The 576,716-nt window shown below is 41.9% G+C and overlaps 4 protein-coding genes and 3 non-coding genes across 12 annotated transcripts; 3 read left to right on the top strand and 4 right to left on the bottom strand.

The window, feature by feature from the left end:
• Window positions 1-206,749: 206,749 nt before the first annotated feature.
• Window positions 206,750-206,885, top strand: LOC141417096 (small nucleolar RNA SNORA42/SNORA80 family). The gene has a single exon (XR_012441716.1). It is a non-coding gene; the product is annotated as a small nucleolar RNA SNORA42/SNORA80 family (small nucleolar RNA).
• A 14,921-nt stretch (window positions 206,886-221,806) lies between these two features.
• On the bottom strand, window positions 221,807-262,842 carry Cdca2 (cell division cycle associated 2). Of its 3 annotated transcripts, none has more exons than XM_074055189.1 (15): window positions 262,397-262,842; window positions 261,876-261,939; window positions 261,607-261,780; window positions 259,552-259,712; window positions 254,888-255,038; window positions 253,403-253,596; window positions 251,658-251,742; window positions 248,572-248,789; window positions 246,833-246,917; window positions 245,935-246,188; window positions 243,992-244,067; window positions 242,757-242,845; window positions 241,702-241,839; window positions 227,810-227,978; window positions 221,807-226,523 (listed from the first exon to the last, which is right to left on the bottom strand). In XM_074055189.1, exons 2-15 carry the CDS (start codon window positions 261,937-261,939, stop codon window positions 225,532-225,534), a joined length of 2,850 nt encoding a protein of 949 aa, XP_073911290.1. In that variant the 5' UTR covers window positions 262,397-262,842; the 3' UTR covers window positions 221,807-225,531. The 3 variants fall into 3 exon arrangements, with proteins under 3 accessions (XP_073911290.1, XP_073911289.1, XP_073911288.1); XM_074055188.1 differs by having other exon boundaries at window positions 221,809-226,670; window positions 253,463-253,596; window positions 262,397-262,841; XM_074055187.1 differs by having other exon boundaries at window positions 222,111-226,670; window positions 262,397-262,841.
• Window positions 262,843-263,482: 640 nt separating this feature from the next.
• Window positions 263,483-292,828, top strand: Kctd9 (potassium channel tetramerization domain containing 9). 2 transcript variants are annotated; one of them, XM_020165671.2, is made up of 12 exons: window positions 263,483-263,632; window positions 271,987-272,108; window positions 273,639-273,682; window positions 277,603-277,699; window positions 278,421-278,479; window positions 279,412-279,540; window positions 283,360-283,427; window positions 283,515-283,610; window positions 284,303-284,452; window positions 287,942-288,047; window positions 288,574-288,707; window positions 290,928-292,828. In XM_020165671.2, exons 1-12 carry the CDS (start codon window positions 263,585-263,587, stop codon window positions 291,042-291,044), a joined length of 1,170 nt encoding a protein of 389 aa, XP_020021260.1. In that variant the 5' UTR covers window positions 263,483-263,584; the 3' UTR covers window positions 291,045-292,828. The 2 variants fall into 2 exon arrangements, with proteins under 2 accessions (XP_020021260.1, XP_020021263.1); XM_020165674.2 differs by lacking the exons at window positions 263,483-263,632; window positions 273,639-273,682 and having other exon boundaries at window positions 271,981-272,108.
• Window positions 292,829-292,965: 137 nt separating this feature from the next.
• Window positions 292,966-301,701, top strand: Gnrh1 (gonadotropin releasing hormone 1). The gene is made up of 3 exons (XM_020165677.2): window positions 292,966-297,292; window positions 298,297-298,392; window positions 299,625-301,701. Exons 1-3 carry the CDS (start codon window positions 297,068-297,070, stop codon window positions 299,664-299,666), a joined length of 363 nt encoding a protein of 120 aa, XP_020021266.1. The 5' UTR covers window positions 292,966-297,067; the 3' UTR covers window positions 299,667-301,701.
• Window positions 301,702-301,894: 193 nt separating this feature from the next.
• On the bottom strand, window positions 301,895-482,671 carry Dock5 (dedicator of cytokinesis 5). Of its 3 annotated transcripts, XM_074055185.1 has the most exons (52): window positions 482,457-482,671; window positions 437,424-437,507; window positions 421,779-421,819; window positions 416,149-416,204; window positions 414,109-414,205; window positions 402,396-402,544; window positions 399,400-399,535; window positions 398,120-398,277; window positions 396,686-396,767; window positions 394,291-394,420; window positions 391,429-391,501; window positions 386,893-387,035; window positions 383,848-383,973; window positions 378,400-378,524; window positions 376,927-377,025; window positions 375,232-375,304; window positions 372,877-372,980; window positions 371,711-371,894; window positions 367,177-367,274; window positions 366,851-366,940; window positions 364,977-365,077; window positions 362,659-362,793; window positions 360,447-360,558; window positions 359,588-359,658; window positions 358,923-359,029; window positions 355,729-355,865; window positions 350,114-350,209; window positions 349,066-349,164; window positions 347,775-347,869; window positions 346,662-346,740; window positions 344,952-345,052; window positions 342,594-342,652; window positions 342,095-342,249; window positions 341,084-341,169; window positions 338,611-338,770; window positions 337,848-337,888; window positions 336,862-336,952; window positions 334,360-334,479; window positions 330,859-330,948; window positions 329,337-329,441; window positions 325,787-325,928; window positions 324,477-324,558; window positions 323,702-323,786; window positions 323,201-323,287; window positions 320,412-320,588; window positions 315,978-316,061; window positions 315,276-315,413; window positions 313,317-313,483; window positions 309,833-310,001; window positions 308,707-308,842; window positions 307,823-307,923; window positions 301,895-307,259 (listed from the first exon to the last, which is right to left on the bottom strand). In XM_074055185.1, exons 1-52 carry the CDS (start codon window positions 482,497-482,499, stop codon window positions 307,155-307,157), a joined length of 5,604 nt encoding a protein of 1,867 aa, XP_073911286.1. In that variant the 5' UTR covers window positions 482,500-482,671; the 3' UTR covers window positions 301,895-307,154. The 3 variants fall into 3 exon arrangements, 2 of the variants coding, with proteins under 2 accessions (XP_073911286.1, XP_073911287.1); XM_074055186.1 differs by lacking the exons at window positions 301,895-307,259; window positions 307,823-307,923; window positions 308,707-308,842; ... (13 more) ...; window positions 337,848-337,888; window positions 338,611-338,770 and having other exon boundaries at window positions 341,086-341,169; window positions 342,133-342,249; XR_012441570.1 differs by lacking the exons at window positions 301,895-307,259; window positions 307,823-307,923; window positions 308,707-308,842; ... (14 more) ...; window positions 342,095-342,249; window positions 342,594-342,652 and having other exon boundaries at window positions 338,633-338,770.
• On the bottom strand, window positions 422,654-422,784 carry LOC141417092 (small nucleolar RNA SNORA5). Its single transcript, XR_012441712.1, has one exon. It is a non-coding gene; the product is annotated as a small nucleolar RNA SNORA5 (small nucleolar RNA).
• Window positions 482,672-557,435: 74,764 nt separating the features above from the next.
• Trnaa-ugc (transfer RNA alanine (anticodon UGC)) lies at window positions 557,436-557,507 on the bottom strand. Its single transcript has one exon. It is a non-coding gene; the product is annotated as a tRNA-Ala (tRNA).
• Window positions 557,508-576,716: the final 19,209 nt, after the last annotated feature.

Genomic DNA, 576,716 nt, shown 5'->3' with positions numbered 1-576,716 from the left:
CATTGACAGAGTCATTGGCTTCTCCCGCCTCCCCCAAATCCCACAAAATTACTTAAGACATGATTCTGGTTTTCAGGATAAGCCAACAAGGGAGGCCTATTAGGAGCCCTGGGGATAGCCTGGCACCTTTGCTGGGTCACAGTGACATACACTCTTCCATCAGACGGGCCAGCAGATTGAACAGTGCTCTGGTACTGCAAAAACCAGGGCTCAAGCCTCCAGTGTATATAGAGAGACAGAAAGCAGAATGAGAGAGACAGAAACAGAGACAGAGAGAGAACCTGAATATCCAAGACTAAGGAGCTCGCAAGGTTGGTTTCCTCTATCCTTGACTTGCACTCTGCTGCCTTCTCGTTCTGTTGGCACATTGTCTTCCTTCTGTCCTTGTGTATCCCTGGTCCACCTGCGGACGACTGAAGTTCCTCATTGCAGAGGAAGGTGTTGAGTTTGTGTGTGTAAAAGGAACAGCACTGAGCCAGCAGAAACCCAAAATTTATCTTCAAAGATAAAGATTCACCAGGTGTGATACTTCATACTTGTAGTCCCAGCTCTCAGGAAGCAGAGGCAAGAGGATACAAGTTCGAGGTCACCCTAAGCTACATAGCAAGTTTCAGGCCAGCCTGGGCTACATGTCAAATCCCTGTCTCAAAACAAAAACAAAACAACCCAGATTTAAGTGCTTTTGCTGATAGGAATTCTGTGAAAATATGATTTGTTTTTTTGAGAACATCCTAGCATCTGGAACGTGGCCTGTCATAACTGGTTGTGGGATGAAATTAGAGGATGGAAGGGTACTTATGAAAGGGCTCTGGGTTGTGAGGCCAGTGCAGTGTCCCAGAGATGCACAAACGCCTGAACACTGGACATTGCCCCGAGGGCCTCATAAGTCATGAATGGGCAGGTTTATAAACACATAGCTAGGAGATGGCCCATGGTATAGGAAGGCATGACCTTGGGCTGTGGCTGGAAGGGCAGGCCCAGCCTGTCTAGGAAGGGTATCACAGACCAGGTGCTTTGGACAGTGCCATTATTTTTTGAAAACTATGAGCTTATTTTAATTCACAAAAGACATTAGAATTTGGATAGGTTTTTTGTTGTTGTTGTTTATTTAAAAAGAAGAAACAAGCAGAAGGAACTTTCCATACTCAGTCTCTAATACTCTACTAAGCCTGTGATTGGCTGTCACTGTCACATGTTACAAGTGACTTGACTGAGGCTGAGACAAGTTGGGGACATGGCCAAATTCTAAGAGCCAGGTGGTGACAGAGCCAGAATCTAGCCCTGCCTCTAATTCCTTCTGATTTCCCACTTGCATTTTAAAATAACATAAGCAAGATGTTATGTTTTTTGAATTTAAAACTCTTTTAATATAAGATTATTGTTTTCCTGTGCTAGATTCAAGCTGTGCCTTGAAGTGAAGAAATAATTGAGAGAACTTGGAATGGTTGGGGAAGGCATGGCCAAAATGAACAAAAGCCTGGGAGAGAAAGTAAACTTTCTCTGACCGTGGGGAAGAAATGACAGCATTTGCTCACTCAATGGTAAGTTCTGTGAGGCAGAAACTGTGTCTTGCCTCCTCCTCTGCCACCCAGCGTCCGTGGTGGAAACAATGCGTTTTGGAGCACCCTTTGATCGTTTTAATCTGAAAGAGAAAAGGCCGAGGCAGAATGAGTTACAACCTCCAAGGATTGTGCTTATAAGAATCAGAGGTAGGTGGTGATGAAAACTGGGTTCGTACTCTATAATGTTAGAACAAGAAAGAAAGTTCTAGAATGCATTTGAAAAATAACTTTTTGTCTCACGCGGGTATGAAGCACTTGAACATACCACTACAGATGACAACCAATCCTTTCTTTGGAGACCTCAAAAAAGAATGCTAAGGCGTCACAGTTTGGAACAGTAGATCACCTGCCTGTGGCCTCCCTGTAACACACCTGAAAAACCAGTCATGCCTAGGCCTCACCTCCTATCAAAAGGTTCATTCCAACAAGACTTCACTAAAAGCTAAAATAATTTCTCCACCAGTGGCAAGACTTTCGAGCACCCAGAGGACTCCTGCAACGTGGCTAAACCACCGGGAAGATCAGGAGAAGCTTTTATCATCTGAGGCTTTGTGGGAGAACGAACATTGAGCCATAATAGATGCTTTCTGATCCTCCTCACACTACATCTGGCTCTCCTAAGAATTGGTCCTATTACATTTTTAAAAATAGCTCTGAAGTAATTTGTGTGCTGAACTGGCTACAGGATAAAAAAAAAACCCACCTGAATACATTCTCCATCTCCCTATCAGTCAGAGACCAAGAACAGCAGTGGCGGTTTCCTCTGAGCTAATTTTCAGCATTAGGGCTTATCAGAACCTAAATTCCATCCTAATAAACGATGAGACAGCAGCCACTCTTTCAGCCACTTATGTGGGCGACCAGGGAATTGGCAGATGAGTTAAAAATTTCCATTGGTGACAACACACAGCTGTTGAGGTGCAAAGATCTGAGACTCTAATCAGACCAGGTTATATAAGTGGCACTGTCTCATTATCTCTGCTTGGGGGATAGGGGTCACTGGGCAGCTGGGGCTGTGTGGGGGTGTCGACAGGACAGCTAATGAAAGGCTGACATACAAAGATATCAACCTAGAAGACAGGAAGTGGGAACCCTATGCCCCTTCCACCCTTGAGGAAGAATACAGTCTGGCAGCAGCCTCCTGCCCACAACTCTTCTTGAACCAGGCAATCTAAATAATAACTGATACTATTTTCCTGAATTTATAAAACAGTGGTTATGCAATCATAACATCCACTCCTCCTAGTGACGTACAGTCAGCATGTCCTGTGAATCTCATGTTCTTCTCAGTTTTCTAAGGAAAGCTGTATGTCAATACAGTAAGAGATGCTCAGAGCAAGAAACGATCTTGTGTGCCCAGCACAGGGGTCAGTAAGTGATAGCAATGCCCACTGCTAATACCCTGTGGTGAGCCTCTCTCTTTAAAATTCTGATTTGCAAAGCAGGTGATGGTTATCTTAGAATTAACAAGAGCAACAATGATCTTTGAACGAATTATGTCAGGATTAGCAATTTACAAAATATTTTCACAACCTTTGTCTACTTAATTGTTAAATATAACATCATAAGGGGAAGACTTCTTATTCAGTCTTAAAGATGAGATTTACTGAGGACTCTTATCAAACAAGGAATACCATTGTTCTTACCCATGTTCAGAGCCTAGGCAAGGATAGAACAGGAGCCAGTCAGCAGAAGTGACAACCATAGTTTTATCACTGACAAGATTTTTGGAGAGCCTGGCTGAGGAGCACAATGAGCCAGATAACACTCCCCACTCCAGTCTACTCCCTCTAGGCACATACAAGACACAGTAACGTCACTCTTGGGGCTGCCTATCCAAGTACAAGCTTGGGGCCTTAGCCGATTCACTTGCCAAGAACCCAGCACCAGAGGGAAGAGAGCAAACCCTCAGGCTCACAGCCTTTGGGTAGATAAGTAGAACCAGCAAAGAAGTATCCACCGTAGTAGACTGGGACTCCTGCTCCTGATGGGGACACACATGGCTGAGGGGCCAGGGAGCCGGGAGTAATACTCATAGAGACACACAGAGAGGCTGTGTGATGTTTATAACATTGCAATTCTTCATTCTTCTCAGCCACCGGGTTTAACCACCCAGCGTAGGGTGACACAAGGTAATGACTCTTTTCCCTGAGGGAACTTTCTATCATAGCAGAGTTAATTACAGTTCGATGAGACTAGTTCCTTTGGTTTTGTTTGTTTGTTTGTTTCCTGGCAGTACTAGGGTTTGAACTCTGGGCCTCATGCTTGCTAGGCAAGCCCTCCACCACTTGAGCCACTGCACCAGTCCAAGACTAGTTCCTTTGGTGAATCCTTCCAGAAACGAAGGGAGACAGTTTGCATTTACCCTCCCCCAAGACTCTGAATGAGTGCAAAGACTTAATTAATTTAACTAACTGATGTACAAATTCCCTCCCCTCTCTGTTTCTCTTCCCCCCAAAAGGTTCATCCCCGTTGCCTAACAGAATGCTCTTCAGAGATTCTGCTATCTGGCTCAGTAAGAGTAGAAAGACATGCAGTCACATGACTCCAGCAACACAGAGGGGACCAAATTTGAACATCAACTCCCTCTAATTTGGAAATTCCAAATGAGATATTGAAGTCCAAAAATTAAATCCTTTTTTAAGAATAAGTCCAAAGAGGTTTAAGTACAAAAGAATTAAGGTCCAAAGTTAAATTTTCTTAACATGTAGAAATTAAAAAGCCCAAAGAAATTAAATTCAAGTTTTTATTTTTCCTGTGACTTGATATGCAAAGAAATTCATGTCCAAAATTTTACTTCCCAATTTCCAGTTCTGCTCAGTCTCAACCAGAGGGCGGTGGTCTAGTGACTCCAACAGCTGCAGCCTGGGCTGTCTTCCATGGGAATGGGTGTGGCTCCTGCACTGCCTCTCTTGAGCCCCATTTAAAGAAAAAAAAAAAGAGTTCAAAGAGTTAATAGAACATGTAAGATTATTATAGTATCAACCTCATACTCTACAAAATTTAGAAATCCCCAGCCACCAGAGCAGTTATCCAAGCAAAATTGCCTTTTTAGAGTCCAGTGTTTAGTGTTGCCAGAGGCCCAGCAATATTTGGAAAAGGAGGAAAATCTGTGGGTTAAGCCACAACTTGGGATGTGAAAATTGAAATCTTAGTCAGGGCTTATGTATTTAACAAGTTTAAGGCCAAACTGGGGTGAACTCTTGAATGGTGAACAAGCCATGTGAATCCAACCAAGTTTTTAATCCTTTCATGGGAGATGAGATCCAGAGTGAGACAAAGAATGGCCTGTAGGATACCTGATCCAACCCTGCTGACCTGGGCCTGGCATAAAGACACCTTTGTGCCGTACAGACCACGTGCTGTCTACACTACTAAACTCTTGGCCTGCAGAGCTAAAGCTACAAGCACAACTACACTCACCAGTGCCCAAAAAATAACAACGCCACGCTGAGCCTGGGCAGCAACAACCGTGAAAGTGGGCGTAATTCATACCCCAATAGCCTGCTTGCTCAAGGCTACAACTAGCGTTTGCTAAAGTCCACCTTATAAAGCAATTATATGAAGAAAAAGTTGCCTAAAATCCTGTACCAGCGCCCCATCAGTGCAGCAGTGGTACTGTGCTCCTTTGCTTAGCTCCCCGCCATTTGCTTTCCTTTTAAGTTGTGTCCTAATAAATCTTTGCTTTAGTTTCTCCTAAAATAAAAAAGTATGAAAATAATCATTTTTCCACCAAGCAAGTTTCCATGATTAGAGAGAATCCGTTCACTGATTGTTTAACTAGGAGACATGCATGAGAGCGAAAAAGGAAAAGAAGAATAAATACTATGTAATGAAAAGCATTAAGTATCCCAGGCAAATTGTGACACAAGGTTGACTGAGCCATCAGCTGCAGTGTTACACAAGGTGAGTGCTCTCTTTCCTCAGGGTAGCTCTTCTATGTGGGAACACGAGTGAGGAATGGGAGTCTTCCCCAAAGGAGATGGAGGCTCAGAGAACTGTGTGATTGGCTGGAGTCAACACATTCGATTAAGTGATGCTGTCAGAGATGGAACCAGGTCCCCTGGTTCCAAAGCATAGTTCTTTCAGGATGCCTCAACTCTGTCCAAGGGTTTCTGCTTCTTAACTTCCCATGAACCAAAATTCGAACACCTGTCCTCCCCTTATTTATCTTTGACTTTTGAACAATAATGTATGTTTTTTCTACTACATAAGCAATAAGTGTTCACTGTACAAAATTTAGAAATGCTGGAAAAGCATAAGGAAATAAACCCAATTATAATTTTGACATTGATAAATAAACCCTGTTAACATTTTAATGCTTATTCTCTCGATTTGCTTCCTGTACATGTGAGTATATGTGTGTGTTATGAATTGTAGGAAAAGAAATAATATTTGGCACTGTTCTCAAATTTTCCTTTCCTTCTTCCTAAAACATCTTCCTTTTCCCTCTCTTTCCTTCAAGCAGTGATGTGTTCATTACCTTGGGGAACAATGAGACAGGACAGAAAGCAGAAATAAAGAGAGCTTGGTTTTCAAAACCTAAGCCTGTCAAGGACATTACCCGTCACATCTGAAACAAACAACTTTCCTCTCCTTGCCAATATTTGCACTTCGTATTTCTCTTTCTTGATTTAGTTATGACTGAAGGTGCCAGGAAAATACTGAAAAGTCAAGTGATGGAAGTCCTTATGGTGAGGTCTAACTTCAGTATGTAGGATTCCCCATTAAATATGATAGTGGCCAATATGATGTAAATATTCTTTATCTGGTTAAGGAAATCTTTGTTGCTAAGATGTTTCTGATTAAAATTTTTATTAAAAATCAGGACTGATACTGCAAATGTATTTTGGTATCTTGTGCAATAATCATGAGTCATTCTCCATTGATTCACACAGACTATGAATTATATTAACAGATTTTCTAGCATCAAACCATTTTTGCATTCCTGATTGCACTGTATTCTTTGTTTAAATAAGCTGCTAGATTTGATTTGTTAGTTAAGCCAAAAGTAAGATTGGTTTACCCTTGTGACTTTTAGCTATACTAAGTTTGTTTACTTGAGAGATGTGAAGCATTGTCAGATAAATTAGAATAATTTTGTTATTTTCTAGCTTACATAATAGGAGAGAATTGTTTTTCTCAAAAACAGTGTTTAAAAGCTGCTCACAAAGTCTTCTGGGCCCGAAGTCTTTTTGGAGATAATTCTTTGACAATTTTTTCTGTTTTATCAATTGTTACTGATTAAGGATTTTTATTTCATCTTGTGTCAATTTTGTTACTTTAAACTTTTCTTCATAAATGACCATTGCAATGAGAATTTCAAATTGATTAGCATAGAATTACACACAGTTTTTGCTTTTTGCTTGTGATCTAAGTTAGCATATTTTTTGTTAGGCTGTTATTTGGTATTTGGTTTTTTTCCCAAGGAACTAATTGTTAAGTTTATGACTAATTCTCCTTAACTATGTCAATTTGCTTTTGTCATTTGTTTCTTTTTCTTACAACTGTTCTTTTGGGGGATGGCATGGTGGTGATATGATAGTTCCTTTATTAACTTAAGTGAAGTTTATTTACATTTTGCATATTGGAACTGATTTAATGATATTTAATTTCTCTCTGATCATAGATTTGACTCTAGCCCACTGCCTTTGAATTATGGTTCTCTCATCTGTGGAGTTGTAATAACTCTTGTTTCTGTACCCAGTTTAGCAATATGCCCCAGCGGTACCACTAGCTCCCACAGCTCAAAGTCCTGGAACAACCTTGGCCCACCTTTCCGTAGATGTCTTTCTTCATCTATTCTGTCAATCCATTGTGTTGCAGCCAGATTTTTTTCAACACATCTTTCTATTCTGTTGAATGTGCTCATTTTTGTGCTTACCCATAGAACCCATACAATATTCTTAATTTTGCTCTTATATTTTTGACTCGAGTATTACTTAGTAGTGTTAATTCCAATTTCCAAGCAATGAGAAGGTTTCCTTTTTTTTTGAGACAGGGTCTCACTGTATAGTTCATGCTGGTCTTGAATTCATACTCCTCCTACATCAGCCTCCCATGTGCTAAGATCACAAGCCCAAGCTACCATGCCTGGCAAATATTTTTGCTTTATAACCTTGTCATTAATTTCTATTTTTCTTGTATCATGTTAGATATGATTTATATACTTTCTGTCATGGGATATGTCTTAATCCATTTAGGCTGCTATAAAAGTATAAAAGATAGGGTAGTTTATAAAAAACAGAAATTTATTTCTCATTGTTATGGAGGCTGGGAAGGCCAAGGTCAAGACACTGGCAGATTCAAGATCTGATGAGGGCAGTTTCCCGTTCATGGTTGGTAACTTCTGTGTGTCTCTTTAGATGATGGAAGGCATGAGGTCCTCTCTTGGGCCTGCTTTACAAGAACACTAGTCCAACTCAAAAGGTACCCTCCTTCATGGTCCAATCATTCTCTAATGCTCCGTGTCCTAATACCATCATCTTGTGGAGTGGGATTTCAACCTATGAACTTATACTTCAATATATTGAAAAAGAAGGTGACATTTCTCAAGGTAAAAAAGTATCTATTAACTTAATATTGTAACATTAGAGAGAGCTCTAGCAGACCCACTTTATTATCAGCGCAGACTTTGGACTGGATGTACCTTGATAATTCTGGATTTCCTATGATAATTGCCACTGAATGTCACTAAAAAGCAGTAATTGAAGAGACTCTAATGGAGTATGATCCATCTGCCCTGCAGTCTGTCCTTCCACCCAGTCCAGACTTCTAAGAACAGTGAAGTCAAAAATCTTGTCTGTCTACTGCTAAGAGATCTTCCATGGACAGATCTTCCATGAGATCTTTCTTTTATTTGGGCCCATTCTGTATGTGTTCAGCATAAATTCTTCAAAGCTTCAGAATTTGAGCTGTGTCCTTCCCTAACATCTAGGAATGGTGATGTTTTTCTTCTCCTTCCCTTTGGTCTGTATTCCTTTGGCATTTCAGTTAAAAAGGAGAATAATTTTAAAATCTGTATTTAAATCTGTGTCATTTTATTTTAGTTCAAAATATTTTTTCTCTTATAAAGGTTAACCCACTTGTGTCTAATGTTATAAATGATATGCGTAGGCTTATGTTAGATACACCATTTTCTAGATCGTATGCCTTGTTTTCCTTGTTTACTATATTTGATTCTGCACACCAGATCTTCTTTTTATCCAAGATTGAGAAATTATCCAGATCCAGTTATCGATACAGTGAGTAAGTCTGTCTGTCATTTCTCTGTCTACTTACCTTTCCTACCATGGTGTTTTAAATTATTTAATCATTTCTATTTGTAGTTGTGTGTTGAATGTCTGTAATCAGAAGATTAGGTCCTTCCTATATGTAATTTTTTCTGCCATTGCCTTTCTTTCTTTGTTTTTCCACTTAGTAGTCTACGAGAGCTTCTCAAGCTTGTTCTCTTATTTATATTTTCCAGGTTCCATGTGTTCTTAAAACTTTATATGGCTGATACAGTAAGATACTTCCCTGTGGAATATATAGTTTGGTAAGTTTAGGTTAATCTACAGCACCCAATCAAGATATAGAGACTGTTTCCATCCACCAAACATCCCCTTGTGCCTCTTTAGTCACTTCCCACCCCCAAGTGAAAGCAACAGATTATCTGTTTTCTGCTTCTATAATAAATTAGCTTCTTCTGGAATTTTATATAAATGGAATAATCTTTTTTGTCAAGCATGATTTTAAGATTTGTCCTTATTGCTGTACTATCAGTTCATTCCTTTTTATTGAGAAGTAGTGTTCCATTGTGGGGATGTATTACAGCTTATTCACCCATTCACTTGTCAATGGACATTGTATTTTTTCAAATTTGGGCTATTATGAATATCCATATATATATATGTGGATTTATATTTTCATTTTTCTTGTGTAAAAAACCTAGGAATGAAATTGCTAAATATAGTAAACATGTTTAATTTTATAAAATAACTCTCAAATTACTTCCCCAAATTGTTACACTCATGCCTGCAAAGTGTGGATTTCCAGTGACTCCAGTGCTTTACCAACACTTTATATTATCAAATTTTTAGCCCCACAGGTGGATGTATTTAACACAGCTCATTGTGATTTCAATTTGTATTTTCCTGAGAATTAATGATGTTGAGCATCTTTGCAAAAAAGGTTTTGTTTTTCATTTATCTTCTTTTGCAAAATGTCTGTTCAAGTGAGTTACCCATTTCTTAAATCTTTATTGATTTTTAAAGGTTTTATATATTCCAGATACAAGCCCATTCTTGGATATATCACTAGAAATATTTCTCCTAGTCTATAGCTTGCCTTTTCCTTTTCTTGATGAAATGTCTTTTGAGATTACTATAGCATGCAGTTGTGAGAAACAATACCGAGAGATCTTGGGTAACTTTCTTCAGTTTCCCTCAATGCTAACACTTTGAAAAACTATAGGACAATATTGCAACCAGGAAACAGACATAGACATAACCTCCCATCTTCCTCAGATAGCCCATTTAATGAATCTCCTTTGTATGTGTGCATATGTAGTTCTGTGCAATTTCATCAGTGTAGGCTTATGTATCCACCACCATAGACAGAATGTAGAGCACATAGATCTGATGTTGCCCTCTGAGAACCCACACCACCCATCAGTCTTCCTCTTCCCTGAGATGACCCACACCCTGGCAACCACTAATGTAGTCTCCAGCTCTATATGTTTATCATTTAAGAATGTTATACAAATGGAGTCACAGTATATGATCTTTGGGGAATTTTTCCCATTTAGCATAATTCTTCTGAGATCCATTTAAGTGGTTGTATATATCAATAATTTGTTAATTTTTAATGCTGAAGAGTATTCTATACCAGTTTGGTTAAACATTCATTCATTAAAAGACCTGAGGTTTGTTTCTACTTTGGGCTATTATAAGTAATGCTGTTATGAAAATTCACATACAGGGGTTTTTTTTAAATGTTGTCAGTTCTCTGGGATAAATGTCTAGGAATGCTATTGTCTAGTTTTATGGTAATCATATGTCCAGTATTATAAGAAGCTGCCAAATCATTTTGCACTGTGGCTATACCATTTTGTACGCCCACTAGTAGTGTATGAGAGAAGGTTCTCTCACTGTTTTTTATGTCAGCCGTGATGATAGGTATGCAGAGTGATTTTCACTGTGCTCTGGTTAGCATTTCCCTAACTGCAGATGAGGCTGAATATCTTTCATGTTCTCATTCTCCATCTTCTGTAAAAAGATCTCTGCTCATTTCCTAACTGAATTTTGTTTGTTTTTGAGTTCTGAGAGATCTTTATATATTTTAATTAGCAGTCCTTTGCTTAGTATGTAGTTTGCAAATATTTTCTCCAGTCTGTTCTTTTCTTTTCTTCCTTTTTACAGAATCTACTGCAGAATAAAATTCTTAATTTTAATGGGGTCTAATTTTTCCTTTTCTGGATTCCTTGTGCGATCAAGTCTAAAGATTTTTCTCCTAAGGTTTCTTCCTAAAATGTTTATAGTTTTATGTGTTACTTTTAAGTCTATAATCAATTCTCTTTCTGATTGTTTTTTTTCTGTTCGTTTTTTGAGATACGGTCTTACCAGACACTCCCAAGCTGGCATTGAACTTACTGTGCAGCCCAGACTGTCCTCAAACTCCAAATCCTCCTGCCTCACACTCCCAAGTGCTGAGATTATAGATATGCAGCTTTGCATGTCTATTGCATGTCAATATGATCCATATTGAGCTAATATTTGTAAAGACTGTGAAGTTTAGGTCTAAGGTCATTTTTTTGCCTATAGATACCCAATTGAAATGTCTTTTTTATTTTTTGGGGTGGCACCAGGGTTTGAACTCAGGGCCTAACACTTGCTAGTTATTTTTGAGATAGGGTCTTGTGTTCTTGCCCAGGGATATCCTTCACAAACCTCCTCCCTCCTCCCTCCATGCCTGGCTTACTGGTTTGAGATGGAGTCTTGACAACTTTTTGCTCAGACTGATCTCAATCTGTGATCCTCCTGAGTAGCTGGGATTTCAAACATGTGCCACCATGTCTGGCAGTAACCTGTTTTATAGACTGTTCCATGGAACTGGAAGAGGTATGTCATTAAGCTAATTAGGAAAAATAACTCTAAATGAATTTACTGACCAGCCCTAACTCGTGTTGGCAACAGATCTAGAACTGGATTTAATCAGCTCCTCAATGCAAACCCCACTATGGAATCATCTAGAAAAATACTTCTTACTCATGGAAGAGAAGATTGCCAAAAGCAGTCTTCCCACTGGTTGGCAATACCAGCCAATCCCCAGGCTAGGATTTGAGGTGTCCAGAAAGGAGCCTGTTCAAAAGGGAAAGGTGAGGAGAAAAGATGTTGCCATTCTTGATGGTGTCTCAAGGGCCTGGTGGGCAGCTCCTTCAGACTCCCCCAAGAAGTGATGCCCAGGACAGGAACCTATAGCCTCCCTCTCTTCCCTGAAGAACAGACCTAGAGCCACAACCAGCTGGGGGAAGCTTAGGAGTGGAGAGATGTGGTCCCTTCACTGCCCTTTCCTGCTCTCTTAATTTCAGCTCATGACTTATTTCTTCAAAACAAGTGAAGTGGAGGATGTGTGGACAGTGATAATAAAAGAGCTGGTGCTTCATCTGTTCCAAGTCCCTTCCCCCACTACTGCCCACAGGCCACCCATCTTCCCCTCACCCCCTCCACCACCACCTCCACCAGCTTGAGAGGACTGTTTTACCAGTCATCTTCATCCAGCCCTTCAAGGTTGAGCCTCTGTTGGGAGAGGTGGGAAGACGAGAAGAGGAAAGACAAGTGACCAGGGTCAAGGCCATTGGACCAGTTCCATTCCTCTCCTTCTCGTCCACTGAAATCCAGCTGAATGTCAGGATGGCTGTTCTCATGACACTAGGTACTGCCCCACCCCCTTTGGCTTTTCTCATTTGCAAAAAGGGAACAACTGATCATCGCCTCATTTCTCTCCCCTGCCAGGTAGGATGTCTGAAGAAAGGAGTTCTGTGAGCTCACAGAGCCCTTCCCACCCTACCTGGGTGACCCTAACAAATATGGAGGTGTGTACCTCCCAAAATTAAAACACATGGTCCGACACATGAATTCACATCTCAGAAAAGTTTTATAGAGGTTTAATAATTAAATTTTATTTAGTTAAGAACTCAACAAATCACCTTTGTTGTAAAGAATAAAATGACATGAAGCTCAGGCCATACTGAAATATGTAGAGCATAGGGTCACCATAGGTGGGGGACCAGCTGCACAAAAAAACACTTTTACATTTGCCACCTAACTGTAATCAAATATGTGGGTGACCTTAAAGAGGAAGGCCTTTCCTGTGTGGTGATGACAGCAAAGCCACACAACGTGTTGGAGAGCCCTCTAGAAATTTCAAAAGCTTTTGCATAAATTATCTCATTTGATTCAATCCATACGTGTAACAACAGTCACACATACCAAGGCAGAAATGTCAGGCCTGATAAAGTTCAAATTCTCTCACACAGCCCTCCCTGGCCCAGGCTGGCCCTGTGTTTCTCACACTGGTTCCCAGCACACAGAGGGAGGCAACCCAGGCTGTGGGGAGGTGAGAGGTCAGTGAGCTCCCTGCCACTGTCTGGGGAGCCTCTCCAGTTTCAGGTCGCCAGGGCTGGACTCCTAGGGAGGGAGGCTAACTTACTCCTTCCTTCTGTTCTAGAGCTGTGGGTAGGCCTGAGGCCATGGTGACACAAAAAGGCACAGGGACCTGTGTTCTTCTAGAAGGCTGGAGTGAAACCTGGAGGGCTTCTCTGAGACCAGGTTTATTAAGGAAGCAGAAGTCACTTGCTGACCAGGCCTCACAAGTGCCACAGGCAAGGGAGAAGCTGCTGACTTGGAGGCGCTCAAGCAGCCTCAGATTTAGGGGTGCACTGGGGCTGCTTTCTGCAGAAAACAGGTAAGGTTTGGAAGTGCGAGGGAAGCAATTTGGGAGCGAGGTTTTGACCAAGCTTAGCGAGTCAGGGAGCCATTCTAGTCACATCCTGACAGACCAGGGCACCGTTGGTTGGCGTGTTTACTGTCACAGAGCTTGGAGGACATAATGTGGTCCAATCTGTTAGGTGCACAGGTAGGCAGTGCCTGTTCACTGGGCAACAGATTTAGGAGTTTTCAGAGCTACAAGGACTTCAGAGACATTGTCTTCTCTCTTCTATGGTTTCAAATACTGCGTCTATGTCCACGATGTCTGAATTCATTTTATTAGCACATATTAATTGCACAAAGTGAGGCATTTCATTGTGATATTTCCACACATGCTCACAAAGAACTCCAACCATATTTTCCTCCTCATCCTTTACTTCCCCTCTCCTCACGTCCTGCTGGTCTCTTCCCAAGTATCCCTTTTATGTCCTTGTCTTTTTTTTTTTTTTTTTAGATCTAGATTCTGCATATGAGAGACAGCGTGCAGTTTTTGTCTTTCTGAGTCTGGCTTATTTAGCTTAACACGATGATCTCCAGTTCCATCCATTTTCCTGCAAATGACATAATCTCATTCTTCTTTATGGCTGAATAATACTCCATTGTGCATGTATCCACGTTTTCTTTATCCATTCATCAATGATAGGCACATGGGATGATTCCATACCTTGGCTCTTTACCCACAATATTTAACTGGACATCACTAACCAAGACTTCTTTTCTAAGCACCAAACATACACACAGTCATCCCTTTTTGTCTGGGGTTTTGCTTTTCCAGTTTCAGTTACGCGGTCAGCAAGAAGGAGCACGGTACAGTAAGATCTGGGGCGGGGAGGGGGGTGTCATATAACTTTAGTCCCAGTGTGTATTATCACTGTCCTGTTTTACTGTTAGTTATTGTGGTCAATCTCTTGCTGTGCATAATTTATAATGTTAACGTTATTAAAGGAAAGGAAAGCAGTGCATTTAGGGCTCAGAATGACCTGTGGCTTCCAGCTTCCATGGGGGTCTTAGACTGTCCCCCTGTGAATGGGGGTTACTGTGTGGACATTTGCTGTCACCATGGAGGATTCCAAGATGACTTCAAATTCAACATGTTGGAAAGGAATTCTTAATTCCTCCACCCTCACCTCCTTTAACTTTTTATGACAGTGAATTCAGCCTTCCAAATTGAAAGCCAATCTTTTTTCCCCTTAAAATACAAAATTTAATAAAACTAACATCAAAAGAAAAAAATACATGAATAGACATCTATAGGAGAAATTATATTTTTAGTCACACATTTACAAAGCAAAAATACCAGAAATCAGGTAATTTCACTGATAACTTCCATCAAACATTAGAATAAAATAACAATGAAAAACTAGCACCAAAGCTTCAGAAAATTGAAGAGGAGGAAATAATTCTTAATGAGTTTTATGAGTCCAACATAACTCTAATACCAAACCATGATGATGAAAACATACACACACACTTATCTTTTTTTTTTTTTTTTTTAGCTGTACTGGGGTTTGAACTCAGGGCCTCATGTTTGTTAGACAGGCACTGTACACTTGACCCACTGCTCCAGCGCTCCTGAGTAGCTAGGATTACAGGCATGAGCTACCAGCACCCGGTTCACATAGTTGCCTTTTAAAAAGTTTTAACAATCATGGAAAGTCATTCTTAAGCCTTCTTTTTCTGCCTCCACAAAATTACTCATCACCAACACCTGTCAGTTTTAGCCATGTCTGAAGTCTGTCTTTTTTCTCAGCCAGCCATTAAGATACACCAGTCTCCACCTCGCCTACTTCCAAGGACTCCCGAATTAACTTCTGCTTCTTCTCTCTGTTTCTCTCTCCTATCTATTGCCCACTGATCAGCTTGAGGGGCTTTGGATCATACTTTCTTCCCTCTGAAAACCTTCAGTAGCTTACTATTCATTGCACTTAGGAGAAAAATCAAAGCCCTTATCATTGCTTTTGAAGCACTGGAAATCAATTACTCTCCCATCTACCCTTCACTCAACCAACTCTAACTAGACAGGCTTTGTGATTCAAATGCTACAAACTTTTCCTACCTCAGGACCTTTGCACAATTGATTTCCTCTGCATCAAGTATAATTTTTTTCATTTTTTGTCTGCTTAACTTCAACTGATAATTCATTTGTCAGCAAAATGCTACTTCCTGGGCTGGTGGTGTGGCTCAAGTCATAGAGAGCCTGCCTAGCAAGTGCAAAGCCCTGAGTTCAAACTCCAGTACCATCCAAAAAAAAAAACATTTTCTGCTTCCCCAGAGAGGCCTTCCCTCTGATGCAAATCAAAACCCTGTCTCAATTAGGGTTCTTTGGCTACAAGCACAGAAACCAGTTGGTTAGCCTAGAAAGAAAGAGAATCAGTTGGAACAATATGAGGTCTCATGGATTCAAGGGAAAAGCCAAAAAATACACTCAGGAAAGTTGGGAGCTGGGATCCAGGGACCCAAATGACAAGAACTGATCATCTGTTTATGGCATGTTCTTGGCAGTGAATCAGAGCCAATCGTTTTTGGTTTTTGTCTCGCTCCAGTTAAGGTTACCTATTGTCCATGGGGAGAGTCTGGCTGATGGGGCAAGGAGAGCAGGTGGGACTGCACACAATGTAGCCATGGCCATGAGGCCTTCTGGGCACTCCTGGCAGAGGAGGACCAGGTGTTGGGTGCAGCATTAGTGGGCACTCCTGTTGCATGCTGGTATTGGACTGCCTCTGTTCCTTTGTACCGCTAGTCACCACTTATGACTCTGTAGTGTGGCAGACGCTGGGCAAATGCCCAGTCCTTCTTCTCCTCTCCATTTTCCAGCCTCTCTCCTGGCAGGGGTGGAGCCTTGCCATCAGGTTTAGTCAATGGGATGTAGAAAAAATGACAGATGATCCTTCTGGGCCTGGTCTCTAAACACTCCCACAAGATCTTTGCCTGGCTTTTCTGTCCACACAGCTGAGCACTAAGAAGTCCAGAACAACGAGGCCAGGGCATGGAAGAGCCTCAATCCTTAAATCACTGCTTGGAAATTGCTGTCCTGAATGTGAGCAAGAAATACAATCTTACAGGCCCAGCACATTGGCTCATGTCTATAATCCAAGCTACTCAGGAGGCAGAGATCAAGAGGATTGTGGCTCAAAGCCAGCATGAGCAAATAGTAAGATCCCATCTCAACTAACAAATCAGGTATGATGGAGCACATCTGTAACCCCAGCTGTGTGGGAGGCATAGGTAGGATCACAGTCTAAGGTGAGACCCTTTCTAAAAAATAGCTAAGCAAGAAGGACTAGAGGTGAGGCTTAAGTGGTAGAGAGCCTACCTAGCAAGTCCAAAGCCTTGAGTTCAAACTCAAATACTGCAAAAGGAAAAAAAATAAATATAATTTTCCTGTAGTAAGTCTCTACAGGTAGCAGTACTACTCTGACACGAGCATCTATCTGAGCTTTTATTGATTAACACCTGTCTCCTGCAACAGAAAAACTTCATGAACGCTGGGATGAGGTCTTCATACTTAGCACCTGAGTATTCAATAAGTGTTTGTTGAATAAATACATCTTTCTTGCCCAAGCTTTTGCTCTGTCTCTTTTTCATCCTGAAAGAAGAAGCTGAGAGGGTAGAGACTTTACACACAGTATCTCTGCCTGTGCCAGAGGCATAGCACTGGGCACTGGGTTCACAGGCAAGAAGTCTGACGTCATTCGTTCTGCAGAGCTGCTAGGAATTGCCTCAGCTCACGGTGGAAACATGAGGAACGAGACTGAAAACTAACAGCAGGCTACCTGTGACACTGCAATTGCTTCACTCATTTCTTTGTCTTTAAAATGCCATAAATTGCTAATGTCATTAGTGATGTATACAGAAGGGGCTTGTGCAATTACTGAGTCCTAAGATCAAGTAATTAATGTTCTGTCAACAAAACAGCAACTGTTTCATTAACAACGGCTTGGATTTGGAAAGGAGTGTAATCAGATGCCGACAGACCAGCCTAGACATTATCAGCTCCACTGATTGTCCTCCCCATGAAATGTCAGCCCCACAACAGTAAATATAATGGGGTTTTCAGAGAACCGTTTTCCAGCTCAAATAAATACATAAGTGGATGGATAGATGGTGGATGGATGGATCAAATAAGACAGACGGAAGAAAGGAAAGAAGGGATGAAGGAGGGGAGGGAGGAAGGGAGGAAGGGAAGAAGGGAAGAAGGGAGGAAGGAAGGAAGGAAAGAAGGAAGGAAGGAAGAAATGAAGGAAGGAGGGAATGAAGGAAGGAATGGTGGGAGGGAGGAAAAGTGACCAAATGGGCCAGAATCTTTTTTTTCTTTTTTGGTATCACTGGAGTTTGAACTCAGGGCCTCCCATTTGTTATGCAGGCACTCTTACTGCTTGAGCCACTCTGCCAGCCCCAGAATCTTTAATTATTATTATTATTCCACAATGGTTGTCTGGAAAAGATGATGTAATATTTTTGGAGGAAGGAAGATGCTACATAGAAGCTATGGATGACTGAAAGAGAATATAGATAAATAGAAGAAAATAGATTATTGATAGGTAGAGAGTAGACAGACAAAACTAAGTTGCCTTTGTTTGTTTTCAACCTCAAAGGCAGGAAGAATCTCATTTTTTTTTTATACTGTAAAACTTTTATTGAAGTAAAATATCTTTGTAAATAGAGTACATATAAGTATAAATCCTAATGAGTTTTTGCAAGACAAATTTACCTGCTACAACCAGCACACGGACTAAGAATTCACCTCAAAAAATGAAGGTCATACTTAAACATCACGGAAAACTGAATTCTGAATGTCAGGAGGAATATATGTTCTACCAGGATGATCTTATAAAAAAGCATTTCATCTGACTGAGATGCAATTTTGTCACTGAATAAATGGACTGGCAAGTTGAACTTGGGAAAAGTGAGGTCAAGATATGACTGGCTGAGGAGAGGGCGATCTGAATGCGTCCAGTTTGGCTTCAATAACACCGTGTCATACACAACCCCCAATCTCTGAGGTTTCCAACAGCAAATCTGTACCCTGGCCCTGGACCTGGAGGTCAGCACTCAAGCAGAACTGCTCCAGGCTGGGCTCAGTGTCTTTTCATTTGAGGACCCAAGACAAAGAAGTAGGAAACTGGAGCACGGTAGAGAATGCCTTTCCCAACAGCACACCTAGCTCAGACGTGGTGTTTCACGTCCGATCACACTTCATTGGCCAGACAGGGCACGTTACTCAGCCCATCAATTGTGTGATTTCTCTCTCTCTATATATATATCAATCTGACTTGATATATGCACATCATATATATAGTGCAATATTTTCATATAACCTACAAGCATCCTTCTGCATACAGCAAAGCATCTCTAGGTTACTTAGAATACCTCTGCAAATACCTGTTATGCTGCATTGTTTGGTGAATAATGACAAAAAGTCTTTATACCTTCAGTATCTACACAAATGCATTCATGTGTGGCTGATGGAATACATGCACATACAGACACAGAGGGCTGACTGTACTTCCTGTGGGGGGGGCTTGCTTAGAATGAGGGACAGGGCCATGGGGACATTCCTCTGAATGGAAAACATCGAGTTGCTCCCTGGAGAACAAATGGTTGGTTCTTGCAGATCCCTGTCTTTTCTAATCTGAGACACAGAGTTGGCAGATAAAAAGTCAGTTCAAGGTCACATGGTTATTCCCTCTCCAAAACCATCAACTTGTCTCCCATCACACTGCCTTATTAGGAAAGATGGCACTTCAAAGTTTGGTTCTGTCTGCCTGTTTTGGTGACGGGGTCTTTTGGGTCATCTCTAATTTCTTGTGGCAGGGAAAGCTCCAGGCTCCTGATGCTCTCTGCTCTTCCTTACAAATACTTGGGATGAAAGACCATTAGTGTGGGATCCATGACTACTGAATATGTTTCGCTTGCTCAAAATGCAAAGAGAAGGTAGCTCAGTGGTAGAGTGCTCGCTTAGTGCTTGCCTAGAACAAGGCCCTGGGTTCAATAAATAAACAAAAAAGAGACAACTCGCTCAGCTAATATTCAGTGGGCAAGTATGGCTAAAATTCTAGGCACCATCCACACCAACTAGCCAGGGTTCAGATAAACACATCATCCTATCAGAGTTACACAAAAAGTGCATTTCAATGTCCAGAGCACACAGTATGGGGGACAGAGCAAGGAGAGACATTCTTGGCTATTCCTAGCTAGATGATAGACTTTACAAGATCAGGGACCTGTCTTGTTTGTCTCCTACCTACCCCCATCTCTGGCACATTGGACAAATTCAAAGATTTGTTAAGTAGATGAATAAATGAGTATATGTGACCAATGAAGAAACACAGGCTAAAGAAGAGGAGTGATTCACCTAACCAACATGGCAGAGCCAGCTAAGGAAATCTAAACCCAGGTCTGCCAACACCTAACATCCAGTGCACATCACAGTGGGGCAGCCACCAAAGCTATGGTCAATTTTTCCAACACTGTGTCTTGCTGCGTTGTAACTAGATGGGATAAACTTATAAAAACACATCCATCCTGGCACTGGACATGGCTGACTGTCTAATTAGCTTATTTCCTACCCATATGGAGCATCTCAGCTCCCAGCCTCAGTGGGGAATTCCTCGTATGTTGCTAGGGTCGCCTTCTGGGATTACATCTTCAGAGGTGTGCTGGAGGAGGAGCTGGCTGTGCTGATAAATGAATCAGGAGACAGGAGGGAAGCTGGCAGGGTCCCTGCAGGCGCGATGGATGGATGGGAGCTGGATCGGGCTCAGAGCTGCCATCCTCCCTCAGCCTCTTCTCTTTCTGACCTGAGTGGACCCAGTGAGGAAACAATGTCAGGTTCCCCAGGACTGATTGTTTAGTCATAAATCTCCATCCACAGGGTGTATATGGAGAAGGGGTGTGTGTTGGGGGGTCAGAGTCAGAGAGGAGGGACAGAATGAGTGTAAAGAAAATGAGAGGAGAAAGGAAAAGGAGACAGAAATGTCTGGTAAAAGTTGAAGAGCCAAATAAGTCTCTTTAACTCAGATTTCATAAGTCGAGAAATATTTCATCACCCTTGCGAGCCAAACCTCTGAAAATCAATAGGGCTTGGGAGTCGTCTATATTGATCTGAAAGCCCGAGATGTATTGAAATTTTCATGGCTGGATGTATGTGTTCAGAGGAGATGCTGGGGGGGGGGGGCCTGGTGCGGAGAGAGAGAGGTGGGTAGGTAGATTTCTAAGTAAAAGCTGTTCGCATTTTCATTAAAAATAGATTAATTCTTTTAGTTGGACTAAAACCTCATACTTAAAAGGAAATGAGCTTGTTTGTCGGGCAAATAAGCCACCGGCAAACCCAGAAAAAAAAACCACATTTATTTATTGCTATTTAATAGCAGGAGAGACAGGAAAGAGTTGATAAAATTAGCACGGTATCCCCAGGGGGGAAGCAGGGGGCTGCTTTGTTTGCAAAGCCAATTTGGACACCACGGCTTTGATCTTCACTTTGAGCATTTGAACAGGCACGTTAGTATCACTCATTTCACTGGAGAATTGGGACTCAAGTTTCCCCAACAAGCTAAAAAGCAGTACATTAGAAGGGGATTGTCTGCCTGTAGTCTCCAAGACTGAATACCCCTGGTACTAATTTGATGGTGCGTTTCACCAGATGTGTCTACCTGAACGCTATCCGAAGCCCAGGAGACTGCAGTCCTGCTCAAGAGTATTAGACTTGGATTTTTTCCCCCTTGGAAAGTGATTGGATGAAGGCATCCATAATTTAAAATCTGCATATAGATATGGCATATGTCACAAATATTTGAGAAAATTCATGCAAGGAATTGAACAACAACAACATATGGGAAATCGGTTCCAAATAACAAGGCAGAATTAAAAATAATCTGTTACCTGTAACTTCCCTCCCCGAATATTGCAGAGCAACCGACAGAGATGGTGACAAACCTGTCCCTTGAAAAAATATCCAAAGCCCAAAGAGACATCGCTCTGTGGAGCACGTTCTCTGAAGGGAACATGGGGTTGGTTATGTTCCAGCAGGGCTCTTCATTTCCACATTATCCAGGTGTAAGCCTGAGCCTAAAGAAAAAGCAGGTGTGAAACTGGATGGAGGGGACATTGGTCCTCCACAAACGTGACTTTGAGAAACCTAAGCCGTTTTGATGTGCCACTTCTAGTGGGACAGACAGCAAGTGCCATAGGTTTGCTTGGCTTCAATAAAATTCAGTTGGGTTGTGAGTCTAGCTTAGTGGTATAACATTTGCAAAACATGGCCAGCCCTGGCTCCACAGGAAGCTGTCTCTGAGAGGTGGAAAGGCTGGCTTAGCCCTCTCCTGTCTTCATCTGGTTTTCACAGATGACAGTATGGCTGACACACAGCAGCAATCATAGCGGGCACCAGAAAAGGGATGCAGAGCTCCCTAGCTCCTCAGAGCTTCTGGTAGGGCTTTTTTTTTTTTTTCTAATGGGAGAAATCAGAAGTCTGCCAAAAAGTCAAGGATGGCTTTAATTCTGCTTCTTTCTATGAGCACAACCATCCATCTCTTGCCATGTCACCTTCGTGTCATATTTACTATGTGCTCCCTTGGTCCTCCTTCCACACAGAGGTGAGCACTTTATCATTCTTCCCACTTAGTAGATGAAGGAAGAAGAGTGGAGACCCTTTCCCAGGGACTCACAGGAAGAGCCCGAATTATGTTCAAATCCCTGAATCCATCACTAACCTAAGGCATTCTACCTTCTCCATAGCCTCCCCAACCCCACCACTATGCAGGAGATCCAGGAGCGCAGGTCACCTGAGAACTTCCTCTTTCCCAGATGAGATAAGCAGCAGACAACATGCTCCAGAAACACTTTCTCAGAAATGAATTTCTGAGGGATGTGTGCACAGTCCAGGGCTGTTGACGTCACCTGCGTATCACATCTTCTCTTCCTCCTTTCCCTTTGTCTTCCCTTGCAACTGGATTGAAGACCATGGATGTCTTCCCCAGAAAGGATAAGGGTGAGGCAGAAAAGGCTCTGAGTCCAACTAGTGGATTTGCATTTTGCCTACCACCTAACAAAAGTTGTGGAGACAAAAGGGTTTGAATCAAACCGTTGTTTTGTCTAAACTGTTCCAACAAGCTCCTAACTGGGGTCCCACTTCCTTGCCTTCTGGCTGACTTCCTCCAATCCATCATTCTTGATACTCTTCCCAGAGTTTCATGTACAGTGACTTGATGGACACGGTGTAGCTCTGTGGGGTGGAGCATTCCTAACAGGCGCTACAGAATGTTCAACCCTCTCAAGAGTGAATGTAAAATGCAATATGTATGTATGTTACTATGTATTATTTTCCAGAGAAAAAGACGAGAAATTCCACCATGCTTTGCATACTGTAACAAGCAAAGAATTTTTCACATACAGGACAAGGCTCAAGCACATGGTTATAGCATCTGAGGCCCTTTGTGACAGTCTTTCCTTGTCACCTATCTCATCCACATGCGTCTATTCTTCCCTTCCGAGAGTAAGCCCTGAGCCTCCAGATCAGGGCACAAAACTGCTTCCTCCCATCCTTTTGCCTCTCCTTGAGGAAGTGGTTCTCACATCTCCTCCTGCATCAACCCTGCAGTCTCAGCACTGTCCTTGCTGCTCACTCGTCAAGCTGTGTTGTAACTGCTTTCTTACTTGACTGTCTGTAGAACTGCATGCTCCTAAAGGTGGGGACTGTATTTTTTGTTAATTTGTTTCTGAATTCCTGGCATTTAGCTTATGTCCCCGATAATAGACTTTCAGCATAAAGCCTACAGTAACAATTCTAAGTGATGTCCATAAAATGCTGTTTTGTTGGATGTAGTTTCTCATTAGTTCAAGGTTAATGAAATGACAGATGGACTCTGCACACACTGCCTGGAGGCATGTCTGGTGGGAGTGGGGTATGGTTTGGGGTCACCCGATGATAGCTGTTCACTCTGGCTTACACACGGAGGGAGGTGACTCTTGGTGGGCAGCCTTGAAGTTTCCAGGACAGAGGAAGTAATTCCAAGAATCTCCCATTAGTTGATGTCCGCGTCATTGTTGGAAGAGCAGTGTCCTGGGCCCCCACCCTCCACCCTGATGTGGGATTTCTTACCAATCCCAGTACCTCATCCTTCCTTCCACGTTTGCCCTCTCTAAGAAGATGAGAACTTCAGCCTCCATTTGAGACTATGGGCTGGACAATAGACACGCACAGGCCACTCATCCCATCACTGCCAAGGGCACGCTGGCTACAGAGGCATCTTACCTGTCTGCAGAAAGCATAAAGGACTAGTGGGGAGCAGTGTAACCTCAAGCCTCATTTTCTTCATTTTCCTAGGCCATATCCCCTTGCTATGAACATCCACAGGGAACAGCCTCAAACACCCCTCTGTGCCATCATAGGGACCTCAACTTAGTGAGACACACACACACTCTGGGTGACACAAATTTGGGTGTCATGTCTCATGTATTATATCTTCTCACGAAAGTCTGAAAGTGCTGATTTGTACTGATTCCTAAAGAAAGGATGTTGTGGGGAAATTTTCACCTATTCTGTGTCCTGTCCCAAGAATTTTATGTACATTTGCACTTAACCCACACAAAAATCCTGGGAGTTAAATATTATTGTTCACATTCTATAGATGATAAATCAGAGGCCTAGAAACATTAACTAATGTGTCCCCTGTCAAAGACCAACAGTCAGGGCTTGCATGGAGACTGGTCTGATTCCAAAGCCATATCCACTCCCTACAGAGAAATGGAATTTCCACTTTGCAGAATGATGGACCACTAGGGTGCTGAAGTTATGCTGCATGAGACTGAACGCAGACTCTGCCACACTCTATATGGCCCTGGGCATTCTTCTTCTCTGCTTGGTGACTCCTTTCCTGAGGAAAAAAAAAGGAGAAAATATTAGGGTCTTCCTTGAGGCACTGCAGCGAGAATTGGTTGAGTCACTACATATGAAGTACTTCAAACATCCTATCAGAGCCACTACGGTTACCACTTGGTGACCATATTTTCTAAACAAAAATTGTCACACATAAAAGTGAACTTATGTGCTGGGCTGAGTGATATCCCATCATATCTGACATTGTCATGGCTCTGGAAAGAACCACCTCAAGTTTACAGGCACTGATTGGCATTTTCCTTCCACCTGTGACACATCCCGTATATTCACTTTGTAAGCTACAAGGAAGCATTAGGATAATAACTTGAAGAATTTTTTCCCCTACAATAACCTCTAAATCCCCTTTCTCATCAGTATGCTGGTAGGCACATCCATTTAATATGGTTTCTTCTCATTTTCCCTCCCGTTACTTCTCCCCCATGCTCAGCCTGATTATTCTGTGTTTTCATTAAGAACGTCTTCCATTTGCCAGGCCAAAAAACAACTTGTTAATATGATGGGATCATTTCCTGCAGAAAGAAGTCTTTCTGTTTGCAACCAATCGTGAAGCCAGATTCAAGCAAGAATTAACTTCCACCTCTTCTTCCTCAAACATAAAGGGAAAGGTCAAAGACTAACCCTAGAGACTGCCTTCTGCCCACTTCTACATGAAAATTCCAAAGGTCTGTAGAATGCCTTGCTGGCAAATGTTTTCTTAGTTTCTATTTTATTCCTCTCATGGTTTACTTTGGTAGAAAAAAAATAATAATTTTAGCAGCTTCATAAACATCTCTTAGATATCTCACAGGGGTAACATTAGAGGTCATGTCTGAGAAAGCATGGTCAGATGACCAGTTTTATTAGGATGTGTTGTTCTGGTGTAGAAAGACCTAGCTTATTTAACAAACTTTTATTTAGTTTGTAGACTAGAACAGAAGATGAATAAAGTTAGGTCCATATCTTTGAGAAGCTCAAATTGAGACATTTGGGGAGTCCGTTGATATTTTCAATGACACATGAGTTATAAAAACTGTAAGCTACAGGAGAGGAAAAAGGGGAAATTTATTACATAAAAACAGGAAGGAAGGAAGCTGAGTCGGGTGGTACATGCTTGTAATCCCAGCACCCAGGAGGCTGAGGCAAGAGGATTTCAAATTTGAGGATAACCTGGGCTACATAGTAAGACCTTGTTTCAAAGAAAAAAAGGAAGATAGGCTCCACAGTAAGAGAATTTTCTGATATGATAGCTGTAGGAACACCAAGGCTGAAGAGGAGAGGCTGGAACAGAGAAGGTAAAATTACAATAAGCAGAATACAGAATGACCTATATTTAGGTGAACAAATTGTAGAGTTGTCTTTGGAGAGACTATGGAAGTCCTGACATCGAGCCCTACCCAGAATACACCAGAGGATCTTGTCCTCAAACGAGAGCAAAGGACTAGATTAGTGTGGCTCAAGGGTAGGATACGGACAGACTCCTTTCAATGGGAAAAATATCTTGGCAGACCAAATGTGTTCACTTAACACATTTTTATTATGTTTTGTACAAATAATAAAACTGGGTATAACTTGTTACAAGCATCAAGCAGCTCGAAAGTCATATTCACTTAAGTGAATAGAAACGAAACTCAAAAAGCAATAAAATCCATTAATTTAAAATAACAAATAACATTGTTTGGCAGGGGCTGAATTCTGTTCCCAACATGAGTAAGTGCTGAAGGGTACAACCAGTTCCGTTGGAGCTTGAGATGTCTATACTTGTGCATGTTCTGTGATGACTAAATTTTTCTACCACTTTTCTCTTTTAAAATTACTGGAAACTTGAATTCATAGAGCATGTCTGACAGAATTTAATCTCAGCTTTATGAAATGCATAATTTTTCTATTAAACCTGACTCTGTTCTTTCAGCCATCTGTTAGAGCATGTCATTTTCATGACGTGAAATCAAAGTCTTCATTTATTAAAAAACTTGAGAAATAAACATCATGGCCTATGAAAGTGTCTTTCAATTGTAAATTATCATTGGAAGATAAATCTTGCATTTGTTACTACTATAGAGTTTCATGTGAGGACAGAGGCCCAAGGCTGGTAGCTGTCTTTATGACACCGGACCCCTCAGCCTACTCACAGCCAGATGGATCCCCACAAATTTCCTTGAATGCCCACCTCACACAACATAAGCATAAACCCAACACCACAAGTGCAGGTCTTCACTTAAATGTGCTGAATATTCTGATGCCATAAATATATCTCATCAAAATGAGATTACAAGGTATAAAATCTCATAAACAACTGGAAAACTCCCAAGCTTAGGCTTGGAGATCCCAGGAGATGGTTGAGCCCACTTTGAGAAAAGCCAGACCAGATGATCTTGAAGATGCCTTCCAACTCTGAAGTGCTCCATTATTCCAAAGTCGGTAATGATAAAAATCAAACTCGAGAGGGTTGGGTGTGGTGGCTCATTCCTGTAATCCTAGCTACTCAGGAGGCAGAGGTAGGAGGATCTGAGGCCAGCCCTGGGCAAAAGATTGAGAGCCTGTTAAAAACAAGTTAAAGCAGAAAGGGCTAGGGGTGTGGCTTAAGTGGTAGAGCACTGGTCCTGAGTTCAATCCTCAGTACCACAAAAAAAAAAAATTAAATTCTGATGACAGTGAGCCCTTGGGAAGACCATCAGGTTATGCACACTCATCACGTTCTTCCTTTATGACCAGGTCTTTCTCATTCCCCGAAAGCCCAGAACTCTGCTCTTGAAAGAGAACAGAGCCTTGGCCCTTCATGTCTAGGTGCGAATTTAGTCAACACCGCTTCCTCCACAGGTAATGTCCACTAAGCCTGTGTCTTGTGCTTTTTGGTGTTTCATTTTCATCCTTTTTATTTTTAAACCATTAATAAATAAGTCCAGGGGAAAAATATTTGGTGGGGGAAAGAAAGAGAGGCTCACTCCAGGTTATACAAGGGAGGTGGTGAGCCCTAGGGACTTTTCAGTCCCAAACATCTGGAGCCAGAATCACATGAGTGATGACAGCAAAAGTCACACAATTATAAACTGGGCAGATCTGAAAATTGATCCTGAATCAATCAACCACTAATTTTCCTGGTCCCCTCTGGCAATCATCCTTACAAACTATGCAAGGATTTAGAATATGAAAATAATGGACCTTGGGCAGGTCCCCCTCCTCTCCTCTTCCTTCTCTACCAACTCTCCCCCACTCCTTGTAGAATGTTTCTGATTGGCTCTCTGTATTCAAATCACACTCTCCAAGCTGTTGCTTCAAGAGGTTCAAAAAGAGTTGATTTCCCACCCCACAAGTGCTGCTAAACTATAATTGCCTGCTGTATCTTTTGCCCTTTTTTTTTTGAATAAGTGATGTTCAATTTGCCACTTTGGCTAATCCTCAGGAATCTGACCTGTCATTATGCAAACTTCTAAAAACATCAGCTTGCACTTCAGTTTCCGCTTTAGTTTCACGTAATTCCTCTTCAGTGTGTTTTATTTGAACCTGCTAACCTTCCTTGAAGAAAAAAAATGTTAGCTAGCATTGCCTGTCATTTGCAATGTTGCTTCCCTCTGGGAAGAGCTCAGACTAAAATGCTGGTCTCTGGGTAGCTGAATGAAAAGGATAAGAATAAAGTAAAGGAAAAGAGTTTCCCTTTGGTCCCTTGTGCCAGCAGCAGAGAATTTGGTTCTCCTCTATCTTCTCTTGAGGCCTGTAAAGGCCATGGTGACAGAAAAAAATCCAGACCATTTTAGTCTCTTTTGTGTTGCTGTAGCAGAATGCTTGAACCTATGTAATTTATGAACAACATAAGTTAATGTCTTACAGTCAGGAAGCTCACATATGGCAGGTCCTTCTTGCTCAATCATCACATGATAGAAGAAAAAAGGAAAAGAGAGAGAAAGGAAGAAGGAAGAAGAGGCAAAGGAAAAGGAGGAAAAAGAGAGGGGAGGAAAGAAATGGATCCAAACTCATCCTTTTATCAGTAACCTACTTCCATAATAATTAATCCACTCCCTTAATGATGGCATCAATGCATTTGTGAAAGAAGATCCCCCATGACCTAATTACCTCTTAAAGGTCCCACCTCTCAACACTGTCTCATTGGTTATTAAGTTTCCAACACATGATCTTTGAGAACACATTCAAACCATAGCAAGCACAAATCTATTAAATATCTGCGGAAGTACCAAGCACTGCACTGACTGTGGTTAAAGTAGATGGTAAAGAGGGATTCTTGGTGGTGGGGGCAGGTAAAGTAGGACTGGAAATACTGAAAACCAGGACTTGAAATCATGCTGAAGAGTGAACAAGCAGGACGGTCTGCAGGTAAGGCGATAATATTGGATGCCTTTGGTTACCTATGGGGAGCCAAGAGCATGCCCCGCAGGTTGTGGAACTGATTCTGTGAGAGCGAGCCAAAGCTGGTGGGGGAAGGCTGCAGTGGGACAGAAGTCTGCCCACCTCTCCCATTTACTGCTTATGGTTCTCCCTGGCCTCTTCCTGGTCATAACTGTGAAGGAGAAAGAAATGGAATTTCCTCACTCTCTCAGCTCGCTGAGTGTTCCAAACTTGAACTTTGCTTCTACAAGAACAAAGTGTGGATTGATGGGCTGCACCTCTGCTGATGCACAGCTGCCTGAGCTGGGCTCTGGAGGCTTGCTGAGCCCTCAAGCTCCCTTGGCCAGGGTGAGCTCCCTCTGCAGGCTCTGGGCTTCCATGGTGGGTGGACCCACTGTGCCTGAAGACTCAGCCATATCTAGCAGGGTGTTAAGACCCACTGTCCGGGGCTAACCTTGGAGCCTGGCTACTGCCATTCCTTTTCCAGGTCCATTCCTTCTCAGTGAATCTGCCCATGGTGGGTTGTCCACATGGCTGGAGGGGCCTAGTGCTTTTCTTTTTTATGTTCACCTAAGTAAGTATTTTCCAAGAATCTGAACATAGGAAAGAACCGGTTAAACTGACTATAAAAATTATGATGACAGTGGGCATCACAGTCAACTTCACAGGAGTAAAAATTATGATCACAGGGTACTATAAACGACTGTACACCACAAACTGAATAACCTACTTTAAATGGAGACATTTCCAGAAACAATCTACAAAAACTGAATCAGGAAGAAATGGATAAAAATCAGAAAAGAACTATAGCCAGTAAGAAAATTGAATCAATTTTTTAAAAAGCTTTAAACAAAGAAAAACCCAAGAACAGATTATTTCCTTAGTAAATTCTACTAAGCATTTGAAGAATTAGCACCAATTCTCAGACTCCTCCAAAAACTTGAAGAGAAAGGAACACTTCCAAATTCATTCCATGAACCCAGACAAAGACAAACAAAGAGAGCTGGGCTGGGATAGAAAACTTGCCTAGTATGCATGAGATACTAGCATGGTCTCAATAAGGAAGGAAGGAAGGAAGGAAGGGAGGGAGGGAGGGAGGGAGAGAGGGAGGGAGGGAAAAAAGAAGGAAGGAAGAAGACAACAGACTAACATTCCTGGTAAATACTGATTTCAAAATCCTCAACAAGTCAGGCATGGTGGTGCACACCTGTAATCCCAGCACTTGACTGAGGCAGGAGGATCAAGAGTTCCAGGTCAGTCTTGGATACATAGTGAGACTGTCTCAACAAAACAAAACAAAGTCAAAAAGTCCTCAACAAAATACTAGCAAGGAAAACTCAATGGAACATTAAAAGTATTACACACTAAGACTAAGTGTCAAAGTGAGATTTATTCCTGAAATGCAAGGATGGTTCAACAGCAACAACAAAAAACAACCAACATAATATACCACATTAACACATGAAGAAAAAAGCCATGATCCTTTCAATTGCAGAAAATACATTTGGCAAAATTTGACACCTTTTCATGATTAAAAAAAAAACAATCCACACTCAACAAACTGGGAACAAAAGGAAACTACCTCAACATAATGAAGGTCATATAAGAAAACCCTACAGATAACATCTGTTGGAAATCTAAGTTTTCTTTTAAGATTGAGAACAATGTAAAGATGTCACTTTGCCACTTCTGTTTAACATAGTACTGGATGTCTTACCCAGAGCATTTAGGCAAGGGAAATAAACAAAAAGCATTCAACTGGAAAGGAAGAATCAAAATTATCTCCATTGCTAGGCAACATGATTTTATATGTAGAAAACCCTATGATTATACACACACACACACACAACTAATAAACAACACCAGCAAAGTTTCAGGGTACAAAATTAACCCACAAGATATACCCAAAAGACTGTGACACAGGTTACTCCAGAGGCACCTGCACAACCATGTTTATTGCAGTACTATTCACAATAGCCAAGTTATGGAAACAGCCAAGATGCCCAGCACTGACGAATGGATTAAGAAAATGTGGTATCTATACACAATGGAATTTTATGCAGCCATGAAGAAGAATGAAATGTTATCATTCGCTGGTAAATGGATGGAATTGGAGAACATCATTCTGAGTGAGGTTAGCCTGGCCCAAAAGACCAAAACTCGTATGTTCTCCCTCATATGTGGACATTAGATCAAGGGCAAACACAACAATGGGATTAGACTTTGAGCACATGATAAAAGTGAGAGCACACAAGGAAGGTGAGGATAGGTAAGACACCTAAAAAACTAGCTAGCATTTGTTGCCCTTAATGCAGAGAAACTAAAGCAGATACCTTAAAAGCAACTGAGGCCAATAGGAAAAGGGGAACAGGTACTAGAGAAAAGGTTAGATCAAAAAGAATTAACCTAGAAGGTAACACCCACGCACAGGAAATCAATGTGAGTCAATGCCCTGTATAGCTATCCTTATCTCAACCAGCAAAACCCCTTGTTCCTTCCTATTATTGCTTATACTCTCTCTACAACAAAATTAGAAATAAGGGCAAAATAGTTTCTGCTGGGTATTGGGGGGGGGAGGGGAGGGGGTGGAGTGGGTGGTAAGGGAGGGGGTGGGGGCAGGGGGGAGAAATGAACCAAGCCTTGTATGCACATATGAATAATAAAAGAAAAAGGAAAAAAAATTAACCCACAAAAATTGATTGTGTTTTGAACACTTGCAAAAGGAAAAATTAGGAAACAATTCCATTTATAATAATAAAACTCTCAGGAATAAGCAGACCCAGGCAGGTAAATGATTTATACACTGAAAAGTACAAAATATTGCTGAAAAAAATGAAGCTACAAATAACTAAAAAGATGTGCCATGTCCATAGGAGATGTTACATTGCTAAGATGCTAACACTACCAATACTATAGATTCAACATAATATCTAGTTGGTTTTTATTTTTTCTAGAAACTAGAAAAAAATATTGTAAAGCTCACAGGGAGTCTCAAGGAACCTCGAATAGCCCAAATTTCCTTGAAAAGAAGAACAAAGTTGGAGGACTCACATCTCCTCAATTTAAAGTGTATTACAAAGCTGCAGTTATCAACAGACATATAGATCAAGAAAACAGACCAGCAAGTCAGAAATAAACCCTCAGGTATATAATCATGGGATTTTTGAAAAGGGTGCCAAGAATACCCATTGAAAAAAGAGATTCTCTTCCACAAATGGTGTTGGGAAAATAGGATGTCTACATCAAGAGAATAAAGTTGGACCCATACATAAAAATTAACTAAAATGCATGAAAAACCTAAATGTAAGGCCTTAACTGTGCACCTCCTAGAAGAAAATATGGTTTGAAATTCCATGACATTGGATTTGAAGAGTTCTTGCATGTGACAGTAAAAGCACAGAACAAAATTTTAAAAATAGACAACTGGGACTACATCACGTGGAAATTATTGTTCATCAAAGGACACTATCAAAAAAGTGAAAAGGCCACACACAATGGAAGAAAATATTTGCAAATCATGTATCTGGCAAGGGGTTAATGTCTGAAGAACTTTTGCAAAACAACAACAAAAATCAGACAACTTACTTAAAAATAGCAAAGAATCGGAACAGATCTGTCTCTAAAGATGAAATACAAATGCACGGTGAACACAAGGGAAGACACACAGCATTACTAATCATTAGGCGATACAAATCAAAGTCACAGTGAGAGAGTACCTCACATTCACTAAGGGTTATTTCCAAAAAACAAAGACGAAACCAGAAAATTATTTGTTGACAGGACGTAGCAAGTTGCAACCTCCTGTACTATTGGTGGAAATGTAGAATGGTATAATCACTACGGGAAAAAAGCTATGATGATTCATGAACAAGTCGAACACAGAGTTACCCTGGATCCAGCAATTCTGCTCCTGGGCCCATATCCAAAAGAATACAAAGCAAGGTCTCAAAGAGGGATTTGTAACCCAGATTCACACCAGCATTAATTAAAATAGCCAAAAGGCAGAAGCAACTCAAGTGTCCACTAATGAGTGTATGGGCAAATGAAAATGAGGTATGTATATACTCTGGAATATTATTCAGCCTGAAGAAGGAAAAAAATTCTAACACGTTACAACATGGAAGAACTTTGTGAGCACTATACTAAGTAAACTATCAGTGACAAGGCTACAAATGCTCTGTGATTTCAGCTATATGAGGAGTCAGTTTCATAGAGACATGAGGTAGAATTGCAGAGGCTGAGAGGTAGGTAGAACGGAGAGTTATTGCTTAATGGCTAAAAAGTTCCAGTTTGGGGATATGAAATGAATTCTGGAGATGAATGGTGGTGACATGGTGGTGATGGTTGCAAAATAATATGAAATGTACTTAATGCCACCGAACAGTACACTTAAAATGGGTGTGATGGTAAATTTCATGCTGCATGTATTTTGCTACAATTTTTAAAAATTGTAAGCACACAAAATACCATGAGTAAGATGTAGTCTATGTCCTTCAGAGGCTTGGCTAGAGAGGACAGATGAGTGAGCAGATGATTCCAATACAATATAGTAACAGGTTGCTAAGAGGAGTTCCCCTAACATTCTAGAACTGGGGACTCTGCCCCACAGCCCAGGTACTGGACTCATAGTCCCAGAAGAGATCCATGAGGACCGGTTAGCAGGTAGTACCATATGCCCAGAAAGAACATGGAGCAAATCCCCTCTTCCCAGTTCCCAGAGGACCATGGAGAGTGAAGAAGAGAGACTGTGACTCCAGGTGAAGTGGCTGATGCTATGTCCAGCCTGCACAAAAGGTGCGTGTGGGAGCCTGCTGGATGCATCTCTCATTCTCTCTGCAGGTGACTGTCCTACACCCTGTGCAGAAGCATAGGACTAACCACCTCCACCATACCACTCCTGACCCTTTAGCCTTAATCACTCTGGAAGCAGTTTTATCCCCTCTCTCAGTTTCTCTCTATTGGCTGTCTGCCAGTTCCCAAACACTTGGCACAGGAGTCATTACCCATCTCTACTCTCTCTTCCAGATGACGAAGATTTTCTCAGTTATACTCCAAAGTATGCAGAGCTCCCGACTCTTGGAGCAGTGGAAGATGCTTGTGCATCCTTTTAAGCTGTTGGGTTGTTATGCATATATCATAAAATACAGCATCATGTGATAAGTGAGTAACTCACTTATTGAGGCTGGGAATGAATGAAATCTTGAAGGACGGCAGTTATCACTGTCATCATGGTAATAACCATAATAGTAATTGTATTAATAGCTCATCTTCATTGAAGGCTTGAATCTGGCAGGCCTGGTGCTAAGTGTTTTCCGGTACTATCTCTTATTTCTCAGAAGCTTTAGCTCCTCAACAGAGACACCTATGCAATGACTGCTAGGGACTCTCACACACCCCCTCTCTCACTCTCATGCTAACTATTTATTGTCCTCTCTTTTATCAATGGGGAAATTCACAGTTACTGACTGAATAAGTTGGCCAAAGATTATCCAGATAAATTAAATGATTTGCAAGGCATTAGCATAAGCAGAGTTTTTGGGGCTAAAACAAAAGGAAGTGATTTAGGTCCAAATACTTAAATGCTACCATCTAAATCCAAAATTGACAGCGTACATTGAGGAAGACTGTTTTTACTTATGTTCCCAACCACAAATCCTACAAAGTTTTTGTTTGTTTTTCTCATTTTTGAGACATTCTCATAGCCTAGACTGGCCTGGAACTTACTATGTACCCAGTCTGGCCTCCCACTTGTGCTCCTCCTGCCTCAGTCTCCCTAGTGCTGGGATTACAGGCATATGCCACCACACCCAGCCTACAGAGTTTTCTAAAAGATTCTCTGGGAAGGGAACTTGCAATCATTTGCTTCAATTCTGAATGAACATATATGAGAATGCACATTAATTTTCTGCCTTAATATATGATAATTTCTAAAGAATTGATACATATTAAATCTTTTATTGTCTTAATATGGTCTGATTAGGAAAAAAATAACAGACTACAATGACACTTACCAATTCCAGTTAATCATGACATTCTACAGCTGACAGTGTACTGTTCATTAGGATAACTGACAAGAAAAACTGTATTGTAATCTAGCTTGCATACAGGAAGATATAAAAAGTTTTAAATGCTGACACTTTATTCTTAGGGCATTTGCACATCTCACAAATGATGCCTGAATTACCTACTTTTGAGTGTGATTGGAAAATAATGGTAATAGCAGCACAGTTAGCAATCATTGAGGGTTTACTTTGTACAAAACATACAGCTTTAATTTATTTGGTACCCCTTAATCCCAAAGCTAGCTTGAGCTAGTATTATTATTCCCATTTTACAAATAAGATAACTGAGTATGTCAGCCTTCTGTTACTGTAACAAATACTTGAAATAAACAACTTTTAAGGAGGAAAAGTGTACTTGGACTCATGGTTTCAGTTCATGGTCACTTAGTCCCACTGCCTTTGGACCTGTGGCAAGGCAGCATATCAGGGAAGGAAGCATGTGTTGGAGGAAGCTACTCACCTCATGATGGCCAGGAGGCAAAGAGAGGAAGAGGAGGGGTCTGGATCCCAATATCCCCTTCAAGGGCACACCCTCAATGACCTAACTTCCTCCCACCAGGCCCCACTTCTTAAAGGTTCCACCGCCTCCCAATAGCACAACAGGCTTGGGACCAAGGCTTTGGAGAACATTTAACATCCAAACTACAGCCCTGAGGCTCCACGAGTTTACCTAACTTGCACTAAGTAAATAAGTCTTGAGCCCAGAAGATTGGCTCCTGATCCTTGGTTTTAAACTACTTCACCATAAAGTATTATAATATATCTATATAGGTATATACATATACATATATAATATGTTAATATGTAGTATATAGATTATATTAGTATATAGTACATATCATATGTATAGTACATATATATGTACTATATATGTTAATAGGGATTAAACACAGATATATACATAAATATATATACATTTATAAATATATATGCACACATATATATAAATAAAGTTTTCACACAGCCACTAAGAAAATATTTCAAATATTAGTTTAAACCCCTTTTTTTAGCCCCTGAAGTGGTTAATAACCTCTGTGATCAAATGTGCCTCACTGAAACTTGATAACCAAAGGCTCTCTGGAAAGTTGAAAGCATTGCACAAATGTTAGTATTACTAATTGTATTGGCTCAAAATCCCATTCTTTTTAAATAGTTCCTGAATAGAAGACATTGATACTCTAAATTCAGAACTGAGCTTAGAGTGTCCAAATAGCATTCAGCATGAAGTTCTTTCAGAAGGCCTTACACTACTCCTTCTAACCCTTCCAAAATGAGAAATCTTGCTCTGGAATGTCAGTCAGAAAGATGACACTGGAGAGAAAAATGGATTTTATTATTATTTTTACTATAAATAATAATTTTCTATCAAATCACCTACCATTCAAGATTCAGGTCATTGTACGTGCTGGTCCTTTTCTCAAACCAGATCCGTCTTCCAAGAACAAAGGCTCACCGTTGATCAGTGCCAAGTCCCCCACGAGATTTGCAGAGATGACTTCTACCAGTCCATGTGTGCGGCGTTAAGATCAAGATGGTACCAGCTTCAATTTGTCTTCAGTGAACTAAATCCACTGAGGTTGGAAAGAACCCTTCTAAAGTGGTCTTTTCTGGTATCTTTCTTGAAAGGAACTCAGAGTATATAACACACACATCTCGTAATCTCCCCTCAGATAGTTCCACTCTGCCTTAACAACTCAGTGATGCTGCCCTCTTGTACAGAATTCCGTGGCAAACGATTGACAGTATGCTATACTGAGTCAGAACTGCAAGCTGGCCTGGTGAACTCCCACCCCACCCCCACTCCCCAATATTTCATATCCTGAGCTACAGGACAACTAATGGTGCTTGTGTTAGAAACAACCAGGACAAAGGTCAGCTGGTGAGGAATGTCCCTGGGACTCTACATAGCCAGCTCAGTGGGGCTGATGCAGAAGGGTGTGATGATGAGAACATTAGGACCACAACTGTTTGAGTCCTGTTATCTGAGCCAATGTAAACACCAACCACAAATACTTCCCCTTCCTCCTCCAGGATCCAAATGTCAATTGCTTCCAGCTTCAGAGTTCTGAATCTCTACCACACCTCCCTTTGATTAAAGCTCGCTTGGAAAGAGAACAACATGCTTGCCTCCATCTGTGTGGTAAAGTGGAGTCTCTCTAACTGAGTAATTAGGGGATGCTAGGCGTGCCCCAAACCTGGATCCTTAAAATACAACTCACCCAAGGGAAAATTCTGGCCATCTACCAAACGACCACACAAACAATAGGTCGACCTCTGGAAAGGCCATCCTCTAGGTGGGTGGGACCCAGGACAAATCAGGCTTAGTTCTGGAGCCTATCTGGGAAGGCTGTAGGGTACAAAGGATGCCACAGTGTTGAGCCTAGAGGTCACTCATCTAAGGACTTCACCTGGGAACTGGGGGTGAGTGACAAAACAGATTGCCAACTTCTTTTAATTCTTCTTCCCAACAGCCCTGTTCTTTTGGCCAAAAGCATTGAACCATGTTATTCCATCCATTTTTACCATTAAACATATGCCAAGCCCTTTAACTTAGAACCAGTTGACCTAACGCTTCATTATAACCAGTTTGCCAAATAGTCAACCCCTTTTAACAATTTTTTCCACCTGTGTTAGTCCATTTACTGTTGCTATAACAAAATATACAGGCTGGGAAGTTTGTAAAGAAAAGTTTACTTACAGTTTTGGAGGCTGAAAGTCCAGCTATCATGGTGTTGGTTCTGGCAAGGGCTCCCCTGGCTGTGTCACATCATGGTGGATGGCATCGTGGCAACAGTGCATGAGAGAGGGAGGTCACATGGTAAGACAGGAAGCCAGAGAGAGGCTCAGTGGTCAGGCTTATTCTTTAATAACAACCATCTTGTGAGAACCAACTAGAATCCCATGAGAATGACATCAATTCCTTCTGAGGACAGTGCCCCCAGTGACATATCCAATTCCCACTAGTGTCCTTCTCTTAAAGGTCCCACCACCTCAACCCCACCACACTGAAAACCAAGGCTCCAGCACATGAAACCTTGGGGCACTCATTCTATATCCCAACCACAGCACCATCCTTTGGACATTTAAAGTATAATGCTTAAGTCTGGCACTTTGCCGTCTAAAGAATTGTTCTTCCCACCCTACACTAGCAGATGTGCTTGCACTCCCAGACCCTAGAGGACACCCTTTATAGGTAGGTCCTGGGTTTGGACAGTTCCTCTCAAACCTCCCTCCCTCCCTTCCTTCTCCCCTCCCTTTCGTAGCAGCTTGTTACATGGTGGCGATGGAGGAGGAGGTGGGAGAAAACCCCTTTAAATTAAGTGTTGAGCAACTCGCCACTCTTCCTGGTGGCACCTTCCCAGCTGAGAACGAACTCTTCATCTCACCCATCTCTCCACCACTGCAGTACAGCCCGTCTCCAACCCTTTCTCTCTTTCTACTACTCTGGTTCCTAACTCTCATTTCCATAGCCGGCTTTTCTTTTCCTTTTTGGTTCCAGCTCCCAGGCCATATTTTTATGATACATAATTTCCCTTGGGGTCATAGGTTGGAATTTGACCTCTGGTTGCTGGCAAGTAAGAGAATGCTTCTTGTGAGAGCAAGTTAGATCTAGTGGATGTTGGGCCAACCCTTCCCAGCACCCATGCTGGTGTACACGCTAGTCCTCACGGACTCGGTTTTATACGTTCTCAGAAGTCACAAAGTGTTTGCCCACCGCATACTTTTACAGGATTCTTAGGTAAATGAAAAGCAGCACACAAGGAAAGGATATAGGATTTAGAGTCTGATCGGCTTGGGTCCCAGTACTGTTTTAACCACCAATCCACTGTGTGGCCATTGGGTAAAAAGCCCACCTCTTCGTGTTCTGATTTCTTCATCTGAAAAGTGGGAAGATATAACCCCTTCAGGAGCTATTGTGTGAAGAAGTGGGAGAACTGATTTTAAGACATTCCACTGGTTTATTTTTATTCAGCCTAACATGCTGGGTTTTCTGTCTTTGGGTCCTCTCACATGCTATCCCTTTGTCTAGAGCAGTCTTTGGCTTGCTCCCAGCTCAGAATCCATTCTTGTCCTTGCTAATCTTTCTTACCACTCAGGCTTTAGTTTGCATATTTTCCCCAAAGAATCCTTCTCCTCCTACCCCTCACCAGGCTAAGTTGAATAGCCCTTTCAGTGTTCCTAGGCTATTCCAACTACTTCCACATTTTGCTCAGATTGCCTTAATTTTTACCTAATGTCCTTCTGCTGTCCTGGGATCCCTCGGGACGTCAGGTTACAGTTACTCATCACATTTTCTAAGGCTTGATTGTGCTGTGATAGTTTCTCAGGCTTTCCTTATTTTTCATGACCTTAACAATGTGGAGGTGTGCTGGCCAGGTATTTTATAAAATGTGCATGTGCCTGATGTTTCAATCACGGGAGACTGCTGTTCTGGGTTGAAGGAAGGACTCTCATCACATCTTCTCAGAGGTACCTACTCTCCACGTGATCTATCACTACTGATGTTAACCTTGATCATCTGACTGAGGTAGCCTTTGTCATGTTTCTCCATTGTAAAGTTATTTTCCCCCTTCCCATACTGTACTCTTTGGAAAGAAGTCACCATGTGGAGCCCATAATTAAGGAATTCGCTCCACCTCCTTGAATAGAAGTATCTACATTCATTATTTAGAAAACTGTTCTGTGTGAGAAAATTATCTCTTCTTCCCCACTTATTTATTCAATCATTTATTTATATCAGTTTGGACTAATGAATATTAATAGTGCATTATTTATTTTTTGCTCAAATTATTCCAGTTTTGGCCATAGAATTCTCTTTCAGGTTGACTCCTACATTCCTTTGACATGGTCCCTGCTTTGTGCGTGCGCATGTGTGTGTGTGTGTGTGTGTGTGTGTGTGTGTGTACATTTATGGAGCTACTAGATACTAGGCTCATCTTGTACATCCCTGCCCCCACCCTAAAAGCAGCCATTTCTCTAAAGAGATCTAATTCCTTTTATTGGAGAAAGTTTTTGAAACCATGAGTGTGCTTGTTACTATTGGATTATTTTCTTACCTGACAGAGCGAGGAAATATATATGATTACCACATATATTGACACATATTTCTATATGTATTTATCTGCTTCTGTATTGAACTGAACTTGCATTTGTACTGATGTCTCCAGATATAACTCAGCACCTCATGGATCATTCTAGTTTTCCTTCCTTCCTTGCTACTCTGCTCCTTTCCATTTCAGCAGTGGGAACCCTGCTCACGCCACTTGCCATCCATTTAAACTAAGTTGTTCAATTACAGTATACATACCCAGTGGTTTCAGAATTATTAGTTTATAATTCCATGGTAAACAACTTAACCAGGCAGGATGCAGTGCTTATGTACAGTTCCTATGGCTTCCAGTCTCCATTCACTTCCAAAGTTACTCAAGTCAGCACCTTCCCTCCTACTTCCTTTTGTGAGGTTATCATATACATTTTAACACAGTTAAATGGTTTTGGTGTAACTTGCATTCCACCTTGAGATTCCTTGATCTCCTAAGTAATTTTTAAAAATTTGTATGTGCTAAGGCTGACTGTGGTACTGTAAAATTCTCTGAGTTTTGAGAAATGCAGGATGCCATGTATTCATTATGACATTATCCCATAAGAAAGAATCCCTTATGCTTCAACCAGTCAGTCCCTTGCTTTCCCCAAACTCCTAGCAACCACTGCTCTGATTATCATCTCTATAGTTTTTGTCTTTTCTAGAATTTCATATAAATGGAACCATGACATATTAAGTCTTCCTTCATTTCCTTCACTTGGCAGTATGCAATTCTGTAATTGTTTTTAATAGTGCATTGTTGAGGGCCACCTGTGTGCCAATTAATGTCCTGGGAAGATTGACATACATCTCAGTTACCTGGGGGTAGTCCTTGTTCATACCTGTTATGTTTGCATCCCATCCATCATAGTATTTTAGCACAAAATTTGGACAATAAATTATATTGTTACTCTAGTTCTAGGTTGTGAGATTATATCAATGAACAACTCAAGGATTCTACTTAATGTAACTTATATTCTGATGAATAGAGGTAGATAGTAAATGAAGGAACAAATAAATAAGATAATTTCTTATAGTACTATAAGGGAAAAAAGAAAACATTAACTAAATTAAACAATCTGCAGGACACTTTAGTGTGGTAAGAGAAAATATTTTGAGGGTGTCATAGTTGTTTGAAGACCTTACAAAGAGTCAAGGAAGGAAATGCTCAAGCAAAGGTGTACAGTGGACCTAGGATATAGAAAACCTGCCATGTTTGAGGAAGAGAGAGAAACAGAGAGAGAATAAAATAAGATGAGGTTGGCTAAACATGCCATGTTCAGAAGATTTGGACTTTTCTTAAATGTACTGGGAAATCACTGTGAGGGAGGGCCTTAAAGCAGGGGTATAACAATGTGACCCATATTCTAAGATGATCACTTTCCCTGTCTTGTGAAAAAGGCTGGAATAATCCATGTGTGAAGATTGCATGGAAGCAGGGGAACCAGCAGGAAGCTATTGCTGTGGCCCAAACAAGATGACAATGGCTTCAGCTTCCATAGTGTGGTGGGGATGGTGGGAAGTGTGTGGATTCAAGCTATAGTTTTGTACGTATGATGATAAATTAGATGTTGGAAACTTAGTAACTGGATGGCAGAATTATTTATGTGAGATGAGGGAATAATTGGGAAGGAACAGTTTGGTATAGGTGACAGATCATGGTTTATTTCAGACACCTATAAGATGTCTATTACATATGTATATAATGACGTCAAGCAGACAGTAAGACCTATAAGATTGGAGATTAGAAAAGGGCTTAGAACTGCAGATTAGTTTTGACAGTCCTCATTATACATTATTAAGCTATAGGACTTGATACAATTTCTTAAGGAGAGAGTATTGATAGGAAAGAAAACTCAGGATTGAGTCCTGTAACTTCCATGTTTATTGAGCAGATAGTAGAGAAAAAGCCAGAAAAAATAAAAGGAAACCAGGATCTAGTCTCATCAAAACAAACAGGAAGAGTATTTTAAGAAATACAGGTAGTCAACTCTCCTGCCTGTTGCCAAGAAGTCGAAAACAGTGGGAAGTCTATTAGACTCAACAACATGGCAGCCATGAGTGTCCTTGACAAGAACAGCTAGACTAGCATCATGGAGATGGTAGACAAAATGAAATGCATTGAAGAGAAACTGGAAGAGGAAACAGAGATGGTTCACAGTTTTTTTAAACAGAATATAAATTCCATGACAGTGCAGACCACTAGGTTTTGATTTTTGCTGTAATGCTACTTGTCTATTAATACTGGATTTTTAAACACCTCCACATCCCCAGGTGTGTTTCCAGTGCCTATTGAGTAAGAAATTTATAATTAAGATATGAGCTAGAAGTGCACTTGAAGCAAAGATAATTATTAGAAAGACCTGGAAAGATTGCCTGTTTTCATTAAGCCACTTTTCTTTGTTTGTTTTTACAGTTATCTTTTAGATAGAGGAAAACTGGCAACTCCCCCATGTAGTTTCACCTTCATCAATGTCAGCAGAGCTCCATGTACAGAAGTCTAGAAAATCTTGGTTGCTACCACTTTATTTCATTGGAGCAGTTCCAATTTAAGAGGTAAGATGGTCATTTAATAATAAATTGAGAGCAATAATTCTGATTTTAATCTCAATCATATTAGCCAAACCAAGAAGTAAAAGAGACAGGAGAATTAATAGGTTAAATTCCTCATCTAAATGGAGGCGGCAAGAGATAGTACTTCACTCTAGACTTTAACACCTAAGAAGCTATAGAATAATCTGCATTTTGGGATTGACTTTCAGGCCTCCTAAAAGCTGGGACCAAATGCTTGTTAGGCTAGGGAAAGCAAAAGAAAATAGACAGAGACTTAAGACCAGGAAAAGAACTAACTCACCAACCAGTCTGCAGGTCAAAATCACATAACATATTATAGTGGCATCCATATATACGCGATAAGACATTTTTAAAAGATGAAAATGCTACACATGAGATTCAAGATAGAGATTATTTCTGGGAAGAAGGCAGACAAGGAGATAAGGAGGGAGATCACTGAGGTTGTATATTTTTTATAGTATTTTGGTTAAGATCTTAAGTGCTCATTCAATAAAGACATCTATATGCATAATCTACATAAAGAGACATATAGATATGTACCAGCTTATATCTATATAGATATGTAGAGAGAAAGATATATAGGTGTAGATATATAGCACTCAGTATTCATGAGCAAGACTGTTATAAAACAACCAAGAAAAAAGTCTTAAGTAAAAAGTAGTAACACACAAAGGGAATAACTATATAAGACTTTGTAAAAATCCTAAGACCATTATGAACAATCTGATGTCAATACATTTTGAAATTTAGATGAAATGGGTAATTTTCAAGAAAAATTTAAATTCTCCAAATTATCTTAAGAAATTAAAAACTTAGCCAGGCATGACAGTGGCCCAAGTAGAGGACAGGATTCTTTTCTTTTCTTATGGTACTGAGGTTTGAACTTAGGGCCTCATGCTTGCAAGGCAAGCATTCTACCACTTAGCCACTCTGCCAGCCCAAGGACACAGACAAGGAGTCTTGATATCAGTTCTACCATAAAGCTATGCAAGAGACCCTAACAAATACACCAAGATAAGGGGGAAAAGGGTTGTTTTCAGAAAATATAATTATCCATAGTAAGTATTTAATCTACAGGCAAACTAACAAAGATTGGGAGAGAACATTGTATAAAAGATCAACATATAAAATTTGTAACAGTTAGGGGAACAACACAACAAATGTTTGTAGTTTCCACTCCTTTCTTTCTTTTCTTTTCTTTTTGGTAGTACTGGGGTTTGAACTTGGGACTTTGTGCTTGCTTGGCAGGCCTCTACCACTGGAGCTATGCCCCCAGGCCTCTGCTCCGGGAACTAGGAGAGATTGGTGAATCAGAGCAGTAAATAAATCTGCCAGGGCTCTAGGGCAACAGTATGCAAATGGGGTCCTGGTGAGTGTGTGAGCCAACAGGAAAAGCGGACCAGATAGAAGCAGGGAAGATTGTTTTATTGTGCCTTTTCTTCTCCAGGGCCAGCAGCTTCATACAGTGAAGCTGTATGTCATCTATGCCAGTGGTAGCATCAGATGAAGACCCCTCAGCATTGAGGGGTGCTATGGTTCAGATATTATTTGAGCAAGTCCCCAAAGGTTCATGTGCTGGAGGTTTAGTCTCAGGTAGGGGGCTAAGCCTTTAAGAGATGAAGCCTAAGGGGTGAGCCTTAAGTCATCAGGGGAACTGCCTTTAGAAGGGGTTAAGATTGAGGTGTTGTAACGTCTGATCTGACCCCTGAATTGCTGTCTGCCTTTCTGTCCAGTTATGTGATCTTCTGTTCCCACACATATTCCCATCGTGATGTGAAAATGATGAGACATCTTCACAACATCTATAAGACAAACCAGACCTGAACCATCTGAGACAAAAGAAAATGTGAAGAACAGAGCAGGAATTCAAACTAAATGTATTTATAAAATATCACAAATGAGACAAGAGAGTGTCCTAAACATGAAGAGGAACATGAAGGAGGAAGCTTCCAGCACTGAAGGAAGAAGTCATGAAAAGATTCATCTGCAAAAATTAGGCATGGAGAACAAAATTGAAAGAAAGAATTCAGGGGATAGCTGAATGGAATCATTTTTTTTTTTTCATTTTTCTTTTATTATTCATATGTGCATACAAGGCTTGGTTCATTTCTCCCCCCTGCCCCCACCCCCTCCCTTACCACCCACTCCACCCCCTCCCGCTCCCCCCCTCAATACCCAGCAGAAACTATTTTGCCCTTATCTCTAATTTTGTTGTAGAGAGAGTATAAGCAATAATAGGAAGGAACAAGGGGTTTTGCTGGTTGAGATAAGGATAGCTATACAGGGCATTTTTAAGAAGATCATATTAGAGAACTCTACCAGAAGAGGCCAGGCACAGTAGTTCCCAGCTACCTGGGAGATAGAGATAGAAAGACTGTAGTTTGAGGCCAGCCTGGGCAAAAAGTGTGAAACTCTATCTGAAAAATAACTAAAGCAAAAAGGGCTGGAGGAATGGCTTCAGGAGTAGAGCACCTGCCCAGCAAGCACCAGGCCATAGTTAAAAGAAAGAAAGAAAAAAGAACTCTCCCAGAAGACATCAAGAAAGTATTAAGAAAATGAAAAAATTATATTTAGAAATGTCAGAAGGACAGAAAAAAGGCCAAAAAAGCAAAGTCACATTTGAGAACGAACTTTTCCAGATTTCAAAAAATAGAACTTTTGAATTAAAAAGTAGTACAGAATGAACATAAACCCTACCAGTGAACATTCACTTCCTAAATTACAAAATATAAAAGCAGAAACTAAAGGGACATTTCCAAAGGATTCCAGAAAAAAAAGCAGATTACTCATGTTGAAATGGATATGATCCAAGTACTTTGTATGAAAATAGAATAATAAAACCCAGAAAATTATTTTAAAAGGGATAAGAGAGTAATAGAAGGGTGAAATGTTGAAAGCGCATCTTGTATATGTATTATATCACACATGAAAGCTCTTTACACAATTAATATAAGCTAATAAAAAATAAACGAAAATCAGTTTGATGTTGAGCTTCTGAATCGCAGCGCCAAAGGCAGATGGCAGCGGAGAAATATTTTCAAAATGTTGAAAGAAATTATCTTAAAGCCTAGACTTTTATATCAACAGAAACACCCTTTTAGATATAAGCACATAGTAAAGATATCTTATGCATAAAAGGGTTGCTGCAAATGCTCTTTGGAAACAACTTGAGAAAGCATTCCAGCAAGAAAAGCAAGAAACTCAGGAGAATAGTACAATAGAAATGAAGACTTGTGGAGTTACCAAACGTCCATGGCAACCTGGAATTAAAATTCTAGAAAATACCAAAATTAAAGGGGGGATGGCATAAGGAAAGCGAGGAAGAAACGATAAATAATTGCACTTATGCACCTGCATGCACAAATTCTAAAGAAAATAATAGCTAATTAGACTCAACGTGTACATCCCAATCAATAGGGTTTATCCTAAGAAGTAAGAGTGATTTAAGATCAGAAAATCTATCAGTGCAATTTATCACATTAAGGACAGATGTGGAGTTAAATTAAACTCCTAAAGTTCAATTAAGATACTTATTTATGATTTTAATGGCCTCTTAGAGAACTGGGACTAAAAGGGAAACCCTTTATCTTAATGAGACACTAAAGCAAACATCACATGAAATAAAGAATCCTGGGAACACATTCCCTTTACAATTAGGAATAAGCTAGCATTCTCTGCATTACTGCTACTGTTAACAGCATTGAATGTAAAAGCTTGAAGATTAAGAAGGAAAAAATCAAAACTGTCATTATTTGCTGTTAGAGCTGTTAGAAATAACAGGAGACCTCAGCCAGACTTCTACACTGTTCTATGACAGCAATACCAATTGAAAATAAATTAAAAAACAAGGTATCATTCTCAGTAAATTTTACAAAGTATCTAGAATGCACAGTACTCAGACAAAATTTTACAACTCACAGGATAAAGTGGAGATTTGCATAAATTAAGAGGCCTACCATGCTTATGGATGAAAAAACATTGTAATAAATATACATTTGACTAGCCATACTCCAAGAAAATATAATAAATGAAGATTCTCTCCATGATAGCAACAACAAGATAGGATTTCTAGACCTAAATATAATTTAAAAAAATCTCCAGGTGGTGCACAAGAAAACTTAACCAAGTAAACCACAGTTGGAATAAAATCCTGTCTCCGGATAGGTAGATAGGATTTTGCAAGTTGTCAGCCATTATTTAATTTATGAATCTTGATGAGACTCCAATAAATCCTAAAAGGACTTTTTTGAAGCTGGAGTAAATTTTCCTTAAAGTTTATCTAGAAAAATAAATAGATGAGAAGAGACAATAAATCCCCTCAAAAGAAAAATAGCAAGTAAAGATTTAGACACATTACAGTTTCACCATAATGAAAAATATCTGTTTAGATAAACAGATAAATGAAACCAAACAGAAAGTCTAGTATAAACAATGGATGTATAAGAATTTCATCACTGATAAAAGCTGGTGTTTTAAATTGTTCAGAAAAAGAAATACAATTAAATAACATAAATAGTACTTGGAGAGTTACCCAATTATTTGGGGCGGGGGGCAAATTAAGTTGTAAATCCCATCTCACAACATTATCAATATAATCAACTACAGGTTGATTGAAAGGTTGAATTTTTTTAAAGTGAAATAGCCTAGGAAATGGAGGGGCAGAGCAGCGGCTGCAGATGGTGGCAGGGGGCGGGTAGGGGAGCAGAGTGTAGCAGGTATTTGCAAGGATATCTGCCCCAGAAGTTGTGTCCCCACTGTTTTTAAGGACTGTGTGCCTCTCCATCCACAAGGGCTGCATTGGGATCCACCTGTGGGTTCCTTCAGGTTCCTCTTGCTGTGATGATGTCTGGCCTCTGGCTATCCTGATTCTGATGCTGTGCTCATCTGCTTCGACATTAGTTGGCCAGAAACACTGGACAGTGTCCTCAAGAAGAGGCAGGGGAGACTCAGGAGTTTTGCCCCCAATGCCAAGGTTGTGCTGGTTGGCTGCAAACATGTAGACATGCAAACAGACCTGGCCATGCTGAGGGAGCTATCCAAGCAGAGGCTTATCCCTGTTACACCTGAGCAGAGCACGATGCTGACCAAGCAGTGGGTGGTCATGTCTTATGTTGAGTGCTCCTCCCCATCCTCCAGGTATACCATCAGGGATATCTCCCACATGGCCACAGTGACGTCTCTTGGCCATGGACATAGGCAGCTGCACTATACTGACTCATGCTGGGGTCTACAGCGATCCACTCAGCTGTCAGGATGAGCAGATCAAGTGAGGAGGAGATACACAAGAATGGAGTTGTCTACAACTCATGTGAGGGGCTGCAGTGGGGCACAGTGCAGATGGTGGTGAGGGGCACAAGCCCACATACACTCAGGCTTCCTGACCTGCTGATGCTGACTGCGAGGTTAGGGCAGGCAGAGCCAGCGATTCGGCCAGAGCAGCTGGAGGGCAGAAAGATGCTAACATTCCCCATGTCCTCATCCCCTCCTCTCCACTGAAGTTGAGGGCAGGCATCTAGTGCATGAACTTGGATGGGGCAGATGGGTATTAGGGAAACCAGCATCAAGCGATGACTTTGGTTGAGCCTTGGGTATAAAGGATGCCTTCTCTTCCCACCCCTGGCCTCCATGTCCTGGGCCTGGTTTTCTTCCCTAAGGAAAGTGTCCATTCTACAAGGTTCTCTTCTCTCCTCTCACTTCTCATACATTTTAAAGTCCAGGCAACAGGCACTAAATTCTAAAGCAAGGAGAAGCCACCCTACCTCCATCACCAGCCCACCAACCCTAACTCTTCTCCTTCCTCCCAAATAAAGTCCATGTCCATAGTGGGGGGAAAAGAAATAGCATGTCAGGCTATATGTATATACAGGCAGAACTCATATAGGAAAAGAATGGGATTTCAAACAGCATAAAGCAATTATCTTTTATATAAAAAAACAGAAATAAAGTTCACAGGCAGACAAAACCTAAGGAAATACTGTAATATATGGTAAAATATTAATATTTTAATATATAAATAACTCATCACATTCATTAGGGAAAAGACAGCCTCTTTAACAAATAGAGCTGGGAAAACTGAATGTCCATATGTAGAAGACTGAAACTAGATTTCTATCTTTCACCCTGTACAAAACAAATCAACCCAAAATGGATCAAAGACCTTATTGTCCCAGGTAAAGAAATGTTAAATAGGACTCTAATAAGTTAGGGGGAAAAAAGACAAGAACTGATAAGTGGGGCTGCAATTAAATTAAAAAGCTTCTACAAGCAAAGGAAACAATCAGCAGAGTGAAGAGACAGCTACAGAGATTTTTGTAGAAATTCTTTGCCAGCTATTCATCTAACAGAGGATTAGTTTTGTAAATATATAAGGAACTCAAAAAAGATATTTGCATATACAGAAATGTCACAGAGAAACCCACTAATCTGCACATTAGATGTGAATTAATAATTATAATTAAAAATAGCTATTAAAGTGACATAAACTATCAAGTGGCAAGCGAAGAAATACAAATGACTTGTAAGACAGGACATTTAGCAAACAAGTACCCAGTATCAAACAAAATAAAAACCCAGCAAAGCTATGACAGTGTCTAAGAAAGACCATGAGACCATAAACATATTTGACTCAACAACTCCGTGACAACTGTTCACCACAATGCAATGACAGTTGCTAAAGCCTTGGCCTCAGGAATGTGTACTGCAGACTTATGCACAATTATGAAATGTTCAAAACAAGCCAGACGCCAACATCTCGGACTACATGGTATGTGGATATGATGGAGTATACAACAGTCATTGAAAGTTACACCCTCCAAAGAACACTTCATTACATGGAAAATATTCTACAGAGATTAAGAGAGAAAAGCATTCTAAAAGAATGTCTACCAGTATGGCAGATTTGCATTACAGAGGGGACTTCCAGAGGATTTTAATTTCATCTTTATGCTTTTGTGTACTTTGCAAATTTTCTTCAATGAACACACATTTATTTTGTAATTAGAAATATATAATAAATGTTAGCTTTATAAATTACATCAAAGAAATGAATATCAAAATTTATTGTCTGCTTCCACCAATGTATTCGCAGTTAAATGTATTCAAGGGAAGGTAGTATCAGGAACCATTAATAATTTATATATAGTGAGCCTGCTGAAGTATAAGCATTTCACTTGGCTTCTGTTTTTACTGTGTCTACTAATTGGCACAGGGATTCTAGTGGGGGCCACCAGTCACAGACTCCAAGACGTGGATCAAATAGCCCAAATTCTTTGGCTTTCTTGGCCTCTCTCAGGAACATAGGCTTAATTCAGTGTTGGCATATTCAGTATAGTTATTAAGACTTACTGAAGGGTATGAATATAAAAACAATCAAAGAACAGTTATGCTCAACTACTTCTTCCATTCATGCCTTCATGCCTTTAATTATTTATACATCTCTAGTATGCTCTTTGACTTTATAGTTATTTATTAAGCAATTAGATGTCACATGAGATAGGTACTTGAAGAAACTGAAAATATAAATGAAACACAATCTGTAGCCTCTAAAAGCTTTAAGGCTTGCATGTGTAATAAAATATATGCAATTGACTCTTCATATTCATAGATTTCCCATCAGCAGATTCAACCAATGTGGATTAAAAATATTTTAAAAAATAAAAAATAAAAATGACAAAGTAATGGTAACTTTACATACATTTACATTATATTAGATATTGTAAGTAACATAGAGATGCCTAGGAGGATACATGCAGGTTAAATGCAAATAGCACAAAGCCAATTCATAAAGGGACTTGAGCATATTCAGATTTTAGTATCCACAAGCAATGGGAGTATGTAACCAATTCCCCTGAGGATCCAGAGAGACAACTAGACATGAGCAGCCACACACAAATAAGAAGGAATGCTATGTCATCAGTACCAATGAACAGGACTGATATGGCCTCAAAGGTGAGAGTACTTCTGTCTGAGCAGAGTCTTAGGGCACAGACGGTGATTGATAGGCAGGAGACAGTGCATCCTAGAGGGAAGAAGGACCTCTGTAGGTGGTGCTGTCAATGCCTGCCTGGAAATGAAGAGCGGACAGGAGAGGGAGTTTAATATGGACTTGGGCAGCAGGAAGAACACACTAAAGGTTTTTGAACAAGGAAGACATGTCATAATGAAACTGGGATACAGGAATTTGATTCTGGTATCAGGACACAGTTGGGATCTCAATGCCAATACACTCAAAATTGCACTCAGTTCTTTTTTCCTTCTCTTCTTCCATGTCCTCTCTTCTTCATTCCCTATCTTTGTTGCCAACTATCATCTCTGCAGTCAACCAAATAATAAACTAGGGGTCACCCTTTGCACACCACCTGTCACTCCTACCATCCAATAAATTGCTAAGTTCTTCACCAACCATAAGACAGATGCTCTGCATCTCTTCTTCTATATGCAAATTTCCAGCCAGTGTACCATCACTGAGGCCTGAAAACCATCCTGAAGCAATTCTTTCAGCCATGTCTGGGTCTGGCAATCTTTTAAAGTTGTCATTCTGCTGTTTCCCAACTGAGAAGTCAGTGGGTACTGCTCCCCACTATGTCAGGTGTCTTTTTCTTCCTGGATGTTTTAAATTTTCTCTTCCTCTTTGCTCTTTAATTGCTTGATCACGCCATGTCCTTGCTGTTTTCCTTTCATTTTTCCTGCTTGAGGTTATTGACGTTCCTGGATTTGTGGGTTACTGTTTTATATTCAAATTTGGAAACATTTTAGTTGATAATCTTCAATCATCTTTTCTGCCTTATTTTCTCTTTCATCTTATTCTGGTAGTTCAGATCACAGAGGTTTGGTTACTTGGTGTTGTTTCATGGCCACTAAGGCCTATTTTTTTTTTTTTAAGTTTATTCTTTTTCTTCTCTGTGCTTTAGTTTGGATGATTTAAATTTACTGTTCTTCAAGTTCATCATCTTTTTCTTCTACTTAGTTAAATCTACTATCAGTCTCATTTGGTAGCATTTACAGTTCAGATTCTCCCTTTCTCAACTCCAGGATTTTCATTTGGCTCCTTTTAGTGTGTCTGAATTTCTTCATTAGTGCCCCCATTTCTTTGTCCATTTAGTCCATCTTTTTTTTCAGTGAATTTTTTAACATGTTAATTTTTTGGGGGCAATACTGGGGTTTGAACTCAGGGCTTTGTGCTTGCTAGGTAGGTGCTCTACTGCTTGAACCACACCACCACCCCTAACAAATGTCTTTAATAGAGATGTTTTACTTTTACAATTATTTAAAATACAATTGACTATTGTATTTTTGATGATTAAAAAATCTTCAAAACCCCATCATCATTATGGGGATTCTAAAGTCTGGAAGAGTAAAATATACTGCAATATATAAAAAAAAATTTGACAAATTTAATAAATTTAACAATTAACTATTTTAAGGGTTTTGGTAATTCCAACATCTGGACTGGTGCATTTGTTAGTACGTGAGGATTTTCTCTTAATCTGTGTCACATTCCTCTGCATTATTGTCTGTCTCATAATTTTTTTAATTGTATGTTGCATATTGGGTCTAAAAGAACAGTAGAGATGAAGAAAGTAAGTATCTGTAACTTGGGTGAAGATCTGGGCAATTTGTTCCAATCAGAATTCAAACTGTTTGGGGGAAGGATAAAGATTAAGTTCCTCTAGGTAACATTGGGACTTAAACATGAGGAGTCCAAAGAGATTGGTCCTTGCTTTTCAGCCCAGCCTCTCATTCATATTTTGTGCTGAGCCTAAATCTTCCAATGCATCAGAAGTCAAGTCGACTAGGTTTTTGGTTGCAGCTTTTATTTGTTTCAGTTCTTCCATTTCTGCCTTCAAACACTTTGAAGGTAAGCTCTGGCCTTTTTTCTCTAGGAATGCCCAGGGGTCAATCCTATAAGACTGTTAAGCCTCAACTTGGAAAAATGGTAAGACTGAAAGACCAGAAGACTTTGAAACCACCAATCTTCATGAACACACGTTGGTGAGTACTCAAGAGAGAAGACCGTGCGATGGTGAGACATGAAAGCCGTGAGTCTGTGGAATCACAAAGCTTAAAGATCACAAGATTTTAAAGCTGGGAAACTGCTAGACCTTGACAGCAGTGTGGCCACCTTCTCTTCCAGCCTCTGGAAGAGGCTGACTCACTTGGGGGAGAGGATTGCTATGTAGTGACAGCCTCCACAATGAAATCTGACAACACAGCTTCCAAGCTTGTCAAAAATTTGGCAGCCTTCTCTCTGCCTAAGAAGACTGACCTCTAGTAGCCTCCTGCGCCTGCTCCTCTGTTCCCAATGCCTTAGCTGAATCCAGGTGATGACCATCCTCCGTTCTTTGTCACCTTGGCAGAGCTCATCCCTCTAGAGTTTAGTTCTTTTAGATGTCTGCGTCCGCAGCTCTTTAATGTAAGTGTGCTTTTTTGGTTTTTTGTTTTGGTGATTTCTTCTAGTTTTGGCAGGAGGGAAGGTCTCTCACATGCTTCTTCCTGCTCACCAGAATCAGAGCTCTGGGTCTGGATATTCTTTTTAATATTTGTGACTGCACAGTGCATGGATTTTTTCCAATTGGAAAAGTATTGCTGAGCTGAATTTTGTGGGAGAGACAAAACATCAGACTAAGTTATATCATGGTTGAGATACATGTGTATAAATTTTCTTCCTGGAGCACCCTTAACAGTATTTGCTTTTCTTCTTTCATGGAATTTCAGTTGCTTAGCAATAGCAATAAACAACTAGGTCTTAAAGCAGGTGCAAAAAAGTAGTACTTTCTAAGACGCAGCAAGGAAAGCAGTACCATGGAGGAAGGCACTTGGCTTCTCAAGAAAAGGCCACCAAAGATCAAAGCCACAGCAGTGTGACAGTGCTGCTGTACCTGCTTTTGAAAAAAAAAGCCTGAGGGCTTATAGTCATCCTTATAATATCACAGAAAGACGACAGTTCTGGAGGAGACTGAGAACTGATAGGCACCAAAAGAGCCAGAGATAATGAATTTAGAGGAGAAAATATTTCCTTATTCAAATTTAGAGTGGATTATGTCCAATCTCAGGTGCAAATCTGAGCAGTATGTCTTTATACTTCAACAGCTATTAAAGGGCAGGAGGAAATCAATCAGTGGGCAGAATGTAGATAGGGAAGCAGAGATGAGTAGGTAAAGAGCTAAGTTAAGAGATAAAAAATCAACATGAATGCCAAGTTCAAACTAGAGCAACTAAGAGATCCGAATGCTAACACAACAAAGCAAGGCTTAAATACTCAGGCTCTTCCTTGTTTCCATTGACTGGCCTACAGATGGAACAACCTAGACCCATTTCTTAATTTTGATGTATAGTGTCGGGGGCTGCAGCTGGAGTAGGAGTTCAGAGAGGGAGAAAAGTATTTACTGAGCAGCAACCAATCACTATGCAGTGAAAGGACAGTGCCTATTTGAATGTCACCCTAACACTCACCAATTTTGGTTCGTTTTGCCTTTGCATTCCTATAGCTTAGCAAAAAGAATAGAAGAAATTAATGCAATAACAAGTGCTTTATAAACACTGAAATAAACAAAGGCGGTTAGAGTGGGGTGGGGATGGCGAGGAAGGAAGGGCTTTAATTTTTTTTAGGACACTGGCTATTGTTTTTGAAATCCAAAAATTAGTTTATCAGCCAACCCATCTGGGGCAAAGATTCTTTGAGTTTCTGAATTCTCATTGAGGGTCCTTCCCAGAGCCCTGGGTGGGCATTCCTTGTGCTCTGAGCCTTCTCACCATATTGCTTATTTCTTGTCTTGTGGAATTTGAAGTGGTAACATAAAACCCACGAAAGGGAGGTAGTTTTTAATATCCCAACCACCAAGTCTAAATCTGAGTTTGTGAGCCTCTGAGGCTTCATAAAAGGCAAGGAGAACTTATGTCAGCTTAGACCTCACCTCAAACCACGAGACATTGGAATTCTGATTTATGATCTAGGCAGGACTAGCATAGCTCTCAAGAAGTCTCATGTTCCATGGCTTTTTTATTTTTTAGAAAGTAAAATTAGAATGACAAAACTCACTCTCTTCCTTCTTGTCTTGGTTAATGGACTTGCCCATGGAGTTGGGGAGGTAGTTAGAATAACTTACTTTTCCTTCCCACATTGATCATCAAGTGACCAAATGGTTATAGCCAGTTTCCTCCTACCCTTTCTCGATTGCTCTATAGGCTCTCAATGCCTTTCCCAAATGGTTCCTAGTCAGTTTCCAGGGTGTTCACATGCCTCTGACCTTAGACTGTCCTCCAAGTGTTAACTGAGCAGTTCTCTAATGTATGGCTAAAGGGCTGCTGCTTGAAGAGCATGGAACTAGAGCTTGGCCATGTGGCTAAGATGTGTCTATTCATATGCAGGTAGGGTCCTGTTAAGACCAGACGATCTGGTTGAAAGAAGATAAGAGAGATAGCTGAAAGCTGGCTCTTCCCAGATTCCAAGAAATGCCAGAATCTGAAATGCAACCTGCCTTCCAGGTCCCAATGAAGGCATATTTGTTAGTTAAGGTATGAGACTAGAACATATTACTTTTAACAACTTTACATCTTAAGTTATAAATTTTAAATATTTAAAAATATGTGTGTGTAGCTCCATTTATATTCTCTTTTGGGACCCACAAATGTCAAAAGATGGCATGCCTCTAGAGCACTTCTCTGTTCTTGACCACAAGCATCCGGATGGTGACTAATAGTACTTTTTGGCCTTACTGGGGTTTGAACTCAGGGCCTCAGGCTTGCAAGGCAAGGGTTCTACCACCTGAGCCACTCCTCCAGCCTAACAATAGTTTTTAAGGGTCTTTAGAACCTCAAAAACTCAAACTATTTTTACTTCTCTCTTTTTGAGTTTCCTGTGGTTCCACATAGCAGTCTAGCATTTATCCAGGTTGATAACTAACTCATTCTTTTCAGAATGTGCAAAACTTACAGCAACATGTGAAATCTATAAACTAGAGGCATATTTTCTGTTATCAATTCTTCATTTCCATATTATATATTTTGTTTCTGTGTCTATGCTTTCAGAAGATCACAAGTAATCAGCTGAGTTTCCATAATGAGGCTTATTATATTATATGCCGTGGATACACACAGCTAATTATAAAGCAGTGCCATGAGAATGGCTACAGAAATGTTTACCACTGGGGCAGAGGGGAGCTTTAAACCATTAAGTTAAAAAGAGCTGCCAAGAAAAGACTTGCTAAATCTCAGGTCTAGGGGAGAGCATAATGACTGTCTAGCCAAATGCTGGCATTAGTACAGTAAATGAAATGGACCCAGGCACAGAACCACAAGATCTCACAACACTGGGGAGAGAAGCTCTTAAAAGCTTCTCAATAGAACAATGAGGTCTGTACAAAGGATCAGAACAACTCTGGACGTTATATCAGTAATACCAGTCTTGACCATCAAAATTATAAGGAAAACTTATTTCCAACTTAAATTCCATACTTGATCAAACCATTAACATAGTATAAGAGTAGACTATGTTTTCAGACATGAAAGTTCTCCAAAGATACACAGTCATAGGAAGCTATTAGAAACAGCTCTATTTTAAAATCAAGGGAATAGCCAGTAAGGATATGGACATAGACCCAAGTAATGGGTAATTCAATATGAAAAAGATAAAAGAAAAATAAATCACCACAATATCACAAAGAATAGCCCCAAGATTTCATCAGGCAGTTGGTTTGCACCCTACAAGTCAAGATTGAAAAGATAAAAAGGTCCTCAAAGTGATGTCCCCAAGAAGATAAAATTGGTTGGATAAAAAAAAAAACAACAAAACTAATGCATCAAGTCTTATAGAACCAGTAATAAGATCATAAAAAATGTATCAAATAAATAAAATACATTAAGTCTAGGGAAAAACATGTGCAAAAAGAAAAAAAATCTAGTACTCTATGTGGCTTTGCTGGCAATAGTATTTATAAACTCAAATTAATTAAAGCCCCAAAGATAGATCTAACCAAAAATACATTGTGATATACTTACCTGGGGAACATTGAAACATGAACACTGTGCATGTATTTTCTGGTGGCAGAATAACAGGAATGAGAAATAGGCTAAACCCTCATCTTCCACAGTTGATAGGTAATAAAATGCCTATGTTGAGAAATCATGAAATGACACTTTAGGAAGGTATTTACATACATTATAAAAGAAAAGTGGAGTTGAAATGTTTGCCCCTGGGGATCAGGACATCAATGACAAGAGAGAAAGGGCATGGACTCTGTGTTGCATAAGCTCCATAGTGGTAGTTGGCCCTTTTAACTATGAACATATGTAACTAATAAAAACTACATGTATTTTTAAAGTCTGGGTTATATAAGCTCTCAGTTGGGGGAAAAATTAATGAATTGGCCATCTTAGATGATAGTCAAAAGATCTACATGTCATCAAAAGTTCTCCCACATGCACAATCTAATAAAATTGAACCAACTTTTCTGGGTGGGGCTACCATTACTGTGTTTTTAGAGAGGAAGACATCTGGGTTTAGGGAGGATGAGGATATGCCTGATGAAGGGGACTGGAGTCCAGGTCTCCTGACTTGAAGTCTTTTTTCTGCATCCTGTGGATTTTCAAAGCAGCTCCTTGAGAACGTCTCATGGTTTCCAGGCTGACACTCTCCTGGCATATGGGTAGAGTGCAGTTGTTTGGCACTAGGGCTGGGAAAGACATCAGAGATGCAGCTGAAACTTCTCACTGTCCATAGAAGAAATGCAGGCAGGGTCCAAGAAAGATTTTCAGGCCCCAAGGTATCATGAAGTACACAAGACACTCGATCAGTGAGAAATCTTTGCCCAAATTTCCTTAAGTTGTCTAAGTCCATAAGTCTTGGTACCATTCTGATGAGACAGAACCTATTTTTATTTTACAGATCGTGAAACTGAGACCCATGGAGAAAACGTGCATAGTCTGGATTCCACACACAAATGGACTTTTTTTTTTTCCCCTGAGCAATCACTTGTAGCTGGCTCAAGGGTCCCCATGGGCTGCATAAAAGAGGTGAAACTGCTGAATAAGCCCCATCTCTGTGTCTCACTGCTCCTCCCGAAAGGGACTGTGCACAGCCCTTCCATGTGTTTAATCCAATTCAATTTCTGGAATGAGCAAGCACATTCCAGAAGGAAATCCTTGCCACATTTGATACTTTCTGTCTTCATCAAAATGGCCTCCCCGACAGTGGCTTCCAAAGCATTCACAACATGGTGACCTGACAGCTTTCTCCTTTCAGAAACAATGGTGCAATCCAGTCCAGCAAAACCCCATGCAGGGAAGGAAGCTGAGGAAAGGTGATTTTGCTGGCAGTGCATACAACTTTCCAAACAAGTCGAGTTTTAAATTTTTTTTTTCAGGTCAATTAAACTTGGGTTCAATAAAACCGCAGTGGAGAGGAGAGAGCTGGAGATGTCAGTTACTGATTGCTTCTTGGTGACACCTGGAGAGAGGCTGTCCTTGTTGAACTTGATTAAAAATCATTTCCAAATCTCAATTTCCTCAGCACCACATCATTTCCCATTGTTCCTGTTCCCTTTATCTCCTCCCTGTACCCTACCCCTCTGAGCTTAGGAACTGAGGTATCCACTGAAGAGGCTCTGGTGTGTGTGCTTCCCAAATTGTACATTACTTAATTGAAAGAGCCTGCCCCTGCCATGGGCCAAGGAACCACTGGGAAAAATGATAAATGCTTTCCTTGTTGAGCTAAGTAAAGAGTTAGAACACAGAGCCATATCACTTCATTTCACTAACATCATGGTGGAGGGAGCTCTTTGATGCAAGTGTATTTTCCAGAGCTCCAGACCTAGCTGCATTTCTTAGCTTGCATGAGTTCCTTAACCTCCCAGAACCTCCATTTCTGTGTAGACACATTTTGAGTGCTAGTTCACTCTCCGTCACACACACACACTGCAGTGTCAAAACTCCAAAGGGAAAGGCGTACCTTCTGCTTCCCTGACTTGTCAGTAAATATGTTGCCTTAACACCTCAGCCAAGGGCTTGGTTCATTTGCTAGTATGACTGTCCTCTCAATACCCAAAGGTGGAACACACCAGTCACTTACTTGGGTGCATTTCATAAAACAATTACACAACAAAACTGGACCAAAATGAAGCTACTTCACCCCCAGATTGTTGATCTTTTCCAGAAAATATATGAAAATAAGAATTTCTAAAAATGTTAAAATAGATTCAGTTGTATTGAGAGCAAAACAATGTACATGCCTTCAGACTGGTCTATTGCTACCATATGGTACAAAATCTCAAACACAGCCCAGTGTGGTGGTACACGTCTATAATCCCAGTACTCGAGAGGCTGAGGCAGCAGGATTGTGAGTTTGAGACCAGGCTGGGCTACAGAGAGAAGCCCTGTCCCCCCAAAATAAAAAACACCTCCAATGCAAAAAGAGCTGATCTATGTTCAAATCCTTATTCTTATACTCATTGACTGCATAACCTTGAGGCAGCCTTCTCTCAAATCTGCACCTTAGTTTTCTCATCGAAAATGAACGTAACACCTTCCTTAAAGGGAGAGCACTGGTCCACATGAAATCAGCAAATGCTTGCAGTTATTTTGATCAATAATAATCATAACGTCAGAGGGGTCCTCATTTTGCTCATCAAAATTAAAATCAAGTTACGCCATGTATTAAAACAAGTCAGGCATTTCTGCTCCTCTCAAGAGCAGATGCATTTTCAAATTGATTTATATCAGTGAAAATGAGATTTATTCCACGGATACATTCTTCCAACAGCTCCCATTAATTACGTGTATCGATCACCTACGATTATCAAGTTCACGGTTTGGGGTAGACCTGCAGGAAAACGGAAAGGAGCAGCATTCACTACCCACTCCACGCAAGGCTTTGTGCTAATTGCTTTAGCGTGCGTCAAATTATATGCTTTGTTCCTTCTGAAAACTGTCTGAGGGAAGAATCAGGCTACCCTTTTATCTACACCCGGGGAGACTGAGGCACACAGAGGTTAAATGCACTGTCCATCCTAACCACCAAAGCTCGGATTCAAAGCAGGGCAGGCCAGCACTGAAGGCCCACTCCTTCAGTTGTCAGCCATGATGCCTTCAGTGCGACAGGGATAAGAGACAAGCTGCATTTTAAAGGAATTCTTTTCTTCAGAGTCCTGTGCGAAGCCAAGGATCTCGATGCTCCAGTGACAATACTATGTTCCCCAACGCACTGGCTCCCTTTTACTTTCCAAGTTCTTGAGAAAAGGAAGAAGGATCAGAATTTGTGTTTTAGGGTTGGGAGTGTGGCTCAAGTGGTAGTGTTTGACCAATAAGCATAAGATCCCGAGTTCAAATCCCAGGACCATAAAAAACAATAATTTGTCTTTTAGTTGACTATGAAAATTAGTTCATCAAAATTCATAATTATTCCTTGGTTACAATGGGATATTCTATAACTCTTTCATTTTGCATGCCACCTGAAAAATGTCACCTTCTCTTTTTGATTCCCTCCTTCCTTCTTTTCCTCCTTCCTTCCTATTTGAACAGCACCCTAAGGCTAAAGGATTACATACCCTAAATAGAGTATCAGAAGTAATATTTTTATAAAAACATATTTCCATTGATTAGAAAGAGGAAATAGAGACTGTTTCCCAAGCTATCAAAATAAGTGCTCCACCGAGCTAAAACCTTCAGTCCAGTATGACATCTACTGGCACTTTCATCCTGTAAAACACACACACACACATCAGGAAAACTTCAGACATGTCCAGCAGGGTGTGACTTTGTTCAGAGAATATAAAAGAAGAACATTTGTGGAGAGCATGTATAATGGTCTTATCTAATTGCTAAAGTCTTCCCAGGAATCCTACAGGGCAGGACTTTTGTGCCTATTTTACAGGTAAGAAAATTGAAACTCAAAAAGTGATAAACTTCCTTTATGAATAAAAAATGTCCCAGTAAATGGAAGATTTGAGATTTGAACCCTATTTTTGACTGACTCAAAATAATTTTTATTTACTATAAATCTAACACAGACCAGTTAATTAATAGGATGGCATTTGAGCTCTCAATAATATTACAAGGCAGATATTATTCTCTCATCTTTAAACACCTGGAAACCGAAGTTTAGGTAGGCTAAGTGACTTTTTCAAAGCTGCACAGCTAGTGAGAAGTGAGAGCCATGGTTTTAACCTTGGCCTTCAGGACTCCATTGACATCACCTTTGAGGCCCCATGGGGGTCACCTGACCAAGAAAATGAATACACTGGACTTAACCTATACAAACTGTAGGACATGGAAGCCAGGAGAGCCTGTGGGATGGCACAGTCTCCTTGGAATTCTGCCAGCTGGGAAGAAAATGGAGGGTGCAGCCAGCAGGGAACATGCAATTGGAAAACTGAAGTAATTTTCCATTTTAGAAATGGAAAAAAGAAAGGAAATAAAATGAGTCAACCAAAGGTCAAAGAAAAAGAACTAGAAGTTTCCAAATTAAAGTTGTAACAGTACAGTCACAGCTAAGCCATATAGAAAGACTGGTGTAGTCATCTTGAGAAATCTACAATCCAAGAATGGTGAGATGGTCAGAGGACAGAAACAAAGGAGAGAAAGGGCCTCCTTTCTCTGAGACATTGGAGTGTCCACGATAACAAAAGGGACTTTTTGTAGGTAACCTTGGCAAAATATCTTTTAAATCAACTTATTTAAAATAAACAATTTCAGTGTAACAGACCCAGCAGACTACTGCAGCATCTGCCTCAGTTGTTCTTGTATGGTATGTGTTGTCATTCTAAAAGACCATTCCTGAGTTTTAATACTGACTGCAGTGATCGGTCCCTGAGAGCCCCACATAGTAGTATAGGGGACGGTTTAGGATTCCAAAAGCTGTTCTCCTTGAATGTTAGGTTCATGCTAAAATATTCTGTGAGAGGAAACTGATGCGTAGAATTAAATCGATAAGAATGAGGGCAGGTGGCAAAAAGATGGAATGATGGGGAAAAGAAGTATAAAGTCAACCGCATCTGTATGTGCATATGGTTGAAATTGGAGTTAGATTAGAAATTACTCAGAGCCTAATTAGTGCTCAGAGAGAATCCCTTTGTCACAGGCTTGATCTGAGCACTTTATCTCCATGAACAATGGGGGCTGGGCTGTGGTGCCTTAGGGTAGTAAGTAATGGCCTGAGCCATCTGGAGTTGCTCTCCAGCACCTGAACCCGAGGGGAGCCTCCCTGCCTGGGACCTGGTGCACCCTGGGAACTGAATACAGGCTCATCTCTGTGTCGCCCCCAGAGTCCTTGCAAGAGTTAGGATCCCTGATCTTAGCAGAAAGAGGAAAAATGTTTCTGGAAATAACCTGAAATCACTGTTAGAACAATTTTCTTCCTTTATGGTTTTTTTTTCCTATTTCTTTTTGTTTCCTCTTTTCTCCTTTATTTTTAAAACTGCAAAAGTTATAGATGTTGGTTTACTATTCTTTGAAGAAGGAAAAGAAGAAATACAGCAGAACTGCTTATCATAAAGGCCTAGACAGATGAGCAAAGTGACCACAGATGAGAAAGAAGGAGAGAAGGAAGGTAGGGGAGAGCAAAGGCTTATTTTGATTCTTGGTTTGGAAGGAGTCAGCCCACTGTTGGGTGATTCCATTGCTCTCAGGTTTATGGCCAATCAGCACACTGCAGTGGGAACATGTGGCAGAGGAAGCTGCTTATCTCATGGCAGCCAGGAAGCACATCCCTTCTGTGGCATACCCCGAATGATCTAACTTCCTCCCACTAGACCCACCCCTTAGTGGTTCCCCCACCTCTCTGTTGGCAGGCAAGCCACTTGGGTCTTGCAAACAGGTATCTGAACTATAGCAAGTAGCCAGTGTTTAATTGCTGCTTTCTTTGGTCCCGATGTTAGGCAGCAGTTAGTTATGAGTGATGGGTGAGGCAGGATAGATAGATAAGGAGACAGGAAAATTAGATTACTTTAATAAATATTTAAAAGAGCCAAACTCAGCACTGGAATAAAAAAAGGAAAAACTAGAAAGCCAGAGCAGCTAGCCTCCTCCCGCCTCCTTTTAGATGTTAAGTTACATGGATGGATGTTAAGTTACAGATTCAGGAGGTACCTGAATCTGTGCCCTCTTTGAGATGTTAACAAGTTGCAAGGAGCCTTCAATGAGTAGAGGAAAAGGCATGTCTGCCAAAGGGGAGTCCTGAAGGACACCTATTGTCCCTGTGTTTCGGGTAGGCCTAGATAGATGACTTCTCCCTGTTTCAGCATCCACCTAGACACCAGACCATTATCTTAATGACGAGAGGTTGCTAGACATGACCATGTGCATTTCTCCCAAATGGAAAGGTGTAAGGCTGGAGATGGGGCCCACCATTTTGAGTTCTTACTCTCATTTCCTGCATGGGAAGCAGAAAATGTTTCTCCCTTTCTCCCTTATTTCTCCCACTTTTATCCGTTATACTAAATTCCTTTCCTAATACTACTTCATTTTCACTATTTTTGCATCTTACCTGAATTCTCTCTTACTGGATGCAAGCACTGTGATATATACAGGCACTAAACTTTCAGGGACATGTGCGCTACGACATTTGCTTCTAATATATGATCGATACACGATTACTATCCCTAAAGCACAAAAAACTTCTAGGAACACAGAAGAAGAAGTGAATTTAAAAACAGGCAAAAAGGAAATATAAATCGCAAATAAAATCATTACAAATCTCCAATCTTCTTTGGTTTTTTTTTTGTTTTTTTTATTATTCATATGTGCATACAAAGCTTGGTTCATTTCTCCCCCCTGCCCCCACCCCCTCCCTTACCACCCACTCCGCCCCCTCCCTCTCCCCCACACCCCCTCAATCTTCTTTGTAACCAATAAATTCTAATTGAAACTGTATACATCTGTGCCATTGGCTGTTATTTTTCTTTTAAGGATAATACTCAATGACTGACATGGGACGGGGAACTAATTATTCTCATGCAAATGTAAATTTTCTTGACTTTTTGCAGGGCAATGTGGAAATCTGTATATGAACAGTAATGACAATTTAGTGGAACTATACATTAAACTTTAAATGTATAATGTGCTGTACAACCCGTGATTCATTTTCCAAGAATTTTTCCTTAGGACATTCTTAAGAATGTGTGCAAAAAAAATTTTGTTAGAAAAATATAAATCACAGTATTATTAATAATTATAAAAAATAGAAAACAATTGTAACTTGATAAAAATGGTCTTATTTATTCATTTTATTTTATTTATTATGATGGTGGGGATAGAACCCAGGGCCTTGTGCATGCTAGGCAAGCAGTCTACCTCTAAGGTACATCCCTAGCCCACCAGACTTTAGTCTTTTAAGCATAATCTCATAAGGGCTGGCAGAGTGGGTCAAGTGGTAGAGCACCTGCCTAGCAAGCATGAGGCCTGAGTTCAAACCCAGGTACCACAAAAAAAAAAATATTGTTGTGTTGTGAATATCTTTTGCAAGAGAAAAATGTGGGTTATATATTACAAGTTGAAGCCAATAGAATCACAATTTTTCTGTAGAGCATAAAATTATCATTTAGGTAAGACAAGTGTGTGTCCTTGAGCACACGGAAGTGGAAGTTTCACAGGGATTGTCTCTTAGAAGTGGGGTTAAGTATCTTTTTTTTCTTATCACCATTTTTTGATTTGCTCAATGAATGTGTATCCTATAATTAGTTGAAAAACAAAAGAGTTTTTGGTTGAAAAGATAGATATGATCCAAAATAGTAACAGAAGTGTAAAATACTTGAAAATAAATTTATGAAGAAACACAAAGACCATAAAAGAGGAAGATTCACAAAAGATGACTGTTAAGTAGGAATTCTATGGGGAAATATGTGACTGGATAAGAAATCACACAACTTTAAAAATTATCCACTGAAATAGTCTTTGATTGTTTATATCAAAATAGTTTTTACTTCTTGGTTTTTAACGAAATCCCTGGGATTGCTGAGAGTATAAGAAAGATGGAACTTACATAGTCTTAGTGAAATTGTATATTTATACTGGCTTTTTAGAGGACAATTTCACAAAATTTAATAAAAGCCTTAACCTTTGAATCAATACATCCTCTACTAAGAACTTGCCTTAAGGAAATAATTGAAGATATGTACAAATATTTAGTTATAAAATCAATAACTTTATAATAAGAGAAGCAAATAACCCATGCTAGATTCACTAAATCCATTACCTAAGTTGTGTTCTGCCAACACAGTATACTATAATCAGAAATTTGAGGAGGTTTTGTAGAAGACATGCAATCAGAGTTCCATCATGAAAACAAAAGCCACCAGGTATTTTGCATACCTGGAATACCAAGAAGGTGTTCCAGGGAATCAATTGGATCAGATAGGTATTGGAAAACTGAAAGAGTATAAGGGAATGGTGAGGGCTCTATGACCTGGGTCTTTCCGTGCCAAAACTTAGACCTCCTTTAATAACCAAAAGAAGCAGCGAGCATTTCCAGAACTGAGGGAAAAGAAGGCATCAACAAGATTTATCATTCAGCCCAGGAATGGCTTCAGGACAGGCGTCCTTGGCATAAGGAGTGACAGAGCAAACTCTTAACTTTCAGGACCCAAATTGGCTTCATTTGGAATTCGCCAACAGAAAGATGCTTTCTAAAGGCCTTAAGAGTGGGTACACCCAGGTCATAACTGGCTGGGTCATGTTCTTCACTGCCAGGAACACTTGCTGGCTCAGTATTGAAGCTAGTGTGTGACTTTTTATTTGTATAGCATTGTTTGCTGTGGGTTTTGACTTACTAAGCACAGACATTTTTGATGTCTTGTTTCTTAAACCATACCTCATTCCCCACCTTACAGAAGTGACTTTGTGACTGTTGATGAAGCCCTATGTCAAGCAGTGGACAGTGGTTCACTCTTGAACTCTATGAGTAAATCTGGACCTACCTAGAAATGGGTAACTGGCCGAAACCTAGCACCAGGTTCACCTGCTGATGTGTATGCTGAACAGAAGCAAATTGTTAGCACATCTGAGATTTCAGGAGTAGAACACTAGGATTTTAAAGAATAATTGGAAGATTCTTTTCATCAAAAATTCTTTTTCATCAAAAACTTTTTGTGATTTTTCTGTATGCACTGCTGAATTCAGTTTGCAAATGCCCTACTAAGGAATTTTGCATTGTATTAAGTAAAATAGGTTAGTAATATTCCTTTCTCAGAATATTATGAATAAGAATTATGCTGATGACAGAATAAAATGAGAAATATTCTCTTTATTATCCTTTTACTGTTAGTATGAGTCTGTGTACATTTAGGATAATCTGTTCCCTGAAAGTTTTATAGAACTTTCATCAAAAACTGTGTCTATTTCTACTAGTAGGGAAATATCAGAAGTGTCTATGGGAGAGATTTCTGTGATATAAATATTCACTACATTGAAGGCAAATGTGTCATTGCAATTCATACCTTGCTAACGCCTTTTGATCGATAGTCCACGTTGCTACACGCTCCTCTCAGTGGAGCAATGGAATGCAGGAGTAGCTATGGGTGCTCATGGAGTAGTAGATAGTGAAAAAACAGCAGGATCAAAGAGATCTCTCCATTTGAAACTATCAAGTATGTGGGCATATTTGTTTGTGGACATCCTGCAATTTCGGAGACACTCACTGGTAGCACTGTGAGAGATTAAGAATTGCCCTCACCAATGGCAGCTCCTTGGAGCGATATGAAGATCTAAAGAGTTAATGCCCTAAGGCCAAGACAACTTTTTGTTGACAGATAAGACAAGGTGGGAAGATGTAGCTCAAGAACCAAAAAAACAACAGTTTTGAAATTAAAACTAAGTAAATGTGATCCTTCCATAGAAAGTATTTCTTAAATAAAAGAGCTAAACTGGTAGACATTCAGGTCTATCAACTTGGAGCATTGATTCAGCAGATTAATATGCAGCCAAATAAAATCTTGTGGTCAAGTTGATGGAATCCCGCTGGGGGTGTTCCTCAAATTGTAGAACACCTACCTAGAAAGGGCAAGGCCTAGAGTTCAAACCCCCTTACCATCCTCCCCCCAAATACAATGGAATTTATGACACTAACTACATGGGGTACAGCCACTACCAGACTCTCATTTCCTTCATCAAGAAGAAAATGTAGTGGGGAAAAGAGGGGCAAGAAAAGATCAAAAAAGAAAAAAAACACTCAAGTTAATTAACTCTACATTTTGCAGCTTTTATGTAGAAATTATTTTCAATATCTGTCAGAGGAAAAAACTAACCCTAGAATCTTATGCACTTCATCAGAAAGAAAGGAAAGAAGGAAGGGAGAGAAGGAAAGAGTGCAGGAGGAAGGAAGGAAGGAAGGAAATAACTAGCTAATTTACTACATGCTAGGAACTGATACCAGGTAGTTTCATGTAGATTTACTCACATTGAAATTTCACAAAACTTAAAATTTAGATTTTTGCTTTTTCCATTATTAAGATAAGAAACGACATATATTGTTATGCTTAATGTCAAACAGCATATTAAGTGACAGAGCTGGGATTTAACCTGGATCTATGTGACTTCAGAATCTCTACTTCATTATAACATAGAGTTATATAACTAAACCTATGTCTGTGAACCAGAGTGGGCAGGGAAAACACAGCTTTATAGAAGAAAAATTTTATTTGAGTCTTGAAGGGGTTCAGATGTAATTAGATAATAATGAGCAAGGAATTCATACTATAAGTTTATAGTATTAAGCAATTTCCTTGAAAAGGAAAATGATGTTTATACTTATTTGAATGCAGTCGCTCAAGGGTTGGCAGTGTATAGATGAACATTACTGCCAGAATTTGCACAAAATTCATTGAAAATGAAGCAATTATCAGAAGTAATGGACTAAATGCCCATCTTCAGAAGTTATATAAATGAACAACAGAATAAGCTTGAAGAAAATAGAAAATGATAATTAAAGGAAGAGTGGGAATTAATAAGATAGACACACACTAAATAAATATCAATCGGTCAATAATAAGATAACCTTCAAAGCCAAAAGTTGATTCTTTGAAACTAAAAATCTGGGAAATCTTTGACAAAACTTTTCAAGAAAGTAAGAGAACTATCAAATAAGCAACATTACCAATTGCAAAATGGACCATCACCCATAGGTAAAGAATGCTACAGCTGGGTTTCAACATTTTGAAAGTTATATAAAGTGGACAAATTCATAGACAATCTACCTATCCAGAATTGACACAAGAAGAAATTAAAATAGAAAATTTAAACAATGATTAACAATTACCAACAATAAAAGTACAAGTCCCAGATAATTTTATACATAAGTTCTATAAAACTTTCAGGGAACAGATTATCCCAAATGTACACAGACTCATATTAACAGTAAAAGGACAATAAAAAGAATTTTTCTCATTTTATTCTGTCATCAGTGTAATTCTTCTTCCATGTTCAGCTTAATACAATCTGAGAAAGGAATATTACTGACCTATTTCTCTTAATACAGTGCAAAATTCCTGAGCAGGGTATTTGCAAACTGAATTCAGCAGTGTATACAGAAAAATCACAAAGTATTACCAAGCAGGCTTTATTATATCTAAGCAAGTAATTTTAATAATAAAATCAATGTTAAATATAATTTACTACTTTAGGAAGTTTAACCTAAACTTCCTAAATCATAAATCATATGCCAAATACTGAAAAAATGAAATTAGATACCAATGTATACCAAAGACTCCTAGAAAATTAAAATAGAACTTTTTAAAGCTTATAAGAGATTTTTTAATGCACCAGAGCAAATATCACCACAAATTTGGAAACACTAGAATAATTTTCTATAAAAGAAGTAATAATTTTATTATGCTCTAGGTAGAGTATCTTAGCCAATGTAAAAGGCATGGAAAAGAAATTACAGTCATAAGGACTAAAGAGGAGGAAGGGAAATTGTCCTTATTTATAGATTATGTAAAGCAACTGAGGCCAATAGGAAAAGGGGAACAGGAACTAGAGAAAAGGTTAGATCAAAAAGAATTAACCTAGAAGGTAACACACACGCACAGGAAATCAATGTAAGTCAATGCCCTGTATTACTATCCTTATCTCAACCAGCAAAAACCCTTGTTCCTTCCTACTATTGCTTATACTCTCTCTACAACAAAATTAGAAATAAGGGCAAAATAGTTTCTGCTGGGTATTGAGGAGGTGGGGGGGAGAGGGAGGGGGTGGAGTGGGTGGTAAGGGAGGGGGTGGGGGGCAGGGGGGAGAAATGAACCAAGCCTTGTATGCACATATGAATAATAAAAGAAAAAAAAATAAGTACAAAAAAAAATAGATTATGTAAAATTTATGAAGAACTACAAATAATGTTTAGAAAAACTTATTTAAATTAACAGAAGTACTTTAAATTGATTGTAAATAGATATTTGTGTGGTTTGCATATATTAATCTATATTCAAAGATTATTTGTATTTCAAGAAATGGCAACTCTTACAATAGTCTCAGAGAATATCAGTTATCAAGGACTGCAGTCTAGTAAACATATGCAAGACAAAAGATTTTATGAAAATAAGTAAATGAACAAAGAGATAGGGGGGATTGACTATAGAAATTATTGTTCCCAAATTGAACTATGGTTTTAATGAAATTCTAATTAAAATGACAACCAGTTTGGATTGTGGAGGTTGGGTGAAATTTTGCAATATTATAAAATGGATATTAAAAAGTAGGAGGCCCTAGAGAGCCAGGATGCTTCTGAGTAAGAATTATAAGAAGTGAACCACTGCCTTATTTAGATATCAGGACTTAGGAAACTGTGGTAATTAGTGTGGTATTAGTGCAGACACAGACAAATTGATTAGTGGAAAAAACTAGAAGGACCAGAAAGGGACCCATGAATATTCAGAACTTTGGATTAGAAATAATGAGGTATGTCTGATCTGAAGAAAACTAAGTCTTGTTCAATAAATAGAGGTAGACCTGGCACGGTGGCACATGCCTTTAATCCTAGCTACTTGGGAGACAGAGATCAGAAGAATCATGGTAAAGGCCAACACAGGCAAAAAGGTTGTGAGATCCCATTTAATCAGTAAAAAGTGGCTGTGGTGGCCTTGTGTCTGTCATCACAGCTATGTGGGAAACATAAATAGAAGGATGGTGAGCCAGACCTGCCCTGACCTAAATGCAAGACCCTATTCAAAAAATAACCACAGTGACACTGGAGATGTGACTCAAGTGGTAGAGCGTCTGCCTGGTGAGCACAAGGCCCTGATTTCAAACCCTAATACTGACCAAAAAAATTTGAATTAAAATAATAAGTAAATAAATGGAGGTGTTAGGGGCACAGAGTTACCTAAGTGAAAATATAAAAATGGAGCCATTATCTCACTTCATGGACAAGTATCAACTCCAGAAGAATCAAGAACTCAAATGCATAAAACAGAACTGTAACATCCTTATCAGAAACAAAGGGAAATTTGAGGTGAATATTCTTACACAAGACATCAAAAAAGGATGACTACAAAATACTCAAATTTGACTCTATTATAATTAAGAATTCCTGTTCACCCAGGGGGCAGAATGTGGTGGCTCACATCTACTTGGAGGCAAAGTTCAGGAAAGTAGTGATTTGGGGCCAGTCCCCAGCAAAAAGTTTGCAAGGTCCATCTCAACAAATTATCCTGCTATGGCACAATTGTTATTGCAGCAGCACCAAAAACCGTGAATAAGAGGATTGTGATCTAAGTCTGGTTCCAGGCAAAAAAATGCAAGACCCTACCTGAAAAATAACTAAAGCAAAAAAAAAAGGGGGGGATGCTGAGGACCTAAGTCAAATGGTAAAGCTCCTGCCTAGCAAGCATAAGGCCCTGAGTTCAAATCCCATACTGAAAAAAATTCTTGTTCATCCAAAACCATTTTTAACGACAAGTTAAAAACCAAGAAAAGACATCTGCAATGAATACAGCTGACAAGGAAATAGTACCAAGGCCATATAAAGAACTACTATAACTCAATAAGAAAAGCACAACTTGATATAAAAATGGGTAAGCAACATGAACAGGCATTTTAGAATAGGCTACAACTGATAAATGTTTGAAGACACACTCAACACCATTATTGATCTAGGGAGTGCAAAACAAAGCCCCAAGAAGATATCATTTTATAGACATTTATTGGCTAAAGATGACAAAACCAGCACTGGGAAGGGTATGAAGTCAGAGGGTCTCCTTTCCATTGCTTGTGGCAGTAAACTGACAAATCCTCAGTAGAAAACAGTTAATCATTGTCTTCCAAAGTTAGACACTCATGCGTCTTGTGACCAATAACCCTGGACTTCAGTAGACCCCCAACAGAAACTCTGGCACATCTACAACAGGAAATACACATATATGAATGTTCATATATAATATATGATAAACAAAACCTCAAGTAATCCAAAAACCTGTTGGCGGGAGGTAGATGCTTAAATTGTGGCATGCTCCCACAGTGAATAGCATATCACATGTCTAGAAAACTCAACTATAGTAAATTTCAAAGCCCTCCCAAATTAGACTTAGCATGATGTCATCTTTATAAAGTCAAAAACTACAGGTACACAAATACACATAAACACAAATTGTACTGAATATACGTGAAAAGGAGCGTAAGGGCATGAATCAACATAGGAACCATGCTGATGACGACGGTCAAGCGGGCGACAGCCGAATGGGGTGTGGAGGAGGGCGTGTGATTGCATAGGAAGTCATTTTTAACCTTCTGACTTTAATCCTGAGTTGTGGTTTCATGGATGCTTATTACAGACTGGAAACGGATGAGTAAATAAATACTGAGCTGTGCATGGATCAATGATGAAAATGTGTCATGAACTAAGGATTATGATTAATTTATTTGATTTGTAATTAGGGAAGAACAAGGAACACTTTCTGGGTCTCTGGAGCAACTCTAACCACAGAATTCTCTGAAATGATGGAATTGTTCTATATCTGAGCCACACGGTAGCCACCAGCACACATTAAAAGCCCACAGTGTGGCTCGTGCAACTGAGCGACTAAATTGCCAACTGCATTTAACATGAATTAATTAATATTTAAATAAACACCTAGTATGAATGACTTCCAGTAGTGGAAGGAAATAAGTAATCCTTAGGGTTCAGCTAGCAAGTTTCACCTAGCTTAAGTAAATGGTTCTTAGTGGGAAGTAGACAAAAATAAGGTAGACCAAAGACATAAAGTAAGAATCTGGGAAGAAAATCCAGTTTATTATTTCCAAAGGGTGGAGAATAAACTTTCTGTCCTCTTCCTGTCATTCTAATCAGAGCCTATGAAAAGTTTTTTATACCAAAAACCAAAGTTCCTGCTTACAATATTCATTCATTCATTCATCATTTGTTGCTTCTCTCTCCCTACTGCATTCCGTTTCAGTAAACAAACAAGAGTCCTGACAGACAACACAGCCCATAGACTGTTATTTATTATTGCAGGAAAGTCTAAGGCTCCTTGTGTCGATGTGTTTACCTTCTCCTTGGTAATAGCATCATTCAATCACAGTTTAGTAGCTTCCAAGTGAGAAAATTAGGAGTGTCAGGGGAATTGCTCACTCAAACCAGGAAATGTGGGGTGTTTAGTTCAAACAGGATTTGAAGGAAGCCGGTAAGCAACAGCTGAGAAGATGAAAGATCAGATCAACGCCTCCCTTTGAAGTAAGACTACTCAGACTGTGAGTATAACAATATTCATTACTGCCAGAACTCCGAGTGGCTGCGGCTGACGCACGCTTTAGGTATCATAAAATCTATAAAAATATCAACAAGATGCTTTCAAGTGACACAAAACAGCTAAAGTGCCCTATTTGCAGGGACACTGCTGTTTAAAGGCAATTTGCTGGATTGCTTTCCATCTGGGACCAAGGCAAGTGCCTTCCAATCTTTCCTTCTCTCTTCCCTCCCCTCCTTTCTTGTTCCTTCCCCCCCACCCCAACCCCAAGTAGAAACTAAAATTTTTAGTGTTTCATTTCTGCTTCCTTTGAGGGCTGGGAAGAGAAAATGAAGCTTTTCTTGGCTTGCTTCTCACCTCTCCTAAGAGATTCAGAGACAAAAAGATTGCTTTGGGAAAATAATAATGCCAAATGAGCATTAAAATAATAAATGGGTTTTCTGGAAATTAGGTTCTCAGAGGTCATGCAATTAAAAGTTAGGAGGAAAACACACCTCAGGCTTGATTGGAGGAGACAACCAAGAGCCAGGGCAAATACTTCCACCATACTTAAAGTTCCATTCAAGGTTTTAGACTTGGGAGCTGGTTGATTAATTTATTTGCATACTTACAGGACTTGATAACAAGGCAGAGTATAGCACAGTTTCATAGGCTTTGATTATTAATAATAACATAGAAGGTGATTAGGACTGTGAATATCTAGAGGTCACAGCAGGGCACCAGGCAAATGTGTGTCAGCAACACAGCATCATTTGAAAAATAACAAACAAAGGCCTGATCTGCCTGAGTTGATGCGTGGATGCCTTTCATTACCTTGAATGTGGCTCCATTAGACTTTGTCATCATAGTAAAAATCAATGAACTTATTGTCTATAGACTGTCCTTGGAAAGGCCTTCCAGAAATTCAGGACCCCTGGCAGCTTGTGTTTCTAAAACTGAACTCTCCTCCAGGCTAGGTTTATCCATGGGGCACTGTTGCCCAGCAACCTCAACCACACAGTCCTCAATCCCAAGAACTGAGGAGAACCTTTGAGTGCTTTTCTAGGAAACTGCTGTGTGGTACAGACACCGAGGTCCAGTGGGAAAGCAACTGCCCCAGGATACAGAGCTATCCTGGGCCAAACCAGGGATCACAACCTTAATCCCCCACTGCCCAACTATTCAGTGTTCTCTAAATAGTCCACCCCCAAAAAAATCACACCCCAGCTTTTCCTTAGGCTAGGAAGCCAGCCTGGAGCATGAAGACTGAGTCACACATCTGAATGCAAAATGTTGGGAATCTGACAAAGCAGCTTAAAAAGTGCTGCCCTCCATCAGACCAGCACACCACATTTGCAATAGCATCCTTCATGCAAGGGGGTGTCCACTGAGGGACAGAAGCAGGTGGTGTGTGCAGGTGGTTTCAACCATGGTTGATGTCTTCATTTGAGGAAATGCTTTTTACTTTTTCCAAAATTACCAGGTGAAGGCAGTGACAACCTGAGGATGACTATGGCATTATGCTAACAATGGAACTGTCTAAACACCAGACATGAATCCCCAGCCGAAAGAACTGTCCAGCCCCCAGCTGCTGGACCATCCACCAATTTTTAGTAGAAGAATTTCTCCAGCCTACATTGAGTCACATACCTATTTCATACTGGCAACAGATGGACATTATCCTTTACACCAATCAGACATACCCTTAAAGCTAATGTCTGGTTCCCAAGATTTTCTGTCACCAAACTGGGGGAAAGAAGCTGAGGATTGAACCACAGTGTCCAATACATTTGGTATTCACGGTCTTTCATGTTTCTTCCCATCCCAAAGTACCAGTCTTGTCCTCTCCTGTTCCCCCACTCATCAGTGAACACCTTCTAGAGACTGACATCAGCTGGTGGGGGTTCTCCCAATCTGGAACACCTTCTGCCTCCCACCCTGGCCACACCCTACTTCTTTAGGAAACTCTCCCTGTCATCCCCATCCACTGACATTCCTTCTCCTCTAACTTCAGACACCACTTACTCAATAGACATTCAATTTAAGATATACTAGGACCTTCAAAATAACTTAGCTCAGCACTTCCTAAGCCACACCAGTTCTTTAAAATTCCTTGAGTCTTTCCCTAAAAACTTAGTAGCAGGAAAAGTGACCAGAAATTGACCATGTGTATTATAGTCTCTCTTGGTTATGAATAATGTTCATTAGCATATTAAAATTTCCAAGTGGTTTAAAAGAAATTACTAAAGGTATTAATAATTATCACAATGAATATATACAAAAAATATGTGTATAAGTATATGAGATAAATAATATGTAACTAAAATATATAAATAGAAATCAATCATTAATTTCTTAATTAAGAAATTATCAAACTTTATTAAAATTAGTAATTCTAAAACATATTTGTTACTGGTTAATGTCCTGAACAACTGTTATTCCCTGTTTCTCTAGACAGTGCTGGTGCAGACCAAGCCACTCTTTTTGCAAATGACATTACTGAGACCCAAATGGGTTGAGTACTTGACTGATGTCACACAGCCACTGTGGTGGAATGGTAAGAGATTCCAAAATCAATTGTAGGGCTGCTGCTGCCATGTCACCAGGTGTTTGAATGTAGGTAACCACAAAACATTTGGAACAGCAATGTCCCCATGTGGTAAGTGGGCACCATAATAATATCTACTTCTCTGTGTTATTATGAAGATTAAATGAGATAATTTGTGAAAGCATTATATTTAATTTATAGTGTTATACAAATGCACTGGTGTCACATTTGGAGAATTAGGGCCAAATCTCAACTCTTCAGGCACCCAATCCAGGGCTTGGTGTCCTACCTTGTCCTGGTTCCCAATCCATGCCTTCTGTTGATCACATCATCCTTTTGCTACCTTATTAGTCTTGGGCCATGTCCTGTCTGTTGCTTGTGATATTATCAAGACTGTAAGTTCTTTTGAGATCTGTAGCACATCTTCTATTTCTGTGTTCCTTCACAGCACCAAGCACAAAATCATCTAGTTAGTAAGTATATAGTAAAACTCTCAACAGATTGAATTTTCCCCAAAGCCAACTAGAAAATGGTGCTGACTATAAAAAAGTAAAAATTCCAGGAATGCACTAATTTTTTAGTCTCTACCTGAATACCAAGAAAGAATTAAGACAACTCAGTGCCTTAAAAGAGATATATTCATGAAGGAGTTTCAAAAAACATGAGTTAGATAACGTGAAAGTTTGACCTGTGGGAAAAAAGCTTAGGAATTGGGAGACGTTTTTAGTTCTCATTATGAAAAATTCTCATTTTGTTTCATGACAAGTCCTTGCAATGTTAATATTCTATCTATAGCTCCAAAATAACTTTAAATAATAGATATGCATGAACACTTGTGTATTTTAGAAAAGACTGGTGCTGACAGATACAAGTTCTAAGAAGACTTGGTCAAAAATTGGGCTTTATGATTTGCATTACTTAAGACTTTCCATGATTCTAAAGCTCTTAATGTTTAAAGAATTAGTTTTCAAGACAAGTGAAAGATGTGGTAAGGCCAGGACTTTTTTCTCTTTTTTTTTTGTTTTATTTATTTTTTTTTATTGTTTTATTATTCATATGTGCATACAAGGCTTGGGTCATAGGATTTTTTTCTTTAAGAGTCTGTGATTACTACTCCAAAAAAATCTACTTTATTGATATTACTACCACAGGATAAAAATCTTGTTTACCTGCTATGTCACTCAACAGACACTGATGGATAAAATTCTTTTCTGAAGCTGACTTTAAAAGTCACTTTAAATCTATTCATTCGTGGAATATCTCCTTCCATCCAATTCATTAATATGTCCTGGCAAATGTATCCACAGAACTTTAATGAGTGAGAAATTTCCCTTATCCTTTAACTAAAACTATTTAGTTGAATCTATGACATGCACTTTTATCTGAAAATTATATTTAAAAATTTAGTTAGTCAAAATACAGAGGACCCCTGACTTATGATGGTTTGACTTAGTACTTTTGACTTTATAATGACCTGAAAGCAATAAGCATTCATTAGAAAACATATTTAGATTTTGAATATCGCTCTTTTCTCACATTAGTGATATGCACTGGGCCTCTCTCTCTCTGTCTCTCTCTCTCTCTCTCTCTCTCTCTCTCTCTCTCTCGATGCTTGGCCATAGCAGTGAGTATGGCTCTGAGGCAGCCACACCATCACCAGAGGAAGCAACCAACACTCTACAGTATGCTGTGCTGAGCCAGGATGTTTGGTTTTGACTTAGGATATTTTCAGTTTATGATGGGCTTATCAGAACAGAACTCCATCATAAACTGAGGAGAATTGTGTACAATTTAATCACATGTATCAGTCAGAAAGGACTGAGTTATGCTTCAGTAACAAACATCTCCAAAATCTCAGAAAACAATGTATTTACTGCTCTTGTTACTGGTCCAAGAAGCTCTGCTCGTCTTAACCACGAAGGGACTCAATCTGAAGGGGGCTTCATCAACAAGTACTTCCAGAACCACCATGTGAGTGGTAGAGCTCTAGTGTCAGAATGGCCATTAAATAGCCCCACCCCACAAAAACCACAAAACTTTTACTTCCATTTTGCTGATTAAAAATGTAATCTAATTGTGACCAAGTAAATTCTGTCATTTTTTTTTTCCTTTGGTATCATTCTTCCTGGCTTAAACTCTAGCTGTGCTCTACCCAGTACATCAGTGAGTAGCTATAGTTCTGAAATGTGCTATACTTACAAAATGCACACTGGCTTTCTAAGACTTAGTACAAAAGAAAAGATAAAGTATTTAATTAATCACCTTTTAATATTTATCAGATGTTGAAAAATATTTTATATCTACTGTGATAAATAAAATATAGTACTAAATTAACTTCACCTGTTTCTTTTTACTTTATCAGGACTGTAAGAAAATGTACAAGTCAAATGTGCCTTGTAGTGTCTTCCTATAGTATAGTGCTTTTCTGGTCACACCAGGATTTGGTAAGCTTATTTGAGTCTGCTCCCCCTTCTCTCAAGGGCTGCTTGCAGGAGGACAATGTGTGCCAGGCATTCAGAGTGAGGGTTCATCTGGCCCAGGCAGACCTCTACTCCTCTCCATTATCCATGGGGTGGCACTTCATCCAACCTGGCCTTTCTTGGACTGCCTCTGGACCCATTGTGACCACAGCTGAGGTTCCTCCAGATTCTGCAGTCCACATCTGGACAATGACAGCCTCCTCTCAAAGACGCTGAAGAGCATCTTCAGTCTGAGTGCTCCATCCATCCCAGGTCCACTCACCTTTCTCAGCCTTCCAAAGTCCATTCTTCTCTTACTGTGGTGGACTTGGGGTTTCTTCATAAGGTAGACAGCCCCCCAAACTCATGTGCATTTTGTGTAGTGATAGATAAACTGATAGATAGGTATAGATAACAGATAGATAGATATAGATAAATAGATGATAGATAAAGATAGATATAGATAATAAATAGATGATTGACATAAAATTTGCTGATGATAGATATAGATAATATATAGATGATTGATTGATAGATAGATAATAAAATTTGCTGTTAGTTGTCCTTAAGTGTACATTCACATTGTTGTATAACCATCCCTGTTCCAAAATGAAGCTCTGTACCTATTAGCAAGTGCATTTTTTGTAGGTCATTGGTTGTGTTTGCCTAGCATACACAAGGTCCTGGATTCAATCCCCAGTATTACAAAAAGAAAAAGAATAAAAAGAGACCAAAGTGCATTTTCAGCTCCTCTCCCTTCATTCCAGTGAAGCTCACCCAGGGCTAGGCCACAGGGTTTTTTCTTCCAGAAATCGCATCAGGGATTTAGTTTAGTCTCAGTTCTTCTCCAGAACATCTGTTCCTTAAGATGGCTGCAGGAAACGGGAAATCCTCATGTTAAGTGAAATAAGCCAGTCTGAGAAAGATAAGTATTGCGTGTTCTCTCTCATCTGTTTAATGTAGACCAAAAGAAAAATGACAAGAGTATAAAATGGGGGAGAAAGAGAGAGAGAGAGGAGAGGGAGACTGGAGCAAAGAGAGGAGAGGAGAGGAGAGGGAGGAAAGCTGGCTAAGCTGGTACTCCTAGCCTGTGGTTTGTAAGCAGTATGTTCATATACTTTTTCATCCAAAATTTTAAGGATAAAGAGGGGTGCTTGTAATAGCTATATTAACAGGACAAGTGTAAACTGGGAGCATGCTAGGTAAGATGGGACATACAATCGCCCCACTTACAAGCCAGAAGTTCTCCAAGTGTGACCCCAGAACCCCAGGGGCTTGTGAGACTCTCAACAAGTCTGCGATATTGTGTGACTGCTTGTCCCCTTCCCTCCAAAACTCACGCTTAATCGCTGTAGTAACTGCATTAAGAGATGGGACTTTGAGAGGCGGGTAGTCCTTGTGGGTGGGAGTAATTGCCATTACAGTGGTGACTTTGTCCCCATTGCCTGTCTGCCTTCCCCCTCCTGGCATGTGATGGTGTAAGAAGCCCTCACCAGATGTCAGTGCCTTGGCCTTGGCCTTCCAGCCTCCAGAACTGTGAGAAAAAAAATCTCTGCTCATTCTAGTCTCTGGTATAGCCACCCAAAAGAAACTGGGACCATCCTCAATGTCAAAACTATTTTTGTAATAATATAAAGATGGCATTTGCCTTTTTCATTCTCATTCTCATAAGTGTTTCTCAGAAGTCACATGAAATACTATGTCTTTAATATCTAAAGGAATATATGCTTTTATATTCTGTAATTTAATCTACTTTTCTAAGGTCATAGGTTTAGGGTATGAAACATAAATATTTCAAGAGAGGAACTTTTTTCCCGCCTTTTATTGAATTACTACAAGCTACCTTTGGTTATATCTGCTATCATCTCTGCAACTTCTTTATTGTCTGATAAATGATAATCTTGAAATTCCAAAGTTGTCCTTATGCTTATGTACAAATTCAGGAAGAAAGTACATTTCTTGTGAAATATTATTTTTTGAAACGTATCCTTTTTTTGCAGTACTTGGGTTTGAACTCAGGGTCTCGTGTTTCCTACTCAGGTGCTCTACCATTTATGTCACACCTGTCACACCTCCAGCTCTTTTTTGCTTTAGTTATTTTTCATATAGTGGCTCATATTTATGACCAGGTCAGCCTGTACTGCTATCTGCCCATTTACATTTCCCACATAGCTGGGACGACAGGCACACACCACCATACCCAGCTATTGGATTAAATGGGTTCTTGCTAAACTTTTTGCCCAGATTGACCTCAAACTGTGATCTTCCTTATCTCCACCTCCTGAGTATCTGGGATTACAGGTGTGAGCCATCACACCCAGCCTAAAATTTATCATTTTAACTTATAATAAATACCAGACTATATAACCCACCCAACCAACTTCTTATCGCCAACCACTGCCCCGCCAATTAAAGAGTCTCAATAATTTTTAAGAACATAAAGGAGTCCCCAAACCAAAAAGTTTTAAAACTGCTGTTATAAATTATATGCTTAGTCCTGGTCTTACTCTATTTGGATACAAACACCTTTATGTCTCTAAAAAATATACCTCCTACAGTGAAAGAAGCTTAGCTTCTAAGAGTACCAGCTATTTAAGGGGCTCCAAAATTTATTTTGGATGACAAAGACCAGGAATGTGACTGTCTTCGGCAGCGCACATTCCCTAGTGACATCTCGGTGGTAAAGGGGACAAGGGGCTGAATTGACTTGGAGAGAATTGAAAATCATTGTAGTTTAGTGGCAAGAGCACCTGCCTGGCATGTGCAAGGCCCTGGGTTGGATCCACAGCACCAAAAAAAAAAAAAATTATATCCTTGAAAATGTTATTCTTACACATTTGTAAGTCAGGTTGTGATGGGAAGAGAGTCTGAACGCAAAAGCCTGGCTTGTCACTCAGAGCATTTTGAAATGCTGGAAAGATGTATGAACAGTTCTGCAGACCAATGAACACTTTTGATGGGAAGCTTGGCTTGAACCCCGTACAGAACCCGAGCCTAAGGAGAGGAGTGTGTGTGACCAAGTGCTGCTTCCTGACTACTTAACCCTCTCTTTAGCGACAAAGGGTCTCTCCGTGACCCACATGTCTCAGTGAGAAAGAAGCTGAAAGTTTCCTGAGATGGCTACATTTCTGCTATCTATACCTCATTCCCTTCTAGATAAAGTTAATTCCAGGACAGAGAAAGAGATGGGGAATGTGTGAGGCCATCTTTGACTCCAGAAAGCTTATATTCCTCTTCTTAACACTCCTCTGCCCAATCTTCTGCCTGACACTCGTACTGGGGTCACTCGATCACACCTGCACTGCAGCACTCTTTCTTTATGGTGGTAAAGGTAGGTGCTCTTCCTCATTCTAGGTCAAGGGGCTAGCAGTGTCCTGGGTTCATTCTTAGATAGTAATCAACTCAGTCCGCTCAGTCCCAGGACAGTGAACATCAAACCTGCTGGGATCCCAGAATTACTAGAGCTGATGAACTTGCAAACAAGTGGAAAACCTATTTGTAATATGTTCCAGGAAGCCAAGGACCCTACTGGGTCTTGCTTCAACAAACCAACCAACTCTGATGGGCTTCAATGGAACCAACCCATTCCCAGCCTCCTAGCAAAGAATCCTGGAAATGCCAGACAGAGGCTGACAGAACTTCTCCCCCTTAGATGGCAAAGTGAAACTAATCTATACCCAGAATTCCACTGTTATTTGGAAGACAGATATCCTTAAATTTCCTCACCAAAAATTTGTCAGGCAAGCACAATATAAACAAAATGCAATAAGTCCCGTTGGTTTCAGGTTAATGAGCTACAGGTAACAGTGAATTTGGGGAACAGATTGATAGCTGGAGATGGATTTGACTTAGAATCACAGAGCGAAAGGAAAAGATGTTACAGAGGATGCTGAAGCTAGGAAGACTGGTGTCTAGTGACAGTAGAAGGTCACACAGTCATTCAGTAACCAAGCCCCGCCTAGACACAGATTTTTCACTCCTCAGCAAAATGGGTGAGACAGGCCGCCCTATTGGGTCTGAATACATTTGTGTTGTTCCTTGACTTCGGGGCTATCCTAACCTGTAATGCTCTCCTGTCGGCCTCAAACTTAGCGCCTTTTTAAATGAGCAAGAGACACAGAGCCAGGCAGATGCAACCTCCTCAAATAAATTAATTAGACTTTCAAAAAGAGCAAGCAGGCATGCCGTGGTGTTTTATTACACAGTTTTTAAGTAGTAATTGAAAAAAGAAGCACTTAATTTTAAATTCTCTCCCTGAGGTGTTAATTGTGGCAGGGAGAGACTGGGGAGTCAGAAAACCCCATGTGCAATGAACTGTTACCCTTGCTCTGGACTGAGTTCTACAGAGCCCCCTCACAGTTGCTTTGGGGAGTTGAAAGGGAAAGAGAAAGGTTGTTTGAGGAACTCTAGCCATTGCTGTAATAAAGATATCTAAAATATACTTTTAGGGTGATCTATTTCCAAACTACTTCAGGTGGTAAACATGAATCACCTTAAGGAAAATAATGAACTTGATCTTGGAATTGCCCTCAATGTAGCCTGCCTCCTGTCTTCCATTTCTCTTTCTTCTTCCCTTCCTTCCAAGAAAACTAAGTCTTTGGGTTACTATTTAACTCAATGCTAATGAAGTTCCTTAAGATAACCATCTTTATTAAGTTCCTTAAGGTTGACCATCTCTTATCTGAAAGGCTTGGGACCAGAACCGTTTCAAATCTCCAATTTTGGGGGTTGTTTGCATGTATTGTACATAATGAGATATTTGGGGAATGTGTGATGGTTAATCTGGATTGTCAACTTGGTTGGATGGACAGCAGCCTAGATGGTTAGGAAAGCATACTCTGGGTGTCTGTGAGGACGTTTTCACAGGTGACTAGCATGTGAAACAGCCACTGAGGAGGAAGTCCCGCCCTTTGGACTGGCAGCACCGGGCACCATCCAATACACTGGGGGCCAGCATGGAATCAAGGAGGAAGTCCACTAGTGTAGGCTTGATCTCCTCTATCTCTCTCTGCTTCCCAACCACCATCATCAGGTGAGAAGCTTTGCTCTGCCAACATGCTCCCTACCCTGATGTGAGCCAAATTAAACCTCCCCTACTTTTAAGTTGTCTTCTCAAGTATTTTGTTGCACACCATGTATGCTTGACACCCACATGACTTGAAAGTAATTTGTGTGTGTGTGTGTGTTTGTGTTCATGTGTGCATGTGTGTGTGGTGTATTGAACTTATGCCCTTAGACTACCACTTGACCTATGCCTCCAGTCCTTTTCTTTTCAGTTTGTTTCTCTTATATGGTCTCATGCATTTTTGCCCAGGCTGGCCTTGAACCATGATCCTCCTATTTCTGTCTCCCAGAGTAGTTGGGACTACACATGTGTGCCACCATGCCTACTGGTTGTTGGTGTTTTTTTGGCGCTTTGTTTTTGTTTTTTGAGATAGTTCTTAACTAACTTTTGTCCATGCTGGTCTCAAACATGATCTTCCTGTTTTCATCTCTTGAGTAGATGAAAATTTAGGCATGTGCTACCAAGCCTGGCTCTCATAATATTTTTAATGTTCCAGTGTTTTGACTGTAACCAGTCACATGAAGTCAGATGTGAAATTCCCCACTTTCTACATCATATCTGCTCTCAAAAAGTTTTGGACTTTGGAGCATTTCAGATTTAGTCTTTGGGCTTTTAAATTAAGGATTTTAAATTTAGGGATACTCCATTTGTGTATCAGGCATTAGAGATCTACAAAGGTGAATAAAATAGTCTCTCTTCAGAGATGTAATAGGGGGAGACAGGCATAAGTCATGGGTGTGAACAGATCAATAGCCCCAGAGCTATAAGAAAGGAGGAGGGAACAGTGTCAGTGACTTCTTTGTACACTGGTAGACGAATCCATGAACCATGAATTTGTTAGGAGACAAAGAGTTTAGAGCTAACAGGAAATAATTTAATCCAATCCCTTCATTAGTGTAGCAGTCCCTTTGGACACCTGCTATTTCAAATGTAGGCTCAGTAAGAGTGTGGCTCATGGAGCCAGAGTGACACTTGGAGTCCTGTCTCCACCATGTGACCTTGGGCAAGTTATTTACCCTCTTTGTGTTTCAGTATTGTCCTCTACAAAATAGGGGCAATAATGAGTCACACCTCTTAGGTTTCTTGTGAGTACTAAGTACATTCAGGCCTAGCACATTCATAATAGAGCCCTGCACGAGGGAACGCCATGTCCGTAAGCACAGATGCTCCTCCACTCACAATGGGGTCATATCCTTCTAAACCATCATCAACAGGAAATATTACTGAAAATGTATTTAAAATACCTAATCTACAGGGCATCGTAGCTTCAGATAGTGCACTGTCGAGTATCAGCATTTCATCCTAACATTGCAGAACTGCCTGGGAATCCAGCATCACTACAGAATACAAAGATCACTAGCTCAGGAAAAGATCCATATTCAAAGTTCAGTTACTCTTTGTGGCTCTATCACAAAGTTGAAAAATCCTAAAGGAAACCATCCTGAAGTCAGGGACCATCCATATTTGCTTTGGAGTGGCAGCAGAACCTCAAGGATGAGGGAAGAATAATGGGGAGGCCATTGCACTTGTAAGGAGTTGGGGGACTTAAGGGACACTATGCCTTGCAGGTGCACACACACACACACCCCGCACAGACAAGAAGCCTACTTACCATCCAACCTCACTTCTGTGCAAAGAAAAGAGAAGGGGTGAAGGAGCCTAGATCAATTGAGTATACCAGACACTGGGGGAAAATTCTGAAAGTGCATTAGGTAAATTTTTACTGTGGACACAAGAGAGAGCTTAAGAGCTAAGTCCAGCTGAATTGCAGAGAAAAAGGTTTTATTTTGCACAACTAAAACTGTGACTACGAAATGCGTATACATGAGTCAGATGAAGGAAACCACCCAACTGCACTTGTTTACTGCATTCCTGACTTTCAGTGCCACCACTCCGCTCCTTCTTTGGTTCAGCGACCAGAGCTCCCAATGTACCTCATCCCTGCTCCCCCCCTCAAATTCTCTCCTTTTGAATCACAAAGAGAACCCTGCACCTCCTCCCCCACCTGGATGGGAAATAGCCTCACGTGGCACAGGGAATGATGACCTCTAAGTCATCATTTAGCCTCGTGAATAATTGGGTACAATGGTGCTTAACCTCACTGAAAATTGGGGAGTGGGATCAGTTGATCTTGCTTGGTTTCTAGAACATCACCTGGGCTGTAGGATTTTTGTGATGCATAAAGGAGACCATGCATGTTAAGTACCAGGGGCACAATTACTTATTTCATGTTAAATAATTAAATAGCGAGGCATGGAGCCTCATGTCTGTCATCCCAACTACTCAAGAGGCACTGATTGAGAGGATCACAGTTCAAGGACAGCCCAGACAAAAAGTTAGCAAGACCCCCATCTCAACCAATAACTGGATGTGATGACTGTGTCTCTCATTCCAGCTATATTAGAGCAAAATAGGAGGATCATGGTTCAAGCCACCAAGGCACAAATGCAAGACCCTAGTCAAAAAATAAGTAAAGAAAAAGGGCTCAAGCAAGAGCACCTGTCCAGCAAGTGGGAGGCCCTAAATTCAAACCCCAAGTACTGCCAATATATATGTGTGTGTGTGTCTGTGTGTGTGTATGCATGTACATACATGCATATACATATGTATATATAAAATAGGAAGTCAGCGGGCATGGCCACGCACATCTCTAATCCCAGCACTCAGAAGGCTTGAGGCAAGAAGATCATGAGTTCAAGGCTCACTTGGGCTGCACAGCAAGACCCTGTCAATAACAATTAATAATAATAATATATTAGGTGCTCATGTAAAATCACTACCTGGTCACAATGATTATTTTATAGCTTCAGTTCTGAGCTCTCAGATGCTGTGAAACAGTCGGGGAGGGGTGTGGATAAGGCTACCTCTATGCAAATGAATGCACAGTTGTTCCCAACTCTGGAAGGCAAAGCAGACTCAGCGGGAAAGTTTTCTCTAGTGTGAAACCGATGTGCTGAATGTAAGAAGGTTGTAGAAGCCCCACTGTCCAGGGCACTTCCCAACAATTACATCAGAATTTCTCCAGATTGTCCCTTTCAGTAATTCTTTAAACCTCCAGTGATTCCCAGGTGCTGGCAAAGTCAGGAGCCTGGATTGCATTTCGATCCTGTTTCTCAAAGTGTGGTCTTGGAAATCCAGCATCAACATCTTTCCCAGGAGATGCTGTGAGAAATACAAATCTCTGGTATCACCCACTTCTATTAAATCAGAGTCCTTTTCAGAGCAGGCCCTCTGTCTCTCGGGGTTTGCATGAGAATTAAGTGACTCCATATATGTCAAAGAATGCTATAGAATGCCCATCTTGGAATCATAAGCTCTGTTATACTCTGGCTGTGTAAGCTTTGGCAATTCCTGGGCCTCAGTTTCCCCTCTGGTAAAACAGGACACTGGGCTACACAATCCCTACCCTGGGATCATTCTTTGAGTAAACACATGTGGCCTCCGTCCAACACAGCATCTTATGAACTGTGGTCCCTCCCCTGCCATCCCCAGCTGGGATCCCCAGGGTGTCCTGCTGAGGAGTCCAACCCAGGAGCGACTGAATCTGGCAAGAGCTAAAAATTAATTCCCTTCAAATCAATAATTTGCAATTAAGCACAGAAGACACTAAAGCCAAGGGGGGCAGGCTTCTGGAAAGAGGACAGCTGAGCTCTCCCAGCCTTTGGAACAGAGGGGGGCGGGGGAGCCCCACTGCTCCAAGCAAACAAATGAACATTCGGCTCCATTGTGTGTGAGAAAGCAAGCAAAGGGGACTAAGTGGTACTTGAGGAGTGAGAAAAAAAAAAAAAAAAAAAGATCAAGAGCTTATATCAGCAGCCAGGAGCTCATTTGCTTTCCACTCGGCTCTTTGCTTATACACATCCCGTGACTCTGTGCCCCGCCAGCCCTCTCCTCCTGGGCCTCTGAAGCCTCTAGTATGCTGGCTACAGGCAGCACCCAGCTCATGACAGAATTGGAAACCTGCCTGTCCCCTCCCCGTCCTCAGCAGCAAGTGTCAGACCAGCCTGGGTGAGCGCCAGGCGGGCAGTGCCAATGGGGAGTGCAGACATGATACAAGCAGACAGCTCCATGCAGCCGGGATTGGATGGTGGTTGATGTCACACAGTGATAGCTGCGATTCAGGGCTCAGAGCCATCCCGTGGGTCTCCAGAGATGTGCAGGGATATGGTAAATTCCTGAAACAAAATATCGAAGTGTGCTTAATTTTAGAGGTAAATTCACACCATGCAGCACTGGGGACTGGAGGAAGGCAAAAATAGTGTAGAAAAAATGCAGCTCTGAAACGATAGCAAATTCAATGTATAGAGATTGTGAAACAGAGCACAGCTCTTTTGAGTTTCCACAAAACCACAGTAAAATGAGGAAGGGAGTGCCATTTTTCCTCCCACAGGAGTTAACACATAATTTCTCTACAACTCATTGTAAGTCAAAGAGGGACATCATGACAGGAAGGACAGAGATGGGAATAACATTTATTGAGTACCTACTATATGCTAGGGTCTAGTGCTTTACAACAGCATCTCAGTTCTAGTTCTTACACCACTTGGAGATAGATTTTAGTATCATCCTTGTTTTCCTTGGGAGAAACTCTCCCAAGATTGATTGCTCAATTCCAAAATAGGAATCAAGCCCCACTCTGTGTAAAGAACTCATTTAAACATGAAGATACAGAGAGCTATAAGACAGAACTCCTATTTATATAATCTAGTTAGGCAAGCAAAATTCACAGAGCAAAAGATGACATAATCCAGCAAGTGTGAGGTGACAAACCGGTACAGTAGCAAAGAAGAGCTGCATGAAGGTGAGTCAGCCAGGACTTTGACGGGCAGAATCACAGCACCCATGAGTATAGAGGGAACCTTGGGAAATAAGGTGGTTTGAAGGGTGAAGAGGAAGAAGGACACTCCAAGGGAAGAGGGCAACTACATCAAAAATACAAAAATGAGAAAGGGTAAAGTGAGCCTGTTAGATAGTATAAAGACTCCATGATTCCTTGTTCTTTGAGGACATTGTGATAATCCCAAATTAAAAAAAAAAAAAGAGTTGGCACTGCATAGCTATTACTCAAATCTGTTTAATTCCAAAAGGAATTCTAACCCTAGAATATAATAATAAGGAAATGTAACTATTCAGTCATTCAGTGATCATTAATCACTTGCCTTGAGCCAAGCACCCTGAGGCACCAGCCACTGGAGACATAAGCACTGGCCTGACATAGCTGAGAGATTTACCTCCTGCAGAAGCCATGGTGCCAGCTTCCAGTCTCTCATTAGGTGACATGGTGCTATAGGCTGAGAGTCCACCAACTACAATTTAGATCATAGGTTTGTGCTCTGCTGTTCTCTTAAGTATAGAACAAGGGCTGTGGAAAAGGTTCCAGCCATCTCCTTCTAGTCAACTGCAGTTATTTCTTTTAGCATCCATAGAGACCCCAGAGGCACCATGACTAACCTTTACACACTGGCCAAACTCAAAGTCATTGTCATAATAGGAAAGAAGAAGAAGATACTAGGCAGAAGCCAAACTACTCTGTGGTAGAAGGTTTGCATCTCTGCCTTGAATTGGATAGAAAGGAGTCAGTTGAAACCTCTTTCTTCTCTTTTCTCTACTTCCTCCTAACCTCTGGAGGACACGAGACCTTCCATCTTCAAGGAGGTGAAATCCCCAGCTAGATTGTCTAGATTCTACCACATTTTATTGAACCGTAGCTCTCCTGGGTGGAACAGCTAATGGAACAGAAGCTCACAGGACACAAGAAGGTTCACTTGGGTATCCATGCAGCCATGCTGTGAAGGTATGCTAGGTTCAAGTGTATTTGTCTTTTCTACTCTCACTTGCTCCCTCTAAGCCAGAGTGGTAAGGGTCCCTGAACTGCTCAGAGCACCTCTAGCACTGTACTTTTTCTTCCCAGTGGGCACACATTCTCGCTTTCTCTGGAGCCAGCAAGGGACGGCATGAGCCAGTTGCATTTTGAACTGAAGCAATTCACTCCCTGTTCCTTTGGTTTCTCTTTGCAGAGTCCTGTTGTACCAATATAGATATGAAATCCAAGACTCATACTTGGATGATGAAGGGGAAATAGAGGAGTTCACATACCTTATTTGTTTTATTTATCTTTGAGGCTACGCTGCCTGCCTGATAGAGGGAAAAGGACCAATTACTGGGCCCTACATCGGGGTTCACTTAAGTTGAAATATGCTGTCATTGCTTTATTTGCCTCCTTTGTGCACCTCCCTCCTTTGAGAAGGAGAACCGCCTAGATCAAGGCAGAATTCCAGGATCTCTGAACACCTTAACCACATACGATGGTACCTGCTTCCTAACACAACCCCTTAGTAAGACTTCGTCCTCATGATGCCTGACACTCACCTGAAATAACCAACTCCCAGGGGATCAAGGAAAAATAGAGGCTCTATGCAAATTCTCTCTTCTCATCGCCCCCCAACCACCGTGACTGAAAACACAGAAACACACACATGCACACACACATACAACCCGGCTCCACACAAATTAGATTGAGACGTTTCTGGAAAAACAATCCCTGGTTCTGTTTCCATGGAAGCAATCTCCTGTCCCCAGTGGCAGCAAACAGCAGGCAGCCTGCGGTAGGGGAGCTCACAGGGCCGCCATGGGCCTCTCCTCACCAACAGGCAAGCAGAATGCACTGTAGGAGAGTGGGAGGCAGGGCTGAGCATCACCAGAAAAACCAAAGCTCCAGGGAAACAGTGAACCCCAGCTGTGCCCCCTCTTTTGGGGCAAATGTACATCTGGGCATTCTGGGCACAGCTCCAGCCAATCAGCCAGGCTGATCCCCCTACAGCTTTTCACAAAAGGCTGCTCAGCCAGAGCAGATGGCCGTGCTGAGACAGAGCCTAAACCAAGATGGAGGCCACCCATGGGGCTGGAGCTGGGAGAACATCCGCTGCTCTGTGCAAATGCCCTCCTGGTCCCACCCCCATTCTTAGGATGCCCCTGGCTTCCCTCAGCTTCCAGAGTATCCCAAAATGTGGCCCCTGCACTACTAGCAAATGGTGATCAGGGGTAGTTCATGGAGGAACATTCTTTGAAGAATAGTATATATTTATTGTATTGTGTATTAGAAAATACATTTTGTGCTTAGTATAAAACGAAAGTAGATGTTAATAGAAAAAGTCCATTTTTAAGGACTTGTTGAGAGAATAATAGTGTAGATATTTCATAGCTATGACAAAAACATGAAAAAATTTACAGGAATAACGCTTGAGAAATCCATGTTTAAAAAAAAGAAACAAAACAAGATTTCAATGTCCCCTTTTAGGACTGACAACCTTTCAAGCAGGAGGAATAATTTTTGAGGTGAACGGGTGCAAAGTGGTGGCTTTGGACATAGGCTCCACCCTATAGATTCTTCTCTGTTCTCAGGAACAGAGAGTGTGTTGGGGTTCCCTTTGCCTCCTTCAATGGCTCCCAATGCCAACCCCCAGTACTCAGCTGAGGCTCCCAAGAGCCATGTCAGCTAGAATGCTGGATTCTAATGCTGATGGGATCCTAACCTAAGCCTGTTTTCCTGGCAGGTGGGGCTGCACAGAGCTGAAGGGCCTCAGTTTCCCTGCTGGAACCTCTCCTGAAGCTAGTTCTAAGCAGCCAGCCAACTCTCTTCTCTCCCCAGCCTTACCTTGACTGTTCTCTGCTTTTAAGTCTCAAAGGTAAGTTCTAAAAAAGAAGTCACTTCCAGCCCCAGTCTGTACTACCCAAGGTCTCACCATCCCCAAATGTTGTCCCAATAAAAGTAAAAGGGAAATGAAAGCTTCTGGTCCCCTTTCAAACTCCACCCCATGTCAGCTCAGGCTGCTATAACAGAGTACCACCCACTGGGGGGCTTAACTATAGAAATTCATTTTCTTACAGCTGAATGTCTGAACTCAGGGTGCCAGTATGGCTGGGGTCTGGTGAGCGCTTTCACAATGCCATCTCTTGCTATGTCCTCAGTGAGAGAGAGACAGCAAACTCTGGGGTGTTCATATAAGGACATTGATCCCTTCATGCGGCCCTCACCTCCTGACTTCAGCTCAACCTAACCATCCCCTAAAAGCCCCATCTCCAAATACCATAACTGTGGGGGGCACAGGACATCCACATGTGTATTTTGGGAAAATGCAACTCAGCTTATGGCAATTTCCTTCTCTTGAACCTGTGAAGCTGCAGTAGAAAAAGGGAAGAACCGGACATCGAGTCCTCATTGTGAGGTGTTAACAAAAACAACCAAAGTAAAGGTAAGAATTGTGACTGAAGTGAATCCATGCACATTCAAACAAATCTATCAGGAATTCACTATTCCCGTTCCATAAACCTCAGAAGTTAAATGAGAAAGCAAATGAGTGGCAGGGCCAGGACTCAAACCCAAGTCTCCTGGACTCCAAGTCTGTTCCATTACAGCGTCTCAGCTGCCTTCCTTCCTTGGTCTTCTTCAGAGTCCACTGGATTCTTTGTGCCTGCACAGACCCCTCCCTATTTCCTCCTAACACACCCTGAACATCTGTAAAAACAATTTCTTCTTAAGTCCACGACTGAGTCTCATAATAAAAGCTCACCATCATACTACAGCCTTTAAAAATGTTCTGATGGCATTTTAACTATTAGGGGGACTTCGTGGTGTTTCTTGCTAAATTATTCTGCGAAGATGCTGGCCTCTTTTGGGTTGGTTTATCTATGAGACAGTGGAATTTTATTTTTCTGAGTAGGAAAATGGTTTGTGTCTTCCCCTGTAGGCTAGATTCTATGAGGCACAAGTTTATTTCTCACCCACTCAAACTCTGCTCCAGGTTTAGGTGATTTTCCAGGCAGCTAGCCTCTTGGTGTTGATGTGGCAGTTAGGAAGCTTCATCGGATGGCTTGCTTGCTCTCCTCCAAGATTGCACAGTTAATGAGAGAGAGTACGTGAAGAACTGCATGGTGGCTCACACCACAATGTGCAAAGCAAGTCAGGTTGGTCTTGCCTACTCTGAGGGGAGGGCGATGTACAGTCGGTCTTCTGTGTTGAGGGAAGGAGGGGAGAATGGGAAACACGGGAGAAGGCTGATTGCCTACCTTGAATCTCCAGACTTTCTTCTCATGCACGAGGTCAGGAGGGAAGGGAGTCCTGGACTATGAGTCAGGAGTTAAGAGTTTAAGACTCTTCTCAACCATTTCTCTCTGTCTGTCTTCTGGAGGGTACTGGAGTTTGAACTCAGGGCCCTATGATTGCTAGGCAGATGGGTGCTTCAGCCATGCTCCCAACCTTTTTTTGTTTTAGTTATTTTTCAGATAGGGTTTCATGCTTTTTCCCTGAGGCCCACCTCAGACCACTATCCTCCTACCTCTGCCTCCTGTGTACCTGGAATTACAGGAGAGAGCCATTAGGCTCAGACCTCTTCTCAACCTTTTCTTAGCTCTGTGGCATTACAGAAGTCACTAGACTTGCTGAGGCAGAACAAGGAGAATGGTGCTGCTGCCATTCTCACAGAGCTATTGTGTTCAGAAATTTAAATTAGGCAATGAAATGTTGTTTCAATACAGCAACAACAAAAATTGTTACTCTATAGTACTCTTGTCCTTCATGAGAGAGGGGAAAAACAAACTAGAAATAAATACCAAAAACCTAACCAGTTTCAGGTATCCTCAGTTCATACTGTAGTTCTCTTTAAAGAATTTATTTGATCTCTCTAAGTCTCAGTTTACCCTTCTATCAAATAGAAAGCAACATGTGTTCCATCTGCCCCCATGTGAGGTACCCAACACAGAAGCACTGTTTAGATAGTATCATTCTTTACAAACAGGAAGTATTCTTATTATCCCTTCCTCTTGTACCTAAAATCTCTCCTCCTCTACTCAATTCCCAGGACTTCAATGTAAGCACAGGCTCAAGTCTCCCATCCTTCAAAGGAATTTCCTTCAACCTTAAGCCACTCCTTCCCCCACCCCAACGTTCTACACCATCTCTTCTTTGTTCAAACTCCTAAAGACAAGGCCAAATATGCCCAGCCCCCATTCCTACCTTTCATTCACTCTTCATGACATTTTCATTTGGCCTCTGCCCCAACTATTAATGAAAAATAAGTTTGAAAGATCACTTGACATCTTCATCAAGTTTCTTGCTTTTCCTTGCCTGAAACACTTGAGGGAGTATCACCTGGTCTAATGGGACTGACTCCATGCCCTATCACTCCATTCAAGTCTCATTGATTGTGTCTATACAACACCTCTGTCCTACTAATTCTGTCATCATTCTGCCCGTCCTTGACTTTCCTCCCTCCTTCTCTTCTATGTCTTATTGATTCCATTTGTAATTGGCTGAATTCCCAACCTCATCCATCTCTCTCATCCATCTCTTCTCCATTCTTATGGCTCCTTCCCCTGGTCCAAGACCCTTAGTTCTCTCTATTATGGTTATTCCCTTAACCACCTGATCGGTCTTTCTTCATTTAGCTCTAAAATGGGAGTATAGTATCTACTACCAAGGATTTTTATAAGAATAAAATTAATTTATCAACTTAAAGATAGTACTATCAGGCACCTGGTACTCATTAAATATAGTTCTTTCCCCTCCCCTGCTCCATACATGGAGCAGTCTCCAGGATTTGATTGTGTTCCATTCATATGTAAAACTTCAGAGCTTCTCCATGGCTTCAAGCTCTGGACCAAATATTCCTTTCCAGGACCATGCTTAAGGATATTCCTCATCCCCTATCTTTAATAGACTGTCTGATGTTCCCCAATGTGTCATCCTTGTGTATTTGGATGTCTTATCTCCTCTGCCTGGAATTTGTTCCTTGTTTTCTTTGTCTGGAAAACTAATAAGTGATCTTTCACTCTCCTCCATATCCCAAGAAAGCACTGATGTCAATATTTCTCCCATTCAACACTCCCACATCTTGGAGCAGTCATTACCTTTCAGCTCTCTCTTCCTCTACTGGATGCACCTTTCTGCAAAAGTGGCATTTGTCCTTTTAGTCAGAGTTAGCTGCATGACTTAGGTACTATGAGTAGAGCTATCAACACCATTAGAAAGATAATTCACTAATAAGCATGCTTCAGGACTCACAAAGGGCTCCTTCCAGAAAGTATGCATCATGGAATAGGAAAGCCCAATAAGCGTGAATAAGAAGGCCATGTTGCAGAAGAGTGGGAGAGAGGTGGGCCCATGGCTCTGAAATTAAATGGCATCATTTCTGTTGGAAGGCTAGGGTAAGGGTAAAGGGAGGTACGAAAGGGAAAGTGGAAATGGAAGGGACGTGCCAGGTGCCTGGTGAGAGTGAATGAAAGGTATTCACCCTAATTTGTAGTTTCCCTACTAAACACTGTCGTAAAGTTCCTTCTCATGACTAGAGTTCACAAGTCCATGCATGGAGGAGGTTCAGAATGTCCACCATAATTCAGATCATGTTAGAAAGACTGGATAAGCTAATGCCAAACAAAGTGAGATGTGGGCTTTCAGGACAGTAGATACATGCGTTGAGATTGTTATTGCCTGCGAGCTCTGGAAATCTAACAACAGTGACTTGAGATGGTAAGGGGTTTATTTGTCTCACAAAACAACCTTCTGGCATGTGCAGTCCAGGGCTGGAGTGTGTCATAAAGAAACCAAGTTCTTCCTTCTCTCTTTGCCAGCCTCCAAGTTGACTGCCATACCTCCACCCCACATTGGTTCCAGGGACCTGGAAGGAAGATGACAAGCGGCCCCATTCCTGCTTGAGTTCCACTGAACACAACTGTAGCCAGAGCATAGCTACTTCTGGCTGCTGGAAGTTTCATCTGCAGCTTTCCAGACTCTAGTTCAGAAAAAAGTCAAAAGAAAAATGGACCAGAAGTGAGCTACCCCACCAGATCGGCCAACACTGAATGACACCAAACTGTAGACTGTTTCTCTGTCTTTCATTTGTGCTTGTAGTTCCCTGAATACCCGGTCAATATTGTGGTAATCTTAAAGAAAACAAATAACACAAGAGAGCTGACATATGCTAATGTTTAACAAATATTTGTTGAAAAATGTTCTGTGGAAGGAGATCATTGAAAGAGGGTTCTACAAGTGAAAGCTTATGGCCAGGATGAGTCCTGCCCAACAGGGGATGTTCTTACAAGCCATCAAATAAAGCTGTGGTAGACTAGCTATTTAAGTGAGGATTGATTTCTACCTATGCCTACTTCTGAAAGGATTGAGGTCATATTGCATGATTGAAGCAACCAAGAATAAAGCAATTGAGGGTTAAAAAAAAAAAAGCATGGTATAGTGTGTAAGAACAGCCCAGGGAGAAGTCAAGTTAGTGTAGAAAATACTCAGCATGAACCTTGCCAAGTGAAAGGTCACATATCCAAGGAGATTCTCTCCCTCTCTCTCTCTCTCTGTCTCTCTCTCATTAGTGTATATTGATAGTACAAAGGAGTTTCATTGCAAATTTCCATACATGCATACAATGTACTTTGATCAAACCAAGGGAGGTACTTATAGCTAGAATTTCTGGACATAAAGGATTGTGACCATGGAGAGATGAACAAAGTTGAGCAAACACAGAAAGGCATGGATGGAGCCTGCTGTGGGCACCCTTGACTGACTGTGGACTCACTGAGGTGAAGCTGCTGCCAGAGTCTCCTCGTTAGACACTTACAGGGCCACAGAAAGACACTATGACCATGACTCTTTTTTGGTGCATTTTCCCCTCCTGGGCCTTTTTCAAAGATTTGATAAAGTTAAGAAGCCACATGGGGAAAGGCACGTTCACATGTCTGGTTTCATCTCATTCCTGAGAGAGGAGATTGGTTGGTAAAACTGATTTTAGTTCTGCCATTGGCCTGCCTGAATATTATAGTAGGAACTGGTCTGGAGTCAGAAGGCAGGAACTGCAGCCTTGAATGAACATAACAAAATGAGATCTTCCATTTATAAAGTCCTTTCCCTCACTCTGCCATATTCGTTACTCAAATCAACTGCCTAGCTATTGAGCAACTTTCTGGTGATTGACAAAAGAGAAAAGAAATAGTTGCTATCATCAGTGAGCATAAAGATGAGAATGGCAGTCCCTGGGGTCATCAAGGAGGCTGACGTTCAGAGCTGCAGGTGTCAGAGGAGAGAGAAGTGAGGACCAAGCTATAGTTATACGCATCAATGAAAAATCGCTGTATCTTTTTGTTTGTTAGCCTTCCCCAAGCACTCTACCACTGAGCTATATCATTAGCCCTTGTTTTTGCTTTTGGTTTTTGTTTTTTTGAGACAGGGCCTTGCTATATAGCAAGGCTGGCCTCAAACTTGAGACCCTCCTGCCTCTGCCTCCTGAGCACTAGGATTATCATATTTTTTTTATGAAACCCTCTTTTTTGTATTTTTTGTTTGAACTCAGAGCCTCACACTTGCTGGGCAGGCGCTCTACCACTTGAGCCACTACTCCAGCTGAAACCCTCTTTATAAGCTTGAAGGAATACATGTTCTTTGCAACCAGGTAACTCCTGATGACACCAGCTCTGTGGGGAATCAGACATTAAAACCTGTCCTTGAGCAGGATTTCTTTGTGAACCCTGGGTTCCTGATAACATGTGCATAATTAATTACATACACAAAAATAAGAGAAGAATATGCACCCATGATCCCATTACCCAAATACAACCATTGTTATCGAGTCTAGAGTATATACATCCAAGCTCTATTTTGCATACATTTACATATATTTTCCTTAACAAAAATAGGGTGGTGATAAGCAATCTAAACTGTATCTTGCAATTTTCACAGGTATATTAGTAACACTCTCTTAATTGTAATAGAAATAAAATTCAAAACAACTAAGCAGAAAAGGAAGAATAAGGTATCTAGTGGAATTCAAGAAAGAATTTAACAGCTGGGATGATGGTGGGAAGACAGCACCTGGCTTTCTCCCTCCCGCTCTCTTCCTTTGCCTTACTCATCTCTCTTCACATCTCTCTGTACATCCTTTGCTAATAACTAAAAAAAGTTCCTTTATTTGCACTGATATCTCCCAGCTCAGACCTAATGTGAATGTTTTTCTTAATATAATTTTTTCCCCAAGGTTTTTGCCTTTCTCCCTCTTTCAAAGAATCATCATTTGGATGGTTTTAAGCAAGTTCTACTATTTTTCTGGTACAGATGTCATTAACTTGTTAAATTGCATTCATTCCTTTCCTCTAGTCTTTTTTTTGAGGGGGAGGAGTGCTCACTTTTTTAGTTTTTCTATTCTGTCATTTTCACGTTTCTCTCAGAAAATAACAAAAGCCACGTGCAAATGTTTATCAACCACCTTCTCTACCTTAATCACCATCCCTATACTCTCACTCAGAGAATGACTGATGTGGGATGAAGAGGAACCTCTGATGAGAAGGTCTCCCATTTGGCTAGGGCCCCTGAGGCTCTGATGTGAAGCTCTCCCCATTGGCTGTCACCTCTCCAACCTTCCCAAACACAGGCCCAGAATCTCACAGACTCTGTTTCAAACTTTTTAGTTTGAAGAGGTCCTGAATTTAAAAAGAAATGATTGCAGGTCTCCTATCTGCCGAACATTGCACTAGCCATACTGATATATCACTGAAAAGGAAATATTATCTTCATTTTATCAATAAAATAATACCTGAACAGAGAGCCAAAGTGACCTATGTGCTCACACAACTAGTAAGTGACAGTGCTAAAGAGCGGACCCATCTCTAACTCCAACGCCATGCTCTTTCCTCTACCACCTATATTTCTCCAATAATTCTGAAAAATAAGCGCTAAAACCACATAAAGAGAAGATTCTGCAGAGTTATCTGAGGCTAACAAAACTTTTTGATTGCTTATAACTTAAATCCATGGCATTGTAAAGTGAATATTTCATTTATATATCTATATCTCCATCCGTCCATAGATGTATATCTATAGCACCTCTATAGTAACCATATGTTTTTCCATCATCTATCTCTATCCATGTATTTTCCTTTATTTGTTGGAGCAATGAGCTACAAGGATGCAGTAGAAGCAGCTGTTTGGGAAATATTGCCTCCTCTTTGTTCTGAATGCTATTTAAACATTGGCAGGGGGCCTCATTAAAGATGAATCGTTGAATTAGCAAGTAGTGTTGTAGCTAGAAGAGACAGCATGTGCTCCTGTGGTGAAAACAGATTTGCACAAAGGAGGGAAGGTTTGGGGAATGTGGGGGCAGGAGGTGGACAGAGGATGAAAAGACAGGAGACAGAGCAAAGTCAAGTGTTTTACAATGTTCCCTAACCTGCCCACTACCATAGGGAAGCACAGGAAGGCAGAAAGGGACCCTGCAGAGCGTCATCTTTCTGAAGTATGAATGTGAAAAAGGAGCCCTTCATTCGAAGGAAACTCTGGTTATTAATAACCCTCCCTGCCTTCACCTTATAGTGAATGACTGTCTTGCAGCCTCAGATGATCGAAAGCCTTGGGCACCAAGACCCCTTGGACTTTGGAATGCCAGTAGCATTATTTAGTAGCAACAAGAGTGACTCTAGAATATCCTGCCTCCCTCCCTGAACTTTCTGTTTCTTGGAGGTGGTGAAGAGGTATTAGCAGTTTTATTTCTTTGAAATGTATTTCACAATTCCTACATCCTTTCTCACATTCATGATGTCTTCAATTTGTGTAAGAGTTTAGAAGTAAAGCAGACTAGGAATGCCTGTGGGGTTGCATGGTTCCATTCATGAGGTAAGCATCACCTTAGATGCTTCCTGAAGTTGAGACTCATCCCCCAAATGGGATGTATCATGGTATGTCATTTCATGAGACCCTATTCTTTCCTCTAAATTATGATGTCTTAGAATTTGGGGAGAATGGGAAATAGGTGGAGGGAAGAGAGGTAAAAAGAATTGTTATTAAATATCTGCTATGCATCAGTTACTCTGGGCTAGGCATAATGACACATTAATTATTCCTAATAGCAACCTCATAGGAGAGAGTTTATTGCTATTTTACAGGTAAAGAAACTGAATATAAGGGAAAATAACTCCCAAAGTTGCACTGCTGATCAATGGTTTAGCTGGAACTCAAACTACATCTGTCTGACAACAAACCCTGTGCCCTGGACCTGCTAATCCTCAGAGATATTTGTGGATATAGTTAGAGAAATGATTTGTGCATATGAGTCAGTAGCCTAAATTGGGGATCCTAAAAGGCCTTGTCTCCAATTAACTCTCCCCCAGGGACCTGAAGAAATTCCTGGCATGAGTTTCCAACAGGAACTCATCTTGTTTCCTTCCTTTAAGTCCTGTCATCCCAGCTCCCAAGGTCACTGACTATTTGGGCAAAAAGTACAAAAGAGTCAACATCCAAACAGCAAGGACCTCAGCAGTAGATGCTCACCAGGGTCAGGCTTCCTGCCTCGTTGGACTTCTGGGCTCTGGACCCAACAGGCCCTGCCTTAAAGTAGACTTCCCTCTTCCATGTCCCTTCCAGAGCCTGTGTGCTTTCTGTGCATCCAAGGATTGATTTACATGCAGCCCAGTGAGTCATCCATACCCACCACTGGGATCGAGAGAATGCCAGACAAGGTCCCTTGTCCCAAGACATCAATCATCCTGTTGTGCCCCATTCTCTTTCCATGGTTTTGAGAATAGATATCTTGGATAGAATCATGGATCCCTTTATGCTAGTAAAAATATAGCTGTGAGATGGATCACATTATGGGTTTTCATTTGGGATCTTGGGTCATCAGAACTGAAGTAGGGTTGCCAAAGGGGTTGAAAGTAGAGATGTGGGGACAAAAAGACAAATTCTGATATATTCACAAGCCTGCTCAAGGCTGGTGCTGCTGATTGCTCTCTTGTAAGGTTCAAGCCTGAGTCATGTTTAGCTTTGCTTCTGAACAACAGCAAGATTCCATAGTTTACTGTACCAGCCACAAGGGAGGTATGGAGAAAATGGCCTGTGGTTGCTGCTGGTAAGGCCTTCCCATACCTCCTTTCATTTTCCCTGAGTCTGCTAATGTAATCCTTTTACATCAGCGGGCCAAGGACCTCATGGTCCCCCAATTCGCTTGGATCACACTGGTGTACTAGCCAAAATGTTCACAATGGCCCTGCTCACCCAAAACCCTAGGCCTCCAGTAGACAAACTCAACTCATGCTGTCAGAGTCTTGTCCCTCATTTTTCACTTCTCACACCAATGCCCATCTTATCCCAAGCATCTGCCTGGCTCCCAGCTCCCTCTTTTCAATCTACCCATCCCTTATCTATGGGCTTTTTGGTCCACAGTTTCAGACCAGCCTGGAGTCTGCCTCCCTCAAGGGAGCAACCAGTGGCAGCAAAAGCTCCTCTGGCCACTATGTTTCTTTGTTTTGATGACTTTGCCAAAAGACTTGTAGTAAGGCACCTCCACACAGAGTCATACACCTCTTCAGACTCACCAGCCTCACCCTTATCATCTGAGTCCAGTAATGAACCAACTCATCCCTTTGGCCAAAGTTGGTAGGCCTAAATTAAGTCTTAATTCTATCTTTATGACCTATGTGACCTTGACCAAATTCACCTGAGACTCAGTTTTCTCATCTTCCAAATGAGAGTATATGACAGTGCCCAAGAGTAAGCATGAGTCTTAAAAGACTAATGAGCATAAATGCATCTCTCCATTTATGCCTGTCACACGGTAAATAGCCAGGCATTGGAGTGTTCTTCCCTAAGCCCAAAACATGGGCTGCCATTTGACTGAACAGTGGACCCAGCTGAATGGTTTATGCGCCCAGCTGAAGATAATGCTCCTTAGCAAGTCAAAATGTCAGAACAGCCCATGAATAACCAAGGAGAATTTTTTTAAAAAGTAAACTGCACACTTAAGAATGTGGCTATGGTTATGGAGTAGAAATAAGTGACTGTTTACTACAGCTTATGTGCCTAGTATAGGGCTGCCAAATTCAAAATGCTCTCCTGTACAAGGCAAGTCTACTATTAAAACTGTTCTTTGATTTCTTTTCCTAAAAATGCTCATCTCACTGTGTTGAGTGTTAAACTTTCTGCATTTCCAATAATGCTTGGTCTTTTCTTATCGTTTCAAATGTAATCAATTCATTTTCTGTCTATAGGAAGAAAGGAGGAAAAAATGGTCTGGTGCCTAGGAAGAATATCCCATATATTTTTCTCCTCTCTTTCAAGATTTATTAATGCCTAACTTTATACCCAGTGATGAGCAAAGGTGCTGTCCAAATCAGGGCACATGTGAAGAAGGATGAGTTAAAGCATTCCAGGGCAAGGACCTGCTCCAGCTGCACTGTGTGGCTGCTCTGATAAAGACCATGTCTCTCATAAACTGACATGGCATGACATGTCTAAACAGACAGGCCTTCCGTTAAGGAGGTTTTGTTTTCTACTGTTCAGCACCCCTGCCTTTCCTGTACTTTCTCAGGTTGGGTCATAAAAAAAAAATGTACCAAAAAAATGTACTAGAAACTATTGATTTCTGTTGTGCTAAAGCCCCTGACATTCCAGCACGATGAAGATATTGCTGTGGACCCATGAGCCTCCTCATACTTCCCTTCTGCTTATGAGGGTCTCTGCGGATGGTATTAAAGATATTGTAGTTCCCACTTTCTGACTGTGGGATATCAGCAGGGTCTCTCCTGTGTAAAGAATAATTATCAGCACTGCTGTTACCTCTAGTAAGTGTGTAATTACATGCTCGGTTTTGTGGGCTCTAGGCTGTGCAATTTTAAATTATACAATAATGTCAAATTCTCTCCTGCTCTCTCGTGCTTTCTCTCTCTCTCTCTCTCTCTCTCTCTCTCTCTCTCTCTCTCTCTCTCTCTCTTCCTTCCTTTCTTTTTTTTTTATTTGAAAGGGGAGGTGGATTTTTTTTTAAGAGACAGAAGGAGGAGAGAGTGTGAGAGCCATTCCTTCCACACCAGCAGATGACAGCATGATGACTTGGGGAAGGTCAAACGCTGCCTCTTCATGCCAGGATTTCAACCTCAAGGAGCCTCTTTAAAAATCAGGATGTATTTGGCAGGGAGGAAAGCGGGCGAAACTAAGGCAGGAGAGATGGGCTGGAGGTTTGGAGAAGGTACGAGTTGAGTTGTTGGGGAGGGTGGAGTGGGTGTGGCAGAATTCACAACACAACTTGTTCAATGAAGGAGCACGTGGGATGCATTGTCTAATCCCTGATTTCCAGCCAGAAATTAAAGTAACTGAAGCCTGCTTCTGTGTGAGGGTTGGGGCCGATCAGCAAGGGCTCTCCTCTAAGGAAATTAGCCTGAGAGTGGAGAACAACTTCCGGTGCAGAGCAGCACAACAGCCTATGGGGCTTGGGAGGCATGTCCTGCACCTGCAGGTGCAGCCAGCCAATCAGCTGGCACCACTGATGCCCCTCCCTCCAGGGCCACCGCATCCTAGTGTACCTCCCTGCTTGTGACCTGTGGCTTAGCCACTGTCCAGTGTCTACCGCAGGGCAGTGGGTTGGTTAAGGGATGGTAATCCCCCATGTCTATTCGGAGCCCTGGAACCATCCACTGAGTCCTGATGGTCCAGACCCTGGCTTACAGAAGTCTATTCTATAATCTACTCAGCATCGATCGATGGGTTCAGGGGTTCGATGACCTATGACCCTCTAACTTCCACTCCCTCCTCCACTGGCAGGAGGCTGCCCACAGCTTCCTACCCTGCCCCTCATCCATAGTGCCTGTCTCTAGAGTTTCAGGCACAGAATTCCACCTCTGCCAATCTCCCTACCAACCTCCCTGCCACCATTGGTGGTTGCTTCTACAGCTGCCACTTCTTTATGTCATCTACCAACCTGGAACCCCCAGGGAGCTCAGTCAGTATCAATGACTGTTGAGTACATTCAACCCTTATTTTACAGACCAGGCAAACAAAACCTGAGAATCTGTGATTCACTCAAGGTCACAAGGTTGCTGAGTGGCACATCCTCCAGAACCCCAGTCCTCTAGTCTTCATTCCTCAGTTCTCCAGACTCCTCTGAGACAGCTGGGACTAGAAAGCGCCAGTAACTTCAAGCAACTAAAAGAGTTGATGTGACATGGAGAGGTCATGCTTCTAATAAGAATAATAAAACCTACCATGCTCTGAACAACCGTCTATGTTTCACTTGACCCTCACAATGTCACTAGAGGTAGAGACGTTATTATTCCCCTACAGGTGAGAAAACTGAGGCACAGGAAGGAAAAGTAGCAACCTAACTCCTGGTAGAACCAGGATTTGAACTCAGATCTACCCACTAAGCCTCCATGTTTAACTCTTCTGCTTAGGGCGTCCCATAGAGACATCAATAGATGTGTGTTGCTGATTCTTTAGAAAGAGTTTGTGACCGTCAGTGAACACTTGTCTCTTTGTTTATCCTACTCTTTTCCATCCCACACAGGATAGTTCACTGTTTCTCTCCTGCACAGTCTCAGATTGATTCTTGGTTGGGAGTAGTTCAAGTGTATGGCCACTAAATCCTCTCGAACTGACAAGGAATCATTCAGCAGCCATAACCAAAATGAGACTTCTCTCTCTAGAGGCACAGCCTGCCACCAGCTCTCAAGCCCTTCTCTTCACACTCCATCTATAAAGCTTCTTCCATCTGAAATGAGACAACTGCACAGAGACACCACCAAGCAAGACAGACTGGGTCACATGGAGTTTCTGAATTCAGTCAACACATTCAGTGGTCCCTTTGGACCCCACAGTTTCTGTGGAATGTGTTGAAGGTGGGCCACTGGAGCCAGCCCGAATCAGGTGAAGACTGTAAATAACCACTCCCTGCATTTAAGTACACGCTTTCATTTCATAGTGTTTTCCCTTGTATCATCCCATCCATGCTTCTCCAGCTCTGCGGAGCTAAGACAATGGCTATTTTTAATCCTTTCTACCCTGCCCACCGCCATCTTTGCAGAGAAGAAAGAGCTCAAAAGAGATTTAGTGACTTGGTCCAAATGCAAAATGACATGGAAGCCTGGCTCCACAACCTTTGCAAGTGTTGATCATCAAACCCCTAGAAAATGATGGCCTGTGAGGATGGTTCTACAGCTTATGTGGCCCAGCCACCTCCATTCTTCATGATGGAGGGAAGTGGCTGAAGCATGGGGAAGCTGAGTGTCTCCCATGGAATGCAGATAGTGTGGAATTGGCTCTAAAACTCCAAAACCAACTCCCCTCCACCCACCTCCATCACCCCAGTGCTGCCTCCAGTCAGGGTCCTGGTTCTTTGTTTGAGGTACTGGGGTTTGAACTCAGGGCCTTGTCCTTGGTAGGCAGGTGCTCTACCACTTGAACCAAAATTGCAGCCCTTTTTCCTTTGATTATTTAGAGATAGGGTCTTGTTTTTATGCCCAGGCTGGCCTGGACTATGACCCTCTGTTTATAGTAGGTGCACACCACTACATCCAGCTATTTATTGGTTGAAATAGGGCCTTGCAAACTCCCTACCCAGACTGGCCTTGAACTGTGATGTCTTAATCTTTTTCTCCCAAGTGGCTAGGATTATAGGCTTGAGCCACCATGCCTAGCCAGCGTCCCGTTTTGAAAACCTCCTGCAGTCTTCTTCCAGGGTGAACTTTTTCCTTTTTATTTCTCCTGCCATGTTTCTTTCCAACTCTGACCTTCAAGTCCCCTTCACTGTTCACCTGGTCTAAATTCACACAATGGCATTGTCTCCCAAAACTGAAACATCGAACCAATCCATGCTTATTCAGAACAGTGCTGGAGAATTTGCACAAAAATGAGACCACCTCCAAGGAGGTGGCAGACTAGCTGCAGAGACAAGATCTTCAGGTGAGTCACTAGAATTTATGGAAAAATTCAAAAGCGAGGCGAGGTCCCAGTGAGTCACAGGTGGAATATTGTCAGACTTTGGGAAAAGTAGTGGTGAGTAGAAAAGACTAGATCACACCCTCATGAGAGAGAGAGAGAGTCAGGAACTAGACCTTCACTTGAATATTACTTAATTACCAACCTGCTAAGTGGGCTGGTGGAAAAGCAGCTACAGCATCAGGGTCTGATCTGACTGGGGGGATCTGGGAGGACTTCCTGGAGGACGAGGATGTTCCAGCTGAACTCTGAAGCCGCAGAGTTGACTGACTGACATTGTGCCAGCACAGGCTATGGAAGGTAGGTGGTACCATGTCAGGGCACAGGAGGCCACTTAGTCTTTTATATTCGTGTCAGAGGAGATGGAATTTGATGTGGACTGGCAGGATAGGTGGAGGGTTTAGAGGAGGTGGGGAGGCATTTCCTGGTTCCCCTGGAGTACAGAGGAAGCAAAGTCACACCTCTAAAGCCTGCAGAGGTTGACTGGCATCCCGTAGGGACTGAACAGGTCCTTTTTCCTGTGGACCTTCATTGACATATGCCACCCAGGGCAATCTTAATTTTGGCCAAAATACAGTGGCTCAAAGTCAGAAACTCAGGGAAGTAAGTGAGAGGGGAAGGGCAAGAAGGACGAAGACCAGGAGCAACCAGTGAAGGGAAGTGTGATCAGGTCAGCTGTGAGCCCAATAGGAGGACTTTCTCCAGAAAAGAACGTGCGTGGCCACAGGAGACCTGGAGGAAAGGGGCTTTGCTGCTCCCAGGCTGCAGTGCAGGAGGGCGAGACCCTAAACTCTGGCAGGACTCCAGGCCCCAAGAGAGGATGAATTAGCAAAAGTTGGGAGGGAAAAGGAAAGAGGAGCCAGGAAAGAGGTCAAGGCAGGCCTGGGAGCAGCCCCAAGAAGTATGTCTGCTAATGTGTATAAAGACACACACGACTAGACACTCAACGGGTGCTTGTGATAGCAGGAAAGATGAAAGTACTCACTTCTAGACATCCCCCACTACAAGGTCTCTTAAAGAGCTCATTATTAGATTTGCAGTCTTTTAGCACTGAAAAGGTCCTTAGAGATTACTGAATGTACCCCTTCTTTTTTTCAAATGAAGAAGCAGAGGTCCAGAGATGTTAAGTCAGTTGGCAGGGTCACACAGCTAATTAGCCCCAGAGCTGGGATGAAAACCCAAGTCTCGTGACTCCTACTCCCTTCGCTTCCCACAACATACTTCTAATTTTTCATTTTAAAGAGTTCAGTTTAATTTAGAAAAGAAGCAATCTACAATCCATCCCATAATGATGAGGGCTCCTCCTCATTGCTGACATGGACTTTTATTCTGATACTAGTGCACTCTTTATCTACAAGCATTATATTTCATTTTATAAAATTGTGAAGAGAAATTGTCCCAATTGTAAACAGGATTGCTTTTCAGTATCATTATGAGCTGTTTCTACATCTGCAATCACTTTTGTTAAAGTTTTCATTTTTCTGTAACTTTAGGAAGATAGAATGTGGACAACCACTTGGACACACACCTTCACCTTGCTCATTTTGGGGAAAGACACAGCCATGTGTAGACCAAACTTCCTGGAGGGTCAATTGAGCCACAGACACAAGATCCATTTTTGAATCCCAGTTTTGCTACCTTTATCAGTGGGGTGAATTTGGGTAACTAACTTAACCCCTCAGAGCCTCAGTTTCCCTCACCACTCAATGGTGATGAGTCCTAGCCCTGTCTAGCTCATTAGAGATTGTTCTAAGGCTCAAAAGACCCTGTTAGTGACAATAAATATTTGGCCACAACATTCTGTCCTTTTGAAGTAACTCACAGTCTTGGTCTCTGAAGCTCAACTCAGGGAAACTCTACTTTAGGAGTAAATGGTTGCACCAATGTCACCATTTACTCCTAAATGTTTGGTGCAAACCGTCAGGGAACCATCTTGTCCCCAACACACAGGGAGATGCTCAGAGACAGTTCCCAGCCTTGGCTCTATTCTTATTCTGCCAGAAAAGATAAGGAACGCCTGTTTAGGAGTGAAATACTGCAGGGATGTATTTGTGAGTTAGATCATCCCTGTGTAGATTTCTATGGGGGAAGCAGAAAAACACACTAAAAGACAGTTCAAGTTCTTGGTTCTGTGATCCATAGGATCAGTACCTGTCCATCCTCCATCAGCGCCCATCATGGTGGCCACCTCCTCCAGGAATGTACTAGAGTATACCCAACATATTCAGTAATTAATAGCTAGGGACTTATCTCCAGATCCCTCAGACTCTGGGATATTGAACTGGCTTAAATTTGAGCCAAACTGCTTCAGAATCTAGTTAGAGACAGATTTTAAGGATCTGTTCCGTGTCCCCAGTATTTAATATGAAAGTGTGTGCTATAGAGCACGAGTTCCATGGAATTTTACTGGAAAAATGTTTTATGATCTACTAATCTTGGGGAAATTGATCTTTTTCATGCAATTTTTCACTTATTCAATAAATATTTATTAATATATTCTTCTGTGCCTGGGCCTATTTCTAGGTACTCTGCCAGGCAGAAAATGACAAAATTCTGTCCACGCAGAGCTCATATGATGCACAGCTGTCAATGCAGCATCTGTGACAGTCGGAGAAATCTGTGCCTCACTCGGAGCAACCCAACTGCTCTGCTTTTTGTTACTGAACATTCTGTGGACACCAATGGAGAAAAGCTGTCCATGGGGTCACTTTGTTGTCACTTGGCTTTCCAAAGACAAGGGCATTTTGCCAACAGCAGTTACCCCTAGACCTGCAGAATAGGAGTAGAAGAGTGAGACAAAGGGGAAGGGGATAAGAGAAAAAGAAACGCTTGGTCCAATTTGACTTCTGATCCTTACAGTCCTATGTGAGCCAGCCAGCACCTTCATGGTCTGCCCATCTTGTGCACCCTCATGTTCATTCCTACTCCTGGATCCCACTTCTCACACTTTCCCATTAGCTTGTTCTGCCTTGCCTGGCCTTCACTTTGGACCTGCTGCGAGCCCTCAACATCCTTCCAAGGACATTCTGTGGCAGCCCAATGCCTAGTCTTGGCCAGTTTTCAGGCAGTTTCATACTCAAATTCAAACTATCCTTTTCTCCCAGGTTGGTTCCTACTTGGTCTTGTGAGGAATGGTTCAAACATAGGCCTGGCTGTTCCTGATCACCTTCTAACACCTTGCAGTGACTACTGACAGGTGCAATAGCTGGTAATGATCTCCATCCTGTGTCCACAACTCCTTCCCTTGGCCTAAGAATTCTTCCCAGGCAAGGGACTGCCCTCTGAACCCAGGTCAAGCACATCCTGGGCTCATTCGCCGCAGGTCATCCTGTCCTCCTCCTTCAGGGTCATTTGTATCTGGAGGTTCAAAAAGCACTGGCGGCTTTCTGGGGCTCCTAGCTAGTGAAGGTGAACAGATCCTTTCCCCTGGCCCTTTTTCTCTGATGCCCCACAGAACAACCAGGATACTTCTGCACACACACATCAACCATTTCTCATATGCTCCTGCAAGGTGGGTACAGTAGTCCCCATTATCCACAGTTTGCCATGGTTGACTGTGGTGTGAAAATGCAAATGTATGATGGACTTTTCACACTGTTCCAAGCCATCCCTTATCTAGTGTATTTATGTTGTGTCCTCTACCCATCTGTTCAACACTTAGTAGCTGTCCTATGTGTCAGATCTGTCACCATGGTAGTCCAGTCAGTGGCTGTGTTCAAGTAACCCTTGGCTTACTAAGAACCCCAAAGATAAGAGTAGTGATTCTGATGATTCAGTTTTGCCAAGGAAAGGCTCTAAAGTGCTTCCTTTGGGTGAAAAGGTGAAAGTCCTCAGTTTAATAGTGAAAGAGTTTGCTGAGACCTACAGAAAGAACAATAAGAGATTTTGAAAGAGAGGAAAAGAGACTACATTCATATTTTGCTACAGCATAGTTATAATTATTGTATTTGTTATTGTTAATATCTTACTGACCTAATATTGTCTTACATTTTTATGTACAGAGAAAACATAAGGTACATTCATGGTTTGGGACATTCCCTGGGGGTCTTGGAACAGCCTGGCCAGTAAAGGGACCCACTCTGCTGTTAACCCATCATAGAGATAAAGAAACTGAAGACAGAATGTGTTCAGAGAGACACAGGTGGCTAGAGAACAAACTGCACTCAAACCAAGTCCCTGGCTCCAAATGCTGTGCCTGCTTCATGACACTGGGCTGCTGGCACTGCGATACCTGCTGTGAGGGGCCTTGCTGCTGGGCGAGCACATCCGGGATACGAATGCCATCCCCATGCTCCCTATTTCTAAGCTAATTCTAAACAGACAGAGCTACTGTCTGCTGCTCATTAGAGACTTTCAAGCTGGCAGAATAACTTCCCAAGAGAAATCCAAGGAAGTCCCACTGACTTGTGCATTTAACGTGGCGTGAGATAACAATTTCACAAACATTCCAAGGGAAAAATCTGCAATTGGGAAAGAAAGAAACAGCCAAAATGGTCTTTCCAAATCACATGTCTGTCATTAAGTTTCTCCTGGGGGAAAAGGGCAGAGAAATCAGGACAGATTTGGGGAAAGGTTGGTCTAATTATTTTGATTTCCTCATTATAGAAGTTGGCTCATTCCGAGTCAGTGGAGAGATATCACTGTTGGTGCTGGTAGAGGCCCTCGTTCACCATGGTGTTGCCCTTCCACATGTCACTTTCCGAGAGGAAATTCAACGTGAAGAGCACTCTGCAAGACCAGGGAAGAGAAAGGGGTGAGCACCACGTTCTCAAATGTGCTGATAGGACACTGGTCCACTGTGGTCCCCATGGGCATGGGGACAGTAATGTGTTCGTGTGAATAGGTATGCAAGCTTCCAAATATTTCTTCCTATAAATTAGAGAAAAGCAAAATTTTTTCTCATCCTTCTCACTCTACTCTGCTTTCAACAATGGAACAGAAAAGTGGGTATGGGGGCTCAAGCTTGTCATCCCTGCTCCTTGGGAGACAGAGATGGGGATGATCACAGTTTGAGGCCAGCTTGGACAAAGTTCACAAGACTGCATCTCAACCAATAAAGGCCAGGTGTGGTGGTGCATGATTAGCTACTCAGGAAGCACAAATAGGAGTGTTACAGTCCAGGCCAGCCTGGCATAAGCCCAAGACCCTGTTTGAAAAATAACTAAAGCAAAAAGGGCTGGTTGTAGCTCAAGTGGTAGAGCACCTACCTAGCAAGCACAAGGCTCTGACTTCAAGCCTCAGTACCACCAAAGAAGAAGAAGAAGAAGAAGGAGGAGGAGGAGGAAGAGGAGGGAGAGTGGTGAAGGTCAATGACAAAAGAGACACCCAAAGCTTTGCCCAAGGTCATGTGTTGCTAATAGAAATACATCATTTCTGTCCAGAGGGGAAAACATGTGTTAGGAAGCCTATGTCTTCCTAAAACCACTTCTTTCCCTAATATCATCAGCAGAATCCCTCTAGTTCTCAAAATTGAATAGGGTTTTCTTTTCTAGCTTTAACTTCTTTCTTTCTAAATAAATAAAACCATGAGCAGGAGTTTCCATCAATGGAAAAGAAATACAATTGCATAAAGGCAATAGTTTAGACCCATTTCCTTCGGGGTGAATTGGGTCACTGTGGTCTAGTCACTTAACGCCTCCGAGTATAGTGATAACACATACGAAACGGGGGTTGTTTATTATTCTGCTCTCTATCTGCTGTGGGAGGTTTGCTCTGCTGCTCAGATGCAAAAATTATAAGAGCTGATGTTAAGAACGCTTGTGATCTAAGTGCAAACATACCTCATCTCAGTTAATCCAAATAAAGTGAATTATTACCACCAGATAGGAATTATTATCTTATTTTTTTAAGGGGGAAACTGAGATTTAGACAGGTAACCTATGCAAAAGGAGAATTGTAATCAAACTTAAGATGTTTTTAAATTATTGTCATTTTAGCACTGTTGACTATAGATTGGCCTAAGAAATAAGAATCAAATATTGGACTAAAGAGTTTTAAAACATAAATTAAACCAGTCTGCAGAACTAGGAAGACACACATTTTTGGAGAAATATTTGCAGTGAGGAGGAAGACTTCTTGCTTTCATTCTTTTACTCTTGGAAGTGAGACACACTCATGAACCAAAGACCCCAAAGTCTACTCAAGTGGAGCTTACAGCATTGTGGCAGACACAGACCATGAACAGATACATTGGTTAAAACAAATCAAGACAAAAACAGAGTACGTCAGCTGGTGACAAAAGCTAAAAAGAAAAATAAACTGAGAAGGTGAGAGAGAAATTGTAGGTTGATTAGATGGTCAGAGAAGGCCTCAGTAAGAAGGTAGCACTTGAACAAAAACCTGAAGGGAGGAGGGGTGAGCTACTCTAATACTGACTGGGGAAATAACCTTCCAGAGAATGCGAGGGACCAAAGCATGTAGTCCCAACTCATCCCAATGTATTTGCTGTTCCTGTGGACACTCCAACAGTGAGATCACCCTGCCAAGATACATTAAGGCCTTAAGAACAAGAGGAAACACACTTGATTCACTAAATATCTTGCACCACCCCTGGAATATCTAGATCTTTCCCTAGTACTTTTTAAAATTATCTTACATTTACTGGACAAGATAATGGGTGTCACTGTGACATTTTCATAGATAAATATATAAAGTACTTCGATCCTATTTATACCTTCCCCCCACCCTGGGTTCTTTTAATACAAATATCAACCCATCGTGGTACACATGGCTGCTGATATTCACTGTTTGAGAAGCCCTTAGGTGCAAGTGGTTCAAGTGGGAATCCCACTTGGGAGGCCCACCAATAACTGAACATGGCTTTAAGAAAACAGGAACTGATGAGTTTTCCCTACAGCCCTTCAGTGTCTGCAAACCTATGTGGAAGGAAGATGTGCCCTTTGCTTTCTCACCACACCAGAGCATGCTAGTCCTCCAAGGAAAGCCCAATGCATGGTTGCCCAGCCAGCCCACAGCTTGGGTGTCCAATGGTGGCAGAGCCACTGCCCCCGGCTGCCTCCCTCCATACTCAGTTGCTCCCCTCCGCCACCCCTACCCCCTCTCTCAGTTATTAGGTATGCATTTCAGATTTTGAATGGATCTCCTTGTCTGGCGTTAATTGACAGCAAAAGCCCGGTTTTCAAAGCCAAGGTCTAAGCACTGAAGGTAAGTGATCAGAGGACTGCCCTCGTAATAAATCACCACCACTCGGGTCACTGTTTGGAGTGTGAATGCAGTGTTCAATAAAGAAACACACTCCACCTTTCAGCTTCAAGCCGACCCCAGCTAATTGACCTCATTGTAGTCCCTCCATTAATCATTCTGGCACATGGGGCAAGAGGCAGTTTCCCTGCTTAGGTTTGCAGGGAGGAGGGGGACCCCGTCAGTGTGGGGGTGGGGAAGGGCGGAGGGGGCAGTTATAATGGAAAAGGAAATCATAGACAATTCTCCCTTAATTAACTCATTGGATTTCCAGGTTGGCCAGATATAGTTTACCCTGCTAAAGGAATGTGGGGAATAATGCAGGGGCCTTCATTAACTTCACACCAGGATGCAGGAGTTGGGGTCTCGAACAAAAGCAGATGTGAGCATCTGTAGCCCATCCAGAGAGCAACTGTGCCGAAGGACTGGGGCTTTAGCCTAATGCCACATCATCATTCAGTGTCATCCATCTCCCCAGACTCTGATTAATAAATTGCAGCAGAAGTCTTTTACAGCGGTGACTACAATTTTATTTTGCCTATTAGAGGTGCGTCACAGCGCACACCAGCCATGCAGGACGTGCACATTTTCCCGTTTGCCTTCCTCCACCCCACCAGGCCTGTCCATGGTTCAGCATTTACTTTGCTGGCATCCCCTCTGTGGGTCTGTCTGGGTTGAATGATGTGGGGGTACTTTTTGTTAGGCCTCTCCATTCTGCCAAGCAAATGTGAGTTGGCCATAGGGGACAACTTGGACAGAGGTCACTTCCAATTGCAGCTCAGGATTTGTTTCTTCATTGCAACTCAACACACACCACCACATCACCACCACCACCATCACCACCATCACTGTGCCATCTGGTTCCATAGATGTTGGAATGCGCGCACACAGGATGATTTAATCCTGGTCCCCAGGGAACTTTGAGTCTGCATTGATCCATTTATATTTTCAAAATCCAAGATCTGCCTTTTTAGAGCAAGCTGCTTCAAATTAGGCCTTTTGAAAAGGTCTCTTTCCCCATGATTAGTTGTTATTATCCAGGAACGCAGTAGTTTCTTAGGTTCACAGGGATAAACAAAGCCTAGAGGGTCAGCAACTTTCATTTCAAGAGGAAGAGGGTGAGAGTGAGAGAGAGAGGTGAAGGCAGAGCTATTGCTCATTTTACACTTGTGCTTTTCCCTGCTGCTGGTCTTCCCGTGTTTCATTACTGTTAATGAACTTAATTGTTTGGTTTCAGAATGCCTGCCTGAAGGCATCACTCTCCATTCCCCTCAGTGCTGAGAGTCCATCTTGCTGATCTCCAAATTAACTTGTAAGCAAATACTTCAAGTGCATGTCCTTCCCTGACAAGCACCTGGAGGAGAGAAATTCAGGCCAAGATTCCAGGACAAATTCAGATGGAGTGTTGAGAAGGACAGAGTGAGCAACTTCAGATCTCCATTCGTCACTGTATCTAATTCAGCTCCACTTAACGGTATTTATGGTGTGTCTATTATAGGGCCCAGTAATTGTGCCGGTCATTGGGTTTCAAACATTGATAAAACACAGCCACTGACCTCAAGGAGCTCATGATTTCTGACCAGCCTACAAAACAGATCAGATTTCCTTGGTTCTGCTATCAACCCCACAGCCACACCTACAGGACCCCAGTTTCAAGGTAGCTCAGTAGTAAAATCTCCATATTTAAAGTCACACAGATGTAGCCAGAATCTGAAGTCTGTCATCCACCATCTGTGTGGGCTGGTCCATGTTAGGTAATCTCACTGAGATGTGGTGATAATGACCATCCACTCCCAGCATTCCTTTACATGTGTGAAGAGTTGGCTCTGCCCAAGGTGAAGACTGCTTCATGTAAGAAAATTCTATGAATGATTGCAAAGATGACCCCCACACACTACTAATATGCCAGATGAATTTTTTTTTTTAAAGTTCAAGTATGTCCTCCCCTTTACTTCTGGAAATAAGCTCTGTCAGCCTTAGCATGCAAGGCAGTTACAGCAATCACTGACACCAAACAGCCCTCTGGAGGCTGCCCTACCCTCTCCATCCAAACCCAATCTTCCAAACTCATCAAACTCCCCACCTCCTTCCATCCAGCCTTTGACTGTACCAAATGTCTACATCATGTGCACATGCAGTAGTCAAAACCTAAAACGTCAGGAATTGCAGATTGTTCTCTACCTTCTCACATTAGATGCATTCGTCAGGGTTCTCCAGAGAAACGGACAATATGATAAACAGATGTTCCTAACTTACAATAGCTTATCATCCCACTAAGTTGAAAATGTCCTAGGTCAGAAATGCATTTAGTGTCCCTAACCTACCAGACATCCCAGCATAGCAACACAGGCCACGTAGAGGATTAGTTGTTTGCTCTATGATCATACTGTAGACCTGAAGCTGTGGTTGGATACCACTGAGCAGCATTGTAAGAGTGTTACACTGTGTAGCTTGTAAGAAAATCATATTTCAAAATTTGAAGTATGGTTTCTACTGAATGTGTATTGCACTGTTGTAAAATCACAAGTTAAGCCAATGTTTATTATGGGAATTGACTCATGTAATTTTGGAAGTTAAACCCCACAATTTGCTATCTTCAAGCAGAAGAACCAGGAAAGCTAGGGGAATAATCCAGTTCAAGTCCCAAGGTTTGAGAACCAAGGGAGCTAGTGGTACAATTTTTAGGGAAAGGCTGAAGGAGCCACAATGTCTGAGGCAGGAGATGATCGATGTCCCAGTCCAAGAAGAGGGAACAAATTCATCCTTGGGATTGCCTTTTCTTCTATCTGGGCCCTCAAGTGATTGGGCAGTGCCCTCCCACATTGGGAAGGCAGACTTCCTTACTAGGTCTACTGATTCAAATGCTAATCTCTTCTGGAAACACCCTCATAGACACATCTTATCAGCTATCTGGGCATTTTTAGCCCAGTCATGTTGACATATAAAATTAACTATCGCAAGTAAACCAAAATTTTAAAAAGTTAAATGAGTTGTTCAAGTTTACACAGTTGGTTAAAATTAGTTAGAACTAGAGTTAAAGCTTGGAGCTCCTGAAACCAAATCTTTCTACTTCATGAGGTGGTTATGCCCAGTAACACTCAAATTAGCCATTTATTTTATACTGCACTAAAGTGTCATTACTGGTCTCCAGGCTTCCTCTCTGATCTCTCCTTTCATCCAAATTTGCACCTTACTCTCCAGAGGAAGGAGGTGAAGTGATGCTAGGTTTCTGGTTCAAAGTGGTATATGAATCTAAACCTTAACTTAGTCTCTTCCAAATTCCCATTAAAATGCCTTTCCAGAAGCAAAAAGAAAAGATGAAAATTCAATTCCAAAAGAAAATGTGTCAAAATAGTGTCTCAATGCAAGAGGAATCCTAGAACCCATGGAAAAACAGTTTTGCTCAAATCTGACCAATAATTTCTTCATGATCTTCTTAGCTTAGTAAAAAAGAAAGAAAGAAAGAATATTATTCTTTAAGTTAGGAAGAAGAGAGGGAAGGTTTAAGGGCGGAAGAGAAAGAAGGGAGAGGGGGAGAGAGAGAGAAGAGGAAGAAAGAGAAAGAGAGAGAGAAGATGAGAGAGGAATGGTAAAAGAGAGAGAGAAGACAGGAGGGAGAGAGAGAGGGAGAGAAGAAAGATAAGTCAGTCCTCCTCTACCACTGTTCTCTGACTCAGAGACCCCAAAATTATAAAAACCCCAAAACCTAGGGGGCTGCCCCATCACTTGGTAAGTGATGATATTTAGTCTTAGCAGAACACTATCCCCCTCTGTCACATTCTCTGACTCAACATTTATTTTACAACCATGTAGACATAGCAACTCTGGGAAGTATCCAGAAAGAAAGCATGGAGGAAAGTAGTAACAGATTGCATCCTAGGTCAAGTCCCAGCGAACAGGCTTTTTTGGTAAAGCAAAGCTAGGAATAAATGAGGTGACTGTGTCTTTTGGGATCCGGGAAGCCAAGAACTCCACAGACTCGAGAGTCACAGATCAAGAGTGAGGGAAGCAGACAGAAACTTTATGAAGCAGTCCTGATCTGTGGCTTCACTACCAGCAAAACCATTAGTACAGCCTCAAAATATCCAGTTAGGTAAAGAAGATAAGCTATTGATAAAAATCAGAAAGAAGGAAGAATAAGTCAACATGCATAGATAATTCAACACACATTTCTACCAATTTTTTTTTTTTTTTTGGTAAAATGAGTGGAAAATACATTGGTTATGTGAGTTCTTTAAAACACTATTTGTGCTGGGTGCTGGTGGCACAGATCAGGAGGATCAAAGTTTGAAGCCAGCCTGGGCAAATAGTTCCTGCGACCCTACCTCGAAAAACCCATCACAGAAAAGGGCTGGTGGGGTAGCTCAAGGTGTAGGCCCTGAGTTCAAGCCCCAGTATCACCACATAAAAAAAGAAAGAAAAGAAGAAAAAACACTATCTGTGCTTACTTTAGGAAAATATATACCAAAACTCCCAAAGAGACAGGCATTCATGATACGTACCTTCAAATCATCCCTACTTTTACATTTTGCTCAAGAAATGCACATTAAAAAAAAGAAAATCTCTTTGAAAATAGCAAATATTTTACTTAAAACATCCCTTTCATCAATACAATTTTTTAAATTTTATTTTACTGTTTTTTACATTTACTTACATGTGTATACATTGTTTGGGCCATCTCTCCCCTCGCCCCCACCAGCTTTTGGGGAGAACCTGTTCAATCCTCTTGTTCTCCAATTTTGTTGAAGAGAAAGCATAAGAGATAATAAGAAAGACATGGGTTTTTTGCTAGTTTGAGATAAAGACAGATATACAGAGAGATTCCTAGCATTGCTTCCATGCACATATGTATTGCAACCCACATTGATTCATCTCTACCTGACTTCTTCACTACTTCCGGGTCCCCTTCCCATAGTGGCCTCTGTCAGTTTAAGATTACTATATTCACTCCTCTACATTAGGCATATCAACCACATTCAAGTTTTAGGTTTCCTTCCCTTTCCCTATTCTTCCCATTCATGGCCTCCCCTTAGCGTGTGACCCATGTCCGATAATATCACTGCATTTGTTTTGGGTCTATAATCCGCATATGAGGGAGAACATGTGATTTTTGGTCTTTTGGGCCAGGCTAACCTAACTCAGAATGATGTTCTCCAATTCCATCCATTTACCAGCAAATGATAACATTTTGTTCTTCTTCATGGCTGCATAAAATTCCATTGTGTATAGATACCACATTTTCTTAATCCATTCGTAGGTAGTGGGGCATCTTGGCTGTTTCCATAACTTGGCTATTGTGAATAGGCTGTGCAGATGATAGGCAGTCTTTTAAAATCAGGATTGGAACAAAGGTGCATGTAGCATTGTTGAGGAACTTTGATCAACTTGATGAGTTAAAAACACACAAAAGAGAGTAAAATATAGAAATGAATAGAAAGTTACTATTCTTTGCAGGTCATGGTACTGCTTTAAATCAACTGAAAAATGATCCAAACTAGTAAGACTTCAGGAAGTTGGTTTAGACCAATCTTCAATGTCTAAGAATCACTTGGAAAGCTTTGAAAAACTACCAGTACTAGGGGCTCACCCCAGAAATTCTGAATAATTGTTCTTGAGTGAGGCCTGGCCCTGAGTGTGTTGTAAAAACTCCCAGATGTCTCTACTGTGCACCCAAGCCTGAGAACTTCTGGGGGAAAAACACGTAAGAAATACACAAAATCCAATCAACTTTCCTTTATGACATCAAGAATCAATTATAAACTATGATGCAAAGAAAATCCTACTAATAACTGCACTCTAAAACATTCATAATAATGGAATTATCATGTGATTCAGCAATTCTACTTCTGGCTATATACCCAAAAAAGTGGGGTCTCAAAGAAGTATTTGCACACCCATGCTCAGAGCTGCTATTTGCACTATCTCAAGAAGTGGAAGCAATCCATATGTCCATGGTGAATGAAAGGACAGATAAACAAAATGTGTACACACAATGGAATAGTATCCCATCTTTAAAAGGAAAGAAATTCTGACACAAGCTAAGCTTTCACAAACCTTGAGGACTTTATGCTAAATGGACTCAGTCATCACAGAAAGACAAATACCATATGATTCCATGGATATAAAATGCTTAGAGTGGTCAAAGTCATAAAAACAGGGTCTGTGGGGATGAGGAGTTATTGATTAATGAGTATAAAGTTTTGGTTTTGCAAGATGTAAAGAGCTCTGGAGGTTGGCCTTCCAACAACAAGAATGTGCCTAACACTTCTGCACTGTACACTTAGAAGAGTGAGCTTAAGTTAGTATATTTTACTCAAAATTAAATTTTAATTTTATGATTAAAAAAATTAAGTCATTTAAAAGAAAAAATAATATTCATAATGAATTTTATAAGAAATGTTATGAGAAAAAGGACATAAGAGAAAAAATATTGAATGGCAAAACAAAATTCATGAGATAGTTCATTACCTTATCATAAAGATGCCCATTGTTTTAAAATTAATTTACAAGTGTAGTTCATTCCAGTCAAATCTCAAACATAAAATAATTCTCCAGTTCATTGGAAAGAATAAACACCTGCCAGTAAACAAGAAAAAATAGGACTACAAGATGGCTAAATTACCCAATATTAAAATATACAGAGAGTAGGAGAAGAGGGATAATAATAGAGGGGAAAAAACCAAATCAGGTACAATATATGTATGTAAGGAAATGTCACAGCAAAACCCCTGTACAACCATCATATACTAATAAAAACATTATATATATAATATATATATATATGTATAAAAGTTACAGTACTTAAAAGAATATATAATAGTTGCACGGAATGACAGACACATCATTAAGGAAAAAACAGAAAGCCAAGAAATTCATCCTGGAAAGAATTAATGATAAAGTTAAAGGTAAAGTAAGAATGAATGAATGAAGTTTTGTTTAGGCAATTGGGTAACCATTTGGGAAGAAATTAAAGTTAGATACCTACCTTACAGTCTATATCAAAATAAATTTCTGATGAGCTAGAATTTTTAATGTAAAAAAATGAAGCAATTAAAAATAGAAAAAATACATAAGGACATTTTATGTGACCTCAGGGCAAGGGAGATGGCACAGGAAGCTGGAAAGCTGATTCTTCCAGGCTGGGGATGGTGGAGGGTGGGGTCACAAGGGTCTCTCCAAGATGGCCACAGACTTAAGAACTAGGGTAGCTTCTACCAGCTATGACTACTTGACTATTGTATGTTCCAGGGACCCTTATAAGGCTATACTTTAAGTAAACAGAGGAATTAGAAACTCCTTTCAACCTCTCAAGGAAGAAAAACCCTCTTCACCTCTGAGGAGGTTTCTGGGAACAAAACAACAACTCCCCAAAGAAGGTGAACACCCATTGCTATGTCATACATAGGCATGGAGAACAAATTAGCACTATCTTTTTGGTAAAAGAAGTCCTAAGGCAATGTTTATTTTGTTTAAAGCCACATTTTTTTTAAATGTTAACTGGAAATGAGTTTCTAAAAATATTGCAAGCCTCAAAAGAAAATAATCTTTGAAGAGCTACATTCATAAGCTTAAGAAAGGTGGACATTTGCTATTCCCAAAACTTCAGATAAAAGAGTTCTTCCAACTGAAGAACACCAACCAAATATGTTTTAAATTGTAAAAGTAATTAAAGGTGGTGTAAAAAGCATATTGAAAGAAAAGGACATGATGAAAATGAACAAAGAATAAAACAGAACTTAAAATATTTAGAATATAGTTGTTGGGATAAAACATCAAAGAATAAATCAAACAGCAGACAAGTCTCAGATTAAAAAAAAAGAGTATTAAAAACTCAAAAGAGAGTTCTAAGAAGTTTGGGGAGTTAAAGAAATGCAAAATATAAAAGAGTAGTTAAGAGACATAGAAAATGGAAAGAAAAGTACAACATACATTTAATAGGAGTCCCAGGAAGACAATAGGAGGATGGAGAGAAGCAGATTCTAAAAGAAAAATGGCCGAGTTCCTTAACGTATATTAATCCATAGCACGTACATACTCATAAAGCTTTTCCATATTTTCCACTCATTTTAGGTGCTAGAAAGAAAGCAGTGGACAAAAGGGGCAAAAATCCTTGCTTTTGTGGTTTACACTTTCTAAAAGAAAAGAGATAGTTTTTAAAAGTACAACATAATGTATATTTCCAAGCATTCGTTGGGGAAACAATCCCCAAATCTCAATGGTTTGCAGTGACATCTGTTTTTCATGTTATATAAGTGCTGCCTAAGGCTCACCTTCAGACTATGGGTTAACTGAAGGTCTAGTCTAGTCCATGTGTTCCAGGGCACAGGTTCAAAGAGGAGCCCCATCTGTGACATGCTGTTATAGTGGGGAAAGGCAAAATGCCAGAGCCAGTGATCATGCTATTGAATTAAAGCTTCTGCTTACAAGGAGCATTAGTCATGTCTGCTCACATCCCATTGGTAAGAACAAATCAGATACCCAAACCAGACAATGATCTGTGCTAGAGACAAGCATGGTGAGGATAAATATGAAAAAAAGGGTAGGGGCCCACTTCTCCCTGGGACAGTGGGGCAGGAGTTAGGCTTTGTTAGAGTGCTGCTGAATACTGTTAAAGCACTGTCAATATTAATCATGAGCCTTCATTGTAAGCATCCCTTCTAATGTTTATTCTTCCTTTTAATAAGCTAAGATGATAGGGGTCTGGGCAACTTGACTCCCTAATTAACCACTGTTAGACCCTTCTCTGGTGCCCTGGCAGCTTTGAGTGAAGGACTGTCAGCCAAGCACCAGCTGTTTTAAACACTCCATAGACACCTTGAGGAAGCTACATGACAACCACAGCTGCTTGCTACCAAAGCACACCACCAGTTCCTGAAGACACTGGCCTAGGAGATGGCTTGCACTGGAATTTTTGCCATCATAAACCTTAAACTCTAGATGACCCTGCAGTCATTTCTGGCTATTTCTAACTAGGCCAGAAAGGGAGAGCTTCCACTGGTGGACCAGTAGAAGTCCTGTGCCAGTTCAAACACAGTCCTTCATTTGCATAAGGGAGTTTTCAGTCATGCCTCACAACTGGGACTGTGCCACGATTGGCACAACCACAGTCCTTCAGTTGCATGAGGGGATTTCTTCAATTGGTGCAGGAGTAGCTTCAGAGCAGACAGGGGCAATAGGGGCCTCCCATGTCAGCAGGAACATTGGCAGCTGATTGGGGCCTCACACAGCAGTGGGAATGTTGACAGCAGGCTGATTAGAGATGCTTCATCAGTGCTTATCAGGGTATAGGGGTGGCAGCACTTGCCACCAGAGCTGCTAAGCACCGTGGACACAAACACCAAGGCACAAGAGAGATATAACACTTGCCACCCCAGCTCCGAACCCTAAAAACAGCACTGTCAAACACTCTAGGCCCTGAATTCAGGATTCTAAGAGTTGTAACACTCTTACACTGACAGCTGTCAAGTTCTTCTGGCCTTGACCCTCTGTGATGCAGCAGTTCTTGCCACCCACCCTACCTGTCAAGCATGCTGAGACTGACTCCTGAGGTGGGGAAGCCCATGATGCTTCTGCAGCTGTCAACCATCTCAGGTTCTAACCCCCAAGGTGTGGCAGCTGTGACACTAGAGGAAACCAGCTGCTGCCACCCACTGCCATCCATTGCCAGGGCTTACTAAGTATTACAAACACACACCAAGGGCCCAGAATAACTGGAGGAACCAACTACCCATAGTATCTACCTGGGTAGAGAAGAAGGACCCCAACCAACTGGCTTATAACAGGTATATATAATCTTCTTTAAAATGATAGAATAATCATAAACAAAAATGGAATCCACTAAAATATGTTCAGTGGTGATCATTGCTATGCAGAAAACCAAAATAGAGAATGGGGATAAGAGTTAATAGAGAAGTTGTAATTTTAAATAGGCAGATAGCACAAAAACTACACTACAAATTAAGGCTGGAAGGATGCCAGGGAGTGGCCTATGCAGAGACCTTGGAGAAGAGTGGCTCAGGCAGAGGAACAGCATAAGCAAAGTCTCCCAGTAAGAAGTAGTCTGTGCTTGAAGAATAACAAGGAGGCCCCTGGGACTGGCATGAAGGGACTAAGAAGAGGCCAGACAGTGGGAGACTTGTGACCACTTTAGGGTTAGTTTTTCACTAGGCATAAGTTAGAATGTCATGTGAGAGTTTTGAACAAAGGAATGATGCAATCCAATTTATGTTTTAATTTACTCAGAGCAGAGAATGGACTGAGGGAACCCACGGGGGCCAGGTAAGAGGTTGTCATAATAATCAGGTAAGAAATGATGAGGCTCAGACAGTAAAGGCAATAAAAGTGGTTGAATTTGGGACATAGTTTATACATGATTTGCTGAAATTGAATGTAGGGCACAAATCAAAGAGAGGACTCAGCCATGATCCTTGGATTGGGGGTCCTGAATAGACATAGTGCGAGCAGGTGAAGTCACCTGGAATTTGGGAGAGAGGCACAGAGCACTGATGTAAATTTGGAAGCCACTGCAATAACTATAAGTCAGGGACTGAAAAACTTTCTGCAAAGAATCATCTGGAAAATATCTTTGACTTTGCAAGCCATGTATGATCTTTCTTGAACATTCTTATGCAAAAACCATCTTTAGCTGACAATGGCAAGCTGGGTTTGACCCATGGATTGCAGATTTGCAGAACCTGTTATATGGGGTTTACTTAAGACCATAAGATCACCAGGGAGTGGGTGCAAAGTATGCAGATGCTCATGTATGGTACCAGGGCACTCCAAAGTTAAAACGCTAAGGAGATGATGAAGAACCAACAACTAGACAGAGAAAAAGGAATCTGTGAGGCAGGAGGCTAGCAGGAGTGTGCAGTGTCCTGGAGATCCAGTGAAGGAAGAGTTTCAATTAGCAACAGTGATCAGCTGGACTTTGAGCTGCTGAAGAGCCAAGGAAGAAAGGAACTGAGAAGTGACCATTAATCTAACAACATGGCAGTCATTAGTGACCTTCTGATTACAATGTGCATGAGGAAGGATGGAAGGACAGTCACTAAAGTTGGCAACTACAGACAAGTCTTTCAAGGAGCTTTGCTGGACAGGGAGAGGAGAAAGGAGTTCCAGCTGGGACAAAAGTGAAGTCAAAAGAGAGTTGGTATTTTTAAAAGATGGGATGATGGGCAAGTCCAGTAGAGTGATAAAAGCTGTTATGTCGGAGAGTTACTAGAAAGGTGTCTTTGAATAGTCAAGAGGTGACGCCAGGCACCAGTAGCCACTAAGACATTGCAACTGTTTTATCCCATGTACACGCACACTCTGATGACGTGCACACAACAACGAAATCCTCTAAAGTCACGTTTCTCAGCCCACACCCCATCGTTCATCAACACATGACTGTATATATGCAGAGAGAAAGACAGAGTCCATTAGTTAGATGTGGGTACAATGTTCAAAAGTGATATGCAATTAGCCTAAATAATTAGAGAAGGAGCAGGTGGTCTTGGTCTCTAAGAATCATCTGAAAGTTACGGATGTGTATAACATACAAATTTGTAGACAATTTTAGGGACTCCCACAATATTTAAAATTCATATCTTTTATTAGGGAATTAAAACTGCCAACTAACTCCTATTCCTTCTTCAGCACCCCTATTCTCCAGGCAGATTCCCTATGCCCTGCTTTCTCTACCCTAACCCACCAGGGACAGGTACCCTTTCCTTAAGATATGCTGGGTGGTATTTGCCTGCAATCCCAATACTCAAGCTGTAGGGGCAGGAGGATCGTGAATACAAAGCCAGCATGGGCTACGTAGTGAGACCCTATCTCAAAAGACCAAGGGTCAAGAATGTAGCTCATTGAAAGAGTGCTTGCCTAGCATACACAGACCCTGAGTTTGATTGCCACCACTGCAAAACAAGAAGGAAAAAAGCTCCTACACAAATGTATAACTCATCACTTTGCATCTGTTATTCTCTTTTCCACCAGTGCCTTTGAAAACAAAGCACACAATTCAACTGGTTTCATGTCCCCATCCCAGCACGGGCATAAAGCAGCATTTGCTGACCAGGTGACTCAAATGAATGCTTCTTGGGGAGAGTGACATTGCCGTGGATTGTTAACACACAGTCAGTGACAACCACCTCCCTAGTCAGGTTGTAGACACACCCCAGCCTCAGCAGGTTGCCTTTTGAATACACTAGACTTTTTTTGAGGGGGGTCATACTGGGGTTTGAACTCAAGGACTCACACTTGCTAGGCAGGTGTTTTAACATTAAAGCCAAGCCCCCAGCCCTTTTTGCTTTGGATATTTTTGAGATAGAGTCTGGCTTTTGTGCCAAGGCTGGACCATGATCCTTCTATTTATGTTTCCCACGTAGCTGGGATTACAGGCGTAATCACTACACCCAGCTTTTATTGGTTGAGATGAGACTTTTTGCCTGAGCTGGCCTGGAACCTCCATCCTCCCAATCTCTACCACCCGAGTAGCTGGGATTGCAGGCTTGAGCCACCATGCCCAGTAGGGAACATGCTACATTTTTAATGCAGCCTTATCTCAAAGAATGAAATATAACATAGGCCACAGGTAATTTAAGATTGAGTCACACAAGAACTGAGGCTCCAACTCCTAGACTCAGCCTGTGCTCTGTTCTACACCAGCCACAGCAGTAACTCAGACAGTCAAATTAGCAGCAACTTGCTTGCATTCTGGAGGGCAAGCTTTCCAATCTTTTCTGAAGTTATTTCCCTTCTTCTCCATCCCCATTATTCTCTATTTTCATCAAGCCGAGCCCTTGAATGCTTTTCCCTGCCAGCTATTCAAGAGGCCATTCCCCCTGGAGCTGGCGACACACAATCTATTAATAAGCAAACAGAATGAACTGGCTCTCTCTCCTCATAGTTAAATTCCTCTGCCACTGATTTCTCAAACACTTCCCTTTAGGGTTTTCCTGTGGAGTCCCATTCATTTAGGAGAAATGTGGAAAATTGTTTAATGCTTCTTGTTGTAAGCAAATGGTGGTAAATGCTGATTCCATGTGGAGAGTAAAACACTTCCCTTCTACTTGGCGTCCAGACCCATCTGGTGGCCCTGGCAAAGCCTGAGCCTCACTCCCCACACATGCAACTCTCATCATTGGCACGTGGTTAGTAGACCAGACTACAAAACGGAAATCTCTCATTCTGTTAGCATACCTGGCTTTGTTTTGCACATCCGCTAAGCCACTCTCCCATTCTTTGCCTCGGTTTCCCCAACTGTGAAATGGTGACAAGTATCTCAGATCTCTTCATGTTTGATGCACCCATTTCAATCAGATACACTAACTCTTTTGCACCTATCTTGGGCTGTAAAATGCTGTGGGGGCATTTAAGGACAGACAATTTCTTATTTTAGATTCCAAAGAAAGACTGGGAAATCATGTTAGTAGAAAACTCTGTGATCCCATATCTCAAAGTGCTATAGCCAGGTGTCATCTTGAGGGGAGCCTATTGTTTAAGACTGAGTTACTCTGTGGACCTGAAAACAAGGACTAATCATAAGCTGGAGGATCTGAGGACATCCCAACATAGTGTCTGGGAAGGACATGGCCCTGAGAGGCAGTCATAGAAAGAGGGAGGGTCAGGCATGGACCTGCTGAGTTTAAGCAGCAGGAGCTTGGCTGTGGAGGGTGCAGTGGCTGGTGGCCCCATCTTCTGTGGCAAAAGTGAGCCCTGTTACCAGTGGATTACTGTGGAATCTGAGAGCTCCAAGCCATAGCTAGGACATTATTTGTCCTCCAGAACTGCCCTGTCATGTGTGGTTTGCTGCCAGGTGGAATTGAACACTCTGAGCCCACGTTTACCACTGGTTTACCACTTGGCAGAGTCTAAACTCACTGTGATAAGCAGTCGGAGTGCCAGTTTCCCTTGGTTCCCTTGACCCCCTGTGTAGATCTCAGTGCTCTATTTGCTTCCCCCACTCTCCAACTTACTCAGGGGACACCCTTCAGCTTGGATATTCGCCAACCCTGGGTGCACAAACTGGGTAACATCAGGAGCAAATGGAAAGTTTCCCACAGAACACAAAGTTCAATGGGGCCATCAGCAGCTTCTGGTACATGAGGAAGTGAAGCTTCTACAGTGAATGCACTTTTTTAAAAAGATGATGGATTAGAGAGACACATAGCACTTTCCTGTGTCTCCATGAGTTTGAAACATAATCACTGGATTTGTAGTTCAGGGAGAGTCAGGTGATGAGGAAAGACAAGAGAGGGCTACATAAACAGTATACAGTCAGAAACAAGAGGAAAACCAGAAATATTGAACATTAGATTTATAAAAGAAACAACAAGTTTTGACATAGAGCACTAAGAAAAATAGTAGAGAAAGGAGAGAATCCCCACCTCCTACCCCCACCTCTAAGCAGAGCTACAAGCAAGAGAGGAAAGAGTAAGCCACAGGAAAATCTATAAGCATGCACCAGCTAGCACTCTACAAAAACGAAGTGTAAGACAGAAGATCTACACACTGCACAGTGAGCTCATGCCAGTAAAAGGATCCCTAACATTTCCCAGCTACAGGGAGGCATTATGGGAAATAGCTTAGTCAAACATCTCAGCTGGGGACAGCAAAAGACTCATTTTTTATATTTTCAAAACCCAAAGACCTTCCCTCCTCCACCGTCCAAGTAATCAACCACCCTGAGACTCAGTGTGGACCTAGCAGTAGGCCCAAGGACAGAAACACTGGCAGTGACTTTGAACTCTGGTGATAGAAGAGAATCCAGGTGAATGTGAATACAAGTCAGGGTGCTTTGATAGAAACAGATGAGGATACAGCACCAAGGATCAATCAGAGTCCCCAGGGCCTCCCCTAGTCAGTAAAAACTGTTTTGATTTCATTGTTTTGTACATGTTCAGTGAGTCAAGGAGTTTGGTGGAGAGTAGACTTGTGAATTTCCTATGCTAAACCCAGCACATACAGTGTACCTCTTGTGCTACCATCCATCTGGGGGTCCTCAGGTTTATATGGGGGGAGCAGTTAGAGGGCAGCTCCTGCATAAACCCTGGAATTCACCACCAGCAGGCAGGGTAGGACTTGGCTTACAAACAGACTTTTCTTGTGTAACTGGTTTGGTAAACTGCCTGACCCACAAAGCTGACTGCAAGATAAGCCTGGTGGAGTAATTCACCCTCTTTTCCTTAATTAGGACGAAACACTGACTAGCGTTTGTTGCTGTTTTGACCACTTTGTCTTTTGCTGAACTTGTTTGGTCATATATATTCTCTATTGCCATTATTCTGTTATTTCCTATATCTTCACATACACATGACCTCGCTTTCCTACCTAACTTCTCTCCTTTTGTTTCTCTCTCTCTTTCATTTTACTAAATTATTAATACTGCTAGTCTTACTAAATTTTAAATTCCAAGTATATCTTATAAGTATTCTAGTTCCTTTTCTCTCTAACCTTATTAGGGATACACATGATGTTACCATTTGTTTTTGTACTACAATTAAGTATCTGATGTGTGGTTAAATCATTTTTATTACTGCTACCTGCTTTCTCTCATTTGAGTGGGAGTAGGGACCTTGTCCCCAAGAGAAAACTCTTCACTAAGAAGACTCAAATAAACAAACAAAAAAATCTGAAAGTGATATCTGTCACAACAGATGTATAAATCACAACTTAGAAATATGAAAAAGCAAGGCAATATGACTACTCCAAAAGTTCATGACTCATAACTGAATCCAGGTACTGAAATGACCAAAGAATTCAGAAGTCTAGTTTGAAAAATGATCAATGACCTCAAAGATAATTCAAACAAAGAGCTGAATGATGTTGAATTTAATCAGGATGAGAAAATCAGCAAGGATCTTGAAATTTTGGGGAAAAAAAGCAAACAAATGGAAATGGTAGATATGAAATATTAAAAAAAACAAATTTAAAACACAATAGAAAGCATCAGACATAGATTACAGCAAGCAGCATGTCAGGGTTGAAGAAATACTGCATTCAAACAATAAAAAACAAAACACACACACACACACCAAAAGAAAGAAAAAAGAAAAAACAGCATGAACATAACTTTGAAGAACTCTGGGACATGCTCAAGAAACCAATCTAAGAACCCATGGGGTTGAAGGAATTGAAATACAAACTAAAGGCATAGAAAACATATTCAATGAAATTATAACACAAAAGTTTCTAAATCTAGGGAAAGATCTGGACTACCAAGAACAGGAAGAATTTCGAAGCACAAATAGACATGACCAGAAAAAGAACCTCTCCACATCACATTGTAGTTAAAATGCCAAGACTACAAAACAAAGAAGGAATACTGAAATCTGCAAGAGAAAAATACCATCTTACCTTCAAAGGTAAAATCATCAAAATCACATCATACCTCTCAGCAGAAACTCTAAAAGTCAGGAAAGCAGGGAATGATATATTTCAAGCCCTGGAAGTAAACAACTACAAAACAAGATTGCTGTATTCGACAAAGTTATCATTTACAATGAACTGGGAAATAAAAACCTTCCATGATAAGCAAAAACTACTTCATCATGACCACTAAGCAAGCATTGCAGAGGATACTTAAAGGAATCCTACACACAGGAGAGGAAGAAAGACAGTCACAAACAACACCACAGGAAAGAATAAATTTCCTAAGAGGAATAAAGAAGCAAATGAGAATTAGGAAAGACTCAACCATAATCAAATTACTAAACCAGCAAGCTCCCAAGCTGAATAAGGGCAAAAAAAGAGGAACAAATACTACTGTAATCAACCAAGAAAAAAACAGCAAAATTGCAGGAATCAGCAAATATTTCTCAATAATGTAAATGGCCTTAACTCTCCAATTAGAAGGCATGAATTGGTTGGTTGAATTAAAAAATAAGCTCTAATTCTTTGTGGTCTACAAGAGAGACACCTTACTGGCAATAACACACACACAAAGACTGAAAGTGAAAGGAAGCAAAACAATTCACCAAGCAAATGGAAATGGAAGAAATCAAACAGGAGTAGCTAAACTCATATTTGACAAAGTAGACGTCAAGAAAAAATTATTCAGAAGAGATTTTTAAAGTCATTATGCATTAATAAAGAAGATATAACATTACAAACTTATACACAACAAAGGTTGGAGCACCCAATTTCAAAAAAAAAAAAATGCTACTTGACGTAAAGGAACAGATCCTCATACAACAATAGTGGATCGCTCCAATACCCCACTCTCGCTCCAATACCCCACTCTCCATAATAGATATATCATCCAGGCCAGAAAAAAAAATCAACAAAGAGACTTCAGAGTTAAACTGCACCATACATCAAATGAACTTAACTGACATCTATAGAATATTCTATCCAACAGCAGAAAAATGTACATTGTTCTTAGCAGCTCATGGAAATTTCTCCAAAATAAGTCACATTTTAGGCCACAAAGCAAGCCTTTGCAAGTACAAGAAAACTGAAATAATATCTTGTTTCTTATCAAATCACAAAAGAATAAAATTAGACATTACACAAACATATCCAGATTGATGATCAGCAAATCATTAAAGAAAGCAGGGAGGAAAATTTTAAATTCCTAGAATTAAATAAAATGAAAATACATTATATTAGAATCTGTGATACAGCAGAGGCAATTCTAAGGGTAAAGGTTATATCCCAAGTGTCTACATTAAAAATTCAGAGATATTTCAAATAAATAACCTACTGACATACCTCAAGATCTTAGAAAAACAAGAAGCAAGACCTAAAATTAGCAAATGGATAGAAATAATAAAGATCAGGGCACAAATTAATGAAATGGGAACTAAAAGAATAATACAAAGAATCAATAAAACAAAGGGTTGGTTCTTTGAAGTGATAAACAAAGTTGACAGACCATTATCCAAACTAACCAAAAACAAGACTGAGAAGAAACAAATTAATAAAATTAGAGAAAAAATGGGAATATTACAGCAGACACCAGTAAATTCCAGAGAATCATTAGGGACTATTTTGAAAATCTACAGTATAATAAATTGGAACATCTAGAAAAATAAATTCCTATACACATATGACCTACCAAAATTGAAACAAGAGGATATAAACAACCTAAACAGAACTATAACAAGCAATGGAACTAAAGCAGTAATAAATTATCCTGCTCTCAAAAAAAAAAGCCCTGTACTTTTTGGATATACTGCTGAATTCTGCCAGACCTTTAAAACAGAACTAACTCCAGTACTCCTCAAATTATTCAATAAATAGAAAGGGAGCTAGTGCTTCCAAACTCATTCTATGAAGCCAGTATTATCCTGATGCCAAAACCAGATAAAACTGCCACAAAAAAGAACACCATAGTCCACTTTCCTTGATGAACATAAATGCAAAAATTATAAGTAAAATACTTGTAAACCAAATTCAACAGCACATTAAAAGATCATACACCATAATCAAATTTGTTTCATTCCAGGGATACAAGGATGGTTTAAAATAAGAAAATCAGACATAATACAGCACATAAATAGAATCAGGGACAAAAACCACATGATCATCTCAATAGATGCAGAAAAGCCTTTGACAAAATTCAACATTCTTTCATGATAAAAGCCCTGAAGGATCAGGTCCCCATATGATAAAGATTATAGATGACAAACGGACAGACAATATTGTCCTAAATGTTGAAAAACAGAAAGTACTTCCTCTAATATCAGGAACAAGTGAAGGGTATTCATCCTCTTCGATCTTTTTCAATATAGTGCTTGAATTCTTAGCCAAAGCAATAGGCAGGAGAAAAAAATAAAAGGGATTCAAATAGGAAAGGAAGAAGTGAACCATTGCTATTTTCAGCTGATGTGATCCTATGCTTTAAAAAACCCTAAGGCTCAACCAGAAAACTCTTAGTTCTGACAAACACTTTCAGTAAAGTATTATAATACAAAATCAACATACAAAAATCAATAGCTTTTCTATACATCAACAATAAACAAGCTGAGTAAGAAAACATCCCATTCACAATAGCCTCAAAAAAATAAATAAATACCAACCAGACACCAATGTCTCACGACTGTAATCCTAGCTACTCAGGAAGGAGAGATCAGGAGGATCACCATTTGAAGCCAGCCCAGATAAATAATTTGTGAGACCCTGTCTCAAAAATATCCAACACAAAAACAGGGCTAGCTCAAGTGGTAAGGCACTCACCTAGCAAGTGTGAGGCCCTGAGTTCAAACCTCAGTACCACCTAAATAAATAATTGCATGCAAACCTAAAGAAGGAGGGAAAGTTTGCTACAATGAAACTATGCTCACATTTTAAGTATACACCTCAGCAGTAAGTACATTCAAATGTATTTACTGTCACCAACTGTCCTTTTGCATACTTCAACAGCATCTTTGCACCCATTCAACAATAGCTTTCCTGTCCACCCTTCCACCCAGCCCGGCAAGCCTCTATTCTATTTTCTGTCTCTATGAATTTGCCAGCTTGAGGACCTTATATAATTTGAACCACACAATAGTTGTCCTTTCATGCCTGACTTATTTAGCCTGTTTCACCTGCCCATGTTGTAGCATGTTAGCATGTTTCTTTTCTTTTGAAAGCTGAATGATATTCCATTGTATGCATACTACATTTTGTTTATATTCATCTGTTGATGGATGTTTGGGTTGTTTCTACCATTTGGCCACTGTGAAGAATGCTGTTATGAACATTGGTGTACAGAACTGGAATTGAATTAGCCCATACTAATTAGAATTGAACAGATAATAAACTTGCAAAAAATAATTCCATGATGCTCCTCTAAGCCATTAATGGCAGAAGGTCAGAACAATAAAGAGAGCTTGCAAGGGACAACTTGGGACCCTGTCCCTAATGAGCTAGACTGTCCCCTCCTGGAAAATCCCCATTTCTCATAGAAACCATGTCATTTCTGCCTCGGGCCTCTGTTTTATAGCTCTATTTATTTTCATGCTGAGGGAAACTCATGTTCCCTCAGGTCAACCCCTCCACCATTCGAAGGAGAGGACCAGGATTCTTTGTTGGAAAGAAGGAAAAGGCTATACAATTGTGAAATAAAATTTATAGTTGTGTTTATTCCATAATAGTAGGTAAATGGATGGAATTGGAGAACATCATTCTGAGTGAGGTTAGCCTGGCTCAAAAGACCAAAAATCGTATGTTCTCCCTCATATGTGGACATTAGATCAAGGGCAAACACAACAAGGGGATTGGACTATGAGCACATGATAAAAGCGAGAGCACACAAGGGAGGGGTGAGGATAGGTAAGACACCTAAAAAACTAGCTAGCATTTGTTGCCCTTAATGCAGAGAAACTAAAGCAGATACCTTAAAGCAACTGAGGCCAATAGGAAAAGGGGACCAGGAACTAGAGAAAAGGTTAGATTAAAAAGAATTAACCTAGAAGGTAACACCCACGCACAGGAAATCAATGTGAGTCAATGCCCTGTATAGCTATCCTTATCTCCACCAGCAAAAACCCTTGTTCCTTCCTATTATTGCTTATACTCTCTCTACAACAAAATTAGAGATAAGGGCAAAATAGTTTCTGCTGGGTATTGAGGGGGGGAGCGGGAGGGGGTGGAGTGGGTGGTAAGGGAGGGGGTGGGGTCAGGGGGGAGAAATAAACCAAGCCTTGTATGCACATATGAATAATAAAAGAAAAATGAAAAAAAAAATAGTATAAAATTTTGCATTTTATCAAGGAAACAGTGCAAGATGAGAAGTGTCATCTCAGGAGAGGAAAAAAATTCCAGCCTGGAGAAGTAGCTCGGTGAGTACAATGCTTGCCTACTGTGTGCGATCCCCAGATCTGTGGAAGGAGATCCCAAATTCTGAGCCCTCTCAGTCATTTTTCCTACACTGCCTCTGTTTCCTAACCTGCAATTTCTAACCAGCTAACCACCTGACTGAAAGGTCACTCACTGGATGACTCCTTGCATTGCCTTCAGCTAAAGTGTGATAGAAAAATATTGTCACCCATAGTTCAACCTTCAAGACTTTATTCACTTGGGTAAAATGGACTCAGGATGCAACTTCTAGAAAAATCTTACCTTTTACATTGCAAGTGAAGACAATTTCCCTATTATTTATTAATTTTTTTTAAATCTGACTCTGGCCTGGTTTGTCTCTGGTTGGATTGTTACCCTGGGGAAACTTGTCAGTTGAACCCATATGAACTTACTGTGCTTCACATTTGGTTTTATATCTTCAAAGAATGTGTGTGTGTGTGTGTGTGTGTGTGTGTGTGTGTGTCTCCCTTGTTAATGCTGCTTGTGGTTCCCACTATCCTAAGGGTAAAAAAAAAAAAGGTAGAAAAATAGCTCAATGCAATTTTTACCAAAGCGTCTTTCTGGTGCCTTCTCATCCTTCTCCCATCCACAGCTGCATAATTGTCCCACAGCTACTCATTTCTCATCCTGACTGACTCGTTTTGATCAAGCTTCAGCATCACCACTAATGCTATGTGTGAGTTGACACATAGCATTTCACCTGAAAATTTGAGCAGAGTGTGTTTTAGCAACAAAAATAGAAATATAGTGGGTTTTCCTTTTCTGATTACTTTTTGGGAAATATCCATTAACCTATATCTGGAATTCTTTCCAATGCCAGTGTCAGTAATGATCTTTCGTGGGCATGCTTTAGAACTCATTTTGAAGCTTAAAGGAGAAATACAGCCAGGTCCAGTGGTTCACACCCATAATCTTAGCTACTTTGGAGGCTGAGATCTGGAGGATCACGGCTCAAGGCCAGCCCAGGCAAACAGTTCAAAGACCCCCATCTCAAAAATAATCAGAGTGAAATGGACTAGAGGTGTGGCTCTGAGAAGAGTTCAAACCCCAGATCCACCAAAAGGGAGGGGAGAGGGGTAGAGGGGAGGGAAGGGAAGGGTGGAGAGGGGAAGAGAAGGGAGGAGAGGGGAGGGGAGGGGAGGGGAGGGAAGGGAAGGGTATCTTGAGAAAGTAAGGGCTTGAACTCAGGTTCTCTGCTTCCAAAGTCCACGCTCTCAATCCTCACATCCTGATGTGCGAGACCAACAGTGATCTTTCTGTTTGCCTTTGATTTCAAACCACCTTGAAACCATCTACTAACTTTCTGCTTCCTGTACTTTCTTTTTTTACAACATATGTATGTTTGTGGGGTTTTAATTCTTTTATTGTGAAAAAAAACACATATCATAAAATTCACCATCTTAACTATTTTAAATGTACATTTCAGTGTTATCAATTGAGAAACAGACTTCCAAACCTTTCCCATCTTGCAGAACTGAAAGTCTATCCCTGCATTCTATTTGCTCAACCCCCAAGCTCCTGGTAACTGTCGCTCTACTTCCTGTATCTGTGAATTAAACAAAGCCAGACACCTCACTTAAGTGGGGTCACACAGTGTGTGTTCTTTTGTGACTGGCTTGTTCCATTTAGTACAGTGTCCTCGAGATCCACCCACTTGTCGCCTGTGGTGCAAATTCTTCGTTTTGGGGGCTACATGTTACATTTCGTCTCTCCACTTTAGAAATCACTGACATTTTAGGGGCTTCTACCCTTGACCTTGGAGAAAAGTGCTGCTATAAACAGGGGAGTGAAATGATCTCTCCGAGGCTCTGATATCAATTCTTTTGGATATGTGCTAAAAGGTGGGATTACCTGATCATATCTGAGTTTAATTTTTGAGTAACCACATGCAGTATTTCATAGCTGTTACACCACTTCTTAATCCCACCACCTCCCTACCAAAATAAATGTTATTATCTTGATTCTTAATTAGCATATATTAATTATACAAAGGAGTTTCATTGTGATGGTTCCATGCATATAATGTCCTTTGGTCGTACTCACCCCCTCTATTACTCTATATTCCCTCTCCTGCCCTTTATTAAACAGTTTTAATGGCTGCATTATTCTGTTTTCGTACATGCATGTAAAGTATTCAATCATATTCACATCCTCATCACACACTACTTTCCACTCCGCCTCCCACTGGTTCCCACCCCCAAACAGTTCCTTTTTACACCCATGTCATTCTTTTTTATGTCTAGATTCCATATATGAGAGAAAACATGTGGCATTTGTTTTTCTGGACCTGGCTTATTTTGCTTAACACAATGACCTCCAGTTCCATCCATTTTCCTGCAAATGACATAATCTCCTTCTTTATGACTGAATAATACTCCATTGTGTATATATACCACATTTTCTTTATTCATTCCTCAGTTGATGGGTACTTAGATTGACTCCTTTGTTTGGCTATGGTGAATCGTGCTGCTATAAACATGGGTGTGCAGGTGTCTCAATTGTATGTAGACTTACATTCCTCCAGGTATCTGGGAGTGGTATATCAGGATCATTTGGTGGATTTATTTTTAATTTCCTGAGGAACCTCCATACTGATTTCCATAGTGACTGGGCTATTCTGCATTCCCACCCAGCTTGGGTTTTTTTAATAGTCACCAATGGGAGTGATATGTCATGGTTTTTATTCCCATTTCTCTGATGACTGGTGGTATGGAGCATATATTCATATGTTTATCAGCTATTTGTAGTTCATCTTTGCAGAGACTTTTTTCAAATCCTTTATTCAGGTTTTAATGAGGTTATTTGATTTATTATTTATTCTTTTTTTTTTTTTTTTTTTGGTGTTAGTGGGGTTTGAACTTAGGGCCTTGTGCTGGCTAGGTAGGTGCTCTAACACTTGAGCCACACTCCTAAGCTCTTTTTTACTTTAGTTATTTTTCAGGTGGGTTTGCCCAGGGCAGCCTCATCCTTTTACATAGCTGGAGTCATATTCCCCACTTGATTTTTGAGAATGGGTCTTTCTAACCTTTTGCCCAGGCTGACTTCAAACTACAACCCTCCCAATTTGTGACTCCTGAGCAGCTGTGATGACAGGTGAGCCACAGTCTCCAGCCTGATTTTTTTGTTGTATGTTGAATATATACTCCATATATTCTGGATATTTAATCTGTTATCATATATGTGATTTGCAGGCATTTCTCCTATTCTATGTGTTGCCTTTTTGCTCTGTTGACTGTGTCCTTTGAGGATCAAAGTTTTCAGTTTGATGTCCCATTTGTCTAGTTTTGCTTTTATTGTCTGTCTTTTTGGTGTCATAGCCAAGAAATCATTGCCAAATGCAATGTCATGAAGGTAACTACCTCCATGTTTTCTTCTAGGACTTTGTCAGTTATGGCTCTTACATTTAGGTCTTTCATCTGGTTGCAGTTAATTTTTGTGAATGATGTAAGAGTCTAGCTCCATCCTTTTGTATGTGGACACCATGAGCGTGTTAGGAAAATTGTTTTTGCCCCAATGATAGATCTCAGCACCCTTTACAACTATTTGACTACATTTGTGAGAGTTTGCTTCAGGGTTCTGTTCTATTTCATTGGTCTGTACGTCTGTCTTTCTGTCAGTATGACACTGTTTTGATTACTGTGGATTTCTAACATGCTTTAAGTTCGGGAGATCTTCCAAATTCATTGGGTTTTTTTCTTTTTTTAAATTGGGAGTACTTTAGGTCCCTTGTAATTTCATATGTTTGTAGGATAATTTTCTATTTCTGCAAAACCATGACTGGGATTTTTATAAGGATTTTGTTGAATCTGTAGATAGTTTGGTAGAGTTGACATCTTAACAACATAGCCTCCTAATCCATAAACATGGGATACCTTTGCATCTATTTGTATCTTCTTTGATGTCTTTCAGCAATGTCTGAAAGTTTTTACTTTCCTGTGGAATCTTAAGTTTTTCTATAATAAGATCATTTACTGTTCCAATTTGGATGCTTTTCACTAATTTTTATTGCCTATTTGCTTTGACTAGAGTTTCCAATACCATATTGAATAGAAGTGACAAGAGCAGACATCTTCGACTGGATCCTCATCTTGGAGGAAAAGCTTTCATCACTGAGCATGATGTTATTAGATGCAGGCTTTTCATATATGACCTTTATTGTATGATAGATTCCTATTATAGTTTTTTGAGCATTTTTTATGATGAAAGGGTGCTAAATTGTGTCAAGTTCTTTTTTTGCATCAATTGAGATGACTATATGGGTTTTGTCCTTATTCTGTTAAAGTGTTATATTGATTGAGTTTAATACATTGAGCCATCCTGTATATTGACCAGTCTTGTATTCTAGGAATAAATCTCACTTGGTCTTGGTGCACAATCTTTTTAATGTCCTGTTTAGTTCAGTTTGCTGGCATTTGGTGGGGGTTTAACCAATGTTCACCAGAGATGTTGGTCTACAGTTTTCACACAATGTCCTTTTCTGACTTTGATTGCAAAGTAATGCTTGTCTCATAGAATTAGCATGGAAGTACTCTTTCATTTTGATTTTATGGCAGAACTTGACGAAGGTTGATGTTAACTCCTCTTTAAATGTTTGATAAAAATCTCCAGTGAAGCCAGATGGTCCTGGGCAGTTTTGAGGGGAAGAAATCTAAAAATTACTGATTCAGTCTCCAAGTTAGTTATTAACCAATCTATCCAAATTTTCTGTTAATGACTTAGTCTTTGTAGGATGTGTGTTTTAGAAATTAATCCTGTTTCTTCCAGGTTATACTATTTGTTGGGATACAATGGTTCATTCCCTTTTCTGTGGCCTCATTGTAATATCTCCTCTTTCATTTCTTTAGTTATTTGAGTCATCTCTCTTTTCTCTGGTTAATCTAGCTAAGAGTTTGTCAATTTTGTTTATCTTTTCAAAGAACTGACTTGGTGTTTTGATTTTCTTAGTTTTTCTACTCTCTATTTCATTTGTCTCTATCACTTCCTTCCTTCTATGCTGTAGGTCTAATTCTTCCTTTTCTAATTCCTTGAGGTGTAAAGTTAAGTTGTTAATTTTATGTTTCTCTTCTTTAATGTTTGCATTTACACCTATAAACTTCCCTTTTAACTTCATCCCATAAGTTTTGGAATGACATTTGTTTCATTTTTCATTTGTCTTAAAGAATTTTCTAGCTTCTCTTGTGAGTTCTTTTGACTCACTGGCTGTTCAAAAGTGCATTACTTGGCCAAATGCAGTTGAAGTAGCTCACACCTAAAATCCCGGATGCTCAGGAGGCAAAGATACAGAAGATCAGAGTTTGGGGCCATCCCCAGATAAAAGTTAGCAAGATCCCATCACAACCAATAAGCTACACATGGTAGCACAGCTATCATCCCAACTATATGGGAGACATAATTAGAGTGATCATAGTTCAGGTCAGTTCAGACCAAAAAAAAAAAAAATCCAAGAGACCCTATTCAAGAAATAACTAAAGCAAAAAGGATTAGGAACATGGCTCAAGTGGTAGAGCACCTGCCTAGCAAGTGTGAAGCCTTGAGTTCAACTCCCCACTACAGCCAAAAAAAAAAAAGTATGTACATTTCTCAATTTCCACATACTTATGGATTTTCCAGTTTTTCTTCTGATTTCTAGTTTCATTCCATTGTGACTAGAAAAGATACTTTACATAATTATAATGTTTTTAAATTTTATTGATACTTGTTTTGTGAGCTCTATCTTGGGAATGTTCCATATGCATTTGAGAACCAATGTATGTTCTGCTATTGTTGGATGGAGTGTTACATGTGTGTCACTTAGGTCCAATTGATCTACAATGTTGTCTGAGTCCTCTTTTTAATTTCTCTTCTGTTTGGTTTTCTGCCCATTATTAAAAGTGGGTCATTAGAATTTCCCACTTTTATTATGTTATTATTTCTCCCTTTGATTCTGTCAAAGTTTGCTTCATATCTTGGGCCTCTCTAAAGTTTTCTAAACAAATGTTTGTAATCGTTATATATTCTTTATAAATTGACCCTCTTAACCTTACATAATGTTCTTCTATGTCTATAATAACATGTTTTACTGAAAGTCCACTAATAGTCCCTGCTGTCTTTGGTCACCATTTGCATGGGGTATTTTTTCCATCTCTGTTAGCTACACTTGATTTCCACCTGGCTTGGAATGAGATGCCTAGGAAATTAGGGCAGCACAGTTCTGAGGTCATTTCCAGAGATAATCAGATCACGAGGGCTGTGACCTAATCAATCGTTTAACCCACTGAAAGGATTTAAAATTTGAATAGACAGTCAGGAGATGATGGAAAGGTGGGAGGTGGGGCCTAGTGGGAGGAAGTCAGCCAGTGGGGACATGCCCTTGAAGGGTATTTTGCCCTTGGCCCTTTCTGTCCCACTCTCCCTTTCCTGGCATGATGAAGTGAGCAGGTTCTGCCACACGCTCCTGCCTCACCTTAGGATGAAAGTGATGGAGTTGGTTGATCATCAACTGAGACTTTGTGACACCATGGGCTTTCCTCTTTTTAAATTGTTTTTCTCTTGTATTTGTCATAGCAACAAAATTAACACACCATCCTTCCCTTTCAGCCTACATGTATACTTTTAAAAAATTAATTTCTAATAGAGTATATGTAGCTGGATCCTGGATAGTTTTTAAAAATTTACTCAACCAATTTATGTCTTTGACTGGGGAGTTTGACTACATTCAAAGTAATTACTGATATGAAAAAGACTTACTATGATGATTTTATTGATTATTCTCTCTATATCTTAGAGCTTTTTGTCCTCCTTTTCTCTCTTACTGCTTCTCTTTGTGTTTTGTTGACTTTTGGTAGACCCATGCTTTGATTCCATTCTCATTTCCTTTTATGTATAGGCATACCTCAGAGATATTGAAGGCTCAGTTCCAGACCACTGCAATAAAGCAAATATTCCAATAAAGCAAGTCACATGAATGTTTTATTTCCCAATGCACATAAAAGTTATGGTTACACTGTGGTTTATTAAGTGTGAAATAGCATTGTGTCTTTAAAAACAATGCATTGTGGCTTAATTAAGACATACGTCTTTACTTTAAAACACTAATGATCATCTAAGCATTAATGAGTTGTAATCTTTTTTGCTGTTGGAGGAACTTGCCTTGCAAGACATTGATCTGGGTAGTGGTTGCTGAACATTAAGGTGGCTGTAGCAATTCCTTGAAATACAACAGCAAAGAAGTTTGCCATATCAATTTGACTTTTCCTGTCCTAAAGATTTCTCTGCAACATACAACACAATTTGATAGCATTTTACTCCAAGCAGAACTCCTTTCAAAACTGGAGACCGTCTTGTTAAACTTGCCACCGCTCAACTAAGTGTATGTCATATTCTAAATCCTATGTGTCAGCTCAGCCATGCTCACAGCATCTTCACCAGGAGTGATGCCATCTCAGGAAGCTACTTCTTTGTCTATCCTTAGGAAGCTACTCATCAACCACATTCAAGTTATATTGTGAGGTTCAGCAATTCATCCAATCTTCAGGCTTCATAGAGAACTAGAGTTCTAGTTCTCTTGATATTTTCAGTTATTTCCTAGAACTACAGGGGATGAAATCAACTTCTTCCAAACTCCTGTTAATGCTAATATTTGATCTCTTACCATGAGCACCCAATGCTTTTAATGGCATCTTTAATAGTGAACCTTTTCCAGAAGGTTTTCAACTTGCTTTGCCCAGACCCATTAGGATAATCACTACCTATGGCAACTATACCTTTACAAAATGCACTCACTAAATAATAACACTTGAAATTCAAAATTGAATTCTGCTTGATTCACAGGATGCAGGATGGAGGTTGTGTGTGGCAGGCATGAAAGCAACATTCATCTCGTCACACATCTCCATCAAAGTTCTTGGGTGATCAAATGCACTGTTGATGAGTATAATACTTTGAAAGTAGTTTATGCCTCAACAGTAAGCTTAAAATATTCAATAAACCACGTTGTGGATAGATGTATTGACATGGGCTTTATTGTTCTATGTATGGAGCACAGGCAGAGGAAACAGTACAATTCCAGGGGTCCAAAGGATTTTCACACTGGTAAATGAGTATTGACTCCAACTTAAACTTGCCAGCTGCACTGGCCCCTAACAAGAGCCAGGTTGTCCTCTGACGCTTTGAAGTCAGCAGCGACTTTTCCTCTTCAGCTATGAAAGTTCTAGAGGACATCTCCCAATAGGAGACTATTTCACCTATATTGAAAAACTGTTATTCAGTGTGTCCACCGCATTGATAGGCCTTCTTGGTAAGTCCCTGCAGCTTCTCACTGCACCTTTATGTTATGGAGATGGCTTCTTTCCTTAAACCTCATGAGCCACCCTCTGCTAGCTTCAGACTTTCTGCTGACACTGCCTCACTTCTTGCTGCCTTCATAGAATTGAAGAGAGGTAACTGAGGCTTGCTCTGGAATAGATTAGGCTTTAACCTAAGGGAAAGATGTGGCTGGTTTGATTTTTTCTATTTATTTATTTGGAAGGTGGCATTGAACTTGGGTTTGAATTTGAGGCCTTAAGCTTGCTAGGCAAACACTCTACCCCTTGAACATACCCCCAGATCCTTTAGGTTTTTTTCCATTTAGGGTCTCACATTTTTGCTGGAGACCACAAAGCCATCCTCTTACCTGAAGTCTCATATAGCTGGCATCACAAACACACAGCACCGTGCCCAGCTGGTTTGTTGAGGAGGGAGTCTCTCCTTTTGCCTGGGCTGGCCTTGAACAGGTCTTCCCAATCTCCACCTCCTGAGCAGCTGAGATGATGGTTATGAGTCACTATACCTGGCTCAGGTTTGATCTTCTTACCTCTAAAACTTTCTCTGTATCAGAATAAGTCTGCTACTCTCTCTTATCATTTGTGTGCTCATTGGAGTGGCACTTTTCATTTTCTTCAAGAACTTTTCCTTTGCATTCACAATTTGACTGCTTGGCACAAGAGGCCTGCCTTTCATCCTATTTCAGCTTTTGACATGCCTTCCTCACTGGGCTTAATCATTTCTAGCTTTTGATTTAAAATGAGAGATGTGCACTTTTCCTTTCACTGGAACACTTATATGCCATTACAGGGTTGTTGATTGACCTAATTAAAATATTGTTGTGTCTCAGGTAGTAGGGAGGCTCTTGGAGAAGAAGAAAGATGGGGGAATGACTTTATGACAAAAGCTTAGAAGATTTCTATTTATCAACTAAGTCTGCCATCTTCAATGGGCACAGTTTGCATCCCGTACGATGATTACAGTAGCAACACCAAAGATCACTGACCATAGATCACTATAACACACGTAACAATGATTAAAAAGTTTAAAATGTTGTGAGAATTACTAAAATGTAACTCAGTGACCCAAAGCGAGCACATGCTGTTTGGAAAATGGTGCTGATATACTCGCTTTATGCAGGACTGTCACAAACTTTCAATCTGTAAAAATTATAATATTTGTAAAGAATGATAAAGCAAAATGCAATAAAAGAAGGCTTGCCTGTATAGTCTATGGATGTTTTCTTTACGGTTTCTGTTGCAATCACATCAAACATCTTAAGAGTATGACATCCTATTTTAAACGTATAATGATATATTTCAATGGCATACAAAAATTCCATTCCTACATGCTCCTTCTCTTGTTTTGCTATCAGTGCCATAAATTGTACCTTTATGTAATGTATATCCATTAACACAGATTTATATATCTTATATTTTATTATTTAAATTCAATACAAGAAAAGTGAATGTTTGCACCAAAATTACAGTAATACAATTTACTATATTTATTCATAAATTTACCTTTGTTGGAGAACGTTAGTTTTTAAGTGGCTTTGTGCTACTGTCTCTCATTGTTTCCTTTCACCTTGAAGAACTCCCTTTAGCATTTCTTCCTAAACAGGTCTAGTCAGTTTTTGTTTACCTAGAAAAAACTTAATTTCACTTTTATTTTTGGAGGATAGTTTTGCTAGATATAATATTCCTGGATAACAAGTTTCTTTTGTTTTTCTTTTCAGCACTTTGCGTGTAATATCCAATTCATTCTGGCCTTCAAGGTTTCTGCTGAGAAATACGGATAGCAGTATTATCGACTCCTTTATGTTCAATGATTTGCTTCTCTTTTACGATCCTCTGAGTTTTGACAATTTGATTGTAATGTGTCAGGATGTTGGTTTCCCAACTTATCCTTATTGATGTCTGAGCTTTTTGAAATCGCATGTGTATTTTTTTTCACATCCAATTTGGGAAATTACTGCCATTATTTCTTCAAATAAGCTCTCTGAGGCTTTCCTTTTTCTCTTCTCTTTCTGGAACTTCCAAAATGAGTTTATTAAACCACTTGCTAAGTCCCTCAGGTTCTATTTACTTTTTCCTTCTGTTTTCCCATGACATAATGACTTTAATTCATCTGTCTTCAAGTTCACTGCTTCTTTCTCATTCATGACCAAGTCATCTGTTGAGAATCTTTTTAGTGATATTTTCCTTCAGTTATTATATCTCTTAACTCCAGAATTAGTTTTTGGTTCCTTTTTATATAGTTTATATGTCTTTATTGGTATTCTCATTTTGTTCATGTGTTATTTACTGAATTTCATTTAGTTGTCTAGATGTTCTGTTCTCTCTTTTAACTTCTTGTACAACCTTATGACAGTGGTTTTAAATTATTTGTCAGGCAGGTCATAGATCTGCAATTCTTCAGGTTTAATTTCTGTAGTTTTAGTTTTATCTTTTGATTGGGCCATTTTCCCTGTATCTTTGTGTGCCTGTTATTTGCTAGTGTTGTTGATGATGATGTTGAGACTTGAGCATTTGGACCAAACAAGTAACAGCCTCTCACAGAGTTTTTGGACTGGCTTCATGTGAGGGAAGTTACTGATCAGTTAACTCAGCTACAGATTCAAACCTTTTCTGATAATACATCTTCTCTGGGCATATGCATGTGCTCTTGGTCTTCTCAAATTCCCCTAGCAGATTCTCTCTGCTCCTTCTCAGAAGCCTATAATCCATTTCTCCTTCTGTCATCTGCCTGTGGAACTCAACTTGGATGTTCTACTGTGTGCATAACAGTTTTAGTGGCTTTTCAACCAGACTCCCAGTCCTATTAGGTTTGAGCCAAGTGAAATAGATACTAGTCCCTTAGGCAGTCCCTAGACCATCTGGAATGTGAGCACATAGTCCAAAGAGAGGAAAGGATTCCTAATAAGAGATGCTTCTCAGTTGCATGACCCTAGGTGAGATGGAGAAAGACACAGATGAGTGCTCAAATGACGTCAACTTTCCTGCCCCTTTAACTAGAACTTCTTGGTTTTATGTTTCTCTTGCAAAAGTCTTTTGGCTCTTACATTGTTATTAACTTGCTGTCTCTAAAAGCCTAGAGCTAGTCATCAATCTAAATGTGTTATTTTTAGAGTAAGAATAAAATATTATACTTTCTATAATAGTCTTTCTCCACTTAATGGTTATCTCTTTACCTTTTTCACCCCCAAAGCACTTGGTTTTCATTCTACACTTATATAGTTTCCCCCTTGTTTTTGGTACTAGGGACTGAATTCAAGGCTTGCACTTACGAAGCAAGCACTCTACCACGTAGACCATGCCCTCAGTCCTCCCACTTTTTGTTTTGTTTTTCAGATAGGTTCTCATGTCAACTTTTCCCAGGCTGATCTCTAACCAACATCCCCTACCTCCACTTCCCAAGTGGCTGAGATCACTGATATGCATCACCGCACCTGACCTCCTTTGACACCTGACTACACCTGACCTTACTCTGACATGTGTTGCATCTCCCTTCTAGATTAAAGGATGTCCTTAAAGTGTGTGTGTGTGTGTGTGTGTGGGAGAGAGAGAGAGAGACAGACAGACAGACAGATAGAGATTATGTGTTTATGTGTATGTGTGTGTGCATAACTGTGTTCTAACTGAAAAAAATGAATAAAATAAAGTGAAAGGTCTTCAAACAACAAGACAAGGAAGGTAGCGAGTTGGGGAAAAGTATGTGCTCCCAACACAGAAAGAGCACAAATGAAAGAATAAAGGAGATGGTGACCTAGAACAAGTAGTCACAAGTAGCTAAGGGGAGGTGATAAGATAGCCCAGAGAAATCTGGCAGAGACTCAGAAAGGAGCAGGAAAAAATACCTCTCTTCTATTTTGCAACTGGCAAAGCCTGTGAGTATTATGAGGCTCATAAACATTCGCTCCACATTTTTATTTTAATTGACATGGAAATATGAGGACTGCAGCTCTGAAGTGCTTTTAAAAACCAGGTCCATAGCATGCAAATGGTTTACCGAAAAATTGCTCACATGGGAAATGTTAAGATACATTGACATATAAAAATAAATATATTAGATTCTCATAGATTTACATAAACAATTGAATGCTGTCCACAATTTCCTGGTGTTGAATACTTATTTAAGTAAGACTCATTTAAGCAATAAGAGGAAAGGCAAGGAGAAAACACCGGTATTCCCTGTGCTTGGTGTCAGACCTTAGTGGAGGACTTGTGTCCCAAGGCTCAGGGCCACCAAGAGCACTTGAGAATGATTTGACTCAGTGCAGCTAGAGGGAACCAGAGTTATCATTTTTTATCAAGTGGGGCTAAAGAAACAATAGTGACTAAACACCACCACTGTTCAGGAAATACACAACACATACATCAGCATGGGCACCTCTGATTTGTACCAATCCAAGTCCTAATTAACTTACAAAGAACAATTTTAGCCTAAAATACCTCACTAAGCCTCAGGTGGCTTAGTAGATGAAAAAGAGTTTGTTTGGAGGTATTGGGTAGTAATGCTGGTGTCAGTTTGGTTTGTTTTTAAAATGGCTTATTTCAGCATCAATGGCCAGCCCCACCCAAAAGGAAATGGATTGTCACATCACCCTCAAAAAAGCCTTAGTTCTTAGCCTGACTATTGAGAAAGATAACGTAAAGGACACAGCAGAGCAGCAGCAATCATGTGAACGCTGCCGACCATCAGGGAACAAAAGAACAGAGCTGTAAATATAAACCTTAAGGCTTAATAACTAATAACACTCTAAATGTCTTTATTGTTGTTATCGTTTTAAATCCAGCTAACATTTAGCCTCTCTTATTATAACTGAAATGTTATCTATAGTTGCTAGCTCCCCACTATTTCAAAATGTTGTTCTCAAAGCCAGATAGGAATACATCAGAGAGTCTTTCATATCTTGCAGAGGGAAAGTTCAAATACAAAAGTCTCCAAAATAAAGCCTACCCAGATATAATAAATGGGGCTGTCAGACTGATTCTCACTTGAGACACCAACTGTAGCTAATATTACTCGATATGCAGATGTTTTCTGTCTCTTTCTTTCAGACCAAAAAAAAAAAGAGAATTTAAGTAGAATAATGATAAATTGGCATTAATATGAAAAAGCTCTGTTTCAGCATAACAAAGAGCTCACCAGGTCAAGGCTGGAGGCACGTGAGCAACCGAGCCCTTGCCCCTGTGCTGACGGGGCTCAGGAATTTATGAGCTGAACTGTTCACTCTGCCTTAGACCACCAATACTATTTTAAAAAGAGCAAAGAAAACCTGGAATTACACTAAGACTTCTGTTCCCTGCAAGGTTCCCTGCAGTACCTAAAGCATGGCACACTGTGTTACATCCAGGTAGAAATTAAAGGCTGAATAAAGAATAAAAGAATAACACAACTATGTTAAAAGGTTAAAAAAAAATGGAAAAGCAAATCCTGACAATTCTTCATCCTGATGCCAGAGCTGAAGCTTGTTCCCAACGGATTTCACTGTCTCTAGACACACCACTGGTCTGCCTTCTGGAATTTCACTCTACAGCACGAGCAATAGTCACCTTCACATTTGTTTTCACTTAAATTTCCTCTTGTGCCTTCTTGCCCATTTGTGCACAGGTACGTAGCCCGGTGAAGGAATGTAAAGAAATTTACTTGGCTTCTTTTGCAAAAAGAAAGGAAAGAAAAGGAAAGCTACTGATAGCAACAAAAGGTCTAATGGGACGTGGCCCTAACAAGGAGGCATTTCTTCCCAGAGAACACTTGGGAAGCGTCTCCTGGAGGTCATCAAATGCTCTCTGAAGTCCTTAGGACCTGGAGTCTGTAAACCTGAGACGGCATTTTATTATGCTTCAGAGAGTTTACGTTGGACAAAAAGTTAACTCCATGGGGGAAAGAAGATTTAACTCCCCTGAAAAAGTACTGCTGTAATACCCAGCGCACAAATGCATAAACTGAGCAGGGACGAAGTGTCGTTTACTAAATATCTAATATTTACCAAAGTCAGAAACTAGAAACAGTCATAGAGAATAAACCAAATACTTACTCATCAGGACTTTCTAAATGGCTGTCCACCTGACTCTCAATTTTCTGTGGAAATGGTCTGGATAATTCATTACAGCAGCTAGTCTCCAAATTATCATATTATAGAGTTCATTACAAAACAATCTCTCCTTCTCTTTCGCAAAGTTTAGTCCTTAATTAAATTTAGTTAGGTTAATATAAAAAAATTGCCAGGTCTCAGCACCTACCCAAAGCTGGGACTGGGAAAAGGCAATGGTGAGCTTCACTAGGGTGTGGAAGGCAAGCCAAGACAGTGAAGCTCCAGGGGGAGTCATTCCACAGGAGGGTCCGGGCTGCCAGATGTGACTGTTCAAAGGCTTATACAAATAGAGAAATGCAAAGGAACTTGGACTTGGTAGCCTGGGCTTTGTACTCAGAGGAATCATCCTTCTTAACCATCCCCATCTCCTGCAAAGTCAGGGGAAGTTCCTTGGAAATGTCTGTGGACTTCAAGGTTCCAGAACTGTACTTGTCACTATCACAGTGCTCCACTGAGGTCTGTGTCTCAACCATCAATAAGCCAAGGGAGGATGGGGAGCTGATCCAATGGAACTAAACTCAAGACATGGCACGAAACAGCCTTTCCTCTGTTCATGGTTCCCTTCTGGTCACTTCTTCTGTGCTGTGCAGCCATGGGCCAGCCTTATTTTACCCGCCCTGTCTTGGGTCTGTGATCCCCAACTGCAAATGCAGGACTTGTTTGGTTTCCTCCTCTTTCCAGGACCTTCCCTCTGCACTTTTTTTTTCCAGAGTGCAGAAATGAACCTCAGGTTGATTTCTCTTCCACAAAGCAGCTAGCTGCTTTATGTAAAACAAATGGCTCATGTCACCTTGTGCAAAGAGCCAGTGGGGGAGCAGAGATGCTCTGGAATACAAAGCGTTCTGAGCTTCCTGCAGTCTGGATCATCTATGAAACTCAGTGCTTCCTGATGGGTGTCATGTCTGCTGGGTCCCTCTGCTGTAAAATGGAAGTGGTCACAATACCCACTCCCCCAGTGTCGCTGGTTCCAGAGCGCTGTGATTAGAGTCAACTCATGGCTACTGCATTTAATAGCCCTGACCTCGAGCAATGTTACTCAGACTTCTAACCCTGACTTTCTCATATGATGTTCTCATTTACATGGGGTGGTTACAGTACCTGTGTCATTGAGCTACTGTGAGGGTTAAATGACAAACTTCAAGCAAAGCACTTAGAACGGAACTTGTCATATAGTAAGTGCTAAATAAATGTTAACTATCGTTACTTTTTCTTGAATTTTTATAGAAGTCTAAGAAGACAGCATTTGTGAAAATGCTTTGCTAGTTTCATACAAATTTAGGCCCCTCTACTCTACTCCTTGAAGGTTAATGCAAGGTAGGTCCATGAGTTCTTGAAAATTCAGAAAGACCCTCCATGTCACTATTTCACTTGTGACTTGGTTCTTACAAATGGATCCAAAGACAACTCTGAAGAGAGAATTTCTCAGGAGCTGAGGACATAAAATGCAGGTCCTTGCTACCATATGGCATTGACCACAAGTGTCACAGGTCCACCACCTGTGTGATTTCTTACCTGAAGAAGTAACATCACTATTCTCATTTCAGGAATAAGAGTTGCGGCATAGTGAGTAATCCAATTTCAAGTGAAATAATTACACAGGACAACCACATCTTTATCAGTTCCTTATTTTTTACCCTCTGGGTATTAAAGACATCTTCTATGTTCCTATTCCATTCCAGGTCTCAGTGCAACCCACTGGTGAGATACTAACAGGTAGAGAATTTAAAGCTGATTTATACTAAAAAGTGAGTGACTAATGGCATTACTTTCTTCCTGAAGCATTTACATCCTAATTGAGATCCACAGACAGAGAAGGACAGTACATAACTGAATAACCTTCAACACTCAGAAGTCTGGTTAGTTTTAGGTGAGGGCACGTTCCAGATGACAAACTATCCCAGTTTGCAAGACACTGAGGGATCCCAAGTGTATGGTGTTTTTGATCACAAAGCTGGGACAAGTTGGTTCAGGTGCTTGCCTGAAACCATGAATGAATGAATGAATGAATGACATGACATTCCACATGGAGGTAGATGGGTACAAGGCAGCTTTGAGCTAATAGAAGTAGAGAACAGAATAGTGGTTTCTAGATGCTAGGAAGGGGGAAGAGGAAGAAAAGGAGATGGAAAGATGATGGCTAATGGGTGTGGGAGTACAGATGGATAGTGATAACTTCTGATGTTCTATAGCACAGTGGGATGCCTGTAATTGACATCAATTAATTTATATTTCAAAATAGCTACAAGAGAGGATTTCATGCTTCTAATACAAAAAAACATGATAACTGTTTGATGAGATGGATATGCTAATTAGCCTGGTCTGACCATTACACATTGTATGCATGCATTGAAATATCAAAATATGCCCCATAACTATGTACTATTGCTATGTACTGATATGGTTCAGATATGCAGTATCCCCCAAAAGGCTTGGTCTCCACTTGGTAGATACAATCATTGACAGGTGACTGGACCATGACAGCTCTGATATAACCAATGGGTTGATCCACTGATGGGGTCATAGGTTGACGGCATTAGGAAAGGTGATTGGAACTAGGAGTTAGGGCCTGGTTAGAGGACATAGGTCACTGGGGATGTGTATTTGAAAGGTATACCTTGTCTCTGGCCCTTTCCTGTCTCTCTGCTCTGGCCACCATAAGGTAAGCAGCTTTCCTCTACCATGGCTTTCTGCCATGATGTTTCTGCTTTGCCTTGGCCTAAAAGCAGTGGAGCCAGTCAACCATGAACTGAAAACTCTGAAACCATGAGCCAAAAGAAATCTTTCCTCCTTTGATTTCTCTCAGGCATTTTGTCATAGTGATGAAAAGTGACTAACACTTGTGTCAACTAACATATATGTGTGTGTATATATATATATATATATATATATATATATATATATATATGTATGTATGGGGGGGAAGAGACTCTGCTTCCTTGCACCCTAGCAGTTTATATTTTCCTCTCCCTTAAAGCATACCTTTTGGCCTTATAACATTCTTCCTAGGAATCTTTATCTACCCCAGGAAAAGCCACGAGACTCACGCACCAGGAGCAGGAAGGGCGAGGAATTGCTTTTGTTTGTGGCTCTTTCTCCAGATGCAGGCAGTTTACTTGGTTACTTATCCAGTATGGTAATTCCATGCATGGAATCCCTCAATATCTGTGACTTAAAAAGTAACGAGAGCAAAAGGTGTTCACAGATGGTTGTTTTGGATGGCAAGGCTTTCTTCCTTCTGCTCTTTCCAGATTTTCTAAATATTGTATAAACCTATTATAAATTCTATTTAAAAATAAATAAATGATATGGAACTTGTAGAAACCACGTCGATGCTTGGTTTAAGGCCAGGGCATGAGGTGGGTGTCCAGGTAGCAGGGGATGCTGACGAGGGTCTCACAAAGCCCCATCACTGTGGCCATCCCAGCCCAGCGCCTTGGGGTCTTGCCACTCAGCTTATGTCATCACTGAGACAACCACTCAAAGAAAAGAAAAACACATCCTGCAAAATACTGCCCACCTCACCATTATTTAAAGGAAGGGTCTTATTTACCCAACTTTGCACAGAATACCACAGTGATCATGTAAGAGTAAAAGCTATAGAACAAAGTGTTCTTCAAAGTAAGGTCAACACTCCTGCAACTCATTTGTCAAAGGACACATGGTATCTGACTTCAGGAAACACGGCCAGGGTGAAAATAAGAAAAGACTATTCATTTCCAGATCTTGCTAGGAAAGGTCATTGTAAAATCCATGAGCCAGAAGGAACAGGCGTGTGTCAACAAGAGACTGAATTGTATTCTAAATCCATTCATTACTACTATTTATCCTACAAGTCACCCTAGCTTCCACCCAGCCTTCAATATTTGTCTCTGAATATCCCAGGGAGTAAAGTGAACTAATATTCTCTTTCTTAATTGTCAGATTAAGAAATCGAAGGGTTTCCTTTTCATTTATAAAAATGTGTGAGGGCCCAGACAGCTTTCAAAATCTAATTTAAAGCCATTTAGACTTCAGGATTTAGAGCACTTATTTAATTAACATTTATTGAACACCTGTTATATGGCAGGTACAGGGGAAAGATAAAAAGCTGGTAAAGACACGGTCCCCACCCTCAAGAAATTTTTCAGTCCAGCAGGGCAGCAGTCTGGTAGGACAGCTGGGGAGCAGCAGGAAGGATATGCCCAGGTAAGCTTCGAGGGATCTGGGCTCCAAATCTTTCCTGGCTCTGCCTTCTCCTCACTGAGAAACACAGAGCTAGTTCTATTCCTTCTTGGCATCTTGGTTTTGTTGGCTACAAATACAATTAAGAATTCTTCCCTACCTCTTTCCATGGGACTGCCACGAGAAGCAAATGAGATGCTGGGTAAAAGTATCCTGAAAAGGAAGTTTATCAAGCTGTACATATACAAGATGGTGCCCTCATCACTGTGAACATCCTCATTCCTTCGACTCTTTAAACATGCTGCAAAAGGGTTTTCATTCCTACTTGTGGATGCTGTCTTCCTCTCAAGATGCTTTTGAATTTAAGACAGTTGAGTACAATGAAGAGGAGAATAAATGACATTTTACCTGAGACTTTTCCCTCCTGAGTAAGTGGTGGTGTGTGCAACAGTCTCTGTCTTTGGCCATCACCTTTTCTTTTATGAAAATGTCTTTTATTTTAAGAGGAAAGGAATTTACAAATCATCTACTTGGGTCCCTGGAGAAACTTCAACAAGGTAGTTGGAGGAAGAAATTTCTGTGTCGTTTTCTTCTAAACGTCTCTTTCTGAAAACAAAAAGGATTCGGTTCAAGGACATAGCAGTGAAGTATTGACTGTTTACACAACTCAAAAATGGTTTGAAAAGGAAAAAAGGAGACTTCTGAATTCAGTGCCTTATTGAAATTCACCAAACATTCTATTTTACTTTACTTAAATCTAAAAGTTTGACTTTTCTTTGGAAATTTTGGTTTTTGTTTTTCTTTAAATAAAAATGTAAAATTTGGTTATGTTAAGATAACTCAACTTCAACTTTTGTTTTCAACCGTTCTAGGGTTTTGTTTCTTGAATGGTTTATTCTTCATCAAGAATAAATCTTGAGCTGATCAAGAGCTATGGTAACATGAAAGGAAAACAGACTTCTGCCCAAGGTTTTAGTTTGGACAATAGTCCCTCCTTAGCCATGGCTTCAGCTACCTGCAGTCAACTATGATTTAAAAATATTAAATGGGACACCACAGAAGTAAGTAATATGTAAGTTTTAAACTGTGAATGTTCGGAGTAGCACCATGAAATTGCACTCCATCCTCCTCCATCTTGCCTAAGCTATGAATCATCCCTTTATCCAGTGTATCCATGTTGTATAGACTACCTGCCCATTAGTCACTTAACATCTGTCTGGTTATCAGATCGATTGTCATGATACAACAGTGCTTGTGCTCAAGTAACCTTTATTTTATTTAATAATGCCCCAGAGCACAAGAGTAGATGCAAAGGAGCCACCAGGGCATAAGACATGAAAGGCAGATTAACTCTGGTAGCATGTAAAAATATTGCAGGCCAAAAGAGGAAAAAACATAGTATATGTGGGCTTCAGTACTCTCTGTAGGCTAGGACATCCATTGAGGATCTTCAGATATATCCCCCAAGGTAAGAGGGGCTATTGCTTTCTTTTGCAGGGAGTTCTAAGCACCAGCCTTTGACTCCTATCTCTCCCCTTCATGACTGCCATACTAGAGCACACAAAATTCCCACCACTACTACCACCACCTCACCATTGGTCATCAAATATGGCACACATTTTCTCCACCTCTGTGCATTGACTTATTCTATCCTCTCTGCAAAACCCTTCCCTCCCACATTTACCTGTCAAAATCCTTTGCATGTCAAGAAGGGTCAGCATAAATACTTCCCCTATCATGTCCATAGATCCTCGCCTGTGTCTCCACCACTCTTTCCATTATTGTATTCTGCCTAGTTTAGACTATTTCTTTATACACATAGCAGAGTGCTCTGTGGTTTGGTTTTCACTGTGTTGACGGAAGGGGTCCTAGAGATCATTCCTGCTCACTCATTAGTAGCAGAATTCATCCCTGAGATAGAGAAGGCTTTTCCCTCAAAAGTGAAGGGAAAGCATTGTTTTGTGTGTACAAGGTCCAAGACCATCTTAGAAGCAAGGAATGTGTTAAGAAGAAGTAGGGAGTAGCTGGGGAGACCTGTAAGAAGCTCTGTTTTCTCTGGGGATCAAAGGAAACCTCTGTTAACTTGGCAAGGCACAGGTCCTAACCTTCTGGGCACAGCTCAGGGTGGGGTGTACACAGCTAACAGGGGTGGGCGCTGAGGACTGTCAGCTTGAAACCCAATGAGGAAAGCCACAAGAGATAACTTTTGAAAGTAGATCAGTTGGGATTTACCCTCCTGATGAAAGCCATTCTGGCCTATGCCACCATTCAACAGTGGCACCATGTGGTAGTGAGGAGCAATGGCAGGACAGGGACAGTGGCAGCCAGTGGACAGACATGAGTTCTACCTGTCGGTAGTAGGTAGGTGTCAGAAGGGTCTACACTGGAGAAGATGTGGATGGCTCTGGAGAGTGGGGAGGGAGCTCTCAGAGGGTGATCCTGGCCTTCTGACAAAGTCGGTGGGAGGCAGATGATTTAAACTTAATTGGAAAAAGTAACTGATTATAAATCTCCTAACAGAGCCTTAAATCCCCTACTAAACTGCAGACTCCTGGAGAACTCCTTGGGAACAGCAAGACACTGAGTTGAGTACATTAAGCATAAATATTCTTACTTTGCATATATTTGAAGACCAAATAGATGAGACCATAGACCTCAGAGAGAAGAAACAATTGATTCAACCACTTTGTGCATGGGTTATCCCTAAATATTGTTCACCTGACTTTGAAAATTATTGTTTTGCTTCTCCTTGGACACACACACACACACACACACACACACACACACACACACAGTATTAAATCAAAACATTAGCCAGTTGGCCTATACAGATACTTTCCATGATCCTCTAGGATTTAACCTTTGCTGAGTTGTGATATTTACTCAGGATGTCAATTTCATCTTCCTAAGACCCTCCCTGCTAAGTCACCTCTGAACTCCTAAGGTACCAAAGCACTTGCTCAGTCAGACGGACTTGGGTCACTGCCAAGACAACACCCCTAAACCTTGGCACCTTCCATTCCTCACTCCATTCTGCATCAGAGAGCAGCATTCTGTTCTTCTAGCTACACTACTACTGTAACCCAAGACTGCACATTCATGTTTTTTCAAGGAGCTAACTTTCACTCAAGATGGCATAATCCCCTCTTTTCCTCTGCATTTGTACACCTATGCTTCAGCTGGTGGCCTCGATCACAGGCAAAACTCTTTTCAAGAAGATGAGAGAAGTGGGGCTTGAAATACAGAATATATCGTCATCCCCTCTTGCATGATAAATAGCTGTTACAGTCATTTATTGTTCCCATGTTCCAAAATCTAAAACTGCCTTACAGATGTTCTTGTAGCCTGGTTTCCTAACATCTGTGCAAAGGAAGGCAGGGTGCATAGTTACCAGCTCCATTTTGCAGATGAGAATAGTTACAGGATGCCCAAGGGGCATTGCCTTGACATTTTTAGGACGTTGTGATTATATTTTAGTAGCCTTTACTCCTAGCATACTGGAGCAGCTGGCAAGCAGAATGTGTCAATGTCCAGCACAAGGTCATTCTATAAAGTCAAAAGGAGCAAGAAACAGAACCCAAGATTTGGGAACTTCCTGTCTCAAGTTGCATTCGCTGTTTTCCTAAGCTAAGAGATATGTCCCATAATCACAAGTACATACAGACACACCTACAAACAGGAACGCATAACCCACACAGATGTACACATTCAGACAATGCAACACAGTAATTTTCTGTACTGTAATTTCAAGGAGCAAAGCTATCCACTCTGTCTCTCTGGGCTCTCCTGTGACAGCTGACCTCAATCCAGTGGGCTGCCCAAAAGACATGGTCTCTTTGGAGGGACTTTCTATCTCCTGGGCCCCTTAAAGTCCCTAAGGAATAGAAAGTAGGGCTGCACTCTTGCCACATATCATTGGCGTCTATCCAGTTAGGAATCAGAAAGAAAAAAAAAAGGTAATAGAACATTATGCTGGGATCGCACCATCAACACCTCAGAGGTAGTTAGACATTCTCTCAGTTTTTATTTTTTTCATTTTGTTAAATGAGATCTATTACTTCCAGGTATCTCCTGAGGTGCGATTACCTACCACGTATATGAGCACTGAGTACTTAAAGGGCTGGGTGTGGTTGTACGATGGAGCTGGTTGGAAAGCTTCATTAACCTATGTCCCAAGGTGAAGAAGTAAAGCTCTGTGGAAGCATTTGGGGAAATGTCCCATTTCTAACTATTTCAAAACCCTGCCTCCTTGGTGGGGTGCTGCATGCTCACACGGCACACCAAATGGGGAAGCATTTCTGGTGAGGCCTCCTCTCACCTCACACTGCAGAATCCTTCCAGGCCATGACAACTCTACAGGGCAGGCCAAGACGCCCTCATATCCACAGGGAGAGACAGAGGACCAGCTGCAGGCTTGAGGAAATGCCCAATGCTTGGCTACTCTCCTATGCCTGTTGACATATCAGACTTCAGCAGGGCAATAGCTTCTGTTCTGGATTGTGGGCTGGTATTGAAGAAACCACACAAGTCCTCCTCAACACTTTGCCTGCTTCTATAGTTTCTATGTCAAATGACCTCCAACGGTGCATGGGCTAATGGCTTTGGTCCCAGGGTGGTGCTATTGGGAGATGGTAGAACCTTTAGAAGGTGGAGCCTACTGGGCAGGGGGAGGGTCCCAAGGTCATTGGGGCATACCCTGAAGGGGACTGTGGGATACCAGTCCCCTCCTCTTCCTCTTTTGCTTCCTGGTCATGAGGTGAGCAGGGTACTCCACCATTTGCTGCCTCACTGTGCCATCCACCACCCACCTGAGGCCTACAGCAATGGGTCTCCTTGTCATGGACTAGGACATTTAAACACATGAGCCAAAATAAACTTTTTCTCTTTGTGAGTTAATTATTTCTGTCACTATAATTTAGTGACAGAAAGCTGACACGTTTGCCATTAGGATGTGTGTCACCATGTGAGTGGAGTTCTCATCGTTACCCCATAATCTGAACAACCATCTTAACTTTGGACATGCTTCAAGTGATATGAAAATACTAACACACTCTTCCACTCAGGAATCCAGCTTTTCATCCATTAAAGGGCTGTTCTATGCAGCTATACTTGAAGATACGACGTTTTGAAAAGAGACTTATATGCAACTTATAAAGTGATAAATACTTAGATATAATTTGGCTCTTTTTCACTATTCCTTAACCATTTTTCAAAATTTAATCTATCCTTAATTTATCTTCTTTAGTTTCCATTAAAATGCTTCTTCCTGACTGACTTAAAACATTTTCTTCTAATTAAATCTTTTCTGGGGGCAGAGGAGAAATATGAAGCCTGTTTGGCACAATGACCTTGTTGGGTGCACATTCTCTACCTTTGGTCTCTGCTTCTTCCATGCCCCCCTCCATACCCCACTTGCTTGCTGGGGAAAGTCTGGTTCAGGCAATAGAACAGGCTGTATTCCTCCAGGGACGCTGCCAGTTTCTACAGTGAAGAAGCAGAAAGTCACTACCTGGCCTGTATTTGATATTAGAAAAGTCTTCTCTCATTTTTTTGTAATCAAAAGGAAATACTTTTCTGCTCTCAGAGGGAACAGGTTTCCTAAGGGAAGCCAGCAGTTGTTTCGTCACTGCACCCTGAAGCACACATTTCAGAAAAGTTCCCTCTTGTTCTTGTCAGTTGCAAAACAAGCACCAGAGGTCAAGTGCTTCTTTCTCTGGCAACCTCAGCGTCCAGATGCTCTTGGCCAGCACTTACCCACAAGGCTATGGGTGAAGGGAAGACCTTCTCCTATGTGGACCCTATGAGTAGCTGGCTTTGGGTTTACATGGCAGGATTTGAAGAAGATTTCTATGTTACTTTAAGAAAATTAAAAAGCAGTTTAATGAAACTCTCCTTCTGCTAAGAAGAAAACCCTTCACTCCACAGCTCTGAGAAAGAAGCCCTATTTTGTGTTCATATGGGAACCAAGCAACGTTGTACTGGATCAGCCCATGGACTCCCCCCAGCTCTGCCAATCTCACACTCATTTGCCTTTAGTGGGCTGCCTGTGCCAGCCCAGAGGGACAGAAAAGGAAAATTCTTGATCAGAAGTGAAAATCTAGCTATCTAAACACTGCAGTTTTCAGAGGATGAAGATAATATGAAATTATCTTTCTGAAACTTCTTCCTGCAGAAGATATTTTGTGTCTTGGTAACACTGAAACAAAGAAAGATATCCAAGCAGTCCTATCATATAGCAAGGGACGATTCTATGAAAGACATTAAAATGGGAAAAAAGACATTAAAATGAGACATCCTAGATAATAGTGATAGAAATGCTGTTGATTCTATGCAAAACCTGTTAATCTTAGAAGCTAAAGCTGTTCCCCTCTGATTAGAAGACTTAACCTTCCACCTCCTTCCTGCCTCACCCTACAGTTGGTGTGCTGGATAGAAAGCTGAGGACAAATTTGGATGGCCATGGAGACTCGACCTTGGCTTCAGGAGTCCCCAGCAGGAGATGTGACTATGTCTCAAAGGGAAAAAGTGTCCCAATGAATGAGCTCAAAGTCTACCTGGAGAACCTCAGCCTTTGCCCGGTGCACTGACAATGTCCCACTGTTCAGATGTGGCCCTAGATCTAGGTCTGACCAGAATGAGATCAGGGAAGTGCAATGAGAGGGGGAGGGAAAGAAGCATATCCACCTGATGGAACCACCGTCAGTGCATGGCGGGCCCCATCATGGAAGGTGTCGCGTTGGGAAAACTCGTTCAATGCCCCTTGCCTCTCATTAAAGAGCAGAAATTCAAGAAGTGAACAACACAAGACTATCTTCTTTTGCTACTTCCTTTTCTAAATGCAGCCTCTTCCACCTCCTCTCTATCCCATCCTTTTTTCTTTTTTTTGCTCTTCTTTTTCTTTTCTTCCTTCATTCTTTTTTTCAATTTGAGCTCAGAAAGCAAAAGAGGACTCTGGAATGATGGGGAAGAAAACTCTTCCAATTTCTGCTCCCAGCCATGGAGCCTGAAAATTTTCGAGGCATTAAGTAATTAACCTCTCATCACCTCTGAGTGTTACGAGACACGTGCTACCAGCATCTCCCATTTTATAGCCAGCACAACAGAGGTAAAGCCAAGTTTAGAGACTCGTCTGCAGTACCAGAGTCAATAAACAAGCAAGAAGCATACACTCCCTTCTGCCCTCTCTACTCACTTCCAATACGCTCATTTATTGTCAAATCCTTGCTTGCTTTGTTTCATTTTAATCCCCTCACCATTAACATGGGAGTCTGGAATATGTTGGCTTCTTAACAGCTCATAGGACCACAGTCATTTAGGATGGAGAGAAAACAGAATGATGTCCTTATAAGGGAAGATGAAGGTCATGAAGAGAGAGTGCAGTGTGAATGACTGGTCCGCCAGGCAGCAATCACCCTGTATGGCTCACTTGGGACTTTGGGCTGAGATGTTCTGTCTGATCCTTACATTAGGTCCACTGTTTGGATCAGCTCCAGGTATCAGTGAGGGAGGAATTAGAGCCCAAGGTCATAAGCATACCTCACTATGCACTGGGCAAACAACCCTATGTGTCTCCTTATTCCTATCTCCTATAATTCAAATACTGGCCAAAGCTCAGGTCTAATTCAAAAAAAAAAATGCAGTTAAAAGGAGATAGGATTGGGCTGGCAGAGTGGCTCAAGTGGTAGAGCACCCGCCCAGCAAGTATGAGACCCCGAGTTCAAACCCCAGTGCTGCCAAAAAAAAAAAAAAAGGAGATAGGATTTGGCATCAGAATGACCTGCCTTCAAACTCTAACTCCATTGTTTGCTGCAGCTGTACAACTGGACGACATGGAGCCTCTCTAAGCCATACTTCTTTATCTGTTCCGTGGGAATGATAAGGTCTAGCACAGAGAATTTCTCAGTGGAATAAGGTCTGCAAAGTTATATATAATGCCTACCACATACCAGCACAGTATATGTTCCTTTCTATTGTCCACATTTAGTTAAATTATCAAGAGTACAAAGTTGAGCCAGGTGTGTTGGTGCATACCTGGAATCCCAGCACTCGGGAGATGGAAGCAGGAGGATCCTGAGTTTGAGGGTTAGCCTGGGCCACAATAGTAAGTTCAAGGGCTGGCTGGGCTGCCAAGTGAGAATGTCTCAAAGAAAATTTTTTAAACCAAAAAAGTACAAACTTGATTAACTTGATCCAATGTTCCTCTTACTTTATCCTGTAGCTGTTATTAATTGCTGAGAAATGTATTCTACAAAAAAATCAAATTTTAATAAAAGAAAGAAGAATTGCAATACAGAAAAGAAGATGAAGGAAGGAACAAAGAAAGGGAGGGAGGAAGAGGGGGAGGGAGGGAAGGGAAAAGAAAATGTGAAAGGGAGGAAGGAAGGAAGGGAGGGAGGGAGGGAGGAAGGAAGGGAGGAAAGGAGAGAAAGGCGCTGAAGGAAGGGAAGGTGGAAAGGAAGGAGTGAGCAAGGAAGACAGCTGTCAACAAGTGCAGTCAGTACAAGTACCCATGCTACAAATGGATATAGAGTTAGAAAATCTAGACTAAAATCTTGTTTCCTAACATATGCTAACTTGGCGACCTTGGGCAAGTTACCTAACCTCTCTTTGGCTTTCTTATCTTTTAAATAAGTTTAGAGTAAGAACACTCACCTCTTGAGATTATTTTGAGGATTAAATGTGATAATGGTCATGAAGGTGTCTAGCTCAGGCTCTGGCACCTGACAAATGCAAAAAACATAAAACCAGAACATGCTGATTGAATTTAAATGTCAATTCTAAGATTATTCACATAAACCCACCTAGGGAAGATAACTCAGTTTCCTCATCTGAAATAATCAGAAGAGCCTTGCAGTTCAGAGTGTGTAGTGGGGAAAGGCCTAGAGGGATGAGAAATCTTCACTGTATACTTGCAATATTAAGTTGTTCTTATTAAAATAAGTTCCCCAGACTGCACGGGGACAGAATCAAATCCAATCCAGCTGGACAAGAAGCAATCAGTCCACTCCCAGCAAGAGCAATGCATAATTCAGCAAGATGGAAACGCCAGTGTTCTTCCGAGTTTTCTTCCTCTGGTGATGAACCCTGTGTGTAGTTTCCAAAACTATGCATGGAATATGATCTCACAAACTGTGGCAGAAATGAAACATGCCAGAAACGTAGAGAAATGATGACAATTTTCCCCCTAACTACAGTCCTTGGGATCTTTTCCTTGATTTGAATTCCTTTAGTGTAGGGTTATAATCTGGAAACCTTATTACTGGATGGATTATCAAATCCCTTAGAATAACCCCCTTCACCTTGGCAATTGTTCTCTTAACAATACCAGTTATCATTTACTGTGCACTCACTCTGTGCTAGGCATCATTCTATCATTTAATTTTCCCAGGTGTCCTCTAAATTAGTGCTAATCTTATCCCCATTTTACAGGTAAACACTGAGGCCCAGAAAGGCTCAGGTGCCTGTACAATAGTAAATCATTAATGATGACATAACTAATAGTTGAACTCAGACACATACTCTTCCTCATTCTCTAGTGCACATTGCCTGAGTACCAACTTCTTGTGGGCCACAGGTGCATCTTCCACCACATTTCCTTCCCTATACTTCCTAGAACAGCACTGAGAATTGAAAGGTGCCAAGTAGATGGTTGGTAAATTTAGGGTAATAAAGGCATTCTCAGGCTTCCACTAGAAGACTTCAACATTCATATTTTACCTTCTAAGGCCAAAGCATGCAACTAGCATGACCCGCACAACCCCATGGGGGCTCGTTTCATAGAGATGACAATAGTAAATAGTCCCACCAGGTCTCAGCAGAGCCATATGCCTCTTACCATCCTAAATGTGAAGCATTTCCCAAGTCTTCTCAGTGCAGTCCAATCCAGACTCAACCAGACAGAAACATTTAGACTCCTGGAAGTAAGCAGCAATGTTGAATATGTCCTTTGTCTCTCACACTCAGCATGTAGAAGAAACTCAGTTATTATGTATTATGGAAAAGAGAAAAAGAAGTACTGTCTGCTTATCTTTTTATATCAAAAAGTGAGTGGGATGTTGTAAGGAATGTTTACAGCCTTGAACACATCCTCTTCTCATCCAAAAATATACTCTGTACTGATCAAGAACACTTGATCATGAATCTATCCTTATTCATATCAAACTTGTCTAACCAGGTTATCATACTTGACACCAATACAACCTGGAGCTCTAAATCAAGATGGTGGCCACACACACTGCAGTGGTTTGCAGTGGTCTGCAGCAGGAGCAAAGTGGGAGGAACAGAGGAAGGTAGGTACAGTTAAATGAGATTAACCACTGGCCAAAAACTCCTTGGAACAGCACATTGTTCATAAATCCTTCAAATACCAGTGTAATTCCATGGGTCAAGATGAATCTAAGAGGGGGACCATTGGTGAGAAGATTTTAGGTAGTATTCGAGCAGTTTCAAAGCATGGATTCTCATGGTAGGAAAATTATCATTTGCCAGCTACCTTTAAATAATTCTGATTAGATCAAAAGAAGAGTCAGTACCTCTCCACCATTTTCTTTTTAACAAAAAGAAAGTGATGCTCAAGTTTAGATACTCTAGTATGCCAATGAATCTAGCTAGAATTTTGTAACACTCTTTGCTTTCATTTTTTTTATAGTTATCCTCTCTGTTGACCAATACTGTGGGTTTCCCAGTTATGCTAATGCTATAGCTTTTTTAATGCATGTATTTGTCTTTAAAAAACCAATTAGTTGATCTAAAGAAAATGTTGGGTATAGTGTGTATATGGCTACTGCAAAAATTGTGGAGGTAGCAAATAGATGAATGAAGGTAGGAAATGTGCTTGTGAAGACAGACAGAAGTTGACATAGTGACTCAAGCAGCTGGAGAAAGTGGAGGAGGAGGTAGTCAGGGAGGCCAGAATCAGGGGAGTATGAAACTCCTAGCTGGGCCCCCAGGGGTTGAACTCCTGCTCACCTGAGTACAGAAGGGAAAAACCAAAGAACGCTCTAGTTCAACCCTCCTGGAACACAAACACTCTTGGTACCTGAGGGGATGGTAAGGAAGTGGGAGGAGAATGAAATATAAAAACCTTGAGGCTTGGTTTCAGACAAGCCCTGTGCAAAGGCAATACACAGGCACAGAGAAAGCCCTGGGGTGCCATGAAGAGAGGGCACTGACTTGGGAGTCATTTTTTGTTCCAACTCTGCTGTCTCTAACTGTGTGGCCCAAGACAAACGTGTACTCTTCCTGGGCTTCAATTTCCTCACCTGTTAAATGCTTCTTCCAGTTACTACATTCTCTGACTCCACATTCTTTAATAAGTACATTTGCAACATTTCCCATTTAATATTATGGGAATACAACTTAAAAGAGACAATATATTTGCTTCAAGAATCCTCTCTGCCCTAAGCAAACCTTCCCTGATGAAAGCACACACACAATTGCATCTAGAATTAAAATCATTTGGCTGTTAATATAATCTCTGGCAAATGTTGATCATACATATTAAGTGCTAACGGATCAGATTCCTCAGTGGACATAGAGGAATGTGCCTGGTGGGTGGTGGAGGGGAGCCACTTTTCTGGGGAAGTACAGGAAAATTGACCACCAGGCTATACCTCTGTGGTCTCGCAAACACCACCAACACTCTTCCTGCACAACTCTACAAGTCCCACTTCTCTGCAATGGAATTTGCATGGCCGTTCGGCAAATGTTTTTGACTTTCAATGTTAGGAATGACACATGGTCCATAAAATCACAACTCTTCTCTCTGGAGAAGTAGGAAAGCAAAAAAAGGCCAAGTGTGGAGTCTTGTCTTGGGAAACTAAGGCTTTTAGAAGATTTGCAGGGTGATGGCGCTGCTGTCAGGCACACTGAAAAGGAAGCAGCAGAAAAATGAAATCAATCCATGCCAGGACTTACGGAGCATCTACCTGTGCACAGAAGAGTGGAAATGCTTCCTGGTCTCAAGGTGTCTCAATCTATGTAAACAGGAAAGGCATTGGCTCTGTTACCCATGGAACAAGGAAAGAGAGGAAATAGGTGACAGTCAGCCTCTGTAGCCACAGGTTCCACATCTGTCCTGAATATCTATAGGCTTTTCCTTCTTGCATTCATTTCCTAAACAATATGGTACAATTATTTACTTGTCATTTCCATTGCACTGGGTATGTAAGCAATGCACAGATGACTTAAAGGGCACTGGGGAACATGGACTGGAGAACTTGACCATCCTCAGATTTGCCTATGGGGGAGTGGCATCCTGAAGCAGTCCCTCTTGGATATGGGGGGACAGTTGTATAATTGAGCACAAAAATAAGTGCTTTGCAGTTAAGATGACCATCACTGCCCCACTCTTCCACATCTCAGGAAGAGTCCTCTTTCCAAAACCTATATCTACTCGTGCAACTTCCTTGCTTAAGACATTTCAACAGCACCACCCACAGTCGTCAGGATTGGGTCTCTGCTTCCCTCTAGGGTCAGAATTTCTTGCCATTCTCCCTGCCTGGTCCTCCATGTGGGCCTGGAAGTGTGCAATGCACTGTCATCGAAGCATTTGGGACATCACTCCACACTTCTGCAGGAAGCACAAACATTCCTTTCCCAGCATGCCTCTCTCTCAGGTCTCTGTTCTTGCAGTACCCCCACCAAGCCATTTACACATGCAGCCCATTGGCTGATTACTCTAACCCTTCAAATCCTAGCTTAAACCTCACTGCTGAGGCCTCTCTCTCCTGTCCCCGTGTCCTCCTATCCTCCCACACCACAGCAGTTAGTACATATATTGTGTCTATTTAACTGGCTCTTGTCACCAGTCTACTTTTAAGTTCCAAGAGATCAGCAACCACGATTGTCTTAATTAACATGGCATCTCCTCTCCCAGGACACTGCCCATGGTAAGTGTTCCTTCAACTAAGGAGTGAACGTGTACAGTTGGCAAAAAAAAATGAAGACTACTAATGACAAGAATGCAAAAAAAGGAAGATTACATACAGAAGGTGCTACTTCATTTCAGGTGGGCGAGATTTTGAAAAGAGAAAGAACAGATTAAATTATGGTCCACAGTAGAGGTAAAAAATTCTGTGATGTCTATTTAATACACAATGAATGTATAACAAATGGGAAATACATTAATAAACTAGAAATGAAAAAATGAATGGCTTTCTTGATGTAGAGCATAACAAATGACATGAATTAAAGGTATTTTTCTAAGTTTGTAACTAGTTCCTTTGTCAACACTCCCAAGCAAATGGTAACGCATGTATGTATGTGAGGGTAGAATGATGACTGACAGGTCACAAAGAGCCAGCACAAAGAGTTTGGGTCATTTCAGACTGCTTTCAATTCTACTTTCACCTGACTGTTTTGTTATTATTTTTCAAGAAGTCCAAAGATCTAGAAAAACATCTCCCCATTGCTTTCAAACTTTACATATGTTCAATGAAGTTATATATATTTCCTGAAGTTCTCACTGAACACAAAAAGAAGTACAGTCTTAACCACCAAAGGTGTATCCAGAACCAAGTAAACTGACAGCTATTCAAAGCCTGTCTTAAAAATCTTTTTTAGATGGGACAAGTTCTGAGATTTGCCCTCTTCTCAAACGTTGTGAATTATTCTGGAATTTTCTATTCTGTTTGCAATTCTCCTGACTAGAAGTCCTGATCAACAGGAGATACTGAAACCTGTTTAGAAAAATTCAGTATCTTCTGAGCCACTCTTCTGCACAGTCGCATTGCAGCATTGTCCTCGCCTCTCTCCTCTGGGGGTTGAGGGGCCAGAGAAGAGAGAGAGAAGAGAAAGAAACCCATTTCTTGGCAGCTTCTCAACAAGAGCCCCAGTTCCCACCCCTACACACACACACACACACACACATCTTTTGCATGTTGCTCTAACCAAGAAAGCATGCATAGCTTCCTGACAGATTGGATAATGTGGAGATTTGAGAAAACAGTGCAATTTCCCTCATTCTCATCTCACCCCCAGATGCTTTGGGTGCAAGTATAACTTCCATCCACACATAATAGTTTCATTTTCTTAAATTGCAATGTGGGAAACGGAAGCCGTGTTTGAACAAAGGTGCTTACATAGGCAAAGGTGGACATCAAATGACACCCAAGCCCTTATCTGGAGCAGCCCTTTTGGCCAGTGCCCCGTTCAAGCTCAATGTCACACAGTGACAGCGCCAGCTGACCCAGCTTCTTTGAGATCAGATATTAATGGACGACACAGGGAACCCTTCCAACTTGTAAGTTGGAGAATCAGAAGGAACCCGAATCCCAACTCACAGTTGCCAAGAAACTCTATATGATGCAGGTGCAAATCATTTTTTCTTCCTCTTTTAAATTCAGACTCATTAAAATATGTATTTTGCAAGGGGATTAAATTCAAACATCTGGAAAGGGGTGTGGGGGGAGTCCACAACTCTAAAATATTTTTTAACTCCGTTTCAGATTTTGATTGTTTCATTTCTTTTAAGTAGGGGATAAGAGGCTGTTTGTTGGTGGGATGACAGAAAGGGGCACGGAGAGAGTCAGAAAATTACTTGCAAGGACCCCAGACTTCATCAGCAACCATAATTGTGGGAAAGGAACCCGAAGATGGCAAACAACAGGAAATTACCAGAAGAATCTGTCAGCACAATCAGCTGCTATTTTCATTGTTCTTTGGCAAATTTATACACAGTCGGGAACACCTGGGCTGGCCTGAAGCCCAGGTTTGACTAATTGCCAGGGGAGAGGAGTCGTCATTTGTCTTCGGAGGGATTTCCTCCATTCGCTCCTCAAAACATGTGGTTTCGCTTTTCCCCTCTCTCCGCAGGAAATGGCAGGACAGTGAGACGCAAAATAAATGAGTTCACTTCCACGAGGTTGCCTCCTAAGAGGCCACTCCAAAAATAACTGTCTTGTGAGAGGCTGTTAATAACCGAGATTCTATATACTGTCCTCAGAAAACAACATTTCAAAGGCACAATGGCTTCCACCCCCGCCCTCTTCCCTTCCAAACACAGTGCACATTAAAAAGCAAAGCCAAGGGAGACAGAAGTAATCAAGCGCTCTGTCTTCTGGAGGTAGGGGATGTCACCCCTCTCACAGACTTGCAAAGTCCCTCTCTGTGGAGCAGAGCCTTCATCGATTCCTGTTCCCTGACAAGTGAGAGGTGCAGATGGAAGGACAGACGGAGCACAGCCTGGTCTCCCAAGGGTGATCATCCTCACTGTATATACCCAACTTTCCTGTCTTCAACTCAACATTGAAACTTCCCATGGGAACCCAGAAGAGTCCTTAAAGGCATGGACGGAGTCCCCACTGGTCCTTGGTACCTGGTGTCTGGCATGGAGTTGGCACTGGGTCAGGACTGGTTCAGTGAAGAACACCAAGAACCCTGCACACATCACCTACTTTGTGGCTTGCTGCCCAGGGCTGGGTGTCAATCATTTGAAATTTCTTGAACTTCAAGAGATCACCTTTTTACAAGAACCACCTGCCAGAATGACAGCTTTCTCCCCCAACCTCGCTCCATATTTTTATAGGTTCACATACCAGCACACACACACACACACACACACACACACACACACACACACACACACACACACACACAACTTCGCCCTCATACCCCTCTCATCATTTACGCATAGCTCTAGCCAAGATATTCTACTCGAGTAGCAAAGTCATGTTTTATATTCCTTGCTGAAGCCAACAGAGCTTTCTAACTTAATTGCCTAGTATTTTCAACGTGCTGATTGGGACATGTCACAGGACGGTCTGTTTCATATTGAAACGTCCATCCGCCTTTGGTATATTGTCACCTGCTCTGTGTTCAACCTCTCCAGTGATTTAGGAGTTCTGGCATCGCGTCAGCAAAGAATCAACTGCTTTTTCTTTCTTTCCTTCTTTCTTCTGCAAGCATCGAGCACATTCGGGAGATCATTACTACCCTAGGTGAAGCCAGCAACATTTGGGTTTGATTTGCTCTCAGTCGCAAACCCCTTTCTCAAAGTTGAGCTGCGCTGTAATTCTAAACTGACCCAGCTTCCCCTTAGCAAAGGTGAAAAAATGTGACGGGGCGTTTTACAACCCACAGCCCGTCATTTATGCAGAAACACTGGCAGAGTTCAGACTTGGCTTATTTTCCCTAAATCAGAGATGTTTTGACATGTTTATTTGTTTAATTTGTTTATTTTGACTAGCTCTGATTATAATTGGCAGCAGCGTGTGGAATTAACATTAGATGGTGTCTTAGACTTGTCTGTTACAATAATGCGAAAAGAATGTGAACCGAAATCTACCCACCGCATGACAATAGCCAGCCGGCAGGGAACGCACAAGAGGTTTCCTTCAGGAAAAGAAACGCGACCCCAGTTTTAAATTTTCCTTAAAAATTTACGCTGACAATTTCACACATTATCTTTGAACACTAATATTTCTTTTGCGCAACAAATCTGCCCTCTGCTAATACGCTCGTGTAACAGTTACGGATAGCGGAATTTTTAAAATCTTTTTAACCTTTGGAACTTTTTAAATTTTTTTATTGTTCTGTGGGCCCTTTAAAAACAAAGGCACAATAACTGTTCAATAACGTTTGTGGTGATATTGGAATGATCACATGCTATCTGATGCCATGTATGGTTAAAAATGCACTTTCTGAATTCTTTGTCTAAAAATTCCCAAACGGTGAGATCTACATCCAAAACAGGGAAGCTGGTTTTACTGAAGCAGTTTCTCCCGCCTCTATTTGCTATATGATCGTTGTATCACAGTCACTTTTTTCTTTCTGCTTGCAAAGGTCGACATAAGCTTGTTCTGCAGTGTTGATCCGTATCTCATGTACAAAGGATATAAATCCACTTTGGAGGGCGGATCTATTGTTCAGCTGGTCACACACAGTAGTAAGTCGCTGTGCTCAGTCCAGAACCTCAGTTCTACTCCACTTGGAGGTGTCCTCCTCCGCCACCAGCACCCCGCCTAACCTCACGCCCAGGAATGAAAGACTGCGGCACCCCAAGGCACGTCTGAGAGGGCCTCCGGCCAGAGCTCCTTAAAAGAGAAGGTAAGAAGTCAGTTCTTGGGCTGGTGGAGTGGCTCAAGTGGTGGAGCGCCTACTTGGCAAGTATGAAGCCCTGAGTTCAAACCCTAGTACTGTCAAAAAAAAAAAAAGTCCGTTTACATATTCTACTGCCAATTGTGCACAGAGCACAAACATGCTTTGCCCATACTTACTGTACCATAAATATTTTCCTCATATGCAGTGCAGTTGATTGCTGTGTGTGATCTTGACTGGGAACACCATAGGCACTCTGGTGGGGGCCAAGTTCAACTTGCCATGTCTACACAAGGCCGCCTAGAGGTCTCTCTCTGGAAGATTTGCTGGGAGAAGCCTGGCATTCCTAGATGATTGAGCCTCAGTTTCTGCTTCCCTCTAGCTTAAGTCAGACTTCTGCAGGGCAAGAAAGACGACCCCAGGGTCAGGAGAGTGGCTGGTTGCTCTTACTGCACTGGGGAGCCCGATTTTGAGCTCTATTTGAGGCACCCAGGGAACTTGGAAGACAGATTTCTCTCAGGGGTTTTAGCGTCTTCTTTATACAACACTGGAAATGTACTATTTTCCCCTAGCCTGAACAAGTACAGGAACTGTTGCCTTACAGGACACAGTGTGTGAGAGCAGGCATTGAGGGCAGTTTTAAAGAATGCAATCTGGAAGGCCAGGTGCCGTGGCGCATGTCTGTAATCCCAGTAACTCAGGCAGCCAGACAGGGAGGATGATGGTTTCAGATCAGCCCAGGCAAAACGTTAACGACGTCCCTTTCTCAGCCAACAAGCCAGGCGTGGTGATGAGCACCTGGAATCCCAGCTCCATGGGAGGCGTAGGTAGGAGAATCGAGGTCCAAGATTAGCCCTGGGCAAAAAATGTGAGACCCTACCTGAAAAATAAAAGATAACTAAAGCATAAAAGGGCGGTGGGGGGAGGGGATGTGGCTTAAGTGGCAGAGCGCATGCCTAGCAAGCACGAGGCCCTGAGTTCAAAAACCAAGTACCACTAAAGAAAAAAGACGACAATGTGGAGGAGGAAAGGGCAATGCAAGGCTCTGCTTTTCCCAAAGTGCACTGAGTGTTTCAGAAGTGCAAGAGGGGGACAACTGAAGGATGAAAAGCCCAGACTGACGACGTGCAGTGACCGTGACACTCCCTGCAAGGTCCCCCACCCCCCATGCTGTACAGTACAGTGCATCCTCTGACTGGGGAGCCACCAGGTCAAGACGCTGGGAGAACCCACAAGGGCACAAGTGGAGATGAGGACAGTTGAGCATCAAACACACCCAGCAGCACTCAGAAATCAGGGAGGGCCACTTCCAGATATCAGAGCATGGCGTTCCCATGGCTCACCTCTGACATAGCAACAAGCCTGAGAATGAAGAGCTGGCCTGGACAGGGAGCCAGAGTCACCAAGGACAGCGTGAGCAAGCGAGGTCTCCAGATGAACAAAAAGCCTTGAAAGGGGAAGGTGTACTACCCACATCCATTTACTGCTTAATCCCAAGTGCTAACACGGCTCTCCCCTGAGCACTGGGCTAATGGGGACTTGGCCATACACAGTGTTCTGCGTTGTTTCTGTCAACATCTCAGGGGAGCTAGCAGGGCACAAAGATAAAGAACACAGCCTCACATCCGGAGGCAGAGGCAGAGTTGAAAACTGTTCCTCTTACTTAAAGAAGAGGGGGAAGAGAGGGAGGGAAGAGGAAGGGAGGAAAAGAAGGAAGAAGGGAGAGAGGTAGGCAGGGAGGGAGGGAGGGGAACTGCACAAAATTTGGGACAAGAACAACAGAAGGAAGTCACTTTCCCCTTTTCTCCTGTAATTGACCTGCTGTCATCAGACTTGTACCAGCCTTAGTGGAATTCTGCAGTTCTGCCTCTGATTTCCACTTTGACCACCTTCCAGTGCTGTGTTACTTTAGACTAAGCACTTGCTTTGTCTGTTCTTCAGATTCTCCAGGAGTTTCATGTCTAAACAACTTTGAGCTCCTAGTAAGAGATGTGTGTCCTACTGTCAAAATGGGATGATTATTACTACCTGTCTCCAAAGAGACAGCTTAAATTTGTTCATATAAAATAGGTTGGCTTTCTTGTTGGCTAAACTAAGTAATGAAGCACGGGCTGTAAGTGTTTTTAAGCTCCTTAGATGTGGAGGTTATAGAACTACAAAGCAATATTATTGAAATGAAACTTCTTCAGGGCGTTTGCCAAGGGACCTGGTGTTAGGAATATTTTACATGAGAAGATTAAATGAGGGACAGCCTAATGAAGTCTTGCTGTTAGAAACTCCGGCAGGGCCAGTTCTTGGTCCCGCTGGATATCTGGGTGATTTAGAACAAGGAGAGCAACCAAAAAGTAGCTAGCTTGGAGAAGAGTTTAAGAACAGTTTTACTGTCTGTCAACGCAATTCTCAGGCTTCAGAGACTTCCCAAACTCATTACATTAAAAGTGATCCAGGACTCAAAGAATCACCCCATGTGTGAGCTCTCCTTTAAAAATGGCTTCTCCAGATCAGCAGGTAAAAACCCTGGACTTTGCGAAGCTGGATTCCATCGCATAAGAAGAAACTCTTTTCATTTATTGTCAAATCATGTTATAAGAAACATAAAAGCTGTATCTTACATGCATGGCACAATTGTGGGAAAAGGAGGGCAGTGGTAGTGCTAGGCAGGACTGTGTGTGTCAAGGCTTGCTCCAGTATTTGGAAGGTGGAATCAGGTGACAGCTCTCCCACTGTCACCTTCCTGCCCTGAAGTCTCCCAGTTCTGTGACCATACCCACACACAGCTGAGTATTTTTCCTTCAGTACTGGGGCCTTGCAGATGCTAGACAATCTCTACCACTTGAGCTACATCCCAGTCCTTTTGTTTGCATTTTGTTCTATGAGACAGGGTCTCACTAACTTTCCCTGGACTGGTCTTGAACTTGTGATCCTCCTGCTGGGATTACAGATGTGAACCACCATGCCCGGCTCCACTTTTTCTGGTGTTAATTTATAAAAGGAGATTAAGAGTAACTATGAAACCAAAGGATACAATAAGAAATAAGTAATGAAGTATCCTGTAAGTATAAATATAATATGCAGTAAATACACAAAATAAAAATAATTACCAAGCTAAAATGTAAAATAAACAGTAGATTTGGTGTAAAAAGACCTCCCTTTTAACACTTGACAGGTGACTTTTGGTAAAGTCACCTTGTTTTCTGAGTCAAAATACCTGCCCTTGGTAAGTCAGGAAAATCACAATTGCTGTATGGTATGAATAAGTTTTGAAATGTATTAAGTCCTATAAAGCATATATAGTATGATTTTGCTCAGGATTGAAGCGAACAAAAATCTTTCCAGGGTCAAGTGAGAAGCCTCCATGGCCTGGAAAGTAGTTTATCTGACACCTTGCCCTCACTGTTGCCAGCCATGAAAAACATTCAAGACACCTAAACTGCTTTAGCCACAGTAAGTGGGTATGAGCTGGCTTTTAATAGACAAATGGTTTCATATTTAATCCGAAAACACAACTCAATTCTGTTGTCTCTGCAGAGAAGTTCCCCCTTGTCTTTTTCATATACTCTGAGCCAAGAACACTTGTCTTTTGTTTTGCTATTCTATAGGTTAGATAAATATGAAGTGGTGTTATTCCATTCTACATGAGGTCATATTCACTTCAACTCAAAAGATGTCCCCAGAGAAGTTTCTGCCTTGGTTTTGACTTCTTTGGGCCTCCCCAACTGAGTCTCCTGAAGTTCCCACTGCAGAGTTCAGACATCTCCTCCACCGACTCACCTTCCTCCTCTCCAGTCTGGGTGCAAGCCTCCTTAGGTCATGTCACCTCTGCTCTGGCCCCGACCCTTCCCATGGAGCTCCAGGCCACAGGCACAATTAGCTGCTGGCACTGGGTGAGGCGGCTTCAGGATCCCAGGGGAGCTTGTGCAATCCTGCTTAGTTCTCCACTCGGCAGACACTGGTTGGGGTGTTAACTGGACTCTCACTCTGAGTCCCAGGCCAGGGCACTCTCAGGGTACACATCCATCAGCCATTTGGATCCCTGCCCCCCTCTGCCAGCTATAGCCCTCTGGACTTCAGTGCTTAGAGTCTGGCTCTCTGTCTGTCCTACACACGACGTAGGCAGATAGGTATGGCTGTGGTTCCAACTAGAGGTGTCTCACAAGCATCAGTGGACAACCCTGATCGTGAAGGCACCATAATTCTTCTACTTACCCTCTGTCCCTCTCCTTTCTGCTGTTCTTATTCTTCTTCACTTTTCTTTCCTTTCTCTTCGTTCCAACGTCATAGGTAAGCCGACAGCACCTATACTTCACTGATTAAACACGAAGCTAAAACGCTTAAGTAAATTTGCAGTATGGCAGCAATAAGAAGTCCCAGTTTTCCTCTCTTTCCACTTTGCTTCAACTCCTCCTTAGCAATTTGTTTGTTTGTTTGTTTGTAGAGCAACACTTTGAATTAAATCCCAGGTGAGCATCAACTCCCACAGGTCTTGACCTTCAATACATGACCCAGGTTTTCCCTGCTGGTTGCAAAAAGCCACTTGGGCTTTTCTCTCCCTCCTGGCACAGAGCTTTCTACTGCCCCCTCTATGGTCAGACCAGGCCAGGAAGCAGTGACTTGCTCAAGTGACTCAGCCTGGAATCTCACTGTTGTCTTAAGACAAACTATTTCATACCCAGCAAGAGTGACTACTTAGTTCTCAAGTTAAAAAATACATATTTTTTTTTCAAAGAGAGATACATTCTCTTGTCTAAAGGAGTTGCTTAGCAGTTTCCTTGGGAGGTTAAAACAAGACAGTACAGCGGTTCTTTGGTATCTGAGGGGGCTGGTTCCAGGAACCCCCCCATGACACCCAAATGTACAAAGGCTCAACTCTCATATATAAAATGGTATAGTATTTGTATACAACCTACACACATCCTCCTGACACTTTAAACCATCTCTAGACTATTTATAATACCTAATACAATGCAAATGATGCGTAAATATTGTTACTACAGTATTTAGGAAAAATAACAAGAAAAAAAAACCCTGTACGTGTTCAGTACAGATACAATTGTTTTTATATTTTCTATCTGCAGTTGGTTGAGTCTGAGTATATGAAACCCACAGATACAGAAGTTTGGCTGTACACACCCAACTTATTTTCCTAATAAATAAAAAAAATACAAATGTGGCCACCGTTGGATGTGAAGATACAGGGAAGGGACAAATGGTGGAAAGAGAGGATTTCACAGCCCAGAATCAGACAACTCTTGGGCAAAATTCTTGCTACTGTTCCAGTCAATAAAGGGAAGAGATTTTAACTTCTGCTATAGGAAGATGGAGCAATTCCAGCTACCGGGACCAAGGCACCAATGGCTCTCTACTGCCATCCAGTGGACCAACGCTGCATGACAGTGAGATTCTTGGCTGAGAGGATCCAATGCCCAAAATCCAGTCTGCATAAAATCATGTTATCTCCTCCAAAGAATTGCTAAAGCCTCCAGAATGTCCTCGCTCCTTCCCCCCATCCTCCCACCTCCCTCATTAGCTGTCTTTGTTTGTCTTTGAGATAAAGGGATCTTGGCTGGCCTCTCCTTGTTGACTGAAAAACCTGATACTCAAAAAGAACAGCTTTTGCAGGCACTTGGGCCAAGCCTACAGTTCCCTAATTGGTTTAAGAGATGGGGAAGCAGGGTGTGGAGAGAGAATAAATGAGAACCAGGGGACAGTGAGTGAGTTGGCTGGAGCTGGCTTCGTGGGAGAGCCAAATGGTAAATAAGCCTCTTTTATTGACTCATTTGGTCTCAGGGCTACAAAGACTTTTCTAAATGAGGGAGGAAATAGACACAACTGCAGTTTGAAGTGACACTCAGTTCTTCCTGAGAAATGCTAAGGTTTGTGGTTGGTCTGCAGAACAGATAACAGGGATTCTCCTGCACCCTTGATGTCCCCTGGATTAGTGACCCGGATGAAGTGTTTAGCTCTAATTGTCCTGGAATTTTTTCCTTAAGCTCATATCCAGCTCTCCTTCAATAAGTCTCCAATCTCCAGGCTGTGCTCTGGTCAGCTGGTATGAGACCAGGGGCCAGGGGCACTGCCTGGCTGAGCTACCAGCCGGCTACCCGTTGGTGGTCAGCTGTCAAAGGCCTAGGTGACATAGGGAGTCCAGGAGAAATTCCAGACAGCTTCAGAGTGTGCACCCCCAAGGTTTCTAGGTTACACGGGGGTTCCATAGTGTGTGATTTAAATATCTTTTAAAAATTAGTTCTACCTGTTTGTTTTTTTTTTAAGTTAACTGGATATATTAGGACACCAATAATTAACCTATGTGTCTGGACTTTTTGCCCACCTGGGCCTCTGTGTGACATGTCATATTGCACATGTATGTTGTTTCTGTTTGAGCTGCCTGCTCCCTGTGACACACACAGGAAAGACCACATGGAGACCAGAGAAGGGAAGACAGAGATCTACAAGCTAAGGAGAGGTCTTCTGTCACAGCACACACCAGGTCAGCACCAGGAAAGATATAACTAGACTTGTGATAATACAATGGAGTATTATTCAGCCATAAAGAAAAATGGAACTATGTCATTTACTGGAACATGGATAGAACTGGAGATCATCATGTTAAGTGAAATAAGCCAGACTCAGAAAGACAAATGCCACATGTTTTCTCTTATATGTAGAATCTAGACCTGAAAAGAACATCATCTGAACATGAAAGGGGGACTGTTGGGAGTGAGCCAGTGAGAAGAGGAGGGGAAAGGAGATGATATGGGAAGTACTTCATATGCACATATGAAAACAGCACAATGAAACCCTTGTAAAAATTATTTTTTAAAGGAGGTATGGGAGGTAGAAAAGAAAAAGTACTAGCGGGGTGAATATAATCAAATCCGTTGTACTCATGGGTAAAAATTTCACAATAAATCCCCTTTGTACAATTAATATACGCTAATTTAAAAAATAAAGACTGTAATTGTGTCATAAAGACATTACAAACAGCACTTACATTTATTATAAAATTTGGATGCTTTTTATTTCTCTTATCTTAGTGATAAAGAATGTTAACAGATGTTACATATTGATAGTAACTCAACTTAAGGTTTTTGTTTTTGTTCCAACTGTTCCTCTTTTGGGTTCTGCATCAATGTATTTGAAGGGTATCCAGAGATTGAAAAATGAGCTATTTTAGATTTTAGATGGTTACTATTCACAAATACTTTCCACAGGAATAAGAATTTTCCCAACACTGTTCTACCAGAACAAAACACATAGTATACTAATAAGACCAGGTTATAAATCCTTTTTTATATATTGATGTTTGTATTATGTGATGTTTATCACATCGTGATAAAACACAATAGACTTCTGTCTGCTGAAGAGCTTTGGAGTCTATTATGGACTGAATTGTGTCTGCCCAAAGTTCTAATCCCCAGTACCACAAAACATGACTGCATGTGGACAGTAGGTCTTTACGAGGTGATAAAGTTAAAATGAAGCCAGTAGAGTGGGCCCTTATCCAGTGTGAGTGGTGTCCTTATAAGAAGAAATTAGGCCACAGACACACATAGAAGATGACCATGTGAAGACCAGGTCATTTATAAGTTAAAGCATGAGGCCTCAGAAAATCAGCCCTGCAAGGGACCTTGCCCTGTGACTTCCAGCTTCCAGAACACAAGAAAATAAATGTCTGTTGTTTAAGCCACTCAGTCTGTGGTACTTTGTTATGGCAGCCAGAGTCATAATCAGGTCTGTTCAGGCACGGTGACACAGGCCTGCAATCCCAGCTGCTTGGGAGGCAAAGATGAAAGGATTGTGTTTGAGACCAGCCTAGGCAAAAAATTAGCAAGACCCTATCTCAACAAATAAGCCAGGCATAGTGGTGCACGTCTGCAACCCCAGCAACTTGGATTGAGGTCTGAGGCCAGCCTGGAGTAGGGGTGGAGGGAGGGTGTGAGACCACTTCTGAAAAAGAACTAAAGCAAAAAAGGGCTGGGGAGTATGGTTCAAGTGACAGAGCACCAACCTAGTAAGGATCACGTTCTGAGTTCAAACTTCAGTACCATAACATAATAGTAATAATTATGTCTGAACTATGCCACTCTTCTGTAGACTTCCTTCAGAGTCTTTTTAAGTAACGTTTTGAGATATAATTCACACATCATCCAACTTATCTGCTGAGGTATGCAATTTCATGGCTTGTAGTATATTTACAGAGTTGAGCAATTACCACAATACCTGTGTAATCTTGAGAAAGACTCCTAACCTCTCAGAGAAATGAGGCTGATACTTTCCACATGGATTTGTGTTGAGAATTTAATGGCAAAACATAAAGCATGGGGCTGCTCGTTTCCTTCTTTCTTTTATCTTCTTGTGACTGGGGGCCCTTCTCTGCTACACGAGATCTCACATCCTTGATGAATGACGGCTCCAATCCTTGCAAAACGTGGCACAGAAACACCCCTCACTCCTCCTTAACACGGCCAGCGCTGAGGTGTCATAGTTAGCTTTGGGTCCCCGGGCTCTGTGTCCCCTCTGTGGCAAGCAGCCCCTAAGATGTCCACCATGATGGAGCTTCCTAGCGTGCATATGTTTGTACAGTCCCCTGTACAGAAGACTCACTTTTAATGAGTGGAACACAGCAGAAGTAATGGCCTGCCACTGCTAAGACTGGGTGACAGTAAGCGGGTGGCTTTCTTGTTGGGCATTCTCTCTGGCCTGGTCACTTACTCGTTCTGTGGGAAGCCAGCTGCCACCTTGTGAGCTGCCCTTGGGAGAGCCATTCTGGCCAGTAGCCTTGAATGTGAGCTTGGGTACACATCTCTCCCCAGTGAAGCTAGGATGGCCACAGAAAACACCTTGATTGCAGCCTGTGTCAGACTCCAGCCAGAGGCCCCAGCTAAGCTGCTTGAGGGCATCTGACTCACAGAACTGCGACACCATACATGCTGCTGTTTGAGGCTGCTGCATTTTGGGCGCAACTTATTACAAAGCAATAGATAACCAATATACCCAGCCCCCAGTACTCTAGTTGACCACAGTCAGAAGGCTACTGATCAGCCCAGGGCCCTGCACACTATCAGAGGTCAAGTAACTGACAAGGAATCATAGCTTGCACTTGGCCTGTGAGAATTTGCTGGCATTTTAGGCACTTTTGGTTTCCATTTCTTCTTCCCACACTCTGCAAAAAGCATTAACAGTCCAAATATCTGTCTCCTTGGAGGGGCTTATCATCCTCTCAGCTGAAATTCAGTTCAGGTTGCCTCATACCTCACTCTGATGGGCTGACAAAGTTACAATTCTGTAGATGACCCAGCTCTCATCTGGCGTGAGGATGAAAGCAATGTTCTATTGGATCTTTCCACATCTTTCATGGAAAGAGGGTTCTAGACTGGGTTTGTATTTTGATCTCTCCCTTCATTTTCTCTGTGTCCCAAATTCTGGGACACAGGCCCCCGAGAGCCACATGCCCAAGACCAAAACAAGAAATTCACCCTGTGAGCCCCAGTCCATAGATGACCGGCCCATTATCAACCCCTGACGACCAAGAGATAAAGGAAGAACAGTCACCATAGCCATTGGGCTTGAAGATCACAAGGTCACTGTCCTGAAAGCATCCCAGCCACTGCTTGAAATCCCAACATACAACTCAGTAACAAGAAGATAATAAATCTGTTAAAGGCAGGATGACACATCAGCCAGTGTGGGTTTAGGAAACCTTTTTTTTTTTTTTTTTTGTCTAGTTGCACACCAAGTGAGTGCTTTAATTCACTCCAATTATCTGAGCCAGTTTCCTCATTTATAAAAGAAGTTCCCCTAGATGATGCTTTTAACCACAATTAAAAAAACAACCCAAATTTAATTTGTCAGAAAGCCATTGTTTTTCTCTTGATTTGCATGTATGTTACTCTGGGCTCTTTCGAAAGATTCTGGGGTTACCTCTGTAAGTAGATGAGGACCAGGCCAGTTAAGACTTAGGGAAGGCTAAGTAGAAGTGCAATATCATTTGTCTGCACACTTTGCATTTTTTATGCAGTTTCTCTGCTTCTCTCACCCCAACAGGTACACACAAGCTACAGAAAAAGACACTTGAGCTAAGTCTAGCAGAGTTATACTGAAATCCCTTGGCCAACAGTGTTGACGCTAAGGAGGAGTGACAAAGGAGTGCCCTTCTCTTGGATTACTGTAAAGGTTCTGGCGGAGGTGGCTTTCCCAGTGAGACTGCCAAGTCAGGAGAATGTGCCCTTGGGGATGCTGAGACCATGTGGAGAAAGCCTTTCTGGAGATCAACACCATGACAAAGATGAAGGAAGCAAAAGGAGGGGGATGCCACTGGTGAGGTTGTGTCTCAGATCCACCTCTAAGACTCTGATCAACATGGCTCTTGGTTAGATTGTCAGCAACCTTGGTCCCCATCCCAGTCCATAAATAAGGTGGTTTGGAGTGAGCACAAACTGTGCTGATGAATCTAGAGACTGAAGTGGTGTGGAGGTAAGTTAAACTAAGTTCTGCAACTTGTTTGGAAAGGAACCATGTACATGGCTATAGATTAACAACTCCTTAAGAGGTGGGCAAAGAACTGAGACTTGTTTCATAGAAGAGTCTAGTCAAAGTTCAACAATAGCATAGCCTGGGCATGGTTTATTTCAAGTAGTTTGGGGAAAACAATTAGTAGAACAGCCTGTATCTGCTGAAATGACTGGGAACCCATAAAGACAGCCTCTGCTTTTTGAGGGCAATGTCATTGATGAGATTGTCACATTACAGAAGTTTGGCTATGGGTGTACTCAAAGCAGTGGCATTGTGTCAGAGGGGAAAGTACGGATGTTGGTAAAACGTTAAAACTGGAGCCTGACACCATACTCTCTCACCCTATCCCCACTGTGTGCAAGGACGAAGGAGCCATGAGACCCTAACATCTCCCATGGGGACAGAGTTAATCGTCTTGAAGGTCATTAGTACCAAGCTCTCTCTAGCCAGCTGAATCAATCACAGAAAGTAACACTTGTCAGTGTCACACACATTTTCCCATGACACTTAACCCTAGTTTGCGAGAAAACTTACATTAACAGAACTGATCCATATTTTGCTGGTTTTTGTCTCCCCCACTTGCTATATGACTCCTTAACAAGTTCCCCAAAATTCTATATCAGGAGCGTGAAGGGGTTTCAGCAAGGCATGGAAGCAAGGCCTGACAGTGCAGTATGGCACCCACTTCTCCACCATCTCCATGGCAGCTCATTTAATGGCACAAAAGGGGACTGCCAGCCTTGCACCAACACCACACTCCACGAGAGTAAGAAAAAATCCTCTGACTCCAAACACCTACCTACAAGAACACCTTGAACACTAGCAAGCACACACACATACGTACACACATGCACACACGCTAGTGACAAGGACTCCCACAGGATACCAAAGAAGCAGTGCATGATACCCCAACTCTATAGGAAGCCCTTTGGAAGACTTTGTCCCATTTCTATATGTTGCTCCTTTCTTTTGATTTCCCAGGGACCCAGATGTGAACCCATGGTGCTGATGGGGAACCAGACCCCAAGACAACTCCAATGCTGTCCTCCAGCCCTGTGACTCCTTTCCTTTGCCTCCCACAGCCAGAGTGGCACCTGCCAAGTGCTCTTCTCCTTCCTGGTAACCCACACCTTCCTGGGGTTCCATGGTCAATGGTAGGTCAAAGGCCTTGTGCCCCACTTTGATGTTCCGGTTGCACGTACATAATTCCTATTTTTGCACAGCAATGGCTTTGGAATCCACGGACACTTGACAAGGAAGGCCATTGCTAGTTGGCTCTAAAGAAAGGAGTCTCCCTATTGTGCTCTGTACCATACAGTGAAGATGAGTGCGATAGGGATTATTTAAGAGTGACAAACTAGAATTGTTTTTCTCTGTTCCTTGCCTGCCATCTTATGGAGATATTGATGAGCCATTAAAATAGAAAGTCTAGCAACAAAACAAAAGGAACGGATGGTAGATGGGGGTTCACGATCCACCAGCGAGAGGAGTCAGGCTCTACTAGAGAGTAATATTTAGTAACTCCTTAGATTCACGTTAAATCTTAGGTACCAAGGCTCCCTTTTCTTTCTGATCCTGTGTTTGGGGACTTTCCTCCTCATTATTCCATCTAATCTCCATGATTAAACTGTGACAGCTGTGATATGGGCAACAAAATATATTGCTTTACCTTTTGTTCTCCCAGTAATGAGTTCATTGGAAAAAAATATATATATATATATAATAAAAAGACATTTTAAAATATAATTTCTACACCTAGAGAATAACATTTTGATATATATCATATATATTTTCTATAATATTTATATATACACATATATATAATTTATAGCTTTATAATTCAAAGCTTAGCAAGATAATCACGAATAGTTTTCCATAATATGAGATATAACTCTTTTCGACAACATACTGTGGTAACAGGATTCTCTGTCACACAGCATATACCATGATATATGTAGCCAATTCTCCATTAAGATGTTACCAATTTTTAGTTATAAAACTGCTTTGATCAACATTCTTCTAGCACAATCTTTGCACATATCCATGACTAGTCCCCCCAGATTGATTCCTACAAATAGAACTTTTAAGATTTTTTTTCCTCTGGATTGCCAAAAAACCTTCTAGAAAAGTTATAGCAGCTTACACAACCACAAGTAATATTTAAAAAAAAAATTCTAATTTCCCTGGAACATTTGCCAGAGTTTTCATTTTTATCTTTGACAATTTTTTGGAAGGCAAATTAACTTTCAATTGTTTAAAATGTGCAATTTTTGACATTTACCAGGGGAGTTAAATATAGTTTTCATGATTTTACTGGTCATTTGTATTTCTTTTTAGGTAAAAGAATGTTCGTTTCTTTTGTCTGTTTTCTGTTAAGTTGTTCGTCTTTTCCTTGATTTCCAAATGATTGGTTTTTAAATTCTTTCTTCTTAACTCTTCCACATGCATTATAAATATCTTGGGGCAGAAACATCAAAAATATTTCCTCCTTGTTTGTCTTTTAATTTTATTTGGTATTTGATATACACAGAAGTTTTCATGGTAAATTTTTGCAGAGTTAAATGACTGCATCTTTTTCTTTATGGTTTTTCTTCTTTCGTACACACCCAAAAAGTCCTTCCAAGATTATTTTAAAACTACTTAGTTATTAAAGTGTTCTCTTCACATTTAAATCTTTACTTTGGGTGTGGTCTAAAGCAATAATCAGCCTTTATTAAATGGCTGACTGCTATAAAAGTGATCCATTCTCTTCCCACTGACTTGAAATAACAGTTTTTTCACATGTGGAATTGTCATATGGTGAGTTTACCTCTATTCCATTTCCTGGTTGGAGTACAGAAGGCCCCTCACTGTTCTTGTGTGTGTGTGTTTGTTTATTGTTGTGCTGGGGATACATTGTGACGTTTACAAGAGTTCTTACAATATATCATAGTTGAATCCACCCCTCCATCATTCTCCTTTGTCCCTCTTTTCCTCATTCCTGGAACAGTTTCAACAGGTCTCATTTTCCCATTTACATACATGTGGACAGCCCTCACTATTCTGGGTCCTGTTTCTCCATTTATCCTACTTGGGGAACCCATTCCTTTTCTACACAAAATGCGAATTTGTCATCTGTTTTTAGGTCTTCTTGAAAAGCAAAGGGTCAAACTAATGATTAACCAGGATATCACTGTAGACTTGGATATTTTTAAATCAAAGAGTGTCTTTTCAAAGGGACTGCCTTCTAAAGTAAGGGACTTTAATCCCAGTGTTTTTGTTACTGTTAGCCACTAGCAACTGGGTGGGGAGCTGGGAGAAGTCTTGTGAAAACACTTGTCTCTCCCTTTATTAACCCTTGCATTACAGGCAGAGCCCTTGCAAGGAAGTGGGAGTTGCCAGGATACAGCAACACTGTGTGATCCACATACAGAAGCAGGGCTGAATCCACTGGGCATTTCATCTGCTCCTACTCCTTTAACATGGGAGAGTAAGAATCCACTTACACCATTGGGTAGTGTAAATAGGCCTTTGACCCTGCACCAAAGACCTCTCTATCACTCACTGCTCTCAATCTGTTTCTGGTCAGCTCAGTTGGCCCAAATGCAGCTCTAATGAGGCTGAGGTCATGGGTTCAATACCAGTGTGGTCTAATTACCAATAAGTCAACTGCTTCAGGGCCTCTGCCTGTACTTCTAAACCAAGCAAGCCATTTTGCATATGCTCAGTTTTGGTCACACAGGGGACAAGGTGAGAGACCAGAGATAAATCAGAACAAATCTCCCACCATACTGGGACGTGCACTCAATCCCAGCTGTTGGCGGGTCGGTGTTCAGGTTTGGACATGTGCAACAAGAGCCCAGTTTTACACTGGCACTAAGGCCAACAGTAATTGGCCCATACTCCGCCCCTTCCTGTGGAGAGGCTGCCAAAGTCCCCTCTCAAAGGCCTTATTATTCTAATTTAGAGGGCAGAGGGAGAGAGGGAGGGGGGTCCTGGGCTTTAACCCGAATGCTTCCAGTTACCATTGATGTCTAGGGGAACTTGATCAAAAATTTAAATGGAAACTGAACACTTCCTTTTAATTTCATTATGAAGAAAATTAAAACGTGCTAAAAATAATTTGATGAACAAGCAAAATAGAAAAAATATCCAGCCTTAACACAATTAGAAATGGTGCATTTTTAGACTTAATACATTTTCATGACCAAATAACATTTTTCAAGAGAAATCAACATCTTGGATAGAGCGAAAATCACCTACAATGTCTAACAAAGTGACTCTGAAATTTCCCCCAGAAACTTCCAGCCCTGGCCACAGAAACATTGCGTTTTGAGTGACTCCTCATAACTTCCTGACCCCCACCCTGATAATTAAACTCCCCCCAGGAAGTGGGGGGCACCTCTGGTCTCCTGATTCCACCTGCACTTTGCACACCCAAGAATTTTCTAGTGACAAGTATTCACCATGATATCATTTGGAAAACATCAAGAGAGAAAAACTGCCTGCCTAACGTGAGCACAGAGGAATGGGTGCGCCCCTTCAGAACGTACTGTAATTTTTCATGGAAACACTTTGCGAAAAGCCAGTCATATATCGCAGCCCCTAAGTATGAAACCATGGGTCCCTCTAACCACACGAAACAGCTGTGCCCTCTGAAGAGAGGTCATCGGCTCTAGTCGTGTTTCTTTTTACTTTTAAAGAAATGTCAGACCATGTTTTATGCGGTCCTTCTGACAGGGTGCTGTTTATTGTATCACCAAGCTGCCATAACTTTGGGACGAGGAAACGGCCATTATTTGGAGAGTGTATATCTTTCTGACTTGCAGGAAAGATGAAAATTAAGAACGGCCCTTTCTCAGAGTGGGTATAAGTATTCTTTGACAGTCTCCTACAATATTTCAAACATCTTCGTCAGACCCATAAAATCCGATGCTTGACTCCCTAGCCCAGCTGAGGCTGGGCTCTCTGGAGTGAGGATATTTATGGACAGTGTGGTGCCAATGCTGTCCTTGGCAGACATTTTGATCGAGGACATTACACCAGCTTGCTTGGTGCTCCCCGGAGGACAACCAAGGCATCCATAAGGTATCTCATGATGTTAGGAAATGATGATAGCTAACTTAGCAGGTGCCAGGCCCTGCATGTGGCATTGAACGTGAAGTATCTCAGTCTGTCCTCACACCTATGTGGTAGTCACTGTTAGCATCCCTAAGCTACAGATAAGGACATCACATAACTTCTTGTGAGATCACACTGCTGGAAAGTGAGGGTATTAGGATTCAAATCGAGGGGACATCAGTCAAAGCCACACGTGTAATCAACATCCTTGGATCACGTGGTGTCCCCAGGCACGATGGAGTCACAAAACAAGACTGTCTTCACCGCCCTTATACGTTGCTATTACTATCTAAATTGTACTAAGGGGTAAGTGCCCTCCCCAAGAAACACAACCATGCGACAGCCTGTTTGAAACCAGATCCCTGTGACCTCAAAACTTGACACTCCTATGCCAGTCTTGACCCGGAGAGTTTTCTAGAAGTAAAGGGAATGTGAAACAGTTTTGAAAAAAGGCTTCAAATCTTGATTGCCTAGGATCAAGTGTGCGGGTGATGAAATCACTTTGAGAGTTCTGTTTAGAATCCTTGTCAAAGCCTGTTTCGAAGTGTTTTTATATTCTAGCCTAGCTGAGATTTTTAGGAATGTCAAGATGTTTCAGAAAACAGTTTGGATCTGGACCAAGCTTACGAAGGAAATGCGACCTGTTAGTGTGAGTTAATCCAGTGGTGCTGGGTCAAGCCAGGGGGCAGTCTGGCCCACAGGAGTCTCTTGGCAGTTAGAACTCAATGTTGAGATGGGGAAGCAGGGCATGTGGTTTAGACTGAGCAAGGGAGCAGCTATAAACTTTCTTCTGCTCAGAGAAGAGGAAGACACGGGGAGGAGAACAGCAGCATAGGAGTTTACTTTTTCTCCTCCATGGCCATTTCCATCCCTGTCCCCTTCCTTCTCCCTCCTCCTCGGCCACACCAGAGGGGAAGGGCATCAGGGGGACATGCCTGCTGGGTGGGCTGGCTTCTAGTCCTCTGGTACTCACTAGCTTTGTAACCTTACACAAGTCACTTAACCTACATCTTTCCACCTCAATCTCTTCATCTCTTTTTTTAGCAGATTTGTATTAAATGTCAAACAGAGTGATCATATTTCCTAAGTGACATGAAGGACTTAGGTCAAGTGGACTCCATATTCCTTTCTGAACTTGAAATGCTGTGACTCTCCCTTTCTCCCCCATCTACTTCCGTATCTTGTGACTTGCATTCCAGCCTACCTCTAAGTCGCTTTCACATAGAAGCAAGGACACAGATGCAGAAGACATAGCTGTAGAGACTCTCTCTTCCCACCTCATCCCTAACACTATGGCATTTTTCTCTGACTTTTCAAGAGAGCTTTTTCAGGGGCTAATGGACCCTTCTTCATTCTTTTCTTCACTCAAGCAAACTGTCAAGCATTTGCATCCTCAGCTTTTTGCTAGACTTGGTGACCGCTTTCCCCATGGGATGTGGGGAACATGAGATCACATTGGTTTGTAAACTATGGTTCCGTAGGGACTCTCCAGAGTCCCTAAGCCAAGAACATAAACTGCCTTGGAAGTGACAGCCTCAGGAGCCCCCAGCTGTGGGGACACTGGTCAGAGGCACAAAAGACATGAGAAAATAATTCAAGTGGCCTGGAATGATAGTCAGCAGGTGCCAACTGTGTGTAGAATGTACCTGTCTTTCCTCCTGCAGAAGGCGGAGGACCGCCTAGGCTAGTACCATCCAACAGAACCTGGTGTGCTCATGGGAATGTCCACTGTCTGTGATGTCCAAGATGAAGCCACCAGCCACCTGGTGACTGAGCACTTTGAAATGCCACAGTGTGCCTGAGCACTGGAGTTTTCACTATGCTCTATTGTAGTTATTTAAATTTGAGTGGACACATGTGGCTAGTGACTGTAACAGGGGGCAGTGGGGACAGAAGATGTTACAAGTTCTTCCAAAGGGACAGGAGTCTCCTAAGCAGAACGGAGTACGTAATGTAAAGTGGAAACCAGGTAATAGCACGTTGAGAAGGTTCCCGGCAATCCAATCCTGAATCATTGAATGTCACAGAAGAAAAATGCCAAAAAGAGTAGAGGGGAGAACACTATCACTGGAGAGTTCCAGGTACTCCTGACATGGACAGCCCTCTACGGCTTTGTTGGATGAGTGAGTGGTTGCTAGTGTTTCTTGTGAGGCTCATATGACGGACAAAGGAGACCCACTCATGTTAGCTTAGTGGCCCCTCCCTCCAGATGGCAGACGAAGTAGTAGAAAGGTGATCCCTTATTCTCTTTATTCATACAGAGGCTGGAGTTCCTGTGCATCTCCACAACTGGGAGCTAAACACAGCTGTCTCATGGCAGTTAGGTGGCTCTGGAATAAATTTCAGTAACTATAGGTGGGGAGGAGGTGGCAGGGGGGTGGGGGGGGGAGATGGCCCAAACAATGTACACACATATGAACAAATGAATAAACAATTAAAAAAACCAAAGGAAAAAAAATAAAATATTCAAGTCCTAACACTAGTGTTTACTGCACAATCTTGGAAGATCATCTAACTACTCTAATAAGGCTTAGCTTTTGTAGCAAAATGGTTGGCAGAAAAAAAATCAGTCCTACTGAACCATGACAAGGAATAAATCCCATGCTCTTAGAAGATGCTTAAAAAATGAATCTTCCTGAATATAGAATTTTTAAACTTGTTGAAATCACAATAAGAAGGGGACTATGGTGGAAAGAAGGAAAATATAGCCAATTTGGGTTATAATCCATGTATATGGAAATGTCACAAGGAAACTCTCTATGTAGCCATCTTAAACAAACAAAAATGTCATTTTTTTTTCTTTTACAAGATCAGAGAACAGGAGGGCAGAACAGGTCCTCTCTGGGGGGTGGGGAGGAAGTGAGGTATGTGAATGGATACCTGTTGAAATTACTTCAGGAATTGGGGGAAGATGGATAAAGGAGAATGATGGAGGGGGTGAATTCAAGTATGACATATTCAATATATTATAAGAACTTTTGTTAAATGCCACTATGTACCCCCATCCAGCAAAAACATAAAAAAAATAGTATGTCAGAGTGTACAGTGGCTCAAGCCTGTAATTCTAGCTGACTGGAAAGCAGAGATCAAGAGAATCATGGTTCAAGGCCAGCCTGGGCAAAACTTTGTGAGAGCCCATCTCAACCAATGGCTGGTTACAGTGGCACATGTCTGTCATCCCAGCTATGTGGGAAAAATAGGAGGATCACAATCCAGGTATTAAAGCAAGACCCTATCTGAACACAAACCAAAGCAGAAAAGACTAGGGTATAGCTCAAGTGTTAGAGTGCTGGCCTTGAGTTCAACCCCACAGAAGTGCAAAAAAAGAAAAAGAAGTATGTTAGGAAGGCCAAGCCTTCTAAGGCACTGTGTTCGGGTTGAAGTCCTCCCTGGATGCCTGGGCTCAAATCTTATTTCTGACAAGTGTATTTGCTGGATGTGTGGTTCAAGTGGTAGAGCACTTGCCCAGCAAGTGCAAGACCCTGAGTTCAAACCCCAGTACCATCAACAAAAATAATTAAATGAATGAAAATTAAAATAAAATAACATTGTAAATTTAGTGTGATGGAAAACATGCCTATAATCCCAGCTACTCAGGAGGTGGAGGCAGCAGGATCACAGGGTCACGGTCAGCCTGGGCAAACTTAGTGAAGCCCTATTTCAAAAAAAAAAGGGGGGGCCTAGGTGTGGCACAAGTGGTAGAGCACTTGCCTAGCAAGCCAAGGGTTCAAGACTCAGTACCATAAGAAAAAATAATCAATGAAAAATAAAAGTAATATAACATCAGGCCCCTGGATACAATATATTAGCATTTTTCTGGGGTTTAGCCCAGAAAAGCACCAATGATAACCAAGAGAAAGGCACTGGCTTTTGAATAGGTATCAAGGGCAAGAAGAATAAGGAAGTCCTATGCTTTGGACCAAGGCTGAATATTAGTTAACCATGGATAGAAATACAGCTATTGAGCCCCAGTTACATTTTTTTCCTCCTGTCTTATCTCAAAATGACTGATCTTCATATGAGAAAAACAATGCAAACGTTCTAAGAGAATGTCAAAGTTAGTTATCCTTACTCTCAGTGAATGTGAGTCTAAGTCTAAACAAATTCTACCACTAAGGTCTTGCAAAAACAGTAAGTTGAAATGCTATAGGTGCTTTCTGAGCAACTGTGGAGAATAAGAGAAGTCTCAGTAGGCTGGAAAGCATTAAACATGTCCCAGTTTTCAAGAAAGGGAAGGAAAAAGGATTCTATAAAAGACCAGTGGACTTAATGATAATCTCTAGAATACTTTCTAAGTGGGTTTTTAAGAGAACGGTTTGTAGACACGTTTTGAAATGAAAGTGGTGATCACCAAAAGTCAAAATGGCTTCACTAAGAATAGTCAAATCTCCATTCGGATTTTTAGCATGAAGAATTATTAAGACACAAAATATATAATACGCTTCAGCAAGGCATTTGACAGAGTCTCTCATTAGATCTTTCTGAAGAAGATCTAGAAATCTGAGCTAAATGCTGGATTAGATGGATAGTAAGCGCTTGGCTATCCTCAAAAGGTTGTGATGAATAGATGACTGTCAACCTGAGGGGAGGTTTCTATATTGTACCATAGAACTATCTGTCCTTGGCCACCTCTGCTAAACATTTGCTGTGACTTAGATAAGGACAATGATGTGATGGTGTGTTTATTAAATCAACACATGAAACTGGGAGGGATAAATAACTGATTTCAGGCCCCAAATCTGCTCAAACTGTCAGAGACCATGGGCCAACTTTTATAAATTTGCAACATGACGATCTTTCCTAGTCCACGTGGACAAGTACCTCCCAGCTGCTCCAGGCCAGGAATGCTTTGGCTGAGTGATTGAAACCCATCTCCCGCCATTTTTCATGATCACACCACCAGGAACAATCGGCCTTCCAGTCTTTCCTTGACCTGTCTTGTTCTGTGGCCAATCCACCACGCACTATCTAATCTCTTGACTCATTTTCTTGGCTGTTGTTAGGGCTGACCCCCAGGATGACTCCTCAGTCCCTTGTCTTAGTACCCAATTCTGTCACCTATAATGTTATAGGGGAAACATATGATCCACCAAGTATGCAAGTAGAAAATCTGTAGGTCCTTAGCCCCAATACTTATGATTATTCATCTAACTAGAGCTACTTTCCCTAGTTCTCCTCAGCTGCCATGCCAAGAGTATATTGTACAGAAGATATATGACCTCTCTAAGTTTGCAAGGCCAGACAGCAAAGTTAGGGAAAATCAAGATTAAGCCTTCTTTGTAGATACAGCTGGTCAGTATCTGCTGGGGTATCCAAACTTCTCATCATTTGTAACAATCCTTGCCTCCACCCTCATTCCCTTGGGTTCTGTGAAGTATGACTTCAATCCTGTCCCATTATCAGACTCTGTCTATTATCATGACAGATCCATTTCTCTCCCAAGCCTTTCTCTTCACAGATGGGAACCACTCCAGGACACTGTGGCCAAGCTTGGTGGAGGGGGGACTTCATTTACTCAGTTACTGAAACCGATAGCACTAACCTGATGGGCTGCAATTTGTCCCAGGAGAAGAGGGGCAGAAGAAAGAAGGAATGATAGTGTGAAGGTTGTGAGGTAGGAGTGTCCATTTTCCTGTATCAGGCCATGGCCATTCTGCTGCTGGGTTTCCTTCTATTCCTGGGCCTGACTCTCTGAAGCCACAAGTGACGTCTGCTTTTCTCTCCATACTTTTGGATGAGCAGACTGTCAGCACAGCTGTATCTCTGTTCAAAACCACACATCTCTCACCTGGAAATGAAAGATCTGGCTCAATTGTTGCTATTATTTTTTTGGTGGTACTGGGGTTTGGACTCAAGGCCTTGTGCTTGCTAGGCAGGAGCTCTACCACTTGAGTCATGCTGCCAGACCTCAGTGATTATTTCTAATTGTCATCATTACCATTCCTACTTATTAAAAATCTTACAATGTCAGTATAAGAAAGTACTTACATTGATAGATAAGAAAACAGGCCAAGATAATGAATATCAAATGTTTTGCTTGTCTCAGAAGATGCTCTAAAGAGAAGCTAAAATATGTAATGGAGGTGAAACCAGGTGACCATAAGAGATCCTTCCATATCTAGATTTTCAATTTTTTCAAGTATCAACACATAGGTAAGGTGGTCCACAGGATCTGAGACATGACGAAAAAGTAGGTGAAGAAATATGGAGGAAATATCTGTAATCTGGAAAGTTATAATTCTCACGAAAAAGAGAGCTGTCTCACTCAGAAATTACTAACACTCAATAGCTACCTCTCCCAGCCATGGTTTTCTAGATTCTCAGCCACATCCAAAGAGGAAGTACAGCACGTCCAAAGACAAAGAGGCAGTAGGGTAGAGATATTAGAGGAAGACACAGAGTCTACAAAGACACTGAATAATGATTGAAAGAATATACAAAAGTAATAAATGTCAACAGACGAGGCCACTTGGCGCTGGAACAAACACCTCTCCACAGCTCAGTGGGCACTGAGGATGCAGAACCATGACTGGTGCACATAATAAAGATACCAAAGCTTCCTTTGAAAGTTAAATAACCTTCAATATTCTTAGTTCTTGAAAGCAAAAAAGTAGCAGATAGTTTTTAGAACTATTCTCAGAAGGTGTTTCAAATGTTTAAAATGGAATGTATTCGTTTGTCTGGAAGAGTCACAGACACAAGACTCCTCATTTTATAGTAATGTCTGATGAGTAAGTGTACCAGAAAGCTCCAGAATGCTCAAAGTTCTGCCACTTGTGTGCTATCTCTTCCTGAAGGTTAAGGAAGTAAGCCCCAACAGGGCTTTTTCCCTGCATGTATATTCTCAGCTAAGAAAATTCATATGAACCACATGGACCAGAGACCCACCTAAACCATGAGCAATCCACCCTATTGTCATTAGGAAGGCCAGTTTCCTGTAAAGTGGATTGGAAGGTAAGCATTGCTCAAGGACAGTGCTCTAAATGGAAAGAGCAACCAGATCCAACCAAATCTCTCTTTTGAGAAGAATAAATTTGTTCAGAAGGTGGGGTGATCAAGCTCAAGTTCCTGTTCCAGAGCAGCTGTTTATTCTGGATATGCCACAGTAGCTCTGTTTAAGGGGACTTCAGCATCCATAGTCCTCAAGTGACAGAAGATAGTCCTTGAGCAAGATTAGCCTTTGATTTGACCAGAAATTGGCACCAGATCCAAGGTTGACCAGTCTATAGGCTAATCCCCAAACAGTGATGTGGTCTGGCACAAAACATCCCACGCAATAGGTCATTAGCTACATCAGCCTTTCTCTTCCATGAGAATAGAAACAGGAAGTGATGAAAAGCTCCAACCAGTCAGCCTGGGATCCATACTGAGTAAGAACTACTCCCTACCCTCAGGCAGCTTACACAGGACTGGGTTTGCAGGCAAGTAAATGCTATTATCATAACTGCCACAAAACTGTGTAACACAAACTGTGACACTCAAAGAAAGGATGCTAAGAAACCACAAATCTGGATTGAATAGCTTCCATGGGGGCAATCTCAAAACTAAAACCTAGAAGTAGAATGACGGGAAAAGAAGCGAGAAGGCAGAGCAAATCATGTGGGGTGATATCACAGGAGATTAGATCTTAGGCCCAAACTCCTGGGTTTCATAGGTCAGGTCTGGAATAAAAAGATAAGAAATGGTGAAAGACAGAGAAAGGAGGTTTAGTACATAGCACAGACTACCACAGGAAGAGACAAGATAGCATTTCAGTCTATCTTCCTCCTCTAGACATTTGTTTTAGGTTGAAATAGGAGGAAAAGTTAGGGTCAGGGAGAAAGATCAGCGTAATTATTAAACAGTCCCAGTTACAGGTGTGTTCTGTAGGTCATAGGAGGTCTAGTAGCTCATTGTCTGGGGATTGGTCAGGTGGGGCCTTGTTTCAGCAGGAATCATTGACACCTGGCAGGTCATCTTTGTCTCTTCCCTCTCTGCCTAGATTCCAAGATGGCTGCCAAGTAACAGCAGGAGAAAATGGCTCAGAGCAACAGACACAGATACAAAATTGAGGCTGGGATTCCTAACTTTTATCCTGTTTTCAATTAATTTGGGGAGGGGGCTAATTAAGGGGCCTGTGTTTTTCAACAAAAGCAGCTGTCACAGTGAGACCAATGTCAAAAGAAATCTGGTGAGTCAGATTGTTTAAAGTGAGAGTCGCCAAGTGTAGGTTGCACAAGGAAAATGAGAAATGAGGCCAGAGATGCCAATGGCCTTGTAAACACTGTTACAGGGTCTAGTCTGTCTCCCAAGGGAGAAGAGAAACCATTAAAGAGTTTTAAGCAGAGAAAGGATATAATTTAACTTATTTTTAAAAGATGTATTTAATTGCAGAATGAAGAAAAGACATTTGGGGCATTGATTTTGCTTTTTAAAATTATTACATTGAAATAGTATTTGATTACTGAGATTTTTGGTGGCACCTTGAGTTCTGTGCCCACTATCCCTTCCTAGTCTGTACTCTGCTCAGCTTAAAGGCTATCTCCTCACAGAGGCCTTCCTTGAAACTTCTGTACAAGTAGGCTTCAGGTTGGGGGTGTAGCTCAGTAGAGCATTTGCATAGCAATGTATGAGGCCTAGTTTGAGTCCCCAGAACCAAAACCAACAACAGGAAAACAAAAAGTAGCCTTCCAGTTCTGTGCTTATCCAGTTACCTTCTCTCCCAACACTCTGCGTTAGTTTTATTAGCACTTCTACTATCCTAAATAAGTACTTAGCTTTTCACTTTTTCCTTGGTTTTTCCCTTTAGACACCCAGCAGAAGTCCCATGTGTCTGTGTCCACCTAATTCACTGCTTTTTCCCCAGCACCTGGAGCAGTGGCTGACATATGTCTGATGAACTCATGTGTTGAGAAGTAATTGGCTCACAGATGGTTCTTGAGTCTATGGGCTTCAAAGAATGTGTGGTATGAGGAGAAGGTAGGCAAGGACAAAACATGAAATAGTAACATATAAGGGGTCAAAGAGGGGAATCTGAAAAGACAGCTGAAAGCACAATTTGAGACGCTGAAGGATCACTGGAAGCTTAATTCTTAAAAAAGCGAAGGAAGGGACTGTTTCAGAGGGAGGATGTGGTGATCTTTGCCTAAAGCTGCCACAAGTACATCTACAATAAGGGCTGCAAAATGCCTCTTGATTTAGCTACAGAGATCATACTAAACTTTCACTTAGGCCCGTTCAGTGAGGAATTATGGGTGGGAGCCAAATGGCAATGGACTCAAAGTGGGATGAGGAGCATGGAGGTGGAGATAAGTGATGACTCAAGACATTTGGCCATAAGAAAAAGCAACACAGCAGAGTTTCTGGAGAGGACCAAGGTCAAGAGAACGTCTTTGTTTTGAAGTTGGGAGAGACTTGAACATGTTTAAATGGTGATGGGGGAAAGCCAAGAAAAAGAGAGACACTGAATGATAATTTGGCTGGCAGAGTGGCTCAAGTGGAAGAATGATCATTTTTAAATGGGGCTAATTTATATTTGATCTTTCTGAATGGTGGTCAGAGTGAAAATCAGAACTGGGCGGTGGGGTGGGATTAGTTTTGAATAGGAGGAGAAATTCCTCTTGTATTGTAAAAGGTAGGAAAAGCAGAAGACAGTGAATAGGTGTAGTCACATGAAATTAATAGTGCCTTTCTGATCATTTCTATTTTTTTTCTGTGAAATTGGAAATTAGGTCATCTACTGAGGATGATGAGTGAGATGATTGGGTAAGAGGTTCTGTTGATTCAACAAATATTCATAGAGCACCCACTGTGTGCCAAGCACTGTTTTGAATACTTGAAATATGTTAATGATCAAAGCACACAGAGATCTGCCATTATGGACCTTATTTTCCAGCAAAGGCAGATAGATAATACACAATAAATACAATAATATATAATTATATTATAATATAATTATAATATAGTGAGGCTGGAGTTGTGGCCCAAGCAGTAGAATGCCTGCCTAGCAAACAAAAGGCCCTGAGTTCAAACTCCAGTACTGCCAAAACAAACAAGTTAAAGTGTAGTAGAATGAATGACATACTGTGCATGAGAAAATAGATCAGGGTAAGGAAAAAAAAAGGCTGTTAGTGAGTAAGAAGGCAGAAAGCAGGCTGCAATTTCCAGTAAAGAGGTAAATGTAGATTTATGCATCACAAATATTTCAGTATAGCAAAGGAGTTAGCCAAAGAAGTAGCAGGAAAAAGAGAACTTAAAGAGAAGGGATGTTTTACATTTTACGATTTCCTATTATTGATGCAACGAATTGCCATAAATTTTGTGCAACAACAACAACAAAAAACCCACAGATTTATTCTAAGTCTGGAAGCCAAGAGTTCACCAGGTGAACTCTGGATTCCAGGTGAATTCTGGATGATGCAGGACTGGTTCTTTGTTGGACGTTGTAGGGGAGAATCTGTTTCCTTACCTTTCGAACTTGCATTTCCTGGTGTATGACCCTCCTTACATCACTCCAACCTCTTGCTCCTGACTTCACATCTCATACTTCGTCCTCTGTAGTCACATCTCCCTTTTCTCCTCCTCTTTTAGGACAATTACATTAGTCACCATGATAAACTCACTGTCTCAAGATCCTTGATCACATCTGTAGAATACTTTTTAATTTGTTAGAGGATATGCACAGTTTCCAAGGATTAGGACTTGACTCCATGTGGGGTCATTCTTCAGCCTTGCCCCTAAAGATTCATGACCACCAACATGCAAAATGCATTCACCTCATTCCAACGCACTCCAAATTCTCAACCCATTACAAGGCCAATTCAAAGTCCAAAAATTCACTTAGATATCATCATTTCAAATCTCATCCCCCACCCAGAGCATCTAAATCAGGTGCAAATGAGACTCTGGATATGACCACCCTTGAGGTAAATTCCTGTTCACCTTTAGACCTATGAAACTGTTACTGTCAGGTAGGGGAGGAAGGGAAGGTCTGGGTCCTTCTTGGTTGTGAGTGATCTGGGTCTTTGGCAAATTGAACGAAGAATTGGACAAAATGCACAGAAGCAGCAAACAAAGCATAGATTATTGCAAGTAGAAATACACTCCCGTAGAGGAGGGAGTGGGCCTGAGCAAAGCAGCTCAAGTCCCCAATTCTCCTGTTTGTATTGTAATTTAAAGACAAAGCTGGGGCTGAGGAGGCTGAGAGGGGTGTCCCTCTTATGATCGACGGCTTTGATTGGCAGGAGAATGCTATATAACTTATTTTTAACCCACATGTCCCTACCCATAACGTGGTCTATTGTAATGACATGCATGAGATGCAGTCCATATGTATGAAGCTTTAAATAGCAGTGTCTCAAAAGGTCATTTGAGGACAGGTTCCCCAGCCCTCAGCACATGTCCTAGTTTTAAGACTTCCCCCTCTATGCAAACATCCTCCATTATCACGATGCAGAGGCCACTGAGCTGACCACAAGATGGGGGGAGGGTTCCAAGGATGTTCCAAACTGATGCTCCCTGAAGGGGGCATGTCCTAGATGGAACTTTTATGACATTTTATCAGGTCATTCTCCACCCCTTCTTGACCAACCTGTATTTCCCTGTTCTCCTGCTTCAAAACTAGGAAACAAGTTATTTGCTTCTCCCAAATACAATGATGAAGTAGGCATAGAGTGATAGCTGTAGACTTTCCCATTCAAAGTGTGACAAATGGAAAGGGGAAAAAAGCACCACTGGTCCTAAACAATTATGAGATCCAGAAAGTCAAACTCCATTGGTTGTCGAAGTCTCTGGATAACTTTCCGTGGCTATAGGCTCCAACCTCTTGAATGATGGCTCTGCCCTCTGGTCTATGCTTCCTTTCTTGATGTGTCTGTGGCTGAGTAGTTTTACGTATCTGTATTTTACCTCTAGAATTTGGGGAGGCTTCCTGCTTTCTTTCACTTTGTCGTGACTGCCAGCTCTCTTTCAATTCAAACTGGCAGTGTTTCTGCTGGTACAATATTAACACCTTCAATGTCTGTCCTTCTATCCTAATCTGTTTATGACAATTTAGGTATTCTTTAAGAAAATTCAGGCCTTGTCTGCCATGAATCTCATCTCTTTCTGGCTCCTCACAGAGTCTTTCATATCTATATTTCTATTAACAGTCTGTTGAATGAAATCTAGGGGGTTTTTTCCTATCATGCTCTTCAAATTTCTTCCAGCCTCCACCCAGTGTCCAATTTTAAAGTCACTTTTACATCTTTAGGAGTTTATTATAGTAGCACGCCACTTCCAGGTACAAACATTTATGTCAAGGTTCAATCAGAAAAGCAGACATAAATATTAAGGCATTTGCAAGGAATTGGCTTAGATGATTGTGAAAGCTGGCTAGATAAATCCAAAGTGTGTAAAGCAGACCATGAGGAAGGGTGAGCTGAAATCGTTAAGTATGAGTGGCAGGTATGGTTCACAGGTAAGTTCTTAAGCCTTTTAGCTGACTGAATCGGGGCCCCTAATAGGATATAGGATAATTCCCCTACTTAAACTTGGTGATTATAGCTTTAGTTACATCTACAAAGTACCTTCACAGCCATATGTAGATTAATGTTCGGTTGAATAACTGGCCATAATCACCAGGTCGCCATCCAAACACATCCCAGATGTGTTCAAGATTCAACAACAAAACAGGAGTGGCTGGATGGGTATAAGCAAAAAAAAAAAAAAAAAAAAAAAAAAGTAGTACAGATGAGTCAGAGAAATAATGGAGGGTCTGAAATGTAGGGTGTTATAGGCTACTGGAAAGGTTTGAAATCACAAATTCAGAGAATAAGAAGGTTCCATTAAGGCTGAAAAGCATGAACTTAGAATCCACTAGTCAGTAGCTATACAATGTCATTTCTTTAGCAGTGTAGCAGTCCAGGTTTAGGCAAGCTGAAGTCAAACACTTTAATTGATACAGAATTTTCAGAGTGGACATAATAAAAAAGGAGATAGGAGCAAGGAAGTTAATTGGTAAGAGAACTGTGGAAACACTGAGCTCAAAGGTGGGCAGGAAATAGGGTAAAGACTAGAGTGAGAAAGAACTGAGCTCATGGAATTAAAGCATGACAATAACAGTAGACCATGGGGTCAAGAAACATGAAGAACATGAGTAGATGCACGGGAGAGCTGAACAACCAAGCGGCCCCATCGATGTGGGGTTGTCTACACTTACTCCATTAGGGCTGGAAAGGTTATGGGTGGTGAAAAGGTGCAAGTGTGCTGTGGACAGGAGTCTGATGTTAAGCAGGGTAAATGTCACAGAGATGAGCCAGTGTTAAGGTGAAAAGTTGGGGTAGGAGCCAATGCCAGAGACTCACTGAATGAAGGACATTTGACAGGAGCACAGTAGGGATAGTAACAAGAGGAAGAGACCTATGGCGAAAACTAGAAGAAAGTGACATTTCCTTCCCGCTTTCAGGCTTGTGGGGAGTCAGAAAATAAGAATTACCCACTTGAGATAGCTGCAGGGGAAAGCAGTGGCCTGAGAAGACAGCCTGGTTTTGTCACTGGAAAAATGGCCTTGAAAATTACCTAGGTTCTTACATCTGGCAGAAGAATTAAAGCAAGACACAAAAGATGTAGTAAAAATAATAGTTAAAGTTTATTAGGAGAGAAATTTAGTATAACAGGATAAAAGGGGGGAAGAAATGGAAAAAAGAGAGAAACATTTCCTGCCCCCATGCAGGAAATGGAGTACAGGCTCAAAATGGCAGCCCCCATCTCCTAGTCTTATACTGGAGAGCTGGGGCAATACATGTGGTCAAGATAATGCATCTGGGTGGCCGAAATGATTGTTAAAATAGGGAGGGGTCATCCTGGCCTACCCAAATCTCAGGGACAACAGGTGTCAACTTTCCTTAGTCATGATTAATCTCCACCCATCCAAGGATCCTTGCAGCTTCTTAACATCTCAAAGGGGAAAGCAGAAACAGGTAGCTCTCTTATGTCTCTCTGTTCCTGTAACTTAGCATCTAGAAGGAGATGGGAGGGGTTAGCTGCTCTGGCTCTCCAACTTTTACTAACTTGTTCCAGTGTCAGTCTGCCCTTTAAATATTTATTAAAATAATATAAATCCCCTGTCGCCTCATATCTCTATCCTGCCTTAGCTTCAGCAAAGGCCTGGAAATACAGGGAAGCTTTAGTGAAAAGGTTGAGGAGGCAGGAAATTTGTTCACTGGGTTGGTAGAAGGCTTGGAAAGAGAGCCATGAGGTGGATCCCTGGAAAGCAAGCAGAAGCCTACAAGATGAGAGAAAGTGGGAGGAGCTCGGAGGGGATTTACTGGCCATGTGTTTTCTAAAGGAGTCACAGCATTCTCCTGGTGAAGGAGGCCAGGGACACTGAGTCTTGAGTCATCCAGGGCCTAGATGCATTCCACTTGCAAAGAAGGCCTAGCCTACTGGACAAGTATATTATGGCCTTGCCAGAAGACAGCAATAGTTAAAACTGAAGCCATGGGCTCTCAATGGGATGCATTAAGCCATGTTACAGACATGGAATTTAAGGAGGAGTAGAACCTCATCTGCATGGCTTATGACTCAGATATCATGTGAGATTCTCAGGGGTGAAGGCCAATGGAAGGAAACGTTCAGCAAATGGTTAAACCAGGGAATACAGAGGCATAATTATAAACACACATGCACATCATTATCTCTCTCTTTGAATGCTCTGCATCTTAGTATAAAAACGAAAGTTGAAGCTGTGGATATTGAGGAGGAAAAGTCTTATCCAGGGTATGTAAAATAATGATAACTGCAAACATTTATTAAGCCTTTCTTCCATGTTAGCCACTGCTCCAGTATTAACTTGGTTAATCCAAACAATCGTAAGAATAGGTATTAATTTTTTCCCATCCTGCAGATATCATAAAACGTATAAAGGATGGAGCTAGAATTCAAACTCAGAGCCCATGCTCTTAACCCAATCTTATACTACGAAGAAAACCAGAAGAGAATTGAAGAGAGCCCTAGAGAACATGAATAATTGAGACTACAGTGCAGATAACATGTAGAAAGTGAACGTGACTGGAATACATATGCAATGGATCCTAAATAAACTTATCCTAACTTATTGTAGATAAGTTCCTGACAGCAACTTGTTTTCTTGCCTTTGGCTACTTTTTTCTTGAAAGCAGAATGTGCAAAAAAAGAAAAAAAAGAATTCAATTTAGCTGGTTTTCAATTAATGATGTCTGCTTAGTGGGTTAATAAAAGCAACTTTAGCACTGGGAAAATTTCCTCTGGTCTTTCTGCATTCCCACAAGAAATTTTTATTTAAAAAATAATAATCACCATAATAATAATTTTTCTTATTTTCTGAAATAGATTCCTTGGATTCCACTGGCTAGAGCAGTAGTAAGGGGAAGATCAGGGTTTAACTTCGGTTCTCTTGGGTTGTGAATGCTGACATGGGACTTCAGGAAAACCTTCATCCAATTTTTTTCCAAATTAAATCAAGAGCATTGATAATTAGTTTCTATCAAAGACATCTAGGGGGAAATGAAAGAAACTGAAAAAACCATAAGCTGCCTTTACTTCTTCATTAATATTTGCTCCCAAATGCAGGTCAAATAAACCACCCTCACAGTTTTAAATGAGTTGCTTTAACATTGATGAATTATTTTTCTCTTTGGATTTATACCACCCATTGTGGCTAATTATTCCCACTCCATTCACTTCTTTTACTTGAGATTTTAGTCAAACAAAGAAAACCAAGCTCTATTCCCTAGAAATTGAACCCTATTCTGCTTCCAAAGTTTCTCCTACCACATATTCAGTCAGTCCCATGTGGAGTTCTCAGAGAAGTATTTCTAAGTCGAAATCCTCCAGGTTTTGACAGATACTTTGTGTAGATGACTGAGATTCTGGCTTTCAGAACCCCATGAATTGTATTTACAATAGCTAAGCTATGGAAACAGCCAAGATGCCCCACTACTGATGAGTGGATTAAGAAAATGTGGTATTTATATGCCATGGAATTTTATTCAGCCATGAAGAAGAATGAAATTTTGTCATTTGCAGGTAAATGGATGGAACTGGAGAACATCATCTTAAGTAAAGTTAGCCAGGTTCAGAAAGCCAAAGGGTGCATGTTTTCTCTCATATGTGGAATATAGACCTAGTACAAATATAAGCAGTATTATAAAAAAAAAAATAGGTCACACTAGAGGTGGTCACATATGAGAGAGGGAGGTTAAAAAGGAAGTTAGGAAGGTGAATATGGTTGATATACTTTCTACACAAGAATGAATGTAGAATTTTTAAACCTGTGAAGTCACCCTAAGAAGGGGCCTAAGTTAGAAAGGAGGAAAATAAATGGGATGAACCAATTCAGGTTATAATATATATATATATATATATATATATATATATATATAAACATGGAAATGTCACAATGAAACACCCTGTATAGCTATCTTAAACAAACAAAAATGTCTTTTTGGTTTTTTTTTACAAAAACAGAAGACAGGTGCTGGTAACAGTGGGAAGGAGAGGATATAAGGAGGGTGAATATGATGGAAATATTATGTATTAATGTATGAAAGTGGAAAAATGAGAGCTGTTGAAACTATTCCAGGAGTGGGGGAGGGGGCCTAATGGAGAATAATGGAGGGGGCGAATTCTACTATGATATATTGTAAGAATTTTTATAAATGTCACAATGAACCCCTGGTACAAGAACAACAACAACAACAACAACAATAATAATAATAATAAATAACTGCATGAATTAGAACCAAGGGCTAGCAGGCTGGAGTCTATCAGAGCTGCAAGTGCAGATCCCAGCGTGACCAGCATCATCTTAATTTTCCTTAGCTAAGGCCTCCTTTTACTCTACTGTGCCTCGCCTGGCTCATCTGTGAGATGAGTACACTGTGGTAGAGACAGGTGGCTGACTCCCATGTCCAAATTCATGCTTCCCCTCACCTGGTGCAGAAGTAACTGCTCAGTGCAGAACCACATTTCCTACCTCCAGTATCTCCTGGTGGAGCATAAAACTTGTTCTCGCCAACACAAAGTGAATGGAGTTGTGAGGCCTGGGCCTTGAGAGAGGTGGGCACGCGTCCCTGCTTGTGGTGAAGCTGGAGTAACAGGAACAAGATTTACCCTCATGCATGAGACTACTAAAACATCAGGCAATACATTTGAGGTAATGATTCCCAAGACAGGACATCAGAAATCCAAGGGCGGTGGTCCCTGAGTGAAGAGAAAAAAGATGAGTCTTATGATAGTCTAAACATACTGCATGGAGAAAGTTTCTGGTATGTACTATAAGTTTAAAAAAAGGAGACGTGGTAGCCAGGCAAAGCTCTGCCATCCTTCCTTATTGAGGAATGTCCTTATTGAGGAATGTCTTCCTTATTGAGGAATGTCTAGCCAAGACAGCTAGAGCTCAGAGGGCTCCAAGACAAAAGGGCTGTGCACAGAAAGAGTGGGCTCTGCAACCTGCAGGGGAAACCACTGAGTATTCGGTTGAATGCTGTATGAGTAAACAAACTACCTAAGGCCAGGAAAAGAATCACTCAAAAGGATCACAGGCCACGATGCCCAGAACACATGCAGGGCTAGGAACAGTGCTCATTCCAAACAGCCAGAATAGAAAAATTTCACAGTACAGAAGGCAGCAGAGTACTAGAAAGGGTGATGCCTCACTACTGGAGAAAGATTACTCTTAGAGTGAACACTGCTCGGGTCTCACCTAAACAGGCTTAAAAACAAGAGCCAAAGAATCAAATCACTTTTAAGTAACTTAACTGTCCCAGAACAAAATTCAAGCCTGTCTGTTGGGATGCAGAAATAACCAGCATTGAGTAATGTGATATTCACAATGTCTACAATATAATTAAAAATTACCAGGCATGCTAAAAGAAGAAACACACAATCCATAATGAAGACGAAAAATCATTTGAAACTGACCCATAAGTGACACAGATTATAGATAGCATCAGTAGAGAAGGAAATTCAGGATTTTGGTTTTTAGATCTGTACTCTATATATTCAAGATGCTAGATAAAAGACAGATCAAGCCAATTCGAGATATGGAAGATAATTTTGAAAGAACCAAAGTGAAGCCAGGTGTGGTGGTGCATGCCTATAATCCCAGCTACTTGAGTGGTAGAGGTAGGAGGATCATGAGGTCACAGTCTGGACAAAGTGTTAGTGAGACCCTGTCTCAAAATACAAATAAAAGGGCTTGGGATGTGGGTTAAGAGGTACTTAAGAGTACTTGCCTATCATGTATAAACCCCCTGGATTACTGCAAAAAGAGAAAAAGGGAGGGGAGAGAGAAAGAGAGAGAGAGAGAGAAACTGAAGTGAAATAGCTATCAGCATGAGTATGACAAAACAAAACTACTAGTACAAAGGGAGCAATGACAGGTGACTCCATTTTGGATGAGAGGCACTTTAGGACCAGACATGTAAAAAGGCCTGAGAAACAACAGGCTTCTCAGAGAAATGACAAGCCTCTCACCAAAATAAGAGAATGCAGCTGCACAATATGGGTTGTGATTCTCAAGGCCAGGACAAATTGAGCAGACTTTCAAGGCCAAGACAAGCTGAGCAGACCTTCCTGGAATGTTCAGTTTGATAAGGAGAGGAACAGACAGGTGGTGAAGTTCAGTGAGAAGCTGACTTGGTGCCAACCAGTCACAAATCTAGTTTCAAGGTAGAATAGTTGGACCTAAGCCAGGCAGAGCCCTATATCACTCCTAGAATTCAGCTATACTACACCTTTTGCTTTCCAAAGCCCCTCCCGTCCATATGGGAGCTTTGCTAGCCTTTCAACAAACTTTGTGCTTGCTTTACTCTTAACTCCTGGTCCAGCATCTTCAATCATGGACTTTACCAGGACATGACCTCAAGATCAACCATCCAGTTTCACTAGACCTACTAAATAACTTCAATTAGGTTTCAAAATATAAAATTAATGCACAAAATCAGCTGTAATTCTTTGTTGAAGTAATGAACAGTCAGAAGATGAAATTTAAAAGTAATACCTTTTATAAAAGCAACAAAAAATGTGAATTATTTAGTGATAAACCTGGCAAGAGATGCATAAGACTTGTACACTGAAATGAGTCTCAGAACTTACCCAAGACCAGCAATCTCTCTCGCTCCCCTCAGCCACTATCTCTCCCTCTCTCTCCCTCTCCTCCACCTCATTTCTACCTCTGTCTATCTTTGTCGGTCTCTGTCTCTCTTTCTGTCTCTGCCTCTCTCTCTCTTTCAACAGCTCCATTACCCCCTACTCTAACCAGGCCGTTGCTCTCTACCTAGTTTTTATTTCCTGTTCCCTAGTCTGAAGCCTGCTCCAAGATTTCATAAAAAAATCTCTTTTTGAGACCAGCCTCTGGCATCGATGTCAGGAAGAGATCCTCTCTGCATCTGACCCATGTATATAAAATGTAATCGAGTCTTTTATGTTGTATTAGTCCACTGCTACCTTTACACACACATTGGTTGATGTACGCCATCCTTACAGCACCAAGGTCCTCCTCCCAGTCCTGAGACTCCAGGCCTTCAAGAAGGGGATGGATGACAAGGGTGGACAGCAACGGCAGCTATGTTGGGACCAGACCCCCTCCCCCTTGCAGGTGGTTTACCAGAAATTCCTCACCTGATCCCAAAGAATGACAGAGGGACAGTTGTTAACCTTTATCTCCAGGTGGGCACCAAGGACAGTTGAACAGATGAGTGACCTAAACACAGCTTATCTTCCTTGGTTGCCAGGCAACAGCACTCCTTAGCAACTCACCAGAATTTCCCACTCAGCCACCTTTCTGGTACTTTTCCACCAGCTCTCCCTGTATCTAGACAAGCCTGCGTGTGGAGGCTCTAGCCCCCTTGCTGGAGACCCCCTCCACAGGCTCTCTTTCCCAAGTAAAACCTGGGCTGATGTCGTGCTATCTCCCACCTATCCTTCCATGCCCTCTTCCGTCTAACAGTAATCACCTAAAATGCATGAGTAGTTGAATAATTCTCCTTAATACATAAAAAATACTTCAGGAACCAATTAAAATAAGAACATACCTTTATCCAGGGAGCTCCCTCAGTCATTGGATGCTATGTCCGGATTGCAACAGATCTGAGCCTTGGCCTTGGTTTCTGAAGCAGAAGTTTATTGCTCCTTTGCTCAAGGAGGTCCCCTCGCTATCTCCAGGCATTTGAGACAATCCGTTATCCGGACAGCCTCCCTCCCATTACCCCCACAGAGAACTCTCTATTCTGATGAGATCAGTTTCCTCTCAGGTCCTCCACGCATTCGAGATGCCATGGTTTGGGTGTGATTTCTCCCCCAAAGCTTCATGTGCAGGAAGCTTGGTCCCCAGTGGAATAGTATTGACCTGGTAAGGTCTTTTGAGGAAAGTAATTAGGCTGGGGGCATCACCCTCAAAAGGAATTGGTGTACTTATCATAGGACGGTTAGTTCTCACGAGAGTGGGTTGTTGTAAAGGAAGCCTGGCTCCTCTCTGTTTCCTGCTTCCTCTCTCATTCTATGACCCTCTTGCTCACATGTGTTCCCTCCATGTTATGATATAGCCAAAAGGGCCTCACTGGAGGTCACCAGATGTGGCTATCCAATCTTGATTTTGGGCCTCTAGAACTGTAAGTCCAAATAAACCTATTTTCTTTATAATGAACTCAGCCTCTGATCTTTTGTTATAGCAATAGAAAGCAGCGTAACATACCAGGATAGTTCTCAACTGCCAAGGTTTTGATGAAGTTGATATCTTTCTGAAATCTTCATCCTTTTCCTTGTGTCCAAACAGATTTCCCGAGATTGTTTTTTTTTTTTTTTTGAGTGGGTCTGGGGTTTGAACTCAGGGCTTCACACTTATAAAGCCAGTGCTCTACCACTTGAGCCACACCTCCAGTCCACTTTTCTCTAGTTATTTTGGAGATGGGCACCTCAGGAACTATTTGCCTAGGTTGGCCTCGAACCATAATCTTTTTGATCTTAGCCTCCCAAGTAGTTAGGATTACAGGGATGAGTCCAGCTCCCTAGATTCTTAGACGTCTTGGTTTGTACACGTCCTCCCTCTGGGCCACTCTAGTACTAACTTCTGGCACCACACATTTCACTGTTATTTATAAGACCTCATTTGATCATCATCTTGTTGAGAAAGACCTCAATCCTTTGTGAATTAGGACTGATCTACAGATCCCTGTACCTCTTATGATGCCTGTAGTGCAATGGTCCTTAAAAGATGCGAGTCAAAGGAATGTCCATCTAGCTTTTAAATGGACAGTGTCTTGGGGAAACACTTAGTGGGAATAACTTGGGTTCTAAGCAGAACTGTAACAGAACTGTCGTTGTGGCCTCCGGCAAATCATAAAACTTCCTAAGACTCAGTTTCCTCCTGGGCAGAACAGACGTGTTAACCTCATGGTGGATATTGTTAGGTCCTGGTTTGTGAGGCTGGTGTGTGGGTTGTGAAATGTTTCATAGAAGAAGTAGGAAGTGAGGCAGAATCAGTTTTATTCACCATCTATGGAAAGCTAGAAGTACTGGCCCAGAATGAGACTAGGGCTGGGGTTTATAAGGTTTAGAAGGAATGTATGCTGATGTTCTGGGCCTTTTTGGTTCAGCTAGCTGTTTTAGGAAGTGGCTAGGTGGTCAGTTTCTCACTGTTTTGCCAAGGCAGCTGTTTGTTAGCTTGTACAGTCTTTTTCTATGGCACCATGTGGTCAGAATATGTTGTCAACAAGATGCAAGTGGGCCGTGCTTGGGTTCAGATGAATAGTTTGTGAAAAGCAAAGTAAAACAGCCTTCCTGCCACAAAATAGATCCTTTTTTTTTTTCTTTTTTATAAAACGAAGTTAATTTTGTAGTCTCAATTAGAGGCTAATCTGAGCTGAGGTCTTACAGATACCGCACTCACACATTTGCTGTGGAATGTTTTTTGTTGTTGTGAGTTTGGTGGTGCTGGAGTTTGAACTCAGGGCTCCACACTTGGCTAGGCACGTGTTCTATCATTTAAGCCACTCCAAGTGGCTCCAAGTGATGAGTGTGAAGCAATTTTATTTTTGTACAGTGGATCATGGACTTGCAAATAGTAAGGCAAATGGGGAGAGGGATATGGAGAAAAGGCGGCCGAGCATCATGGGAAACAGCGAATCAGTTCTGGTGGTTCAGGAAGCAGATCCCAAGATGAAATGAGAAGCCTCAGGGGTGAGCGTTATTACCCCTCCTCCCCATGTCCTCACTACCCCATCTCCTTGGCACCCCAATATCATCCCATCTTCCTTTTGCAAATTGGATCTGTCCCCTTGCTGGGTGATGGACACTCTCAGAGAAAACTCAGCTTCCAGGACATGAGGGTCTTAGCTCAAATCCTTCCCTGCCTATAGGAGTCAGGGAATGACCACCTGTACCTGGTTGGTGGGCTGGATCATCCAGTTTGGAATAACATCCCGAGAGGCTTCATGCACTGAGCTTGGAGTGGTCTGTCTGGTTTGGTCCCGGTTCCTTCCATCACCATTGGCTGGGGCTGGCTCCTCATTGCTGCCTGAAGAGTGACTTTGCCAAGAACCCACGATCAGCTTTGATGAGAGGAATGTCTAAATTCATATACAGGAAAATAAATTTCTTAAGAAAGAAAACAGTTGGTGGCAATAATCTTACCTACAAAGAAGACATTTTCCCCAAGGTTTCTAAGATCCAAGGATTCTTTGGCAAGGCTCAAAGTTCCTGGTGTCCATATTTGCCTTTTCCTAATTAATGCAGTAATAGTTCTTGCAAGAATAAAATATTTCTAACCAGCATCCTGAGAGAGGAAATTGCCCACCCCCAGCAAGCCCAGGGACCAAGCCTGTGTAGTGTTGTGTGTATGACACCCATAATGTAGTATGATGCCTGCACACCCATGGACAACACATATTTAACACACTATCTGTTGTGTTCCCTGACTTACAAACAGCTTCAATATTAAATGTGCCTATGAACAGCTTCCTTGTCTGTCTTCTTCTTCCCCTAGGACGTCTTTCTATGTCATAACAGTGAGACAAGCATCCCTATAGTCAATGATAAGACAGGGTGTTAACAAATACAGGAGGGAAAAGAAAGAGCAACACAGGGGATGAATTCGATCAAAGTACATTATAATTAATGCATGCTAATAATAAAAAAGATACACTAATGAGTAAACCTATACCATTTGAATTAAAGCATCTATCGGTCTACAATCATACAAATACTGCAAGCATATAATAATTATCTGCATCTCACAGTGAAAATAGTTTCTGGGAAAATTTCATTTTGTGTCCTAAATAAGTTACTTTGAACACAACTCTTAATTCCTTTATATATGCTTAAAAGATATTCCAAAAAAATACATCTTCTTTCTATATTTTCCTATGACGTAAATAGCAAGCAGATTGCTTGCTCCATTTTATAGATGAATACATGGGGAGCAGTGGCTGGGTGTGGAGGCTCAAGCCTGTAATCCTAGCTACTTGAGAGGTGGTGATTAGGAGGATGGCGGTTTGAGACCCAGCTTGGGAAGCTGGAGAGAGAGGGGAGAATTTTCAAGACCCATCTCAACCAATGGGTGGGCACGGTGGTGCATGCCTGATATCCTAGCTATGCCCTATGCCGTGAAGTAGAAATAGGAGCATTGCAGTCCAGGCTGGCCTAAGCATAAAATAAGACCCTATTTCAAAAATGACCAACACATAAGGCAGGCCTGTCCCCCTAGGCCTCTCAGAGTGTCTTATACCAGAGCAAAATGTGGCCCTGAATCATTGCCTGGCCTCTGTGTCCATAGGCTGCTGGCACTGAAGTGGGTTGTACAGTGGGGGAATAAAATGATCAGTGTAAAAAGGGATGGTGGAGTGACTCAAGTGGAGAGTTCCTGCCTAGCAAGTGTGAGGACCTGAGTTCAATCCCCAGTCCCCTCCTCCAAAAAAGTGGGGGACAGAAAGCAAATGAATACAAGTCAACTCCCTGTAAAGCTATCCTTATCTCAACTAGCAAAAACCCTTGGTCCTTCCTATTATTGCTTATACTCTCTCTTCAACAAAATTAGAAATAAGGGCAAAATAGTTTCTGCCAGGTAGTGAGCGGGGAGGGGGACAGAGGGAGGGAGGGGGTGGGGGGGTAAGGGAGGGGGTGGGGGGGAGGGGGGAGAAATGACCCAAACATTGTATGCACGTATGAATAAAAGAAAAAAATAAAATAAAAAACATTTCAGCCAAAAAAAAAAAAAAAAAAGAAGGAAAGCAAATGAAACAAAACAAATTGTCCCAAGCTCTTGAGCAGATTTCCTTCTCCTAAGCAATACTGCCTGGCCAGCACAAACTCATTTTCCAGATAAATAAGCAGAGAACCCGAAAAGAGAGAGAGAAAGAACAGGAGGAGGAAGAAGAAGACAGGACGAAGGAAGGGACGGAGAAAAGGGACGAGGAGGAAGATGAGGAGGAGAGGAAGAGGAGGAGGAAGAGGAAGAAAGAAGGGGAAGGAGAAGGAGAAGAAGGAGAGGGGGAAGAAGAAGAAGGAGGAGGGGAAGTGGCGAAAAAGGAAGAGAAAGCAAAACTTGCTCAATATTGCCTTAGGAGTCTTCACTTTTAGATCTCTGCTTTGGCAGATTGGTAGCATTCAGTTATTGTGCTAAGAGGAATGAAAGAAACCCAAAACTCAAAGGGATGCCCGCACTGTGCTATGTGTCTACCAATCAACCAACAGCTTCCTAGCTGAAAATGAAGTATCCCAAACCCTGCCTTTTCCTCCTGGCTCCCCACACTGGCAGCACTGGTGGGAGAGTGCCATGTTTTCTGAGGTGCCCCTCCAGCATGCCCTCACTGGGCTACTGTATTTAGGGAGAACTCCAAAAGGAAACTTCCCTTCCATTCTTTCTCAATAATGCATCCCAGGCACTGCATACCAGGCTCCTATTCACATGGCTGTGCGGGTTAGTTCCAGGCCCAGCCATTACCAGCAAATGCGGTGACATTAATATGAGTAAAAGCAGGAAAAGGGATGAAATAAAACATATCCTATTGGAGGAAATGAGAGCTGCTTAAGAAAGGAAAACACACATAGGAAGGACGTGGGCATATCAGGATACAAATAGGCCCCCGGGGAGCTGTGGATTCCACAGGCATGATGTTACTGAAGTACTTGATATTAGAGTAAGCACCTGCAGATATGAATTACATCCTTGTTCAGACCACTAACATTGCAGCACTGACATTGCAGGAAGCGCTTATGGTGTATTTCAAATCCTCCTGCCCACTGCAGAAATATCCAGTAAATCAATCGTGATAAAGGGTACCAGCTAAAAGGCTTAAAATGCTGAACAAGCCACCTCCCTCCTCAGAGAGACTGCCACCCTTAATTTATTTGGGGTTTCCCTAGTTACTCCTGCCTCCAGCCCGCAGGGAAGCTGAGATGGACTGTTAACGACTTCTGTGCTGGACTGGGGAGAAGCAGGAAGCTGGGTGTTGGGGGGACGTTTTCGTCATTGGCTTTTTAAAACTTATTATTTGAAATGTAATATTTGTACATCTCTATGGGGTATATTTTGATCGTTCAATATGTATACAGAGAAGGATAATCAAATCAGGCTAATAAGCACGTCCATTGTTTGTAATTCCCGGGTGTGTCCTGGAAGTCACTAACACCCACACTCTTAGTTGTCACAGCTATAAAAAAGGAGGCAGTGCTCTTCTGCCTCCTTTGGGGAGAGACTCGGAGTTGTGAACCAGGCTCATTTTATTTGGTTATGATCACAATGTCTTCTATATACTCGGAGCAGGCTTTCTAGTAATTGTTCTGTAAGTAGAAAAACAGAGGTATAAATGGAAATTTTCATGACTTTCCTAATAAGAAAAGAGACAACATGAAATATCTAGTCCAGCAGAACGGCTGATTTAAAACTGATGTGCCACACCAGAAGAGAAAAAGACTAGAGAAAATGTGCCCACGCTCTAATAATAGCTATCTTTGGGTGGCAGAATTTGAGGAAATTTTATCTTCTTTTCTGCATTTCTCAAATACTCTATAACCCTAGTGTGATGATTAATTTTATGTGTCAACTTGACTGAGCCATGGGATATCCAGCCGTTTGGTTAAACATTTTCTGGGTGTGTCTGTGAGAGTGTTTTGGATAAGATTGACATTTTTTTTTTCTTGTCAGTACTGGAATATGAGCTCAGAGCCTCGTGCTTGCTAGGCAGGCACTCTACCACTTCAGCTGTATTTTTTATGTTAGTCATTTTTCAGATAAGGTCTTGCATATTTGCCCAGGACTGTCCTCAGTCATGATCCTCCTACCTATGGTCTCCTGCATACTTGGGATCATATAAGCACTTACCACAACTCCCAGCTTATTGATTGCGATGAGGTCTCCCTAACTTTTTGTCTGGGCTGGCCTTGAAAGGCGATCTTCCTGATCTCTGCTTCCAAAGTAGCAGAGACTACAGGCATGAGCCACTCACTACTCCTGGCCAAGATTAACATTTGAATTTGTAGATGGAGTAAAGCAAGTTACCCTCTCTGCTGTGGGCCTCATTCCATCAGCTGAAGACCTGAATAGTTTAAAAACAAAACAAAACAAAACAAAAGCCTGGGTAAGAGGAAATCTCTCTTCTTGACTTTGGACTTGGCTTTTCTGATCTCCAGCTTGCCAAAGGCAGATGTTAAGACTGCTGCCTCCAGTACTACATGAACCACTTCCAATAATAAATCTCTTCACACACACACACACACACACACACACACACACACACACCCGTTATTGGTTCTGTTTCTCTGGAGAGCCCCAACTCATATAATTTGTTTAGCATTTACACATTTACTATGTTCTTTCCTATTGTTTCTATAACTAGAAATACTTTTTAAATTATGTATGCAGATTTAAGGAGAGCCATGTAAAGAAAACCTCACAAAATTAATCCCACTGAGAGCATTAATGTCTCACTTCTGGTTTAATTTTGATATCTATTCTTATCACATAAATCTGAATGCACCTAGAGAGTATAAACACCAGAATCATTTCTGTAGCATCACTCAAAGCCTTTACTAGTTCTGAAAACATTTTGTGTGTGTGTGTGTTTAACATTATTGCATTAGAAATGAAATCTTTTTTTTTTTGGTCGAACTGGAATTTGAGCTCAGGGCCCCATACTTGCTTAGGCAAGCCACACCCTCAGCCTTTCTGTTTTTTAGTTTATTTTTCAGGTAGCATTTTTGCCTGGGTTGGGCTTTTGACCATGATCTTCTGACTTCTGCTTCCCATGTAGCTGGGATTATAGGCATGAACCACTGTCCCTGGCAGAAATCGGTTCTGGTTCTATGCCCATGTTACTCTTTTTTAAATAATTTTAAATCAATAAAAGCAAATGTCTTAGCTTTGTTTTCTTTGAAAAGATGGGTTTCAATAAAAACTTGTGGACACTGCATAGTGGGAGGCTCTCGGGGCAATAGCAATAACTACAACCGTAGTGAACGTCTATCGAGTGCTGTGTTTTAATTCTGACTTAGATGGTTCTCATTACCCCCTGGGTCTTAGGAGCGTCATTCCCATTTGTCCTAGAGGAAATCAGGATGGTGAAGAAACGGTGACACACTGCAGGTCAGGTGATCTAACAGATAGCAGAGGTGAGGCTTTCTCCTCTTAGTCTTAATTTCTTCCCTGTAAAATGGGCCACCATCTCCATGCTTGAAGAGTTGCTGTCAAGCAGAGATGGATGCCCAGGAAATGACATAAGCGTATATGCTGAAGCTTTAAATCTGACTGGTATTTTCATCAACTTTCATCAATTACATGAGTCTCGTCTGACTTGTTCCACTTGAAAAAACTGAAGTTCAAAGTTGGGAAATAATTCACCCACATAGTTAGTGGCAGCTCCAGAAAGAAAATCCTGGAGTGATGGCTTGTGTTCCTAATGAGGCATAAAGATAGACACAGCCATAGCCCGAGAGGCCGTGTTCTAAGGAGGCTGGAGAGAAGGCAGTCCTCCCTCTGGCCAGATGTTCAGGAACAGGCGAGTGTGATGATTCTGGGGGGAAAAGCGTTTGTTTGATTGTTGACTTTTATTAAGCCTTTATGAAATAAGGAATTCTCTTCAGAGTTCTCAGCTTCATTGATTTCTTCTACACAGAACGCCAAGAACCGAATGTTCCTTAATAACCATCAGCCCGAGTAGGACTGAGTTTGGCTGGATGGAAAAAGGAGGGTGTGGGAAGTGCTAGGGAAAGAACAGGCAGGGAGCAACAAAGAAGCAAAGAGGAGAAAGGAAAAGAGGAGAGAGAGAAAAAAAGCAGTTGATTGTGATTTCAACAACCCACCATGTTCTGAGAATTTTCCAAGAGCCTGGGTCTATCCTAGGTTTCTTACTTACATTACTTAAGTCTCACAACATAAACTGAAAGTGTGGACATTGCTATCATTTCAGCCAATGAATTTGAGATTAAGTTCTCAGGCATTCAGCTATGTAGTGGAGCTGGGCTCCAAATCCAGGTCATTGTGACCCGAGATCCCAAAATCTGAACCTCTGTAGACAGGGATTCCAGATATTGCCAGGCACTCTTTCTCAGCTTGGCCAATCAGTGGCTAACTGGAGGTTCCCAAGCTACTTGGAGTTCTCTTCAAAATGCATGGCCTGTGACTTAACGATTCTTTTCCTATTGAATTTTAAAGCAACTGATAGGGCAGGACTCGGATTCAAGCACAGAATTTTATTTAAGTAGAATTGATGCTGGTTCCAAAAGGATTTGGCCAGAATTCCTCAGTATTCAAGGGTCAATCATCCCAGTAAATTGTGTGTCCCTTTTCTGTTCTCTGAGTTTGGACAGAAGAGGGCTGCATTAGATCCATCAGTTCATTTAGTTGGGAACTGAGAGAACAAAATGACATCTCTGAGCAGAGCCTGAGGTACGCCAACAGATGAGGTCAGGTTCTAAAGGGAGTCTAACCACCCAAAATGTGAACGACGTCCTCAGCATGTCCTGGGGAAAGAAACCTTCCTTTCAAAAATAAACTTGACTAAAGGGATCTGAAGATAAAAGGGTTGGTTTCCAGCCAGCAACAAAACTGTGCAAAAGGATAACGATGATTTTGAATAAAACTCTTGGAGAGCTCATCAGAATTAGAAAGATGTGTAAAAAGAAAATCCAGACAGCTTGGGCCTGGCGGGGACAGGTGAGTACTGACTTAGGGGGGCCAGCAGAGTGGACTCTTGTGTTTTTTAAATAACTTCTTGGTTTTGTAATAGAATGTGATGGTCAGTGATTAGGTAACAAAGAGTACAACTTGCACTAGATTTGATGTGGAAAGAATACAGGGATTACAGTCCTAAGAACTGGGTTCAAATCCCAGGTCTACCACTTCGAGAAGGTCCTTCGGACAGTTTGTTAACATCTGTGAGTCTTCACTGCTATGATCTGCAAGCTGGAGCGAATGATAAGTCTGTGAAAGTGCTGTTGAGAGAATTGGATGAGCTTTTTTTCCCAAAGCATCTAGCACTGTGCCTGGCATGTCCTATGTGTACTGAAGCTGCTTGATCACGTCTGACTCTGTGTCAGAGAAACACTGTGGGACTGCTTCAATTAAATAAGTAATCGCCTTCATAAGTCACCTTGTATTTGTAGGAACCATACCCTGAAGCATTTTATAGGCAAAGAGGCATCATGCCTGTAACTCTACTTAAATGGTTCAGAAAAAAGACATACACAGAGACAGACAGAGGTAGAACTCTAAGCTGGGCATAGTGGTAAACACCTGTAATCCCAGTGACTGGGGCGGTGGAGGCAGGAGGATCACAGGTGTGAGGTCAGCTTGGGCAAAGTTAGTGAGATCCTATCTGGAAAACAAGCTGAAAGCAACAGCACTGGAGATGGAGCTCAATGGTACAGTGCTTATCTAACAAACATGAGGCCCTGAGTTTGAACCCCAGTACCACAATAAACAAAAAGGAGAGGCTGATGGAAAGTCAATATAGTAAAATGACAATTTTGGAAGAATTTTAGTGAAGGTACTTTGTACTATTCCTATACCTTTAAGTATAAAATACTGTCAACATGAAAAGTAAATGTTATGTATTGAATGTTATGAATTCAACCCTCACACTATGGTAAGAGCAAAACACTATGCCTGTTTAAATTTGAAACACTTTAGAAATGCTAGAATGATTACGAGTGACACGTTATCCAGCACCCCCATCCCAGCCCCGTGACTGTCCCAAGGGTGCAGAATGCATTTGGATTTCTTGCTGTGGAAACAGAATACCCTCCAGAGCCTCTGGAACCCCATCACTGCAGTGGTAGTCAACACCTCACCCCTCACCAGCATCCATTCCAGTGTCCCTCCTCCGTGGACCGGTGGCTTGAGCTAGCTTCTGCCTCCAGGTGATGAAAGACTGGGTAGTGACAAAACAACCCAGATAGAACACAAGCAACATGGAGAGGGAAAGACCATGCTTTGTGACACAGGGACCTGGTCCCACCTTGCCTTAGAAGTTGTGTGACTTTCCAACTCACTGCCTCAGGTTTGCACATCTGTAAGGTGAGATAGCTGGAAAAACAGTCCCTAAGTTTTTTTTGTTTTTCATCTCCACCATTTTAATTGTATGCAACTGTCAGGTATGTTTCCAGTTTTGTAACTACAGGCACAAAACAACCTACCCTAAAATTTTGTGATTAACATTTTACTGAACCATGGCCACACACAGGAACACAATATGGGAGAAATGGGGTAATCAAATGATGGATGAGCTAAGTTTTCAAATTGGTGAACTCCCGAGTGTCCCTTGGAGAAGTTGCTGGAGAAAAGAATGTAGCTTCCCCCAAATTTGGAGGCTCACTCTTTCAGGAGAGAAGTCCCATTTTCTCCCCCAGACTTCACGGTACCACTGTAGAAGCCAGAGCAAGATGCCGGAGGAACGTGTTTACTGTAATAAGGCTCTCAGCTCTCAGGCATGCCAACTAAAATGATGTTCCACTCACTGCCTGATAATTAATGGTCACTTAACAAACATTGCTTTTGGCTCTTGCCGTCCAAAGTCCTCAAGACAGAACATGTGCCAGTGACACTTCCCAGACCTCCCGACAGAAGTGGCACCAGCTGCCCGCAGATCTCTTCCTGGACTTGGGGTGCCCAGCAGGGTGCAGGGATGGCTATTCAACTCAAATTACCCCACCACTGTCCTGAGGACAGGGCAAGACCCCCTGGTGGAAACGGTTCTTTTGCCAGACTTTAGCAAGAACCTGGCCATCTTCCACCATCCTTGGCTAAAATGCGCACCTGGCCCTCCTGCCAGACTGAAGGTGGACACACTTTGGGTGGTGAGAAGATTCATGTATTTGATTTCCACGGCTAGGAAAATAAGAGAGCAAGGCTGAGAGTTTTGAATAGATGGCATGCAAGTCTTGCTTCAACTGGTGTTTTCAATACAAGATTCCATGCACAGCCTCCCCATAATTTCATAAAGAAACATCTGAACTAGGAATGAGGAGTGCAGCAGTTGTGCTAACAGGAGTGATTCCTTTGGAGGGATGCAGGATGGGATTGAGGGCTACAGACAGGAAAGCAAGTCTGGAAGCCAGAAGAGGGCCCCCAAATGGAGGGCAGCTCTCCAACCAGGGCATTTCTGATAACATTAGTAAACCTAGCACAGAGAACATTCCCATTTTGCTTGCATGACCTCTCATTCACCACTCCCAAATCTTTGCCTCTTTGTCACAACACTTGAATCAAGGATGAATGGGCTGGAGAGCCAGGCCAACTCCAAACTCCAGCCCTGCCAGTGAGATGCTCCAGGATCTCTGGCAAGTCACATCAGTGCTTAATTTCTCAGCTTCCTGACCTGAAACACCTGGTATGTAGATGAACAAGACAGCAGAATACTCTTCTTCTTTTGGTGATAGAGGGGCAATAAGTGGGCATCTGAACAAGGTATTGGATCCTGAGCCTACAGAAACAAGATGTACCTCTCTATTGTCTGATTTTCATGGCAGCCACACAAGCAGGTCTTACTAACAGTCCCACTTTACAGATGAGGTAACAGAGACCAGCAGAATTTTTTAGCTGTTTTAAGCATTTTTACCTTTTACATTTTTTATTTTGAAATAATTATACATTCACAGGAAGTTGCAGAAATGGTAGAGGCCCCTGCACCCTTCAGATTTTCCTCCATGGGTGCACAGTCCAAGAGGACTTTCAGTTGGGTTCCCCTCAGGTGCACACACAGCTCAGCAATGGAGCTGAACCCTCTAGGATCAGTCAAGGGTTTGATTGGAGCCATGGAGGGATTTTATTGGGATAAAGGACTAGAGAGCAGTGCCTTGGGGAGGCTGGGCTAATCTTCGGATTGGAAATTTATGAGACAAGACAATAATTGAGGTTTGCTGACATGCTCAGAAAGAGAAACTGGCCCCACTCATCCAGTCTTCATGGAACCTGCCAGCTCACTTCACGGGCCTACAATCTGTTAACGAGGCCCTGGATACCTCTGAGCTTCCAGTCACCAGCTGGGCATTTGGTGATGAAAGGCTTGCTGTCATTTCAGTCCCTCAAGTTCCTTCACCCTCCCATCCATTCTCCTTTCCAAGTTACCAGTATCTGGGGCCAGTAGAGGGGACGCAGCCAATTCTACCCCGTTCTTTCTCCACTCCAACTTGTGAACTTGGACAGGAAAATAGCTCCCACATTTCTTACTGCACTATTTATTGGATGGGAGTTATTTCATCAATCATTAACATCCTTCTCTGAGAACCAGTTCCCAAGAAAGAGGAAACTCGATCCTCTTCTCTGGAGTGGATAGTGCTTACAAGGCCATACATGGTCATGTGATGTTTTCCAAATGCAAGACAAGTGTTGCCTCCTTTTCTGTTGGGCTCAATGCCCCAGAGGTCCCAAAATCCTTTAGGAAAATTTAAGTAGATGAAGCATCTAATGCCACCCTCAGCAAGGACACCATTTGGAATCAGTGGTGACTGCTACATCCTAATCTGTCCCAGGGTTTGGTGGCACACCCCAGCTCATGAAACTGAGCAAGTGTGAGTAACGGCCAGCACAAAGAATACTTGTGTTCCCTGAAAAAACAGTAAAGGAGAAATGTTCTCTCTGACCCCCTCTAAAACAAAAACCTTTACAGAAAAAAACCTCCCTGCTCAGCTGCAGTAAGGTGAAAGGTTAAATGTGGACAGAGGTGATATATAAGCAGTTTCTTAGTTTTCTGGTGGGAATACTTAACAACCTAAGTAAATTTCCCCAGGAGGTAATCTATTATATTTTGTCCAATTTCTTCCTCCAAGAACTGAATCAATTCATGATGTAATGCTCAGGGGAGAACAATCTTTTGGAAACAGAGTATCTTTCTGGGGACAAGGTTGAAGAAAACATCTTAATATTGTTACAGCTTTTGGCCTGGTGGTAACAGCTCTTTGCTGGTGGATGGCAGAGCCAGAGGGGAAGGCAGGAGAATGTCAAAAGGACATTCCCTGATCCCACCCTCCCCCGCAAAAAAAGTGTTTGGGAGATGCCTAGGATTGTTTTCTTCCCTTGGAGAAATACAGAATAAATCTACTTGGACATTTACAGGACAGCCGTGGGACCCTGGTGCATACTTTAGGGACAAGTTGAGAATGCTGTTTGAGTGTTGACTGGCACCTGAATGTAGAAACACTTGTAATTTAAACAGAACTTCTGGATTCTTCTCTGCTCCCAATTCTGCCCCCCCACCCCGCCCCGCAAAAATGTAATAAAGAAGAAAAGGTAATCAACACTCGTCATTAGTTTGAAGAACACAGATGCAACTTTTGATGAGTCCTGAGAGATTCTGTCTGACTTCATGGCTGTGGATGTCAATGTGGCCTCCAGCTAAGCTTTTACAGGAACAGAGGAAAATCTCCCAATGGCCTAACTTCTCACCTCCTTAAGTATCCAAGTGCTAGAAGATGGAGGCAGCTGAAGCAAGTGAAGTCAACAACCCGCCAAGAAGCAGGATGTCTCTAATCTTTACCAGTCACTTCCTCTGTCATCCTAAAATAAGGCAAGAACAAGACTAAATCTTTCCAGAGATAGGACGACACGTGACGGGTGTCTTAGAAGGTGTTCTGTATGCCTTACTACAGTGTGGGTTGCAAAAGACAAAAACAAACAAAGCAAAACGAGGAGGGCAAAGCCTGGGTTAAGGGTTACAAGTGGGTGGACCTAAGTTATTTATTTAAAGGGAAGGTGGGTTGCTTCTCTGAGGGGAAAGGAAGCCACAATGGAAATTAAGAAGCTCCAATTTCATTGGAGTTCAATTATTTTAAAATAAAAAATAATAAGTTTCCTTAAGTTAGAAAGGAAACATTTAGTTCTCACAGGGTTAAGAAAAATATAGAATTTGGATAGAGTGTTCAATTAGTCCCATGTTACCCAAGGAAGAACTTTTATGTGTCTATCACATTTAATTTTGAAAATCAAGAATGTAAAGTGACATTTAAAAAATTTAAAAATAAGAGCTTGTTTTTTTTCTCAAGGAATTTCTATGACCCCTCCATTGCCTTTTGAACCTCACACTCACAATTTGCTTCTTGACAGTCCAAATACCACTGGCCTCAACAAACACCCACTTAGCTACTCACTCAGGACCAACTACAAAAGATCAAACCCTCCTGAAAATGACTTGTATGTTCAGAACAGGAGACTCCAGCTCATCTAGTGAGTGGGAACGTGACTGGACGTCACAGTGCGTGAGAAGCAGACATCTTTGCATCAACATGCAGTCTTCCTTATCGAAATGTTGGATGTGGGCAGTGTTTCACTTCTATGGTTTACAACATGGTAAGTTAACAGCCAATGAAATCAGCGATGGCTTTTCATTCACATGAATGTCTGATACTGTTCAGCAAAGCCTTGGATCAAAGATTTTCTGTTTCAGAGGCAACACCTGAAAGGTGGGTTGAAGATGTTGCTACCATTATAAGACAGACTGCCTGGCTTACACATTTGATTCCACTGTCTTAGTTAAGACACAAACCAAGAGCCTCTTGGCCATAGGTAACCATAAATTCAAAGTTATTATTGTGATTAATAATAAATGTATTTTGTCAGGTCTATGAAGCATGATGGTGCATTACAAAATGAATTATCTTGATTGTGCAGAATACTTTCTCCCTAAGGATGTAAAGGGGGATACTTAACAACCCAAGTGTGTGGGGGGGGTGCTGGAGCCAGCAAGCAATATTGGAGGCTACATCATAAAGGAGCCATTGATGCCTCTTAGAGTGGATTCTTTGGGGGCACAGAAGGATACTATCAAGGGGCTTTTAGTGCATATTTGCTACAGTTGATATCCCTAGAATGCTCAGATTCTTAGTGGTCTCTAAATGTTTAAATTCTTAAATTCAAGCATTTATCACTCTTCAGGGACCTCTGTAGGATTTATTTACATTTGGAGGAACACTATTATCAGAGTTCATTTTTTAAATATTAGCAGAAAAGAGTGGTCTAGTTAGAAGTATTACCATGAATGCAATTCCTTAAGACAAATCTCCAACTTTTAAGAAAAAATGCCACCTGTAAGCTGTAAATATGTACATTAATTTTTCCCCATGGTATTTGCTTTGGCTGTGACCTATCCCAATATTCAGTTGAATAAGGGCTAAAAATTGTCAAACTAAATTCTTGTTTCAGAGCTGAACTCTACTGCCAGTTTGAGAAAAACACACATCCAGGTTTAGGGAATATGTTTTGTTTGTTTTGGCTATGACACAGGGCAGAACAGTTTCCATCCCATTCGAATGCATTCAAGAGAGTTTGAAATATTGCACAATAAAAGTCATTCATTATATCTGTCTCCTTTCCCTTCCAAAAACAAAAATGGCTACCCAGTTCCAAATCTGCACAGGGGGCAGGAAGAAGGGAGGCAGAGGGTCACTGGAAATCGCCCAAGACTAACACCAGGTTTTTCAGGTCTGAGTTAGGGAATATTTCTGAAATCCTTCATTCCCAATTTATACTTAAAACAAGAAAAGACGCGATTGGTTGCCCTGAATTATTTGCTGTTGTGAACAATGACAAAATGGACACTGAGTTTGTTCAAATGGTAGGCAGAAAATTATACATTTTACATTCAAGAGCCTGGTCTCTGAATGAAGCTTACTTGAACTGAAAAAAAAAAAAATCCTTTTAACTCATTTTCTCCATAGAGTTTCAAATGCTTGACATCAATTTTCTACTGAAAGAATTATTCCATTGTTTGAAGCATGCATTTGGAAGGTCAGCATTTTTGCGTCTGATGATATTTAGCAGTTATTTGATGTGCATAAACAGAGAAGAAAAGTGACATTTATTTCCTCATTTACCAACAGGCACCTAGGAGATCAGAAAACTAGAAACAGTTTGGTTTTAAGTGGCACAACTCAGAAATGCCACTACCAAGTCTCTATGTTTAAGATTATGAAATATCACCGAAGTGGAATGATTTCTTTTAAGTGGGATAAGCCCATGAAAATAAAAATTATTAGATATAGTAAACAGGTCTAAAAGTTACCTTTAAATTTCAGAGCTTAAAAACTCACACATGCATATACATAAGAATTTGGAACTTAAAAAAATTTATGTAATTTTAATTTTCTTCTATTAAATCTAAACCCTAAATGCCAGCTGTCTTCATCCATGAAAAATTACTTCTGTCACACACTGTGAACTAAACAATGTAGCCGATATGTACTTTGGACAAATTAAAAAAAAAAAGACTTAAAAATCAGTTCAGCTGGTCATTGGAAATTTTATGAAATCCCAACGGAGCCTTACAAGATGCAAACTTGTATTTTTCTTCAATGTTCATACTTGTGTATTTTCCCTTTTCATATGTGATATAATTCTTAAAGTAGCAAAACAGAAGCAGTTCCAGAAAATACTTGAATTCCAATTCCCCCTAAATTTCCAAAAACCTTTCTAATAAATCTTTAAGGTCATAATCAGGATATTATCCTGTTTGAAGATGTAGAAGAAAAAAATATTTGAATGACAATAATTACTTTGTCTTCTCACTTAAGCTATTATGCTACTTGTATTGGTTTCATAAAAAACAGAAAAGCATCAAAGAATATACAAAAATAAAGATACCAGTGAAGATACAAACCTGAAATTGTTAAGCCTTCATAAATTAGCAATAATCTTCAAATAAATGTAAGACAAAACTCTACTTTTTTTTTGTATGTACAGTTATTTTAATTTAATCTGAACACTCAATTGATCTAGGATTTCAAAGCCAGAGTCAAAATTTTCAGCGGGGCAGAGACCTGGTAGCTTAAGAGATAGAAACACATAAGCTTCGGAGAGATTTCTTTAGGATTTTACATATAGTTCAAAAGTCTCACATTCATTTTTCATCCAGATGTGTTCATAGGTTAGAATAAAAGCAAGTTGTGAAAACTACCCAAAGACATGTAGGAGATGAAGCCAGCCTAACCTACAGCCTCCTGTCAGTGAATGATGAGGGCCATTTGGAACAGAAAGTGTCTTTTATCTCCATTCCTCTAAAACTCCTACTGGGAACTTGTTCAAACTCCCCTTCTTCCAGAAACAAGCAAACCTGCACGATTGAAGCTGGTGCCACCTCAAGGGCCAATGGATCTGGGGTTATCCTGGCCTATTTTGTCCTTCTGCCCCTTGGAGAATACTAGACCGTGATCATATTTAGAAATGAATGCCTGGCAGATGTATCAATAAATATATAATTTGCCTACGTGAGATGGCCAAGTGCAGGGAAATTTTCCCATGTTAAGGAATAACTCTCAAATGTTAAGATTACTTTCTAAGCATGGAGTGGCAATTTTTACACTAAACCAAACTATTTTAATTTATGAAGATAAATCAATTTGTTGACTTTTTTTTAGAAAACTTGATTTTGAACCTTACTTTAGATCTTAGTGCTATCTAGACTGCAGTGTCCAAAAATGGGCAAATGAAACTTAGGGTGACGGTGTTACAATTTTAAACCACAAACTGCAGTGAACTAGTTTACGGATGAGCAGGCATCCCAGGGAAGTTGGTTTTCTTACCATCTCTCCGAGAGCCTTTTGTCACTGCCTTGGCTCCTCTGCAAAACGTGATCAGGTCTGGGTATAATCAGAAGTCCCAGATAGGTTTGGTTAGCTAACCTTTTGCTTCGACTGGCCTTTGGCCACTCTCCCACCCCCACCCCATGAACTTTAAACACAAATTATGATAAAAATTCACAGTAAGGGGAGGGGACAGCTTTCAAGATGATGTGATATGAGTATAATAATAGACGTACAGATCAACAGAATAAAATCCAGTAAAAGGCCTACACTTACTTATAAGTCTAGTGATTTCAACAAAAGTGCCAATGTAATTTAATGAGGAGTGGAATGGTGCTGGATGATTTCCTTAAAAACAAAAATCACACTCTCACCTTACACAACAGATAGAGATGAACTCAAAGATTTTAGACTGGGATAAGAAATAAATTCTAACTTGTAGAAGAAAACTAGAAGAGAAAAAAATTCTTTGTCCCTTGAGTTAAAGATTTCTAAGACAGGACATAAAAAGCATGAGCCATTAAAGAAAAAAAAAAAAGATAAATTAGACTTCAACAAAATGAAACTTCTCTGTTCACCAAAAGACGCTACTAAGAAAATAAGATTAGCTTCAGACTGGGAAAAAATAGTTTGAGGAAAAATATCCAGTAAAGAACTTAAAACCAAATATACGAAGAACACTTTCAACTCAGAAGACAACAGTAACAACAAAAAATGTGAGCAACAGACTTGGGTATATACTTCAATAGAGAAGATATAAGGGTGGCAATAAACACAGGAAAAGGTGTTCAACGTTATCTGTCATTGGAAAGTGTAAGTCAAGGTCACTAGGACAATAGTACTGCACACTTATTAGGATGGCTCAAATGTGGAGCAAGTAAAACTTACTGTTGGTGGTGCCAGGAACCTGAAATGGTACAGCCACAATGGAAAACCTTGTTAATTTCTTAAAACAGTAAACATATATACCAACCATACATTCCAGGAATCCTATCTTTAAGTATTTGTCCAAGATAAATGAAAACAAATCTATAAAAAGAGAACCATTTATGAACAGCTTTATTTGCAATGACCAAGCAACATAATCAAAAAATCCATAGAGAGATGAACGAATGATGGTACATCTATAAAATGGACTACTACTCAGCAATAAACAGGTATCAATTTATAACATGCAACATGGATCTCAAAAGCAGACACAAATGGATAAATACTAGTTGATCTCATTTTCTTACAGAATCAAACCAGCAGCTGAGAAGGGTTGGGTTGAGGGGGAGGAGATTGGTAACACAGTAGAAATGTTCTATTACTTAACTGTACTGTTTGCTCTTTTTAGAGTAAACGTTACCTAATGTTACTTTATCTCAGTGAACTTGGCTTTCAATCTAAAGCAGAATTAGGCATTAGCAATCACTTTCTCCTTGCTATCCCAGCTCTAAGTCTCAGCTCTAGCTCTAGTGAAAGCGGGGAAGCGAGAGAAAATACATGCTAAGTGGCATGACGTATTCGGGGAAGAAAATGAGAGAAAAGGCAAAGCTTCTAAGTTTGTAAGGGGGAGCTTTGTCACTTAAGGTCTACAGAAGAGAACTTAGCTATTCTTATTTTGTCTTACTGATATTTCTACACAAGCCCAGTGTGGTAGAATTTTGGGTAGCAAAATGTGGAGACATGTCACATCCCTTACTAAGGAGATGGCTACCTAAATGACAGATGCCATTCCATCATTCCATGCAGGGCTTAAAAAAACTGAAGTAGCACTAAGGCTGCCCGAAATGACATGCATACTTGTGATACTTTGTTGAGGATTAAAGCCACATTGTAGAATGGCACATGGAGGATCCCAGGAGAAGCAACACACCAGGTTAACACAGTTTAGGGAAAGCTGTGTTGAGGATGGTGAGGTTGTACAATGCCTGTGTAGGGAGAGGGAAAGGAAGAAAACTGCCAGTATTTTACCTTTTAATTTTGTGCTCTGCCTTACTCAACAGACACCTATTATTCCTGTGATAAAAATGAGTGAAATAAAGGGAACCACAGACAACAGCTAGTAGGAGCTGCCTGGCCTTTAGGCTCTGCACAGGAAGGGACACTTGAGATGCCACAGTGCCATCTTCTGGAAGAAACGGGTATCTGCACCGATGGAGGCAGAGGAAGCAGGCAGGAAAACACTATTCTGAAGACACTTTTGATTTAACCACTAGTGAAAAGAAATGGTAAATGACACAAACATAATCAAATACAGAAATGAACTTTTCCCAAAGTTTTGACGCAAATGAGAGCTAGTAGATAAAACTGACTTAACGAAACCCCCAGAACTGTAGGTGCTGGGAAGTAAGGACGTGTTCAAAGTTCTCATCAGCACTTCGGGAGGGATGAGGAAAATGAAGCCCATGAAAATTTTAACATTCAAACACAGTTAAGTTGCTGTGTTTTCATGAAGTAGCAAGCGAGAACAAGTATCAGTGGGTTTTTAACCTCCATCCTTAACAAAGCAGAAATGCAAAAATTATTTGTAAAACCCCAAACTCTCTGACACTTAAGTTTCTGAAAGATTTTTTTAAAAATTACTAACACCAAAAAAGCTTTATAAGAAGTTAATTCTTATTGTTTTCAGTGGTATTGATTTGACAACCATACCAAACCATAAATGGGAGGGGGGGGCCCATAAATAATTTACATGTAAAAGATAAAAGAAGTTTCTAGACAATCCACCCTTGAGCAGAAGAAATTGGGGATCGCTTTGCGTGTTAATGTAAAATCCATTAGCTCCGAGCAGCAGGAGTTCCAGACCTGCCGGTGCCAAGGCCTCAACAAATAGTCCCTGTCTAGGAGGGGGAAAGGGCCACTCAGCGGGAGCTTTCTTCCCTGTGGTGTTATTTATAGGGAGCTCTATTTGTTAACATGTTTCTGCTATCACGGGGAGCAACAGCTTAATGATTTAAACCATTGCAGAGACAACTGTTTAATGATACGATGATTTATATGCACTCACAAATTCCAGATAGGCAGCAATTTAGCTTTTCAATCTGCTGTCACAAAATAGCCATAGGAAATATCGAAAAAGCTTAACTAAGGAGAGAGGCCATTGCAGCAGCTATTATGAAATAAAAAGTTAAAACTGCTGGAAGATGGTGTTAAATCACTCCCTCACCATCCTGCTTCATGTTAGTAACCTAATTTTCTAGAGCCCCTTCAAAAGTTGCTGCTTTTCAGTTTAATGGAAAGTGATGAATTAAATCCTAAATTACCTGTGACTAATTTGAATAATCTGGGAATCTAGCCTTTAAAAGATAGTTTCACCAAATCTCTTTCCCTACGTTCAAAGCACAAAAAAAAATCTTGTTTGCAGGAAAAAAATGCTTTCACATTAATTATTTCTAAATTATATATTCATTTATAATGGTGGATTTACAAAACCTTAGCTATTGAAGGAATTTTTCTGCAACTTCATTTAGGATTTGATTTTTAACTTTAACTATTAAAGTAAAACTTTCATTTGAGCCAGATAAGGCAAGTCAAAACCTCTCTTAAACTCAATCTAAAGAGAAAACAAGTTTTGTAATTTCCGTTTTCCTGTTAAAAAATTTTAGCCCTTTTTTTTTGCCACATAGCCCCCATTTTGTCTTCACGTTTACATTACCTTCATTTCCATAAGGTTCTGTCACTGGGTAAGGGGCGTGGGGCGGGGGGGAGGGGGTCTCCCTCAGTTTTCCAGTTTCCATGCAAAATCATCCCAACTGAGATCCACACGTGAAAGGAATGTCAAGGTGTCTCACAACAAGGAGTCCCACAAGGTGGAAGTTTTAGCAAGGATTTATTTTAGTATAACAAGATAAAGCAGGGAGAAGTGGGGAAAAAAGGGAGACTCCATGCAGGAAATACGAGACTCAAAATGGTGGGAAGGAAGAAGCAGACACAGCCTCTTGGCTCTCAGTCTTTACTTCCTGGTTATTTCTAATGTCTGAGTCTGGTCTTTTCAATATTTATTAGCTTTAACTACTGTCTCCTCATCTGACTCTCCTGCTTTAGTTCCATTATTTCCACCAAGTTTTCTTTTGCAAAAGAAAAATCAAAAACCCAAAACTTGAGCTGCAACCAGTCAGTTCTAAAGGATGCTTCTGACAAAAGTCTAACCCTTCAGTGGAAAATGTGTACTTACATGAAATAAAACTTTAAAGACCTATTGTTGGATCCAAACACAATCCTTTTAGCAAAATACTGACAAAAACATTTACATCTGCGGGAGAGAAAACATTTAATAGAATGCTTCCTTTTTTGAATACTGAAGAAATTCACTTATTTCTACTTAAAAGTTGATTCCACTCAAATGGTTTTATTTGTTAGATACCTGTGTGGCACTGAGGGTGAACAGAGGACACGGGGAGTGAAAGGGCAGAGCAGGGCACATGGTTGCCTTCTCTCTTGGCCAAAGCTCAGCTGGGCGGTCAGCTCTCCCCTGGGTCCAGCCCTCCCGAGGGTAGTGGAGAGCTCTCTCCTTTCTCCTGGAGAAATGCTCTTCTCCTATAGCCTGTTGGCTGAGTGGTACTGTGAGTACTTGCCAGTGTAGACCCACAAAAGCTTTTCCTTCTTCTCCCTGGTGGACAAGGGTCAGCAGCCAGGCTCTCTTCACCCGAGATGGAGGGCAATGCTCCTGAGTCTTGCCTGGAGGTCAGATGTCCAAATCCTCTGCTGTCAGATGTACTTATGGTTCTCCTTTTGGCTTTTGGGGCAGTGGAGGGAAATGGAAGCGATACCCACATGAGCCCTTTACTTTCCGAATCTCTTTGGAGCCTGGTGCTCCGTCGCACTTTGGTTTCACTGTCTGATCTCTGAAAGGTTTGCTCTATGACATCAGATAAATCTTTACACAGTTCCGAAGCTTCTAAACTAATTTCTACAGCACTTCCCAAACTGCAGGAAGGTTTGTCATCCTTGTTTTGTTCCAAATTTAAATTCTGATCATCAGAATAATACACAGAGCGTCTTCGATGTTTCCTTTCCCTACAACCCCTAACGCTGCTACTTTCTGCAGATTTTCTTAGCAAAGCCTCACTGTGGTCTACAAATTCTTTTATATTTCCACTTAGGACATCTTCTAAATGGTTAAACTCTTCCTGTGAGTCAGGCAGTTTCTCCTCTGTAGCTAAGACTTTGTCCTTTCTCTCACACTTGATGTTTATATCTTTTTCCACATTTTGATCAGCAAGAGAAAACTCCTGACACTGTGGGATAAAATCAGGTTTTGGATTGTGTGACATAATGTGTTCTTTGGTCCCAGATGCACAAGGAATCTGACTATTGTCAGTCTTGGTTTTTGGTTCCTTTTCACTTTCCAACTTATTTTCGGTTTCTGGAATATTTTTCCTGTCTTCAGTGTCCTTGGCATTTGTACTTGGCTCTTCTCCACAAGTAGCACTGCCAGCCAGTGCGGAGCTGTCTGTGTGAGAGCAGAACACAGACATGTCAGCCTTATCAAGTCCGGGGTGCACAAATGAATCTGGGTGCTGAGGCCAAAGGATCTGTCTTTTAACTGGAGCTTTTGGAGGCTTTACTTCTTCCAGTTTATCATTTGAGTTGAAATTGTCTATGGGCATGGAAGTAAGTTTAAATCAAATTAGAAAGTAACAGGCACTCTGTTATGTAACTGTGCCCCACTGTACTGTGTGTTTTCAGCTTTCAAAAATTACAAGACCTACAAATGTTACATCGTACTTGTCCTCATCTGTCATTCCCTTTCTCTCTAAGCTCTTCCCCTGGCCACAGGTTAAGAAAACAGACATTCAATGCATGAAATGATAAAACACACAACTCCAGACCTGGAAAATGAGACCGGGGCCTTACACGGCTTCCTCTATTCTAACGTACTTCCCATGCTGCAAGGTCCATTTCCTTGAAAATGAGCAATATCACGCTTCTAAAACCTTTCCATCAACATCTCCCCTGAAATAGAGGAGAGAAAAGTCTGGCACTCTGCGGGATGTGAGGACACAGTAGACAAAAGGGAACACAGCTCCCATCTCCCCTGTGAAAAAATCTCTTTAAAGTGCACTCCTTCAGATGGAGTTGTGCGAACTTCACTGTTTTAAACGCTCACACTCTATTCCTCAGCCTTTGATTAAACTTCATCCTCCTGGAAGATATGTCACTGTGGCCTTTCATAGGTGAAAAAAACCCATTGTTAATGTTTTTAAGAGTGGTAAGTAACAAGTCTTAAAGGAATCCTGGCTTCTGGAGTTCTAAATCTCACAGCTATTAGACACCATCCCTTTTATCATCTCAGATAATAAGGTTCTAAAAAAAAAGTTAAAAAAAAAATCAAAACTGGAAGATATACAAAACAAACTGAACCAAAGTATAAAAAAACTGTTTCAATCTGAAAACATATCATGTCTTAGGTACTTAGTTAGTTAGAGGTTAACATGGGTCAGTGTTACTCAATGCCAACCAACAAACAGGTCATTGGGTTCTTTTACAGATTTAAAAATGGATATTAATGTATTTTTCTAAAATTCAACATACTTAAAAGGAAAAAAGTCTAAGCCATTAAAAAGCTACAAACTACAGCTTCCTTTTTTTTAAAATTATCACTGTAAGGAGATGTTGCTATGTGTATTTAATGCACTTTTCCCACAGTGAATGGGGAAAGGGAACAAAGAGTGAAATAGCAACAAAGAGCATGAAGAGGAGACATGAAGTACAACTTCGAGGACAATGACAGGTTACCTGAACATGTCCTTCCGATGCTTGGACCTGAAGGTATCATTTCGTAGACCTCAGGCAGCTCAGGAATAGGGCTCAGCAGGGGCTTCTTGGAAGCAATTTCTCTTTCCCCATATAAAGGCTTCTGGACTCTTTTCTTCCCATTTCCTTTCTTCCTGGAAGTTTTTAAAACCTGAGATGATGTATTAAAGCACAGTAGTTGACAAAGATGTAGCATTATGTACAATTTGGACCCTTCAACTTCTAAAACTTCTCTTATTATTAGTCACACGTTATTTTTTTTTTCCCAAAATAATTTTTAGAGAAAAACTTAAGATCAATTATTCTATTTAAATTTTAGGGGTTTGAATCATGTATAAGGGATTAAGGTAATTTATACAAAATCAGATAAACAGAATTCAAAATCAGAAACAGAATCCAATTTATAAAATGTGTGGTAGTTTTCTCTATTTCTACAAAGATTTTGCCAAAATAAATGCTAGTTAAGTGAAGATACAGATTACATGCTGCAGATCTGGACAGACCTGAGACATTTGAAATTAGCACGTGGTTGTACAACACAAGATTAACACAGCCTGAGTTACCAACTGAAAGGCTATGAGAGGTTGTTTTCTGTTACAAGTCTGGGTGAAGAAACAGGTATTTAAATACTATATGAAGATAACACAAAGCTAGCTGAACAGAGTCAAACAACAAATCATGATTAAAATGAAGAAATCACAGGTGCTGGGGGCAGGGGGTGTAGCAAAATGGAAGAGCACTTGACTAGTAGGCAAACACTCTGGTCAAAAGAAAGAAAAAAAGAGGACAGGCACTGGTGGCTCACACTTCCAATCCTAGCTACTTGGGAGGATCCAGGTTTGAGGCCAGCCCTGGCAAATAGTTTAAGAGACCCCCATCTCCAAAATAACCAGAGCAAAATGGACTGAAGGTGTGACTCAAGCACTATAGTACCTGCTTTGCAAGCAAGAAGCTCTGAGTTCAAACTCCTGTTCCATTAAAAAAAAAAGTCACAAAACGGATTTTAACAGGCACAAGTAGTAGAAGATTAGGGGGTGAGGGCAAAGTTTTGGTACTGATTTTCAAAGATATGAGCTTCTAAGAAATTAAAAACTGCTTTAACAATTTTCAGAATGAATAATTACATTTAATTCTGAGTGCGGGTTTGAACTCAGGGCCTCATACTTACTAGGCAGGCACTCTACAGCTTGAGCCACTCTGCCAACTCTTTTTCTTGTGATGGGTTTTTTGAGATAGTGTCTTGTAAACTATTTGCCCAGGGCTGACTTCAAACTCCAATTTGTCTGATCTCTGCCTCCTGAGTAGCTAGGATTATAGGTGTGAGCCACTGGTGCAAAATATATTCTATGTTAAAAATACAAGAAGGACCATTAAGAGCAAAAGGAATGGAAAATACTCACAGACTTTCAACATAAAGCACGTTTTTGACAATTAATGGTTCCAGAAAGTAGAATTTATTCAGACATTTATGGAGAAACTGTTATAAGCCAGGTAATAAAGAGATTGGTGTGAGAGCGAAAAACACATAGGACATGGTCTTTAGGAAGCTCCTGGTCCAGAGGCAAGTGGTCATGACACTTACATAGCACCACAGACTCCATGTGGCCTGAGAAGGTGGGTGACCTGGCCTGCAGAGGTTAATAGACAAGGTCCACAGAAAGGAACGTCCCAGCCAAAGCGCATGAGAATTGTTCTGGCCGATCATGGAGGTGGGGCAGAAGGGCTTTTGAAAGAGAAGGGGACAGCAGGAATTCTAAGTGGGGTGCACAACACAGAGCAAGGGTGGCACCTAGCATTATGTGGCCAGACATCCAGGTAGGAGTAGCAGCAGAACACAACAGAGGGAGGGCCCCAGGATGCAAAAAATTGAATGAAAGCAAGGAAAGCTCCTCGAGTGCCCCGTAGGGTGTGAACGCCCTTGCGCTTAGACTGAGGATCATTTGGCTGACCAGCACAGAAGACTCAGGTGAAAGTGATGGTGTGAAAGAGTGGTTGAGATTCAGGAGCACAGAAATGGCACAGAGCTGTGTGCTCCTTGAAATAGCTATAGTTATCTTGTAAAAACAAAACCAAGCACAACATTCCATGGAAAAATAATTTTAGAACTCTACAAGATGAATGTTCCTCTTGGTGATGTACAATATACATTCAACATAAAATTCTCTGAGAAGCTCTCTGTGTAAATAATCTCTATACACATAAGGAAAATGCTGGGTTAGATATTTTTCCATTAAACTTTTTTTTTTTTCATGGAACATCTGTTGACATTCCATGAGCAGATGGGGGAATGCTGGCTTGCTCCGTGGATGTGGAAGCCAAGAGAAAAGAAAAGCCCTAAGGTGCGTCTCATAGATAAAGGACAAAAGGGAAACACTTGGCCTCTGGTGTGAGTATCCTGGGTTCAAGTCTTGTCTCTACCACTTCTCTGCTTTATTACCTTAGCCAATAACCTCAACTCTGTACCTCATTCTTCTCTGCAAGATGGGAATCACAGTAGCACAGGACTGTGGGAGTAATGAGTGAGTTAGCATGTGAAATGGTTAACATAGGCCTAACTCATACTAGGAGCTGTGTGCCAGCTACTCTTGTTCTAAATTCCTTCCTGTTGCATTGAGAATTGATATGGGAAAAATATGTTAAGAAATTTAAATCATCATATAAAAATTATTAGCTATAATGTTGTATGTGCAACCATTATTTAATACATGCATTCACTGTGGAATGGCTAACTCAAGCTAATTAACAGATCCATTATCTCACATACTTCTAGTATCAAACCATGGTATCATCATGGGCACAGGCTCTACATAACATGGTCGATGTCATCAGGTTATAAACTATAGAACAGTTTCTGGTTTATTGATAAGAAAGAAAAACACATCATTTTTAGCATGATTTAGTAAATTTCTGTTCATACAGATGGTCCCTGAAGCTACAATGGTAGCCAGCACATATATAATGGCTACTTAAGAAACACAATCAACGCACGAATCTCAAGGGAACACCAAGCTTTCTGAATATTTGCTAAAGTGGAAAAGACTAGAATGTTGTTTTCTCAAGGTCTTGAGCCAGTAAGTATGTGTACAAAAGGATGATAATTAAAACACCCCAGGTTGTCTGTCCTGAAAATATTTCTATCAGCGCTCACCTCATCCATGAGAAGATTTCATTGACAAAGATGAAGAACTGACCAAAATTTGAACTTTACCCCAATACAAAAACCTTGCAGAGAGAGAGAGAGAGAGAGAGAGAGAGAGAGAGAGAGAGAGAGAGAGAGAGAGAGAAAAGCCACATAATCTGGAACTCCAAGGAAGCCATGTGACCAGAAATGCTGAGGTTAGTGTATGACTTGAAGCAAAGGATAACTGAAGGTGTAGCCCCCAAGCAATCTTTCTCCAAAATCAGACACAACTTCTCATACAGTGAAGGAGGTCATGAAACAGAAGTATGGTTACCATTTGCTTTACTGGCATAATTAAAGACAAACTTTTCAGAGAATGGCTTTAAAATTATTTTAAAAAGCTTGTGCCTGTAGTCCTCGCACTCTGGAGGCAGAGGCAGGAAGATCACTTGAGCCCATGAGTTCAAGGACAGCCTGGGTAGCATAGAGAGACCCCCCACCTCAAAAAAAAAATTAAAATGATTCAGTAGGTGGCAACCAAACAGTGCAGGAATGTTTACAATGACAAAGCACACATTTACCTACCCCTGGTGTGTGTTAATTTTCTGGTTCCATTGTAGTTCTTGTGGCTTCCTCACACTGTCATAAGTCTAACTCCTTACAACGTGAAATCTCACATACCTCCAATGTACAGAGAACAGTGCACTGACTCCCATGTACCCATCAACTAATTTCATCAATTACTAACATGTAAAAGTCGTGATTCCTTTTTAACCCCCTTCCCAAGATTCTTTTAAAGCAAATCCTAGACATTACATCATTTCACGTGAAAATCCCATGGTGTCTCTAAGAGATAAGGAATCTTTTTCCTTTCAAAACAATTACAAACAGAGTTCAGCAATAAAAAAGGAACTCTTGATGCATGTAAGGACCTGGACAACTCTCTACAGAATTAGGCTGAGTGAAAAAAAGGCAGTCCCTACAATATACTTTGTTCATACAAAAGTTCTCAAAATGACAAAATTGGAGATGTAGATTAGTGGTTGAGCAGGGCTGTGGGTGGTTAAGTAGATGCAGCTCCAGAAAGGCAGCAGGAGAGATCTTTGTGATGAAGGAAATGTCCTGTATCTTGACTGTGTCAACCACATCCTGGCTGGAAATTTTACTATGGTTTTGCAAGTTGTCACTTCTAGAGAGAAACTGGGCAAAGGGTCCATGGGACTTTTCTGCATTGCTTCTTACAGCAGCATGTGTTCCTAACATGACCTCAAAACCAGACTTCAGTTAAGGAAAGGACACACACAAAAACAGCCCTAAAAGTCCGCGATTTAAATTTCTCCCACTGGCACATAAATGCCCTTCACGGTTGTTCACTTCAGAATCCCAACTGGTCTGTACACATTCCACTTGGTTGATGAATTCGAAAGTCACTTACTCTAAAGTTCCTTCTTTCTCCCCTCTCGCCGTTTATTTGGTGAATGAACTGTAGTACCTATCCTGCAAAATCAGCTAAAACCTGGATTTGGTTGACTCAATCACAGTATATCTTGGTCCCTGTGCATCCTGTAGGCTGGTCATTACACTGCTAAGCTTGATTAGACCCCATCTTGACACATCAATATGCAACTTGTATAATTTGTACAATTGAAAAAAATTGCATATATTATGTATATATTTTGATATATACATACATTTTGCAATGATTGAGAATTAACACTTACTCTTTTGTGAAAAGAACATTTAAGTTGTGATCTCTTAGCAATTTTCAAGTAGACAGTATTATGTACCATGGTTGTCATGTTGTACAGTAGATTTCCAGAACCCATTCACTGTAAATGAAACTCGGCACCCTCCCTTTAACTAACATGTCCCCAATCCACCCACTCCCCAGCCCCAGCCAAGCACCATTTGATTCTGTTTTTGTAAGTTTAACTTTAGATTGCACATACAGTTCTTTCTCTGTTCCTGGTTCAATTCACTTAGCATAACACCCTACAGATTCTTTCATGTTGCTGCAGTTGTTTGAAAAAACCTCCATACTGTTTTCATAATAGTTGTACTAACTTAGATTATCATCAGCACTCATTATCTTTTACCTTTTTTGCAACACCCATTCCAACAGGTATGAGGTAATAACTCACATTTCCCTGACGATTGGTGATTTTGAGCACTATTTCATATACCCGTTGGCTATTTGTAAGTATTCTTTTTGAAAAATGTCTATTCAGGTCCTTTGCCCAGTTTTTAAATTGGGCTATTTGCTTTCTTGCTATCAAGTTGACTTCCTTATATATTTTGGACAACATTATCAGATGTGTAGGTTGCCTGTTGAATGTTTCTTTTTGCTGTCCCAACAGCCTCTTATTTAAAGCCTTCAGCACCTGGGATGACTATTTCTTTTTTATTTGTTAGCTAAAACTCCTCTCTATAAAGAACTTTTCCTCACCAACTATCTGTAGTAGGGCTTTATTTTCCAGTTTTCCAAAAAGTGAGGGGGTATTCTAGCAAGGTGCTAAGGTGGCTTACTTTTTAGAAGACTGTGAACTTACATGTGACCTGCTATTTCATGCTGGTTAACTAAGCATGGCAGTCATTCTTTCTGATGGTCACACTGTCTTGTCTTTGGCCAGTGAAAGCCTTGTCACAATGGCTATGTCCCCAGTGTTTTGTAGCTTCCTTCTTTGTACTCTAGTAAGGACCCAGGCTCCCTTTCTGCACTTGCTGTTGTAAATTTGAAAGCAGACTCTTTACCATGGAATGCAGACCCTCTTTTAACTGGGACATGGCAATGGCAACCTATGGATGAGAGATGCTTGTTCATTCGAAGCCTTATCAGTGGACAGAGCTGAAGTCATCCTAAATGGAAAACAACATAGTGAATCCATACTGATAGTTCTGATTCAAATTTAGTCGAAGTGTCTGATCTGAAATTTTGACTTGTAGTGAAGTCTTAAATCTTAATGACAGTGAAAAATTGCTTTTGCTTTGTTATAAATTGAATTCTAATAGTACAGGTGCCTCATCCAGTTGGTTTGCTTCATTTTTGCTTTCAATGTTTAGGAATTGTTCTCTTTCCATAGTTTTGATTTGTGTCAGTCATATAAAAACTTAAAAGCACACATCTAAGGAAGTCTAGCTCTCATTCCAGTCCCTCTGTTCCCCCCTCCACCATTGATGAACAGTTTTGATTGTCTTTGGTTTATCTTTTCCCCTTTTTAAAAAGAATGAAAATACTCTCTATGTGTGTATACATGAGCGTGTATGTTCTTTTCTTAGGCTAGGATTGCCACAACACAGTATCAGACTAGGCAGGCTAATGACCTTATGTTCTCACAATTCCGGACACTGGAAAGCTAAGTCAACGTGCTGGTTGGTTTATCTGAAGGTCTCTCTCCCAAGCTGCAGACAGCTTCCCTGCTGTGACCTCACGTGGCCTTTGCTCTGTGCACATGCATCTCTGGTACCTTTCTCCAAATTTCTTTTTATAAGAACACCAGTTAAATTGGATTAGGACCCACTCTAATGACCTCATTTTAACTTAATCACCTCTTTAGAGACCGCATCTCCAAATAGAGTCACATTTTTAAGTAGTGTAGAGTTAGGACTTCAACCCTTAACTTGGGGCAGGAGGCAATTCATCCAATAACTGGTAGGTAACTGCATGCATCATTTTATAACTTGCCTCTTTCACTGAGCAGTAAGTATATTCTGGCATCACTCCATAGCAGCATATGGAAGTTTTCCTCGCTACTTTCTAAAGCTGCATAATACACCTTGTAGCACACTGCAGTTTCTTCAACTAGCCTCATCTCAATGGACATTCAGCTTGCTTTTAATCTTCTACTGCTCAGTGATGCCATAACTTTGTATGCATTTTTAAAAATTTTTTTTCTATGGATTTTTGAAAGCTTCCTAGATATAGGAGTGCTATATCAAAGGGTAAATAAGTGTTAAGTGTGGCCACATACGGACAAATTCTTTCCCATAGAGATTTGAATCACCAAAAAATGTATGTGTATGACCTGCAGCCTCAGCAGCAGAACACACTCACAACTGCTGGACTGTTGCTAATCTGCAAGGTGAGATTACAGTACCTGGGTGCCTGTTAGTTATTTTCTTATTATGGTGACCAAGTCTGAACATTTCTTGTATGTTAAGACTCAGGTTCATTTCAGTTTGTGAATTGTTTTTGTAACTTCTGGAGATTTTTCTATAGTTGTTCCGTTTTCTCAATAATTTGGAAGCTCTTTAAATAGTGACGTTAACCCTTTGTGCTTGATTTGATTTGCAAATACTTTCCCAAAGGTGTTTTTTCAATTTTCTTGTGGAGGCTTCCCTCACCCCCCATGCAGGTTCCATCTTGTTTTGTTCAAAAGTCAAACTTTCATCTTTACTCTCAATTATTTCTGGTTTCTGAATCATATTTTGGAAACTTTCTCCATTTCTAGGTTCTAAAGGAATTCACTCTTGAGGATTCCAATACTACATCCAATTTAGTAACTGCTGACACCCTATCATGAAGGACGAGAGTATTGCTCCAATAAACTAAACCTTTCCTATAATTGGTTCTTATGTTGGTTAAATTTAAGACTTCTATTTGTTTCTTTTCACCAACTTAAAAATTGTATCTCTTGAATCCCAAATCTGTAAGGTGATAATTGTAATTAGCCAAAGGGCTTACTATGACCAATCATTATTGTACATGCATTAATTCATTCATACTCATAACAAGCTTCTAACACAAGTGTAATTACCTCTGCCACTTTACAATCAGAGGAGTCAAGATTTTTGCCAAACACTCCATTGGGAGGGAATAGTGAAGCCAGGCCTGAGAATCCCAATGGCCTGGGTTTAGAGCCTGAACTCTTACCCACTAGACTGCTAAGGCTCACACCCTTGCTTCTACTTTTCACTTCATTATAATCTGATTGATAACATTCATATTGTCTTGTACCACCACCAAGGTGTTAGAGCTTTGTCCTCAGCTGAAAAACTGAGTCTACACCATTAGGACTGTAGAAGCATTTTCCATTACTTTGCCAAATACATAGCTCACAGTCCTTTCCTTTTCTTTAGGCCCCTTGTGGGGGACAGTTCCTAACACCATGCAATTTACTTTTCCTTATACTCCATTATTGCTTGCCATCACTCTAACTAAAAGTTTGCTTCGTATCTGCTCTGAAACTTTTACATGGACTTGCATCTGAATAGTGTGAAATTGCTTTTTCCCTTACAGGACACATCTTCTAGTTCTCAGTCATGGGGGTTTTAGTTTTTCCTTTTAGAGCCCCTTCTCCAGAGCACTATTTGCTTCTGTTCAAGTTTGGACTGGCTACTCTTCCAGGTTGGCTGAGCAGCTAAAGTCAGTGATTTCCCTTGAACTGTTCTCCTGAATTGCTAGAGCCACTGTGTCCTGACTTCTTAAGCCCGCTTCCTTATTTTGCTAGAGCATCTCATCCAGTAATGTCCAAAGAAAGGATAATTTTCAGAGTCCTTGACTGTCTGAACGTCTTTTTCCTTCACACATTCAAGAGTTTGACTGGGTATAGAAAGTGAGCTGAAATGAAGTTCTCCTTTCAAGTTTTAAATGTCCTGTTGAATGACCTTCCAATATTTTAGCTTCTGCTCAGTTTGATGCCTCTGTGATTGATTCTTGCTTCTTTGAAGGAAATGTCCACTTTTCTCATGGTCTTCACTGCTTAGTTTTACATTGACATATGTAAGTCCTAGCCTTTTTTATTGCACCAGGCATCCAGTAGGCTCTTTTAACGTGAACATGCCTTCCTTCAGTATTAAGAAGTCTTTTTGTCCGGGCGCCTGTGGCTCATGCCTATATTCCTAGCTACTCAGGAGGCAGAGATCAGGAGGCAGAGATCAGCAGGATCTCAGTTTGAAACCAGTCAGGGGATATAGTTTGCCAGACCCCCCCATCTAGAAGAAACACTTCATAAAAAAAGGGCTGGTAGAGTGGCTCAAAGTGTAGGCCCTGGTTCAAGCCCTAGCATCACCAAAAAAAAAAAAAAAAAAAAAAAAAGAAATCTTTTTGGACATTTTCTTCCATTCTATTTTTTCTTTCTGAGATCCTGTGAAGTCTCCTAGATTGGTCTTCCACATCTCTTACTATCAGTCTGCCTTTCTTTTATTCTATCTTCTAGGAGACTCCTTAACTTTATTCTCCAGTCCAACTACTAACTTGCAAACAGCAGAATTAACACATTAAGCAACTCCAGAGTGACTTGTCTTACCAATGATGAGTGATCAGTTTAACAGGTACAGTTAAGGATTCCCAACACCCTGTGACCCAGCATGGCGTGCCCAGATGGCCAGGCTTCAACAATAGCAAAGTCATTCTTGCATTACTTTTCCAGGATTGCTCTCTCAAGGAGGTGGAGCAGGTCACTGAAACTTACTAAACCATCTGAGATATACCATGATGAGGTTTAGAAGACATGCAAGTCTCTGGTCATGTGGGTGACAGACAGTACCACAACACGTGACTCAGGATTATAAATGCATCTCAGGATCACAAATGCAGAGGCAATGAATCCTTCATTTTTTTTTTTTTTTTTAACCTCCCTTAAAAATTCTTTGACACTTTGCAGTTTTCCTTCAGCACTGGTCTTTTTACTTGAGTATTTTCTTCTTTTAATTCTGGATTGCTATTCTATACCAACTACCTTGATGAGCCCAGAACACAATCAAAATATCCCCGAATAGGGTTCAAATGTGATCAAAATGTAAATAGAAACATGTCATTATCTAGAATTAGAAAGGACAGGCAATAGAAGCCAATTTAAACCTCTGATTGCTCAATCTCACCTATAAATAGGAACAGGAACACTGCTCAGAGTCTCTGGGACCACTTACATCTCCAAGTTTCCTCTGCTTCCTGGACAGCTCATCCCACTCATTTAGAAAGGGGGACCCCAGTCAGACCTCTTATGGAAGGCCACCACCTTATCACGATTGTCTCTAAGTCAGTTGTAGGAAATGGGCTCATCCTGCTTTAGTGGCCTGCTTGGTTGTGAACCAGCCAGACATAGTAGTGCAGGCCCACAGGCCATAAAAGCTGAGAGGACTGTGTCTCTGCTGATGTCACTGCCCTTCATCTTGAATGAGGAAATGGTTACAATTCCCCATATTTGTACACCGGAGGACCCAGATCTGCTAGGACCACACTATAGCGTTTACCTGACTCACTCATAACCATCCCATGCCATGCTAGGGGAGGGTCTGTTCTTAACCTAGGTGGGTGTCACCACTTTTGCTAGTCCTCTGATCTCTGCCATGGCATATGTGAACTGTAGGGAGTGCAGTGACCACTGTCCACTTCCTGTAGGTTCAAGGGCCTAGACAACTTGCTGAGGTCCACTAGCATAGCTGGCATAGGGTGTTTAGCTAAGAGGACCGTGGAGGAAACATGCAGGCCAGCCGCATGTTCTCTGTGCTGCCCACGCCTCCTAATTTTCTATTTTTTAGAATTATTTTTCTGATCCTTATTCATAGCATCCCCTTTTGTTTTATACAGATGATTTTCTTAAAATCTGTATTATAAAATGTGTGTGTGTGTGTGTGTGTGTGTGTATTTCTTCTTCCCTTCCCAGAGTCACCATTTTTCTAGGATCAGTTTTTTTAAGTCATTAGTATTGATCTGTGTCTTTCATGCTATTGGCTCCATCAGTGATCAGATTCCTATTTAACATAAGGTTGGATAAGTTGGTATGGTTTTTCTCTGCTTTCCAGCTGTCTCCCTCCTACATGGAAATTCTCCCTAGGAACTGTGTGGGACAGGGAAGGCCAGGGCAGAATGGGGAGTGCCAACTGTCAGGCTCTGTTTAAGGGCCAGAGCTGGCTGTCAAGACTGTGACACTTTCCAACTGCTAGAATAAGGACTTGAACCTAGATGACGACATCTGTTCTGAGCATTGGGTGGGGAAGTGGAGTGGTGTGTCAACTGGAGCAAACTGTTCTGTATATAGAGCTTCAATTTATCTGTTTTGTTTTTTTCCCCCATACCACTTCTCACTCTCACCATCCATTGTAGCTGCCAATTCTGGGCCCAGAGTCTCTTGGGAGTCCCAAAGACAGGCTGGCTCCTAGATCCCTCTAGTTTCCTCCTAGCACATTCCAAGCTGTAAATCTTTCCAACTCTTCTATCTGTCAACATGTTTCCATCTGCTTTGTCTTCTAGAAAATCATTGAAGGCTGTTGCCTGTTGCTAAACACCCCTTCTCATTCTCTTCCTCTTCTCACTGCTATTCTAAGTCTACTCCTTTTATTACATAAATTAGATTAACTCAGCAGGGACATGGAAGGGGTTAGAACGATCTAATTCTCAGTCCTTCTTGATCTTTCTGGCCATTATTTGACAAGAAGAAATAAGTATACATTTTTTTTAAAGTGTAGATAAGAAGGAAATCAGTTCCTAATGCAACAAGTTATAGAGGATCTTTTCATTTTATTAAAAATGTTATCCTACAAAAGGAAGCAGATCAAGAATGCGCCCAGGTTCTTCTGGATATGTGTCATTGAACTGAGAAAAGCAGTCATTTTTATTTCAGAGGGGGAAGGAAGTTTATGGAATGTTTTGTGTATGTATGGTAGGAGTGGACTGATGGATTTATTTTGGAAATGTTGATTTTAAAGTGATTATAGGGTGGTTTAGGAAGAGATGTCTAGTAGGATGATGAACATGTCTTTATGGATCAGGAAGATTTGGTTTTCAAATTTGGTCATTACTAACCACGCTGCCTATGAAGACACCCAGAAATTTATAAGAGCAAGAGTAGAATGCTAGGGAAAACAGTTATGGATGGGTGGAAGAAAATCAACATTTAGCAGACTTTAAAGGAACATCTGATTATGCCAAATGCTGCTGGGACGTCTAGTGAGAACAGGACTACAAGTATGTGCAGGTTTTAATAACTAAACTACCAAGTACCTTAGAAAAATAACCCAAGTGAAGTGGCAATATGGTGACAAGTGAGACCAGACTTAGATAACATCTGAAATCATGACTTTATAGCTGTACCAGCCCCACTTCTAGCTCTTTGATGGTGATATTAGATCACAGACAAACTAATCTAGAGCTGAAATTGTGCTGAATGCATAAAGTGAATAGAATATAAGTTGAGATTACTGACAAGAGTTGTTGACAACATCTTCAGCAGTTTAACATTAAGAGGGAAACATGAAATTAAGAGGGTATCTGAAAGCTTAAGAGTAAACAGAGGGGCCAGGAGATCATTAGTAGTTCGTGTACATGAATAGGTGCATGCACAGGAGCTAAAGAAGTGTGTTCTTAGGAGGGGAAAGGGTGAGTGGAAACAAATGGTAGGTGTGGCAGAGGAGAGTGGGTGGTTTCAGGGAGTCCAGATCACTGATGCACAGAGGGTAAAGGAACAGGATGAGATGCTAAATCAGCTCAACACATGGACGGTGAAGGCATCTGAGATGACTGGAGGTGGACAGAGAGATGGAGAGCTAATTTCTCTATTCCTCCTTAACTACAGAGAAGTGACCCTGCAACCAGTGGAGAAGTCCATCAAACGCTCGTCCCTGTCAGGGAAGTCAGGGCATGCACATGGCTAGTCACAAGGGGATTTCGAGATGCACTGAAAGTACCTCCTGGGGTCAGGCCTCCACCATCATGCCAAGGCTAGTGCACTGGCCCCGAGGGACAGAAAGTGCAGGAGGCAGACAGACCTGCACCGTGTGGAGCCTTTCACAGAATGTCAGACTTGATTATTCTAATGATCTGAGACAGTTATTTTGTCACTATTGCACACAACTGCCAAGTTTGACAAGTGAACGCTGGGCAAACAGGGTTGAGGGTGGCCTGAGGTAGGAGAACTGTTCAAAGTCACCCACGTGAAAAACAAATCAGCTGGTACTACAGAATTTGTCACTCAAGTCCAAGATCACAGTCCAAACCAGAGAGAAGGAGAGCTCAAGTTGCCAAGCAGGATAGTTGCCTAGTTTTGTGGACCATGTAAAGATGGGTCCATGTTCCATACTCAGTTATATAATCAGACATCAACTGGTGAAAACACCCATGCGATCTTGTACTGACTGACCATGTGTTCTTTCCAAGATCGCGAACATTTAAAAAAAAAAAAAAAAAAAAAAAGCTAATCTGTGTTACTTGGAAGTCATTTTATACTATTTCTTACCCATTAAAAATTTTAAAGGATCCAGGCACAGAGGCACATGCCTGTAAGCCAAGCATTCATGAGACTGAAGTAGGAGGCTTGTGAGTTCAAGGCCAGCCTGGGCTGCATAGGGAGACCCTGTATGAAACAACAACAGCAGAAAAAAGGAAAAGCAGGATCCCCTAGAGGGTGATTAGGCTCGAGAACCGACTTCATATATGAATGCTTATTATTTATAATGCTGGATGTATGTAAGACAAAGACAGACCAGAAGCAAAAATGTCCCTCAGGTCACTAATAGCTGAGTAAATAACCTGTTACGGGCTGCTTTACTCTAGAGTAAGATGGTTTAAATGATCTTGGGTTCAATGTCAACTGGAAAAATTTGTTTCTGCAATCCCCTTATCACACAACAAAGAAATGTACCACTTCTTATGCATTATTTTTTCTGTTACAGTTTCACTGTGTAGCTCAGGCTGGCCTTGAATTTGCTATGTATCCCAGGCTGGTCCTCCACTTCACCATCCTCCTGCCTCAGCCTTCGGAGTGTTAGGGTTACAGACGTGTGCCAGTTTATGTTATATTCTTAAAAACATACTTACCTGATTCTTTTTAGGAAGTGCTCTGTTGGTACACTTGGTTTCTTGAGACTTTCTCTTATTAATTTTCTTTTCTTTACAAGGTTTACTTTCCGTATTATGTAAGTTGCAAACATTCTCTTCTGTAAAACCAACCGATTGCTATAAAGGAGAGTGAGTAAGGTGTAAAGCACAAGGGTCACATTTTAATGCATAACTCTCACCTTTGTTTTCTTCCTTGCTAGGCAAGCTACATTAGTGCTCTACCCCCAAGCTACAACCCCAGCCCATGTCTCCCAGCTGACATTCCGTTACTTCATTCACAAATTCCATTAGAGACATTTTAACCAAAATTCAAAGCAGGGGAAGAAGAGTAATTACCAGTGGATACTCCATACTTGTATTAGGAAAAAAGGAACAACAAATTAAGAATTGTAACTATTGTAGGACAGTCATGAATGGCTGGATTTTCCATATTGGAATTCTGGGTTTATCATGCAAACACATCAACTAAACACCTCGTGAGAGTATCTGTTTATACACTATGATGCTACTGAAAAAAAAAAAAATCCAATTTTACCTAATTTAATACAACAGCAAAAGACATGCAATTAATCGGAGTTATAACTTCCAATTAAAACCCAGTGTTATAAAACAAATGAAAGCACAGTTTAAAAACGGGTCATATTTGTGTCATTTTTGGGCTCTGTATCCATCTCAATAAAATCCATAAAATCATATAGATCTCAAACATTTTTTTGGTCAGTATTGGGGTTTGAACGCAGGGCTCTATGCTTGCTAGGCAGGGGAGCTACTGCTTGAGCTACTCCTCTAGCCCCAGATCTCAAACTTTTTAAACAAACTACTTTCCACATTAATATAACTCTGAAAGCATCTTGTTTTAGTGGATTCTTCTAACAGAATTAATTACAATAATCAGTAAAATGTCATTACTCTGGATCACATGTGAGGTAAGATAAAGCTATTAACTCTTAATAACAGATCAAATTGGGATTTTACCATTTAAATGATCACAAAAACAGAAAAAATATATTGTAAGATTTAACATACATACGTACCTTTCTTCTGTTAGAAGTCCGTGTTACTCTACCAACTTTACAGGAGGATATTTTCTCGTGGTTATTTGAAGAACTAAGGGTATCAATGCCTGATAAGAAAGACACAATCAAAACCAAGTAGCTAACACAGAAATACTATAAGCACTCTGCTGGGGAAACCCTGGGTAGTGTTTTAAATGTTACTTTTGCTTTTAATATTATATTTAAATGTAAATATTAGCAAGAGGAAAGTTTCGAGATTTAAAAAATGGTTTTAAACTAAGTTTGCTGAATATCTAGCAACCTTAACTACTTTCCATGGTGACTGAGGGACCTATTTCCTATGCTAGGATAAAAGGCTATATCATGTTACAGTGAACACATGTGCACTCAAACCACATCCCAATGTACACATTTTCACAAATGTTCACCTAGTCCACATTATATTTTATACAATGAACTATAATAAGGACACTAATATACTATGGTAATACTGTACTGAATTTTACAAAGTTTGAGAAAATTTTGATTTAATTTGCTTTTAGGAGCATAAATGAAAGTGTAATGTGTAAAAGATTTGGAATGTGAGACATCTGAATTTTATCTTAATATATGGCTTGGATTCTGTGACTGTAGGCTTGGTCTGTGTTGAGAAGCCATTAAAGCATTCCGACAGGGAGGACACAGGAATAAAAACTCCACCCACCACCCACTCCATGGCATGGGCAAGCCAAGCCTGACTCCTCAAAAAAGTTGAGACCCATCTTTGTTGTCTTGTCATTATCATAGAAGACAGTGTCCTCGGCAATATATGTACCAAAAAATGCCACATTAATGTTAGTTTGTTTTTGGTGGCACTGGGGTTTGAACTCAGGGTCTCATACTTGCTAGGCAGGGATTCTGCCACTTGAGCCATACCTCCAGCTCCCACATGAATATTAATGGAAGACTGGACAGTTAAGAATGACCCTTATGATTCAAATCATTTCAGTTGTACAAGCTGAACATTGCTTATTAACACTGAAGAACTGAGAATCCAACAACACTGCTTACAGCAATGTGAAAAAGGGGACATCCAATCTTTGGAAGTAAAATGTAGGTGATTAATTAAAAAAATCAAAGGGATACATAAGCAATTTCTTACAAGCTTTTCAAAACTACACAGTATAGTGCTGTGTAGTTTCAGAAGACAATAAAGGAAGTAAGTTTCACATACTGAAAATGACATTTATGATTATTCGATAGACAAGTTATACCTGAAAGAGTCTCAGACATCGATGCCTTATTAGGACTCAAAACTGCAAATGATACGTCAAGTGGCTCTATGTTTTCCTACAGAAAGCAAAAGAGCAGTAGAAATTAGATCACCTGAAATTCAGTGACGATGTAAATAATATGCCCCAAATGAAAATGCTAAGGACTTATTTTGGCAGAAGAATGATAAGCATAGAGAAGAGACAGTAAGCTGGGTACGATGCCAGCACTCAGGAGGGGGAACGGGAGAATCGAGATTTCCAGGCCGGCCTGGGCTACACAGTGGGATTATGTCTCTCAAAACCAAGAAAAAAGATGAGAAATCAGCAAAAGGTTAAAAAGAAGTCTGAGGAAAACACAGATAACTTTACAATCCTGGCTATCTTCACCATGAAAGCATATTTAGTAACTGCAACCCACCAAAATAAAGAGCTCTTATTAAAACGTCAAAGAAGCCATAATGATCCAATGATAAGTCACTTTCTAGTTTATACAAAAATCCCACGTCCTAACTCCTACAAAGCCAGTAAGAAAGCCATTAAGAAACACAGCCTGACATTTCAACACTGTTCAGGGAACTTTGGGGAAATGGCACTGTAAACAGACAGCAAATCTCTCTTCACAACGCCGCAAGACGGGAGTGACTGGTCTCTCGTAGATAGACCAATTTCTGTCAGCATCAAGAAATTCCCTTTGGTCACCACTTTGCTCAGATTTCTTTTTAACCAGAATCAGATAGTGGATTTTGCCAGTTGCTACTTTAGCATTGTGTGACGATCATATGGTTTCTGTATTTTAGTCTGCTAGTTAACATGCAAATTACTTTTTTTTCTCATATATTGATTGCAATGTTCACAAGGATACTAGACTGTCCTTTTGTTGTAATGCTTGTCTGATGTTAGCATCAGTGAACTTTGAAATATTCCACCTTTCCAATTTTTGGAAGAGTGTATCCAGAATTAGTATTATAACTTGCTTAAATATTTGATGAAATTTGTCAGTGACATTATCTGGCATTTGCTTTGTAGGAAGATTTTAGCAACAATTTAAGTATCCATAATACAGAGCTATTGAAGTAATTCATCTCTTCTCGAGTGAGTTTTGGTAGTATATCTCTGTTAAGGAATGCATGTGGTTAATCTAAATTGTTACATTTATTAGATAAAGTTGATGCTAAGATTTCCTTATTGCCCTTTCACATATCAGGATAGACAGCTGTGTCACCTCTTTGCTGATACACTGGTAATTTTTCTGTCCTTTTTGACTAGTCTGAATAAAGTTTTACAGTATTTTTTTAAAGCACATTTTTTTTCCATCTTAGAAAAATACAGAAACTTGTAACTATTTCAATTCTTAGATGGTTGCTTCTTCACATTCTAATGCCTGTGACACCCACCTTCATTTTACAGCTCACGGTCTACTTAATTTCCAACACTTTTTCTAAGTGATACATAAAGCAATGGACAATGGTATGTCTTATGATGAATAACACTTAGGGTCCACGAACCATGCAAAGTGCAGTACATCATGGAAATATTATTTGTAAGAGGGAAAAACTGAAAGGAAAAACCTAACTAGGAAATATTTCAATTTAAAACATGGTATATATCATTTAGTCCATCTCATAATTTCAAAGCATAATTATTGTGGTGGCTAATCTTGGTTGTCAACTTGACTGATTCAGAAGCTGTCTCTCTCTCCTTCCATCTCCCTCTTCCTCTGCTTTTCTGGCTGCCATGATGTTCTGCCCAACTGCATGGAGCCAAGGAACCATGCTCTGAAACCTCTGAAACCATGAACAAAAATAAATCTTTTCTCTTTAAGTCATTTCTGTCGGGCATTTTGTTACAGAGACAAAAATGCCAAGTAATAAAATTATCGTTCATGCAAAACAGGTGAGACCTGATGAAATAGAAGCATTTCTATTCATGTTCTTCAAACTTACAAGATTCTCCCCCTTGTCATCAAAATTTGGTTGAAGTAACTGCTCGGGAACTGGCGACTGCTCAAGTAGCAAGGGGCTGACACTACTTAAATCCCTTTGGCGGACAGGGGTTCCTCCTTTCCGCAATGGAGTATTTGCTGGCAAAGACTCATCAAACACTTCAGGGCTTAGGTCCTCTCCAAAAGTAACTCTCTTCCTCTTCCGCACGTTTTGCAAGGCCAGAGCTTTACAGCTTTCCTGATCTTCTACAGGTTCTAAATGCAAACACGTTAAAAAATTAAGATACTTCCTATCTAAAAGGCATATACTAGAATATTTTAAGATGATACACTCAGCTATTATTTGTATAAAAAAAAGTTTGTAGAGCAGCTTCAAAAAAAGAAGGGAAACAAATTTTCAACTAAACCATGGCATGGATTTTAAAGTAAAATCTTGCATAACTATTTTCAAAACTCAAAATTTTTATTTTACAAGTTCCACCATTAAGCAAAAATGGATGGGCAAAAGAGACCAGTTTCGTTTTTTTTTTTTTTTCCCAGTGGAACCATACATGCTAGCAGGCACTCTACCAGAGCTACAATGCCCACTAGACCAATTTTGAGGCTCTCCAAAGAGCTTCTATCCCTCCAACTGCTCTTCATTCCCATGTAGTTTCAGAAATATCGAAACATTAAAGATCACTGAAAAGCTGACATATCATATCAGGTTTTATTAACCAGTAAATGATATTCTTAGGCTTAAAAATAAACATGAGCCAGGTGTGGTGGTACACCCCTGTAATCCCAGCAGTTGGAACGCTGCAGCAGGAGGATCTTGAGTTTGAGGGCAGCCTGGGTTACATAAGCAAGACCCTGTCTCAAAAAAACCAAAAGCAAATAAGTAAATAAGAATAAGATACCTGCTTTTTGTTCTTTGCAACAGTTTGAAAGAGCTGAGATTAGGCTTGGTTGAGTTCCATCATCACAGAGGTTGTCGTGGTGTTCCTAAAGAAAACAAACACCAATGAACAAGTTCACTCATCATAAACACACAGTCAGTAAGAATGGCAATTTCTAAAAATTTTCCCTTTGGTATAAAACACAATGGTATCAGCCAGAAAGAAAATATTATTTTAGTAAATAGTATTTTAGACCCAAATTAAAGAACAGAAATCTCTTTTTGTGGGTTAAAATCTTTCATTTTTTATTTGGCAAATGAAATTGAGGAACATGTAAGTGGTTACAATTATAATGTACCATAGTTGGTGTCAGATGAGGTAGACTTCATAAATGGTCTGAGGCATAAGAATTACACTAAAACAAGAAAAAAACCAAATAGGTAAATGATATAATAGGGTATTTTGCCTTTTAAACATGAACTGTGCCTTTTACAAGTATTTCAATTTCCTGTCAATGTTATCATATTTTGAGAAAAAAGACAGCAACTTTTAAGCCTGTGTGTTTATCAAGATGAAGATTACAGAGAGGTCAGTTAGAAAGGAAGGGATATTGTAAACCCTGTAAAAAAGACAGAGCAAGGCCAGCAGAGGAGAGTCAGGCCTGCAGGCTGGATCAGAGTCCCCTCTTAATCACCACACACTTGTCCAGCCATAACCAAAACCCTGCCCAGTCCTCATTCCCATGAGCTCCACATTTTCTCCACTACACCCACCCCAACAACAAAACCTGCTCTACAAACAGTCCTGCCACAAACAAACCTCCTTAACGATGGCTAGCTTCCAAGCCAGTTCCTTTTCCTGACCGGGAAAGCACACACACCAACATTCTGAAACAAGTTATGCAACAAACTCCACGGTTCTTTTTTAACTTATTTTTCATTAACCACAAAAGTTAGCAAATAACTAGACTTTTATAAGCCAACCAACTTTGGCCAACTTAGTAAAAAGCTTCTCAGTTATAAAGATGCTTAAGATTTGAAGGAAAGATTTCTGATAAACGGGCACCAGTGCTAATTTCATGTTATCCTATTTACTACTCAAAGTACCAGGCAGTTACTATTATTCTTTTACAGATAAGAAAACTGGGGCACAAAAACGTTAATGTGCCCAGCTATTAAGTTTCTGAGTCAGGACTCAAAACCAGCACTCTGACCTCCGAGCCTCCCCAAACATAGCCTGATCAACAGACTGATCTGGGTTGCCAGACATCCCTAACCCATGCGTAGGTCAAAAGGGGCCGAAGTCGTTCTTGAAGTACCACTGCAACATACGCGGTAGACTATCAATAGACATCACTCCATAAACCCAGAGTTCCCATCAGCCCCCTCTTTTCTCGTAAGGACTGAACTTAAAGAGAAAGCGCCTGGCTGTCAGAGATATTTTTAAGCCTGCGTATTTTGGATGGCTAGGCAACAGAACAGCACATTAGCCATGATGAACTAACTGATATTGCCATATAATTAAGTAATGAAATACTATTTTATTAAAAACTGATATAACTAAATGATGAACTTTTTAATAAATTAGTCTACTTACATTAAATTCTTTATACTATCTGCCATACTTTGAGAAAAGGAGAGGAAAAAGATGATTAGGGTAATATAGAAGATCACTTCTGTATGATAGACATTTCAGAGAAATGGCTTTGAAGCAAAACAGATTTGTAGTAATTTGCTTTAGGAACTGTTAACTCTTCTTACCTGTGATCTCTCTGGAAACAGCTTCGCAGAGGGTTTCTTCAATACAGAACGGAGAACAACAGTCTCAGGGAGTAGAATGTTCTTCCTGCACACAGGAGTAACTGGCGACCTTTTGTTGGGGACGGTGTTGGTGTCTGAACTCACTTCTGCTGTCAGTATGTCAAGTGGAATGTCTTCAACTGATCCTGTACCCTCTACACAGTCAGCGGCCTCAATTCCTTCAAGATAAGCAAAGGAACATGAGGGGTGGAAGACATCCAAATCCAAAGATATCCAAGGATACTTGATACATTTGCAAAGATAATAATGATACTAAGAAATTCAGTGGGCCGTGGTGGCTCACACCTCCAATGCCAGTGAGAGATTGGGACGATTCTGGTTTGATGGTACCCTGAGCAAAAATAGCAAGATCCCATGATCCACCTATGCACCTATGATCTCAGTTATGCAGGGGCCTAGGTAGGGAGGATTGTAACCCAAGGCCAGCCTCATGTAAAAAGTACAGAAAAAATAACATAAAGCAAAAAGATCTGGAGGTGTGGCTTGAGTGGCAGAGCATCTGCCTAGCAAGCATGAGGCCTCCGATATGGTGGTACACTCCTCTCACCCCAAATGTGGGAGCCCGAGGCAAGAGGATCAAGTTTAAGACCAGCCTGAGCTACAGGGCAAAAACCTCTGTCAAAATACTAAGGCTGGGGATACAGGATGGTAGAACATTTGCCTCGCTTACACAAGGCACTGGGTTCAATCCTTTGCATCACCAAATTAAAAAAAAAAAAAAAAAAAAAAAACCCAAAAAACCAACCAAACAAACAACCCTAGTACATCCTGGGTGGGATGGGACTTTATTTGGAAATAAAAAAAGATTACAGAGAAGTGGCACTGGTCAGTTTTTAATGCAAATCTGACTACTACAGGTAAAGGTAGTAGGTTTTGGCTCCCATGGAAACCTGGGTCAGAGGCTCAGAGAAAGTATCAAGAATGAGCCACACTGCCAGACTTACCTGCACCATAAAACTAACCTGAGCCATGCACCGACTACTGAGCAGCTTTGCTCATTTCCATATGCAAGGATGTGGAAATGAGACTTGGGTGAGGAGAAAGGTGATCAAACCTCACTCACTTCACCTGCCCCACGTGCAGCTTGCACACCTGCAAATGCACGTGGGTAACTCTACCTAGCTATCCATGAACTTTAAATAGAAAAGAAAAATACTGCTCGAGGCACACTTACACTAAAAATTTAATTCTGTTTATAAGAGATAAATTATAAACAGGAAACTAAGAAAAGAAGCAGGAGGAGTGTTAGAAGTGTGATGGCAAGGAGAAGGTGAGAAAGTACAAAGTGACTGAGGAATGGCAGGGCAGGTCCAGTGGTGCTGAGAGACGTAAGGGATAGTGGAGGTATATGGCAGGTCTCATTTTCAAGTTTCCCCTTAACAAAGACTTTTTCTATCCCATTTGATTCTTCCTGAAGATGCACTATCTGAAACACAACCACATGACAAAGTGGGGGACACCAAATAACCTAGCAGTTTGACACACAAGTATCAGCACTAGATCCATTAATCATGGCCCCATGACCCATGGTGACCCCTCTTCTTCCTATCTTACCACAGTGCTTCTGGGAAGGGCTTAGTGGGGTGCTCAAAAAGGCTTTTGGTCCTTGTTATGTTACCACATCAGATAGACTGTATTGTGGGTCTCTGGCAAATGACTACTATCAGTGACCACTTCCTACAATCTATAATAACTCTACAAGAATGTGTTGCTCCGAAGCAAAGAGAACTGGTAAGAAGGCAGGAGTGTCTTACATCATCATTGTGCAAACGGACAGCCTGGCCCTGTACTTTACCCATGCAGACAGGTATCCATCCATCTTAGGATCAAAGCTTTAAGTGAGGGCAGACGCCAATCTCAAAATGCTGAAGAAGTTCTTTTTCAGGCAGAGAGGAAATTTCAGACCGAAAGAGTAAAGAGCACCAGAAATGGTATATGCTGGGTAAATATAAAAAACGGTTTCTCCCTTCTTAACTTATTTAAAATATATTTGATGGCTTAAAGCAAGAATGGTCTTATCTAGGGGTTACAATGAAGTAAATGCATCCTATGACATCGACAGCACGAAGGATCACAGGAGCCATGGAGGGGCTGGGTTTGAGCTACATGGCTTGTAAACTGTGTTTTACATGAGCTGTATAATAAATACTAACTCTAAGAAGACTGTGAGAAGTATGTTGGAATCCCAGTGCAACAATTAAAAAAATGCAATGAGGTATACTTTAAAAGATATTAGATGAATTTAAACAGAACTCAAAAAACCAAAACCCAAAACCCAAAAGGAAGGAAGAGAGGAACAAAAAAAATCAGAAAACATATGATAAAATAGCAGATGTGAACCAACCCTATCAGTAATTCCTTGAAACTTTAAAGGGCTAAATAGTACAATTAAAGGGTCAGGAATTACCAGAATGCATAAAAAAACCAAGTTCCAAATACATGTCTACAAAGTTTTACTTAAAAATAAAAACCCAGGCAGGATAAAAGCAAATGTAACACCTTGCAGTAACATTCACTCAATGCAAGCACACTGATTTTGGGAGACGGTAAAGAACCTTTGTATCATGTCAAAAAAAAAAAAAAAAAAAAAAAAAAAGTTTTTCAAACATAACATTCTGTTCATATATTTGTAGATCCTACTCTTTGTTTTTATTTCTCTCTCTTTTTTTGTTGTGTAGGGGGTGGGGAGGGGGAAGTTCTGAGGTTGGGTCTTGCTATGTATTCTAGGATGGTCTCAAATTTGCAATCCTCCTTCCTCAGACTCCTGAGTGCTGGGATTACAGCTGTGCTTCACTATGCTCAGCTGGTCCTACGCTATATATGATATTCCTCAGCTTGGGAACACTTCACTAATTCTTCTTGATAGTTGTTCAAAAAGAAAACATTGCTCACAGAAAATCCCATAACATTTCTACTGGGCCAAAAGTTCCTAAAAAAGTAGGGAACTCTTTATTTCTCCCCAAATCTAGCATATAGGTAGACCAATCACAAAAGTCTACTTGTACTAAGGAGAAGTACACACTTACCACTCAAAGGCTCTCTGATCTCTGGAAGGGAAACAGACTCTTCAACTGCACAGTCAGACTGGGTACAATCAAGTTCTGATGATTTCTGGGGAGAAAACATTTTAAAGGTAAAGAAGTGGATGGCAGTGGTGATGCACACCTATAATCCCAGCTACTGGGGAAATAGAGATCGGGAGGATCCCAGTTTGAGGCCAGCCTGGGCAAAAAGTTGGCTAGACCCCATCTCAACCAACAAGCCAGAGGTAATAGTACATGCCTATGATCCCAGCTACTGGGAGGCTCAAGTAGGTGGATCACGGTCCAATGTAAGCCCCAGGCAAAAACTTGAGACCTTAAGGAAAAATAAGCAAAAAGGGCCAGGGGTGTGGTTCAAGTGGTAGAGTGCCTGTAGCAGTCATGGAGCCTTGAGGTCAAACCCTACTACAGCCAAGAAATAAAAATAAATAAAGAAGCATTGCATTTTATTACTTCCTTTACGATTGACAATTTCATGTAGATTGAAGCAAACATTAAGGATTTACTTGGAAATCTGGAATTCAACCAGTCCCATTCACCATTCATCAAACTTAAAGTCTACAGGAATCCAACAATGGAGTATTCATCCTGACTAAATTCTAAGCATCCCAAACAATTTTCGATCCCATAGGAAAAGTTTAAAACACACATTTTTGTTGCCCATTGAAACCTAGAAAGCTGTGTTATCTGCTATCCTTTCTCAAAATAAAAAAAGACTGTTTCTGCATTGTGGTGTACGTTCAATGCCTCAGAGTTCTGATAAGAAACCATTCTTACTGCTTCTGTCAAATGATGATGCTAAACTAACTTGAGTATAGCAGAGATCCTAGGTGACTCGGGAGTACAATGAAACCTACTGGACCTGAGGAATGTCTAGTGATTATCAAGTATTAAGCCAGTCATGCCCTAGATCTGAGTTACACCTGAAGCACAGAAAAAGTTCCATCTGTAGTGGGGTTAGGCACCTCCTCTCCAGAAGAAAATGGGATCTTTTGTACCAAACCAGGAGGAAGTCAGCCATGAGACCGGCTTCCCACGCATACTTGCCTGAAGGTCAGCAGATCTTCAGTAGCTGTATTTTTCCTCCTGGTTTAGTCAAACTCATGTTGGTTACTGGTTTTTGAAAATCTTGACAGGTTTGAGGTAACTACCTAAATAAGCCACTAAGATTCTTAACACTACAGGAAAGAAGCAGGGAGCAAGGAGGAGTACACCCTGCCTCTTAGCCAATCTTAAACAAGGCAGGCCAGCAAGCAGAAGTGCAGGACCCCTAGACCCAAGGAGTGCCCTGCACAGATGGTTCACCTGACTCATTACCAGGGAGCTGCAGCTCATGTTGAAATAGGCCGTTCATATGCACACTTTCCCCAGGAGACAAAAAGCATGACTGAGACTTACTCACTGGTGAACCATCACCACGTGGAAGAAAACTCATGCACAAGAACCAGGACTTAATCTTTCCAGTCTTTTCTGTAAGATTAGTAGTCAAAAGAGCCTACTTATCAAAACTGTCTATGAATTAGTAAACCAACTAACAACAATGCACTTAACACATAGGAAACACGCACACGCACACACACACACATGCACACACACTCACACACGCACATGCACAGAAACTTAAAACCTCAACAACAATATGGCAGAACAGGGTACTGAGATGGAAGAAAGGCCTTGACACTGGTGCAGGGAGCCAGACTCATCTCCCCGTCTGTGAAGTAGTGAGTCACCTCTGGAAGGTGTGTAGAAGCACCAGCAGCACACGTCCTGTCCGCATCAGTGGTGAATACCTGCAGATCCATCACCTCTGCTCCCATATTGCTGAGGGCATCCTCAGAGCTGCTCCGCGAAATCCGCCGACGTTTGGACTGCAGGTTTGCAGGGAACCCAGACTGCTGATACTCACCGAGCCCTTCGTTTTTGGCTGCATACACAAAATGAGATGGGAATTTAAAAACTTTGTATGTTAGAACAGTTTTAAGCCAATTAAGTGTTATCTAAATCATCAATGAAAAGATCTGCTTCCCTTTCTCACTCAAAAAATTAAATTAACTAAAAGACAAGAGAACGTAACTATGAAGATAATGACAAGTTTAATTATTAGACTAAGGTTTTCAGACCTTCACATGTATATTTACACCAAAATACAGCTACACTTGACATGGCGTCACACTCCTACATTTTACCACGAAGCCTTTTATTTTGAACATTTAAAGGGTGTAGTTATGTTCTCACACTGTAATGTTTTGATATGATTTTTGTGAAAAAATACAACTGGAGTGTGCTTCAGTTATTTCTAGTTACAAAAAAGACAAAAGGAATTTAGTGACTGAAGAATGTTTATGAATAATGCCATAAACAAAATAAAACTTAAAACCCAGTTAAAAATTCAGGTAAAAATTCAAATGATAGGTAAGTCACAAACAACAAATACAAATTAGAACATCAGAACTGGTCATGTGCTATGGAGGGAGATGGATGGATGTGTTGGTAACAGGATGTATTGAAACACATCTGAAGATGGTTTCAGACATCAAAACAGAACCATCTGGAACCTCAGGGGGCAAAGCGCACGAGAGATGGTTATAATGATTGCAAGTAAGGTCAAGACTTTGTCAGTTCTGGTGTTTCAAGTGTTCTGTGACTGAGAAATTGAAAACTGACTGAAAAATGACCACGTGATTTACAGTCTAAGAGACAGAGCATAGAACATGGCAGACTACTAAAGGATCAGATTGGGCATATTTGTGGCTGATATCAGAGTTGGGTGTGTGATATGAACATAAATGTTTACCAACTTAACATAATTCTGTGAAAACCAAGGTTTGTAAACTCAAATTTGCCACATGCCCTACTCTAAAGCTCAAAGTAGCTCTGACTGTGAAAACTTAATTGTAATTCATGTGGAAATAAAGGCTCTGGAATGTCTGTCTGATGTCAGGTTTTTCAAGAGAAACCAGAGAGGATGGGAGGGTAGCTCAGTGGTGGTGCTTGTCTAGCATTTATAAGGCTCTGGGTTCCATCTTCAGCAAAGAGAAGCCAGGAGTATGGATTTTTGTGTGAAAATGTCTCAAATTTTAAATGCTAGGCTCCAGAAGACACAACTATGCCCTGAAAAGATTGCTTGCTTTTACACGGTGGAACTAAATCCTTTTCATATCTCAGAAGTTTGTCTTTACAAACACAAAAGTCAACACTGAGTTAACACTACTCACTTAAGCCTGTTGTCTTGGACCCTCCTTCTGCCTCTGAGAATTCTGAACAGTCAGCCATTTTCTCGTTCTCCATTATGGGGTGAAAAGCTGACTGGAAAGCAGATATTCGCTCTCTTAAAAAATTAACATTTCGATATAGTCCAGGGCTGCCCTGTTAAGGTACCAAAGTACAAAGGGTATTATAAATCAAAGACAGTTTCTGTATTCTAGGCCAATAACCACTGAATACAAAACAAAAAGTACACAAAGGTGTGAACATAAGAGGTAATGAATTAGTGTAGCAGAGCCTCTTCTCCCTGGAATTACATGTTTCCTGTCTGAACATTTGGTACCTTGTAATTATCTTAGTTGCCCCTCTGCTTCTCCCACAGTTTCTTTCAAAACCTGAGCAAAGAGGAATAGCTGAGTAGTTATCAAAGATGTATAGCATGTTCCATGGGGCTCATCCTAGCAATGAGCCCCAAGGGAACATGCTACAAGCAGCATGGAATAGGTAGAAAATACTTCCAAAAGGGACCCAGACAAAATGCATACTAGTTATTTGGGGGTAAACCAATGAGCACTCTGCGAGACTTCCAGCTTTCTTTCATATGTTAGCATCCGTTACCTGGGGCAGCCTCAGCAAGTAAGATCTGAAAGGGAAAGGAGTTTAACACAAAAATGTGGAAGAAGCCAAAGAGAATATAGCAGGGGCACAAAGAAAACACTAGCCTCTCAGAGATGGGGAAGGAAGAAGTGGCAGGAGGAAACTGCCTATGTGGAAATTTTATCAAAAGTTGTGCTCAAAGCATCCATTGGAAGGCCCACGCGTGACACCTCTGGCACATGTAAATCCCAGCATACCTCCTTCAATCGAAGCTGTGCACATTTGCCCCCCACCTCCATCCTGGGAAGCCAGAACAAGACACAGAAGTCCTACACTAGCTCGGACATTACCTCTGGTTCTCCCTAGCTAACTTTAGGCACTTACTTCCTTATAGCTAAAAGCCAGCCATTCACATAAGATAAAAAGTTAGATAGTATAAGCCCAGCAGCTTTCTGGAAGCTCTGCTCAGAGGGTTGCAGGCAAAGATTAATAAAAAGAAATTTATGCTAGTAGGGATAGAGGTGCCAGATTACTCATATAAACAACAAATTATTGATGATCATTTCAGGTGGGCTTCCCTCCCACCCTTATTATTTGGACTGCTAACATATTTCCACTGATAGGGAACTTGTGTGGCAATTAAAAAATTCTCACCAAGAGGCAAAAGTAAAACAAGAAATTACCTTCTTTAAAGATATCAGATGGAGAAATGCAGGTCAAAGGTAGTGATGAGTTGAATGTGAGACACAAGGAAAATACAAACCAAGAAAGGCCAAGAACGGACGCGGTCTGAGTGGACTGGAGGATCTACACAGGAGTGGAAATCTAGCTTGATTATGACTAAGTTGTGCTTGAAATGCTTACCGAATATGCAAAGGAGCCACTGAGTAGGCGCCTGGTACCTAGGAGTTTTGGGTGGAGACAGACATTTCAGTCATGATGTTCAAAGTGAAGAGAAGGGGCAGAGAGAGCCCCAGGCACAACAGCATTTTTGAGGGAAAAACTGGAAGAAGAGAAGGAAATGGTAAATGAAACACAGAAGAAATGATCAGTGACACAGGAAGACTGGTCAGTGTGGAATGCCATGAACTAGGTGAAGTCCTTTCCAAGGCACTGAAAAGTTGAGCAAGGTTAAAACTCAACTTCATCTTTCGGGCTGTTATTGTTCAGGCCATCCTATGACCACGGGTGACAAGAATTTTTTCTCAAGAGTGGTAGAAACAAAAGCCCAGCCGGGGTGGGTGGCAGTAGCAGAAAGGATGGCCAGGGAGGGAAATGGAACAAGCCAGAGCAGACAAGTGGTTGTGGCAGTTTTGCTCTGAGAGGGCACTGAAAGGGAAAGTGACCAAAGAAAACTCAGCTCAGAATAATAGACATGGTACCAACACTGTGCACACTTGAATACTGACATAACCGATCCACTGGGAAGTTAGAGAGAAAAGAAAGTGTGCCACAAAAAGGTCTTAGGAGGAAAGAAGGTGCCTTCTTCATTGTCCCCTGGGGGAAGGCAATAGCTAATGCCTAGCAAAAAAGAGTAAGAAGCAATAGAATATGTTATCAAGATGTGCAGAAGCAAACTTCATCAAGGTCAGCCTCAACAATTAAAGTAAGAACCTTGGGAAAGGAGAGATGGGGGGGAGAAGGCAGCTACAAACTGCTCTTATAGAAATAAATAACCCTATAGAATTAATGCATTCTTTAAACTTACGTGCATGTGTTAATATTTCAATTTATGTAATTTTTTTAAACTTAAGATATTTGCAAGATAATTTTATACTGCTGGGCCTGGAATCTGAATTGGGTAAGGGATAAGAGAAGACACAAAATGGATACGGGGGTGAGCACATGGTGACACTGAGCCAGAGAGGAAGAAGAGGAAAGAGGGCTCCAAGAAGCAAAGAATGATAGTCTTTAGGGTTACAGTTCTGTCAAGTTTGCAGATGAGATGATATAATAAGACAAAAAAAAAAAAAAAAAAAAAGAGGTAGTATCAACTACCATAAAAACAAAAGTGCAGAAAGCAATGATAATCACAGCATACTACACAGAAGTTTACAAAAAATATCTACAAGATTACATAATGCATAAAATTTATATCAAAATGTAACTGATTTGGAGGGATAGGGAAAGGGGAGAATGTGAGGACAGGTACGGGCAGGATATGTGACAGAGATCAAAATCCTCACTTTTAATAGAAGCACCAACAAAAGCAAATCTAAAACGTGTGCTCCAGGGACTGCTGAAAGCACATCCTATCTATTGATTTATTTGTCCTCATGAAATCCTTACAACTATTATGATCCTATTTTAGGGCAAGGAAACAGACTTAGCATTTAATGGCACCAGAAGCATTAAACAGCCTTTTTAGAATTGTGGATATTATTTTTTAATTTGCTAAACAAAGCTCAACACAGATTTCTTAAAGGTTAGTTGCAATGTCAAGTAAGAATTCCTATCAATGAACTTTTCATATTCTGTTAGTGTTCAAACCCATCTTGCAATGTGAGGTTATGGTTTACCTAGGCAAGGCTTTGTAACACCATGCACTGGTCACTTGGAAAACACTGGGTTGACTGGATTATGCAAATCTTCCAAATATTGGCACATTTTATTAGGCAGTAACAAAATATTATTTCCTTAATATCGCCAGTAATCAATCAGAAAGTCTCCCACTATCAGGAAGCTGTCAAGTTCACAGAGGTAGACACATATTTTCCAAAATTCTAATTTCCTCTTGAAAATGCAAATTTTCAAAATTTCAAGTGGCTGATTTACTCACTGTTCATTTATGAGAAAATAACAGCCGCATTCCCGAGTCTGACTAACCGTGATTTGTTGGTCAGTTGCTCTGTTTAGTCCACAGTTCACACACACGATGTTTCTAGAAACATCCAGCAAACTTCTGCATGTACTCCCATTTCATCACATAAAATACGCAAAGGTTGGAATTTATTATTTTTAGTGCTTTAAGGACAGCTAGTGAAACTGACATTACTTCCTGTGAGTGCAACGACCAGTACTATGACGGTTCACACCCTGCTTTGGTTCATGCTGAGGCGCAGTGATTTTACTCACCATTGGTTTTATTTACTCCCCGTTGGTTTTATATCATGAGTGCAATATCAATAAGGTAAAAGAAATGCAAATAATATTGTTAAAACTGAAAATTAGTTTTGACTTCATATATCTATTCAAAGGGACTCAAGGACCCCCATGGATGCTTTTGGCTGCCTGAAAAACTTTAGGAATCACAGTCTCATGCATAGATCACGTCTATAACTGAAAAATAAAGGGACAATATAAGTAAATTATTGTAAAATAAGAAGGTAATGTCAAAAATTGTTGTCCACTAAGCAAGGTAACATAAGGGAATAGGTCTTTTATAATGAACCCTAAGCTACTATTTGACTTTTATGGGCATGTGTATTATTGTGATAAAAATTGAAAAAAAAATAGCAAAATACATCATAAGATAGTCATTAAGGCAGGATCCTGGGGAAAAGTAAGACCTTAACTCAAAAACAAGCCAGGCATGGTGGTGCACACCTTGGTCCCAGCTACTGAAGAGGTGAAGGTAGGAGGGAAAGTGTGAGACCCTGTTGGAAAAACAAACTGAAAACAAAAGGACTAGGGTGTGGCTCAAGTGGTATAGCACTTGCTTAGCAAGCTAGAAACCCTGATTTTGATGATGATGATGATAATGGAAAAGCCATTTGTTCCTTTCCACGAGATTGTACAAAATGCATTTTGTTCTGGGAAACCCTTGCCTCTACACACCAACACACAGCTATCGTGAAAATGTTAGAAACAGAGAAAAGCTACTAAAAGAAAAAGGTTGCAAAAAAGTGCCTCATTTCATTCTAGAAAAAGACAGTAACTAGAGAAAGTCTTCAAAATACAATAAAATCTCTTCCAGAAGCCACTTCTATGCAAGACTTCCTCATTCTTAACCACAGCCAGATTCAACATCATTGCTTACGCTAGCTGCTTATTTTCCAGAACACAGCGCCCTGCACACAGGCTCCAGAGCAAAGCATTTCCTGGCAGAATCCTTTGAGAACTTGGGAGAAAATGGTACCTGGAAAGGGGACCCACAGGATCTCCCAAATGGAGACCTCTCAGCACTCTTCAAATTCCGCTGCTGGGCGATGAAACGGATCAGATGGTTTGTTTCAGGAGAGCCCCGGGAACCAACTGCAGAACGTCGTCTGAATTTTTTATGGTAGGATGATGACTTTCCTGTAAGGACACTCTCTTATGAATTGGAATAAGAGAAGGAGTCATCCATCAGCAATCACACCAGTGCTGGTGATGTACCAGCCTGAAAGAGAACACGCTACATATGGGAAGCTATGAAGGCGTTTATTAAAGATGACTGAACACATGAACCCACTTTAGTTAGTTTTCATGTTTGTTCCATATTTCCTGCAAAAAGGTGTGGGAAATGGCTTGCTTTTGACTAAGAATGTCTTTTCATATGATTAGCCTTATCCACGAGAACTGAAGAGACATCCACCTAGGCACCTGGAAAAAGTCCTCCCTTATCTATGATTTTACTTTCCATGGTTTCAAATGCCTGCAGTCACCCACAGTCTGAACATTTTATTTGGAAATTCCAGAAATAAACAATTCACAAGTCTTTAATTGAATGTTATTTACGAGCAATGTGATAAAATCTTGTGCTACCCAGCTCCATCTCGCCAGCACGTGAATCTTCCTTTTGTCCAACAATCCACACTGTAGAGGCTACCTGCTTATTTAAGCCACTTAGTGGCTACTGAGCTATCAGATACTGTCATGGTCTGCCAGTGTTTCAGTCCAAGTGAACCTTGTTTCACTTAATAATGGTCCCAAGCTCAAGAGTAGTGATGCTGGCAATTCAGATATGCCAAAAAGAAGCTGCAATATTCCCTGTCAGTGAAAAAGTAAAAGTACACTAAAATATTTAGTGAGAACGTGATGGGTAAGGGGGATTAGACCCGAGGGCTCAGACCGGATCAATGGGTTAATCCCTTGATGGATTTGTAATATGATGGCATTATTCAGAGGTAGGGCCTCATTGGAGGAATGTCACTGGGGGACATGCCCTAGAAAGATACACTTTGTCCCTGGTCCCTTCCTGACTCTCAATCTCTCCGCTTCCTGGCTGCCATGCCACAAGGTGAGCAACTTTGCTCTGCTACATATTCTTGCCACCATGATGTTCTTCTGCCTTACCACAGGCCCACACTGGACTGAAAGCTCCCCTTAAACTGTGTCAGTTATTTGTCACAGCAATGAAAATTCTAACATGCACTCATATAACTTTTACTACAATATATTATAATTACTCTATATTGTTACTAGTTGTTTTCTCCTACTGTGTCCAATTTATAAATTACACCTAGTAAAGGTATGTATGCATAGGAAAAAAACAGTATCCATGTCCTCCATGGATAAGGGGGTAGGGAGGCCACTGTACTGACCTGCTATTAATTCTCCAAGATAAATCATTTTTCTCTTAGATACCTAACTTACCTACAGTATACCACCATGAATTTTGCCCGTATGTCTAACCACACACAATAAACCCAGCTTTTATAAGTCTAAGAGTGAGGAACACAGAACGGGTGTCACTTTGGCCTTGTCTCTCATTCATCTTACTGTGGTGTGACTAGCTTCTCTCTTCCCCTATTACCCTTCATTTCTAAATTTGTTCTCTAATTTAACCCCACTCCTGTACTTCTTCTCCCAAGTCAGATTTCACAGGTGAATTTTAGCAGATTCACTTTCTGTAATTTTTGAACAAGGCACACCCCAATCTGTCAACGTTTTATTTTCTTAATTGCTCTTTAGTTTCCTCCAATTTTTGCAGACGTGAATGTAAAATGTGGGGCTATTCATATTACACACCCTCTTGTGTCACACACATTCTGTTCCCCGATGTGCATGAAACACAACTAACTTAGGAACTCTATCCCGCTGGGTGCCCAGAGACCATCATGTTACCTCTGCCAGGCCAGAGGAGTTGTGCATGTGCACAGAAGTCTCCCTGAACAGGTAAGTTTGCAGAGACAATCAGTCCACATACCTACAGTCATAAGACAGCCGGTATAGACATGCGAAAGTTATTTTTAATCACAACTTCTCTTACCTGAAGAGTTGTTAAGGAAGCTTTCAGGTGTAATTCCCAATTGCTCTACAGTTACTGTGGAAAAGTTCAAAGGTGTCTTAAACACATTCGGTGTACAAAGATTAGGAGTCCCTTCAGGTCCAAGCTTCTGGGGAGTCACAAGCTTCCCGGTTCCCAAAATGAAGGAGGCATTTTCTGAAATGGACAACATATTGCAGGAACTAAACATCATGGTCCAGACAAATACTTAAGCCTTCGATTTCAACAGGAGAGGACAGATCGCCACATACCAGAATTATTAACAGCAGACTCCTTGGTTTCAGGGGGCTCCTTGTCTTTCCAACTGGTATCCATCTAAAAGACGTGGGGCGGGGTGGGGGAAAGAAAAATGAAAAATGACCTCACCACCAATATCGATGTGATTGGACGAAAGACCTCCCTCAAGGCTGAACTCGAGTACAATCTTCCCTGTATGTTGAGAGCACTTTTGGAGCTCAAATTAACGAGAAATGGAGGAAGTGGTTCGGGGTTAAACAAAGCAGACCCCTTAAGATGCCAACCAGGGCTTTTCAATCTCTGGGGACATCGGAACCACCTGGGCACCCCCCGAAGGAGGCAGCTGTGTGCCCTTCCAGAAACTCTTTTAAGTCACAGGTCTGGGGAAGTGGGGCAGATCTGCGTTTTCAAGAGCACTCCGGGTGATCCGGGGCAGGTTGCAGGAGGGTCGCCGGCTCCAACACTTGCGCGAAGCCCCCCGCCCGAGAAACAGCACTGCTGGACTCAACTGCGCAGAACCAGGACGCTGACCTACCTCTCATGCCCACCTGCACCTCCCGGCGCCCCAGGTTATTTCGAAAACTCCGCAGCTGACGACTGTCGCGCCGTCCTGCTTTCGGGAACTCGTTTCTTCGATCCGGAAGGGTCAGCTGGACACAGCACCTGCTGGTGCCGGGCCGGCAAGCCTGCAATTGCTCTCTCACGGGTGAGCCGGGCCCCTGCGCCCCGGCGTCCCCGTGGCCTAGCCCGTCCCGCCGCCCGCCACCAGATTCAAATACTAGCTCCGCCTCCGTGGAGAGGCGTTGCCGCACGAATCTCTACGCCCCGCGCTGGCACGTGTCAGCGCGAACGCTGACCTCTCCAGGCCTTTCCCTCGCGCTCTCGAGCACAGGAAGGGCTTCCTGATCTCGGAGAGAAGGCACAGCTAGCTGTAGGCGACGCTCTGACCCGAGAGACCAGCTGTTAAACTGAGTCCCGGGGACTACTTTCCGTAAAGAGTCTCGCGGAGCAACCCTTCGGTTATCCCTAAGCCCCGCCTCCCACTTTGGATTGGAGGCTGCAAACTTCGAAAAGAGTCATTGGCCCAATCCTGATACAACGACGGGCTTGCGCTTTTAACCAAACAGCCAATCCCGACGGCAGCCGTTTCCTTGGTAGGTTGGGCGAGTGGGAGGGGTTAAACCAAGAGAGATGCTGACTGGCTTGTGAGTCTCCTAGCGCTCCACCTCCTTCCTCAAATCCCGCCTCCATGTGCAGATAAATGCTGCCTAGACTTGACCATGCGCCTGCTCTGAAACGCTTGGTGCGGTCGGTTTACTGTAGATTCTGCTCTGATTGGCTGATCTCCTTTCCGTCTACTAGCCTTCAGCCTTTCTTCCCTCCTCCCACCCCGACTAAACCCGCCCAAGCGCCGGGCGATGATTGGCTGAGTGCTTGGCGGACGCCGCGAGTTGATTGGTGAAGCAAAGTGTCTGTCTCGGAGAGGTGGGGGAAGGGCCCAAGGCAGGCTGAGGCGCCTAGGGGCGGGGTGGGAAGGAGGACCGGCCAACCCTGGGGTGTGGGACTGAGAGTGCGTGTGTGGTGTGTCCCTAAGAGAAGGAAGGTGGCGAAGGGAGGAGAGCCCGAGTGGGTGGAGGGAGGGGAAGGGCGGGAGGAGAAAAAGGTGGGCGGAGGGCCAGGTGGGAGGGTGGCGGCTCACTCAGGACCCGGCGGGGGCAGCGCGATGAGGCGGGTGACCCTGTTCCTGAACGGCAGCCCCAAGAACGGAAAGGTAAGGGGTCGGGAGGAGGCGCGGCGGGGGCTCCGGGGCCGGGCTGAAGTTGGACTGGGGTCTGGGAGCGGGAGGGGGCGTGCGCCCGCGGGTCGCTCGAGGGGGGCGGCGGTCCCCGCGGCCTCGCGACCCCGGGATCCGCACCCGGGGCCCCGTCGCCGCCCGGGGCCAGCGCAGATGCGCGGCTTTCAGGTCCTGGAGCACGGGGGAGGGGGTCGCGGGAGGTGGGGGGGGGGAGCTGCTGTCACCTGCGCTCTTGGGTCCGGGTCTCCTGCCCTCTCCTCCCCCAAGACCCGCGGCCCCCTCGCCTGGCTCCAGGAGGCACCTGTGTCCACCCGGGTGCTGAGTACTGGTCAGCTCGGGAGAGGGTGGTGGCAAGTCAGGAGTGTGAGATTGGCCGGGTAAGGAGGATTCCTATTCCCGTGGATAAGTAAATAACCAGCAGATCCCGGGCGAGTCTCTGTTGGAGAGGGATCGAAAACTGGGATGTTTGCTTGATGGTTTTCCCAAGTATCCCAGCCTCAGCCCCGCCGCGTGCAAACTTCTGTGCTGGGTTTATTTCGCCTGGGAGGACCCTGACCGCAGACCACAGTGACTGGATGACAGCAGCCCCGGCTGGGTTAGGCCTTCGCGGAGGGCGTGGTGCTGAATATTTTCCCATAAAGCCCCACATGAGTCCTGCTGCTTCTCAGCCTCCTTTGGGGTTCTTCCATGGCCCCACCCATGAAAGTTTGTTGGGCTCCTTTGGAAAATTGTGACAGTTCCAGGCAGACATGTATTGTGTGGCTAAAAGATTCCAGAAGTAACTCAGGTGAAGGCAAATGAGCCTCACCCTGTAAGGTGCACAGGATACCTTGATTGCTGCTGCACGTTCTGGAAATGTAAACTTTTAAATAGCAAAACTGTCCAAGGGCGTACAAAACAGCTTTCCAAGTACACGTGCAGTGGAAGTCTGAACCACAGTGGGGTTTCTGTACTTCAGTTCTGTGTGGCCTGTCTCAGAGATTCCATACTCATCCCGAAACAGTGTCAGCATAAATTCAAGTTCTTCATATTCATGAATGCTACCTGGGCAAAATGGCTTGCTTCCCAAAGTTTTCATTATTTCTGATCACTGTTAGCTTTTTCTAAACCCGTTTTATAATTAGCTAGTGTTCCTAATCTAAAATTTATATTGTTACTGAAGAATCACTTAGAATATTGAGTGTTACAACTGTATTATGCCCTCAAAAGCAAACCTCTGATTGGCCCTTTTCTCTGACATCTCAGTTGTTCTCCATGAAAGACAAAATGTTTAGGCCTAGTCATAAATATTTAATTGTGCTCTCCATCTCCTCTGAACCTATTGAAATTTGTTGCCATCAAAGATTGGTTGAGTTAGTCTTTCCTTCTCACTATTATTATTTTATTATTCTAGAGAGTGAGCTCAACTTCACACCTGCAGGTGCTTTACCACTTGAGCCAGCCCCCAGCCCGTTTACTTGTTGTTTTTCAGATTGGGTCTCCAGCTAACTTTGCCCTGGTAGGCCTTTAACCAGGATCCTCCTGTTTCTTCCTCCTGAGTAGCTGTCGTTACAGGCATGCACCATCACACTTGGGCTCATGTTATTTCTAATATATTTTTTTAAAAAGCTGTTCTAATTTTGACTGGGAAAGATAATTGGATTAAACTTTATTTTGTTTTAAAAAAATCTTTTACTAGACAGACCCAGAGATCTGGAATAGTTCATTTCAAATCAATATAAATAAATATGTTTGTTAACAAAGATCATAAAATTCAAACTGGAAAATACTCGTATAATTTAATATTAAAAAGAAACAATACCATAGTTGTCAGGACTCAAGTGTAGAACATATTCTCCAAAGCTGTCAGTGTTTCTTCCCTCTTCAGCTGATTAAAAAATATATTAAAATGACTTATTTGACAACAGAGCAGAACAGTCCATAGCAGTCTGGTTTGTGTATATATTTGATCAGGATTGGCATGATTCCTGCAGAACACACTAAAGCAGAATGCTACTCAGAATAGAACTTGATTTCATGTCCACCAGTCACTTACATCGTCTCCTCATTTACCTTGTTTGTATTTTTATTTTCTGGTCATGAAATAATTGGTTTTTTTTCAAATAAGTTTCCCCCTTCTAGGTTGTTCAGTGGTTGTCAGGCTATGTGCCATGACGCTGTGGGTGGGGAGGCACAGAGTTCTCTACTGGTCATATGTCATAGGCTCACCGCAGATTTTCTGTGGACAAGTAAATGTAACTGGTCAGTGGTTCTGATGTTAAAGGGAGGTCTGCACATTCTGGTGTGAGATGACACACCACAGAGGGTGTGCAAGATGATCAGTGGAGTTTAGAAAGAAATATACCAATTGTTTATAGTTTTACTTAAAAATATAAAATAATACGAACACTTAGTCTTTCTAACCTGAAAAGCACAGGAGCCCTAGTGACTGAACTGGTCAGCTGGTCTGTCCCAAGTCTTCTTGGAGAATGGAGACCTTCCTCTGTGAAAAGGTTGATAACGAGAGCTAGCAGCTTCTTCACTGATTGGTTCTCTTTGGCATATTACGATATACAGAAGCTTCTAAGTGCCTTTGCTAAGCTTTGTATTATGTAGATTTGGCTGAATTAACCCTTGCGAAGTGACTTAAAAGATTGCTTCAAAGAAACTGCAGAGAACAGCATTAATTTCATAAGCACAAGTAAAGAAGAAAATGGCAGAGCTACTGCTCCTACTAGCATAAGCTATGAGGTTTTAAAAATAAAAAGGTATCTTTGGACCTCACATCAAATATGCCAAGACTGTGGGAAGTACTGCTTCGTAACTGCTCTTTAACAGTTAACCTCTCCCCTAGTATAAATTGTTCTTTGAAGGATTAGCCAATGATGGGATGAGGTCATCCTAATTAGGAGGACATTTCAAAATACTTTCCAGCACACGGAGACAAATGGCCTCAGAGTTTTTTGTTTTTAATTCTTAATGTGTAAAGTTAATCTTGTATTTGTTATAATCTCACTAAATTGAATGATAAATATTTCAGAGATTCGTTATAGCCTAAGAAAATAAAAAGTCCTTGTATCTTTTGAGAAAATATATTCTTTCTGACAGTGGTACATAGTTTGTAAATAATATCTTGGAGCACATGTCCAAAAATGTTTTACTAAAGCATTTGGAGATCTTAATCCTAAAAAACTGTGATCTTTAAATTAGGGTGGGTTTGTTGTTTTAAACTGTTCCGGAAAGGTCGGTTATGCTTGCACCTTTCCTCACCCTCCATGTGCCTCGGAGCTCCTGCTGTTCTCTTTCTGATAGCTCATGTAATAGTGGGCATTCAGACACCAACATGTAGTGTGTGGTTTCTGAGCAATCTGATGTGAAGCAAAAACAAAATTCTTGTACATCTTGAACACGGTGCTGCTTTTTTTTTTTTTTAAACTTCAGAATACGCAGTAAGGAGTTGTGCCAGTCATACACCTTTTCAATACTTTGTTCATTCACTCATTCAACTAAGATCAAGTACCTTCTCAGTGAGCTGCCATTCCAAACCCTGCAGACTGGCTTAGGAAACAGATATTCTCTGTTGATGCTTACCTTCTGGGTCCAGAAAATACTGGGTTTTTTTCTGGCTTTGATATTAGGTCACAATGCATTGTTGGTATTAAATACCCAGATTTGAACTTGTTACATTATTAGAACTGAATGACGAAAGGTAAAGACAATCTGTGTGAACAGCCTCTCAAAATTTAAACATCAGTAAGAAACCACAAGGGCTCACTCTAAGCTTCAATATTTCACAATATGTGCGATATGTACAAAAGAACGCAGTAAAGAATGCCAACGTGTGGACTGGCTGTGTGGCTTAAGTGGTGGAGCACTTGCTGATCAAGTGTGAAGCCCTTGTTTCTTTGCTTTTTTTTTTTTTTCTGTTGTTACTCAGTTTTGCTACATATATATTTATACCTAAACTATGTATTTTCTTGTTCTGGTAGTTTTTAGACATATTTTATCGCAAATTGAACTTGATTTTGTTCATTCAATATGATCCTTGTCCTCCATCTATAATATTCCACATAGTTTATTCATTTTCACTGCTTTATTGAAATCCATTATATAACAACACTACCACAGTTTATCAATTCTCCCATCAATGGGCGTCTGGTTGTTTATATTTTGTTACTACCAGTGCTGCCTTGGATGTATGCATGTGTCCTGCTGCACATGGGTGAGCATGCCCTAGGGCGGTAGTCCATGCATCAGCACCACGAGAAGGGCTTGAGAACATGTTCCTGTACTCCATCCCCGGTAGGTCTGGCGTAGGATTAGATGTGTGCATTTCTGTCTAATTTCCAGGTGATTCAAACGCTGCAGCTGACTGGGCCACACCTTTGGGAACCAGTGCTCTAAGATATACAAATGTAGTTGTAACTAGTGGGCATTAGGGCAAATTCATCTGGATTGTGTTTCGAAGTCTTCTTGGCTGTTTATCTTCCCACCAGTAATGCATAGATCTTCCCTAGGTTCATGTCCTTCTCAACACTTAGTATCGTTAGAATGTTCAACTTTTAGTATTTATTTCCTTGACTTTAGCACTAGTTATGCCATCTTTTTTATGAATAAAAACATTTTAATTTTTAGACTATTAAACAGAAAGTACAGGTAAAGTAAATGGAGTTCTGCATTTTGGTTATAAATTGTGATTGGTGTTTTGGTTGGGTAAATCAACATGTGTAAATGCAAGTATTTACTGATGGTGTGTCATATAATGTTGTGAGGATAAAGAAAATGTTTTAAATACATGTGTCGACTTAACTTTTAAGTTTAAATAACATAGGTTACAATTTGAAAATGTTGTTGAAAGACACAGTGAAACTAACCATGTTGAGCATGGTTCACCAGTCACTTTCCTAATTAGCAGATTGCTTTCAGTTGTCATGAGATTAGAACTCTAGAAAGGACTGAGTTAAACAGTACTATAATACAGTCATTATAGACTTTGTTTATTTGGTATACTGGGGTTTGAACGCAGCACTTTCGAAGCAGGTGCTCTTCGGAATGAGCCACGCCTCCAGCCCTGTCATCATAAGTTTTAATAGGCATTCTTCTTGGTTTACACCACAAAACACCTCCATTCTTAGTGCTTACATTGTCAAAGTAGATAATCACAGTGACATGGAAACTTGAGGTCCACTTGGGGAGGACAGCACACTCCAAGCAAAGAATGTTTATAGGCATGATGATATTATAAATGCTTGGCCAATCTTTGATTTAGTAGGAATTCTAAAATAAGCTTAGCACAACTTGAGCCTTCCTAATCTGAAAATTAAAATCCAGATTTTGGCACATTTCAGATTTCAGTGGTTTTTAGATTAGGGATGTCTATACTAGTAAAGTCTGAGTAAACATTCCAAAATCAAAAAGGCCCAAATCCAAACCATCTCTGATCTCAAGCAGTTTTGGAATTTTTGAATAAAGAGTAATCAGTTTACACAAACCAGTTAGCACTTATGTTCTTGACATAAAAGTACATGCACAGTCTGTTAAAAACTCTTTCTCAGTAACTTAAAAATCTTGCCCATGTGTATCACATTGATACATTGATATATTTTTAAAACTTGATTTCTGGTTAGATTTTATAAAGTACAGGGATTTTGCGTATTAGTATTGCAGTATAATTCCTTATTTATTTGGTAGCATTGGCATGCATGAATGATTCTAGATTAAAAAAAAAATGCCAAGAACAAACCTCCAAGAGAAAAACAAGTACATTGGGCCAACTTGAGGGAAATTTTCAAATTCATAGATTCTTCAAATTATTTTATTCTTTTTTCTAATTGAATGAATTCTTTGGTTATTTTACTTAAAAGACATTGTCAACTGCTAGATCATTGACTACTAAATTTTGTTTATAAAACTAGTATCAAGAGCAGTGGAGACTTTAAAATAAATTAAAACTTTTTCCCCTTCCTGTGTAAGTAATACAGGTTCATTGTAAAATAAATTCACAAGAGTAAGTAAAACAAAACCAGCCACAATTACATTATTCAAGGGACAGCCACTTTTAGTCATTTTACGAGTATCACTTTAGAAATGCATTTGTATTATAAACAGTGTTTCCCAACTTACTGTCAGTGGAAAAGACTTAAATAAATAGAATTGACTCACCAACAAAGGTATGTTTTAACCTACAAATTGTTTGCTTGATTTCAAAGATTAGGATGATATTTGGTTTTGAAATTAATTTATACTTCAACTCTTTAGTTTTCTGGCCTTCAAACACCAAGTTTCTGCCTTGAGAAAACTGCTTGCCAAACTCTGTGTGTGTGTGTGTGTGTGTGTGTGTGTGTCTGTCTGTCTGTCTGTCTGTCTGTCTGTATTGGGGGAGGAGGAGGAACATCCTATCACATAGTCAGATTTGACTTCATAGAGAAGAAAGGGAAGATGGCAGTAACCCACTCCTCAGCTTGTTTCTGTTGGTTGCTATCTCATGGGAAAGCCTAATAGAATTAAAATAGATGTTTCTTCTTTGTTTTATTCTGCTCTTTAGAACAACACTGTTCAGTGGATGATGAGGGAAGTATTTCATATCTGTGCTGTTGAATATGGGAACACTAGCTGGTGAAACAGTTGAGCACTTGAAATAAGACTGTTGTGACTAATGGACTGCATTTTAACTTTTAATTGATTTTAGTATATTAAAATGTAAATATCCTCATGTAGTTAGCGGCTTCCACATTGGACAAGTGCAGCATTAGAAAATGGTAAGTGCCCTTTCATTAGAAGACAGTGTACAGGAAAACCAATTCAATCATGTGCAAGTTTAATTTGATGTATTTTGAAAAACGAGTCATATAAAATAAGGTATTTTTAAATTAAGCATAGGAGCTTAACATATATAGAGACATTAATCTTGCATTCTTTTTATGGTCTGGCCAAAAGAGAGAAGTGAAAGAATTGCTGAGTGAGAAAGCTGAAGTTAGGGCAAGGAGAAGATAGAACCAGGCAAAAGGAAGCCATGTAGGAGGCAGAGATAAATTAGAGGAGGAACAGAAAGACTTAGCAAATTCTTAGTATAAAGCAACCGTGACAAAAGAATAGATGCCACAAGAACCTGGGTGTTGAGAGCTGGAGCTTCTTACCCTCCCTCCTAGCACCTTCCTATCAAAGTAATTTCGAGTCTGCTTTGGCAATCTTTGCCCCCTTGCATTCTACTTTTTTGTCCCTTTACTCCCTCCACGCTCGTTACCTTGACACAACCAGATTTGCTGTTCGCAATGCCCTATGCACTGTATTTGTACTGTGTGTACATGCACAGTACACACAGGTGAAATGTTTTAGGAAATATGGGGTCCATATTTTCAGGCTTCAGTTATTCATGGTGGACTTGCTGTGTGCAAGGTACTATGCCAAGCACTTTGCCTTATTTCTGTCATGATAAAATATACATAACAGTTAACCATTTTATCCATTTTTAAGGGTGTGATTCATCAGCACTAAGGACATTCCCAGTGTGTGTGACCATCACCACCATCTGTTTACAGAACTTCGTCATCACCCCAAGTAGAAACTGTGTATTAGGCAAAACTCCATTTGCATTCTGCCCCCATTACTGACCTGTATGAATCTGCCCGTTCTAAGTGTCTTCATGTTATTGATATCATGTAATATTTGTCCTTTTATGTGTTAACTTATTTCACTTAGCACACTATTTTCAGGGCTTATCCATGTTGTAGTATAGGTCAGAATTTCATTCCTTTCTATATCTGAATAATATTCCATTGTGTACGCATACCACATTTTGGTTATCTACTTGTCTACTTATGGACACTTGGGTTGTGTATTATTTTTTTATAATCCACCTGGTTCCCTCTAAATTGTGCTTGCCTTCAGCCTTTCTCAGAATGCCCCAGCTTGCAACACTCTTTGGGATCCTTTAGATTGAGAGAAAAATGGGGGATCTGAGTGCTCTGTGCACTAGTCTGTTAGCCAGCAGCTCCCTCCTGGCCCTGCTGTTCATTTCACTTATTTAATTAAAAATGTGTCTACTCTGTTCATTCACTGGTGAGCAGAGGACTGTTTTCTTCATTATTAAGTTAAAGCAACAAAAGTGTAGAGTTGAATCTTAAGTCTATAGGTTGTTTTGGGTTCGCAGTGATTCTTTTTCTCTACTTTGGGATTTTTACAGACTGAGGCACCAAAATAAATGTATGAGTCACAGGGGTTCTGTTAAGAACCTGTTGAAATCGCTTACATGCTAATTGATTTCTAGTCATGTTTATAGTGTGATGGTTTGTAATTTGTGGGTGATGAAATTCATTGTCTAAATTGTTTAACTTAATCTGGTGTGTTTACAGGTGGTTGCTGTATATGGAACTTTATCTGATTTACTTTCTGTGGCCAGTAATAAACTTGGCATAAAAGCCACCAGTGTGTATAATGGGAAAGGTGGGCTGATTGATGACATCGCTTTGATCAGGTAACTTCACTTTTTTATAAGCTGTCACACTGTGTCCTTGGCCCCTTGGTGTTAGGCTGTTTCCCTTAACTGGAATTTCATCACAACAAGGGGCTTTGGCACGTGATCATCTAGAATTAGCTGTTCGGAATTTAAATCATTTGAACTTAAATTATATTGATCAGATAGAGAACCTTTAGTATATTTCGTGGTCTTTCTGCATAGTTCACATATGGCTATGAGAAATTTACTCCCTCCCCAAAGGTCAGAGAATTTTAGAGCAGGAAGCCATTTAACAGAAAAGATGGTGAATGGAACAGAAATTCAGTACTGTGGCCAGTTATGTTGTAGTTCTTTGCCTGGGTTATTTAATTGGCAAAGTGTGAGTTTTTAAAATTGATGGTGTGAAGATAATGAAGCTCTAAATTACAGCTGTGTACAAAGATTAACGTCTGTTTAGATCCAGGGCAGAGTGACCTCTCATTGTAATACACTACCTTTGCAGTTAATTGGTTCCAGTCCTTTCAGTTACGAACAATGACATGGAGGAATAAAAGGACTTGGCCAAGTCGTAGAGTTTACTACTTATTTTTGCTAATGAAAAAGAACTTTTATCTAATCTAAAAAAGTTAACTGCCATTGGGGGAAAATTTTTAAGTGTATTTGAAATCTAAATAAATTAGACTTAGTTTGTCAATATCTGTCTCCCAGCTTATCTTTCCATTTCTGTGGAGCATTCAATCAACCTGATTTCTTTCTTCCTTTTTTTTTGGCAGTACTCGGGTTTGAACTCAGGGCCTCATACTTGCTAGGCAGGCACTCTACCACTTGAGCAACAACACCAGCCTCAAAAGCAGATTTTGCTTCTAAAAAAACCCTCAAATGTGTTGCTACAATGTCATATAAGAATTTACATAGCCTAGAGTGATACATGGGAAGCCTTGAAAGCAATTTAATATGTACCGGTTTACTGCTTCCAGTCCAGAGTAAGGTCTCATCATTTATCTAGACTAATGCTGAGATGTGTTGAGCAGGGAAGGAGACTGTCCATGAATAATCCAGAATTATAGGTTATCTGTGATCTTTTAGAGTGTGTGGTCAGTGTATAGTGGGTAAGTGTTAATAACATTTTTTTTAATTGTGTTCTTCCTGAATTTAATATGGAAATTTATTTTCATGATTTAGAAGAGAATTCCTATAGTTTATTTACAGGTAAAGAATTAATATAAAATTAAGAGATTGGGTCTGGCTTTAATCATATCCTTTAAGCATAATAGTACATTCTTCAATTGCTAAGAAAGCCAAATTCACATTTCTTAGTGAATTTTGTTTTGTTTTTCCATTTCAAAAGTTTGATCTTATTTGAATTTAAATCTAGAGACATTAAATCATGGGGTAAAAACAAAGCACTGAATGTAGAGCTTCTTTGCAGATAGACGGATAGCAAAACCTGTCTTCTACATGATTCTGAGGAATACTCCCTATAGTAAACTGACAGGTAATGAGATTTCTAGATTTTGATGATGCTTTTTTAAATTTTGGTTTTCTCAGGGATGATGATGTTTTGTTTGTGTGTGAAGGAGAGCCATTTATTGGTAAGTGACTTTCTTAAAAACCAATTTTGTTTGCCAAAATAAAAAAAAAATGAAATGGTAAATGTTTTACAAAGAGTAATAAAGCTTAACATTAAAAAGAATCTGCACCCTTTGATTCTGCACTGGGTGTGTATGTTAAAGTACATTTTTAACTCAAATTGTATGATCACAGTTTGGTAGGGCTGCCTCTTTGTCATGCCTATTTATGCTCTGGATTTGTACATATTTAATACCCATGATATGATAGAGTAGTTGTGATTTCAAAAACTAAAACTGTTTTGTTTTAAAAGTTTCTCTTTGATAGCGATAGTCAAAATTTCTAGCATACTTATAAGCATGTATTACTGGCATAAAATCACATTAGTCAAAAAATAACTTGAGGGCTGGCAGAGTGACTGGTAGAATACCTGCTTAGCAAATGCAAGGCCCTGAGTTCAACCTTCAGCACCACTACCACAAACAAAAAAGACTGGGCATCAGCCAGGCATAGAAGCACACACACCTACTATCCTTCGACTTAGAACAAAGTGTGTATAGTTGAATATCTTCAAAGAAAAGGCCCAAAACTTAAGTAAGCAAATATTCTTTAACAGTATTTTATTTATCAAGTACCATACTGTCACACCCTGAGTGTATGTTTAACTATTTTTTATTGTATTTGGTGAGTAAAGGTAGTTTTCAGAATCTCTGCTCACGTAGTTGCCAAATTAAAATTAAGTGAATATTGTTTTATGTCAGTCTCTGTCTTAAAATTAACAAGCAAAACCTTTTTCTCACCTTCTTTTGTTCATTGGCCTAACAGAGTAGTTGTCAGACAGTGGTTTTGTAATTGATTCATTGCATACAAACAACAAAAAAGTGATTTATTAAAGAAAAAAAGTCTGGGCAGAGGTGTAGCTCAGTTGTCGAGCATGTGCTTGGCAAAGCATGAGGTCCAGGGGTTCAGTCCCCACCACCAAAAATAAAATAATAAAGAACCTGTTAGGGTGTATTTTCTTTTTGTTTATTGCTATAAACTCTTAAATTTAAAAAAATGATTTGGTATGTTTTCATCCTCTACATTTATTGATGCTCAAATTGTCTTACCACTGGCCAGGTTCAAAACCTTTTCAAATCTTTTTAACACAACTCCATTAGTCTTTTATAGCTTCTTTAAGATCTGGAATAAGGATGTCTTCATCTTATCCTCTTCCCATCACAGACCTGGATCAACATTATTTTCAAAACTTTATGTCTTCATTTCAAGATTCAATCTGGGTGCTAGAATAGCTCTTTTCCACTGAGTTCATAGTTGTTACTAGGCCTTCATGATGGCTAGACGTGGAAGTACTAGCTAGCTAGAGAAAGTTTACATATGTCTTAAAAGATTTTCTAAAGTTTGGATGTTATATGACATAAATGTAGATAGATAAAACATCTCATGGATTTATACTAATACTTCCAGTTTACACATAGGGTTTTTACTTCTTCAGTCTTTATTTTAACTTATTTATTTTGATGGGACTGGGGTTTAAACTCAGGGCTTTGCCTTTGCAATGCAGGCACTCTACTGCTTGAGCCACACTTCCAGTCCCTTTTGTTCTGTTTATTGTGGAGAGAGGACTTGCAAACTGTTTGCCTGGACTGAAACTGTGATCCTCCCAATCTCAGCCTCCCAAGTAGCCGGGGTTACAGGCATAAGCCATTGGTGTGAGGCAAATTCTTCAGTTTTACATCTTTGTGTCCTGCATGTCAGTAATCCTGAGTTTTGGGAATACAGGGATGTCAGAATTATAATTCCACATTATCATTCACTTCATCTCACACAAAAACAATATAAAATTAACAGGAGTAATTAACATTTTCAGTATCTATATGGTCAATAAAAACAGCTCTACATTCTTCTTATATTTGCTCATTTCTTTCTCCTCTTGTTAAAAATAGTGATATTTGTACATTGTCAGGGCATAAAGCCATTTTATACTATACTCTCTCCCTGAAAACCCTCATTTAATTTTATTTCAAGTGTATTTAATGCTTACCTCTAATCTTTACGCTGATGTTCCCAGTGGTGTCTGACACTTGTTTTCTGGTAGATTCATTACAGAGTTTATGAGAACACTGTTCTTTGACATCTTACATGTTTGTGGCTTCTGTAATTGCAAGTCAGATACAGAATTGTGTCAAAGGTAACCAAACATGTGTAGTTTATGTTGTGTCACTTAACACCTCAGTAAAGTTATTGAAAAATCCTCAGTTTACATTTTCTTTATTTGAATACCTTACATATGTTATTCCATCTTATTCTGGCATAGGATTGTATTAAAAATTTTCATCTCTCTGGGTGCAGTGGCTCAAGCCTGTAATCCTAGCTACCTGGAAGGTGGAGAGAGAAAGGATCGTGGTTCAAGGTCAGCCCAGGCAAAATGTTCCCAAGGCCCAATCTCAACCAGTGGCTGTGTGTGGGGGTTACCCTGTCATCCCAGTTTTTCAGGGAAGCACAAATAGGATTGAGGTCCAGGCCTGCCTGGGCATAAAGTGAAATCCTATTTCAAAAATAACAAACACAAAAAGGGCTGGGTGGAGTGTTTCAAGTGGTAGTGCAATCGCAAGACCCTAAGTTCAACCCTCAGTACCGCCAAAAGAAAATTTTTTGATTTTTCTTAAGTGATTATTTTTCCTATTTCACTCAAAGGATTTTCTTTCTCTCAGTTCTGGGTTGATCTTCTCAGTATATGGTGTGTCCTTTTCAATATGTATTTTCAAATATGTATATTTGAAATTTCAGATACACTTTCTTAACTTTAAATTACATATTTTTGTCTTCCTGCTTTAATTTTGTTCCTTCAGGATTTCTGTTGTATGTGTTTATGTTGGATCTTCTACACTTATCTTTTACATTTGAAATCTTCTGTTATAAATCCTTTTGCATCTTTATTTCTTTTTGATTTTTAATGTTCTTTCTTTTTTTATCTTTTATTTCCTTTCAGATGTTATCTGTTGGGTTTATTTAGTCTCGTGTTTCTTCTCATTTAGGCTTCATTTCTAAATGGTTTTTCTTTGATTTTTAATTCTCTCTGGAGTTTGTCACCTCATTTCTGAATTTCATAATTCTGGTTTATGTTGTCATTTCATACTTTGTATTACTTATCTCTTTTAGCATGTTTTGGAATATTAAGATACGGTTTTTAATCTGTTTTATGGGTATTTCTTATATGTTTTCATTGTCGCTAGGGATGTGATTCTTTTCTAATAGTTTTGTATGGATTTGCTTTCAATGCTTTCTTGCTGCTCATTTTCACATGAAATCAGCTCTTCACTTGAAAAGGGAGGGCTGACTTGGGAAATGTTTTCTAAATTCATGACTCTACACTTCCCTTTTCTGTAGTTTTTGTGAGTATTAAGTAATATAGTATTCATTTTCTGATATATTCTGCTTCATCACGCCTTCTTAATTTTTATGTGGACTCTCTTCGTTTTGTTCAACTTGGATTCCTTCTCCAGTGTCTTGTCATCACATGGGGCTTTGTCCTCATAAGGGAGATTGGTTAGTTGGTTTTGTGAGATCATTTCCAACCCTTGGAGATCTCTCTACAAACCACTCGCATCACCACTTGGTGAGTGGGCATGTCTCTCTCCTTATCATTTGTTGAGCTATGAAGTTGGCACCCACAGATCACTTTGGAATTCTTGAGTTCATCACAGTTAACTTCTCTCTGCTTTTTCCTTCATTGATGTGATAACATGTGTTGTTTGAGCTGTGGGAGTTGGCAGGAAAACCTCATCACCTAGTTGGCTCTATAGATGCTGCCGATGGGTGGTTGCAGTAGCTCTGATACTCTTATAGGGTAGACCTAGTTTAAAAAAGTATCCCACTGTCATTCTCCTGAGACCTTCAGCCATAATACATATATTTTCTGTTCTCTACACGTCATCTGTAGACCCTCAGACAGATTCTAAGCCACCTGAAGGATTGTTTGGATCTCACACAGACTGGCTAACATTAAACGTTGGAGGGCGGTACTTTACAACTACACGGTAGGTGTGTGTGTGTGTGTGTGTGTATGAGAGAGAGAGATTGAACAAGAGAGTAAAAGGGACTTGTGTGTACCTTTTGTTCTTTATTTTGCTGATTTCTTTAAAAGATGTGATGTGAAACCATTTCTTAGAAAGTTCTTTGAAGAGATAAGTAGAACATACTTCACATGTCATTTCAGAGAAGGCACAGAAAAGCATAAATTCAGTATCTAGGTATCAGTGATATATATGCAATGCAAGTAAAAGTTAGCAGTATCAGCCTGGTGTGATGCCATGTGCTTATAATCCCAGCACTTAGGAGGCGGGAGCAGAAGGATTTTGAGTTCAAGGGTGGCATGGGCTACATAGTGAGTTCAAGCAGACCCTGTCTCAAAACAATAACAAAAAAGAACAGTGTTGAAATTTATAGACTTCATTTGTATTAAAGTGATCAGGAAAATATAAGATAATGAATATTGTGATACAATATCTTGCTAGAAGTTTACATTAGTATTTATAGTAAAAGAAGCTAAAACAGTATTTAGCGCAAAGGAAGTGCCAGATTAAAAGGATTTTTGATAAATGGCAACTTATTGCACATTTTTGTTTCCCAGTGTTACTCCTACCGGGTGATAGCATGCATCTTTTTGAGAGAACAGCTGAAATCGAGTATACTCTTGACTTAAATATGTTTGTTTATAAAGACACATGGAGAAATGAATTTTTTTCCCTGAATTCTTAGGAGCACTTTAGTGAATAAAGAACCTGACAGCATGCTGGCGCACATGTTCAAGGATAAAGGTGAGTGTGCCATGTTGCTTTCACGTCTCGTGTCATCTGTGTCTGTGTTGATTTTGTAACGCTTGACCTGTACTTTTTTTTTTTCATGTAAAACAAAACTTTTCTTTTATTTATTTTTTTTCTTTTTTTCTTTTTCCTTTTTCTTTTATTATTCATATGTGCATACAAGGCTTGGTTCATTTCTCCCCCCTGCCCCCCCCCCTTACCACCCACTCCGCCCCCTTCCTCTCCCCCCACCTCAATACCCAGCAGAAACTATTTTGCCCTTATTTCTAATTTTGTTGTAGAGAGAGTATAAGCAATAATAGGAAGGAACAAGGGTTTTTGCTGGTTGAGATAAGGATAGCTATACAGGGCATTGACTCACATTGATTTCCTGTGTGTGGGTGTTACCTTCTAGGTTAATTCTTCTTGAACTAACCTTTTCTCTAGTACCTGTTCCCCTTTTCCTATTGGCCTCAGTTGCTTTTAAGGTATCTGCTTTAGTTTCTCTGCGTTGAAGGCAACAAATGCTAGCTAATTTTTTAAGTGTCTTACCTATCCTCACCCCTCCCTTGTGTGCTCTCGCTTTTATCATGTGCTCAAAGTCCAATCCCCTTGTTGTGTTTGCCCTTGATCTAATGTCCACATATGAGGGAGAACATACGATTTTTGGTCTTTTGGGCCAGGCTAACCTCACTCAGAATGATGTTCTCCCATTCCATCCATTTAGCAGCGAATGATAACATTTTCTTCTTCTTCATGGCTGCATAGAATTCCATTGTGTATAGATACCACATTTTCTTAATCCATTCTTGACCTGTACTTTTTAGTGGAGTGAAGTGATTTTTACAGGAGTACAAAGTTGCTTGTATATTAAACAGTTTTCTCACATAAATTCTAACTTTATTTTTTGTATCTGGGGGTTTTTCTTCATTATAATGGTAACACAGGTGTCTGGGGAAATAAGCAAGACCATAGAGGAGCTTTCTTAATTGATCGAAGTCCTGAGTACTTTGAGCCCATTTTGAACTACTTGCGTCATGGACAGCTCATTGTAAATGATGGCATTAACTTACTGGGTAAGTTTTTCACACGTGGTCTGTACAGGTACAGGAGTAGATATTGGCACAGGTAGATGGCTAGTCTTTCAGGTCTATAGTCTTTGTATATATGGATGTATGTCTAACCCATGAATTTTTATTTTAGATTCTAAGTAGATTAAAATTCTATCACAAAGAACTTTTTTTTTTTTTTGGTAAGACTGGGGTTTGAACTTATGGCTTTGCACTTGCAAAGGAGTTACTCTACTGCTTAAACCATACCTCCAAGTCCATTTTGGTCTGGTTATTTTGGAGATGGGGGTCTCAAGAACTATTTGCTCAGGCTGGCCTTTTGAACTGTGATCCTCCCTATCTAAGCCTCCCAACTAGCTAAGATTACAGACAAGAGCCACCAGTGCCCACCTCACAAAGGACTTTAAAGAGTTTTGTTTTGTTTTTGTGAGTTAAATTATGACTGTGGCTTGGCTTTAAGTTATAGGTCTTATTGTGTTGAAAAATAAATAGAGTGGTCAGAAGGAGAAAAGATACTTTTGAATCATAAGATTAGAGTGGAGTCTCAATTCTATAATTTAGTAGAAAATTAACTTGAGAAAATGCTCTCTGAGTACCTTTTAAAAAATGAGTATTAAAATTTTCTTTTTTTATTTTCTTTTTATTTTTATTTTATTCATAATAGCATACAATGTTTGGGTCATTTCTCCCCCCTTCCAAAATTTTCTCATCCCTACCTACATCATAAGATTTTTGTGATGGTTCATGGAGATAGTGTAGAAAAAAGCAATTATAAAGTAGTGATTACACAGTTAAAATCTTATACTTCTCTGCATTAGTAAGCTTTGTATTACTACAACAAAATACCTGAGGCAGAAAAGGTTTGTTTAACTCAAAGTTTTGAATGTTTAAACTACAAGATTAGATGGATCATAATTGATTTAACCTCAGGTGAGGGTGGCAGATGGTGACACATCATGGCAAGATGTAGGAGCACTTGGTCACATCTTGAACCTGAGCAGACAGAATCTCTTTTTAGGGCATGTCCCCAGTGACTTAAGGACCTCCCATTGGGCTTCCCCATACCACCACCCTTGGGACCAAATCTTTCCATGTGGACCTTTGAGGGTTATTCAACATCCAAGCCATAGCACCTCCCAAGTGACTGACCCTGCACCGATGGTAGTCTTACAGAATGGTGTTGAGTTTAGTGATTTTGGGGTCACATGACTACTCAGCTTTGTTGGCTGCTTTGGCATGGATGTAACCAAATACCTGACAGACACAGTTATTCCATAACTGTTCCTAACTTGATTTGTATAAGCTCTTTTTTTAAAGACAGGTTCTCAATGTATAGCCCAGACTGGCCTTGAAGTTGAAATCCTCCTGTCTTCAAGTGCTGGTGTGGGCCACCATGCCAGCCCAACTATTGCTTTAAATCCTTTACAGCCTGTTTGGGTGTGGTTTTTTTTTTGTTGTTGTTGTTATAGTCATTCTGCAGAAATTATAAATTATACTTACGAAGACAGCCAGTGGACTGGTGGAGTGGCTCAAGTAATACAGCGCCTGCCTAGCAAGCATGAGGCCCTGAGCTCAAACCTCAGTATTGCCAAAAAACAACAATAAAAAACCAAAACAACAGTGGTCCATGTTGTATATACACACTCTTTTCTTTTCAGCATCTGCACCTGCATCACTTTGCAGCTTTTCACTCTGCTGGCCATTCTGTTCTCCTGGGCATGTTTTAAACTCCAGTGTTTGCTGGGTTCTTTGCTTTTTTCTGTTTTAATTTTGCCTTGTATCATGAGTTGAATTTTATATCCTGTAAACAGCAGACATAGATGTCTGTGCTACCTCAGACCTCTGTATTCCAAGTTGTTCCCCAAATTTGCTTATGTTTCCTTTTTCATGTTTCTCAACCATTTCTCTTTATGTATTCACTTATTCACCAGTCAGAACTCTGCTGGATTCATTTTGTAAAGCACAGGTTTTAATTAGTACAACTTCCATCCAAACTTTACATTGCCTACAAATTGCATCAAATAAATGCTTTCAAATAATCTACAGTAATTTCTCTGAGACCAAAAATGTAGTGGGTAGCAGAGCTGAGATTCAATTCCAGGTGTTACTGATGCTAACAGAAAATACACTAAATATTACTTCCTTTCCTCAACTGTCCATATATGGTTTTTGTATTTAAAAAGTTTTTCTGGAAGTTTCAAGGTTAATTCTACAGCTACAATTAGAATAGCATCCATACCACATTCTCCAGAGTTTCCGATTTATCCAGAAGATCTTGGTGTACTGAGAGCAGGCCCCAACAGAACTTCTTTTGTTGGGTTCCTACATAGGCAGATCCCTCCCATGGCTGCATTTGAGGAGGATTGCAGAGGTGGGGTCCTCTGGTGTAGACAGGAAAGCATGTGCCAGGGTGACTTCCTGAGTGGTGTTCTGCCCATTAATGACCTTTGTTTTGCAATTGGATGATTGGAGGTAGAATTTGGTTTTCACAGAAATATCATTTTTAGGACCAGGTGTGGTGCTCATGTCTGTAATCCCAGCCATGCAAGAGCTGAAGATAGAAAGATGGTAGTTTGAAGCCAGCATGGGAAGAAAAAAAGGCAAGACCTTATCTCAAAATCAAATTGGGCATGGTGGTTTCCATCTGTAATGCATCTATACAGGAAGTAAAGGTCTAAGAATCATGGTCCAGGGCCAGCCTGGGCAAAAAGCACAAGAGCCTACCTGAAAAAAAAACTAAAATAAAAAGTGTTGAGGGATATGGTTCAAGTAGCAGAGCACTTTCTAGCAAGTGTGAGACCCTGAGTTCAAATCCCAGTATCACCAAAAAAAAAAAAATGATTTTTCTTCTTCCCAAATAACTGCTTGTGAGGAGGAGCAGCTCAGAGGTAAGGTGCTTGGCTAGCACACACGAGGCCCTGAGTATTTCCCCAGTGCCTCCAAAATAGGAAAAAGGAAAAAAAAAAATAACTGCTTCTGATTTTCTTAGTAGCTTAGAACTGATGAAGGAAGGGGCTGTGTCTCTTAGTTTTTTTACCAAGTAGACTCAGCCAACTGAGTGGTGAGTCCTTATTTGAAAGATGGTAGATTCCAGATTTATCCCACACACCCTAATGAGGGACAGTAACCATGCCAAGTCACTGAAAGGACGTGCAGGTTACGGAAAACAAGTGAGAGAGAAAATCCCTTTTATCATTTACAAGTTTTAAAATGTGATTCTGCTATAAGAAAGTTTCTGAATTATACTTTTGACTTTTGTTGTGAAGCTGACTTAAACTTTTATTCATTTCTAGCATTTTCTGATTCAGTAATGTAAAAGATATTTATGGCAAACCTAATCAGATTCACTCCATTAAAAAAGTAGATGAAATGAACTGATCATTTTTTATTGGATTCCTATTGAAATCACCAAATCAGTTATTTCGGGAATATGTGGTGTTACAGTTTCTTGCTTGTGGCCTAAAATAATTATCAGAAATAATTTTGCAACATGGAAGGCTTTTGTTTCTAATTTACTAGTTTTCTGTTTTTTCCTTTGTAGAATCCCTGTTTCACAGATATTTTTCAATATTCTATATATTGTAATCTAATGATTACTTGTCTGCTATTAACTGAGAGCCTGTTGTTGAATTTCATTCCATTGTGAGAATTTAACATAAAGAATTCTAGAGGCTGGGTGTGTAGCTCAAGTGGTAGAGTCCAGCCTAGCAAGCACAAGGTCTTCAGTTCAAACCCCAGTGTTGCCAAAAAAAAGAAAAGAAGGAATTCTACAGATGCCAAAATGAATTGCTGTTTGTGAAAGTCACATTCTTATTCTTCTGATAGGTGTGTTAGAGGAAGCTAGGTTTTTTGGCATCGACTCCTTGATTGAACACCTAGAAGTGGCGATAAAGGTAAGGATGCTTCTTACCTTGTAATATTATATTTATCGCAGGTGTCTTCCAAAAAGCCCCACTTACTTTTAAGTATCTTTTTTCAAGAACTCCCAGCCACCGGAGGATCATTCACCAATATCTCGAAAGGAATTTGTTCGGTTTCTGCTTGCAACTCCAACCAAGTCAGAATTGCGGTGTCAGGTGATCAAAGCGCTTTTACATTACTTATTTACATCAGCAAGTCTGTGCATGTCTTTATATCTTTCTAGGGGTTTTTGTTTTGTTTTTGCCTTATTTTCATTTTTCATGAGATATAATTTAATTATGGGCCATAGTATTGATTTACTTTTAAAATGGTTAACCTAAAAGAGATGCATTAGCCCCCCCCCCACCTTTTTTTTATTGTCTAATTATGCCTGGTGTAGCAGTAATATTTGAAAATTGAAACACTTTTAAAAAAGTATTTGCACAGTTCTATGTATGGTTAATTTTACTTTTGTGTATTCAACATTACAAATTTTGAAAGCCACAATACCATTTTTTCTTAATTGATTTCTTGAATTAATGAAATAATTTAATTATAATCAATATTAGCCAAAATAGCACTTACCAGCAGGTGTGTGACTAATAGGGCTCCCTCTTTAGTAACCTCCACAAGTAAATGAAGGGTAGTCAGGCTATGTGTTAATGTATGGCTAGATGCAGCCTCTTTCATGAGATACCCGTTAAGGCACATATTTCATGTGTCTGAATTCCACTTGCTCATGTTTTGTAATAAACTCCAGTGACTGAACCAGTAATTGCTTCTAAAAACTTTGTGCTTAACTATAGTAATTAAATTCAATTCATGCAGATGGTTTAAACATTATGACAGTGTGTGTTGTTAATTTCAGGGTTTAAACTTCAGTGGTGCTGATCTTTCTCGTTTGGACCTTCGATACATTAACTTCAAAATGGCCAATTTAAGCCGCTGCAACCTGGCACATGCGAATCTCTGCTGTGCAAACCTTGAACGAGCTGATCTTTCTGGATCAGTGCTTGACGTAAGAATCATTTTTGGTTAGGAGGAAAATTAAAAGTTTAGGCTATTGAGCAGTCTCAAAGAGTAGGAATTACACCTGTCTTTCTTTTTGGAGCTTGACTTGAAAACAGCAATGAAACTGGAGGATCTAAAAGTGAAATGGGTTGGCTTTGCAACTTTTATACCTTTATGAAACATAGACCTGGAAGGTTTAGCAACTAATAAGAAGTTAAATCTTGAAATTAGGCCTTGATGTCTGAACAGTGTGCGAAATTGATCAGAAATGGTATATTCTATAAATTATAAATGCAAAGCTGAAAAGAGCTTGCGAAATGTATTCAGCCTCATTTCTGGAATGAAAAACTATGATTCCTCTTGAAATATTAGGCAGAAATATTTTGAAATAAACATGGAAAGTAGCATTTCAGTGGTGTTCTTTCTGTGCATCTGTATTGGGTACCTATGTATATGTATTTGCATGTACATATATAGACACATATGTATGTATGTGTGCAACAATTATCCATGTTAATTTGGGGCTAAAGGACATATGCAGAAACAGTATCTTTAAGTGCCTTAAAACCAAGGCCCAAGTCTGTATGTCTTGAATTAACCACAAGTAGTGTAGTATCATGTTTTTGATAGTCACTTACTGAGTTATTTTAATTTTGGTTTTATTCCTCAGTTGCAGCCTGTTTTCCATGAAGCTTTATATCAGATCTACTAAATAAAATCTGCCAGTATACATTTATATCATAGGGTCAAGTCAGTAGCAAAATAGGCAAAAGACTAATAGCACAAAGAATAACTTTGAAGAGCTTAGTCTGTAGTAAACTGTTGAGAGATGACTTGGTTTTTGTTAGGGATAAAAAGAGGTAAGACAGACTAGATCATTCAGAGTCAGAAGCTGGGTTTCAGTTCTGTTCAATTGTGGCTCAGGTTCACAGTAACACTATAATTTTCCCTGTAAAGTAGGGCTTGTAGTTCTTGTCCTGTTCTTTTCATACAGCTGATGTGCAGGCTATGTATATCTCAAACGCGTTGATAAGCTGAGGCGTTAGAGGACGGTACGGTTAACTGTTAATGATGAAACTCGGCTCGTACTGAAGTTCTGTTGCCCAGAGTGTCTAAGCTGTGAGAGTCAGGACGAATGTCGCATTGTCCTTGGCACTTGAAGATGGCTGCTGACCAATAGCGATGGGTCCTTCAGCATCCACAAAACATGATGCGTGCTAAGAATTCTGCCACGTAGAATGCTCCACCCCTCTTTCTGAACTGCTCACTCAGTTTATAACCTTGCTTCATGGCTTATGAAACCTTTCTATAGGAATTCTTTACTTCTGTAAACCGAGACAGTCCCCGTTTCTGTCACTGTCACGCAGCCCGTGGCTATGCCTCTATCTATTCTGTTGGCATGCTGCAGATGGCTTCTATGTAGCCAGCCATGGAGAAACTGTTATTGATAACTCAGCACTTACCTCTCCATTGCATATTTGCAAGGTTTATGAACTGGTAAGAGATAGTGGTAAGAACTGATAGGGTTATTAATCTATAAATGCTTTTTATCTCTTAGAGATAAGAACCGTTTTCAAAGTGCAATACCATTATTCTTTAAAAATAGCACTAATAACCTACTGCTCCTATCAAAATGCTGGCAGTTCTCCAATCTCAGCATTAGCGACCACTTTCCTGTTTTGTGAAGAGGGGGTGGATCCTTTACATGGTTAGATAGAAAAATGTCACTGCAGTTTCTCATATATTTGCCTCCTTATGATATTCCATAGTGCAGCCCTGAGTATAGAAAGGTACTTCATACTTACCTTAGGAACTTTTGACAATATTTACAGTGTGTTTTACTTAAGAGCATTAGAGAATCAGAGACATTTATTTGCATATATCAACTTCCTGTCTTGTTATATTTTCAAGTACATAAAATCCAATCATCTTTAGTTATTTTGGTCTTTCCAGGTCCTTATTCTACCTATCTAATCAGAGCTCTGCACTACTTATGTTAAGACACCAGCATAGACAGGAATAAGCAAGTGTTTATCAATTTCCTGTCATTGGGATAGTCTCTGTCTCATCACCCTCTTACTAGAATTGACTGTAGGCTGAAATTTTACCTATAAAACAAGAATTTTTCTTGATAGCAATGGCTATGCATAACTTAATCAGCCTTATGATTTTATTTTATTTTTGGTGGAGCTAGGGCTTGACCTCGGGGCTTCATGCTTGCAAGGCAGGTGTTCTACTGCTTGAACCATACTTCTAGTGCATTTTTCTGTGCCTTTTTGGAGATGGGGTCTTGCAAACTATTTGCTGTCCTCAAACTGTGATCCTCCCGATCCCAGCCTCCCAAGTAGCTAGGATTACAGGTGTGAATGAGTCTTCAGTGCCTAGCCAGCCTTATGATCTTAGAGAAGTTCAATTATCATTCACATTACACCTTACAGTTTTTTTTGGGGTGTGTGTGTGTGTGGTACTGGGGCTTGAACTCAGGGCCTTCCCCTTGAGCCACTCTGCCAGCCCTTTACTGTGGTGGTATTTTCAAGATAGAGTCTTGAGAACTATTTGCCCAGGGTAGTTTCAAACCGCAGTCCTCCTGATCTCTGCCTCCTGGGTAGCTAGGATTACAGGTGTGAGCCACTGACCCTGGCATGACTTACGGTTTTTAAAACACTTTCACATTTAGCTTCTGCTTTGATTGTCACAATTGGTGAATGTCTAATGTTAGCATCAACTTTACAGATAAGCTTCTGAGAGTTCTGAACTCTGAATTCTGAGGAATTGAACCCATTGAGTTAAATTAACAATTTAAAACTTAGACATGTGCTTTCTGACTCTTTACTCCTCTACATTATGCACAGTGGTGCTCAGGTTTGACAAGGTCCTGCAGCAGTGGTCAGCACAGAAGGACCTGACAGGTCACTTGTTAGTGCTTTTGTAGCTAAATGATGCCTTATAATTGCTGGAATTAGTATTCTGGCCTTTGAAAAGGAAGTGGTGCTAGCCTCTTGGGACATAAAGGATTTTTATTGATTGATTGCTGCAGTGATAAGGAAGAGGCAGTCCATACCTCTAGTGAGTTTTGACTTCTTTACCCATTCATTTTGACTCTCACTACTGTCATGCCTGGAGCTATTTATAAGAACAGGAATTCCCCTGTGTTTCAGTGAAGTGGGCAGGCTGTTGGTGTTTGTTTCTTCTAAGACAAACCTTGTAGTGCTGGGGATCGAATTCAGGGCCTTGCATTTGCTAGGCAAGCTCTCTACCACTTGAGCTGCCATGTCCCCAGTGTCTAAAATAGTTCCTCCAACAGAACTTAAAAAAAAAAAAGTTCTTTAATTCTTCTTGGTTTCTATTAAAAGTCTTTAATGTAAATGGAAGATAATTGAGTGCATGCATGTTTGTTGAATGGGGGCCCTTTCCTCCCTTTACTGTTTTTTTCCTCTTATTATTTACTCCAAATGGGACAATTATGAACCTTCAAACGAGGACTATTTCTTTGCAGTGTGCAAATCTGCAAGGAGTCAAGATGCTCTGTTCTAATGCAGAAGGTGCATCCCTGAAGCTGTGTAATTTTGAGGATCCTTCTGGTCTTAAAGCCAACTTAGAAGGTGAGATCCTGTGTGTGAACACGTATTCTATGGTGAAAGCAGACCATAATATAAAAAGTCCAGCAAAGTAATTGTTAATGGTAAGGCAGTATGACTTTGGGGGCTAGGCTTCCTCTGCCATCATATTCAGAGGGCTTGCAAAGGGTTAAGATGCTTCTTTGGCCTTGATCATAGCTAATCAATATTGAGGACTCAGAGAGGTAAAGGTTTGAATATTTAATGAGGCTTTAGTTGGAAAATCAACATTTTATTTATTTTATTTTTTGGTTGTACTGGGGTTTGATCTCAGGACCCACTCTTACTAGGTAGGCTCTCTCCCACTTTAGCCACACCTCCAGCCTAAGTTTCTTAATTTATACCCTAAATAAATTGTCAATGGTGGTTGAGAAACTTGAGATTTCAGGTTCATTTCCCAAAGTTACAGGATAACCTCCATTAAGTCAATAAGCCATATTGTAGTTTTATTACAGGTATATAACCTAAGTATTTTTAAGTTTAAGCTACTCTCAAAATCTGTTTCTCATAGGTGCTAATCTGAAAGGTGTGGACATGGAGGGAAGTCAGATGACAGGAATTAACCTGAGAGTTGCCACCTTGAAAAATGCGAAGTTGAAGAACTGTAACCTCAGAGGGGCCACTCTGGCAGGAACTGACTTAGAGGTGAGTTCACCAACATGTGAAGAGTTTCAGTAACGTAGAATTACTGAGTTTATCACGCAAAATTTTTTGAACTCATAAGCAAAGCAGTTTGCTGGTAAAAGTGCCAGGTAGCATACTAGTGCAGCTGGAGGGCTGTTTTCCTTCCCACTGTTGTTCAAACAAATTACCATGGCAGAGCAGGGTCCTGTCACCCTCAGAGATATGGAAGGCTCATCTGACATTGATTCTAGTTGGCTTCCTTTCTTTTCTTTTCCTTGGGTCTTTCTGATGCAGATACAGTTGATATAGTAATTATTAATGTGATCTATTGTGTTTTCATAAATTTGAATTCTGAATAGTATTTAATGGACCAGATTATTTTTTGAACTACTTGAGAAATTTAATTGGCATCTGGATTTAAAATCAGGTTCAGGAAAGGCCTGTTTTAAATTGACATCATGCTCTTTTTGAATCTTACCTTGAGATTTTAATTTTGTCCAATTATCTTTTCCATAAGATTATATTCTGGGACTGGGCATGTGCTCAGTCCTGTGGTCCCGGCTACTCCAGAGGGAGAATTTCCATTCAAGGCCAGCTAGGACAAAAAGGGAGCAAGACACCATCTCAGTCAAGAAACTGGACATAGTGGTGTGCCCCTGTGATCCCAGCTATGCAGGAGGCTGTAGGTAGGAGGATTATAGTCTTATTAGGCCAGTTCTGAGCAAAAACTTAAGATCATGTCTGAAAAATAACAATGCAAAATGGGCTGGGGGCATGGCTCAAGTTGTAGAGTACCTTTTTATTTAGTAAACTCGAGGCCCTGAGTTCAAAATCCAGTACTGCCAAAAAAAAGAAAAAAGAATCCTGTATATCTTCTTGATTTGCAAATTTAGCTAGCAGGCTTCATAGCTGGAGTTTAGGGTTGTTCATTCTTTAAGACAGGGTCTCACTATGTAATCCAGACTGGCCTCGAATTCTCCATCCTCCCACCTCAGCCTCCTGAGTACTGGGATTACAGGTGTGAGCCACTGCACATGGCTCAGTGACTATTGGAGGATATCAGCGCTCTCCAGTCACCCTGCAGTGGGAGCTGTGCTCCTCACCCATGCTGCCCTACACCGTGGCTAACTAGCTGTATGCAGCTCTGGGCTGTTGACCTGCAACTAGTGCAACTGTGACATTGACTTTTCTAAATTGTATTTCATTTTAATCCATTAAAATTTGCATAGCCACATATGGATGCTGGCTGTCCTATTGAACAGTACAGCTTGATACAAGATAATCAGCATAGACGGATTGTAGATGAAAGTATGTTTACATTTACCTTGCTGTTAATTGTTTTTCTTTCATGTTGTAGCCTTAATCACTTGATAGTTCTTAAGAGAAGTCTCCTTTAAACTTAAAGAAAAAAGATCCCACCTATGGCTGACACTGTAATCCTGTTCTGAGCACAAGTATTAAATTGTCTGTTATTTGTTTCTGTCACCTAAGATCATAGGCTTGTCCTTGGTTTTAGTTGTCATGGAGTCAGTGTGGGTCAGCAGCAAAAACCTCCGTCTGCCCAGCCGATTGCAAAGACTGAGCAGTTGACCACAGGGGGGCAGCTGCTGGCACTTGCCTCCTCAGAGATTGTGTGCATCCGCCTTCTCTCTGACTGGCCCCACCATGTCCAGAGACTTAATGCTCATCTTTCCCACCATGATCTTTAGAAGAGTTAGCAAACAGTCCCCAGTGGTGGTGGTTTTGCCATTTACACATCTACTCAAAGTTATTGTGCTTAAATAAAAGGCAGTTCCCCTGTAAAAATGTTAGGGCTGCAGAATGAACAAATCCACTACACAAATTTAATAATTAAGCAAAATCTCAAAAGTTTTTAAAAAACAGTCTTCCTGACTTTTGTTACTGTTTGGGATTGTGGTAGATTTGTTTAGATAGTAGTTATTACATTGGAATCCATTCTGGATTTTAAATGCCTGCTTACAAAACATATGATCAGATGGGGAACATCTTGTTTAACCTTTGTTTAGACATGTTTGAGACAGTCTGATGTCAGCCAGGGATAACAATTTCAGATAGTAGAAAACTTGGCTTTAATATACATTGGTAGTGTTCAAGAAAAGATGTGTCTTGAGTTTTACTGTATAGGAACAGTGTCCTAATATGCCCAGAAGTCATGTTGAGAGGAAACATGTAAGGCCCTAAGTTTCCATGTGGTTACATAAGCCTTGTTCTGCTTTACAGAACTGTGATCTGTCTGGGTGTGACCTTCAGGAAGCCAACCTAAGAGGATCCAATGTGAAGGGGGCCATCTTTGAAGAGATGCTGACACCACTACACATGTCCCAGAGTGTCAGATGAGAGTGTGGGGGCTGGTAGAAGATGTCAGAATTAAAATATGTTTTCCATATCATTTTTCTTCTCCACCCACTCAGTTGTCTAGAAGAAAAACACTGTAAGGGAATTTAAAAAGTGTTTAGAGGATTATGGTTTTTCTTAGTGGTGCATAAGGGAAAAAATTGAATTTTTCCCCACATTCTGATTTTAAGAAAAGCGCTCATTTAATAGATGTAGGGACACCAGGTTATACTGCTGCCTTTTGAATGGGGTGGGGGCTTGCCTGGTTTAATGACCAGGAATAGTATCTGTTATATTTGCTTTAAATAGGCATGATATGGAAATACTATCTTGGTTTAAGATGCATTTGAGAATTTTAATTTATGAAAAGCACAACACATGCAATTATATTTATTGAATACCTAGATGCAGTACGGATAAACTTGTTAAATTTTATGAGAACATGAAAAGGTTGTTCAGGTGTATAAATAGCTTTAGTGACTCCTCCCCCCCTTAGATATCTGTGCACCATGTGAACGTGGTGAGGTCAGACTCTAGAAGGTTCTCTTTTCAGGTTCATTTTTATAATGTTTACTTTCTAGAGCAAAACAGTAGTAAGGAAGTATCCCATCCTTACTGATTGAGACAGAGTGGAAGGAAAGACCACTGTATATGGTTATCATTCTAAAGGGGCTGGAAGTCTCCAGATGAAGAGTTTGCCTATAGCTACAGCATATAAATGAACATTCATCAGAGCTTCATTCTAGGCAAGTTCCACTCAACACAGTTCTGTTGACAACTCATCTTGTTTTCTCACACAATCAACACAAACAGAAAGATACTTCAAAACCAAAAATCCAAGGTGCATCATTAACACCCACTTAACACAAATGCCAATTAGTGTAAACAAGACCAGGTTAGAAATAGGTATGAAGTCTCAGTTCACTGCCATTAAAGCCATAAAATAGGAGTAAATACAGCAGAGTCACTTTTTAGAAGGCAATGTAATATAATTACAGCTAAAACCCCGCGGTGGGGAATGAGGAACCTTAACTGACAGTTTGATAATAGCCAACAAAAAATTAATGAAAGTAAAGGCATTTGGCTGGTCTAAGATGTAATACCAATGAGTCAGCACCTTTGATTCTTTTACTTATATTTTCTGTTGTGTGTATACATACATATTTTTTAAATCAAAATTTAGCTCAGCAGAGCCAAGCTCTGCAGCAGCAGAGATTGGGCCTTTATTCTCCCCCCGCCCCCAAGTGTCCCAGTGTCCTGTGTGTACCCCAAGAGCAGGGATATATGCTGTGTCCAAAAGGGTTGTGAATCCTGTAGACGCATCACCTTGAGGCAATGAATCATTAAAATCCACCTTTGACTCCTTTGGGAGGATGACATATCTTTAGTATTCTGTAGCTTATTCTCTATCTACATATGCAAAGCTTTCCTTACAGTAAAGGGCACATATGCACAGGGTGGGGAGATCGCACCTTTACAGGTGAAGGAAAGCAACCTTAGAAATGAATTATTTTCTTTGCTTTATTATTTTTACCAAGACAGAGAAGTATTGTATTGAGAGATATCTATTTTCATAATCAATATGTGCCTAAATTATATTTAAATCATTTCATTCTGTACTATATTTTCAGTAATTGCAGAATATGTTAATTCACTTAAGGGTACCTCTGTAGACAAACCTAAAACTGCAGAAGAATCTGAAAGATCTAAACATGGTGTGCTTAGAAACTTCAGTTTGGATCTGATGTATACTGCATTAATAAATGATATGAAATGTTGAAAAGATACTCCTGGTGTTCCTTCTGTGGCTTTTGAAGATCAGTACTTTCTGGACTTCCCTTACATTTCTCCAATATGGGTCGGCAGCTGGCTTTGAGCGACTGGGAGGAAAAGGGAATTCAGCACAGCACTTGTGATGGAACAGTCTTTGTGAAGCCACCATTGAAGTAACTTGATTTCTTAGAACATGACTATTTTTGGCCCATCTCTTCAAAACCCACCCTGCTAGCAAGTATAAAAACCTTTATTCTGAACAAAAGAAAAAACTGCTTTCAGCAACTTCTCTGATTTGTTTGTGAACATTTCCAGTTTGTGTTATTAAGCCAAATGGATAACATGCTCCCTCAGAATGTTTTTTGCCTGACAACTAGGAGAGAGAATAAGGAAAAAGAGCTTCCACCTTCTGCCTGTCCTCGTGGTAGATGGTGACTCTACATATAAGTTAAAATAGTTTTGTTGGGGGAGGACTAGGGAGCTGTTTAAACCCAAATTGGTTAGATTATGTACATTGATAAAATCAGTTCTCTTACTTGAGCAGTTGTCTAAATCAATAGATGTTATGTTCTGATGTAGTCTAGTTTCTTCAACTACAGTTTCAAGGCAATCTTAGTAAATGTTGCAAAGTCATGATTTTGATGGTTTCCATTTATAAACCAAGACCTGACGTATTTTCTCCAGTTGTTCATGTTATGAATCTATTGTTCATACTAGAAATCTGCCCCAAGTCAACTTTTAAGTCATCCTTAATATATGGAAAACCCTCGAATTTTATTAAATCCCCAAGGAAGCAATAGATTTAAAATTAAAAGGTCCAGTGCTACAAAGAAAAAGTGATGGCATTATTTCAGTCTAAGGCACCTTGTATGAGGATTAATTCTCTGGGACCCTTCAGCAACCTGAGGAGATGTGTCAGCTGGAGTTAACCTTGACGTCTTCCCACCGAGATTTTACATTAGGGCAGAAGAGATGCTCTTCCTTTGTCCTTCAGTGAGATTACGAAATCATTATTGTAATAATTTTGAGGTGTTTTCATGTTGGAAATTTAGTGATTTTCTCTCTAAAGTTATTCCTTCAAATTTAGAAAAAAATATAACAACCTTAAATTCCAATTTTTTCAGTCCAATTTGTTAAGTTCAGTTCCTTGGTAAATTGGCTGAACCAGGGAATTATGAATGGGCTCAAAGTGTGTCACTACACATCAAAACCTCATTATTGGTATAGTGGTTTGATATCCCATTTGGTATTGTAGAAAGTAAGACAAGTAAGGTCCATCTCACCAGCCAGGTGCATCCCAGCTACTCAGGGAGGATCAAAAATGCAAGACCCTATTAAGAAAATAATGAAAGCAAAAAGGGCAAGGGGTGTGTCTCAAGTGGTGGAGCACCTGCCTGGCAAGCTCGAGGCCCTGAGTTCAGACCCCAGTACCGCAAAAAAAAAAAAAAAAATCTATGTGACCTAAGACCAGACTATTGCAGATTTACAGCACAAACATACAGCATATTGAATAATTTCACAAATCTTGTTGCTGTGTTATCTTTTAACCTTCCAAAGCATTTCTTCTCAAATTAGCAATTCATGGAAACTTACACGTAGCCCCATGATGCTCACCCAGAGGTAAGTGCTTCACCTGGCCATAGGGCTCCCATCCCGTTAGTGCTAGCCAAAGATCACAGTTTCTGCTTAGGTGACATTGAGAAGCACATCCCTCTATAAGCAGGAAATTAGATGAGATTCCACTCTTTAAGATCTGAATGGCGGGTTAGTCAAGCTATCTAAGTGAAATAATTAAAACAAATTTAGCATCAATCATTGATGTTTTATCTTGAAGTTCCCTCCATTTACAATTATCTTTAAAGTTTGTCCCCTTTTCCACCCACAGGTCTGGGTAGCCTTCACAGGGATATTGGAAAAACCAAATGAGTTTACTTGGCAAGACACCATTCATTGCTCTTTAGAATCCTTGTGAATGGGATTATTTCAGAGAATGTAGGCAATGGCTGGTGGGTTTAGCATCCTACCTGAGAAGTTGCCAGTTTCAGTTCTAAAATGAACAAACAGTAACTAAGTTTTATTTTTTTTAAAGCATCTTACAGCTTAGCTAATGCCGCAGGCTTTGCAACCTATTGTACATAAGGTTTAAATAAACATATTTGAAGCAGAAGTAGAGGAAACATTAAACCTAACCTGGCTTAAAAAGTCCTTACTTTCATTCATTCAGTCGTTTATTCAAACCTATACGTGTTGGATGCTGACTCGATGCCAAGGTTTATTAACAGATAATTAGATAGAATTCTTGACAGTCATGGGTTATAAACCTAGATTAAATTAGGGGAAGGGCAATCATGTATTCAAATGAATGCAATAAAGAGTAATGGTTCTATTTCTTTTTAAAATGCTTATGTAAATAGCATGTCCGAGGTTATGCCGCTGTGGTTTGGGGTGTGACATCTATAAAATTCTGATGATACAGCCAAGTGTAGTATCATGAATCTGTAGTCCCAGCACTCAGGAGACCGAAGCAGGAAAATCACTTGAGTTCAGGAGTTCAAAACCGTTCTGAGCACTACAGCAAAAACCTCACCTCAAGCAAACCAACAATTTGGATGATGATAGGTACTTTTCAGGGCTGTTATAATGAATAAGGTTGGTCTTACTCACAGGCAACTGTTGCTTTTCCTCGTCGTGCTCACTGTTCTTAGCACGATGGTTTGCATATTTTCATTTCATAAGCATCTACTAAAAGGAGTTGATCCATCAGCTTAAATCTGCTTAATAGGGTCTTGCTCTTAGAGTATTTGAACTGCAAGTTTTCATGATACGGTGGAAACCTTGTGGGTAGGAAACTGGAGAATGTTCACCCAGTATCTATTTTAGGATCCTATATGGATTTTATATAATGTCAATAATCATTAATAAATGAGGTTTTTAAAACTGAAAATGACTGATTATCTGGTTTAAAATCCTTTCTTTTACAAATAGGGAATCTAAAAGCTGAGATCAGCTCTAGGGCATCCTGACTCAACTTTCTATATTTATTGCACTGTCCGCCTTGTGAAAGTTTTGTGTGTGCATTTGACTTCACTTAGTCTCAAACATCTATTTTCTTTGAACTCTTGATAGGGCTGTCAATTTCCTCAAGGGAATCCAACCTAGCTAGATTTTAATCTCTTTGAATGGTGGCCTCAGCTATAAAAGTTTTAGCTAAGATTTTAATGGCCAGAGTTAAGTAATTTAACAGATACACCGGTGGGTGTTCCAATTACATACACCATTAAAGGGCTTTATGAGAGGATTAAAAATTATTATTATTAAACTGTAGTCTGTGTGCAGCATAATTTACCAGCGGGAAAGATTTCAATGTCCTGGAAAAGTTTCATATAAAAAGGAAGCTAGGAGAAGAGAAAAGTCACAGCGCTCACCACATCCCAAAGGAAGATTGGGATTCTTCTGACCTTTGCCTCCAAACAGGTAAAGTACTTTGTATTTCTATGGTACTATTTGTTTTTAAGATTTCGTGCTATTGTATGTCTACAGGGCATTTTATACCTCAAGAACTAAGTCCAACGGTGATGGCATCAAAAGAAGCCTTGATCTTCACTGACCTTGTCACTTACAAGGTGACAAGAGATCCAGTCACTGGGGAACCCAATGGCTTGTTGATGAATGTTTGACTTTAGCCTCTTCCACATCAGATGAAAATTAATTTAGAGGTACATTTCATCAGATAATTAGGGGCTCCCTTGGCAAGAGAGATATGTGCAGGGACTCACCACCAGGATGAGTGTGGAGTCTTTGCTGGCTCTTACAGATGGTCCAGCCAGCAGGAATACTTGAAAGACTAGAGGACAGACCAGGAGCACGTTGTTTAGTGCATAGTCTCGCCTTTTATAGTCAGGCAACTTTATATTAGCCAGAAATACCTAGCAAGGGTTACTTTTCAGAGTGGATGGTTCACCAGTCTTATTCTCAGGAATAATAGTTGAAAATGAATCCACGACAAGGGAAATGTGAAGGCCAAAATGTGAACTTGATAAGGGGCGAATCATGGGTTTTGGATAACTAAATAATAAAAATAGATTACCAAAAAACGTGCTGAAGAAGTGAGTTTAAAGTATTGATTTTTTTTTTTTTTTGTCCTCAATGGCTAGGAAACTCAAGGCACACAAGTAGATGTCTTTTTGCTTCACTGTCTGTGTGTAAAAGTTGTATAGCCCTAACTTCCATCTTCTGTAGAGTTACAGGTACAGATGACAGGCTTTTCTTTAAGAGGTCTTTATTTTCGTTCATTCCAGTCTGGGTCTATTTCTGATTGTTCACTGACGTTCCTTAGAATGGAGACAATTCCAAAACTTCTGGCTGTACTTATTCTGTTGACCTCGTGTGTGGAGGGCTGCTCCAGCCAGCACTGGTCCTATGGATTGCGCCCGGGAGGGAAAAGAAATGCTGAAAACTTGGTTGATTCTTTCCAAGAGGTAAGTTCCTCTCATGAGGCTTCAAAATAAAGCTTAGAGGCTTTGCTTTAATTGAACTATAAAATATTCAGCATGATACCCAGCACTCTGTCCTAGACACACAGGCCACGAAGAGAAGACATTCACAAAGCAGGAGTCAAAGTCCCACCTTTAATTCAAAGACTGACGAAACAGAGGGACAAATGCCAAGAGACTAGCCCAACAGGTACAGACAGTTCGTTGTACTCTAATTTGGCTACAATATTAAATCAGCAGTACATTCATGTAAGTATCCTTACTAAGGATGTATGTTCTGTGATTTCTTTCTATCATTTAAGTAAAAATGTTGGAGAATGTTGGAGTCCAGGAATTAGCAAATTTACAGTGACGAGACAGTGTAATAGAAAAGTGCTGGGTTTAATTTCATCTAGATTACAGTAGATTAGCATGGGATACCTTAAAAAAATCTGTAAAAATGTGTCTTCTTAGGAACAGGTGAGGATTTTATGAGAGAAGCCATTTATGTTAACCGACTAATCCAAAAAGTAACATAGGGCTGAGAATGGGAAATTTAGCTGGAGAAAATACCATTTAGCTTTCATTGGAAAGATGTATCCCTTTTTGGAGAAATAACAAAGAATCCCCAGAATCTGAAAGATGCTCTTCAGATTTTATGTGAAGCAAATCTCATTGAACATAATAGAAAGCAACCCTACTCAGCTATAAACTCTTGCAGTTTTTTTGTGTACTGTTTCTTCATAGGGTTGGAAGTATTTCACAGTCATCATGTCTAAGAGAACATGGTCCCTTCCTATTGTTCCCCATTGTCTCCAGAGCTCTAAACTATCCCATAAAAATGCCTGACGGTGGATCTGTGTCCTTAACGTCCCCCATCCCGATCTTACAACTTTCTCAGCCTCCCACTCAGTCCTACAACCTCCAGACCTCACTCTGCACAATTTTTGGTGAAAGTAGAAAATACGTCATTTTTTAATCTCTTAAAGAGTCACATTCTTCTTCTTCAGATAGCCAAAGAGGTTGAGCAACTGGCAGAACCCCAGCGCTTCGAATGCACTGTCCACCAACCTCATTCTCCCATTAGGGACCTGAGAGGAGCTTTGGTGAGTTCATAAGAACTTGACACAGCCCTGCAGAGAAGGAAAGGCCCTTGGGTACCACTCATGACCACTCCACCTAGCCGCTGTGAGCTGACTTTCCTGACTGTCACAGCCTCTCCCATGATGGGCTCTCACTACCTCATGGCATTCCCACTCTGTGGGTAGACAGTTCAGCCTTGGGACGACCAACAGATGTCTTCCCACTGCGAATTCTTAGAATACAGAGCTACCTAATTATACTGTAATTCTTCAAGCACATTCATCAAACCCACTCAACCAGTCTTCTCTAAGCTGATCGACAACCCTCCACTTAATTCAGCAGTTGTTCTATGGCATGGTTTTCCAGGACTCTGGGAAACACAGATACCAGAAACACTGCTTTAGACGTTTTCCCCCCCCCCCGTTTGGGTTAAATTCCAGACTTGTTAAATTTGTAACTCGGAGCTGCAGAATTGATTTCTATTGTTTTTTTAGGACTAAATTTCCACCTAAAATGGAAATCTACTAATCTTAACACAGATTTTTGATGAAAAATAAGTATAAAACAGATGGAATACAGACACCGAATTGAATTCAGTGTCACTGTTGTCTGAGTGTCATGGTCCATGGATGTGCAGCTGTCACAAAACATTATGGTTAATTTCCAATCATGCCTGGGAGAGAGAAAGCCTGAATAAATGAAGATAAGCTGTATTTTTAATTTTCTTGAGTGACTTCAACCTCCAATACCCACAGGAAAAAGAAGAAAGTGGGCAGATTATCTTTATTTCCTTTCTTTTCCCAATCTTGCTTACTGCCCGATAAAAATAACAAGCAGTGAAATTTTCCCAGAGATGACATTGTGAAGGAATTTAAGAAAAAGTTGGCGTAATTCATACTTAAGGATGAGAACTCTCATCTCTTTCCTCACATCCTATCCGTAAACTATTATTAATGTGGATTTTATGTTTATTAAGTACCTTAAAAAGACACAGTCTCCCAGGCATGGTGTTACATACCTGTAATTCACGCCCTCAGAGAGTGAAGTAGGAGGATAGTTTGAGGTCAGCCTGGACCTCACAGTAAGACCTTGTCTCAAATAAAAAAAGACCCAATCTATCATCTCTCTCTAGCACTTCCTAGTGCATGACAACAAATGGATCTGTTCCTCCTAGATCCCTGTTTTAGAAATTAAAATTAAATGAAATTCAGCTAGTCCAGTCAACCTTTATATATTTGATACTCATATTTTTCAGGAAAGTCTGATTGAACAGGAAACTGAGCAGAAGAAGATATAAATCCATTCAGCCAGAAGGACGGACAACACTTGAGTGTAATGTAGAGGTTGAAGTTTGTGACCCATTACATATCTGAAAATTGTGTGAATTTCAGAAACTTTTACACCAGGATGCACGTTTCATAATAAAGTGGAGTGCCATGGAAAAAGTGTTACAAATGGAGTCTTTCTCTAGCCCCGAGCTCTGGGGGGAGGGGCGCCCCTAAAGGGAGCCTTCCCCATAAATGCACACGAGGCAGATGGAAAGGAAGATGAGGTGACACAAAGTATCTCTGGTTGACTGGCTTGATCTCATGGCTATGGACAAGGGCCACACACAGATCCAGGCTGGAGAAAGTTGATTTAGCTATAGTTTCTTAGGGGATTGTAAGGTCATCTTTGTCCATTAACCTACTGAAGTTAAGGTGGAGCTATGGCCAAGGCTTCCTGCCACTTGGAAAGAAGTTTCCTCCTTAAATTGTCTCCGCCCAGTTGAAACCCCAGTGAGGCTGAAGGGAGGGGGTGGCTCACAGGGCTATTAATGCAGGGCTCTGCCTGGCCAACCGTGCACATTAAAGTCTGGAACTGTCTCAGTCCGTTTTCTATTGCTAGAGAAATACCTGAGGTCAGGCCTGACGGTTCATGCCCTTAATCTCAACGCTAAGGATGCTGAAGTGGGAGGAGTGAGAATTGGGAGGTCAGTCTGGGCCATATAGCAAGATCCTGTCATAGGAACAAAACAAAACCCTGAGCCTGGGTACTTCATAAGGAAGAAGTTTACTTTTGGCTTATAGTTTTGGAGGCTGAAAATGCCAAGCTTGGGAGGCCACATCTGGAGGGCTTCATGCTGTGTCAGGACGTGACGGATGGCATCACACGATAGGAGCATATAAAAAAGTGGTGAAGGGGGCGAGGTGCGGCTCAAGCAGCAGAGCACTGGTGCAGCAAGCATGAAGCCCAAGCCCTGAGCTCAAACCTCAGTTACCTACCCCACCCCCACCCAGTGTGAAGGGCATGCAAGGAAGAGACAAATGTGTGGTAGTCTCACTCTTTAACAAACTCCTCTCCTGGTAACTAATCCAGTCCCACAATACCTAACTCACTTCTGTGAGTCAGGCATCATTGCTCCTGAGGGTGGTGCCACTGTGACCTAATTACCTACCTGTTTGTAAAGGTTCCACTACCTCAAATACCTTTCCTTTGGGGACCAAGTTTCCAGTACATGAACCTTTATGGGACAAATCACATCCAAACCATAGCAGGTACCAAGACCTAAAAATAATAGTGTTTACCTGCCTGATCCTTTTGGAATTTCACTCAAGAAACACAAAGGAGTAGAGACAGACCATTGAAGATGGGGTCCTGGTGTTCCTATGTCCCCTGGCCTTTAACTAGCATTCCCACCTTTCATGCTCCACAAAGACAGGCTTTGTGCTAAACATCTGCACAAAGATTTTCAGTAGCAAACAGACTGTCTTCATCTAAAAGGAGGAAAGTGAGTCTCAGGGTTTAGGAGACCCACTTGGCTCTGTCTGGTTCCACGCTCACCACTCCTGAACAGCACTCTGATGAGCAGCCAATAAAACTGGATCCTGGGTTTTGTTAACTGGACCTGAAACAGGATGCTGGGTTCACAGGTCAACTGAGTTTTACTGGTGACCATGGGATCCCAGACACTGTGACACCAATATTCTCATTATTCACAACTTCCAGATGGCTATGGACCCTTTCAAAAACTCAAATTTCAGATAATTTCTAAGCAACAAACTAGGTCCTTTTTCCTCTTTTAGTTTGACAAATGAAACTTCTCCACTCCCCCCACACACACCCCAAAAGAGGGGGACACCTGTGCTAAGAAATCCGAACAGTGACCAGAAACATCCTGTTGGGGAGAGAACCATTTTTTTTGTTTTGTTTTGAGACAGGGTCTCACCGTGCAACCCAGGATGGCCTCAAATTCTCAATTCTCTTGCCTCAGCCTCTTGAATGCTGGTATTATAGGTGTGAACCACATCTTCAATCAGTATTTACTATAAACATTTCTATAAAATATCTTAACATTTACTACTGCACAATGCTATATCTCCCAAATATCTCCATTTGAAGAAATCTTGAAAATTGAATCAAAAATAGTTCTTCACTCCCACTTTAATAAAATTAGGTGGTAATGTGATCCACGGCATGCTGTATGGATCAAAGGCAAAATTGTATTATTTCATTAATCACTACAGGCAAGTCAGGACCACAGGCTTCTAGTTGCCAATCACTCAGTAACTATTTATTTTTATAAAAACAATATAGTTTACAATCTTTACATTAATACATTTTTTTCAAAAGGCAACAACATGCCTGCTTAGTTTATACATCAACTTGGGGCATCAACTCTCCTGTGAAATCTTATCTCTGGGGCAATTTCTTTGAAGTCAGCTGTGGGGGTCCCTCAAGGGGATAGATAAAACGATGCTCATCCAGCTACCTGATGCCAGTGCTATAGGCTTGGGATGGTATCTGGTGATTTGTAATGTGGGAGAGCAAATGGCCCAAACGACCAAGAAGGAAAGTGACAATGGTCCCTTTACTAAAATGTCAAATACTTTCCTAAATCAGAACATCTCATTCATCAATGTAAGTTAAAAAGTCTGCGGCCTTTCAAAATAGGGTGAGGAAATATATAAAATGATACATTTAATGAGATGAGTTCTCCAATGTATATGGCTTTAAATGATCAACTAGCAAAAAGAAATGGTTTGAAAACAGATGGATCATTTTAGCAAAAGTTACAGAAGTTGTAGCAGAGAAGCCAAGAATCCTTGTATGAGAGACCAGCACACTGAAAATATGGGTGAAAGAAAGTGGAATTTCTCAGGGCCCAAAAAGATTCATTCAGTCTTTCGGGCCCAAGCCAACTTCATTTTTTAAAAGCATCTAGATAATAATTATGCATACAGAAAGTGGTAATTATTGCTTTAATAAAGTAATAGATTAGCTGGGTCCAGCCTAGATACGTTTTTTTTTTTTAAAAAAAACTTCATTCTCTCTTTACTTTTATCTATCTAATTACCTGTGACAAATGAATCAGAAAACTGTCAGCTCAGATGCCAAACACATAGATGGTAAGGGCAAAAAGAAGCAAACGGTTTGCAATTTTATTAGTTCCCAGCCAAGATGACTCCAGGAACCCCATAGTACAAGTTTCACCAAACAGGACCTGGAATGAAAGGAGCTAGGGCGCCCCAGGACATGCTGTGTCTTGAAGGAGGTGTCAGTAAGGAAAAATTACAAGGTTCTTGATTTCATTTCATTAAGATATGAGTAATAACAAGCTAAACACATAATAAACTTTAAAATACATTTCCATTTTAATTTAAAAAATAAATAACAGCAAATCTGAACACAACTCTTCTACATCAATGCTTGTCTTCCTAACTGTCCGTGTATGAAACCCAACTAGTCACAAAATCACGGTAAAGGAATTTTCCACAAAGTTTGGGTGAACGTCTCAAAAAAGGTGATTACCACATGGGTTTAGGTGGGATTTATGGGAGAAGAATTTTGGCTGGATCTGAGTCACACTGGAACCGTTTATCAGAAAGGCAAACCCTTATTCCTCTGATAAGATTAGAACTGATGGCTCAACTCTAAATCCTGCCAAAGACAAACTTTACTTTTTCCAAATTCTTTTAAATAACAGACTTCTAGTGGAATGAACATTTCCAAGGAAGTAATATTCATCAACTTCCCAAATGACATAGGAAAGGAAACCCTGATTGTTAAAACGAACGGGAAGTCTAGACATGGTGTGCTAAAGACAATTACAGACATGATATATCACGGTTTCTGCTGAGAATTATGGTAATTTGTGTCAATATCTCAAAAATAGGTACTAGAGTCATTATTTTAATATTCACAATGGTTTTTTTTTTTTGCAGTGTTGGAGTTTGAATCCAGGGCCTTGTGCCTGCTAGGCAGGTACTCCACCACTGAACTCTATCCCCAGCACAAATATTTTGACCTTAGTAGCTAAGGCATGGCAGGGTCAAAGCACCAAGTCCTTATGAAAAATGAAAAATGGGGATTCCAGTGCATGGACCTGAAAACTTTTGTACAGAAACTTCCTTCTGCCTTGCCTTCTCTTTTGATTTACTTAAAATAAAAAAGCTAGGGTAGAAGGGATTTGAAAAACCATGCAGCCTCAAAATACAGTATTGTAGTTTTTACAGACGAGGCCCAGGGAGTGACCAGAAATGGACTTGCTAAAAGTGCAAAATCTTTAGTCTTATTTTGTGTTGATGGTGGAGTCTTTCTCCCCTTTTCATTATACCTGAGAAGCACGAAGAAAGAAGGCACAAACTTGATGGATCACAGGCACATGGGCACCTTCTGGGGTGCTGGAGTTGTGTGTGTATCTGAGAGGTGGGGACATGGGGGTTCAGCTACCTGAAAATGCATTCAGCTGCATCCAAAGAGTTGTGCACTGAACTGTATGTAAGTTTGTCTGTTTTAAAATAAAAAATTGCTCCTTGATCTAGAGACAACTGGAGAGAGATTTCCAGCTTAGAAAGAGTGAACAAACGTAGGTTGTTACCTCAAATACAGCTTGACACCTTTTTTTATCCTTGGGATCTACACTGTGGCTGAGTTCTTCATGGGCTTCCCTGGCGGGAAGAAATGACTACAACTCTGGAGTCAAGGGGTAAGGGTTGAAACGGGGGCAATCCATGGCCCAGCAGCTTGAACGAGGGCTTCACTTTCATCCAGTACTCTGATTTTCCAATCCTGCAGCACACCAGAGTGAACTTGTCTTTGTACGCTGGGCTATTTCCATTGAACAAAAGAAACTCCCACATCCTGACAGGCTAGTGCCATGCCTGGCCTTCAATAAGAACTTGGTATATGCTGAAAGGGATAATTCTTTTTGAAAAGAATCTCAAAAGGACAGAGAGGAGAGGAAAAAAATTAACACGGGCCCACAAACCACAAACCAATATTCACAAAGACTGTGACAATTTTGGGGCTAATTTTGGCATCTCGAGGAACCTCAAAAGGAAGATGAAGTCCAGCTCTTGCTCTCCTCTTGCATCCGCTCCTCTCTTTCCGTATTTGACGTGATCATGAGACGTTTCTTTGAGGTCTTCCTCTTTTGACTTCAGGACAGTGTCATTTATGACTTTTGTCAAATTGACTCTTTCCTACCCTCCAGCTTCCCAAGGAAATGAACCTTCTAATAATGTCCTCTGTAAACTGTGTCCACAATGCTACCTGGAATGCCTGGGGTTCAGGCAGTGGAGAGCTATTATTTCCAGCAATATATAAAGGGGATCATATGAAAAATGTGTCCTTTTAAAAGAAGGAATGTATCTGAGCACTGAGAGATCACATCTCCCCAGCCTCATCTCCAGACCTGAATGGGGACACACACTTACTGCCCTGCAAGGACAGGTTAGTGTTTTTTTCTTAATGATCCTGTTTACATCTTTCTATTTTAATGGCAGCCTCAAAAGTAGGGTAAGACCTATAAATTCCTTCTAGCCAGTCTTGTCGGTGACTTCTGAGAAGTTGTTCCAGCCACCACAGAAGTGGTCCACAATCTTTCTGTCGCCCCCTCCTTTCTCTGCAGGGCTTGATTTTTTTTCTCCTTAAAATCTTCTCTAGTTCTTACTGACACCATCTTTAGTCATAAATAACAATGTAAAAGGCTCCGAAGGGTGCCGTCTTTTGGATCAGAGCTTTATGTACAGAACTAATCTGCATTCACACTTCAAATTACCTTGAATAAAAATAAGTCGTATCAGTAACGCCCTTAGGGCCAGACCTTACCCAGCTCTGAGAGACAGCAGAAAGGAGCACCTTGTGAATGCTTCCTCCTTCACATTCTCCATCTCACCGGAACCCACAGCAACCTGTGCAGGAGGAACTGTGCCACTCTGCAAAGTGAGAAAATGGAGCCCAGAGGATTTCAAACGCTTTGCGGAATTTGCAAAGGTAAGAGGTGACATGGCAGGGATTTGAGACCAAATAGGTTTCAAAACTTAAAGCCTGTGTTTTTTCCATGATCATCGTTTTCGTGGGGGTGAAGAGTAAACATTTCCATGCCACCTCCAGAATCTGCACACTGATTTCTTCGGTAACATGCTAGACTTGTTTCAGACCTTTTACTAGGCTGACCCTCATGATGAACCAGGCACACAAAGAGGCAGGTAGGCAAATGCAGATTCTCACAGCTGAAATCTCTTTCTCTGCTCTCTTGAACTTGGAGGAGAGGACTTGGCCAAGGTCATAGAAGAGACCTCTGAGCACACCCGAGGTTGACCTCTGAAGTCCTAATCAGAAAACTTTCTGCTTTGCTATCAATACCTAAATACTACAGAAATAGCTGCGGCAGTTCCAATACTGCTCTGTTGTGGGCTTGTATTAAACACCTTGTAAAGACTACACTAGCAAGCTGGGTTGTAAGAAGCTGGAGTACCACTTTCTTTGTGTAGCCTCAATTTCCTTAGCTACAAAATGAGAGTCTTCTAGATTTGACTTTTAAAACCCTCTAGCTTCATGTGGTTGTTATATGTATGAAATATTTGGTCCTTCAAATCACCTCATGTTTTTTCTTCAAGAAGTACTGACAGTAGTACCATTAGTAATCAAATTAATTCCATGATCAAGAGGAATAAATAATCAAAGGGATAATATTGCACTGCGTTCTCCAGGGTAAAATCACACAGCAGGCAGGTACCACTGCTTCACTGGAATGGGACCTGGAAAAGAAGCTGATGAACCCAGACCCTAGGTCCCTCACAGGCAGGGATGTGAGCACAGAGGAAGGAACAGGACAAGAAACTGGGTGTGCAAAAGAGCTTCAAAGGAATCCGTGGTCAGGAGTGACCACCGCGTGGCAAGGACCATTAAGTCAGGAGTGTGAGGCACATGAGTCCATGTGATTCACACCTAACAGCATCCAATCCCCGTTAAATATGCATTCCCCCCCCACCAAGCAAAGGACATAGTAGACAATGGAGGAATAGGAAGATGTCAACTCCCAGTGTGAACTTGGTATCAAGCTCTTCTAAGATGCTGGATGGGACAGGGAAGCACACAGGAGAAAAGCAAGTCAGTCTCAATCAGAGCGTTTCAGCAGCAAAAAGCAGGAACTCTTCCAGGAGTTGGGGATGGGCTGCTCCACCATTGCTGCAGGAGAACCAGCCCAGGCTTCTGCAGACTGCAGCGTCTCCATGGTAGAGGCTGGAATGCAATCATCGTGAAGGACAGCTCTCCTTTGAAAGCACACAGCAGATGGCTGCTTCTGGAACTCCATGTGCACTGAAGGGGATATGGCAAGGCCCCAAACATCTATCAAAGGGAAGCTTTGGAAAGCACAAAACCAGTTTTGACCTGGTGACCACCATCCAGTCTAGGACGCACAGCCATCAGGGAGTCCCCATAATGAAGAATCCTCTCCTGGAGGCTGGGTCTCAGGCAGCAGCTGTCCAAGGAACACTAGATTAAGAGGGCAAGGTCCTTACTGGGATCCGGGCTCAGAAGAAACGAGGCCAGACTTCCGAGTTTTTGGAGGGGGTGGGGGTGGAACTTTGGCTTCTCTTCGGACAGGCAGTGGGGGCGCAATCTGGGGAGCAGACACACGGGATTAGAAATGAGTTCTCTCTCTTCCCAATTCTGCCTTAGCTTATTACCAGTCTATATTTATCTACATAGCCTTTGCAAGGCAAAAAGGGGAATGAGTCTCATTTGTCCTACGTGTTCCCCTTGAGCTGATGATTCATGCAGGTACGCATGCACACACCCAATCGCAGATGTATTTCCAACACCTGTGTACCTGCCATATACATGGAAGGTACTCCACAACTATTTGCTGAATGAAGGAAGGAAACCCACATGAGGCCACTCCAGAACAACTGTTTCTCACTCAGAAGTGAGCCTTGAGTGTGAACTTGAACTCACTCATCTCCCCACCCACACCCAGTGCAAGGGACAGAGAATGCCTCTTCCTTTGGCAGCGTGGGAAAGCTGTATCTCCTTCCTGTCCACCTCCTGTGCTTTCAGGCATGGACCCAAGAGGATCACAGTGATCACTGTGTGGGAAAACCTGTCCTTTGAAGAGCCGGGACAGCTCATGTGGTCTCCCTGGGGGTGGGGCTCTGTGACCTCACTGCCAGCTGCAGTTCCTACCTCCGTGGAGCTCCTCTGGCTGCTCTCATAGGGCTTACTTTTCGGGGGAGGTGGAGGAGGGACAGAAGTCACCGGCCTTTCTGTCTGTAAAGATGGGGAGCCTGGAAATGATACAAAGCGACAGGGAGAGAGAAAGATTTATCTAGGAGCCTCAAAGAAACAGTACTTTCTCTGTGACACTTAAACCAGTCAGGTCAATCAAATCGTTATAGCCATTTTCTGTGGTTTCTGTAGGCAGAATGAAGACCTCTTACCCCTCATGATAAAGGTAGTACCTTTCATTCACCAAATGGCTTCATAGGAAATTATGAACTGAAAAATTCCATTTTTTTACTATTAAGCTGAAGATGAGAACATTTTCTGGAGTTTCTTGGATATATCCATGTCCTCCAGGAAACCGTGCCCCATTCTAACTCTTGGTTGACTGTTATCCCCCATTGACACTGGCAGATGAACCTCCCTTATGCTTCCGCCCCACTGGGTACCTTATAATTTTCCTCAAGTATTGCATAGTGCTGGTTCTCTAAGCCAGTAGGATATGGATTGGGTCTCTTTCTTGACCCTTTGCAGGTCTAACTACTCAATGGTTAGTTCATAAGTTCCTTGCTTCCTGTCCAGTCTACTCTGAATCCCCTTGACTTATGCCTTTGCAGTTGGAAAAGGGACTTTCAGATCCTTCTGATCATTAATGAGAAACATTTAACAAACCAGGTAGCTGGAGGCTCCTTGTCAAACTCTATTATCTTATTTCCAAGACCACTGAATCAAATCAACTTTACAACAGTCTCATATATTTTGTGGCTGGTTTGGATAAAAATTGCCCAGATTCATACACATACTCCATTCTGTAGCAAAAAGAATGTAAGAGATACAAGAGAACTTACTTAGGGTCCTGGTAGCTTTAGGCGTGAGTGGAGGTGGGCTCAAAGGTGTTGACTGAGGAGGTGAGCCAGAAAATGGTGTTAACCGACTGTCTACCAGCTGGAGACTCTTTGGCCTTTGTGCTTTTCTGGTTGGGCTCTAATAGCAAAGAGGAAAACACTCTCACAGTGAGGAAGGCTGAGCTCACTATGCTCCTAACAGTCTTGTCTGCTGAGCAGGAATCTGTAAAAAGGCTAAATTCCAGGAGTTACTTTTCTTTCTTTTTTTTTTTTTTTTTTTTGGTGGGACTAGGATTTGAACTCAGGGCTTCCAGCAGGCAAAGCAGGTGGTCTACTGTTTCAGCCATACCTCCAAGTCCACTTTGCTCTGGTTATTTTGGAGATGGGGGTCTCACAAACTATTTGCTCAGACTGACTTCAAACCTTGATCCTCCCAAACTCAGCCTCCCAAGTAGCTAGGATTACATGCGTGAGACAAGGGCATGTGGCTCCAGGAGTCACTTTTAAGGCTGGCACACTGTCACATGGTGGGCACCATAGCAGAGGTGCTAACTGGAGGTCACTGACCCCCAGATTATTTTCTGGCTGGCCACTGGCTTAATTTGACCACAGCTGGAGTGTGCCATATAGGCTGGAAATAAAGCCACATTGATCCTCAGGGTAAGTTGGTGTCACCACACTTAACAATTTAATGTGGCTTAGAGAAGAAAAATGCCCTTTTTTTTAAGTTAAAAGAAGAGAAGTGCAATGTTTGGACTGACTCATGGAACATGGTGGCGAGAACCACAACTTCAAGAGGCAACCCACATGTTTACGTTGCGGGTACAAGACCTCGAGCCAATATTGATTCAGAGACTTGAAGCTCTCCGTACATGCTTTTTGTGGCACCATCTGGCATCTGACACTACCACAGGCTGCTGGCTCCTGAGATCAGTCAGAGTCAGGCTTCTGTGTGGTGACTCACTGCTCTGGAGCGAGCGGAGATGTGCCGGGCACAGGCAGGCAGGCAGGGTACGCCTCCAGAGCCGGCCTGTTCTTTCTTTCCTCCCCCCGTTTCCTTCTCCTTTCCCTGCCCTGCCCTCCCCCACTTTTCCCTCCCTTCCTTATTTTACTTGTTTGTTCATTTTACCATCAGGTCAGGTTCTGGAGCTTTCTCTGCAATGACCTGGGACTTGCTCAAACTCCAGTCTTTTCTCTTGAATTTGTTGGTCCGGTTCTCACTGTCCTCTTTGAGGGCAAGATCTTCAACTCTGGCGCCTGATGAGGCCCTGCGCTCAAAAAGTGGCTCCAGGATTGACCTATCAGCCAGAAAGGACAAAAATCATCAAACACTAATCCTGTGACAGTCCAGTTCACTCCACAGGACCAGGGGTTCTGGCACCTCAATGTCATCTTTACCCATAACTTCACTCTCCAGTTCTAAATCTGAACTTTCAATTGCCAACAAACACCTCAAGACAAAATGAACAGAAATGAGACTATTAAATGAATGGAAGAAAATATTAGTGGATATTTACAGTACCCCAGGAAGAGAAGTTCTCATTAGATGTACAAAGAGATAAAGTAAAACACTGGTAGGTAGCTCTATGTAATGGGTAATAGCACACACTCTGGAGCCAGACAGCTTGTGTTCAACTCCTATCTACACTTAGCCCATTGGGTGACCTTGGACATATAAACTTTCCATACCTCAGTTCCCTGGGCCAGTGAACAATTCCAGATTAAAGATAACTAAAGAGACTCGACGAAATATAGTATGGGACCCTGACTAGATCCTGCACTGAAACTTGCTATAAGAGACATTTTTAGGATAAGAAACAAAATTAGAAATTTTGTAAGTTGAAATATCACATCAATGTCAAATTTCTGAAATTTATAACTGTGCTGTACAGTATGTGTTTAGATAAGACTACAGCCTTGTTCTTACAGTGTGATGTATGTAACCTGCTCTCCAGTGGTAGAGTAGGGTGGAGAAGGGAATAAGGGAAGACAGAAGGGGTAGACAGGGAGAGAAAGGCAAAATATATTATAAAAAGATCCTGTGTCTTTACAGTGGGTGCTGTTACAGCTGCAAGTGGATATTTAATAAGTCCAGGCTTGATTAAAAGTGACGTGTGACATGAAGGTAATGTGTGATTTCTAAGAATGCATGCTAAATGAATAATTGGAAAGCTATACGTACAAATATGTTTCCTATAATTTTTTAAAAATATGTATCTTATATTGATATAAGCTAAATATAATCAAGTTTTATGATGAACTGTTTAGAAATAATGACACAGCTTGAATATTTCACGGTAGGAGGACTGATAATGACACGATGACAACTGTCATCAGAAGCAATAAAAACTGATATTAACATGGATCACGCAGCAACATAGAAAAAGCTTACAATGAAAAGCCACGAAGGAAAATCAAAGTGCCCAGCGATGCTTGTGCTGCAATGGGAGCTATGTGAAGGTACCTGTGTCAGAGGAAGAAGATGTGCAAGTAACTTAGGAAATATTAAATATTTGATTTCCAGGGAGGGTGTCATCTAGGCAGGTTATTTTTATGATACAATTATTATTATTATGTGGAATTAAAATTTTATGACTAACTAGTGTGTTAAGTGACTTAGAGTCAACACTATCTTAAATACTTAACGCTGCATAAATACTCATCATTTACATTAAACTAGGCACTTGGCTACAAAACAGTCTATGCAATGCTTTCCCAGTAGTTGAAACCACATCTGCACTTTTTTTTATATTAATAACTGCATATTAACAGTGGTTATCTCTGAGTGAAGACAGAAAGCATGTTTTCTTTTTAAAAGATTCTAGTACTTTACGGTAATTTCTATATGTGTATGTATCAATTTTGTAATTAATGAAATACTGCTTAAGTACTGTAGAAAGCATGAACTATAAATAACTTCTTTTAAATGTTTTATTTTTTTGGGGGGGGAAGTACTGGGGTTTGCGCTCAAGGTCTTGTGATTGCATGGCAGGTGCTCTACCTCTTGCTTGAGTCATGCTCCCAGCCCTTCTTGCCTTAGTTATTTTTTTCAAATAGGGTCTCGTGATATTTATTGTATGGGGCAGCCTGGATTCTCCTATTAACACCTTGTGCCTCACTGGGATGACAGATGTGCATCACCACACCAAGTTTATTGGTTTCAATGGGGTCTTCCTAACATTTTGTCTGGGCTGGTCTTGAGCTGTGTTCCTCTTGATCTCTGTTTAAATTTGAACATATGGAAAACCAGACCATGTTTTTGGCAAGAAGACTCAACATTAAAAAGCCATAAATCAGACGGAGTACATAGCTCAGTAGCAGAGCGCTTGCCTTGGATGTGAAAGACCCCCTGGGTTGGATCCCCAGCATCGCAAAAAATAAAAGTCATTGATCTTCCTAAAATTAATTCATAAATATACCATGATCCCAATAAAAACAGCAAAAGGACTGAAGACAAGTTAATCCAAAAGTGGGCAATGAGCAAAACTAGCCAGATAAATTCTGATAAAGAATACTAGAAATTAAACGTGTCTGCTGTGGGGAGAATTGGTAACCATTTGGAATAAAAAAAAAAAAGGTTGTTTCCACACCTCATAGCTTACGTTAGAATAAATGTCAACAAGCCACAGATTTAATTGTGAAACTAAGTTGTCAAAGAGAAAACAGGACCTTTTTTTTGTTGTTGTTTTAAGAGTAGGGAAGGCCCTTAGTTATGACATAAGATCCATCCACTATGTGGCCTTCCTGTCATATACTGTGGGACTTTCAGCCTCCAAACCTGTGAGCCAAATAAACCTCTTTTCTTCATGAAGTTAACTACCTTACCTACTTCACCATGGTGACGAAAAGCTGACTGATACAACTTGTATGCATGGGAAATAACTTGAGTTTGATATTCACTGCCACGAGGAGAAAAGACTAAATCCACTGAATGTCCACTGGAAGGTGCAGGCCACTGGTGACACAGATCACAGTACAGACCTGTGACAAGATGTCTGCTGCTAAAGACAGCCTTAGACGAGGTGTTTTATGTTCAGAAATGGACTTTTCCAGATATGTTAAATTAAAAAGCCAGCCAAAGAGAATGCTACTTGTACAAAAACAATCCTGGAGAAGGATGTGTCTTTGGATATGGCTTGAGTTGCTGTAAAGAGCTGCAGAGGGAACTGAGAACCAGAATGCTCACTCCAGTCACCTCTCGGGAGGGCTACTGGTGTCAGGAGCCTGGGACTGAAGGGAGATTTTTCACGACATGTCCTTTTTTACCTTTGGAATTTCATACCATGAGATTCCATGACCAACTCATAAAGTAAATATGAATGTTCAAACTACTCTGAAAGACTGAAATTAGGCGATGACTATGACAGCACGTAACAGGGTTATGTGGTTTTCCTTCTTTTCATTTTCACTAACTTGTTATCATTCATAACGACATTCCTCATGAGCAGGGTAGTAACAATGACTCCAAGGTTAATGGCACATGAACTCTGAACTACATAAGCACGGTCCTCACAGGAATGATGTACACACGCAGGCCAAGTCTCACCCTGATGACCGATGCTAGCACAATGAGACATTACCCGCTCTCCAGGAGAGTAAAGCTACAGCCTTACCCATCAGATCCGGGCCTGGAAGGAGCATTGTCAGAGGAGGTGGAAGAGGTGGAGGCCACCGAGGATGTCACTGAGGTGATGGACAGCCTCCGCAGTGTCGAAGACATGATGTAGGGAAGCATGAGCGAGCCCGTGCGGCTTTGCTTCCTCTCGGTTAAGTTGGGCGGCTGAAAAACACACGAGCCCTCAGTTAGGATACCTGGAATGGAGCTCTTGTGATTTGGTGCAGCCACCCCGTTTGCTCACTTTTAAACTGGTCCATGAGAAAATTTTTAGGAGGCTGTAGATCTGCAGCTTAACATGGGGAATCTTCTGAAGTCTAGGAACCCTGATCTCCTGCCATAAGAAATGTCGCCAGGGGGACTGCCCTCATGTGGTAGAATATTAAATTGCTGGTGTTGGCCAGGTTCTAACCTACTGCCCAGGAACCTGTGTGCAAAAGACAAATGTTTCTAGATAGCACTCTAAACCAGCACCAGGTGAGGAGATGAATTCCAGGAGGAAGGAAGACCAGGGCACGTTGATGACTGAACGAGATGGTCAGAGAGGTCTTCTGGAAGGAACTGTGTTGGAGACACAGGCAGAGCTCCAATTTGAGCGAAGAATGGGAAAGTTGGGGCTTCAAGAATAACACGGTTAGAGAAAAGGTGAGCTCAAGGACAAAAGATTAGTGAAATGAGCTGGGCATGGCACAATGTTTGGGGAGACGAGGGAATCACAAGTTGAAGGCCAGCCTGAGAGAAATGAACAAGAACAAATCATACTATCAACTGCTGGAAAGAAAAGGTTAGCAGTATCTACACCCCTCTGCCCAATATGACGGGGGCTTAGAAAATGCTTTTGCCAAAAAGCACTCACTCTTCACTTGGGCCTACAAGGTAATTAAAGCAGGAAAAAACCTGGCATCCCTGCCTCCATTTTGTATCTGCCTTCTTTGCTCTGAGCCATTTTCTCTGCAGTCACCTTGGATATTAGAAATACAGAACTGATGATAAACATCTGTGACAAAAATCAAACCTATTAACCACCGCCCCTAACCAGGTCAGCACCAATGACTTCCTCATTGTGACAAGTCCCGGCTGACCAATCTTGAGATAATCAACTGGATTGCACCTTTGACCAAGACTGCCTGTACACCTCTTGATCCTGCCCCAATTCTTCCTCTACTTAAGCCTGAAGCTCTTGCCAGTTCCCCAAAGATGGGCTGAAGTGTTCCCTCTCTCTCTCCCCATGGCCGAGTGTTAAATCAATCTCCTTTCTCTGCCTCTCACCATCACCTGCCTCTGTAATTGGCATCAGGGACAAGTGGCCAGACGTGACATGTTGACTCCTCAGAGCTGGGCCTCGGGCCTAGGACTACAATTACGCCAGCTCTTCAGAGAGAAAAAAGAAACTGAAGCTACAACGAATGTGTCAAAACTGGCAAAGAAACTGTGAAGTCAGCTGCATGTACTGTAAGACATAGTTTCTAATTCTTTCTCCTTTTCAAAGGGGTGAAGACTGCAAACTTGTCATCAAAACAGAAAAGAAAGATTTGCAAAAGCTGTAAATTTTGGGCAAGACGAGACAGGAATGGCCAGTTCCTAAGAGCAGGAAAGCCTCCGCTCTGAGTCAGTCCATAGGCTCTCAAAGGCGTGGACCAGCCCAGCAGCATCTTCACCTGGAACTCGTTAGAAGTGCCAATGTTTGGGCCTTACCAGGTCTGAGGAATCTGCCACTCTGGGGTAAGGACCAGCACTGTGTTTTCACAAGCCCTCCCAGTAGTTCTGATGGTGGTCCTCCGTGTAGCCCAAGGATGGTTCAAGGTCATCAAAAGCAATGTGCATTATCTCTCTCTCGCCTCTCTCTTCAAGTCCTACCTATGCTATAGTGACTCACTTGGCATCTGAAAACCTGATCAGTGTTCTACAAGGCAAAAGAGACTAGAAAAATCTTTAGGGCTATTTAGAGAAAGCCTACCAGGGTTATAACCCCATAGAGCTTTTCCACTTTCTCCTTGAGCTCCCGGAAGCATGACGACAAGCGGTCGTGCAGGGGCTTGAGCTGCTCCGTCAGCTTCTCCCCGTGGATGCGGATCCCTTCTGAGAGCAGAGGCATCTGGAAGGAAGGGAATGCAAGGAATGAAGTGCAGCTCAGGAGAGGAATAATTCAGATGGGAAGAGTGAGGATGGGCTGACAGCAGTATTAAGTGACAATGCCACTTTTCAGTTGAGGGCTTGTACACCAAGAACACAGTAGGATCTAAATTTAGGAAGGGCAGACAGAGTGATGAGGCTAATCCAACGAAGCCCTGGGTGTTCCTGCAGACAGGAACACCTTAGACTAAATTTGATGGCTACATTTTCTACTACTGTCCACTGAAAAAATGAGGAAAAAATGAGGCCAACATCTCTCAGCAAAATACACAGGCCAGGAAACCAGCTTGTGAACTGTAATAGCTCCAAGAAGGCCCTGTCAACATGGCATGGTTAAATTAAATGCCATTCCTGAGTCTCAGCCAGACACACACAACATATAGATAGGCTGTGGTGGTTCCTTAAGGTTTAAAAGAAAAAGTAACCCACAAGTCGCCTTGCAAACATAAAAGCCCTGGAGAATCCTGGAGCCAGGCTCTTGGCCCCCATGGACAGCTGTGGCCATCTGCAAGCCTCCCTTGCATACCTGTAACGCTATCAGCCGCTTGAGCAGCTCCACCTTCTCCTGGTCTTCAGGATGCTCCTGTAAGTACTTTTCTGTAAAAAAAGCCTAAAAGCAGGGCATACACAAGCGTTAATTAGAACACATTCCCCCGTCCACCTGACCCTACTACAGAAGTGGGAAGCCTGGAAAAGTGAAAAACACCTTCGGTTCTGAGAGGTGAGGAATGTCTAACTGCACATCCATTCCTTTCTTGGGATGCCCTGTATCCCACAGAAAAGTAGGTGCTATTTGGTAGTCTTTCTGGAGTCCTGCAAATTCCTTACAGGAGTTCATTCCCATGAATGTGTGAGCACACTTGTGCTTATCAAGTCATAATCACCAGCAAAGCAAAATGTCATTCTTTAAAATGACGTTCTCAGAGAATGAAGACCCAACAATAATGTCTAAACGTTAACAATCAAGTGTACAGATGTTACAGGATATTATGTGGGGTGAGGGTGGGGTGGCAGTAGCCTATGGTGGAATGCTTTCCTAGCATGTAGAAGGCCCTGGGCTCCATCCCCAGCACTGCAAGAAAAGCAAACATTAATAGGCAGATGTGCCCTTCCTTTTTACTCTACTAAGTAAAATCTGTACTTTTTCTTTTTACTAATCAGCTATCCAAAAAGTTATTTTGGAAACAAAGTGGGATACAGCACGAAGACATTCTGTGAATACTTAAATGCTGGTTGTCTTGTCAACATCATGTTCACCAATGAACACTCAAGCCCTGGACTAAGGCCTGTAGTAGAGAAATAAAACCCAAACTTTAATTCTACGCAAAAGCTCTCTGTAGGATTCTTAAGAAAGAGGAGTTTCGAGCAGACATTTCTAACACGAGACTATGCATTCTCTCTGAACCTTTAGCTTTCTTTCTGAAGATGCTTTCAAAGCCCAACCTTCAAACTCATTCTTTGTTTCTATTCCTGTAAAAGCCCAAAGCCCGTGATATGAAATCCAAGAGCTCCTGAAACTACAGGAGGGTTTAAAAAGCTGTCGACCCATGATACGTGGCAAATGGAAGAGGAGCAAACTCTTGTGTGAAGATGTTAGGGTTGAATTGTGTCACCCCCCCTAAAATTTGTCAGAATGTGACCTTCCTTGGAAACACAGTGATTGTAGGTGCAACCAGTTAAGACAAGGTTATCATGCTTGGAGAAGAGTGGGCCCTGATCCCAGTCATCTTATGACAACGGCAAATAGGGACAGACACTTGCACACAGGGAGAACCCGAGACGCCATGAGAAGACAGGCATGTACAAGCCAAAGGGGATGCCTCCGGAATAGCCCTTGGAAGGAACCAACCCTGCTGACCTAGACTTCAGAACTGGTAGAGGACAGGTCTGTCATTTAAACCACCCAGCGTAAGGAACTTTGATAAGTGGCCTTCACAACCTAATAAAACAGGGTAGAAACGCATGCATCCCAGGTCTCAGCAAATGGAAATAGAAGAGTACACAAGCAAAGCAGCCAGCTCCAGCCATGATCGGATCCAGATGGACATCAACATAAATGGAAAAGCAGTCTTACATTCTCATCCACTTTTACTTCAAATGCACACAGCTTCAATTTGGAAAGTCAGAACAGTTTTGTGACAAGTGATAAAATAACCTGAAAGTCCCAAAGCATTGGCTGAGTTGGGGAAGTCAGAGCAGAGTACCCCGAGAATCACTTCCTAACTGAACCCTTCCCCAGGACCCCCAGAGAGGACTGACAACTACAGCCAACAGCTGAGCACAGGGCTGTTTAAAATAGGCCACTGTATCCAGTATGGAATGACAGAATGATGGCTTTTCCAATTGATGGCAACAGGCGTGGCTTAGCTCTTCCCACCCACCCCCCAGTACCGGGGATTGAAGGCAGGACTCAATCAAGCCTTGTGCTTGTGAGGCAAGGGCTCGCCTACTTGAGCCATGCTTCTAGTCCTTTTTGCTTTTAGGTTATTTTTCAGATAAGATTTTGCTTTTGGCCCAGGTTGGCCTGGGACCACAATCCTACTAATCTGTGTCTCCCAGGAAGCTGGAATTAGACACATTCCACCATGCCTGGTTCATTTCGTGAGATGGCGTCTAAGTCCCCCCAGCCTCTGTTCTAGCCTCCAGTAGTGATTATCCTACTCTCTGTCACCTGAGTAGCTGGGCAGCCTCTTTTTATGTTTAGTATGTCATATACATTAAAGTGTAAGTTAAAACTTACTTGTCTTTGCTTTTTTCCATTTTAACTAGAAGACTGTCACACTGAAAAAACTTCATATGACTTATGTATTATTCACAGACATTGACATGTAATGATTAGTGGTTTGGGGCATTTCGTAAAAATTAATAATTAGGAAAAAACATGAAAATGATATTGAAAGCGTACACATTGAAAGCATTATGGTATTAAAAACACATTGTACTTTGGCCCCTGTTTATGAATTGACTTCCATTGTAGCACTGGAAATTATTATTGAAGCAAACATGAGCCAACTAAAATTTATCTCTGGTGTTGAGCTGTTCCCAGCTGCTGAGTGAGTTAGACAAAAGAAGGCTGAAAGGTTCTAGAAAAGAGAGCTGGGCACAGTGGCTCACATCTGTAATCCCAGTTTTCAGGAAGATGGAGATTGGGAGGACTGCAGTTCGAGGCTGGCCTGGGCAAAAAGCTAGCAAGAATCCCCATCGCAACCAACAAGGCAGGCATGGTAGCATGTACCTGTAACTCCAGCTAAGGTGGAGGAGGACAAAGTCCAAAGACAGTCCCAGGCAAAAAGCATGAGACCCTACCCAAAAAATAACTAAAGCCAAAAAGGGCTGGTAACATGGCTCAAGTGGAAGACCACCTGCGTAGCAAGCATAAGACCCTGAGTTCAAACCCCAGTACTGCCAGAGAGAGAGAGAGAGATTATTAGTACATAGCAGCAGGCATGGAGCATTGGTGCATTGCACGTGACAAACATCCATTTGGGTCCAAGTGGACACAAGGAGGGAGGAGGAAAGCTACACAGACATGCCACACCCAGTATGGTGCCCCCCATGAAGTCATGTGTCACAGAGTGATCTTAGTCAAGCATGGGCCATCATGTTTTGCCACTCAGCAATGCCGTAGCTGCTCAGTTTGTACAGTTCCCTGTGTTTGCAGTGACAGAATTGCCCAAGTTTCTCAGAGTGTATCCTTGTTCTTAAGTGACTGTGATTCCTTAACCCTCCAGTCGGTCTGTGAGTTGGGTTTTTCTCTCACTTTACTTTACAGGTACTTGGTGCTCAGAGAGGTGAAGTACATCGTCCAAGAACACACCGTGGACAGCAGAGAGCTGGAATGGGGTCATAAGAGTGCCGGTCCATACAACACTGCCATCCTCCCCAATGCCCTTTCTTTCCACCCCCCTTTCCAGCCTATTCCAAGGGATTCCCTTGCCAAATATTCTAGAGGAGGACTCCACAAGTATTTGGGCACCAAAAAATACACCATAATAATTATGACTCTTGCCTTTAGTGATTATATTTAATCTGCACTGAATGAATGACCTTCATTTCAAATGGTGCTACATGAGTCCTGTGCAGTGGAGTAAAATGTGGCAAGCTCTCCTTTCATGCTTTCAGAGTAACAGAGCTAACCCTTAGTTAAAGGAATTTCGTTGTACAGCCACGGCTCTAGGAACTCATCTAAACAGAGTGTCCCACTGTCCCTGTTTCCTTACAGATATGGCTCTGGTTTGTCCTGTTAGCTGTCTACCTCTGAGCGAAGAGAAAAGCAGGAGCAGGAGCCAGAGACACGTGGGGATGGCACTCTTTCATTCACGCTTTCCTCCATTGGCGTGCTGCTGTTCTCTTCTAAGAGATGTGAGATCAGGGACAATCTTTTTCTCCACCCTCAAAATTGGGGATTGAACCCAGGCCCTTGCACATGCTGTTCAAGCATTTACCACGTGAATCATGCCCCCTGCTCTTTTTGCTTTAGCTATTTTTCAAACAGGGTCTTGCCTTTTTGCCCAGGCTGGCCTGGACTGTGATTATCTTATTTATGTCTTCCTCATAGCTGGGATGATGCCATTGTGCCCAGCTTTTTTTTTTTTTTTATTGAGTTGGGATCTTGCAAACATTTTTGCCAGGGCTGACCTCAAACTGCAATCCCCAATCTCTGTCTCCCAAGTAGCTAGGATTATAGGTGTGAGACACCATGCTAGCTTATTTCTTGTTTTAGAGATTAGAGCTAACTAACTTTAGGTTGGCCTGGAACTTATGATCTTCCTGCCTCCACCTCCTAAATATCTGGGATTTTAGGTGTGTGCCACCACACCTGGCTAGGGTCAATCTTTTTGGTAATTTCACTTGTGAAATTATCAGAGTGAAGAAGCAGAGAAATTGTAGAAAATGAATTCACTAGCTGCAGAAGGGCTCAGAGGGAGGCCTGTGAGTCCTATGGGATTGTGGGGTGCACCTTTTCATAGTTGGAGAATCCCCCCATGACAGCTGGATCCACAATGCCGTTGAGCAGCATGGAGAGTGGGTGCACAGAAAGGGACCGGTCCCACGCATGCTGCTGCACACAGTTGCTAATCCTCTCATTGGTCAGTTCCATGGTTTCTATGGCATTCTCCAAAGGGCTGATTTCCTCCTGAGAGATGGAGCGAAGGGAGAAGAACACTTTGTGAGACCCACAGCAAAGACTGAAGTGCAGTTAACTCTTCCCCTCAAGAAGTACTGAATACCTGAAAGCTATCAGAGAGTAAAGCTTTGCTTGTCAAGATTATGTGTATTAGGGGGTGTGGCTAAAGTGGTAGAGCACTTGCCTAACAAGCACAAAGCCCTGAGTTCAAACTCCAGTACAACACACACACACACACACACACACACACACACACACACACACACACGAGAAAAGATTTATTGGGACACCACACTTTTCTGCAATAGTCTTGGCATAATGCAAAGTAAGCTCTTTAAAAGAGCCTTAAAAAGTAGAATGATGACTTAAAACTTGGAGCTATAGTAATGACTATTCCTTGTAGCAAAGTGTTTACAGAATATGTGAGAAGAAAGTCAGCTGTAGCAAGGATTCTTTTTCAGGCAAAGCTTCCTCAGAGATTTTTGTGATGGTCAGTGACAGCGGAAGAGAAGATGAGGGACACTTCTGCACCACAGAATGTTCACTGGCAAATTTTTGATGCCTCCCTCATGAGGAAAAGCAAATGACCTTGGAAGCCCTACATTCAGACTATGTGTGAACCACCTGAGACAGATCCTCTGGTTATCAGGAGTTGGAATCAGTGGGATGTATCAGAATACCCAGGCTGAGTTTGGGATGAAAATGAATGACATGCAATATAGATTCAGTTCCTCCTATGGGAATGTCTTCAAAACCAGGTTGCTAGGTTTTGCCAGTATTGGCCACGTGAGTTCTTACTCCAGACTCTGAAAGTCTGTCCGGAAGTCACACCCATTCTTGAAGAATGATTTATCAGTAGTGCTAGGAAGCCTATTAAACTTTATTTTCCTCCCTCTCCCAACGCCTTGAACTGGGAATGGAGCCCATGGCCTGTGCATGTTAGGTTAGTACTCCAACACATGCCCAGCCCAAGGAGAAATCTCTCTTGAACATCTGCTCCCTACTGAGTGCCAAGCTAAGCACCATTGTTACAAAAGTGATGGAGATACAGCTGGCCTTCACTATCTGTGAAGAAATTGGTTCCATGACCCCTGAACATACCAAAGTTTGCAGATGCTCAACTCCTTGATATGAAATGGCACAGTAGTTGCACAGAACCTAATACATGCTCCCACAGACTTGAAGTCACCTGTGGGTCAATTATAGTACCTAATACAATGCAAATGTTATGTAAATAGTCAGACCATATTGTTTAGGAAATAGTGACAAGGAACAAAGTCTATATATGCTCAGTACAGATGCAACCACCTTAACCTAGCTGCATAGCACATAATCCATGGTTGGTTAAATCTGTGGGCGTGGAACCTGCAGACACAGACGATGCACTGTATTCATGGCTTTAGTAGGAGCTCAAGACATGATGGATGGAGATGGAAGGAGATGGGTGGAGGAAGGAAGGAGATGGATGGAGATGGAAGGAGATGGGTGGAGGAAGGAAGGAGATGGATGGAGATGGAAGAAGATGGGTGGAGATTGAAGGAAATGGGTGAGGAAGGAAGGAGATGGATGGAGATGGATGGAGATGGGTGGAGATGGATGGAGATGGAAGGAGATGGGTGGAGGAAGGAAGGAGATGGATGGAGATGGAAGAAGATGAGTGGAGATTGAAGGAGATGGGTGGAGGAAGGAAGGAGATGGGTGGAGATGGATGGAGATGGGTGGAGATGGATGAAGATGGAAGGAGATGGGTGGAGGAAGGAAGGAGATGGATGGAGATGGATGGAGATGGAATGAGATGGGTGGAGGAAGGAAGGAGATGGATGGAGATGGAAGGAGATTAGTGGAGGTGAAAGGAGATGGAAAGAGATGGAAGGAGATGGGTAGAGATGAAAGGAGATGGGTGGAGGTGGAAGGAGCTGGGAAAGGAAAGGAGGTGGAAAGAGATGGATGGAGGTGGATGCAAGTGGAGGAGTCAAATCACAAAGCCTGTGTCTACCTGTGTCTGGGCTTTGTAATGTGGGCACTGGGGAGCAACAGAACAGCTGTGAGCATGAGAACACACGAAATGGTCAGGTTTACTCAATGGGATCACACTCTGAGGCAGTGAGGAACAATGAGCTGAAAAGAAAGGCAGGGAGGCAACTGGAGGCTTTCTCAGTAGCACCAAGCAAAGATGAATGAGGGCAAAAAGTAGGGCAACTGGAAAGTTAGCAGACCAAGTAAAAATTAAGAAAGCAAAATCGGCAGCTTTTGGTAATGATGACTGGCCGAGCTGAGAGTAAAAAAAGGGGACAGACTTTGAGAGAAAAGATACGGCAGGGCCAATCCAACAAGGTTTCTTGGCCTGGCAGGATCATGGGGGAGACAAGGCTCCCTGGGCCATAAAAGAGTCATTCACTGAGTGACCTTTCGGGTTGGTGTTGTAACATCAGTTTTATAAAATAGCCCTATCAGAAAGCATGCCTTTTACTTCTCTCTTGAAAAACAAAGTTGGCCAGATGAGGCTGGCCAAGCTGGTGTAAACTGCAGGGGGAATGTAACAAAGGATATTATTATATTTGCAGACAGACAGAAAGTTGTTGGTTTTTTTTTTTCCCCTGAGTTACAATCAAATGACTCACTGTTGAAATCTGTTTGACTTCAAACCACTTGAGAATTCCGGGGAAGGTATAGGCAGTTGTATACGTGCTCCGTTCAATCCACATGGTCTGAGGCAGGAAGGAAAACATGAAATGAAACGATGGTCAGCTCCAGCACAAATGGCAGACCCCCAGGTGGGTGAAGCAAGACTCCTTTCCCACATGCCTCCTCATGATGGACCATGTTTTCTCACAAAATTTAAGGAGTTTGTAAGGTAAGGCTGCCTGGGATCATCTACTTGGGCCCTCTCACCCTAAAAGTGGAAACTTGAGGTTCAGGGAGGTCTGACTTGGCCAGGGCCATTTCAAAAGCAGGTGCAGAAGCAGAGGCAGTTTCTGGACCCTGTAGAGTTTTCCATTAAGCCAACAGCCTGCTCTTTTGGCAATTAGGAGAAGAAGCCTGATTCCACCTCTGCAAGGTGGGAGGCCTTGGCCTGGATGTCCATTTTACCTGGCTTTAGAAGGGAAAGAGAGTGGACTCACAGCAAATTCATTGTCTGGATCCTTTTCTCCTTTTCGGAATGGCCGAGAATATCTGAACTGCTGCACTTCGTTGGCCCTGTAGTAGCTGGGGAAGGACAGAGCAACCACTCTTCTCTCTCAGAATCAGAGCTCCTGGATCTCACTCCTATTACACTTGTGACAAGCCTGATGCTGAGGTCTCCCCACTAACTAAGCCATCTCAGAGCTGACAGTGGCCACACCAAGAGTGTAAGGCCATCCACTTTGATTTTCTTCCACACCTCACTTTTATGAGTTTTTTTTTCATAGTTCATGATTTTAAAAGGTAAGGCACTTACATACACATTTGTGATCTCATCTGCAAAGATTTGTAATAGTCCTATTAACAATCTCATTAGCATTTTAGCTTCGCAAGACATAGATCTGGTCCTCAGTGACCAGGGACTGGCTAGACCTTGATGTTTCTGAGTGGAAAAATAAAAGCTAAGGGATCTGACCCTTAGGAGTGGAGCTCTTGATTTCCTTTGGCTTAAAAGATAAAACGCTCACCACTTTAAATCACCAAGAAAATGAGCAGAAAGTCCCCCAAACTGTAATGAATTAAATAAAAACTTTGTATTTGGTATACTCCAAATAAAATATGAGAGATTTTTTTTTTTTGAAACAGGGTCTTGCTAGGTAGCCCAAGTTGGTTTCAAACTCCCATCCTCCTGCCTCAGTCTCCTAATTGCTGGGATTACAGAGGCATAAACCACATCCTGGCTGATAAATCTTTTTTTAAAAAAGAATCACTTACTTTAAGATCTGCTCTGGAACTGGTTTGTCCTTGTAGCCAGGTGGCAGGCTCATGACGGGCTTCACGGTGAAGCACTGCATGTCTGAGAACTCGTTAAGGAAAGAAAGAGGCCCTGTAATGCTCCTCGTGCTGCACAGCCAGAAGTACCACCAGTACCAATCAGCCCCTTTGAGCTGTAGGCCAACGCGACACTGAAAATGGGGCTCCCTGGTGCCTCCCTCAAATGCCTGATGAAGTGATTACTTCTAGGACACTTATTGTGGTCAGACACCTGGCAAATATCCATGCCACAGAAAAACAGGCATCAATGACATATCAGGAAATAGGTGGTCAGAAATGGTATTAAATAATCCCTCCTACACAAGACTCCCTCTGAAATAGCCAGGCATCAGAGTCCAGGCACCGGGAATTTGCTTTCACCTTTGGGTATCACCCAGTTACTGAGTGCCCTGCTGGAATCTTATCTCCACATTCACAAGATGGGTATTATTTTCCTTCAGCAGAGGAAGACTCTGAGGATGAGGGGATTAAACCCCAAGATCCCGCAATGGGAAGTGGTGAAGTCAGGCCTTAAACTAGCTCAGCAGTGGGGACTTTCTCTCTCAGAGTTAATGGTTAGTTTTAGCAGTAGTCCCCCTTCTCCAACCTCCCCATACCAGTACAGACACAGCCGGCCGGCTCACTGTATCCATTGGTTCTACATCCAGAGTCAATCAACTGAGGATCAAAAATATCTTTTAAAAAACCGCATCTGTGCTGAACATGTATGACTTCTTGTCATTACTTCCTAAACAATATTTACACAGCATTTACTTTATATTAGGGATTATAGGTAATCCAGAAATTATTTAAAATATTGCAAGGGGGGGGGCGGTTGCACAGGTTCTATTCAAATGCTATACCTTTTTTATGTAAGGGATTTGAGTATCTGAGAACTTTGTAATCTTTGAGGTAGGGGAATGAGGGATCCTGGAACCAATTCCCCAAGGATATCGAGGGACAAATGTATTGTTTCAATGTCTATAACAGAATCCCAAATTCAGGACAGCAAGTCTCTGCTCTTCTCAAGTTCCCCATCTGGCTATAAAATACTGATATTCAAGACTTGCTTGCCATCTTCCCTTAGGACATTAGGTCCTCAAAGATTTTACACTAAATGGGAACTGGAATGAGATGGCTAAGGGAGGGGTCTGAGGGCATAGGGCCTATCTGTCTCCATTGAAAGGGCTGCAATCCTTAGATTTGCTGGCTTAGCTGGGGCTGTCCCAAGGGAAAGTGCTGGTAGGCCATTTTTCCCATGGCAAGGATGCACTGCTTGGGGGATGACTTGATGTCTTCTCCAGGGGGTGTGGTACTTGTCATCTTCTCAGCATTGGGGAACTGGGTGAGCAACCTCAGGCTGAAGTCTTCTCGCCTTTCATACTCCTTCCCCCGGTAGATAAAGATTTTATTCTGCAGGTCACAGATGACAAGGAAATTATTCAACAGGAAGAGGGAAGGGGCAACTAGAGTTATAGATACTGAGGAAGCCACCGTAATCCCTGGACAAAGTTCAATCCACTACCAAGTTTTCACTGAGTATCTATCAACACGTCCAACAGTAAGGATCACCTGTGACAAGAGTTTTGGGTTATTCTGAGTAGTTAATTCTCAGGCATAAAAAACACTTGGCGAACTACTTCTTACAGTGTGGACAACAACTCTAGCCAGTCTGCAAACAGTCTCCAGGTACCTACAACGATCTGGATTCTAATTTAAATCCACCCCATCACCAGGCACACTGCTTCATTTTTATTTTTCACACCAAGCCATTCTCAATGGAGGAAGTAAGTATATTCACTGATACTCGGTATAGACTCCCCGTCTTCCTCATCAGGATCCAGCAACAGTTTGTACATCTGCATTTTAAATGGCGCCCACCACCTTAGAAAACAAGATACAGGCTAAGCATCCCTAATCCAAAAATTCAAAACCCAAAATGCTCGAAAATCCAAAACTTTTTGAGGACCAACATGATGCTCAAAAAATCCTAGATTTTGAAGCATTTTGGATTTTGAATTTTCTGATTGTCTCCTAGTTCCCATTCATTATTTCACGTGATGCCAAAAGCATATGAACCCTGGACATGGTGGCCTGTAATATTCCAGCACTCAGGAAGCTGAGGCAGGAGGATCACTGAGTTTAAGGCTAGTTGGGCTATGAAGGGACACCCTGTCTCAAAAAAACAAAAACCAACCAACCAAACAAAGGCGTATGTACCAAGAAGCTTAGCCATCATTTTCTTGTCTTGATCACATGAATGGCAAAGCTAAGACCAGAAACTGCGCCAGGCTCTCTTCCAGACTGTTTGTCTATCGTCCTTCCCTACACCACATCTACAAAGACGGTGCTACCTGCTGGAAGGAAACAACTCACTGACTTGAATCTCTAGAACCTTCTTCCAGATTCATACAGCAAATGGCTGACTCACGTGCCTTGGATGTTCAAATCTATCTCACAGTGAGTATGTCCTAAACCAGATTTTTAGAGATAACCTATAACGACCTGAGCACCCCTCTGCAGCCAGGTACCCATAGCCTTCTGACCCGGCCATAATACTCACTTCTCATTCATGCTTCTCCAGCTTCACAGCTTTGAACCTGTTATCACTGTCTGAAGCCCCCGTTCTTCCTCTTGATAAATGCATGGCTGATCCTTTTATTTCTTCCAGGTTTCTGATCAAATGTCACCTTCTTACTCTGAATTCCTTCCAGTTCCCCTATTTCAAACTGCAACTACACCCCCAGCACCATGTTATCTATGCAGCTCAGCTGAGTTCCTATACCACATGAGGCAGTTCTCTGGGTCATCTCACACACTAAACATTCACTCACTTATCTTATTTTTTTGCTTCTCCAAGATAACATATAAGCTTAGTCATGTCTAGGGTTTTGGTTTGTTTAGGGCTCTGCCCTCATAGTCAGAGTTCAGTCCTTTGATTCTTCAGGACTAATCTCTCCCAATGCCTGTGTCTTTCCAGCCCTGCTGTCCTAGTCATTGGCTCTACTAACCCTTTCATGATGCAGGCAGACACCTAGGGATCATCCTTGACACCTCCTCTTCCTCACCTACACAGCCTGTCAATCATCACATCCTGTTATTTCATCACCATCACTAGATTCTTTCCACTTCTCTCTAAAGTCGCCACTATCACCTCCCTCAGCCAAGCCTCATCTCTTCCCTGACCATCTGCGATGGCATCTTTGTGGCTTATCAGCACACGCCTCCCACCCATTCTCCATACCAAGGCCAGATGACCTGTCTAACATGAAAAACCTGTGATGGGCCCCTCTGCTCTCAGGATGCAGATAAAATACCCTGTGTGACCTAAGGCCTACACACTATTCCTGCTAACCCATGGCTCCCCCAGCTCTCTGGCCTGTAGCACTGGTTGTCTATTTGGCCTAGGCTTTGCCAGGCTCTCATTTGCTGTTTCCCCTGCCTGGAATGTGACACTGATGCCCTCCATCTCCTCAACTCCCAGCTCACCTTTTAGACTGCACTAAAACAGAAACTGCCTGGGAAGTCTTTCCTGGCTCTTCAAAAAATTAAGGCAAAATTGACATCCAATACAAATTATGGAGGTTTACAGATGTAACCATGACCCCACATCAAGATATAGAACATTTCATCAGCACCCAAAACTTCCCCATAACCCTTTGTAGTCCAACAGCTCCTAGTCACCAGACCATCAGCAATCTCACAGGAAGCATGGTATTGGCAAGAATGTCCCATAAATAAAGTCATAGGGCATGGGGCCTTTTCACTACTTCAAAGAACTTCTAATTTCTTCCATGGAGTATGAGGCATGTGAGAGCGATCCATGGGGTTGTGTCTTAGGAGTTCACCCCTTCTTATTACTGAGCAGTGTGCTGAGTGGAAGGACTACAGTTTGTTTAGCCCTGCCCCAGCTGGCAGACACCGGGGTTGGACCAGTCTTCAGGGATTACAGTTAAAGCTGCTTTTAACATGTCCTACCCCTTCCTTGGGAAGGGATAAGTTTTTATCCCACTTGGGTAAATAGTCCCTGGCCACATGCTCTTACAGCACAGCACATCTTTCTTTGTTACTGCTTAAATTTTACATTCATGTGTAATTATTTAATACCTCCCCAATTAACTTATAAAATCCCAGAGGGCAGGAAGCTGTCTGACAATAACAACTGGTTATTTTTGGAACCTCTTATGTGCCTGGCACAGAGTAGACATTTTGGTGTAGATATTTATTGAATGAAAAAATTTAAGCCCTTCTAGGAATGGCAGTAGCTTTCATCATTCATTTTTTTCTTTAATTAGAGGGAAGATGACCGATGATATATATTTAAACAAAACTTAGTTCTAAAACTAAAAGAGGCATTCTTTTTGCAGAAGGTAAGAGTTTTTGTTTTTAACTTATAAGATCAGTGCTCCATTTTGGACATTTTGGTTGAGGAAGAAGAGTGCCATCCTTGTCACTTTTCCAACAGAACTGTTTTTGTGTTGGGGAAACTCTTATGGTCTTCTTGGGATACTTGGTTTCAAAGGAATTCGGACTGGAAATGAACTAAATGCATCAATCCATGCTTTCCCCAGCTTTACCAACAGAGGAGCGGATTCTGTTTTTTCTTTTCTCTTTCCTCCCGGGGAAAGTCATTTTATAAAAGATCTGCCAGAATCCCAGTGGTGTCTGGGGGTGTGGGGTGAAGAGGCCAGAGCTCAGAAGTATTACCCACCCGACCTCCCATGGTGAGAGTACAGGTCTCCAGCTGGAAAAGAAATGAGTTTTGTCCCTCCTTCAGACCCCATGGCTTAATGGCTTTAGAGACCACCCTCAGCTGCTTACCCTCAGGAAAGAAGGAAAGCCCTGGCCATAGTACCCCACTGCAAAGTACTCGGGCTGAGGCCTCATGGCTTTAATGATGTTCTCATAAAACGAGGCTCTTTTTTTCTGGAAAACAAAACAAGACATTCCACTGGGAGGTTACAAGGACACTACTGGAGGGGGGAAATAAAAGAAAAAAGGATTAGCCTATTTGCTTTGTTGTTTCCCATGTAACACAGAGAAGTGCAAAGTCTTTGGAAACCAGCCCATGGGCAGAAGGGTGATCCTTTTATGGGATCTGATGAGGAGCCTGCATGCAGATGTGCACATGGGTGTTCCTCTGTGCTGGGAGACAGTGTATTGCTTCCAGAAATTTCTCGAGAGGGTTCAGACCCTGCAAGGTTAAGAAGTACTTTTTGAGAGTCACGGGAGGCAGCTGTATTTAGTCAGAGACTCATGGGAAAAGAAGGTCAGGAACTTTCCACCTCATGCAGGTGTATGGATGGAAGTCCTTGGATCAGCTACAAGTGCCCAGAAGGCAGTGGTAACATAACCCTTTTCAATTTCTGGTTCCTCCCGTTAGTTCTTTACAGTTAATTGTTTAGTTCTTCACAAGGGGAGCAGCTTCTCAGTTTAGCCTCAGAGTTGGTCATAAAGAAAATCAACAGGTAGCCAGGCCTGAGGGGCTTTGAGGGATGACAGTAGCCCTACCCCGCAATGGCTGACATGCCTCTGTGACCACTCTGTCCAGGTGAAGGTCTGTGAATCATGTTTTCTTAGATAGATGACCTGTTACTAACATCTTGGTTCAGTTCAGCTTATGGAAATCTGAAGTAAATTTCTGACCTGTATAGTATACATAGGTGAATTTTTACAAATTCCTCTTGACAAATAGCTTCTCAAATAAAGGATCATTCTATGACAATGGTGACCTGACCTTTTGTGACTTCTCTCATAAAAGTCGTCCAAAGTGTCTACCACTGGGCATCTAGACGGCTATTTGCATTTTTCTTCACTGTTTTTTAAACAACTGAACTGTGACAACATCCAGGCGTAATACACAGGCTCAGGGAACTGTCAAAGTGAGTACTCCAGCTAGGGAGAAGGCCGAAGGCAAAACAGGTTCAGGAGCCAGCAGGAGTTATAGCTCCCCAAGATGTACACAGTGCTACTCGTGGAGAAGTAAAGCCAGAAGGTCCTTCATTTAGAAGGTCTTGCGGATGGGATGACAGGACAAGTAAAGTTTGAACAGAGGGTATCCAAAGCAACTGAAATATGGAACGGAAAGCAGACTGGAAAGTGACAGAGTAAAAGGCAAGTGAGCCAAGAACACAGAGTGCACAGGAAACCAACACCCTGGGAAGCAAGAGGCCTTCTAGAGAGGGTTATTTAGAGAGCAATGGACCACAGCTTTTGGACCACACCTTTCTTTCTTTCATTTTATTTCAACCAAGAATTTACTGTCTATTGAAAAGAATGCCCTTGGCCCTGGCTTTCTTGAAGGTACAAGACTATTTTCCACACCCTGTTGGCGGAGACTCACCAGGAGACTACCCAGGCCCTCGTAGTCAAACACTTTGCTCTCGTAGGTCTCAGCCAACTCCTTGCTCAGTTTAATGGCCTTCTCCCACATCTGCAGAAAAAGGAAAGCAGGGTGAGATGTGGCAGATAGCACAGTCACTGAGCCAGCTGCTAAGATCCCTGGAGAGCCACTAGGCCTGAGCACGCATCCGGAGGGTTGAGCATCTGTAAGTGTTCCTGACCCGCCTCACCCCCTGGTCAGTGAAACCCTGCTCTCCTGATATCACAAGGATATTATAAGTTGAATATCCCTCTGCAACTAGAAGTGTTTCAGATTTGGGAAGTTTTTTGGATTTTGAAATATTTCCACAGACTTTACTGGTTAAGCATCCTAATACAAACCCCAAATCCTCTAAAATCCGAAACTTGACTATCATGTTGATAGTCAAAATCTTAGATTTCAGAGCATTTCTTATTTTTTGATTAAGAGCGTTCAAGCAGTAAATCTTGGCTGCTTTTCCATGAAGCTTCTGCAATTTTGTTTGCTAAAACATGAAGACCAACATATGCGCCCAAAAGAAATGAACCTGAATAGAAAGCAGAGGTGACAACTGAAAGTGGGGAGGAAACCCTTCCACAGCCTAGGACCTGAAAGTGTGAGAGTCTTGCTAGAGGGAAAGGACGCTGCTCTGGGTTGAGTGTGTTTGCAAAGTGGGTTGTTTAAGGGATTGGAGAGAAGCCTAATGCCACTGTCACTTGTAGTTTGGCGAAATTTTTCCACATGAAGCATTGCTTTCCTATTTCTATTCAAATCATCTGTTTAGGGAGAGTTTTAGGAAATTTGTTAATACTCTAAGCATTTGGCGTCTGAGGCCCCAGATGCAGCCTTAAGTCATTTTGGTATTTTCTTTGGTATTGCGTGTGAGGTCTATCAGATGAATGCTGGTATCTGGTCATTTCCTTCCTCATTCTTGTTAGCAAGGTGCTTGGTTCCATGTTTCTGACTGGCAAAGGAATACATAAGCAGCCCACAGAAGTGGTAAAACATTTTAAAATTGTAACTTTTACAGTCATCATTTGCCAAAAGGCCCTCTGCACTTCCAGAGCCTAGCTCACTACAAAACCTGTGCAGTGGGCCACATCGAAACCAGTCCAGGCCAGCTGGGAGTGGATGCAGAGGCCAGGCAGCAGCCACGGAGTCCAGTGAAGGAGGCCCACTAGGGACCCTCTTCTTTCCAAATGCCACCATATCACGGAAGAGACAAGGCCTGTCTAGCACTGAGAGCCCTGGTGACCCTTTCAGGGGGTCCATGAGGTCACAACTGTTGTCTTAACAATATTAAAATTATTTGTCTCTTTTCACTCTCCTGAATATACAGTGGCATTATTCTAGTGGTCACATGAGGTGTGGTATCAAGGTAGAATGAATTCAGAAGCAGATAAGAGAACCCTGCTGTCTTCCACAATACAGATATTATCAAGATTTGCAAAAAGTATTTATGAGCGCCATTCATATCATGAATTCTTTGGCGAATACAGTAATTTTTCAAAAATATATATGATTTATGTTAACAGGTAATAGGTTTTCATTAAAAAACTCATGTGTAAATATTTGTAATTTTTCTGCTTTTATTTCTGAGTAAAAATATCAACAGATATGACCTATATGAACAAAACGGTTTTGGAGTCCTCAATAATTTTTAAGACTGTAAAGGATGCACAGATCAAAATGTATGTACAAATGTATTTGCTGTCTGGGCTCCAAGTTCTTTGCCTATCAAACAGAGATAACATGGGGCTAATGGAGTCTCAAGAGGTAAAGCACCTGTCCGGCAAGTGTGAGGCGCTGCCAAATAGAGGTAACATCACCTAACTAGGGCTATAGGAAGAAGTAAGTTAGGAAAAAAAGTCTGAAAATCATCCACAACAGTAATTAGCATTAAACAGGTCCATCCTAATGGTTATGTGGCTTATTTATTTAGTAATTAAACTAACAGCTTCTACTGATAAGATGAATATGGTGGCTGCAAGATGCAGTCTAGAAGTGCTATGTGGCATGTGTTTCATTGGAGTCGCACAATGCACTTTCCTTCCTTTCTTCTTGGTCCCTCCTTTTTCTTTCCATGTTTAATTTAAAACTCTTTCCCTGGGACATTCTTTCTTCAGCCAGCCACAGACTACACAACTTTCTGGCCCAGTGCATTTGGGTATTTTCTTTCTTGCTCCTGTATGCATTTAAGTTACCAGGTACTGGGCAGATGTGACAGGGGTATGCAGCATGCCACGTGTCCATCCAAAATCTCTTGAGAATGGATAAAAATGATGCTCCCCCAGCGATATTCAAAAGCTAAAATTAGGGGGCTACAGAGAGTGAGGCTATATCCTACCCACTCTATTCTTCACTGGGCTAAGTGTCCTCGAGATGACTCATCTTTATTGACATTCATACCACAATCATTTGTTCATTTTCTCACCAACAAGAAATACCAGAATTCAAAGAAACACAAGGGAGTAAGAGTAGGGCCCCAGTCAGTCCTTGGAATTTATCCGGGTGTAGGAATGTCTTTGTTATCTCTAGTGGGACCCTCGGATCACACCAGAGTCCGTGCTGGAGTGGCCACTCACCACTCACAAGAGACAGGCTGAGTTTACGCTAATGAAGAAGTGACTTGTGGGAGATCCCTAGAGAGTCTCAGGAAGACCAGCTATGTGATTAAAGACTGGGAGCTTGAAGCCAGGCGTGGTGGTGCACACCTGCATCCTAGCACTAAGGAGGCTGAGGCAGGAAGGTTGCAAGTTGGAGGCCAATCTGGGCTACAAAGGGAGTTCCGTGTCAGTCTGCACTACATAATAAGACCCTGTCTCAAAAAAACTCCAAAAGAGTTGGAGCTTTAAAAGGCATTATCAGTCCTATCTCTGGGGGGGCAAGAGGGGCTGGAGGTTAAGTTCAGTCATGCAGTCAGTCACTCACGCCTATGCAAGGAAAGATTCTGCACACTGAGGCCCAGGTGAGCTTCTTGGTTGGAGAAAACATCAATTTTTGAGGGGAGGGGAAGGGGATGACTCTCACTATGTTCCCAGGCTGACCTCAAACTTCTGAGCTCAAGCAATCCTCCTGCCTTAGCCTGCTGACCAGCTGGGATTATAGGCACATACGCCCAGGCCTGATAATCATGTCAGTGTTCTGAGAAGGTGATGTGCTCCAAGTTCAGAGAGAGGACAAAGGAGCTTTATGTTTGGAACTCCTCCAGACCTGAGTTATGCCCTTCTAATATAACCGTAGTCATTAAATGTAACGCTTCCTGAGTTCTTAGTCATTCCAGCAAATGATCAACCCCAAGGGGGTCAAGAGAACCCCCTAACATTTCTACTCATTGATCAGAGGTGTGGACAGTCTGGGGACCTCACCTCCATGCTTGCAGCTGTGAGAAGTAGCCATGGTTTTGCTGGGGATTGCTGGTTCTGGTTAGCATCAGAAATGTATTAAATTACGGTACCGATTACCAAAAATCCCAACACTCACTTTGCCTTTGTCAAAATATGATATAATTTCTTGATACAGTTTTTCTTTAAGCTCTTGCTGGGTATAAACATAGTAAGTGTCCCTCTGGAGCAAATGGGGTGCACAGGGCTTGTCAGACCACTAAAAGAAACAAAAACAACACAAGGGATTAATATAACAAATTAATTAATTACAAGGGATTAATGCAACAACTATTCAGACCAAAAGAGTCAGGAAAATATTATCCATATCGTGCTTTAAATTATTTACTGCATACGAAAATTATGCATACACATTCCCATAAACCAGCTCCAAAGCAAGTGTCCTGCCACACGGACTGATCCATGCAGCATTCCCAGGAAAGCAAAAATGAGTGAGGCTTCAACCAACTTGTGTACTAAAAGCACCAAACACAGTCAGATGAAAGAAACACACCAGGACTATAAAAGAGGGGAGGGAGATTGTTGCTGTGTGCAAATGTTATGCTTATAATCTTCACAATCAAGCAGATCCACTAAAATACTACTGTAGACCACAGGAGAGCTAAGTAGCTAGATTAAAAAAAAATCCAACATATTTGAAAATAGATAGATTTCAGATACAAAGATAATAACCATACAAAAGATAACAGAAAAAAGACCTAATCAAAAACAAACCCTAATAGATAAGATAAGCCAGGTCATTGTCAAGGATAATGGAAGAATTCTACACAGATAACGTGAACATAACAGCATCATTGAAGGGCATGTAGCCCACTTGAACAAAAGGGGGAGTCACACCATGCTTATGGGTAAGAAAACTACATCCTAGACAAGAAGATTCTCACTGAAGTAATTTTTAACTTGGAATCATGGGAAAATAAACAGGGAGAGAGGAAAAGAGACGGTAAGGTGGGAGTTGAATATGATCTAAGTATGAAACTGTCCCAGTGAAACAATTAACACTAATAAAAATGCTTAAAAATATAAAGAAAAAGGTAGAAAAGCTGATAAAAGAACCAGTGGGGTTGGGGATGAAAGCACCTGTCAGTAAGAGTGAGACCTTGAGTTCAAACCACAGTACCACAAAAAGCAAAGCAAACACAAACAACTATGAAATGAAAACACATAGTATAAAAGATTAATCATTGATGGCACAGTGCTGGTTCAAGAAGAGAGGGAGGCCTGTGCAAAACCAGATGAAATCCAAGGTGAGAGCCTCCAACACGGGGACTGAGGGACCCAGGGTGTGATAAGGCTGGGCTCTCATGGCAGTGAGGAAAATATGGACCATGTTTAATACATGCCATCTCTACTGAGTGGCTATCTAGGAAGAAAAGCTGTACCCACACCTTGCACCTTACACCAGCAAAGGAGAGTAACTGTCTGAGCGGCCCAAATGACCTATGGCTGCAGATACTGGGGTTTCTTTAGGCCCATCCTGTGGTGGGCTCCACAGTCAACAAGTGTCGCCCCAGAACCTATGTGCCCCAAGCACTTTAGTGCTCCGATCCGGAACATGAATTATGAGTTTCCTTGGGAAGGGGTGAGGCTATGCTCAGTACCTTAGGACAAGGATGAGAATTAATTTAATATAAAATAAAATTAGGACTGGGGTGGGTAGCTTAGTGGTAGAGTGCCTGACTAGCATGTGTGAAGCCAGCACCACAATCAAAACAAAAATCTTAAATATATGAATTAAATTATAGAAGAAAATAAACTTCTGGGGGTAAAAATGGAGGCCAAGAGAGCTGGGTGTGGTGGCACATGACTGTAATCGAAGCACTCAGGAGGCAGAGGCAAGAGGATTGTGGGTTCTTGGTCAGCCTAGGCTTCATAGGGAAACCCTATCTCAAAAAATAAAACAAAGGAAGCCAAGAGGTTCAGTAGGGGTGGTGGCCTGGACTAGGACGGCAGCAGGGGATAAAGAAAGCTGGACAGATGAAGGACACTTTCTACACAGAGGTGGTACAGACTTTGCTCATGGAAAATGGGGAGGCAGTGGGTAAAAGTGGGATCACAGACGCCTGCAAGGCAGTTGCCTGGGCAACCAAGGACGTGGTAATGCCATTTAGTGACACAGTAAGAAGGGGGAGGTAGGGATGAGCTTGAAAGGATGGAAGAACTGGAAATAAGGGCTTCTGTTAGCAACAGGTCAAGTTTGAGTAGTCATTCAAGGACTACATGTCAAAATAACTGTTCATACATGAATCCAAAGTTAGTGAAGGGGACAGAGCTGGAAATAATTTTTCTCACTTTATATGCTTAATTTTTATCTCTTTATATGTCAGTCACTGTGTGTTCTGCTTCTTTAGTTAGAATGTCAATTACCAGAGGCCTCTAGGTTACCCTCTCCTTCCTAAGGATTTTAAATAAACGATACCTGACATCTTCTCGATCCTGATCTAAAAAGTATTCGGAAGATCTGAAAATATTCTTGGAAGAAGGATATCCCTTGATAAAGTTATTTCTTGTCAAGATCATGAAGTGTATGGAGTTCAGTCCCAAAGGATGGAACAGGGACCAGCTGTGCTGACCAGCTCACCTGCAGAAGCTCGGCATGTAGGAGCAGCGTGTAGGCAGCCTCCGTGTAGTTCTCACAGTCTCGGTGCAAATCTCGGAGCTTGTAAAGGTATCTGGTAAGAAGACACAAGAGGCCCTCTGTCACCGCGGGGTGATCTAGCTCTGCTGATGCACTATATTGTCCCTCCTTCCTGCCCATGACTTCCCAACTCTAGCTACTCTACTGGTTCTAACGTCTACCCTCCTCCTCCCTCCCTCCCTTCCTGTACTCCTGGAGTTTGAACTCAGGGCTCAAACTTGCTAGGCAGGTGTTTTACCACTTGAGCCATACCTCCAGCCGTTTCTGCTTTGGTTATTTTTGAATCAGGGTCTAGCTTTAGGCTGGGGCAGGTCTGGACAGAGATCCTATTTATGCATCCTGCATAGCTGGGATGACATGTGTGTGTCACTATGCCCAGCCATCGGCTGAGATGGCATCTTGAGAAATTTTTGCCAGGGTTGTCCTCAATCTGTGATCCTCCCAATCTCAGCCTCCCAAGTGGCTAGGATTATGGGCTTGAACCACCATACCCAGCCTATTCTTCCTTTAAAACAGTGGTGTTTAATTTTTTTAAGGTCTTGGTGAATGAAAGCCTCTCACAGAGAGGCTGCATACAGCCAATGCACAAGTTTGTTTCAAGTTCAGGTATTCATGGACTCCAGGCCAAGAGTCCATGGTGGGTTAACTTTCATACCTGTTCCCTGGGAGCCTCTCCTGATTACCCTGGCCAGAAGTCTCCTATCCTTTCTGAACTCCGGCACGGCCCTCCGCAGATACCCCTTTGAATTGTACTTATTTGGGTATTTGTTTAAGAAGCCCACTGTCTAGAGGCAAATGGAGTGCACTGTGCACTTTTAGGAGTCTCTCAAGGCAGCAAGTGAGGTATCGGGACTCAGTATTTGCTTGTTGAAGGAGTAAGTCACAAAATCATGTCACAAATAGCAAAAGTGGGGATTTCCTCAGCTTACCTTATATATATGTCCTCTCGCTTCTTTTCTTTATAGAAATTCTGCCAAAAAAGGGTCACAAAATATCAGTGTAAATCAAAAGACGTTGACAAGCTTGCCACAAAAATGGTTAAAGCATGATCCCTGGTTTCCAACAGTGTCACTTTTCCAAAGGGAAATTCAAAGTCCCCCACAAGGAAGGGAAGTGATGGGTTACACAGAAGTGGAAAAGTCGTTCCAAAGGATGGTGCTTCCCAGGAGCCTGAATCCATCTGAGGGGAAGGATGGCCCCCTTACCCCGAAGTCACCTGACTCACTGTTTTCTCAGGGAGGCAGGGCATGGGAGGCTCTCAGAGGAATGCATGGCACTGAAATCTCAGAGGTCTGTGGTCCCAGTTAACACGTGCCCAGGGAAAGGCCAGCCCAGAGTTCTACCACCATGAAGACTGGATAGACTGTCTTCATGGCACAGAGCTTCTGTCTGTGTCCTCCAATCCCAACAGTAAAACACGCACATGGAAGGAAGACGGGAATCAGCTGAGGATGTCTTGGGAAGACATGAATCAAGTGCTTAGGTTGCATTTTCCAGCCCTGGTTCCAAATTTATCCTCCAGATCTGTGGCTCTGGTATCTGAGTCCAAGCTGAGTCAGCTGTTTCCACTCAACTCAGCAGGACACAGACTCCATGAAGGTGACCCAGGGTGCCCTAGCGTCTGGGAGAACAACCTAGAGCTGAGCTGGGGGCAGCAAGGGTGGCATGGCAGTCCTGGGGAAGGACTCATACCAGCACATTCACGGTGCAGCTCATGCGGTTCTCCTTGCTCTCATCGTGCATGACAATGGTTCTGTAGTCCAGCAGGTTCTCTAAGAGGCTGCTGACCAGGAGGGCAAAGACTTCCCCAGAGCTGGACAGGTATTTATGCTTCCGGCAATGTTCTAGGAGCCTGGACAGGGAGGCAAAGACAAAAGCCCAAGTTTCTCCCTGTCACTCACCATTTGATAGCATTGACCAGGGTCCCAGCAGCAGGTGGCACTAGACTCAATGGCCCAGAAAGTCAGCTCAGTCCCATCTCACCCTCCTAGGAACAGCATCCTATCTTAGCCTATAGCATGGTTTACTCAACTTAGCTCAGCTCTCATCATCACTCAGAATTATATCCCACAATGTCCTACGTTTGATGGTCACTTTGTTTTTTCAGTCAGTATTGCAGAAAGGAAAACCTTTGCCTACAAGTTTCACGTCTGCTATCCAATGACACTAACCAGGATCCATGAAACCATCTTTCTTACGTCGTTCTTCTCCCCCAAGGCCTGGTATTCTTGGGCAATCTGGAAAGCCTTGGGTTGACGTCCAACCCGGAGGAACCTGGTAGCCATCTAGATGTATGGTTCTTTAGATAAAAGGATAATTTTCAGATAGAAATGCACAGTTGTAAATAAGAGGTGATGGTTGTTAAACCCTCTCCCTTTGTGTCCATGTAGAGGAAAGTACTGAGGATTCCTAGATTAAGCAATTAAAAGAAAACTTGAGAAAAGGGAGGGGGAAGAGAGAAAGAAATGGGTGTTAACAGCTAGTCCAGACTCTAGGATTACTCTTGAGCATTGGAGATTTGGACAGTTATACTTTTCTGAGTTAGTGATCCAGGAAGAACAAAGTAATCTCTTTATGGAAAAATCAGCTGTAGAAGTTTTTTTTTAAATTATGTGTGTTTCTATCAGTGCATAACTTCCCTGTTTTATTCCATACAAGATCCAAATTGCAAAAGTTATAAACTGGGATGTTTGAAGGTCAAACAGAGACTGACTGGAAACTGATTTAAAAAAAAAATCATCTAAAAGGTTTTTCATTAAAAACAAAATAAGGAAGACTTCTATTCCTTAAAATACAAGCTCTTCATCAATTTCATTCCACTTCTGAGTATTTAGTGCTGAGTCTTTAGGGAGTCTTAAAAGAGTTGGGAGTCCCTGTCCTCAAGTTCAGTTTGGTCACAAAACTACCCCAGAACAGGTAAATAACAAAATGACCCAGATGAGTACTCAAAGGGTGACACAGCTGGTCAATGTCATGAAAGTTCAGTGACCATGAGAAGCCAAGTCTACAGCAGTCACAGCCCTGAGTGATGGGAGGATTTGTAAATGTAACAGAGCAGCCAACATTTTTAAAACATGAACTTAGACACTATGTTGACACATTGTTTTATTTAGTACTAACAACAATAGTAACTCATAGAGGCCATGTACAGTGGCTCATCCCTGCAATTCCAGCTACACCGGAGGTGAAGATAAGGAGGATCGAAGTTTGAGGCAAGCAAGCCTAGGCAAAATATTATCGAGATCCCATCTCAATCAATAAGGCAGGCATGGTGGTTCGTGCCTGTCACCCCAGCTATGTGGGAGGCTACAGTTCTATGATCCAAGGCTAGCTTCGGGCACAAACTTGAGACCCTATCTAAAAAAAAAACTAAAGCAAGAAAGGACTAGGGATGGGCTCAAGTAGTAGAGCACCTGCCTAGAAAGTGCAAGGCTCTGAGTTCAAACCCCAATACCGCCATGCACACAAAACAGATACTATTTTTACAGATGGACAAAGAGGTCTTGAAATCACTGGGTTCAAAGTAGAACTCCCAGTACACAGCAGAAGCAGGATTTGAAACAAAATCTCCCTCTAGAGCCAACTTCCAAGGGTTTTGAACCTACACCTGTACTCTTTTCATGAATCTGCCACCTGTGCAAAGGAAAACAGACAGGGCAAGCAGGTGGCATGTGAGTGTGTGCAAGCAGGGTGGAGGGAGGCAGTGGTGGTGATGACTTGGGCTGGGATGAACGAAAGGGTATGTTAAATGGCATGGGGGTGGGGCAGTGGAAAAAACAAGGTGGCTGGACAGAACTTGTTTCTTCTTAGAGGTCTTTTATGGGGCAGGAGGTATGTTAAAATACAAAGCAGACCTTGAAATGTTTTTCCTTTAAATGGTTGCTTAAGTCATAATTAGAGTTGCTAACACTTTTGCTGAAGCTCAGAAATTCAAACACTGGGCAAAATGCCACAGCTCTTCATCTCCTCTCCTCCATCTGCTCTGTTCTCCAGGGCCAGGCTGGCTAGGAAAATGCAAGCATCTGACTCACACCAGACAAACAGGCTCAACAGAGGTTTCTGTAGTTTCATCAACCCCACTGAGCACTACCCTGGTCCTGAGACCACTGGCTGAGCACTGCTCCACGGTGCCACCCACGTGAGGTTTGGTTTCTGAGATACTCACAGTTTTTCCAGAAGAACCTTGTACTGTTCATCGCCTCGGCCTCCTTCTACCTCTTGGTCCAGCTTTGTGATCAACTCATTCTCAAACTGAAAGCACAGCCAGAATTTCACAGGAGAATGTCACATCCTTAGAAGAGGGCACGAGAAACACCCAGCCAAGCTCTCTAGATCAGACCCAACCCCTTTATTTGAATCGTGAACTGTGTCGGACCTAGGTGGGGGTGATTCCACTTCCTGTCACTCATGGGTACTGAGGCCCTATTAAAATGCTCCACAGCAGCCGGGTGTGAGGTGCACTCCTGTAATCCCAGCATTCAGAAGGCGGAGGCAGGAGGTTTGAGAGTTCTAGGCCAGCCTGGGCTACACTGTGAGACCCTGACTTAACAACACACACAAACCCCTAACCAACCAAAAAAGTGTTCCACTGCAGTCTGGTATTACCTTGTCCTTTATCTTACATTTGCAAAGAAAAAAAATCTGAAATGCTATTTTCTGCTACAATTATACATGTAAAATAGCTTAATAATTCTAATTTTATATCATATTTTTATTTCCTGTCTGAGTCTTGGGATTGCTTTTGGTGAGCTTCCTTCAAGGTTACTGTACTTTGTTCAGAGGGAAACTGAGGCACAGAGAAGACACAGGCAAAGGGAAGTGCTCACAGCTGGGGAGCAGCCAGAGAGGAGAGCTGGGCCCAGGACACTGTCCTGCAGCACACAGGTCACTTCTCTCAGCTGCACAGCAGCAGGAAGGATTAAAATGCATGAAGCCAACTCTCAATCATCCAGGACAATCCTGCCTCAGGAAGGCCATGGAGCAAAAAGATCCCTTCCAGGCTCTGGGCTGGAATATCTGATCTGATCATAGCTTTAATTGTTTCCCAAAATGAAATGTAAAAGGGAAGTTTCAGCTCAACTTTGATTTGCGCTGTTGGGGATACTGCTTCTCCATAAAGAGGGAGCTCAGCAAGTGAACTATGTGTGTAGTGAAACTAGAATCTACCACTCCTTACCATATGGAAATTGCCATTTCCACTGAAATTGAACTCACACTGCATCATATCAAAGAAAATGGGAATTGTGGCTTTCCGGAGCTCCACTTCAGGGGTCAGAGTGACCTCCAGAATGGGACCCACCATGGATGGGATGAATTTGATTTTGTGGGGACCTGAAATGAAGCGAGGATAGTTTTAGAATTACTTCATTTAAGTAAAGTGGTACAATCTTCCTCCACAAGGTGCATACAGAAAAGTTTATTATGCGGGTGTGCTCTTGCAATTCAGGAGTGGGTGATGAAATGCTGTGTTCTGGTAACAGGTGTAAGCCACAATAACAGACAGTTCACTCTCAATGTCCAAGTTGAGGCCAGAGTGTGAAATCTACAAATAAGCTTTCATATCCAGATTACACACAAATAAATCTCACAGTTATCTGAATTAAAGTAAGAATTCATTAAGGGATGCTTATCACATAGGAGTTGTGCTCGGGACCCATTCAAGGTCAGACACTCACCCAGGTTATACCACATGTCCCGGATTCTAAAGCCGATTTCCTTTCTCATGTCCCCATATCTAGGAAGAAGACCATAAACCAAGAGAAAGATCTGCAGTGAAATAAGTTGCATGCAACACAGTTGTCCCTGGGTACCTGCAGGGGTGAGTTCCAGGATTCCCCTCAGATGCCAAAATCTGCAGCTGCTCACACCTCTTACAGGAAAGGCATAGGATTGGTAGAGAACCTATGCACAGCTTCTGCTATACTTTGAACCACCTATAGATTACTTGCAATACCTACTACAATGTAGTATTATGTGATTACTTGTTAGACTGGATTGATTAGGGAATAGTGACAAGAAAAAAGTCTATTCAAGTTCAGAACAGGTGTCATTTCCTACCCAATAATTTTTATCTGTTTGTTGATGGAGGATGCAGAACTTGCAGAAAAACAGCCCAGAACACAATGAGGAGGGGAATAAACACAGCCACATGTAAGGCAGGGGCAATGTAAGAGATGAGGTCAGTACCCAAATAAGCCTCAAGAGACAAGCCACAGGAGAGTACAGAAGACTTTAACAGCAGGAGAAGCCAAATGTAAATGCTGAAAAAATGTGAGAAGATGACATTGACAGAGTGACTGAAGGAGAAGAGCGAGAAACACTGTGGTTGCCATGAAGCAAAGAAAAATCCAAGTGACACATGAGTGCCAATGAACAGGATTTGACCAATGGCTAACAGACATGGTGGCATTATATAATTATACTTGATGGTAATGGACAAATGGGCCAATATGTTCTCACACTGGAAGGCTCTAGACCAGTGGTTCTGAATGGGGGCACAAAGGGATGAAAATTAGTCCATGGGGGCAAAATACAAAGCCAGCTTTTTATGTATATAGCACAGATACTTGTATTTATCAACAGATACACAGTTTATCTGTGGCATTAAACTTCATCTGGTGTGAGTAGGAAAATGATGTCTAAAAAGCTCCTAATCAGAGTTGGCAGCAGGGAAGAGAGAAGAGAAGTACTGGCCTTGGCCGGGATTCTTGGGTGGAAATCTCTCAAATAATTCTTACATCTGAGCCTGCCCCACCCCACACTCCACACCTACTTCTCCACACATACTTCTACAACTTTATGTAATTGCTTATTTCCCAAGTTTTATTTTTGCCCATATACACACATTTTTCCATGGGTTATTGATTCCCTCCCCTCTTGAACTCACTACACAGCCCAGGCTGGCCTCGACCTTTGATCCTGTCTCAGCCTCCTGAGTTTCAGGACTACAGGCACATGCTGCGTGCACAGCTTTATACATGGATTATATTCACAGCCATAATTTCCCTTGACCAAAAACAGAATCATCAATCCTAATTAGCCTTTTATTCCCTATGGGACTTGAAATCAACTAGCTGTTTATGGTTGTTTAACCAAAATCAAACACATCCTTTAAAGAGTTAATTGCACTTAAGATACGCTAAAGCATTCAGTCAAAGGATCCATCTTGAAAATCAGTATCTCAATACCCATGCCTCCCAAACAGGTTATATTTTTGTCTTTTAATGCACATTCACTAAATCCTCCTTTCTTAGCTATCAACCTCAGTTTTTTAGGGAGATACATGAGGTTGAGGAATGCTGGATATTTTCCTAGAACCCCAGATATCCCAGCAAAAAGGAAAAGGAGCTGAAACTTTGGTCCTCAAATAATAAATTACTCAAGGTTTTATTTATTTATTGTCTGCTTGAGACAGAGTCTCACTATGTAGCTCAGGCTGCGCTTAAATTCATGGTCCTCCTGCCTTAGTCTCAAAAGTACTAGGAGTTTAGGCGTGTGCCACCACAGTGGACTCCTCAAGTTATTTTTTAACTATATTCGAGTTTCCAAGCTCTCAACTCTGAAACACACTTGAGATGAACTAAACGTCTTATAATTCCATTTTTGAATTCCGGCCCAAGAATCTGGAGAGCATTTTTTAGGTTATGTTGGTGTCTTCTTCTCTGCTGAAGAGGGAGAGAGGAAGGGTGACCTGCTGGAAGGAATCAGCTTTGTGCAGTGTTGAGGAGGCACTGTGCCTGCAATTTGCATGAGCTGCCAGCAGAGGGCAGCAGGTCCTGGCACAGGAGTGGTGGCCAGCAACTCCCCAGGTACAGATTTCCCTGAAAAGCTTGGGGTGACTCAGAGGGAGGTGGTGGGACATTAAGAAAAAGACCTGGGTGATTTTGAGGTTCACTTAATGATATTTTAAGACCTACCTCCCTAACAACATGAGTAGTCACTGAACACTAATTTCTGGGACACCAAAAACATTGTTGAAAAAAACCAGACAAATCACCGTCCCAACAGTCACCAAGTCTTAAAAGGACACTTACTTTTTTACAATTTTGTTGCGCTTGGCTTGTGAGAAGGTTTCAAGCTGAAGGGACTCGTGGGTGAGAAATGCGACTGCCAAGTGGAAGTAATTGTTCCAGAGCTGTTCAAAATTAATTGGGTGGGCAAAAGAGGTGGAAAATAACATCAGTAAGGGTCATAACGAAACCGAGTCACACGCTAGAATGTCATTAACCAGGACCCGTGAAGAAAACAAAATAAAACCCACAAGACTTCTTGTTCTTCCTTCCATTTCAATTATTTAGTTCTGAGAGTTCTGAGACTTAATAGTGAGTTTTAATTTTCTTTTTAAAAAAAAGAATCCAAATTTTACATTTTTCTTTACTCCTGGGATAAAGGAAAGCCAGTGCTAAGAAGTATACCTATTTATAGTAGGTGGTTTGGAAATATGCATCAAAAGCCCTAGAGTTTTGGCAAACTTTTAAGCTAGTAAATACTTGGGGACTTTTTCCTGATGAAATAACTGTGGGTAGTTAAAAAACATTTAGTTTAAAAGAAAATGAACACAATGTAACTGTTCTTAAGGAGAATTTAGTTAAATAAACCCTGAACCAGCCACACACCGAGACTGTACTTAGTCAGTGAAAATACTGCAAACATATTTAAATCACAACTGGTGGAAAAACAAGGTGGCTTAACAGGTCATCAAAGAACTGCATAGCTGAGTTCCATTTTGGCGTGCACACATGTACACACATAACCATACATATAAGGCCTTCTCTACTTATGACTGTCCAATTCAAAAGTTCTAGAACTCAAAGCACATGATGCAGAAAAAGCAAATTACCAACAAAACACACTCCGGAACGTAGGCCCCCCAAGAGCACAGATCTGATGTGCATCTGTCAAGGTCTAACAGAGTGCTGTGAGCTTGCAAACACTCCAAGGCTTGTTGTATGAAGGGACGAATGAAGATGAGGCCAGTGGTTACTTATTTTGCAATTACTTTGGACTTTCAAAATCGTGGGCTTGTGAATGACTCTTCAAAGCCGAACCCACTTGTCGATGGAGGAGTACCCATTTGTTACCGTGTTGTGGATGTTATTTGTGTGTGTTGTACGTGACACCACCACCAAAACATTACCAGCAAACGGTCTGACTGCAGTAGCACCCTTATCTGCAGTGTGGCTTTCTGCGGTTTTAGTTACCTGCAGTCAACCACAATGTGAAAATATTAATACTTATTTTGACTCTTAAGAAAGAGACCATGCTCACAGAACTTTAACAAAGTATAGTGCTATCACTGCTCTATTGTACTGTCAGTCATTGTTATTAAACTGTGATGTGACTACTTTGTAAGTTAAACTTTATCACAGATACAGGAGGAAGGCACAGTCTGAACAGGGCTTGGAACTACCCGTGATTTCAGGCGCCAGAGGTGGTCTTGGAATGGAGCCCCGTGGATACGGAAACCACAGTATTTGTATTGTCATTGTTCTCAGTTTTGCTCACTTATATTTTCTACTACAGTATTGCTTCCTTACGTTTCTTCCTGCAGGTGTTGCTTTTACAGGAAAAAGAAAACCACTTATTCTATACCTGGAGGATGGTGTGATGGGAATGTACGCCTGAGGAGATGGAAAAACACACAGAGACCATCTTCATCTGAGCGGCTGCTCTCCCATGTGAAACCATTCTTTAGGAAGAGAGGGCAAGAATCCCAGGAAATTCCTGGTGGGCTGGATGCTTACCTGAAGTTCAAAGCTTGCATGATCCATGAATTTTCTTGTGAGAACCTCAGCAAACTGATTGATAGCACGGAGAAAAACCCTGGAGAAGAAAGCACGGGGTAAATAAGGAACTGTGTGCCCTTGGGGACACTTAGCCACCTACATTATAAGTGAAACCAAGCTGACAGGAAAAGCCTCAGGGCCATAGCTCTTAGCTCCGGACTGGGTAGCTGAGGATGGAGCTGGGACTGTACCCTAGGCCACTTGAGGCTCAGGGTGGGCCATTCCCACTCTGTGGGACCCTTCTCTTTTACAGTCTAGGGTTCTGACGCCATGTTTTCTAATCTGTACCTGGATGGGAAGAGTTCTCATCAGGGGTCTGGACCATGTAGAGTTAACAATGCATATAACCATGATTTGCCTGACTGAAGTCATTAAGGAAAGTTCCAAAGCTCTCTTAATATGACATATCTTTGGTTCATTTCACTTGTATTCAACAAGGTGTTGGCTTTGGTGCTGTGTTGAAAAACACAGCTCCTGATCTGAAGATTAGAATGTGGTGGGGGAAATTCAACAGAGAACATGAAGAACATTCTATGAAAGGGCTTCAGAGGGGTGTGGGAACTCAAAGGAAGGAAAGACAACATCCCAGTTAGAAAGGTGGGGACATTCGGGCTCCACTGAAGACCACGTTTGAGAAGGATCCTAAAGAATGGGAGAAATGCTGACAGCCAGAGACAGCAGAGAAGGCATGGAAAGTGGAAGAATCAGTGTGAGGCCACAGAGTGGTCTCAGGAACCAGGAGGACATCTGGTTGCAGCACAGGTTGTGTGGCTGGAGAAGCAGGCTGGGCCCTGACAGTCGGATGAGGAGGCACGTGAGCCTCTGAGAGACGGGTAGAGAGCCGATGGTGAGTGGGGGTTAATGAGAATGAGGAGGAGACCAGCACAGACAGAAGATGCAGAGTTGCCAAGTGGGAGGAATTTCACAGCCCAGAGACAGGGAGATTATGAGCTCACATGTTAGGGTCACGGATGTGGAAGGTCCTTACTTTAGAGATAAGGGTTTGAGGCACTGACACTGGACAGAACTTCAGGGGTCAAAGGCCTCTAGCCTGGTCACTGGCTGCCTTACCTACTCTGTGTCATATTCATGACCATCCAATCTTGGGCGTAGACATTCTTCCCGATCAGATCCTTAAACATGATAAAAGTCTCCATAAGGAAGTCCTGAGGAGAACAAAGGAGGGAGGAGGAATAGCTGGAAAACAAGTTTGTTCAAAGCCTTTCTTCCAGCATACTGGCAACACATTCGTAGTACAATGCGCAGAGAGTAGACAATTTAGGCTACAAAGAAGACTGGACTGGGCTGCATGTGGTGGCAGCTACTGGGGAGTTGACATGGAAGGGTTATGGTTTGAGGCCAGCTCAGGCAAAAAAAGCTAGAGAGACCACATCTTAACACAAAAGCTAGGCATGGTGGCATACATCTGTAATCTTGGCTATGTAGGACATGTAAGTAGGAGGACCTTAGGACACTCCAGAAAAAATATGCAAAACTCTATCTGAAAAATAACTAAAGCAAAAAGGGATGGGGGCATGGCTCAAGTAGTAGAGTGCCTGCCTAGCAGGTGAGAGGCACTGTGTTCAGAGCCCAGTACCACACACACAGAAGACTGGACTATGCACAGATGATGGTGTCATATAAGGGAGGATTGGTGCCAGGTGGCCACAGTTTGCCAACCATGCCCAGGTCTAGTCTGATGCCAAGTTCATGGCTGGCTTAGCTCCACTAACAAGTTCCCTGAAGGGAAGGAGGGGTCCTGGAGCCATAGGCAGAGTGCTAACTTTGCCTCTTAGATGCACACTTAACAGTAACTATGAGGACACCTCTTCTGCTTAAACCAGAGGTGAACAGACAGCTTACGAACACCGTAAGGGACAGGGGTACCTCTTTTGTTTCCCTCTGCAAAAGGATGCTATCTACCACCTCTTGGATGACCTGGCACACCCCGGCATCTAAAATCCTTGTCCTGGCAACTAGTATCCCTTCAAGGGACACACTGTCCTCTTTTCAGAGCATAAAAGATATCTCTCACACATTTCTAAACAAGGGTTCTCTAACTATAAATGACGTAGGGGGAGCAACGACCACTTGGTGATGTGTTGTTCTTCTTTAAATCCTGCCAAGGGTTTGATCTCTCCTTCCCCATCACACTGGAGGTGGCTGGGAAGGGAGCCCTGGGCTTGTGATGTTCAGTTTTAGTTATTTTTCATTAAATTTAAGAAATCTTCAGAGCTGGGCCTGGTGGTGCTTGGGAAACTGAGGCAGGAGAACAGTCTGGGCTGCTAGCAAGACCTTGTCTCAAAAAGTGCAAATAAAAATAACGTCTTTAGGTTGCCAGGACTCAGTGCAGACTACTTACAGTGATGTCCTGTATGGTTTTGAAAGTACTGATGTAGTGACTGTAGTGGCTGTCGTCCATTTGCTGTAGGATGGCTATCATACAAGCCACAAAGCTGCCCTGCAAAGAAGAGAAAGCACAAATCCAAGACTCCTTAGACCACCAGCTGATGGACACTGTGCAGTGATGTCTGCAGGCCCCCCAGCAGGAAGCCGGAAGCCTTCCAAAGGTTTAAAGGGTCCTATGTGCTTGGCGACTTCTGCTTGCAACACCCTCCTTTCAGGTATGAGTGAGGGAACCTGGAGGCCTTAGGCATCCCATTAGCAGTTATGATTTCTGGAACCTCTTACTTGTACTGGGATCAGCTCTCTTGCCCTTTGTGATTCTAAAAGGCACACTGTCAGGCTTTTGCCTAGCTGTGCCTCTTCTTGAAAAACCCTTCCCATATAGCTACACAGCTACTCCTTCACCTGCTTCAAGTTTCTGCCCAAATTTTATCATCTTCCCCAAGGTGATAAATTGGGGAAAATTTTGAATCACCTTATTCTGATCAGCTTAGCGTTCCCTCTAGCTTACTTTTTTATTGTCATTACTATCAGGATGTCAGTCCCTCAAAAGCAGAAGTTTCAACCGTTTAATTATTTGTGGTTTAGCTCAGTATCCAGAATAGAGCTTGGCTTGTTGAATTTTTTAAATTTATGACAGCAATTTGAGATAGTTCCTTCCTGTGTCCCCTAATTTAAATCTAACCTTAGCTTTGAGCACAATGAATAGATGCTTCATCCGAACGACAATACCACTTGGCCTTTCCACAGTTACCTCCAGTTTCAATTACTCTTTATTGGCAGTTGTTGAAGACACAGTGGATGGAACAGAAGAGGCCAGTGAAACACTGCCCACTGGAAAAGTGCACTAATCACAAGTCTACACCATTTGTCCTTTTCTTTAACTAAAGGGGAGAACATTCCAACGTGGAACAGAAAAGCCACGTTGGACCTGAGGTCTGCCTGTGATGTGGGGGCCATGTGAACTCAGTCATCCCTGTGTCCATGTGATCGCTGACACTCACAATGTGGGGAGACTGCCGGCTCATCCCGATCACTGTCCTGTTGATTCTTCGCAGCAGACGCTCCATGATCAGCTGGATGTGTGCTGCCGTGGGCCCCTGTGGGGGAAACACAGGCCGTGACACCCATTATTCCTTCTAAGTTCCCACCTCCTTCTCCAGGGGACCTCACCCAGGAGAATTCTCTCGCCTTAGCTTTCTCTATAAAGCAATCTCTTTTCCCAAAGGGAAAGATGGTGTCATGGAATAACATATCACTTTACAAAGGAATCTGTGGAGGATTCCTTTGAAGATGAATGTAGGTATGCAGGAGCAAGGGCTCCCCTAAAAACCCAGCTCTCTCTCTCTGAGCTCACCAAGGCCACAGACAATTTGAGGGACTTGTAGGTGGTACCTAGTTCTGATGTTGAACAGATGAGGAAAATCCAGGACCTTCAGTGGGGGGGAGTGGGGTGGGAAGGCAACAATACAATGCTCTTACCACCTTCTGTGTAGGGCAAAAAAGAGAAGAAATTCAAGTTGAGGGGTTTGTTGTAGAGTGAATGTTGTATCTCCTCCAGAGATACATGTTGAGGTCTTCTTACCCAATGGTATTAGAAGATGGGCTCTTTGGGGGGTAATTAAGGTTAGATGAGGTCATGAGGATGGGGCCCTGGTCTGATGGGATTAGTACCTTATAGAACAGACACTAGCTTATATGCACATGTGCACATGCTTGCTTTCTCTTTCTCTCTTGCCTCGTGTACCTGCCAAGGAAAACCGTACGAGCACAAGAGGAGATGGTGACCATCTGCAAGTTAGGAAGACAGCCCTCACCAGAACTAGACTGTGTAGGACCCTGACCTCAGACTTCCTCTGGAACTGTGAGAAAACAAATCCCTGTTGTTTAAATCACCATGTCTTTGGTGTGTTATGGAAGACTGAGCAAACCATTACAGGATTTAACATTCCTACTCTGCTGTGTGGAGCCATTATTTCACTTTCACTTTGCTTGCTGGGCTTTAGTTTTCACAGCAGCAAAAGGCAGATGATAATCATTTTCTTACAGGAATTAGCTGGGCTGCAAGACAATAGCACCTAACATGTGCATTCTTGCTTTTTCCTTCCTTCCCTTTTCTTTAGCAAGATGCTGCTCTCATTCAGCTCCAGCTTTATCAACATTCAACTTGACCTTTCAGGGCCTTTATCCATTCTTGTTTCATGATAGCTGTTTTGAAATCCCTGCTTAACTATGTCAACTCAACCACTGCTATGTACATTTTGTTAATTAATATTTTATTTATTACTTTAAAAATATTTAACTGGCAAAACTGTATAAACCAATGTGCACAACGTAATTATATATATATATATATATGTACATATGTGTGTATATATACATAATTAAGTGATGCATATATAATGTGTGACAATTACTACAATCAAATTAACACATCCATCACCACTCATGTGCTACATTATACTTCAAGAACTGATCTTCTTATAACTAAAAAGAAGTTTTCACCCTTTGACTAACATCTTCCCTGCCTCCCCAACCACAGTTCTAGTCTGTTTCTATAAGTTCAACTTTTTTGCTTCCACATATAAGTGTCTGATCCATTGCTATGTGTATTTTCATTAAAGTATTGAGTATTTGTAACATTTCTGTCCTTCTTCCCTCATTCTCTTTTCCACTTCCTTGCTTTTCATTATTCATTTTCTTGCTTCCCTTCTCTGAGAAGGAAAGTGACTCAGAAAACCTGCCTGTCCTGGAGATGCTGGCTTCACTGCTGTTTATGTAACATTTCCTTTCCATAGCCCTAACTAGGTGTGCAAGTTCTAAGTCACATTCCTGGCCTTGGAAGGGGTGTAAATCAGGTGAGTAAGGTGCCTGGGAGCCACAGATTTATACTCAGTGGGGGAGAGGGCACTTGGCTATAAACAAGCAGCACATGGATCCTCCCAGCACCAAGTCGGCTCCCTGGGGCAGGGTACACATCTCTTGTTTAAAACCACTGCCGTAGCCAATCCTAGTGCTAGGTATGAGGAGTTTAATAAGTATGTGTGAACTGAATTCATAACTCAAGGTACAGAATGATGAGAGCCTCAGAGAGATGTTAAGGGAAGTGAAGGGAGTGGCAGGGTGTGGAGGCTGGGTGGGACAGCGCCAGGAACAGCTGCACCGGGCACCACTGCAGCTGCAGGAAAGAACAAGGATGATTCCAAAACAGAGTCATGAGAAGAGGAGGGATGCTGGACTACACAAAAGGCAAGAGGACCGAATGCCAGTGATTATGGACCTGCGCCAACTGAGAAGACGGGCTAAGGGAAGACACACTGAGGAAGTTCACACATTTAAAATGATTACACAGGCTGGGGTGGAGGTACACGCCTTTTATCCCAGCACTTGGGAGTTTGAGGCAGGAAAATTAAATGATGTTAGGAAAACTGATTATGAAATTAGATCCATCTCTCATTCTGTACAAAAAATTAAACCAAAATGGACCAAAATCCTTAATGTAAGACCCAAAACTCTGAAACTGCAAAAGGAAAACATAGGAGAAACCCTTGAAGATCTAGGGTTTTCTGAATAGGCTTTTCTGAATAGGACCCCAATAGTTCAGGCAACAAGAGCAGGAATTGACAAAGGGAATTGTATTAAGGAGCTTCTGCACAGCAAAGCAAACAAGGACAAGGATCAAGAGAAATCCTACAGAATGGGAGAAAATCTTTGCCATATATTCATCAAATAAAGAATTATATCCAGAATATATAAAAAATTCCAAAAATTAAATAATAAAAGAATAGTCCATTTAATAAATTGGCAAATGAACTGAACCTACAGTTTTCAAGAGAAGTAAAAATGACTAATAAATATATGAAGAAATGCTCGACAATCTTAGCCATAAAGGTGATGCAAATCAAAACCATACTGAGACATCATCTGTCCCCAGTCAGAATGACTATCACAAAAAAAAGAACAACAAATGCCGGCAAGGAAGCAGGAGAAAAGGAACCCATACCCTGTTGTCAGGAATGTAACTTAGTGTAGCCAGTATGAAATCAGTATGGAGGGTCCTCAAAAACCTAAAAGTATAGCTACCATACGATCCAGCTGTACCAATCCTGGGCATATTCCTAAAGGAAGCTAAATCAAGATCCATGGACACCCATGTTTATTACTCACCATAGCCAAATTATGGGATCAGCCCATGCTCCCATCAACCAGTGAATGGATGAAGAAAATGTGGTGTATATACACGATGTAGTATTAATCATCCATAAAGAATGAAATTATGTAATTTACAGGAAAATGGATGGAACTAGAGATCATCACGTTAAGTGAAATGAGCCAGACCAAGAAAGAGAAATACCATCTATTCTCTCATATATAGAATTTAGATCTTAAAGAACAAATGACAGGAGTATAAAATAGGACTGGGTGGGATCCAGTGTGGGGGGAGAGTGAAAAGAGGGTGACAGGGGGATAAATATGGCTGAAGTACTTTATATACATGCATGAAAATGGAGTAATTAAATCTCTTGAAACTATTTTAAAAAGCAGGGGAGGAGAAATGAGAAAGAAATAGAGGAGGCAAACAATCAAAGTACATATATGCATGGATGGAAAACCTCTTTGTAGAGCTGGTATGCACTAATAATTTATCAAATCAAAACAAAAATCCCACCATGATCAAACTATTGCACTTACTACTTCAAGTTCCAAGGTCAATAGTTTTGAATGTCTCTTCTCATTACAGGGGATGTTATTGAAAAGAAAAAGCACAATTAAATCAAATCACAAATCTCCTTGCAGAGGAGTTAAATACACTCAAGTCATTTCTGAGGAGTACTTCAGGAAGAAGGTGGCAGAGATGGTTATGCCCATATCTATGTATCTATACCTGTATCTGCTGTCTATCTGTCTGTCTTTAAAAAATCAGAAGGGGAAGAGATGTAGGAGGCCATCTAGAACAGATCCTATTACTGAATAGGAAACTGAGGCGCTGAGGATTCACCTGAGGACAAGTTGCTGCCTTGGTCACACTGGGACTAGAAATCAAACACCCACACCCTGATTCGTCTGTTTCCAATTAACTTTAGATAACAGATGGGTGCTTCCTAGAACACTGGGACCCTGGCCAGCCCAAAGCACCTTGTTTACTGCTGCCAGACGCATAGGGCTTAGAATTTGGTTCTACTACTTTAAATATTTACTGAGTCATAAGGGTGACTTTAAATGAAATGTTGTTTATGACATAGCCGGTCACATTTGATTATTTGCTGCAAAAGCTTTGGTTAGGAATCAAATCGCTAATCACAACAGTCCTTGGGAAAGTTTACTCCATTTTATAATGAGTCTAGGGACACATTTAAGAAACAAAAGGTGGGGGGAGGATCACCTATTTTGACTAAATATCAAATCCATGCTGCAAACAGCAAGTGGGCTCCAGAGGCTCTGAACACAGTGCGGGGGGCGGCGATGAGGTCAGGGAAGAGCTGGAGAAAGCCATAATATTCTCGCTTGCTTCTGAGGCTGGAGTGGCAGAAATGCAGAAGTGCCCGTGGGAATGAAGTAGGTGATGGCCAAACTGGGGACCTGGACAGGTGAGCTAAGGGAAAAGGTGTGAGTATTCTCCACATCCTTGGCGTAACTGAATTTAAAGATACTGCTAAGAGGGTTCGAGCAAGGCCTGTACTGGTGGCTCACGCCTATAATCCTAGATACTTGGGAGGTAGAGATCAGGAGGATCATGGTTCAAAGCCAGCCTGGGCAAATAGTTTTTGGGACTGAACCTCAAAAATACCTAATGCAAAACAGGGCTGACAGAATGGCTCAAGTGGTGGAGCACTTGCCTAGTGAGTGTGAGGCCTTGAGTTCAAACCCTAGTACCACACACACACACACACACACACACACACACACACACACACGAGGGTTTGAGCAAAAATGAAGAGTGATTCCGGGTTCCTCAGGCATCCTGTGGCATACAGCCATCGTGGGATGCAGACTGCAGGCTGGGATTAGATGCCTTTTCTTCTGGGCCCTCGACCAGTCAACTGAACACATTCTGCAATGTTCTCCAGCCTCTCCTGCGGGGCCTGCACAGGCCTGTGGGCTGAATTATCTAAAGGAAGTGGTAAATTCAGATGGGTTCAGCCCCATGTTTTCAGGGGCATTTGGGGGCTACATCACAGAGAAGAGGCACACTAAGAAAACGTAATTTCCGCCAGGCTCTAGAGAAAGCAACAGTGTCAGAGAGGATGAATATAAAAAGAAACACAGGAATATCGCCAACAGAGTCATGCACGAGGATGGAGGGCAGAGGTTTCTGGGGAAAAAGTTTCCATGGTCTCAGCAAATGTACAAGTTCTTAAGAGCATGCACAGGTCTCTAAATGGCAGGGCAACCAGGCAAGCTGGGAAAACCAGCCAGCAGAGGCCCCAGAGGTAAGCTGACTTCGACTGGACCTGGACTTGCCAAGGAGGTTCTGGTGTGCCTACGCACCTCTAAAATGAGCACAGCTTGCTCCAGTGCCCAGGTTCTAACCTGCCCAGGCAGGAGACCGAGGAGTCTCTCCTGCGGAGTGCTGAGGCACCTGCTCAGGCACGTGCGCCTGGAGGATGACTCCACTCACCACATCCTTCCTGTCCAGCACCTCGAGGATATTGCTCAGCAGCTGTGAGCTGGCCTCATGGTCAGGCTTGCTTGAGTGGTCGTCCAGTTGGCCACTGAGCTGGTCCGTCAGCAGCGGCAGCAGCACATCTCTGCATTCTGAGGAAGAAAACATAGACACTCACAAATGGCAGGGCCAGCTGTGGAACAGCCAGCCATTCTGCAGCTCTCTGCCTGTCCCCAAAGCTCCCTTTAACAGCACAGCAGAATGCAGGCCCTCCAGGGATCACATGGTTTTAGGCATGGAAGTTTGGCCTTGCCCCTGGATTAAACACACTAAGGTATACACCTACCACAGGAAACTGTGAGGATTTAGCACAATGCTTACTTTTTTTTTTTTTTTTTTCAGTGCCGGGGATGGAACTCAGGGCCTCTCACATACCTAGCAAGCATTCTACCACTGAGCTACAACCCCAGCCCTTACAATGAAATGTATATATTATTTAGCAATTTTTCCAGTTTATCTGTTTTTTTATGTTTGTAGTGCTGGGGATTGAACCCACAGCCTTACACATGCTAAGCATGCACTCTACCACTGAGCTACACCTCCAACCCTTCTTTAGCTTTTTAAAATGCCAAATAAAAACTAAGCAAGCCCTGTGCACTATTCCAGCTCTTTGGGAGGTAGAAGGATTGCAATCCAAGGGTGGTCAGAGCAAAAGTATAAGTCACTGTCTAAATAAACAGACTAAAGCAAAAAGGGCTGGTGGAGTGGCTTCAAGTAGTAGAATGCCTGCCTAGCAAGTGTGAGGCCCTGAGTTCAAAACATAGTAATGGTAAAAAAAAAATTCTTTTCACCTGATGGAGAAAATGTATTATAAAATTCCTGTGGACACTGATTTCTAGTACACTCTGTCACGTCTGTGCAGGCACATGGCTTGTGAAAAGGAGAATGACTTACTGTGTCCTCCTACTGGGATCTTCTCTATGACAACATATTATGAGTCTGGGTTCTCTGGACCCTATAGGAGTGACCATCAGCAGAGACCCTACCTCTCCTAAGCAAAGCTATGTGCTTGCTCTTGTCCCCCACCACCCCGTTGTTGCTGTCTTTTTGGTATCTCTGAAGCAGAGTTAACTGTGGCACAGGATGAAAAACATTCACTGGCTTTCTTAAGGCACTAGCACTACCTCCAACGATGTGCTTAGGGACATTTGAAATTCCACATCACAAATTAATGGGGTCAGAAAATATTAGAGACAAAAGATACTGACATCAGCTGGTTCCTGTCCTTCTTTCCATAGAAACAGAAGCTGAGACTTAGAGGAGGGCACGCATCTGTGTGGCAGTCCCTAACCAGCCATGGAGGCCTCTCCCACTAACAATGCACTCAACTTTTCTGACTTCCGGGGACGCTGCTGGACTGATGGTTTAATACGAGGACGGACACCCTCTGGGACTCCCTCACCTGGTGGTGGAGTTTCCATAGCTGCTCCACACTAGCAAGGCTTGGGATTATAAGGAGGACCACAGGCGTTACCTCCTGCTCATGTCAGCTTAGGACAGGAGCACAGAGATGACATGTTTGACTCTGCTTACAAAATGAAAGTATTTTATCAGCAGCAGTTTCCTTTCCCAGGCGAACACTGGTCATCAGGTTCTGTCAGCCTCTAAAACAAAGCCCCGATTGACATGTTGGCTGGTTTCCCTCCTGAAAATACTTCTATCAGGGTCACCTTCCAGCTACTGGTGTGGACCATGGAATGGAGAGAGAAGCCCAGAATCAGCACTTCTGAGGCAGCTCGGGGGATCTGCACATAGCTACACGCCACACACCTGTCCCTGGTTTGTGAATTTATGCACTAAGTGTAGGTCAAAGAGGAACTTGCCTGTCATTTTCTGCAATTCCTCTTTTGAGGACAAAGTTCTCTAAATAGTGAATCAGCTTGCTGATTAAAAATAAGACATATGATTTTGCTCTCTTAGTAACTATGAGAAATGTGAAACTGATTTGGCTTCTTTTTTTTTTTCTTCAGGCACTGTGGTTTGAACTCATGGCCTTATGCTTGCTAGGCAGGGCTCTACCACATGAACGACACACCCAGCTATTTTTGCTTTAGTTATTCTTCATAAAGGGTCTTGAGCTTTTCCCTGGGGTCAGGGACCACAATTCTCCTACATATGCCTATGTCATATCTGGAATTACAGACATGTACCACCATGCATGGCTTATTATTTGAGGCAGGGTCTCACTAACTTTTTGCTCATGCTGGCCTCAAACCATGATTTTCCTGATCTCTGCCTCTTGAGAAGCTAGGATTATAGGCATAAGCCACCATGTCCAGCTTGACTTCGGCTCCTTGTTTGTTTTGGCTGTCCTTGGGTTTGAACTCAGGTCCTCACACTTGCTAGGCAGGCACTCTATCACTTGAGCCACTCAGCCAGCCCTTGACTTCAGCTTCTTAAAATTGGTTTCTCTGTAGGTTCTTACGTATTTAACAAACTGGTAAGGACATTATTGGCATTAAAAAAAAAATAACCACAGCCGGGCACTGGTGGCTCAGGCCTATGATCCTAGCTACTCAGGAGGCAGAGATTAGGAGGATTGTGGTTCAAAGCCAGCTGGGCAAATAGTTTGGGACATCCTGTCTCAAAAATACCTAACGCACAAAAGGACTAGTGGAGTGGCTGAAGTGGTAGAGTGCCTGCTTAGTAAGCATGAGGCCTTGGGTTCAAACCCCAGTACCAACAAAAAAAGAAAAAAAAAAAGCTAGGCATGGTGGCTCACAACTGTAATCCTAGCTACTAGCTACTCAGGAGGCAGCGATTAGGAGGACTGAGGTTGGAGGCCAGCCTGGGGAAAAAGTTTGTAAGTCCCATCTCAACTAATATGAAGCTGGGTGTGGGGCATATGCACGTCATCCCAGCTCCATGGGAAGCACAAATAGGACTGTGGGCCAGGCTAGTCTGAGTATAAAGTGAGAGTCTAACTCAAAAATAACCAAGGGGGTTAAAAAAAATGGGGGGAAGGTAGGGGCTAGTGGAGTGGCTCAAGTGGTAGAGCACCTGCCTAGCAAGTGGGAAATCTTAGCTCAACCCACAGTACCATCAAAAACAAACAAACAAACCCCTCAACAAACAAACAAGCAAACAGAAAAACAAGACAAGTAAGTGTTGACTGCGTTTAGGAGGCAGCAGTTCCTGGGGTGACTTACCTGCCTGTTGGAAGAGACTACTCTCTACTATCTTGGTCATGCAGTTAAGCTTCTGCCTGACTAACTGGTTGTCAGGAATGCTCTGAATGAATTTGCAGAACAGCATGCTGGAAGAGAAACCCCAGGGTCAGTGTGTTAATTCTGCTGAGCCAAAGGCACCATGACAATTTCCTCCATGCTGAAAACTCCCAGCTGACTTGACCGCTGGGGGTGTTACCAGGGCCTGAACCCCTGCTCCCTAGAGACTGCCTCAGAGCTGTTGCCCTGGCTGCTCAACCACTGCCACCCACCATCGCCCTCCAGGCCTGCCCCAACACTCAGCTTCTGTAGAAGGTCTTTCGTGTTTGTGGCTAACTTCACTCCGGTGTGGACTACAGCTGCCTCCATGTTCTTGGGGTGTTGTGTGTAGGGCTGGAAGTGTGTGACCATGTACTTTCTTCTGCAGTTCATTTTCTGTCTGCAGGCCTTGTTTCCCCAGAGAAAGTGCAACCTCTCTCAAGGGCAAGCTTTGTGGGCTCTTTGACACCCTCCCCAGAACTGAGCACAAAAAAGCGTTTCTTCAGTACTTGTTAGAGCACAAAGCATTGGGGAGCCACCCAGACCTCACCCAGCAGGGGGCTGCTTCTCTGTTAAGACTCAAGATACAAATGGTTGCTGCTAGTTACCTGAGCTCTGCAGGATCAAACACCAGTTTGACGTCATTAATGATGCTGGGGAGGTACTTCAAAGCTGCCCCCTGTAAGAACCGCACCAGAGGCAAAGTCAGTTGCCAAGCAAGACAAAAACAGAGCTGGCTGCTGATCCCAGGAGAAAACCCCCCTCAGAGGTCCTCACAAGGAGGAGGAAAGCTGATGGGGATGAACCTGACTCCTAAAGCCTCTGTCTTCACAACCAGCAGGCACTATCCATGTGGAATTCATTCTTCTAGCAAAGGAGGTGATTGATTTCTTAGACTCTCCCTCACAAAGTTACCAGAAAGAGCAAAGACTAGAAGTTCAAAACTGAAGACTTCAGGGTTAGGTATCTCACATTCTAGAAAAGCTGCTTGTGACCAGGATGATGGTGGTGGTGTACTTCTAGGAGGAGGGAGAGGACTAAAATAGAAAATTGTCACCTATAACGGCATGGGGAGCAGTTTGCTAAAATCAGAAGGTCAAACAGGGGTTACAACAACTATACTAGGGATGTCTAAACAGGTAGCCTCCGTCTTGCACACAGACACTGAAAACAGAAATGTATCTAACAGTTAAAATGTAGGATTTTCCCTTTATTTCTATTCTGTTTTTGTTTTGTGGTGCTGGGGATAGCACCCAGGGCCATATGCATAAAAGGTACTTTGTCTACCCGACAGTGTCCCTGACACTGAGCTACACTCCCAGCCCTCTTTGTCCTTTACTTCTGTAAGTCCTACTAAAATTCACAAGCTATCCATGACTCATGATTCACTTTGCTCCTCCCCCACCACAGTCAGTTCTGCTATCCAGAACATCTTCACCCATGGCCTTATAAGTTACCCATGCTAACCTTGATCTTGACAGCTTCCTCCAGAGGCCTGTCCATTAGTGTATTGAAAGCAAGAAATAACTGCCGAATTGAGTTATTAAATTCATCTCCATCTTCGCTTTGACCATAAAATCTTAACAGGAAAAGGAGAAAAAACAGTTGGATTTTCCATCTTTAAAAGAAATTTTAAAATAGACTGTGCCTTCAATAAAGCAACACTGAGGTCAGTGCCTTGTTGGTCACCACCTCAAATTATGCAAACATATCTCATAGGGTACACCCTAAAATGTTTCCCAGGGACTAAAAAGACAACGCCACCTAGACAAGAGCAGGTGAAGGTGTCCTAACAAAGGGCTCTCCAGCTGCCCCGTGAACATCTCTGGAGGGCCCCAAGCCCAGGGATGTGTGGCCTTCTCTTCTAGTGGTTTATGGGCATTTCCAGCAAAAAGAAGAACAACAGAAAGTCACTGTGCCTAATGTAGCAGGTGCGCCCTGTGTGCCCACCTTCCTTGGCCCACTAGCAGAAGTCTGACAGATAGGAGCCTCCCACAGAAAATGTCCCTGACACAGCACATTTGCCACTCCCTCTCCTGCGTATCACTCCTTTCCTCCTTCCTCCCTCCACCACCTCACCCTTGTTATTCTTGCTCACCCCAATTATCACAATTATTATTGTCTCTCATCAAGCCTTGATCATTTTTGTGAGCCGAGGTTCCAGACAATAGGTAGAGAAGCTTCTTGGCACAAATGGGTTCTGATCCCAGCCCAGCCTACAGAACTAGAGAGCATCCACTCTACCCATTGTACTGCCAGGTAGCTGCTGGCCTGCTCTCCCACAAGGGTCTTCAACTTCCTGCACACGCACTTGCTTTGATTAAAGTACTCTACTTCTCTTCATAACATCTACCATTGACTCAGAAGCTGGTTCTTTCTCCTAAGTACAAATCAAGAGGTCTATGGCCAATTTATCAGAAATCCAAAAGTTCTAAATGGTAGCACCCATGCTTAATCATTGAGGGGCAGCTTTGCCATCAGCTGGTCATGAGGAGGCACAGGGAATTCAGAATTTTATGTATACACTCAAACACATATATTTACTTTTTCTCCTCCATTCATTCATACACATTGGTACCTCAATCTGAAAATGCAAAATCCGAAATGGTCCAAAATCCAAAACATGACACCACAAGTGGAAAATTCCACACCTAACTTCATGTAATGGGTTGCAATCAAAATGCAGGTACACTAAAAATATTGTATAAAATTATCTTCCGACTATGTGCATAAGGTATAGATGAATCACAAATAAATTAGCTTGTATTTAGAGTTTGATCCCATCCCCCAAATACCTCATTATATATATACAAATATTCCCAAATCTAATTTTAAAAAGTCTGAAATCTAAACCACTTTTGGTCTCAACGTGTACCTTACACAGTACCCACAGGGTATGAACTCCACTGAGAAATTATTCAATTGTAGGGTAATTGTAATTCCCAATTCATTCACTTGGCAGAACTAGAAAAGAACTTTTCTTGAAAGTTAGCTCCCAGAGTATCTCAAAATTAACATAGCTAAACCAGAACTCACTTGACTTTCCTGCTCAACTCTCAGCACTCTGAGTTTTAGCAAACAGCACTATTACTCAGCCCAAACCTCAAGATAATCTATGGTCCTCCCTCTCTCATTGCCCCACAAATTCAGTAACCAGTCCAATTAGCTCTATCTCCCTCATCAGTCCACTCTCTCTGTTCTGCATCTAAGACAGAGCCACCATGTCTCACACAGAGCCTCTGGTGTTCACTCTCAGCCTTCTATAATCCATCTTCCATCCAGGAAATGAGCATTTAAAATGTAAGCCAGATTTTATTACTCCGCTGAATGAAATCCCCCAATGCCTTCCACCTAACTCAGAAGACCTGAGCTCCTTACTTGCCATAGGAAGCTGCCTCCCTAGAGCTCATCACCAAGCAAGACTTCCAGGGAGGGGCACATTTAGCCACTGTAGTCCTCCTGACATTACTGCTTTAGAATTTTGCTGGTGCAAAAGGACCGCCCATAGACCTTCTCCAGTGGGCTCATAACCCACTTCCATCTTCAGTCCTGAAAGACAGCTCTGAAAGACAGCAACTCCATGACCAGCTGCACATGGAGCTAGGCACAAGTGTGAGGAGTAAGGGAACCCACATGGAGCAGCAGTGATGGATACACATCTCACTACAGTGACCGTTACCTCAAGTACAGCACACGGGACTGGATGATGAACCTAAACAAGTACTTCAGGGCTTTCAAGGCAGCAAAGAGCAACTCTGTCTTGCTTGCATCATCTGCATTTGCCACATAGAAGTTCAGTACCTTGGAGAGTTTCCTTAAAAGGGGAGAAAGAAAAATGAATGCATGGGCAATGTGGTGCGCTGAGGCTTGGACGATGCTACCTACTAGGCAACGTGGCACACAGGGAAGTAGAAGGTGTAACTCTCATTATGCCCTCTAGAATACGACCTGAGCAGGTAAACTCACTCTTCTGCAACGTAGTTTGCTTATCTGCAGTCTAGGTTTGGAACTTTCTTTCTGCTGTAAGGTTCCTTTCCCTTTTGTGGGATTCAAAAGAAGGATCAAGAAATGAAAGATTTTCTGGGTGCCAGTGGCTCATGCCTGTAATCCTAGTTACTTGAGAGTCTGAGATTGGGAGGATCATGGTTGAGACCAGCTCAGGCAAATAGTTCTTGAGACCCCCATCTCCAAAATAACCAGAGCAAAATAGACTAGAGGTCTATTTGTGCCTGCTTTGCAAGCACAAATCCCTGAATTCAAACTCCAATCCCACCAAAAAAAAAAAAAAAGAGAGAGAGAAAGGGTTGAAGGGATTCAAATTATGAGGGTGTTTTAATCTCTGCCATGTAAGGCAGACATCTTCAGATGGTCCTGTGAAGAGATGAGGCCTACTTAAGGCAGTCACTATAGAGCTAATCCCTTCCACTTAGTCCTGCCCTTTAATGATCCAAAAGTATGGCACCAGATGGAAACTTTACTGAGTGTGGAAGTGGAGCTCAATCTGACTCTCTAGAACATCCCTGGTTCTGATCATGTAGACAGACAAAAGTCTTCTGGGATTTTAGAGTGCTCTTCATGTCTGTCTAGTCTTTTGACTATGGATAGTCTTGATCTCATGCTAAATCAGACTTTTGAGGGTACTGGTATTTCAAGCTTTCCTTTAGGGAATCTGAGTTTTTCTAAAATTAGCACAAAATCCAAAGGAAACATGTAGAATTAATTGAGTGTTCTAAATAATCCAGGCAGATAAGTGAAGTCTTTGCAAATTGACTGAGTGCTTTATGGTGGGTACGTGTAGCTTGCAGGTGTTAAATGGGTGCTCTCAGGCAGGTGTATGACATTCTGACTTTGGACTCTGTGTTCCTCACTTGCTTCCTTGTCTGTGTGTTGCTCTGTGGTCTTGTTTCCTTGGCCTTTGAAAGTTCACTTAGGAGCTGGGTGTGGTGGTACACACCTGTGATCCCCACATGTGGGATTTAGGCAGAAAGACTGTGAATCAAAGTTCACCTGGAAGGTCTCATCTGCCGCAGTGTAATTAGGATCCAGAGTAGCAGGATTTCCTTGCTTGTAGCTGAAAGTGCTGGGAAGAAATAACTCTACTGATGGCCTATCTGCTGCCTCCCCAATTACAAGCATCAGGGTAGCTTGTGACTATGCTCCATGACACCTCCTTTGTGTAACTTGTATTTCTGTACCTTCATGCTTGTTTAGTTTAAAAAAGAACACCAGGGATCAATGATCTGATCTGACACATCAACCAGCAGCAATCGACATGATCTCACATAAGCTATTGTCTAAAAGATTGTTTACCTGTCCTAGCTACACTCCTGTCACTGTTTATTGCATCGTTCTGCACAGTAACTCAAATGCAAAGGGGGAGAGGGGGTGACAGGCCATATACAACACCATGGTGAGCTGAGCACCCCAGGGAGAAGCCAGAATGAACACAAGTTTTTTCCCCTCAGGGGTTCACAAGGAAGAGGGCTACTCTACAGAAAAGGTAGAAACCACTCCTTGTTAGGTAAATGAAAGAAAAACCAAATCTTCTCATATCCTATGAGTAACTGATTCCACAAAGCACTTGTGGATCAGGGTTGAGGGCATGACCTGTTTTCTGACAGACTTGGTCTCACTGGATTCACTACTTGACTCTCTTGGTCTCTGCCTCATGTCCATCTCACTGACATTCAATTCCTAAGATTCTGAGTTTGGTCACCTGTCCTAGATTCTGCTCCTAACTAGCTTCAAATCCTCACTGTATGTTCTGGATTGTTGAAGAAACACAGCCTTATCCAGAAGGAAGGGCCTGAACCTGACACCTTCTCCAGGGGTAGAACAGTCAGACGGTTCCCTCTTTCTACCAGGATACTTAGAACCAAGTCCTGCACTCACGGGTACATTTACTGCATGTGGGGTACTCTCATTTCTCAAACATCCAGCCCAAGGAGTACAAGCCCAACAACTCACCATCACATTGTCCCCTTGAGTTATACTTACACATATGCCAGAGTGGCACTGAAGTGCTTGTAAATGTAGGTCTCAAGTACAGGATGAAAATGCTGGAACTTGAGGTCTCCTATCAGGGAAATGATAAATACCTGCCAAAGGAGGACAGTATCGATAGCAGCACTGCACAGCCCAGGCACTGGCCACAGCTGGATTTTAACAACTGGGTATCTTTTTTCTCTTCATCATTTGTGTGGCATTTCTACTCTACCATTCCAGAGCTAGGTCAAGTCTTAGGGTTTACATCTATTTTACATGAAGAGAAAGAAATGATTGTGCTCGAGGTCAAGGAATAACGATTACAGATAAACCAATACAAGCCAGCACCCACAGCCTCAAGGAGCTACTGTCTCAAACAGAATCAGTGCACAGGTGACATAAGTCAGGGAGGAAAATGGGGCAGGAAGAAGAGGACACTGATAGGGGCTTTCCATGGGAAATATAAACTCTCACCATGGTGATAGCTAATGAAGCATCCCATGACATTTTTCTCCTTTGTGTGAATGTCAGAGCCTGCAATTATTTGAACCTCACCAAAGTTTGGTCTCCCAATTCCCGCCTTGTATGTTACTTATTATTGGCTACTGGGTATGTAATGTACGAATAACCACACTGCGCTTACATAAGATAAAGGTGTGCAAAGGCAGAAATACTTGGCACTTCTATACACACCCATGGCCAGCTACAGTGTCCCGCAGGGATCTGGCTCCAGAGCTGGTTCCATGGTATGCCTAACCATAGTATGTTTCCCAGCAAAGAGAGATGAACTTGATGGGGTTCATCTTAGCCAGGTGACTTCCTCTCTTCATCTGAGTTTTCATGCCCTGACCACTAATTGAACTTCCAGTTTCTCTGAGCTGACAAATGAGTCACAGCTGCAATCCACCTTCTCCTCAACTGCACCATGAAGGTAAAGTCTTGCTCTGAACGTCCAGCCACCAATGAGGAAGCCAGGCCTGGCTTGAGTGTGCTAAGCTTCCCCTCTACTGCCTCTGCTTTCCCAGATTCTGATCATCATTAATCCCTATTTTGATTTCAGTTCTTAGAATGGGCTATACGTTTAGGTACTTGGTGTTAGCCAGGCACCAGTGGCTTAAGCCTGAAATCCTACCTATTCAGATGTGGAGATCATGAGGATCAAGATTCCATCTCAGCCAGAGGGAAAAGTTCACAAGACCTCATCTCAACAGAAAAAGCTGGGTGTGTTGGAGCATGCCAGTCATCCCAGCTACTATGGGAAGCATAAATAGGAGGATGGCAGTTCAGGCCAGTCTGAGTAACAAAAACCAAGAACCCATCTCAAAAGTAACCAGAGCAAAAAAGAGTTGGAGACGAGGCTCAAGCATCACCACATCTGCCTAGCAAGCATGAAGCCCACAGTTCAAACACCAGTACCACCAAAAATAAAAATTTAAAAAAATTACTCTGTGACAAATTCAACTCTCTCCTAGGTTGCATGTAGTAACTAAAGGCACTAAGATTCATCTCTGACTTGTGAATCTGCCTCCCTTGCAAAAGCAGTTAAGGGCACCACATCCACACCAAGAAATAACCTTTGTTAAGGGCACCTCCTAGGTTTGAAATGAACAACGGGAAAGTGAGTCAAAGTGTTTAGTGGTCTCTAACGTACTGAAGCCCCTCATTTTTCCATGTGGAAAAAAGTGAGCTCTAACAGAAAAAAAAGAAATAGGGGCTGGAATATAAGTCATTTGTTTCTAATACTTCTGGGAATTTAGCCTAAAGAAATAATCAGACACGAATACAAATAATTATGCAGGAGGATATTCATAGCAATCACTTACAACAGTGAAATACTGAAAACTACACAGCTGTAAGAACACTAGTTAACAGGTTGAACTGCTTACCAGTGCATCAAACACCAGGAAGTCATACGTTTCATTGTCAGACATTTCCATCATTATGTTAAAAAGAGCATCTAGTGTGTCTTGCAAAAACTGAAGACAAGAAAAACGGAAGTTACTTTGGCACTTTCGCTGGACTCCACACTGCAGAAATTCAGGAACAATTAGGTTCCCACAGAATTGGTTTAAAAATATCATTTTATAAAACATTGGCACACGTACTTAGCCATATAGATAACAAGTCTCATATTTACTGTGGTTGGTTTAATTGAAAACACTGAACTAATGACACAGTAGGAATATTCCCAGCTATGAAGATGCAGACATACCTTCACAATCTCTCCTCCATCCACCTCCATTAGCTTCTTTAGGTTGTGTTTAATGTTCTGGGAGTTGGAACGCCAATTTAACAAGCCTAGCAGGTCAACTGGGAAGAAGAACCACAAGCCATGATTAGAAGGAGAAATCCAGACCATTTTAAGACATGGCTACAGAACTCAACAGCAAAGAGAAGTGTCTGAGGAGTACCTCCTATGTTCTCCAATTTACTCTCTCATTTAAGCCAGAGAAAACATGTGATCTCTTCCATTCTTCAAAGAAAAAAAAATAACTACTAATGCACAAGAACATAAAACAACCTCCCACTAGAATTCACATTTATCTAGTAATGATATCAGATTCTTAAAAAGTACTCACAGCCAGGCACCAGTGGCTCACACCACTGGAGGCAGAGATCAGGGGGATCTCGGTTCAAAGCCAGCCCGGCCAAGTGTGCTTGAAACCCTATCTTGAAAGTACCTAACACAAAACGGGCTGGTGGAGTGGCTCAAGGTGTAGGACTTGAGTTCAAGCCCCAGTACTGCCAAAAAAAAAAAAGGCACCATCTATGTCTGGGAGAATTCAGAGGGAAAGAGCAATACACATATGTGCATTAATTCACCTCACCATCACGACCACACTGCAGAGATTTCATTCTTCCATTGTTTTAGATGAGGAAACTTGAGATTTTATAACATTAAATTATTTGTGTTAGGTCACACAACTGCTGAGGGGAGGTAGGAATGGAATTTAAAGCTTTATCTGATTCCAAAAGCCATTCTACCATCCCCAGAGTTCTTCATAGAAATAAAGAAATAAGCAATTCACATGGAATGATTACATTTACATGAAGCAAGAAATATGTGAAACGAAATAACACATACATTCTTAAGGATACAAACATGGCAAAACTATAAAAAAATAAAGGGAATAACAATCCCAAAATTTAGGGTAGCGATTACTTTTTAGGGTAGAAAAAGGGACCACATAATTAAAAAAAAAAAGGAAATATGAAGAAAACCCATTAGCATTGGAGCCATAAATACTTGTTTTCAAAGTCCACACTCATTACTTAGAAGCTCAAGAATATTTTCCCATTTTAAGATTCAATTACCTGATCGATAATAAATTGACGGTGACTGGCACTCTCAGTGTCTGTAAATCCCAGGGTGTTGGAGATGAAAAGGAGACACTGAGTGTGCATCACCTGGAACCAGGCCTGACACTGCAGGGACCTGAGCTCCCCTCTCCCTTTCCTGGAACAGAAATCTATACTCAGCCTCCATCTGAACCAAGCAACAAATGATCCCAACAAATGAGCCTGTTCTAGTCTTTAAAAACTAATGCAATCAGTCAATGAAAAAGGGCTGCTGACCATCAGCCTGAGTCAGGGTCCTCAGTAAGAATGCGTGGAGCCTGCACTGGTGTGAGGACTGCTGTCTTCTGTCCAGTAACCACCCCCAGAGCTGACAGCTCATTACTGTTCATCAGCTTTTTCTTTCTCAGAGTAAGCTTAATTGGTTCTTCATAATTTCCACTGAATCAGGAGAAAAGGGAATGCAAAGAACCCCTTAGAAAGAACACCCTGTTTGCTCACATGCCTCTGCAGAGTCTCCATCTTCCCTACTCCCCTCTCCTTCCATACCCTTCTAACTCAGGTGGGGCTTGTCTTTGTAGACTTTTGGGATCAGATATTCCATAAGACCTTTCCTTTGAATGCTGAGATCAGTATTTCTGAAATATAAACACCAGGAATGGGGATGACAACAAAGCAAAGCGTACAATGTCTGACGAGCCGTTCTGTGACGGCAGAAATAGGGACTGTGCTATCTGGTCACCAGCTTCATGACACTGCACACTGGAAATGTGACCAGTGCCACTAAACCACTGATTCATAACTTAAATTTTTAAAAATTTAAATTGACAAAAATTCTATCTGTACTGCACAAAACATAATGTTTTGACATACGTCCTCACTGCAGAATGGGTAAATCAAGTTCATTAACATATACAATACTTTGTATCTTTTTGTGGCAGGAACACCTACAATCTACTTGTAGCCAATTTTTAAGCATACAATATATTATTTCCTATAGTCAATGATCTAAATAGATCTTGTGAACTGTCTTGCTGAAGTTTTGTATCCTCTGACCAATATTTCCTTGATCCCTCCATCTTTTTGTTTTAATTAACTTAAATTTTACAATCTACACATGGCTAATATACCATATCAAGGCCACATGTTTAGAACATCGAGGAGAAGGGGTGAAGGAGGTATCAGGTGTTTACATTGAGGACTGCTACCTGTCAACAAACTCCCCTGCAGTTCTGGCTTAGGGAACAATACAACAATATGGTCATCATGCAAATTCCTTTTGCTTTTTATTCGAAGTTAATTTTATAAACTTTTATCCCTTGTTTCCTTTGTTCTTTTTGAACTCTAATCAGGAAAGCATAATCTACCTGATGTTCAGTTAACACCTTTCTTGAGTATTTTCTGATAGTCAGGCACATTATTGTTAGGTACAGTCTACTACCATACTTTAAAAAACAACACTGTGACATTTCATAATTACAAATGTGGAAAACACCAAAAGAGTTTAAAAAATAAGTTATCCAGGATGGGGAAGTGGCTCAAGTGACAGCATGCCTGCCAACAAGTGTAAGGTCCTGAGTTCAATTACCAATATCCTCAAAGAATTATTCAAATTTTTTGAGGGTTTTTTTTTTCTTTTTCTTTTCTTTCTTTCTTGAGATGGAGTCATTGTGTAGCCCAGTCTGCCCTCAAACTTGAGATCTTCTTGTCCCAGTCTCTAGAGTACTGGGATCCTAAGAAGCTATTTCTCTTAGTCTTTTTCTGTGTAGATATAATGATGACGATGATAGCTAACAGATGTGTGAATTTCAAATGAGAGAAACAAACAAAAAAGAAACAAATTTCATGTGTAGAATTGAGTCTTATCCCTAAAATATCCCATGTGCATACAAATATTCCAAAAGCTGAAAAAAAATTCCAAATTCTGAAATACTTCTGGTACCAAGTATTTCAGATAAGGGATACTCAACCTGTACTATTTTCACTGTCATTTAGAAGATGAGGACACCAAGTCCCACAGGTAAAGTCACTGCCCAAGATGAAACAGCCAGTAAATGTCATACCTGGGAATTGAACCCAGGTATTTGGGATCCAAAGTGACTCCACATATAAAGTCAAAATGGGATCGTGTGCACAGTGTTACAGTTTGCTATGTCCTTGGCTGTGTTCTGAAATTCAATCTTTAGCAGCTGCATATATCTCATTTAATTACACTATAAAATCTAAACTTATCCCAACTATTAGACATGTGGGTTGTTTCCAGTATGTCCCCTTTCTAATAGAGGGAAACTGCCTCATATATAAGTCTTTGTGCACATCTCTCAAGCCACTAAAGTGCAATTTCCAGGGGTCAAAGTCATCTTCCACAGATGCTGTACCTCTGAGTCCCTATTAGCAGTGTATTATATTAATGTTACCCATATATCCAGGATATGTGACTGGTACGGTATTTGTCATGTTATCTATGAAACTCAGCAAGTTTTCTGGCTAAGTTTTACTTTCCCATATGGCTCAGCTCTGAAGTTTACTCTGCTGGGTCTAGCCACTTGTCCAATATGAAACACCACCTTTATTCTCTAGCCAGTCATGACTGCTAAAAATAAACCCAGTCCTGAACCCTTCTGAAGATCAACCAAGATCTGATTGATCCTTCAGTGTACCTTGTATCTACACTGCTTGTTTTACCTTTGCACTTCCATAAAGCCAAGCTCATACCAGGTACACCTTACACAAATCCCCAAGGCCAAGGGGTTTGATCCCCTATAGGGATACAGAATTTGAGGCAGTCCTCTGGGCAGCAAATTCTCGGCCCACTATATTCAGCAAGACCCTTTCTACACAAAGTATATTAAATGAACAAGAAGCTGCTGTTGCTCTCAATTGCCACATTATATACAAGAGGTTAAAACTGTTATCAGAGATTTGAAGGAAAAACAAAATGGAGCCCCATTTGAACTATTCAGCTGATTTTAGGGAAATTCCAGACTTCTTGGAAAAAAATGAGCAAGGGAAGAAATATGCAGGAAAGAGGAACTCTAACAGGAACCCCTGCTCTCTGCCATACCTGTTTGGACAAGAGACTGATTATTCCCTTATTACCTACTTCTTTTGTTCCCTGTACTATAAGGAACACATTACTGGAATTCTTTGCTGCCTTGAAGGAAGAAAATGTAAGAGCTTTGAATTTTACAGCCTCTGTCAGTGAATACATTTATGTGTTTTATGATATTAAGAAGTATTAAGATGCTTTTCACTACCTTCAAGATGGACAAGGAAACCTCAGGATAAGCTTTGTGATTTGATCAACACACTAGAACATCACTGGAAGAGCAGAGAGCTCACCTCTCTGCAGCATCCCACCTCAGATGACCCAGACTGCTGAGTCTAACCAGGGCACCTGGGGGATCCAAGCAGAAGCTCCTCTGTGTCAATATGGGCCCCACACTTACCGTTCTGGGTGAGTTTTGTGGAGCAAATAAGGGTGGCAATCTGAAAACTGTCCTTCGTACTGTCCTTGCTGGAATTGAAGGGCACCATGTTTTTGGATGCTAGGAGCTCTTTTTCTTCCATCTCCACCTTGGTCCCAGGCAGGGTCAGGTAGAATTTAGCATCTTCCATTTTCTTGTTATCACCCTGAAGAGGAAGAATGTTAGGAACACCAGGTGACAGGCGACATCTGTCACACACAAGTAAAACATACTCTATCAGGTGAGCAGGACACTGCCAGTGGGAGTCAAGTGGCTTCATTATATTTTACTCATGATCCCCTTCGACTCAGACATTGTGACAAGCTTTCTGCAGGGTTTGAGTTCAGAAATAATTACATCACAGAATAAAAATGGAGTTGTGAGCTAGAAATGAGACTATCCCAGTCCCTGCCAGAAGTAAATAAATATATCACAGAGTAAGTTTGGATTTCATTCTCTTGAACCTGTGAATGGTCACATTTATATTTATTGGGTAGACAGAGAAAGAAATAACTAGCCGAGACTTCCAAAACCATTTACAGACTAAAGAGCTGTTAAGGAAAATATTCATCCAGGAGACACCACTCAGAAGAGCTGCCAATTGGGCCTTCCTCCCCGCTGCCATATTGTTGAATGAATGAGATGATCTGGCATCAATGTGATACTTAAAATCTCAGTAGACCTGGCAGCTCAGCAAGTGTTAGAAGGGAAAAATGGGGACCAAACTGCCAGGAAAGGAAGCAAGGCCTGATAGCACAGAAACAGCATCTGGTTTATGGTGATATGAAAATCACATCCTACCATAACTATCACACTCTGATCAGGCCCAACCGGGCACTGCCTGTGCCACGCAGGATGACGCAGAGCGGAGTGAAGAAGCTACCCCTTTGCTACTCAGAGCCATGGCACACCCTCCACATGAGTGGCAGATGCTCTTCAAAGACTCAACAGTAATGTGACTCACTCCAGAGAGGAAAGGAAAACCCTGTAGCAGGCATGACCTAAGCTCTCTAGGTGTCTGATTGTAAGGGAAACAAATGCAACTCTTCAGATTTCTGATATTTGCACTCGTTGATCTGAAAAGAGCTTTAAATACCAAGTACAAAGGGAGGAATACTTTCCCAGCCACCTCATTCTGCTGGCCCCACCTTATACACCACCAAATCATGCCTCCCATCCTGCAAGGTAGTGCCGTCCGGGTTCATCAGTTTCACGAAGGCCACCCCGAAAGCTCGCTCTGATTTATCTCTGGCTGAAAAGACAGAAATAGGTGTCTGAGCAGTGCAGAAGAACACCAGGAAGTGATGACACTGGGATGGTTAAATGCACATTTGCTTTGGGATGTGATGGGTAACCATACTATAACCATACTGCAATAAATACAAGTCAACAAGGTACAGCAAGCCTGTGTATGTGACAGGCCCCCGGACTGAAATCGCCTGGTATGGACCTCTTCCTACATTCCCTAATAAGAGATCAGTATCCATGGAATCATCCAAATCAGAAGTGCACTGTTGGCTGGAGCATGGCTCAAGTGGTAGAGCACCTTCCTAGCAAGTGTGAAGCCCTGAGTTCAAACCGCAGTATCAACCTGCCCCCCACCAAAAAAAATGCAGTTTTCTCTCTCTATCCCCTCTGTTCCTGCAAGAAGGCAGAATATCCTCACCACCTCTCTTTACTGTACAAGCTCTTCCTAACTGGTCTCTCTGTCTTTGGTCCTCCTGCACATAACACTGGCTCAATACTGCAGCCAGAGGCAGAGTCCCCAAATCAAATTCACTTACAGCAACCAACCTGTTTCAAACCCTTTAATCAAGTCAGGTGTGGTGGTGCATACCTGTAATTCTAATTACTTGGGAGACTGAGGCAGGAAGATTGCAGTTTGAGGCCAGTCTTGGTAACTTAGTGAGACCCTGTCTCAAAATGAAATTTTAAAAGGCGGGGATTATACCTCAGTGGGAGAGTGCTCACTTAACACACATGGGGCCTTGGGTTCAACCTCCAGAACAGAAAAATAAAAAACAAACAGAAACCCTTTAATGACATATCTCAATCGCTGCTACTCTGAAACAGGTACAGTGAGGTATTTATTATCCTCCAGGGTTTTATGACACTGCCTGAGATTTCTGTCTATTTATTCCTTCCCAGCATGAAGAGCAGGTGTGTGTCCTGTAGCATCTGGGGAGGAAGGTAAAGCCTCACAAAGAGGTGGAGGGTTGGGCCACCTCTTGGGCCCACTACTTCACCACTAGACTTCTCTGGCTGAGTGACTTGTGGCTTGTTCTCATTACAGGCATGGCTTTAGGGTCTTCTGAATAGTAATCCACTGCAAGATTATTTCACAACCTGTTTATCCATTTTACTGTTGGTGATCACTTGGGATATTACAATTTTGGGATATTACGACTAAAGCTGTTATGAACAAATACCCCAAAACAAAAATCCACTCTTCTGGCTCTTCCATAGCATAGTAGAAAGGAATCCTCCCCCTTGCAACCTGCTCCACCTATGGACAACCAGATCACCGGGACCTGCTCCAGCTATGATACTTATTGCCTTGCCTCTGGGTGCCGTAGTTTCTTTACTGAACAAAGCAGACGCATCTCTTTAGATCACTGTAGATGTGAAGGCAGTGCCTGAAGAGGGCTTCACATAATTGTCAGTACAAACCAACACTTCAATAATCATCAGCTTACTATGGCCAGCTCTCTCTGTCTGGATTAAGCCAACCCTACACTGAAAATCTTAAGTTACTGCTGCTGTGTGCTATGCAGTCAGGCCTACGATAGGTATATCTGTGCTGAAAAGGAGATTTTCTAAACAATATGGAGTAAAAACACAGCATTTGCATGGCATTAACTATTATGAATCACCTAGAGGTAATGAAGTAAATGGGAAGATGGGTGCAGATTCTCCACAAGGTGGATGGTGTTCAATAAATTCAATCTGAAATGAAGGGCTACACTTTTAAATAGTCCTGGGTGAGAACAAGTGACTTCTGGAAATTTTGTGACCAGTCTTGAAAATAATCATTTTTTCTGTTCTGTTCCTAGTTTAGAGAAGTCACTACATCAACTGGGACTTAAGACTTGACATAGTTCCTTCATGAAAGAAATAAGAACTTCAGAAGAGATTTGTTTTGCTACAGGACATTTCAGCAATATGGCAACACATACCGTGACTATCTCAGAGTGAATATACAGCAGTTTCTACGCCTATTTCACTGTGAACCACCCCCCCATTTTTATCATACAGAATCTATTCACATCTCATTGGACTTCAGTGTCCAGAGTACGTTTTGGAGAAATTCTGATCTACAGTGATAACACACTGTAGAAAAAGCCCAGCAGACTCACTATTCTGATTTTCTTCCCACCAATGAACTCTGACATAAAATTCCCAGATATGTAATCTTCAAGTGTCTCATTCTCCAAACACACAAAAGCACATTATGCAGAGCAAATACTTTTATGGCAATATGGCACAGCCTTCCTAAAACTTACATTCCTGAGACGACCTGTGTCGGAAGGTGAATCTTAAGTGGCAGCGTGTGACGTCCTCGATAGCAATGAATACCTGCACAGAGATGAGGAGTTAATCGTGTACAGATGCACAGTACTTTGCAGTCAAGGCTCATTTAAAGAATGAGGTTGGGTTTTAGTGAATTTATTTTTATTTGGCATATAATAATTGTCCATATGTATGGGACACGGTATGTTTAGGTTCACGCGTATGGCGTGTAATGATCCAACAGGATTATGACACATCCACCACCTTAAACTGTTATCCTTTCTTTATGGTGAGAACATTCAAAATCCTTGCTCCCAGCTCTTCTGAGACATACAACTAGAATTAGGCTCAACTGTAGTATCTTAACAGCCACGTGAGTTCCTACAAGGTGAGCCTTGCTATAAGATTTTATTCATACAGACCAAGCTATTTTTCGAACCCAAAGAATCTCTGAGGAAGGTTGCTTTGCTGTATATCAATATAGAGCTACTACAAGTTTTCTCATGTATTAAACAGTAAATATGTCAGAGGGAAGGGTGTCTACTCAGAACCTTTCAGATCACAGGTATAAATTATGGCAAGACTGGCCAGGCTCAGTAGCTCACACTTATTAAACCTAGCTACTTGAGAGTCAGAAATCAGAAAGGCTGGGATGTGAGGCAGGCTGGGCAAAAAGTTTGCAAGCTCCCATCTCAACCAATGCCTGGACACAGTGGTACACACTATCATCCCAGCTATGTGGGGAAGCACAAATTAGAATGATCACAGTCCAGGCTCACCTGGGCATAGATGCAAGACCCCATCTTAAAACTAACCAAATCAAAAAGGACCGGGGGAAGTGGTTCAGGTGGTAGAGCACCTGCCTAAGAGGTGTGAATTCAAATCCCAGTCCTACCAAAAAAATGACTTATGGCAACATTGTATAATGGAACATTACACAAGCTTCTAAAAAGATATTACCGAGGAGGAGCATGTACTGCCTGAGACAAGTAGCTTTAAGAAGCACAGTTTAAATCCATATGAACAGCGGCGTTCAAGCATACGGGCTACATCCGAACTGAGACATGAGTGCAATGTTTTTGTTTCTGAGCTTTCTCTGAAAAGCTCACAACTCCAACAATCCATGCTGGCACAGCCTGGGGTTCAGAAGTGGCTCCCATTCAGGCTTTGACAGGAGACGCTCTGGACTCTTGGGGAGACAGCTCACTCCTTTGAGACCTGCTCAGCTTATCAGGAAGAGGGCATCACAACACCTGCTCGTGCCTTCACTGGGCCACTGTGGGCCAGGAGGAGAGTCCTGATCTGCAACGCTCTTTGAAATTTGTAAAATTCGTATTCAAATTGAAAAGAGGCCCAGAAAATTTGGTTCAGGGCCAAGAAGAAAAACATGTTAGGAAACTGCTCACAGAGTGTGAAAATTTCTGTGTGGTTTTGGAGCATCCTGGCAGCCTATTGCGTCAATATAGCCAGTCTTATTCACATTTCTACAGATTTATGAATGAGAGTGTTATTTGACAGTGTTGAAATTATTAAAAACAGAATTATAACCACTAACGCATTTCTTGTTACACACCACGGGCAATGTCTCTAAAACTGCAGGATAAGCTAAGAATGACTTGGAGGTAAGGAAGATAGGAATCTGAACAAGGTTTAAGAGATGACTGGGCTAATATAAGGCAAATTCTCACCTTGACAGTCTCATACCAACAGGGCTGCTTGACTTGGTAGTAGACTACTGACTTGTATTCTGAAATGCCTTCGTATCCAGCACCAGGATGGATTGCTTTCTTTGGATGGAAAGAAACAACTAGATTAAGATAGTGCTGTCTTGAAGGCTAAGAGGATCCCACACACCACAGATGTGCCCCCCTCTCCCAGCAGGTTCAGAGCATGCCTTTACTCTAGCTACTGGAAGCTGATCGAGTCTGGGGGCTGAAGAGCAGGTAAGACTGAACTTCTACCCCTATAAATCTGGTGGCAACTAAGGGCACCACCCCATCTGAATTTTAATCTGTCCTGTATCTCTGTTCTCTCTTCCATCTTCAGGCATGCATTTTCCACTTGCATTCCTCTTTCCTCCTCACTCAGGAGTACAGGCCTGGTGACAAAGAGTAGGATTAGTGCCGAGGGGCACATGTACCACTGTTTGAGGAAAACAAATCCTCCTTTAGGTCTACTTTCTACTTTAGGGACTTGGTACGGCATGTTCACTCCATCTCAGGGCTATGTCTTTTCCTAGTAATGAAACATGTAGTCAGTAGAACCAGGCCCCCATGGGGCACTTCTAAGCTTGGTTGACAAAGAAAAGCCGTGCACTTGAACTCGTGGGACACAAGGGCTCTGTCAATTGCATGAATAAAACACTCCCATCCTGCAGCCCAAGGCATTCTGTTTATCCCGTTTTGAATAATAAACTGTTTGGGTATCTGTCTCTTTCAGAGCTGATAGCAGCTTCGGGGATGCGGCAGGTGGCTGCACCTGGCTGTGACCACCAGCCCCTGCACAAAGCCAGTCGGTGAGCTCTGTGAACCAGGAGCTTGATTTTTGGATTCCAGTGGCCACCTGCTGCCTCTCTTTCTCTTTGATGTCAGAATCAAGACTTTCTTGGTTCTGCACAGAAAGCTGCTGGAGTTCCAGGAACTGTGAATGGGAAGTCAGGACACCTGGATGTGTTCCTGGCTCTGTCTCTAACTCCCATGTTTCTCAGACAAAAGAACCCCATGCAGGGCTGCAGAATTCCTGATGGTTAGAACTAAAGGACGGTGAGTGCTGACCCCAGGGCCTTCAGCTCAGCGACTCCTTCATGGTCTGGCCTCTGTTGGCTCTGATTGCCCAGGTAATATGCCTTTGAAGGCCCTTGGGGCACGCCTGCCATTATGCTCAAGCTTAAGAGTGGCTAAATGGCTTGAAAATGACAAAGAACCTGGATGTTTGAGGCTTCACTTAAAATCCTCAGGGGCCAGTTATTTCTCAGCACTGGAACAATATCAAAATAAGAGTCCAAATAGCTTCGTCAGTAAAACTGGTGACTGATCATCACAAATCTCTCAGGTTTCATACTTTTTCCTTATGAAAAGCCAGCCCCACCCTGACACCAAGAACATCAGCAGTTAAGACCAGCAGCCTATCATGAAGCAGGGTCTCTGGGGGATACCATGTACCTCCAAGAGGTTGCCTTCCTCATCAAACACAGACATGGTCACCTCCACGTTCTTGGGCGTCTTCTTTTTCCCTTTGTCAAACTCCCCATGGATCAGAGTGACATAAATATCATTCCGAACATCTCCTGCAATGTGACAACCAATCCTGTGAGTGTTGCTAAGAGAAGTCATCCAGGATTTAAGAAGATGTAAAAGACAAAATATGAAATGCTCTGATTCTTATGAGCTACCTACCATTCAACTAAAGTCTTTTGCTAGGCTGGGGGTGGTAGCTCACACCTATAATCTTAGCTACTTGGAAGGCAGAAAGTAGGAGGATTTCAATTTGGGCCCAGGCCAGGCAAAAAGTACACCACGAGACCCTATCTAAATCAATAGCTGGGTGCAGTGGTACACTCCTGTCATCCCAGACATGTAGGGAAGCATAAGTAGGAGGATCACAATCCAGGCTGGCCAGGACATAAATGTGAGATCCTATTTGAAAAATAATGAAAGCAAAAAGTGCTGTAGTGTGGCTCAAGTGGTAGAGCACCTGTGTAGCGGTTCAAACCCCAAAATTAAAAAATCTTTTGCTCATATGCCTCCCTTCAGCTCACCTCATCCTATCTTTCCCTACACACAAGATATTTTTGATATGTAGGTTTTGTAAGAACTGACTCTTATCAACAGTAATTCTTCGCCCCACTTAGTAATAACTGTTGCCTAATTATAAGCACGTCTTATATTGTTTCCTCTCTTTTTTTTTTTGTGAGCAAGCACATATAACATTTTGTTGAGTCAGGCAGATTGCTTTTCAATATCACCTTGGAGAGTGTGATATTTTAACACATTTGACGATCACGGAGACACCTGTTTATTCAGTGCTATGCCTTATGTGTATTACTGTAATAAAGTATGGATTACTTCTTAAAGTGCTGGGATGATGCAATGACACAGACACTGCAAAAGCTTTTACCTAAAGCAGTGCAGTGATGCTTATCAATGCTTTTCTGTTTTCTGATCAGCAGGAAGTTTTTTAAGTTGATGTATAGCTTAGCTTCCGTAGTAAGGATATAGTTGAAATGTTACTGAGGAGGTATGGTTTGTACAATGTACAATGGTTCCATTTCAGAAAATAAAAAAATTCAAATCAGGTACAAAAAAGAAAGAAATGTTACTGAGGTACATAAGAAATGTAGAATGAATGGAAGGAATATTAAATTCCTGGATGGAAAGACTCAGTACCATATAAATCACTCCAAAACATGCATGATATTAAGCAGCTTTCCAATGTCAATATTAAAACCTTCCAACAATGTAAGAAAATAGAGGTGCTGTGCACCCCTTTCATCACTTGTTGGGAAAAGACACTGCCTTTAGCTGTTGTGTGAAGAAAAAGGGGTACATGTACACAGTTGATTTGAAATCTCAATTGATATCCTCTAGACTGATGGAGAAACTGACATTTGTGCCAAAAACCTTGACACACAATTTCACTGGTAGTATCTGTCCCAAAGAGCAGTCATGAAACATTTGACTCCATATGTGATACCACCTGGTTGATGTTGAGTCACCTCCATTTGTGTAGGCACAGTCCGTGATGTTCACACGGCATAAATCACCTGTTCTCATTGTTAAACAACACAGGAAGATAGTAAAAATGCAGTCAATAAGCTGGCTGAATGAGCTAGGTCTCACCAGATGACAAGTAATACTCAGAAAGTGGACTGGGCACTGACTTGGTGTCAAACACTGTGCTGGGGGTCTGGAAGAAGAGGGCAACTGTGCACCAGCTTTGCCTTCACATCTTATAGTTCAGTGGTCCAGTGGGGAGAAAAGCATCTGTCAACTTATCTCACAATGATCACTAGAAGTGAAGGAACAGGCCAGGCTCTGTGAACATATAGGGCACCTCCTGGCCTTGTCTGGGGGCTGGGGGAATCTTTCCATTGAACCAATATCACAGGAAAGAAGAGTAGTATGTGCAAAGGCCCAGAGAAAGAGTCACCATGATTTAAGTCCTGACAGTGAGAGGTGTCTAGTGTGAGATGAAAGCCAAATCTGAGGCCTAGAATTCAATGTGAGATTTTTGTCTTCATCTTAAGTGTAAATGGAAGTCCAGGAAAGGCTCCTAGCAAGGGCAGAGTGAGGTAAAACCAGCTATGGTCCAGGCAAAAGAGCATTCAAAAAGGAGGACAGACAGCAAGAAAGAGCAGATGTCGGGAAGCCAGTCAGGTAGTGATGGCAGCTAACAAGGAGGAGACAGTAAAGCCAGTTAAGGCGGTGCCGATGCAGATGGAAACGGGATGGATCTGAGAGGCCTTCAAAGTATAACTGGCAGGTCTTATTCTCTCATTTTGTGTGAGGTGTAGAGGACAGCAAGATGTCAAAGGTGACCTTTAGGCTTCTTGTTTGTGCAGCTGGAAGGATGGAGGCGACGTTCCCACTAATAAAACAGAGCACAGGAGCACAGTAGGAGGTCCCAACAGGGATGCCGAGGAAGAAGTGACTGGTCAGAGAGAAAAGAGCAATCCAGTGGGGGTGGGAACAGAACCCACTAGGGTCCCATGCAGGAAGCAGCTGACTACAGGGCCATGGAGTTCAAAGCAGTCTTGGGGTTAAACACAGGATTTGAAGGGAACTAACAGATGGAAGCCAATGCTGGATGATGTCACCTAGAGAGAGTCTAGAGGTGAGAAAGCAAGAGGACCCACAATGGGCTGACTGCGTCTACCCCGTTCAGATGCTGAAGTTCTGCCCCAGACCTCAGAATGTGACTATATTTGGAGACAGGACATTCAAGGGGTAATTAAAGTAAAATGTTGTCATTTTCTAATATGCCCCATGTCTTTATAAGAGATTAAGACGCAGGCAAACACAGAGCCTTCCACTGTAAGACCTTATAAAGACACAGCAAGGAGACAGCTGCTTGAAAGCCAAGGAAACAAACCTCAGAAGAAACCAACTGTGTTCAACTTACCTTGGACTTCCAGCCTCCAGAACCGTGAGGATACATTCCTGTTTTTTACTCCCCTGGTCTGTGGTTGGTAGTGTTTTCTTATGGTACCCCTAGCAAGTTACGAGAGGCCCAAGGACCAGGTACTAAGGAACCGAGGTGAAGGAGATGAGGACAACATGGCAGAGTGGTGGCCCAGGGGAGCGGAGAAAAGAGAAGCAGGGTTCCAACGAGAAGGGAGGGGAATGTTTCGAAAAGGGAATGACAGACAGTGTCAAATACTGCTGATCACGAGGCTAAAAGACCCATTAGACTAAGCAACATTGCAACTGCATTACAGTCTAGGTGCAGCCACTCTGCACAGGCTGGAGGGGATGGGTAGGGACAAAACCCGGGACAGAGGGTCTAGGTGGTCACTTCCAAACACCTGCCTGTGAAGACTGTGAGCTCAGGACAGGCATAGGGGGAGAGGTGACTGAGTCCTGCAGATGGGTGGGAAGGAGCTCCAGGCTGAGGGAGTTCACCCACACCTGCACTTCACAGACCTGCTCAGCACACACCCAGGATGCCGGATTCAGGCTCGGGAGCAATCTGAGCGTCTGTGTTGGAGAGTCAGCACTGGGAACCCTTGTCCTGGATGAATTTAAGCCCACTGTAGCCCTGGCATCGATGTCAGCCACATTGACAAAAGAATCATAATATTCTTTTTAGAGCCAGATTTTAAAGATAAACTCACCTTGCCAAAAGAATAAATTTCTCTATTTTTTTCAGATTCTTGTCTTACCTGACAGTAAAGCTGAATTTATTAGAGATTATTACCAATAATTATTTAACAATAAGATTGCCAGGAGTGGTGGTACACACCTATAATCTCAGCACTTGGGAGGCTGAAGCAAGAAGCCAGCCTAGTCTATAAGAGCAGCATCCTGTCTCAAAAACAAAGAGTAAGAGGCAAAACCTTTTCCTAGGATGTTGAGAAGATGTAGTATGGTGAAACAGCCATGCCCCAGATCTTTTGTTTTTCAGACAGGGTCTCTAGCTTTTGCCTGAGCCAACCTCAGACCACAATCCTCCTACCTTATCCCCTGAGTGACTGGGTTTACAGGCAAGTGCTACCCAGAACTACCTTCTTTTGTGAGAAAAGATTACATCATCTCTCTTTTATTAAGATACATTTATTTATTTACTTTTTTGGTGACACTGGGGATTGAACTCAGGGCCTCATGCTTGCTAAGACAACTTTTATTTATTCATTCCACAAAAATCACCCGATACTTATCATATTCAGACAACCATGTATAGAAACAAATTATTATTGTCCCCTAATTTCCCAAAGGAGGACTAAGAAGGATAAGATCTTGTATAATTTTGAAAGTACCTGAATTTCTATGCAGCCCGCCTTCCTTTCTTCCTTCTTTCCTTTCTTCCTTCCTGCCTTCCTCCTTTCCTTCCTCTTTGTGATACTAGGATTGAAGAGTCTCACATGCTCTACCAGTTCAAGAAAGCACATGGTTTTTGTTTGCTGGTTTTGTGTTGCTGGGGCAACACAAACAAGAATGTGGGGCCTTACACACACTAGGTAAGGTAAGGGTTCTATTACCTGAGCTAGAATTTTTATAAAATGGCATGATTGGTTTAATTAATTAATTTTATTAACATCAATTAGTTTATGTTAATATTTATAAAGTGGCTTAAGGGAATAATCTTCTTTTACTGCTAAGGAGATTTAGGAATGAAATGGTGAAATCAGTGAACTCAAGAGGAAACCTATCGAGACCATAAACACATGGTGGCAAAGAGATGAAAACAGGGCTGGCACAGTAGTTCACGCCTGTAATCCCAGCTACTCAGGAGGCAGAGATCACAAGGATGGCGGTTCAAGGCCAGGCTGGGCAAAAAATTAGCAAGATTCCATCTCAATACATAAGTCAGTCAGGGAAGATAGATGGGTAGGAAGATTGCTGTCTGAGGCCCATACCAAGCAAAAATGAGAACCTACCGGAAAAAAAACTAAAGCAAAAAGGGTAGGTAGGGCACAAGTATAAGGCCCTGTGTTCAAACTCCAGTACTGCAAAAAAAAAGGATGACAGTAAAGCAAGAGACTGCAGGAAGTCTGCCTTTTGTCAGCTTAGGAGCAGGAAGAGCCAGAGCTCAGCAGGCACCAAGGAAATGGAGCAGAGAGGCCTCCTGAGCCAGAGCTGAGCAGGAGCCCTGGAGCTGAGATGGCACAGCGGGAAAAGGCTCAGGCACAGGAGGCAAACTCATCTCCTGGACTGAGGGTGCTAGGCATGGTTTGCTCCCCAGGCCAGAAGTACAGGGAAGCATTTGGGAGGGGTTTGTGTAAACAGAAAGGAAGGCAGTGAGTTGCCGATCTCAAGTTACTTTAAAAGGGTTTTTTGGCCTTGCCCACTGGGTAGCTATTGAGGATGCTACAACTCTGGGTCAGCCACTGTCTTGTGCATCTGTCCTGTGAGAAGAAATGGAACACAAGCAGGAGCCAGCCAAGTGCTTACCTGGCAGTATTATCTCAGGGAAGCCCATTTTCCGAGCTATTGCTGTTGATCTATCAACCAAGTGTGAAAAATTCTTCTGAACCTGTGTGAGGTCACCTGGCAACAGCTTCAAGGATACCCAGAGTCCTTTAAGAAAAGAAAAGTTTTTGTTAAACTCCCGAAGAAAAACATGAGTTGTGTAAGAGTAATCAGGTACCTTACTACAAAGTTTAAAATTTCCCCCAGTTAACATAATTTTAATGACATTCCTATCAAAATCACCACAGGAATTCCTTGAGAACTTGACAGATATATGAACAGAACCCTGCATTAGCAGGAAAACAGAGTGCAGTTAGCCCTAGGGATACCAAAAGACGCTGCCAGGCTGCAGTTCTGTAATACGAGCAGCAAGAGAAACGGACGCATGAGATTAAATGTGGCTCCATATGGCAATTTAACATATGACAAGAGAACTAACCAATCGTGAAGAACAAACTAATTTCATAACATCCTGTGATCATTTTCTTACTACTTATTTCTAGCCTCATGTTTTCATTCAAGCAGATTTCTAAGATAATAAAAAAGTAAACAGGAAAAAAAGATAGGAAATTATAAGGAAAAATAAATATCCAGCTATTAAATCTCTGGGAACAAACCATTTTTAAATGAGAGAAAAAAGCAGGAAAAAAAATCACAAAATTATAATTAGGCATCTACAAAAAGTTACAAAATTGTAAGATACTTACAAGAAATCATGAACTCACATCCATTGTGAGAAAACAAAGATCCTCACCAATTAATAGGACATGCATAATAACCTTATGAATGTTTAGCAAACCAAAAATTGAAAAAAACGTATCTTAGAAAAGATTATTAATTTCATCATCTATAGGGCTCATGAAATCCGAGGTAGGAAACTTCAGGAATCTCATGCTTACATACAAAGATTAGATAATTCCACCTCAACCCTTTGTGAAAATGCCTGAGTCTACCTTTCACCTTTGGAACAGGTGCAGATTTAGTTTAGCTGAAGAAAACAGGGTCTTGCTATGTAGCCCTGGCTGGCCTAGAACTTGAAATCCTCCTCTCAGTCTCTTTAGTGCTGACATTACAGTTGTGTACTACTATGCCCAGCTCAGGTGCAGATTTTTAAATATCAGTTGCAAAACAGGCAAGAGCTCAGCTGGGTGAACACCCCAACACAGTGACCAGGGCCCGTGAGAGAAACCCATGGCAAGCAATGTGGTAACATGTGTGACTCTGGTTTAAACTGGTTCTCACCACTGGGTCCAGAAATCCTATTTCTGGGAATTGTTTTGGGGGTTGGGCGGGGGGCGGGGGGAGGGAGGAAGAGGCAGTCCTAAATACAGAAAAAGCTTTAGTATAAAGATCGTCACAGCAGAGTACTTTGAATTTATAATGATATCAGATTAGAAAACATTTAAGTGTTTATCTAGGAGACTTCATTTCTTAAATTCATTAAATAAAAGTTACATGAGGCCATGGTTTTAGACTAAAGTCTTGCACTGGGTGGGCCTCAACAGACCAGGCTACAAATCCAAATGGAGTCACTGACACTGAAGGTCCACATCACCAAAAGAAACTAAGTTGTTATCTGTCCTCCTAGGAAATCAGGAAAGATAACAATCAAACTTCCCACACAGGTCAGCTTAATCCACAAGACTATCAAGTTCCCTCTGCTTCAATCCTCACATAAAAAGTGACTGGAAGTGGCCTGACGTTTGCCAATCAGCTTTCTATGGGTCAGTCTCCCTGTCTCACCTTCCAAGGAGAAGAACTGAGATGACCAATGGCTCTGTTTTATGTTTCTGCTTTTACCAGCCCTTTCCTGTCTATAAAACTCTCCTGCTCAGTCCATCAGAACACTTATTCCATCTTATGGAATGAAGTGTTGCCTGGTGAAGAGAAAATAAAGCCAGTTAAGATCTGTCGACTACATTTGCTGTTAAGTTTGTCTTTTTGTGGCAAACTTAAGCAACAGAATATTACAGACACACAATAACTTTGTGGGCAGGCAGAGTGGCTCAAGTGGTAAGAGCACCTGCCTAGCAAGCGTGAGGCTGGGAGTTAAACCCCAGTGCACCAAAAACATAAATAAATAAATAATAAATTTGTGAAGAACATAAAGCCAATTGAAAAGTGATTGCTTTGTCCAACAGCAAAAAGGGAAATGACAGCTACTAATGGTTTTATTTTAAAAGAAAAAAAACCCTCATATATAAACAGCAATCTGCTTGCCATAAGTGTTTTCCACTTCAATTAAAATCAAATTCTTAGGTGCAGAGCTTAAAAAAAAAACAAAGATATTTAGTTACTTGTTTTTCAAAATCATTTATTGCTCACGTCTTTCCTACTCAGAATTGTGAATACATGAGAAACTAAATATAGTAAAAAAATAGTATTTCTAGTCTGCCTCCATTTCAGAAGACGGGTATAGGGCATTAGAAAAAAAAAAAGTGACTGGATCTTCCAAACTATCCAAATCTAGTCATCATTTTGGTATCTGAATTTTAAACTTCAACTGTTTTTCTTTACTATTTTAACTTAAAATGAGTTTCTACAATCAGAACTTCTTTTAGTTGGAACCGTCCACAGAATGACACACGGAGGTTCTGAAGGTGACTACAAAGCTTTGCAAAGTGGCCCATCGTTTTATATGAGCACAGGTTCATTTGCATTCACGTGTATTCATATATATTTATATGGCTATGGTCTCCTTCCTCCCGATCTCAGGAAACAAAACGAATAAACTTATTCAGGGGGCAGAATGTAATCATTCTCGAATCTCTTTTCTTCTTAATTAGTTAACACTGAGAATGTAAAGCAGAAGACAAGACTTGTGGGGTAAAAATTTGTTTCCTACAATTTCCAAGTTCAACTGTGATCTGGCCACTATTGGGTGCATTCTCAGTGCCCTTCAGTGTGAGATGCCTGAGGCGGGCGGTCCCCAGGCAGCTGCTGTGTATCAGAGAGCGATAGTGAAAGGGCAGGAGTCCAAGGACCCAGCTCTGAAGTCCCCTCCCAGCCCAGCCCACGGGTGTATACCTTGCCCTTTGTGATTGACGTCCTTTGCGGCTATCACTTTGTTCAAGACTGAAGTGAGTGGCTCATTCTCCCCAATCACATTTGATGTTATCAAGGGTGACATGATGAGCTGCCTCTGCCGGATGTAGGTTTCCATGGCGATTCTGGGAAAGAGGACCAGAGGTGAGGAGGAAAGCAGAAGGGACAGTCTCACCTCTAAAGAGAATTTGGAAATACAACACTAAACCCAACCAGATTCTCAGACACAACTGATGGGAGGCCACTGTTATAGGACTAAGCTCCCAATACAGACCAGGCAAAAAGTCAAAATGGAGTCACTCACGCTCAAGTTCCAAGTTGAAAGTTCACCAGGCTCAAACCTTCCCAGAAATCAAGACAGAGAGGGGACAGACAAATTTCCCAAGCAGTTGAGTTCTAATTGGCATGATATGAAGTTTTCCCTACCTTAATTCTTTTGACACAAAAAAGGTATCTACTAAGGTAACTTGATACTGAGCAGTTATAATTCCTATTATAGCTCTGTCTTCCTGCCCCTGCCTTACAAAGAAAGTAATTTTGAAATGACTGATCTGCTGTTTGTTCCTTGTTTCTGCCTTTTTTAGCCCTTTTCTGTCTATAAAGCCAACTTCCTCTGGTTGGCTCATTGCAACACTTATTCTATTTTATGGAAGCAGTGCTGCCCAATCTTAGAACATAAAATTAAATCAATTAAAGATGATTAAAATAAATTGTTGTGCCAGGAGAGGTGGCTCACTCCTATAATCCCAGCTGCTTGGGAGGCGGAGATTGGGAGGATGGTGGTTTAAGGCTAGCCCATGCAAAAAGTTAGCCAGACCCTCATGTCAACAATAAGCCAAGCAGGGTGGTGCATACCTGGAATCCCAGCTATAAGAGAGGATCATGGTCAGAGACTGACCCCAGGCAAAGACTCAAGGTACTACCTGAAAAATATATGCAGGCGCAGGTGCAAGGACCTGAATTCAATCCCCAGGACTGCAAAAATAAATAAATAGTTGTGATTTTGTCCTTGATACTGTCTTTCCTTTATTGTCCCATTGGAATCCACCCTAAATACTAAATTTATCTTGGAAATGATTTGAGGCATATAAACAAAAAACAACCCAAGAACAAACAAACTGGTAGGCAAGTGTTAGCTAAAGTCAGAGGCAGTGCTCAAAGACCTTTCTAAGGTGGCTGCTGGCATGGAACGGAAGGAGGACTGCAGAAGGGGCAGGAGACCTGGCTTCCCTTCCACTGGTCAGTGTGCTCTGCAGGAGTCTCCCTCAAGGCCTTGGCTTCCCAAATGCATACAGATGGCCTTGGATTGTTTGCGTCTGAGGCGCCCATCTAGCACCACCACTGGAGGTACACAAGCTGCATGTGTGTGGGCCTTTGGGAGGTGTTTTCAGATTCCCGTGTGGTGACAGACTACACCCAAGTCTGAAATGGTAGGGACTCAGGAGGGAAGCTTCACGCCAATAAGCACATTAGGCCAGGTTCGTGGGACTGAACGGGTCAAAGAGCCAAACACAGCCCCATTGTCCTGAAGATCCCATCAGCAACCATACACCAGCCTGGTGAGTACAAGAGTCTTCAGTCCTCTCTGCCTGCCAGGCAGCTTTCTCTGCAGGGATCCTGGTAGCCTGACACGCTGCAGCATGGGTCTATAAACTGGATTGCTATAATCTGAGTCGTGGCTTTCTTCCAATGCCTCTCCCTGGACGGACTAGCAGAATACACACACAAAGCCCCTGAGCATAAAACACTACCGCAGGTTATGAAAGCACTTGCTATGTATCTTAGCAGAGAAAGGCCAGGCTGTGACTGGCAATGTGAACACTTCACGGTGGCTGCTGACAGCACAGCGAGCTGTAATCAAATTAGGGCTGGGCTCCGGGCCTGACAACCATCTTATTCCACGGTGGGGATAAGCAGGCTCACTGCTGTCACACGGCTGCTGAGTCAGAAATTGGGCAGGGAGGCCCAAGACCAAAGAAGGAAGCCCACCACAAGGGTGAAAACAAATATAGAGATCTATTTCAGATAACTTTTGTATGCATGAATGTTGTTCTTAATATGTAGATACACAGATAATAGGAAATACGTACACATCTAATAATAGGCAATCTGATTTCTCATATAATAGGAACAGTGTTCATGGATATTAAAGTTAAATAAGTAACACACACATATATACAAAAGCAGATAGACAGACAGACAGTTTGTTTTAAGATAGGGTCTCACTCTGTTGCCCTAACTGGTTTCAAACTTGCAATCTTCCTGCCTTGGCCTCCCAAGTGGCTGGGATTATGGACATGCACACATCTCTGTATATTTCATACATTTATTTAATATATTTTAATTACTTACCAACATATTCATAAACTTAGTACATACCAATACGTGAGCACTTTACTAAATTCAATATTTATGTAGTATACTTTTAAAATTATTCATCTATTATGTATATTATCATATACATTATGATATTTCAGTCAATGATGGGACTGCATACATGATGGGGATTCCGTAAGATAATATCTAGTGACAATGGTTTGTGTGAAGCACACAATGAAGAAATTATGACGAATTTCTCAGAACATACCCCACTGCGTGACTGTGTGTGTGAATGTGTGCTAGCAGCATTTGCAGCTATAAAACTTATCTCGTAACTAATACTGCACTGAGCTGCATAAAATATTTAGCTCACTCTACTCTTGGAAAGTCACACATAGGCTGCAGGGTAAATGTAATGTATACTTCAAAAATGTATAAATGTATACTTCAAAACAATTTCTAGCAGCCTCTGCAGAGAAGAGGAAGGCCTAATAGCAGAAGCTATTTGTATTATTATACTTAGAAGAGGCCAAAGGTATTGGGCTTAAAATTGAAAGATTAGGATTTCTATATTTTAAATACAATTCCATTTAGTATTTGTTTATTGTGGAAACAGTAAACAAAAAAAGTGTGAAAGTGTAAATAGTTAAATCAACTGACATGATCACTGTTAATTATGGAGTATGTTCTTTGTAGTATCTAATTTTTTAAGGCTTTGAATGCATTGTAACAATTTGTATACCTGTGAATAACATTTTTTCCTTATATCCACGCAAACATTGGGTGGACACACATACACACCAAGATAAATGGCAGTTCTGCGGTTTGAACTCAGGACCTCACGTTTGCTAGGCAGATGCTCTAGCACTTGAGCCACTCCACCAGTCCTTTTTGTATTGGTTATTTTTGACATAGGATCTCACTTTATGCCCAAGCCAGCCTGGACCACCATCTTTCTATTTGTTTCTTGCATAGCTGGGATGGTAAGTATGAACACTGCACCACCCACTGGTTGAGATGGGGTCTTAATGAACTTTTTGCCTGGGCTACGTTCAAACTAGGTTCCTCCTGATTTCCTCCTCCTGAGTACCTGGGATTACAGGCTTGAGCCACTGCACCCAGTCAACAATATCTTATACATTTTTAAGATATGATCAAACCCCAAACTAAACTTTTAGTTTTTATTTCATTGATCCTCAGTGAATTTATAGGCCATTTTTTTTGTGTGTGTATTTCCTTTCCATGCCTTTATTAATTTTATTAGTTCTTTATATATTCAGAACACTTATTCTAATAAACATCACAAATATTTTCTTGCTTTTTTTCCTATGTGAAGGCTGTTTAAATTTTGGAAGTGGTTAAGTTATTGATTTTTTTCCTCTGGCTGAATCTTTGGTATGTGACTTAAAAATAGCTCCCCTACATCACTATTATATAAACCTCCTATGTTCCTAAAATATTGTAGAATTTTAACTGTGCAGTTACACGTTTACTTGTCTAGAATTTACATTGGTATAAGTTGTGACACTAAATTATAACTTAAATTTCTTAAATGGTTAGCTAATGGTCTCCAAAACATTCTTTTGCATAATTTCAACTTCTCTACTTATTTGCAAAAAAATGATTTATTAACTCAAATATCCTTGTAAGAACCCTAACCCATGGGCTAGTCATTCATTCACTCTCTTACTTCCTCATCCCTGGCTACTTGAAGTGAGGTCCCCGGAACACTGCTATCAGCATCCCCTAGAAGCGTGTTAGCTGCAGCCTCAAACCTACTGATCCAACTTTGATCTAACAGGAATCCCAGGTGGTTCATGGTGTGATACTGTGTGAGAAGCCCCGAAAGATTCAATGGTTCTCTATCCTCCCAGTACCTGTTCCATATGATAGAATGCAGATATACCCTTCTGACACTTAGATGGCCTCATCCTCTAGTTTCCAGCATAGTCACACATTTTCCCTTTATTTTACATCCCTTGCTGTATTTCTAAAGCATCAGGAAAGTTCAGTTTACTCTGTTGAATGTAAAGAATTCTGCATAAAGTCTCTGTCACACTCCTAGCTGACAGTCTTCCAGCTGGACAGCTTTTGCTGCCATAACTCAGGAAAGGGCTCCGAGCACCTGGTTCAGTGCTCACACACCATTTGAATGGCTAATCAGGTCTCAAGTCACCTGGGATCAATGCCAATACTTACTGCTGGAAGGGAATAAAATGCTGCTTTTCTTCATCGTCCACCTTCCCGTGTATGATATCGGTAATATCCATCACTAGGAGAGAGATAAACTTCATTAGAGAAGCTAATTGCTTCACGCCTCACTGAGTTGCTATGGAAAAGGGCGGGATCAGCAAGCATAGAATAGTGGAGGTAGAAAGATACCAAGCAGGGCCGTTTCTTTCATTTCTTTGACAATAATTTCCCAGTGTAGAGGAACAAGTAATTCAGGGCTCACGAAGGGGCTCACATTGTCTAACATCAATGCTGCAGATGGGGCCTTTCAAAATTCTGCAATACCAAGTTGCTAAATTCTTGAGAAATTTAAGGACCAATTATTGTTTTAATTTTGCATGTGTGTGTGTGTGTTGCCTTTTTTTTTTTTTTTTTTGAGACAGGCTCTCGCTATGTAGTCCAGGCTAGCATCAAATTTACCCTCCCCCTGCCCCAGCCTCCTGAGTACTTGGATTACAGGGGTGCCTAATCACACTTAGTAAGACCAATTACTTTTAAAGAAGGTGTGTGCAAAACCACAGATAATACATATTCTTGGCAGGACTGTCCGAAGAACTAAAGACCTGCAGAGAAAGTCAAGGCTTGAAATGGTCATTCACCTCTTTGTTGTGACATTTTCTCACCTGGTTATCATGCAATACTGCAAAGGCACATCACAGGTAAGTAAATGTAAAAATGATAAAAGGAGAAAAAAATCAAATCAAGCAATAACCAGCTGAAAAAAAGAAAAAGACAACTACTGGTTGCTTCCACTTACATGAGGTACCTGAAGAGTCAGACGCATAGAGACAGATGGGGAACGGGATTTCCAGGACTGGGAAGAAGACAGTGAGTTTTTGTTTACTGGGTATGTGGTAAAGTTTTGGAAGATGAGAAAGATGGAAGGAGGATGGTGATTTGCACAACAAAGTGAATATATTTAATGTTGCTGACCTGTACACTTAAAAATGGTTAAGATGATAAATTTTATGTTATCTGCATTTACCACAATTGAAGAATTTGAGAGAAAAGGAAGAAGGAAGGAAAGAAGGCAGACAGGCTGGCTGAAGGGCCAACCCAGAGACAGGGAAGGATGGATTATGTCATCATGGTCAGTGGCAGACAGTGTTTACTGCCCAGGACAACCAGTTCTTTTCTGGGGTTCTATGTCCTCACCCAGCCCCTACTTCGCTCCTCTTTGGTGCTGAGTACAGTATCTCAAACACAACAGAAACTCAGTCCTGACTGTTGGAATCCTTTTGCCCATGCTTTCTTTTTATTTGTGTGTGTGTATATGTGTTTATGTGTGTACGTGTGTGTGTATGTGATGGGGGGGCGGGGCAGAGAGGAAGGAAAAGGCTTTCAAAGCCCTGGTGACGAGCTGGTAGAGTGACTCAAGTAGAAGATTGTCTGCCTAGCTAGCAGGAGGCTCTGAGTTCAACCCCCAGTATTGACGAATCAATCAATCAATGAAGCAATCAAAGTACTAGTGACCAAAATGTCAAAAGGGGGGGAAGGAGGGAAATCTATCCTCTTAATTTAACTAACAACAAAGGAAGATAAAGAACTTTTTGGAAGGTTCTGGGGCTTATTTAAGCCAAGGACACTCTGCGAAAGCACTTACATAACATTGCCTTTTAAGAGCAAATGTCCTAAACCGGCAAAAGCTTTCCAGCGAAGCTCAGTGGCACAGTGCTGGCCTACACGAGCAAGGCACTGCTAGATCCTTCACATGGCACGTGCGCACACACGTACACAGACACACGTACACACACGAACACACACAGACACACACGTACACACGCACACATACACAGGCACACACGAACACACACACACATATACACACATGTACACACACACGAACACACACACACGTACACACACAAAACAGACTTGACTCTGACTTCTTCATCCCCTCACCCCAGGAAGAGCACTTTATTTACTGAAGCCCTGCTCTAAGCCTGGCCACTGTGCTACCTATTCATACAGATATTATTAGTTCTACTTTGAGAAATGAGGAAATCAAAGAACCAAAAAGTTATGTATTTTGCCCTGGGTGCTAAGTTTTCACTGGTAAAGTCAGAGGGCAGACCCAACAGTAATAGTAACTATAGTAACAGTGAATCACATCCACAGACAGACAGACACACACATATACACACATGCTGAAACAGAGAAGCAGACAAAAGCCCAAAGTCTCTTTGGCCCATTTTGAATGATAATGACCTTCTTGGAACAAAGAGACTGCTGCCTAGAGGATTAGTAAGTGGACTGACGAAGGGCCTTGGCAGGAGGTGACGCTCTGGTTAATAAGTGACAGTATGGTCATGAAACACACATTAGCAATCCATTTCCCCACCTCACAGATAACCTGTTTGGAGATGAGAAGAACTGAGATACGTCAACAACTGTCAGATGGAAAATGAAGGCTAAAGGAAGAATGGTGCCAGCAAAGGAATTCTGACCTGTGCCACTCCCCTCCCCCCAGTACTCACCTTTTTCATCTGGTGTATTTTACTTAGCGTAATATTGTCAAGGTTCAACCAATACTGCATCATAGGTCAGAATTTCCTTCCTTTTTAAGGCTGAATGATATTCCCTTGTATGGATATACCACATTTTGGGACACCTGGTTGCTGCCACTTCTGGGCTACCGTGAATAATGCTGCTGTGAACTTGAGTGTCCATATACCTCTGTGAGACACTGCTTTCAAATCTCTTGAGTATATGCCCTAAAATAGGATTGCTAGATCACACGGTAGTCCCACATTTAATATTTTAGGCACCACCAGCCTGCTGTTCACAGTAATTGCACCATTTCACCTTAGTCTCTGGGCTTTCTCATACCTGCTACTCCAAAAGGCCTCCGGAGCCCACAGGTGTGCTTTTTGCCCTCCTTCAGCTCCATACGGCCAACCCGGACAATCTGGCAGACCAGGCTGATGCGAGGCCGGATGAGGTCAGTGCTGCTGAGGTCCTGGAGAGATAAACAGAGAACACAGAGGTGGGGCTGCGTCACCCTGTCACCTCCTTTACTCTTTTCACTCTACAACAGAATCCTGTTCAGAGCATGCTGACATACTCTGTGACTTCTCTCTTCTCCTCTCCCTTCCAAGAAGCATGCTGGTATCAGAGAAAACAACTTTGTATTTCTAAAAAAAAAAAAAAAAAAGCACTCTTTTCTTCCTCTGCTTCTATTTTAAATTTCTAAAATAGATCAGAGTTCATCTAAAGGCTCCAGTTTAGCAAGTTAGCAGGGTGTTTCAAAGCCAGGACATTCATTGCTACCTTCCAGGATGTATCTCAACACAGGATGCATTTCAGTGTCAAATGAAATCAAAACTCGCGTGACCGACAGTTGCTGAGTATCCACACAGCCTCTGGCGTTTCATTAGTTTCAAAACATCCCTGGGAAGCAAAGTAATCCAGACACTGCTGTGCACAGCTATTCACCCACTTTAGGAGAGGGTCCACAGGAGCTTCTCAAAGAGCTGAATAATGACAGCAGTGGAGATGAAATCTCTGCTTTTTGTGGCTGAAGCTTTTGTTTTTATTCATAAGGATGGGCGAATAAACCCAGGAATGAGTTTACATATCTCACTCATTTAACATCAGAAACAATGTAACTACATTTCAGTATCTTTTTATGAAACAGCAGCCCAAGCACTCTTTACTGAGTCAAGAATCAGTTTTCAAATAATCACGTGAAATCTATTCCCTATAATTTAGTTAACTAAAGAGAGGAAGATACGCCAATAATAATATCCATCTTGAATTTCTACTCTACGCTCCGTAAGGCTTCCAACAAGAGAAAAATAAAGGTTCAGGTGACCCGTCCTATAAACTGTGGCACAGTGACATTAGTAAATATTATGCAATATATATAAAGGAAATTTTTGAAGATTTAATGATCAATGCAATGGTCACCAGATTTGATTTAAGGGAAAAAAAGTCCTGAAATTTACAGACTACATGATCCTTCGGGACAGGGGGTTGGGGGGGCGGGGAGTGGGGGGCGAGGCAGATCGGGAAAGAGGATAAATGGCAGCTGTTCTAAAACAGTATTTACCAGAAGATGGCCCAAAGACTCAATAATACCTTTGCATACTGTACACATGGACTGATAAATGCCTTTTGATTTTAGGGAAATCCCCACGTATCTCAGAACTGAGGAAATGCTAGGGAGGTTTTGGGAAGAGTCCAGAATGCTCTCTGCCTGGGTGGTGAGGATGCAGATAGCTCAGTGAAGGGACAGTACATCAGCTGGTGTATGCCCCAGAGGCGGGAGGTGAATAAAAGTGAGACTGTATGGGGACCAGGAATCCTGCACGTCATTTGCCTAGGCCCTGTGACTTAGACTCAGTTTTCCTTGTTCTAAGAGAGGGAAGAGAGTAAGGAGATAAGACATGTGTGTGGGCTGAAGGGACAATGAAGGAAAGGGGGCATTTGTTTTTGGCCCACCAAGGTGGCAACAGCTCCAGGGCATTTTAAGTAGTAGAGGCATAAAAAAGTGAGAGAACTCCAGAAAGTTCCACCCACCCTAAGGGGAAGACAGTTTAATGCATTCCCTTGCTCCTCAGCCATGTGTAGGAGTACTTTGGAGGGAGGAGGAAGGAAAGCACTCATTCTGATATAAGCACACAAAACAAGTCTGGCTCTTGCCCTTGCCCTGACTGTGACCTTAGTCTGGAAGCTCTCTCCTCAGTTATCTGCAAGGTTCACTCTCAACTTCAAAGTCTGACTCAAATGTCTCCTTTTCAGAGGTCTGCCCTCACAAACCTATTTATTTATGTATTTTGGGGTCCTGGGGATCAAACCCAGGGCCTAGTGTATGGTAGGCACCTGCCCACTTTTAATGCTCAGCCCTAACCAATCTACTTAAAACACGACCTTCCCCCAGCTAGCTGTCCCTACACCCCTCAAAGCACTTTGAGACTTCTTACATTGTATAAATTTACTCATTTACTTAATTATTATTTATTAATTCTTCCCCATCAGGAAAAAAACTACTCTAGTTCAGAGTCTTTGTTTTTCTTGATTTGTTCAGGGCTGTACCTCAAGTGTGAAAATCCGTGCTTGGCATCCAGTAGGTGCTCAGTAGATATTTGTTGTATAATGAGTGGGTGATTCCTACTGGGGAGGATCGGGGTGGTTTTTCATCTTTTGTGTTTTCCATACACTTACCACGTGTGTCCACTAGCATCAAAGGACAAATGACCAATGAAACAAAGGTGGGACTTACAGTGAATATTGCTTGAAGGTTATTGAGTTTCTCTATCTCCTTGGGCATCCCATTACTGCCCCAGCGAATTAGGTAGTTCTCACTGGCGAAGAAAAGAAAATGATTCTCCATGAGAGACCAGACAGGGATGGAGGCTGCCTTTCGTACAGACTTGTAAGGGCGAAAGGATGATGCAAAATGCTGACTGAAGCTCAATAGGCAGGTGTAAAGTACCCACAAACATGTGGGTCCCTGGCTTTGGAAGTGTCCCTACTGCGGTCCCATAACAGGCACTCATACAGAGCACGACATATAGTGCTTAGGACATACAGGTATGGCAGATTTTATGGGATTCGACTGTCTAGGGTCTTCTCATCTCAAATACTTCATATAGAAGTTTCAGTTTTGTGCCAGGCATGGTGGCTCACACCTGTAATCCTAGCTATTTGGGAGGCTGAGATTGGGTGGATCACAGTTTGAGGCCAGTGCAGGCAAATAGTTTGGGAGATCCCATCTCCAAAATAACCAGAGCAAAATGGACTAGAGGTGTGGCTCAAGCAGTAGAGCACATGTTTTGCAAGTGCAAAGCCCTGAGTTCAAACCCCAGTCCCACCAAAAATGAAGAAATTTCAGTTCTGCTGAAACATGTATTAAACTGTGTCATTCCAAATCCATCCCTTGTAATCCACACCACCATACTCATACATTATTTTAGAAATAAACAATTTATCAGTAACTACTTTTAATCACCTACTCATAGATAAACATGCATTTCCTTAGCTGCTCAGTAGGGGACCATTTGAGGGCTAAACACTGCCCCATGATCATTTCCTACAGTTTAATACTTTTTTTAACTGAACTTATTTTTAGAACAGTTTTGGCTTCACAGCAAAGTTGGGTTGGAAGTACATATATCCCTGCCCTACACTTAAGACAGCCTCCCTCACGATCCACTGTCCTCACCTGATGGTACGTTTGTTCTAACAGATAATCCTATGTGATACCTCATTAAAACCCAGGACATACAGGTGACATTAGATTCTTTGTTCATGCTTGACTTTGAGCTTTCTATGGGTTTGGACAAATGCATGACAGGCATCTGCCACTGTGGTATCACACAGACTAGTTTCACTGCCCCAGTCCCACTCTGTGCCCATCTATTCATCCCTCTTTCACTCTTCTGGATGAGCATTTGAACTGTATCCTCAGCTCCATGTCCTGATCAAGGCTACACTCTCTAACTCCCAGGGAGTACTCCAACTGGCTGCTTGGTTTCAGTACTGATACAGAAGGCTTTCAGAGCCAGAAGAACTTACTTTCCACAGCCCAGAAGTACTCTCCCTCTTCTTTATCTCCCCTTCTCAAGCCTAGCAACCTATCTCAAACCTCAGGTAGGGGCAGGTGAAGGCTGGGTATTTTGCAAAGTCAATCTTAAGTGATCTGGGTTCCCACTACCTGATGAAGGTGGACCGGTCTGGATCATAGAGGGCCATGAACAACTCCGCATCCTCCCCGATGTTGCAGACAAAATTCTTGAAGTTCACGTACAGGCCATAGGTGTGAATAGCACTGAAGATGACCTGGCCCCGCAAGTCCAGGTTCTGCAGAATGGACTGGACAGAGAGGAAAAGAGTGAAAACGGCTTGGATTCAGCAAAAGAGAAAAGCTGACAAGGAAATCAACCTGCAAAGGGGGGCAGATGCCATCATCACTCAGAAGCTCTTGAGAAGAAAGTGATGTAAGTGAACCAGTGATCTATCACGTGGGCAAGATGTAACCATTGCTTAGATGACCAAGGCTGTCCTGCTCAGGGCCTGAACATAAGTCATTTAGCAAATGCTGTCTATCAGTGGTAACTCTTGGTTTCAGTAGATGTGAGCAGCTCTTACTTCTCATGCTTGCTTCGGCATGAAGTTCAAATACACAAAAACTTGATTCATTATCCCTCTTTATGGGAATACCTTGTTGAAAACAAAACATTCCCCCGGAAAGGCCTCACCCTCAGATGCGGTTACTAACAGATTCAGAAACTAATATTACTGTGACTCTGTTAAAGAAATAAAAGCTAAAAGCTAAACAAAACTGTCACAAACCTTACTCATTAGAACAGAAAGACTGAAAGAAAATAGAGTAAACTGTCCATATGGTTGGGTCGGGGTGGTCACCGTATGGGTGATTTTTTTTTAATTTTTTTAAAAAAAAAATTTTTTTTTAATTTTTTAAAAAAAAAAATTTTTTTTTAATTTTTTTGTTTTTTTTTTTTTACAACTTTGTAGTTTTTCTTTAATGTGCAGGATTACCTTCATTATCTTTCAAATACTTCATTTTAAAATATTTATTTTGGACCACATATGCACCAAACACAGAAGCTTAGACAATGGTCTCCCTTCCACCCAGCTCTCCTTCCCAAGGACATCCACTAATGATCCATTTCTTGTCTACCATCTCATTTAACCTATGTATGTGCATCAAAGTATGCAATCCTCTTTACATTTTTTTGTGAAACACAAATAACAGCATCTTATAACACTCTTCTCTATCTTACCTTTTCCACTTAATGTGTATCTTTGCAATCTTTCCGTAAGAGAACATACAGTGGCCTCCTGTATGTTCTAGAATATACAGGAGAAAATGGATTTTCTAGATATTTCTTTTGTCAAAAATTCCCCTTCTCTCATTAAAAAACCAAAGCAAAAATAAAAACCACAGCAATCTGCACATTGGAGGACGTGTACCTTTTCTTCCTGGATCTTTTCCTCAATCCTTTTGGAGGCCACTTCGTGGGCTCTGAAGAGGGCAATGGTGCTGGTTTCATCAGGGTCCAGAATGTTCCCATTGTCATCTCGCACTACCAGATCTAGTCCCAGCATTCTGGAAAAAAAGGGATGGTCAGGGCCATACTATTCCCAGGAAATCCCTCCTCAGAGAACCTAGAGGATTCAAAGTAGGAAGACCAGGGCTGGACAAGTCAAGGCAATAACAGCCTGCAGACCATTCTTCTTCCATTTGAACAGCAATGTTCAAAAACTCATGACACAATGTCGGCCAAATTTATGTAAGAATATTCAAAATAATTTGCTTCAAGGACAGAAAAATTGGCATTGATTCTGACTAAAATCCTCTTTGCCAAATCTGCCCTGTGATTTGGCATAGCAACTATAAAAGACCCACGAATAATTACTTGAGGGTTTGTCCTGATCACCTTATTTCATTCAAGGCTGTCTCAAAGAAGAGGGATGAAGTAAGTCCTAGTTGCTGCTCTCTGTACCCCATCTCAGGGCACTGGCTCTCCTGTCATTTGGACTAGATCTGAAATCTTGGCTTTAAATACTTGCTACTAATCGGACACCTTTTTTTTGCAAAGGCTGGATTATTTCACCTATAAAAATTTTCTAGGCTTCAGGGTTGTTGTGAGAATGTAATGAGTTAATGAATGTAAAGTACCTAATACAGTATCTCCCATATGGTAAGCACTTAAATATTGCACAAGAAAAACTGGCTGTATGATGCTGAAGCTCTGAGTGGCAAGGGTAGGGCCATATGGTGGACCTGATCACCCTCTGCCTTCCAAGACTTTTGTGCCCAATGGGCACACAAAAGTAGAAAGAACTGTGCTTAGTTCCAAGAAGCTGAAAGTGGTGTAAACAGGATACTGATATCTCAGTGCCAGCATGCCTTCCAGGCACCCGCAATCTGGGAGTGGGGTTCCAAACAGCAAGAACACTCTGCAATAACAACAAAATGTGCCAAGTCTTTGGAAGAAAGCAAAATGCTTCATTTCCCTCCTGCGTTTGGTAGCATCTCCATCAACTGATTTGATATGGCAGGTTCCTTTCCATAGCAGCCAGATCCATGGGCCACCCAGGCTTACGACGGCTGGCCATGCTAGCTGCTCAGAGACTGGGTTCATGAAGGTGCTGACAGAGCAGCTCTATTTCCTGAGCTGTGTCCATGGGCTGGAATGGGAAATCACCTTGCTCTGCCATTTGTCAGTATCCTGACAGAGACTGGAGGAACTTCCTTGCCACAGACCTCAAAAGACAGAGGTGGCCTATGTGTAAATTAGGGAGGTGCTTTGTCCCACTGCAGCCAACTTTTAAAGAAGTCCTCTAACACCATATAGTCCTCTGGTGACCAAGTATGGGAGTGGATAGAAACTTCTCAACCCCAAGAAGGGAGCGTGAGACAGGGAGCCAAAGACCTGGGTTCAAATTGATGCTTTCCCATTGACAATCTGTGCGACTTGGAAGGAAATCACTTAAGCTCACATGCTCTTTCTTTATCTATAAAATGGAAAGAGTAACTGCTTCACAATAGGACCATAAGTGTTAGAACTTACAACTTCAGAGGTTATAAGTATGTACAATATACCAAGGAGGTATTTCAAAAGTACTGACTGACTATGACCCCAGCTATTTCTCAATACAGGTATCACAGTGTGACATTTACACAGCAGGATAGTGAGCTGTATTAGGTTATGTGACTGAGGGATAGTCAAAAGTCCTGAGGTTGGAGAAAGAGGATAAAAGGGGAGGGAAAACATATATGCACAAGTTGAAGAAACTAAATACCAAAAGAATCCCCAACAAAAACCGAGAACCACCTTAGCCTTCTGGGAAGTGATGGCTGGGAGGCATGCATACCAGGTCATGGTAAATTTGGATAAATAGGCCGAATTCCTCACATTGTCAAGGGCCAGTAATACCTGGAACCAATACAGCTGCCTGAGCTAATCAGAGGATCGATGAGTACTGATACTCTTTGGAGGTGACAACAGACAAAGTCATCAGGCTGGAAACATGTGAGAATCTGGTTTTCATACATTGTCCACCATGGTCCCAGTTAGGGGAAGATGGAGACAAGGTGCAAATCAGTCTGATGCCTCCCTTCCCCCAGTACTGAGGATTGAACCAGGGTCTTGTGCGTGCTATCACGCACTCTACTACTTTAGCCAGGCCTCCAGCCCTTTTGTTTTTGAGACAGGCTCTGGGATTACCTCTGGGTAATCCTCCTGCCTCCACCTCCCAATAGCTGGGATTACAAGCATGTACCACTACACCCAGCTGAGTCTGGTATCTTTTTAACCTCCATTGTTAGAACAAAAAAAGGCTCAGGCATCTGAAAGTGCCAGCTAATGGTGTTTAGCAGCATTTCTTTGGCGGCAGGGCTGCATCACTCCAAACCCCATCCTCTCTGTTCACGCGTCAGCTCCTCATAAAGGAAGTCAGCACAGCTCTGGGACTGTGGAGGGCATGTGAAGGTTTTTAAAGAAATTAAGTGCTTTCTATGACACAAAGAGAGTAGTATGCATTATTCTTTGGCAACTCTAAGGTCAAAAGTTTGTTGTGAGGCTGGGGAGAGGGGCCCGAGGAGAGGGTGGCTGATGGGCACAGCGATGGCTGGACGGGAGGAATAGCCCCTATGTTCTACATCTCAGCAGGGTAACAGGCTGTCAGCAATTAAATTGTGTATTCCAAATAGCAGTAGAGAGGATTCTGAATGTTCCCAACACAAAGAAATAATGAATGTTTATGGTGCACAATTATTATGTGTCAATTAAATTTTTTTTGGTGGTACTGAGGCTTGAACTCAGGACCTCGTGCTTGCTAGGCAGATGCCAATTTAAAATTTTTTTAAAGTTTTCTGCTTAAAGTTCTCTGTGAAGAGTATCCTTAGCATGAAGGTACCAGTCATTTTCCAAGTTCGCAGTGAAAGGTCATCCCTGGTTTACCTGTTCCCGTGGTCGATTTTGGCTGTGACCTTCTTCTTGAGCTCTGCCAGTTCGTCCTTGGGGAGTGTCCCAGACAGGATCTGGGAGCGCCACTCGATCAGGCTGTATGTCATCTGCTGCAGCTGGCGGAAGAGTGTGATCTTGTTGTTCTAAGATGGGAAAAGGACACAGCAGAAGGACAGAAAAGAAAAGGTTATGATGGAGAGGGAATATCTTTTGATGGATTCTTTATGTGTTGTTATTGAATCATTATGTCGCACCATAAGCTATGGACTTTGAGGGACTATATGATGTTCACAGAGATGGCTTTGTCCCAAGCCACTTCTATTTACTCCCAACTACAACTTTAAACATGGATAAACAACTGCAGGATGTATGGTTGGTCCTAAATCATAAATACATCAAGTCATCCACATGCCCTAATATTCCGACCACGCATGTTCCTCCTCTGATTAAAATCCTCTACAGATTGCACTAGGTACAACAGACCTCACTGTAAGTCTCTTCAAGTCCTGGATGCTTGGTCACGTTCACACACACATTCGACACCACTCTCCATCTCACGATCTGTGCTTCCCCCGTGCAAACCTTTGTCCACTTCTTCCCAAACACTCAGATGGGTGATCTCCTCCTCCACCTGCAAACACTTGGCTCTTTTACCCAAACCTACCACAGCCTCAGCTCCTTTCTGCAGCCTTTGCCACCTGGCTAATTCTGACTCCAGTCTCCAAACAGAAGTCTCTTCCTGGAAGCCCTACCTGTGGGGCAGCTGTGCCTCCCCTCACTCCAGAATTTACATCCACCCCAGCTTGCAGAAGCCTGGACAACCCTGCATGGAAGACTCTCCCCTTAACACAGTAAGCTCCCTGGACAAGACGCTTGTTCATTTGGGTCCATAGTAGGAGCCCTACAAATGGAGTAAAGGGGAGAATTACAAACGGAGAAATACATGTAATTTCAGATATCGAACAATAAAAATTTAAATATTTTTAAGTCTCTACTTCTCTAGGAAATTGTTAGATCATGCAGACATGAAGGTATGATTCTGGGCTTTACGAGTAACTTACTGTAACTGAGCTAAATTAACTTACAACCAACTAATTTTTTGTGCCTCAATCATTTTGAGAGTCAAATGCTTGATATTTGAGCCACCACAACCTGGGTTTGTTTAAATGATTAATTGTATCTTTGTATTTTTTTATATAAAAAATAGTCAATGAGTGTTGGCTATGTGCTAGAAATAAAGTTCCTGCCCTCAAGGATCTAGCATTCTAGAGGGGAAGGCAACAAGAGAGAGAGAGAAAGAGAGAGATTGAGAGTGTGTGTGTAACATTACATTTTTTTTTTGCAGTGCTGTGGATCAAACTCAGGGCCTGTGGCATGCTAGGCAAGCACCCTGTCACTGAGCTGCGTCTCCAGTGGATGTTACATACTATATTATGATACATTATTATATCTGCATACACACAGGTAACTTCAGATTTTAAAAAGTACAAGAAAGAAAACAGAGAAACAATAAAAAAATACAGAAGTAAGAGCATGAATAGGGCAATATGATATTGTGTACATGGGGAAGGAGGTCACATTAGACAGAATGATCAGGGAAGACTGTTCTGTGTATCACTTTGGAAAGACGGTGACAAAAATTCAGATTATTCCTGGAAGAAACCACCTTTTTCTTATTTGTAGATGAAAGTCATGGTACAGTTATAGAACCGTGTTACTTCTGGACTTACAGGAAACGACAGAGCAGATGTGCAGTTCAAAACAGGGCACACAAACACGCACACCCAGACACACCCAGACCTTGCTGCAGGCTGGGCCGTGTGTCTCCTAGTGGCATTCTTCTACTCCACTCCCAGGGACACTGATTCCTGTGCAAATATCGGGTGGAAACAGGGCTGAAAAGATCCAAGGTACTTCTGAACAAAGAGTAAACATGAAGGAAGGGTCCTCTACCCAGAAAGGGGACAGTGGGAAGCAATGATGTGACTGGGAGAGTGTGACAGAAATTCCAACAGAAGTTCAAAGTTCCTGGGAACACAAAGCAAAGAGAGGAATAATACTATAGCTCTTGGGAACAGAGGGTAAACCTGCTTAAAACTGTGAAACCAGCTACACTTCTGTGCCTTTAGCATTTTCTGGACTGGTTCTTCCTATAAGCTGGTCCTTAGAAAAGCAGAAAATGAGACACGCAAAAACTATTTTTAGATTATTTCATGCAATTGTGTATAAAGTGCTTTGTTCACTCAATCAGATATAAAAAACATATGCCTTTTTTCATTCAGTCATATATAAAATATTTCCATTTCACTGTCTTTCAAACCAGGAAAAGGAGTAAGGAATTAAGCCTAAGACTTTCTCTTTTAGAACTGCTACGTAGAAAGCAGTTCTATGCAAATTGAACTGCTATGCAATTGTTTTTATTTAAATTCTTGCAACTCATTTATCTATTCCTACTTAGGGTTTTTTAATGTTTTCCAATTTTGATTAAGCTATTACTTCTCACACATTGGGTGGGGAAGGGCTCCAGGCTCAGGGAACCCTGGGTGTGTGAGAGACGGCTCTGTTTGAAGGCACATGTTCACAAGTCCTCCGTCTCAATTCCATTAGACGTTAGCCATGGCAATTTAATCATTGCCTGTCCGTATCAGCCTTGTTTGCCAAGTTCTTCCCCCCAAGAAAGATGAAGACAGCTATTCTTCTCTGATTCGCTGTGCCAAATTAATTATGAATACACAAGCTGGAACCGAGCAAAGGAAGCAATTTCCTCACTTACTTCAATGGACTTGGCAGCCACACTTCCAAGACTATTCTAAGCAAGCCATTCTGCACGATGGCTGGCTGGGGACACTTCACGAGGACAGGTGAGAAGAACACCAGCCCTTCCAGCACACTGAGGACCAAGCTCCCCGAGTCTTTTCTCCTACCGTCCTCCACTCGGCTTTGCACCCCAAGTGTTCATGTGCCTGGTCTTCGGTGTGGTAGTTTTGGGAAGTGTTGGAACCTTTAAGAGGAGGGGCCAGTGAGAGGTCATCAGGTCACTGGTGGCTTGGCCCTGGGAGGGAGTACTGCTAGTTTCCTGAAGTAAGCTACGTCTTGATGGAGCCAGCCGTTATAAAACTGCAAACCTGGGCCCTGACTCAGTCTGGCTTCCTGTCTCACCCAGCAATTTCTTCCTCTGCTACGCACTCCTGTTACGATGCCACTGGCCACAGTGGGCCCTGACCAGAGCCCAAACACAGAGTTACCTAAACTTAGATTTGCAGCCGCTAAAAACCTGTGAGCAAAATAAACCTCACTTCTTTGTAAAGTATCTCGCCTCAGATATTTTGCCACAGCAACTGAAAATGGACTCGTAGCACACCTTCCAGGCTTCTGTTTTCTAGATCCTACCCAGCCTAGGCCTGCCTTTTGCAGGGTCCATCCTCTGCTATCCTCTGGCCTTCACTACTTAGGCTTTTCCGCATTAATGACCATTGCCAAGTCATTAACTCATTTCTTTGACCCTCTCTGCAAAAGTTAGCACCATCCTGGGCTACACAGCAGGAACTCAACTACAAAGTCTGATACCTCGAACTTTATTTTCTACCAGACAGTGGAGACAGTTCTGCATTTGCTCAGGTTTCTCCCAATTTCCCACCTGAAGTTATCTGAACTGGCTTCACTTTTTATATTCATTGAGATGTTGTTTTTTAAAATCTTCTTTGGAGATGAAAACAAAGTCATAAAAAAATGACAACACAGTTTTGCCTCTAATACCAACAGGAGTGCAGAAGCCATCGATGGAGTGTTACAGAACTTTGGGGGCCAAAAAATGACAATGATTTACTGGATGTCAGAAAACATGGATGCCTCCCCTCTCTTTCCCAAGGAATTAAAACACAGTCGAAAGCCTTTCTCAGGTCCTCCAGCAATCCAAGTCCAAAAAAAGTACAGTATAGACTCTACTACCACCCTTCCTCTTCAACGTGGATTTTAGGATTCAGAACGAGAAGTGAGAGAACACTTCGCTTGGGGATTTGGGGACTTGGTTTCTGTCTCTAATTCTGTCGTTAACTTGGCATATAACTTTGGGCAGATTATTCCCTCTGGGATTAGCCTATCTGTAAAAATCAAGGCATCAGCTCTAAGCGTCTTCAAGCCTGTGACTGAGGGGCTGTGTCTGACTCAATGGCCTCATGCCTCACGTGCTGGCATCAAATTCCCCCTGTGCACACCTTGGCAAGAATCTCCTGTCTTCTCCACGCAGCTGTAACTCCTGGGGACCTGGTACGACACTGACCAGCTGGCCATGCCCCTACCATCCTAGTGCCTCTTCTTTCTACCTCTGCTAGGCTTTCTGCCTAGCAAAGGTTTGATTTTTAAAGAAAAGATTCCAATTAAAGACTGTTTTCTTTTTTGGGGGTGGGACTGGGGTTTGAACCCAGGACTTTGCACTTGCAAAGCAGACACTCACAAAACAGGCACTCTTTTACTTGAGCCACACCTCCAGTCCATTTGGCTCTGGTTATTTTGGAGATGGGGGTCTTAAAAACTATTTGCTGGGGCTGGCCACAGCAGTGGTCCTCTAATCTCAATCCAAGTAATCAGGATGACAGACGTGAGCCACTGGCAACCAACAGACTATTTTTGCCTCCTGAAATAAAAGAAATCCTGAAAGCCAGGAAATCTTTAAAAAAAAATTAAATACGAAAAACATCCAAACCACAGCTGGTGCTTTGTCCCTGTCATTTCTGTGTCATATCTTGTCTCTCACCAGTGCCACACAGAAGCAGGGTTTCAACTCAGATAAAAGGACAACAGGCTGGAGTTGGCTATGGGAATTTCTGGCCTTGGTAATAAGCGATCAGATGCTACTTTCAAACCACAAGACCAGCTTAATTATTCTTCAGAGCTCAGGCCCATTGGTCAGTACCAACCAGTTCACAGGCAGTAGATTTAAGCTGCTTGCATACACAGTTAGGGGAAGAAAAGGCGATTCAGGGAGTCCCTTGTGCTCCTGCCTCAGCCTCAGCCACAGGCACTCTGTGCTCCAGAGATTTCCAGAATAGTTGCTGGGAACAGGGTTTTATTTTGCTGGCAAATTTTAAGTGAGGAGGAGCAGTCCTCCCTATGAACTACGTTAGTAATAGCTATCTTTGTCAGCAGGCTTTTTTTTTCTTATTAGCACATGTTCATTGTACAAGGGGATTCATTGTGACAAATCCAAATAGGCTTATACTTTACATTGTTAGGTCATCCCCCTCCCCATCTCCCCCATTCAACCTCCTCCCCGCCCCACTGAAAACAACTGCAGAAGGTTTCATTGTTCTACTTCATATTATGTATAAGAAGCCAATCAACCATATTCCCTCACTTTCATCTCCTTCCCTCCCCCCACAAGCAGCACCCCTCCTCCCCCATGTGCAAACACACACACACACACACACACACACACACACACACACACACACAGAGGACCTGTTTTATGAACTGGTCCTTCATTTTAAATTCCAAAGTCAAGGTTCAAAGGTGTTTCTCAATGTATCCCAGCTGTGAGTATACTGTACTTTGGTCAGTTCAATGCCTTGGGTGACTCTCCCTTAGCCTTTCCCTGCAACCCCCCATTATTCAACAGGCACCATTATGTATGGTCATGTACCCTATGTGCACAGATACAACGTATTTCCATATTGTTGACCATCATTCCTTTTTCCTTGCCCTCCTCCCTTGAGTTCCATAGAGCAATTCCACTATTACAAGCACGTTCTATATGTAAATGCATCACCAGGCTCTTCTCCCATCTCCTTTCCCTCAAGACAGCATTGGACCAAGTCCCCAAGCTTACCTAGGCACCACAGCCTGCCTAACCCACTCTCAAATTCCTTCTCCAACTGGAAGGTGGGAGTGGCCGTGAGCTGAATCTCAGGGTGAAACGGTGTGCAGTGTGCTTATGGCAACCAGGCATGTCACATGTCCAGGACGGCCCCATGTTCAAAAGCCCCTGTAACTGGAGTGCTATTGAGAAGATAGATATTACATGAGTCCAACCATATCTAAGTCAAGGCACTGGCATCCACCCACCTCACGAGGGGATTTATAGCAGCAGGGAGAAGAACTGCTGGAAAGGAAGAAACCAATGATCAGCTCCCTGGATCGACCTTTCGAGGCCAGGGAAAATGATCCTAGAGGCAGCAGGGAAAACTTAAATCTGTCAAACCTAGAGTAACTGAGTCATAAAGGGCTGAAAGGAGCTGGGCAAGGTGTATCTCCCTGTCCCTTCAGTCCAAGCTGGAGGAAAAGACCAGGGCTGGGTGGGCAAATGCACCCTACAATGACACATCAGGGCAACAGTGACTATGTTATAGATTTGTCTCCTATACTTCTTAAGATGAAGTTGCTCTTTTGAGAAGTAGTGTGCCAGGTACTGTCCTGGGAATTTTATACAGATCATTCCACTGCAAGGCATACACTGTCCTTTAGGAGAGGAAAATACAAGGCAGGAGGTCAAGGGGCTTTTCTTAGGCTGCAGGATTAGCCAGGCGCCTCACCAATCTGAGTTCTTTCTATTTTGCTTTGTTTATTTTCAGTAACTATTACTGGGTTTGTTATTTCGTCTGAATGTAAAAATACATACACACTAAGGGAGGGAGGCAGAGTGGAAGAACTGGCTGGCCTGCCTGGCCTCACTGTCCACTGTCTTGGCATTTGACCAGGTGACCTCACTGATTAAGGCGTTTCCTCCTTTCCTGATCAACCACTGGGGAAACCCAGCACCACAGCGTAGGAAAAGCTCCTGAAAAACTGCAGCGAATTTGTACTCTGCCTTCTGGAAGGGTCTGTGCCTCCTACCTGAACCTAAACCAAGAAGGCTCACTACTGGTAATGGGAAACTTAGCCTGCTACAGAGCTCAAGGCCACTGTGCCTATGATGATTCTGGGAGACAAAGGAGTGGCCTTGGATAAGTGTGGCAAGAGGCTCAAAACCACTGGCCAGGCAGCAAAGTGGGGTGAGGGGGAAGCTATGAGCCAAGGCTGGCCGGAGGGAGGATGCCCAGACTGGCTACTGTTTCCAGCCCAGGCAGTGTCAAGAGTCACGTGCTCCCATCTGCAGAATCCTTGACAACCTTTCTGCAGGATGGCTTTAAAGCCACCATCTCTTCCTGCTCCCGTAGCCCTGGGGGGGTTCACAAGGGAGTTTCTGTATCACTTTGGCAGGGGAGTGAAATCCAGCAGTGGCTTGGAGACCTCAAGTGACTTGCTTTAACTCCCAGAGCTAGTGAGGACAGGCCCTGCAGAGGAAACCCAGCTTCCTAATTTCTAGGCTAGTGTCCTGCTCTTGCAGTCTGGTTCTTCCCCAAGGAAAACAGCAATATTACTATCAAAAAGAAAGAAGGCAACATGGGAGTCACAGTCTCTTTTCTACTTTGGGCAGGCAGGTTCCCGTCTCTTCCGGATGGTCACTCCCTTCCACTTTCAGGAATATTTATGATTATTCATATGGTTATTGTAGGACTGCTAAAAACAGCTAGACAAATAACTTTCCTTTCTAGAATAATCACCAGCATCTACACAGCTAGGTTTACTCTGGTTAGTAGATTGCATTTTCCCCTCATATAAGAATCTGGAAACTGGGCAGTGGCTCCCAACTGTAATCCCAGCTACTCGGGAGACACAGGTTGGAGGATCGAGGTCAGAGACAGGTCCCAGGAAAAAACTCAAGATCCTATCTAAAATATAACTAAAGCAAAAAAGGGCTGGAGGTGTGGCAGCCTAGAAAGTGCAAGGCCCTGAGTTCAAACTTCTAGTACTGTCCCTCAAAAAAAAATCTGGATTTGAAATATAAATTTCCAGTGAACACAGACTGAAAAGAACAGAACCAGAAACTGTATTTTGGAGAAATACATAGTTTCTAAGGCATAATAGGAGCTGTTAAATTAATCAAGCAGAGTGCAGTTCATAAAGTGTAGGAGGAAGAAATGCAAATGTTAATGTATACTGGCAGAATCTATACTTATCTTTTACACAGAGTAAAGAAACTTACACAATCAGAAAAGAAAACACTAACATGCACAAAGGAGAGAAAGGACATGAAAAGTGGAGATTTGGGTTCCCTGGAAACATAATCTGTGAGGTTTGCTATTCTGACATGCTAATTTTTCAAACAGAAGTTTAGGAATTCTGTGAATGCATTCAGAAGGAACTAGAAAAAGAGAGAGAAAGGCAGGATTAATAACAAACCCATGTGATGTGGATTGTTCCTACTGGAATAGCATGTATCAAAAAGCCAAAGCAGAATGCTCAATCCTATAAACAGAGTAAGAATACCTACTACAAAGGTCTTTTAGTCAATCAACAGCAGTTGTAAGGCTTTTAAAAATATTCAAGTGACAAAATAACTATTTTATTAGATTTTAAAATAAGATGAGAAACTGCTGACGGCTTTTAATCTGGGGTGGCGGGGGTGGGGGACTTTTCACTTAAATCCCCTTCCTGCTACTAAATAGCATAACTCCCACAGAGAAAATCTTCACCGAGTACTGATCGCCACTTAAGTACTAGGGGACTTTGGGAGCCCTTTTCACTGATTTCTCAGTTCTGTGCTTTCTTCTGTGGTGCTGGGGATGGAGCCCAGGATCTCACACAAGCTGGGCCAGTGCCACTCACAGTGCCATTTCTTAGTTCTACTCAACAGCCAGTCCTGCACAGTGGCTGGTGGATGTAGAGAGGACACAGGTGAGGAAATGAGCCTAACAGTTGTGTTTTAGCAAGAAAACAAAGTCTCCATTCAAATCTTTGCTCTGACATGTGACTTCTTACACCTTTTCTGAAATGCTTGGGACCAGAGGTATTTCAGACTTTGGATTTTTTTTTTTTCGTGGTACAGGGATTTGAACTCAGGGCCTACACCTTCAGCCATTCCATGAGCCCTTTCTTTTCGATGGGTTTTTTCAAGATAGGGTCTCATGAACTATTCGTGTGGCATGGCTTCGATCCTCCTGATCTCTGCCTCCTGGGCAGCTAGGATTACAGGTGTGAGCCACTGGCGCCCAGCTTGGATTTTTCTTGGGGGAGGATATTTGCATATAGACATAGTAATCAAGTTAAACAGGAAATTCATTTATGCTTCATATCTGCTTTCTACACAGAGCTTGAAGACAATTTTTATTCAATATTTTAAATCATCTTGCTCATGAAACAAAGTTTCACACAGGAGATCAGATGTGGAATTTTCCCCTTATGGCGTCTCACTGGGGCTCAAACATTGGGATTTTGGAGCATTTTGGATTTGTGCTTTTAGATCAGGGATGACTGCGGTTTGGATTGAGAGGGGATTGAGAGGGTTTGAATTTGCCTCCCTAGGGGTCATGTGCAGGAAGCTTGGCCCCAGCTTGCTGATGTTAAGAGGTGGTAGAACCTTTAAGAGTTGGACCTAGTGGGAGGTCACTTGGGGCATCACCCTCAGAAGGAACTGATATAGTTCTTAGGGGACCCTGGTTGGTTATCTCCTGGGGATTGTCACACAAAGAGCGAGACTCCTGTCTGTGCTCTGGCGTCTTGTCTTACCATGAGCCATGAGCTCCTATCATGGCGATGCCATCCACCACGAGGTCCTTACCACCAGAGCTACACTGATTCCAGAAATCAGGCCTTTGAGCCTCCAGATCTGTGCCCTAAATAAACCTCTTTTCTTTATAAATTATCCATCTCCAGGTATTTTATTATAGTAACAGAAAATAGACAATGCAGGGATGCTCAACTTATCGAATACATGTCACCCCTCGCCAATTTCCAGAAAGAGCATGTCAAGGAATGCACCCACATACATGCAAATCCCTCATCAGTCAACCCTGTTACATCCACTATTAGCCAATCAATTAACCAGAACCAGAGAGTGCTTTCAATGTAAGTGCAAGATGATTAATGCAGGCCACTACGCTGACACCAGCATCTCTACCCTCCCTGAGCTGATGATTTAGGAACTCAGCGCTCTCATCAACTAAACATAAAGAGATCAAAAGATCACCTTCACTGCAAGGCATTACGTCCCAAGGGTTAGAAGATGGCCTCAGCGGTGAGTGAGTCCAGAAGGAAACATACGGATTGGTGTGTTTAGAAGGCACATTATAAAGAAGAAAGGAAACAAAGCCTGGAACAGTAGGGGCAAGAAAGCATCATGTACTTTTCCATGGAAAGGCATGGTGATTTCTGCTGCTGCATTTGTCACGGGAAGCAACACTCCTGAGTGGAAATGGAGTATCTCACATGATCTCTGAGAGCATATGCTAGAACGTGCTTTTCATCACTGCTTTTAGTACACAGGGTCTAGCAGCAATGGGGGTGCTTCCAGTCACTCACTAAGACTGCCTTATGGGAGTTAAAATGAATCAACAAATGACCTCATGAGAACTAAATAAACAAGGCCACATAAAGACAAGAGAATGGTTCCCAGGTCATCACATCTAATCTACAACTTCTCTGAACTCATTCACATGTCTATCCAGAGACTATGTGTTGCTCTTCACATGAACTCCTGGTTATCCATAGAAGCCTGGAAACCATCTCCAAAAGCAAGACCCAGTGGGGCTCACGAACAAGGTCTCCAGGAAAAAGATGGCTTTAGAAAACAGTCTTTGTGGATTCCAATGTCTAGGAAAGAGCTTCCTGATCTGGAAAGGAGGCAGGCATGCTGACAATGACTTTGAGCACCCCGGCCACTTGTAAAATAGCTGTTCTCAGTCTGCTAATATTAAATGCTGGATTTACTGGGTCCTTGTCCTGGTACGTTATTTGCTACAAAGAAGTTATAAGGAAAAGAGGTCTTTTTTGGCTCACAGTTATGGTACAAAGCTGAGGAGTGGCATCTGATGATGGCTTTCTTGTGGGCAGAGTTCTGAGGGGGTTCAGGGCATCACATGCCAGGGACAGGGAGCATGCTTGTATTGCTCTGTTTTCTCTTTTTCTTCCTATAAAGCCACCAGTATTCCACCATGGGGGCCCTAAACTGATGACTTTATGGAATCCTAATCCCTGACCCCACCTCTAAACACCACGGTTGGGTCAAATTTCTACATTCTTAACACATTATAAAGAGGATTAAACTCCAACATGAGTTTCAGAGGAGACAAGCTATATTCAAACCATGGATGTCCCAACCGCAAACTTATACACAACTCACAACTATTGTTTATGATGGAGATTGTGTGCTGGTTCCTATGTAATTCCCTACTAAACTAGCAGGTGGTATTAGCAAATTCTGAGTTCAAACCAGTGTTGTAAGAAAGAGAACTGCAACTCTGACTGATCAGGCGGAGCGCTACTGGCTTCTGAACGAGTCCCTCTGTTTCCTTATTAACACATTAGTAACTATAATTGCACCTACTTAGTGGGAGTTACCATAAGGACTCACAGTTTCCAGCACTTAGGAAGTCCTGGGTAAGTGTTTACAGTCCGTACTCCGTCACTTTCACAATCGGCCTGCTTATCCACTGACAAAAGACTGAACTGATGATCACACTCACTTCCCTCTATAATCCCGTATCAATGACCCAACTAGGGGAAATGGGAACCAGCTGAATGCCAGCCATTGCGTGGTCCAGGGAAGATGCTTCTGCTCCACGCAGAGCTAATGAGGGACCAACACTGGCAGAGGACAGCTCTGCAGCACAACAGACAGGCTGAGGCCCCAGTAATAACGCCATGGCCAGCTTCGAACAGGGGAGAAACTCACCACATAGAGCTTGCGCCAGATGACCGCCCATTCTCGCAGAGTGCACGTGAGCTCCTGCACCAGCGGGAGCTCCCCGGGAATCACGGTCTCGTGCTGCCTGGAGAGAACCAATCAGAGACCGGCTTTACTGGATGTGATTGGAGAGAACCAATCAGAGACTAGCTTTACTGCACGTGACTGGAGAGAACCAATCAGACACATGCTTTACTGCACATGCCCGGAGATGCTTTTGACTCAACACTTCCTGACACTTGAACCCAGGAGCGAGGCTGCTCTGACATGAAGGAAAGCAATCCTACCCAAGGAGGGACACGTGCAGTGGAGGGCACTGGGACACATCTAGGCATCGGAGAAAAGAGAAGGAGTTTAAGAGAGCTCAGCCTTCAAACTGAACTCGGTGCTTGCCTCCCTACCTTGGTTTTCTCTGGGAGCCTCAATGACCAAGCCAGGCTGGCTTAGGGACCCTCAGATGGAAGCTAAAAATCAAGTTCTTTACTTGGTTCCACTGAGCAGCTGTTTCGTTTAGAAAGGTGGGTGGAGGTGTACCTGGCACAAGGTCGGGGGCAGTGACCTTGCCCGTGACCTGCTGGCAGGGCCTGAGTCATGCCCTCCTCTAGAATGGCCTGGGTTTTCTTCTCATCTGCTGTTTCTAACCATAGGAAATACAGATCTGTCAAAGTCCTTGCTTATAGTAGACTTATTCTAGGTTTATTCACATAGATCCTCTCTGGAATTTCTATGATTAGCAAAAGGAGAAAGAGCAAGAGCAAGGGAACAAACGGGAAGAACGGGAGGAATGAGGGACCAACACTGATGCTTAGCAAAGTGTGGATTTCAGGAAGAGTGAGGTAATGTGTTAGGATGAACGTGACTCATGAAACCCAGGCATATTCACTATGAAAAATTACAGACGGCCCTGACTTAGGATGGTGTGATTATGATGGTTTGAAAGCTTATCCATACAGCTCTTTTGTTTTTCACTTTCTGTACAGTATTCAATAAATGACATGAGGTACCCATGTCACATAGGCTCTGTGAGAGATGAGTTTCCCAATTGCAGACTAATGTAAGTATTCTGAACACACTGAAGGTAGGCCAGACTAAGCTATGATGTTTGGTAGTTAGGTGAATTAACTACATTTTTACTGCCTTTAGCAGTAAAAATGCTAGTGTATATTAATTGTACATAATGGGTTTCATAGTGACACAGTAACTCATATTTTTAATGTACAATGGGTTTATCAGGAGGTAACCACATGGTTAGAGGAACATTTGTCTCTGTTATCTGAGTAGCAAATTTAACTGGGCAGCCTACATTTCATCTGGCAACCTTAGTTAGGTGGAACAGGCCTCCCACTGTGCTTTCCTCCAATGTGACAAGTGATACTTGGAGGCTGCGCAGGAATTGCCCACTGGAAAGAGGACTTCTTCAGGAGGAGAAGGAGACCTGGTACTTGGTCCTAGTTCTGCCAAGGAAGAGCCATATGAACTTGAGCACCTCTCTACCTCTGGCCTTAAATGAGGATGCTAAGCTTAGGACCAAAAATATTCTCTCTAGCTTTGAGATTATGTGACTCTGTGACCCAGCTGTCCATTCCTCCCCTACTCCATGGAGATCAGTGTGGATTTCACGCCTACCTCTCCTATTGCCTCCTTAATTCTCTTGCCCATGGATGGCCATGGAATGATGAACTCAGCTGCCTCCCTCTCCCACTTTGGCTGAGTGTGTCACTCTTCTTATGTGCCACAAAGGCAGTGCTTCCCAGGACAAATGAAATGGCAAGAAGTTAGGACAAAAATGGAACAGTAAACCCAAGAGGAAGGAAGGCCCTCAGCTCATTACTAGGGGAAGGATGCCAGGAAGGAACAATGATAGAAAGAGAAAGCAGAGGAAGGAATCACATCAGGAAAATATTTTAAGTTGTTTCTCTCTCATAGAGAAATGGAACCGATGAGATGGGAAAAATATTAATGGCCTTTCTTCTATGATAATCTTATACCTTTATCACCTTTTAGGAGTCTTCCTTGACTGGAACTTACCCTCGGTCTTCCACAGTTGCCTCTTTCAAATGAATGTACGTTTCAGGGAAAATACCCTATGGAAAAAAGAACTTTGCTTAGGCAACTATTTAATAAATGAATCCCAAAGTCAGGAGCAGCAAGAATAATTGGGAACACCTTGACCACAGGGACATTCTCCCTCAGTTTTGCAGGACATCAGTAACATTGACTTGCTACCTCAACAAAGGCATAATGGAAACACTGAAAGGCAGAAATTAAGATTCAGGTTCAGAGTGCATAGGATGTTTCATAAATAAAGAGGCAGAAATGTCCCCATCGGCTCAGAGCTTTATCAATGTAAGAAGTTGAATAGTGAGGTCGTAGAACTCCTCCAGATCCATGCAGGAGAAGCTTTGCAGTAAAGGGTCTCACGCGGTAAGTGAGGTGGATGGATATGGAGGACAAAGTAGCCCAAGAAATTATCATGGCTTTCTAAAGAAGTTCCCTCAATACTCTCAACCAATGCAACCAAATTAAAGATACTAGTTATCTGGTTACTTTCAGCATTTCACAGTCTCAAATTGTTCCCCCTTTTATATCCCTAAGAGGCAACTGTACATCAGTATTGTGACATTGCCCATGCAGCAAAATAAGGCCCAAAAAAACAAAGTGGAAGACATGAAACCACTGGGTAGAAGCTAAGCAGCTGAGGATGAGATCTACCAGTGGGCATCATGTCATCCTTGTGTGTTTTCTTATATACCAAAAGCTCTTGCTGTTTCACTGTGTAATATGTTCATGGACCAGGAGAGGAGACATCATCAGGAGAAGGCATTGCCAACCTCTCCTTCTTATAAGGCTGACATGCCAAGGCTGACCAGGAAGAAGAGGAACCTAACCAGGCATGGGCTCATGCCTGTAATCCTGCCTACTCAGGAGGTAGAGACTGGGAAGATTGAAATTTGAGGCCAGCTTGGGCAAAAAGTTGGTAAGACTCCATCTCAAACAATAAAAGCTGAGCCTGTCATCCCAACTAGGCAGGAAGTATAAATAGGAGGATCCCTGATTCAGGCTGGCTTGGGCATAAACTCAAGACCCTATTTGAAAAATAACTAAAGCCAAAAGGGCTGGGAGCATGGCTTAAGTGGTAGAGCACCTGTTTAGGAGGCACAAGGTCCTGAGTTCAAACCCCAGTACTGAAAAAAAAAAAAAGAACCTGCTTTGCTGGTATCTCCACTCAAGTGCTCTCAGCTCTGCTCCTGGAAGAACTAATATGAAGTAAATTTTATGGACACTACGTGTCAGGGGTGTGGGGTATCCCACTGCCCAGAGGACTGTGGTTAAGTGTACATGTGCACCCTGTGACCCTTAATAGGATGAGAAACCAACGAGTGTCAACAGGGCTTGCTCTTGTGTCCAGTTTCACATACTATATTTGTCTGTATAATACTCTTTCTCCCTTTTCATCCTTTGCCAATAAAACAGGAAACAGAAAGAACGCTGGGGATTAAGCTGCTCCCAGTATGGGTGATGACAGAGCGGATCCTGCAACTGCTCAAGGCAAAAGCAAAAGGGCACATCTGCTACCAACCAGGCAGAAGGGACCACAAAGAAACCGCATGCTTTCTCCTCCTTGCATGCAGAAAGGGGTGTGAATGTGTGTGTGTGTGTGTGTGTGTGTGTGTGTGAATGATAAAGAACAGTCACACACAGGAGATGACCCTGAGCTCTTTCATTACAGGTATTGGATGCAGAGTGGTTTGAGAAAGCTGATCAAACAGTAAAACACAAGCAAAAATTCAATGTATGTGTAATTCATTTTGAACCTGACTTCTGAAGCTCTGAAGCCCTCTATCTGTCCTTAGGCAATCTAAGGGGCAGTGGACATTCCTTCTGTTGCTGAGCAGAGACCCATGATTTGTTGACTGTCATTTCCATAGAGATTTAGACTTGGCCATCCAGAATTCTCCTTGGGGATGTGATACTAAGTGGAAGAAGCCAGTCACAAAAGACTTCAATGAGCCACGTGGAGCAGTCAGGTTCACAGAGAGAAAGTAGAATGGGGGTTGCCGGGGGCTGCAGGAAGGGGGACAAGGAATTAGTGTTTAATGTGCACAGAGCTTCAGTTGGGGAAGATGAAAAGGTTCTGGAGATGGTGGTGGTGGAGGCAGAACAGTGTGAATGGACTTGATATGGTGAGCTATACACTTAAAGATGGTTAAGATAGCAAAACTTGTGTTATATACTGTTAGACCACAAAATAGTCCAGAACTCATTTAAAAAAAAAAAAAGAGGGACTTTGGGTAGGGATGATCTGCTTAAAGTAGCAGCTATACCGTTAAAATAAGTTGTAACTGGGCTGGAGGTATAGTTTGGTGGTATAGCATATGCCTAGCATGTGTGAGGCCCTGAGTTCAGTGGTACAGCATATGCCTAGCATGTGTGAGGCCCTGAGTTTTATCTTCCTGGGGAGGACCAACCAATCAACAAATAAACCAAACAACAACAAAAACCCAAACACGTAACATTGCTGTTCCTAAGGTACATCTTTGCAGAATGGTTTTCAAATCAAGATGGTGAAGAGCAAATTAAAATTTTCATACATTCATAATCTGATAATTCACAATGGTAACTGAACTCCACTAATAATTAGGAGACATTCAAGACAGAAGTATTGAGAACTGCAAACAGTGATGGTCTTATGACATCTAAGCTGATCGTAAGCAAATAACTCATACTTCTGTACACGTGAAGACATGGACATTGAGAGGATATCACTACCCTGCCGTTTGTAGGCATCCTAGTGCCATGACAGTACTTGGTCATTTATAGTCATTTATTCACACTGGTAAAAGTGATGCTTATAGAACTTTTCCTACACCACTGTGGCATACAAAAAGCCAGAGCAAACCTGGGTCATATATTTCAGATTTACAGGCTATCTCTCAATGGAACTTACTTAAATTAAAAAAAAGAATAATGATTTTTCTAGATACTGCCCTTATCCACACTCCCACAATTCTGCCAGGATCAATAATCAGCTTCTTCAAAGCTCCTGCTTACTCAATTTGTAAAGCCACTAGCTCCTTTTATCACCACTCTAAATGGCTAGGTCTGCTTATAACTGACACCAAGAATTTCTATTAAAACAATGGGCCTTTCAAATAGCTCTTCTGCTAAGACAGGAAAAGGAGGTGCACGCATGAGAAAACTGTCCCTAATGGGCTGGATTTCTTAATGAGGGGTGTCAAAAGCCAAGCAACTCACTACAACTAGCTTTGAGTTCTATTTTCCTTGGATCTCTTCATAAGAAAGACATTTCAACTTAAAACACCCAAAACATCAATGCATTCTTTTTGTTTGTGTCTTTGTGTGTTGTATTAGTTTTTCTTTATCAAGAACAAAGAGAACCTTTTACTGAAATAACTCTGCTAAAGGGTGAAATTTTAAGCTTAAAGAAAGGTTGTAAGAGCCCTCTAATGCATATAAAAATATTAAAAACATATCTAGAACTCATTTAGATGCTTGTAGGGTATCCTGCCTGTCTACTTTTGGTTTGGTTTTTGTTTATTTTGGTGGTTTAATATAGGGTTTGAAGTCAGGGCTTGTGTTTGCCAAGAAGGCTCTTTACCACTTGAGCCATAACCCAGCCCGACCTGTCTATTTTTCAAAGCAGATGACAGGGCACTACTAGCTCAATGGATTTGGATCTGTTAAAGAAATCACAGGACACTTTAGAAACCAAGCACTTCCATGCTAGAAAGAATCCTTACAGGCAAAGTGTAGATCTAAAAGGGAAGACTTGGATCTGAGGCAGTTTCAAACTTGTGACATTTATCATTAAAAAACCAACAACGGTGTTTTTCTTTATGTTCCATCTAATTTTGTCTGAGAATGGGTTTTGTTATAAAGAAGGATTGGGCCGGGTGCCGGTGTCTCAGGCCTATAATTCTAGCTACTCAGGAGGCAGAGATCAGGATGATCGTGGTTCGAAGCCAGCTGGGGCAAATAGTTCGTGACACCTATCTCGAAAACACCTACCACAAAAAGGGCTGGTGCAGTGACTCAAGGTGTAGGCCTTGAATTTAAGCTGGTACCACAAACAAACAAAGAAACAAAATAAAAAAAAAAAAAAAGAAGAATTGGGATGTAAGTGACATGAATATTCTCTATCAAATTCAGAACTTCAATGTTGCTAACTCTTACTGCACCCTGAATTAACTGCCAGTTCAGTAATCAGGAGTAAAATAAACACAGGGCTGGCCAGCCCCAAGCCCAGCAGTGGCCTGTGCCAGGCACTGTCGCTCTGAGATCCTCTCGGAGGAGTCTTCTCTTGCTTTCCCTCTCCAGCTCGTCTGAACACGCTAAAGTGGGCGACATGAAGTGAAAACAGCTCAGCCGGGCGTGAAGATACACGGCACGAGAGTCTCACAGTACACAGAAAAGATTAGCATCGGGGTTTGGGAAGGACAAAAAGACCAAGACTGGAGGACATGCCCAGCCTGCACAGCAAACTCTTTTGTTTTGTTGAATGACTGAATTTTCATTAAGAGTGAAATGTGTGCACACACCAGTGTGCCAGCAGAGAGTGTGACCGAGGAACCAACGACCTCGGTCACACTCAGCCCTGGTGTTTCACGGCCTCTCCTTTGTAGGAAGGCATTTTGGGGACCCTGTGCCCTTTGGAAAGTTGGGTGTCCAATATTACCCCACCTATGCGGGATTAGTTCTAGCTCCCTCTGTGGGTTTTTTTCCCCTCCTCCCATCTTGATAAATTCAAGTGTTTCTCTCACCCCTTTCCTACTTTACTGTTGTGCCTGTGAGCTAATTGTGAAATAATAAGGGCCTCTTGACTGTTCTCTTTCAAAAGAAAGTGCTGACATGCTATGCTGCCCCAGCGAGCAGTATCAAAGGAAAAGCACTGACAGAGCCTAAAATAAACCGAGGGGGGCATTAACACGACTAATAAACTTCCCTTGGCTTGACAATTAGTAGCTTTGACACTGGGAAATGGAACAGTCTACATCAGGACTTTTCAAACTCTGCCCATGGTAAACAGTAAGAGATACATTTTTATGGCAGCCCATACTACACATCAAATACATAAAATGGAACAGAAATGTGTGAAATGCATGAACATTTACACCTAAGGTAAAAGTGTCATGAAGCAATACTCACCATTGGCCCCATTGCCTTCTGTCTTTTTCAGTAACATGTTGGTCGTCATCTACTATACTGACTTCACAGTGAATTACTAGGGTGGTGGGACTCAGTTTAGAAATCACTGCTCTGGTTTGTCCACTTACAGTGAAGGAGAGAATCTGGGAGACCCCCTCAGCTCTGGAATTTTAGCATTGCAGTGAAAGATGCAGGGAGATGAGCACCTCCCCACCCGAAAGTTCACACTGGAATGTTGTTACTGTTTTAGCTCAGCTGAGGGATGGGAATAAGAAGTCATCCAGGACCTTCTTGAATTGAGCAAATACAGTGATAAGATTTACACCATTATTCTTGGACATTGAAGTCAGACAAGTTGCTTCCAAAGCAAAGAAAAACCCATGAAAGAGAAAGCAAGCTAGGTCTAGGGCGAGAAGGAAAGGGATCAAGAAGAACAATGCAAAACTAGTAGCACTCAAACAAAATTTTAAAATTCAAATGAGAAGCTGTACCTTTTTAGATTTATTCTGGAGAGTGTACCCTCTGTACCAACCTGTCAGGGGATAAGAGAACAAAAATTTTTATGTTTGCAAGAATAACATAAATATATCACCAATATACATTCTCTTTTTTATTAGCAATACTGAGACAATTTAGCATACAAGATATTAAAATATTCATTATACAGTCAAGGTTCCATTTTATATTTTTAAAATAACTATAGGATTTAAAATTCACTTAGAAACAAGCCATCTCTACTCCTTTGGAGGAAAGACAGAACAAAAGCAAGACAGAAGGCAGCCCAACCTCTCCACACCTCAATACCATGCAGTCAGTCGCCCACCTTTGCAAGAATGAGCACTCAGTTTCATTATAGATTCTGCAAGTCACCTTACACCATTAAAATAGACACATTAAAATAATTAATATTGGCTTTCTCATTCTTCTCCATCTCCAGGTTAAGAACCATTAGTCTGGATGAATTTTAAGTTGGAGCAGCAAACTCTATCTTTATAAATATTTGCACCTAAAAAATTCAAATGATAAAGCAACATTTTATGTAATTCTTGGTAATGCTATAAGAATTCTATGAGATTTCTATGTGATTTTATGGGTTTGCTGAGGCTTTAGGTAAAGCCATTTATATTAGCTATTTGGTGGTACTGGGGTTTGAGCTCAGAACCTAGGGCTGTGTTTGCTAGACAAGCAGCTCTACCACTTGAGTCTTGCCCCCAGTTCTTGCTTTGCTTTGGTTATTCTTCAGATAGGTCTCATGATTTATATGGGAAATGGCCTCAGACCGCAATCCCCCTACCTACGCCTCCATCAGGAGCTAGAATTGTAGACAAGCACCAACAAACTTGGCTTGTTTTTTGTTTTGTTGCTACAATGTCTGCAGCCAAACTTGTCCCCAGGTGCCAGGGCAGGAGATCCAGAGTTCATAAGCAGCAGAGTTTGATGTGGCAGCCATCTGGGCCAGCCCCCACCATGACAGGGGATGAATTTGACTTGACTGCAACTGGCTTATTTCTGAGATGGGATCTTGTTCACTTTTTGCTGGGGCTGGCCTCAAACTGCAGTCCTGCAGATCTCTGCCTCCTGAATAGCTAGGATTATAGGGTGTGAGCCATTGAGCGCAGGTCTAACTTCTTTTTAAAAATTCCAATACAAGCATAGATACCTAGATACTTTCCCACCAGTTATCATAGCTCATACAATCTATTCTGCCTATAAACATATTTTTATTAAAAATTATTGAACACCTAGTATGGACAGTTCACTGAGATAATTTTCCTTATCCCCATGCTCATCAACTAAGGTACCAATGTGGTCCTCTTGCCTACGAAAACCTGACTGTAACTAGCACATGTGTAAGTCAGCCACATTCTCACAGGGAGTGGAGGCAAACTGTAATTAGACTTAAGGTATTTGCCAATAGGGTTTTAAAACTTTCTTGCAATTTGTTCCATATGAAACAAACCAGAAAACAGCCACATAATCTATGCTCTATATAAACAGACAGCTGAATTTATCGTCTTTGGGTATAGATTCAATATTTTCACAAATTCTAAACTGTCAGTAGCATTCAAAGATTCAGTAAAAGGCTTTGCAGTGTGTTGCAGGGAAGGTAGAGTGGGGGCTCTGCTGTAGAATTGTGATCTGTGTCAAGTTACGGGGTGGAGAAAAACATATTTGGGAAGCATTGACAAATTTCTCCCCAGGGCTCAAGGTCTGTGCCAAGTTGGACACACTTGCTCAGCTCTGCTAAAACATGAAGACGGTTTTGCATGAGTGATTAGCATCAAGGATGACTCTAGGGCCAAGCTGAGAAACACCACTTTGGTCTCTTCCAAGCAGTTTTCATCTTTCTAGGCCCATAAAGCCAAGACCTCATGATACAGACTTTAATTCAGAAAAGAATTTATCTGTCCTTTTGTAAGTAGTATTTTACAGAGCCATTCATCAGAGAATTATGCTTCCTAAACCTGTCATTTCTGAAAAGCTCCCTTTGAACCTCCTAGCTTTCCTCTAGAATTATGAGATGTGTGTAACTGCTACAAAAAAAAAGCACAAAATTATCATTTGTGAAAAGTGAATTTGTAAAAGTGAACTCTCATTTGCATGGCATCAGGTAGTTAAAAAACATAATCTCTGAGTTTTAACCATTTTCTGACTACCAAGACTCTGTAAGTTCAATTGCTAATAACCACAGGGGATGCAGAAACAGCTCCAAGTGTGTTTGCAATTTCCTCATACCCAGGCTGGTTGAAATTCAAACAAGAACACCATTTAACAACTATCTCAAATATGTAAAATTAGATGATCATAATTAAACACAGAACATTCTTAGACTTCAAAACACATCATGACTGAAGAGGCAGCAGAGGTTGTATCAAGCAGCTGTGATGGCCGGTAGTGTCAAATGGCTTGTGGAATGTCACATGCTCTCTTAAATTATTGCATTTTAAAAATAATGGGACTGGTAGGTGATGGTGAGTCTGGAGAGGACTCCTACCTACATTTACGTAAAATGACAATCTCAAAAAGTTAAGTTTGCAGCAATGATGGTGAACTCCGAAAGCTGTTTATGTTAAGTGTTGCTCATACAGGAGGTTAAGAAGTCATTTCTCTCTTCCTAGGACTGCCCCCATCCAAAATAAAAAAACTGTCTCCTCTGATTTAAAAACATCAGAGATCCTAATTCCCACTGTCAAAATCACTTACCTTATCTCACTTCTTCAAGGGGTACAGTACTTGCCTATCAAGTACACGGCCCTAAGTTCAAACCTCAATACTGAAAAAAGAACTCATAAATAAGGTGATCTGACAGATAAAGACAGTTCTAAGAGAATGAAGTGCTCAAACAGAATGCCTGGTTACGTGGGCTATTCTGTTAGATAAGGTCATCAAAGAAAGATCACTTGGAGGTGCTGAAAGGAAGCAGGCATGAAAATATCTGAGGAAAGAAACTTCTAGACAGAAATATCCACATAGAAAGCAGTGAGGCAAAAGTAAGCTTGAGGTTCAAAGACAGCCTGTTGCGTGAGAGAGGGAAATAGAGGAGGCAATGGAAGATGGTAGTGAGAGGTGTGATTCTTGACCATGGTGCCCTTTAGACTCACCAGGGAACTTTAAAAAATACTGATGCCTGGGCCTCGTCCCCCCAATATTCCGGTTTAACTGGACCCAGGCTTAGTGCTCCTCAAAAGATGCGCTGGTAATGCTAATGCCCAGCCAGAACTGATTACCACAGGTAGAGGAGCAATTTGGTTATATTCAAAGTATGGTGATAGGCATTGGAGGGTTTTAGATGTCATCGTGCCTTATGCTTCTAAAAGAGCACACTGGCTGCTATACAAGAATGGAGCATGGGAGGTGAAACATAGAGGAAGAGGAACACTTAGGAGACTGGTGGTGAAAATGGGGAGAAATGAAAATATGCATGATATATTTTGGAATCAACAGGTGTTGCTCATGAGTTCACTGGCAACAGCCATGAATGGGGAAGGAAAGGCAAATATTCAAGAGTATTATTTAGCTCTTGGATTTAAGTTACTGGGTGGGCAGCATTACTCATTGGTAAAGGAAAACCTTGGGGAATGGGAGAAGGAAATGGCAGGTGTATCTTGACCCTTGGCTCTCCTTCTTGAACAAAGAAATCCTGCAGCTCTGAGGTGGAACAGAGCAACCTGGGTATTTGCAATGGGAGATGGGAGGGCATCTAGGGGACAAGACTGGCATGGCAGGTCAGAACTCAACCAGAATCATCAATGCTAATTATAATAATGCTTAAATAATAAAAACTATTACTTAATAGCTGAACATATTAAAAGGAAGTAAACACTTCTTATCAGAAACCTTGAGTGTGAACCAAAGGTCAGTCCATAGAGAACCTAGAAAAATGGAAGTGGCTCTGGAAAAATGTATTATTCAAGAAAAGAAATGTGATCAGGGCACGGCCACTGCTGCTGGTGCTACACAGGCACAATAATCCAAACAAACTCACTTAAAAATTATGATATATCTACATTGGGTTACTGGTTTTAGGGATGAATGGTTGGTGGGGTGTGCAAGAGAGCTAAGTCCTATCTTCCATAATAAGAAGTCAATAAATAAAAGTGAAAATGGAAATGCCAAGTCATAAAAGCTCAATTATTTAGAAATGAAGAGGAATACACCACAAAAATTTCATGAAAGAGTTGAACGATTTCAAAGAATTGAAATGTCTCAGAAACAAAGAGGCTCCAAGCTGAGGGAGTGGCTCAAGTGGCAGAGTGCCTGCCCATCAAGCTCAAGGCCCTGATTTCAAACCCCAGTACCACAAAAAAAAAAAAGTAGAAATGAAGAGAAGCTGTTTTTTTAACAACTAGCCTTATAAAAAATGATTTGACTTTTAAAATTATATATACTTACGACTGATGAAATCAAAGCACCAGAGGATGGCTTTGAAATTGCCTCTGAAACAAGTTTGAGTAGTGTGAACAGTCACAGAGCTTGTTTCCCGTTACTTTTCTTTTTCTTGCATCTCCCTGAACACATTCTTCATCTCCATCACTCATAGCACTCTAGCACTAAGTCTCCATGAACGTTTGCCATTGCTAGAGATTCAAGCACAAACTTGTGTTCATTTACTCGGTCAACAAATAGCTATAAATGCTCAGAAAGCAAGGCACACAACACCTCCATGTCGTCATCTCACTTTATAATGGAAAGAAAAGAGAACACACATACACATAAACACACAAACATACTAACGAAAAAGTGAATTTCATACGGGGCTAAAAGTTATGAATGAAAGAAAGAGGACAAGGCTGACACATGGGGTGCAGCTAGCTAGACAGCCCTCTCTGAGAAGGTCTGTGGGAGCTGGAAGATTTACCTGACTCGTGGCTGGTCATGCATTAAACATAAAAACACATGCTGAACACGAGTGCATCAGGCACTGGCTCCAAGGAGGAAGGAAACAGGTCCATAAGCAAGTAACTAAATACAAAAGGGCCTTTAATGGACTGCTTGGAGATCCTGGTGCACAAAGGAGAGAGTTATAAACAGGGACAGTCTGCAGCAATTATTGTGGCCTCACAGAAGACACTGGAACAATGATGGTATCATTGGATGTGTAAGTTATGGAGTGGTCTGTAAAAGTGTCCTTTACTTCACCATCACAGGATAAATCAGCTTTCCCCCATGTACACATATAAAAGATCTATAAATTATGTTTATCCTCCAGGAATTAAAGACCAGAAACCAAGAGGGAGCTACTGTTCCCGGCAGCCACATGACAGGGGTAAGGGGGGCGGAGGATACATGGAGGAGGAGCTGTTTTCTTATGTGGTATGTGTCTGTTGGCTTAATTAAACCAAGGTCAAAGGCTGCTTCCCCAGTAGGCCAGGTGAACCTGTTAAGTTACCATGGTCAGCATCTACCCTCCCATCCCCAGGGAGCAGTGAGCAGAAGCAGCTGGGTGTACACCTCTCCCAGGCTCCCAGGGGGCCGGCTCAGTCTGAAATCCCTCCTTACAGAGGACAGTGGCTGCACCTCTCCCCTCTCCCCACTCCCATAGCCCCGGCTCTGCATGCATCCCTACTCCAAATGCACTGGCCATCTCAGTGGGCTTTTGAAAATAAACTCAAAGGCAGAAAGTCAAGAGATGCAAAGATGGTAAAAGACCATTATTATTATTTTTTTTTTTTGGCAGGTTTTCGTGAGACCAATCAGTCTTCCTGGGTAGTTATCTTTGAGACAGGCAGATGAGGCCGATGGCTCTGAGGCACAGTTGAAAAAGCTTGTCCAAGGTCAACTGGTGATTTACTCTCTAAGCTGCAGATACAAACACAGGTCTTTCCCCTGTCATCCATGGCTCTTCCCCTTATAGCAAGGTGCCACCCCATGACCATACTGGGGGTGGGGACAGCAAAGGGGACACTTCCTCAATGCATGGCCTCTCAGGTGACGTAAGCTTAGCCACCAGATCTTGTCGGCATGAAATACATATGCACAAGCACACCATCCAAGTGGGAAAGAAAGTGATATGGTTTCCAACTTTCATTTTTTACACCTGAAAAGTACCTGGGATTTGCAGACCTGGCATACAGCAAGCACTCAATAAATGTGTGATGAATACACCAAGGAGAAAGCAAAGGCCTCTTTGAGTTAGGGCAAAGCATCAGACAGCCTGTTGCATCCACAAAATACAATCCAACTGCAAGGCTGGAGTTGGTAGAGCTGGCCAGGGCCAGAGCACCCCAACTTTGAGGCCAGGATGTCCAGAAGACAAGACCATGCTTGCTCGTGAGGAGAACTGGAGTGGGATGGAAAGCATTGGTTCTCCGTTCCGACTCCACACTATCCATTTCTTCCTCTGTCAATTTAAAGTAGGCTCTGATCTCTTAAACTTCCTTCCACAAACAATATTTTCTCTTTTCTTTGTATCTTGTTACCCCACAAAATCTAACTCAATGGCTAAAAATGCCATGGAGGTTTCTTCTGGTTGCCTACAATAGATGGTACTAGAAGACAGAGAATTTCATTTTCAACCAGAAATACTAGTGCAGGCAAGCAGAGGGATCGGTCCAGGCATGACAGGGGAGGAGCAGGCCAAACCACAGTGGACAGAACAGAGAAGATGACACATTGAAATGTCCGAGGTGAAACGAGGAGACCTCTCTGTGTGCCTTCAGTGACACATTTCCTCCAGTTTGGTCGGCACTGTTGCTCAGTTTGCTAATTCCTTTTGTGTTTTCTGGATGTGGCTCTTTTTCTTTCTTTTTAAAGCAAAGTAATCCTGCCAGTAGTTAGTTCTTTTTGCTACAAGTCTAACTTCCCTCTTCTAGGCTGCATTTCTCATCCAATCAGTTCAAGAAAGCTGAGAAACCAGACGTAGCATGTCATTTTATCGGCCATAGCAACGAATGTGCAGCAACTCTTTTCTGTATGGTTTTGTCATCATCATGAATTTGAGAAGTTGAAAGAAAAAGGGGTACAGGTTTGAGAGTGAGAAATCAATTCATCAAGACGATATCTTTAAGTAGGTCCATGGAGCTTCGCAGTTTAAATCCCAACCTGTGATGTCTTACAAGAACAGTGACAAGACTACCTGGCCAGAGTGGTGCATTTGTATGGAAAGCTATGAGGAGTTCAGAGAGAACTCACCCCAATGCAGACACATTTGGAGGGCTGGAAACTTGTCCAGTAGCCATTTAAAATGCATAAGGAATGGGTGTGGTGGTGCATGCCTGTAACTCCAGCTACTAGGGAGACAAAGGCCATAGGATTGCTTGAGTCTGGAGTTTGTGGTCAGTATAGGAAACATAGCAGGACCTCATCTCAAAATAGATAGATAAATAAACAAAATTAAAAGCAAAAGAACTTTATCCACATTGGAAAACTTTATGTTATATCTAAAATCAAGTTTGGAAGAAATGACATCTTGACAATACTGTGCTCCTATCCATGAACACGGAATATAATTCTTTGAATTGTTTCATTATGACATGAATTTAAAGATCATAAATTACTGCTATATTACTATAAACAAAGCAGAGATACTTATTTAAAATTCTCTCCCAATAGAAGTACGAGGAGAAATACACACCCATTTGCCCTTGACCTTATACCAATCCAAACGTGAATCTTAACTCAGCCCCATAGTAGTAGCTTGATATGTTGTTTCACAAAGAGATAACATATCTAAAGCATTTTTAAAAGGCATAAACAGATAATATGAATGGCCCAGAACCAGAGGTTTGATGACAGCCAGAGCAGGCATGCATGTGCACAGGATGGAAGGAGTCTGTTCCACAACTCTGCACCCTAGTTCTGACCCCTCATCCAACCAAGACCCCTGGAGACCAAAATTACTGGGACACCAAAAGCTCATGGAAACATTCTTCCAGAGCCCTCCCTACAACATCTTTGTTTTCAGGCTGAGTTTGCCCTCTTAGATTCATGGGCACCTGCCCAAATGGGTTGAGTCCAAGTGCTAGTTCACGATGGAGTAATGGAACGAAGGTACCACTCAGAAAAGAGTTCTGGCTTCTACCCTAGAAGATTCTATATATGCCTACATTATAGAACCACATTCAGAAGTATCTCAAAAGAGAGAAATAGAAACAGGCATTCTTTTTTTTTATAGGATTAAATCTGAAACCAGGGGTGGTGCTGTGCAGCTGCAATCCAGCTACTCAGAAAGCAAGAGACGGGAGGATCACAAGTTCAAGGTCAGCCCAGGCAAAGTGACCCTATCCCAGAACAAAATGAGCAAACAACCCTAAAGAGGGGATAGGGCCATAGCTCATATGGTAGAGCATAAAGTCCTTGACTTGATCCCAGTACTGAAGAAAAAAGATTGTCTCAGGCAGGCAGGCTAAAGATCAGAACTCTTAAAACAGAGGTGACTTGACATTGTATTTCAGGTTGAACATTGTTCTCTTTCTCTGAGCCTTCTTTTCAATTGCAAGTATGTATAGGTTATTTGCACTCTGACCCAGGGACAACTCAAACCACCTCACCTCAGCCCAGGGAACCACCCATGCCCCTCCCCACTCATCAATTTTTGGTGATCCAGAATCACCAGGTTAGCATAAGTTTTTTAAGCACCTGCAAAGAGGAAGACACTCCCTCTTTCCACCTGGTCCCACCATGTGTGTAACTCCTTTCCTAAATCTTTAATAAACTCCATCACCTTCCTTGCTACATCCACTTGTCCTGCCTGGAAGCTTCCACATGGGACACAAAGGATTTGGGAATCTTCTGATCAGACTGCACGAGCCTACAGCAAGTCTAAGAGACATTTCAGTGGCTCCAGTTTGTAGTTAATGTTTCTTATAAACACACGCCTACTGCCATGCACATCTTTTGAAAAAAACATCTGAGGAACAAATGTCCCCAGCAGTTGTGGCTAACAAACTGTACTTAAGGTAAAGGCCAAACAGACTAACAAAATGCCACATGGCCTAATCTGCTTTCGAGGTCTATGCCACAGTGTTTACACGCAGTACTTGTCATAAAATCCAAGCAGTTGGGCTCACCACCATTTATACTCAGAAAGGTGGTTGTTTCTATAACTAGGTCACAGTGGCAGTCTGGATTCACAATGACAATAAGTTCTCAGTTACCTTTCATAGTGGGGCAACAAAAATATTACAGATACATAGAGGATCCTTGCAGCTTATACTCGGAAAACTTCCAGACTCACTATTAAGAACTGGAAATCATTTTGCTTTGTTTTGTCTTTTGTTTTGTTGCTTTTTCACTTGACTTATGACTATTTGGCATGGTTGACTGGATAAAGAAATGAGTACAAAGGAGTAATAAGAGCAGCAAGAAAGTTTTCGAGGCTTCCAGGTTGATCATTCTATAGAACATCAGACACTCTCAAAAAGTTACTACCTTACTGTATCATATGACCCAATCTTCAGACATCAGTATCTGTTAGGAAGTTTTGTCAGCCATGGAGACAAAATTCATCACATATAACATCTGCTATAACTTTGCCTGCCTATGAGGGCCACATATGGAGATGAGATTCATATACAGCTCAAGTCAAAATCCATTCTTATTCATAAATTTTCACTTGATAGACTAAGCACCCCTAATCCAAAGTGCTCCAAAATCCAAAATGATTTTAATTCTGAAATGAAGACACAAGTGAAAAGTTCTGCACCTGATTTCATGTCACAGGTTGCAGTCCACTAAAAATATTGTATAAAAGTGCCTTCAGGAATTTCACATTTACACTTTGGTCCTATCTCCAAGATATCTCATTATGTGTACGGAAATATTCCAAAATTCAAAAAAATATACAAAATCTGAAATATGTCTGGTTCCAAGCATTTTGGTTAAGTGATATGTACCCTATATAAGGAGAGGTTGTCTTGATCCAGGTACTTTTACTGGTCTCATTCCTGTACATAAACAAATGCTTCTTTTTATTTCTTTCAACTCACCAGGGTTGGCCATTTTCTCTAGTTCCAACCTCTGAGTCTTTAAAATTGTCCTGAATATAAAGCTTTGTGTTGTGCCTGCCTCTGTGGAGCTCAGGTCACCTATGAGGCATTATCTCATTTTGTTGGTTGTGTCATGTTTATTCCAGAAAGCACTGCTCACACCAGCCTCTCACTCCCCTGAGCTTGTGAGTGGTTTATGAGCTGAAAGAGAGTTAATCAATGGGCATGAATCAAACACAGAAAACCAACACTGGAGGAACAGAAGACCCTGGCCTCCAAGCCCCTGTACTCAAGTTTGATTAACCAGGAAAGAGCTTCTGACAGGATGCCCTACATTTAACAAGGCACTGTGTATTTTCAAAGCACTTGTTGATGATCACTTCCAATGCAAAGTGTGCCCTAAATTTAGAAAAAATGACCATAGCACAAAGACAGCTGCTCCATCGAAAACTCCATGAGAGTAAGCACCTAGCTGTTGTTACTGAGGTGATCACAGTGCCTAAAGCATTTCTTGTGCTCAGTTAATGCACTTGGCCCTGGTAGGTCCTGAATGCCTAAGGGAACACAACTGGAATCAACAGTATTGGTGCTCCTTCTGCTCTGGATTCGGGGTGGAACAGAGCAGTGAAGATGGAGGACAGCTATCTCCCTGCTAAATACCTTCCATAGTTAAAGAAGCAAAGACAGGGTGCCAACTCTGGGCAGGCCAGTGTCAAAGACAAAGAAAAGCAAGGGTCTGCTTCATTGCTGTCTCTGAAGAGAAGGGACTCTTGGGGACCCATGAAGAACTGGCTTCTCAGTCAATTCTACTTTCATCTTTAAAGAGACAAATAAGGCTTAAGGATGAGGTCACAGAAATTAAGAAGTAATAAGGGACAAGTGACAGAAATTCTCTCGCTTGAACTGTGCTCTTCTGTTTTGGAGCCAAAGCTTAATCAGCTGGGAGTTCCTCAAAAGATAAAACATGGAGTTGCCATATGACATAGCAGTTCTACTCTTAGAGAAATGACAATGTATGTCCACACAAAACTTATACGTGAAAAAGTTCATGTATGTATGAACTTAGCATGAATGTTTATAATACCATTATTCATTACAGCTGAAAGAAGGGTCTACATACTCATTTGGGGATGGATGGATAAAATGTGGGAAAGCCACACAATTGTTATCTGACAATGAAAAGGAAATGAAATGTTGATACATGTTTCAATGTGGGTGAGGCCTGAAAACCCAGTCAGTCACAAGGACCACACACTGTATGACTGCATTTCTATGAAATGTCTACAACAGGCAGATTCACAGAAGCAGATCATAGCTTTCTTTGCGACTGACTGGAGCTTAGGGAATGGCCAATAAAGGACACAGGTTTTTGGGGTAATGAAAATGTTCTGAAAGTGTAGAGTGATCACAGTTGCCCAACGCCACATAGAAGGTGACTGGAAACAGTGTGTTCAGTGTAAATTGCCATTCAATTGTAGACTTTAAGTGGGTGAATTGCATGGTACTTGAACTGTATCTTAATAAAGGTGTTATTTAAAACTAGAATCAGAAACTTAAGCAGGCCACAGAAGGCAGAGAAATCCTGGTACCCCTGCATTTCCCTCATGGGAGATACAACAGCTCTGTTGTAATGTTGTAATACCTGGGGCTTTGTGGAGGTAACTCTGACCCCTTGCTTTACCCTAGCTAGCTCTGGTCTCCCATTTCATCTCCACTCATTCCACTGACTTTTGCTGAGTGCCCACTGTAAGTCAGGAGCTAAGACAGGTACCTAGAGATAAAAGCAGGTGGTGGTCATGTAGTCACTCATGCAACCAAGGGCAGAAAACAGCGGGAAGAGCCCTCAGAACAGCGGGTTCTGTTGGGTGTTAAATGCAGAAAAGAATTTCTTCTGTCTGGGAGGACTCTCCTCCATGCTGGAACAGCACACACAGAACTAATATGCAGATCTCAAAGGCAGCAGGGTGGGGCAGAATGAGCATAGGGAGGGCCTAGGAGTCACCCACAGGAAGCTGCAAGACACACAATGCCCGGTCAAGGAGCAGTGCCAGTGTTACCCTAACAATCTGTCTGGCAGTGCCATGGGTGATCCGTTTTGTTTATTTGTCTTAAAGGAAGACTGGATGGGGGAGGCAGGATTTAACAGAAGTTATTACTCAGCATTTCCTTTGGGTTAAATGTTTGCAAAGCAGTCCTGCCCTAGGTCCTGAAGTGCCTGAAATAATTCAGGAATTTAAGACTTTAGCCAAGAACTCTAAGTACTTAGCAGACACAAGAACCAGCCCCTGCGCACCTGGCAAGGAGGGCACTATTTAAACATTAATCCCATAAAATAAATGTTATTGAAAAACTATAATCCAATATAATAACGTGCCTGTGAAGGTGACATGCCCTGTGTGGTTACTGAACTCAGTAAAGTCATGAGGTGCCTTCTGGTGTCAGTCTCCCCATTCACACCCTGGCACGTGTCCACTTTTCTCTGGTAGGAATGGGTTTTGAACTCAAGGCTTTGTGCTTCAAAGAAGGCGCTCTCCCATTCAAGCCACACCTCCAGTCCCAGTGTCAACTTTTAAAGAACAGCTCCTGAGGTCCTTCTGAGATGAAAGCATTCTACAGATGACACAGAGAGAGTGTGTGGCAGCAATCAGCATGAAAACTGGCTTCCTATTGGCAGGACCACCAGCACCTGACCATCACACCGAAGATGAGATGGTGATGACGTTAGTCCACTGTTCCAGCACTTCCTGCAAGTGGACTGTACTGTGGGATGTTTTGGACTCAAAGCCATATTTGAGATGGATGTGTTTGGTGTCTGTCTGTGTTTGTATTTTGTGTGGTTTGAGCATCTCTCGTCCAAAAAAATCCAAAATCTGAAATGCTCCAAAACTTGAAAGTTCAAGAGCGTGGATATGATTACACAGTGGAAAATTACACTCTACAAAAAAAAATTATGTGAAGTGCTGGATAAAATTACCTTCAGGTCATATATAAGACATAAATGAAAAATAGATGAATTTCTGTTGAAACATCCAAGTATTCCAAAATCCAAAACCCAAACACCTCTGATCTCAAGCATTTCAGATAAAGGATACTCAACCTGCATATTGATCTAGCTTCAGCCACTACCTTAGCTTGGTCTGTAGAAGTGCTCTCCTTAGGAATGTTCCCTGGCCAGCTGTAAAACCACTTGCTTAAGTATAAATAGTGAACACACTTAAAATTACTATCAACATGCACCCTATGAGGACAAAGTGCTTCAAATAACTATTGTAAAAACTATGCAAGGGTCAAGAAAAAGAAGCCAGGCACAGTGGCTCATGCCTGTAATCTTAGCTACTCAGGAGACAAAGATTAGGAAGATTGAGGTTGGAGGACAACCTGGAAAATTTTTTCAAGAACCCATCTCAACCATTCTTCCTTGACATATTCCATAGGACAATTAGGAAAGTGACAAAACACATATGTGAGGGAGGGACGGAGGGAGGAAGGAGAAGGCAGGGGAGAATGCTAACATGGGAGTGAAGAATTAGCAAGTCAAAAAGACCAGTCCAGGATCTGTGGTAGATTTCTTCCGGGGCATCTGTTGATCTAAGAAGAGATTTCTAGCTGAGTGTGGTGGCATCTGCCTGCTATCCCAGTGCTTGAGAGGGGTGAAGGCAGGAGAACTATGAGTTCAAGGTCAGCCTGGACTACACAGTGAGACCCTGTCTATCTAAAAAGAAAAGAGAAAACATTCTGAGAGGTCTGGTGCAGTGTTCTAACATCCTACGGAGTCAGAAGGATAAAAGTCAGACACCAGGAACTGCAAATGACTATATAAACTAAGACATAAAGCATTAATACAAATGAAGACAATGTAAAAGTTCAATAAGCAGAAATTAGAAGTTGGAAATTTAGCACAACTATTCTAAAACAGCAGGTGTCTAAAAACAAGTCTGAAATACATAAAGGAAACATCTGTTGTCACCAGAGTGACAAACCACCATCATAGTAGAAGACTTAACACCATAGGTGTCAGAAAAAGCAGAAAAAAAGCTAGTATAAACAAATTTGAAAAGGTGACTAAGAAATTTGAATCTGCCAGGCACAGTGACTCACATCTGCAATCCCAGTTACTCAGGAGGATTACAATTGGAAGCCAGCCTGGGCAAAAAGTTCACAAGACCCCATCTCAACAAACAAGCCAGGTGTGGTTGTTCACACATGTGGTTCCAGATGCATGGGAGGCATAAATAGGAGGACTGCAGTGTGAATCCATCCCAGGCAAAAACATAAGGCCCTATCCCAAAAATAACTAAAAGAAATAAGGACTGGGATATGGCTCAAGTGGTAGAGCGCCTGCTTAGCAAGCACAAGGCCCTGAATTCAAGCTCCATTACTGCAAAAAGAAAGAAAGGAAAGAGAGAAATTTGAATCAAAATGTCATATGTTGAATGAGCTTTCTTTCCAAGTCTGCATGAAAGATGGTATGGGCTATATAGTACATTAATCTGCTCCCCGATAGAGAGGTAGGACGTAGTAGGGTTTGAGGGACTGTGGTTTCCATAGCAAAGAGTCCCAAAAGAATAAGTCAATTGTCACAGGTGTCTTGGTGAGTTAGCACTACGTTCACCCAGGCCTGGGACAGCAAGGGTGACAGTGAAAGTGGGGGGCGGGGATGGGAAGTGTCCACACAGCCGTCTCTGTTCTCTCCCTACTCTTGGGAGCTACAGGATTAGAGCTGTGCGAAGGGAAAAGGGTAAGGCCAAACGCTGGCCCTCTGCCGAAAATGAAAGGGAAGCTGCCATAAGAGGCCTTTGTGCAATCAGGTGATGATTTGGGTTTTTCACAGCCAGACCCCACTTCCTTCCATCCTGGCTTCCCACTTCCTCCCCTCCCACACCATTGGGTCCCAGCCTCAGAAGTGACTTGGGATGCTGGATGACACCTCTGCCATTCCATTGCCACAAGCTTTTACAATGGGGAGCCAGACCCTGCAAATGCGGAGTGTTTATTCTAACCAGCTTCACCCTACAAGAAAAATCTGCCTCACTTCCCACCTCATTCCCACTCCAACCTTCACAGGGAGGCACTGGGCCCTGAGGGCTGTTCTGTGCTTCCATTCTCAATGTCAGCAACCTGAACATGGGATTAGAATTGTGGAAGCCCCTTGGCTCTGCTTTGAGACAATGAGACCAGCAGCTGGTGCTGAATCCTGGCCTGCAGGCCACTAACAGGTTAAGATGAACCTGACCTAGTTGAAGGAAAAACACAACAGACTTTCCGCTATGGTCCTGACCTAAATCTGTGAGAGAACTCACAACATCACAAGGCTGTCCCCGATGGCTCCCTCGACCTGGCAACATTTAGGGTGAGCAGAAAGGGATCCTTAATCAGCAACAGGTCCCTCCAGCTATTGCAGGCCCAACGTCCCAAATGCGTCCCCCTTCCTGCTGGTTCTGTGGATAATTCTTCGACATCCAGTGGTACAGACCTTGGCTCCCACGTCTGGGCATGTCTGCATTCATGTTGAAATCACCCTCTGTACAAACTGTATCAACTGAGTGCTTCTGGAGTTTTCAGAGCACTGCTTGGAGCCAGAGAGCAAGCTGACCGGCTACTCTTAAGTGCCTTGTTAATAAGTAACTCCCACTATCTGTGTGTCCATCCATCTGGCTGGCTGTCCGTCCGTCCGTCCGTCCGTCCCAGCAGAGGGCCATCTGCACTCACCCTCATACATCTCCAGGATGTGAACAGTGTCACCGATCTGCAAGGACAGCTCCACATCTTGACAAGCACTGTAGTTATAGATCGCTGCAAATGAGAAAAAAATAAAAGGAAGGGGGATTAGAATGCTTGTCACTTAAGTGGCACTTTCGGGGCAGAGGGTAACAGCCCCCTATTAAATGACTTCCTGGGAATCACCCAGGATAAGGCAGAGAATGCAGCCCGGTTCCATGTGCCAACAAATACTGATTGGTTGGTTGTCTACTATGTAAACACCTCCTGTGAGAGAGACTGTCACAAGATCACACACACAGGCAGAGCCTCTGCTCCTCAGCAGTCAAGTGTGAGGAAGAAAGATAATCAGCATATTATCACAGAAATAATCACTTGATTAAAATTTGTATAAGTGTGAAAGGAAAAGCCAGAGTGATAAAAACTCATTGTGAGGTTCTGTCTGTCAGTCCTCTGCTCACCAGACGACAGCCAGTCTGTGATCGTGGGGAGTGGTCTCCTGGCTTCTGTGGCACAGTATTTAGTGGCCAAAAGGCCACACATAAGTGCCATCTACCCTGTAGTAACAGACTGACACAAGGCACAGGGCAGGGACAGCACCTTCCCCTGGACACCCTTGGGAACACGGGACTGCCACCACTTGCTGAGCAAGGCAACCTCAGACACCTCAGTTCTGAAGAATGGCAGTGACCTAGCCAGGTTGTGAAGAACAGTGGACAAACTCAACTAAAAAGACGACAGGCTAATGGGTGAGAGCTCTGCATAGATATTTTACCAAACTTACATAGGAGTGACTAATAAGTACATGAAAAGACATTCCACATTATTACTCATTGGGGAAATGCAAATTAAAACCACAATCAGATACCCCTGGCACACTTCCTACAACAGCTATAACCAAAAACAAAAAACCCCACGGAACAAAACAACTAAAAAGGGCAGCTACTTGGCAAGAATGTAGAGTATCTAGAACTCTCATACATGGAGAGTAGGAATCCTTACGAGAGAGACTGGCAGGCTGAACTGTAAGAGACACCGTGAAGATGGAGGCAGAGACTGCAGCAACCACCAAAAGCTGGAAGAAAGAACAGAAGCTCCTGAGAGCCTCTGGAAGGAGCCCCTTAATTTCAGAATTCTGGACTCCAGAACTGTGAGATAATAAATTCCTGTTGTTTGACGCCAACAAGTTTGTGGTAATACGTTGTTAGAGTCATAGAAAGCCACCCATCACAGTCAACAAGCGAAACGACTCATCAGCTGGTGACTGAAGGCACAAAATAGGATACAGCTGTCCCTAGTGTCTGCAAAGGACTGACTGTGCAACCCCTCAGGGATACTGAAAGCTGGAGGTGCTCAAATCCCTTACATAAAATGATGTAGCGTTTGCACATAAGCTAAGCCATCTCCCTGGATTACTTACGGTAAACAGCTGGTACAATGCAAATGCTGTGTAAATACTTGTCATACTGCAGCATTTAGAAATAATGATAAGAAAAATGTCTATACATACTCAGTACAGATACGATTTCTTTTCCTTGTTTTTTTTTTTTTTTTAAGAGAGGGTATCACTATGTAGCTCAGGCTGGCCTAACTTCACAATCTTTGGCTGGGATTACAGTGTGCATCACTATGTCTGGCCTCCAAATATTTTAGAGTAGGTGGCTGAAGTCATGAATGCAGAAGCCACTGACACAGACAGTCAGTTATAAACCCATGCAATGGGATACTACTTAGCAAAAAAAGAAGCATACTGACCCATGCTCCAACACGGGTGAACCTCAAACACAATATGCCAAATGAAAGAAGCCAGATGCAAAAGACCACGTATTTTATAACTCCATTTATTTCTGAACTGTTCAGAGTAGGTGAATCCATCAGTATTGGATTGGTGAGAGTGGTGGTTAGCAACCTACCCATTAGGTAGGTTTGACGAGGCGGTGAAAACACCCCTAAGCTGGATAGTAGGTGAAAGTTTCACAGCTCACAAACCTGCTAAAAATCACTGAATTGTATACTCAAATGCAAAGATATTATGGTATGTAAGGTGTGCTTCAACGAAAGAGTATTCTTAAGATTTATCTCTTGTCTTCACTCTACTGATGAGTGATCTATATTCTTCCAAAAAAAAAAAAACCCAATACACATTGGAGAGCCAATGAAGCAAAGATGTGTTCCAACTCTGCAGGTCCAGCCAGCCCACGAGGATAGTCACTCAAGCCATCTGCGTGTCCCACAGGAGTTATGGAATGAATTAGGGAAGAAGGGTATCCCTGTGATTATTAGTGGCAGGCATAACCTGCTCTTCCCTGAGTTGAGGGCATCCTGGCCCTCAGCCTGGCTATGTCACACTCAACCTGTCAGCGGATGGAAAGGAACACAACTCCAGCTACCTCCCTCAAGTGAGTGACCTCTCCTTTATGAAGGAAGTCACCCAACCAGAGTTCTTCTTGGCTCAGAAGTCTGGGCCAATTATGTTGGCCCTTAAACCATTGACTTTGGACTCAATGAAGATTCAGAATAAGGATAGGCTGGAGAATCACACAGAATGCAGAAGAGGAATTAGTTTTGGACTCTGAGACCTGTTCATAAGGCTCAGCTCCTTCATCTGACTGCTGGTTCACTCGGATGGTTTCCCCACCAAGGACTTCCCACAGCAAATGTAGTCACATCCATGACACCTTCTGGTTCCCATTCACGACCCTCCACTGCCATGGCTCCTTTCACGGCCCCCTCTCCGATGGAAACAGGAAGCAGTGAGGTCACTGTCATAATGACTTGTGCAACGACCAGCTTCATCTCTTCCTGGCTCTTAGTCACTAAGAAAGGAAGCAGAGGCTCCCAAGGGCAGCACCTTGCATTGGTAGCTGCAGGCGCAAACACCTCCAAGGGCTGTTGGAAACATGCACACACACACACACACACACACACACCCCTACGCACCAAAGACCAAGGGTTTTTCTTAAAACCTTCATCTCTGAACTTGAGAATCAAAGTGCTCCAAAAATTGCCCATGGCCTCACTTACCCACCTTTGCCTCTATCATTTGCCAAATCCCGCCTCTTCTCTAGTCAAGACTTACAATCACTCCTAACTTCTATGCTGAGCACATGGTTAACCACAGCTGTCTCTTTGCTACAACAATTCAAATCTTGCATCCCTAATTCAACTCAACAAACAGCTACTGGTTCTGTTACCCCGTATGAACTCCTTCTATGAAGTCCCACAACAAACTCTAACAGGGCAGTTAGAGTTTGTAATCCAAAGAATCTTGTGTGACTGTCTGCCACCAATTAGAAGATAAACCCTCATGAATGAGGACATTCGTTACACATTACTTCTGTGTCTTCCCATCACAAAGCACAGGCACCTCTAAGAAGGTACACATGGTACAATTAATAACCTTTTCAAATAATGTATTTTTAAATAATAATTTTGTTCCTTCTATAAAATCCACAAAAAGAATTCAGTTATTAACCACTTCTACCCCAAACCCAGACACACTTCTGCTTTCCTCCGAAGAGGCAGTTGTGGGCTCCTATCACTCAGGAAGGGGACATTAAAGCCACCTCTCGGCTGAAGTTTTCAAAGAGATTCACACAGAGACAGCATCTCTTCAACAGTGTCTTTCACAAGAGTGACACGTCATCACCCTGTGGACGTCTAGGCATTCTGTGTCATCTCTGGACTGATGTACAAACAAGAATTCAATCACTTACAGCCATCATTCATTCATTTCACCTCTTTGCTTCAGATCCATGTCTTCCACATCCACCCCTTCCTACATCTCAGATACCCATTGCGTTGTGTAGCATCCCTTTCATGTGTTACTGGGGTCAGGAATTTACAGAGCGGATACCACACCCCATATTATTTAACGAGGAAGCTGAGACTCCAAAGGGTCAGACCCAGTGTTAGTTAGGGTGCTCCACTCATCACGTGACCATGATGCTCCCTACTGGCAAGATACACCTTGGAATAGCCTAGAAACAGAGATGGGCCTAGATTTCTCTCCATAAATAGAATCCTAGCTCTAAAACCAAGCTTTACCATGCACATCCAAGCTTGGTGAGCACATCGTGTGCTAGTCTGGAGCTATTTTGAGAACAGGAATACCATTAATGCACCCAGAGGGCTATGTTTTCACCCTAGAACATGAATAACTATTAGAGAAAGCCAGAGAAAGGGAAAACCAAAGAAACCTTAAGGTCAAACAAAACAGACTTCAAGACTCAACTCTGCCACTTTACACACTGTGTGACTTTTAATGAGTGAGTGAGTCTGGACCTCGGTTTCTCATCTGTAACACAGGGACTGGACGGATGACTCTGTGGGACCTTTGGCTCTAACTCTCTAATTCATGAAGTGACAATCCAGCCCAGAGAGACACACTGTGCTGCTTTGAACTGGCAGGCACCACCACAATCTCTTGTTTTGTCTGAGGAAATTAAACAAGAACGGGGAGTCACTGTACATAAATCGCCTCCCTGGCTTTGTATAAGGCTGGAAAAGACAAATTGCTGGAATTCTTCCCTAAGTGGCTTACTGTTTACATCAGGGAAGTGTAGTTTTGCAGAGCCAAAGAGACAAGACAGTATGTCTACAAATGTACAAGAGTTTGCATTTTACCAAATCCTCGATTTGGCTTTTTCTTTTAAACTTGGCTAATAGGAGAGAAGGAGAAAAAAAAAAAAGAAAGAAAGAAAACTGAAGTCTTAGGATTATGCAATAAGAAGCCAACAGAATAGACTTAGCTGCAAATAGGATCAGTTTTGATGTTATTGGTAAAAAATCTTCGTAATGAATTAGGTGCTTTCATGAATGTCAACATTACAACCTCCTGAAGAATAGCTAAAACATTTGATTTTTTTATTAGTCAGCTGACAGAATCTACAAAAGAAGCAAGTACAGGATGAGGTCCCATTTTGAGTTGTATACTTTTCACAATGTTAAAAAGATGATACGATTTACTCTTTTGTGTTAGCGCCTCGCTCTGCCTGCTTCAGCCATCAGTTCTACAAAAAGAGGAGGCACAACTCATCTTTGATCTTCACTGGCTTTAATGCAATGATATTCTAAAAGACCAATGAATTTTTATTTTCTTTTGCTCTTTTTTTAAATAATATATATACTCCAAGCATTACAGAATTATGTTCAATAGTACATTTGACACCAAGAAGTAAAACTCTGTAGTTCCAGGCTGATAGTTACAATTAGGTTCCAAAGGTCTTCCTGCAATAAGACGACTTTGGCACTGCCTGTCGAGCTCTGTCCAGGTCTGGTGCTGTTGATGAGGACATCAGGTCCACCCTCCCAACAATACTCTTCCAGAGTCTATGAGGTCATTCACTTACTATGCCACTTAGGATGAGTGAAGTGACCAATGTATTGGATATGAATTAGAAATTTATATCCTAATAATTTTATAGATTGAACGTCTTGATCTGGACAGACATTTCTCAGATAGAAATTCAACTATGATTTATTGATTGGCTCACTGAAACCAAGTGATTACTTCTGAACCATCTCATTTAAATGAATATGGGATTAAATTGTAAGAAAATTGAAACACAGCAATTCAAAAAATTAGAGAACAAAAAGTCTGTGGTCTCCAAGCTTTTTCCCACAGCTTCTCCATCTCAAATGTGGAGGCTGCAGTGCCTCACTATTATGGTTTGTGAAGTCCAAAAAGGAGAATCTGTGCAGAGCCCCTTCCTGTGACTAACACGGAGTAAGCGCTGAGTAAGGGGCAGTGGTCGTCCCCTCTCCTCCTTCTCTGTCCAGCTTCCCACTTAGAACATGGTGGATCCTCATGCTCCAAGATGGACACTGCCACCCTCGTCAGTACACTAGGGTACACTATCAGTGCACTCGATAAAAGCAGTAAGTCAGGAAGGGCTGGAGAGGTCCTTCCAAGTTAATGGTTGCTGGGGACAACAAAGTCATTTTACTGCAAGCAGCTAAGCACCTGTGTTGGGGAAATTTTATTATTTTAACCATTTCCCTGCTGCCTCTTCTAAACATTTCTGCAGCAATTCAAGGGAGGAAGCAGGGTACCATCCAGAATCCCAATCGTGCTCCAATTGTATTTTCACTATAGCTTCCCCAAGCTGTAGTTAACACTAACCCCTTTATTCATGCCTCTCACCCTACTAGCCTCTACTCTTTTCCATTGATCTCTTCCTTGGAAATCAAAATAGGAAAAATAAGCCCAATGCCATGGTTATAATCCCAGCTATTTTAAAAATAACTAAAGCCAAAAGGGCTGGAGGCCCAGCTCCAGTTGTAAGGCTCTGAGGCCCAACCAGGTTACAAAAATCCATTGATTTAAAAATATCCACCTGGAAGTGAAACAAGAACGGTCACGGCCTTTCACCCGGACTGACTTCCCGCAAGGCTTTCAACCCAGGGACCATCTGAGGACAAGGTCTGGCTGGGCTCCCTTAAGCCCAGGGATCCACTCAGGAGGTCCTAGCACCGCATCCCAGCCTCTGCAGCTTTACACACAGAGTCAGGTCCCACAGAGCTCAGTGACAAAACAGAATGTGTGTGGATCGCACAGGCAGAAGGAAGGTGGCATGAGAGGAGTCAGGACAAAGCCAGAGATGAGGAACTCTGGGAACCACTTGGCCGAATCTTGTTTCATAAGTGACAGAACGGAAGCCACTGGGGTGTGTATATGCGTGAGCGTGCCTGTGTGATTGAAGAGTGACAGAGCAGGGTGAAAAAATTATAAATCATAATGCTACTAAAGATTCTTTGTGCAGCCTGGTTCTACTGTATCGGACTCTCAGGAAGGTGATTTCATCTTTTCAACCTTCCGCCTTCTCTGCAGTGAAGTGACGTTTTGTGAACTGGTATTTTACCTACCAGTATGATGGGTCGTAAGAATAAAATGAAAAGAGGCATAAAAATGAGTGCCCTATCCCCCATACAAACATCCTTCACAATGGCCCAAACCCCCTCTCACGTAAGTCACTGCAGCTGAACACAAATCTTCACATATAGGATTCCAGTGGTTCACAAACGCTAGCATGCACCAGAAACACCTGGATTTCTGGGTCCTAACTTCAGAGTTTTTTCTCTTCTTCTTTCAGTTTTTTTAATTAATGTATATTAATTACACAAAATAGTGAGTTTCATTACGACATTTTTATACTTGCACATGACGTACTTTGATCATATTCCCCCCATCACCCTCTCTTGTCCCCCTACGGTCCCCCTCCCTCCCCAAATAGTTCCCCTTCTACTTTCATCTTTAAAAAAAAAAAATCTAGATCCCGTATATGAGAGAAAGTGTGCTATTTGTCTTTCTGAGTCTGGCTTATTTTGCTTAACATGACTACCTCCAGTCTCATTTTCCTACAAACAATGTAATTTCATTCTATTTTGAGGCTGAATAATTCCCCACTGTGTACATACACCACATTTTCTTTGTCCATTCATCGCTGATGGGCACCTGGGCTGATTCCATGACTTGGCTATTGTGAACAGTGCTGCAGTAAATGTGGGTGTGCAGGTGTCCCTGTTATTTTGATTTCTGTAGGCATATACCTAGGAGTGGTACAGCCGGCTCGCATCGAACCTCAGAGTTTCTGACTCAGTGGCTAGGAATGGGCCCTGAGGATCTGCACTGTGGAATATGCCAAGGACTGCTAACTCTGTGGGTTTAGGAACAACACTTCAGAACATCGGTGTTCCTGGACTGGAGCCCCACACACAGCAGAGAAGAAAGTGGGAGCACGCCCCTCATCCCTGCCAGATTAAGAGGACCACAGGTAACATTACTAATCACACACGGGGACTTGGTCTGCCTGCGTCCCCAGCCCTGGTGCCATACTTATCGATTACCATCGGCGGTAATTTAACCTCTGAGTACCTCAACTTCCTACCTGTGAAATAGGTGGAATCTCAGCAGACGGGGTCCCCATGAGGATTAAGGGATGACGAATGTAGAGCAGCACTAAGTGCAGTGCGTATCTGGCCCACGGCAATCTGAGTATATGTTAACTACTGTCACCCACCAAGGAAATGACAGAGCTGAGACTCAAAACCAGGTCTTCAGATTCATTTTTAATCACTGATAGCAAGGATCCCTGTTCATACCACAAAACCTTTTCTTCCTCTTTAGAACTAGAAGACTAATGGAAATTCATCTTACTGGGTCACCCTACATCCAGTAAGATCATATAGCTGCTAGAGTTAGGCTCAGGGGAGCAAGGTGCGACAATTTTTTCCAAAGTTATGTGACCTTTATAATAACCCTCACACTGTATGCACCTTATGCTTCCAAACAAAAGCAATGGAGGAACAAAAACATATGAACAATTACCACTTATATGAGAAATGACTATCAATCCATCCCTAAATTTGCTTAAAGCAAGTAAATAGCAAGTTTATGACTGTGTGAGGAGCTGAACCTTTTATAGATTTGCCTTCTGATATATTTCTATTTATTTTGGCGGTACTGGGATTTGAACTCAGGGACTTGTGCTTGCTAGGCAGGTGCTCTACCACTTGAGCCACACCCCCAGCCCCACCATATATTTTTAGCAACCAAATAAATTTTTCTTTTGAAGACACAATTAGTTGGAGTCAATTCAATTCACAGACATGGAAAATCCTTGCCAGTGTCATTTCTTCCTGTAATCTGAAGACAGGTAAATACATTATTTCAAAGATTTCACTTCAGAGGAAATGAAAAATCTAAATTTCACAGATGGTATTTCGTGATAAACCACTTCACATTTGTAAGAAAAATCGCCTGAACTCCATTTTCTTTTCAAATGCATTTGAAAATGACCCAAGGTAGAGTGGGAAAGTTTTGTAGTTTCAACACGCCTTTGGAGCTATCCCCAAAGCAATAAAGTATTTTAGGCATGGATACTCATAAAAAGAAAATACAGTCCATAAAATATGACCACTTAACTTACAATTCAACCGAGATGTTAATGGGAAAATTACAAGCTTCCAACTAGAAATCGAGGATGGCTTTGCTTTTTGTCTGGCATTTAAAAATAAAACCCACCCTAAACATAGTAGAAAAAATATCTGCAGGTTTTCCATGTTAGCATATTATACTTTAGCTCAATCAACTCACTGTAAGAAGTTGGTAGCGGTGACCTACAGTGACTGGCTTGGCTTGCCAATGGAAAGTACAAGAGTTCTATGTTCTGCCTTACCCTGTGTACCACAGAAGAGGAGGCATCACATTTTATGATGAGCTGTGTATACCTTGGGCACACACCTCGCTGCCAGTCACATCCCCACCCATCTTCCTGCCCCCCGGCAAACTGTTCAGAATATCAGAGTTACAGTACTGTCCAGGCAAGAGGAAAGTTCAAGAACTAAAGAAGAGTCTACTGCAGTTAGACCAATGGGGACTGTCTGTTTTAAGTCACTCAGGCTTGACTCCTACCATCACCTTAGACTTGCAACTCTCTATCTCCACTCCTATTGCCTTAGACTTTTCTTCCTCCTCTGAAACTCAGAAAACTACCCTTAGGTCCTGACCAATCATCCTGCCAGTGTCCAGACATGCATAAAACAATTATATCACAGCTGTTGTGGAAATTAATATTTCTAAAACACATACCATGGGAACAACTCGCTAGTAGTGATATTATAACACTATCCTACAGACTCCTGGCATCTTAATAACTCTGATCATTCGTTCTGTATTTGCTACCCATGCATACAACATAGAACTTGCACAGGTCATCCCTGAGTTATTTCTGTAATCTCCTTCTTCCAATGGTTCTTGCTACTTTCCTCATCTGACCAAATCCTACACATAAATTAAATTTACCAAAGGCTAACTCAACCATAAGCCTCCCTGCTCATCCCAGCCTTCAATGGATAACGATCTTGGCCTAGCCCAATAGGCTAGCTGAATCAGTACAACTTGCTGTGTGATGTGACCTGCCCTGGTCCTTCCCACAGGGTTCCATGTAAAGGAGTGCTCCCCACCCCCTGCCCTCAGCAACCAGAGGCTCACTTCTGGCAAAGGTCCATGTGCCCATGACACACAGAGCCTCCTGGAGAGGACTGCTCAGGAGTCACAAAATGGGACCTTTGTACATCAGTCTCTCCTCTGAAAAAGTGACTCACTTTTTCTCCCCTACTGAAACGTCTCAGGAGGGGCTAAGAGTGTTCCTGACAGCACACTGCCTCATCTGCACATAACGGCAGAAGTGTGCCAAGGGTAGGGGTTATGGATGGCACAGCTGCCCCACAAACAGGGCTGACCCAGGTGTTCTTGACAGTTCTTTGACCCTTGGAAGAAACTGAGCAGAGGATACAGTTAGTTGTCTAGGCTTAGAGTCGTTTTCCCCTCTCAATTTTTTGTCATTTACTATAAAGCGTGACAGTATTGTTATTGCTACAAATGTTTGAATCTAATTTCACCATCTCACTTCATGCTTTCTGATTTGTCTTTTGCATTTATTGTCTTGCTCTGTGGACTCTGGTTTCCTTTTCCCTCTTCTGGTAACATAATAAGGTCATTCTCTGTAAGAGACTTTATTTGTATTCGCCAGAAATTGGAAACAACCGCAGATTGTCCACACACGGGAATTTTACTCAGCAATAAAAAGGACAATCATAGGTGCACACAACATGCATAAATGACAAATGCATTGTGGGAAGTGAGAGATGCCTGGCTCAATGTATGGTTCCAGTCATAGAACATTCTGAAAAGGGAAAAACAACAGAGGAGGAAAGCAGATTTATGATTGCCAAGGGCTGAGGCTGGAAGGGAGCTAGCTGATGACACAGGGACATGGGGACAGCACTGGGTGGGCAGAGGGCTCTGCATCCCAGGTGTGGCAGGGGCTATGTGACCAATTGAAGGATTCTGTTTGTCCAAGCTCACAGAACTCAGCAGAGAATGAATGATGTCAGTGATTCAAACAAATGAAGAATTGCTGATTCAACACATGTCCAAATAATTGCTTGACAAGCTAGAGCAAAAGTATGTGTCACAGGAGAAAAAAAAAATTGGTTAGATTAGGGATTTCATGTTAAAAAAAAAAGTTCATATAATTACCAAGATACAAAAAAAGCAAACATTTTTATAACTTTGGAAAAAGAAAGGCCTTTTTTAGGTGATGGCCAGGTCCAATAGCAAAAAGACTACAGTTTTGGTCAGACAAAAATTAAAACTCCTTTAGAACAAAAGGCCATAAATGACATGAAAATTAATCAGAGAAAAAAATCATAACATAAAAATGACAGAAAAATATACGACATAAGATATACATTACCAATCATGAAGAAAAAGGATTTAAAAAAAAAAAACAACTGAACAAAATGAGAATTGACAAGAAATTTTGAAAAGACACATACATTCCTGTTGAGACATTAAAACATTCAATAAAATTCTATATACTCAACACTGACACAGAAGTACAAAAATAAATCAGTAGACTAGCTTGAAAAATATCCAAATACGTATGATTCTGGCACTTTAGTTTGGTGGGAAAAATGAATTAACAAACAAGCCTGGCCTAACTGACTATACACCCAAAAGGAAAAAAAAATTGGGCTCCTTATTTACCCCACATACAAAAATAAAAATAAATGCAAGTAAGTAGTAAATTGGGAAGCTACTCCATTCACAACCTCAAGGGTGAGAATCACGACAAGCCTCCCCAGAAGCGGGCTCAGGACCTGGCCGGGAGGGAGGTCAGCCACCCATAAAGCGCTCCTGTGAACATACATGACCTGCTCCCAGCTCTGTGGAAAAGAGCCTGACCTAGCCATTGCTTTGGGATTTCAGCTCAAGTCAGACCCTCTGTGTGTAGTGGATGAAGCTGCTCCTGCCTCAGAGTTCATGCTGGAAATCAGCTGAGGGCTCAGGGAAAGGAAGTGAACTGTGCGACGGTGACATGTCCCCTAGAGAGCAGGTCCCTGTGTACGAAAGTGAACCAGGGCTCTATTTACTGACCTGGAAAGCCGGCCAAGGTATGCTGCTGAATGGATTAGAAAAGGGAGTGGAGGACTAAGTTGCTGAGTAAGATATATAATTGGAGCTTTAAAAATATTCTAAAACAAACAAGAAGAAAAGCAGGTGAGGGTGATGCACACTGCCCTCTTTTGAAACTTGATTTTATGCTTTTTTAAATCTGTTATTGTAAAGCACACATCACATAGAAATATACGATTGAACCATCTTCAAGAGCTCCGTTCAGTAATGTGAAGTATATTCAGTGTTGTGAAACCAGTCTCCAGGACTTTTTTCATCTTGCAACTGTAATTCTACATCCATTAAACACAAGCCCCCTCTGCTCTTCCCTGCCAATCCCCTGACCACCACCATTCTCCTTTCACCTCTGAGTGGACTCCTCAAGATACCTCCTGTAGTCGAGTCACAGACTATTTGTCTTTTTGTGACTGGTTTATTTCACTAGCATACCGTCCTCAAGGGCCACTCATTGCATGTCTGTACATCATATGTATAAACTACACTTTATCCGTTCAGCTCTACCTTTGCTACTGTGAATACTGCAGCTGTGAACACAGCTGTGCAAATGTCTCTTTGAGAGTCTGCTTCCAATACACTCAGAGGCAGAACTACTGGGTCCTATGGTAATTCTGTTTTTAATTATTGAGAAACTACAATATTATCTTCCATAAGGGCTGCACCATTTCATATTCCTACCGACAGAATTTCTCCTCATCCTTGCCAACACTCATTTCACCTCTTTGATGTGAGGTGATGTATCATTGTAGTTTCAATCTGCACTTCCCTAATTATTAGTGGTGTGGGGAATCTGTTCTCTGGTTTGTTGGCTATTTGTACGTCTTCTATGAAGAAATATCTGTTCAAGTCCTTTGCCTATTTGTTAATTGGGTTATTTAGGTTTGGGGGTTGGCAGACTATAGGATAAACAACCTTCTTAACATCAGTTGCCTGAGGAGACAGCCAGGACCCTAGGGTTGGGGTGAGGCCATCACTGCAGTAACTTCTTCTAGTTAGGGTTTGAAGAGTCACCCAAAGGCTTATGCAATAAAAGCAAGGTCAACAGCTTGTGTTGCTATTGACAGGAAGTGGAACCTTTACAAGGTGGGGCCTAGTGACAGGATGTTAGGGCTCCTGGGTCATGACCTCAAAGGGGATATTGGAACCCTGGCCCCTTCCTGTCTCCCTCTCTGTTCTCTGGCCACCATGAGTTGAGTAGCTCTGCTCCACCACCAGATGTCCCTGCCATGACATTCTGCCTTGCCACAGGTTCAAAATCAATGGAGTCAATCAACCATGGACTGATAGCCTCTGAAACTGCAGGTGAAATTCAGAGTGACACAATTCCTTGCTCCTTTTCTTATGGATATAAAAATGTCCATAATATGCACCAGAGAGTAAAAAGAGCTATCTGTGTACACTCACATACACTGGAGGCATAGCTCAAGTGGTAGAGTGGCTGCCTGACAAGAGTAAGGCCCTGAGTTCAAAACCCAATACTACCAAAACAATGGCTTTTTAAATACAGTATAGTAAAACCTCCACTGCCTTGGGCACACTATGGTATGTGAAGGCACTCAGCCACCATGTGGCTGGTGGCTCCATCTTGAACATCACAGACACTGGACATTCCCATGAGCACAGCAGGTTCTGTTGGGTGGTGCTGGTTTAAGCAGCCTTCCTCCTTCTCCAGGAGGAAAGATGAGTTGATTCCACATAGAGTTAGCACCTGCCAGCAGTCCTTCCAGGTCACTGGAATCATTCTCTCAAGTCTTTTGTGCCTCTGCCAAGTGTCCCTGTGGCTGGGGGCTCCTGAGGATGTTACTTTCAAGGTAGTCCGTGTGCTCGGCTGAGGGACTCTGGAGAGGTCTGTTTGTTACCCTACAGAACCACAGTTTACAAACCAATGTGATCTCACATTCCCCACATCCCATGGGTGGCCTGGTGGTCAGCATGTCTAGCAAAAAGCTGAGGATACAAATGCTGACAGTGTTTGCTTGAGTGGAGAAAAGAATGAAGAGGGCTCCACTAGCCCCTGAAAAAGCTCTCTTGAAATGTCAGAGAAAAATACCATTAGGGGAAGGGGGGAAGAGAGGAAAGGAAGAAGAAGGGAGAGAGCGAGGGAAGGAGGAAGGGGAGGAAAAGAGGGAGAGAAGGAGGGAGGAAGGGAGGAAGGAAGGAGAAAAAAGGGAACCTGGCAGAAAGAGGTCGTACAAAAATCAGAAGAAAAACTAAAATGATAATGATTAAGAAAAAGACATGATCAATATCCCCAGAGAAATAGGATAAAATAACGTCTGTAAAACAAAGAGTTCAACAGAAAAAGAGGTGAAGAAGGCCAATAGGGTCAATCCAAAAGCCCAAAATCTATTAGAAAATTCACAAAGAAAGAACACACAAAATGCGTAAGAAGGAAATATCAAAAGGACGTAAGAAAATGTTCAAGAACAGAACTTCCCATAGTCAATGGACACCTAGCACAAATAACTGAAAGACAATTCATACCAATGTACGCCATTATTAAATTCCAGAACACAGAAATAAAGAGAAGATTCTAGAACCTGCCAGAAAAGAAAAATCCAAGTCATACCTAAAGGAGATAGTAAATTGAGGGTGATTGTGAACTCTTAAAAAATAAAGATCAGATGCTACAAGACAGTGAACAGCATATAAAATTCTGCAGAAAACCCTTTTCAACCTACCATCCCACAGCCAAACTATCATTCAAGTGGAAGGATGAAATAAAGACACTTCCAGAAAGTCTCAAAAAGGTTACCACGGAACCCTTCCTTCAAAGTTATTGTAGGAGTGATCCAGAAACACCAGCAAGTAAACCAAAAAAAAGGAAGACAGACTCCAGCACTGGGAAGAGGGAAAGGGAGGTCCCAAAATGATGGGAACAGGTTGTGGGTGACAACTGGGCCAGATACAAAGAGCCACCATGCCAGATTGGGAAAACAGGACAAACATTCCATGGCTGAGGTCTTTAAAGAAAAAACATGCAGTCGACAGACTGCCTGGCAGACTGTGTGGAGGTCATGGAAATGCAGTAATTATTAATTCCAGAAAAAAATAAACTGTACAGGAAGGAATCACAGTCATAAGACACATTTGATTCAGCTGAGAACATCTGCATAGTTAGAACAATCCAAAAACAATACGAATTCAACAAAAAAAAAATGTGAGCACTAAAAGGAGCGCAAATAGCCACGCTGGAGAGCTAAACCCATCCCCCAGTGGATGATGGTGTCAGGCAACAACGGCTGCTGTGGTTTGAATATGTCCCCCAGTGTCACCTGCTAGAAAGTTAATCTCCAACAGAGCAGTGCAGAGAGGTGACATCTAATAAGACGCAGTACCTCGTGAATGGAGTAAGGTCAGTATCACAGGAGGGAGCTCATTAGCTCTGTGGGTTTGTCATGAAAGCCAATTCCCAGTGCTCTCTCTTGACTTTCCACCTTCTGCCATGGATGATGGAGCACGAAGGCCCTTGCCAGGTGCCATCGCCATGCTCTCTTGGACTTCTCTCCAGAACCGTAAGAAAAAAACCTCTGTTCTTTACAAACTACCCAGAAAGTAGACCAAGACAATGCCTAAAACTAAAGAATCAAGACAGAGCAAGATAAGCACATTGAGAATTAGTGATATGAATTCCAAAAGAACCCATGCTAAGCAAGCACTCTACCACTTGAGCTAAGTCCCCAGACTTTTTTGAGACAAGGTCTCCCTAACTTTTCCTGGGCTGCCTTTGAACTCAAAAACCTCCTGTCTCTGCCTCCTGAGTGGTGATTGCAGACGTGTACTACCCAGCCTGGCTCCAAAAGAATTCTCTTTAGAAAAGGGGGCACAGAGGGATTTGAGTGAGAAGAAGGGAAAGGAAAGCATTATTTAGTACACTGTAAGCTTTTGGAACTTTTAGAGCACCTTGAATTGTTAAAACTCCATGCATATGTTATTGTGGTAAAAAAAAAAATCCTTATTTCAGTTATCCTGTCTTCAGGGCCTTGCCACCCAAGCTCTCTTCCTGGACACCTCTCTGCCTGCTGCAGCCTTCAGCAGCTCTGTGAAGAGTTACAGCACTGTCACACAAGATAGTCCTTGGCTATGAGGAACCAGCTGGTGCTCTCTTCCATGTGAACTTTTATGGTCACACTAGAAGGAAAATGATGCTATCAACTCCCGAACCTCCTGCCAGCTACCCCAGCACAGAGCTGAACTCAAAACCACCACCAGACAGAGTACAAAGATCCTACTAGTCACACAGCAGGTGTGTCACCAGGACCACCAGTATGGCCGCATCCGTGACACACCCTTGTACCAATCCAGCCTTGCCTGGATTAAGGTGTGGACTTCACACCAGCACTGCAGGGCAGGGCAAGGCAGGGCTCCTCAGGATCGAAGCACATAGGGCTGTGGCCACACATGGGTCTGTGCCTTGCAGGGCAGCCTATGGCCGTCAGGGGCTGCATGACAGCTCACCCACCAACCTGAAGGTTTCTATTCTTCATTTCTGCCAACCAAGACATGGGAGTTCCTGTTACTTGATCAGGTCACACACATTCTGGTTAAACCTACAAGAGTATCACTTTCACAGAAGACGAGACACATCAAACCCATCTCAAAACAAAATCCAAGCCAGCACATGCCTGTAATCCCAGCACTCCAACCTTGGCTGTGTAGTGAGGCCATCTCAAAAAAAGCAAAACAAAACCCAACCAACCAACAACAACAAAACAAGGTCAGATATGACAATGACCTTTGTCAAAGTTTCCCAAACTCCACTTGTTCCTGTACCACTGCCACGATTTTAGTTCTATTTGGGCACTACCTGTGGAATTATTAACCTAATACCCTCTTAAATTAACTCACTGTTCTTCTAGTGTGTATGTTGATTAGATTTGTTTGAAATGTATTTGCTTAAATTTTTAGAATAATTGGAAAACCAGTAGTATTTTTCTTAAATAGATGGTCACTACAGCAAAATGGTACATCCTTCTCACATGATGAGTGTTTGCTGACCCAAAACACCAAAAATCCTAAATTTGCAACTTAGTGAGCAGAGGTGCCAAAAGAGAATTTAAAAAGAATGGCTTCTTCCTGTGGTTCAAAGTGAGCTTGGTGCCACATAGCGCACCTTCAAAAATCACCTTTGCCTCTCTGAAATCATAGACGGGGTTCACTTCTGGCAGGTGCTGCCCCAGGCAATCATTCTTTCACCAGCTTTGAGTCATTGCTCCTCACAAATGTAACCCACCCAGGGAGCACCTGGCACTAATGGCTATGTTCTGAGTCACCAGGAGGACACCACTGGCCTGACGTCTGCCACACCCACCACCTTTATCAGCTGGCGTAAGAAAAAGAACTCAGGCTGGTGTAATCCCAGCTATGTGGGAGGTAGAGGTAGGAGGATCACAGTCTGAGGCTGGCCTCAAAAAGCAACTGACTCACCCCAGTACCACTAAATGAATGAATGAATAAATAAATAAGCGAGAGACCAAAAAATAAAACTGATGCAAAAAGGACCGGGGCAGGGGCAGGTGGCAGGGAAGCCCTAAATTCAATTCCTAGTATCCCCCCCCCAAAAAAAAACCCTTCCAAACTCTAAACAAGCTACTCTTGCTGGTGGAGACCAGTCCCATGAGTCACAAATTCAGTAAACTGAGGATGACTGAGATTCCACTATCAATTACTCCTTTTTAAGATGTCCATCGTTGGGTTGGGGACATGGCTTAAGTGGTAGAGCACCTGCCTAGCAAGTGTGAGGCCCTGAGTTCAAATCCTGGTACAGCCAAAAAAAGAAAAAGATGATGTGTCTTAAGGCATGCAGAAGCCACCAGTATAATTGTTTAAACACAAGATAGTTTTATAAATCCTCTCAATTATATGAAATGGTATATTTCTAGGATTTGAAAAATCTGAGAAAAAGTCTACAATGTGTTATTTTTAATTGCCTCGGGAACTTTCGATAACCAAGTCGGAGAAAGTAATATCACAGTTAACAGGTGTCACTTTCTGTGACTGTATATTCTTTGAAAACAGAATAAGGTGCCTGTAATAAATGGTCTTTTATGCATAAAGAGAAAAAAAGGGTGTAGTCAGAGCCGAGGTTGCTGAAACAGAAATAACTCCGTCCAAGGGACTGAGAAGTGTGCAAACAGCTGGGCTGGCCTGCCTGAGAAGGAGGATTCCTTTCTGTCAGGGTCTGTCCTGTTCCTCCCTCACAGGCAGTGACTGCAACACCAGCACGGTCTCCATGGAGACCTGGCTCTGCACTGGGTGCTGGGGACAGGGACCACGGAAGAACCCACTCTTGAACTTGCACCTGAAGCCTGGAAAGTTCTGAGCCTCTCTGTTTAGCTTCAGTGGCTCCAGGACATGGGGGAAAAGACACTTTCCTATCCCTGTGCCCACACAGTGTCTTGCTCAAAGGCGCTCTGTTCCCACAGAATACATGGACTACGATGTCACTGTAGCTTATCCATGTTTCAAAGCTGAAATCAAACTGGTTACCCAATTCCCTCATGCTTTTCAAACAGGCACAAAGAGTCGCGCCAAGCCATTGTAAGGCCAATCTCTGGTCTGGAAAACCATGTCCCAGCGGTGAACAGGATGACTCCCTCTGGAAATACTGCACAGGATTCCCCACTCCATGGCTCCACGAGGGGCACACTTTCCCACACCCTGAGTCCCAGACTGTGTCACCTCCCATAGGACACCTTCTACTGATGCCTGGGAGAAACTTAGCTGTCCCCCAGGATCTCTAAAGGATTGGGTCCGGGAACCCCAAGACGCCAAAATGTGTGAACGCTCAAATATTGTGGGAAAAGTGGCACAGTGAGTGTACAGAATCTACACACGTGCTCCCATACATGATAAATCATCCCCAGATCACTGATCAATACAATCTGAATGCTGTAAATAGTCGGTACACTTGTATAACCAAGAAAAAGAAAAGGTCTGTGTGCGTTCAGGACAGATGCAACCTTCCTAACTAACTACACTGGCCATCAGTGGTTAGCTGAATGCATGGACATGGACACCACTGACACAGAGCTGTGTCCAGCCAGGCTCATATAAAGTCACATGCTAGTCCCTACCTTGTTATTGGCAGGAGGAAATTTGCAGCTTGTCAGTGGGGTATAGGCAGAGTTGGGCAGGACACTGACTATAGGCATCCCTGGTCCTCTGCACTACACCTGTACCTTACCAGAGAGGCCAGTGACAGACACAGCCTCTTCCATAAGTCACAATTCAATGTCCTGCTCCTCCGTCCCCTTTCACATGTAGGAAGTGTGTGAGGGTGGGGGACATGGAGGGTGGGGTCAGCTTGTGACGGGGCACCCTATCACTGAACATAACTGGAGCTCTGACAGCATCTGTCCTCCGTGTTCGATGGCAACCAGGGTGACCGTCCCTCATTCTTAGGGATCCATTCCGAGACCCTCAGTAGACACCAGAAGCTGCAGATAGTTCCAAACCTCACAGATATGACAAAAACGTTCAACTTTTCACAGCTTCTGCTCAGCATCTCGGAATGTCTAGCATCACTATTTTTGTGCTTTGGGGCCATTATTAAGACAAGTAGCATTACTCAGACATAACCACTGTGATATTGTGAAAGTCGATCTGAGGTGGCTACTAAGTGACTAACAGACGGGTACCATATATAGTGTGGATACAGTGAACAAAGAGATGACTGGTGTCCCAGACAGGAATAGAGGGAGGTGGGTATGCAAGATTTTATCATGCCACTCAGAAGAGCATGCAATGTAAAACTTATGAATTGTTTACTTTGGGAATTTTCCACTTAATATTCAAAGTCTATGGTTGACTGTGGATAACTGAAACCACAGAGAGTGAAAGTGAGGATAAGAGGGGACTGCTTACTGGACTGGCAACCACCTATGTTCAGGTGTGAAAATGCCACTTCCCCTTCGATGGAAGTGCTCAAAAAAGGAACCCCTTACTCCCATGCCCTGGACCACCTGACCCAAGCCACCTTCTACTCCCACGCCAGCCTTGAAGTCTTGGTCCATCTTTCTGAACCCTGTGTATACTGACCACTCCAGAAGAAGCAGCAGAATACCAAGGTTAACATCAAAAAAAGGAACAAGCATCAGGAAGTATTAGTTCTCTCAAAGCAGAGGTAGGTGGGGAGAAAAGAGACCCTAGTGAAGGGTTTGCAGATCAAAGGCTCAACCTTTCCACCCTTTCTGAGCAGCGCTGAGAGCTTGGGGTGAGGGAGCTCAGTGGTAGAGCATATGTTTAGCATGTGCAAAGGCTGTGGGGCTCCAATGGGAGAGAGAAAGAGAGATGAGACTGAGATTGTTTTGCCATGGCCACAGTAAGAACTGTAAAACTTAACTTTCTGTCTCCACCGCAGTCATTTTCAAGAATAAATGTGTTTATGCTGTCAGGATTAGAGTGACTGCAATTCTGGATGAGCATTTAATTTGCGTTATTGTCCTCCTTGGGGGATGGGGAGGTATTCACAAAGAAAGTTATTTCTCCCGGAAGTGTACTTGAAGAATACAACTAATTGAGTCCTGATGTAGCATGAGAAAAATGCAGACGCCAGACCCCAAACTAGAGTAAAAACTAATAAAAAACAACAAAAACCCAGGTCTCCAGTTTCTCATGTCTTAAAAACCTTCAGACAAGAAGCATTAGCAGATGTGAACACAAAGGAACGTTACAAAAGCTTGACAGCCAGAAGGAGGTTGGAACCTAGAGATTACCAGCTTTGTTTTGCTACAGTCATACCCAGTTTTCAGGTGGTTCCCCACTAGAGTGTGAAACAAAACCTCCTAGACGTGTAGAGCTCTGGACACCAGAGAGACCCCAGGGAAGGTACTGGGCTCCAGCCTGGCTTCTCATACGGCCAGGTCATTTCAGGCCGGAAACACAAAGGCCTCCCCCGCCCACCCTAGGGGTCTGGGCCTGATCCACAGGAAACTTTGGTCTTGATTTGGCTCCCACTGAGCCCAGGGTTTAAGTTTCCATCTTTCATTCCCACCCACAAGCTCTGCCACTCCATTGGGAGGTCCAGGCAGGGGGCCTTTCAAACATCCACCCACCCACAACTTACATGGGCCAGCTCCAAGACACATGGACATAAACCACCTGGCCTTTTGTGGGACTCAAGAAATTATCCTGCAATTCAGCAGGGCATATTGTCTAAACAGCAGATTCATCCATATTCAGAGTTTTAGCAATAAAAGGGTCAATTAACCAAAGCCAAGCCCCAATGCCTGGTTCTGTCTCTGGAGCCTCTGCAGGTAATGCTGGGAAAGGTAGAGGATGGTATTGGTCCCACCTGGTCACAATGGCCCTGCTTCCTTTCCCTGGGTTTCCCTATAGAACAGTACAGAGCAGTCTGTAACCCTCGCAGGCATCAAGAGAAACACAATCATTCAGACACTCTCAACTCCTTCCAGTCACTGGGTCACAGTCACATGACACATCTGGATATTTCCTTTCAAAACACTCTCCAACTGAAATGGGATCCAGATGTTGTAAGCAGGGGTCTCCTCAGTCCCCTTCCTCGGTGGTACCTATACAATGAAGACTCAAATTGGCTTTTATATGTACTTCTTAGTTCCCCCAGGCCTCAGCACAAAACTTGCCCACTGCCTGGTTCATAGTGGGTTCTTAAATACTGTTTCAGTAAGTGAAGCAGTAAATAAACACAATAAAGAAGGCTTGAATGTATTGGGTTAAATACCAACCCATGTCGGGAACAAAATGTTTCCTGGACAAGGTTACACAAAGGATTTTAGTCTGGAACTTTTTTATCCTCTTGTTAATTAAAACTATTCATAAAACTAACAACCAGATTTTTGTTGTTGTTGTTGTTGTTTTAGTACCTGGGCTTCTATTTGAATGACTTGTTATATGGAAGTTTTATTAAAAGAAAAAAACAAAACTCTTTATAGAATGTTAGACACTAATAGATAGCATTTTATATTTCAGAGACTGCAGGGTAAGGGTGGTGATGCACCACCATAATCCCAGCGACACAGGAGGCAGAGGTAGAAGGATCTGAAGCTGGCCTGGGTCAAAGTGCAAAACCTTACCTAAAAAATAAACCAAAGCAAAAAGGGCTGGAGGCGTAGCTCAAGTGGCAGAGTGCCTGCCTACCAAGAGTAAGGCCCTGCATTCAATCCCCAGTACTGCCAAGACCAGAAAAATTCTAAGCATTCCTTAAGACCCAACTCGAACCAACGCACCCATTCTATTGATCACTGACTATGTGAGTGTCAGGCCTAGTTAGACAGCCCTCCAGGCACTCCTTCACTCTGTCCTGCCAGCTCTGGCCAGCTGGGTCGTGGGTCCTAGCATTTATGGGTGATAACACTGGCTTCGTTGTCCCCCGGGGCCTTCTCTGACCTCTCCATTACAAAGTGCTCACTTCCTTCTCTGGACTGCACGTTGCACTTCTGTGCTCTCACGCAACATGGTCTGTTCCCCCGGCTTCCTCCCGCCCCTCTGCTCCATGGTGAGCCCCTGAAGATGGGGACATGGTATTCCAGTGGCACTCCTAAAAACAGGTCCAGCCACTGCACAGCAGTATCCCCTGGGGGAGTTTTTGAAACAAAGCAAAGAGAGGCCTGGACCTCCCACCCCGGAGACTGTGCTCTGGTGGAGCTCTGAACCGTTCTCTAGAAAGCTCTCCAGGTACTGCTGGCATGTGACCAGGTCTGCAGACCACGGTCTTACTCAGCTAGCTCTCTGCCTTGCAGGAAGAATCAAGCTTATCAAGTGCCTGAGTGCAGGGCTTGATGAATAACCACTGCTAGCAGGCATGCAGGAATAGCATTGTGTTTCCAGGGAACACAGAACCCCACCCCAACTCTGACAACCTCTCCACCTGCCCTACCACCCCTACCCCCTGCCATTTCCTCATTCTGTTCCAGCCACACTGACCGTCTTACTGCATCTCAGCCAGCCAAGTCCTCTGGCCAAGCACAGTCTCGGTGCAGATATTCAGAGCTCTCCTTAAGGGTCACCTCCACCGAGCACTTGTCTCTGAGGACCCCATCACCCTCTGAAGCACTACTGTGCGTTATCAGTATTTTCTTTTTTTTTTTCTTTTCTTTTATTATTCATATGTGCATACAAGGCTTGGTTCATTTCTCCCCCCTGCCCCCACCCCCTCCCTTACCACCCACTCTGCCCCCTCCCTCTCCCCCTTACTGCTGACATGTTTATATATATATATATATATATATATATATATATATATATATATATATATATATATATATATATATATGTGGTTTTTTATTTTCTTCTTCTTTTTTATTTTGGCAGTACTGGCGTTTTAACTCAGGGCCTCAAGCTTTCTAGACAGGTGCTCTCCCACTTGAACCATGGCCCCAGTCCTTTTTTTTTTTTGGGTATTTTCACACAGCATTTTTGCTGGGGGCCAGCCTTGGACCTCAATCTTCCTACCTATGCCTCCCTCGTAGCTGGGACCACAGGCATGTGTCACCACACCTGGCTTGTTTTGTTGAGATGGGGATCTCACTAACGATTTGCCCATGCTGGCCTCAAACTGCAATCCTACTGATCTCTGCCATCCTAGTAGCTGGGATTATATGCAGGAGCCACCACACTCAGCAGGTTTTGTTGTTATTTGGGACAGGTTGTCACTATGCAACATAGGTTGGCCTTGAACTCATCATTTTCCTGCCTCAGCTTTCTGAGTGCTGGGGTTACAGGAATGAACCACTATGCTATACTCTTAACTTACTGACTATTCCCCTTACAATGCACCCTCCAAGAGGTTATGGATTGGTTGAGGAGACCGCATGCCCACCATGCTGTTTGCAGGGCTGGAAGAACAGACGTGTCTCTTGTAGAAAAAGAAATGAGGGCCTAGCTGAGTCTCAGGTTCCCACCAGGATCCAAAGTCTTAGGAAATGCAATTCGCCTAAAATCGCATGCGAAATGTCTTCTAGATACACATGCACGACTGTCTGTGAAAGAACCCATAGCTTTCATTAGATTCTCAAAGGAGTTTTTTCCGCCAACAGAAAGCTAGACTCCTCTTAGCAAATCCTTCATTATAGATAAAGAAATCCTGATTTCCCCAAAGCAGCAATCTGCAGAAGGTCATGCAGCAGCAGTGAGAGCTCTGAGCAGGACCCATATTTCCTGACCCCTGTGTCTCTCCTCCCCGATTCCTGCCCCTCACCATGCTCCCCTACTGAAAGGGAGGACCCCACCCTAGCACCCCAGCACAACCAGCATGCCATCCTACACCACAGACCTCCAGAATGGCTACCTCACTGGGTGTGTGACCGAGCCTGGGGCCCAACCAGCCAAGCCTGACTTTCCCCTTCCCAACAATTTAATTATTCAGGACTTGGTGTGTGGTGAGGCTGTATCAGTCAGGGATGGGGGCCCATGAAGCCTAAGCCTCTCTCAAAGGCATTCAGTACTTGCAGGGCGACTTCATGAGCCCCACATACCAGATGCCCTCAGCGAAGAAAGAACTCTTTTTCCTCTTCCGCTAATGACTCTGACTTTCATCCAATGCTAAGTGCCAGCAAAATATCACCCACCACATGTCTACTGTCTGTCCCTCCCAGGTCATGGGTTCCACACCAGCTGTGCTGATGAAAAGATAATAGTCACAGTCTTTTTTTCTTTTGCAGTTCTGGGGTTTGAACTCAGGGCCTATACCTTGAGCCACTACGCTGGCCCTTTTTGCATTGGGTATTTTTGAGATAGGGTCTTGGGAACTATTTTCCTGGCTGGCTTTGAACTATAATCCTCCTGATCTCTGCCTCCTGAGTAGCTAGGATGACAGGCGTGACCCACTAGTGCCCGGCAGTCACAGCCATTTTTGAGGAGTGTGAGATGGGAGAGAGGGCAGGCAAAGAAATGGAAGGGTATACTCAAAACTTCTGAGAGCAGATGACGTGACTTGTCCCTTCTCAAGAAACTCACTATATAGCGCCCCTTACCCGAGTTTTCACTCACCTACTGTCTACTGTGGTCTGAAAATATTAGAAAGAAAATTACCAAAATTAACAATTCATAAGCTTTAAATAACTTTTATTACAGTATATGGTTATAACAGTTCTATTTTGTTATTAGTCATTGTGAATCTTTTATTGTGCCTAATTTATAAATCAAACTTTATCAACAGTATGTATGTATACGAAGAACATACATACTAGCTGTGTTTCAGCTAGTAAACACAGGTACTAGCTGAAGTTTTGGGCCGCCCTTTCGGGTCTGCAAACACATCCCCCAGAAGCAAGGGGGACAGCTGCATTCCTGGGAAACTTGCAAAGTACTCTGAGGAGCCAGGCACACCTGTAGAGTTAGGCCATTAGATTACCAGGGACAGACTTGCAGGTAACACTCAAGGTAACTCAGGAAACGGGTTACTGTCAGGCCCGGAAGAGGAAATCTGCAAATAATGGGGGCTGGAGTCCCCCCCACTATCTCCACTTCTGCTCCCTTCTGTCTTCCAATCAGCTTCCTAAGTTTCTTTCCAGTCCTTCCTTCAACACTCCCTTCTTCAATTCTTCCCTTCTGTAATCCCTCCCTCCTCTCCCATCTTTCTTTCCCTCCTCCCATTCATTCACTTATTAAGACAGAGTGTAACTACGTAGCTCAGCCTCCCCAGTGCTAGGATTACAAGTGTGTGTGACCACACCTGCCTTAGAGAATTTCATTGATAACTTTGGCTGCCATGTGACTTCAGTTTTCCCTGGTCTCGACACTCTTGTGTGGTACTCTTTTACGCTTTGCCTCTGTAGTGAAACCAACACTGGTACTCCTTTAAACGCCTCCAAAAGATGGAATCTGATTTCTTATTCATTTCTTTGTGCCAAACCATGCGTCCTTATCCAGAATGGCCTCCCTCCTTGGGGTGGTGAGCCCACCCACAGGCCAGTCAACAATGGTCCTGGACATTTTACAGGGTAAGAGACAGACTACACAGGCCCTTCCGAGGTCCTCATCAGAGGCTGTGGGCACAGGGACAGTCATTTGTGCTTGTCCTGCAGGAACTGACCCTGGCTTCCCAGTCGTGTGCTGAAACAGGCCAACGTTGCTCTGTGAGAGCCAACTGGTCAACACTGAGGAGTTCTGTCAGTCACTTGTAATCCACTGCTGGTCTGAAGCTAGCCACAGCGGGTGTATTTGCACCACAGAAGTTGGCAAATGCTACCAATCCCAGTTTTTTTATTTTACTCCTCTGGAGAGCAGGTTTACAACCAGCAGGGGTGGTTAAAGAAGAGGAAGAAAACCCCCAGGACCAAAAAAAGCAATGGAGATAGCAAGTCTCCTACAACCTGATACAATATATATCAACACACCCACACCCACACCCACCCTGTGCTCCAGCCAGAGAGCACAACTTCCTCAACATCCTTTTGGCACAAATACCTGTGATGTGTGATGGAGCCAATGCTTGTCATGCTGAACCATATCCTCAGCTTTCTCAAACTTGAATGCCCATGTCTGTCAAGCTCAAGTTCTTCCCTGAAGTCTCTCCATTCTTTCAGTCAGAATAAGCCCTGTTTCCCTAAAGTTCCATTATCTCCACTGTACTTCTCGGCCATCCTTTCCATGTTCAGTCATCTATTCCACTGTAGGTAGCTACAACTTTACAACTGGTCTCCTTTAATTTGTTACAAACTTCCCATGGAAAATATCTATGTCCAGTTCTCTGAATCTTTCAAGTGTCCAGCAGATACCTGGTCAGTCCTCAGCCATGTGATGAATGAGTATAGGTTTTGCTTGCGTAAGTCTCCAGTAAGCCATCTCCCCTTCCTGAACCTACAGTTCCTGACCTGCTAATTCACCAACTGACCTGAGCCCTGACAACTGAAGCAGCAAAAATAGGAGACCAGGCCAGAAGGCTGCAAGAGGCATGCAGAGGGTGTGTGTGTGAATTACTCTCACTAGATCCAAGGGCCCATGAAGGGGGAGATTAAACTTGGATCTAGCCACAGATCCAGGTTCATAATTCAATGATACTAACACACACACACACACACACACACACACACACACACACACACGGGTGCCAGTGACCTTGGCCTGCCACAACAAAGCACCATTCAGTAGGTGGCTTAAACAGTGGACATTGAGCTTCTCATAGCACAAGGTACCTGAGGACAGTTTCTGGAGAAGGCTTTCTTCCTGGGTTGGAGATAGCCACCTTCTCTGTGTGAGCACATAAGAGGGACAACGAGCTCTCTCGTGTCTCTGGTGTCATGAGAATCCTGCGTCCTGACCTTATCTAAACCGACTTATCTCCCAAAGGCTTCACCCCAAATACCATCACACTGGGGCCCAGGACTTCAACACGTGAATGAGGGAAACTCAGCCCATAGCACAGTTAAAACCATCTCCCTTTAAATACTTGACAGAAGACGACTCCAAGGTTTGGAAATCTCAGAACTGGACACCACATGAACAAGTTCGGTGTCAAGTGGAGAAAACTTGTTTGTGTCACAGATCCCTTAACTGAGGAGGAAATGAAAGCCATCAAGACAGCAGAAGGAATGGGCTGGCAGAGTAGCTCAAGTGGTAGCGTGCCTGCTTTGAAAGTGCAAAGCCTTGAGTTCAAACCCAGATCCTGCCCTCCAGAGAAAGACTCTGGGTTCAATTCTTAGGACTGAAACAAGATGTCAGAGGAAAACGTGAGGATTACAGTTGGCACGTCAAGAAAATCTGGCCATGAAATAATGGGAGCCTTTGCACCAAAGCTTTTTCTAGACAGTCTCCTAAGAAGGTCTTCAGAAACTTCGAAGGTATGACAACTTTAGATCTTGACTTTTTTTTTTTTTTGTCAATGTGTATAGATGCCCTGACACTGCTTAATTAATTTCCAGAAGTTTTCAAAACTGAAAATTCTTCACACTCAGAGACTGTAGAAAGGAGTGGGAAGTCATCTCTGCTTTACCGATGGAAAAAAAATGAAGCCACAGAGAGTCAAACACTGAATTGTGTCTGTGACAGAGAAAGAGATGCAAGCTAGGCCTCCTCACCCCTGTATCAACACTTTTGTTATTCCACTGCCCCATCCTAAATGCCCCAGAATATTAAAAAAAACAAAGCAAAGCAAAACAAGTGAGCTTTATGAGACGGATAATTCTTAAAGCTTAATTAATCCGAGCACAAGCTGCTAAAAACCTTGCATGGAAGTCTCAGACTTCCATGTCGTATACTGACAACCTCAGCAAGGAAAAAACAGAAAAACCTTTCTACTCTTCCAAAAGGGTGAAACCCTGTCACTCAAGGCTGCTGACAAATTCAAGCACATAAAGACATATATGAGCAATGGGACACATGTCACATTTCAGGTATTTCTACTCTCTCCATCTGTCATTTCTTGATAGATGCAGTCTTAGGAAGCCAGGACAGAGACATGGTACTCTTCCTGGAGCTCTGTAACCGTTAGTGATGCCTCCCCTTCGTGGCATGTGGCCCCCAGGTTCCCAAAGAAATCACACCAAAAGTAAAGAGGGGAGAAAGAGACCAAATGAAAGCAAAAATCCCTACATCTGTGTCCACGTGTCCTCTCTGATTTGCAAAAGTTACAAATGACCAATAAAAACAGGAAGAAATGTTCAACATCCTCAGCCATAAAGGAGATACAAATCACAACAATATGAGCTTCCATCTTACTCCACTCAGGATGGCTGTCGAGGAAATATACGAGGAAAGGGGAACCCTGGTACATGGTTGGTGGGAATGTAAATTAGTACAACCACAATGGAAATCAGTATGGAGGTTCCTCGAGAAACTAAAAATACTGCTACCATATGATCCTGCTGTACCACCCCTGGGCATATATCTGAAAGAATGTGTCAGCATACAATAGAAATGTATGCCCACCCAGGTTTATAGCATCACTATTCACAACAGTCAAGCTATAGAGTCAGTGTAGCTGTCCTCAACAGATGAATAAATAAAGAAAATGTGGTATAAATACACAGTGGAATATTATTCAGCCATAAAGAATAAAAGTATGTAGTTTGCATCTGGAGATTGTCATGTTAAGTAAATGAGCCAGACTCAGAAAGACAAATACTATATGTTTTCTCTCGTGTGTGCAATCTAGATTTTTTCTTTTTTTTTTTAAGAAAATGATGACACAAATGTAAAAGATGGACTGTTTGGGGGGGAGAACAAGAGGAAGGGGAAGAGTGAAAGGATATAGTGATGGAAGGGTGACTATGATGCAAGTACATCACATGCTCATATGAAAATAGAATAATGAAACCCACTAAAATTGTAAAAAAAAATGGGGTGAGTAATGAGGGATGGAAGCTGCACAAAGAACATTAATTGTATATATGGAAAGATCACAATAAAACCCCTTTGTACAGTTAACATACACTAATTAAAAATTTTAAGTCTTTTGGGCAGCAAATGAGGACTGTCGCTTTTCCTGGTCCAACACTTGTGCTGTGTCACTGCACTAAAGTCAGAAGCAAAATGCCACCAAAGGAGAAAGTGACAGGGTTATGGATTGCTTCAGGGAGTGAGCTATTTCCTTTTAAAACTAGTCATGTTGTCAAAAATCTGAACTGAGTGAGCAGACCCGTATCTAATTGAGGAAAGAAAATATGAGACAGACTCACAATTTCCAAGGCTTTGGCTTAGATCAGAGCTCAAACATGGAAAGAATTCTTCTAGACTCCAACCACTTCTGAGTTGGTGAGCATGTGAGCAGACCTCCCAGAAGCTATCAGGCAACTTGAAAACAATCTTGTGTAGCAACCTAAGCTGCCAAAGACCAATTGATACCAAGCTCCCCCAAGGCATGCCCTGATCTTCTGGAAGTCGATTCCAGGGTGTTATAGATGCACTTGACTCTTTGGCTCAAGTGGTCATCAGTTTCTTTGAGAAGGTGTACAGGCACAGAAGACAATCAGGATTCTGTCCTCAACAGATTCCTATCCTCAGGTTCTATGGTAATCAAAATAGTAGGCACAGAGCTGGCAGGCCCAGGGCCACTGGTCCCAGATGTCTATGAGTTCGTAAAGCTGGAGATGTGTGGTCCAAAGGGATGAAAAACAGCCTTTCCCTGTTCCTTCTACGTGATTTCTTTATATTCCTTATCTTATATAATTCACGAGCCACTGAAACACAGAGGACATTCACAAATACCGATGGCTCAGAGCAGTAAGGAAGGTTAGCCATGAGTGGGGATGCACTCAAGTTGGCATGACTCAAAACATCAGTGTTAGTTCACAGCAAGTGAATTCATTCATTCATCATTCATTCAAACTTCCTAGAATCCCAGCCTGTTCTAAGCCAATGAGTGTTACCCCAAAAGCACAAGACCAGAAAACAAAAGCCACATCACCCAGAGTCCTCTAGGAGCGCAAATATTTTCCGGGAAGATTCTTGCAAGATCAGACAATTTCTGGCCATACTATATTAGACTTTGGTCTAGAGGAAGGCTCAAATCCAAGCAATATTAACTACTCAGTCATCAACCCTGCTCAGCAAACGAGGGCACCTGATTGCAGGCTGGTGTAGGGCACTGTCAGCCAGCTGCGCCCAGCAAACTGCAGATAACGATCGTGCACAGCCCACTGTACCAGGAAGTGTGCTAATCTTATTCCTACTTTCTCACTTGGCTCAGGGCCTCTTATGACTTCACAAAGGGAAAGAGTAATAAAAGTTACAAACTTGGACTCAAAAATCTCAGGCACAAGCAGTTACTCTCCAGAGTTTTACTCCAGGGCAAACAGCTCTTTCTCCGACCTTGGCAATTCTGATTTCAAGCACGACTTAACTGCACAGCACTGCAGTCTGCAGAGCCAAGAGCAGTAGTCACGGTTGTAATGTTAGCTGGAGATGTGACACTGAGCGAATCAACATCTGGGTCTCGAGCTGCTTCAGTAACTCATTTTTTCAAGGTATATACACTAGTGATACGGCTGAACTGCAGAAGTTACTGTGGATAAACATTCTACTTTGTTATTCAAATACTTTATTTTATGTATGCAAGTGTCTTATCAAAATAAGACAATTACATCATACTGATCGTCTTTAAATAGACAGAAGAATCAGATTAATGGTTTAGCCACCAAGAAATAGCCACTTAGAACCTTAAAACAACCAACAAATTAAAATTAAAATTCATGAAATGTGATCCTACATGTTTTCAAATTTAGGAGAATAAAGAGGCGAGACTAACAAACATGAAAAATTCCATCTTTCCTTAATTGGAAATCTTGGATGTGGTTTTGGATTATGAACAGAGAGATGGAGTGTGCCATAAGTAATTAGCTGAATAGTAGAAAGCAAAGTGTATTAAATTATAAATGGCTATCAAGAATTGATGCCAGGAGCATTTATAGCTAGATTATTTGCTAGAATGTGCAAGAGTCAGCATTGGAAGCCAGCACAGGAGCCCTACTTGCCAAACCCACCCAAGACATCCTGTGAGATTTGGGGCAAACCACTAAAAACAGTGTGTTTCGGTTGCTAGAGCTCTAAGGCAGAGGTGTCAGCAGAGGCTGCCTTGGGTCACGGTTACATTAATAATAACAGGATTGCTAAATTCAATTTATTTGTCTACATTGGTAATCCATTCACACTGTACAAACTGTAAGAGGTATATAAAAAGAGTCCACGAAGACTCTCCTTTGTACTCCTGACCCCTTCAAAGAAATGATCAATGGATAATTCCTTGTGTGTTCTTTCAAAAATACTCTAACATGTATATACACACAGATGCACACTTTTCGTGCTGTCCCCAGTGCCTGGTGTAAACAGTCTCTGATACCCAGTGGGTACTGTGAAAATACATGTTTTATGAATGAAATTAATATTATAATTTTTGTACCTTGCTCCATTGCTCAGATTTATCCAGGCATCAGTCTATAGTAATACATTACACAGAACGGCTTCATTCTTTTTCCTTCTAAAATTTTTTATTTAGGCTTAAATATGCATACTGAAAAGTTCACCTACCATACATGTACATTTCACTAGATTTTCACAAAGTGAACACACTCACTTAACCAACACCCAGATGAAGAAGCAGTGAATGTTACCAATAACCCAAATGCCCCCCTTTCCAGCACCTCCTCCAGCCTCCTGCCCTGGAGACATCAAGGGTAACCACTGTCCTGACTTCTGAAAACACAGATGAGCTTTTGCCTACAGTGGTCTATGTGCACACAGAAGGACACAGTGTGTCCCTTTGTGTCTGTCTTCCTTCGTTAGCCTCATGTTCCTAAGATTGGTCCCTATTTCTGTGCACATGTAAATGACCCCATGGTACCGCACTGGCCGAGACACCAATCTACATTTCCACTCAGCTCTTCATAGGCATGTGTGTGGTTTCCAATTTGGGGCTGGTTTGAATAGTGTGCTGTGAACATTCTTGCACACAAGTATACTCATTTCCCTAAGAGTACAACTGTTGGACAGATATGTGGCTAACTTCACCAGGAACCACTGAAGATTTTCCAAATTGGCTGTAGCAACTTGTGCTCCCACCTGTACATGACACCTTCCTTTGCCACCCAAGCTCACCAACAGCTGAGACTTGTCTTGGTTTTGCATTTTTCTGTTTTATTCAGTTCAGTCCATCTGCTAGGGCTGTACTCATCTGGCACTGTGTTTGCACCTCCCTGATGATCGATGAAGACCAGCACCTGTCCACAGGTTTCTTAAGACAACTGGATGCCATTTTTGGGAAGCATTTATTCATTCTGGTTCCTTATTTTTCTATTGGGCTATTGGTTTTTCTTATTGATTTGGTTCTTTTGGCATTTTCAATATAAGGTATTGGTCAGACATGTGGATGGGTTTGTCTTCTTCCACTCTGTGGGTTGCCTTTTTAATCCTTAAGGGCATCACTTGATGAGAAGAAGGTCTTAACTTTATTATGATCCAGAATAATTTTTTCCTTTACAATTAGTGTTTTTTGTGTCTCTTTAAGAAATCTCTGCCTGTGCCAATGTCAAGAAGATGTACTATTCTACTTTCTTCTCAGAGCTTTTGCTGTTTTACCTTTCAACATCTAAAATCAATTTTTATAGGATGAAGTAGGGGGGTCTTGACACATTTTTAAAAAGCATTTACAGTACCACTTTTTGAAAAGATCACCCTTCACCTGTAGCAGACAGTGGCATCACTAGGCTGTATGGAGTTCTGTTTTACATCTATGCCATAAATTACTAAACCCATTTCCTACTGGGCAGTGCTTAAGTTGGTCTTGTGGTTTTCTGAAGATAATGCTGTAATGAATAATACAGGAGCCTTGTCCACACGGGTTTCTTCTCATGTGTGGATATGGGTAGGATAAACTCACTAAAATGGAATTGCTACGTCAAAGGCTTTGTGCATTTTCGTGTTTGTTTTGAGACAGGGTCTTACTACGTAACCCATGCTAGCCTCTAACTCACGATCCTCATGTCTCCACCTCCTGAGCTGGCCACGTGCATTTTCAATTTTAATCATTACTTGATAAGTTATGCCAATTATAACTGGATTCTTCAGACCATAATGACCCCACAGCGCTGCCACCGGAAACAGAACATCATCGCTTCAATTATACTACAGCTCCCCCCAGGTTTGAACCTTACGATCCTTTCTTTAAAGACAACAGGTGTATAAGTATGCTTCATAAAACATTCGTAACCATAAAAGTTCCCAGCAATGCGTCAGAATCCTGCACAAGTCTAATACTAACCGTCCTGACAGAGCTTGGAGCAGACCTTCCCTGCTTGCCTCCTGCCCTGAGGGAGAAAGTACTGGAGCTCCGGCAGGAGCACTCTGGACACCAGGCATACAGACATTGCTTCTGCTTCAGGAGGAGTGTGCTCCAGGACAAAGGCAGCAGATAGTCCCGTATGACAGGAAGCCACATCTCCTCAACCAGGCTGAAGTCATCTGCTCCTCTCAGAGACAATGGAGCAGGAGAAGCTGAGTGGTGGGACAGCGAGGTGTCTGGTACGTCCTTGACTTCTTCAGAATATGGCACCATCATTTTGTTCAAAATTCAAGTCCAAAAAAGTAGGCATTCTCTGACTATCCCTATGCCCTTCCTTCCCCCTCAAAACCTGACCACACAATGACACTGGTTCTCAAACGTGTCTGTGATGTGATGAGAATGTCACATTCCTTATTAATTCTGCAAATGATGTTGTGTCAACAGCACAGTGCTGTGAATCAAAGACCCTGAGGTCCCATGACAGGCCTAACACCACGTGAAAAGTCACCGTCCAAACTGTGGAATCCACAGGGTGTCATCCACTTTGCAGGCTCAAACCTCCCAAGACACACTTCCGTCCCAGAACTCTTAAAAAGAGGAAGATGTTTTCAGAGTTGTATCTAACTTACTGAGTGGTGGATATACTTACTTTTTTTTTTTTTTTTTGCAAGGTAGGGGATTGAACCCACGGCCTCACATATGCAAGGCAAGTGTTCAGCCTCTGAATCTTATAACGAAACCTGAAAATAAAACACAGGTGTTTTCTTCTGGGGATGGAGGTCTGATAAAAAGAAACTTTCTCCCTCCTGTGATATAAAGAGAAAAGCAATAGCTAAGAAATGAGTTGAAACAAAACTCTGCAATGAGCAGTGTGACTTTGGATAAGTCATTTATGCCTTGTGGGTTTTTTTTCTTTTCTAGCATGATGGTTTTGGGCGAAAGGTGGCCCTGCTGGCTCCATCTCTTCAGACCTCAAGATTCTCTACACACGATTGTTCTAGCAATCTTAGGACTTAGAGTTAGTCGGTCTATGGCAAGAAGAGCTGGGTGTGACAGCCATTTGGCTCTAGACTCACAGGAAGCACAGACTGAGTACAGCACAGCCTGCCGCGGGCACACAGGTGACAAGCCAGCTGCAGGATGTGCTCTTGCTCACCTTGGCTGAGTCAGTAAAGAGCTAGTTCAGTAAGGGATTAATCTCTGCTGCAATTCTCTTCCCTCAAGTTGTTTTCAAGGTTAAAAAGTCGACACTCAGGACCCTTAGAGGGGGTGCCCCAAGGATCCCACTGTCACCTGATGGGGACAATCAGAGTTTCATCAGGTTTGGAAATCTGAGAGAAAATGGTACAGTCAGGAAAAGGTGGATAAATATCTGAGGCGGATCTGAACAACAGGGGCTGTGTGATGGCCTAGAGTTTTGAGAAAGACAAAGCCCACTTTTGTCTCTTGTTTGGGAAGTGGCTGCCAGCAATTCAGACAATCATTAGAGTGAGCCCTGACCGCCAGCCAGGCTCCGAGAGGACACAACCTGAACATCACTTGGAAAAACACAATTAACATGCTGGGCCATTGCTTCCCTGTTTGCCCACGTCTCTGCTTCAAAACAATTTCTCAGATGCACTTCTGAAGGCTTGGTAACAAAACCCCATTCATCCTGAGGTATGTTAGACGCTAATTACAAATCAAGGTCAGAGGATTCCTCAAGCATTTGTGTGTTTTGGTTTTTTTTTTCTTTTGGCGGTACCAGGGTTTGAACTCAGGTCCTCACACTTGCTAGACAGGTGCTCTACCAGTTGAACCACTCTGCCGGCACCTTTGTGTTCTTTGATGTCCACAGTCCACAGACAAGTTGGGTGCCAGTGGCTCATGCCTGTAATCATAACTACTCAGGAGGCAGCGATCAGGAGGATCATGGTTCAAAGCCAGCCCCAGGCAAATAGTTCAGAAGACCCCATCTCAAAAATATCCAACACAAAACAGGGCTGGTGGGGATGACACAAGGGTACAGCGCCTACCCAGAAGGCATGAGGCCCTGAGTTCAAACTCCAGTGCCAAAAAAAAAAAAGTCCACAGTAAATAGCACACCTCAAGTTAGTTTACATATCTGAAGAGAAAACATTTTCCCTCCATTGAAATATTGAGCAAAGAACAAACTGTAAGACCCCAATCAAGTTCCTGGACCTCGGAAATAGGGGTCAAGTTCATTACAACTCCCTTTGAAGTCCTGGATCTTTTTATTCTTTTGCAAAGTACTAAAACTCATTTGTGTGCAGAGGGCTGTAATTAATATATTGAGTATGTCTGGAAATAAGCTAACTGTTGGAGATTTTGGGCTTTATGGGAAAATTCACTGCAGTGAGACTGAATTTTATACCCTCAAACCTTTCCAGTTTGTTTCTTAAAATTTAGATGAGGAGAAACCACCAGTTCACTTACATTTTCAGCTAACGTGGTGGCAATATTGCATCTATGACAACCGCAGAAATTTTGACAAATCTTTTTTACTTTTTTTCTTTTTTGAGACAGGATCTTATTATATAGCCTCCAACCTGCAACTCTCCTGCCCCTGCCTCCTGAGTGAAGAACTAATTTTTGGAGTAACTAATATCTTTGCTCCAAAGCCCCTGGGCTGGTACTCTAAATCACATTTTCTTCTCCCCCATGTTACCTGTGGTCTCTTACCTTTCTCCTGAAGTTACCTGGTGCACAGCAGCTATGCTATTAAGCATCACAACTCCTGCTTTGCAAGAGGAAGTCAGTCTCATGTCTCGTTTCTTCCCATGGATTGCACCTTCTTTCCGACTCATACTCATCGCAGCACCCATATCCAGTGACTCAGAGCCTCCTAAGTCTCCCCCATGGTGATCCCAGCCTTTTCTTTCCACTTAGCCAATCCCACAATGCCCTTCCTCCACAGAGCCTCCACAAATAGCTGGGGGAAATCCCCATTTTCTTCCTAATGAATGCATCATTTATTATTTCAATTCTTCTCCTGCCCCCTGTGTTCACACAAGCCTGTGCTCACTACATTTTATTAAATCTACTTTATTATTCAAATGTCCCTTTTCCTACTGCTTTTCGTGTTATCTCACGAGAAGCATGCATGGGATCATATTCTCAAAGTGTGGGCAAAACCTCTCCTATGGTAGGCAATAGGCAAGACACAGGTAGGTGATGACTCAGCACTCACTGAGCAGATATTCAATGGGTGCTAAGAGCCAGGTGCCATTCCTGGGACTGGGGTAAACAGACAGAATACACAACAGTTCCTGTCCTTATAGCTTTGCATTCTAATATGGAAGCTAGTCAGTCAACACCAATGAACAAAGGGGCATGACTAGACATCCAGAGGCGTGGGCCAGGATGGTGGTGGTGATTTAAGAGACGGGTCTCTCTGGGAAGGGGTTATCTGAAGGAAGACCTGGATAACACAAGAGAATTGGATATTTTAACATCCAGGAAGCACATTCCAGAAGAGGGAGGAGCAAGTGCCAAGGCCCTGAGTCAAACTGTGCTTGGGGAGTTCAAAAAACAGAAAGAAAGCCAGTGTGGCTGGAATGTAGGGAGGAAAAAGGGAGGCAAAAAGGCAAGCAGCAGATGCAATCCCGCAGGGCATATAGGCCGTGACTATGAACTTCAGTGTCATCCTAATGACAGTGGAAATACCCGGGAGGACTTAACGCAGGGAAGTGACATGGGGCTTTTACCTTTCAAAGGGTCCTCTGGCTACTGTGTGCAGAATGATTAAGGGCATAGGGGGGACAGTAAGGAGACCAGAGGCAGCTCTGGGAAGGAGATGCAGGCTTGTGGGGAAAAGGAAGCAGCAGACAGAGCAGGAAGTGGTGGCTAAGGGTGTATCTGGGGGTTAGACAGACCGAACGGACATCATGACAGACTGAATGTGAGTGACTCTTATGTGTTTGGTCTAAGCCACCGAACAGATGTAACAGAAATGGGGAAGGTGCAGGCCCTGTGCTAGAAAGGATCAAAACTTCTGCTCTAACACACTAAGCAGGAATGTCCAACTGAGAGCCCAGGACAGCTGCCTGCTACTGAGATGTTGAGACCCAGGGAGGAGGCCTGCAGGGTCTCTGAATCCAGAAGTCAGCAGCAAGTGGATGGGAGTCAAAGCCAGAGGGCTGGGAGAGGTCACCTGGCAACAGGTAGATAAACAGACACAGAAGTCAGCTCATAGTACAACATTAAGAGGTCTGACAAAGCAGAACAACAGGGAGGAGGGGGCAGGGACACAGGAGGAAGACCATAGAGAGAGGGATCAGAAGGCATTTTAAGAAAAAATGCTATATCAAATCTACCAAACACATGGAAATGAAAAGGCTCCCATTTTCAGTAGCTGTAGATTTTATATTTGCGAATCTGTTTGCTCACTAAAATTTACTTGTAACCCCAAATCAATATCCCTAATGCCTTCTTAATCATCCCCAGGCAGCAGAACAAGACACACAAGTTCCCAGATGAGCCCGAACAAGGTAACACTGCCTATATACTGGGGATACGTTCCAAAAAACCCCAAAGGATATCTGAAACTGTGAACAGTACCAAACACCACATATACTATGTTTTTCCTACACACACTTATGATAAAGTTTAATTTGTAAATCAGACACAGTAAGCGATTCACAGTAACAACTAATAATAAAATAAAACAATTATAAAAACATGCTGCAATAAAATTTCATTGCCACTCTTGTGCTCTGGAGCTATTAGTAAGTAGAATAAAGACACCAGAATTCAAGCACTGTCATACTGCAACTGTTGATCTGATAACCAAGATGGCTACCAAATGATAATGGCGGGTAGCCTATACAGCATGGATACCCTGGACAAACAGATGACTAATGCCTTGGGTGGGATGGACCTGGGTGGCAAGAGATTTCATCACATTACTCAGAAGGGCATGCAATTTAAAACTTATGAATTATTTGTGCCTGGAATTTTCCATTTAATGTTTCCACTGCTCATGGGTAACAGACTGTAGAAAGCAAATCTACGGACAAGGGAGGTCTACTGAAATCACTAACTCAGTGTTTGCTCTGACTTTGTATAACATAACCTCTACTCAGAAGGAGACTCGAAGAGAATCTCAGATAGAAAGATTCTGATGGGCACCAGACTCCTCCTCCTTTAATAAAAGAAAAGCAGACCTTGGGCTCAAGCTTTGCTGGGCAACAGGGTCCAGACAGAATCCAGCACTCTGTTCCTCTGTTTTTGTGGCCTTTGTTTTTATGGTTGCTTCTTTCATCACTTACCATGGCAAGTGATGGTAGGGAGGCAAGGTTTTCTTTTTCGATAACTGCTTAAGTAAAAGGACGAAGCAGGCAACAGAAAGACAACATCACACAGAAACAATACGATGGGAGTGGGTATGGTACTAGTCGTGAAGGTGCTACTTAATGATACCTAGACGTGGCAAGAATCAGGCGACAGGTGAACAACAGGAGCGTGGGTACACAATGCGGGGGAAAGCCATTTGGGCATAAGACACATGGCACGGATGAGAGAGTAGGCTATGAAGCCTGTTCCCCTTGTCTGGAAAAGGTGACCATCACATCCACAGTTACCACCACGATGATTTAATGAGGCGACATAAATCAACAGTGCTCAAACTTGTTAGTCTAAGAACCTCTTTACGGTCTTAAAATTACTGGGAACCATTAGGGAGCACTGTCCATCTAGGTTACATCTATAACTCTGTGTGTGTGTGTGTGTGTGTATCCTACTGGGAGTTGAACTCAAGGCCTCACACTTGCTGGGCAGGCAGTCTACCACTTGAGCCACTCTGCCATCCTTTTTTGCATTGGCCATTTTTGATATAGGGTCTCACTTTATGCCTGGACTGCTCTCCTACTTGTACTTCCCACCATAGCTGAGATGACAGGCACGTACCACTGAACCCAGCCACTGGTTGAGATGGGGTCTCCAGAACTTTTTGCCAGAGTTGGCCTGGGACCATGATGCTCTCTATCTCCACCTCCCAAAGTAGCTAGGATTACAGGGATAAGCCATCATGCCTATGCCATGCCCAGTGATTCATAACTTGTGTTCAAATTCATAGGCTCCATGGATTTGAATAGGAAAGAAAGCTATCTCTCTATTTTCTAACAGACAGTATTTACTTCAGTTATGAGTACAGGCAATCAGTATTCAAACCAACAGATTGTTTAATTAGCCAATTAATTTTAAAATCACTATAGTAAACCCAATACAAGTTAGCAACAATGCATAGTTTTGAGTGAGACTAATTTTGCCAGCAAAACCACTAGGAAACATGGCACTCTTTCACATATTAGTAGAGTTCTTTAGCTTTACAGGAGCAGCTGGATTCCACATCTGCCTGTGGCATAGATGTGCTTCCTGTCACACTCCACCTCTGGGAAACTCAAGAGAGAGATGATGCCAACAGGCCAGTGACATCTTAGTATTACTGTGGAAAACTTTTAATCTAATGAACCTCTGAAAATGGCTCCAGGACACCTCTGTGTCACCAGAATGAACTGAAATAAAGGATTTGGGACAGTACTTGTTAGGGCAAAGTTTGGAACGGTACTTCACAAGGTAATTTCTATTTAAGCCTTCGCCCATGTTGTCAGAACAGGAACACATCAGGGCAGGGACTTTGGATGCACACAATTATACGACATCCAGCACCACGTCTGTGCAGAGACGTGTTGTTACTGCTGTTGCTCAGATGACTCTGTAATTAATCAGCTGTGTGGACATCAACCAAGGAGTCTTAATCTATGTTCTAATTCAGAGTGCCCCTGGATGTGAATAGGAAAGAAAGTCACGCCTCTATTTTCCAAGGGACAGTCAGCGTTTGCTTCAGTTACTGCCATAGACAATAAGCCACAGAAGAACAGTAGGGCCTGAGACACTGCCACCAGTAAGAAATCATATATGCTCGTCACTAATTCGAAATTATGGTAGCTATGATCTGTCATTAGATCTTGTTATTTCATGCATTAGTAAAGAGACACATATATTACAATACGGAAAAATTGAAAAATAGCTTGACAACTGCATTTCAATACAGGAAATTTTCTTATTTACAATCCTCTGTGCTTTCATTGATGTATTCAGAAACATGATAGAGGAAGGGCTCACTGGCTTTATTAGACTGCCAAAGGCGTTCCTGCAACCCAAAAGGCAAGAACCCCTGTGAAGCAATTCACAGTCCCTCTCCAGGCACCAAGTTCCTCTCTTGAAAAGGAACCTGGACTAGTTACTCTGACAGCCCCTCCCTGCTGTCACACTCCAGCTGTAGCAGAAGGAATATGGTGTCACAGGGAGGAAAAATTGGATGAGAAGCAACCAACACACCTGAATGCATTAACAAAGACCCACAGAAGTCTGACTTACGTCTGCAATCAACATGTGAGATCTGCTCTACAAAGCCAAGTGCTTTGGGACCCGCTGGGGACAAAAGCAACTAAACCATTGAAGAGCTAACAGTGAACGCAAACATTTCTCCAAATGACCTGCTACCACCCTATAGAAACTGGTATGGGGAATCCCAAGGTGCAATAGTGAACTACTTTGCAAAGGATCTGTAACCAACGTGATCTATACCTGACATAAACGGCTTGTGTGAAAGCAAACAAAAGTCTTTCAATAACTGAAGAGTGACTTCCTTCCTACTACTATCTGCTTAAAATCCAAATAGAAGTGTTTTATACCTTCACATGCTCAAACAGCAAAAGAGGGTGAGAGAGAGAAAGGGAAGGAGGCGGAGAACAGGAGGAGGAAAGGAAGCAAGAAAAAGGAAGAAAGGAGGAAGAGAAAGTCTGCCTAGCTGCAGGGAAGAACACTTGTTCCTAAGCACTTAGCACTCAGCTGTACACACCTCACTCTGGGGTACTAAAGAACCCTGAGTTTGAAGAATCAGCACTATCAGTCCCCCCACTTGATAACACGCACTAACCATTTAGGTCCACTCAACGCTAGAGATTAAGTCAATAGTACTATGTTCAACAACTAAGGGTTCCCAGACAGACTGCATTTCAGTCCCTGTAGAAAAATCTATGCTATGTCAGGAACACCCAAGAGGGACACCAAGAGAACAGTAGAGCCAGGAACTGGTGGCTCACACTGTAATCCTAGCTACCTGGGAGCCTGAGATTGGGAAGATCACAGATCGAGGACAGCCTGGGCAAATAGTTCCCAAGACCCCATCTCCAAAATAACCAGCGCAAAATGGACTAGAGGTGTAACTCAAGAGGTAGAGTGCCTGCTTTGCAAGCACAAAACCCTGAGTTCAAACTAGTCCCAACAAAAGAGAGAGAGAGAGAGAGACAGAACAGAAGAGGCTGCCAAGTTCTCTGGGTACAGTTGGAGTGGAGAGATGAGCTCCACCCTCACACTGCAGCCCTGCAGAGGCAGCCTCCTCTCCAGCACACTGGTCACAGGCAGGGCCAGTTCTGAGTCATCACAAAGCTTCAACATGGCTACCCTATGGCCTCCTTCACTAGAACCAAATCAACCAGCAGACACTCTGCAATGATAAGATTCCAAAACAGTCCAATATGCCCAGTTATATTTAAACAAATCTGCCTATGCCCTGCTTCCTTGTTTGCCTAGCAGAATCATTCTCTCTCTCCCTCTCTCTCTCTTTACTTGCAGAGCTCTCTCTCCTCTAACCAAACAAAATACCTATCAGGGTGAATAAGATGCTAGAATCTAGTGGGGAGAAAACTGCATTAAGCCCCCAGAGAAATTAGGTTAGTCTGCTTTAGAACAGCACCCCAAGATCAAGGCAAGCAGTACTGACTGCACTAACACCCCCTTAATCCACAGGGTATATGTTCCAAAACCCCAATGGATGCCCGAAACCCTCAACGATACCAAACCCCGTATGTACTGTGCTGTTGGGAAACAATACTTCTTATAATAGTTTATAAATTAGATACAGTAGGAGATTAACAAGGGGTAGCAAGAAAATAGAATTATAATATACTGTAATAAAAATTATATGAATGTTATCCTTCTCTGGAATTTTCCATGTAATATTTTCAGACTCAAGATGACTGCAGGTCACTGCAACCATGGAAAGTGAAACAGTAAGAGGGATTACTGTATACACCTGGCACACTTCCTGAGCGGTAGGGGTACACAACCATGACCTCATGATATCTGAGTCACTGATAAGGACAAGAGACTAAGCAACAAAATAAGCGAGGGGCAATGGAGGCATGGTGAGGAAGTGACGTGAAGATTTGGGAAGCTCAGGGGTTTAAAAAAAAAAAAAAAAGCAAATTTGAAGGAGGCTCAAAGTGGAACAGATTTGAGCCCCAAGGGAAGGGCTAGATTGTGGAAAGCAGAGTTGGAAGGATCCCCTGGACAGGGGACAAGCACAATGGGAGCAAAGTCCCAAAGGAGGGACTCTCCAGTATATTGCACTGAGAGAGTGGCTTGTCTGCATTGGCGGGTTAATGAAAGCAGCAGTGAAAGAGAATGGTGGTGCAGGGAGTTGACCCCAGGATGGGAACTCTGAAAACTGGGCTCCCCTACTCATCCCTATAGGCCAGGGCAGGCTTCCCAGCAGGGAGGGATGCACAAGGCCTTTTCAGGCAACAGGAGATCATCACCTGGTTAAGGTGTGCTAGCTGTGGGTCCTTTGTCAAGTCCACACCTTTTCCTGAAGTGCTCCTAATTACATCCTGGAGCAATTAGCTAACACCTGTGCTCTAGCTGTGCAATCCAAATATTTTTCTTGACTGATGATAAGTGAGTGACACCAGCCGACTCCAGAACACCAGGAAAAACATTAAAAAGAAAACTTCATATCTTGATCCTATGACTATGGCAATACAAACTCTTTTTGCAACACTGAAGTCATATTTTTGGAAACAGCTTTTAACCTAGCTAAACAAAACCAGAACTGATAACTCTTTTGTAATTAGTAATTAGGCACTGAGATTGAACCCAGGGCCTTGAGCACGCTACTGAGCCCTGCACCAGCCCTCTCATCTGTATGGGCACTTCCCTTTTAAAACTACAAGCTGCTTACTAACCGGTACCTGGTCAGACTAAATCAAGTCCTGGTGGTCTGGGGCAGGACAAATAATGCCTGTAGCCACAGGAGAGAGCTAAGATTCTGAAAGTAATTTAACAGCAAAAGGGGGAATGTGGTTGGAGAGAAAATGTACTTGGGACAGTACACACACCCAAGTGTAAGTTCACAATCTGTATCAATCTAAGAAGAATGTAATAAATAAACATGCGACGGTTAAAAAAAATAAACTGATTTATGGCCACAGAGGTAGGGAGAGCTATCGAGTGTCTCAGATTTAGCTGTCAAAGCATAGAAGGGGAGCTTGGGGACTGCTCCCCACACCAGAAGGCGAGTAAAAAGAGGGGCACTGGAGGGAGTGAAGTCAAAGATTAAATTCCAAATTGGCCAAGTGAATGAACCTGAGGGAAGTGATAAAATTCTCAACCATACAGTTTATCCAAGAGGCTTCCTTCCCTCTAGTCTAATTGCCCTGCTAATGGCAAAAGCGTCCCACCTGACCTCAACCTCGCTCCTTGATAAAAAGTGAAAAGGGCCACGGTTTTCTGCCCGGGTACTTCAACGTCCCACACATCCACCGTTTCGGATCCAAACCCACACGACGACAAGCAGTCTTTGGCAACCGCCGGCTCTCTGGCTCCGCGGTCACGAATGCCATGCACCGGACCTGTCGTGGCTGTCTTTAATCAACTGTCCCCCTGACACCACGAAATTCGGGGTTCGGAAGGCTCACACTTCTCCGTTCACTCTGCGCCCTCCTTCCCACGCCACCCACTTCCTTCCTGCCTCTCCCATCACCTCCACACCGCAACTTCAGCTTCCCATTCCAGCTGCACTGTTATCAGGACCCAGACCCAGGGAGGGGCGGAGGGGGAGGAAGGCTCTCCACCCCCAACTCCTCACTTTGGGGCGCCAGAGAAGAACCTACGAATGGGTGGTTGGCACAAGCAGCAACACCCGGTGTTCCGCCCTCGGCTGGCCACCTACTGCTGCATGGACTCACCACAGGGCGCCCCACGAGTCCAGGCGCTCTCCTCGCCTTGACCTTCCTACTTTGCGAAGCGCGGGAGCTTGGGGTTCGGGACTAGACTCCTTCCGTCCCCAAGCCGGACTGCCCTTTTAGCCCCATCGTGTCCCCTAACATAGAGCGACTTCCCCAGCGGCGCTCGGGGGAAAGGCTCTGACCCCCGGGGCTGCAGCAGCCGGAGCGGAACCCGGGTCCGGGTGGCCGATTTTGCGCAAGCTCGGCCCGGCCGCTGCCCGCGAACTTCGCGGCGTCCTGGTCGGAGTGGGTTGGGGTGGGGTGGGGCGATCACTCACCGACCCCGTACTTCTGCCTCTTGGTCGGGATCCAGCGGGCCATGGCGGCGACCTCACCCCGCGGCGGGGCTGCGGTGGCGCGGCTGCGGTGGCGCTACAGCTCTTCGGGCGCCGGCCGCCACCGCGCGCTCCTGCGCGCCCCGGGCTCTTCCGCCATGTTCCGCCAAACTTCGCCGACTCCGCGCGGGCCGTCGCCCCGCCGCGCTGCTCCAACTCGCTCCCGCCGCGGCCCCGGCCCGCACCCGCGCCGCCCGCGGTCACCTGCTGGGCCGCCGGCCGCGCGGCCGTGCGCGTCCCTCCCGGCGCCGCCCCGGCCCCTCCCGCTGGCCGCGCCCTCCGTCCGGGGTCCGCCTCCGAGCCGCCGGCTCCGGACTCCGAGCTCGGCCGCTGGCGTCCCCGGGCACCCTGGGGTCTGGCTCTTCCCTTCCCGCGATCTGCTGTGTCCCCCGCGGGGCTGAGTCCTGGAGCGGGGTTCCCGGGAGCTATTCCCGCGGCGGGCGCCCCGGGGCTGCGCTGGAGGCGCTGAGCACCCCCGGGCGGCGGGCGCCGAGTGCCGGCTGCGCTCCCACCGCGCACCCGGGCCGTGGGGGAAGGACGAGGAACTAGCGACAGTCGCTTCTCGCACTGGGGCACTGCCGATGCCTGGCACCGCGCGGGCGCCCAATAAATACTTGTTGAATGAATGGGCAGTGGACTCCCGCGTTCACCCCGAGAGCCGGAAGACCGATTCCGGGGCAGACCTGACTCCCGGGGCCACCGCTTACGGCCTTGAAAGCAGAACAGTTTCTTCCGATAAACGGAACTGGTGCGAGGGAAATGGGGGCTTCAGAAGCATCACATCATTTTCTAGGGGATCCCTACGTGGGGAAATTATTTAAAAAGTCCTAATCTGGAAGTCCTATATCCCCAAACACCTCCACTCCTCCCCAGCAGAAGCGATCCAGACTTTTTCACGCTCAGAGAATGGAGCCGCCCCAAGACCTCCCTTTCCCAGCTGGCCAGCCGCCCAGAAGGCACCCAGGCAGAGAGATCCCCGCACGTCCTGCTATCTTTTCTCCAGCAATATTGACCAGGATCCAAAAGCAGGGACTGAGCGTTGGAATTGCCGTGACCTGCAGGTGGCGCCCTCTCCAGGGAATTCATTTACCCTAAGGAGAGGCTGAAGATGTGGGGGGGGAAGGGGGAGAACCCCCTCTGGCTATCCCAGGCTTAGAAGTGACATTGCAGAGTGAACGTCCAGCTTAAGTTCAGGGACCGAGAAAATACCTTTTGCAAGAAATTGTATTGTCCTTGAAGTCTGTGGACGTTTTCTTGCCTATTTGCAACATGAAAAGGTAAAAGAAGAGTGTAGCAAGGCATAGTAATGCTTGATTGGAGAATTAGTGCATTTTAACTTTGACTTTTTTTTTTTGCAAAGCCATGCCTGAAATTTCTGAAAAATCCTGTTTTTCTTCCTAAGAAAGTAAGGACTTATTTTTCTTTATCAACTCAACAGGTATCTATCTAGCATTCCCATAAAGTGATGATAAATGCATCCAGAAGGAATTCCATCTCCCACCAAATAATTTCTCTTCTTCTCTGGTCAGTGACCTCACGCTGGACTTAATTACGGAGGCTTGGTAATTTCTTGTTTCCATAAAGGTAAAGTACCTGATAGGTGTCAGGCACTGTTCTAAGAATGGACACATCGTAGTGAGTACAGTAAACCCCTACCTTCACAGAGCTTGTGGTGCAGAAGGGGAGAGGAGACAAGAAATAAAGGTACACCAACAGAGGACAAGCCTGCAGGGAGAAACGCAAAGCAAGGACGTGTGTATGAGTCTGGTTTACTGAACAGCCTAGAAACAGTGAGATTGAAGGAAGTGGAGGGGGGGGTACTATGGACAGAAGGAACAGCAAATGCAAAGGCCACCAAGCGAGTTTGACAGGCTCCCAAACCAGTAAGGAATCTTGTGCAGTGAACTGAATAAGAGGCCAGAGGAAGCTTGGTCCAAGAGGCACAGGTAACCAGATGACGTGGGACAGTAACAGGCCATAAGGACTTTGGATATATATGATGAGAAGTTCAGAGGTTTTGAGCCAACCAGAGGACATGATCTCACTTGCTATGATGTAGACTGTTAAAGGACAAAGGAAGTGTGGATGGAAGGCCATGTCAGTGGTGCAGGCAAGAAACTGAGGCGGTTGTTTGCAGGATGTGGGGGAAGGTGGAAAAGAGGTTAGGTTCTTGACTTATGTGGACGGGGGAATCAGCAGGAGGGCAAGGATGAGCTGGCAGGCATTTCCCTGAGCTTCTGGCCCCCACAGTGGGCTTCATCAGAATGTGTGTGTGTGTGTTTAAGAATTCTACTTACTGTATACACTCCAGGTCTCAAAAACCTTGGCTCTTGCCCTGGGTATGAGAGACGAGGTGAATGAAAGATGACTGTAAGGTCTGGGGTTTGAATACATGCTGAATAGAGCTGATGTTTTGGGTTTTCTGTGATAACTGTCTTGTCTGTACCCTCTGAATCCAAATTGTTCTGTATTGTCTTCTGGTATTTTTTTAGGGCGCACTTCTTCATTCCTGTCTCCTCAACTGCTCCTTTAGCAGCTGGGGCGCTTGGGCTGGACTGTAAGACCCACCTGCCATGGAGTTATTTCAGTCATCTGTGTTCAGAAAAGGAGCATGGCCTCTGTACTCTAACCAGAGATGTAATTTTAAATGTAATACACACCTCAGAGTGCTGATACTCTCAGGCAGCTGCAACTGATTTCCACCAAAATACTTTCAACTGCCTCACCCCACCCTTCATTGTAGGCTTTTTCCAAAACTCAAGGTTCAAATTTGGGCACTGGAGATCCCAAGTCTGACAATAGTTGCCTTAAGAGAGTCGGGGGCGGAGGTGGGGAGTGGGGGGATGGGGGGTGGATGGAAAATTTTAATTACAGCTTTCAGAATGTTCATTCTTTTCTGTCTGAAGACCGAAGTCCACCCACTTTGTTATATCTGATGGTTAAATCCCACTATCAAAGTCCATTTAAATCATAAAAGCTGAGCTATTCAAAGTCATTTTATTAAAATGAGACTTAAAATTAGAGAGTCGTCCAGATGGGTAGGTGGAATGACAACATGCTTCCCAGAAATATCCTTTTCTTTTTTCTCAGATATCTTTTCAGAAAAAAACATTAAGCCTGTTTCACAACCACAGGCATTCAGACTGCGAAGCCCACACAGATTTGAACACACTTAGGCACACATGCTCTGCCTGAAGGAGCCTTGGGGAAAAAGATGAGGAGAAATGAATTTGTAGGCTCGTTTGACCTGAACACTGTGACCAGGACCTAAGGATGCTGTTAGAGTGTTTGTGACCTGGGTGTGGTGGTGCACGCCTGTAATACCAGCACTTCGAAGGCAGAATCGGGAAGGTGATGAGTTCAGAGTTTGAAGCCAGTTCAAACTACATAGTGAGATGCTATTTCAGAAAGCCAAGGACTGAGGGTTTAGATCAGTGGCAGTGCGCAGGGCCCTGGGTTTCATTCCAGCACTAGGAGAGAGTGTTTTGTTCTTTTTTCTAAATGCAGATCATTCTTCGAGCCTGTATGAGTGAGTGACTGCTGGAACTCCAAAAACTAATGAGTCTCACATCACTCTCCAATCTGCATCCACAAATGGTCTGGGTGGTGTACATCTTTGGGTCTCTCTGCACTTCTACGAGCCTTGGGGGGAGGCAGTCTCTGATAGATGGGAAGATGGTGGTTAGAGTTCTAATGCATTCTGTTCCTCATCTCCATCATTGGAAAACCTGTGCTTGGTCAACATTCTGTCCTTTTCATGAACACAGCAAAAATACTTTTGTTTCCGGAATGTTCTGTGCTGCAAATGTCTGAATTAGCTGAGACACCATGGTGACAGGTTGATGATCAGTGCAATAAGAAGTCATTAGTTTGTTGAAATCTACAGTCAGGTGAGATGGAATCAAAGCTACTTGATTTTTAAAGAATTAAATATATATACATATGAGAAAATATAGATAGTTCTAAGTGAAAGATTCAAAATATATCTTTTATTTGGTTTTCCTTTTTTTTGTTTGGCAGTACTGGAGTTTGAGCTCAGGGCCTCTCACTTACTAGGTGCTCTGCTGCTGGAGCCACTCCACCAGCAAGATTCAATAGATATTTTTTTAATCTTCATAAAACTATTTAAAACAAGATAATAATGAAAATTAAGAAGCAATATGGAAAACATATAATGTAAACTTAAGTTAAAAAACTCATTGTACCATATATGCCACAATGTAATTACAACTATAGAAATCATATATTTACATGGAAAATGACCCTAGAAGAACATGAAATGTTCAGCCGGGCACCATAGCTCGTGCCTGTAATCCCAGCTACTCAGGAGGTAGAGATCAGGAGGATCACAGTTCAAAGCCAGCTCCAGGCAAATAGTTCTGGAGACCCTGTCTGGAAAAAACTCAGCACGAAAAAGGCTACCAGAGTGACTCAAGTGGTAGAGTGCCTGCTAGCAAACATTAGGCCTTGAGTTCAAACACCAGTGCTGCCAAAACAAAACAAAACAAACTTCTTCAAACCAAAATAAAGAATCCTGCTTGGTTACTGAGATCTCTGTAGCAAAAGCAGGAAGTTATTTGCTTAGCAACCTTCAGTGACAAGAATGAAGTTTCATGCAGCAGATCCTTGGTCCCTGTGACACTGGAACTACATTGCTTACATGGCTTTCCTCTTCAGCAGATTTTTCTTCCTATCACTTTGTGGTCGATTAAGAAAGCAAACACTGATCTAGAATTTTTCAGCACCATTCCTTTGTAATGCCCACGAGCTACAGAGGAGCGGTAAGAACTCATGTGTATGGCCTCACCTGTACCTAGCTTTGTTGTGTGCCCATGCAACTTAATGAAATAAATATAACTCTTATCAACCCTGCCCACCTTGCAAGTGCAAAAATTGTGACTTAGAAGGTGTTAAGAAATTGCCCACATAGCCAATTAATGGCTGAGCAAAATCTAAACCCACGTAGCCAGGCAGCTTGACCTCTGCTGAAAACCAGAGGTCAGCAGACTTTTATTGGAAAGGTATATAAATATATACATATATATTTATATATCTCCTTTTATTTACTTATAAAGGTATATATAGTTACACATAACTTGAATTATATAATTCAAATGGCCGTTTGCAGGAAAAGCGTTTAGCTTTTCAGACCACATGGACGTTGTTACAAACACTTGATTCTGCAATTGTATCAGAAAAGCATAAATTTCAAATAATTGTTGTATGCATGAAATATTACTCTCCCTTGGATTTTCTTCCCAATCATTTAGAAATCTAAAAGACATAACTCTCAGGCTGTACAGAAACGACTCCTAATTCATGCTGTAAAACATGACTGTCGCTCTCTAGGTGGACGGCAAGACCAAGGCCTCTGGGAGAAGGAGCAAGATGACAAAGGATTCCTGTGGTAGAACTTTGCAGCTGCAAGTCAGTTTGCATGAGGGTCTGGGAGAAGCTCTGAGTGGAGAAGTCACCAGGAGAAAAGAAACCCAAGTAGTAAAAGCTGGCTTACAAATCAGAGGCTGGGAAATTCTGGCGTAATCCTTGCACGGGAGGCTGTCAAGAGGATCATGAGGTGGGGGCCAGCCTGGGCTACATAGTGAAACCCTGTCTCGAAACAAAAGCAAAAACAAGTACAAGTGAAAGAAAGAAAGAAGGAAGGAAGAAGGGAGGGAAGGGAAGAGAGAGAGAGAGAAACAGAAAGAAAGGAAGGAAGAAGGAAGGAAGGAAGGAAGGAAAGAAGGAAAGAAGGAAGGAAGGAAGGAAGGAAGGAAAAAACCAACCAGAGGATGAAGGATGGGCCACTTCTGGGAGCAGTGAGAATCTGTTTGGGGAAATGTCTACTGGCCAAGCCCTTCTGAACTCTATTCTGAATGTTAGGAACTATAAATAAAAAATGAAACCTTGGGGAGACAGTAGCACCCAGACTGCTTTGGTGATCATTGAACAAGGAGTCCTCTAAGGAAGGCAGGGTGGTGTTCTCACCCAGGGGAAAGGACATGGGGCCCGTGTGGGAGAATGGTGCTGGAAGGAGATGTGACACCTGTGAAAAGGTTGCCAAAGGCAGGTAGATCCTGGGGCTATGACCTGGCGAAGGCCAGAGCACAAGAAAACACAATGGGCAGATTTTGTGAGGACTGAGGAACACACCATGGACTCCTTCAGAGATGCTTGGAGGGGCTTGGGGGGGAGGGGTGTGTCCTGGCATCAGGTGGCACAGATTCTAAGTGCATTTGTGTTCATGGCTCCTTGAGATCAGGATGGTTAGTGTTGTCTTTAGCTGCTCTTTGGCCTCAGAATTCATGTTCAGTTTTGTTTTTGTTAGGATATATTAATTATGCAAAATAATGGTTGGTATTTTCATAGATGTGTATAAGGGTCTTTGGCCATAGGTATCCCCTTATCACCCATGCTGGAGCCCCTACCCCTCACGCAAGCCCCTCCCCCTCAGTCGTCTATTCCCCAACAGTCTTCTGCTTTCATGTCTTTTTTTCTTAAAACTCATATTTTTTAATCTTATTCTTTTTTATCCTTTAGGAGATATTACATTTAGAATAGAATTGTTATGGTCACAATAAAAGTAACTCAAACTCTTAGGGACTGTTAATTTGGATGGCAAGAGCTTGAATTTGGATATTTTGGAAGGTATTCTTTGAATCTAGCAACTGTGTGCTTGCAGAACCCACTAATAACAGCCCCTAAACAAATCTTCCCTATGAAAGTGGAGGCGAGGTTATAGCAGTGGTTTTTTCATGCATGGTCTTCAATCTTGAGGTGTAGCCTCAGCCCAGGCTGCCTCGTGGCATATCTGGGTAGTGTTCCTGAACTGTCTCTTTTAACTACTTTGCAGGGACTACCTGGCTCAGCTGAGTGGCTGCTGGCAGGCAGAAGCCTGAGCTGCAGTACTTACATAGCTCCTTAGTCCTGTTACTGTGGCATAAAGTCCTATTTAAACAAGCCCTTCCCTTCCAGAATATTAGGCCTCAGGGTTTGTTTCCCAGAACAGCTCACACCACACATGCCAGTCCCTGAGGAGGAGAAATAACTCACTCCAGCTCTTCCTGGATGCAAACTCCATCTAGAAACGATCTGTGTACTAATGTCTGTCCTTGTTAACATTGGGCTTGGCTCACCAAGTGCCCAGCAAACGCTGGCTCTGGAAGTTGTGTTTGGATTTCTGTTGTGATCTCTTTAAATCAGTCTTCTTATTTGTAAAATTGTTGTAATTTGCTGTCTGGGTGCAAACGTTAGAATTCATCAGGATAGCATATTATTTGTCACTATTCACCCAGAATGTGAGCTACAGGAAATTCAAATGGCCATGTATCTTACTCGATCTCCTAAGCCACCTTAAATAGAAGCATGTTAATAAAATGAATAGATGTCTTGTGAATGTGGCCAAGAACAAAAAGAAAAATATAACTATACACAATGAGGAATAAGAAAAGACATGGAATGGTAGCTACTGAGAAACAAAGACTGTGACATATACTTCTTACAAAGTAAATTGTAAAAATCACAATGAAAACATTTCTGCTAGGAAAACGTAAGTGAACGAGATTGAGCCAAAACTCAGAAAACCTGAACGCATTAAACAGCACAGAAGAAATTGAAATCAAAATATTACATCAAGAGTGCCAGGCATGGTGGTCACGCCTGTAATCCCAGCACTTGGGAAGTGAAGGCAGGAGGATTAAGAGCTTGAGAACAGCCTGGGCTATATAGCAAGACTCTCTCCCCTCACTGAGGGGGATGCCTCAGTGATAGAGCGCCTGCTTAGGAAGTATGAGGCCCTGAGTTCAAACCCTAGTACTTCTAAAATAAAAATAAAAATGGTTGGATAAAATGTATAGTAAAACAAATAGTTAAAAAATTACATTCAGAGAATGTGCCAGCCTAACTATAAAAGCAAATGCTTTTGTCTGTTCAATAAATAGGTCGTTGAATGTAATATAAACTATCTCTTAGAAAAAGATGAAAGGCTTCCTACTTTTATTTTATAAAACTAGCATCACCTTGGCAGTAAACCTTGTTAAAATACAGTACAAAAATGTAAATAGAAACTTACATTTGTACAAATACAATGCAAATATAACTGTGAACAGAGATGCAAAACAAAACATAGTATAGAATAAACATACAGCAAAAAGTGAGATAGCAGGGAATTCCATCAAACTCTATGGAAAAAGGACAATTCAGAATGAATAAATAACTTTAGTGTTAAAAGTGCAGTGGTTGTTCAATAATAGGGAATTTATTGACAGAATTTATCTTATCAAACGGTCATTAGAAAAACATCAAATGACCATCTGATAGGGATGCAAAGGCCTTTGCTGTCCTTTGTACCTGGAAGGCCTCCCAAAGCCCTGTGTTCGAAGCTTGGTCCTCAGCCTGGTGCTGCTGGGAGGTGGTGGAAGCTTTAAGAAGTGAGGCCTTGTGGGAGGTCCTAGGTCACTGAGGAGTGCCCTCGAAGGGGATTGTGAGACACAGGTGTCTTCCTCTCTTTTTGTTTCCTGGCCATGATAAGATGAGCAGTTTGTTTCACCATGCTTCCCTGGTACGATGTGCTGCTTCTTCACAGGCCCAAAACAATGGGGTCAATAGACCCTGGACATGGTTTCACTCTGAAACCATGAGCCAAAATAAGCCCTTCCTCTTTATAAGCCGATTGCCTTAGGTATTTGTTATAGCACAGAAAACCTGACTAACACAGCATTTGACTATATTCACACTTATTCTTGATCTAACCCTTAGTGAGCTGAAGTCTGTACCTCCTTAATATGACAAAGAGCATCTACGAGAAACCAGTAACCAACATCAGAGGTAAATGTGAATTGCACAAGCCACCATTATTCACAAATCAGCCATGAATGCCCTGTCACAGCATCAGAGACCTCTGTCCAATGCAAGGAGACAAGAAACATGGAGATAAGAAATGTCCTTCCTTGCTGATGGATAAGAGAATCAACAACAGATATTCTGAATGAATGAGAATTTTATCACATAACATATGCTGTAGGTGGGATGTCTCCTCCAAAACTTATGTTGAAATTTAACGGTCACTCATATCAGTATTAACATGTGATTAGCTCTGAGAACACTGCCCCCAAGAGTGGACTGGTGACATTATGGAGGGTCCCTGGTCAAAAGGATGAGTTTAGCTCAGTTTCCCTCCCTGCATCACTTACAGCACGAAATTTCCTTGCCAGATCACACATTTGGACTTCAGAACTGTGAGAATCCATTTCTTTTCTTTATAAAATATCCAGCCTAGGGTATTCTGTTATAGCAGCAGAAAACAGACTAAGGCATTATTTTTACTCTCTTCCCTTGTTTTGAAGCAAATGCAAGGGGACTTCATAGAGTTTATATGAGCATGCATGCACACACACACCCAGCAAAACTGCTCCTGTATTATAATGTGTGACGGAAAAGTTTCTTCAGAGTCCCTTCCTTTCCCGGAAAGCAACCATCTGTAAATACAGAAGAGACTCCATTTCACTATTTTGCTATGGAAGAGTTTAAATAGCTAGAACCCATTGTCTGTCTTTGTTTGCCAATGGGGACCTCCATTGGGTGGAGGGGGACTTTGCAGTGGGTTATAAGGGGTCATTTTGAATTCCTGCAGCAAGGCTGATGCCATGGCCACCATATAAGGCACTTGTAGGTCCTGAGCCTTTACCTCCAGGCCCAGGGTGAAATGGCAGCCCTATGTCTGTGATCGGGGTGGTGTTGCAAGCTCTGTCAGCACCGCCCTTTCTGCTCAAACCACAGAAGTCCGATTGCAAGTGATACCATAGTGGTTGCACAGACAGATGTTGCACAGAGCCCACATTTGCCTCAGGTCGACTCCCAGTGAGCATCTCACCCTTGGTGACTGAGTTCAGTCTTTTATAGTCTCCAAAGAAGGAGCCACACAAGTCAGGGACCACATGTGGCTTCCTGGCAGGGCTAGAGAGTAACCTGTCATTAGTAGCAAAGGTCATAGCATAGGAAATTAAATAGAGGGAGGTAGTGATGAGAGCATGAAAAATTTAATTGGAAAATAGAATTACAATTGCTGCTAAATTAACCACGGGCACATCCATCAAGCAATTTAGGACTGATTCTTCAAAGGTCCCTTCTAATTAAGCGCATGTTGTATGGTATCCTAGAAAAAGTGGCTTGGCCTTTCTTAGGATTCAAGAAGCTCACAGATGTAGAATATTTTTGTTTCATTGCCCCATAGTGGGTCAGAGGCGTTGTATTTGGAGAATGAGGTAGAGAGTGGGCTGAGTCTCAAGATAGATTTAAAAATCTCATGGCAATTTGTGTCTGCATTTTATGATAGCAATAATTTATTATTTATTATATATTACTGAAAACAGTTTCTGAAACTATAGGGGAATAACAAAAATTTAACACATCAAAGAGGAAATGCTGCAATTCTTGGAAAAGAAAGCTAAAAAGGATTGCTTTAAAAAAAAAAAGCCAATGTAGTACTAGATACATATGGTGCTAGTGCCATCTGCTGGTGAAAGTATGAATTGCAGCTGATTAGTTGTGAATATTCAATATCCTTTTTTGTTTTTAGCCAATCTGAATGTAGAATAGTGAGTACTAAGGGGTTGGGAAGGGCAGGGGGGAGGTGGATAAAGGAAGGCTGGACAATACCACTCTTGGGGATATACCCAAAAGACTGTGACACAGGTTACTCCAGAGGCACCTGCACACCCATGTTTATTGCGGTACTATTCACTACAGCCAAGTTATGGAAACAGCCAAGATGTCCCACCACTGACGAATGGATTAAGAAAATGTGGTATCTATACAGCATGGAATTTTATGCAGCCATGAAGAAGAACAAAATGTTATCATTCGCTGGTAAATGGATGGAATTGGAGAACATCATTCTGAGTGAGGTTAGTCTGGCCCAAAAGACCAAAAATCGTATGTTCTCCCCCATATGTGGACATTAGATCAAGGGCAAACACAACAGTGGGATTGGACTTTGAGCACATGATAAAAGTGAGAGCACACAAGGGAGGGGTGAGGATAGGTAAGACACCTAAAAAGCTAGCTAACATTTGTTGCCCTTAACGCAGAGAAACTAAAGCAGATACCTTAAAGCAACTGAGGCCAATAGGAAAAGGGGACCAGGAACTAGAGAAAAGGTTAGATCAAAAAGAATTAACCTAGAAGGTAACACCCACGCACAGGAAATCAATGTGAGTCAATGCCCTGTATAGCTATCCTTATCTCAACCAGCAAAACCCCTTGTTCCTTCCTATTATTGCTTATACTCTCTCTACAACAAAATTAGAAATAAGGGCAAAATAGTTTCTGCTGGGTATTGAAGGGGTGGGGGGAGAGATAGGGGGCGGAGTGGGTGGTAAGGGAGGGAGTGGGGGCAGGGGGGAGAAATGACCCAAGCTTTGTATGCACATATGAATAATAAAATTAAAAAAATTAAAAAAAAAGGAAGGCTGGATTTGCTCAGTGCATGCTGTATGCATGTTGAAATATCACTCTGAACCCCACTGATATATACAATAAATACATGTTGATCAGAATAAACAAATTTGCACTGAAGCCATGAGTTTTATGTTGCTTTCACAGTTTCCACTCATCCGCATCTTACTATGTGCTAAGAATGACAGGGCTAAAAGCTATCCATAGTTCTCTCTCATTTAACAAGTCTTCCAAGTGGGAGTGCTTTTCTTTTTATCCCCATTATATAGATGAACAAAAGTGAGCTTGAGAGGCAACAGACAACACACCTAAGCACAGGCAGTGGTGAGATGTATAGCTGGGGTTAGAACTTGGACATTCTTTTTTTGAAATGCAAAATGATCTTTTATTTATTTATTTATTTATTTTTGTTTGTTTATTTACATGTACATACATTGTTTGGGTCATTTCTCCGCCCCTCCCCCCTCCCTTTCCCCTCTCCCCCCTCTCCACTCCCCCCCCTCAGTTTCAGGCAGGGAACTTGGACTTTCTGATCTGAATACAACCTCAAGGCCCTTGCTTTGCTGTCTTGCTGACCTCAGTGCTTTGTATCAGGGTTTCTCTTTTTGGAGAGATTAAATCAAATACATTTTAGCCTCTGTTTGCTGTCTTTAACAGGATTCATCTAGGGCCAGACCTGGTGGCTCACACCTGTAATCCTAGCTACTTGGGAAGTCTCCACAGTTCAAGGCCAGCCCAGGCAAAAATTCTCGAGGCCCCATCTCAACCAATGGCTGGGCACAATGGTTTGTGCTTGTCATCCCAGCAGCACAGGAAGCACAACCAGGGGATCACAGTCCAGACTGGGCATAAAGCGAGACCCTATCTCAAAAATAACCAACGCAAAAAGGGCTGGTAGAGTGACTCGAGTAGTAGAACACCTGCTTAGCAGGTGTGAGGTCCTGAATTCAACCCCAAGTACCACCAAAAAAAGTATTCGTCTAGTGGAGTGAATTATTATAAATTATTAGGAAACATTAGGGCTGGTGGAGTGGCTCAAGTGGTGGAGTACCTGCCTAGCAAGCACGAGACTCCAGTCTACCCCCACACACAGAAAGGATGTACAAAATTACTAGGAAACATTAAACCCAAGTGGAGGGTCTGCATATTATTTCACACTTACCACATCTCAGGCCTTTCCTAATTTGTATGGTGACAATAATAAATTTTACTTAAAATTTTTCAGAGTGCCATAGCTCGGAAACAGGTAATGGATTGGATTTTCCCTAAAGGCACTCCCGAATCTGCTTTCCATGGGGGAGGGGGGTGGAACAGGAATGGCCTATTGGTCCTTATTTTGTGTACATGGCTCGCTGTGTGGTTTTATTGGTTATTGTACTCATATGCTGAGAACTCTTAGCACTATGTTCTAATGAATTCCAGCGTTTGTGGCTGACAGTAATGATGTTTTGTCTCAAGATCTGAAAATACAAGACACAGAAGGAATGAAGCAATTGGAAAATTACAGCAATGACTGCAGCCAGTAAGGCAGAGAGGAAAAACCAGGTGAGAGATGGGCAAATTCAAGTAGAGAAGAGTTGCAAACTCAGAGAAGTGCAGCCAGAAGCCAGTCACTGGAGGAGCAGACCTGGAGACGAAGTGCCTGCTCTCACCCATCGCAGGACAGACAGTTGGTCCTCAGGTGTCCAGGCCATTAGAGGCAAGTGGTCAAGGACCCCAAGACAGCGTGTGTGGTTTCCTAGGAGAACCTCTCTGAGAGTGAGTGAGCTGGAACCAGACATGATGAGGGTTCAGTCAATGCAATGGAATAAAGATGTATCCAGTGCCTTTGGGGAAAGAACCCACTGTCCCAATTGCCTGCTATTAGTGGAAAATCTGCCTCAGCTCATCTGCCCCCACCCCCACCCCAGTGCTAAGTCTTTGGCACTGGCAGCACTTAGTTCAATCCGGCTGTAAATAGCTGAAAACTTCAGCTCTTGCTGTAGCCAAGGGCTAGGGCTGAGTTGCAGTTACAGCTCCAACTAGCATCCTACTTCTTGCCTGGAAAACCCTAAGTGTAAGTTCAGTAGTGTTAAGTTTATTCACACTGTCTAGTTTATTCACACTGTCTTACCGCAGATCTCTAGAACTTTCTCACCTTGTAAAACTGAAACTCTATATCTGTTAAAACTACCACCAGCTAGCCTCCCCACAGTCCTTGGCAACCACCTTTCTACTTTCTGTTTCTATGGTTTTGACTACTTCAGATACTTCATATGAGTGGAAAGCACACAGGATTTGTCCATTTGTGACTGGCATTTTCTTTCTGGCAGTACTGGGTTTGAACTCAGCCTCACACTTGCTAAGCAGGCGCTCTACCACTTGAACCACTCTACCAGCCCTTTGTGTGTTGGTTATTTTGGAGATAGGGTCTCACTTTTATGCCCAGACCAGTCTGGACTGCAATCCTCCTATGTATGCTTCCCTTGTAGGTGGGATAACAGGTGTGCACCACCATGCCCAGCGTTTATTGGTTGAAATGGGGGGGTGGTCTCTTGAAACCTTTTGCAAGTGCTGACCTGGAACAGTGGCCCTCCTGATCTCCATCTCCTGAATAGCTAGAATTACAGGTGTGAGTCACCACATCCGGAATGACTGGCATATTTCGCTTAGCGTAATGTCTTGAAAGTTCCTCCATGGTATAGCACGTTTAAGATTTTTCTTCCTTATTAAGTCTGTATAACATCCCATTGTATGGATATATGACATTTTGTTTATCCTCCATGCATTGGGGGCATTGGACTAGCTTCCACCTCTTGACTATTTCGAATAAGGCTAAGATGAATGTAGGTGTGCTGCTTCTTACTTTTTAAAAACCAAAACTGTCACTGTGATTAGAGGTCAAGGAGTCCAGGAGTGTTGATGGAAACTGAGGCAGAAAGTTGGCAGGTCGTTGGCCAGTGGACGTCAGATAGTTGAGACTGGTGTATTCACCTGCCTGAACACCTTTACATCCCACCTAGAAAATAAATAGTTTTGCTCTCAGCAGGAGCTCTTCGGTATTCTAGAAAGGCAAGTTCTTAGTCTTTTTCTGCTGCTATCACAAAACAGCTTAACTAGGTAATTATAAACAATAGAAACATATCGCTTACAGTTCTGGAAGCTGGAAAGTCCAAGGTCAAGGTGCCAGTACATTCAATGTCTGATGAGGGCTCATTCTCATCAAAGATGGTGCCTTCTCATTGTGTTGGCACGTGGTAGAAAGGATCAGGAACCCCGTTGGGCCTCTTATGAGGGTACAAATCCCATTGGTGTTGATGGAACCCTCATGACTTAATCACTTCCCAAAGACTCCACCTCTTAATATCACAACACTGAGCATTAAATTCCAACATAGGAAGGTAGAAGGACACTGACATTGAGACTATAGCCGGGAATCTTGGTGCAAAGAGTTAGGTCCTTTCTTTCCTGATCCAACCATGTCACATAGCTCAGATCTCCAGTGTTCTCATCTGTCACCCCGAGATTTTGTGGGAATCATTGTCATCTTTTTCCATCATGGGGACATGTGTGTCTGTCAAATTCCTGGAGGGGAGGAAGGAGCACGGATGTCAGCCTCTGGACTCTTGGAACCTGAAGTTCAATGGTGTTGCTACCGTTACTTTAAAACTGGGTCAACCTTTGAACCACTGAAATTTTTTTTTATGGGACTGGAGTTTGAGTTCAGGACCTCATGCGTGCAAAGCAGGTACTCTACTGCTAGAGCCATGCCTCCAGTCCATTTTGCTTTTGGAGATGGGGTCTTGCTAACTATTTGCCCAGGCTGGCCTGGAACCACAATCCTCCCAATCTTGGCCTCCCAAGTACCTAGGATTACCGGTATGAGCCACCAGTATCCAGAAATCATTGAAATTTTGTCATTTCTACACTCTCATTTGTCAAGTGAAGATGAGAACCCAGATTACACATTCTTGGTGAGGATTTACTGAGAGAAATTGTACATTTTTAAAGTGTGATGTAAATACTGACTTCATTAGTTTTTTTTAAATTTTTATTTTATTCATATGTGCATACAATGTTTGAGTCATTTCTCTCCCCTTCCCCCCACCCCCTCCCTTACCCCCCACCTCATTAGTTTTAAGGATAGCATTTCTAGCAAACTTTTGTCTCAACTTGTGTTTTAGCTGCGTCTGTTCTCTTTGTGATTCTGGTGAGAGCAAATTTCTTTTTCAGATCTCCTTGAGTGGTCTGAGAGGTAAATTCTCCCCTCTCAATCCTAATGGAGAAATTCTCCTGTCCTCCCTGGGTTTTATAGTCACTATGAATCTAGCAATAATCACTGGCAGTATATTAACTAATGACAATGCTTGTGGGTGTGTGTTTCATCCTGCTATAACGTACCATGAGTCAACCGTGCAATAATGACCTGTGAAGAGAGAGCTCCAGGTCTGTGGATTGAGTCCTTTTCTTGCTTGTACATGTCCCTTCAATTAAAAATAACTATCTTTATCCTGGTACTTAGTCACCACACTGGGGACTAAGAGTAAATATTTCTAGCCAGATGTGGTAGCACACACCTGTAATTCCAACCCTTGGAAGACAGAAGCAGGAGAATTGTGAGTTCAAGGCCAGCCTGGGCTACATTGTGAGACCCAGTGTTACAAAGGAATAAATATTTCTTCCATGAAATGAAACACAGAAAAGTCTAGTCATTCCAGTTAGGCAATTATATTGGCTAAAAAAAAAAAAAGTGTATTTCAGGAGAAACTTGACCAGGGCAGGAAAAACATCAACACTTGAGGGCCTCCAATAAAGGCTGCTCTTTTCAAGTGGTGTAGAGGATTTTGAGAGAGGAACATTGGAACAGGCACTGCAATGCTCTCTCTGGTCCCTTCCTCTCCTGCCCCATGATGCTTTTCGGAGTTCCCAGAGGGCTCCTCATCTGCCCTGGCTACCTTCTTTTCTCCTTCCACAAGAGAAAGGTTGTGTTTCATTTGAGTCACATCAGGTAATAATGACCTTAGTCCAGGCTCCTGAACTAAGACTACCAAGGTTGTAGCTGTGAGAAGAATGAGGGGTTCAGGGTAAGGCGTGCCTTTGTAAGTGACTGCCTATAAGATGGAGAGTCACAGTGCTTTCCCACTCACCAGAGACACACTTATGCCATGTCACTTTGCTTCTTGCATCAGCTGCAGGTAAGTAGGATGGCAGAAGGCTCCTCCACATTGAAAGACTTTGAGGAGAGGGCCATGTCTGTCTGACAAACCAGTATTTGGGCTGCCATGACAAGGGGTTGTCCTGAAGTTTTGCTGGTTTGGTTAAAGCTTCTTAAATTAATACACAAAAGATGAAGACATGGTTTTTCCCCTCTTTCCAGGTCCACCTACCTCCCCTGACAGGTTCACTTGTGGTTGTTTTCATTTCTTTTAGTTTTTAAAAGTAGTCCAAGTAAAGCATGCCTAGCGTATTAGTTTCCTCATGCTGCTGTAACAAATTACCACAAACCTGATGCTTAACACAGCACAAATTTGTCATTGTATAGTTCTGGAAGTCAGAAGTTCAAAGTGAGTCTTGAAGAATAAAATCAAGATGTCAGCAAAACTATGCTCCTTCTGGAAGCTCTAGGGAACAATCTTTCCTGACTTTCCCCCACTTCTAGAAGTCACCTGTACATTTGGTTCCAAGCTTCTTCCTCCCTCTTTATAGAGCATCACTGCAAAATCTCTTCATTGTCATATCTCCTCTTTGATCCTCACCCACCTGTCTTTCTCTTGTAAGCACACTTGGATTAGACTGAGCTAATCTAGGATAATCACCCCATCTCAAGAGCCCTGGCTTAGTCATTTCTGCAAAATTCTTTTTACCAAGTACAGCAGCATAGTCACAGGTTTGGGGGTTTAGGACATGGATGTATTTGGGGACAATTATTGTATATTCCACACTTAGAAAAAAAAGAAACAAACAATAGTATAGACAGCCTAAACTAAAAAGTAAAATCACTCCTCTAATAATTTTTTAACTTTTTCTATGATTAGTTCTGCTTGTTTATCACCAAACTCTCAATAACTTGCTTTTATATTTCTATTTCTGGGCCTATCAACATAAAACTAGGATGTTTAGCCGGGAGCAGGTGTCTCACACCTGTAATCCTAGCTAATCAGGAGGCATAGATCAGGAGGATCATGGTTTGAAGCCAGCCTGGGCAAATAGTTAGTATGACCCTATCTCGAAAAAACTTATCACAAAAAAAAGGGCTGGTGAAGTGACTGAAGGTGTAGGCCCTGAGTTCAAGTCTCAGGACTGAAACAAAAACCAAAAAACACCCAAAAATCAACTAGTATGTGTATTGACTCCTGACTTTAACACACTTACCCTCCCTTCTTTTGCTCCTGATACTCCTTACCTCTTTAATTTAGTTATATATTAAATAACTTTTGATGGTCTTTATTGATTGTCCATTTATAAGATGCAAAAGTTGTCACTTTCTTCCTTATTTCCTCCTATGGTTGTCTTTCGTCTGTAGTATCATTAGTTTTATGTTGTCAGGGATTATTTTTCTGTAAATATAAGTAAATTTTCCATGTGTTTTGGTTATTGCTTTATTCTGAAACTGAGCAGAAATAAATAGGAATTTCAGTGTAGTGATTATAAAGAATTATGATGGTACTAATGTTAGTTTTTGAAGGTAAAAAATCTTCGTTTCCTATTCAACACATACTTCTAGTGAACTCACTTTCATTTATTTTTTATTATTGTATTGTTGTACTGGGGGTACATTGTAACATTTATAAAAGTTCTAATAATATATCATAGCTGAATTCACCTTCTCTACTCTCCTTTATCCCCTCTCCTCTTTCTTAGAACAGTTTCAACAGGTCTCGTTCCATTTTCATACACGAGTGCATAGTATTTCACCATATTCACCTCCCACACCCTTTCCTATGTCCTCCCTTCCCACTGGTACCAACCCCCAGAAAAGACCTGTTTTACCTTCATGTTCTCTGTTTTTGAGAAAAGATTTTTGTTTGTATAAGACAGCTATTCAGGGAGTTTCATTGTGATATTCCCATGTATATATGTATTATAACCCAAATTGGCCCTCTGTTTTTCTCCTTTCTACACCAGTCCTCCATGTTAGTTCTCCTTTCTACATTAGGTTTAAAAGTTCTATAATCATTCTTGTATAGAAAATACACCAGCCATATTACCTTTTTACCTTTCTTCTTTTACCCTTCTCCTTCCATTGTGCCCTCCCCTTAATATGATCTGTTTTTCATAATATTGTTTGTATTTGTTTTGGGTCTATATTCCATATATGAGAGAGAACATGTGGCCTTTGGTCTTCTGAGCCTGGCTAACATCACTTAAGATGATATTCTCCAGTTCCATCCATTTACCTGTAAATGACAAAATTTCATTTTTCTTTGTGGCTGAATAAAATTCCATTGTGTATAAATACCACATTTTCTTAATCCATTCATCAGTAGTGGGGCATCTTAGCTGCTTCCATAGCTTGGCTATTGTGAATAGTGCTGCAATAAACATAGGTGTGCAAGTGCCTTTATTGTAACTTGACTCACATTCCTTTGGGTACATCCCTAGGAGTGGTATTGCTGGATCATACGGCAGTGAACTCACTTTTTAAAAAGACATTCTTCATATTGTATGTGTTCTTCTTTCTTGGGTTCCTTTTGCATTTTGCTAAAATAATTCCCCAACTAATTTTTTCAGAAATGGTGCATTGAAGGTTAATTTCTTGGTCTTTGCTTATTTGGAAGAGTTGATATTTCTTACCTTCGGTAAGAGGTTGGCCAGGTGTAGAACACTCGGTGAGAAGTGAAATCTCTCAAAAATTTGAAATTCTCTTTCACTTAGCATTCATTGCTAATCGGTACTGTGATACCATTTGCTATTTCTGGGAGCAAATGATGAATGTCAAGCTTATTTGTATTTCCACCAGAAATGTGTGGGTGCTGATTTCTCCACAACCTTGCCAATATAACCTGATGTTCAACATACAGATTTTTGTCTGTTACATATTGAAAATAGTACTCAGTGTAGCTTAAATTCATATTTGCCTTGTTGCAGGGAGATTGAACACATTTTTATCAATTATTGTTGATAATGTTGAAATCAGGCAATCTCTTCCAATCTTATATTTTTGAACCTGACTTTTATATTCTAGGTATAGAAATTTCCTTTTCTATTTTAGAACCAGATTGTTAATTTCAACAAAAACGTCTGTAGGAGATTGAATTTACATTAACCCCGTGAGTCTATTTGGGAAGAACTGAGAATATTAAGTTTTCTAATCGTTGAACATGTTAAATTACTCCATTTACTCATGTCTTTCTGAACTGCTCTCAGCAGTATTCCAGTGTTTTCAGTGAATAAATCCTGCGTGTTTTTTGTTAAGTTTAATGTGCTTAATTTTGCTAATTTTTTTTCATTTTGTTTGTCATTTTATTTATAGAAATATAATTTTATTATTATAGTAGCTAATAAAATATTTGGGGCTTGTCTTATTTTTATTCATTTCATGATGTCTAGCAATTTAATTTTGTAGTAGTTTTTATAAGTGTCAATCCATGAGAAATTGTTCTTTTCCACTAGTAGCTTGGGAAACACTGGTCTGGAAGCAAAATTAAGGACTGTTAAGTGCTGGTAAGGGGACGTTCTTAGTCTTACAAAAGCAGCCAGAACAGGGCATGCATGCCCAGCTGTTTTGAGGAAGTGATGTGGAAATAGCACGTATCAATATCTTCCTCTTCACTCCTGGCCATACCCACTTCAAGGGAAATGTAATTTTAGCTGTTGTTATGGAAGAAGAGGAACATGGATTTGCTGGAGAAACCATAAGCAGACTGTGTCTGTGATTTTCCAGATACATTAATGTTACCTCACCCCTCTCTTCCAATGTACAGAACACACTCACACTTTCTCATCTGAGTGTAAGGGCTCAAAAGCCCTTAATGTGTAATTTAGTTGCTAAGATTTTAAGTTAATATACATTCTCCTCTATCACATTTCTTTTTTGTTGTACCTTCTCATGGTTTGATGAGCCAAAAAGCAAATCAACAACAACAAAATCATCTGTATCCCTCTCTTACCTATGCAGTATAAAGCAGTAGACTAAGACCGGCACACTTCAAGAAAAATCCTTATTTGGAAAATAAAAAAAAGGGTGGGGAATACACAGGCCTCCATGGTCCACAGCAATGATCTAGAAGGAAAGGGATTGTGAAGACTGTCTTCTTTAGCAGTACAATGACTTTTAGATTGAGCTCTGGTTTTGATTTGGAAAGAACTGTCTTGTTTATTGTTCTTTCTGGCCCCCAGTTTTGCAATGAAATGGACACCTTTGAAGTTTGTGTGGCTTTCACAACCTGCATCCTCCTGGTGCAGGAGACATTGCTTCCTCCCCTGGGGGGTAATCCACCAAAGTCTTACCAAACTACTGCATCTGGCTCAAAGTCTAGGATCTTGGATTGAGAAGCAGACTTTCCATGTTGTGCTGGAGACTAGGCCATTTCCTCTCCCATCTCACCTTCCAGATAGTTCCATGTGGCCACGTCTGGCTACAAGAGTAGGAAATATAGACTTATAGCTACGTTTTCATCCAAAACTTTAGGAATACTGTTATTAAAGACGTAGTTAGTAGACACTTGTGAAGAACTAGTCTCTGTCTCCCCTAGACACACTGTCTCTTTACACCACACTGGTCTAAACATGGAACTTAGCATGTTCTCGTGATTCACACACACACACACACACACGAGAACACATGCACAATCACAGAACATTTTGTTGGTGATGATAGTCTACTCAACTGTGGTTTATACAACAAATGATTATCATATTTTTATAGCTTTATTGTGTTATGATTGATTTACAAAAGGTTATATTTATTTAGCATATTTAATTTGATAAGGTTTTATATTATACACATCATCACCACCATCATGGTAATAAACAGACCTGTCACCTCCCAAAGTGTCCTGGTGTCCTTTTGCATTTGTGTGTGTATGTTAAGAACCTTTCACATGAGCTCTGTCCTCTGCTATGGTTTAGGTGTGATTTGTCACTGAAGGATCTATTTGTGGGAGATTTGGTCTCCAGGACAGTGCTATTGGGAGGTGGTGGGACCTTTAAGAGGTTCTTACCTCATTGCAGGCACTGCCCTAGGAAGAGATTAAGACAGTTCTTGTAAAAAGGTCACTATAAAAGGCACAATCCTGGCTCCACCCACCTCTCTCTGCTTTCTTATTTGAGAGGTAGTACTTCCTCCTGCAAATGCTCTGACATCTGTCACAGTGACCTTGTTAGAGCCTTTGCTAAGTTTTCTTAATTTTTAGCTTCCCAAACTATAAACTAAATAAACTTTATGAAGTTAGCCTGTGTCAGGTATTTTGTTAGTGATGAAAAGTTGATTAATATGGAAATTGTTACCAAGGAGTGGGGCCATTTCTATAATGATCTGAAAATATGGGTGAAGCTTTGGTCAATAAGGAGGTTGGAAGAGTTTGGAGGGCAGGATAGGAAAAGCCTAGAACCTGTAAGCAGAGTGTTACAGGTGATTCTGATGAAGGTACAGAAGATGAGACTTAGGAACTAGTCTCAAATGCAAATGAGGGCTTTAGTGGAAATTGGACTAAAGCCCCTCCCTCCCTTGTTTCACTGGGGCAAAGAGACTGAACACATCATGATCATACCCTAAGACTTTGTGGGAAGCTGAACTTAAGAATGATGGACAGAGGTGGCTGTAAATCAATAAACCATTCAGGTTGCAGCGTGGGCATTATTGGCTGCTTTGAATCATCTTTACAGTGCAATTTGGAACCTTCAGGAAGCAGAGTAGAAAGATTTGGAAAATTCGCAGCCTAATCAGGCAAAGAGCAAAGAAAAATCAGTAGGGATGCAGCAAGGAGGGTGCAACTGAGTCATTGCTGAGGAAATTCTGGGAGACAAAAGGAATCATGCCTCCAAGAGGAAAATGTGCCTCCAAGGCACTCCAGAAGCTTCCAAGTCACCTCAGAAGCCTCCAAGGCACCTCAGAAGCTTCCAAGGCAAGGCTGTCCTTCCTTCTCACCGTAGGCCCTGAAGCCAGAAGTATAAATTTGTTACAGAGGACTTCCAGAGCAGAATTGTTTTAGGAAACATTCCTGGGGAGCCCTGTACGCTCAGGGGTTTTAGTTTGGGGAATCTGGCTGGCCAGAAGAGCACTTCTGAAGTTGCACTTTGGATCAGATAGGCCAAGGTGCAGCTCCTGACCTTGGTGCTGTCCGCTTGATGCTAGTTTTGCATCAGAATGAAAGAGTTATGGGGTCATGGTGGCTTCTGCTGAGATTTCAAAGGAAACCCTAGAGGCCAGATAGTACGTTGGAGGATCAGAGTCCCTGACATGATAGGGACATATCTGTGGGAGTGGAATTGCAGAGTAGGTTCCAGAAAGGTAGAATAACCAGCAATGTACAATGCTTATACAAGAAATCCACCAATATCAGAGTGGCACCCAACACAACAACTGTGTGGACTAGCAAAGCCAAAAGGGACAGGAATATCTAAAGCCTTGGGAGCCCACCCCTCATCACAGTGTGCCCATGATGTCAGACTTGAAGTTTTAAGAGCTAATGTCTGCCCTGCTGGGTTTTGGTCTTGCTCTGGGATGGTTACATCTTTCCTCTTGCCTATTCCTCCTTTTTTGAGAAAGGTCTGTCATATGGCCGTTCCCCACTGTGTCTTGGAAGTGTGTAACTTGGTGTTTGATTTTGACAAGCTCATACCTGAAAGAGTTTGCCTTGAGTCTCAGAGGAAGCTTTGGCCTTACATTTTAGAGCAATGCTGGGACAGTTAAGACAAACATTGGGACAATTAAGACATTGGGACTATTGGGGATGGAATGAATGCATTTTGCATTGTGAAATGGACATGTCATGATTTGGACATGGTTTGAATGTTCTTCCAAGGTCAGTGGGTTGGAGGCTTGGTCCCCACGGTAGCCATATTGGGCAATGCTAGAAACTTGAAAAGGTGGGGCCTAGTCCAAGGTAATTGGGAGGTCTGTCTTCAAAAAGGGATATGGTAGTTCTCAAGAGGGTTGTTATAAAAGGAGAAAACCTGGCCCTGCCTAGATCTCTGCTTCCTGCCTGGCTATGTGATCCTCTTCCCCTGCATATTCCCATTATCTACCCTGGGGCTTTTTCCAGAGTCTGTGCTATGCTTTTTGGACTTTTCTCCTCCACAATAATGACCAAAATAAACCTCTTTATGAAATTATCTGCCTCATGTATTTCATTGAAATAATGAAAAGCTGGCTAATGCATCTGCTTAAAAATTGTTAAGTGTACAGCACTGTACAGTTAACTATAACACAAGTGGTGCAGCATATCTCTGTCCTGTGTAACTGTGACTTTATCCCAATGAACAACTCCCCATTCCCCCACCTCCATCCCATGACAACCACCATTTCATTTTTGGCTTCTAGTGACTTTACTATTTTAGTTAGCTCATTAAATGAAATCATACAATATTTGTCCTTCTGGGACTGACATATTTCAATTAATATAACGTCTTCCAGGTCCGCTTGTGTTGTTGCAAATAGCGAATTTTCTTATTTTTAAAGTCTAAATAATATTCATATGTATATTTATATATGTAAACATATGCCACATTTTCTTCATGCATTAATCTATGGATGGACGTTTGGATTGTTTCCAAACTCTGGCTATTGTGAGTAACGCTGCAGTGAACACTGGAGTGCAGGTATTCTTTGAGATCCTGATTTCAATTCTTCTGGATAAACTCCAGAAGTGGGATTGCTGGACTAGACCTTCTTATTCTGGTCCCCAAACTATTTCATTACATTCATTAACTCTCTTCTGCTTTTCTCTCTACTTTGCTTACTGTATACCTCAAGAATACTGTCCATTCCTAAGGTGGAGTGCTCTCACTTTCTCTCTGTGTCCTTGACTGTTATCACTGACATATCAGTCTCCCTGCCCACCCAAGTGATATTATTTAGGATTTTTTTGCTAAATGGAGTGCATGGTTTGGATATAAAGTATCCCCTCCCCCCCCCAAAAAAAACACTCATGTGTTGAAGACTTGGTTCCCTGCTGGTGGTGCTATTAACAGGTGATTGTCATGAGTGTGCCAACTAGCTAGGAAGGTAAGGCTGAAAGTTGCAGCTGGACAGTTTGGGTCCAGGATGATGCTCTTAAATTACATTCCTAAACATAAACATAGTAGCTCAGCAGCAGAGCCCTTGCCTACCATGCATGAGGCCTCCGTTTCGATTCTTCACACTGCAAAAAATATTTAAAAATTAAACTTTAATATGCACAGTGAGCTTGAATTGTAAAGTTGGCAAGCTTGTCCTATCAGGTGAGGCAGTCATTACAGAGACTACCAATATCAGGGAGGTAAGGTCTGGTGTCTAGTCTGCTTCTGCTTGGTCGTTGTGAGCGCTCGACTGGCGGATCTGAGTTTGTATGGAATCTAGTTGTGTGTGCCCACTCACAGCAGGGCGAGAGGACGCCTAGAAGGGTAGGGTTTGAATTACAGCAACCTGAAAATGAAGTAAGACCCTTGCCTGGAAAGTAAACACCAGTGTGCTTATTCAAAAAGCAAAGCCTGCATTTGCTGAGCTCTCTGGAGAGATGCCTTCATTATTAAAGGCCTGATCCCAGCTGGCTTCCTCTGCACATGGAGCCTTAATGATGCTTATGGGTCACGTGAGTTTGCATAATGGGATCATGGTTTATTTATTCAGGTGCGGATTTGACATCGCCCAGGGCCGACGAATCTTGTGGATTTAGAAGTAACTGGGTCCTCTCTCCATATACCGTAATGTTATCTCAAAAAATGAAGGAAATGAGAAACAGGAAAGGCTTGCTTCCCTGCAGACAGCACCCACAGTGTACAGCAAGAATTCAAGACTACAGCAAGCATTAGACAACATCTGAAACACAAATCAACGGTGTTTAACTTGATAGATTGCAAAGAAATTTCTGGCAATGAAAGTCTCTCTTTAAGCAACACTTCCCCACAGCGCCAACTAAATAATGTAACAGCATCTGGACAGCTTTCAAAATCCAGAAAGAAATTAAGTATTTCTCCCATGACACAAAGGATACCAAAAAGCAACATCTCCTAAAATAAAAAATGCAGGGTAAATTAAAGCAGTGGCAAAAGAAGTCTCTCTTGTGCTTCCTTTCTCTCATTTTTAAAATAACTTTTATTATTGAAGTAAAACATACAGAGGAGAGTAAAAAGGAACAGGGAGATGCGTAATGTAGACATTTTCACATGCTTTCACGCAACTACCACGTGGATAAAAAGTCAGGATGTGACCATGTCCTCAAAACATTCATGCCACTTTTGAGCCTCTCCCCCCGAATTAATCATGACCCTGACTTAGAAGATTTAAAATATAGCACAGATTCATAATCATATGAAACATATAAATGATAGTTATTATATGGTGAACTATTATAATTACACCCAAGTCATGGAATAAAACTTGACCGGCCACAGTTAAGGACCAAGGGTCAAGTGGTAGAGTGTTTGCCTAGCATGTGCAAGGCCTTGGGTTCCATCGCTAGTACTGTTAAAAAAGAAAGAAAGAAAGAAAGAAAAGAAAGAAAGAAAGAAAGAAAGAAAGAAAGGAAGGAAGGAAGGAAGGAAGGAAGAAAGGAAAGAAAGAAAGAAAGAAAGAAAGAAAAGAAAGAAAGAAAGAAAAGAAAGAGAGAGAGAGAGAGAAAGAAAGAAAGAAAGAAAGAAAGAAAGAAAGGAAGGAAGGAAGGAAGGAAGGAAGGAAGGAAGAAAGAAAGAAAGACTAAAGACTGAGTGTGTTTCCCCTATATTCCTTGTTGACTCCCCAACACTCAAGATGGCAGTATTTGGAGACAGCCTGTAATGTGGTAATTAAGGTTAAATTAGGTTGCAAGGATGGGTCCCTGGTCCAATAAGATTAGTGTCCCTATAAGAAGAGGAAGAAACACACTCATGCACAGGAGAAAAGACCATGTGAAGAGGCAGCAAGAGGGTGGGTGACTGTCTGCAGGTCAATGAGAGAGAGAGCACTCAGGAGGTATCAGTCATGCTGACACCTTGATCTTGGGTTTCCAGCCTTCAGAAGCATGACAAAATAATATCTGTGGTGGAGCCACCCAGTCTGTGGTGTTGTTTCTATGGCAACTCCAGCAGGCTAATCCAGTGTGCCAGAGCACTGCCACCTGCCCATCCCAGCATGAGCCTCCGCCTTCCTGCCAAAGGTCGCCTGTACCCAGCTTGCAGAGGAATCATTGCCCTTCCTTGGTTTATAGTTTTATCACTCAAATGTGTGATACAATCAAGTTCAGATTTGTCTGTTTTTTAAAAGGATGTCATTTAAGTTTCTCTTCATGGAAAAGTTTCCTCTCCATTGCTACATTTTACTTAAGCATTGGGGGTCTTTGCCTTGAAAGTGTTTCCTAGTAGGAAGGAATCTGATAAAAAATTTCTGATCAAGTAAATAGATTCATGTGCCAACTCCATGTTATGCAGAGGATGGAGAGACTTACTCAAGTACTCACTTTCACGAGAAATTGAAAAGCTGAGCCTAAACTTCACATGGAAGTGTAAGAAACTCACAGCAATCAAAGAACAGAATTGGAAAGTTCACACTCCTGACTCAAAAAGTTATTACAGTCAGGTGTGGTGACACTCGCCTCTGATCCCAGTCCTCCAAAGGCTTTGGCAAGAAGACGGCAAGTTCAAGTCCAGCTTGTGCTATATAATAAGACCCTGTCTCAAAAATATTATTGAAAAGGAAAACTAATTATAATGCTACAGGAAACAAGACAGTGTGATACTAGCACATAAACATCAACGGGGAAGGTTTAAGAGTTCAGAAATAAGTCCTTACATTCACGGCCAGTTGATTTTCACAGAAGTGTCAAAGGAGTGCAGTGGGAAGGAATTCAGCAAATGGTACTGGGTCAGCTGAGAATCCACATATAAAAGACTGAATTTGGATCCTTACCTCACACTGCATGCAAAATGGATCATGACTCAAATGTGACAACTGAAATATAAAGCTGTTAGAAGAAAACAGAAGTAAATATAAACATTTGTGCATTTGGGTTAGGCAGTGGTGTTTTAGATATGACATAAAAAGTGACAGTATAAAAAATAAATAAGACTTCATCAAAATTAAAAACTATCTGGGCACCATGGCTCATGCCTGTGATCCTAGCTACTGGGCAGGCTGAGATTAGGAGCATCACAGTTTGGGGTCAGCCATGCAAAAAAGTTTGCAAAACCACACAGAAAAAAGATGGGTATGGTGGCTCTAGTTTATAATCCCAGCTACTTTGGGATGCCACAATAAGAGTCTTGTGGTTTAGGCCAGCCTGGGCAAAAAGTAAGACCCTATCTCCAAAATAACCAGAGCAAAAAGGGCTGAAGGTGTGCCTCAAGTGGTAGAGGTCTTGCTGAGTAAGCACAAAGCCCTGAGTTCAAACCCCAGTACCACCAAAAAAAAAAAAAAGGGAAGAAAGAAAGAAAAATTAAAAACTTTTGTGCATCAAAAGACACCATCAAGTAAGAAGGCAATACAAAGAATAAGAGAAATATTTGCAAACCATCTATCTGATAAGGGATTGATACATGGAATATATAAAGAACTTCTATAATCTAACAACAAAAACAAACAACCCAATTAAAACTGGATACATGACTGGAATCCACACTTTTCCAAAGGATATTTTCAAGTGGCCAAAAAGCACGTCATTAAATACATGCTCAATGTCATTAGCCATCAGAGAACTCTAAATCAAAGTCATTTGACATTATAGTTCATACCCACCAGAATGGCTAGAGTAGAGAAAATGGAACCCTCACACTTTACTGATGCAATCAGAAAATGGGATAGCCATTTTGGAAAACTGCTTGATTGTTCCTAAAAATTTTCAATGCAGAGCTACCAATGACCCAGAAATTCCACTCCTAGGACAAGAAAAATATACGTCTTTACAACATACACACACAAAAACTTGCATTTGAATGCTCATAGCAAGATTTTGCAAAATAGCCCTAAAGTGGAAACAACCCAAATATTCTCCTACTGATAAATGAATAAACAAAACATGGTATGTTCATACAATAGAATATTATTCACCTATCAAAAGTAATAGAATATCAATACATGCCACAATAGGGATATACTGCGAAAACATTAAGTGAAAGAAACTAGTTCCAAAAGTCACATATTATGGGATTTCGTTTATATGAAATGTCCAGGAGACACAGAAAGCAGGTGAGTCACTTGGGTGCCTGGGTGACACCTAAAGGGCCTGAAGTTCCTTGGAGGGGGATGAAGGGGTGCCCTGGGTGCCTTAATGTCTGTTCTTCTCCATTTTACTCTCTCCATCCGTCAGGTTAATTTCTGTTGTTTTCGGTGCTAGTTCTTTGATTCCTTCCTCTGTCCCTACCACTCTGGTATTGAGCTCATTTGGCGAATTCTTTATATGGCTGCTTGTTACATGTTTTAGTTCTGAAATTTCCACATGTTGCTTTTTTATATTTCAGTTTCTTTGGTGAGATTTTTCAATTTTTCATTTGTTTCAAGTGCTTTTGTACTTGCTTATACAAGGATTTTATCATGTTCACTTTGAAAGTCTTCATCAGATTGTTCTTTCTCTGTCATGTCAAGATTGACCTCAATGGTCTTTTTTCATTCCGCCTGAGATCTTTCTGGTCCTAAACATAATGAGTGATTTTCTACTGTCCCCTTGTCACTGCCAGGTGGGGGTAGAAACCAAGGTTCCTCTCTCAGCCCTATGGACACCTGAACAAGGGTCATCTTGTTTCTGTCAAGCGTTCTGTGGAGTGTTCTTTCTCTCATGGCACTGGCTTGATCCTCTAGCACACTGTCGTACAGAAGTGGTGATAGGCGACGTCCTTGTTTTGTTCCTTTTCTTTGAAGAAAAGGATTCACTCTTACTATTAAGTATCGCTTAGCTGCATATTTTCGTAGATGTCTCTTATCAAGCACAAATTGAAGAAGTTCCTTCTATTCTTAACGCACTGAGAATTTTTTAAAATCATGAACAAATGTTGGATTCGACCAAATATTATTTCTGCTTCTATTAAGATGGTCACGAGTTGTTTCTCCAGTTTGTTGAAATGGTGAACTGCATTGATTAGTTTTTTCATTGATTGGTTTTTAAATATCAAATCAACTTTACATTTCTGGGCTATATCTCACTAGGTCATGACATATTCTTCTCACAGTCTGTTCAGTTTGATTTGCTAGAAATTTTACTAGGAAACCCTGTAGTTTTGTTCCTGAGAGATATTGGTGTGTAGGGCTCTCTCTGTTTCTCTCTCTTTGTATGTATGTTGTAAATAATGTCATTATTTGATTTTTGTTAATGCTGTTCTGATAGAATGGGGTGCAGTCCCCTTTCTTTAACTTTTAAAAATATTTTTATAGAATAATGTTATTTCTTCTGTAAATGTTCTGTAAATGTAAGAATTCTCCATCTGAACTTAAAGTTTTCTTTGTAAGAACACTTTTAAATGAACAAATTCAATTTCTCTAATAAAAATGAGTAATCTATTTTGGGTAATCTATTCTTTTTCTTCAGAGAGCTTTTGTAACTTGTCTTCATAAAATTATCAATTCTGTCTAAATTTTCAGACATTGGCATATAGTTATTCATGATTTTGACTTACTGTACTTTTGATATGTGTCGGCTCTGCAGTGGTGTCACTTTTCTTGTCTGATATTGGTAATTTTTGTCTTCTTCTGTTCCTTTTTTTCCTGATGAGTCTGATGCAGCAGAGTTTTTCAACACCCACTTTGTTGTATGGACTTTCCTGTCCCTTGTAGGATGGTGAGTAGCCTTCCTATTTTTGACACACTAGACATCAGCATTAATCTGGGTTCTAGCATCCAGTACCATCTCCAGACTTTGCCAAATGTCTTCTGGACATCAAAATTGTCTCCAGAGGAGAAACACTGGGTGCAAGGTTTATTACCTTTATTGCTCTTTGCAAACTATTGGCATTTGACTTTATTGTTTTGGATCCTTTATTGTCTTATGCATCTCTACTTATTCTTTAACTTTTCAAGGATGTGAAATACAGCATAGAGATTCTTATCTCCTCATTTGCTAACTAACATCTGTACCAATTCTGCGTTGCTCTTGGTTGGTTGATTTTTCTCATTACTTAGTAAATTTTGACTAGACACCAAAGGTTGTGAACTGGATATATCTGCTTTCCTGTAAAAATTCCTCAGCTTTATGGTAGTATGCAATAAGTTACATGGAAACAGTTTGATTCTTTTGGCCTTTGGTTTTAAGATTTATCAGGCAGGACCAGAGCCATGTTTAAAGTGGAGCAAATTATTTTCCCTATGGAGAAAGACTTGAGTGCTCTGCCTAACTCCCCATGAATTATGAGGTTCTCCCAACTGGCTGTGATTTCCCCATCCCTGTGTGAGCTCTGCACATGGTCTTGTTTATTCATTTCAGGCCATTCTCTCTTCAGTTTGGGGTAGTCTATCCACATCCCTATTCTGATTTATTCTCTGCTGGGCAGGTCACTGGAGCTTTCCCTTGTCACCTACCTGCTCTTTCCTCTCTGATACCCTGCGTATAAGCTCTAGTCAACTTCCTCTCCCTGCATTTAACTCTGCCTCCATACTTCACAGGGGATTTCACACTCTGTGCTGAGCCTAGACACTCCTTCAAAGCTATGACCCAGAGAGTCATAGTTGCTCATTTTGTTTATTTCCATCTTCTCAGGGTCACTCTTCTTTGTTGTCTGAAGTCCTATGTGTTACAATTTTTAGTTCATGTATTCTCCCAGGTGTCCTTTTATTCTATGTAATCATATATATATGTGTATAAATAAATATATATATATATATATATATATTTGAAATCTGATTTTAAAAAGGGGGGCATGCTTTTAGAAAAACAGTTTGGGTTTTTTTTTTTTTTTGGTGGTGGTACTGGGGTTTGAACTAGGGTCTCAGGCTTGGTAGGCAGGTACTCTCTACCACTTTAGCCACTTTACCAACCCCTTTTTAGAAAAATATAACTTGCCAAATTAAACTAAACAGCCAGAAAATATGTAGCCACTAAATAAATTGAAACACAAATCACAGAGAGATAAACATCAGGATGAGATTAACAAGCAATATCTATATTCAAGGAGCAGATAATTCAAGTCTTACACTAAATGTTCTAGAGAACATGAAATAAATTCTCTCTAGATCATTTTATAATACTAATACAACTTCGACAATAAGAGGATTCAAGGACATAAGAAAAAAGAAAGTTCTAGGCCAATCTTTTATTTCCATTAATTTTTAAATTAGGATATTTTCGTTGAACAGGGAAGATTCACTGTGACAATTCCATATAGGATTATATTGTACATTGGTTAGATCGCCCCCACCATCTCTCCCCCTTGACTCCCACCCTGTCCCACTTAAAACTATTGTAAGAGGTTTCTTTGTTCTATTTTGTATAAGTGTACGAAGTCCATCAACCATACTCCCTCACTTTAATCTCCTTTTTTCACCCTCCCCCTCCCACAAGTTCCCCCCCGCCACTATACCTATTTTACAGGCCTGTCTTTTGTTATTAGTATCTAAGTCAATGTTCAAAGGGGTGTCTCAATGCATCCTTGCTGTGTGTATACCTCACTTTGGTCATTTCAACCTCTCCCATTATTCTCCCTTACCCCTTTACCTCCCACCCCCCATTTTTCAACAGCTTTCTGTATATATCCTTGTGTCCTCTACCTGCACAGATGTTATGTTTTGTGATTTGAACACAGATGCACAAAAATGTAAATGTTGCAATATGCATGTTTTTGAAAATTTAATGTAATCATGTCATTCTGCCTCGGAGTCTTCGATGGCTTGTCATCGTACTTAGAATAAAATCTGAGCTCCCTACTAGGGCTCACAAGGCTGCACATGGTTTATTCCCTCTTACCTCTCTGATTCCTCCTAGCCCTCCCTCCTCCCTTCCTACATTTCTGTTATGCTGTGTGTCACACACAAGTCAGGTCTCTTACACTTGCTCTTTAGACAATTTTCAGCCATTATTTCACTGAACAAGCTCTCCGCCTCACCCTATATCCTGTGATTCTCCTATAATCATCTATCAGTCTGTCTGATGTCCCCTAAATCCCTTTGGTTATACTCACTTTCCATCTTTTTCCTTTTGCTCATCAGACCTAAGCATTTCAGATGTCCTGTGTTCAAATTCACTGATTCTTCTGTTGTGTGCGTCTGCTGTGGAATCTCACCAACAAAATTGTCAATTCAGTTAACTGTATTTTTCAGCTTTATAATGTCTCTGGATTTTTTTTTTAAATCGTCTCTCTTTGTTTATATTTTCATTTTGTTCATCTATTTCCCCATTTGCCTGTAATTCTTTGTCCATGTTTTCCTTGAGGTATTTAAGCATGTTTAGGACAGCCTTTATCAAGTAAGTCTGATTCAGGTATTTCTTTGGAGTTTTGGAAGCTTATTTGAATGGCCACATTTTCTGTTTTCCTTTATGTCTGTGGTCCTTGTTGAAAATCAGCATTTGAGGGAGCAGTCAGCTTACAGTGTTTGTGGACTATCTCTGTTTTTTTTTTCTCCTTAATTGTTGTGTTGGGTGGGGTACACTGTGGCATTTACAAAGGTTCTTACAATGTATCAAATATTTCATACTTGAATTCACCTCCTCCACTGCTCTCCTTCATCCTCCTTCCCCCAATTCCTGGAGCAGTTTTGTCAGGTATTATTTTTGCATTTGCGTTCATGTATACATTATTTGCACAGTTCTCATCCTCCTACCCCTTTCCTCAGCACCTCCCCAGCAGAACCTGTTCTGCCCTCCTGTGCTTCCATTTTGTAGAAGATAAAACATAAAAGATAAAAAGAAAAGCATGATGTTTTTACTAGTTTCCTTGTGATGCTTCCATGCATATGTGTATTAAAAGCCCATTTGGTCCATCTCCTCTAGTCCTCTTAACTCCTCCCTGGTATCCCTCCCATGGTAGCCGTGGCCAGTTGAAGATTTCTGTACTCATTCCTGTACAAGAGCACATCAACCACATTTAGGTTTTAGTTTCCTTCCCTTTCCCTATCCCTCCCATGCAGGACCTCCCCTTAGTGTGACCAGCATCCTGTAATATTGCCGCATTTGTTTTAGGGCTATAACCCACATATGAGGGACAGCATGTGGTTTTTGACTTTCTGAGCAGGCTTGCTCTGTTTAAATGACTGCTGGTCCGAAGCTCTAAGAGGCTTACAGACTTAACAGGCCCTTTTCAGGAAGCATCTTCCTCGGGTTGGTGAATGTACCTGCCCCAACCCGGATTTCTCCACTATGCGTGGCTGCTTTTAAATGTTTTATTCTGCCTGCCTCTCTCCCTTGACACTTCCTGAGGCCTTAACTGTTCTACTGCACTGCACTCCTCAATTGGTGATCTCTTGTTCCAGGTGTCTGGGGGTCTGTGACCTTTTGTGTCTTTCACAGTGCTTCCTGGCTCATCCTGGCCAAAGATCAGAGCTTCTTTTGGCTGTCTGAGTTCTGAGTTAGGCAGCACCAAGGCCTCCCTGAGACAGTACGGACAGGTTAGAATGGCGCGTATTTGGCTCATGGAAGGAGAATGGGGACTGGTTAATTTCTCCCTCCAAGCTGTGCCACACTGGGAAGAGGGTGGAACAAGGATGAGTTAAAACATCATAAAATTTCCCTACTGTCTTCAGTGTAGCTTTTTCTTGACTTGGTTTAGTTGCTGTAGGTCTTTGATTGTGTTCCAGAACTCCTATAAAGTTATTTTATTCAGTTCTACGTGCTCATTTAACAGTTCTGGGAGAAAAAGCCTGCCTAGAGCTTCTTAGTCAGCCATCTTGTTGTGTCCTACTAGCCTTAATTTTATTTACTTAGTTATTTATTAGGTGGTACTGGGATTTGAACTCAGGGCCTCAATCTTGCTAGACAGGCGCTGGACCACTGAAGGCATACCTTCAGCCCCTGCCTTCCACTTTTAATCCCACCTTGGTATCTGCTTCTCAGAGATCACAGACTAATACAGATTTGTAAACATTTACAAGGATTTTGCTTTTTCCCTGCATGTCATCAGAGGCACTGGAGATTGGAGCAGAGGGGTAGCGCGATCTGATTCAAATTCTGACAGCATTTCTACTGTCTATTCTCTTGAGAGTGTCAAGGATAAAGGTAAGTAGACCAGTTAGGGGGCTATTACAACAGTCCAAGCTAGAGACAATGGTGACTTTGACCAGGGTTGTAGCAGCAGGTGTCATGTTCTGAATATGTTTTATAGGTAGAGTTGATGGAGTCTACCAACAGGATGTTAAAAAACAAACAAAAAAAGCATACAACTAAGCAATTAGAACTGCCGGTGACTGAGAGGGGGGTGGGGAGGGCACAAACCTCAGAAGCTCAGTTTTAGACATACTAAATTTGAAGCATCCATTACACTTATAAGTGGGAATTTGTATGTGTGTTTGAAGTCCAGAGGAATTTCTGCATGGGGGAAGTAAATTTTGGATAGCAAAAAGATGGTAGCTAAACCCATGAGCCTGGATGCCATGTCACCCAGAGTTAGTGTAGACAGAAAACTGACTTATCCAAGGCAGGGCACTGGGATATCCCAGTGTTCAGAGCTCGGGGACATGAGGAACCAGCAAAGGAGTGTTAGCAAAGCAACCACATGAAGATAGTCACAAAAATCTTATTTTTGCAATTTATTTCCTTGAGAAAACTAGTCTACAATAGATCTAATAATTAGAAACAAATTTCATGAAGTTTTGTAGTACATTCACACAACTAATTAAGAGTGATCTTAGCAAACTTGCCAAGTGATTAAATTATTCAGAAAAGTAGTTCTTTATTTGACAAATACAGAGACACAGTATTTTAAGTCATTATAATAACTTAACATTCCTTATTGACATTATGTGTAAAGTATGCATATGTGTGTTTGTATATGCACACATGTACACATACATACACATACACGCATATAGATGCATATGTATGTGCAGTAATCAGCATCTCTAGAGCAATATAGTGACTATATATGCTCATGTACATGTACGTATACACATAATTTATTATAAGGAATCGGTCATATAATTATGAAGGATGGTTAAGTTCCAACATCTGCATCTAATAAGCTGAGAACTTAGGAAACTAATGTTATAATGCCAGGAAAAATATCTAGCAACCTAAGACTCTGGAAGAGACAATATTTCAACTCAGTTCAAAACAAAAAACTGATGTCCCATTCCAAAGGCAGGCATACAGAAGGAGCTCTTTTCTTACCCAGTCCTTTTGTTCTTATTCAGACTTCCAACTGATTGGATGTTGGACTGAGTTGCTTTACTCAGTCCACTGATCCACATGCTAATCTCACTCAGAAGCACACTCACAGGCACCCTCAGGATCATGTTTGACCACATGTCTGGGGATCCCATGCCCCAGTGAAGTGATACATGAAATTAACTACCACAGGTCTACCCCTCATCAACTTGGGATCCATATGTATTTCCTTAAATCGTACCCTTAAATCATCCTTAATCTTCAAATGAAGACAATGATAAGTATACAACTGTCATGTATAAAACTGAACATATACTAATTCCTTCCCCAGTAAAAGAGATACAGTCTTTGAGAGAGGTTTACTCTTCTGCTTGATACACACAGTAACTTAAAAACTGATTTAAATGAGCAACATTTAAATACATGCATCTGCCCTTACATGATAACAAGCTGATCGGTCATCCTGTCACTTGATTATTAAATTCCTTCTCTGCTGAGGTTACTCTGGTGGGTGACATGTAAGTCACAAATATCTTCACATTTTTTAAAAATCCATTCATAGAATTTTGTTCACATACTTAAAAATTTTTTTGGTTGTACTGAGGTTTGAATTCAGAGCCTTGTACTTGCTGAGTAGGTGCCCTATCACTTGAGTCACACCTCTAGCCTTCTTTGCTTTAGGTATTTTTGGAATAGGGTCTCAGGTTTTTCCTCGGTGTGTCTTCAGCATGAGCCTCCTTTAGGCTTCCTGAGTAATAGGCATGCACCACTTCGCCTGGCTTTTTTTTGGTTGAGATGAGGTCTCCAGAACTTTTTGCCAGGGCTGGTCTTGAACAGTGATCCTCCTAATCTCTATCTCCCACATAATAGGATTATAGGTTTGAGTATTTGCGCCCAGCTTCTTCATATGCTTCGTCTTCTTTTTTTTTTTTAAATAAACAACGTAAATTTCTTTCTCACAGTTTTGGAGTCTGGCAGGTTTAGAATCTGGTGAAAGCACATACTTCTTCCTCGAAAGTCCTTGTCACCAATTTCCCAATCGTGTTCAAGTCTGTCATCATCCAGGCAAATCACTGCCCACAATTCATGAGTTGGGTTGGGGTAATCCCATATCATCTCTCTTTCCATGCAAAGTGAACAGATGTACTGCTGGGAGCCATGAGCCCCAATCTGACAAGGTTGTTGCGGCTTAGCAGGATCCTGACAAGGTCAGAAACTGCAAGTGCGCCATGTCTCCCACCGAGGTTTTGAGGAAACATGGAGAGGCTCCCTTTGCCTGGAGGAAAGAAACATTAACCTGAAGGTATTTGTTTATGAAAGGTTAGGAAACAGGGCACAGGCCCTTCACAACCAGGCCCAATGTGAAACCAAGCGAAGCTAGGTGAAAACAGGGAGGTTTGGGTGTCGTCACTCATACTAGGAGGGGCCGAGTTTTGCTTGTGGAACCTGGGAGATTGGAGCAAGAACATCGTTTTTCAGGTAGAGGACCTTGTTTCCCAGGAATAGAAGTTCTTCTTGCTTTGTATAACTTCCTGCTTTATACTGCATAAAAAGCCTGGTACAAAAATAAAAATTTGCCAGTTAGGTCACCAGCTTTCTGGTCATGTGTCTCGTCATTCCCTTTCAGAGTGAGTCCTTTCATGTGTCTTGTGTCTTCACTCCTTCCTTAGGTCCATTTGGGTCAGGGACCCTCGAGATCCCGGCAATGTACAGTGTTCAAAGTGGAGTTCCCTTCACTACTGTCCTTCAGTGATGTCCAAGAAAATGGATACAATGCTGCCCCACTCCACTTTTAGTTTTTGCCAGCACATAAGGCAGAACCATCAGTAAGCCAGGTCCACGTCTTCTCTTCTGTCAGCTGATGGTAGAAAATTCCCTATTAAACCACAGATACAATTTTGGTGTCTTCCACTGGCCTTTCCTACCACAATTGCCCTCCACAAGTCATGGAGCCAATATGTGGAATCTGCCAGCTGCTGAGTGTGTTTATCCTAATTATACATCCTGGAACCAAGAAGGACCACAGAATGGGTTCAGGGACCCACTGGGGCCCAGTGAGCTGGACCTCAGCTAAAATTCCATGGATACCTGACCTCCATAAGCCCCTACTCTGACCAGTGGATCATGAGGTGTTTTAGGTATCAGTTCAGAGCCTGTGTCTACTTGTCCCTGAAAGGTCTGATTCATTCCTTTTCCCCAGTCCATAGCAGCCCTGGTGAAAGGCCAGTGGTCTCTTTGGGGAAGACTAGGAGAAAGATTTTTGAAATATGGATTTTTGATAATTTAATGGGGTCCTTCTTCAAAGGTACCTAGGATCTCCTTTTTTCAAGGAATTCTGGATCAATAAATGGGCTGAAATCTGTTTTTAGTATCCATATTAGACTTTTCTTCACTTAGAACTTTTCCACTTATAGAGATTAAGTAAGAATTTAGTAGGCTCCCTGTGCATTTCATTTTTAAGAATATCACTATCAACTGGCCATGCATGAATCAAAGGACTCTGACTGCTGCTTTGACTCTGCCTATTGTAGTGACCACAGCCACCTTGTTTTTGGCAGTTGGGTTCCCCTAATTGGCCTCTTCCACCCTGGCATCCAGTTACTCACATTGCATTTAGGTTTTCCAATTTGGGGGCCACAGTTCTCCTAGTAAGACAAGACCTGTAGAGAAGAGCAGTTATATAGCTCTTCAAGATTCCAGGGCTCCCTGTGAAATCTGCTTCTCATCACTGTGGTGAACAAGCATGTTTTCTGGTCCCACCCAGTGTGGGTGAGTAGATCACAAATGACAAATCCACTCTAATATTGCAATCTCCAAAAGTGTTTTCCACACCTTCCTCAGATTTATTTTCATGCACTGGACAACTCAAGTTGTCCTTTTAGAGGTAACACACCTCCCTGGGTCTCACTTTCTATCTCCTCTGGAGGGGCTTGGTAGGACTCAATTATAGTTATAGGTCTAGAAGCAAAGATGGATGCTGTGGATGTGTCCTGAGGAGAATCAGCACCGTCTTTCATAGCAGCTGCCTCCAGAGAGGCCTTTACAGCTTCCTCAGACAATTGAAATTTCACCCCTCATTTAGGGGCAGAGAAGCTGTCTTCATTACGAGGTCCAGAGGCTTCTTCCATTGGGAAAGACATCAGACTTAGGAGGCTCACTGTCCCCAGCTTCATCAGAGTTTTCTTGCCCATCCCCGTTCAGTGTTCTGCATCTCATTCCTTCCCAGCCAGTGTCCCCACTTTAACAGCAGAGACCCCAAGATGCTGGAAGTTCAACTTGTAATTTGGTCAGTTATGGGATGAGGCTCTAAGTCTGATTTTCAGCACTCTCTACCTGCAGCCATAGGAGATAAGGGCACATGTAGAAGCTCCCAGATAATTTATTTGGTTCTTGAGTTAAGAATTAAAATTTCTGATCTAATTTCTTTCTTATTTATTTATTTAGTAGTAGTACTGAAGGTTTTAACTCAGGGCCTCTGGCTTGTTAAGGAGGTGCTCTACCACTTTAGCCACTCTGTCAGCCTGATCTAATTTTTTCTTTTCCCACTTTGTCCACTGACATTAGGTGCTATCAGTCATTCTCATCATATTTATGGCTTTAACAAAAATGTTTGAAAGTATCATCTACAGTCACTCACTTTGGTGTTTCTTGTAAGTGGTTGGTTAGATATATCCAGAGGTGCTATTTTATGTATCTTTACTGCTAGAGTATTGCATAGACAGTCAATGCTCTCTTTACTGCTGGAAATAGTGTCATTAGTGTTTTAAATGCAAACTACAAAGCCAGTTTCAGAAACCTAAGAATCAACTCAGAGAACTCATTCCTAAAATTAGATTTCTCTAGAACCATTCTCTATACCAAAGTATGGATTAGTCAGGTTCTTCAGAAGCAGACAAGTCCCCAGATTTGCAGTCAATAAACTGAACACCCCAGAAAGCCAATGGTGTGGTCTTGGTCTGGAAGCTAGCATATTTGAGAAATAGGAAGAGCCAGTTCCACTTTGCATTCAAAGGTGAGAAAACAAATTGATGACCCTGATTGAAGAGTTTCCTTTTACTCAGCCTTAGTTCTAGACAGGACTTCAAGTGATTACATGAGGCCCGCTCACATTGAAATATTAATTTCATCCAGAAATATCCTTAATCCCACAAATAACGTTTGATCAATATCTGGGCACCTCATGGCTCAGTCATACACACACACACACACACACACACACACACACACGGAATTCTTTTATAGAACACATCTGCTCTGAAAGGAAGAGATTGTAATACAAAGCAAAGTAACACAGCTTTTGTATGTTGAAGTATAGATAAATAATGCTGCATATGTAGCAAGATCTAAAACTCCAGAGTGAGCTTTTCACTTAATTGTTCTGTATCTAATTACCTGATTAATCATAGAATGTCAAACTCTATATAATACAAATTTCAATTCAAACATAATTGCACATAACTTTTCCTTAGCATGGAGTTTGGTAATCAGTGATGTATCACACAAAGGGTACTAAACCAGAAATAGCTGTGGTCAGTTGGGAGTTGGCTGTATGGCCCACCATAGATCTTTTGAAGTCAGGATATAATCTAGGTCAGTGAGAACCATGTGTCCATTTTATAGACAGAAATAAAGTGTGATTTTACCTAAGGGTATTTGACAAGTCAGTGAAGGAAGGACATAACTCAGCAGGCTGGACAAACATTCTTCTGCAGTTCATTGCATTCCCTGGCTCTGACTTAATGACTTTGACCTCATGTTCAGTGAAAATTCCTGGCTTAGGAAATAATCCCTATAGAGACTTTTTCCACAGTACTTGTGAAAACATTTTTCCTGGCCACCTTTCTGTTCTCCTGCCTTTCTTAACAAAGCTTAACACACCAATTGCCTCTAAGAGATTCACTCAAGTGGCTGCAGAATTTGCAAGAAGACACAGTTGTGGACACTCACTGCCATGAGCCCTCAGGGAGCACATTGTGACTCCCTCCACGGATAAACTGCTATGAGCACATGTCTGTACTAGAGTTCTGTTAGTCTTTTCATCTGATTATGAACAGAATATGTGCTCATTATAGAAATTGATAAACATGCAGAGAAGATAATAAAAATACTTGCATTTTCCCAGATATCATTGTTAAAATTTTCCACTCTCATTTTCTATGCCTAAACATTTACTAACAAAATGAGTGTACCTATTCACATGCACACGCACAAAATGCACACACGACTATGTGTAGATTCTTATTGTATACTAAACTTGCTAGCATGCAAGCTGCCTGAGGCGCAGACATTTTCTATTTTTAGTCACTGTATTCTCTGCATCCCATAGTAATGTCTGGCATTTGGGAGATGCCCAATACATGTCTGTTGAATGAACAAATTAATGAATAAAACTTTCAAAACATTATAGTGCTAACATTTCCCTATCTCGTTACATATTCTTTTACATCAGCTCTTAAAATATTTTGGGGTATAACTTACATACAAAGAATTGCATGTATATTGAATGTATATCTCAGTAAATATTTACACATGTGTTAATCACCCCATAGATTTCCTTGGACACCTTATCATTCACTATTTCCTTACAAGTAGCTCCATCCTGATTTTTATCATCATAGATTATTTTGGCTAGTTTTTGAAATTTGCACAAATGGAATGATTCCTGCTTTGGTCTTTAGTAATTATTTTTTTAAATTTATTTCCCTTTATTATTGTGGTACTGGGGACACATTGCGACATTTACAAATGTTCCTTCAATATATCATAGTCGAATTCATTCCTCCATCATTCTCCTTTATCCCCCTTCCCCATTCCTGGAGTAGTTTTGACAGGTTTCATTTTTCCATTTACATACGTGTGTACATATTTCTACCATATTCACCCCCCGGAATTCTTTTTTTTTTCATTTTTATTAGCATATATTTGGTGTACAAATGGGTCTTATTATGGCGTTTCCATTCATGCACACAATGTACCCCTATCAAAACCATTCCTTCCATCACTCCTCTTTACCTTCCCTCCCCATTTTTGGAACAATTTCATTTAACATGATGATCTCTATCTCTGTCTATTTTCCTGTAAATAACAGAATTTCATTCTCCTTTATGGCTGAATAATTTCCAACTTTGTACATACACCACATTTTCTTTATCTACTCATCTGCTGATGGGCACCTGGGCTGATTCCATGACTTGGCTATTGTGAACAGTGCTGCAATAAATGTGGGTGTGCAGGTGTCTCTATTATCTCTGATTTCTTCAGGCATATGTCCAGGAGTGGTACAGGCAGGTCACATCTAAGCTCAAAGTTTCTGACTCAGTAGTTTAGGAATGGGGTCTGAGGATCTGAACTGTAGCATGTCCCAAACTACTGCAAATCAATAGACAAGAGAGATATCTGCACCTCCTGTTCATAACTGCTATAAATGTGGGGGTACAGGTATCTCAATTGCATGTTGACTTACATTCCTTTGGATATATACCCAGGTGCTGTGTAGCAGAATCTATGGTAGTGCTATCTTTAGTTTTTAAAGGAATTTCTATACTGACTTCCATAGTGGCTGGGGTAACTTAATTCCCCCACAACTGTGCATAAGGGTTCCTTTCCCCCAACATTCTCATCAGCATTTGCTGTTTGTTTTCTTGATGAATGTCATTCTGCCTGGGGTGAGATGGATTTTCAATTTTGTTTTGATTTGCATTTCCTTTATAGCTAAGGATGTTGAAAATTTCTTCATATAGTTCTTAATCATTTTGAATTCTATTAATTTGAATTATTTATTCTGTTGGTATTTAATTTTTGGAGCTCTTTATACATTCTGGATATTAATCATTTATCTGATGAAAAACCGGCAAAGATTTTTCTCCCATTTGGTAGGATTTCTTTTGATTCTAGAAATTGTTTCCTTTGCTGTGCAGAAGCTTTTTAATTTGATGTAATTACATTTTTCAATTCTTGTTCATATTTTTTGAGCAATTGGTGTTTTTGCTGGTTCTTCAAATTTTCACAAATGGAATGATTTTTTTTAAAGAGCTATTTTGGATCTGCCTTTTTTTCACACACATAATTTTAAAAACTCATCTGTGTTGTTGTAGGAATCAGTGGTTCACGTCCTTGTCACTATGTAGAATTCTGTTCTATAAATGCACCACATTCTTTAATCCATTCTCCTGTTGAGAGTAGAGGTGCTTCCATTGTGTACAGCTATTGAAAATATATCTTCTGTGAACATTCTCATAAAAGTTTTTTTGTGGATATATGTCTTCATTTCCCTTGGGTTCCCAGGAGCACATCACAGGCGAGGTACATATTTATTTACTTTCCAAGGTGGTTGAAATGACCCACACACTCCCCCAGTGGAGTATAAGATGTAACTTTCACACATCTTTCCCAACATTTGGTTTTCTTAGAGTTTTTTGGTCTGTTGTTTTTAGACAGGGTCTTGCTATGTAGCCCAGGCTGGCCTCAAATCCATAATCTTCCTGCCTCTGCCTCTCAAGTGCTGAGAAAGAGGCATGTTGCCACCATGTGGAAACAGGCATTTTAGCCACTCCAAGATCATAAAGCCATTTGACTATATTTTCTTCTAGAAGCTTGATCATTTTACCTTTTGCATTTAGGTACAATGTGACTCACCACAAATTAATACTGTGTGCAGTGTGAGCTGGAGATCGAAGTTCATTTTCCACGTAATATCCATTTGCTCCTTAATCCATTTATTGAAGACCATCCTTTGCACACTGAATTTCATTGGTGCTTTTGTTGTAAGTCAGGTGGCTATGTATGTGAGGGTCTGTTTGTCTATTTTTGTTTCCTTTTATTTTTCTTTTTGGCAGTACTGGGGTTTGAACTCAGGGCCTCACGCTTGTTAGGCAAGTGCTGTGCCTCTTGAGCTGCGATCCAATCCTTTTGCTTCAGTTTATTGCTCCAACAGGGTCTCCAGCTTTTGCCCAGGATGGCTTTGGACCAAGATCCTCCTACCTCTATCTCCCCAGTAACTGGGATTACAGATGTGAACCACCATGCCCAGTGCACAGCACCATTTTTAATGCAAAACTTATTTGTTTTCTTTTCACCATTGTTAGATACTCAGGTTGTTACTAAACTTTTTCTTTTATATGCATGAACATCTCCAGAAACAAGATCTTGTGCAAATTGATGGCTCCTTTCATAGGGTAGGTTGCAGAACTAGAATTTCCAAATGTACATATTTTTAAGTATTTTCTATATATTTCTAAATTATTATGGAGAAATATGTCAAATGAAGCTCCTCCCAGCATTGCATGACAGAGCACCTTATGTTTTATACATTCTTAAATAATTCTATGTCTGTTTAGGCTGGGGCAAAATGTTTTCCAGTTTTGTTTTTACCTCTTGGATTCTTAGTGAGTGAAGGGTAGATTAAAATACGTATATTCAGTGGTCACTTGGTTTCTACTTTTGTGAATTTTGTGCTTATATACTTTCTGCTGGGATATTTATCTTTTTACGAGTGGAAAGAACTCTGAATATTTACCATAATAATATTTGTCTGTCCTATTTATTGAAAATATATTCACATATATTTCCTTTGATTTTGTTTAGAGTTTTTGTTAGAAATTGAAAGAAATTATTAATCTTATCTTGGTCCAAATTTATTGGCATAAAATTTCATATTGTTATTTTATATTTTTTTCTATTTTGTTTTCATTTCTAAGATCATCTTACTCTATTTTTTTCTAAGTCAGTCATCAAGGTTTTTCTATATCGTCTTTTCAAAGAACCAGCTTTTCTTTTTTCTTCGGAGGTACTGACATTTGAATTCAAAGCTTCACATTTGCTAGACAGGCACTCTACCACTTGAGCCATGCCTCAGCCCTCTTTGTTTGATTATGTTGGAGATGGGGTCTTGCTTTTTGCCCAGGCAATCCTGCTATTTTACATTTCCCACTGTAGCTGGGATGAGGTTGAGATGGGGTCTTGTGAACTTTTCTCTGGGCTGGCCTTGAGCCATGACCTTCGTGATTGCAGTTTCCTAATGACAGATGTGAGCCGTTGGCACTCTGCTCCAGCTTTCTTGCATAGCCTTTTTGTTGTTTCTTATTAATTTCTTGCTTTACTTTTTATTATTTTCTCATCTATTTTCTTAGGATTTATACTGAATAACTTGTGAAAACATGATGGTTAGCTCATTATTTCAACATTTTTCTTTTCAAAATATGCATTTAGAGTGTATGCTTGCCTCTAATTCTCCTTAAATTTCATATTACAACTTTTCTATGTACTTTCATTTCTTAAATTACTCATGAGTTATTTGAAAAATTGTTCTCTTTTTTGAGGAATGTTCTTTAATTTCTAATATAAACATCTTAAAGTCATCAATTACCCATTTCTCCTTAATTTCACGGCACTGTGGTCAGAGAGTTTTGTTGATGGGCCTAGCACATCACCAATATTTGTAAGCATCCCACATCTTTGGAAAGTTTTGTAATTTCTGACTATTGGTTTCAGTTTTCCATTTCTGTCATTTTCACAAAGCTTGCTGGTCGTGTTGCACAACTCTATTCTTAGGAGTTTTTTTGTCTACCAGACTTAAAAATTACTGAGAGATTGTATTAAAATCTTTTAACACAACTGTGTATTTATTATTTTCTTCTTATAGTACTGAAAAGTTTTATTTATATATTTGGAGCATATATATTTGGGTACATGTATGCTTAAAATTGTTAAATCTTCATGGTGAACTGTTCTTTTTTATTGTTAAGAAATAACTTTGCTGCTAATGCTTTTTTTCAGTAAAGTCTGTTTTATTAAACCATCAGAGTGACATTAGTTGTCTTTTGATACATTTACCTGGTGTGTGTTGTGTGTGTTCATGTGTATCTCTGTGTATTTCAAAAGAATTGCTTTCAACCTAAGTATGTCATTACGTTTCGATTACATCACTTATAAATATCACATATCAAGTGTGCTTTATATTCTGTTTGATAAAAATTACTTCTGCATATTTCTATGTTTTAAATTTAAAGCTTCCTTTATGTGTTAGCTGTGCTAAAGGTGAGCATGCTGGTACCTCACAGTAGGTAACTCCAACCTAATGCATGATGCAGAATAAATGATAGACATTATGCTTTTTCTGGAAGCCAGCTCAGAGCCAAGAGAGGTTCTGGCAGAGGTTATGGTCCCAGTGAAGGGCAGAGCTTGAAGGAAGCCCGTGCCTTCTGATGAGTTTGTAGTTTTGTTTAAGACTCCTCCTGGGAGAAAGGAGAGATTTTCAAGAGCGGAGAAGGCACCAGTGGGCTGATGTCAGACCTGTAGGCTGAATAGAGTTCAGAGATATGCATTTGAAATTGCTTGGCAAAGTGATTATTTAAGACCCTTGAGATGCTGGTCGATTTTGATTCAGAAGCCTGTTTAGACATGCAGAGGAGGATGATGAAGATTTGGATGACTGTCTGCCCTTTCACCAGTGACCACAAATATGTGGCTGCTCCCAGAAGGACTTGTGATGCTCTTCTGCTGATGCTATCAAGCCTGTCTACCCTTATATTAGGATGTCAGTCTGAGTTTGCTCACTCAGACCTATCTTTAAGAGTGTCTTCCATGTGGACACAATAGCTAATGCCTGTAATCACAGCCATTCAGGAGGCAGAAATTGGGAGACTCATGGTATAAGGCCAGTCCCCACAAAAATTAGTGAGATTCCATCTCAATCAATAGGCTAGCTGTGATGGAATGTGTCTGTGATCACTCAGGAGGCATAGGTAGGAGGTTGGTAGCTGGAGGCTGGCCCTTTGCAAAAACTTAAGACCCTACCTGAAAAAATAAGCCAAGAAGGGCTGGGATATGGCTCAAGTGGTAAAGCACCTGCCTAGCAAGTGTAAGGCCCAGTTCAAACCCCAGTACTGCCAAAAAAAAAAAAAAAAGGTAGAGAGAGAGAGAAATGTTTCCTCCTGCCTGCAGAAAAATGACTAAAGTGTGTTTTTTTGCTTTCTAGGACTTAAAAACCAAGACTTTTCCAACCTCTAATGCAAGTGACTAATGGTGACAGTGGAATTGGATGACTTAGGTTACAGTCTGGTTAACTGAGGCAAAATGTGAATCCCCAGCCTCAAGAAGAACAGGACCAGGATCTGTTTGGGGATCTCTAGGGCAGGACACGCCAAGGCTGTCTTTGGGGGTGAATACCGGAAAGCCCATATTCCTCGGTTTCCACATGCATGTTGCCTACTCAGAATGCCATATGGGAGGGAGGTTATGACCTTACTGCAGGAACTTTGAGCCCAGCTCTTGGTGACAGTGACAACAGAACCATCAAAAGTAGGAGAAGGGCAGTTGTGTTTGTCAGCTCTCCTTTGCTGTGACAAAATCAACTTCTAAGGAGGAAGAATTTCTTTTGTTCATGGTTTCAGAAGTTTCAGCCAGGGTCACTTGTCTCCATTGTTTCTGAGCCTATCATGAAGCAGAGCTTCTTGGCAAGGAATGGGCAGACCAGAGCTGCTCACCTCATAGTGACCAGGAAGCAAAAAGAGAAAGAGAGAGGCAAGGGTGGGGATAAAATACAGCCTTCATGGCGTGCCACCGGTGACCTCCTTCCTCCAATGAAGCCCCACCTCCTACAGTGTCCACCCTGCTCAGTAGCCCTTTATAAATTCATGAATTGATTGACCCATTCATGAGGTCAGGCTCTCATGACCCATCATCTCCCAAAGGTCCCAACTCTGAACACTGCTGCCTTGGGGACCAAGCCTTCAGCACATGAGATTTTGGATGTCATTTCAAATCCAAACCGTAACCATAGTTCCCCAAAGAAAAGAGATGCTGAGTAAATAAAAACAGTCAATATCTCCTTGAAAGGTAGGGAAGGAAATGCACTTTCTGGATTCCTTGGGGGAGAGAGCACATTTTATCTAAAATAAGGAAGCAGGGAAATGGCTGTGAAGTAGAAATTAGGGACCCCACATATACATGTCTGGCCTTCTGTGATCCCAGGTCTGCTCTTGAAATTTCTGTGACTTTACCTGCTAGGCCCTCCTGAGATTCAGATGAACAAATGGATACAAGAGTATCTTGTAGGCTGCAGAGTACTTGTGAATGGGGAGGGTCAGACCAAGCAGATTTCCTTTTATTAAACAGTTATTTTTAATTGATATATAATTGTCCATATTTATGGGGTGTGGTGTGATAATTTGGTACATGGATACAGTGTGTAATGATCACAGGTTAATTGGCATTTCTATTTCCTTATACATTTATCATTTCTGTGAGTCAAGAACTTTCAGACTCTTCTTGTTATTTTGAAATATATAACAAATTGTAGAGTATAGCTACCCCACTCTGCTACAGAACATAAGAATTAATTCCTCCTATGTAACTGTATTTTAGTGCCCACTGTCTAACTCTCTCCCTTACTACATTTCACAGTCTCTGATGGCCTCTATTCTACCATTTTCTTTGAGGTCAGCATTTTTTAGCTTCCACAAATGAGTGAGAAATTATGTGCTACTTATCTTTCTGTGCCTGCCTTCTTTCTTTTTTTTTTGTTTGGTGGGAGTTTGAACTCAGGGCCTCATGCTTGCTAGGCAGGCTCTCTTACTGCTTGAGCCACTCCTCCAGCCTGTGCCTGTCATATTTCACTTGGATGTCCTCCAGTTCCATCCATGTTTCTGCAAATGACAGGATTGCATTCTTTCTATGGCCAAATAATATTCCACTGTGTATATATACCGCAGGTCTCTTAAATTCCAAAGTGGTTGTGCTTGAGAGCATAAGAGACAGCTGCATCATGAGTCTTACATATGAGAAGACAAACTCATAAGTCCAAGTCCACGTGTGGTTTTATTGTGGCCAGGGTGGATGAAATACACAGTTATGCAAAATTCTCCTAAAGATGTTTTATGAGCTAGTTATGACCAGAGACCAAATATCTCTTCTGCATTGGGTTCATTCTATGTTTTTGCTTTTCAAGAGCCCAACTCCATGCTTCTTTCTGGAGCTCTTCAGAATGGACCATTGCTGCATTGTATATCAGGAGAGCCCCACACGTCCTGATGGGATGCTTACTCCCAAGTCTGGCTGCCTTCCTAATGCCAGGCTTCCCCGCTTAGTGCTCAGCATTTTGTTTTGCAGGAAGGCTCTTCATACATTCAAACATGATCTCAACAGCCTGGCAAGGTGTGTCATTAGCCACACAGCCCAGCCAAGGCTCTGCCTGAAGGCATGGCAAATTCTGGGCTGGACCAGGGAACACAGGGCTGTACTGCAGATGTGCTGACATGACCACTTTTTCTTTCTTCAAACTTATTGTTAGATTTATGGCAATTATTGTAAAAGTGTGCTCAAGAGACAAGTGTTCAAAAGTAATGTTTTAACTTAGTTATTGAAAATTTAGATGCTCAAGAGGAATGACTGAGTGGGAGTCTATTATTGCAAGTCAGTCAAAATGTCTCTTCAGTGATCTAGTGCGGCTAGTTTAATGCAATCTACTGAGATTCAGGATTAGAATATATACTGCATGCAGTGCCATCCATGAGGACTCGGTTACCTATGGGATCTTTTTATGATGTAAATTTATGGAGCTCCGATCCTAAGGGACAGTAGAACACTTTGTCACTGCAAAGTGCACAGTCATTGTTCAGTCAGTTCAGGACCATCAGACCGCTAGAGAGACCAGAATTTGAGAGATAAAAATGTTTTGAGCAGCCAGGAAAGCACAGCAAAGACAGATTCTAGAAGTCAGAAGGAACAATAGGTTAGGACTTGGGAAGTTGACAGATGAGCACAGGAAGACCTGCATACTGAGAAGCCCTGGTAGGCAGCTGGATACCAGGAAACTGAAGGAGAAAGGCAAAGGGAGCCAGAAATGAAAAACCCAATGTTGGGTCAGCTATTCTCTTTGGTGGCCCATCAGTTGAGTCCTATTTCACAGTCCCCAGCCTTCAGGCCATCTTGGTGGAAGTCAGAACCCACTTATCATCATGGAACCTAAAATTGCGAAGTATTCACTTTCCTACCCTTCTATCTGGTAAGGCTGCCATCCCATCTCTCAGACTCTGCCAGCCTCAAATGCTGCCCTTGGCTTTTACCAGAAGCTGGGGACGCATAGAGGCAAGGGCTACAAAGAAGCAATCCAGTGGTGGTGGGAACAGCTGCAAGACAATGGTGTGCCCAGAGTCAGAGTGACTGCAGGGCTGGTGGCCTTGTGGAATGTACCACCATTAGGACCAGGACTCTTGGGCAGCAGTGGCAGGAGTGTGGCAGTGAGAGAAGATAGGTGAGACTGCTAGGCTTGTGGTGGGGAGCCAGTTCTGCTGTGGGATTTTGAGGGCTGTTCCTCACCTGGCTCTCCAGATCTTCTTGTGATTCTTTGAGACACCCAATACCTTTTAAATCAATTACTCTTTCTGCTTGAGTCAGCCAGATTTGATTTCTGTTGCTTTCTACCTAAATTCCTACCTGATGTATTATGTCCTCCCATAGCAAGAAGACAAAATAAACAAGCCAATAAACAAAGAAATTAAAAAATTTAGCCCGGATGACCCTTGGCTGATGATGATTTGACCTGGGATTTTTCAGCTCTGTGATGGTGCGGAAGTGATATGTCTTCAGGAGAAATCACATTTTGAAATTTGGATTTTGATCTTTTTCTGGGGTTAGTAATATGAAATACGATCTTCTTTGACTTTGCTGGCTGGTAGCTGCAGCACCCAGCCAACCATGAAAACACCCTAGTAAATCAACAGCACTCTACTATGTGCTGTGTTGCCAAGCTATGGTGTTTAGTAGGTGAGGTATAGAAAATATATTTTTGACTTACAAGGGGTAAGGGGACATAACCCACTATAAATTGAAAAGCATCTGTACCTGGAATGTCAACATACAGCAACAACTCTATGTTGAACATTTCTCCTGGTGTGCTGAGTTACAAGGCCAAGTTCTCCATAAAGCTGACAAGTTTCAGAACCTCCTTTCCCTCCCAGGTGTCTGTTGAGGTCAGAACACCACAGACCCTGTAGGGTTGGGGGCCCAGACTTGAAGTGTCCTCCCTGAGGAATGGGGCTGGGTTAGCTTGGGAGTGGAGTCCATCCTTCATGTTGCACCCACGAGCAGAGTAGTTGGGGTTCTTCTTAGTCTTTTCCAAGTCACTTTCAGGTCCTGGCCTTGTTTCTTTTTCCCCATGACGTGTACACAGAATTCTGTCAATGACCTGGACTTAGCCTGACATTCTTGTAATTTCTGCTTTTCACTTCCAAAGCTGTGACCTCCTTTCTAATGGTCCTCTCTCCACCCTGTCTCTCTTCTATGTCCTGCTGGTTAGCTTTGCTCTCGGCTATGGGCTAGAACCAGGGCTGACTCTGCTCCAGGTCTGCTTGTGTTTTTTCACTGGTTCTCTGTCCCAGCTAGCAATCCTCTGTTGTGGCAATGGTGCCCCCTAACCTTGTACCTTGCCCACCAGAAGGGAGTAATTCCACTAAGCACCAAGGTGACCTTTATTCTGAGGCACATCTTGCCAGAATCTATATGATTCCTGCTGTGACAAATGCCCACCCTATAGGCAGAAACCAGAACCAAGTCAAAATTAAGAGCAGAGTCTGAGGACTGCAATTTTCCTTGGGTTACCCGATGGGAACTTTCCATTCAGACATTAGAGAAAAGGAAAGGGGACAAAGAAAGCAGAAGAGAAATATCCAGGAAAAATTGGATATATCAGATAACAATATCAAATATTCAGTCTCCTCTTGGCACCCAGAAATCCCCTGAGAAGCTTACTCATTTTAAAATGTGATTATACAAAATAACTGAAAAGCAAAACCACAACGAAAGGAAAATGTTGAAAAAAACCTAGGTAGTTGGAAAGAGAACTCTGAATTAATCATTTATGTTTATAATCAAATAGTCAACATCAATTTATCCACTGTGATCAGCCAGCTTCCTACTTGCCATGCAATTCTTTTTATATTTACCTTTGGGGCTGACTCCTTCATTTAAACAGTGAGTAAGTTAGGCAGAAAATACATGGATGTGTTCAACTAGTATTTGTTACTCTTTTCTAGAAAAAAGAGGCCCCTCTACTAAGTTGGCAATTGCACTAGTCTTACTTCCTGTGTTATTTTAATCTCATTGACTGTAGGAGTCTGCATATATTTAGCTCAGATGAAATCAATCTAATGAGGTAAGACCCAAGAAGTTTTAATTAGTTTGTATGAAAATGTAGATGTCTCATGCTGTTTTGTGTGGGCTTATCTCTGAGAGAAAGAGCAATACATCTCTTTTTTTCCTGAGTTTCCTGACTGTTGACTCTCAGGACCACATCAGCTCTTACCTACTTATTAATTCAGTAAGAGGAAGTTAGATGACTGCACCAGCAGGTATTGTAAAATTCAAAATTAGCATCGCTGAAATTCTACATAGTAACAAACTAGCCCTGTGGTGCTAGAAAGTTCCAAATGTTTCCCTAAAATTGTTCCCAAAATATCTGTTTTCTAGAATTTGCCAAAGCCCGCTTGTCCCTGACATACTGGATATGAAAGACACCCTTGGGTTTCTCTTGATGGAACACACCAGACTGTGAATAAATTATTTCTCCGAACTTGGCTAAATTTTGCACCGTAGAAGCAATCTATAATAGCTTTGAAAGTTGTTTGGCCTTTGTCAGACACTGCAGAGTTGGCTTAAAGAGGTAGCCAAGCAAATCAAAAAGATATTCCTTTCTTACCACAGGGATGAGATTCAGGGAGCAAGTGTCTGTTGCAAAACTGTTGAAAAGTCCTCATGACCTTCATGAAGCCTCAGGGACAAAAGGAAAAGAATGGCTTGTGGATTATTTTGCACTGGAATTTTAATTAGCTTCAAATCAAGTTTGGGTCCAGCTTTCTTGTTCAACTGTATTTCACTTCCTTCCCAACTCTCAACGCCAGAGGTGGTACATCTCTGAGGATTCTTAGTTGCAGACAGAAGTCCCCTTGGCTTAGTTAAGCAGAAGTGGAATTTGTGATAGGGCGTCAGATAGCTCACAGGAAGAATGAGGGTCTAGAGAAAACAGAATTCATGCTCTAGTCAAAGGGGACCAGGGAATCAGAGACTAGAGCACGCCCCGGGGAGAGGCTGGCTGACCACCTCTGCCAATTCTGCTGAGACTGGGCCAATGCTTAGCACTGCTATGGTTCTGGGAAGGTTCATGCCATTTCAGGCTTCTGTGGACACAGCCAGCAAAGAGACATCTTTGGATTCCTCCATCTCCTGCATCACTCAATCCAGAGCAGTCCTATGGAAGATCCTGATTGAGGACTTGTCCCATGCCTGAACTACAGCTTTCAGGACCTAGGAAAACAACTGTCCAAATGCAAAGTTTCCTGGGTGAGGTGGCACCCTACCAACCACCAAATCACACATGGTAAGATTCCTCAACTACAGGGGTGAGGAGAGACACCTCATCTCAATGAGTTTTGTAGGAGGGAGTGCAAGGTCTTTAAAGAATCTGGAGGAGCCAAGTAGTGCCTGTAAATTACTTAAACATGGACTTGACTTTTGGAATATAACAGAAGGAGCATCAGTGAGACATGAAAGATAAGGGGTGTGGAGACTCATTCAGCCACCAAGGAATGGGGCCCAACAATGGGGAAGAGCTTGTCAGGCCTCCAGGAAAGAGAGGTGGGGTGGTGGGTGGTGGTGGATCTTTCTTCTGACTCTATTAATGTTTCAAACAGGTGGTGAACTTGAACTTAGATGCTCCAGAGTTCCCCTGCTTGACTCTGTGTGTGTCCTCTGACAGTTTTGTACTTGGGAAGCTGAGGCAGGAGGATAGAGAGTTTGAGGACAACCTGGGCAACACAGCAAGACCCTGTCTCAAACAACCAAAAAGAAAAAGAAAAAAAGAATAAAAGAAAGAAGTGTTATAGTTAGATGATTTCATCATTGTGCAAACATCACAGAGTGTTTACAAACTAAGATGGCTATGGTGTCACTGGGCAATATAGTCTTTTTTGGGGGGAGGCAGTACTGGGGTTTGAACTTAGAGCTTCTAGCTTCAGTGCTTACATCCTCTACTACTTGAGCCATGCCCCCAGTCCTTTTTGCTTCAGTTTGTTTTTAGATAGGATCTTGTGCTTTTGTCTGGGCTCGCCTCCTACCTCCACTTACCTCCGCCTCTCATGTAGCTGGGATTATACAGGAATGCACTCCTGTGCCTGGCCCCTAGGTGATAGAATCATATGGAAGCAAATCTTATACATTGGGTATGTCTTTGACTGAAAAGTCCTTATGCAACATAGGGCTCTGTGGGTGGGCTTGTGAAGAGGTGATAAAGGTTAAAAGGGGAGGGGGGCTTAATCTAGCAGGGCTACTGCCCTTGTAAGAAGAGGAAGAGACACCAGACCATCTCTCTCTATACATACTTGAGAAAGAGCCATGTGAAGGCAACATGGACATCTGTAGACCAGGAAGGGAGCCTTCAGCAGAATGCAAACTCTGCTTGAAACTTGATCTCGGACTCTGCATCCATTGGAAGTGTGAGAAAATGAATTTCTGTTGTTTAAGCCATGAATTCTGTGGTATTTTGTTATGGCTAACTAATTCAAAGGATTAAAACACTGTTCAGTATTTATTTTTAGGGAGCCTTTTCCCTCTGCTGTTCTTGGGTCTCTTTGTGGTCACTTGACTTGTTCAGAAATTATTCCATTGCTATCTTTGATTGCATTCCAGTGTTCATTTAACAATAACAAATGCTTTTCTAACCCCATGAGCCTGTATTCATAAAGACCCTCTGGAGTGTAACCAGATGTGGTAAAATCATGGAAAGACTCATCCAGGAGGAAGAGCCCATTTAAATGATTGCAATTAAGTAATGAAAGCAAAATGCTGGGGAAGATGATTGGGGTGGTTTTGCCTCTTGAAGACATAGCTAAATTATGTGACATGTAAAATGCTGTGACCAATGTTTGAACAAGTTACCAGAATCTGAACACACCAATGACTTTTTCCTCCTTTTCATTGTAGAAACATTGAAGCCATGATGTGGACTTTACCCAAGATTCAAAGTAGCTTGAAACTTTTATTTTGGAATTATTTTCCATAAGGAAGCCCATTTTAGGAGCATTTTCAGTACATATGTATTTATTTTTTAAGAGAGCTGTTAAAAATTAGAAATGCTCAAAAGTCACTTTGGTCACATAAACATTAAGAAGAAATTGGTTAAATTGGGTTTTTAGGTATAGGTTAAAAACAAGATTCAGAATGTCTCTCAAGAACTTGTATAATGGCATCGCTCTGTGTACTCTCTCATGGTGACTATTTGGAAGGACAATAATTACTTTGTCATTTTGCTGTCACCCCTTCTGAGCATTTTCTGGCCATTTTAGGTTTTTCTTCCTTTTATCTACTCATTTTCTTAAATTACTAGTGGCAGTCAAAAAGGCTTAAAAATGCATATCCATCAGATAGCTGCTAAAAAAAGATACCCTGATTTATTAGGCTTTTATGCTGAGCAAAATTTACATGCTCTTCTCTTTTCTATGACCTGTCAGTCTCTAGGAAGTAACTGTAAATATTGGAACTGAGCTGTTTAGATACACTGCAGTGCTGTGGAGTGAAGTATGGAGCACATCTGGGTAGATCCGAGCACAGGGATGTCTCATTTCTCATCAAACCCAGAGAATCCTACCAGGGCTATAAAATCTGACATTTGAAGGGTAAGTAGCTTTCTTCTCATGGAATCAAGGCATTAAAGTAAGAACAGTTTTGAGAGACATTGTTTGATGAATCAAAGAAGAAACCAGACTTAGGACTCTTAGACTCAGTCTCTTTCTTTTTTCTAATTTAGGCAAATATTAACCATCTGTTTTTCATTGTTTCAGTCACAGAAATGAGCTGTTTTGTGAGAATGAATGTGGATTTGATATGGGTTTCTACATGCTTCAAAATCTTTGCATCAGAATGGACTTTGAAACAAAGGATGCTGACTGGTCTGCACGTTTATGAAACAAAGAATTGGACCAGATAACATTATGTCTGATATTCTAATATCATAGCTAAAATTACATATTTTCCTTAAATATATTCAGTGTCAAGAGTTTCATATTATGTTTTCGTGGCCTGAAATGGTTTTACATTGCCATTATTAACAAGGGCATAAAAAATATGACTTTAAACACAGATTTTTATACAAATTGGCTTTCATTCTGGGAAAAAAAAACCCATAATGCTAAAACTGAAAAGGGAAGCTGGAAGGCCTAATTATAAATATTAAAAGGTTGGCCAGGATTGAAGTTCAAAGCTAGCCCTGGTGAAGAGTTCAAAGACGCCATCTCAAGCAATGTCTGGGTGTGGTGGCGTGTACTTGTCATTCCAACTATGCTGGGAAGTACAAATAGGAGGATCATGATCCAGGCCAACCTGGGCACAAAATGGCACTCTATCTCAAAAATAACCAACACACAAAAATGGCTGGTGGAGTGGCTCAAGTGGTAAAGTGCCTGCCTAGCAAGTGTGAGGCTGAGTTCAACCCCCAATGGTGCCTAAAGAAAAAAACTACTGGGTTCCTTCCTCCCAGTTTTCCTACATATGATACTTTAATCCAGTTACCATGAGCTGAGTCTCAGTGTGTGATGCCTACATTGGTATTCATGTGGCATGATGTGCTGTGATGGTTTTAGCTGGGGCCACGTGAACTAGATATCCTGGGCACCCTTCTGTCCCGTCACATGGTAACATGTCACCAAGGGGGCTCCAGTGGGAGACTTCCTGTGTCCAGCTCCTGTTAGTGTCCATCTAATAGCACATGCCAGCCCCTCAGCTTCTCTCAGTATATCAGAACCTGCTGTATGGCGACTACCATTCAGAGGCCTTTTCACAGATACGTGGTGTTCCCCCTTAGAAATCTAAGCATTGGCCAATCTAGAGAGAAATCTAACCAAGCACTTCCAATGCACACAAGATTTGGTATTCTTCACTTTTGGTCCCTCAACCCTAGGGATTGAAGCTGCTTCTTGCAGCTACTAATCTGAGTTGCTCAACCTTCCAACCCCTGTATAACCAATTCCCTGTATTAAATCCCCTCTATTTGAAATACCTAATGTGGTTTCTGATTTCCTTCACTAGCCCCTGACTAATACAGAGCTACCATCATAGTTATGACTTCAATACACAATGATAAACTAGAAAGGAGAAATAGTTTTCCTGCATAATTGATATTAGGAAAGTAAGTGTGGTAAACATGTATTTAGTCTTTGTCCCCAGTTCCTGCAGGGTACAGAGCTCCACTCCTGTGGAATATGTTGGTTGATAGGAACATCTTTTAGTCTAAAGAGTCCCTTGGTGAGCCTCTAGATAGTTCCAGAGGGGGAGTGAGTGCGTGCCAGAAAGGCCACGGCATGACTAGAAGATTGGAATTTTTAGCTCTAATTCCAGACCTCCAGGAAGGGGAGAAGGCTGGAGGTTGAGCTAATTACCAAAAGGCAATAATTCAATCAACCAAACCTATGTAATGGAACCTCCACAAACTCCTAAATATTGGAGTTTGAAAAGCTTCCACATTGGTGAATGTATTCATGTACTGAGAAGGGGGCATCCCCCAACTACTACAGGAGACAGAAACTCCTGTGCTCGGGAAGGGATGGGGATGAAGATGGAGCCCATGCAGAAGCATGGAAATGCCACTCATTTCAAGAACCTATGTGGGAGGGAGTGGAGTGGAAGGATCTAGTGTGGGATGAATGAAAGGACTTCATCCTCAGTGAGAAGTACTGTGTACTGACACAGTAAGGACAATTCACTATTAAATTTTAAGACAAAGATGAGTAGTCTAAACACTAGAAGAAAAAATGGAAACCATGTCCATCTGGGATTTGGGCTGACAAAGATGGCACAAGCTAGTAGGTTCTCCTTAACATCTAGGAAAGATTTAGGATTCCCTCATAGATGCTGATGTCCTGGTTTGTGCACACTTTTGTATGTATGTGTGTGTCCATACCTGGTCACATGTGCACACGTTTTTATGTATGTAGCTGAACACCTCTTAATGTTTGTGTACTGTCTCTGTCTATGTGCATGGATATCTGTGCACCTGCTCATGGATATATGTATGTGTATGTAGAAGAGGTAGAGCAGTGGAAAATGTGAGGATGAGAAAGTCCTTGATATTTCCATCAAGTAACAGGCAGAACAAGCAAATGTTTGCCCTTGCAGTGATAACTGAGGGAGCATATAGAGGGTGGTCATCCTGTGATGCTCTGCAAATCCTGGCACCAGAATCTTAGACATATATCAGAATAATACCTTCAGTCATATAGATACAGTAATAGCAATTACAGTTATTAAATGATAATTAGAACAAAGTAATAAGGTCAGGTATGATCTAATGTATTAGAAACACTTCCCTTATCTTAATTGCTGTAATAAGTAATTAGATGTGGCCTCTTTGCTGCTTTAATAATGTGATGTCATTCATTTACAAAGATCATTTCATCCTTGTTGGCACATCTCTCTCTTCATGTCATCCAAAATTAGCTGCTGTCAGAGTTGTCTTTCTCAGCAGAGCCCTGATCATATTACTTGCCTACTCAAAAAACCTGTATTAATATTCTCCTCCCCCTTAATGAATAAAATCCGAACTTCGTGGTGTGGCAGTTGAGGGCACCCATGAATCAGTTCCAGCCCACCTGTCCAAATACTGGCATGACTCCCTCTCATTATCCTTTTTTCAGAGGTGATGTTTAAATTTGGAACAGCCTATCAAATTGCGGCTCCAATGCACCAAAACCAAGGGAACCACTGCACTGGAGAAGGTCCTGCAGGAGCCAGCCATGCCAGGGGCTGGTACTGCTAGTGGGGAAGTCCAGGTAGCTCAGGTGGCAGCTGGGATGGTGATGTGGACACTCAGGGGCTGGGACTGGTGGATTTTTGCAACTAGTTCACAAGTTTTCCATGCTTTGAGCATGTGGGAAAGCCGTCTTCTCTGTGCAGCTGAACTATAGCTCAGCTTGTCCATGTACTCCTCATCTAATTCTGGATGCATTGCTATCATCTATATAATAGTTTGACTTCATGAAATTTGACAAAGCAAAGTAATTCAAATTTGAATGGAAACCAAATCTGTCACCTCCACTGATATCAGAATCCTGTGCATTACCAAACACAACCTGACCATACAGGGAAGGCAATGTTTCTTTTGTTCAAAAAGAAACTCTGGAGACAAACTATTTTTCGTTGTGCACAAATGTAGTTCCTATTAAATTTACTTGAAGGTAAATCTTCGTAAAACCTGGGATTATATTTCTATATTTACTTTGTATTTCTATTATTAATGGACTATACTAATAAATATTACATATATCATAATATATGAAATATGATGCTATTATGGAGGTCGGAGATGAAGAGGGTGATGTCATCTCAATCAATAAAAGCTGGATGTGGTGGCATGTGCCTGTCATCCCAGTTACGTGGAAAGCATGAGCAGGGGGATCACCATCCACACTGGTCCAAACATATATGCAAGACCCTATTTGAAAAATGCCTAAAGCAAAAGGCTGGGGGTATTGCTCAAGTAATACAGTGCCTACCTGTAAGGCTCAAGGTCCAGAGTTCAAGTCCAGTATCCTACACATATACATACACGTACTCATGCACGCACATGCGCACGCATACACATATGTATGTATATATATGATGCTATTACGTTATTAGGTAACATGCCATATTATTTTTATTCTAGTAAATGTTCTATTTCTCATCTGTGTCTCTGTATTTCTGTTTCTTCACTTGTCTTTAAACACATCAATACAATTCCTTCAGACAAAGCCCTCACGTCTATGAGTCACGAATCTGTGATAAAAGCTTCACCGTTACTGCTGTCTTTTGGCAAAACCATGAGTCACCGGCTGGAATGAGTTTTTCTAATTTGCTCTTTATTAGAATCACTTTGTAGCTGTGAGGACCCCAATCCCCAGACTGTACCTCACTCATATTAAACCTGGATCTCTGGAGGTGGACTCAGGCTACAGTGTATTTAAAAACTTTCCAGGTGATGTCAGCAAGCAAGGTTGAGAAAGATGGATTTAGGATTTTTTGGTTTACAGTCATTCTTTGCATTTGCTTCCAGAAGTTTCGTGGTCTATGAGAATGAAGTTACTCCTTTTATCTCAGATAACCATTGCTTTGATATATTTCTAATGAGCAGAACATCATCCAGTTCTGACCAGTCCTTCTCCATGGCAACAGGTTTTATCATCGTGTGTAAGTGGAATTCCATAATCCTCAGTCCACACTCTGGTAAATTGCTTGGTAACCTTCTCACTAAATAATAAGATTGCAAATAAAATCTCTATTATTGCTACTATCAGAAATTACACATTATAACACTGGTTATTTTCTTTTCAGTTGGTGTTCAGAAATTACAGTCATTTAAACCCTAATAATAGGACTACTTGCTAGTCATTTAATTTCCTTCTAGAAGAAAAAGTTCTCATTAATAATTTATTTTCTAGAGACCATCTTGCCCATCTTATTAAATGACACTTTAGTGAACGTAGAAAAAAAGTCATTTTTCTAAGCCTAGAGACAGAAATGTCTAAATTGGGAACAGTACAGACTTCTCTTTGCCACCTAAAAATTTCTTTTAAGCAAATGTCCAAGTGCAACCCCCTGAGATTGGGGGTTGATTTCCAGGACTGAGAGAGACAGAGGCCAGGAGGTACCCCTCCTGAACAAACTGTTATTTCTGGTTTTCTCCGAGTGGTCGGGATGCAGCTTTGACAATCTCTATGTATCCCCATTGGCTGCATGCTGGACAATGCCAGGGAGTGCCAGTTACCTTGAGGTCTTGTGACAAATGCCTGGTATGTATTGCACAATGAAAATGACCTGGCACAGGTCATTGGACCTCCCTGAGCAATGTCCACATCTGTAAAGCAAGCTCAGTTCATTCCATACGACTGGCTAGCTTGGTGTCTTCCTTATAGCTCTCTAACTACAGATACTCATTATGATTGTAGAGACAGGTAATGGTTTCAGGATTAAAAAGGAGTTAGGAAGTTAGTAAATTCAAAACAATCTTTTTGCCTTTTCCTTTTTACTATTTTTCTGTTTTGCCTTAAACATTTAATTAAGGCCCATGGATCATATTTCTGAAGATTGCAAAAAGCAAGCCATACTCCAGATTTCCTGCTACTGCCTTTTCTACCCCAAACCACTCGATGTCCTCTGACTCTCTTTCCCCCGACCACCGAGAGATGCCCTTACTGTTACATGCTTGGCCCAAATGCTTGGACTTATATTGCTGTCTCTACTTTTCTGTGTGAGGAAATTGTGTAGATGGGGGTCATCAAACTATTCCAAGCATTTCCAAGAATTTTGATGGTCAATGAGCAAAAATGATAAGAATTCTCTACAAAATGTCTGGTGTGTTCTACCAAAAATTTCCCAACCATTTTATAGGTAGAAAAACAGCCATGGAAGCATCGAGGGAATAGAAATTAAACACCAGGAGCCAGTTGCTGGGTCCCTTGAGTAATGATTATTGGCTTTTGTTGGTTTCCTCTCTAGTGTGGAAGTGACTAAAGAGTCAGCCCTTAGTTTTCTTGATCTTTGTGTGCATGGTACCCAGATTTTAGGAAGCACTTAGTTGAAATGATGGAGTGACAGTAAACATTTGTGATCTCTCCACCTAAACTCATCTAAAATTATAGACAAAGAATAAGAAGGTAAGTAATTCCTAAGGGAGAAGAGCATTTGAGAGAAGTCAGCAAGGTGCAGAAGACAGAACAGATTTTTGGAATAAGGAAGGTGGATGTGTACGTGGTAATTGATTTAGTTGAACCATGGAAGCTGTACCTCACAGTGCTTCCACAGCTGTTTTGCTCCAGAGTTGCCTAGAGGTTGATGAACGCCCTGGTGAGGAGTGAGAGGAAAGGTGGAAAACAGGAAACTTGGCCAAAAGTCTGAGAAAAGAATGAGGACACTCAGGTCCTTGGCTCCATGCTCACTATAGTCTGGCCAAACCATCAGGCGAGAAATAGGAGGTTTTGTTTCTAGAGAAATTGGCCAATAAATACTTGGAAATGGAAGACACAAAGATGGCAGAAAGAGGGATGAAAGGCAAGTGGATTGAGTAAGGTTGGAAATGACTGATAAGAAGTGCTCTTTGGATTCCTTTTCTTGCTCCTTTTCAAGGATGTAGGAACATAGGAATGTATGGATTCTTTTCCAGAGAAAACAAACTTGCCCAGAAGGAAGACACTAACCTTTGGAGATCTGCTAAATGACCTTCCAGCCACCCAGGAATGAAGCCCAGGAGCCAACAAGTTGCCCATGTGTAGTTTCTTATCAGCTTTCCATGTCTCATTTTGAATGGATAGCTGAGGATTACCCACAGATGAAAAAAAGACATCATAATGGACAAAGAAAAAAAAGATCCTAAAATATCAGACACGGTTTGGAGAATCAGAGGAAGTGTCAAACACTCCCAAATGTTTTAAAAGGAAAAAAACCCAAGATGCTACAGAAATTAGAGGATGAAGCATTTATTTAAGTTAAAAATATACTACTCTAATAAATAAATTACTAGGTAGCAGGGAACAAAGGCATAGAAAAAATAACAAAGAAATATAGACTTAGAGGATCTATCCAGGAGATCTAATTTCTATAATTGGAATTCTAGAAAGAGAGTAGAGAAAAGATAGAGAAAGAAATTCTCAAAGAAATTATGTAAGAAGAACAGAAAGATCCATTTATCTGTCCATCCATCCATCCATCCATCCATCCATCCATCCAGTATTTACTGAGTGCCAGACAGTCTCTTAAATACATGGAGCACAGTTGTGAACAAAACAGATTAAAAACCTTGCCCTGCTCTTATGGCATTTACATTGTAGTGGGAGAGACAGATAGAAAATTAAATAAATGGGTAATTGGGTGTATTAGTGATAAATGCTAAGGAAAGAACTAGCATATAAGGAAGAAGGAAGTTCAGGAGAAGTTTCCGTTTGGGTAGACAGCCATTCACTGTCTCATGGAGAAGATGATAGTTCAGTTCTATAGGCTGGAAAGGATTTGAACCCTCGCTAGAAAGGCTTTGCCTGTGTCCTGTGGTCAGGGTTTCTTTCATTTCTCATAGTTCCTGTACTTTTTTGTTTCTTTAACATTTATATTTCTGACTCAGTTGGAGTTTTTCTGCTTCATGGCATGAAACATAGTCCACTTTTGTCTTTGTCAGATGGCTATGCTGTTGAGTCCTAACATCATTTGGGTAGTAAAATGTCCATCTTCTCTTCAGTGATGCAAGAAGTTACCCATCATCAGATACGGAGTCTTCTTGACTATTTCTTGACTTTCTGTTCTGTCCCATTGGATTGTCTATTTTTGTGCCATTGCTACATTGTTTTAATTATAGTACTTACACTGAGTCTTACTCTTTTGTAAGATGAGGTCCTTCATTGCTCTTTTTTTTGTGGTTTTCCTGATTGCTTATTTTATGTGTGGTTCAGAATAAACTTGTCTAGGAAAAAAATGATTTTTAATGGGATCATGTTAAATTTTATGTTAATGATGGAGCCTTGGCATTTCTGATGGTGTCATCCTGAGAGCAAGGAGTGTCTCTTTCATTATGCAAGTCTCTTTTTGTGTCTTTTAGGCATACTTTCAAAGTTTTCCCTGTATTGTGTTTGCAAATCTTTTTGTTCAGTTTATTTCTAAGAATTTTATTTTAATTTTATTGCTACCAAAGCTGATGTTTTCCTTTTCATCACATTTTCTAATTGATTATTGACTGTATATATGAAAGTTGTTGGGTTTTTTTAGTGTTTATTTTTTATCTTGTGACTTCATTGAATTTTCTGATGGTTTGTACCAGCTTTGCCATTGATTTTCTTGGCACTCCAGGTGGACTGTCTATCATTTTCTATGTGCTCCCTATCTGATTCTTCATTCTGACATGGGCTCTGCAGCTGTCTTGTTGACTTGGGATATTTATTTCCCCATGTACCTGAGGTTTTAAATATTCTTCATCTCTTAGTTTTGTCATTGGCCTTGGTTATGGGTGGTTTTCTGTGTCTCCTGATAGCACCTCTGCATGGTTTCTGAAGGGTTTATTCGGAAAAGTGGAATCATGTCATAACATCAATGTGCCTAATACCAAACTTGGCTTTTTTGTTTGTTTACTAAATTTTTTGCTGAATTTGTCTCAGATAGCTTCTCTTTTAGAAGAAGGAAGCTATCACAGACACACTTCCCCCTGTGTGCCCTCACCAAACATCTTCCCCTCCATCCCTGGCAATAAAAACCAGTTTAACCTCACTATTTGTAATTATTGCATATACTCTCAATACTTTAACCAAATATGTATTTTTTCTAAATAATGCATTATTGCCTTAAATGTTTACAAACTTTTTATCAGTAGTATTTTTGCTATGCATACATCTCTGCAACTTGCTTTTCTTATGGTTTCTTCATTTCAACCTCTGAACAGTGTTCCATTTTGCATCTACAACTGAACTGATTCTTCATTCTTCCATTGGTGGACACTGGTGACATCAGAGGCTTGTTTGACTTTCTATTGGAAGCTGTTATAGTGAGGATCCTCACATGGGCTCCCTGTTGCTTGGATGATGCTTCCCAGAAGATGGGTATCCAGGGGTGGAGATGCTGGGGTGCTGCAGAATTGCTTTCTAACATGGTTGTTCTTTGTTTTCATTGCCCAAACCAGCATTGGGGCATCACCACATAGTTACACACCACCAACACTTGACACACCAGATTTGTGCATTTGGGGGACTCTGTTAGGTTTTGAAACATTCTTTTTCCTAAGGCTTCATCAAGACAAAATAGAATTGATTTTGAACACTGAGTTCATACTCTGCAGTAAGAATGGTGTTGTTGACAAGTAGATTTGCATTTAATAAACGTCAAAGGATACATCAATTTCTAATCTTACCTGATAAGCCTTAATTAGTGCATAAATGATACAAATAATGACCATTTATTGAATATCAGCCCCAAACATTACATAGCAACCTTAGATTTTACAAGCATCCAGTGAAGCAAGAATACATGTCCTTATGAGGTGAGGAAAGAGACTTGGGAGGTTTTCAAGGACTCTGTCAGGTCACAGCGCCCCAAGGTGCTGACGGCAAGGCTTGAGGTGGATCTCGGGGTAATGCAGTCTGATCCTCCCAGTGGGCCTCACACTACCCAGTTCTGCATCTCTTGGGCAGACGTGACAGAAGCTGTGCCTCTTGTTCAGTGATCCATGTGACCCTTTCTATTCATGTATGGTCACTACATTGTGCCAACTCATTATACATTGATATATTTTGTTTTACAGAGTATACTCTTCCTTTTAATGTGCTCTGCAAATTGTTGGCTGCCTGCTTCGCTCAATATACAGGATGGGCCATCCTACAGCTCTCTGATCCCTTCTTACCTCTTGTTTCATCTCAACATTTTGTGACCTGATTGCATTTATTCTCTGCAAATTCAGCACTGTCCTCCAAAATGTTTAATAAGGCTTGCAAAAAGACAAGACTGAAAGCAGACCAAAACAAACAAACAAACAAACAAACCAAAAAATAGACCTTAAGGCAGGAGTGTGGCTCAGTGGTAGAGTGCTTCCTAGTACACTCCAGACTTGGGTTCCATCCCCAGTACTGTAAGAAGACACCCAAGGGCATCATTGCTGATGGAGTTCTTAGGTCCTCTCTCTTTTGGGAGTGTCCCCTGGCCAGAATATGGTCAAGGGAGACCCTTTGTACCAGATAGCCCCACAGTTGCACATTGCTGTGGCTGGGCTTCCCTGCACAATCCCATAGATTTGACCTTGCCCTCCCTTCAGGCTATTTTCTTCACAGCAGCCTACAAAGGGGGAGCCAGCCCCTCCCATTTCAGGGCCTCCTTCCAGCCAGCCTAGTGATAACTGCAGAGATGTGATTCTGTAGCTGAGCTCCAGGTTTCCCCAAATTCTCTGTCCTGAGCAGAAAAGGGCCTTTCATCTTCCCTTCCCCCTCCTCATCTTTTGCTCCTAGCTTTATTGAGGTATAACTGACAAATGAAAATGGTATACAGTTAAGGTAAACAATGGAATTTTTGGAGGCAGTCTTATTATGTAGCCCAGACTGGTCTTGAAATCTTGATCCTCCTGCCTCCTGAGTGCTGGAGTTACAGGTGTGCACCACCATGCCTGGCCAGTGTGATATACATTATCATTATTAAGCTAATCAATACAGCCATCAATAACACAAAAAACCTTACCTTTTGTGTTTGCTTGCTTTGTACTTACTAGAGAGCAAAGCTTCCCTGAGCAGATGTGAGGTTTTTAAAGTCTCCTTTTATCTTTCTTCATGTGAATATTCATAAATGGAACTTCAGAAATCCACGCAGAGTTTCATGAAGCTGCTCCAGTGTCCGCTGGAGATGTCAGATATTAATACACTGCATATGTATACCAGACACAGGCTAATACACCATATAAAACAACACATGGAGCTTACTTTCTCACATTCAAAAATGTCTGCATCCTGCACTGCCTGAGGAGGGAGGTCTACGCCCAGCACAGAGTGCAGCTCCTCATTGTGTTATAGAGCCGGGAGAAGGCAGGACTCCAAGGTCAGCAGGAAGCACAGCACCTGGTCAGAAGAGGCTGGACACACCTGGCTTGTGAGGAACCTGTGAGAGCCCACTCTGTAACAGATTAGTCCTTCAGCCAGTCTGTTCTTCCCATCCAAATGCCTGGATATACCCTAGAACTTTTTTACTGCCAAATTACTGTGTGTCCATAGTCCCCACCAAGGACTTCTATCATTAGAAGACTGCTCCAAATATTAGACACTGTTTTGTAGCTTAATTGACAGGGGTATCACTTTGATTCTTCTCTCTTTAAAGTGTTTTATTGAAATAGAAACACACCAAAAAAGCCCACAGATCCTAAGTGTACAGTTCAATGACTTTTACAAGCTAAGTATTGCCATCCAATAACTAACTTGTCAGACCAACTCGTCAGACTAATTTGTCACCCCAGGGACTCCCTCATGTCCTCTCTTGGTTGCTCCTGTGATAAGAACGTCTTATCGGTGTCTTCTTGGCAAGACTGGAGACAAGTGCCCTTGGCATTTTGAAGAACTTTGGGCATTCCACTAGTCTCCCTAGCCAAATTTGTACACTGTCTTTTAATGAGGTTGATACATTGGAAATGTTTACACAAATAGCTTTTCCCATTTCTTTGCATGAATTCCTGTTATTCCTACAAACAGCCCTTTCTCGCCTTGTCATTCAAATTACTGGGATACCTTATACTTGTGGCCCGGTTACTGTGCAGAGACTACAACTATTTACCAAGGATCCTGCAAGGTCAAGAGCTTCCGGGCAGTGTATGTGAATTTGAAAAGCTAAAGTCTGACAGAAGATGTTGTCAGAGATAGTGGATAACTGTTTTTGGGGGCCCAAACCTACATTGCTGTGAAGTTAGCAATTCAGCTCATTTTTTGTAGCAGTTTCCCATTTGCATTTTGGGATTTCCTCCAACTTTGGCCCATGCACTTGGGGTATCTTTGCTCTGCTCTAGGGAAATGTTGGTGGAACACAAGACCAAGGCCAAGGGCAATCAGAATAGGAAGTGTATGTATAAAAAGAAAAGGGTCTGGTGGTCAACTTGCTCTGTGAGAGTGTGATCCTCTAAGATTCATATGTTGAAATCCCCACATTTTAGTACGTCAGAATGGAGCTACATTTGGAGATACATCTTTATAGAGGCAATTAAGTTAAAATGAGGCCCTTAAGGTAATTCCTAATCCAATGTGACTGGGGTCCTTATAAGAGGAGTAAGAGACATGAGGGATGTGTGTGCACAGAGAAAAGAGCATGTGAGGACACGGCAAGAAAGACGTCTCAGGAGATATCAAACCTGCTGACTCCTTGGTCTTAAACTTCCAGCTTACATAGCTGTGAGGAAATGAATTTCTGTTGCATGGGTCACACAGTCTGTGGTATTAAGTAATGGCAGCTCGAGTAAATGAATACATGTATCCAAAGGGGCATTGCAGATGTGATCACATTAGGGATCTTGAGATGGGGAGATCATTCTGGATTGTGCAGGTGGGACCCATGTAATTCCAGGGGTCCTTATAAATGAGAGAAGGCAGGGAAGGGTCAGAAGCAAAATAAGAAGGATGAGGCAGGAGGAAGACTGCCCATCACTGACTTTGAAGATGGAGGAGGGAGCCATGAGCCAAGGAGACTGGTGGCCTCTAAGAACTGGAAAAAGTGGGGAAATGATTCTCTCCTTGGCTTTCCAGCAGGAGTACAAACCTGTGGACACCTTCATTTTAACTCAATAGGAGACCTCTAGCCTTCAGAACTATGAATCATAAATTGGTATTGTTTAAACCACCAAGTCTGTGTTAATTTGTTTCAGAATCAATAGAAAACTAATACAGATGAGCTTTTTTTCACTTACAAGGAGATATTACATTGCTAAACTTGAGAATTGCTACTATAGGAGACCATCAGCTATTCAAAGTATTGTGTAGAGGAAAATGTAAGATTCAACTGAAAGGGTAAATTCAGACTGGAGGATAACTTGGAGAAGGTGAAGAGATCAAAAGAAAGGTCACTGTAATAGTTCAAGGAGAAGATGGTAAGTAGTGGATGTGGGCAGTGCCAAGGGGAGGTTCATTGCCAGGGGTAAATTTGGGAGGCTTAGAAGGGATAGGATAGGTTTTTGGATGACACTCAGGTTTATGGCCAGGAGAACTGGATAGCTTGTGATGTTGGCTTGACTGGATTGAGGGATGCATACGGAATTGGTAAATTGTTACTTCTGGATGTCTGTGCTGGTGTTTCCAGAGAAAATTGACATGTGTGTCACAAACTGAGGAAGGAAGAGCTCAGCATGGGTGGGTACCACTCAGTCAGCTGGGGACCTGGATGGAAAAGAAAGAGGAAGGGGAACTTCCTCTCTCTCTGGCCCTCCTTCCAAGGTGGTCATGGATGGTTTCTGTTGCTGCTGTTCTTGGACTCCAGCACTTGCATCAGTGACCCTCTGAAGATTCATGGGCCTTTGGCCGGGAACTGGAGGCCAAAGGAAACTGGTCCCTTTGGTTTCCCAGGTTCTGAGGCATCGGCCTTCTTGGGTTGAGTTATGGTTTTGGCTCTCTAGCTTACAGATGACTGTCATGGAGTTTGTCAACCTCTGTGATCCTGTGAATCACTTCTAATAAACGCCCATGCATACATACCATATCTGCTGTTTCTCAGCAGAACCCTGACAAATACAGGGAGAAAGAAGTCTGGGGCTTAGGAGGGAGGTTTGGGCTAGAACTACCAACTTTATGTTACTGGGATAGATGAATGTTGAAGCCTTGGACCATGTGAGATCCCTCAAAGTCATAAGTAAAGGGAGGAGACAAGTGGAGTTGGGAGTCACATTATTCCCCTCATAATAAAGTGGTTCCCTCTCAAATTGTCTTATACAAACAGGAAATCCTCACTCAATTAACAGTTTTGTAGGGATGGAGCTATTTCATAGGAACAATTACCAACCGTCCTCCAAAGTCAGGGTTGGACTAAGGTTTATGCAATCTAAAAATTTTATTTTTTCAGTCCTAAGGATGGAACCCAGGGCCTGAGTTACACTCTTAGCCCCACAATCTGAATTTTGAAAATACTGCTTTTTCTGGCACATTGGGAGGAAAAAGGAGACCATGTCCTAGTGCATGGAACATGTAAGCCCCTGAGTTCTTTTTGGGTCCCCGGAGGTGGCCTATGTACCACTCTGTGACATTGCTGTCCTGCTGTAGTAAACCAGAAAAAGGGGCTGTTACTAAAAAAATTTGTTGAGAGGCAAGAGTCAAAAATGTTTGGATACTGATATAAGTATGAACTAGCAGCTTATGGTGAAAAATCCTCCAGCCTGCTGTGTCTTGTGGGTAGGCCATGGTGTCCCCAAACAGGATTCATGTGTCTGAAACCAGAAATTGTGTCTTAAAAGCCATTGAGTTGCATGCTCTTCTCTACTGCATGACACAGGCTTATGTTTCAGTCATACAGTCAAGAAAGCGGGGATTTCCCAATGCTTGGTGGAATGTAATAAGTAGAATGTTTTCAAGTTTTTCTCTTATATCGCCATTAAAACTTTTTGTACATGCCACGGTGGTGGGTAAAACAAATGGGGAAGTAACACACTCACACATATACACATGCACACAAATGCACCCAGATACACACAGATACACATGCACGTGCATTCACACACATGCACAGATACGCACATATACACACATGCACACACATGTACACATACATATGCACACACACATCTTCACACATTCAAGCACGTGCATTCACACACATGTGCGCACACACAGACCAGCCACTCAGGAGCATCTTTTTGTTTGAGGATTTCTTCTCATTTGCACACAAGAGCATATTGCTGTGGTTTTTCTCCTTGGAGCCAGCAGTCATATTTTCTGCTAATGAAGTTGTTCCCAGCTTTGAGGATGAAATGGAATGTTTTTCAGTGTTTATTTTGTAGCACTCTAATTCTGTGGGATTTTTGACTTAACCAAAAAGCCTTCACTCAGATAAGTTTGGAGAACACTGAATTAAACAAAGTTGGCCTACTTTCTTGCAGTCTGAAGAATAAGAATGTTCCTCCTCTCTCCAGACACGGATGAAGTTACAATACTTCCCAAACTTATTTGACCCCAGCACCATGTTTTCTCACCAACCCACCTTGGGGCTCAGATGCTCCATGCAGATATTATTGGACTTCTCATGTTTGTGTTTTGACTGCTTCCTAAGCAAGGTTGAAAATCAGTGTTCTATGTCCCCTGGGAAAATCTAGGAGACTTTTGAACAATAGGTGTAGTCTGGCAAGGACTGCTGAATATTCCCTAGAACCCATCCTCACCCTCTTCCTTTGATAATAGAATTCCTGAATTTTAACTGTGCATGGAGCTACCCAGGAAAAGTCTGTCTTTCAAACCTCCTTCATACCACGTGAAACTGCTGACTGCATTATGAAGGAACTAATCTGAGAAATCTCTCTATCCTGTCCCTAAAGAAGGGAGATTATTTTAACTTCCCCTCTCCTGTTTGTGTTTGCTGGAATGCATGATGGCAGGAGTCAAAGTAGCTACATTGGGATAGGAGATGGAAGCCTGATGTTGAGGATGTCAGAGATATGATAGGGATGGCCTGGCATTTTCATGACTGGGAATCTATTATAGCTACCAACCTAGTGTTTGGCATGCTAGAGAACTAATCCTTAATCATATGTAAGCCACTTTTATTGTGGAATCTTTTTTTTTAGCAACTACACTGATGTCCTAACTAATCTCCAAGTTTATGGATCAGGAGAAATCAAGAATACCTAGAGTGTGTGTGACAACCCCGGGCACTGAATGCACTTGAATTGCTCTAGTTAGCTTTCTGGCTAAGGAGCTGATGTTTCAGCTGCTCTTTTCTGATTATTTATGTTGCTTTCTCCTTGCCCTCTTTCCTGTAAACAAGACACATATGTCACCTGTGACTTGCCTTCCTCCAAGGCTGCTGTTAAGCCAATGGAAAGAATTCATTTACATTATTTTCCTTCGTAGCTCATCACTTCAGAGTTCAAAGTAAAGAGTTTGACACACTCTCTTTTGCTGCGAATGAGTTCTCTATTTTCTTACACCAGTTTTCAGGAGAAATAAAGAAAACCTGGCAAGTGTAAGGATTCTGAACTGTCATTTCTGTTTCCTTATCACCTATGGCAGAAGGAAGCTCAATTCACTGGTCATTTATTGAAAACCTGGTGCAGGCCCAAGTCTGTGGTTTGTGTGACTATAACAGCAAATAGTGTTCATTATCAAAAAGACCCCAGGCTGACTGGCTTGGTTTGCCCTGGAAGGACTTTTTGTGCATGCATGTGTAACACCCATGCACAAGGTCACCCATCACCGAGGTCCTGACCCATCACCAAGGGCTGAATACCTCCTGTGTTACTCTAGGTATTACGGGTTTTATAGATCTAGAAAACTTGATCCTTTAAAATTAATCAAAAATCACATGTGACAATTAGCAAAGAGTATACTCCAGCATGTAAGTGACATTGATTTAATAGCTCTCACTATCCAGGGGATCAGTTTTAGTTCAATACATGACAGATTCCTAATCAGCATTGTGGCTCAGATTTCTATAGCTATCAAAACAACTCAGTCCTGTTATTGCTTATACTCTCTCTACAACAAAATTAGAAATAAGGGCAAAATAGTTTCTGCTGGGTATTGGGGGAGGGAGAGAGAGGGGGTGGAGTGGGTGGTAAGGGAGGGGGTGGGGGCAGTGGGGAGAAATGAACCAAGCCTTGTATGCACATATGAATAATAAAAGAAAAAAAAACTCAGTTCTTTATGGAGGAAAGAGCCAGGTGTGGGAGAAGATGAGGGAATACAGCAGGATGTTGAAGCAAGTTGGACAGGGCTCCCCGTCCCCACTACAGTTTCTGTGTGGATGCATCCCAATTGTCACTTTCATGGTTCCCCAGGTTTGCAATGTCAGAAGAGCACCTATGGAGCCAGCTTTGATGGGGAGAAAGCTGCCCTCTTCCAAATGACTTGTGCCTGCGGTGGTATGCTGCTGATTGACTGAACTGTCTGACTCATGGAGGCACACACTTTCTTTTTCCTTTTTTTTTTTTTTTTTTCATTGTGCTGGGGATACATTGTGACATTTATAAAAGTTCTTACAATATATCATAGTTGAATTCACCCTCTCCACCGTTCTCCTTTATCCCCCTTCCTCCATTCCTAAAACACTTTCAACAGGTCTCATTTTTCCATTTGCATACATGTGCACACAGTATTTTCACCATATTCACCCTCTTACACCCTTTCCCCACCTCTTCCCCCTGCTACTGATACTACCCCCTCCCAAATTTCTGCCCTCCGGTTCTCCAATTTTGTAAAAGAAAAAAATGACATTTTTGTTTGTTTATGATAGTAATACAGGGACTTTCCTTGTGACATTTCCCTGTATATATGTGTTATAACCCGGATTGGCTCATCTCCTCTATTTTTCTACTTTAGTTCCCTTTTCCTTCTTATGGTGATTTCAGCAGGTTTAAAAATTCTATGAAGAACATCAACCATATTCACCTTCTTAACTTCCTTCTTTCACCCTCCCTCTCTTGTATGTGACCTCCCCTTAGTGAGACCTGTTTTTCGTAATATTGCTGTGTTTGTGTTCTGTCTATATTCCACGAGAGAAAACCCCTCATTTTCCAGATGAGGATGCTCAGTGTGATGCAGACTGCACAATCTCAGACTTGTCCCCATGGTCACTTTTACTGTGTGGTCTTCTCTAGTCCCCAGGCATCCTGTGCTTTGAATACAATGTTTGTGGGTGTGTGTTGTGGGGGGCTGGGAGGGCTTCATTAACCACATCATCGCTACAGATGGGGGCAACACCAGAATTCTCATAGCACAGGAGCAAAATCAGTGTGGCAGAAAATCTTGAGGATGTAGTTGAACCTTAATAACTGTCTTTTTTGGACTCAAACATTACAAGCACTTCAGGAGTGTGTGGGGTGACATACTCCTTGTGGTACCCTAACAGAAAGAGTGCTGGGGAGACAGCAGCAGGACGGCGCACAGCATGGGGGGCAGGGGCTTTATGAGGGGAAGGATGACAAGAAAGGACCCTCTGAGCACTGCTCTATGCTGGGCATGGGCTTCCCCTCCCCTTGCTTCTGCTCATCTTCCAGGTCAGATCGGTGGAAAAGGAAGTGGAGGTTTAGGGCGTGGTAATTTACATCACAGAAGATGGATTCAATCCTACCTTTGTCTATATTATGGACGCTGGGGAAATTAGAGGTGACCTGTGGGACCTGAAAGATGGGACACCAGTTTCCTAAATATCCGTACTCTGTAAGGTTTCTTGGGATCCTCTCAAATCTGGGGGTAAGGCTGTGCATGGGGAACCCACATACTGACTGAAATAGAATTTTCTGGAAAACTGATGGGGTGGCAGATCACACCAGATTGCTTTGGATTTAGGACAAAATGTGAATTTTGCTGCAACCTAGGGACTATGATTCATAGGTGCCACACATATAAAAGTGACACAATGAGTAGCAGCCATCCCAGTGTTGGCACAATGTTGGCACCACTCTCAGGCCAGCTGGCCCCTCTGGGTCAAATCTAGACTCTAAGCTCATGCATCCCAGGCTCTCAAGCCCACTGCAGAACATGGCTTCTTGGCATCCTTTCAGCTGACTCATGGTGCCATCATGAGTCAGCTGTTTTCTCTCAGCTGTTTTCTAGGCAGGACCCCATGCAGACAATGAAACTTTTTATCTTTGAGATAAGGAACTTGAGCTTTTCAATGGAGATGCTTAGGGCTGAGCTGCGGGCCTTGACTTTAGCTGGGAAAGGTCAGCAGCACTGCAGCAGTCAGACATCCTGTCAGGCCAGAAGCTGGAACAGAGCAGGGCCCTTGTCCTGCAGACAAAAAAATCTCAAAGAAATAAAGGGCTCCTGTAATGATAGATGGTGTGGTGTGTTTGTGCAAGCTCGAGGTGGGCAAACTTTGTGTCTATCTGGGAGGGAAGGTAGATCCCTGTTGATGAGGGTGATGAGTGAGGATGCCTGAGATTCCTGGTTTGGGGGAGAGTCCTTTGTCCCTTTTTTTGTGTCTCCAGGAATTGTCTGGGAGCAAGCCACTTCCTGTTAATAGCCCATAGGGGACAGATAGTGAAAGACGGAATGGCAGACCTAGAGGGGAAAGGGACTGGTCAGCAACCCTCCCCCACACTCCCCTTGTTCAGAGCCCTGCAAGAGCTTCAAACAGGAGAAGCAAAGGGTTGTCCTTCCTACTCTTGGTGGTAATTTAAATTCCTGTTGCCTTTTTTTTGCAGTGAATGTTTGGTTTGAAAAGATTTGCAGCAGACTGCAAAAAATTTCTTTTGATTCTCTAATGGGGTGTTTTGAAGTCAGCACTGCAAATTGGTTAAACACTCCACAAATTAGGACTCAATGATTGACTAGCTGAGAAGAATCTGAAAGCCCCATTCTGCCTGGGCTTTAGATGAGCTGGCAGGACACACTGGCAGCCATTGGGCCAGGCTGGATTACATCCAGGAAGACCAAGAGGGTCAGATATGGGGTGTGGCAGCTGGGAAGGGAGACAAGGATTTTGCATGAATTCTTGGCAAAACTAGGGTTTGAACTCAGGGCCTCATGCTTGCAAGGCAGGCACTCTACCACTGAGCCACTCCACCAAGTCTCTATAGCTTGAAAGATCATCAGCTCCCTACTAATGTGAACCAAGACATTGTAGATGAAGTAAAAACACAAGCAAAGGCTGTTTTCTTCGGGTGCTGAATATATTTGTAAATTGAGAGACCCAGGTTCAGTTAGAGGATGAAAATTTCCACCAAGTGAAAGCAGTCTTGGGCTTTTACAGTAAGAGTGGGTATGTGCAGCTTAGCTGTCTTTGGGGGAGACAAGCAGGATCGAGGTGAGACAGTTCACTGGATGAAATGAACACAAATCAGGGTGGTTGTGAAAATTTTAAGTCCATCGGAATGTCTGAGTCAGGAGGCAAAACTGGTTACTCCAGTGTTTCCCAAGCATTTGGAGGGATTGTCAGACTCTGGGAATTTGTTCCCCCTGGCAGATGCAATCCCTGACATGGTATCTGTCAGTAATCATTGGTATGCTTTATTATTTCAGTGGAGGGAATTAGAATAACACCCCCAAAATGTCACTTTCACATAAGGATTGTTTTGAACTGAAGTCAATCAAGATAACCACAATAAGCACAAAAAAGAGTTTTCTGTTTTCTCTATAGCAGGTACTTTTGCTTAAAAAGTACTGACTCCTTACTTGGGCCCACAAGTTAAGGAAGAGAAAGTTTGGCATCCCCACCCCCACTGTACATCTATCTCATTAATTCTGAGTTTCTCTCCCCGGCAATCAACTTGGGTTCCAGGAAGGACAAGGCAATCCATCTGTGACAAGGGAACAAAAGTACTCCTAAGGAAAAGATCAGCAGACCCTCACACACAGATCATCCCTAAATGGGGACAATGACCTATAGTGATGAGATAGCAGTTCTTATCTTGTGAGAACTAGATTGCTCCCTTCAAGTGGTGACAGCAATTACAAGTTCTCTGTACCCCTCACAGAACCAGACCTGAGGAAATGATCAACCAGGCCACACTTTTAATTAAGCATGCCTCTCTTGACCTGCAACCCTAACTACCTGGGAAGGCAGAGATTGGGAGGATTGTGGTTTGAGGCCAGCCTGGACAAAAAGTTCAGGAGACATCATCGCAAAAAATGGCTGGGCATAGTGGTGCCTGCCTGTCATCTCCAGCTATATGGGAAAGTATAAATAGGAGGATCACCATCCAGGCCAGCCTGGGTAAGACCCTATCTCAAAAAATAACCAATGCAAAAGGGACTGGTGGAGTGGCACAAGTGGTAGAGCACCTGCCTAGCAAGTGTGAGGTGCTGAGTTCAACCCCCAGTACCACCTCAAAACAAACAAAACTCTGAAGTTCACACCTGTACCCTGAAGATGGGCTGAAAATTTCCTTGCTTGTGTCTTGTTTGTAAGCCTTCTCTGTCCTTCAACCACTACTGTCTTTACTTGGCATGTTGGGCAACTGGTGGGACCTGACGCCCTGGAGTTAGGCCTCTGGCCTAGAGCTCCAGTTACCTTTCTATGTCTGCCTAAAATTATGAAATTGATTTCCTTTTAGGCATATATTTCCCCTTTTGCTCTTTTGCACCAGGAGGAAAAACACTATCACTGGAGTCAGAAATTTGACACCAAAATGAGTCTAAACCACTGAACAAACCCTCTCTCTCATTGGTTTCTCATGGATTCACTTTCCACAACTTACCATTCCTAGAAGCCCAAATGTTAGGTCCCTGGCATTCTTGGGGCAGGCAGAGGGTCCCGAGGCTAACACTGAAACCAGACTCCCCGATTCATGACCGCTTGCAAAACTCCCCTGATTGTTTCCCTGCTTGCAAAACTGCAGGAACTTCCTGCTTCTCAATTACCTATGCATGTCGACCTGTTCCTTCTGGTGATCACAGATAAATGGAGGCTAGCAGCCCGGCTGTTCTGTGGGAGGAACACCATCCCTCCGTCATGGTGTGGCCCCTCCTATAAAACCCCCTACCCATTCCAGCTGAGCTGCTGCACTCTGATCCCGAGACAGCTTGGCAGTCTGCACCCCAGTAAATCTTTCTTTTCTACACATGGTGTGGTCTCTGTCTGGCAGTTCTTTTTCCTTCCTCTTGTCCCTTCTCTATGATGTATTGTCCTTTGTTAGAATGGTATATAACTGTCCTTAGGTCTTCACATCTTGTCTGTATAAATAAAATACTAACCCCAAAAGTGTAAAATTTTAAATTAAAATATTAACACTAAATCTTAAAAAATGTAAAAGTTAAAATGCTAACACCCAATGCAATTTGTTTGTCTTTATTTTTTTGTTGATCTCTTTCACCAGTTTAATTAGCAGGCATTACCAGAAACTCTTGTCCGATAAGAAGAAAGCTGCAAATAACTTTATCATTCATTTCAGGAATTTCTTTTTTTTTAAAACTTTTTATTAGCATATTATTGTTGTATTGGGGGTACATTGTGACATTAGAAATTTCTTTAAAAATCCATTTAAATTAGCCTGAGTCTTACTTTATCTTAATACATAGCATCAAATATGTTTACTCTCCAGGTCTCTCCAAAGCCCTCATCTGGTGTGAACCAATCCACAGTGGTTGTCCCAATGATTCCCATCTAACACCTACTCCCCAAGTCTGACCTCTCCCCATCCTTCTGAGATGTCACTTAAAATTTATCAAAATGCACTTCTCCTTCATCACTGAACTCGGCTCACAGCAACATGTGGTTTGATGGCATTTTCACGAAGCCAGCCAACCCCTTGGTCTCCCAAAAGTACCTGCTTATTGATCATTTTTTTCATCTTGAATCTTTCTGAATTCTAAGGGGTCCCACAACTTTCCTGGTCTCTTCCTACTTGGAGGGCATCTGGTTTTCAAAACTGTCAGTCAACACCCCTATACAAGTAACCAGGAATTCTAAGCCAGAGCTCCACCTCAGGGGTTCCACATGTAAGGTCTGGCCATTTGTCCCCATATGGCAAATAGAGTGATAAGTAGTGGTGAAGGGCAGATTTATCACACTGTATTGGGGGCTTAAAAGCTGCTGTCGCTGAGGAGCTCTGACTCTACTTGGGCCCACAAATAACGAACGGTAGGAATCAGATGATTGCAACCCCTCTTTTCCACAGAAATGAAAGGAATAGATTGACAATGGAGAAAATGTAACCAGGACCACAAAAGGGAAAACTATTGGTATAGCCAGCTTGCATACTGGCCAAGTAACTCCACTTGCTAGTCAAACTGACATCCTCACCTTTTGTCTACATGCTGGAGAGCTTGAGGTTGACTCCTTTTACTCTTCAACTAAACCAGGCAGTCTTCTACCCCTTTTCTCTCTCTGACCACCAGACAACTAAACCTGTCAGCTGAGACATACAGCTTCGGAGATGTGGTGCCAGACAGCTGGAGAACCAAGGCCAGCACCTATTCTGGGATATGCATTTAGTCATGTATTCCAACTGAACATTTGAACTCCCCTTTAAAAAAGCAGACATTTTCCCTCAGAAGTGGATGACAGAGCTTTGAAAGGTTGACTCTCCCTGTCTTCTTCTTCACCTGATAAATGATAAACCTTATTTCCTTTTCCTCAAAACCCTGCTCTCATTATTTGTGAATTGACATTGAGGCCAGGGGACTAGCTTTCTGGTAACAACATGGCACAGGGAAGTTGTGGGAAGAGGCAAAATAAGCACTTCAGCCATCTTCAGTGTATGGAAGACCTTAAGTAGAGGAAGACTTGGCAGGGACGAGAGGTATGCATATTTATTAAATAGTCCCAGGCAAAGTGTGGCCTGGCTGACCATCATCTCGATTCTGGTTCTATGAGGGGCATGGAGAAATTATTGCTGTCATCACTTGAGGGGAGCAATCTAGTTCCCACAGGATGATACTCCTGCTCCAGGATACACCTACTCGTTATAGGTGGTTGTCCTTACCTGTGGGGTGGTCTGTCCTGCCAGACTCTATTGATCTTTACCTTGAGGGTAGTTTTTGCCCCTTGTCATAGAGATGTTATTGTCATCCCTGTCCTTTGTGCAACCCAAGGTGATTGCAGGGGAGAGAAACTCAGGTGTACAGTGAAGCAGCTTTTCTCCTGCTTTTAATTAACTTGGGGCCCAAGTAAGGAATCAGTGGTTTTTAGCACAAGCAGTTTCTAAGTGCCTGTCAGATACAGAGGACTATGGAATTATGTTGTCAGCAGGGTTTGTTTGGATGTGTTTTGTTCCCTCGAAATCTCATGTTGAAATTTGGTCCCCAATGTGACGTATTTTGAGGTGGTGTGCCTTTTCAGAGGGGATCAGGTAGTTAAAAGGGATTCAAGCCTTTTTCATGAGACTGGGTTAATTTCCAAATAGCAAGACTGGACATGGAGACACTCACGGATGGATTAGTCACTTCGAGAGCAGCTTGCTATGAAATGAGACTACCCCTGGTGTTCTGTATGTCTTACACCTGCTGGCCGTGCTTTCACCACAGGCTGGAGCAGCCCAAGGCTCTCACCAGAAGCTGAGTGGTACCAGCACCATGCTTTGGGACTTTGCAGCCTCCAAAACCATGAAACTCTTTTCTTTATAAATCACCCAATCTTGTGTATTTTGTTATAGGAACTGAAGGTGGACTAAGACACCCATATAATGAAAAGTTTCCACTTGAATATTTCCTTGTCATCAGTTTCCTGACTTTCTTTCCTTTCTTCTCCATTTCTAACAGTTGACTATGAGACAGATGAATTTGAAATTCTTTTTTGTCTTTGATGCATTCCTTTCCTTTATTGCCTATAAATAACAAGCCTCTAAGTCCCGTTAATTTACCCCAAAACACTTTTATTTCCTCTCCAGTCAGCCCAGCCTTGGACTTTTATCTTGTGGTCCTTAAACTTTATCGTGTGTATAGATTCCTTTGAGTTTTTATTGAAATTTATGAATCCTTTCCCCCATAAAAATAGAGTTGTGTGTATACAATGGAAAATTTGAGCGGTACATCATGATATCACCGAAACCCTGAAGTCCAAATACTCATCCTAACATTTCCCTGTCACTAAAAACTTCCTTCTCATTCCATCCATGGGGCCCTCAGATTAATTTTTTAAGTACTACCTCCAATAAAAGATTACCAAAGGCTTCTTAGAAATCTTGAAATAAAATCTGAGGCTTAGCTGGGTATTCCAAAAGCCCTTCTCAATCCTGAGAAAAAGACTCAAACTGCCCTCTCAGTTTTACCCCCTCAAACACAGATGTAAAATAAACCTAATAATAATAGTAATAATAATAGTAGTAGTAGAAGTAGTATTGGGTAGAGATTAATCGAGCACTTGCTGCTTACAAGGATGCTCTGTGCCTGGTGCAGAGGTGTCAGGGACCCCCCTGACATTAAGCTCTCCTTTGCCCTTGTTTGGCAAAAGTTCATATCCTCATCTGGCTGGCACGGGGGAACAGTGTGGGCTTCAGAGCTGGGCAGAGTTGAGTGTAGGACATCTACGCATTCCAACAATCTGATCTCTGAGCCTCGCTTCTCCTGGAACCTAGGGATGATCTGGTAGTCACAGGAGAGTGATGAAGAGTGCCTGGCTCTTGGATCTGCCTTCTATGCCATAGCTCTTTTGGAGCTCAGTGTATAATTTGAATGTCTTCTGATCTAATGAATAGCTGATGAGATGTTCCCCCAGGTGAACCCTTCGGTAGAAAGTATCACCTTCACAATTGGCCTGTCCAAATCACCATGTTGCTGAAAGCCTTTAAAAGAACTCTCTAGATCTGTGTGTTTGCTGGGAGCCACATTCACAGGGAATCCACCCACCTTTTGGTGTGTGACTTTTCCCAACACTGAGTATAGAACAGGTGGATTCAGGACCAAGCTCCTATGCTCAGAGAGCCCTGGCTGAAAAATCCCAACACTTAACCAGGAACCACTTGAATGAATATGGATTCCTCACTAAACACAGCATGGTGACATTGTTCTTCATCTTCACTAATTTAACTCAGGGGTGGAATTTTATTTTCCCCATTGGCAAAGGATGAGAAATGGATAATGAGAAATTGAAGTATTTTGTGACTTTTTTAACCTATGAGTTTATAACTCATTAAAGAGAAGCATATCTTTAATGAACCCCAAAACTGTGCTAAACACTCTAGTTGGGAACAAGGTCTAGAGGGACTTAAAATATCATCTTAGTAGGGAAACCATTTATTTCTGAAATAACTAGACCATAATTATCTTAAATAAAAATCACTTAGAAGTGTTTTTCAATATAATTGGCTGCCTATTGTTTTATTTTAGGGAACTGAGAACATTGTCTCGAGATGGGGTTCATAGATTTCACTAGACTGCTAAAAAAAAAAAGAGGAAAACAAACAAAGGTTATGACTGTCATGACCGTCAACATCCCTTTACCTTAGTATGGGTTCAAGGTGGCAGGTCCCTTGGGGGAATTCTGGCCCTCTTTGGGGAAGTCTTTCCAACTGCTCCTAGGTGGGAGGAAGGTCTCTCCCTCCCCTTCCTTCTGGTCTAAGACCTGCTCCTGTTTCCCAGGCTGTCACCCCAACTTGTAAAGTTCTTGCCCCAGCAGCAGTACCTGGAACCCCAGAATCTAGGTCCAGTATGATTCAATCACAGCCTCATTCAACCTTGGATTCAAAGCTACAGTGGTGAGGGACAGAAGGCACAGCAGGGGAGGCCCTGCCTCACTAGTCATTGGAGTTGCTGAGACTGGGGGCCAGGCTCTCCTACCCCACTCCACCATTCAGCAGGAAAAGCAGGGAGGCAGGAAGGCATGAGAAAGCCCAGCCAAAGATTCCAGAGTGTGGAGGTCTGTCTCCTGCCTGGCCTCATCCCCAGGAGGGGTTGGGTGTGGGGTGATCCCTGGCTGTCACTAACCATTGCAGAATTGGCAGGCGTTCTCTCTCCATCAGCAGGAGAGTGCCTGTCTTTCTTCATGGCACCCTTCAGATAACCTGATTCATGCACCACAACAGTGTCATCCTGTCCAGGGGCAAATCGATCTCAGTTGTCATTGATCTGAGCTGCACTTTAAGAAGAAATTCAAGTGACACCAGACTCAGATGTCCCCTCTGACCTACCCTCAGACAGAGCCTGGGAAGCTCTGCACCACTGGCCTCACGTGGCCCTGGCTGCGTTGTTCTGAGTTCTCCATTTGGGTTTGCTCCACTTGCAAGGTGGGGTCCATTTGGATCAGGTTGGAGTAAGCTGTGTTTGTGAATATGGTATCTGAGCACAGGGGCTGGGGGTGTGAGGGGGTCTGGGGGTGGAAGGGCTGTCACTGGGCCAACAAAACAAAGTGTTCCCACTTGCTGTGATAATACTGGATGCCACAGTGTTTCCAAGGACAAATGAAGTCCAAGTTCCTACCTCAGTTTCATCCTCCCAGTTTTGGAGCTGGGGTCACCTCTAACCCAGTGCCAAGGGAGCAATTAACCACCACTTCCTCCTAGTGTAACAAGCTTGTATATCAGTGTGTGAAGTCCTCGCATGCCTACCTTGCGGTTTTCAAGCAGGTATGTGTCAGGTGTTTCTTAACTTCTCATATTACATGGCTTGTGTCTAATGGGGTTGACCTTAGTAAATAGTTTAAATCCCATAAGCCACTGCTCATGACCTATTCTGGCCCTCAGACTGTGCCTCTTTCACTCATCAGCTATGTTACCTGGTGGAATCACCTAAGCTCCCTGAGTCACCACCTTCCCTTAGGTGAGACAAACTCTGTTATCCAGGTATTGGGATACAAAAGGCCAAAATGTGTCTGCCATGACTTTCATGGTATTCAGGACAGTAAGGCTCACATGTCAGTCCCTTTTCTTCCCTCTTACCTGTATCCACATTAGAAATCTGTGGTAAGTTTTTTGAGGGGAGAGGGGGTAGGAATGGGGTAGAGAAGAAGGTGGGGAGACTGATTTAGGTACCAAGAAAAGAAAAAATCCAAGCAAATAAAACACCTTCCCTCCAAAGACAGTAGAAATGAACTGTAGGATTCTTTAGGCATTTGTTATTTTTACAGCAGTAACTTAATTATACCTAGTAAGGGTGTTTGTTATACATGTTCTAATAATCACCACTGATTCTATAAAATCATCTAAATTGTCCTCAAGTGAAAATAAGCCATTATGTCAGCAAGCTGTCCAACTTGTGTGTCTGCCAAGATATTAGTATCTTTCTTCCTTTGTTGCATATTTCTTTCCCTAGTCCACCAGTGTTTTCTTTCCAACCCAGTGTAGAAGGACTAAGGCATTTTCCTCATTCACTTGGCCTCTACATTATGTACATAAACCTAGAATGGTTAGACTTCCCAACATCGTGGCAAAGACAAAAGCCAAATCAAATTTTTCTGATGACAGAAGGAGTTAATAAACATTTCCTCAACATACTTGGAAAAACACAAAAAAAATACCTTAGACTACCTGGGCAGGTGAGCTGCGTGGAGGAAGATAGTAATGCAACTTTGAACAGGCCAGGCTTAGCCAGGCCTTGGATTTGGGCTTTGCAGTGGTGCAATTTGACCATAAGGTGGCAGGAGCCCCCAAAGAGTAAACTGAAATTGAAAAAGATATTCAGGAGGTTTGGGTAAATCTCGTGCATATGTGCAAAGGTCTCAAGTTGCCTCATTGGTTTTGAACCTTTTATTTTTTTTTGAGGAACTAGGGATTGAACTCAGGGCCTCATGTTTGCTAGGCAGGCACTCTACCAATTAAAGCACACTCCCAGACTTTTTGCTTTTAGCGTGTTTTTCAGATAGGTTCTGATTGACCCTGACTAGGAGCCTCCTATCTCTGCCTCCTGAGGCTGGGACTACAGGCATGCATGTCTCTCCCTCCCCTCTCTCTCCTTTCCCTCCATGACCCCCCAGCTGGTTTTGAAATAGGATCTTGTTAACTTTTGTCTGGGTTGGCCTCAAACTTTGAGCCTCCTATCTCTGCCTCCCTAGTAGCTGAGATTACAGGCAAGCACCACCATACCCAGTTCTTTTGGCTGCTGTAGAATGAATCCTCTGCAATCAGATGCTCCAATAAAACAAAAGTCTGCGGGATTCTCACTTCTTCCATTTTTGCCTAATGCTTTGCCTCCCTCCTGGAAGAGTAAGTGGGAGGGAAATATATGTTAATATATCCCAGAAGGGGCTGGAACATTCAGCTCTCCTATGATGAGTTACCCTGACAGGCTAAATTACGATTCAACAGGAACAGGGACACATTAATATCTTGGTTTCCTTTTTGGGCCATTTCTCACAGGGTGTAAGATGCAGTAATATAATATATAGCAGCCTACATGGGCTATCACAGAGCCCTGCTATTTTAAGTGGCCTAATTGGGTTTCTCATCTTTGTTAGTAGAGCTAGAAGGTGTGGGACGGTGAACGAGGCACAGAAAGGCACTTAATTGGTGCTGTGTTCTGTACATCTTTATGTAACAGCAGACTCTTGCAAAAGGTGGGAATCTTACATAAAGAACCCAGAGAAGACTGACCAAGTGAGGAAGAAACCAAGCCTTTCCTGGGTGCAAAGTCGTGTTAGGATTGCCATTCAACACAGCAGTGACCACACCGCTCCAAAAGGCTCCTGTGTCTTCTGATCTCTGCACGAGTTGCCATGCTTAAACTTGTGAAGATTTTCCTATAACAAGGTCAAGTAAGTCCTCACAAAACAGCACAAAGCAGCAAATCTTCCCAAAGTGTGAAAAAAAAAAATTAAAAGCAGCTCATTTGCATTCAGGGCTTGAGCTGAACATTCTGTACAAGTGCAAGTCTGCGTCTCTCTGAAAGTATCTTTGACCCTAGCTTTAGTAATTCCTTGCCTACCATTATGTACACTGCCTCTGATAAATTACTCAATCTCTGCTGTGTTGTTTAAGGAACGCGGGGACTGTGCCCCTATGTGTTGAACTGCAGACACCAGGAACCACTGCATAACCAGTGCTGAGCAGCTCACAGAGGCCCTCGCTGCTTCCTTGCTGGGAGGGGTGGTCATGTCTGAGCCCTGGCTTCAGTCCAGGTCCTGGGACAGCCTTGGCCCAGACTGGGGCTCAGTACTGCACTAGCTCACTGCAGTGGGGACTGCAGCAGGCAGGCAGCCACACCCTGTTAAAGACACAGCACTCAATTCCATCTAGCTGACTCCCTTTGTGGCTGCTCCTGGGGAAGACTCAGGGGTCATCCAAGAGCAGGATTCTGCAGGGGCCCCATAGGACCTCAGGAGGATCCCAAGGTCCAGGGCTATAACCTGTGTTGGGCAGACATACGGTATTTATAGGTGACATTTCGTAGATTTCTCACAGCTGGTCTGACTGCTGAAAACTGAGTCTTATTTCCAGGATGCAATGCTTTTCCACATTTGCACCTTCATTTCCAAGCCCATTTTAAGCTTCTGGAAAGTTCTGGAAAGTGCCATACAGCTGCACTCGTCACCACAGCGTCCAGTGATGTCGGCACCTTTTGCTCACCTGCTTGCAAGTGCTCTCCATCCACTCAGGACTCCTTCCACCTGTCAAAACATTTGACAGACCTGTTCAGAGAGAGGTGGCAGGGACTTGCAGAACTGTTCCTCTGGGTGGTTATTTTCTCCTCCTCAGCAGGGGATTAATTAAACAAATGATGATGAAATTATATAATGCAACACAATGTAGCCCTTGAAAAGAATGCCGCAGCTCTGCATTCAGTGTGAGGTGGGAAGTGATACCGTTGCTGCTATTAACATTCTGTAAGCACAGGGGCAGTCCTTTATCCACAGGGAATGCATTCCCAGCTCCCAGGATGCCTGAAACCTTAGCGTTGAGCCCTGTATGTACTATTTTTTTTCTTACACATACATGTCTATGATAAACTTTCACCTTTTCACTAAGAGGAAGCATTTAATGACTTCTCTTTAGCACATCAGAGTTGCCAGCACCACTACCCTTGCACAGTGGGTTGATCAAATAAGGGTTACTTGAACCCAAGCATTGCCTACTGTGACAGTTGATCTGACCACAGGGGTCTGGGCAGAGGAAAAGTTTTCGAAGGTTTTTGGCCCTTCTCATTGTATTGGGGCTTTTGGTAAACACACAACTGTATTCAGAAGGGCTGGGTCAGCGCCACCAAGTGGCTAACGGGAGGGTAGCATATACAGTAGAGATATGCTGGACAAAGAGATGAGTCGCGACTTGGGTCAGAAGAGGTAGGAGGACAAGATCTCATTATACTGTTCAGAAAGATGTGCAATTTAAAACTTAAGAATTGTTTAGTTCTAGAAATTTCCATTTTCAGACTTCTGGTGACCATGGGTAATTAAAACCACAGACAGCAAAACCGTAGATAAGGGGGAATCACTGCATATGCTTTCACAGACACTGGATGGGTAGGAAAGGCAGGTTTTGAACATTCCAGGTAAAGGGAAGAGCACATTTAGGGTAAAAGATGTAAACAAGGCCTGGCGCTCTAGGGAGCAGCAGAGAATCTGGTGCAGAGGGAGAAGTGGAGGCTTCACAGTGTCAGGGTTTGAGTGGGGCATCCCTGGGATGAGAGCTGGATTGATGGACAGACTGCTGGCTGCCTTCCTCTGACAGCAACAATGAACTCAGCTCCTGGAATTGGGGCGGGGAGTTTGCCAAATACAGAGGCTCAGGCCGTGTGTTTATAGAAAGCCTGAACACAATTAGGGGAGTTAACAAAACTTTGAGAACTTTCCCTCCGCCCAGAGCCCTGTGGTCAGACCTGCAGAAGACGTGACACCAGGGAATATGTGACCCCTGCTGTCCAGCCTGGCAGACTCATAGTGACAGCCAGCAGTTGTGCACTTCTGGCTGGACAGGAGGAAGATATTAACTCATTGCCTGATAGCTCATTAGCTCCTCACTGTAACTTCCTCAAACAGCAGTTGGTAGTAGTCCCATTCTGCAGACAGGTAAACGGAGCAGAGAAAGGTTAAGTAACTTGCTCAAGGTCACAGAACTAGTAAGAGCCAATGGAGACTCTGGCCTGACACCAGACCAGAGCCTACTTAACTACTCTGCAACTCTGTCTAATAGGAATAAATAGACTGAGATAAAAGAGCGTAAATGCCTGGGGAAGTCAATCATGACTGTGACATGTCAAGGAGAGAAGAGATTGTGTCCGAGTGAAGGAGATTAAAAAGAAAAAGACCAAAGGCTCCTGGAGGATGGGCCTTTCTCCAGGCAAGTTCAAAGGACAGCGTTCCAGACAGTGGGATACAATGTATCCCACTAATCCTCCTGTTAGCTAAACCAAACTAATCCTCCTGGAAGTTGAACATGTTTGCTCCGAGTATAATTTTTTTCTATTGCAATTTTATTCTGTTCGTTCATTCATTCATTCATTCATTCATGTGTTCATTTATACAATATCTTGATCCTTTCCCATATGCCGAGTGTTCTGCTGGACTGGACATCAGCGATGTAAGCATAACCTTTACCCTCATTTTTTTCTGTAAAAGAAGCCTAAATACTTCAATATTTCTTCCCACTTGGTGAGTCTTAATGGCTATTTCCTTCTCCCACCTCAACAGAAAGCATAATAAATGAGAGAGACCATATAGATTTTCGAAGTGTATATTAATTGAGAGCCACCTTCCCACCGAATCTGTGCTGGAAAGTAGTGTAGCTCTTGCCTTCTTCACAGAGCTTTTAACTTTGCTGGGGCTGATATGACTGTCACATAGAAGGTGAATGCAGAGCTGTTCACGTCCTACTGTGTTTTTATGAATACACATATGTAAGTGGAACGATATGCACTCTGGCAAATATGGGTGTGATATGGTATACGTGGGGGCTCTTGGAGGGTAAGAGATTAAAGATTAATGGATGGAATTAGCTGCAAAGGCTTATGAAGTCTCCCAAGACGAGACAGTGAGGAAAGAAAGGATTTGAACCAACAGATGAGGTCAAGGGTAAAATGCGGTGAAAAGTCTGGCTGGGTTGGAGGTAAGATTCTGTGTTGTCACAGGTCACAGTGGACCCTGACGAGGGAAATGAGGATTTTCATTCTTTTCTTATTTGTGTCCTTAAGCCAAGAGGGTGACATAATAAAAATGATGCTTTTAAAATGATTAATCTGGTGCTGTACAGCAGGCTCAGTTAAAGAGGAAGACAGATCTAATCAGTTAGAAAAGATCGTAGCAGTCAAGACAGAATACGCGAGTCCCAAAACATTACTGTGCTTGTGGTCACCACCAGTTCACTTTCTGACCACCTACTACGTTGTCAGAACCACATTAGGGGCTTTTTACAGAGTACTCTTTTGAAATGCTAACAACCTGTAGGGATGAATCTTTACCCCTCATTTAGAGATGAAGAAATTCAGGGGTGGGATAGAGCTTAGTGGTAGAATGCTTTGCTTAGCATGTGTGAGGCCTGACGTTTGATCCCCAGCACTGAAAGAATTTTTCTTTTCCAGGCTCGGAGATGTGATGTAACTTGTGAAAGTTCTTACAGCTGGGAGATTGAATGTTGGAACCTTTCACTGCTGGTCCAGTGTTTTCTGTATTGTAGAATAGTGGACTCTGTTGCAGGTGTGTGAAGGTGGATCCTGTAAAACAAGAAGCACACCATCATTTCGAGGACTGGGAGAGGGTTTCAGAAACTCAATATTTAGATGGAGGCAGGAAAGGCAAACACGTCCACTGTTGATGGAAAGAAAGTGGATTTAAAAGACATTCTTAGCCAAATCCAAGTGACATGGAACGTGAATGCGAGAAAGACCTTTGCTGGACTGGCGATGTGGCTCAGTGGTAGAACACTTGCCTAGCAGGCACAGGTCCTGAGTTTGAACCCTAGTGCTACAAAAAACAAAACAAATTTGTATACAAAGAAAGACCTTTTGCTTCAAAGCATCTGTAAAAGACGACCTGGAGAGACATATTTGAAAATTAGAAACTGTTGAGGTAACCATTGGAACTGGATGGTTAAGGATAAAAGAGGGCACCGGGTGTTGGTGGCTTACACCTGTAATCCTAGCTACTTGGGAGACTGAGATTGGGAAGTTTGTGGTTCAAGGCCAGCCCAGGCAAATAGATTGCAAGACTCCCATCTCCAAAAGAACCAGAGAAAAATTGACTGGGGGTGTGTCTCAAGCAGTACAGAGCTTGCTTTGTAAGTGCAAAACCCTGAGTTCAAATCCCAGTCCCACCAAAAAAAGAAAAAGATGGAATAAATGTGTTTGAGTAATAGCATCCTAAAAATGGAAGTTTAAACATTTTAAGGAAATTTAAATAGCTCTGAAATGCCACTATAGAATAATGTTCTTAATAAAAAGATTCCTTGGGAGGAAATGAGATGCCACAAAAAAAGCTATGGGGAAGAAGAGTGATAAGGAACTTCAGAAAACATGACAGCTCATGGACTAGCTTTTCCTCTTTAAAAAATGTAAGCATAAATACTTATTTACTATTTAATGTCTCCAATTGTGGACCTGTAATAGGGTTTGAAGTTTTTACTCTAATATAACTTTAATAACCTTCAAATACTCTTTCTTCAGAATTTAAATGTGCCAGGATTTAAATAAATTCTTTGGAATTTAAATAAATTCTTATTTCAGGCTCTAAACACTCAAAATAGAAAGATTGATGCTGGCGGAGCAATTGAAATGTTATCCTGTCTCCTCAGAGTATAGGATTTTGTGTCAAATGAGAGTGACGAATGTGGCCAGGGGAAACTGGAAGCTAAGGTACTAATTCAGGGTGCTCCCTCTGGTCAATAAAAACCAGAGCTGCCTGGGGTTTTAGACTCATATAAAAACCTGCTGTTTCAACCCCCTTCCCTGCAAATTTTATTGATTTCACAAATACATATTTATTGAGGTTTTGTAAATATGTAATGTTTAGGTAAAAAAAATGTATGAGATAACAATGTACCAATTTTCTAGGATTGGTAATGAGTGAAAAAGTCCCCAGCAGCTCTGAGGCAAAAGAGGGAGGGGGGTCTCAGGTTTAGGCCTTACCCCCACTCTACTTAAAGTTCTGGTTTGCAATCTTGGAAGATCAGGATTTGATTATCAGGACAAAATTGAAGTTCCCAAGGATGTGTATACCAATATAGATGATTATGTTATAAAAAGTCAGCAGGTCAGGATTCAGTCACCGAGGGTCTCATCTCTCATCTCGTGGGCTCCTCTCTGCCTGGGGTGTTCCATCCCCTGGGCCAGTCAGTGCGGAGTGTTCAGAGGCCAAGCTCTCAGCACCTGTTGTGCTGCAGCCCAGAGCTGTGGCTTCCTGGCCTGACTGACCTAAGCTGTTGTGCTTCTCTGGGTGTCTATGGTGCTTCTCCACCGGGTGGGTGGTGAATTGCAGTAAGGGTTCAAGGTGAGTGATGTGGCTGAGATGGGAGAGGCTAACTGGGACAAAGCTAGGAAGCCTTACCTGTCCTCTTTCTAGGTACGATGGAGGACGAGTTCAGTTCATCTTCTAGAAGCAAGGTAGTGGTGGGCAAGGAGGGCTGGGTTAACCTGAAAGAACCCTCCATTTAGCTCTTACGTTCCATGGCTGTTTCTCAGACACGGAGTACTTGCCAGGAGTTGACCATGCCACATTTGGCTTGATTTGGTCCCCATGGTGTCCCTTGGTGATGAGCTCACTATGTCCTGTTTGCACCACAAATTATTGTATTTCAGCAAAGACTTGAAAAGCCTGTTTTTACATATATATAATTGCTATGCTAGGGGTACATTGTGACATCTACAAAAGTGCTTAAAATATATCATAGTTGAATTCACTATTCATCTCCCCTCCTCCCATTCTCAGAATAGTTTCAACAGGTCTCATTTTTCCATTTCTGTGTACACAATATTAGCACCATATTTACCCTCCTACACCCTCTCACCACAACCTCCCCCTTTCCACTGGTACCAACCCTCCAAGCAGGAACTGTTCTGCCCTTCTGTCCTCCATTTTTTGTTAAAAAAAAATGACATTTTTGTTTCTTTAAGATAGCTGTATAGGGAGTTTCCTTGCGACATTGGAGAAGTCTGTTGATTGAAAAGTGAAGGTGAATACTGAAAGTTGGTTTTTATCCCAGTAATTTTTTTTTATTTTTGGCAATGCAGGGGCTTGAACTCAGGGCTTCACAATTGTTAGGCAGGTGTTCCACTTGAGCCACTCTGCCAGCCTTTTATCCCAGTATTTACAAACAGTAAAACTGAGTTTTGGAGAAGTTTAAATAGCTTGTGGATAGCAGCATGGAGGCGGGGTTTATCTGGGATTCGGGACAAGGGCTCACCACATGAGCCCTCACTGGTTCACTGCTACCAGTGAAGACTGTTGTATTTTCCCACTGCTTGAGTTTCTAAGAACTGCACCAGAGTAGCACTAGTTTAGAGGAAAGATGCAAGGTGAGTGCAAATATAAATTGGGATTTATAACTTCTAAGATTTCTTATAAAGTAGTTACAAAGCAGAGGTCTAGAAAGCTAGAGAAACTTAGGGAAAATAATCACCAGCATTTGCTAAGTGTCTACCATGTTTCAGATATTCTGAGGATGAGTTACTGGGAGGTCCTTCACTGAGTCCCAGGGTATGACCTAGGGGATGGGAATGCCATGATCACTTTGCAATACAGAGAACTGAGGTTCCTGACATATAAGGGACTCATCCAAGTCTCACGGCTGGTGAGGGACACAGCTAGGATTTGAACTCTGGCCTGTCTTGGCAGTAAGTCCTGAGCTGTTTCTAATACAAGATGTCTAACTGTTGGCTTTGACCAAAGGTCACTATTGAACTCAATCCAACAGCTGTTTTTTGAGCATCCGGCGATGGTGAATTAGACAGTAGAAATATGAAAGTGAACCTGCTTTCAGACAGGGTACAAGATGATGATATTATGGGATGTTTACATACTCATTTGATGAAGGAACAAAGGATGGATAAATGTTAACTACCATAAAGGAGAAGTTCTGTCAGAAAATCGAAGATCAAAATGTATGAGAGGAAATGCATTGTAGCGGTCAGATTGTCTATGTAGATGGGATATTAAAGATCTGGTAGTTTAACCCTTTATTTGTGAGATGAGGAAATGAAGCTGCAAAGGTGAAGTAATTAGTCCAAGGTCACAGAGCCTGCTCATGAAGGCGTGGACAGAGATCTCCTGACCAACGCAGTGCGCTAGGATTTGTGTTTTTCTCTTTACCACATGTACCACCAGGCTGCAATCCTATCTCACGCTCTCTCTGCTTGTAATCCTGAAACAGCTATTGTTCCGTCCTTCCTCCAACAGAACCTCATTGTCTTCTCTGACTGCGGGGAGTGCAGGCATTAGCAGACAGGAATTGAGTAACTACCAATCATAACGAGAAGTTTCTTTTGAAAGAAAGGAGTCATTCCTAGGATTGATCTTTTAATACATAAAGCTCATTGATTGCTTTTATGATTCTCCTGATACCTCTGTGTGTGCGCATGCACACACACACACACACACACACACACACACCACCCAACAGTGCATCTGTCCTTGAATCCAACCGAGCTGAGCACCCAGTACTGGGGACACAGCACCCTACTGCAGCAGCATGGATGAGAGTGCCCAGCAAACAGCTGACTCATTCAAGACATCGTTGCAATTCTTCCATCCCAGCCCTTTCCTTTCTTCCTTTCTGATCATTCTCTCCTTCATTCTCCTCAGACACTCTACTCTCTCCTTCTCATCACTTCTCAGCCACCCTCACGAAGAATTAATGGTGGAGGTGGCCGGGGGTAAATGCTGACATCCTTACAATCTCCAATACATACTTCCACAACCTGACCGCAGAGACACTCAGCCTAACGCTGTTATTTTTTACTAGGAACCCAAACTAAATATTTTCTCCAAGAAAACTAGTAACGCCTTAAGTGATCTCCCTTTCTGCTTATCAGATGATCTGTAAAACTGCTTCCTAGGATGGAACGCCTCAGGTTCAAGTATAGTTAAATTGTTTATTGAAATAGGCTAACTATTCTGGATGAGAGAGCTGAAAAAGTCCATGTGAGAAAGCCAGAGCTGGCAGATGCGATGTTGTAAAAGAATCACACTGTATTCCATCTCTCTAGCAGTCAGCACTTGAAAAAAAAATCTATTTCTGTATTACACATACATGCCATTTAGCAAATATTTGCTGATAGCTTGTTGCTATGACTTGGATGTGGCTAGTCCCCACCAAAATTCACCTTGAACTTCAATTGCCAATGTAATAGTGCTAAGAGGCGGTGGGACCTTTGGGGAGGTAACAAGGCCATGGGGAACCTGCCCTCATGAGGTGATTAATGTAGATCCTGCAAGCGTATGTTACTAACATCAAGAGTGTTATTAGAAACCTACCCAGATCACTTGTCCCCTCCCTCTTTTCTTTTTCTGCTTTTCTGCTATGCCTAGAGCAGAAGCCCAGAAAATATCAGCACCTTCCTAGCCTCCAGAACTGTGAGCCAAATAATAATAACCAATAAAACCCTCCTCTTTTCTTTATAAATTACCCAGGTTCAGGTATGTTTTTATAGCAACAGAAAGCAGACTCAGACACCTGTTTTGTGGTTTGGGATCTTCTATTTTAATTAAAAGAAGACACATAAACAAATATTTTCAATACCACGGGTGAGGCTCTCGACTCCTATCTTGCTTACATTTCCCCAGTTGCCAGGCAGACTGGGGAAGGCAGGGGCTTTGCAGAGGTGGCACCTCCACGGAGACATGGAGACAGCCACCTCCTGGACACACTTTGGCTCAGAGATTTGGAGAAGTGCAGGAAGCCAGGATCTCCTCTCCTCTCTACCTTCAGGCACCTGCTCACTGTGCCAGCAGGCAGAAGACTGGTCCTAGATCTAATGGGTCACTTTAAGATTCCACAGTCATAAAATGGGAACCAAAGTCTCTGTTCTATCTGCCTTGAAATGAACAACAGGAGACACTACCCTGCACTCAGAAACGCATTTCCACCACCAGGCGAGCTCCTCTAGACCTGGCCCTTGTTCCCAATGTCATATTGGGATCACATATACACCAGCCCACACAGGTAACTCTAGTCTATTAAAGTCTCCAAGAAAGAGGACTCTGAGGTCCTTTTCTCAAAGGCTGGGACACAGCATGGTGTGAGGGAACTCACCAGAGTTGGAGGCCAGCCTGCCTCTCAGACACACTAGCCTCTCTTGGAAGGTTTTCATTTGTGTCCAATAGAGGATTCGTGTGGGAGATGGAAAGATCTCTTTTAACCCTTGGCATCTATTGATTTTTAAGATGTCATTGACCCAGGTGGAAGAGCAATTGTAAGCCATGGATTCCACAGGTAAGTAATACAAGAGGAAATTCAGGGCATTTGGAGAAGAGAACTCAGTTG

This window comes from Castor canadensis, chromosome 14 (genome assembly GCF_047511655.1).
Source record: "Castor canadensis chromosome 14, mCasCan1.hap1v2, whole genome shotgun sequence".
In the NCBI taxonomy this organism is placed as follows: Eukaryota; Metazoa; Chordata; class Mammalia; order Rodentia; family Castoridae; genus Castor; species Castor canadensis.
This window is presented reverse-complemented; position numbering and strand designations above follow the sequence as displayed.

Excerpts from the sequence above, each read along its gene's own strand:
- Cdca2 (XM_074055187.1), bottom strand. The coding sequence starts at position 261,939 with ATGGATACCAGTTGGAAAGACAAGGAGCCCCCTGAAACCAAGGAGTCT. Across the intron at positions 227,979-241,701 it reads CACTTCCTAAAAAGAATCAG|GTTTTAAAAACTTCCAGGAA; the intron begins GTAAGTATGTTT and ends ACATCATCTCAG. Across the intron at positions 226,671-227,809 it reads CATCGGAAGGACATGTTCAG|ACAATTTCAACTCAAATGAT; the intron begins GTAACCTGTCAT and ends CCATGCCCATAG.
- Gnrh1 (XM_020165677.2), top strand. The coding sequence starts at position 297,068 with ATGACAGGCTTTTCTTTAAGAGGTCTTTATTTTCGTTCATTCCAGTCT. Across the intron at positions 297,293-298,296 it reads TGGTTGATTCTTTCCAAGAG|ATAGCCAAAGAGGTTGAGCA; the intron begins GTAAGTTCCTCT and ends CTTCTTCTTCAG. Across the intron at positions 298,393-299,624 it reads GGGACCTGAGAGGAGCTTTG|GAAAGTCTGATTGAACAGGA; the intron begins GTGAGTTCATAA and ends CATATTTTTCAG.
- Kctd9 (XM_020165671.2), top strand. The coding sequence starts at position 263,585 with ATGAGGCGGGTGACCCTGTTCCTGAACGGCAGCCCCAAGAACGGAAAG. Across the intron at positions 278,480-279,411 it reads GCACATGTTCAAGGATAAAG|GTGTCTGGGGAAATAAGCAA; the intron begins GTGAGTGTGCCA and ends ATGGTAACACAG. Across the intron at positions 288,048-288,573 it reads TCTTAAAGCCAACTTAGAAG|GTGCTAATCTGAAAGGTGTG; the intron begins GTGAGATCCTGT and ends TGTTTCTCATAG.
- Dock5 (XM_074055185.1), bottom strand. The coding sequence starts at position 482,499 with ATGGCCCGCTGGATCCCGACCAAGAGGCAGAAGTACGGGGTCG. Across the intron at positions 371,895-372,876 it reads ATGATTTGGTGGTGTATAAG|GGTGATAACAAGAAAATGGA; the intron begins GTGGGGCCAGCA and ends CTTCCTCTTCAG. Across the intron at positions 342,250-342,593 it reads GGACATGTGGTATAACCTGG|GTCCCCACAAAATCAAATTC; the intron begins GTGAGTGTCTGA and ends GCTTCATTTCAG.